Genomic DNA, 576716 nt, shown 5'->3' on the forward strand with positions numbered 1-576716 from the left:
GATGGTTTTACACTGTTGGTGGGACTGTAAACTAGTTCAACCATTGTGGAAGTCGGTGTGGCGATTCCTCAAGGATCTAGAACTAGAAATACCATTTGACCCAGCCATCCCATTACTGGGTATATATCCAAAGGATTATAAATCATGCTGCTATAAAGACACATGCACATGTATGTTTATTGCGGCACTATTCACAATAGCAAAGACTTGGAACCAACCCAAATGTCCATCAATGATAGACTGGATTAAGAAAATGTGGCACATATACGCCATGGAATACTATGCAGCCATAAAAAAGGATGAGTTCATGTCCTTTGCAGGGACATGGATGAAGCTGGAAACCATCGTTCTAAGCAAACTATCACAAGGACAGAAAACCAAACACTGCATGTTCTCACTCATAGGTGGGAATTGAACGATAAGAACACTTGGACACAGGATGGGGAACATCACACACTGGGGCCTGTCATGGGGTGGGGGGAGTGGGGAAGGATAGCACTAGGAGATATACCTAATGTAAATGACGAGTTAATGGATGCAGCACACCAACATGGCACATGTATACATATGTAAAAAACCTGCACATTGTGCACATGTACCCTAGAACTTAAAGTATATATATATATAAAAGAAATAAAACCGTGTTCAGAGCTCCCTCACCCCAAAAAAAGCTCCTAAGTTTACTTCCAATTTCTCTCTCAGCTCAGTGGGAAACGTTGTAGCAAGAGCTACAGTCAAAGGATTTTTTGTTAGTTTGTTTGTTTAGATAAAGAAAACCTCTAATCCATGAAAAAAAAATTACCAACAAAAAAAATCCAGGACCAGATGGATTCACAGCAGAATTCTACCAGACATTCAAAGAAGAATTGGTATCAATCCTATTGACATTATTCCACAAAATAGAAGGAGGGAACCCTCCCTAATTCATTGTATGAAGCCAGCATCATCCTAATACCAAAACCGGGGAAGGACATACCCAAAAAAGAAAACTACAGACCGATATCCCTGATATCCTGTTGTTAAGGATGCTAAAATCCTTAACAAAATACTAGCTAACTGAATCCAATAACATATCAAAAGGATAATTCACCATGATCAAGTGGGTTTCATACCAGGAATGCAGGGTTGGTTTAACGTATGCAAGTCAATATATGTAATACACCACATAAACAGAATTAAAAACAAAAATCACATGATCATCTCAATAGAGGCAGAGAAAGCATTTGACAAAATCCAGCATCCCTTTATGATTAAAACTTAGCAAACTCAGCATACAACGGACATATTTCAATGTAATAAAAGCCATCTATGACAAACATGCAGCCAACATAATACTGAATGGGGAAAAGTTGAAAGCATTCCCTCTGAAAACTGGAACAAGACAAAGATGCCCACTCCTCTTCAGTGTAGTACTGGAAGTCCTAGCCAGAGCAATCAGACAAGAGAAAGAAATAAAAGACATCCAAATCAGTAAAGAGGAAGTCATACTGTTACTGTTTACTCATGACATGATTGTTTACCTCAAAAACCCTAAAGACTTCTCCAGAAAGCTCCTAGAACAGATGAAAGAATTCAGCAAAGTTTCCACATACGAAATTAATGTACACAAATCAGTAGCTCTTCTATACATCAACAGTGACCAAGCAGAGAATCAAATCAAATACTCAACCCCTTTTACATCTGCAAAATAAATAAATAAATAAATAAATAAATAAATAAATAAATAAATAAATAAATAAAGTACTTAGGAATATACCTAACCAAGGAGGTGAAAGACCTCTACAAGGAAAACTACAAAATGCTGCTGAAAGAAATAGTAGATGACACGAACAAATGGAATTACATCCCATTCTCATGAATGGGTAGAATCAATATTGTGAAAATGACCATACTGCCAAAAGCAATCTACAAAGTCAATGCAACTCCCATCAAAGTACCACCATCATTCTTCAGAGAATTAGAAAAAACAATTCTAAAATTCATATGGAACCAAAAAAGAGCCTGCATAGCCCAAGCAAGACTAAGCAAAAATAACAAATTTGGAGGCATCACATTATCTGATTTCAAACTATACTATAAGGCCATAGTCACCAAAACATCATGATATTGGTATAAAAATAGGCATGTAGACCAAAGGAACAGAATAGATAACCCAGAAATAAACCCAAACACTTACAGCCAACTGATCTTTGACAAAGCAAACAAAAACATAAAGTGGAAGGCTAGGTGCGGTGGCACACACCTGTAATCCCAGCACTCTGGGAGGCCAGGGTGGGCAGATCACTTGAAGTCAGGAGTTCAAAACCAGCCTGGGCAGCATGGTGAAGGTCCATCTCCATCAAAAAAATACAAAAATTAGCTGAGGGTGGTACCACGTGCCTTTAGTCCCAGCTACTCGGGAGGTTGAGGCAAGAGAACTGCTTGAACCTGGAACGCAGAGGTTGCAGTGAGCTGAGATCACCCCACTGCAATCCAGCCTGGGTGACAGGGTGGCAGAGGGATACTCTGTCTCAAAAAAAAAAAAAAAAAAAACCCACAAAGTAGGGTAAGAACACCCTTTTTGACAAATGGTTCTGGGATTATTGGCTAGCCACATGTAGGAGAATGAAACTGGATCCTCATCTCTCACCTTATACAACTCAAGATGGATTAAGGACTTAAATCTAAGACCAGAAACTATAAAAATCCTAGAAGATAATGTTGGAAAAACCCTTCTAGACATTGGCTTAGGCAAGGATTTCCATGACCAAGAGCCCCAAAGCAAATGCAATAAAATAAAGATAACTAGATGGGACTTAATTAAACTAAAGAACTTTTGCACAGCAAAAGGAACAGTCAGCAGAGTAAACAGACAAACCACAGAGTGGGAGAAAATCTTTACAATCTATACATTTGATAAAGGAGTAATATCCAGAATCTACAACGAACTCAAACAAATCAGCTAGAAAAGCTTCTCTTTCATTATTTTGGGAGAAAGTCTTTATGCTTATTAAAAAAAAACCTTAGGAATTACCTTTTCCAGTATAACTGACTCTTTTCTATCATAAATTCAACCAGTCATTTGTTGGCATGAAGAAATGTCAAAAGATCAGAAAGAGGTAGCAAGAGCCAAGGAACCAACACCACTGTTCTGAGTTGTATGTTGTTGTTGTTGTTGTCATTTGGTGTAATCCACAAGGGAGTTAAGAAAACAAAGAGAGTCCTGAGCAAATAAGAGCCAGGAGCTTACCATTTGGAGAACTTCCAGGATGTTCTCCATGGAATCATCTGTGATGCTTCTTCTCACGTGTGACTTTCACAGGGTAGTGAAGGAGGTTGAGATACACAATGGATTATCCTAGTTCACTAGTAGAGACAATGTGGAATACACCTGGAAAACTGAGTCACATACATAGAGGAAACATGATTAACTGAATAATTGAAGGTTATTACTAGAAACTCAATTATAGATGGATAACCTGTGAGAGGCAGCACTGGAAAAAGAAGGCAGGTCATAGAGATTGAGGAAGAGGCTTTTTACTGGTTTCTTTGAAAAGTATATCCCCCCATCTAGACAGCTACTATGACCCAATAGTGGTACCTGCATCACTTAAACTTCAGAGCTACCTATGCAGTACAAGCCCTTCATTTTACAAATTAGAAAATGGAGGCTCTACTTTCCTAAGATCAAACCACTATTTAGTGGCAGACCTGGATTCAAATGTAAATTTTCTGCCTCTTGTCTCAGTTCTCTTTTTACTCTGCCTTGGCTAAAATACAACCAGAATCTTGATAGTTTTATCATAATCAAGAATAACTACCCTTTCTTATTTAAGTACATGTTATGTTTCAGGCACTATAAAAGGAGCTTTATCTAGAATATCCCATTTAATTTTGCAATGGTTTAAATGAGATAGATACTGTTTTATCTATATTGCATGAATAAAACAAAGCTTGATGATATTGAATTATGAGCAGCATAAAATCATATGACTAGTAAATGGTAAAACCACCATTTGGATCTATGCCTGTCTAAATTCCACTAGAAGTAAGGGGCAAGTTGTGAAGATTAACTGTGGCCCAAGGATCTACACATGTACCATCTCTTCATCTCCATTACTATGACCTTAGTTAAGGGTTTTATCCTTGCTTAGACTACTGCAATAGTTTTCTAACCAATCTATTTTCATCTCTTCCTTGCCAGTCCATCTTCTACACTTAAAACAGAATTATATTTTTAAAATCCATAATTCGTTATCAAATTATCCTGTTATTTCTTAGTTCATACAGTTAATAAGCATCAGAGTAAGAATCAGAGACCCTGGACTTCCCTTTAGTTTACTTAGATCTGGGGTTCTTTTCTCTAATCCTCACTGATTAATAAAAATATAATAATTGTTAACAACATAATCATGAAATATAATCACCCTTTATAACACCTTAATCCTAAAGATAGTTCCTGAAATGTTATATAGTTGTTAGAAGATGAAGTTATAAGTTTTTTTGTTTTGTTTTTTGTTGTTTTTTTTTTTTTTGAGACGGAGTCTTGCTCTGTCGCCCAGGCTGGAGTGCAGAGGCACGATCTCAGCCCACTGCAAGCTCCGCCTCCCAGGTTCACGCCATTCTCCTGCCTCAGCTTCCCGAGTAGCTGGGACTACAGGCGCCCGCCACCACGCCCGGCTAACTTTTTGTATTTTTAGTAGAGATGGGGTTTCACCGTGTTAGCCAGGATGGTCTCGATCTCCTGGCCTCGTGATCCACCCGCCTCAGCATCCCAAAGTGCTGGGATTACAGGCGTGAGCCACCGGGCCGGGCCGAAGTTATAAATTTAATCTTACTACATATGACATTAATCCACTGCAAATGCCTGGAGAAAAATCAGTGATTAATAGAAAATCCAAATAAGAACAGTACAATGAACAAAAGTTATGGTATAATCTCATTTATAAATATGGACATATAAATGTTAGTAACTTGAAATAAAAAAAATACTTGTGACTAAACTAGGCTTATTCTACAAATGCAAGGATGGTTTAAATTAGAAAACCTAGTATTGTAATTGAACAAATTAACAAATTAAAGAAGCAAAACCCTCTGGTCATCTGAACAGATGAAGAAAAAATGTTTTATGAAATTCAACACCAAATCATGATAAAAATTTTGAGCAAACTTGGACTGGAACAGGGGTAATGTCTTGGGTCTCAATCCTAGAAACCGGACTAGATAAATGAGTGGTGACTAAAACACTCGGGAGAGGTCTGGAGGAAGTTACACAGTGAGCATTTTGTTCATGCTCTAAGTAGCCTGTAAAAGGCACTCTTACCTGGTAACAAGACATTAAGAAGGAGGTGAACTTTTTTTGTATTTTCAAATTACCGACTACTTTAAACAAATTATTAAATATTGTCATGTACCCCAGCCCCAGTTTTGTCACCCCGTGAGGCTATACATTTTTTAATAGTTCTACTGCCCTTTATAAGGCAGTTTTAAACCACCAATGCTTCAGTTTGATATGAATAAACATGGGGCAAAAAAAAAAAAAAGGAGGAAAAGAGATGAGGAAAGCCCATGCTACACACACACACACACACACACACACACACACACGCACACATACACACACACGAGATCATACCAAATACTCTTAATGGGGCAGAGTTACACAAACTACTTTTTGTCACTGCTTACTCGTTATTTCAACAGCCACAGCAGCCCAAATTATGTAGTTTAATCTTTACTTTTGCCTTCTAACTAATAAATTCCAACATAAAGACCACATCAAAAACCTCAGAAATGTAGTCCCCTTTAGGGAGAAAGAGGAAAAAAACCCACCTGTTTATAGTTACAGAATTATAAACCTCATTGCTAAAAAAATACTTAGGAAATTATGTAAGGAACCATGATAAGATTGATTTAATCTGGGAGATGAAGCACTCATAGCAATTTGGTCATTTTGTTTATGAGCAAATTGTTTTCAGAGTCTTTATGTTGCCACGTTATATGATTACAGTGACAAGTAGTGGCAATGTCCTAGGTCTTTAAGAATTACACATTAACAGTGTTTGCCTTTAAAGGGCAAGGGATTCGAGACTATAATTGGAATGAATCATTAAAATTTTCTCTTTTCCCTTCAAGGAAAAGTGAAATACAAATAGAATCAGTCCTGAATAATCCAAAACAAATGAAAAGAGTCATGATACAGATAGTCCAAAGGCAGGAGGAATGAAAATAACTGGCACTTAACTTTGGAATGTACTATATGTGGTTCCCAGTGTGGACAATAGATTTTTGTGGCAGCCCTATTTATAGAGCACCTGTGGCCAGGCCCTTGGACAAGGAAGTATCTAAGTCAAATAAAATACGGAGACAAATCTCTCAATTTAAAACATTTTATTTGGGAGGCAAGAATTCCAATTTCGGACATACACACAAACCAGGTGGTCTTCAGTATGTCTAAAGAACAAAGAGAAGTTTGGGAGTTTTATTAGAAAGAGAAATGTTACATATTGTTTTGAAGGAAAGCTCATTGGCACTCCAGAAGCTTTGGGAACTGGCAAGCTCTGGTTGGTGAGTGACTGTAATGAATAAAACCAGTCTTAGAGTTACAGCAGGTCATTTCAGCATCTACTAGGTAAGACTGGTTTTAGGGTTATGGAAGGCCTTTTCAGTAGCTAGATTTGGAGAAAATTTAATTCTTAAGGCAAGTGCTATGTGCCCTGAGTGTTTTTATTCCTTCTGGCCTCTCAAGTCTGATTTAGTTGGGTATGATACAAATAACCCAATTTGTGTAATTAACTTTCACAGAGACAATAATACTAAAGCCAGTTCAGGCAGAATTGTCTTAAGTAGAAAGTCATCCAGAGTGCTTTTTAAATTGTTTGGTGTATTTTAAAAGAACAACTAGATTGTAGTTTAAAAGAACAATTAGATTATAGGCATGGCAGAGGCAATAAATTATATACGTATTAATTGAGCTTACTTAATCATGCCAATAAAATGTATCTGGCATCACTTTTAATGTTCCACCAAAAGTACTCTAAAAAAAGTTGGGGGAGAATAAACTAAGCAAAGTAATCGCTCACATTATGGAACATTTCTCATATGACAGGCATTGTGCTAAGCAACAACACTCTTATATGTAGACCCACCAATTACAGAGAGTCGGGCACTTTTGTAAGGAATTTATATGTATCCCTTCATTTAATCCTTGCATAAATCCTGTGAAACAGCTACTATTATCATGCTCATTTTGCAGGTGAGGAAACAGGGGCACAAAGGGGTAAGTTTACCTAAACACTCAGAGCTGGGGAGTGACAGCGTAAAACCCCAGGCATTTCTTTTTTTTTTTTTTTTTCCTCTTTAGAATCTTTTTTTTTTATCATTATACTTGAAGTTTTAGGGTACATGTGCACAATGTGCAGGTTAGTTACATATGTATACATGTGCCATGCTGGTGTGCTGCACCCATTAACTCGTCATTTAGCATTAGGTATATCTCCTAATGCTATCCCAGGCATTTCACCCCCTCATGGGCTTTTTTAACCACTACCACTGTAATGACTCCTGATGTGAACAAGAGGCAAAGTGCCTGCATTTTATGTTCACTAGATGGTACTTTGTTAGAAATAGTAATTTGGGGGCATACAGGTCAACGTAACACTTTCTGACCACAGAGTAGATGTGCTTCTGGTTCCTTGAGCAAACACTGGCCCACACATCTCTGATATGTATTTTCATATATCTCTAGGACAATTTTGTCCCTTATGTGTGTCCCTTAGAAAGCAGGATGTTCAGAAAAAGAATTGTCATCACTCCCTAACAGGCTTCTGACTTGGAACAACACATTTTATTTGATGTATTTCTTAGGCCTACAAGAGGAAGTGGGTGGAGGGGGTGGAGAAACATAGAGAATAGAAACCTACAATGTTTGTCCCCCTAGCAGGAACACCAAATTTTAACACCTATCTACATACAGAAAAGCACCATTGCGAGAATCACAAATCAGGTGAGCTATCATAGTATCCTGTTTTAACTTCATATTGCTGAAGCAGGCATTGAAGAGGGTAGTAGAGACAGTCTAGAATTGCCAACACCACCCCTTCCCCAACCCCCAGCAGCAGACATGCAGCATGAAGACGGGGGTCTGTGTTCTTGGGGGAGGGAGCATGCATGACTGGGGGACTTTACATTGAATACAGTGCTACCCTGTCATAGTAGAGAGCAAAGCCAGCCTGGGCTTAACTAGCACCTGCACACAGAGGGAACATTTGGACCAGATGACGCCAGAGGGGAACTTCCATCCCACACATCTGAACTTGAGTTTCTTGGCAGTCTTGCCATCACAAGCCAAAGTGCTCTGGGGTCCTAGGTAAACTTGAAAGGCAGTCTAGGACACAAGGTCTGCAATTCCTAGGCAACTTCTAGTACAGAGGTGGGCTTAAAGCCAGTGAACTAGGATGGCACATGACTTAGAGAGGTCCCAGCAAAGGGATTAAGGGGGTGCTTGAGTCCCCCTTTCCAGTCCCTAGCTCATGGATGACATTTGTAGACATATCCTGGGCCAAAAGAGAAACCATTGCCTTGAAGGGAAGGATCCAGTCCTGGCAGTATTCATCACCTGCTGACTAAAGACCTTTGGGCCCGGAATAACCAGCAGCAATACCTAGATGGTACACTATGGGTCTTGGGCTTGGAGGTGTGTTGGCTTCAGGTATCACCCAGCACATTACCAGCTATAGTGGCTATGGTGAAAACCTTTTTCTGTTTGAGAAAAGCAGAGGAAAAAGTAAAGAAAACTTTGTCTTGTACCTTAGGTACCAGCTCATCTATACTGTGGTAGAGCAACAAGCAGGCTCTTGGAGTCCCTGAGTACAGGCCTAGGCTCTTGGACAGCATTTCTGGACCTGCCCTGAGCCAGAGGAGAGCCCACTGCCCTGAAAGATGAGTCCAAGGCCTGGTTGCATTTACCACAACCTGACTGAAGAGCCCTTTGGCTTTAAATGAATATCAGCAATAGTCTTACAGAAACCTCCCTGGGCCAGTCGTGGTGGGGGCCACAGGGAGAGGCTCCACAGTCTGTGGAAAGGGAAGGGAAGAGCAGGAAGGACTTTATATTGTGGTCTGAGTTCCAGTTTACCTACAGTAGAATAGAACATCAGGTAAATTTCTAAGGTTTTTGACTCCAATCCCTGGCTCTCAGATAGCATCTCTGTGCCCACCAGGGGCCTAGGGGAATTCACCACCCTAAAGAGATAGACACAAATCTGTCTGGTTTTGCCACTTGCTGATCACAGAACCCTAGCAACTTGTGTGAGGATAGGTTGTAGCCAGGTTGTGGAGGTTACAAGAGGCCTTGGGTGAGACCCCAGTGTTGTGCTGACTTCAGGTCTGACCCAGTGCAGTCCCAGTGGTGATGGCCATGGGGGTGCTTGCATCACCACACCTCTAGTTCCAGAATGCTCAGCACAGACAGAGAGACTCCATTCATTTGGGAGAAAGTAAGGGGAGAAAAAAAAACAAGAATCTCTGCCTGGTAATCCAGAAAATTCTTCCAGATCTCCTCCAGGACCGCCAAGGCAGTCCTTTATGACTCTGCAAAAACCACAGTGTTATTGGGCTTGGGACGCAAGTCCCTTTGAATACCTGGAAAGCCTCCCCAAGAAGGATAAGCACAAACACCCAACTGTGAAGACTACAATAAGTATCTAATTCTTCAAAATTCAGATGCTGATGAACATCTACAAGCATCAAGACCATTCAGGAAAACAGAACCTTACCAAACACACTAAATAAGTCACCATGGACCAATCAGCAAGAAACAGAGGTATGTGATCTTTCAGACATAACTCAAAATAGCTGCTTTGAAGAAATTCAAAGAAATTCAATATAACACAGATAAGAAATTCAAAATTCCACCAGATAAATTTAACAATAAGATTGAAATAATTAAAAAGAATCAAGCATATATTCTACAGCTGAAAAATGCAATTGACATACTGAAGAATGCAGTAGAGTCTCTTAATAGTGGAATGGATCCAGCAGAAGAAAGAATTAGTGAGCTTAAAGATAGGCTATTTGCCTAAAAGAAAAAAGAATGAAAGAGAATGATGCACCCCCAAAAGATATAGAAAATAAATTTAAAAGGGCAAATCTAAGAGTTATTGACCTTAAAAAGGAGGTAGAGAAATAAAAAGGGGTAGAAAGTTTATTCACAGTGATAACAGAGAAACCCCAAAGCTAGAAAAAGATATCATTTCCAAGTACAAGAAAGTTATACAGCACCAAGCAGATTTAACCCGAAGTGGATTGTCTCAAGGCATTTAGTAGTTAAACTCCCAAAGATCAAGGATTAAGAAAGAATCCTAAAAGCAGCAAGAGAAAAGAAACAAATAACAGATAATGGAGCTCCAATACATCTGGCAGCAGACTTTTCAGTAGAAACTTTACAGGAGAAGAGAGAATGACATGACATATTTAAAGTGCTGAAGGAAAAAATCTCTTACCCTATAATAGTACACTCAGTGAAAATATCCTTTAAGCATGAAGGAGAAATAAAGACTTGCCCACACCAAAGCAAAGGGTTGTCAACACCAGAACTCTCCTACTAGAATTCTCCTCCTATCTTTAGCATTTCTAGTGGAGTTTTATTAGTTTTCTTTTTGTTTGTTTGTTTAGGCAAGCAGTGTTAAGTTGTTATCAGGTTAAAATAATGGGTTATCAAATAGTATTTGCAAGACGCATGGTAATCTCAAATCAAAAAAACACACAATGGATACAAAAAAAATAAAAATCAAGAAATTAAATCATACCACCAGAGAAAATCACGTTTACTAAAAGGAAGACAGGAAGGAAAGAAAGAAGAAAGAGAAAAGTCACAAAACAGACAAAAAACAAATAACAAAATGGCAGGTGTAAACTCCTACTGATCAATAATAACATTGAATGGAAATGCTACAATGAAACAACAGAATGGTTGGATAGATTTTAAAAAAAAACCAATGATCTGTTGCCTACAAGAAACACACTTCACTTATAAAGATACATATAGAATGTAAATAAAAGGATGGAAAAAGATATCTTTCCCTTTATTTACAGTCTATATGTATCTTTATAAATGAAGTGTAATTCGATGTAATGAAAACCAAAAAAAAGCAAGTCACTCTTTTTATTCCATTACATAATTCAACATAACAAAAATCAAAAAAGAGCAGGAGTATATAAATATATATATATATATACACATATATATGTATTACTTATATCAGACAAAATAGATTTCAAGATAAAAGCTATAAGAAGTGACAAAGAAGGTCACTATATAATTATAAAGAGGCCAATTCAGCAAGAGGATATGATGATTTTAAATATATATGCATCCAATACTGGAGCACCCAGATTTATAAAGCAAATATTGTTAGAGAGAAAGAGAGAAATAGAACTCAATCAAATAATCGCTGGAGACTTCAACATCCCACTTTCAGCATGGGAAAAATCTCTCAGACAGAAAATCAACAAAGAAACATCAAATTTAATTTGCACTACAGAACAAATGGATCTAATAGAAATTCACAGAACCTTTCATCCAATAGCTGCAGAAAACACATTCCTTTTCTCAACACATAGATCATTCCCAAGGCTAGACCATATGTTAGGTCACAAAACAAGTCTTAAAACATTTTTTAAAAAAAATTTAAATCATATCAAGAATCTTCTCTGACCACAATGGAATAAAAGTAGATATCAATAACAAGAGAAATTTTGGAAAATATACAAACATATGGAAATTAAACAATATGCTCCTAAATGACCAGTGGGTCAATGAAGAAATTAAAAAGGAAATTGAAAAATTATTGAAACAAATGATAATGGAAACAACATACCAAAATTTATGGGATGCAGCAATAGCAGTAGTAAGAGAGAAATGTATAGCTACAAGTGCCTACATCAGAAAAGAAGAAAACCTTTGAATAAATAACCTAACCATGCATCTTAAAGAACTAGAAAAGCAAGAACAAATCAAACTCAAATTAGTGGAAGAAAAGAAATAATAAAAAGCATAGCAGAAATTAATGAATTTGAAATTTAAAAAACAATATAAAAGATCAATGAAACAAAAAGATGGGTTTTTTGAAAAGATAAACAAAATTGACAAACCTTTTGCCAGATTGATAAAAAATGAGAAGATTCCAATAAATAAAATCAGAGATGAAAAGGGAGACATTACAACTAATATCATAGAAATCCAAAGGATCATTAGTGACAACTATGAGCAAATAGGTGTCAATAAACTCGAAAATTTAGAGGAAATGAATAAATATCTGAAAATATAAAACCTACCAAGGTTGACTCATAAAGAAATCCAACACATAAACAGACCAATAGCAAGTAATGAGATTGAAGCTGTAATAAAAAGTCTCGCAGTAAAGAAAAGCTTGGGATCCTATGGCTTCACTGCTGAATTCTACCAAAAACTTAAAGAAGAACTAATACTAATCTTACTCAAACTACTCCAAAAAATAGAGGAGGAGGGAATACTTACAAACTCATTCTATGAGGCGAGTATTACCCTGATACCAAAACCAGACAAAGACACATCAAAAAAAGAAAACTACAGGCCAGTATCTCTTATGAATATTGATGCAAAAAAAAATCCTCAACAAAATACTAGCAAGCAGAATTCAACAACAAATTTAAAAGATCATTCATTATGACCAAGTGGGAGTTATCCCAGGATTGCAAGGATGCTTCAATATATGTAAATCAATGAATGTGATACATCATATCAACACAATGAAAATAAAATCTATATGATCATTTTAATTGTTGTAAAAAAGCATTTGACAAAATGTGGCATCCCTTCATGATAAAAACCCTTAAAAATTGGTAGAGAAAGAGCATACCTTAACATAATAAAAGCCATATATGACAGACCCAAAGCTGATATCATACCAAATGGGGAAAAACTGAAAGCCTTTCCTCTAAAATCTAGAACATGACAAGGATGCCCATTTTCACCAGTGTTATTCAATATAGTATTAGAAGTCCTAGCTACAGCAATCAGACAAGAGAAAGATATAAAGGGGTTCCAAACTAGAAAAAACGTCATCAAATTATCCCTGTCTGCAGATGATATGACCTTAGTTGGACAAACCTAAAGACGTTACAAGAAAACTATTAGAACTGATAAATGAATTCAGTAATGTTGTAGAATACAAAATCAACATACAAAAATCAGTAGCATTTCTATATGCCAACAATGAACAAACTGAAAAAGAAATTTAAAAAGTAGTTTCATTTATAGTAGCCACAGATAAAATAAATACCTAGGAATTAATCAAAGAAGTGGAAATTTTCTACAATAAAAACTATAAGACAGTTATGAAAGAAATTGAAGAGGACACCAAAAATGGAAAGATATTCCATGTTCATGATTGGAAGATTTGATACTGTTAAAATGTCCATACTACCCAAAGCAATCTAAAGATTCAATGTGATCCCTATCAAAATATCAAAGACAGTCTTCAGATAATATGGAACCATAAAAGACCCAGAATAGCCAAAGCCATGCTAAGCAAAAAGAACAAAATTGGAGAATCATATTACTTGACTTCAAAATATACTACAGAGCTATAGTAACCCAAACAGCGTGGTATTGGGATAAAAACAGACAAATAGATCAATAGAATAGAATAGAGAATCCAAAAACAAATCCACTCACCTACAGTGAACTCATTTTCAACAAAGATGTCAAGAACACACACTGGAGAAACAACAGAATCTCCAATAAATGGTGCTGGGAAAACTGGATATCCATATGCAGAAGAATGAAATGAGGCCCCTCTCTCTCACCATATACAAAAGTCAAATCAAAATGGATTGAAGGCTTAAATCTAAGACCTCAAACTGTGAAACTGCTCCAAGAAAACATTGGGAAAATTCTCCAGTACATTGGTATGGGCAAAGATTTCTTGAGTAATACCCTTATAAGCACAGACAACCAAATCAAGAATGGACAAACAAGACCACATCAAGTTAAAAAGCTTCTGCACAGCAAAAGGAAACAATCAACAAAGTGAAGAGACAATCCACAGAATGGAAGAAAATATTTTCAAACTACCTATCTAACAAAAGATTAATAATCAGAATATGTAAGTAGCTCAAACAACTCTATAGGAAAAAATGTAATCATCCAATTAAAAAATGGGCAAAAGGGCTGGGTGTGGTGGCTCATGCCTCTAATCCCAGCACTTTGGGAGGCCAAGGCGGGTGGATCTCTTGAGGTCAGGAGTTTGAGACCAGCCTGGCCAACATGGCAAAACCCTGTCTCTACTAAAAATACAAAATAGCAGGGCGTGGTGGCATGCACCTGTAATCCCAGCTACTCAAGAGGCTGAGGCAGGAGAATCACTTAAACCCAGGAGGTGGAGGTTGCAGTAAGCCAAAATTGAGCCACTGCACCCCAGCCTGGGCAACAGAGTAAGACTCTGTCTCCAAAAAAAAAAAAAAAAAAAAAAAGAAAAAATGAAAAAAAATGGGCAAAAGATTTGAATAGACATTTTTCAAAAGAAGACACACAAACGGCAAACGGGCATATGAAAAGGTGCTCAACATCACTGATCATCAGAGAAGTGCAAATCAAAACTACAATGAGATATCATTTCACCCTCGTTATTAAAATGGCTTACATCCAAAAGGCAAGCAATAACAAATGCTGGCAAACGTGTGGAGAAAAGGAAACCCTCAGATGCTGTTGATGGGAATGTAAATTAGTACAACCACTATGGAGAACAGGTTAGAGGTTCCTCAAAAAACTAAAAATAGAGGTACCATATGATCCAGCAATCCCACTGCTGGATCCCACCAAAGAGAAAAAAAAAAAATCAGTATATCGAGGAGACATCTGTACTCCTATGTTTATTGCAGCTCTATTCACAATAGCCAAGCTTTGGAAGCAACCTAAGTGTCCATCAATAGGTGAATGGACAAAGAGAATGTGGTACTTACACACCGTGGAGTACTACTCATCCGTAAAAAAAGAACAAGATTCAGTCACTTGCTACAACATAGATGAAACTGAAGTTCATTACGTGAAGAGAAATAAGCCAGGCACAGAAAGACAAACATCATATATTCTCACTTATTTGTGTGGCCTAAAAATCAAAACAATTGAACTCATGGACATGGAGAGTAGAAGGACAGTTACTGGAGGCTAGGAAAAGGGTAGTGGGAGGGTGAAGGGGAGGTGGAGATGGCTGATGGGCATGATAGTATTTGATAGCACCACAGGATGACTACAGTCAATAACAATTTAATTGTACATTTCAAAATAATTAAAAGAGTATAATTAGATTATTTGTAACACAAAGGATAAATGCTTGAGGGGATGGATACCTTGTTTTCCATGATGTGATTATTATGCACTGCATACTTGTATCAAAATATCTCATGTACTCAATAAATATATACACCAACCATGTACCCACAAAAAATACAAATACAAATTTAAAAAAAGATAGATGAGTGTGATTTCAATCCCTAAAGATATTGACGTTGGGATTCTATCCACAAGTTTTGTCCAGGCAAATAATAGAAGGTGCTTTGACATCTATCAGTTAGGAGCACTTTCGGCTACCAGTAACAGAAATTGCAACTGACAGAAACATAGACTAATTGGGGTTATTTTTCCACCACTAAGACATTCAGAGTTTGTATGGTCCGGCACTGTTAGTGCTGCTTGGAGATGCTCTCAGGGATCCAGGCTTCTCCTGTCTTTGGGCCCTCCATCTCGAGGGTGTTGGTGTTTAGCAACCTTGCGACCTCATGATCTCAAAGTGGCCACCAGTGTTTCATACCATGCTGTGTGCCAGACAGAAAGAAGAAGAAAAGCAGTTTATACAAACTGCATCTAGCCCTTTTATCAGCAGACTTTAAATACATCTTTTTAGCCACCTCTAGCCAAAATGAGTATTGAGTTTCCAGCTTCTAAGAGGTGAACAATGGAGATGGAGGTTGGAAATACGGGTGGGGTAGGCCAACCAAATGTCTGCCCCAGAAACCAAGATGTGACTTGGGATTTCAAGATGTGAAATATATCCTTTGCCTCTATACTGAAGTCTGGGAAAGCAGGGAATAGGGATGGAATCTGCATTCTCCATATTCTTAGATACACAACTTTTATTTCTCACTGCAACCCAATATGTCACTGGTCATAGAGAGAGATGTTCACCAAACATCTTTTACTGTTTCCTTCAGCTCCATAGTGAATGTGACACTTCTTTATCCCTTTTCCTCCTCCCCCACCAACCTAAGAAGCTTCAGACTTAAAAATCTTTATTAAAGAGCATTATTAATATATTGATAAGTGCGTGAGGAAAGTGTGAAAGAATACATACAAACATATACACATGTATAGATAGATAGATAGACAGATAGATAGATTGATAGATAGATATAGACATATAATATGGCACCAGTATTGGTGGGTGTTGCTGGGAGATGAGAGGAATCCTTCACTCTGTGCATATACATTACTACATCACTTGAGTTTTTTATACAAGCATATATTACCTTTGTAACCTATAAAAGCAATGAAGATATAAACAGTTAATAAATTTCTCACTAGTTTCTCATGCTTCAGGCAGAATTAACCCAGTTTAATTAATCTTCCTGAAGGTCTTATTTTCTAACCAACTTTGTGGTTTATCCTTGAACCTTCACCAAGTTCTTCAGAAATTCTTTAGTCATGAGAAAGTTGACACAACTTAATCCACTAACAAGTCAGATTACCAGAATGCTAAAACATTCATACACATTCCTCCATTTTGGAAATTAAATTTAATAGCTTGCCCTCTGAAGAAGTGCCTATGTGTCCCAGAACATGCTGACCTTTCATGAATTTTGCTTGCATTTTAACTGTCAGGTTACTACAACTTCTGATTTGTAAAAAGTGATTTTAGTTTAACAGGCTTCAGTATAAAGCCGGTGTTTTCTGCAGGGAAATGTCCTAAATCCTGTTCATCAAGCTGGACATATATATTTTGATTGATAAGCCTGGTAATTTGTCCTAGAGCTTTTCATTTTGGTGAATTACATAATGGTATACTCACTAGCTTTTATCTTCATGTGATAGAAACAACTGTAAATTTTGCCTAATTCTCTCTTCCTAGGGACATGTTGTGGCAGGCTTATGGAGTTAGACTGCTGAATTAGGTGAGGGCAGGGAAGGACAATGCCATTGACCACAAAATTGAGTTGTGGTTGATGTATTCACCTGTAAATTCACAAGGGTCACAGGGATCATAACAAAAAAAATGCCATGGTTTTGTTCAGAAGGCTATTCTCAAATTCATCAGGATCCTCTTTTCCTTTACTATTCATGAAAAGATGACTTTAAGGTTTCTTGCTTATATGCCTATTAGGATGATGGATAAATATTTATTCATTGATAAGGTGAATATAGGAGAAAATGAATTTTGATGAGGTAGGGAAGTATCTCTCCAACTTGCCAAGAAAAGAAGTTAAACAATGTCTATCTTATACATTCTTTTTGATTCTATGTAGAGATAATATTTTCTTGTATTTTTCACTACAATCTGTAGTCAACTTCTTGTCTTTTTTGCCAAATATTTGATATTTTTATGACAACCATGTGAAATATGTACATAGAACTATTGCAGTAATACATTTCCAGGCCTGGCATGGGGGCTCATGCCTGAAATCCCAGTACTTTGGGAGGCTGAGGCGGAAGGATTGTTTGAGCCCAGGAATTGAAGACTAGCCTGGGCAAGATAGCAGGATTCTGTTGCTAGAAAAAAAAATTAAAAAACTGCTGGGTGTGGCAGCCTGTAGCCCCAACTACTCAGGAGGCTGAGGTGGGAGGATTGCTTGAGCACAGGAGATGGAGGCTGCAGTGAGCCATGATAGCGCCATTGCACTCCACCCTGGGTGACAGGGCAAGACCCTGTCTCAAAATAAATAAATAAATAAACAAAAACAATAAAAATAGTACATTTCCAGTAATTTTAACTATCCTAAAGTGGTTGAGAAATAAAAATTAGCAAAAATGTTTTCTGAGTGCCCAAAATAAACCTATGTTTCCTGAACAACACCTTTTTGTTCACTCAGAGGCTTTTACTCTGTCTTGGCACTGACTTCTAACAATCTTTGTCAGTAGTGATAATAATGATGATAAAGATGCTGATGATAGCTATATATCCTAGGTACTGTGACAGGAATGTTACTTTATCTATAATAATCCTGGCAACTATTTTACCTATCCTAAGAGCAGACATTATTTACTCTCATTTTATAGATAGGAAACTGAGACTGAGAAGTTAAGTAATTCACCCAAGCTACTAGGGACAATGTCAGGCTTCAACAGGGATATCTCTATTATACCACACTGCCTTCCTGAACAGAACTATTTATGTTCCTTAGTGTTGCATCCTTGGCCTTCTGCTTTTCAAATGCAACATTTACTCATAGGATGAGTCATCTCATCCAAATTTATGGATGCAACAGCAATCTGGGAGCTAGTGACTCCTAGAATTACCTTCCAGTTCAGCTTTCTTTCCTGAGTTCTAGATCTATGTATCTTACTGCTTCTAGAACATGCCTATTTCAATATGCAACAGTTTCCTCAAAGTCAACATCTCCCAAATTAATGCTTTACCTTTTCTATCACCTCCTCATATCTGTTCTTCCTCTTCTAGCTCTTACCTTACTAATGGGCAATATCATACACCTAATTGCTCAAGCTAAGAGATATCCTTGACAATTCCTTCTCCTCTACCCTCATATCCAAATGAAAATCGAATCTTATTGATTCTACCTCCTTAACAGTTCTTGAACCTCCAAATCCATTGTCTCCTCTCCTCCTCCATTACCAGTGCCTTTTAACTTCTGATAATATTTTGCCTGGTTTATTGCAACAGAGTCCAAGGTTCTACTCCTAATGCCAGTCTGAATTCATTCTGTGCTTTACAAAAATGTGTTTAATTTCTCAGATAAATGTCTCCATCTTTTAAAACCTGAAAGTACTGTAGCACAAGTAAATTTTCTAACTTGACTTTTCAAGTTGAATATAGTAAATATAAATGAACAATTACTAAATGGCTGCAGGTTTTTATAAATGAAATTTTTCAATTCTTTTCTTTTCTCTGTTATTTTTCACCACATACGTGTGGTCAAAGGACCTTAATGTTTTATTTCTTACATTAGCTGGTCTGTTGTCTCACCTGCTTAAAAGCCTATGTTCCCAACAGCTGCCAGAAAGATCTTTTTCTAAAATGTAAATCTGATTCTCTCATGGTCTTGCTTAAAATTTTTCAATGGCTCCTTAGTGCCTCCAAGACAAAAATCTGAAATCTTTGATTGACATAAAAGGAGCAGTCTGAGGCTATTTTCTGGAAAGACAACTGCCCACCAGCCCTACATAATAGCCCCTGAGGACATTACCAGATGATGTTCAAAACAATGACCTAAAAATCATCCAATAAATGTTATTCACTGTATTGAACTTAAGAAGTAGAGAAGATTGCATTTAAAGAGATTTGTTGTAGAAATGTTTCATATATGTGAGTGCCTAAATAAGTAAATGCCAGTAAGTTAGAAAACTATGTCACTGCATTTTCAGATTTTTATGAGATGGAAATGTTTGCATGAAAAATTAAAGGAATTATTAAAAATATGGGATTAGTCTGGAGTGGCATGAGGGGTTGAATGTAAGTCATAAGTGAAATTAAACACTAAGTGACTTAGACCGTGCTTACATAATTCAAGAAAAATTGATAAAATTAAGAAACTGAAAATTCCCCAGTCATTCCCTAATCTAGAGGTCACAACTGGAGGCTACAGGTCAGATTTTGCCACAAGGTAGGTTTTATCTCATCTGCACATATTTTTTTTAAAACTTCCACATTTTAATGTCCTCAGCTCTTTCTAAATTTCATCCACCCACTTGTGTCAGTTCCATGAACAGTTTATTGGTCCACAAGATAACTCTGAAAATTGAGCATAAGCTTTTAGAAGCTTTTGTAGCAATTTAGCAATGTAATCACATGTCTGTTGAATCCAAATGTAAGAAATTGAGTCATATTTCTTATGTCTTTGGTTTTTTATTTTATTTTTCTTGATAATTCATTTTTATTATATTTCACAAAAGTATCAGTTCACGCCAATTGGAATTTTTAAAAATTAACCTATGATAACATAGATAGTTTGAAATGTGTTGCTCCGGCTTACCCCAATCCCCACCATTCCCCATTATTATTTTAGGCCAATTTCACTCAAATGCTGATGGCTTTTGATTTGAGACTTCCTCACTCATTCAATTAAATTCATTTTCAGATGAGGCTGAAGGCCAACAGTAGTTAGGGTATCTTGCCAAAGTCTCAAGGAACCTCACATCTCTACACACATTAACCCAGTAACACCTGTGTAGTGACTTAAAATTTCAAAGCCCATCAAAAGACCTGCAGCAAAACAAATGTCTAATTGAAATGTGTTTTCAGCACTTCATGGCTACACTTAGACAAGCTATCATGTGCTACTTTCAGGCAAATAGTGATACCAGAATTCATGAAGGAGCAAGGAAGCCTAGAGATGACTAGAAGCAAGCTCAAACAATTGGGGGGATGTTGGGGCCAGTAAGAATAAGTTCAGAAACCTTCAATTATCCCTTTCTTTCTTGATTTATGCATTCTTCAAGTCAATATGATCATCTGTTTCCAGGTGCCAAGCACTTGGTTCCCTGTTACAGTTTTCTTTACAATTTCAGCTTACTGAAGCGTATCATATCAGAGAATACTCTGATCTTCCAGAGCAATTACCTCACCAGTACCCAAGGCATGTCCCCTTTCTTACCTAGAAGCAAAGCTGGGAGTAGAAACCTCCCCTAATGATTTCCAAGTGTTTCCAGCTGTGTTAAATACAAACTTAAATCATTTGACTTTTCTCCCTTATCTATCATCATCATAATTTTTAAAGACCTCTCCTCCACTCACTGAATTTATCTCCAGCTTATTGCAAGTAATGAGAATTTGGAGTTGAGATTCACAATCGTCCATATGTCAGTTGGAAGAAGAAAATCGAGACTAAGAGAGAGTGGAAACATAGGTGGAAAGTTAATACTTCAAGCGGAATCCCAGACTTAAACCCATGAATGTTTTGAAGATGGGTTATACATTTTAATCATAGACAAACAGCATTATAGAAAAGTTGGGCTCTTAATTTAAAATGAAGCCAAAAAAGGGTGAGTTTTCAAACATGACACTTCCCAATATGCTAACACATAGGAGCCACATGAAAAATATTTATTTAGTGAATTAATTGATGATGCAAGCAACAATGAAACTGCTGTAAGGCTCACTTGAAAAATCCCTCTTGAGGTGTTTGGGCCTTTTTTTTTTTTCTTCTAAACCATCTTTTCCCTCTCAAGCCCAGACTCTGTAAGTGCCCACTCTACTTCTACCATGCCAGACATTTGCTGTCAGTCCACTGTCAGTTCCCAGAGTACCTGCAGTGGAGTACCATAGGTCTGCTGCATTGAGGGTAAATGGGACTCTGTTGTGGCTGGCAGGGAGCCCTGCCTGTGAGCTGACAACTACATGAAATTGACTGACAAGCTCTGCAAGCAGATACAGAGTTAATGAGAAAACATTACCCAACCTTGCAATGTAGAGAAGGGATATGGCTAATTTAAAAATGAACAAACAGAGACTTTCCATATCTGGCTTTAAGTTATTTATGTTCTTCTCCAAATAAAGGTCTGCCTCCAAAGAGACATTGTATATGAAAAGTTAATTTTACTTTCACTGATCACCATGACACCCACACCTTAAACTAATTCCAGACCAGATACATTTAAGAGTTAAACAAACTAAAAAATTGGTTGAATCAACCCTGGCAATCAAAAGGGTAACAGATGTTGTGACCAGGCTGCCCTCATCCACTGCCAGAAAATTAAGTCATGATTCTAGACAGATTGCAACATTTTCTACAACGTTCTTAATGGAATCATTCTTAGTTTAATAACTAATACTGCAGAGTTACTCTCAAAAAGGTTATTTTACAGAGAGAACGAAGAGTTCCAATACAGCCTACATATCCTGAAAGACCAGGAATTTTCTGCTGGACCCAAAGAATAAGACCACAGTGTATTCACAGCTACACGTGATTTCTGCAATATGAATATACCTCTGCAGGTTGGTAACAAATAACCACAAGGAAGAAGGCAAAGCATTTGTTTCCAGCTTCTACAAGGTGTTTTTTTTTTATTACAAAGTCACTGGTAAGTGGTGACAAAAGAAAAACTTCAGCTGAATTAAATTTAAGGGAGTTTAATTGAGCAATGAACCATTAGTAAATTGGGCAGCCCCCAGAATCACAGCAGATTCACAGAGACTCCAAGGGTGCCTTGTGCTCAGAAAAAACTTATAGACAAAAAAGGTAAAGTGATGTGCAGGAATCAGAAGTGAAGTACAGAAACAGTGAGATTGGTTACAACTCGGCATTTGCCTTATTTTGCAGGCAGTTTGAACATTCAGCAGTCTATGAGTGGTTGAAGTATGGCTGCTGGGATTGGCTAACATTCAGCTATTGTTACAGGTGCATACTACTAAGTTAGGTTTCCAATTTTGTCTGACTGTTAAGCTAGGTTACAGTTCATCCACAAGGACTCAAATATAGAAGTATGGAGTCCTTCTCAGGCCACATTTAGTTTGCTTTAACAGTGGTGAGATTTTTACTGAATAACGTTGCTTGCAGCCAGCATGGAATGCCTGATGAAGGCAGTAGGTAGACTCTCCATCGTCCTCACTTTATACAGAATTTAGGAAACTCACCTACACAAGATGCTGCCCAGGGCACTGAGCAACAAAGCAATTCACATTCTCTGGCATCTTCCCCTAACTCCTCCTGGATGAAGCCAGCCTCATCCATGGCTAGGAGTCTTCTGCAAAGTGAGGTGAAGCTTTCGAGATTTCTCCTACAATGTAGTTGCAGATACCTAAAAATCTAAAATTTGTTATTTTGTGTATTGCATGTATATTTCAGAATAATCAGAGGTTTTAAGCCATGACCTACTATAAAAACCAGTAAACAGGAAATAAATAGTCTTCCTTATCAGTTATAACTCAGAGTTCATGAATTACCACATTCTCACCTATTAGTTGGTCTTAATGACCTAAGATGAAGAAAAGACCCTGAGATTACTGGTCACCAAACTGGATATCAGCCACAAAAAGAGGAGGCTGGGATGCCAAAGATAAAACAACCTGCCTGCCTTGGGTTCATTGTGTCTCTAGTAAAGACAAATAGCCTGAATCCCAGTATCCAAGACCTGCTACCATGGATGGCCTGGAACCCTGTGCACAAAAAAACACTTCAAGTAAATGAATTCTTAATTACCAGCTAAGACTACAGCCCCAAACCATTGGGTTATCTTCTATCTTGGGGGACCCAGTGCAGTTCTGAGGCTTCTTATTGGCCCTCCAGGTACACAGTCAGGTCCAAGCTGTATTACCTGGGTTCTAATAAGTTTCCCACTGCAAGAGAGGGAAGGTCCCAAGCCAGGACAGTGTTGCACCATCTGACTGTACCTTGTGGGAAGGAAGAGGGAGAAAAGAGTCAAAAGAGATACTCAGAAACTTGAACAAAAGGGAGACCTGCAGAAGAGACAGTGTTTAATGTCTTCTCTCTTCCTCCCAATAAATGCCTTGCTTGACTCACTTTAGAATTCATACTCCTTGGAGCTGGTGGAGACTGAGGTGAGGGAACCTGGTGGAGAAGATATGAAAGAGTGGAGACTGGAACCTAGAGCTCACTGTAAAGGTTAGAGTGTGTCAATACCACTTTGAATTATATCTCCATAATAGAAAACACACATAGAAACAGTAGACAGAGCTCTGGTTTACTCTTCTCTCTGCTGCTCCACTTTTACAGATTTGAGAGCAAATATTCCACACTTAGCTTTGCGTTGAGCAAAACCAGTGTATTTTCCTCAACAATGCTAGGGGACAGAGCAGAACTGGTTTAAAACAAACTTAGCATAAAGTTTATTGAATTAGTTTGTTAATTAGTGAAGCATTTCCTAAATAAAGCATAATTTCTTCATCTGTAAAAGAGGGATGAGTTGGAAAAGTTTCTAAGAGCACTTTTTCTTAACTTCCTAATTCATAATTCCCATAATTTATAAATTACCAATTTATTTAATAATTTACATTTTATAATTATATGTAAAATAACTTTAATTTTTTGTTTTTTGAGACAGGGTCTCACTCTCATAGCCCAGGCTGGAGTGCAGTGGCACAATCTCCACTCACTGCAGTCTCAACTTCACGGACTCAGATGATTCTCCCACCTCAGCCTCCTGAGTAGCTGGGACCATGGGCGTGCACCACCATGCCTGGTTAATTTTTTGTATTTAGTATTAATAGCCATTTTGTCTTTAATAGCCATTCCACAATTTATACATTTATAAGTTCCTTAAATGCATAATTCTGCAATATCTTGCATCTAAACTTTAGTTTTAGAACTATAGAAAGATTTATGTGAAGAAAACTTTAGTTTTCTATTACTTTACACATAAATCCTTCCAGGTAGTTCCTGCCTTATCTATCTCTTAACCATAGTTTAATTAATGTCTCTTCTATGATTGGATCTTATTAGAAAAAGGTCTTCAACAAATGCAAAACTTTTAAAAATCATGATATGCTTTCAAAATTTCCATTGAGTATTTGGATGATTATTTTGCAGTCTAAAGCATGAGAAATAGGCAGGCATGGTGGCTCATGCCTGTAATCTCAGCACTTTAGAGGCCAAGGCAGGCAAATTGCTTGAGCCCAGGAGATCAAGACCACCCTGGACAACATGGCAAAACCCAGTCTCTACTAAATACAAAAAATTAGCCAGGCATGGTGGCCTATGTCTGTGGTTCCAGCTACTCAGGAGGCTGAGGTGGGAGAATCATCTGAGCCCAGGAAGTCAAGACTGCAACAAGCAGAGATAGTGCCACTGCACTCCAGCCTGGGCAATGGGAGTGACTTTGTCTAAAAAAAAAAAAAGAACTACAAAAATAAATAAAGCATGAAAAATAGTTACGAGGTCTAAAGAGGAAGACATTGCTCTTGCCTATCAATTTCCTGATCTCTGGACAGCTATTTGTAAAATCTTCCTAAATCTGCCCATGCTTCATGATCCTACTACAGAGGCAGCTTTTAGGGTAACGAGAAGAGCAAGAAATTTTAACACAATTGTTTCACCACTGTTCTCTGAAAAGCTATTTGAAATAATCATAAAGATTTAAAAACAAAATTGAGCATTGCCACCCTCACATTTTAGGTTGCGTCTACAAGGATTCTTATGCTGTAAAATAAATAATATGTGGATGGGGACAAAGACGGTAGGGCAAGCAGTAGCTATATAAGGACTGCCCCTCTCCTAATGCAATAGCTGTCATGGGAACTCTATGATCATACAGCACAGTTACAGATTAACTGTGTAACAACTCCCAAATGTGAGCTTAGCTCAAATACTGCTGACTTTTAACATCAAACACTCTGCAGTGGCACATTCCCACCTAGATACCCTCATAATCTTAATGTGACATGATCCCATTTTCTGGATGGATACATAGAGAGACTGATAGATTTTAAAACCTCTTAAAAATTACACCCTCAGCATGGTATATGTTACATGAATTAAAAGAATACTAAGAAGGTTTTCAATTTTGTGGAAATTTTTAAGTGTGATTAGAGGAGGGTTTTTTTCATATATTTTTTGCTCTGCTTTTACATCATTTGTAAATGCTATTGCTTTGGCCAACTTTGTTTTTCTTTTCAGTCATTTGCTTCTTCTCCAGGTTTTGCTTAAATGCGGTGTCTGAGTTAGGAAGCTAAAAGCCTCAAAGTGGTGCTGTCCCCCACATAGGGACCAGCAGGTGTTAAAAGGAAGCAGGTCTCTGTGATGCAACTGAATGCTAAATTCATTTGCGATGCAAATTTGACCAAGATTTAAGGTTAGAAAATTATTCTAGTCTTGTTCATAGCAGCAACATAATTTCATATCAGCACACTCACCCTATCACCGCTGGTAGCCTTTGATAACAAGGCATGGGCAATACAATTGTGCAAGGTTTTGGTGATAAGATACTATTATTGAGCATAACACAAATTTTTATCTTTATGACCCAGAATTACTTTCATTAAAGGAGTACTTTCGTCAAATGTTGAAAAATTCAGTCACAACATTGGCTGGTTATTACACAATTAATGTGGCAATGTGAACAGAACATTGTCCTGAACTCTTTCCTTCTATTTATATTTAATTAATACTTATGGAATGCCTAGCATGTGCCAGTGGCAATGTTAAACACTTAACACGCAGCCTTTTTTAAAATTCTCACATCAACCCTATGATGTCAGTGGTGTTATCATCTTATTTTACAGATAAGGAACTGAGGTCCAAGGTTATACAGCAACAAAGTAGTGGTTCCAGGATTCTGCCTCCCCTGTTTAGTTTCTTGCTGTTCTAATCTGCTTCCCAATATGCCCCACTGTTTCCCAAAGGAGAGTTTTGTGCAGTGTCAGGAACTGAGCTTTGGATGGGCCATTTTATCCCATTTTAGCTATAACTATAAAAGGATTTGTTCACCTCCAGCTGTTCACATTTCTCGTGACCTGAGAAAATTGGGATGTTCCAGATACAACAGTAAACTTGGGCTACTCCATCAAGAGCCTAGCAGTCTAAGTTATTCCTGCTGTGGAAAAATAGGAAGATTTTTGTGAAGCTTAATCTTCAGGGCCCTTTACTTTCGTGACCCTGGGAGGTCTCAGGGAGATGTTCATACGATGATTTGCAAATTTTCAAATTAATTTATTTTAACTGCAAACAATTAAGACTATCATCCCTTTCCACTCCAACTTCCTCTCCATCATACTTTCCTATGTATTTGGTGATACGGAAGCAGCTATGGGCATTTTGAGATCCAGCTGAGGGAAAGTTGAGATGTAAATTCACTTAACATGGGTTTACTGTGGCTTCCAGAGACTTCTGTATATACATATGTTTGTGCATTGCTAATGATCCTGGTGCAGGAATGGCTGCCAGGAATGATAGAATGACGGTTCATCTGCAGGAAAGTACAAATCCAAAGGTTTTATTTTGGTTTAAGTATAAGAGTAGTGGAGAAATTAGGTTTGAAAATTCAGAGCTAGAAACTAGTCAATGGAAAAATTTCTAATTATCAGACATGTAGAATTGTAATAAGAAGAACTACTTCTCATCAATGACTAATCAAAGCTGAAGTGTTCTGTCATAAACATACTCAATAATACAGCATATACAATTATAAATGAACATTTTTATGGACTAGGGCAAAAAAGAATTCATGAAAATCTCTGTATTTTTAAGGTGCAAACTTGAAGCAGTACTACAAAAAATACATATAACTGTATGTGAAGTAATATGTTTTTATAAATTCCAATGTGTTAGGTCAAATCTTACACGATGCACTGTCCTGATGAAAACCAGAGGCTCCAGATGAAATGACAAGAAAAACTGCTACTAATACAACAAAAACACCCTGAAGAGACAAGTGTTTCTATGACCGATTTCCTACACACAATTTGTTCAATACATGTTGATATGGGAGGGGGGCAGGGAAGTGCTGGGTAGAGAAGGGCGGGTCCTTGGCTAGGACTCCACCCCCGGGCCTGTACCCACGGACTTAGGTGAGGACAGGCATTTCTGTTTTCGTGCTCAAATGTTGCATTTTCCAAGACCACCCTGGCCTGCCACGTCCCCATTCTGTGCCTATAAAACCCCTGAGACCCTAGCAGGCAGAGACACAAGCAGCTGGACATCGAGAGGAACACACCAGCGAAAGAGCACACTGACAGGCACCGGCAGATGCCAGGAGGCCACTGACCAGCGGAATGATGCAGAATTTGGCTCGGGATGGTCAGAGGAGAACGTGGCTGCTGGGTGGCCTGACTCCAGGGGAAAGCCACCTTCCCACTCCATCCCGCTTCTGGCCTCCCCATCCACCTCGCCAAGAGCTACTACCACTCAATAAAAACCCTTGTACTCACTCTCCAAGCCCATGTGTGATCTGATTTTTCCAGTACACTAAGGCAAGAACCCAGGATATGTAAAGCCCTCTGTCCTTGTGATAAGGCAGAGGGTCTAATTGAGCTGACAAACACAAGCCACCTACAGACAGCTAAACTGAAAAAGCACACTGTAACACACACCCACTGGGGCCTCAGGAGCTGTAAACACTCAACCCCAGACACTGCTGTAGGGTCAGATCCCCACGACCTGCTCTTCTGCACATGCCCCGCTAGAAGTTTGAGCAGCGGGGCACCAAAGAAGCAAGCCACACCCCCATCGCACACTCTGTGAGGAGGATAAGGGAACTTTTCCCGTTTCAGTGTTATGTACTTATGTAGCCCATTACGTTGTATGTAATGAACAATTCTAAAATACGTTTTTCCCCTCTTTTGTATTTTTTAGCTTCAAATTACTTTTATTTTTTTCTCAAAATTATTGAGAATTCCAAAATTCAAATCCATCAGAAATAAAGTAACCTGATAGAAGTCAAAAACATAAACGAAAAGAAAATACTTGTGATATTCATTAGCTGTTTTTTATTGTAGTTTGTTGTAATTTCTTTTATCATTCTAAATAAATATTTGTTTTCAGATTTAATTTTCTACTTGTAATGTTATATTCTTTTTCTTTTAAAGGGTCCTGCCAAATTAAGTTTTAGGCCACACAAAACCTGGATCTGCCGTTGAATGAAACCAACTCCAAAAACAACCTCCTACTGGAACCTAAAATGATGCTTCCAAGATATATCAAAACAAAATTGGGGCTAAATGGCCTCCTTTTGGTTTTGCCTTCTATAAAGGATGTATCAAAGTTATGATTCTTCTTCTTCAATATCTTGGGGAGTTTTAGTAATATATTTCCTTCTGTTTTTATTTATAACTTCTCTCTGTTTACCCCAAACGTCCCCATCTTATATTCAGACACATTGAACCAATTACAATATTGTACTCAAAATTGCTCCTCCCTTTGGCCAGTCATTTAGTTTTGTGAATCTGATTCTCTCTTCCGTTAGGATAGAATATGGGTGATATTCAGCTAGTATGAACCATTATGATCATGCAGTTGATTAACTATAGAAACAATCTTAGTGGATTGCAAATAGCTGCTGTCCTAACACCTTGAGTGGCTCCTCCCACCTCTCCAGTCAATCTGGCCCTTCTTTTTATAAATGTATGCATTCCCCTAACCTCTGACCTCAAAACCTTTCTGGTAATGTTTTACTCAGCTAGTCAGCTTTTGCTTTACAAAATGTTGTATTGGCATTGCTGGAAATTCTCATGGAATCCCTAGTCTTTTCTAGAAATCTGACTCACTTTATTTTCCTCTAAGATAATTTATTTTTTCTGCCTATATAACTAGCATATATTGTCCTTGCCCTTGTTCTTCACAATTTGTAATAAAACACTTTTCCATTCCATCTGAGACCCAAAGTGTTCTTCCCCAAGATCTATATTATATGGCCATATTCTAATCTTACAATCATCTTTCTTCTCGAAAGACTATGGTTCTGATTTATAGAATTAACTAATTTGCTCATGTCTCTTTGCCTTCTTTCCTGACTAACTATCCTGAAACACATTTGCCAATTGGCTATCCACCAACATTTAAGCTTCCCCTGGCAGAGAATTGTATTATTGCTGGGCAATATTTCCCATCCCCTTTTGCATCTCAGTGAGGCTGTATGTTTACTTCTTGTCAATGTAATATCAACAGTAGTGGTAAGTATGACTTCTGGGACAGCTGGCATAAGGTACACCTTCTCCATGATCTTTTACCTCCTTTCACTAGCTGAATCAGAAAACTCTGAGGTCCTTACTGACCTCTTACTGATGGTAGAGTCACCCCGTGGAAGGAGCCTTGCTCTCTGAACCATTACGTAGAGGAAAAACTCATGCCTACCTGAAATACCTGCAGTGGATTGTTACAAGGAGGAAAAGTAAATTTCTATTGTGTTAAGCCCTGAAATGTAAGAGTTTACTTGTAATAGCTACTAACTTTATCTAAATTCATTGTTGAGGCTTATTCTAACTTTTACCTTTTGTTCTAGCCAATATTTGGGCATGGTTTCATTAACAGTTGTGTGTCATGGATGCTGGACATAATTACCTCAACAGCCTTACACCTAGTCCTAGACAATTTTCATCTCTTATTTGGAGACCTTTATTCTATTTTATCTTATTTCAAGCTGTATTTCCAATGTCAGATTATTTTAAGGATAGAAGAACTTGACATTTCAAATATCGATGACCAATCAAGTCCTTTCTGCTTTTAATTTTTTATTTCATCACCTGTTTCACTTATTCTTCAAGGGATGGCTGCCATCAATGATCCCATACCAGGAGAGTGATTTTTTTACCACATTAAAACACCTTCAAACCACAGTAGTAACAACAGACTTAATTTTCATTAAGAGCCAAAGAGAGTCTCTCCCTTGCCTTTAGTAATTTGAATATTTGGCAGTAACTCAGCTGTTTAGATATTCAGCATAGCCCTTTTTTCTTCTAATGGTTATAGGAAGCTATGATTAATGCCCCAAAGGTATTAACACTACACTTGTTCCTTTCTGCAAACCAGTCCAATCCAGATATGTGAGACAGAAGAGGACTGCCTGGACAGGTTAATCACCAAAAAGATTACCTTCACCTACACAAGTCATAGAGCAAAGTGTAATACTGGCTTCATCTCTCAGGCATGGCCATGTTCCAATACCTTACTCTTGGAAATCTGGCCTCACCATTTGATATCAAACTTGGTGTACAGGTGGTGCTAATGGAATTTTCCTACCAGCCAACTGTGCCTTTAAGGGAGACAGGATTGATGTGAGATCTTACAAGCTTTCATTATCATCCAGTGCTTGTGTCACATAGCTGCCCTTCCCTACTTCTCAGCCCTCCAAAAGGCACAATGTCTTCCATCAGGCAAAAGTGACACCACAACATTCATTATACGAAGTAAGAGACATTCATCACTGGAATATTTTAGCAAATGAATCACAACAGACTGATAGCATAACTCATGTTCTAAGGCCAAGAACAAGAATTGCATAGTTTATTTTAAGACAGCAGAAGAGTAAAAAACAGATTGAAAAACATATGATACCCTCTCCAGCTCAGAGCTCTACAAACAGCAGTGGCGTTTGCAAAGTTCTATGTATCTTCTCAAATGTGGTTTCAGTTTTAATGTGTGTTGACATCTTTGTGTGCAGAACTAACTGGAGGAACAACAGTTTGTGCTTTTTTTCCCTTCTTGCTACACGGGTGAGAACAGGGAAAGAACCAAACGATCTGTGTTTACTTTGAGCAGCCATACACCGTGCATGGACACTAAGATATGGTTTTCCTTCAATCATTCCAAATTAGTATAATGAAAACACGCTTATCCCTCGAGCCATTGGATGCGTATCATGTAGAAGAGATGCAGTAATGGAGTTGCCTTATATGCTCCTCTGAAGCAGAAGCAAGCGAAATAGACAAGTAAGATGATTAGAAAAACTTTGACTTTCTAAAACAAATAAGCAGTAAATGAACTGATTGAGTGCAAAACTTCACAGAACCACACAAAGAACTGGAGCTTCAAACTGTAACTTTAAAAATAGTAGAGTGAAAAATTAAGGGGCTCTAACATGAAACAAATGTAGGAAGAAAGAGAAAGCAACAGCATGCCAAGAACTATACTGATTAGGAAGTAGGCAATTTAATTTCTTCAGGAGAGTAAATCTTCAACATGAATTAATTTGCTTCACGCTGAGTCCTGCTGATTTTTCTTCTTCCCTCAATCACTGTTTATTTCACAAAATCAGCACTCACCTATCTTCTTTGATTATTTAATTTCAGGAGGATTTTCCTTTCACAAAACAGTTAGCACTGTTAAACCCGGCTCTCCATGTAATGTGTAAACATATTACAATGCCCTCCCTAAGTGTGAGGATTATTTATTTCCTCTTGGAGACAACATTGTTTCAATGCTCTACTTCCCCTCCAGTACAATCTCTCAGTGACAATCCTGAATCTACTTCCCACTGCGTGCATCTTTCATTGACATTTACCAAATGCACAGGCTCTGATACAAAATCAGGAATGCAGTATTCAAACCATGACATAAACTCCTATTTTTAAAGGAGAGGTGGGTCACGGGCTATGGCTGATGGAACTAGTAAATAATGCACAAAATGGCATTTTAAAACGAAAACTGGTATGGATTTCTTCATTACTAACATCTCTATGGATGTCTAAGCTCTTCTGAGTTTTCATTGTATGCATATGGGTCAGCATAAAAATGAAGGTTTATGAGGATTCAAAGGCCATGACATTTTAAAAAATGAGGCTGGTATCTCAACGGATATCTCTGGGCAGAATATTTAAATAAAGATAATTTGAAATGTGGTACAAACATTTTGAAATAAACAAATAAAGATCCTCTAAAAACGGCCACATTGTTTTTTGCTTTGCTTCAAGGACTAGCATGATGCATATAACCTTTTCCTTTTATCTTTCTTTCAGCTTCTTACTGCTTCTGATTAGTGACCTCAATTGAGACTCATTGCTCATCGCAAAGACTGCTAATGGATTGTTTGAGCCTGAATGTGTTAGGATGGAATATTTCTTCTTCTCAGATTCAAGGCCAGTTTTTTTCCACCCCGAGTCCATTCTACCCAGAGTTCTAGATGATGATGGTCAGGTTATTCAAGATAATGATTATGTTTTCTAGATGATTTAAAATGAAGTTCAACTTTTATTATCTTCCCTATAATGATATTTGTAGTCTTTATGTTCAATAACAAGCTGTCAGGCCGCCTCAATTTAAGCCAAGGCATTTTCTTATCAAAACCCATCACAGAAAAAGATACAATCATGAAACCACAGATTCTTGTAGCTCTTCACAGTGAACTTTAACTATGAATAACCTCTTGGATTATTAGCTGATTGTGATTACGTTTATATTATTTGCTCACATGCTTTGTCACTTTAGAGCCCTGAAAACCCTGCTCATTGTTGCTAGGAGATGGGTGGCTATGGCAACAGTGTGGGTCAGAGCCAGATGGAATGCCTAAAGCATAATCAGGTTTAGGCTCTTTTTTGATCTCCAAATGACTCCACGGCAGTCCTGAGCACGGAAGCCCCAAATCACTGCCTCTTCAGCTTGTTTCAAAAGGTATGCCACATGGTTTCTCCTCACACATCAGCTCTCCCCACTAACAAGTGTCTTTCTGGTGCTTAACTAGACACCAAGAGTTGTCTGAAAAAGAAAAAAGCTGGATAACAAGGGGGATTATCACTATTTAACTGTGTTTTCATACTGTTATTAATTTAGTTCAGATCTAGTGCCATATGCTTCTCTTCATCATTCCACTGAACTCCTAGTGACTTCCATGGAAGTTCCACACAAAGAATGAGGGCGACATATGGTTCTAATAGTGGTTTGTTCATTCCTCTAAGATTGATGGGTATTTTAAAGACATTAATCATTATATTTAAGACACCCTTTAATTTCTTCAGAAGGCCGGATCTTCACTGATTTATAGGAGTCCTTACCACACAGCCATACCTACTTTGCTTTTCTTTTAAAACTTGGCATCAAGAGAAAAATATTGACATGTTCCTCTTATAATAAAGTAAAAATGTAACAAATTAAAGTTATAAATAATGGTAGTAATTTATCTATTATTCTAAAAATAACTTGTTTATTGGACCACAAAAGTCCTAAGCAATTTATTCATCATTTTCATTGTGTCTTTCTTCCTCAGGAAATTCCCCCTCTTACCTACAACAAATCCACACTCTGGGCCTCGTCATTTTCCACCTGGACCCCATCAATCCAGCCAGCATAATTTATTCCCCTACACAAATCTTTCCTCTGATCAGATCAGAAGAATTATCTCATTACCTCTCCCTTCCTAGTCTCACCCCTTGCAACTATTCCCGCACACAGATTATCTCTATTTCTCTATCTTTGCTCCTGCCATGTCCTAAAATGCCTTTTTCCATCTTGAATACTCATATTTGTTCAAATATTTATCAGGTACCCTCTAGGTACCTGGCCCCTGTGCTAGGTGCTAGTATCTAAAAAGAGCATGAGAGCTCCACACCATCTAACAAAGGTAACGGATTCATAAAAATTAACAATGGATGTTGTTTTTGAAGTCACTTATTTACTACATGCAAGACTCATTTAGACACTATTCCTTATTTAGTGCTCATAATAACCCTATGTCGTTATTATCATTCACAACCAACAGATGAAGGTACTCAGGCTCAAGAGTATAAAGGATTTGCCCAAGGTCAAAGAGCCCAGTAGCAGCAAAATGAGATTGGAACCGAAGTCTGTCTTACTTCAAAAATGACACCAATTACTCTATTGTTGATGAGATATTTCAATAATGTAAATGTGTATTATTCCAGGCTAGAAGCCACTAAGGGAGACAGTGATCAGCTCCATTTGGGAGGGTCAGGGAGGAGTTCCTAGGGACAAGGATGAAATTAACTTATAAATAAGGAGTTTGACAGTGAACATAGTAGAAAAAGGACGTTTTAGGACAGGAGATAAATGATAAACTTAGAACTTAAAGCCCTTTTTAGCTTCTTTTGATATCAGTCCTCTCCGTTCTCCCATTTTCCTTTCTCAAAGTGCAAGTCAATATCTACCACTTCCATAATGCTGCTAATCTGCGTGTTAACCCTTGTTCATCTCTTTCTCTTCTAAACCCTGATGCCACTTGTTTTGCAGCAGCCCCTTACACCTTTATCAGTTACTGTCTTGTGTTGCTCTCAGTTTTCTGGACCATACAAAAGTGGAGGGCAACGGTCACACCTTTGATCTATTTTGTATCTTCCAAAGCTGTGTCAGAAACATACTAGATGATCCATGCATGCCACTTCTTGGCCATAACTCTTCACATCTGTATTTGGCTTTATAGTTTGTAAATTCTTTCATTTATGTAGTCTTCTTAGATCCTCAAGATAACTCAGTGAAGTATGCTTGCTTGCTGTTTTTAATCTCAACTTAACAGATTTAAGGAAATGGTAATTGAATAGGTAATTGCAAAACCCAGGGTCACCCAGGTGATAAATGATACATCCAGGAAAAGAATGTGTTCTCTCCCCTATGCAAATGATTGATAGGTGGATTGACTTCCATGCTTTAGCAGATGTGTCAAATTTCACATCCGCATTAACACTTCTAATCCTGTAACGTAATTCTGTCTTTTTATAGATGTCAAACTGGTTTTATCTCAGAAAAGGGAACTGCAAAATACTTTACTTATGCTATTAAACCATTTTGATAGTTGAACCTTGGGCAAAAAAACAGATTTTTGAAATTGTGTGTAAAGTAGCATAGTGGCTAGTCTCATTCACATGAGATTCCTGGAAGAACCAGTCATACTGACTGTAAACAGCAGGTGAGTATTTCTCAGCCATCTGCTGACTTATCCAGTTGAGAGCCCTTGAGAAAGTCACTAACATGATCATGAATGGCATGAATGGTCCTGTGCATTAATCAAAGACTGCAGAGAAGTAACCAAATTAGGCTCTCCCTACTGAAAGCTGGGTGCACTGCCAAAGCCCAGAGGGAGGGTACAATATAGGATAAAATGTCTCCTTTATTCAATGCAAAACTTGCTTTTCCTAAAATAAAAATGACTCTCAGCTAGTGGCCCTAAGACTATCCACTAGCTGTAGTGTGTGTTCACAAACACACTTCCTGAGTGAAGGCAGGAGTCCTAAGTAAGACCTTTACAGGGCCTTCTTGGCAAAACACTGTTTTATACCATTAGAAGTGAAACCTGAAATTTCCTTGACATCTTTAACTAGTAAGCCAGCAGGTAAACATGTTATAAAGCATTCCCTGAGTCTCAGAGGGATTCTTGGATCTTCCATCTAGCCTTCTCTTCTGCCCCTGACCCAGAGACAATTCTCCAACACTGACCACAGGGACAGAATTCAAAGGAGGTATATAAGTTCCACTTACTGGTGATTTTGTTTAGCAGTGTGTCTGCATTTAACACTTTCTGCCCCCATTCCCTTCCTTCTCTGTTCACATTATTCTGCACCTGCTGTTCTATCTAGCCAATATATCAATTTCAGAGGAGGAATTTGTTGTGGACATTCTTTTTTTTTTTTTTTTTTGAGACTGAGTCTGACACTGTCACCCAGGCTGGAGTGCAGTGGTGTGATCTTGGTTCACTGCAACCTCCGCCTCCCAGGTTCAAGCAATTCTTCTGCCTCAGCCTCCTGAGTAGCTGGGATTACAGGAGCCAGCCACCTCACCCAGGTAATTTTTTGTATTTTTAGTAGAGATGGGGTTTCACTATGTTGACCAGGCTGGTCTCGAACTCCTGACCTCGTGATTCACCTGCTTCGGCCTCCCAAAGTGCTGGGATTATAGGCGTGAGCCACCATGCCCAGCCCAGGCCTTTTGTTTTAATCTCCCTACAGCCCCCTCTCCAGAATCTTGGTGCACTACTTTATGTATAATATATGTTTATAATATTACATAAATAATATTCACTAAAGGTAAGACTGTATTTAATTGAAGGGAAAGAAAAATAAAATTAATTAAAATTGGTTTTTAAAAGTATGAAAAATATCCAAACTCACTAGTAGATGACAAAAAAAGTCTTCTTTTATAGTAGACAAAAAAGTTATATACAACTTTTCCCCTATATACTTGGCAAAGATTTTTAAATTTCTTTTTTCCTTCTTTTTAAATTTATTTTTTATTTTGTAATGTGACTTCTCAGTAGTACATGCAAGAGTACCATGACCCAGGACTGCAAAAGTCACTTTATAAGTAAATTGCCAGAAGTTATTCAATCTTGACCAAATTCTTAACGGCATGCTCTTCTTGGTTTCATCACCAGATACCTGCCCCAGAAATCTCACATCTTATCCTGGACTTTGTCACAACAGCTTTCTAATTTTCACCTGTTCCAGTCTCTTTTGATTCTGGTGGTGATTTATTCCTCTCTACTGGAGTTCTCAGCCATCTAGTCCATACAAACTGCACCAAAACACAAGAGAGATCAGAGCCCCGCTTTGTACATGGCCTGCTCCCCGTCCATTCCAGTTTCCTGCCCTCTACTGGCCATGACGGTCATCACAGTGCCCTCCTCATTCCTAACTTTTAAATACACTTGAGACTGCCTGATTAATCTTGCACTAAGAAAAACAAAACAAAACAAACAAAAAACAAAAACAAAACACTCACATACACTGTTTTTAATGCTTGAAAAGTACCGGAACAATTATTTTTTCAACCAATGTAACCCAGGTGTGGGATATTTTGGGGATGGGGGTGGCAGGGAGAGGAGGGGTGAAAATCCTCCTGTATCCGCAAATAAGTTATTGGCAGAAAGGCATTAACGTGAGTTACAAAGACTTCAATTAGTTCTCAAAATACCTCTTTCTTACACTGCCTTCTCTGCAATTTTTTTTCAATGAAGAATACATTGCGTTCTTCCTTGGAAGGCCACGGAAGCAAGAAATGAGATGAAAGCCGCACACGTAGTGTGCATCCATGTTACCTTGGAAATTATTGAATGTGCTTCTCCCAGAGTTTCCTTTCCTTTGAGTTTCAAGCTGTTATAAATGTTACTTTCCATAGACTACTAAAGATCTCTTTAAAGTGACCTGTCCATTTTCAAATCATCAAACCTATTTTTTAAAGATGGCAGGAATATTTTGTCACAGCATTTAAAAATACATCTTGATAGAACTATTATAGTAGCGTGCATGGCTGAGTTTTCTAAATTGCATTCTGCAAGTCTCATTTTTATTTATGTCAAATTGAAAATACAAATTTTAAATACAAATGAAACTTCTCTGGTCTGAATGTTTGTGTCTTTCCAACATTCTTAAGTTGAAATTCTAACCCCCAAAAAAACTTACCACGGGAGGAGCCAAGATGGCCAAATAGGAACAGCTCCGGTCTACAGCTCCCAGCGTGAGCGACGCAGAAGACGGGTGATTTCTGCATTTCCATCTGAGGTACCAGGTTCATCTCACTAGGGAGTGCCAGACAGTGGGCGCAGGTCAGTGGGTGCGCGCACCGTGCGCAAGCCGAAGCAGGGTGAGGCATTGCCTCACTCGGGAAGCGGAAGGGGTCACGGAGTTCCCTTTCCGAGTCAAAGAAAGGGGTGATGGACAACACCTGGCAAATCGGGTCACTCCCACCCGAATACTGCGCTTTTCCGATGGGATTAAAAAACGGCGCACCACAAGATTATATCCTGCACCTGGCTCGGAGGGTCCTACGCCCACGGAGTCTCGCTGATTGCTAGCACAGCAGTCTCAGATCAAACTGCAAGCGGCAGCGAGGCTGGGGGAGGGGCGCCCGCCATTGCCCAGGCTCGCTTAGGTAAACAAAGCAGCAGGGAAGCTCCAACTGGGTGGAGCCCACCACAGCTCAAGGAGGCCTGCCTGCCTCTGTAGGCTCCACCTCTGGGGGCAGGGCACAGACAAACAAAAAGCAGTAACCTCTACAGACTTAAATGTCCCTGTCTGACAGCTTTGAAGAGAGCAGTGGTTCTCCCAGCACGCAGCTGGAGATCAGAGAACCGGCAGACTGCCTCCTCAAGTGGGTCCCTGACCCCTGACCCCTGAGCAGCCTAACTGGGAGGCACCCCCCAGCAGGGGCACACTGACACCTCACACGGCAGGGTATTCCAACAGACCTGCAGCTGAGGGTCCTGTCTGTTAGCAGGAAAACTAACAAACAGAAAGGACATCCACACCAAAAACCCATCTGTACATCACCATCATCAAAGACCAAAAGTAGATAAAACTACAAAGATGGGGAAAAAACAGAACAGAAAAACTGGAAACTCTAGAAAGCAGAGCACCTCTCCTCCTCCAAAGGAACGCAGTTCCTCACCAGCAACGGAACAAAGCTGGATGGAGAATGACTTTGACGAGCTGAGAGAAGAAGGCTTCAGACGATCAAATTACTCTGAGCTACGGGAGGACATTCAAACCAAAGGCAAAGAAGTTGAAAACTTTGAAAAAAATTTAGAAGAATGTATAACTAGAATAACCAATACAGAGAAGTGCTTAAAGGGGCTGATGGAGCTGAAAACCAAGGCTCGAGAACTACGTGAAGAATGCAGAAGCCTCAGGAGCTGATGCGATCAACTGGAAGAAAGGGTATCAGCGATGGAAGATGAAATGAATGAAATGAAGCGAGAAGGGAAGTTTAGAGAAAAAAGAATAAAAAGAAATGAGCAAAGCCTCCAAGAAATATGGGACTATGTGAAAAGACCAAATCTACGTCTGATTGGTGTACCTGAAAGTGATGGGGAGAATGGAACCCAGTTGGAAAACACTCTGCAGGATATTATCCAGAAGAACTTCCCCAATCTAGCAAGGCAGGCCAACGTTCAAATTCAGGAAATACAGAGAACGCCACAAAGATACTCCTCGAGAAGAGCAACTCCAAGACACATAATTGTCAGATTCACCAAAGTTGAAATGAAGAAAAAAATGTTAAGGGCAGCCAGAGAGAAAGGTGGGGTTACCCTCAAAGGGAAGCCCATCAGACTAACAGCGGATCTCTTGGCAGAAACCCTACAAGCCAGAAGAGAGTGGGGGCCAATATTCAACATTCTTAAAGACAAGAATTTTCAACCCAGAATTTCATATCCAGCCAAACTAAGCTTCATAAGCGAAGGAGAAATAAAATACTTAACAGACAAGCAAATGCTGAGAGATTTTGTCACCACCAGGCCTGCCCTAAAAGAGCTCCTGAAGGAAGCACTAAACATGGAAAGGAACAACTGGTACCAGCCACTGCAAAATCATGCCAAAATGTAAAGACCATCAAGACTAGGAAGAAACTGCATCAACTAACAAGCAAAATAACCAGCTAACATCATAATGACAGGATCAAATTCACACATAACAATATTAACTTTAAATGTCAATGGACTAAATGCTCCAATTAAAAGGCACAGACTGGCAAACTGGATAAAGAGTCAAGACCCATCAGTGTGCTGTATTCAGGAAACCCATCTCACGTGCAGAGACACACATAGGCTCAAAATAAAAGGATGGAGGAAGATCTACCAAGCCAATGGAAAACAAAAAAAAGGCAGGGGTTGCAATCCTAGTCTCTGATAAAAGAGACTTTAAACCAACAAAGATCAAAAGAGACAAAGAAGGCCATTACATAATGGTAAAGGGATCAATTCAACAAGAAGAGCTAACTATCCTAAATATATATGCACCCAATACAGGAGCACCAAGATTCATAAAGCAAGTCCTGAGTGACCTACAAAGAGACTTAGACTCCCACACAATAATAATGGTAGACTTTAACACCCGATTGTCAACATTAGACAGATCAACGAGACAGAAAGTCAACAAGGATACCCAGGAATTGAACTCAGCTCTGCACCAAGCAGACCTAATAGACATCTACAGAACTCTCCACCCCAAATCAACAGAATATACATTCTTTTCAGCACCACACCACACCTATTCCAAAATTGACCACATAGTTGGAAGTAAAGCACTCCTCAGCAAATGTAAAAGAACAGAGATTATAACAAACCATCTCTCAGATCACAGTGCAATCAAACTAGAACTCAGGATTAAGAATCTCACTCAAAACCGCTCAACTACATGGAAACTGAACAACCTGCTTCTGAATGACTACTGGGTACATAACGAAATGAAGGCAGAAATAAAGATGTTCTTTGAAACCAACGAGAACGAAGACACAACATACCAGAATCTCTGGGATGCATTCAAAGCAGTGTGTAGAGGGAAATTTATAGCACTAAATGCCCACAAGAGACAGCAGGAAAGATCCAAAATTGACATCCTAACATCACAATTAAAAGAACTAGAAAAGCAAGAGCAAACACATTCAAAAGCTAGCAGAAGGCAAGAAATAACTAAAATCAGAGCAGAACTGAAGGCAATAGAGACACAAAAAACCCTTCAAAAAATTAATAAATCCAGGAGCTGGTTTTTTGAAAGGATCAACAAAATTGATAGACCGCTAGCAAGACTAATAAAGAAAAAAAGAGAGAAGAATCTAATAGACGCAATAAAAAATGATAAAGGGGATATCACCACCGATCCCACAGAAATACAAACTACCATCAGAGAATACTACAAACACCTCTACGCAAATAAACTGGAAAATCTAGAAGAAATGGATAAATTCCTGGACACATACACTCTCCCAAGACTAAACCAGGAAGAAGTTGAATCTCTGAACAGACCAATAACAGGATCTGAAATTGTGGCAATAATCAATAGCTTACCAACCAAAAAGAGTCCAGGACCAGATGGATTCACAGCTGAATTCTACCAGAGGTACAACGAGGAACTGGTACCATTCCTTCTGAAACTATTCCAATCAATAGAAAAAGAGGGAATCCTCCCTAACTCATTTTATGAGGCCAGCATCATCCTGATACCAAAGCCTGGCAGAGACACAACAAAAAAAGAGAATTTTAGACCAATATCCTTGATGAACATTGATGCAAAAATCCTCAATAAAATACTGGCAAAACGAATCCAGCAGCACATCAAAAAGCTTATCCAACATGATCAAGTGGGCTTCATCCCTGGGATGCAAGGCTGGTTCAATATATGCAAATCAGTAAATGTAATCCAGCATATAAACAGAGCCAAAGACAAAAACCACATTATTATCTCAATAGATGCAGAAAAAGCCTTTGACAAAATTCAACAACTCTTCATGCTAAAAACTCTCAATAAATTAGGTATTGATGGGACGTATTTCAAAATAATAAGAGCTATCTATTACAAACCCACCGCCAATATCATACTGAATGGGCAAAAACTGGAAGCATTCCCTTTGAAAACTGGCACAAGACAGGGATGCCCTCTCTCACCACTCCTATTCAACATAGTGTTGGAAGTTCTGGCCAGGGCAATTAGGCAGGAGAAGGAAATAAAGGGTATTCAATTAGGAAAAGAGGAAGTCAAATTGTCCCTGTTTGCAGACGACATGATTGTATATCTAGAAAACCCCATTGTCTCAGCCCAAAATCTCCTTAAGCTGATAAGCAACTTCAGCAAAGTCTCAGGTTACAAAATCAATGTACAAAAATCACAAGCATTCTTATACACCAATGACAGACAAACAGAGAGCCAAATCTTGAGTGAACTCCCATTCACAATTGCTTTAAAGAGAATAAAATACCTAGGAATCCAACTTACAAGGGATGTGAAGGACCTCTTCAAGGAGAACTACAAACCACTGCTCAAGGAAATAAAAGAGGATACAAACAAATGGAAGAACATTCCATGTTCATGGGTAGGAAGAATCAATATCGTGAAAATGGCCATACTGCCCAAGGTAATTTACAGATTCCATGCCATCCCCATCAAGCTACCAATGACTTCCTTCACAGAATTGGAAAAAACTACTTTAAAGTTCTCATATGGAACCAAAAAAGAGCCTGCGTTGCCAAGTCAATCCTAAGCCAAAAGAACAAAGCTGGAGGCATCACACTACCTGACTTCAAACTATACTACAAGGCTACAGTAACCAAAACAGCATGGTACTGGTATCAAAACAGAGATATAGATCAATGGAACAGAACAGAGCCCTCAGAAATAATGTCGCATATCTACAACTATCTGATCTTTGACAAACCTGAGAAAAACAAGAAATGGGGAAAGGATTCCCTATTTAATAAATGGTGCTGGGAAAACTGGCTAGCCGTATGTAGAAAGCTGAAACTGGATCCCTTCCTTACACCTTATACAAAAATCAATTCAAGATGGATTAAAGACTTACATGTTAGACCTAAAACCATAAAAACCCTTGAAGAAAACCTAGGCAATATCATTCAGGACATAGGCATGGGCAACGACTTCATGTCTAAAACACCAAAAGCAATGGCAACAAAAGACAAAATTGACAAATGAGATCTAATTAAACTAAAGAGCTTCTGCACAGCAGAAGAAACCACCATCAGAGTGAACAGGCAACCTACAGAGTGGGAGAAAATTTTTGCAACCTACTCATCTGACAAAGGGCTAATATTCAGAATCTACAATGAACTCAAACAAATTTACAAGAAAAAAAACAAACAACCCCATCAAAAAGTGGGCGAAGGACATGAACAGACACTTCTCAAAAGAAGACATTTATGCAGCCAAAAAACACATGAAAAAATGCTCATCATCACTGGCCATCAGAGAAATGCAAATCAAAACCACAATGAGATACCATCTCACACCAGTTAGAATGGCAATCATTCAAAAGTCAGGAAACAACAGGTGCTGGAGAGGATGTGGAGAAATAGGAACACTTTTACACTGTTGGTGGGACTGTAAACTAGTTCAACCATTGTGGAAGTCAGTGTGGTGATTCCTCAGGGATCTAGAACTAGAAATACCATTTGACCCAGCCATCCCATTACTGGGTATATACCCAAAGGACTATAAATCATGCTGCTAGAAAGACACATGCACACGTATGTTTATTGTGGCATTATTCACAATAGCAAAGGCTTGGAACCAACCCAAATGTCCAACAATGATAGACTGGATTAAGAAAATGTGGCACATATACACCATGGAATACTATGCAGCCATAAAAAGTGATGAGTTCATGTCCTTTGTAGGGACATGGATGAAATTGGAAAACATCATTCTCAGTAAACTATCGCAAGAACAAAAAACCAAACACCGCATATTCTCACTCATAGGTGGGAATTGAACAATGAGATCACATGGACACAGGAAGGGGAATATCACACTCTGGGGACTGTTGTGGGGTGGGGGGAGGGGGGAGGGATAGCATTGGGAGATATACCTAATGCTAGATGACGAGTTAGTGGGTGCAGCGCACCAGCATGGCACATGTATACATATGTAACTAACCTGCACAATGTGCACATGTACCCTAAAACTTAAAGTATAATAATAAAAAAAAAGAAATTCTAACCCCCAATGTGATGGGTATTAGAAGGTGGGGATTTAGCGAATTATTGTCCTTATAAAAAGAAAGCCCAGAGAGATCCCTTGCCCCTTTCACCATGTGAGGACACAGTGAGAAGGCACCATCTGTGGACCAGAAAGCTCTCCCTCACGAGACAGTGAATCTGCAAACACCTTCATTTTGGACATCTCAGCATCCACAACAATGAGTAATGAATTTCTTTGTTTATAAACTACCCCAGTCTGTGGTAATTTGTTACAGCAGCTCAAATGGACTAAGATAGAACCCTTAAAAACCCAACTATCACATTACATACTTGTTACAAATTGTTTCCCCACTGCCATCATATACAAAGACAGATTAAGCTCTGAGTAAATTTCTGTAACCTTTCATTTTCCTATCCAATCACTGTTCACGATAATTATAAGCAAAGGGGATTACCTAAAGGCAGATAACCAGGGGGAAAATAAGCAAACCAAAAAGAGTGTATAATCTTCATATTAGATTGAATAATTTACAGTTAACAATATATTTTGTATTGTGTTTGTAGGTTAACGTTTTTATCTGATAAAATAGTCCACTCTAAAATAGATAGCTACAGAAAATACATTTTTAAATTAGTAAGATTTATTACTATTATTCACATTGATTTAGTGTAACTTAATGATTTAGGAGAAAAAATCACTTTATATTTTAAATTTTTTTGAAAATATTATACAAAATGGTCTTCATAGCACAAAAATGAGGTTTCAAATTGGTTTTGGTTCATAAAGATGGCTCAATTTTTACAAGTGGGTGTGTTTGTTGACCTGAACAAGAATTGGTTTTGATTCCCTTCACTATAGTTCTCAGGCATTTTTACTTTTGAGAATTCCAAGATGGTCTATGTATTTTCTTAGAAAATGAGGTTGGCAAATAAGTCACTAACTCAGTTTGTACACTGCAAATTGATAGAAAAGTAACAGTTTCTATTTATCACCTAATTTCCTCTTTAGTTTTCAATAAAATGAAAAAGTGAGCAGATTCATTCAGCAAAAGATTAAAATACATTCCCAAATAGACCTACAGGAAAATCTAATTTATAGAAAATACAACATTAGCCTCTTTAATTCTTAAAAGACTAGCCATAATTTCAAATAGTCAGTTCACTGATGCATACAAATTTTTGGCTCAGGATATATGATTACTCACCTCATATGATTGTGTGGCTTGACTTTGGCTGGCTTACTTTCAATCGATGCAGAAACATTAATATCCAGAAGTTAGTTGGAGAGTAACGTATGCCAACTAGGTATGAGGTAGTTTGTCAATAATCTTGTAACTTTCCACAATATAACCTCACCATCCTTTGATATTGACAGTTTTTGATTACAGAAATGAATTGAAATTTTTTTCTGAAGGCAATTCATCTTGGTTCTGCATGCTAAAAACCAGCAAGGTAATGCGGTGCAAAGTTACATGCCACCTCATGATTAAAGGAGTTTAATTCAAAATGTCCAAAGCAAACTTTTAATAGCACAAACAAAATCATATGTTCAAATGTCATGGACTTTGACAACTTTTCTCTCCACCGCACCAAGATAATGGACTTTGAAGCCACAGAGACATGGCTCCATCATTTGCTAACTGTGGGATCTTTGTGAAACTTACTTAACCTCCAGAACTTCATTTCCTTACTGGTAAAGTGTGGTGAAGGGTTCACAGAATTACTGGCAACTGTAAAATGAGCTAAAGAGATGAGGGGAGGCCTGAACCATTGCATGGCATATATGGATGCCCAGTAAATGTCAGTTTCACTTTCCTTATCTCCAAAATACTTTAGTAATATACCTTTAATTGTAATTTCGACCTTGCATTTTACATAAACCCCTAAGTCTGAGGTACTTTTACAATTTGGATAGCAATCTTTCCAATAAAGTTGACTGCTATCTCTTCTGTGTAATTTCAACAGCAACAGAAAGTCCCCCTGACTTTAAAAGCATTTCTGTTTGCTCTGCTCATGCCTGAAGCTTCTTTTACCAAGAATAAAGGCATTCATTCTGTAATTATAGACAAACTAAAAATATAAATTCCCTGTAGAGAGATAACGCCATGACTTAAATTCACACCAGCTTTTAGAGGACTGATAACAGAGAGTTTTCTTTGATTAATGGGGGGAGAGCAGAGGTGAACATGCAGGAGAAGTGCAATGTGGTAACCTGGGCTGGAAGAGAGTCCACAGAGGGAGGAAAATGATCTCAAAATAAGGACAAAGTCAAAGACAATTTTCAACAACCACACAAGTTTTTTCTCCAGACCAGACCCTGCAAAAGGAGATATGATTGACATCACAATGGCTTTTTCAGAAAACAACTTTTTGTCTAATAGTGGTAGAGAATCCAGTTTAAATTACAGGTGTACATTACTGATCAGACCAAGGCATTTATATGATTGGAGATGGTAACACTAGACATATGTCCACAGTGGGATAGACTCTGCTCACAGGCGCTGCTGGTAGGTAGAGCGGTGTGTGTCTTTAACATTCACTTGGTGTTATCACTTGATGTTTCCAGACCTGATTTCCCCATGGTTTGAGGAATAAATAAACTATTGAGAGTAATTTAAAGAGAAGCCACAGAAAGTATTAAGTATCAAGGTTTTCAAACCAATTGGAGTTTCTAACCCCTTACCCTATGGAATGGCTAGGGGTTCCACTGGATGCTCTAAAATTATTCTGGACACACCAAGCAGTCAACAACAACAACAAAGAAACAAAGGGAGGAAGAGTTTTTTTTCTGTTTTCAGCCCAACATCAATGGCTCTTTGTGTCATGCTTCAGCCCAAGACACATAACCCGCTGCTTTTGTCAGGTCCATAGCCTAGTGGGAAAATATCAGGTGATTTAAGCAAATTCTGAAAGCACCAAACTGTCAGACTTGAGTACTTATGGTCTTTGATTGCAAACTTACAAAGAACAAACACGATGTGTATATTCTGAACCAGCATCCTATGCATATACAGAGATTATTAAACGATAATATTTTAGAAGGCATTTAAATGTCCTCTCTGACTGTCAGGCTAAGCTACTTAAACTGTAATGCACATTTTGTCTTCATTCTGAAGTCAGTGCCTTCCTGGTGGTAAAATATTCTTCCTCATACCTCCCTCACTGAAGTTAATAAAACCTTAGTCGTCCTTTAGAACGAGGCTAAATACAATTTCGTCTTAAAGCATTTCTCTGATTATTCTGGGCAACACTTAAACTTCTTTTATAATTAAAGACAGTATGATGAGCTAGTACTTTACATTCTCATTTTTTTTCCTTGTGTTAGTCTTGATTTTAGAACCTTTTTCTCAGCTGTGTTGTCAGTTCACACAGTGAGGACCATGCCTTATCGTTCTGATACCAAGCCCATTTCCATTTATTCTTATCTCATGGTATATGATTTTTTAAAGTAATTTGATTAATTGAAATTTTGTTAGATTATTAAAATCCACATGTCACCATTTATTAGAGACACAATATTGTGTCGCCCCAAAATTCATATTTTGAAACTCTAACCCCCCAGTGTGACTACATTCGGAGACAGGGCCTGTGAGGAGCTAGGAAAAGTTAAATGAAGTTGTAAGGGTGAGACCCTTATCTGATAGGACTGATGTCCTTATAAATGGAAAAAACACTGGAGCACTTCCTCTTCACCATATGCGCGAAGGTGGCCATCTGCAAGTCAGAAAGAGAACCCTCACCAGAAACAGACCCTGTTGATCCTTGGTGTGGGAACTTTTAGCCTTCAGAACTGTCAGAAAATAAATTTCTGTTTTTTAAGCTACTTAGGCTCTAGTCTATGATATTTTGTTATGGTAGCACAAGCCTACTAATACATCACTAAAATCTTAAAAAAAAAAAAAAGCCTGATTCAAGGAAGCAATATGCAAATCCAATAGACATGTTTTCAATTTAGAGAACGAACTGTGTTCACAGCCATAAGAAGTCCATTTTTTGTTTTAATAGTGCAAAGAAATAAAACGTTTGCACAATTCTAGTGGAAACTTTTGCCTTGCACTTTCGGCAATGTAGTGGCAATCTTAGAAAAAAGAGAAGAACTAAATAAATTCCTTATAAATTTAGAATGAAAAACGAAGTCAAAATAAATATTTTAAAAACAAAACCACTAATTTTAAAGTAATAAAAATCACTACATAATAGTTGCTTTGCTTAAAAACAACTTTATAGTAAAGCTCCTGTAAGCAGTGCCTCTCAGATGCTGGCATTAATCAACAAAAAGTCTAAGATTGCATTGGAGCCCCTAGCTTAACAGTTTTTGGCCACCAGTAGGGGGCAGCAAGGCACACCAGATCCCTCAGTGACACTTGAGGGAGGCTTGCCAGGTTAGCTAGGAAGTGTCTAGGAGGCATGGCAACATCAGATATGCAGAAAAAGAAATCCATACATCAGATGAGGCACTAGTAGGAGGAGATAGTGAGAATACACAGATCAAAATTTCATTCACGCCAATGGAAAGCATGGAGTGGAACTGAGATGTTTATGCTTCTAGAAATCGTATGTGTCAGCATCTCTTAATTCTACTAAATCTGACAAAATCATCCATAATGTTTAGAATTCTTCTGTCCTGATTTCTCACAGTTAAAACTAAGTGCTTTTTCTTTTTCTTCTACTCAATGCCTTTAAGCCTGCATGGAAAGTAGTTCCACAACATCTTAAAGAGTACATTGGCCTATAATAAAGAGTAGGTTGACTGTTTTTCTCCCCAGAAAAGAGAAGAATTTTCAGTATTCCATAATTGCAGAAAAATACTTTGGTCCAAAAGTAGACTAGTCTTGCCTATCAGAATGTGCCCAGAGAGCTAGGCCCTGAAAGAAATTAAACCTAGTTCTAAAAGATCTTGAGCATAAGAAAATTGGAACTGTTTGTTTAATTCCTTACTAGATATTACATTGACATGCCTTTAGAGTTACTTTGCATTTGATAAATATAGGAAAAGACAGTAAATATTTTGCTGATTAGTCAAAAATATATGGGCTGATAGACTGATTTCCTCACTTCAGCCACAAAGTAAAGAACTTCCAGCCTTCCCAATTTATAGAGCAAATTTTAGAATGTTTCTGTGCAGAATGTTTTACAGAGAGTGATAATGAAAAGGAGCTCAGAGCTTATTTTCTGTAGGATGTATGTACAGCTCTGACTCAGACCTAAGTATGGAATAGAACACTCCTTGCTCTTTCTCCACTGAGCAAAGTCCAAATGTTGATCATGCTAGAAGAATCAACTTCTTCTAACGCAGGTGGGCACCATCCAATCTAATCTGTTGAGAATGAGAATTAACAAATTGGCAGAGGAAGGGCAAATGTGCTCTCTCTCCTTAAACTGGGACATTCATTTTCTCCTGCCCTCAGACATCAGTGCTCCTGGTTTTTGGATCTTCAAACTCAAACTGGGACTTATGCCATTGGCTCCCCTGGTTCTGAGGCCTCTGGTTTTGGACCAGACCTATACCACTGGCTTTCTTGGCCTCCAGCTTACAGACAAGACAGCAGATTCTGGAACTTAGCCTCCATACTTGTGTGAGCCAATTCCTCATAATAAATCTTTGTCTATCTGTTTGTATATCTACGTACCTGTCCCATTATTTGTTTCTCTGGAGAACCCTGAATAATACAAATATGCTACCTTTTCTGATTTCTTTTTTCTTTTTTTTTCTTTTTGGTAGAAGGAAGGGCTTTATTCAGCTGGGAACATCAGCAAGCTACTGCCTTAAAATCCGAGCTCCCCGAGTGCACAATTTCTGTCCCTTTTAAGGGCTCACAACACTAAAGATTTCACATAAAAGGGTCGTGATTCATTTATTATTATTATTATTATTATACTTTAAGTTTTAGGGTACATGTGCACAACATGCAGATTTGTTATATATGTATACATGTGCCATGTTGATGTGCTGCACCCATTAACTGGTCATTTAGCATTAGGTGTATCTCCTAATGCTATCCCTCCCCCCTCCCCCCACCCCACAACAGTCCCCGGTGTGTGATGTTCCCCTTCCTGTGTCCATGTGTTCTCATTGTTCAATTCCCACCTATGAGTGAGAACATGCGGTGTTTGGTTTTTTGTTCTTGCGAGACTTTGCTGAGAATGATAGTTTCCAGCTTCATCCATGTCCCTACAAAGGACATGAACTCATCACTTTTTATGGCTGCATAGTATTCCATGGTGTATATGTGCCACATTTTCTTAATCCAGTCTATCATTGTTGGACATTTGGGTTGGTTCCAAGTCTTTGCTATTGTGAATAGTGCCGCAATAAACATACGTGTGCATGTGTCTTTATAGCAGCATGATTTATAATCCTTTGGGTATATACCCAGTAATGGGATGGCTGGGTCAAATGGTATTTCTAGTTCTAGATCCCTGAGGAATCGCCACACTGACTTCCACAATGGTTGAAGTAGTTTACAGTCCCACCAACAGTGTAAAAGTGTTCCTATTTCTCCACATCCTCTCCAGCACCTGTTGTTTCCTGACTTTTTAATGAGCGCCATTCTAACTGGTGTGAGATGGTATCTCATTGTGGTTTTGATTTGCATTTCTCTGATGGCCAGTGATGATGAGCATTTTTTCATGTGTTTTTTGGCTGCATAAATGTCTTCTTTTGAGAAGTGTCCGTTCATATCCTTCGCCCACTTTTTGATGGGGTTGTTTGTTTTTTTTCTTGTAAATTTGTTTGAGTTCATTGTAGATTCTGAATATTAGCCCTTTGTCAGATGAGTAGGTTGCAAAAATTTTCTCCCACTCTGTAGGTTGCCTGTTCACTCTGATGGTGGTTTCTTTTGCTGTGCAGAAGCTCTTTACTTTAATTAGATCCCATTTGTCAATTTTGTCTTTTGTTGCCATTGCTTTTGGTGTTTTAGACATGAAGTCGTTGCCCATGCCTATGTCCTGAATGATATTGCCTAGGTTTTCTTCAAGGGTTTTTATGGTTTTAGGTCTAACATGTAAGTCTTTAATCTATCTTGAATTAATTTTTGTATAAAGTGTAAGGAAGGGATCCAGTTTCAGCTTTCTACATATGGCTAGCCAGTTTTCCCAGGACCATTTATTAAATAGGGAATCCTTTCCCCATTTCTTGTTTTTCTCAGGTTTGTCAAAGATCAGATAGTTGTAGATATGCAACATTATTTCTGAGGGCTCTGTTCTGTTCCATTGATCTATATCTCTGTTTTGGTACCAGTACCATGCTGTTTTGGTTACTGTAGCCTTGTAGTATAGTTTGAAGTCAGGTAGCATGATGCCTCCAGCTTTGTTCTTTTGGCTTAGGATTGACTTGGCAACACAGGCTCTTTTTTGGTTCCATATGAACTTTAAAGTAGTTTTTTTCCAATTCTGTGAAGAAAGTCATTGGTAGCTTGATGGGGATGGCATGGAATCTATAAATTACCTTGGGCAGTATGGCCATTTTCACGATATTGATTCTTCCTACCCATGAACATGGAATGTTATTCCATTTGTTTGTATCCTCTTTTATTTCATTGAGCAGTGTTTTGTAGTTCTCCTTGAAGAGGTCCTTCACATCCCTTGTAAGTTGGATTCCTAGGTATTTTATTCTCTTTGAAGCAATTGTGAATGGGAGTTCACTCATGATTTGGCTCTCTGTTTGTCTGTCATTGGTGTATAAGAATGCTTGTGATTTTTGCACATTGATTTTGTAACCTGAGACTTTGCTGAAGTTGCTTATCAGCTTAAGGAGATTTTGGGCTGAGACAATGGGGTTTTCTAGATATACAATCATGTCATCTGCAAACAGGGACAATTTGACTTCCTCTTTTCCTAATTGAGTGCCCTTTATTCCCTTCTCCTGCCTAATTGCCCTGGCCAGAACTTCCAACACTATGTTGAATAGGAGTGGTGAGAGAGGGCATCCCTGTCTTGTGCCAGTTTTCAAAGGGAATGCTTCCAGTTTTTGTCCATTCAGTATGATATTAGCCGTGGGTTTGTCATAGATAGCTCTTATTATTTTGAGTTATGTCCCATCAATACCTAATTTATTGAGAGTTTTTAGCATGAAGAGTTGTTGAATTTCGTCAAAGGCCTTTTCTGCAACTATTGAGATAATCATGTGGTTTTTGTCGTTGGTTCTGTTTATATGCTGGATTACACTTATTGATTTGTATATGTTGAACCAGCCTTGCATCCCAGAGATGAAGCCCACTCGATTATGGTGGATAAGCTTTTTGATGTGTTGCTGGATTCAGTTTGCCAGTATTTTATTGAGGATTTTTGCATCAATGTTCATCAAGGATATTGGTCTAAAATTCTCTTTTTTTGTTGTGTCTCTGCCAGGCTTTGGTATCAGGATGATGCTGGCCTCATAAAATGTGTTAGGGAGGATTCCCTCTTTTTCTATTGATTGGAATAGTTTCAGAAGGAATGGTACCAGCTCCTCCTTATACCTCTGGTAGAATTCGGCTGTGAATCTATCTGGTCCCGGACTTTTTTGGTTGGTAAGCTATTAATTATTGCCTCAATTTCAGATCCTGTTATTGGTCTCTTCAGAGATTCAACTTCTTCCTGGTTTAGTCTTGGGAGGGTGTATGTGTCCAGGAATTTATCCATTTCTTCTAGATTTTCTAGTTTATTTGTGTAGAGGTGTTTATAGTATTCTCTGATGGTAGTTTGTATTTCTGTGGGATCGGTGGTGATATCCCCTTTGTCGTTTTTTATTGCATCTATTAGATTCTTCTCTCTTTTCTTCTTTATTAGTCTTGCTGGCGGTCTATCAATTTTGTTGATCTTTTCAAAAAACCAGCTCCTGGATTCATTGATTTTTTGAAGGGTTTTTTATGTCTCTATTTCCTTCAGTTCTGCTCTGATCTTAGTTGTTTCTTGCCTTCTGCTGGCTTTTGAATGTGTTTGCTCTTGCTTCTCTAGTTCTTTTAATTGTGATGTTAGGGTGTCAATCTTAGATCTTTCCTGCTTTCTCTTGTGGGCATTTGGTGCTATGAATTTCCCTCTACACACTGCTTTGAATGTGTCCGAGAGATTCTGGTATGTTGTGTCTTTGTTCTCATTGGTTTCAAAGAACATCTTTATTTCTGCCTTCATTTCGTTATGTACCCAGTAGTCATTCAGAAGCAGGTTGTTCATTTTCCATGTAGTTGAGCAGTTTTGAGTGAGTTTCTTAATCCTGAGTTCTAGTTTGATTGCACTGTGGTCTGAGAGACAGTTTGTTATAATTTCTGTTCTTTTACATTTGCTGAGGAGTGCTTTACTTCCAACTATGTGGTCAATTTTAGAATAGGTGTGGTGTGGTGCTGAAAAGAATGTATATTCTGTTGATTTGGGGTGGAGAGTTCTGTAGATGTCTATTAGGTCCGCTTGGTGCAGAGCTGTGTTCAATTCCTGGATATCCTTGTTAACTTTCTGTCCCATTCATCTGTCTAATATTGACAGTGGGGTGTTAAAGTCTACCATTATTATTGTGTGGGAGTCTAAGTCTCTTTGTAGGTCACTCAGGACTTGCTTTATGAATCTGGGTGCTCCTGTATTGGGTGCATATATATTTAGGATAGTTAGTTCTTGTTGAATTGATCCCTTTACCATTATGTAATGGCCTTCTTTGTCTCTTTTGATCTTTGTTGGTTTAAAGTTTGTTTTATCCGAGACTAGGATTGCAATCCCTGCCTTTTTTTGTTTTCCATTTTCTTGGTAGATCTTCCTCCATCCCTTTATTTTGAGCCTATGTGTGTCTCTGCACGTGAGATGGGTTTCCTGAATACGGCACACTGATGGGTCTTGACTCTTTATCCAATTTGCCAGTCCGTGCCTTTTAATTGGAGCATTTAGCCCATTTACATTTAAGGTTAGTATTGTTATGTGTGTATTTGATCCTGTCATTATGATGTTAGCTGGTTATTTTGCTCGTTAGTTGATGCAGTTTCTTCCTAGCCTTGATGGTCTTTACAATTTGGCATGTTTTTGCAGTGGCTGGTACCAGTTGTTCCTTTCCATGTTTAGTGCTTCCTTCAGGAGCTCTTTTAGGGCAGGCCTGGTGGTGACAAAATCTCTCAGCATTTGCTTGTCTGTAAAGGATTGTATTTCTCCTTCACTTATGAAGCTTAGTTTGGCTGGATATGAAATTCTGGGTTGAAAATTCTTGTCTTTAAGAATGTTGAATATTGGCCCCCACTCTCTTCTGGCTTGTAGAGTTTCTGCTGAGAGATCCGCTGTTAGTCTGATGGGCTTCCCTTTGAGGGTAACCCCACCTTTCTCTCTGGCTGCCCTTAACATTTTTTCCTTCCTTTCAACTTTGTTGAATCTGACAATTATGTGTCTTGGAGTTGCTCTTCTCGAGGAGTATCTTTGTGGTGTTCTCTGTATTTCCTGAATTTGAATGTTGGCCTGCCTTGCTAGATTGGGGAAGTTCTCCTGGATAATATCTGCAGAGTGTTTTCCAACTTGGTTCCATTCTTCCTGTCACTTTCAGGTACACCAATTAGATGTAGATTTGGTCTTTTCACATAGTCCCATATTTCTTGGGGCTTTGTTCGTTTCTTTTTATTCTTTTTTCTTCTAAACTTCTCTTCTCGCTTCATTTCATTCATTTCGTCTTCCATCGCTGATACCCTTTCTTCTAGTTGATCGCATCAGTTACTGAGGCTTGTGCATTCGTCACATAGTTCTCATGCCGTTGTTTTTAGCTCCATCAGGTCCTTTAAGCACTTCTCTGCATCGGTTATTCTAGTTATCCATTCATCTAATTTTTTTTTCAAAGTTTTTAACTTCCTTGCCGTTGGTTTGTACTTCCTCCTTTAGCTTGGAGTAGTTTGATCTTCTGAAGCCTTCTTCTCTCAACTTGTCAAAGTCATTCTCCGTCCAGCTTTGTTTCGTTGCTGGTGAGGAGCTGCATTCCTTTGGAGGAGGAGAGGCACTCTGTATTTTAGAGTTTCCAGTTTTTCTGCTCTGTTTTTTCCCCATCTTTGTGGTTTTATCTACCTTTGGTCTTTGATGATGGTAATGTACAGATGGGTTTTTGGTGTGGATGTCCTTTCTGTTTGTTAGTTTTCCTGCTAACAGACAGGCAGACAGGACCCTGAGCTGCAGGTCTGTTGGAGTTTTCTGGAGGTCCACTCCAGACCCTGTTTGCCTGGGTATCAGCAGCAGTGGCCGCAGGACAGCAGATATTGGTGAACCGTAAATGCTGCCGTCTGATCGTTCCTCTGGAAGATTTGTCTCAGAGGAGTACCCGGCCGTGTGAGGTGTCAGTCTCCCCTACTGGGGGGTGCCTCCCAGTTAGACTACTCAGGGGTTAGGAACCCACTTGAGGAGGCAGTCTGCCCGTTCTCAGATCTCAAGCTGCGTGCTGGGAGAAACACTTTTCTTTTCAAAGCTGTCAGACAGGGACATTTAAGTCTGCAGAGGTTATTGCTGTCTTTTGTTTGTCTGTGCCCTGCCCCTAGAGGTGGAGCCTACAGAGGCAGGCAGGCCTCCTTGAGCTGTGGTGGGCTCCACCCAGTTTGAGCTTCCAGGCCACTTTGTTTACCTGCTTAAGCCTGGGCAATGGCGGGCACCCCTCCCCCAGCCTCGCTGCAGCCTTGCAGTTTGATCTCAGACTCCTGTGCTAGCAGTGAGCGAGGCTCTGTGGGTGTAGGACCCTCCGAGCCAGGTGAAGGATATAAGCTCCTGATGTGCTGTTTGTTAAATCCCTTGGAAGAGCACAGTATTAGGGTGGGAGTGACCTGTTTTTCCAGGTGCCTTCTGTCACCCCTTTCTTTGACTAGGAAAGGGAATTCCCTGACCCCTTGTGCTTCCCGGGTGAGGTGATGCCTCGCTCTGCTTTGGCTCGTGCATGGTGTGCTGCACCCACTGTCCTGCACCCACTGTCGGGCGCTCCCCAGTGAGATGAACCCGGTACCTCAGTTGGAAATGCAGAAATCACCCATCTTCTGCATTGCTCACGCTGGGAGCTGTAGACTGGAGCTCTTCCTATTTGGCCATCTTGGCTCCACCACCTTTTCTGATTTCTGACCATCTTAAGTCTCAGGAACATGAGCAAACTCTTCTGTTGGGATTAAGAAAAAAGATTTCCCTTCAAGACTTGATTTTAGCCTACAGTGAATTTTTATGACCAAGTTATTAACCCCTGAAAAATGGGATATATAATGGAAACACTGACAGATTCTTAATGTTAGCTGTGCTGGCAGCCACCTATATATTAGCCTTAATAGTGTCAAATTGTGAAAGTGATTGAAAACCTACTAACTTACACTTAAGGAATCTCTGCTTCAATAGGTTTTGATATCTCCCTCATTTGAATGATTTTTCAGGCTGTTTTAAAGACTAGTGTCCTGTATTTGCGAGAATGAGAGTTACAATACTACAGGATTTTGTGAACATCATAAACTTAGAACAGCATATTCATTCCTGAATGGCTCAAGACTCAGTGCTTTTTTTTCCTATATAGGAAATTTACCTGCATAAAAATCTTGAGTTATCCAGCCATAAATTCTATAGCCTGAAGTCTTTCTTCTTTACCTCCCATTTTTATACATTTTATTCATTTTTCTATTGGCTCATTGAACAGCTGAAGGGGATAGCAATGTAATTTCATGAACAGTGACCAAAAAGAGAAGAAAATATCCTTGACTTGGGCAGATAAGTGGACTCTTCACACTGTAATATTACAGCTGGAACCCAGACTTTCACTGGCTTGATCTCATTACATAAGCTATTCCCTGCAACTGTCTTCCATTATGGCTTCTTTATGTGACCTGACAGCCCATATACAGATGTAGCAGTAAATACACGCTGCCAATGCTAAACAAAAAAATTCCCTATCGTCATGTTTATCAGGATAAATGTGTTGCCAGATACATTCTTCCTGAGTTGATGTTAACAGAGCATGGCAAATGTCATCTCTCCTTCCTCAAGGGGTTCTTCTGAAGCCCTCATTTGGCATTTGAAAACATTGAACATGGTTGGATAGACCCAGATGCATTCTCTAACAGAACTTATAGAAACATGGAGAATAACTTTATCCTATCAAGTATTATATTATTTTAAGGCTATTCGGACATGAGGTAGAAAAATCAAAATACTTTCATCCTGAACCAACTGTTATACACAGCACAACAAGAAAAACCAAATTGGTCATTACAGAAAATTTGGAAATCCCCTGCTTAAGAGCCCTGGGGACATGGAAAGCCATTTGTCACTGATTGTTGTGTTTTTCAAGAAAAATTAGAGCAAAATCATATAAACATCATGGATTGAGAAATATAATGCTGGTCCTTATTTCAGATGTATGTGTTTAAAAATCACACACGACAGATATAGAAAATAGCAATAGTACCAGGATTCAAGAAGTATGCTTATGCAGCTCCATTACAAATACTATCCTAAACAGAATTTGCATGGATGGAGTTTTCCCATATCCTTTATAAGCTACTAGGAACAATGCAAGAATTTCAAGTAACCACCCAGCTTTCCATTTTCCATCACTGAAAAGCTTTACTCTTTGCATATAAACTTCTAGCTGTGGCTGACGGCTGTAAGCCCATTATATTTCAACTGTCATCTGGCAGCGGAGATTCAATCCATTGCTTCAATCACAGTGGCCTGTCTTCTCTAGCTCTGGGAATTACACTAAAGTGCATGATTTAAATGTCTTCACTGTCAAATTATTGTTGTTTAGTTCATCAAGATAGATTTTTAAAACTCATGGGAAAAATATGCCCTAAAAAGTATTGTTTGTTATAGGAAAGAAAAGTATTTCAAAATCAACAGTTGCTCAAAGGTCTCAAATTAGTTTTATTCATAATGCTAGGGTTTCCTAAATGTGAGGTAACAGAATAATAATTACCAAATAAGCCAAATGCTTTATGTGTAAAAGGCCCACTTCAAATATTTTGGTAGGAAAACATAGTGTTTTGAATAATCGGAAGTTTATCAACTCTTTGCCTGTTAGTTCATTGCCCTCCCAAGATCATTTCTCATTCATTTTGTACTACATTTGTTGGGCAAGTGCTCTGCACCAGACATTGTGCAAGGCAGTGGGAACAAGATAAACAAGACAGAGTCTCTGCCTTCTAGGAACTAGTAAAAGTAAAAGAACAGGCTTTGATTTATGACACTGTAAGTCATTATTTCTTTGTCACAAAAAGAAAACACAGCTACCTGACAGTGGGGAACCAGGAAAAACATGGTAGCCAACTTTGTACAATCATGCCAGGTTTCTTTTAGGTTTCCCTACGCACCACAGCATACACCACCAGAGGATGCCTACAGTTGCTCTCAACCTTTTATTTACCCAGATATGCCTGAGGGGTGTGACATACTTCCATCAGTAATTGCAACTCATTTTGGCAGTAACTTTCAAGGCAGGCAAGTGTGCAGAAATGGGTAATGGGAAAGTATCAGAGGACATAGAAAACTCTGTGTTTGGGAAAGGCCCAGAGCTGGTTTATATTGCGCCCTTCATTTCCCTTAAGAACCACTAAGAGGTCTACCATGCAGAATTAAGCTGTGCAAGTGGGACGAGTTTCCATGTGTGCCCTGTATAATTAAGAAAGGTGATTAAGACGCTAACTGTGAAGCATAAGTATAAATTGATCCACTTACCCTCTCCACTCCAGGGAACCCATGCTTTCTATTTGAGAGAAGCAGATTCCCTCTTATCTCCTCATATGACTCTTCTACCTAAGTTTTTTGGCTCTAATATTTTCCTGGGCTTTACTAAGAACAATGCAGACAATTTTCAGATTTGGGATTTGGGAATTCTTATTCCACTTCTGGAAGCACTCCAGCAGAATATCTGACAAAGCCCAGAAGTTTACATAAGCCAGATCTCTAGAACTAGTGAGAGAATAAGACTCACCTAGACATAACTACAAAATAGAAGTTCGAATACATCTGAGTAGACATACAGATGAAGGACTGAAAAAGGTATAGAAGAAGGGGCTGAAGCTATCATAAGTTACCGCATTTAGTTATTAAATTCTCATCTCCCCATTGGGTTGTAGATACAAAAGCAAGGAGAAAAAGAAAGGAGAAATATGAGTGAATTAAAAGCTTCCACAAAGGTTGTTGGTTAATAAAAGGGCATTAGGGCTCATTCAGTCGTCTCACTGAGGTGCCCCACTGCATCCTTGTGCAGCATTCTTCCTTTCTAATAAACTTTCATTTTTCAAACCCATACTGTTGTCGGTAAATTCTTTTTACCAACCCACAAGTCGACAACTTTCCAATGCCAGGGCTCTGACGCCTCGCCTGGCATCTTGGTGGCCCATATGGGGACTTTACTGGGATTTGTTCCCTCAGTGGTCTGGTTTTTTGTTTGTTTGTTTTTGTTTGTTTGTTTTTTTGAGATGGAGTCTCTCGCTCTGTCGCCCAGGCTGGAGTGCAGTGTCGCCATCTCGGCTCACTGCAAGCTCCGCCTCCCGGGTTCACGCCATTCTCCTGCCTCAGCCTCCCCAGTAGCTGGGACCACAGGCGCCCGGCTAATTTTTGTTATTTTTAGTAAAGACGGGGTTTCACCCTGTTGGTCAGGCTGGGGCTGGTCTCAAACGCCTGACCTCGTGATCCTCCCACCTCGGCCTCCCAAAGTGCTGGGATTACAGGCGTGGTGGTCTGGTTCTTTACTCGTGGGAATTGAAGGTCCCTGGCTGAGGCCACTCTTTGGTGGGATCCTGAAGCCCTGGAGAAGGGATACCTGTCTGTCGCTGTTCTTAGAGGTGAGAGATTGGCCAGGGTTATTTTCTATTTTCGGACTGCCAGTGAGCCAGCTTGAATACTCTTTGGCAGTTGAGGGTTTTTGGCCGAGGGCACTCCCCGGTGTTACCTGAAGGCCAAGACAAAAGAGCGAATTTGCTATGGCCCGTCAGGGTGGCAAGTCCACTTTCACTTTAATGCTCTATAAACCGTGTCTTGGAAACGAGCGGCAGCGATCTCAACTCTGCACAGACACACTCCACTGGTTGTGGACCCACTTTTGGATTCAATTTAATCACAGGCACCACATCCTAAGCTACGGTGACTTGCCGTTTACATTAGGTTTGAGCTGACCACTCATACCAGGGCACACCTGTTCTGGTCATCCAGGCAAGGGCAGCAGGCCCTCTATCCATGATGGGATGCCCCTGAACAGAGTGCGCCAAAGGGGAAAGTGAAGTCCAGATTCCTCAGGGACGCCTCATGAATCTTGTAGTCCCTTACCTAAACCTAACATGGGTTCAATTCATTCTTCAATTCATTCCTACTCACCCTTGGGTTGCATTCTTAAAAAATGGTCTTATTCTGACCCACAGACTCTCAAAAAGAAGTGTATAATTTTCGTTTGTATTCGGAGGTGCCTTATGTTCTGGTCTTTTGGGCTTTATCCCAAAACCCAAAGTTACATAAAAATTGTCGTGTATGCTTCCAAGGAACTTCCTCTCTCCCCGATTCCGATGTCTTAAATCATCCTTCCTTTTACCTGTCACAGTCTCCTCAGCCTGCTCCTGCTTCACCTACACCCTCTCCATCTGCTCCATCATCCCCCAATCAACTTCCCTGTCCAGTTGCTTTACCCCCCTCACATATTCACATAGGAGTCACACATGCCACTAGCAGTACAGAGTCCTCAGAAAATCCCAAAAATGTTTTGCCTGTCTTCAAGGTGGCAAATGGGCATTTGGGAACAATTCGAGTTCATATCCATTTTCCAATGTCTGATATTTTGCAAATTCAATCCAAACTGGGTTCTTTTGGCCAGGATCCCTCTAAGATCATTCAAGAATTTTGGGCTTTAACTATTGCCTTCAATTTAACTTGGCAAGACATATTCATAGTATTAATTACTTGCTGTTCCCATGAAGAAAAATCATGCACATGGTCTTTAGCTTGAGCTTGGGCAGACAAAGCTCATGCTTGTAATCCCAGTGATAATAGAGCTGGGGCAGAAGCTGTGCTTGACACAGAACCCAATTGGCAATACCAGGCCGCCAATGCCTACCCAGAGGCAGGAGCAGACAAGATCAAATAAACTTGCTTGTTGGAAGAAGTGAAAAAGGCTGTAACAAAATCTGTTAATTTTTCTAAATTACGAGAAGTCACCCAGGAGCCATCTGATAATCCTGCCCTTTTCCAACCCAGACTGGTGGAGGTCATCCATAAACACACAGATTTAGACCCTGAAAGCCCTGAAGGCCAATCCACTCTGGCCATACATTTTATAAGTCAGGCTTCCCCAGATATTAGACAAAAAACCCCCAAAGTAGAGCAAGGCCCACAAACTCCCTTTTCTACTTTATTAAATATGGCCTTTAAGGTTTTCCATAACCTGGAAGAAACATCAAAAATTTAAAAAGCTCAATGGGAGGAGGAAAAATGCCGTCACCAGCTAATTACATGGCAACAGCATTGGAACATTCCTTTTTGTTAGCTAGTAACCCCAAGGCTAGACCCCATAATACTAACAGAACAAGGGTCTGTCATCACTGCAGAAATCCAGGACACTGGAGTAGAGAATGTCCCAAATCTACAGGTTACAAGCTTCCCCAGGGACCCTGTCCTCATTGCAAACAAGAGGATTGTTTGAAGAGTGAGTGTCCCTCTCTCCCTCATGGCGGGGGAGGGGTTGGGGCACAACTTCTTTCTGGGCTGTCGCAGCCACCACCTTGTCAACCTACCCAACAAGGGGGTCCTGCAGAATGAGGACAAGGGTGAGGGCAAGGGCAAGGACAAACACCTCTATCCCTGGATTTTGATTAAGCCTCTGAAAGTCATCCTCTAGATGAGTGATGGGGCTTTGAGGCCATCTGGGCTCCTGTCTTTTCCATCTGTATAGATGAGCCTTTATAGATGAGGTAAATCTGATTGTGGCTTAACAAGAGATAATGTTCTTTATAGATACGGGGTTCAGTTTTAAATGTTTATTATGGCCCAATGTGCCAGTCCTCCATTTTCCTCACCGGTATTGATGGAAAACCCCAATGAGGCTGTTTCACACCAATGCTCCCTTGGGAAATGGACAGTTATTCCTTTACCCACTTCTTTTAGTCCTGCCAAGCTGTCCTGTTCCATTATTAGGTCATGACTTACTCACAAAATTACAAGCTAAATTACAGCTAAGGCCTCACCTTCTAGCCATATAAATTTTCTTTTTTTTTTCCCCCTTTGAGACGGAGTCTCGCTCTGTCACCCAGGCTGGAGTGCAGTGGTGCGATCTCAGCTCACTGCAAGCTCCACCTCCCAGGTTCATGCCATTCTCCTGCCTCAGCCTTTGTATTTTTAGTAGAGATGGGGTTTTACCATGTTAGCCAGGATGGTCTTGATCTCCTGACCTTGTGATCCACCCGCCTCAGCCTCCCAAAGTGCTAGGATTACAGGCGTGAGCCAACGCACCTGGCTGCCGTATAAATGTTCAAACAAGCCAAATGGCTGCACACACTTTCCCAAAGTAACCAAGACAGGACCAAAACTTTTACTGATTGGTTTCCAAAAATCACTTGGCTTCTCCCATTCCTTGGGCCTTTGTTCCTTGTTATTCTTCTTTTAATATTCAGTCCCTGCCTTTTTAACACCCTCATTAGATTTATATCTTCCAGATTACAAAGATGCCACCTACAGATGGCTATGCAATCCCAATACCATCCTGCAATGGCAACTTCCACTTACATGGAGCCTCTTGATGGAATCCGGTCTCCCCTCCATGAATCGGGTTTCAAGATCCTTCATTCCCTTTATGACAGAGAGCAAGAAAGGGAAAAACACAACCTGTCCCTTCAATATCCCCTTTCAGAAGGAAGTAGCCAGACAAACTCAATGCCCCTCTTAATTGTGGGTGTTTTCTCTTTCTTGAGAACCCAATAGGCAGCAGGTAGACATGAGCATGGTGGGGTATAAAGGGTCAAAGATTTGACCAAAATATTTGTCAGGGGCAAAATGAGGAGAGCAAAAATGACCTGGTAACCATCGAACAGTCCCTGGCGACAAACACTCTTTCTCTGAGGAATTTAGAAGGGAGCAAAGACCACTTCATTGGCATCTGGTTTCAGGCCTCTTTCAACTTTTATAAGTAACTAACATTTCTATACATCTCTGGAATGCCATGCTGAAACTCATTTTACAACCATTAAGCTCCCAGCTTAAGGTGGATAAGTACCCTTAAGGAAAAATCCACGGCGGCACATTCAGTCCTCTCACTGAGGTGCCCCACTGCACTCTTCTGCAGCCTTCTTCCTTTCTAATAAACTTTCCCTTTCCAAACCTAATAATAATAATAAAAGGGTATTGAAGAGATGAATTTTGTTCCCTTCCCCTCTCCATTTTTCACAGTGGAGCTACATGGAGGGCTGACCGTTTCAGTCATTCTTAATATTTTGAGTTCCCATTGTCTACACAATGACAGCCAATCAACCAGACTATTCAATGGGGGCCAGGGGCATGGGAGTCCAAGCCCTGAACCCTATGTGCCTGCTCTGGTCACATCTCTGCCCTATGTCCATCTGCATCTGGCAAAGCCCAACTTCTGACACCGTGTACCCCCCTCACCACCCGTGCCCATGCTGCTTTCTGCCTCCATGCTTTTGCTTTTGCTGTTCCATCTGATGGTAGCACCTTCTTCGTGCTCCTTGGCCTAGCTGTTTCCTACTTACTCATCAAGGCTAACTATGTGTCATCTTTTCTAGGAAGCACCCCTGTGTTTCCAGGCTGGTTTAAGGCCTCCTTCTTTATTTACCACAGCACCCCAGATACACCTGTGTTTTACCTCTTACCGTATTCATATTAAAATTATCTGTTTGTGCATTTGTTTCTTCCTCTAGATTTTAAGCTCTTCAAGACTAATGTGGTGAGTACAATGCCTAGGACATAATAGACTTCAAATAAGTTTTGTTTGTTTACTAACCTGAAAAGCAAATATTGAGGGAAAATTTTGTTTTAATATCTGGGAAAGACTTGTGGGTAACATCATGTTGAACATAATAATGATATTCTACAGATTTACATTTCTAGACATCACAAAAGTACAAAACCAAATATCAAAACTGGATTCCCAAACTTGTACCCCTCACACCCATGTCTGTTGTCATAAGGAGGAGTGGCGTGAACGAGGGATTGAGAGAAGCTCTGGAGACTGCTCACTGACATCCCTGCTCCACCAATGCTAACTGAATAGCCCTGAGCAAGTTACTGAGCCACTTTTGCCTCAATTCTTTATTAAAATGGGGGCAATAAGGCCAGGTGTGGTGGCTCAGGCCTGTAATCTCAGCACTTTGGGAGGCCAAGGCAGGAGGATCACTTGAGGTCAGGAATTCGAGACCCGCCTGGCCAACATGGTGAAACCCTGTCTCTACCAAAACTACAAAAATTAGCCGGGTGTGGTGGTGCACGTCTGTAATTCCAGCTACTCAGGAGTCTGAGGCAAGAGAATCACTTGAACCAGGAAGGCAGAGGTTGCAGTGAGCTAAGATCATGCCACTGCACTCCAGCCTGGATGACAGAGCAAGACTCTACCTAAAATAAACAAATAAATAAATAAAAATAATAATTAAAAATTAAAAATTAAAATGGGGCAATAATTGAGATATTCTGGAGTTTAAACAAGACAATACATGTAAAACACTCATTAAAGCTTACTACTATCACTATTGCTGCCTTTACTTTTTCTTACCACATTGTTTTCTCTGCATTATTTTCACCCATTGTAGCAACCATCTATTGAGCGTTAAAGCACACTGCATAAATGACTACTAACCCTCATAACCCTGTAATAGAGGTATTGTTAGCTGACACTTTATAGATGATGCCATTGGAGCTCAAAGAGATTAAGTATATTCCCCATAGTCACACCACTAATAATTGATGGAGCCAGGAAATAAACTCAAAGGTGGCCAGTTCCAAGTCCAGTTCTTTTTCACAACACACACCAAGATGCTTTCCAGCTCCCTAGAAAAAATAAAATTGTACGTGTTTTATAAGTTCTATGTTCTCCTAAAATGTGGCTGTATTATTTCAACCAATCTAGAAAATTCTCCTACCCAAATCAACACTTCTCTAACTTCCTAAAGCTTATAGCCATTAAGGAGGCAATAACACACTTAGCTCCACAATAAGAAACGAAAAGAAAAAACAGCAACTATTCCTAGGAAGTAACATGTGAGTGTTCATACGAAAACGTTAATGACAAATATGAAGTTCTTTCATGAGAGCAACTTTAATAGAAAGCATCACAGGAAAAAGGGAAATTTACAAAGTTATTTTACTGCTAAAGACATAAAAGTGACAGGCATTTTAAAAATACCAAAACAATTGTTTTCATCTCCTTTTTTTTTCTTTTGGATTATTTCTAACGATTTGCTGAAGGCTATGAAAGGAAGTATGCTCAACAGCACACACAGCCATTCATTCCAACTTCTGTATGTCTTATCAGGGGATTCACAACTCATAAAGCCCAACCTAGATTTCAGCCTAAGGGTCCCTGACTTGTTGTCAATTACAGATTTTGCAGCAGATACCAATATGGGGAAAGGAAGGTTTAATAAATATAAAGGAGGCCAATTCAAGCTGTTTCCATAGTTCATAATCTTACTACCTTTGTTACAGACTCTTTTCCTCCTAATTTTAAATGCCCCAGACTTTTCTACATGATCCTCAGGTTAAGAACTAATGACCTGAAATAAACAATGTGTACTTCCCATAACCCTTAACAATCATTTCTTTATGATCTGAAATGCAGGATAAAGTTTTCTCTAACCAAAGCTTTCTTGACCACATGTAATGTTCTGTTGAGGCTAAAGAAAGGGAGTATAGCATTGGACTTTGGGGATTATATGAATATTGGTTGTCTTGAAAATGTGAGAGATGCCTGGGGTTTTCCTCTGTTACATATGATGGAATCCATTTCCTCTCACCGTGATACTCTCCCTTTCTCTCCTACTTCAGCCCCAGACTCAGACCGCACCTGCTACAGTACCACCATCCATAAGGGATCCGTAACTTACTCTTCTGCACTTGTCCATTCACTATGAATTCTAAGATAAAGCTCTATTTATTCATTTATTTCATTGGACAAACTGGGCTCATATGCCATTAGAAATTGCTGCAGGCCAGACGCGGTGGCTCATGCCTGTAATTTCACTTTGGAAGGCCAAGGCAGGCAGGTAACTTGAGGTCAGGAGTTCGAGACCAGCCTGGCCAAAATGGTGAAACCCCATCTCTACTAAAAATACAAAAATTAGCCAGGCATGGTGGCAGGCACCTATAATCCCAGCTACTCAAGAGGCTGAGTCAAGAGAATCATTTGAATCCAGGAGGCGGAGGTTGCAGCGAGCCGGGATCCCACCACTGCACTCCAGCCTGGGTGACAGTGTGAGAGTCCATCTCAAAACAAAACAAAACAAAACAAAACAAAACAAAACAAAACAAAACAGAACAAAACAAAACAAAACAAAAAAGAAAAAGAAAAAAGAAATTGCTGTGGACTTCTTTCCATATGCTCTTCCTTAGAGATTTCAAAGCTATATAGATTGAGAAACTTCTTATCCTTTAAGCTTGTCATGGTGCTTGTTTACTGATCACCACTGAGGGTTATAGCAAAGCTACTGATTCCAAATATAAGACTTTTCATAGGGCACTGCTACCTATCCTTAATTTGACTACCAAAAACTGTGTATCAAGTCACAGTAACTGCATGTCAGGCTGTTGAAAAAAGAATGCTAATCATATGGTGACTCTGGTTGCAGCACAATTTTGCAATCTTGAAATCATAATAAATAGGGTTGTTCCACTTGTGTTAAGTATTTGTGGCTTTGCTCTGAACCAAAATACAGATGGGCAGGAATGGCAGAAACAATGCAGCCATTTAGTAAGTGAAAAGGCATAAAAGCGTGTGCTAGAATTTTGCATTTTGCTTGTGAAGAACATTTAGATAAAGCATTTACAATGTCACAAAAATAATGCCCCCAATATTTTTAAAATCACAGTTTAGAAAGCTATAGTAGCCTGTCAATGAAAGAAGTAATGAGCAGATGTCTTCCTTATTTCCAAATATATTTAGAATTCTGAGGGAAAGCCACAAAGAGCATTTTTATTATGCACCTGTCATGGTCAACATCTGGCAGCAGCTCTTGCCAATACATCAGTCTCATGAGTTGGTGTCTCCTTCTAGCACACAGAGAGACTGTAAATAAACCCACAGTGCAAAGCACTCCTTTCCTTTTTTGCTTTTTTTCTTTCTTTTCTTTTTCGTTTTGATTTTTCAATAGCAAGAAAGAAGCAGCACAGCAAAACCCAGAAAATGTATATTTGTACCATGTATAGACTATATAGTATCTGTGCCTCCTAAAGAAGAAATGCAAATGCAATTAGAGGCCATAGAATGAGAGGATTTAAAATATTTTTAAGAGAAAATGAGTTGTCTAGGATCTTCCAATCTTCCAGTCATTCTTTAATTTAACAAGTAATTTTTACTAGCTACTAGAAGTACATAGTGTGATAAGACCTATAGCCACACAAATAAAATATGCACAATCCTTGCTCTCATACAAAACAGTGCATGCACTTAAAGAGCTGTTATAAAAGTCTGTAAATGAGAGGTCAAGACCTGCTGCTGATCTTATTTATGAGACTTTCACTTCCTTAAACTGGGAGGAACATTTTCACGTCCCAACACAGGAAATAAGGAAAACCTTTCTACTCATCATTCCATGGAAAGAGAGATAGATCAAATTCCCTTACAAAGAGCGTTGTTATCATCTAATGCTTTTGTTATTTTTGGAATTTGTGTAGGTGGGTCACTGACTGAAGAGCAGAAGTTTGTTTTTGTGAGATAAAAAAATATTTTGTTGGCACCCTTGTTATACTGGATTTCCTTGCACAGCAGAGATATTAAGCCACTTTTTCTTGATTATCCAAAATCTGATTTGAAATTTCAAGTAAGTAAAGAGACTAGAATCACTTCAATCAATCATGCTCCCACTTGGGGGAATTTATTTGTACACACCCGTGAATACACACACATATACACACAATTTCTAAATAGCAATTCAGGATGTGTATTAGGACTTAATTTCAAGTGAAGAAGCTCAGTTTGAACTAACTTGGGCAGAAATAGAGACATCATTAACTCACAAAGGAGAGGACAATGGTAGCTGTAACAAGGGGCTCATATACCATCTTTTGCTCTCTCATCGCTTCTTCTTTCTGTATGTTGTCTATCACTTAGTTTCTCCTAGGGCAAGTTCCATGCTGTTGAATACTTGAATGTTGGCAGCTGGCTCTGGGTTCAGATCAACCTAGATTTACCACCAGAAGGAAGAAATTCTATTTTACCATTCTTGATTCTCTCTTGTCCCAACCTTAGTTTAAAACCTCCCCCAAATGGACAATTCATGTATTTGCCTCTGCCTCATTACTAAAGTCAGGGAGGAAGTGCCACCTAGGAATAAGGGAAGCTCCAATTTAGACCACATGGTGATAGCTATAGTGGGACTCAGAAGGGTGAGAGTGAGAGAGAGTTTTTCAAAGGTAGGAAGAGCTGGTCCTCCAAAGATAGAGATGTTACACAGACAAGATAATAAATGTCCTCAGATGTGGCTTTGATACCTTAAAATATTTAATGCTATTGTGTTGTTTTTATCAGAGCTTTATAGTTTCTTTGTACAGTATATCTTCATTTGTCATTAATAAAGGAGTTCTGATTTTCTTTTACTCTGCTGTTTTAGCACAAAGTAGATTATTTAATTGTAATTGGAAATAGTGGAACCTCATCAGGGTTATTATTAGATACTCTGTATTTTATAACATTTTATGTATGCTTATTTTATCCTGAATAACAATGTTAAAATACATTTCACATTCTTAGCTATCATAGTGATAGTTGTGTAATTACTAAAAAAAAGTGTGCTAATTAAAAACAACATATTAGAGATTTGGGGCATTTCTAGCACAGCCTATTTCTTTAAACATTTACAGTAAACCTGGATAAGAAAATGTGTTTCTAATAAATTTAGACAGACCTCTTCTTATCATGCAATTTCTTTTTGTATTGTTACAATCAAAACGTCTTGCTCAAACTGCACCTACTACCATGATTTAGGGGGAAAAACTTACTTATAGATCATTTTAGCTTTCTAAGTGGCAATTATTATTCAAATTCGAATTAGAATTAACTCAAGTGGGTGAAAATCAGTCCCATTACTTTCTTTTCTACACTGCAGTTCACTCCTGTTTTTTAATACCATGAAGTATTCATTGCTTATTTTCTTCACTTTTATTTCAAGTGGACTCATACACGTAACTTCGAATTTCCCAGATCTACTATTTTTAATTTCATAAAGTCTAGATTAGGTTTTTAAATTTGAGCTTTGTAGCATAAAAATCTACAAGCGGATCAGATAGCTCAATTAATTAAGATTGACTGGCTGGTTCAACAATAAAAACAGAAGCCAGATAAAGTGTTGGTGGTTGGGCCAAGCAAATAAAAAATAATCAAATTACCTAGTAGCTGGAATAAAACCCTCGAATTTTGAAAGACTGAAGACTCATGACATAACAAACTCCCATGTAGGGCAAGAGCATCTATTAAAATGTACTACAGTGTGTTCTTTTGGGGCCCAATAAGATATAATATGCCTGCTAGGAAGATCTGGGAGACATGCAATTGCAAATAATAAACTGAAACCTACTACACATTTTGTGGGGATCGTAGGACATTCCAGCATAACTGCAGTGCTTGTGGGTCTCAGAATCATGTATAGCAGAGTTTTCATGAAAACTTCATTAACTGTTTCATAAAATCCAATGTGCATACTACTGGTGGTCATGAGATAATTTTACATGACACACAAAATATTTTTCTTTTAACATATTTACTTTATTGTAAACATTAAAATTGTGTATTAAAAAATAACATGTCATGCCCACATTTTAATTGATATTTTGTTAAGATTAAAATTGAAGTAGATATTTAAGGCTAAAAAGATATCAATTTGAAGAAAAATATTTGATAGTCATTCTACAAGTATTAAGCAGATGGTCAGCATTGGCTTCTTTGAGAAGGTGAGATTTGAGCAGATTTGGAGAAGTTGAGAGAGAACAAAGTAGATATCTGGGAAGAGTAGTCCACATAGAGGGAAGAATTAAGGCAGAAGTCCCAGGCAGGAATGCCTGTTGTGTGGAAGGAACAATAAGGTGGCCAGAGAAGCAGAGAAAAGAAAGAAAGAGGCCAGAGAGAGTATAGGGAACCAGATCATGTAGGGCCTTCTAAGTGGATGACCATACAACTCATCAAACAATCTGCAACACTTATTAGAATAAGATAGGACACATTTAATAATTACACCAAAACAGCATGCATAAACCAGGGCTGTCCCTGAAAACTGGAACACAGGGTCACTCTATCTATAGGACAATGTAGGGACTGTAGCTTTTACTCTGAGTAAAATGGAGAGTCATTGCAGATCCTTTAAATGATCATCCTTGCTACTATGATGAGCATAGACTGTAGTAGAGCTCTACTACAGACAGAAGGTGATAATACAGGTGACATGAGCAAGTGACCAAGTCTAGAAAGTGCTGTTCTAACACATGTGACACTATTAATCCTCTCAATTCAGGATAATTCTGTCAGTCTCTGAGAAGAGGTGATACCAGGACAAGTCTAAATAATTTGTTCCACACCCAAGAAATTGCTGCTAACCTTTTACAGCATTGGACCAGGTTATAGAAACATAAAATTTGAGACCATACACCTGAACTCAAGAAATTCTGCTGGGGAGGTCATTTAAGTGACAGGTAACAAGCCTCCAGCGATTATGATCTGGCAATACCACCATGTTGCTGGAGTGATTCTCCTCCTGAAGTTAGGGAAGAAGGGAGAAGACATTCTGGGGAGACACTGTCAGTTTATCTATTTCAAAATCATATCCCATTTCATTTCTCCCTTCTAAAGGTTCTGATAAACTGCCCAAAAGAGTGAGTCTAGTTTGAAAGCTTAAAAAAGCTTCCTAGGTGATTCTCATATTAACCTGTAGAATGAGAACCACTCAACATAGTGACAGCAAATTGAATTATCAGATACTCTTTGTTTTATATTTGTGTTTTTTATCTTGGAATTAAAAACCCATATGAGATTACACTTCACTGTGAGGCACTAAATATAGAAAAACTGGGTAGAGAATAGGCAAGGAAAATTGGTTGAGTAAAATTTTCAATTGTATAAGAAAATGCAGCCATATATATATAGAGAGAGAGAGAGAGAAAGATATTATAGCCTAAATGTGTCCACAAAATTCATGTGTTGGTACCTTAAACCCCAGTGCAACAGTGTTGGGAGGCGAGGCCTAATGGGAAGTGTTTAGGTCATGAGGGCAAACTCTCCATGAATGGGTTAATTCTGCACCACCATCCCCTGGCACAGTGCCTTACAAAATAGGTGGTCATCATAACGGGGTTTGAACTGAGTCCTACTACCTCGGGGGACATTCCTCCTTCCCAACTTGTTCAGGTTCCTAAACCAGTAAGCCTCCATTACCTCTTCCCGCTCCATCTGTAAAGAGGGTGGAAGCAGCCCTCCAGGAGGATTCATTCACTCCCTCTCTCCTTGTTATTTATTTTCCTGTTGTATATATCATCTTTGTTGACAATAGATTATTTTTTATTTTTTAGAAAAAGGGCTTGCAGGAGTGGGTTTGCTCTTTTGCCATGTGAGGAAATAGCATTGTCCCCTTTTGCCTTCCTCCTTCTGCCATATGAGGATGCAGCAAGAAGGCCCTCATCAGATGCTAGTGCCTTGGTCTTAGACTTCCCAGCATCCAGAACTGTGAGAAATATATTTTCATTCTTTATAAATGTCTTCCCTTCTGTGGTATTCTGTTATAGCAGCAAAAAATGAGCTAAGACAAGAAACACAGATAGATAGGGATGTATAGATGAATTAGTCTACTGAGACTGCCATAACAAGATACCATAGATGGGGTGGCCTAAACAACAGACATTTATTTTCTCACAGTTCTGGAACCTAGAAGTCCTAGATCAAGGTACCATCGGGTTGGTTTCTGGTGGAAGGTTCTCTTTCTTGCTTACAGACATCTGACTTCTTGCTGTGTCCTCACAGAACCTCTTCTTCGTGTGCAAGTGAAAAGAGAGAGAGCTCTCTGGTGTCTCTTTCTCTTCTTATAAGGTCACCAGTCCTATCGGATTAAGGCCCCACCCTCATGACCTCATTTAAATTTAATTACTTTGATAAAGTTCCTATCTCTACATTCACATTGGGGGTTAGGACTCCAACATATAAATTTTGGGGAACACAATTCTGTTCCTAAAAACATGTCTATACGTCTACATATATAAATATATATACATAATTTATATTTACATCTATCTACCTTTCCATATAGATATTGAATTTACTGAATTGCTGGTACAGGAGTTCCAGTAGTCAAATAAATGTTTTCAATTGTTAGGTCTAAGCTAATTGTTGCAGCTCTTCTGATAGGCAGCAGGCCTGTCACTCTTAAGACAGAATTGATTTCACTTTGGCTGTATTTAATTAACCTGGACCCAGAAAAAATAAATCTTTTATGTGTGTTTGTCCAAGAGCTAATTTTGGGAAAAGAGCTCTGACTCAGAATGGCTGCCAAGTGATACATAGCCTGGGTGTACCTCAGAAGGGAGATTCAAGCAAAATCCTCATCTGTCTCAGAGGCCTCACCAGTTCTGGACAAGTGTGTGATGTCTAACAGATCCACCAGTAGTAATTCTTGAAAAGGTAAATGCACCTCTCCTTACCTTTCTCTAGCACAAGGAGACAGTTTCAGTGGTCTCTGTCTCAGTCACCAAACCCTCTTCCTGATTACTGTGCTGGATGATGGTACAGCTCATCACCTTTTTCCCAATTTGTGTCTTAACTCCCAGATTAATTAGTTTACCTTTCACTAGAATGAACTGAAGTTTCCACCTTTATACTCTTACTTTAAATTGATCTAAACCCTTTTTCGTTTTACATGCTATACCTCTTTATTTCTTCCAAGTGAATCTTACAAATTGAGTATCATTTGCATACTTGAAGGGAGAGTTTCAGCGTCTCTCTTTGTAGCTCTTTTGTCTCCTAGAAAGCAACGATTCTAAAATGTGTTCATGATAAATCATCCTTTGAAATGAATTCAGAGAATTTTGGGGTTGAAAGGTGCATTAAATGTAGAGTATAAACTCTTCATTTACAGACAAGGAAACTGTGGTCGATAGATCCATGGTCTGCTCAGAATTATCCAGTTAATCAATGTCAGAGCAAAAACTGGAACTCAGGGAACTTAACTCCAAGTCAAAACAATATTATACTAAGAAACAATTATACTGAAATTATTTAGGAGGCAATTATTCACTTCTTGTATTAGAAATCTAGAGACTTATTTTCCGTTCCCATTAATATATTACCCTGAAAAATAATACTTTTACACGTTTCTTTATTTGTAAAGTGAAAGAAATAGTCTTCTTAGCCACCTAAAAGGCATATAAAGATTCACAGTACAAATATTGTGGACCAGTGATAGTTACAAATGGTATTCTGTGATTTTTTTTGGTATGCATCTCCCAAGAGAGACTCGACAGACACAAACTTTATATTATACATTTGTAAAATGGAATGCACTGTCAAACAAATAGAAAAGTCATTCAGACAAATAGCAATGCAGGACATACTAAGAGATGATATCCTGGCCAAAAAAGTCAATTTATAAGTAAATGCTTATAGAAATTGAGGTATCAGTGGATTTAAGTCTCTAATTTTGTGATCTGATTATTGTAAATGAGTAACATGAAAATAGTGATGATAATATGGAGATGGAAATAACAAATACTTATATGGTACAATACGACAGGTACCATTTCAAGCATTTTACACTTATTAGGCCCTAAGAAAAGTCATATGATACAGGTACCAGATATCGTTATTGGCCTTTTTTTTTTTTAACTTTTTCTATAAAAGGCTTGGGGGTGATAGAGGGCAAGTTGAATTTTATGAGATCAATGAAAAAGAGAAAGTCTAAGAGAAGTAGCCTTAAAGAGGAAGCCTATCTTTGGTATATGTAAGAGTAGGGACTCTTGGCCACATGGGAACAAAACCCAGCTCAAACTGACTTAATAAAAATGGAAATTTGTTGGCTTATATAATCCAAAACCTGGATCCAGGGGCTCAAATTATGTCTTCAGCACTTGGTCTCTCTCCATCTTATGGGTCTATTTTCCTCTATGATAGTTTCATTCATGCCAGCTCTTCTTAGAGGTTTAAAGAGAGTCAACCACAGGCTTCGATTGTGTCACTTTAGCAATTCCACCAAATACAGCATTTTTTTATTCCTATCATCAAAATACTATTATCATGTTGGAGTCTCACTGGAGCAAACTGGATCTCTTGCCAATCACTGTGGCCACGGACCTTGAATATAATTCAACAGAACTGGATCACATGCCTAAATCCTAATGCTAGCCCTCCTCCAAAGAAAAATCAGTTTCTGCTATTAATGAAGAGAGAATAGCACTACAAAACAAAAGCCAAAGTTGCCCACCACAGCATAGAAAGAGGTGTATAAATAAGCAGAATGAGATAGAAATTATAAAATATGAGTGAGGGGAGATCAGGTCAAAATGTTAGGTTAGGAGGTGCAGAAAGCATGTAAGAGGAAAAAGGAAAAATTGCAGCATTGTATAAAGGGTGTTCTTGCCATGACAGATGTTAAAAAGTCATAGTGAACTTTAAGAGAAATGTTATGACTTTTATCCTGAATTGGGCTTTGCACTGATTCCTGGCTCTATGGAAAGTAAAACACTACATTCTATTGGCTTCTGCATTAAATAAGCTAATAGAATGTAGCCTGCACTCCCAAATTCAACCCAAAGCAACTATCAAACCATCTGTGAAATATACTGTTAGGCAGTAACTGATTCATGAAAAAGACAGATTCATAACCAACTATAATTCAAAATAGAACATGAGCCAGGAACAGTGGTCAACACATGTAATCCTAGAACTTTGAGAGGCTAAAGTGGGAAGATCACTTGAGCCCAGGACCTCGAGACCAGCCTAAGCAACATAGTGGGACGTTGTCTCTACAAAAAATCAAAAAATTAGCCAGGCATAGTAGTGTGCACCTATAGTCCCAGCTACTCTGCGGGCTAACCCAGGAGGATGGTTTGAATCCAGGAGTTAGAGGCTGCAGTGAGCCATGTTCCCACCAAGGCACTACAGCCTGAGTGACAGAACATGACCTTGTCTCAAAAAAAAAAAAAAGGTCATGTTAAGTACAGTAACAGAAACACCGATGCAGTTATGCAGTTCCAAGGTCAGGGAGGGAGGGATTTGGACAGGTAATTAAGAAGGAACAGAAAGTCACAGAGGAAGTCTTCATGGAAGAAGTGGCATCTGAACTAGGCCTTGATGGATGGGGATCATCTTGACAGGAGAGATCATGGGGACGGTGCTTATGGTAAAAGAACAAAGACAAAGAGGATAAAATTGGTGAATAACAGATTCAGAGTAGGATGCTTGAAAGAATTATAAAAGATGAGGCTGCAAATGTAGTTGGTGAATCTCTATGGATGACATGCGGGGGATTTCCAATTCTTCAGGCAAAGAGGAACAATTGAAGAAGACCTTCAAACCTCTGCAGAGGTCATGATCAGAGTTATCCTATAGAAAGAATATTTTGGCAGTAGTGTGAAAGATAGATCAGAAGAAACAAGCAAGAAGCAAAGAATCTCACTGGGAGTTTATGACAAAACTCTGAGTATGATAGAAGTGGAAACAAAGAAAGTGATAAAGGAAAGAAATGAGAAACTGGAAGCAGGAAACATTTTGGAGATATAATTCCTAGCACTTGTCAATAATTGGTTGTGAGAATTGAGAAACAGATAACATTCTTGGGACTGGGTACTTAGGAGAATGATTATGCCATTGATGAAGCAGAAGGGGGTCAGGTTTGTAGGTGGGTGCCTGTTTTGTGTGTATTAGTGGAAAGTGACATGGCTAAAGGTTGAGTTAAGACCCCACTTACAGCACAGATGAAGTAAGTGGATGATGGGAAATTACTGTGGGAGGAAGTTGAAAAAGATAACTTTCTGCAAGGTATAAACGTTAGGATACAATTTACAGAATATTTAGAGTTTAAAAAATGTTATTCATATTTTCTAGTTACTAACTGATATGGTTTGGCTGTGTCCCCACCCAAATCTCATATTGAATTATAGCTCCCACAATTCCCAGGTGTTGTGGGAATGACCCAGTGGGATGTAGTTGAATCATGGGGGCAGGTCTTCCCCATGCTGTTCTTGTAATAATGAATCAGTCTCATGACATTTGATGGTTTTATAAAGGGGAGTTTCCCTGCACAAGTTCTCTTATCTTGTCTGCCACCATGTGAGACATGACTTTCACCTTCTGCCATGATTGTGAGGCCTCCCCAGCCATGTGGAACTATAAGTCCATTAAACCTCTTTCTTTTGTAAATTGCCCAGTCTTGGGTATGTCTTCATCAGCAGCATGAAAATGGACTAATACATAACTCTGTATTAGACTCAAACAAAATGAAAGTTCAAAAAATACCAACTAAATCTGTCTTTATTTCCCTAACTGTATCTTATTTTTTTTTTTAATTTAACTCTTATTTTAAGTTCAAGGGTACGGGTGCAGGTTTGTTGTATAGGTAAACTTGTGTCATGGGGGTGTGTTGTACAGATTATTTCATCGCCCATTATGTTCTTCACAGTAATTAGATTAACCCTAATACCCATTATTTATTTTTCCTGCATCTTCTTAATAGTCTTGGACCTTTGCAATTTAGAACTACTGCTTTTTTCACGTTAAATAAGCCTAAGCTTTTAGAACCAATTTTTAAATCTGTACAAAGTTTAGTTCATTTTCTGTCATTTCTAGAAAACTGATTCTTGACTTGTGCCATCTCTTTCTTTTCTCTAAAGGCGTTGGAGAAGTAAATATTTGGTGAATATGTCCTTATCATTCAACACAAGCTCTCTACTGTGGTTTTAAAACACTCTGCCATTTCTTTCATCTTAAAACTAGCCAGGGGAGAGGAATAAGTTGGAAGTGATCACTAGAAATTGAACATCATTTTTTGAAAAATGTCAAGCACTTGTTTTGAGTGAGACTCTGACTGGACAGATAAGGGAAGCAAACAACCTGGCAGTGGCATTCTTAAGGGATGATTTCAGTGTTTATAATGCCCTAGCTAATCTATTTCTTGTGGCCTCTGTATTCTCAAATCAGGAATATTCCTTGAAGAACTTATCACAGAGTTAACATGATAAACAGCAGGCACTGAGTTGAGAATACATCAGGGAGCCTGAAATGACTCCAGGTTAACTATCAAAGCGAGGAATCCTCATTAAAACTATAACTTCCTTCCTCTAATTCAAGATCTTGGGGTATTAACTGAAGACTCAGTGAACGTGTGCACAACAGCAAAGACAAATCAACCAAGAAAGGGACAAAGAGATCTGGGGCTAAGGGAAAAGATGGATAAAGGGTCAGAGAAAGATGAACATTGGCCTTAAAGATAAAGCAGTCACATTGAAGAAGAAGTAATTATTCCACACATAGCATACTATGCTGATTGTTGTCCCAATTGCCTCTTCCTTCTTTATTATTGTTCATGAAGCTCCGATTTTTCCAGGTATCCACTCCTTCTCATATGACTGACAGTTATATCTTAAGTTTACCAATGTCAAAAAAAAATCCCATTATGTTCTTCACAGTAATTAGATTAAGATGAATATATGATATGATTCTGGCCAATTAGGTGAGGAGAAATCTGGTGAGTAGCTTCTGGGTGAAGTTTCCTTGGTGTTAAGAAGAGGAGACATCTATTATTAAGAGGAGATGGGGGACATCTATTATCCCCCATATTCTTTTAGATGGTGTCTAGTCTGTATATGATGGGCAGCATCATTTCACTACCATTAGGGGTGCCAGTCAAGGACAAAGTGAGATGGCAGAAAAGAAATGAGGGACGCCTGTGTTTTTGAAGATTTCATTTAATTACTGAATCAACCAGTCTTGAGGTCACCTGTTATAATGATTATAATTTACTTTAAAACACTTCAACATATACACTGTGATATTATGTGCACTTAGCTTGGCATGAGCTGTCACCCAGAGGCTGTAAGCATTCTATTCAAATATTCCCTGTCCAGTCGTGGTTAACGAACACAGGAGTAGCCTGCTGGCATTCTCATCAAGAAGTCAATACTCCAGAAGAGCTATTACAAGCATTTCTGTTATGTGTATCTTGCTCAATAACTTCCACTTTGCTAATCAGCATACTAAATGTCAGAAAAGGGCTTTTAGTGATAAAAATAGCAGCCTGTTGACTACCATGATGAATGTTAAAATCGGGCTCTCACTGGTAAAATTAAAGGTATTCAACTTGTGTGAATTAGCTAAAATTATTTTATAGTCACCCCTACTCTTGCATGAATAGAGAATAAGAATCTATCAGGTCAAAAACTTGTACTCCTTGGGATTTTGCCCCAGGCTAAATTCCTAAACATGCTAGTCTCTAGCCATGGGATTTAGAATTCTGATTGCCTGAGATCAGCTGTAAAGATGGCAGGATCCTGCTTCGGGAATCTTGGCAATTGCTTTCACCAGTTCACCAGTTATCTCTGCAATTTATGTTGTAGTTTGAGGACCATATGTTATACGAAAGGCTTTTTACTCAATCAAATGTGTGGTAGAAGAAACAGCCATAGAATGGGAAATCATGAGATAAAGTCTGAGACCCAACCCTGTGACAGCTTTGGATACATAATTCAACCTCTCTAAGGCTTGAGTGGCAGCCAAAGTAGCATAATAAAAAAGTGTGGCCGGGCGCGGTGGCTCACGCTTGTAATCCCAGCACTTTGGGAGGCGGAGGCGGGCGGATCACGAGGTCAGGAGATGGAGACCATCCTAACACGGTGAAACCCCGTCTCTACTAAAAACACAAAAAATTAGCTGGGCATGGTGGCGGGCGCCTGTAGTCCCAGCTACTCGAGAGGCTGAGGCAGGAAAATGGCGTGAACCCGAGAGGTGGAGCTGGCAGTGAGCCGAGATTGCGCCACTGCACTCCAGCCTGGGCGACAGAGCAAGACTCCGTCTCAAAAAAAAAAAAAAAAAAAAAGTGCTGGCTGTCAAGCCAGAGGGCCCAGGTTTAATCCTAGCTTTATCGCTTACTAGCTGTGTGACCTCTCTGTGCCTCAATTTTCTTATCTATAAAATGGGTTAATACCCACTTAGAGCATTGTTATGAGGATTAAATGAGATATGCCATGTTCAACTCTTAGCACAATACCTGGCAGGATAAATACTAAATAAATATAGTCATTATAATCTCCAAGATAAGAGGATCAGTCTAAATGATCATTGCACCCCTCTGCTTTCTAAAATTTCCATTTTATTCTCGTTCTTATACTCTCCAGAGAGAACGATAGTGGAGAAAAGTCTTCTAAATTAAGTGCGAATCCTTGTGTTAGGCCATTCGCTCCTTTATTTATATAGTCAATGCCATTTGATGCCATTCACTTCTTTATTTATATAGTCAAGCATTTATTGAGTGCCCACTGTAAATGAAACACTGTGGATACACAGTAGGATATCTATGAGAAACTCTCTGTCTTTTGGAGCAACCAGGAATACCCAATTTTCTCAAAAACTGAAATTTCTGTCCACTCCAGTCATCCCCAACTATTATAATAGTTCTTTCTCAAAATATGTCTTTGATGGAAATTTGTGTTCCGTGTTATACAAATCCATGTTCCAATATTGAGCCCTTCACTCAACATGGAGATTAACTTGTGTCCCTTTGCCAGTGGTGAGGGAACAATAGCTATGACGAATGAACAGTTTTGCAGAGAATTTAAGGAACAGGGTTGCTTGGCAATGACAAGGGCTTTAGTGTCATTGTCCACAATCATGGTAGCTTGTGACCTAAAACAGCGCATCAGGGAGACCTCCAGTACTGAAGAAATAAAGTGCCAAAAAAGAGGATCAGAAACAAGCAATTCCTTTAAAATTAGTAAGTTTTTTTCCTCACTTCTCCATAGGGGCTCAGTTTAAATTTTTCTCCTTAGCCAACAGAGCCAGTATTTTTCCCTGTAATCATAAAACACTGCTAATAAATTGATCTCTTTTATCAAATGCATTATGCTACATGTGAGAGCACAGTGAGTTTGGCAACCCCAACACAGTCCCCATGTGTTTGGAACCCACTGTATTGTACACACTTGAAACACCATCTGCAGGCAGTCTTTTCCTCTCCAACTTGTCAGGGTGAGCGGCAGGAGAGATTCAGGAGTTGAGATGCATTGTTAACTGTCAGCGACTCTGCCAGTGCAAAGGAAACATCTGTATCAGCCAAACCTGTTGAAGATTAAACAGTTAACTGAGTCTAAACACATACGCAAGTGAGAATACGAATGGCCCTAAAACAAAACCTGTGCATTGAAAACCCCTGATTGATGTTTCTATATCTTAGCATTCACTGCAAGCGCTGGGGTCATTTGAGGGTAGTTTAAATCTGTGGCTGCATTTCAGAGATGATTTTTAGTTCTTTAGATTGTTGGTGTCAAAGATCAGTGTGGGAGGCAACTAGAATCAGTGAGCCTTGTCCTTGTCTTGAACTTTCTTCACCTTTCTCCATGGAGAGGAAACAATGAATTTTCTCAGCAGGGACCGTATTTTGAAATCTTCCCTGGAAATAATCACTAAGGAAAAAAATGTTTATGGTAGGATGTTTTATGAATCACAAGTAAGTTTTTTTAAAAAAAATCAAAATCTTTTACTTCTACAAAAATTAGAACAGGTTGTTCCTCTCAGTGTAGTTTCTGAATTTAGGTTTGTTGGAAAGGAAGGTTGAAAAATTCTGAAGAGAAGTTATATGCATATCCAGGACAAATTGAATAGGTGGAATGGTAGCCAGCCCAGTGAATCTCGGGAACATAGTCTGTGTGGGCTTAGCCATGATGTATGCTAGGGAAATGGGGTCAGGGAGGGGATTACAGGGAGGACTACGGCTTATGGCTCAAAAAGTGACCAATGCGCTAAACTGTGACTGCCAAAGTATTAGGGTCTAGCATGACCAGAGTTAACACTAGAACAAATGGCATGAAGGACAGGAGTTTCTAGGCTGTGGGTGACAATTCTGGTTAAAGAGGAAGATCTGGGCCAGTAACCATAGGTGCAAGAAGCCAGAGCTTTAAGATAATCAAGACATTTAGGCTTCAAATAAATGAGCTGGTGTTAGGGCTTTATTCCAGGTGGGTATCTACAGAGGAAACAGAACATCCAATAGGCTGAGCATATCACTATGTGGGTTGAGAAGAAAGCTGCATATGGTGATCAGGTGGACACTAAAGAGCTCATGGCAGGCACCCCCAACTTATAGTAGCAAGATAAATTCTAAACCTCACTTGTGGGAAGCAGAAATATTCAAATATCTGCGTGCGTATGTGTGTGTATAAACACACAAACACACATTCAGGCTTAGCCAATATTGGCCCAAGAACTAAGTGGTTTGAAGCTGTCTGCAGCCTTCAGGGAATGCTGAACAAGATATGGAAAGGCAAAAACTGACATGTGGCAAAACTGTGTCCTGAATCTCTCCACATCCACAAGCATATCGCCCTTGGCTTAGGTTTTTGTCTCCTCATTCTCAGTATTTGACCACCACCCTACAAGTCAAAATGGATTCCATATTTTAATTTGAGAGTCTTGACTGCATCTGCACACACATCTACTAAGACTGTCCTTATAAGGTTCTCCATCTTCCCAATCCCAGATGTTAGCTCATAATTATATTAACCTCACCCTAAGCATGAATATACCCTAAGCATGAATATAAGCACTGATTACAGTAATACACAGCCACTGAACTAACATAATTATGAGTAAATTGCAATAAATCGGAGTGAGGTCTTTCTTTAAGATGTCATAATCAACATTTTCTTCCTAAGCAATTAGAAAAAAATAGAAAAATCTGGAGATAAAAACAATAGATTGAATAACATTTCCATGAGTCATGTCATACCTCTAAAAATGACTCATAATAATAAGCTTCGAGCTCTAGAAATGTTCATCTGTTTAGCAACTGCTGGATAAACATCTGGAATGAGGTCAATTCTCTGTAAGTATGTCACTCCTGTGCCACATGATGTGTTGATGATTTAATGCAAGCTTGTTTCACCCGCGGCCCAACACAGATTCATAAGCTTTCTTAAAACAGTATGAGTTCTTTTGCTTTTTTTTTTTTAGCTCATCAGCTATCATTAGTGCTAGTGTATTTGATATGTGGCCCAAGATAATTCTTCTTCTAACGTAGCCCAGGGAAGCCAGGGAAGATTGGACACCCCTGATAATGTGTTTAACAGGTTAGGTAGTAAGAAAAATACTTATTGATCTTAGCCTGTAGTTCTTTCACAACTATTCATAAAAGCAGAATATGGTGATCCTAAAACCTCATTCAAGAGAGACTATATTGATTATATACTCATGAGGAGAGGAGAAGGGAAGGAAGTTGCAAAAAAGGAAGGTATAGGAAAAAGGTTTTGCTGGGTTTAGGGAAATAGCAGATATTGCACCCAGGGTAGCTGCCAGGACCTGAAAAGTGATTTAGAATCTTCCTCATCCCCTCCCACTACTGCCACCCCTGCAAAAGCTGAAAACTAAGCTGAGACTGACAATCTCAATCACAAATCGCATGCACAAGCAGAGGCGGCAAAGAGCCAAGCACCCACGGAGGCTTGGTTAGTGAAGGTCTCCTCATTGACCGATGGTGGGGAGAAAAAGTGGAGAATATTTTCTGTCCTCTTCTGGTCTGCTTCAAATCCTCTCACTTTAGCATGCGCTGAAGGCAAAGGAGTCACATTCATTTCAATGAATTAATTTCTAGCTAGCCCTGAAGAATGCGGGGTTTACATAAGATATGGTTTTGAAAAATGAAAGATCGTACCATTTTTTTCATCCCAGTTGTGAAAATTTATACCCAGTGCCCATGTTACAACCGAGAATATTGTTCAAATTTTTCTTTGTAAGAGGAAAGGAAAGGACATGAATACAGCTCCCTAATAGACAGTAGAAAAGGGTTTGGAGCAAAAGAAGAATTAGAAAATAGTGGAATGGCTCCTTCATGGTGCCCTGGTAACTTTGCACATATCCACACAAACCACACAGACAAAGACTTGAACCACAACCTATACAAGTCTTGGCAGGAGACATTGAGATCCTCCCAGAACATGGGAGGATGGGAGACTGGTGAGGTGCTACTTTGAGGAAATCTCCCAATCTCCTTTCTATTTCCTCTAGGAAACTGATAGTTTCTCTCATTGCCTTTGGGGTTTTAATGATATAGAAGGATTTTCATCCCTCCCCCCTCCGGGTATAGAGGCAAACTATAAAACTGCCCAGCTGTAGTCTAGAATCATCTGCCCAGCAATGGACATTGTTGCATTATCATTGCAGTCCCTAGACTCCTTTGATTTCAGTGTTGTCCTTTTTGGCCTGTGGAAAAGGACCCAGTAGATAGCACCTTCAGTTATTCTTCCTTTTGCTGTCTACATAAGTAATAAACTCTCTAAACCTAAAATTGAATAGTATATTTACCCGTCAAATCACTCGGGTTGTGGCCTCGGCCTTGTCTTGTCTTGTGAGCTTGGCAGGAGGAAAAAGGTAGAAAGGACTTCCAATGTTTAGAAAAGAAGAAGAATGGAAAGCTATGCATGAAAATTCATTTTTCTTCTTTTCAGATGTTAAGGTAAATGTAGTAAAGGAAATGGTCTTTGTTTTTAACTCCCACAGTGTCTACAAGCCCGAAATACATGAGCCACCTCTCTCTAAGTAAACATTATAGTGTGTTACCTCAAGTCGGCTAATGCGGGCAATCATACCTGAGCAATGGATTGACTGCAAATAAATGGGACTAAAGGATACAATGCCCTAATAGAAGCACACTTAGTGTTCTGCCTATTTTAATTTTTTAAATTATTGGCATTTCTATTTTAACGTTGAATGTAATGAGATAAAGGTAGATTTTGTTAATAGGAAAGTTGCTTTTGCTTTCTTATTTCTGTATTCCACTCGAAGTAATGAAGGTTGAGATAATGACAGGAGAAGATGTTAAACCAGGGCAAAATAGAAGTTTCTAAAACTGTGCTTTTTCCCTGCTGGCATAAACAGAGCCAACACTCAAGAAAATGCCTTGGATTCATTTTTAGTATTCTCTCTACAGAAAACACTAAATCATGGAGTAGGCACAATAACGGTGAAAGGGTAGAAGTAAAATTACAAGCTATTAATATCTACAGAACTCTTATCATGTGGCAGACCTTGTGTTACATGCTGTTTAGTTTTGTAGATGGCAGAGGCTTAAAGGAGAAAACTAGGAATTTGGAAAGAGAGAAAGAGAGACCCTAAAGTACACACACACACACACACACACACACACACACACACACATTCACATATGTAAATGTAAATTTTAGCATTTAACTTATCTCAAAGAATGAGATGTGAGAGTATTAATACATTTAAGAAAATAACTTAGATAACATTGCCAATTAAAGAACACGTTAGTTTGCTTCCATAAAATATCTCTTTAAAAAGAAAAACTATACGTGCGCTTCCTTTCCATAGGAAATGTTATTTTCTCTTGAGAAGCCCAGTCCCACTGCTTTCTTATATTGACTATGAATGAGAGTGGACTTGTTTTACACTTTTATTATTCCTTTAGAAAAATTAAGTTGTTATCATCACCCAGTAAGTGTTTGTAGCAAGTTCACATTAGCCTGTGCTGAGAAACTAGCCAAGAGTCAACCCCAACAGTGATGGATATATGTTATTATGAAGTAAATGGGAGCAAAAGGAAATGGGGCAGAAGAAAGCTTATACACATGATTTTTTTTTTTTTTTTACTCTGCCTCTGGCAGCTACCCTCAATTTAAATGCTCTGACATGGAGATAAGGGATAAAAATAGCACATCTGCTATTAAATTGTTAGGAAATTCACTTAGTTTTAAATCAAATGTCTTAGAAAAAGAAGAATATTTAATCACTTATTCATTCACCAACAAATATGTATTGATCCACAGTTACACAACAAGCTCAGCCAAGTCGAAAATCTAGGAACTGCTCCTGAGCTAGGGTTACTCACAACAGTTCTAAAGCCATATAAAGTACCCTAAGAAATTAGAAAATTTCCCTAGAAAGCTGAACTCTTCACTCTTAAATCCAGTGAATGTTTAAGAAAATGACTGTGGCTCTAGAAGAAAAACTCCATTTGTTAGTTTTTTAATGGAAATTCCACCATTTTCCATTTGTCATTAGGTGAAGGAAAGGCAACTTAACTTCATTACCGAGTCCGCTGTTTGGAACACTTAAGTATTCTTAAATAGGACAAAGGACACATGACAGAGAGAGATCATTTCTGTTCCAAAGGATTGCTAAGCATACTTTTGGTGATACTCCAGATTTCAGAAGTGAAAGGAATGTACAGTTCTAAAATTTATTAACAATAAAAGTTTAACAACAAAGGTCGTTGTAATTTATGAGTCATTGTTTAGGTATCAGTCACTGTGGAAAAAGTGCTCTGCTTAATAGTTCTGACTCTTGTAGAAACAGGTAACGGTATCTCTTTGGCTCTGCACAATATGGCATAGCACATTTTTACTAGGAGTCTAGATTTATCTATACCTTTATTGAGACTTTATAACAGCATGATGAAGATGTAAAAAACCAGAATTATCTTACACATGTGGCTAAAGAAATGCAGGCCAAAGAAGATGTCACCTACATATTTGGCAAAAGAATCACTCAAATATAAATCATCATCAAATCAACCAACTAGAGCAGTGATTCTTGACCAAGGGTAATTTTGCTCCCAGGCGGGCATTTGGCAATGTCTGGAGAGACTTTTAATTATCACAACTGGCTTAGTACTTCTGATACCTTGTTGGTAAAGGTTACTGATGCTGCTGAACATTTTACCATACACAGTACATTCCCCAACAACTGGCCCTGCTATGGTTTGGAAACTTTCAAAAGAAAAGAAAGACATGTTCCTGCCACCAAGGAGTTAATTGCCCTCACCTGTGCTATATATTATAGTGTACTCATGTGAGAAAAAAAGCTAAAACTGCCAGTAACATTCAATTAAAGGCAGTTTCTGGGCTGCTAGTTAGTAAGATGATAATAATTATTAAAACCTCCAATGTAGCATGATTATATCACAAACTGAGATTATTAAAGATTTGACTCAAGCTTGACACTTCTCTTAGTCTAATCTGGCTGCTGTAACAAAATACCTTACACTGGGTAACTTATAAGTGGTAGAAATTTCTTTTTCACAGCTCTGGAGGCTGGAAAGTCCAAGATCAAAGCAACAGCAAATTCTGTGTCTAGTGAAGGGTCACACTCTACTTCATAGATGGTGCCTTGTTGCTGTGTTTCCACATGGCAAAAGAGGCCAACATTGTGTCCTCACATAGCAGAAGGAGCAGGAGGGGCAAGTAAGCTCCCTCAGGCCCCTGCATGAGAGCATTAATTCCATTCATAAGAGTGGAGCCCTCATGACCTCATCATCTCCCAAATGCCTCTCCTCTCTATAATGTTAAGAGAGGATTAAATTCTGACATATGAATGTTGGAAGGATATCAACATTCAGGCGATAGCCACTCATAATAAGATCCTTTTCTTTGTTTAAAATCCAGGGCCCTTTTTTCCCCTTGACAATATTGAGGAGAGGTGACATCTTGAATTGGACCTGGTAGATTTGAAAACACACACGCACAAACCTGGAACTATATTGCTTAAATACTGTATTTCTGTCCTTCTTATGACACCCCATTTCAGAATGTTATATACATTTTAGTTCTCTAACTTCAGCATTTTACAACTGAGAAGTAATGAGATAATTTGTATTCTTTCTTTTTTATTATTTAGAAGTAGAGGGGAAATCATAATTCCGTTTTACTTTTAATTTTGAAGATTCCCAAACAATATGAAAGCAATTTCTTAAGGTTACTTAAAAAAACCATAAAAAGGGGACTCTATTGTCCTTGGAATATTGGTATCCTCAACTTGGAGAGACTGTATGATTCTTCATGTTATTCCTTAGAAAGGAATCCACTACCATTTGAAAGGAATCCACCACATTTGAATGTTAAGCCAAGGATCAAATTTGTTTCTGAACTGCAATTAAGGATTAAATATGAGGTAGTGCCAGACATCATATTTTATTTTTGTTCTGGGTAAGCTATTTGATATAATCTTAAAGATTAAGAAAGATAGGAATCATTTCATGTATACCAGAAATTGAAGATATAGTAAGAAGATATAAAATATTAATAACTTGTTACAAAAATGATTGCTTTAATCATATTTTCAGATACCAGAATTTGCAAATTGCATACATATTTAACAAACATTTAAACAAATATTTAGCCAATATGAACAAATACTTGCTAAAAAGGATTATCATTTTTTGCTAAGTCTGTTAAATGATCCAGCTAACTAAATGAGTAATTTTTCAGGATATTTATATATGTGAAATCTAGCGTATAACACACGCAGTACAGTACATTAATTCTGTAAAGTATCTCCATAGGTCAGTGGAATAATAATAAACCCCAGTCATGCATTATAAAGGTGGAATGCTGATGTGACTTTCCTGTTACTCTAAACTGCATGACTTTTACCCCAAAAATACTTAATGATTTACATTTCAAAGATAAATTATCAACACAGAGATTATGCTTCTCAGTGTTGGGAAATGTGAGATAACAATAAGCAATGGTCAGAAGACCATGTTGCTCTGCCTATGTTATGTTATAGACATGAAAATAAACCCTAGGATTTAAAGAGAAATTCAAACAGCTTTATAGCAATTATATCTATGTCTCCTTTTAGTTCTAGCTTATTGGTTTTCACAAGACCCTGTTTACGAGACATTCTGAAAGCTTTTGCTGTAGAGTGCCTTTTGTCTCCTTGATCTAGTAACATGAAAAGTGAATGATAGGGAGGGGGAGAAGAAATGCCATTTATTCAAGATATAAAAGGTCTTGCTCCAACAAATTACATAATTTATGATTTTTGAAACTAATTCCAGTACTGAAGAAATGCTTCAGGGACTCATAGAAAAAGAAAATGCCTGGTTGCTTAACTTGGCAGTGTTTATCACAAACCCAAGGTTCTGATAAAAATAGGTGAAAATTTTTTAATTCTACAAAGGGAGAAAAAATAACTTAAACTTCCTTTAGCATAGCCCCCAAAACATTAGTATGAAGCAAAGTAAAAAAAAATACTAACACATCTTAATATTATGAAAATTAAGTAGATTTTAAAATCACAGCACATAATTGTATGTATGTTACATTATTTTAACATGCATTTTATGGTAATAATCACCAGTTAATCGACGTTCCTTCCACAAACATTTATTGAACACCTACTATGTGCCAGACAAATTGCTAGCCTAGGAAAGCTTCCTGTGCCCCCCATGGCCTATCTCTAACCTAGAACTTTTCACATCTTACAGGAATGATTAGCTCTCTTATCTGTTTTCTCCACCAGACATATTCCTTGAAGGTAGAATCACTGTCAGCAGAGTCCTTGCCAGGAACAACTTTCCCGTGAAGGAGACAATGGAAATTTGGACAACATTTTGAAAACCACTAACAGTAACAACGTGTTAATAATAATTAAAACATTAAGATGAAGAAGACAAAGAAGGAAAAATATGAAGGGATTGCTAATTGCTGGTGTTCTGCATTTGTTTTCTTATTTAATCCTCATCATAACCTCATGAGGTGGGTAACAATTTGGACCCTGTTTTACAAATTAATAGGTCATAATGCAAAGGTGTTAGGTAACTTGATCAAAGTCACCCTAGAAACAGAATTGAGTGGTTAGAGAGAGGCAGAGGAGAGAGAATTGTGTTCCAGGCAGGAGAATGAAGGCATGAGCCAATCACACATACCGTCCAGCCATTTGGGAGGGCTGGACCAGCATTATTAGTTCAAGCAGAGCATGATAGGCTATGGCTCAGGATTGCCATTAATACCATCCACATATGTGGTTATTGAGGATTTACCATGTAATTGAGACAGGATTGTGATCATCACTTTGTAAGAATTACTTTATTTTTTTCTCACCACAACCCTGAGACTTATTATTTTTATTTTGATTTTATGGATGAAAGAACTATTTTAGACAGGCTAAGTAACTTGCCCAAGGTGAGAAAGTTAAGAATTCAAGTGAGGTCTGGCCAATTCCAAAGTCCATGATCTAAACCCACCTCTGTTACCTGACCACTTCAGAATGAGGCTGAAGACATAGGTAAGGCCAAAGTATGAAGAGCCTAACAGGCTAACCCCAAAAGTAGGAATTTTATTCTAAAATCTATTTGGAAGCACAAAGAAAATGTAGGCAGGGTAATAGCACAGTTATACTTAGAATAATAATCATTTTAACAATGCTTTGAAGACGGAGTTGAAGGGAAGTGATATTACAGGCAGTAGAGTAGTTAGGAGACTATTATAATAAATCTGGTAAAAATATTTGTTGTGCTAGTGACAGTGGGAATGTTTAGGAGGTAAAATGATGACAAAAAGATAATAGGAAATGCCTAAATGATGACTACAATAAAGGAGAATTCCTCGGGTTACTCTTGTGCCTCTGAGTTGAGTAACTAGTTGGATGATCGTGCTATTCATTTATACAGGAGACATAAAATTTGGAGATTGAATTTTGAGCATGCGAGAGGTGTCTGGGGCATGTTCATCACAAGGTTATTTGGATATGTATATTTGGATCTTAGAAACCAGGGGATTGGGTTGTGGACATAGATTTAAGAGTCCTTGACTTATAGGTAGTGGTCAGATGCTTGAACATACATCATAAGGACAACAAGAAGAAGATGGAGTAGAATAATTAAAGAATACCGAAGGAAGAGTAGCATGAAAACTGCCAAAGGAGGAAATAGTTTCATGAAAGAGTGGTTGAAGTGTCTAATTCTACAGGACCGATTAAGTAGGATGAAGAGGGGAAGTACACAATCATTTGATAACTAGGGGGCTATTTGCTTGATGGAACTTGCCCCAAGCTAAGAGCTGTGGAAAGAAAAACTGGAGACATGGAGTAAAACCTCTTCTTTTAAGAATCTGGGCTATAAAGGAAATTCTATAGAAGTAGGGGCAATGTAGGATAAAGGGAAGATATGTTATAAGATGAGAGATCCGTAAATATGTGTATGCACTAAGGGTAACTTAAAAACTCTCAATACAAAGAGATTTAATACGGAGAGGGAAGGTTGCTAATGCAGGGGGTTGGCAATCATGGGGTCCAGAAAAAAGGTGGAGAAATTAGAAAGAGCTGAAAACCCTGAAAAGAAGAACCTTTACATTAAATGTGGATAAGTCACACCACAGGCAACTTGACTGAACAAACACACTAGAAAAGAACATTTGTTCTTCATATCACAAATCTAATCTCCCAATATGTACCAGCTAATCTCCCAATATGTACCAGAATCCATAAACTCAATAAAAATATGAATAACAATTAATAAAAATAGGCATAGGTTATGAATAGACAGTTCACAAGAAAGAAAATATAGCTGGTTCTTAAACCAATATACAAAAAGATATATAACCTCACTCATAACAAGAGAAATGCAAATGAAATATATATCAAGATACTGTTTTTCACACAACAGATTGGCCAAAATGCAAACGTTTGAAAACTTTGAAATCCTATGTTACTGTTAAAACCTTAAAGAAGCAAATTTTGCAATATAAAAAAATTTACAAATTTATACACCCTTTAAACCAGCAATCCCACTTCTGGGGGTTTATCCTATCTTGAACCCCAAAAGGGCTTGAGCTATCAGAATTTTTTTTACTTTTTTTTTCAGATTTTGAACTTCCTGGACTCAAAAACCCATGGCATTTGAATCACTTCCTGTTTTTTAATAAGAAAATATTTATATCACTCACGTACAAAATAAAATATATACAAGGTTATTTATTGTATCATTGATTATAATAGCAAAAGATTAGAATTATCTCTTGCCCATGAATATTGGACTGATTAAATAGCTTATAGTATAAACTATGTTACAGTAAAATACTGCTGCATTGATACATCAATGTATGATATAGAAAGCATTCTAGAATAGAGTATAGAACTTAAGAATCACAACAATGAATATATTAGCTTTCATTTGTGAAAAAGGGAAAAGTAAGAATATACATTTGTATACGTTTGTACTTAAAGAAATACAAGTATGAAACTGAAGACAAATGCTTACTAAAAGGGGCAAGAAAGGAAAAGAGTTAATGAGAATGGAATTGGAAAGGAAACTTCTCAATGTATATGTTTTATATCACTCTGATTTTTGAGTAATATAACTCTGTTAGCTTTTTAAAAGGAGCATTGATATTTTAAATGATATTGAGAATGATTTCTTAAAATAAATTATAATAGAGCAAATTCCCCCCCACCACACACACACATTCTCATGCACTTAATATCTGTTATGCTTTCTTGAGTAGGAGAGAAAGAAGAGCAGTTACAACTGCTTACTAGGAATTTGGAAGTGCCATACTTTCAGCTTCTATTGGCTGTAGGGCAGTCCATAAGCTGAATGCATCTTGGGAATGTGACTCATATATGAATATTATGGTCACGTTTATTGCAGAAGGGAACAAGTTTAGCAAATGTGCTCTATCTCAAAAAGATATTCAATCTACAATTTCTAATTTGTTTATATTACACTGTTGCAATATGAGAGACAAATCCTAGAAATTTCTGCTGTAGAAACATGAAGTACAAGGGCTCGCCGACACCTTAACCCGAGAAGGACCTCAGCTGTTCACATCCCTTTTGTTTAGGACATGAACTGAGACACAAAAGCCCAGGTCTTCGAAAATATATTTTACTTTTTAGTAAGAAGAAGGATATTTGCATTTGAAACCATAAAGCACCACAAGCAAAATAACTTTTTTTAGCCTCAAGTCCAAATAAATCCTGAGGTAGAGAAAAAAATCATTTTTTCACTGATGTCGTTTGTATATCAGTCCCAGACAACATAAGTGCTTTTGACTCTGTTGCGTACAACTCTCAGCTAGTGAAATTCCTGCAGTAGACATTTTCCTCTGGAAAGTGCAAAATAAATAAGCCAAACCTGCCTCAGTATATATCTGATGCCTTGATTTCATTCTTGGTAGTGGCCTTAATTTAGAGGTACAAATTAGTTTAGCTCTGTGTGTCCAAAAACTTAAGGAAATTAACCAATAAATGAGAATTTATCTCAAAATTGGAAACATTGATCTACAGCACCAGTTCTGATATGGTTACTTAAATCTGTAAAATTAAAGATTTGGGATTAGATTAATTCTACAGCTCTCACTAGCTTCAACATTCTATGATTCTCCTTCCTCCTGGCTGGGCTAGGAAACAAAGCTGCATTTTTTCTGAGCCTGGGAGGTCCTTACTTACGAGACCAACATCTCAAATCATGCTACTCACAACAGTAGACAGAAAATATACGGCCTTAAGCTGTACCTCCTGCTAAGAAGGCTTTTCAGAAACATATTCCTGAACATAGCGGAGTCTTCCACAATGCAGGGCTTTGAGAATTGAGAATCGTCTTTTTTATTCCTGGAATTCAGAAGCATTATCATTGTTTCACAGCCTAGCTGAGCAAGGTAAGGCTTCATTTCACAATTCAAGTGGAGAAATACCATTAAGTGAAGGAATAATAATTCAGAGTATTCTAACAATGTTCTTCTAAGGTGGTCTCCAACTTTTGCTCTTTCTTAATTGAATATTGAAAAATCTGAAAAAAAACACAGCTAGAAGAAAATAAGTTTTATCTGTTTATTAACTTTAGGTGTTTCTCCCGGGAAAAGAGAGAAATTGTTGGCAGAAAATAATGAAAACACAAGGACTTGTGCTATGTGCTGAAAGAATTGCTCCTGAAACGATAAAGGTGAAATGCAGATAGAGACAATCAAGATACAGCCTTTTTTTTTTTTTAATTATTTCCATTCCAGTCCTATCCATCCTGGCTATAAAGTGACTCTCAACCCAAAGATCTGGAAACTCCAGTTAAATAATGTACATTTAATTATTTTGGTGCCCTTTTGATATCTAATGCATGCTATAGATGATTGCACTGTCATTTTAACACTGAGAGGTACAAAATAATAGGTCCATTTTCAAAAGACGTGGCCTTAACAGAACTAGTATTTTTACTTTTAGTATCCAAAGTACTAGAATAAAGGAAACTGCTAAATGTAACATAAAGTGGAAATGCACATACATTTAGTCATTGCAAGCACTATGTCATATAAAAGCTTAGTTAAATGCTGCATTTTAGCAGATTAGCCTTTCCTACCTGAAATATTGTCTTAGTTCATTTGTATGGCTATAACAGAATAGCACCAGTGAGGTAATTTATGAAGAACTAAAATTTGTCTCTCACAGTTCTGAAGGCTAGGAAGTCTAAGATCAAGGTGTCAGCAACTTGCATGGGCTTTCTTGCTGCATTCTCACAGGCAGAAAAGGCAGAAGGGCAAGAAAGGAAAAGTTCTATCCTCACATGGCAGAAAGGTAGATGAGAGCAAACCCACTCCCATAAGCCCTTTTCCTAATGGCATTAATTTATTCATGAGGAGTTTACCCTCAAGACCTAAACACGTTCCAGAAGGTTCTACCTCTCAACACTGTATGTTGCATTGAAGATTAAGTTTCCAACAGTGATGTTGGAGGGAACACATTCAAATAATAGCAAATAGGAACTTTGTAGCAGTCATACTTTTAATGGAAAAGATGAAACTACTTGGGGATCTCTGTGCTATGTAGTTCACTGAAAAAATACATCAAATATTTCATCTAAGACACACATTTTATCACATTTTTAAACGCATTGTGGCTCACATTTGTAATCCCAGCACTTTGAGAAGCTGAGACCAGAGGATCGCTTGAGCCCAGGAGTTTGAAACTAGCCTGGGCAAGATGGTGAGCACCTTTCTCTACAAAGGCTTAAAAAGTCAGCCAGGCATGGTGGCACACCAGCAGCTCCAGTGCCAGCTACTCAAAAGGCAGAGGCAGGAGGATCCCTTGAGCCCAGGAGTTCCAGGTGCAGTGGCTTTGTCACACCACTGCACTCCTGCCTGGGTGACAAAGCAAGACCCCATCTCTTAAAATAAATCCATCAAGGTGGAATGCATTTTGCATTAGGTAGTGAATCAGTTTAATTGGCAGTGCTTTACTTTTTCTTATTTATTGGGACATAAAATAACAGTACATCTTTGAGATCATAAAGTGTGGTCTTATATGAAGATGTTTTTGTTGTCTTCTATGGTAACAGCCATTCATAAGATCACATTACTTATTTTATGGAATGGGTCAAAAAGACAAAGAATTAATCTCAGTGTAAGTTTTCTCCTAGTACTAAGGGATACTAATAGCAAAACACACAGTTAAGATCACAATATTCCTTGTTAATCTAAATAACAGCTTCCCAAAGATGTCCACATTCCAATACCCAAGATCTGTGACTATGTTACCTTACATAGCAAAAGGGACTTTGCAGGTGTGATTAAGCTAAGGACCCTGAGATAGGAAGACTATCCCGAATTATCTGGGTGGACACTATCAAATCACTAGGGTCCTTATAACAGGGAGGCAGGAAGATCAGAATTAGAGAGAAGAGATTTAAGAATGGAAGCAAAGGCTGGAGTAATACATTTTGAAGATGGAGGAAGGGGCCATGAGCCAAGGAATGAAGGAGTCCTTTTAGAATCTGGGAAAGGTAAGGAAAGAGATTCTCATCTAAAACCTCCAAAAGGAATGCATCTCTGCTGACATCTTGATTTTAGCGTATAAAACCTGTTTCAAGCTTCTGACCTCCAGAACTGTAAGATAGATAAATTTGTGTTGTTTTGACCCACTAAGTTTGTGGTAATTTTTTACAGTAGCAGTAGGAATCTAATACAACCCTCTATAAGGAACATTTGTTGAATAATACAAAATAGTTTTTACAGTCCTTCTGGTTAATGTCAAAGTAATTGCACATACTGGTAATTATATTCCTATGTTATGAAATGATGCAGATAATCAAGAAAAATAAGATGCAATGATGGATGAATAGAAGGATGGGCACATATATATCTATGAATAAATATATACTGATCTAATTTGTATATATAATAAATATATATAATAAAGCAAAAACAGCAATATGATAATTGTAGAATCTGAGAGATAGGTATACGTGTGTTCACTGTACGTTATTTCTTTAAATTTGTCTATATTTTTTAAACATTTTATAATAAGGTATTGGGAAGCAGGGAGATGAATGTATATTTGACAGCTTTAAAATAGAGATGTTGCCATTCTTGAAAAAAAAAAACAGCTTTTAGCCAGGTGACCCCCCAAAATCATAAGCCTCTGTCATTACTGTATATACTGTCATATATTACTGTATAAATTAAGTTAAATTACAATTTTGTATTAGTCCTAATATTCAATTATAATGGTTTTTAATATATAAAATAAAAAACTTCAATGAAAAACTGATTCTTTTTCTCCATTAACAATAATTTGATTGTATATTTCAAGATAGCTGGAAGAGAATAATTCAAATGTTTCTGGCATAAAGAAAAGACAAATATTTAAGGTAACGAATATCCCAATCATACTGATTTTACCTTTACACATTATAAGAATGTATTAAATTATTACATGTACCCTGAAAATATGTACATCTATTGTGTATCTGTAAAGAATTTTTAAAGAACAATTTGATACTGAAGAATGAATTTTTAAATGGTAAAGAGAGATTCTAACAATATATACTGAAGGATGTGCTTGCTGACATTCTTACGTTAGCAAAAGAATTACAAAAGAACCTTCATATTTCCCAGTCCTAGGAAAATACATGAAGTAGAAATTTACTTTTGATGCACTAACACTTTCTCCACTGGTACCCACTCTCTTGATTTTTCTCTCTCCAAAGGGATTTGCTCTATACTAGAGTTAGAAAATGAACATGCAATTTTTCCTTACGCCGGGTTGTTCTTTACCAAGATAGTTTCATTTTAACAGACTTCTCTTTAAAATTCTGGTGCTGTCAGTACCTACAGGGAACGAAGGAATAATGGCAGATTCAAGATCCTATGGCATGCCACAAGGCATCTCTGAATCTCCGAAACATGAATCCTGGTTTGCTTCCAAAATCAATTCATAAGGTCAGCAGTGGAGCCTATATATGGCCTATAGCTCCTGCTACCTGGTTAATAAGTGAAACCACACAGAAACTGTAAAGTAGCCTATTGTTTTCTGACTATTTCCATGTCTATTTATTCCCACTTATGTTCACATTCCACAGCAATGCTTCAAAAAGTTTAAAAAAAGCAAAACACAGTAGGAACAATAAGGTATAAAACTTTCATCCCACCTTTAAATTCAACAGCTAATTTTAATTATCATCTTTATATCTCAATGGGTTAATTGTATTTCATTTTTTTCATATCCCTGCTACTAGTTTCATTATATTTATTATTCCTTTGAAATTGCCTATAACCTACAGTAGAGTATCTTCAGAAATTAGCCAATTAAACAAAGGCACAGACCATTAAGCAACTTAATTGTTTGTTCAATGGACTTTGCCAGTTTATTTTAGATTATCCTACTTTAAAACATCACTTAAATGTACGGCCAATATGTAACCTTCTTCTGCCTAATCTCAACTGAAAACCATACTCTGTTATTATACCTCTTCAACATCATCCCTGATTACTGGTGATAACAGTTTCCTTCTTTTTGGCTTTAAACTGAGCACTTCTAGAAGAGTCTCTCTTATATCTTCACTGTCTTTATCAATAATGTAAAGAATACTGTCTACTTTCTCTCTGGCTCTCGTTCTTTTTTTAAATTCATTGAATCATATTCCTCAGCTGGGCCCCAAGTGCTACTCAGCAATTCTTTTATTTAACTCTAATTGATTCCCTATTGCACTTGCCACAGCAACTGTTTGAAAATGCATCTCAAGGCACCTAACTCACACCTGTCATACTTAGTCTCAGTAAATAACTTTGCCATACACCTAAATTACAAAGAAGACCAAAGCCTTCTGAAGCAAATTCCTATTCTGGTATTCATTCATCATTTCAGATTTTCTCAGAAACGTATTATTTTTAATTCTTCTGTGATCTTAAGGAAAGGATATCATTCTATTCCAAGATGAATTTTTCCAGCACATAAGAACTAACATTGCTTCACTAGTAACATTTACTCTGCATAAACAAGCAAGTCTTCCCTTTACACCTCATAGCACATCAGAAACAAAGCCGAAATATTTAAACCTGATTTTACCGAAGGCTAGGGGATAATAAAAGGGAAAAATTCCAAAGAGATATGTGTAATTGGAGAATCTGATTTGCAATATAACTGACTCATCTTCAGTTTATGGCCCACTATGGGGTCCCATCTTCTTGGGTTCTTGGACTCTGCACAGAAACCAACAGCATTCAGGAGCATACATCTGAATATGTGCCCTCCTCAGGAATAGACCAAGGCACTGTGTATTAGCCCATTCTGATGCTGCTAATAAGACATACCTGAGACTACTAGGTAATTTATAGAGGAAAGAGGTTTAATTGATTTGCAGTTCAGCATGGCTGGGGAGTCCTCAGGAAATTTAAAATCATGGCAGAAGGGGAAGCAAACAAGTCCTTCTTCACATGGCAGCAACAAGGAGAAGTACCAAGGAAAAGCAGGGAAAAGCTCCTTACAAAACTATTAGATCTTGTGAGAACTCACTCACTATCATGAGAACAGCAGTATGGGGGGAACTGCCCCCATGATTCGATTATGTCCCACCAGGTTCCTCCCACTACACGTGGAGATTATGGGAACTACAATTCAAGATGAGATTTGGGTGGGGACACAGCCAAACCATATCACAGTGGGATTCAGAGAGAAGTGTTTCCTCTCTTACATTCCCAGGGGTCAACTTCAGTTTTCTTTCTTCTCAGGACTGACACCAGGAATGTCCACTCTACCATAAAAGTCAATATGTGTTCTAGCCGCATGATTTTTTTTTTTGGACTAAGTTCTATAAATACCTTTCTTATCCTGGTTTATATCTTTCATTCTTCCAGGAGTGTATTTCCTCTGCTTCTGCTGTTAAAGGTCTACTGTTTCCTAATGTGGTAAGCACATCTTCAACTTTCCTTTTCTCCATATGACCTTCACAGGACCTCTCTATTCTCTAATTGCACTGATTTGTTCTTCCTCTAATGAAGATGACTCTTGGTTTGGAAGATATTAGTTAGCTCGGTTTTGGAGGCCCCTATCACTAGATGGAACTCTTGGATAGTAAGGACTCTCTCTTTTTGATAATGAGTAACATCAACAATTCATAACTCACTACTAGAGTTTACAATTACTAGACACCTATGTACCAGTCTGCTAAGCACTTTGAATGCATTATCTCATCTCATCTTTACCACAGCCATAAGAAATAAGTTCTATTATTATCACTGTTTTACAAATAAGAAAATAGAGGAATAGAAAGATTCACTAACATGTTCAAATTCTCAAAGATAGTAAGGATGGAGCCAGGCTTTGCACATAGCCATCTAATTCTATTGCTCTTGCTCTTGTCCCCTTCATGAATCTTCACAGCAATTTGCACTTGCAAACACTCCATAAATGTTGACTGGTATTGGAATTGCATTGGCCCATCTATCCTTGGCCCAAAACAAAGTAGGTTTTATCTTATAGGCATATTCCAAAAGAAAGAAAGGATTGTACTTTAAGAAGAAAGTACATTAAAAAGTCACTGCAAATCCAAGACCCCAACCAATGCAATTTACAGGAAGAAACATGGTTTTGGTTCATTTGCAACATCAATATAAGGATTATTGACATTTTGGTTTAAAAGATTTTTTGAAAAAATTAATAAAAGCTTAGAAATCATGCAAGGTCATTTACATTTTCATTATACACACACACTTACACACTATTAAGTTATGTTAACAAGTCTCCAGCAGAGCAGAGTGTGTTACCATAACATGTCACCATTTTATTTAACCTTATCAGCAAAACATACTTTTCTTTTCAAGCTCTTAGGTTAATTCAGAGGGACATCTTGGAAATAAATAATCTCTTATGTGGCATTCTCGATGAATGCCTTACCATTTTGACCAATACAACATAAACTTGAATTATCATAATAAAAACAAGGGATGATTTATCTTTCTGATGGACAATATATGAAAAAAGAAAACCAGACCCAGGAAGGAGCGGGTTGCTAATGAAGCTCAAAATAATCTGTGAACATAGAGATCCTAGAACCAATTAAACTCTTTGTCTAAGTGAAAGTATTTTTCTTTTCTCAAATAATTAGAGAAGAGTATAGTATCAAAACAATAGCTCTCAAGTCCATCTACTTGAATGGAATTTATGAGACAAAAATATAAAAATATATATTGACAAGAGGCAGAAAGAAAAGCATTTAGTTAGATGGGCAATTACAATTCTGTATCAATTTTTTTAAATCTCATTTTCCAACCGTTTCCATATATTTGCTTCAGTTTTCCATTAAGTGCATTTTAAAACAAAACTAGAATTCTGAAAACTACCATATTAACTGCTTCACAGAAAAAAATATTGTTCTGATTGTTTATGGTAGATACAGATGAGAAGCATCGCACCTTCTTCTACTCGACTTTATCTGCAGTGCCTTGTTTGTGCAGATACAAAAATGTAATGGAATATAGGAATCCTAAACACCGCTTTAGAATTCATATAGTTGGTATTTTATTGACTTTTTAAGTCAATTTTTTCCTCTCTTTGATATTAGAGCTCAGCACATCAGCTTAAAAGAACTGTGCCCTGATGGATGGAAAGTTTGGATCTCAGCAGGATTCTCTTTCTACTAAAAGCAATGAAACTTAGGATGAGCTATTAGGATTGGGGGCTTGAGGTGGGCAAAGGAGGGGAGGCAAGTGTGAGGGATTGCCAGAGAAAATATCCTGAAGGGTTCTTAAGCCTGCAGGGCCTGCAGGAATTTATGGGATAATTTCCATCCTTAAACGAGATCTTTAAAGATTTTCACGCTTTCTTGTTGCCAGCGGGGTCTTCTGTTGAAATAAGATAATTTCTGTGTTTGCGTACCTCCAAAGAGTAAGAGAAAAAAATAGTCACGTTGACACATTCCTTCATAGGTATCAAACAGAGTGACAGCCTGAGTTGAGGACAAAGAAAAGTGACAAGCTTTGCACATGCCAGGGACTCTGAATCCTCTCATATATTCAGTTATGTGGATGGTATTTATATGCTTAGAAGAAATATCTGTGTAAAACAATCACATAAAACACAATAAAGGTAACCAAAGTTTACTGGCAAAGTACCCAAGGAAGCATAATTTCTTTTAAAAATTCTGAGTCAGAAGTAATTTGTCAATTACATGAGGAATGGGATTCATAGGTCTAAAAATATTCCAAATCTTCCAAAAATGAACAGTGTCTATTTTTTTCTGAGGAAACAACAAAGTTGAAGGGCCAAAAAAGCAGGGCGTGGGATGGTACTGATGCTAACTAGTTTCATGAAGTAAAAAGCTTTAAGCTCATATTAGATACTAAAATGGCTGAGCACGGTGGCTCACACCTGTAATCCTCGCACTTTGGGAGGCCAAGGCAGGTGGATTACCTAAGGTCAGGAGTCTGAGACCAGCCCGGCCAACATGGCAAAACCCCGTCTCTACTAAAAATACAAACATTAGCTGAGCACGGTGGCGTATGCCTGTAATCGCAGCTACTCAGGAGGCTGTGATACGAGAATCACTTGAACCCAGGAGGCAGAAGTTGCAGTGAGCGAAGATCGCACCACTGCACTCCAGCCTGGGTGACAGAGTGAAACTCAGTCTCAAAAAAACAAAACAAAAAAAAATATATATATATATGTGTGTGTGTGTGTGTGTGTGTGTGTGTATTTCTCCTCCATACACAGGTTTCATTATCCAACCTTCCACACATGATACAATTCCCTTTAAAATGCATTTCTTGTTGAGTTTATTATCCAGATTTATATCCCCATGGGGCTTAATCTAGTTTATAAAACTAGAAAGTTTTATAAATGCTTAAAATATGGCTCGTCTCACTGCAGTGACATGAGTGCCAAAAGAAAAGAAGAAAGAACCAGACATTTCATTTTTCATCAAATATTGAAATAGAGATTACCTAGTAAATCCAGTTTTTCCCCCAGGAGTTTATGGAAAGTGATTCTTATGTATCTGATAGTGATCTGATCATTCTTCACTGTGTGTGTGTGTGTCTGTGTGTTCGTGTGTGTGTGTGTGTTTACATGCACATATATTTGAAACAAAAATGCTACCCTGCTCTCAATGTTCTGGGCCTCCTGGCAAACTGACCACAGTCCCTCCACCAGACATCACTCAGCAGGCCATGGAAAGCATGGTGACTTGCCAAATGAAGGGCAGCCATCTATGACCATATTCTCATTGCCCCTCTCCCCTGTTGTCGTTACTTGGTCACTCTAATAATATATTTATGGGAGAAAAACTGTATTTTCTACAATGAAAGAAAGTTAGTGAGAAAAGTGTCATCATTTTACATTTTGGAAAATGTCTTTGATGCTTGACTTAATAGGCAGAATTTAAGTTTAATTCTGGCTTCTCCTACTGCTTCTGCAGTTAATCTCTTGTGATATCACATGTCATATAGTCTCTGGAAAAGTCCATTGTACACTTGTGAGAGAGTGATAAGAGCAAATAAATGTCTTGTTATAGGTTAACCTCACTGATTCTAGGGTCTTTCATAATTTCTGTGACATAACCCAGAAGGGGTCTTGGCATATGTCAGGCAACCCTGGGTTACATTTTGAGAATCTCTGGAATATAGAAACCTGAGAAAGGAACTGTAGAGAGTATAGTGCAGTGCCTCCTAAAGGTGAATAAGGAATGGAATCCCTTTGAAGTAAAAATAATTTCATGGATTCTCTAATGGTTACTTAAATTATCTCTAATATAAGTATAAACTACAACTAGCTAGAAATCACATTGCGTAAGCACTGGGACAAATATTAAACTGAATACAAGTTTATTAAACTGAATAAAGTTAAAAAGTATATGTAAACAAAATTATAAACCTAATGTCATTCAAATTGTTACCATTAGCTTAATGCAACAGATGATGTTTTGCTGAAACGAAATTGCTCCTTCTAACAAGAATATAATATTCACTGCTCTAGCAGCCAGGTTCGTCAACAAGTATGTAGTAATATGTGCCATGTGTAACACATCTTCTTTTCTTTCTCTGTCTCTCATTGAAATTTGGGTGCACCAAATCAGATAAATCATAGTCCTTAGTTCAGGACACATTCTCATCATTGATCAATTCATGGTCCTCTTTTATTTAGTTTTCACTTATTTATTTATCAAGTTAATTAGGTTTTATGATTTTTATGTTATAAACAGCATTAAATCCACTGCCCAAAATAAAACTGAGGACCCCAACAGTAATTTACATCTAATGATAGGGCCCTCCCATTCCATTCCCTGGGCTTTTTCTATCCATAGCAATCATAATCCTAAATTCTTTGTGTATCACGCTTTATTTTTTTTAAATGTAGTTTTACTTCATATACATAATCTCATGTATTCCTTTAAGTGTTTATATATTCCAAAAAAGTATATATTTTTATTGCATTATCTTCATAGAAAAAGAAATATATATATATTTATTGAGTTATCTTCATAGAAAGAGAAATATATATATGTGTATGTATATACACCTCTCTCTTTGGATGCCTTTTTTTTCACTTAATATTATATCACTAAAATCCATCCATATGATGTTGCCGCATGGTGCTGCACTTCATCCATTTTGGCTACTGTATAATATTCTATTATGTGGATATGCGGCAGTTAATTCATCCACTTTCTTATGAGTGGGCACTGGATTGTTTCCTTTGTTTTTTTCTATTGTGAGCAGTGCTGCTCTGAATATTCTTATTTACATTTCCTCGTGTACAAGTGTAAAATAGTTCATTTCTTCTACCATTTTTCTCTATTCAAACTACAGCAAAACCTATAGCATACCTGATGTTAATGCCCTTCACTTGACTCAAACACATTATTTATGAATATGAATAGACAATCATTAATAAATATTTATTATATGGCAGACAATATTCTAAGAGCTCTCCACATGTCAACTCCTTTAATTTTCACACCAATCCTATGCGATTGTTACTATCATTTTTATTTCCTATTGTACGGACAAAGAGCTGATAATTGAAGGTAGAATAAGTTGCAAGAGGTATTGCCAGGATTCAGATCTAGGCAGTCAGTTTCCAAATCCAGCCAGTCAGGTTCCAGAGCTTGTACTCTAACTATAACCACCACTATTTATTTCTTTTTGGTTCACAAAATGATGCGATAAACACAAGTGATGAAATCACACGGCAGTCTGTCCTCAATTAATGAGGGGAATCATCCAGATTAATCAGACTATTTTTACATTAATTAATTTAAGTTAGAATTGAAAGGAACATGCTTAAATTAATATACAGTTTTCTTGACACCTTACGAACAGGTCTGTAGGTCACAATTTGAGAAATAATGTTATCATAAAATGATTAGTTGGAATGTCTCTATAGTCTAGGATTTAAATCACATTTCAGGTAGAAAGCTAGCCAAGACTCTTAGGATTGTAAGTGGCAGAAATCCAATTGAAACTGTCATAACAATAAGATAAATTATTGGCTCACAGATTTGTGGAGATTACTGAGAAGAAAGAAAAGAAGGAAGGAAGGGAGGAAGGGAGGAAGGGAGGAAGGGAGGAAGGGAGGAAGGAAGGAAGGAAGGAAGGAAGGAAGGAAGGAAGGAAGGAAAGAAGGAGAAATAGACAAATCCACAAAATCAGAGTTGGAGACTTCATTAAGTCTCTCTCAATAATGGATAGAACAACTAGAAAGAAATCAGCAAGAATATAGAAGAATTCAACAGCACAATCTATCAACAGGATCTAATAGACATTTATAAAACACTTCACACAACAATGGCAGACTACAAGCTCTTTTCAAGTACCTATGGAACAGATGCCAAGATAGGTTAAATCCTGGGCATAAAACAAATCTCAACAAATTTAAGAGAATTGAAACCCTACAGGATATGTTCTCTGACCATGTTTGTGGATTAAAAGACTCAACATAGCAAAGAAGTTACTTATCCCCAAATTTACAGGCTTAATCAATCCCTATCAAAATCCAAGCAAGATTTTTTAGAAGCCACAATTAGTAATTAAAAAATACACAAATAATAGTCAAAATTAAATAGTAAACTATCTCAAAATTCAATAGTAAAAAAGCAAACAATCCAGTTACAAAATGGGCAAAAGAAATAAAGAGACATTTCACTGAAGATGATACGCAAATGGCAAATAAGCAGATGAAAAGTTTCAGTATCTTTAGCCATTAGAAAAATGCACATTAAAACCGCAATGACTATCTTCACACACCCATCAGAATGTCTAAAATAAAACATAGTGACAACACTAAATGCTGGCAAAAAACGCATGGAAACTGGATCACTCACACATTGCTAGGTGGAATTTAATGGAAAACAGTTTGTAAATTTCTTTTAAAAACTAAACCTGCAAAACCATACAACCCAGCAATTGTACCCTTTGGCATCTACCCCAGAGAAATGAAGACATATGTTCACACAAATTCCACGAATGTTTACAGCAGCTTTATTTGTAATAGTCAAACCCTGGAATCAACCCAGATGTCTTTCAACGGGTGAATGGTTAAACAAACTGTGGTACTTCCATACCATGGAATACTCAACAGTGAAAAAGAATAAACTATTGATACATACAGTAACTTGAATGACTCTCCAGAGAACTATACTGAGTGTAAAGAGCTAGTCCCAAAATGTTACGTATTGTATGGTTCTATTTACATAACATGAAGAACAGATTCGTGGTTAGCAAGGCTTAAGGAGAGGGCGGGGTGTGGGGGAAGTGGGTGTGCCTATAAATAAATACATGCAGAATCTCTGTGATGATGGAAATATTCTGTATTTTCACTGCAATGAAGTCAATATTATCATTATGATAGTATACTGTAGTTTTACAACATGTTATCATCAGGGAAAGTGGGTAAGAGGTGCATTGGTACTGCCTTATTTCTTACAACTGTATGTGAACCAATATAATAAATAAATAATGAAAAGTTAAGTTAAAACAATTTTAAGGCCGGGCGTGGTGGCTGACGCCTGTAATCCCAGCACTTTGGGAGGCCGAGGCGGAGGGATCACAAGGTCAGGAGTTCAAGACCAGCCTGGCCAATATGGTGAAACCCCGTCTCTACTAAAAATACAAAAATTAGCCAGATGTAGCGGCAGGCGCCTGTAGTCCCAGCTTCTCGGGAGGCTGAGGCAGGAGAATCGCTTGAACCTGGGAGGCAGAGGTAACCACGAGCCGAGATCGGGTCACTGCACTCCAGCCTGGGCGACAGAGCAAGACTCCGTCTAAAAAAAAAAAAAATTTAAGTTGACTACTAAGAGTTCTTGTTTATATACCTTATATCTATTAATATTTACCATATTGGAAATCATTACAGAAAAAATTGGGGGTGCGATGGTACTGTCTTATTTCTCACAACTGTATGCGAACCAATATAATAAATAGATAATAAAAAGTTTAATTTAAAAATTTTAAGTTGACTTCACTAAGAGTTCTCATTTATATACATTATATCTATTAATATTTATCATATTGGAAGTTATTACAGAAAAATGTAAAACGTTCATCACACCTTTAAAATTAGCAATGATAAACCCATTACACGTTAACATAAATATCAAGTTTTATGAAAAAAAGTATTTTCTAGAACAAAACATTTAGTAAGAAGAGTGGCATTGTTTTATATATTTGCGAATCTCTTTCATGCGGTTTAATAGACATGGGTGGATTCTCCTATTTGCTTCTGTACTCAGTTTCTCAAGATATCTAGTTTTGGTAGAAGAATAAAAGAAAATGTGGTGTTACATGGATGTATAGTTGAAAAAGGGTAGGGTATTTTTAATAGTCATTTTAGTTAGTTGCTGATATTCTTTCTTGATACTGTACCAAAACTCAACAAGTAGCTTCCTAAAGATTGGTGACATTATGAGATCACTAATAATATCAATGAATATTTTGCACTCTTTAGTTAAAATCAGTTGGTCCATCTTGCATTTTAACTAGACTTTTCACCCAAGAGTTACTTGGGAACATTGTGAATGGTAATTTGAAAAATGTTTGTTCACTGAGTTATTTTATGCAAATCTTCCCATGTTGACACCTTCCATTATAGAATATCAAAAAAAAAGTTTGTTAATATCATCGCTGACTTTATAAAAGCTGTCTTTAAGCATTGGCAAATACAGGCTTTCCCAAATTATGTTTTTTGTTTCAAATTTTGGTATTTATCGACAACAAATACTTCTATTTTCCTTGAAATCACAGGCCCACATTGTTCATTAGCTAGAAAACATCTGCCAAATACCTAAATAACTATTTTTTCTGTCAGTAATTTTTTTTCAAGTAAAAATGGCGCAGCATAGAAAAGTGGCTATTTAAGCTTACAACTCAGATAATCACACAAGTGCTTTTCCTCAAGACAATAATTAGTTGTGCTTCGTGTGCAGAAGTGCTTCATGAAGGCTTTGCATTTTGCCACACAGAACATGAAAAAAGGGTATTCACATGTAAAATGTAATACAATTAGTTTAACTGCTACATCTATGATATCCATAAGTGAAAATGGCATTAATTTTTTAATGCCAGTGTATAGCTATAAAAAACGACAATGATTATTAACACAGTTTGGTGCCACTGACTTGATTCTTGTTAAGGCACCAGCAGTTTTACTCATCATTTCTTCTGTATCATCATTGAAATGGCAACACAGTGAAAAGAGCAAGTAATGTCATAATAAATTATTTAAGAAGTTTTAACTTCATAGACACCCCGAAAGTATATGAGACCCCTAGGGCCCTAGGGATCACTTTTTGACAGCCCATTGCTCTGTTATAACAAACCTTTTCCTTCTTTAGTTCAACTTGTATTTACCATCTCCTAGAGCAGTAAGTAGCACATGGTAGATGCCCAGTAAATATTTGTTGAATAAAGAATGAATTAATGAGCTGGGCGTGGTGGTGTGCTTCTGTAGTCCTAGCTACTCAGGAAGCTAACAAGGGCAGATTGCTTGAGTCCAGAAGTTCAAGGCTACAATGAGCTATGATAGTGCCACCGCACTCTAGCCTGGGTGACAGAGTGACAGAACCAGATCCCACCTCTAAAAAAAGAAAAGAAATAATTTAGCCCTGTGGACACTTGATTGAAATTTCTTTACCACCCCAGAAATGTACAAAGACAAATATTTCAAAAAAGAAAACAATAAGAATAGTTCTAGTTTGAGGTTTAGTATATAAAAGCAGATGTAAACCAGGAAGTAAACATATTATGGATATAAGACAGAGATATTCATAAGGCATCATAGAAACCATGGGTTCTTTCTTATCTCAAATGTCCATGCACGTCCAAAGGGAAATGGCAGTAACCCTTTTATTAAGATGAATCAGATGATAAATTCATTATAAAAATATGGGCTTTATGATTACTTTAGAAAAGTCTGTTAAACTAGATTATTCTGAGAGAAAAAAGTGTCTAAAACAGTATCCCCGTAGCATTATTACCCAAACATCTAATACACTTATTATGATTACCTTTATTTTTGTTATAAGTTTAATATAAGTAGATGACACTGTGCATTCGATTTTATTCTTTACTAAACTGTATACATATTTTTATTCCAAAACATGCCACTTCTTCACCTAAGACATAGAGATAGTTATACAATGTAGTTATTTGAATAAAAAGCAAGATTCAAAACCTGCTGTTTTGAATAACACACATACCATCATAGGCAACAATAAATAGTAAATAGAATTTGGGGTTAAAAGAAACAAAATCAGGGTTGGAATCGTTGCTCTGCTCTTTTCAGATCTGTAAGTACCTGGATGAGTTTGATTTATATAATCCTGAGTTCCCTCATGTATAAAAGGAAAAGAATAAAATTAATTTAATTTCATAGAATTTCTGTGAGTTTCCAATGAAGTAATGTATGTGAAAGTGGTTTACAAATTGTAATAAAAATTCAATTGATAGTTATATTTATTACCATTTTCCAATTCAAATTAAGTTTGGTTACACCTGAAGTCTTCTTAAGGCATGTTAATATTGGGAAAACCATCTTAATTATAAATATTAAAAATAAAGGAAAATGCCTTTTATTTTTCAAAAAGGAGTAGTGGAAATGTAGATAATCATTTTCTATCTCCAAACTAACCAGCTGTAAAAATCATGCATGTTCTAAGGCTCACAATAAAAACAGAAAAAAAAATTAAGATCCAAGATCAGAGATGAAGAAAGGATTAATCGCAATTTACAAACCACTGAAAAAACATCTTATTGGGCACTTAATGACCTCATTAGAGTAATATATTTTTTCCTCCATTTAAAATATTTTTTGCATATAAAGTATGTCTGTCTCTCATGCAGTCAATTATCTCTCACAGCATGAGACCATTCCCAATACATGCACATGAAGGAAGCAACACACTATACGGTTTGTTTGAAACTAACAGGTACACCAGCATATTCTACCATCCCAACATACCTTTAATATCCCAGTGTTAAAAAAGGCTCTTCATAATTATAAACTAGCAATAGTGTATGAATAATCCAGTATGGAGTACTGATTCAATTACTTAAAATGATAAATCTATTGGGAAATCTCTTTATTTTCATTTTATTTTTTTCACAAATGCAGGGAGAAAAAAGCTATAGGGATCATTTCTTGTCTTAGTCTAAGCACCCCTGTGGAGAAGATCCAAGCGTGAAGCTTCCTTTGAAGTGAATGGAATCTCCACACTCAGATCAGCTCTGAGGGTATATAGAGGAGAACAAGAAACTGGCTGCATGAAAGCAGCTATTAGCATTTAAATGAGGCTAGGCTTAAAAGAAAATTTATGCATCAAAAAATACTAAGATTTGAAAACGAAGATACAATTTTTTCAATAATCTTAGGTCATGCCATCTTGCATTAGAAACAGGTATTTCTTAGGTCCAACAAAGAAAACAACAATAGAAAATGTTCAAAGAACTTAAAGATTAGGTCAGAAATAGGAAACCTATATCATATTGAAATATCACAGATGCCAGGTATTCCTACTGTGGGAACACATAGAAGTCTGGCAACATCCATGGATTGTATCTACCACAAATCCTGATATTTATTCTGTATTTAATACTGGTGTGCAGAAAAAGTGAAGAAAAAATAAACAAAATAAAATAAAAATAATCATCACAAAACAATATTCCAGTTAGGAATTCAAGCATAAATCTTGCTGATGAGGGTAAATTCAGCATAGAAAAGATAATATTCTTGGAATGCAAAATGGATCTGCCATCTACAGAACCAAAATAGAAACACAGATCAGAGTTATTTCAGCAGTATCAATCATGTGTCAATCAAGAGCTAGTCTTTAAATAACATCACTGGTGTCGTCACTGTGCTAGGCTGAGTTTAAGTGATAACTCCTGATTTTGAGGTTTACACATACAATATAAGGCAATATATGCGAGGCACCAATAATTTTCTGAGAGAAGGGCATCTCAGTAAGCTAAAGTGGTCTGGAAAGGCTTCCTAAATGATTCTCGGAGGATGGAGAACACTTCACTCAGCAGGGTGTGGTGTTGACGTCCCTGATGTAGAGGGAGATGCCCATGCAGAAACGCGAAAAAAGGCAGAATGATGTCTCTGGAAGATAGGAAGCAGATCAGCTGGACTAGAACAAATGGTCCTGTCAGTGCCTGATGACTGATAAAGGAGGAAGGGAAGGCTGAGATCAGAATGTGGAGGGCTTTCCATGCCAAATCTCTTGTGATTCATAGAATCGCAGATTACAGACAACAGTGGTGATTAACAGGTCCAAGCCACTAGGTTACCTGTGATTCCTTCTTCAAGCACCCATGACAAATTGTCACCCAGTCTGCTTGAAGAAAGGCGTGTAACTGATGGCTATATTGTTCTGAAGCAAACTCCTTACTTTTCTTAAGGCCCTCATATCTTCTCCTTGCATACACCAGGAACTCATATACCATGAACTCTCAAATTTGGGTTTAAAGCATGACTGAATAACCTACACTTAGTGCTAGGAGACTTCAGGGGACGCAGATGGAACTAGCTAGGGGTGGTATCACAGAAAAAGAGGACTTCAATGAGGTTTTGAATCATGAGTAGTATTTAAGTGCAGAGGAAAGGGAAGGTTTCTAGGCAAGGAGATTTTATGAGCTTGAGGCTTGAAGACAATAAAAAATATGCATTAAAGGAAAAAAACCTACAAAGATCAGCCTATTAGCACAAAGTTTTTGAGACTAGTGAATGTGAACACCCTTGAAAAATATTAAGAGTTTGGATTTGTTGATGTAGATGAAGGGTCTCTAACCCCTGGGCTATGGACTGGTACTGGTTTGTGGCCTGTTAGGAGCCAGGCCACTCAGCAGGAGGTGAGCAGCGGGCAACCAGTGAAACTTCATCTGTATTTACAGCGCTCCCCATCACTGGCATTACTGCCTGAGCTCCACCTCCTGTCAGATTAGCTGCAGCATTAGATCCTCTTAGGAGTGCAAACTCTCATGTGAACTGCGCATTTGAGGGATCTAGGTTGCACACTTCTTATGAGAATCAAATGCCTGATGATCTGTCACTGTCTCCCATCACCCCCAGATGGGACTGTCATATTACAGGAAAACAATCTCAGGGCTCCCACTAATTCTACATTATGAGTTGTATAATTATTTCATTATATATGACAATGCAATAATAATAGAAATAAATTGCACAATCAATGTAATGTGTTTGAATCATCCCCAAACTGTTCTCCCTACCCTCCCCTTCTGCTCTGCGGAAAAATGGTCTTCTATAAAACCAGTCCCTGGTGCCAAAAAGGTTGGGGATTGCTGATGCAGAGAGTAAGTTGTTACAATGGGTTCTTGAGTAAAACTGGAGTTTAGGATGTGAGGAAAACATATTCTGAAAACAGCATTTTAGGAAGACCAGACTAATGATAGTGGACAGGGTAGACTAATTTGGAGAAAAACTGAAGGCAGAAATACAAGTTAAGAGTCTTTTCAATTAGAAAAGTAATAAGGATGAAATTAGCAAACACTTTAAAAATCAATTTGGGATTACCTGGTAAAGCTGTACAGGCACATATGCTATGGCCCAACAATTCTGTTCCTTTGTACATTCCTAAAGATACTCTTCACATATGCACCAGAAAACATGTATATAAGCATTATTTGTATCAGTAGAAACCTGGAAACTACCCAAATATTCATTGAGTAGAATAAATAAATTGCAGTGTATGCACACAGACCAATGAAAATAAGTAACTACAGCTACACCAACATGTAAGAACCACCAAAACATGTTGACTGAAAAAAAAATTCACAACAGAATTATATATATTATGTTGTTAATTATCTCTATGTGTACACATATATAAACTTCTTTGCAAATTGTATTGATTGCTTATTTCATGCTTATGAATTTCAAAAACATAAAATGACTATATTTTGTTTATGAATACATACAAATGTGGAAACCCTATAAGGGAATGATAATAAAGTTCAGGATGTCATTTACCTCTGAGGAAAGGAGGAGTGCACGACTAAGAAGTGGCAGGGCCTTCTGAGGTTCTAGCAATATTCCATTTCTTAAGCAGGAGGTTTTTATAAGAATTCACTTTTTGATTTATATACTATATTAAATACAGAATATATGTTTAATATAATATACTATTTTATATTATATTTAATATATACTATATTTAATATAAATATACACAATATATACTATATATTTAACTTATATATTTATATAACATAGGTACTTTTATATACCCTTTAGTAGTTGTGATATATTTCACCAGTTAAAATGTTTAAAACAAATAATAAAGACTTGACCTAGAATTATAACTGTGGACACGTAAGGGAATGCATCGGTGGTCAGATGCATGTTTCAATCATTTGGATAAGATTATTGCAAGAGTCAATTTTGAAGTGACAATACTAGTGCAGAGGATAAACGCTCCAAATCAATTATGCTCTAAAACTATTACTTGGATTTGGAATGAAAGAGTAACAATTCTAATAATCTTTTCTTAGGCTTTTTGGCAAAGGGTGGCCTGGTAGATAGATAGCAGACATGAACTACTAAGGCATGCTAGCGTGTATTTATCCACTCAGAAGTACAATGCAGTAAGTTTCTCAAAATATGAGCTGCAACCTGGTGGTCTTCCATCCCACTCCTCTGTCCCACTAATTCCATACCTGGTATTGATTCCCTGACTAGTTATAGAATTTCTCTTTCACTTTTCCAAAAATATTTATAGAAAATGAAGGCTTATGGTCTTTCTCCCTCTCTCCTGCCCTCTGTTTTTACCTTCCTTTCTCTTGCAGTGTTGACTGTGCACAAACTAAATGTCAATCCTGTATAAGGTACTGAGAGCCAAAGGTGAAGAGGCATGGGTCTTAGCTTTCATACTAGATGTAGTGGGTATACTACTTTTCTATTGTTGCTTTAACAAATAACATACCTAGCACCTTAGAACAATACAAACTTTTTATCTTATAGTTCGGTAGATATGAAGTCCAAAGTGTGTCTCTCCAGGCGAAAATCAAAATGTTGATGAGCTGTGTTCCCTTCTGGTGGCTCTAGAGGCGCTTCCATATCCTTCCTCACTTAGGTTGCTGGCAGACTTGTTTCTTCCAGTTGTAGAACTAAGGAAACTGTTTCCTTTCTAGCTGTTGGCCTGGAGTTATTCTCAGCTTCTAGACCCACCTGCAATTCTTGGCTCGTGGTCCCCTTTATTTTCAAAGCCAGCCATAGTAGTCTGGTCCACCTCATGTCTCATTTCTCCCACCTCTTTTCCATCTTTGAATCTCTTTGGCCAACTGTTCTGCCTTCTTTTTCTACTTTGAAGGACCCATGTGATTAGACTTGGCCCACCTGGATAATCCAGGATAATCTTCCCATTTCAAGGTCCTTAATCTTAATCACATCTGCAAACTCTCTTTCGTTTGGTAACTAAAGGTAACATATTTACAGGTTCCAAGGATTCGAGCATGGACATCTTTGGAGGCCATTAATCTACTGCTACAATGGATTAAAAAAAACTAAAATGGAAAATAAAAGCTACATGCTTATTAATGTGCAACCATGGAGCATTGATTAATGGAGCAACCATGCCAGGAATGAATGAAACCCACCACTTGATTTAGTGTATTTCTCCAGTTTCTTTTTCTGGAAAGAAAGTTGCAATAAGTGAGGGGCATAGCACAATAAGCATTCAACAATACACATAGTAGGCATTCAACAAATAGAAGATCTCCTATAACCCAAATGCCCTCACTAATACCACCCTCCAGTGTTTTCCCTTTAATACTCACGCAGTAATCCAATCTTCCACCTAGTTAGATTGATAAGAAGACCTGCCTTTTATCAGATTCCCCTTCCCAGGCAATTCACAAGGATCATGACATGTTCCACAAGTTAGTTCTGGTGTTCTTTCTTGCTTCTCCCTCTGCACTGCTACCCCAGGCTCCTGTGTAAGTCAGATCATGTCACCAACATTTCCCCACTGCCATGGCTGGTAACAAATAGCTCTTACATCTCTTCCGCAAGGACTGACCCACACCTTTCTTTTTGCTCTTCTAAGCTCAGCAAAGACCAGTATACAGGAATGAGAAAAAGAATACAATGCAGGCAGGGAATATAAACTTGGATGTTCATTATTGCTGTCCACAGAGTTATTCATCCATACCCCCACACACAATGATTCCCCTACTGACCATCTCTCTTTTATTTCTCTGCTTCTGGGACCAACCTGGTTGCTAATGGCCAGAGTATGCTTTGACAAGTCCCTTCCTATAGCTGCTTCAAGCATACAAGCAGCCAATTTCTCAGGTGTCCTTCCTGAGGAGGCTGTGACCCTTATCTTTGAAGAGTAAAACTCCTGCTGGTGAATAGCTCCCAGGCACAACAACCTCCCACAACAGGCAACAGCATCATGGCTGGCGGGTCAAGTATTAAGAAAACACTGACATTTAAAAATGGTTGTTTCTTTTAGCCATCAATGTTTCTGAAACACAGAGCTCTAATCTCAAGGCATTTCCTTGCAATAATTTTTATGTTATTTTTCTCATAGAGTAATTTTATGTTGAAAGAAACTTGCAGTCCTCTAGGCTAACACCTCAATGTATGATGAAAAAACTGACACCCAGAGAGAAGTAATGTATACGTCACACAGCTTATTACCAATAAATATACAATAATGAGAAGCAGGTATTCTGACTTCCTGTGTGCTAATTTGAAAAGCTTTTTTCTATTTGTGTTAAAACCAAAAAATTTCAATACCCTCATGTGGTTTTCTGTTGCTGCTAAATATGACTGGAAAGTCTATGTCATTCTTTGTACATCTGGGTTTTTTTTCTTGTTGAAAACAAATCTCCAATGCCATCCCATTATGAACCTAAAATAGAGACACAAATCTAAAGCTGCAAAATAAAAAAGAGTACAAATATGATAAGCAAGAAAACTATTTGTGTAGTTTTACATTTGTGTAGCAAATATACTTCATTTTCAGTTTTCAAGTTATTGAAAAGAAATAGATTATGACAAAGGAGGCAGATTATGCTCTTTGAACATAAAATTCATCATTTTTTTCCAACAGTAAATGTATCACATGCTTATTTGGGAAAATCCAGAAAAGTATAATGCATTTTCTAAATTTCACAAAATTGAGACCACTCAAATATTTTAAAGGAAACTATCAATCCTTCCAATTTAATTTATACACATAAATACCTTTTTGTACATTTTTCATTTGAAAAATATGAGGGATTTCTTCCCTTTTTATTAGGAAATTAAATTCATCCATCTGGTGAAAAACTAAGTAAATTTCTTATTTAAAAAATCAAAGCTTTTGGAGCTTTGAGTGTCATAGACATTGATTTCCAGAAAATTGTAGTGATTCCATGATTTTTCTAGCTTCCATCACCATCATACCAGTTTCTTAGACTGCTAGTAATCTCTTTATATCAGGCAGTAGAGAAAAGCAGTATTTACTTAGACTTCACTTGACCTTGTTGTAATCTCAACTGTCCAGTCAAATAACATTAGCCTATTCAATTTCTCCAGTATATCCACTTTCTATCAACAGATTTTCCTCTTGTATCTTCCTACTTCACCTCAATCCACCTTATCTCGTCATACTAAACTATGTATGGACAAAGTTTTTATGGTTTATATTATCTTATTTATATAAACTATCATGTATTCTCTTTGTGTTAGGCTATTTTCATTCCACAAGCATACTGAGTGTATTAACTACTTGTGTGAAACTGCCAGCAGCATTTTAACACTCCTTTTTCAGAATCAAATATTTGGTTCTTCATTAGTGCTGAATCTACATAAAATTGATGACCCTGGTTGTCCTTGTAATTATTTTATTTCTAAACCCTGGACTTTATAGAAAGAATTAATTATAGCATGTATCTGTTTTTTAACTGCGAAATTGGATAATGGCTTAATAGCTCAAGGGGATTACTTGTGGGAATTTAAGACCTGTAAGATTCAATTTCCCCCATGTCTCTTTTCCTGCAGTGATCTATGGCTTTGATTCCAGTCACAGATCCACCAAAATGAGGGTAGGTCATGGATATGTTGCTGTGTCTTTTTTTGAGAAGTCATGGATTTTCCTTGTGAATCAGCCTTGCTAGCACAGCCAGAAACCTAAGGTAGGTAGAGACAACATAACTTGGCATGGAGAACTTACCTTGTGAAACCAAATTAACTTTTTTAATTAAAAAAAAAAGTTTAACTGCATCTAATAGGTAGGTAGTTCATATTTAATAGTATATTAACAAAGAATAGTTTTACTTGCTAAGTGTTTATACCCTACAGATGGTTGCCCTGACTATACATAAAAACCACCTGGGGAATTAAATAAACACCCATCCTCGGGCCCCACTCCCAGAGAGTTTTGTTTATTGGGTCTGAAGCCAGTCCGAGGCAGGGCTGAGGTGGCAGGATTGTTAAAGCTTCCCAGGTGATTCTAATATGTAGACAAGATTGAGAATCATTATGTCTAGCCAGTAGTACTGAAACGTATTTTTCTCCTCTGAATAACAGCATTGTGTGAAGTTAGAGGGACCAATTTCTGGGGAGTGTGGGATATATGAATCATAATTAGGCCCTCTAAGTGTCAACCACAGTCTTGGCAGGGAACACCTGTGGAGCAAGGAATTAAAAATGAATGATACCCTTTGTATTGTAACGATAATACATTCTACTCTCCGGGAAGCTATTAAAATATTCCCCTTAAGATTTTTTTTTCAAATCCATTTTAAAGTGTCACAAGAGAAAGTAATATGGGATATTCAAGAAGGCTCTGTATACTTAACCTGGCAGAGCTTTCTGGAAAATATTTTGTTGTTTTATTTACGTGTTCATCATGCAGTGATAGAGGGGAGAATGTGAGTTGGCCCGAGAAAAGAGAGAAAGAGATTTCACATTTGCATTACATCAAGGAGGTTCAACTTGGTCTAACTACCTCTTATTCCACTTTTCAAATCTTGAGATCTGTTTGATGCATAAATTTCATAAATGTTCACCTCATTTAAATGATAATTTATGTCCTTAGAATATCATTTCTAGCTTTGTTCTTCTGCACACCCCTGGAGCTGATCAGAGTGTGTTGATCCCTTTGTTTTCAAAGGAAACTTTATGTTCACACTCTCGCTACAGGGGTTAGCAGAGTAAGACGAGAAAATAGTCCCATAGTGTTTCTGCCAGCAAATGAGGAAAATTTTTCCTCCTATATATATCATGATAGGTAATTGAATTAGTACTCCAGTAGGAAAGGGTTTGCTATTTCATACTTCTATAGTCTTTTCTTAACACCATGAAATTAAAGACATGCCAGCATGGAGCTGCCTATTCCTGATCGATTTCAAATAAGCAATGTAGTATATTATTGCTTTTATGTGCTTTTATAGCACATGCTGTGCAAGATAATTGACTCCATGACAGATGTCTATATTTCAGAGGAAAATTTATTTGTTAAAGAACAAACATGTATTACTTTAACATGGGGCTATTCATTATATTGCCCACAAGGTGCTTTTTGATGACTTCTAAATTGAAATTAATATTTTCTCTTGTCGTTCTGAATATGCATAAGCAAATTTGACTGTTTGATATAACCATTTTGAAGCTTATTCTGCTACTTGAATGTAACCTTCTGTACTCTTATATCATGTTTGAAGTGCTGGGAAATGAGAAAGTGTGCATTTGTTTTTTTTTTAATTTTCAAAGAAGCCTGTAGGCCTGAACAGTTGTCAAGTTGTTCAGAGTAAGTTCTGTCCATCAGACCCATCTTTACATAAAATGACTATGAGAAAAGTCTTAAAGGGTGCAGGAAATATGTTCCATGAATCCTCCTTTACTCTCTCACTTCTGCTTGAAATGTCACTCTTTTTCAAGGCAAACACTAGTAGGAAGTAGCATCTGAAGTTCCTAACACTTTTGTGTGAGGCAAACTGGCTTGGAGAACTGGCAGTATTAGTTGGACAAGGCTGCTATGAAATAAAACTGAAAAAAGAGAGACGTTTACAAAGGAATGTCCATCTCCATCTACTTTGCAACACTGCCGGAGACCAATTCTCCTGTCTGTAAATAAACCCTCCCATTCTTTTAGCTGTCAGAGTTTCTCCAGGAAGAAACTAGACCCTTTACCCTCATCAGCTGACTGGTCACCTTTTGCAATAAGATCATACCATTAACATAAAATTAAAATAATCAATACCAAGGGATTACCATATTCAGAAAGGATATAAGTTTAATAAGGTTCTTTCAAGGACTATCTCTTTTGATGAGAAGAAAAGGAGAAATTTCTACCCTCTTGAACTTTCAATGGCCTAGCCTTTTGAGCATTAGAGGAAACAAGCGGGGGGCGGAGAAAGAGATTTTTTAAATTAAATTGGATATAGTATTTTTGAAAGTAAAACTGGGACACTAAGGACTAGTTTTGTAATGACACAGAGTGCAGAGACAACCTCAGGTGGGGTGGAGCCCTGAGGAGAGTGAAAAGGGAGGCTTCTCCTCACCTAAGTGGAGGTGGTTGGCTCCACTGCCCAAGCTGGCCTGCACACAGAATGGAATGCCTTGAGGCTGTAAGTCTGAGGCTCTGAGGTGAGGTGCACTACTGGGCGTCTGACAGCACAGCTAAAATTGGCTGTGCCAACCAGTGAGAGGTGACAGCATGCCGGCAGCCCCCGCAGCCCTCGCTTGCTCTGGGCACCTCCGTGGCCTTGGCGCTCACTCTGGCCGCGCTTGAGGAGCCCTTCAGCCCGCCGCTGCACTGTGGGAGCCCCTTCCTGCAATGGCGGAGGTCGGAGCCGGCTCCCTCAGCTTGCAGGGAGGTGTGGAGAGAGAGGCGCGAGCGGGAACCAGGGCTGAGCAGGGCGCTTGCAGGCCAGCTAGAGTTCCGGGTGGGCGTGGGCTTGGCGGGCCCACACTCGGAGTGGCCGGCCGGCCTCGCCCGCCGGGGCAGTGAGGGGCTTAGCACCCGGGCCAGCAGCTGCGGAGGGTGCGCCTGGTCCCCCAGCAGTGCTGGCCCACTGGCACTGCGCTCGATTTCTCGCTGGGGCCTTAGCTACCTCCCTGCGGGGCAGGGCTCGGGACCTGCAGCCCGCCATGCCTGACCCTCCCCCAAGGCTGTGGGCTCCTGCGCTACCGAACCTCCCCAAGCCTCCTAGACTAGCGCTGCCCCCTGCTCCATCAGCACTGTGTGTCTAGCTCAGGGTTTGTGGATGCACCAATCAGCACTCCGTATCTAGCTAATCTGGTGGGGACCTGGAGAATCTTTATGTCTAGCTAAGGGATTGTGAATACACCAATCAGCACTCTGTGTCTAGCTCAAGGTTTGTAAATGCATCAATCAGCACCCTGTGTCTAGCTCAAGGTTTGTAAATCCACCAATCAGTACTCTGTATCTAGCTGATCTGGTGGGGACTTGGAGAACCTTTATGTCTAGCTAAGAGATTGTGAATACACTAATCAGCACTCTGTATCTAGCTAATCTAGTGGGGACTTGGAGAACTTTTGTGTCTAACTCAGGGATTGTAAACGCACCAATCAGCACCCTGTCAAAACGGACCAATGAGCTCTCTGTAAAACAGACCAATCGCCTCTCTGTAAAATGGACCAATCAGCAGGATGTGCGTGGGGCCAGAGAAGGGAATAAAAGCAGGCTGCCCCAGTGGCAACTCGCCGGGGTCCCTTTCTACACTGGAGAAGCTTTGCTCTTTTGCTCTTTACAATAAATCTTGCTGCTGCTCACTTTTTGGGTCCACACTGCCTTTATGAGCTGTAACACTCACCACGAAGGTCTGCAGCTTCACTCCTGAGCCAGTGAGACCACGAACCCACCAGAAGGAAGAAACTCCAAACACATCCAAACATCAGAAGGAACAAACTCCAGACATGCTACCTTTAAGAACTGTAACAGTCACAGCGTGGGTCCGCGCCTTCATTCTTGAAGTCAGTGAGACCAAGAACTCACCAATTCCAGACACACCAGGACCTTGAGGGTGTGAGAGGTTACCGTCAGGTTACATTTAGAAGTGTTGTCCCAACTACTCTCCCACATTTAAGGCAAAAATATAGTCACCACTGAACAAGAAAATCATCTTGGCACAAAAATGCACTGAATTGAAGAAAGAAAGAAAACAGAGAAACAAAACACCATAGCCTAGAACTCCTGCCCCTCCACATTTTCTTCTCTCTCTCACACCACAAACTTTCTCTCTCTGTGACACACACACACACACAGAGGAGAGACGTATTTGAGGGAGGGTCTCAAGTGCTTGCTTTCCTTAACAACCCAGATCGGGAGGAAGAGATAAAGTGACTTAGGAGATGCCTAAAGATGAAGAACAGCCGGGGATCCGTAAACAGACTCAGCTCCCTGTCTTCTCGCACCTTCTCAGAATCAAGTTTCCAGAATGAGGGTCATCCGCCTGCCTTGGAATTTGGGTTGGGAAGTGGATGAAGTTCCTGGACACATGCTCCAGGCCCTGACCAGTCTGGCCACTGCTCGCTAGGAATTCTATTGGGAGGGTGTACAACAGATTTTCCAACTGGTCTACAGCGAGCATCGGTAGTTTCCCTGTGGAGAAACTGATTTTCTTTCTGGGAATCCCCCTATAGCCTGAAGGCTTTGCCTCATTTCCCACAGCTCCTCTCCGGTGTACCCCTTCGGTTCGCACTTTCCTACCTTCTTCCCAGTCCACTGGCTTCTCCTTCTTTATCTTCCGCAGTGTCCCTTCTCACAAGCTCCCTGCTACCACACCAGATTCTGAAGGGGAGGAGTTGTCTGGAAAGACCAGAGCTGGGTGCTGGGGATCTGGAGCAGCTCGGGACCCGCGCTGCAGGGAGCTGGGATGGGAGAGCGTGAGGGAGAGGAGGTTGGGACTCTGGGAGAAAGAGAGGGGGCTGGGCTGGCGCTGGGGATGGAAGAGGCGAGGTGAACGCACTCAAGCGGTTACCTGCAGACAGGGAGAGACAGTGGCAAATACCTGCCTTCAGTTAAACGCGTATCAATTTGTGTGTGGGGTCAGTATTGCACATCATCAAGCCTCTTGGGTATAAAACCTTCCTACTGGAACTCTCCAGCCCCGCCCCCACCACCCCACGCGCGGCTCCCTGCTTTCTCTGGCTTTGGGGTGAGGCTGGGGATGTGCGTGGCTCCAGAGTTCCCTGCCCGCAGTTTAGGGGCGAAGTGATCGGTGTGTGCGCGCTGGGCACTCTGCGGGTTAAAAAGGTTTAGCAGAAAGGGATGCAGATGGAGGCGGGAAGCCAGGCTAAGAAAGGGATACCGACCTCCCTCCTCGGGTCGGAGGTGTGAACTGGGAAGCACTGCGCAGACCTGAGCGAGGTGGCCTGAATGCAGGGGCCGGGCAAGGGGGTGGTGTGAATAGAAATAGCACATTTCCCAGGCTTTCAGCCCCGGTACTCTGCCATCCCTCCAGTTCCATGCACTCAGCCAGGTCTCCAGGCTGGAGCAAGGGCTGGGGGTCAACGGGTCCTTCCTTCTCTCGGGAAACGTTCTTCTGGCGCGAAGCTGGGCGGAGGGAGAGTCGGACATTTTCCTCTGCTTCTCTCAGGGCAGCTGGCGTGGCCACCTCGCAAGGCTGCTTCTAGGGACGCGAGACTCGGGAGGGTCAGAGACTTTCAGGCCGGGCCTTCACTCCCTTCCCCGGGGCACTTGGGCAAGAGTTCCAGCTCTTGGCTACCTCTGGCCCGCACGTGAGTTCAGACACCCAGCACACGCGACTCCCGCAGGGAAACCCCGGGAAGCTGCACGCAATCGCTGGGGACTCGCCAGGGCTCCACTTCCCAAGCTCCGCGCCCCCTGCGCCCAAAGAGGCAGGGCGGCGCAGAGGCCGCCGGCGTGGAGGAGGCGAGCGCGGGGCTGGCCCGGGAGCCGCCCCCGGGGAGGGACTGAGACCTGCCTCAGGAGTCGAGGGCGAGCGGCGGACCCGGCTGGGCCCGGCGCACGCCGAGGGGAGGGAGCCCCCGCCACCGCCGCTGCCTCCGCGTGCTCAGCCTGTCCCCGCCCAGGGAGCCGGAGCCTCCAACTAACTCCGCCCGCCGCTCCGCCGCCCGCAGGCTCCGGCTTCCGTCCCGGACAGAGCCCGTGGCCGCGCAGGTTGGTGTTGCTGCCGCCGCCGCCGCCACTGCGAGGCGGTCAGGGCAAGGGTGAGGGTGGGGGCGCGGAAGGGGGCCTGGGCTCGGGATCCTGCTGCCACCAATTCCTGGTGCCCCAGGAGGTTGTTGCTTTTTCTCCTGGGCTGCCCGGGTCGGAGGTGGGGGGATGGGGCGGGGATCCAGCGCTGCGGCCAGGGAGGATTTTGGGGACTGAGCTATTCTCGCATTTCCCAAACCTCTCTCACGACCCTTCATCACCATTATTAAGTCCCTGGCCAGTTTGTGAGGGGTTGTCCTCCCCTCCGGTCCTTCTCACCTCCGCACTTCTCCTGGTGCCCTCTCCCTAGGGGGTACAATTTGTTCATTCGCCTTTTCTGCCCCCAACTTGGAGAACTCTCCGTGACGCCTAGAAAGCCTCCTCGGTTCTCCCCCCGCCCTTCAGTCTAGTTTGGGGAAGTAGAGGCCGCCGCGGAGTAGCAACCTGGGGTGTGGAGTGGGGGCGAGTGCCGGGAAACAGTGGAAATTCCTTCCCCTCTTTCTTTCCCGTCCTTGCCCAGCTTTGCTCTCTTCCTGCCGTTTTGCCAGCCTCCGAGTGTAATACGCGGGCGAAGGGCGATCTCCAAGGCAGAATGGGAAGTATCCACCACTTGGGATACTAGTTAAGTCTAGGTTCAGTCACCTTCCCAGCTCTGTGGCCTTGGGACCCGCCCCATCGGAACCTGTGTGTTGTCATCTGCAAAATATGCGTCAGCTCTGCCTGCCGCTGAGGGTAGTTGTGGGGCTCCCTTGGGATGACTTAGGGTATTACGTGATTTTGAGCACGGTCTCTTGTCTCGTGCAGCTGCCTGATGGCAGGTCCTGTGTTCTGATCGTCTGAATTCGGGTCCTTTGGCTGAGATGTGATTATCTCTCTGGGTGATTTGGTCAGTAGCTTTGCGGGGCTAAAAGGCGTGTGTTCCTGGAGCTGGTCATTGGGGTTCAGAGTTGAAATCGTCTCGTCCCCACCAATCCCTGTGTACAAAGCTATGGACCTTACATCCTGTGCCTTTGTGGTCATAGAAATTCAAGTAGAAGGAAGATCTTATTGGACTTTGTTTGCTTCAGATGTTTTACATTCTTTACAATCGCTTTTCTCTTCTAGGTGCAAACTTAAATTTACTGCTAATTCTAATAATCCAGGAAGGATACTTTCATTTTAGTAAAATCAGACATTTAGCTCAAATAACATGTGACATATTGTTTGTAAATTTTCAGTTTATAATCACAGGCACAAAAAAGCATAGTTCATGCCATTCTAGTTACTTTATGAAGCAAGTAAATGGCCTAAAAAATCAGCTTTACAGGAAGTCAGGGCTGCAGTGAACTGTGTTTATACCACTGCACTCCAGCCTGGGTGACAGAGCAAGACCCTGTCTCAAAAATAAATAATCAGCTTTAGAATTGATATTAAATGGTAAGCCCTGTCGTTCCTGCATTCCTGACTTAATAGGCATTTTCATTCCGTGATGCACTCTGCTATATGCTTTAAAGATATAAAGATATAGAGTATGTTCCTTGTCCTGAAGGGCCTTCCAAGGTAACTTAAAGACTATGTAGTTTTATTTCATATTTTTATATGAACAGTCTTCTAATGACTATACATGGCAAGTAGAATGAGGTCAAGAATGCATTATCAAAGGCCCTTTAAGATCATCATTTGGCTGGCTGCGGTGGCTCACGCCTGTAATCCCAGCACTTTGGGAGGCCGAGGCGGGCAAATCACAACGTCAGAAGTTCCGTACCAGCCTGGCCTACATGGTGAAATCCCATCTCTACTAAAAATACAAAAAATTACCTGGGCATAGTGGCAGGCACCTGTAATCCCAGCTACTTGGGAGACTGAGGCAGGAGAATCGCTTGAACCTGGGAGGTGGAGGTTTCAGTGAGCTGAGGTCACTCCACACACTCCAGCCCTGGTGACAGAGTGAGACTCTCTCAAAAAAACGATAAAACTAAATAAATAAATAGATAAGAAATCATTTGGTGAGTTTGCATAATTGGAAGAAATAACAAGTTTGTTAAGACATTGCTTTCTAAAATAAAATGCCATGTGCTTCTACTTCATCAAGGTGCACTTGGAAATAAAATGAATTCTGTGTTTTTAGAATGAAAGCTTAGGAAAACATTCTACACATGTATGATGTGCTAATCAAATGTTAAAAGCTATAGAAATTTTAATTCTAACTTCATTCAACTGTATGTTGTGGTTCCCACATACAGTTTTTTTCTCAACTCCTTGAGGAAGGAAATTATAATGCCTAGAAAAAGTATACAGAGATTTAATGTAAGATTTTTAATAAGCTGGACCTTAAGGCCTGGTGGGTCCTGAAGTGACTCTGGAAATTTGACTTTAAAAGTTACAAGACTTGGTGAGACTGAGTGTGGTGGCTCATGCCTGTAATCCCAACACTTTGAGAGGCTGAGGCGGGAGTATTGCTTGAGTTCAGGAGTTTGAAACCAGCAACATAGTGAGACCTTCTCTCTACAAAAAATATTAAAAGAAAAAAAAAAGCCAGGTGTGGTGGTGCACGCCGGTAGTCCCAGCTACTCAAGAGGCTGAGGAGGGAGGATCTCTTGAAACTGGGAGGTTGAGGCTACAGTGAGCTGTGATCATGCCACCACACTCCAACTTGGGCCACAGAGAGAGACCCTGTCTCAAAAAAAAAAAAAAAGACTTAGAATTTTGCTTTTTTTTTTTTTTTTTGCTTGGGGCAAAGAATGAGCAAGAATTCCACCTGGAAAAGATTGACCAGGGATCTTGACTTTCTGTCTAGGTTGTATTTTATGTGACTCAGTGACATCTCTGATTCTTTTCCTCCTCCTAGGAAGAATTTATCTATCTGCTATGTGCAGAATTTATTAGGCTTTACATACTGGGCTTTGAGGCTTTGATTGGACTCTCACATTAAGGCGTGGCAGGCTGAGGGGCAGCCTGAGGGACATAATGTTAACTTTACACTTGGCTTTATTGTTCCATACCTTTGTTTTTCTATTTGTGAAATGAGATGAAAGATCCTTCTTACTGCCCTGGAAGCCGTGTCATCTGGTATAATAGCCATAAATGCTTCTTGTGTGTATAAGAACTTTCTTTACCATTTGAATGTGAAAGCTAATTATTAAAACCACATACAAATAGCTCAAAAGATGGGCTGTGAATAAAGCTGCTGTTGGTGTCATGTGCTCTCAGGTATCCTGGCAGAAATTTCAGTCATCATGTATCCCTACAATTTACTGTGTTGTGGAGAATAAGGCCTTCATTTTATCTGGGGTTGAATGTTTACCTCTCCAAAATGGGAATAATGAAATACTAACCTGAAAGGACTGTTGTCAGCATTAAATGAGCTAATCCATGTGTGGTTCTTAGCACATTGCCAGTATACAGCTATTGCTCTATGACTCAAGTAGTTATTTTAGTTTCTCCAGGGTAGGGGGAGGGGGGAAGGAATGGAATTTCAGTGGTCCACATTTTTAAAATGAATACATATATAAAAATATAAATACACTCTTCCCCAATATTTTGAAGTAGCCATTCCTCAGCTAACTTGTTTCATTCATTTATGCAACAAGTGTTTATTGAGCCCACACTAAACGTTTGGCTTTTTCCTAGGCACTGACATACAATGGTATACAAGACAGTTATGGTCACTTTCTTATGACTGAAAGGTCTAGAGAGGGATGCAGATCTGTAAACAGAGAATTATAAATTTATAAAGAAATTTTTTAAAAAATTATAATGCCATATGATTCATGCCATGATAAGGGTAGTGAAGAGAACCTCAGAAGATATGATAGTATAGCAGGGTCCTGGGTAGGTGAATGTCACACAGTGCATCATCTCATCCTAATTGGGTTGGTGGTGGTGAAGGAAAACTTCCTAGCAGCATGAATACATGAAGACCTGAAGCATGAGTGGTAGTTAGCAGCTGAAGAGGTGGGAAGATTGAAAGAGACCAAAGGGAGCATGATGCCTTAGAATGGAAGTCAGGCAGAAAATGTTAAACAATACATAGGTAAGAGCAGGAGGGAGAGGCGTGGCAATCTGGAGAATCCAAGCTGTCTAAAGGGAAAAGTAGATACTCATTTCAGCCAAGTATTGTCAGGTTGGGATGCAGGCCAAGTGTTGCCAGATGCCTTGATTTCTAAAGAGGAGCTTAAAATTCATATTTTATAAATATGAAATCTCCCAAATATGAACTAGCCCAAATGTTTTAAAAACTATTCTGTGGGCCAAACCAGACAAATCTGTAGTTGGGATTCAACCTAGGGCCACCACTTTATGACCTCTACATGTAAGAAACTGAGAGGAGTTTAATGTGGCTAAAGGCATAAACCTTAAACGGACAGGCAAGGGAAGTACTGGCTTTGTGGAACTTGCTAAGGAGGGGTGGCCTAATTCTAAGGACAGTGGGTGACATTGAAGACTGAAACAAGATGAGATTTGTGTTACAAGATGCAGTCTAGCTACTGTATAGAGAATGAGTGGGAGGAGGCAGTGGTGGAAGAAAGATAACCATTTGGAAGCTTACCGTGGTCATAGGAAGAAATTAAGTGTGGCTAAAAGCAAGGTATTCAAGCAGGTGGGAGATGAGTGGATTTCAGAGATATGTATGATACCCCTATGTTGGGATTCAATTCTCCATTAGTCACTCAGACTTTTGCATGTCTTGTGAGCAAAGGCATTTACTGCTTTCATCCCAGACTCTCTTAAAGACATTTGTATGGTAGATAGTTTTGGAAGATAGAGGTATTCTTTCCCTCTGAAGCAAAGGGCAGGTAGGTTTTACTGTCCAGTTTAAAAGATTCAAGTACCCTAAGCTCAGGGTTCCCCTCTGACAATGCAGATCATCGAGCATCCGCTTCACATCACATGGGGGGAACTGAGTTTCAGGAGATTGGCACAATTATGCTGATACTACTGCTACTGATATTTTTGTGAGTAGTATAGTCCTTTGTTTCTTACCCTAGAATTTTCTGTCTTCTTCCAGCATCCCCATGAAACTGTGGCACACTGATTTCATTAGCCTGCAAGTAGGATAAAAATCTCAGACCCTTAATTATTGATAGCCACTAGCCACATTGTCTGTTTAAATTTAAGTATAAATTAATTAAAAATGGAATAAGATTTTAAAAATCCATTCCTCAGTTGCAGTAACCACATTTCAAATGCTTAATAGCCATATAAGGCTAGTGGATACTGTACTGGGCAGAGAAGATATAGAAAATTTCCATCATTGCAGATAGTTTTATTGGACATTGCTGGTTTAAAGCTTCAAATTTTGTTTGTGTTGGTGAGTGAGTAGAGACAGTTGAAGTTGTTGATTTTGACAGCATAAAAATGATGTTTGACTTCATGTTAGATTCATAGGAGTCCCTTTAATACAAAGAAAATATTTCTGTTTGGATAACCTATACAGTACTTAGTTCAGGCCTCTTGGGGAAAAGAAAAGTGGAAAAGTATCTACACTGTCAATTTGGAGACTGGGCAGACTGGGACCATGTAGCAACAGAAGTTCTACATATAAACGGCTTTACTCAAATCATGTGTGATTGTGAGATTCGGATCTGTGCCCAAAGGAGCTTGAACTGCTGAACACTGTCTTGAGCTTTGTCTACTAACCATGCTTAACACAAAAGGACAAGAGTTGCATGTTAACAGTGAGGGTCTGGAGCATAGCCAGTCCAGCAGCACCTCGGCAGTGCCTGCTGCAACCCAGCTGTGCTGGTGTGGTCTCACAGAAAGGATGGAGGACAGGAACAAGATTTCCAGATGGCTCTTGTTCAGGGAGTTTAAGAGGGTAGCTTCAAGAAAGGAGGGAACTGGACTCAAAAAATAGAAAACATAATACTTTAAAGTACAACTTTAAATGACACCGCAGAATTAAGGAAACAATCAAAGCAGCAGATCTGCTTCCCTATCAGATAGGAGAAGCTCATTTTGTAGAGAGTGTGGGCCACAAGTACTGGGAAGCAAATGCACAAAGAATAATAGGTCCAGTCAACAGTTGCAGTAACAAAGGACGGTTTTTACCTGCATTGAGTGTACAGTTCACTGCTGCATGTACAACATAAGCAAAACAAAAACAGTGGTAGAAATAAATAAAAGTAAAGTCTGAGGCCCTTATGGAAGAATCATACTACTACCTGCTTTTTCCGTGGCTAAAAATGCCTTATAAATTTCATATCTTGAGAATTTCACTTATTTATGCCAAAGTAAGTTTGTTTTAAAATAGTACTCATTTGTAGTGCAGAAACATTTTACTTATATAAAGATTAATTCAAGCTTTTAAAAGTCTGAAGTTCAGAATATTTTAAAGATAGAATTTATTATTTTTAAGCACTTATGTTATCTTTTAGAACTCTTTTGAAGGGAACTTTTATGAAGATATTAGTTAATTTTGAATAGCATGATAATTGTTGCATGTAACTAGAGGCTTCTATAGTGTTTAAAGAAAACTTTTTGTAGGTTATATGTATACTTGTTATTTACATTACTAATTACATCAACAAATCCTTATTTTCATAGACATTCCTTTCAAATTCAGTAAATTCTGGGAGAGCCGAGGTCATATGCTATTAGGGTTTGTATAAAGGTAGAGTCTCTTGCATAAAGCAGGCATTTGTTAACTAGTGAGATTTTTTCCCATTTAGTTTAAAAACGTTACTTGTTAAATGTCTTTTTCTTTTAATTGTGAGTTTTGAAATCTTATTTTTGTAGGGTAGAAAACTCTGGTTATCTCCCCCAAATTCCCCTTCCTCAGCCCTGCTGAATCTGGTAAAGTCACTTGTTCAGTGTGCTTTCATTTTTCCTTTCTCTTTTATTTGCCACAGTTCTTACCTGTGCTTCAGGCTTGTCTTGCCTTGTGCCTCTGTTCTCTTCATATAAACAGCATGAAATTGGAAATACTCATTGTCTGTTGTATTTCTGAAGATCAGAATTTTCCCCAGTTTCATGCTGTCCTTTCTCAGGGAGGGTGTGGTAAGTCATCTTTTGAGAACTGTTTCCAGTAAAACTGGAGTACGCTGTTGAAACTGTTGGTGTGCCCTCTTCAGAAACAAAACCAGGAGACTTGCTGTTTATTGCATGAGTCACTGATGGGTTTCAATGAGTGGAAGCAATATTAGATTTTTTTTTTCATGCTCATCAATGCTACATCTTATTTTAAAAGAAGCCTGAAATAAGGAAATAAAAGTAAGCTAATAAACTCCTTCTTTCCCTGGGGAGAATTTAGAATTATATTAGTTCTAGTGTTTGGGGAATAAAGCAGTAACAATGAGGGTTAAAAAAAATTAGGCCTTGTCCTTTAACCCGTGATACCCTGTAGTGCTCAGAGCTTTCTGGTGTGTACATTTTCTCAAGCTGCACATGAGTAACTTTAATCAGGAGCGAAGTGGTTCTTTCTATTATATGCCATTTCCTCTGTGGCCCCTGCCTCACTTAGCTATTACTGTATGCCTAATCGACCAGAGTGAAATGCCTTTAAAACATTTTCCAGGGAACTAAGGACTTTTTGCAGAATTTTTATAATAGAAAATGCCAAGGAGAGGAAAGTTTTAATCGTTTCTCTGCACAGATAAATGTTTCCAGAGCAGACTGATGATGAGTCAAGGAGCTGTTAATAGGATATGTAAATGTAACCTTTCACCTAGTTACTGTCACTACCTAAGTCATAACTACCTGGTGTCAGTAAATTGTTTGAACTAGTTCTTGTCTAGTTCCCTAATTAAACAGACTCTCTTGGTCCCATGATTATCCAGTAGATAGTTAGCAGTGTTTCAGCTTGCATTGTCCTGGGTTCCTCCACTCTCCTTCTGTTTTAATAATAGCTCTAAGTCCTATTATAGATTTTCACTAATATCTTTGCCTTCAGCTTTACCTCAGTATTAGTGGAAAAAATTTTTATCTATGTATTTGACAGTGACTTCTAGCTCTTGGGTTTCACTTATTCAACAAATATTCATTCAGTGTCAGCCATGCACCTAGCACTGTTCTTGACCCCAGAGATCCAATAATGAGCAAAAAATTCCTGGTCTGCATTATTATGGAGTGAAGAGTATAGGAGGAAGACAATCCCTAATAAAATATACACACAACAGCAACAACAACAACAACAACAAATAATTATGTATAATTACAAGCAGAGGTAAATGCTCTGAATAGAACAGTAGAATTTTGTGGGCTTATATAATAGGAACCTGAGGAAGTGACACTTGATTGATATCTGAAGTATGAGTAGGAGAATGTGAGATAGGGTAGGAAGAAAAGTGTTCCAGAAAGCAGAGAGAACTGCCATTTGTGCAGAGGCCCTTTACAGAAGGGAACAGAATGAAATCAAGTAACTGAGGAAGATCAAGGGGAGGGAAGAGCTACTGTGAGGCTGGACCCCTTGGCTGGGGCCAGTCCACAAAGGGTCTTGCTGGCCACATGAAGAATTTGGTTTTCCTCATAAGAACATAGGAGAGTGTTTTAGGTAGGAGCTGGGGACTTGATGTGATTTGTGTTTTGGTAAGATCATCTGTGGGGGCGTGAGTTGGATTGGGGTGTGCATGTCAGTGGGGTGAAATTGGGTAGCTCTTGCATTAATTTAATTTGACATGACAGTGTGTACCAGTCTGGTGGTGGATACTGGGAAGTGGCAGTGAAGATAGATCGAAAGTGTTTTGGGGGGAATACCATTAATTGAACTCGGGAATAAGTTGGGGTTTTCTTTTATTTATTCAAAAAATATTTAGCAACTCCCTACGTTATGTTACTCTCTGTGCCAGGCTCTAGGAATAAAACTCTGAACAGTACATAAAATGTCCTTGGACTCATGGAGCTTACTTATTAATGGTAGTGACAGATAATCATTAAGTGTAACATATATATTAAAAACATATATATAATAAATAAATATATATATAATTTCAGGTACTAATAAGTCCTATAAAGAAAAATTAGGCAAACAAGGGAATGGAGAATGATAGCAGAGGGTCCTCTTACACAGGATGGTCAACAAAACCTCTTGAAGAGGTAGCATTTGAGCAAAAACCCAGATGAAGTCGGGGAACTAACTGTGCAAAGATTCTCTACGAAGCAGCGGTAACAGGTATAAGATATTGAGGCTGGAACAAAGGAACTCTGCCTCTATACCTCCACCACCAAGGAATACTAAGAAGGCCAGTATGTCCAGAAATACGGGGCGTGAGGGAAGAAAAGTGTTAAGAATGTCTTGCTGGTAGCTAAAACTTAAAGCATCTATATGGGGTCATTATCTTCAGTCCTGATCAGTTTTTCAAAGTCCCTTACTATATCAACTACAATCCCAGGTTGCTCTGCCACTAAACTGATTTTAACACAGCTACTAGAACAGCTTCCTTTACCACAACAGCAAACCCTGCTCAAAAACTGTCAGTGGTAACTGCTTGTCTGTCTTGTCAATGACAATCCCTTCATCAGCCCAGCTAAAAGTCCCCAATCTTACTTCAACCCCACATGCTGTTGCAACCCTTTCTGTACTTCTTATTTAGTTGAAGGCTTCCCTTTAATGTTTGTTTAGGCTTTCCACATAATTTATTCTTTTCTTTTTTGGCATTGTTTTTATTCATCATGAAGCCTCTTTTCTTTCTATTGGCCATTTCCATCACTTCCTTCAAGAGTTACTTTTTCTACCAGTTTCTTCTGATTTATTCCAGCTTACCTGGATCACAGAACCCCTCAGCCTACTCAGTCTATGTGATGTTATTTTTGTCCCTCCTTGAGTCACTTGAAGAAGCTCTACTTTTAAAGTGCCACCATTGTTCCAAGTTAAAATATTCATGATTGTATTCATTTTTCCTAGAAAAGATTTGGCACCAGTAGTTGCCCTGCCATGTATATATGTGACATTGGCCAAAACAGTCAACGTTCAGGTTTCTTGTCAATAAGATGAAGATACCGAGCCTCCCTTCTTTCATTCAGTGTAGTTGTGAAGAAAAAGTGAAGTAAAACATGTACAAAGTGTTTTAAGCAAATGTACGACATTATTTTTAATATTTTAGGTGGGTGTAGTCCATATCCTCATCTAAATTGCAGGTTCTTCACACCATTTCACACAGTGTAGGGTCATGTAAGTGTGTGCTGCAGGAACTCTGTGAGGATTCTTAAGCTTCCAGCCACACCATGCAAGCTTGGGCCGACTTCATCTACAACCTGCATATTAGTTTCCTGGGGCTGCTGTAACAAAGTACCACAAACCGGGTGGCTTAAACCACAGAAATGTATTGTCTCAGAGTTCTAAGGCTAGAAGTCCAACATCAGTATATTGGCAGGGTTGGTTCTTTCAGAAGGCCGTGAGAGAGAACCTGTTCTGATAGCCTCAGATATTCCTTGGCCTATACATGGTTCCTTGTGTCCTCACATCATCTTTCCTGTCTTCCTCTTTGTGTGTCTGTCTCTGTGTCTAAGTTTCCCCTTTTTATAAGGACACAGTAATATTGGATTATGGTCTACCCTAATGACCTCATCTTAACTAGATCATCTGCAGAGACCCTATTTCCAATACGTCACATTCACAGGTACTGGAAGTTAAGACTTGAACATATTTTTTTTTTTATGGGGACACAACTCAACCCCATATCGGCATGATACAATACACACGCAAGAAAGGATAATCACAAATGTGGTGAATTAGTTCTGTGTTACTAAATGGTAAATTAGGTGTAGAGCTAGTTTCCCATATGATACAAGGCAGCAGCCCCTAACCTTTTTGGCACCAGGACCGGTTTCATGGAAGACAGTTTTTCCATGGACTGGGGTGGAGGAAGGTTTTGGGGTGATTCAAGTGCATTACATTTATTGTGTACTTTATTGCTATTATTATTACATTGTAATATATAATGAAATAATTATACAACTCACCATAATGTAGAATCAGTGGGAACCCTAGCTTGCTTTCCTGCATCTTGACTGTCCCATCTGGGGGTGATGGGAGACAGTGACACATCATCAGGCATTAGATTCTCATAAGGAGCTTGCAACCTAGATCCCTCTCATGTGCAGTTGACGTTAGGGTTCCTGCTCCTATGAGACTCTAATGCCGCAGCTGATCTGACAGGAGGTGGAGCTCAGGTGATAATGTGAGCGATGGGGAGTGGCTGTAAATACAGATGAAGCTTGGCTTGCTTGCCCACTGCTCACCTCTTTGCTAGGCAACCCTGTTTCCAACAGACCAAGGCCAGTATCAGTTTGTGGCCAGGGGGCTGGGGACACCTGATATAAGGAAAAATAAATGAAATACTTGATAAAAGTTGCATGTGAAATTCTGAACATTCACATAACTTATTTTAGAATTCAACAATTCCTGTTAATTTTAACTTGGTCTTAATTAGAGTACAGCAGGCCAGCCAAGAGAAGGAGCAAAAGTACTCATTAATTTTTCCTCCACATTTTAATAGTACATTCAGTTTTTATACTGACATTACTGAAAAACTGTGCAATTCAAATATTTATTCGTATAATTTTTATGTGGACTTTTTGTGTGATTTATTTTATTGCTTCAGTTGTGGATTTTTTTTTTTTTTTTTTGCCATCATGCTCCCCTTTGACTTTCTGTTCTTTCTTTCTTCTTTTCTTTTCTTTTTCTGTAAAATCTAGTTCCTGCAGACCCTTTGACTTTCTGGAAGGCCACATGTGTTTTCATGAAACAGATTGACCTCCCTCTGTTAAACAACCAGAAGGGTTTATGGTTTTTATCTTATTAAATGCCCTAGCCTTTGGTTATAAAAATTTACTTTTCTCTTAGAATTAAAACTTTCTTTAATATTATATACATTTTTTCTCATCAGTTTTCATTTTGTTTTTATTTTGCATTGCTGTTTTTTGATAGTGAAGAAAAGAGTTGGACACATTTTGAACGGTTGATGTTGGAGAATATGTAAGTGCACCTTTTGTGGCGTTTTATCCAGATTTGGCATTAAGATGTCCCGTTTTATCAGATGAGCATGCTTTAATCTTCATCTGGCCTCTTATTCTGGTGTTAGGACAGCCTTTGCTTGATGTTGAGGAAGGTATCTGACTCTGCTGTTTTGCTTCCTTATGTACCTGGCTTGCCAGTTTAAAAGTTTCACCATTTTAAGTTTCCTAACAGAGTGGCACATAGAGCATATTTAAGAAGCCTATTGTAGGAATTCACCCAGATTTAGTGAATAGAAATTGAATACTTGATCTTTATCTAGAAAAGTTGCTGTTTTGCTGTCAACCAGAAGAACTTTCTTAGTACAGCCCCTATATTCCAAATAGCTAGATTCTTAATTACTGTACTTTCATTAAATTGCTTCATTATTATTGCTGCATCAAGATTTTCACTAAACGAAAAACAGCCATAGATTGTTTATTTCTGCTTATTGTTTTTTGTAGAAAAAAATTAAGGAAAAAGACATATTAGATTTCACTGCTGTTGTAGAAATAAATTTCCTCTTGGTGTACTCTCAAGTAGATGTTGGAAAATGAGGCTCACAGAGGTTAAAGTAGTTTGCCCAAGGTCATATAGATTGTAAGTGCTGGGACCAGGATTTGAATCCACAGACTCTGGCTTGGAGACCTGTGTCACTCTGGCAAGCTTGTCATGTGGGAATTAATAAGCTCATCGATGTAATGCACTTAGAGTGGAGACCAGTGCACAGCAAGCACTCAGTCTACTACTGTGATGACAGTGACAAAGACTACTGCTAGTTCTATAATTACTATAATGGTGTTAACTACTGTTATTACCATTAACATTTTCCACTCTGATTCATACCTAACCATGTCTTTTAAAAATTTTTCTAAATTTTTTTAATTTTTAATTTTTGTGGATAACTAGTAGGTATATATATTTATGGGGCATATGAGATATTTTGATACAGGCATACCATATGTAATCATCACATCAGAGTAAAATGGGTATCCATTACCTCACACATTTTTTGTGTGTTACAACCTAATTGTACATTTTTAGTTATTTTAAAATGTATGATTATATTCTCATTGACTACAGTCATCTTGTTGTGCTATCACGTACTAGATCTTACTTATTCTTTCCATTTTTTATGCCGATTAACCATCCCAACTCCCCCTCTAACCTCTCCACTTCCCTTCCCGGTCTCTGGTAACCGTCATTCTACTATCTCTGTGAGTTCAATTGTTTGTATTTTTAGTTCTCACAAATAAGTGAGAACATGCAAAGTTTGTCTTTCTGTGCCTGGCTTATTTCACTGAACATAATGACCTCCAATTACATCCATGTTGCAAATGAGAGAATCTCATTCTCTTTTATGGCTAAATAGTACTCCATTCTGTATATGTACCACATTTTCTCTGTCCATTGATCTGTTGATGGATACTTAGGTTGTTTCCAAATCTTGGCCATTGTGAACAGTAAATATCAGAGTGCAGATATCTCTTCAATATGCTGATTTCATTTCTTTTGGGTATATACCTAGCAGTGGGACATATATACCCCAAAGAAAGGACATTACTGAATCTTATGGTAGCTCTAGTTTTTTTGAGGAACCTCCAAACTTCTTCATAGTGGTTGAACTAATTTATATTCCCACCAACAGTGTTCAAAGGTTCCCTTTGTTCCACATCCTCACCAGCGTTTGTTACTACATGTCTTTTGGATAAAAGCCATTTTAACTGGGGTGAGATGACATCTCATTGTAGTTTTTATTTGCATTTCTCTGATGATAAATGATGTTGAGCGCCTTTTCATATACCTATTTGTCATTTGTATGTCTTTTTTGAGAAATGTCTATTCAGATCTTTTGCCCATTTTTTAACTGGATTATCAGATTTTTTTTCCAGCATAGTTGTTGGAGCTCCTTATGTATTCTGGTTACTAATCCTTTGTCAGATGGATAGTGTGCAAATATTTTCTCCCGTTCTGCAGATTGTCTCTTCACTTTGTTGATTGTTTCCTTTGCTGTGCAGAAGCTTTTTGACTTGATGTGGTCCTATTTGTCCATTCTTGCTTTGGTGGCCTGTGCTTATGGGGTATTACTCAAGAAATCTTTGCCCATACCCATGTCCTGGAGTGTTTTCCCAATGTTTTCTTGTAGAAGTTTCATAGTTTGAGGTCTTAGATTTAAGTCTTTAATCCATTTTGATTTGATTTTTGTATATGGTAAGAGATACGGGTCTAGTTTCATTCTTTTCCATATGAGTATCCAGTTTTCCCAGCACCATTTATTAAAGAGACTGTCCTTTCCCCAATGTTTGTTCTGGGCAACTTTGTTGAAAATGAGTTCATTTAGATGCTTGAATCACTTTTTGGGTTCTCTGTTCTGTTCCATCTGTCAATGTGTCTGTGTTTATGCTAGTACCATGCTGCTTTGGTTATTATAGCTGTGTGGTATAATTTGAAGTCAGTTAATGTGATTCCTCTGGTTTTGTTCTTTTTGCTCAGGATAGCTTTGGCTATTCTGGGTCTTTTGTGAATACATATAAATCTTAGGATTTTTTTTCTCACTTCTATGGAGAATTTCACTGGTATTTTGATAGGGATTGCATTGAATCTGTAGATTGCTTTGGGTAGTATGGACATTTTACCGATATTGATTCTTCCAATCCATGACCATAGGATATCTTTCTGTTTTGTGTATGTGTCTGTCCTCTTCAATTTCTTTCATCAATGTTTTATAGTTTTCATTGTAGAGATCTTTCACATCTTTGATCAATTCATAGGTAGTGAATTTTATTTGTGGCTTTTTTAATAGGATTTTAAAAAATTTCTTCTTCAGATTGTTTGGCTGTTGGTATATAGAAATGATACTGATTTTTGTATGTTGGTCTTTTGTATATTGATTTGTATTCTGAAACTTTACTGAATTTGTTTATTAGTTCTATTAGTTTTTTGGTGGTCTTTAGGTTTTTCCAAGTATAAGGTCATATCATCTGCAAACAAGGATAATTTGACTTCTTTCTTTTCAATTTGGATGCCCTTTATTTCTGCCTCTTGTCTGATTGTTCTAGTTAGGACTTACAGTACTGCGTTGAATAACAATAGTGACAGTGGGCCTCCTTGTCATAAAGATCTTAGAGGAAAGGCTTTCAGTTTTTTCCCATCCAGTAAGATATACTAGCTGTGGGTCTGTCACATATGGCTTTTATTATGTTGAAGTGTGTTCCTTCTAGACCCAGTTTTCTGTGAGTTTTTATCATGAAAGTACATTGAACTTTATCATATGCTTTTCCAGCATCAATCATGATGATCATATGGTTTTTGTCCTTCATTCTGTTAAGATGATATATCACATTGATTGATTTGTGTATGTTAAATCTTCTGTGCATCCCTGGAATAAATCCCACTTGGTCATGATGAATGATCTTTATTTGCTATTATTTTGTTGAGGATTTTTGTGTCAATGTTCATCAGGGATATTGGCCTATAGTTTTCTTTTTTTAATGTATCTTTGTCTGGTTGTGGTATCAGGGTAATATTGGCATCACAGAATGAGTTTGGAACTGTGTTTTAATAATAGTTAATAATTTCCCCCAAATACTCTCTGTAGTCCATGAAAAATAGCTTTGATTGTGTCTCCAGGTTTTTCGTTTGTTTGTTTTAAGGTGATAAGAGCCGTATTGATCCCTGAAGGGGTTTATATTTGTTTTTAAACCTGCTGTTACAGCATGTTATATAATATTTTGTACAGTGGCACCATTTGAAGATTGCGGCTGTGTAGAGAAAACAAAAAAGCCAGTTTTCGTTAAGCATTTTGGGAGTTATGAACTCCTATTGGCCATTTTAGATTCTCTTCAGAGAAGTTGAGAGAGGTCAGTACTGTAAATTTAAAACCTTTATTTTTCATTACAATATATACTTGATTCCAGGGCATGGAGTTTAGGGGTGGTTGGGAACTATGTCACCTAATAACCTCTTTGGTTTCCATTGCTAAACATTCTATAGTTCTGTTATAGTAATCATTTTGGTTGTCTTTTCAAAGTGAAAACAAACCCATTTGCCAAGTGGGAATGAAATTGAAGTTTATTGTTAGTGCTGCATTCTAAACAGGGGAAACATAGAAGATAGGAAGAAAGTAGTCTTAGTTTTGAAAGCACAGCCCTCCTGGTGTTCAAGCTACCAACTTTGCAATGTTTACCAAGCAGTTTTTCATCTGTACAACAACCTTGGTGAAGATATGTCTGGCTCCTTCTCCTAAATACTTTGTCTTCATGTCTGGTGGCTTGGTCTAGCATTTTCAACTACAGGATCACAAAGGAAGGAAACTGGAGGAGTGACCTTTCAAATTCTTGAGAGGAGGAAATGGATGTTTACACTGTTGTTGGCTAGAATTTTGAAGCCTTTCAAAAATAAAGTTGCTCCGTATGCCCCAGATTTTATAGAGAGAAGTCTAGTGCCAGGTTGAAAATAATGTTTTGTAATGGTTTGTCACCCCAGTGGCTTGGATCCCCCTGCCACCTACCTGCCCCTAGAGGGGCTGTGATATGCTAGAAGGGCTGTGGCTGGGTTTAAAAGAAGAAATGTTTATGTTTTCTTGTCCTAGTAAACTATAGACATCAGAATCATAATAATTGTTCCCATTTGTTGAGGTCATTTTGTAGAGTGGAGAAGAAAACCAGCTTCCTTCTGGCATTAGACATTTGGGTCAAGTCTTAACTCTGCCTCTTACTATAATAGCTGCATGACCTTGGGCAAATTACTGAAAAATGCTCTGAGTGCCTCAGCTTTATCCTTTTTGAAACAGGGATGTATTGGTGTCACTTCATACAGTGTGGTGGTTGTAATTATTCTTTGAGAATAATGCACATAAAATGCATAGAAAATGCTTGGCACAGGGTTAACTGCTTAATAAATGTTGGATATCATTATTATTATACGTTGTATACCTTACCTAGAGTACCTCTAATGTTTTCTATAACCCTGCAGTGTAAACCTTCATCCCTATTTTACAGAGGTGAAAATTGAGGCTTATAAAGGTAGTTGTTTTGTTTTGCATGTGAGGGTGTTTGAAAATGGCCTGTTTTGTGCTGTCTTCCTCATCCTGATTCTTGCCCTCTGTGGTTCTCCACCAACACCGAGCTTGTGAAATAGAGCAAAAGGGGATTGCATTTTGTGTTTTCTCAAACTTATGTGCTAGGATGCTTGTGCAATTCAAGAGATATGCACATGGTTCTCAAATAAGTAAACTATACAGGCCCCTTTCAAAGGAAAATACCCTCACTTCCAGTTTGACTTAATTATACTTGTCGTAGTATTACTTAAATATATTCAAAGTTGGAGTAATGTCTTAGTTTATAGCATTTATACAGCTATAAAATAAAACACATTTACAAATTAAATGCCAACAAAACTATAACACAAATACAATTTGAGAAATTACATTAATTTATGTGACGGATGTTGATATTTTGCTGAAAGTAAACTTCAATTTTGGGTTCATCTATAGTTAGGATAGATTTTATGTTCAAACTGTGTCTACCTTTTAATTTCATGATTTTAATGTATCACAGATTTTCAAATATCTGGAGTTTCATATGATTCAACCTATCAAAACAATGTATTTTGAAATAATATGTCATATACCTTGGTGGTAATAATATCAAGGTTTTGGCAGTTCAGAGCAATAGGACTTGAGGAATGCCAATTTTAATGGGTGTTACTTGACAAACTTGGAAAACTATTTTACTTCCTTGGGAGTCAAGACATTGGCTCAATATTTAAGTACAGATCTCATGCTAGACCCAGCCCTGAGCTTAGGAGGCCTAGAGTCAGACTTCCTGGGTTCACAGTTGCTACAGTGTTTTTACATACAAATTCTTATGAAATTTACATTTTGTTGTGATAAACTAAAAGTACTGGGTCCATAAGTATGAAGATATATAGTTGTTGCTTTGTATTGTATTTGATTGCTATTTACAGTGCAGTGACAACGTAGAGGAGTTCACAGTTTACCATATCCTGTATTAGGAGTTAGCATACTTTTCCTGTAAAGGACCAGGTGGTAAATATTTTAGGCTTTGTAGGCCACATGTGATCTCTGTTGCAACTACTCAACTCTTTTCTTATAGCACAAAAGCAACAGTAGACAATACATAAAATTTTATTTAGGAACATTGAAATTAAATTTCATATGATTTTTATGTGTCACAAAGTATTGCTCTTTTTAAAATTTGTTTTCAACAATTAAAAAATGTAAAAAAACATTCATTCTCAGCTTGCAGGCAGCGCAGAAACAGCGAGCAGGGCATTTGGCTTGTGGGCCTAGTTATGGAGGCCAGCCCTAGACAACATTTAATACAGTAAAAAGGTTTCTCCTTTTTATTTTTAATTCATTAGTTAATTAACTTATTTACTTTTTATTAACTTTTATTTTAGGTTCTGGGGGTACATGTGAAGGTGTGTTACATAGGTAAACTCGTGTCACAGAGGTTTGTTGTACAGACTTTTTGTCACCCAGGTATTAAGCCTAGTACATAATAGTTATCTTTTCTCTTCCTCTCCCTCCCCACTCAAGTAGACCCCAGTATCTGTTGTTTCATTCTTCATGTTCATAGTTCTTATCATTTAGCCCCCACTTATAAGTGAGAACATAAGGTATTTGGTTTTCTGTTCCTGCATTAGTTTGGTAAGGTTAAAACCTCCAGCTCCACCCATGTTCCTACAAAAGACATGATCTCATTCTTTTTTGTGGCTACATAGTATTCCATGGTGTATCTCACCACATTTTCTTTATCCAGTCTGATTGATGAACAGTTAGGTTGATTCCATGTCTTCGCTATTGTGAATAGTGCTGCAGTGAACGTTGATGTGCATGTGTCTTTATGATAGAATGATTTATATTCCTCTGAGTATATACCCAGTAACTGGATTGCTGGATCAAATGGTAGTTCTGCTTTTAGCTCATTGAGGAATTGCCATACTGCTTCTGCTTTCCACAATGGTTGAACTAATTTACACTCCCACCAAAAGTGTGTAAATGTTCCCTCATTTTTATTTATGGCAGCAGTATAGTGTGGGGATTAAGAGAGCCACTCCAAAGTGAGACTACCTTGCCTTCGAATGTGACCTTTCTGTGTCAGTTTTTTCATCTGGAAAATAGCAGAAAATTTTCTTTCTACCTAAAACACTTGTGGGAGGATGGAATTAGAAAGCAGATAGAAAGCAGACATACAACAGTTAAAGCTATGTATGATACAGAGTAAGAAGTCTGTACATAAGTATTGCTATTTCTTTAATTACTATTGAGATGGTACAGTTTTTCAGGTACTTATTGAACATCTTAACTTTTTTATTCTTTTGTGACTTCTGTATTCATATGTGTTATTTGTTCTTTAAATATTGATACATGCGAACTATTTGTAAAGGTTATCAACCCATTGTCAGATATTTTGCAATTCATTTTGTCTCTTTGTTGGCCTTTTGGTTTTATAAATGGTGGATTATTTTTTAACATATTTAATGTTTTAATTTTTGTGTAAGTCAATTATTAAAGATAATTATTTCAGTTAGTGAAGATGAATTCAATGTCTTCTCTTTTTTATTTCTTTCATTTCCCTCTGTTGTTTTTATTTTTATAAAAATATTCTTGCTGTGAGGTCAGATAATAGTTACCTATAGTTTTATTCTAGTTGTATTGTAATTTCACATTTTATGCTTAACTACTTAGTTCTGGAATTTAATTTTATATATGTTATGATATATTATCTATGTATTTTTTCCATGGATTTTACAAATTGATTCAACATCATTAATTGAATAATTATTCCTTCCCTATTGATTTAAAATACCACTTTTATTGTACTTTAGATAATTTGGTTAAATGGAATATGGCCTAAAAAAATTTTTTTAAAGCAAGGTTGTCAATATGACACTATTCTTTGGTCTGCAGTGTTGGTACTTTGGTGTAATATGAAGAATTTTGTGTTACTTTAAGAATTTTTGTCTATTTTTAGAACTTTATTTTTTTAATTTATTTTAATTTTAAGTTCTGGGATACATGTGCAGGACGTGCAGGTTTGTTACATAGGTAAACGTGTGCCATGATGGTTTGCTGCACCTATCAACCCATCACCTAGGTATTAAGCCCCACATGCATTAGCTATTTATCCTGATGCTCTCCCTCCCCACCACACCCCAAAAGGCCCCAGTGTGTGTTATTCCCCTCCCTGTGTCCATGCATTCTCATTGTTCAGCTTCTACTTATGAGGGAGAACATGTGGTGTTTGGTTTTCTGTTCCTGTGCTATTGGCTGAGGATAACGGCTTCCAGCTCCATCCATGTCCCTGCAAAGGACATGATCTCATTCCTTTTTATGGCTGCATGATAGTTCATGGTGTATATGCACCACATTTTCTTTATTCAGTGTATCATTGATGGGCATTTGGGTTGATTCCATGTCTTTGCTATTGTGAATGTGCTGCAATAAACATATGTGTGCATGTATCTTTATAATAGAGTGATTTTTATTCCTTTGGGTATATACCCAGTAATGGGATTGCTGGGACAAATGGCATTTCTGGTAATACATCCTTGAGGAATTGCCAAACTGTCTTCCACAATGGTTGAACTAATTTACATTCCCACTAACAGTGTAAAAACATTCCTATTTCTCCACAGCTTTGCCAGCATCTGTTGTTTCTTGACTTTTTAATAATCACCATTCTGACTGGCATGAGATGGTATCTCATGGTTTTGATTTGCATTTCTCTAATGATCAGTGATGTTGAGCTTTTTTTCATATGTTTGTTGGCCACATAAATCTCCTTTTCAGAAGTGTCTGTTCAAGTCTTGTGCCCACTTTTTGATGGGGTTGTTTTTTTCTTGTAAATTTCTTTAAGTTCCTTGTAGATTCTGGGTATCAAGTCTTTGTCAAGTGGATAGATTGGAAAGCTTTTCTCTCATTCCGTAGGTTATCTTTTCACTCTTGAGATAGTTTCTTTTGCTTTGCAGAAGCTCTTTAGTTTAATTAGGTTGCATTTGTCAATTTTTGCTTTTGTTGCAATTGCTTTTGATGTTTTTGTCATGAAATCTTTTCCCATGCCTATGTTCTAAATGGTATTGCCTAGATTTTCTTCTAGCGTTTTTATAGTTTTGGGTTTTACATTGAAGTCTTTAATCCATCTTGCGTTAATTTTTATATATGGTGTGAGGAAGGGGTCCAGTTTCAATTTTCTGCATATGGCTAGCTAGTTTTCCCAGAACCATTTATTAAATAGGGAACACTTTCCCCATTGTTGTTTTTGTCAGGTTTGTCTATTTTTAGAACTTTAAAAAATTGTGATAAAGAAACAGATAAAATTTACTCTCTTAACCATTTTTAAATGTACAGGTCAGTAGTATTAAGTTTCTTCACATTGTTCTGCAGAAGATCTCTGGAACCCTTTTTATAGTACCATAATACTGGCCAACAATATGTATTTCACATTGTTATGTAACTATAACTGCATTTATAGTTCTCAGAAAAATTTTGTTTTCCTTTTGTATGTCACACATTTCTTATCAGGGTTACTTTTTCATATTTAGTGGTGTTTTGGGGGTTTTGTTTTTAAATTTTGTGAGTGGGTGCTTCTTCCCCCCTGCTTCCTTGTATTTTCTGATTTGTTTTTGCAAGTATGCAGAAAAGTTTTTTATTCTAATTGTTTTATAATTTCACCTTTTTATTCTTAACTACTTAATACTGGAATTCAGGGATATTTGTATTGTAGGGCAGTTTTCTGAACATGGGACTTTATCTTACTTGAAATGGATCTTTTTCAAAATCACCATGTAGCAATAAAAGTGGGTAATATAAATATGGAAAAAGTGAAGCAACATTATGAATGGATATAATCTAGAGAGAAAGGGGAGTTTTTTTAGGAACTGAAGACTGTTCAAATCTCATTGTTACTCATTGAGATCTACCTTGACTATGCTGTTTAAAATTGCAAACATTCACTTCTATTACTTGATTGTTTTGCCCTGCTCTCCTTTTTCCCCATAAACCTTGTTATTATCTAACATATAATTTACTCCCCCAGCCCTATTATCTGTTCCCACTAGAATTGAAGCTCCTTAGGCTGGGATTTTCACAACAGTTTCCTGGGACATACCAGGTGCTCTATAAATATTAGTTAAATGAATAAAACTTTCTAGTAAAATCAAGTATTTAAGTGGGAGTTTCTGGAAAAAAAAGACCTAATTGTCTGAGAGAGGGATTCTACTGGAGATTTTAAAAATTAGCCCAAACGAGGCCCTTTCTTCCCAGAAGGAATCTGTAGGTAAAATTCACGATAAGAAAACAGCCTTTCAGCTAAGAGGTAAGTGATTTATACTTGAATATGTGAGGAACAGAGAATGTCACCATTCATTCCCGGGCCTGTTTTCCTCTGTGGAGGTATTTTATTTCCCCCCAGAAATAGACAGCATATTGGCTTAAGCCCTTTTTAATTTTCCCTACAAAGCAGAGGTCATTTAAGCTATTGTTTTCTGTTTTTACGGATTATAAAAAGAGAGAAAGTTGGTTTGCTAGATTAGCGATTAATATGGGGTGGTTCTATGTATTTTTCTTCTGTGATGCTGTAAATGAAAGGTCACCTGCCAAATTTTGGTTTGCCCTTGAGAGACCTGCGATCATTCCTTCTGCAGGCGGAATTGTGGAAAACACCTGAATGGCATTGTGCCGTCTTGGGGTCAGCCTGCTAGAGATCAAGTAAGCACCTCTTGGACCCCTGTTAGACAGAAAAAAAATTAAAGGAGAAAGCCTGCACCATAGAGAATTAAAAAGGAGGTGGGTGAGTTGCCTTTCTCCTCTCACCTCCCCACATGTATTTTTTTGAAGAGTTGATTTGTGTTCCCCTGTAATACTTGCATTTGCACTTCCGCATGGTCCTTGATTTTGCCCTATACTTGTATTTATATGTTTATATTCGTTCTGTCTTCCCCATAAGATGGTAACATTGTCAAAGGCAAACAGTTTGTCTTTACTTTAAAATTCCCCAGAGCATTCTATATAGTATTTTAGACAAGGAGCATTCAATTAATGTTTACCTGACAAGTAAACAAGAGGAAAAATTAAGGTTTCAGGAAGGAGATTGTAACATTACCAAAAATCATATTAAGGATTCAGAATAATCAAAACTGGCATTTGGTCTCCCTGGCATTTAGAATGAAATAAAAACTAGACCCCATATGATGGATAAAATGAATCATGGGACTGCTCAAGTAGATTATTATTATTGTTTTCCTTCCAAAGCCTGGTCTGTGGCATTTTGTTCCAGAGGAAACTTGAGAGCTGTGGTGATTAAATCTTACCAAATTAGAAACCTCTGAAATGAGTCATTTTTATTTTCATTCACTTCATTTTTACATGGAAGATTGCATAGACAAGCAACCAAATGAACGAAGCTTAGTTTTCTGGTGGGTTGGTGATGACAGTTTTCTCAGTTTGTAGTTGTCATGGTTCCCATGGTAATATTTTATATGTAGATGCTATACAGGTCAGGTTTACCTGTTTGTGTTTTTGGAGGGAATACTTTGTGTGCATTTGAATCAGGCAGTCCTTAATTTTCAGAGATCTACTAATAGTATGAATATAAGATCAGAATAGAATAGAATTATCTGTTGTGGAAAACTCCTTGGATTTGCCGTCAGAATACCTGATGGGCTTCTCTCTGTGCCTCTAACTTGTCTTCTGCAAAGTGAAGGAATTGAGTGAGGTACTTTATAATACAAAGATTCTCAACGCTATTGGATCCAGTGTCTCCTTTTTCATAGCATATGTTTTGCAGTGCCCTCTTTATTACCAAGAAATGAAATTTATGTGTAATATAACCTGCCTAAGTGTGTAATTCAAAAATATGCATATATATGTGTGTATATATATATGTGTGTATATATATATGTATGTATATAATTCCTAACTTTAATATAAAAGAGCAATACAGGAATAAGTAATTTATAATAAGATAATGTGTATTTCATTCAATATGTAAATGTTTAGTTATGATTACACCATAAGACCTAATGAAGTGTTCAAAAGCTTGAGCCTATATGTAGAATAACAGTATGTGTGACAGCTACAAATGCAGATTGATGTCTTTGTTATATTGACCACTCAGATAAAGTAGTCCTCCCCTTATCTGTGGTTTCATTTACTGTGATGGTTAATACGTGTGTCAACCTGATTGAACTGAAGGAAGCAAAGTATTGTTCCTGTGAGAGTGTTGCCAAAGGAGATTAACATTTGAGTCAGTGGGCTGGGGAAGGCAGACCCACCCTTAATCTGGTGGGCACAATCTAATCAGCGGCCAGTGAATATAAAGCAGGCAGAAAAATGTGAAGAGGTGAGACTGGCCTAACCTCCCAGCCTACATTTTTCTCCAATGCTGGATGCTGGATGTTTCCTGCCCTCAAACATCAGGCTCCAAGTTCTTCAGTTTTGAGACTCGGACTGGCTCTCAATGCTCCTCAGCCTGCAGACGGCCTATTGTGGGACCTTGTGATCATGTAAGTTAATACTTAATAAACTCCCATATACATATATATATATATATATATACACATATATATATATGTATATCTCTCCTATTAGTTCTGACCCTCTAGGGAATCCTAATATAGTTACCCTTGGTCAACTATGGTCCAAAAATTTGGAAAGTTCCAGAAACAAATAATTTATAAGTTTTTAATTGTACACCATTCTGAATAGCATGATGAAAACGTGTGCCCCCTGCTCCATCCAACCCAGGATGTGAATTATTTCTTTGTCCACTGTATCCACATTACATATGCTACCCACCTGTTAGCCATCTGGGTTATCAAATTTTAAAAGAACATAGCATATATAGGATTCAGCACTATCCACAGTTTTAAGCATTTACTGGGAGTGTTGGAAGATATGCCCCGAGGATCAGGGAAGACTACTGTACCACCATTGGCATTGTTGTTGGTGATGTGATTTTTCCAAAATGATGAGCAATTCTTGGCAAAATTTCAAATAAAACTAAATATTGTCTTTCTTGATTCATGTAGTAACTTCATTTCTAAACATAAGGGGTTTTAAACCATGTAAAAAATACTTGTGTTTTTATGTAAAATGGATTTGGGTCGTAAGCTTAGCTCATCATAAAGATATTTATTACCTATGTGATTTGTAGGGCATTTGAGAGTTAAGTAGGATGTGGTGCCGTACTTCATTAAGAAAAGGTCGTGCACATTGCATGATGTACCTCCGGACTGAACTCCTGCCTACTCTTGCTGGCAGCTCTCCCCACACCAGCCCTGACAACCAGATTTCTGAATCTCACACTAGGGGGCAGTACGGCATCCCATGAAAAATCATTGCTCTAAGGCAGGTTTCTTAACCTCAGCACCTTTCTTTCTTTCTTTCTTTCTTTCTTTCTTTCTTTCTTTCTTTCTTTCTTTCTTTCTTTCTTTCTTTCTTTCTTTCCTTCCTTCTTTCTTTTCTTTCTTTCTTTCTTTCTTTCTTTCTTTCTTTCTTTCTTTCTCTCTCTCTCTCTCTCTCTCTTTCTTTCTTTCTTTCTTTCTTTCTCCTTTCATATTTTGGGTCAGGTAATTCTTTGTTGTGGGGGGCTGTCCTGTGCATTGGAGGCTGTTTAGCAGCATCTCTGGCTTCTACCCCCTGGATGTCAGTGTACTCCTCAAGTTGTGGTAACCAAAAATGACTCCAGACGTTGCCAAATGTCTCCTGGAGGGTAAAGTTGCCCCAGGTTTAAAAGCACTACTCTGAGATCTCTATCAGCTCCAAAAATCTGTCATGAGAATGATACAATATTCATTAATATGCAAACATTGCATACAATACTTGTAGATATTGCTAATATTTTTGGGCCAGGTGAAGCCAGTAAGAAAAGCTTTTAATAATTACTCTTTTTTTGGGTCATTTAACACTGGGATTGTATTATTGCCTGGCTTTAGAGGGGTTGAAATTATGTACAGTATAGGGCGATAAATTTTGTAGTATGAGAGCATAGGAGAACTAGAATTTCAAGAAAGACTATTCCAAGAAGGTCCTTTGGCAAGTAAGAGTTCATTGAATTCCTTTCTGACAAGTTTGACATTCATGTTAAAGGTTACAAAATCAGAATTTTAGTTTTATAAGAAGTAATAGAAATTCAGTGGGTACCTTCTCATTTTACAAGTGAGTAAAAACCTAAATGCTAAAGTGCAGTTCACAGTTTAGTTGTGAATCAGGACTTTAATGCATGGCTTTGGTGTCCCCTGTGCTGTTCCTTTTACCACATTACAGTGCTGCTCAGCCAGGCTATATTTATAAAATATTTTTAGCTTTCTGCAAGCTCTAAGTCTTGATAGGAAATAAAAGACAAAATAACATTTTTCTTTAAAACCTTGATCTTTAGAATGCATGCCAGGAAAAATAAGTGAGAAGGTCAGTTATTATATACAGGGACTTGCATTCATAGATTAAGCCCAGAAATATTTTTAATACTAATGTAATAACAACAATTTACATGGTGCTTCTTGTGGATTAGCCGTGCTCTTCTAAGAACTATACGTTTTTAATGCTCATAACAACCCTATGAAAATAGATACTGTTATAATCATCTCCCTTATGTAAATGAGGCATCAGGAACTTAAAAAAGCTTGCCCAAGGTCGTAAGGGTAAGTGGCTGGTCTGCGATCTGAAAACAGCCAGTCTGCAGTCCACATCCATGTTCTTGTCCACTACTTACTCCAGCCTTAAACTTTGAACTGAATAAGGATGGATTGGTTTTGTATCCTTGCTCATGAAATGGATATTCCTAGGAGCTCAACATTTGGAGAATTTCAAACCTGAACACTTTGGAACACATTATGTTTTCTTCAAAGAGTAAATCATTCCTCACACTTCTCCAACATTTACACCAAAGGTGAATTTGCTCTTTATAGGATATAAGAGCTTCTTTCATCTTGTCCATATCTGAAGCACTTAAAGCAGAACTCTGGTATGAAGTTCATAGCCGGAACGAAACCAGATCTAAATTGAAAGGATTATACAAAGTCATCTTCCTTGTTTGTTTCACCCTTTGTTTTTCCCCCAGAGGAAGGAGAGAAGATTTTGAAATCCTTTATTGCAAAATGAGTTTGAAATAGATACAAATAATAAATATGATTGACAGCTACAGAAGAGAAGGAAAAAACTTGGCTCTTGTTTTAGAAAGATACTTGAAAGGAAAACATCTATGTTTATTGAGAAGTGAGAAGTACATGCAAATCTTTCAAACATAATATTTAAAAGTGAAAATCACGTCATAGGATTTAGAGATATTCCCAAAGTCAATATTTGGTTCTTAAGTTCCAGGTAGTGGAAAAGTCAGAATCAGTTAAGTACCCAGAGCACTTGCTCCCTTCCTTTCTCCATTTCTCTCTCTCTCTCTCTCTCTCTCTCTCTCTGTGTGTGTGTGTGTGTGTGTGTGTGTGTGTATGTAATTTTACTTATTACTGGTGAAACTGGTACAGGCAACATGTTGGCTTTTTTGTCAGTCAGTTTTTTTTTTTTTTGAGAAATTTTGCTTTTGTGAAAAATCTGCCTTCTCAAAGTTTTCTTTCCTTCTATTGTACTCCCCATATTTTTGATGTATCTGAGATGCTAATGGCCCTTCATTTTCAAGTTTTTATTTCCCAGTTGGCAGTACCACTTTTACACTTTGAAGATGGAAACTTGGCAGGAAAATTGCATGTCAGGGTGTATTTCTGTGTGGGGTTGCAAGGGCAGGAAAGAAAAAAAGCTCAAATAAGAGGTATTTTCACTGAGTATGATCTTAGCTGGTGTCATACATAATTACCCAGTTATTTCTCTCATGAAATGAATGTTTATATTTGTTGTCATGACCAGGATCAGCTACACAGTTTGTGGGGCCCAGTTCAAAATGAAAATGTGGGTGTATTGCCAGATTTAGCAAAAAAAAAAAAAAAAAAAAATAGAGATGCCCAGTTAAATTTGAATTTCAAATAAACAACAAATAATTTTGATTATGTCCAGAATATCCTGGGACAAATATGATTCAGTTTTCTATCACCATAAATTAGTTTAAATGACCATTGCTTAGATCTGTCTTCAATTTCAGTGAAAGCAAAGGTTAAAACTCATCTGAGTTGCAATAGAAGGTGTTGCCTAGAACCATTGATTTTTTCAATACCAACACCAGTATTTGGAATCATCCCTTTATTTGGTCCCCCCTGAAGTTTTCCCACCGTAAGACAAGGTTCATAGTAAAACTAAGCCTGAAGGCCTGGGTGGGAGAAAATAATTTGCAGATTCTAAATTCAGTCTCAGTACAATTTTAGGAATGAATATATATGAAGACCAAAGATCTAGAAATTAATTCGCTTTAAACTACCTCTGTGCCAGTTTGCATACTGGAATGTCTTTGAGTATCCCTTGGGATGTGCATGCAGCAGTATGAGGGCCACTTGACTAGAATGGAAAAGGGGAAGATGAATAGAACCCAGCGTCTGCCATCAGGGAGCATACCAGCTGGAGGGTGACAGCCTCAGGAAGACCTAATTGTAGAACACTTGAATGGTTTCCCTCTCCTCTTGGATCAAGTTCAAAATTCTTCATGATCCACCCCCATCTTTTTTTTTGAGGTGGAGTCTCGCTCTATCACCCAGGCTGGAGTGCAGTGGCGCAATCTCGGCTCACTGCAAGCTCTGCCTCCAGGGTTCACGCCATTCTGCCTCAGCCTCCCAAGTAGCAGGGACTACAGGCGCCCGCCACCACGCCCAGCTAATATTTTGCATTTTTAGTAGACGGGGTTTCACCTTGTTAGCCAGGATGTTCTCGATCTCCTGACCTTGTGATCTGCCCGCCTCAGCCTCCCAAAGTGCTGGGATTACAGGCGTGAGCCACCGCGCCCGGCTGATCTACCCCCATCTTTCTCTCTGTTCTTACCTGGTGCTCCTCTTCTCCCTGTGTAACCTCTAAGCTCCAATCATACCAGCCTTTCTGTCCCTAGCACACCTAAGCTGCTCCTGCCTATGTGCTGTTGGGTCAAGCTGTTTTGGTGGGCTAGAATGCGCTTTTCAGTTTCCCCTCTTGCACCCACACACCTTAGGTTTCAGGTTTCCTTGGCACCCTAAGCTTGGAAAAATTTAGGTATCACTGTTGTAAGCTCTCATATGACCCTGTCCTCCTCCTTGTACAGTACTTATTACAAAAGTCACTAACGTTTGGTATTCATTACCTTAAACTCTGATTACTTTTGTGCTGTTCACTTTCTGAGGACAGGTACCGTCTCTGTCTTATCTAACCAGACATTCCCAGCAGAGAATGTAGCCTCTTCCATATTAAGGGTGAGTCATACATATATGTAGAATTGAATTAAAAATATACTCAACGTATTTGTTGAATTGAATTGATGTTAACATTTATGTGAAACATGACTTTGTGTCAGTCACTGGCGGGCATTTACTATATATTATCTCATTTAATTCTCACAAAATCATTTGGGAATACATGCTTTTAGATAGGCAAACTTTATTATTGTTGTTATTCGTTTACTAGGAATTTTTAGGCAAAGCAAGTGCATAAACACCAGGTGAGTGGTCTTAAATGTCATGTTAAGGATTTGGAACTTTTTACTAAACACCAGTGATTCTCCATATTTTAGGAAATCAGAATCACCTGGAGGATTAAAAGCAACAAAAAAGCAATGCCCGCATATAATTGGTTTAGGATTCAGCAAGTCATTTTATAAAACTTCCCCAAATAGACTTTTTTGTTGTTGTTCTTTGTGTTTTATGCTTTAAGTTCTGGGATTCATGTGCAGAACATGCAGGTTTGTTACATAGGTATCCCAAGTAGTTTTAATGCACAGCACTGATTGGGACACTAAAAAGTAGTGATGCTAGCCCAGCAGCATTAACACCACCTGTGAACTAGGAGGAAATGCAGACATCTGGGCCCCTTCCCAGTTTCACTTAATAAGAAAAGGGAGGGGGAGTCCCCAGCAATCTGTATCTTAGCAAGCCTTTCAAGCGAATCTCATGCCCTTTAAAGTTTGAGAACCTCTGTTATAAACAATTGGAAACTTAAAAAGCTTTGTACTTTTGTGTTTTACAAAAGAACTTTGGTAGATACGTGGGAGACTGAATAAATAAGGGACAAACCAGAGGGTAAGGCAACCTGTTAGAGCTGTTACCTTTAGAAGTATCATGTGGAGGTAAGAAGATGGCAATAAGAACTAGAGTGGTGGTTATAGGAAGGAAGGAAGGTGGTGGGATCAGGAGATGTTTCAAAAACAGAAATGGTGAAATATGGTGACTGATTGGCTTGAAGAGGTTGAGGGAGAGAGTGAGGTCAAAGAAAATATAGTTTCTTTCTGAGTTAGTTAAGTGACATCATGAAACAAGGCAGAAATGTGTTTAGATAGTGTAAGTTGGGGGAAACCATAAAAGTATTGAATATAAGGTGTCTTCAAGCATCTAGTAAGAGATGTTTTTGTCTCGTTGGAAATTTGGTTTCTGGAACTTTGGAAACAAATGGGGAGTAAGGAGTGGTGTTGGGAGTTCTCACCATTGTATTTAACTTTTTAAAAATCATTCAAGTGGTTATATATGTACTAAATTTTTTTTAACATGTTCGTTTTATTTCAAATTGAGCCAAAGATGTTGAACTTTACACAAACTATAACCTCTTACATTGGATCATTTATATGAAGTTATTTTTAATAATTATTAGAATTTATGGAATATGTTAGCAGAATTATGGTAAAGCAAAGTTTGCATTTTGTAAATTTACTGTTCCATTCTTGGGTCAAGTGTACAGTGAACACATTCATTTTCAGAGAAAGAACTGAGAGGACACAAGCAAGAATACATTTCACATTTCAGCTGTTAAAGGAGGCAGTTTTGTGTCATGTAAGCTCACAGATCCTGGAGCCAGACTGAGCTCTGTCCACATGTAGAAGGTGTGACTTTGAACAGACGTTACTTAAACTCTGAGCGTCTTCATTTCCTAATATGCAAAATGGAGAAATTAGTATTATTCATCTCAGGCTTTTTGTAAGCATTGAATGAGTTAAAACCTGTAAAAGTACTTTGAATAGTGCCTAGAATTTAATTTGCAATCATTAGTGTAAGCTCTTAATAATATCAATTTTTTATTCTCTACTTAGTCTTATTTTCTAAATCGTTGCTATTAACAGTTTCTGAGTTTTTTAATGTGGTTTCTGTTAGTTTTATGAACTGCTGAACATCAAAGGGAATGATTATAAACTAGTGATTTCTAGGAATTAAATTTTGAACCATTCATGGAGAAAATGGAAAAAGGCATCAAAAATGTAGTATAATTTCTAAATAAATAGCAACTAAAAATTACTTTCCAAGTTAGACACATGCCGTTTTTTAGGTCAAAGTTGCGGGTCAGAAAGGTACTGGGCTCCAGATTCTTCACAGCTTGAAATCTTACTTCATTCATCATTCTGAGCATAGTCAGTAGCAAATCAATAATTTACTTGAAAAGAAACAAGTAACTTACTACTCTTTTGATATGTGGTATAGGGGTCAAGAATATATCTTAAAAACTCTATATCAAAAGTTATAAATAAGATAACTACCAAGCAAAGGGTGATTATAATTAATAATAATAATGATAAATCCCAGCAGATATATTTGACCCCTGTAATGAGAAGAAGGTAACACCTCTGGAAGCAGAAAAAAATCTTACTCTTCCATCTGAGATTTGTAAATTAAGGCTGTTCATTACTGCTGTTGAATTATAATGATCTGAATTTCACTTAAAATCTCTTAATTTAGAAATCATTATGCTGGTGGAAAGGCCAAGGAGAAATGCTTCATCCTTAGCATTTTATTTATCCTCCTCAAAATAGTTTTACCATCCTTATTTTTCAATCTATTTCAAGTGGGGTTGGGAGCTGGCAGAAGAAGAATAGATGTAGTTCTTGGTATTTGCATCTCTAGGTCCCGTCAGACCCACACAGCTCTTCTGACTTGAGCATGTTCCAGCCATGTTCTAAATGTAGCTACCATTATCCCATGCTGTCTAGAGTTCTTATGTTCTGGGACCTGAGACATATTTTCTGTACCTTTCACTAAGCACAGGAAATCTATCCCAACTATGGGGACAGATCTGTCCCAACTGTGGGGACAAAACTGCCTCCTTTAACAGCTAAAATGTGAATGTAAATTTTTCTATACCTTTCACTAAGCCCAGGAAATCTGTGCCCAATTATGGGGACAGATTTCCTGGGCTTAGTGAAAGGTACAGAAAATAGGCTACTGTATGGTGTAAATGCTTAAACTCAGCTTGAACAAGACCCGAGTCAGCTTCACTCCTGGAAGAAAACTATTGTGCAGCTCTCAGCAAGGAAATTTGTATTTGATACTTCCTAGGGGACCCGTAGTTCCTTCAGAGTTACGAATCCCTTGGTGAGTGAAGGAAAATCCAACCAATTATAGAGCATTTCAGAGAAAAAAATGTTGGCTATTCTCAGGAAATGTTGGGTATTTCCAGTATTCATATCTCCCATCTATGGAACTGGAGTTCTCTAAGCCATTATAGTGAGTCTCTGGCTTGGGATTTATTAAATTATTCATGTATGGTAGATATTTCCAGGTTGCTGCTATCATTATTGGCAAATTTGGCAAAATAGATCAATTTGCTTTTGATTTAAGAACTAAAATAGTATCATATCTGTGAAAAATCCTTTGCTATTCCTCACTGTAAAAATACTTGAGGAAAGTCCTATTTCAGTTCACTTGCACTCACACAGCTCCAATTTACTTCAGTACAACTCACTGGAATCTAGTAACAGAAATCATCATATATTTGATACCTGGGATGAGAAATGAACAGATCTGAAGTAATTTTCTTTTATAATTTAACCACAGCCTGCTTTGAATTGTTAACAAGGTGTGATAATTTATATATTTAAAATAAACATTTAGGATAAGAAACTGCCCACGTACTTTATTTGAAGGGTAATTACCCTTCATATACTCCATAATTCACCAGCTTTGATGAAGGTGGCAGTGAGTTATTACGGTCTTTACTCTGTCAGAAAGACTTTAATAGCTTCGTCATGCCACTGGTGTCATAAAGTTATGGAATGTATGCAAGACATGATAACTCTATTTATTTTTGATAGAAACTACATTTCTCTCCTCAGCTGGTCAGTAATTCACATTTAAGAATTTTTAAATGGTTGCTTTGTATCTCTAGATTATATTTCCACTCACAATAGAGATGAAATGCCTTACCTATTTTTATATAATTTTAAAAAGCACAAAGGATCCTCACAAATTAATTTTTGTTAAGTATAGTGGAATCCTTTTTTGACACCACTGAGTAACAGATCATAACATCTGTATTATGGGCCAATGGTGTTACATCTGATTTTTGATGATATGAAGTTAAATATTATGCTGGAGGAGGGTCATACTTTTACCTGAGACATATTGCTTTGTTCTTAATAGGAATTCTTCCTATTAAGTAACTATTATTTTAATAACAAAGTTGTGAGTGTTGTGGTGGCATTATTAAAATACATATGTGTCATCTGAAAGTGGAGATAAAATGTGTTCATTGTCAGGGGAACATGTCAGATGCAGTGACAGAAATTTGGTGGCTCAGTGCTCTGTTGGTTGACACTAACGGTCAGAGGCTAGGTGTGAAGAAACTGGAAGAGTATTTATGGATGACATTACCAAAGAGTGATGGACTTTGATAGAGAAAAGTTAGCTAATACTGGCATTATTGGGAGTTATACCTTACGTCATAGGTATAAACAGTACTTTTGTTTTTTAATTTGGGTTTTAAAAGCATGTGGTGAAAGATAATGAAATAGATCCTTGGCTGTTAAAAATTCAGTATAGAGACTGAATTTGAGGATAATTGATTTTTTAAAAATCAGAAGACATGTTTACTGGAAGTTGGAATTTTAAAAGCAAAACTTATCTAGCAATTTGATTTCTGGATATGTACCCAAAAGAATTGAATGCAGAGACTCGAATAGACATTTGTATGCCAGTGTTTATTATAGCATTATTCGTAATAGCCAAAAGGTGGAAACAACCTAACTGGTTGTCAGCAGATGAATGGATAAACAAAATGTGGAATATGCATATGATGTAATATCATTCAGCATTAAAAAGGAATGAAATTCTGACACATGCTACAACATGGCTGATCCTTGAAGACATTACGCTAGGTGAAATAAGCCAGACACAAAAGGACAAATGTGGTATGATTTCACTTACTTGAAGTACCTAGAGTAGTCAGATTCAAGACAGAAGATAGAATGCTAGTTGCTAGGGGCTGGGAGGAAGAGGGAATGTGGAGTTACTATTTAATAGGTACAGAGTTTCAGTTTGGGAAGATAAACAAGTTCTTGGAGATGGATGGTGGTAATGGTTGTGCAACAGTGTGACTGTAATTAATGAGACTGAACTGTATACCTAAAAGTGGTTAAAGTGGCTAATTCTATGTTATATATACTTTGCCACAATAAAATAGCAAAACTTACTAAAATGGCATTATAAAGTAATAAAATGCTTCCAGTTCTTTAGAAAAGAAACTAACAAGACAAATGAAAGGGTTAGCTAATTATTCATATTCATAAATATTCAGTAGTTATCATTAGACTAAATTTGGGAAAAATACAATTTTCTTATCTTGTATGTGATCTGGGGAATGATTTGCCCATATTTAAAAAATATTTTATTTCAGTACTTGACATAATTCTTGGAACATGGAAGATGCTCAGTAAATATTTGTTGATTGTTATTTGTTTATTCAGGAAATTATAGACATAGCTTCATGTGCAAAATAATCAGCTTAACTGCAACTCTTAAAGTCTGCTTACATGCTCAGTGAACAGATAGAAAACACAGCATTTAAAATACAAATAATTAAAACATGTCCTGTCCGATATAGGAGATTATGGAAACGAATGTGTCCTGGCTATGCCACAAATTTTTGTTGTTGATATAAAAAAACAGTAACTTTATCTGAGAATGGACAATTGCTTTGGCTGAAAGACTGCCTCTAGGATCGATAGTGCTATTATTCCCATTGTATAGATGCACAAAGAGGTTTAGAGAGATCACAGCAGAGCTTGTAGCCATCTTACTGCTTATTTTACAATGACAGTAGCTTTCAATAAGCCTGTGGTTCTTATGAGGATGATTTGACTATTATCCTGGGAATAGATCTAAGTGATGAGAAACCTATCCTAATAGTGTGGTATTAGGTTAGATAGAGCTTCTTCATATGGTATTAAGTTAGACAGAGATACTTTTGCCAGGTAGAGAAGCGATGCCTCTCTCTTCATTTCTGTGGGCATAGAATCAATTTTAGCCTCTTACAGAAACACTATTTTCATTATTCTCAGCAGTGCTATTCTAGTTATCAGAAACTGAGCATCAGATATAAGAAGTCACATAATTTTATTTTTCTGAGCAATTATATTTCTCCCCATTGTTTTCTTGAATTATACTTGTTCATTATGAAAAATTGTCAAATGCAAAAAAACATAAGCACAAAGAAGACAATATTTTTAAATTACCCATTATTTTACTACCCAGAGATAAGCACTGATATCATTTGTTTGTGTGTCAGCCATTCTGCTGTTCTGTTCATGCATATATGCACATATACAAACAGAGATTCAAAACCATAAGACATAAAATTAAGATAACTGAGCAATATATTTCACTGAGCATTAGATAGTGAACATTTTCTCCTGTCACTAAATGTTCTTTTACAGCTGCATCTAAGTAGCTGCATTACATTTTATTTTATGCCTCTGTCAGTCCTCTATTATTGGGATCTTAGAAATTTGTTTTTGCTGTTATAAATGACACTCTGATGAAAATACTTTTAGATTAATTTTTTCCTATCTCTACTTTCTTAAAATAAATTTCTAGAAGTAAAATTAAGTAGAAGAGTGTGGATATTTTTATGTGTTGGATACGTATATGCCAAATTGTTCTTTAAAAAAGCCATGTGACAGTTTATATTTCTGTGGCAGTCTGTATGAGAACACCCATTTCCCAGCCTGAAATTAGTTTTCTTTTTTTTTAACTGCCAATTCAAGAATACATTATAATTTGGATAACATGAACATTTTTTATATTATTTTTGAACATTTTTATATTATTTTTACTTCTACATGTGGTTACTCTGTTGATGTTTTCCTCTTTTCTTTTATATTTGTAAGACTTATTTATGTGTTAAAGACTAATGTCTTTATGTGTTAAAGACTAAACCCAGTTGTGTGTTATTTCTTTTGCAACTACTTTTTCTCCAGCAGATTCTTCTGTTTTCAACATTTTGCCAAGTGTTACTGAAGAAAAAATAAAATAAATTTTAAAACCAAACCAAAAAACCTCTTTAGATAGCTAACTTTATTTGGGGTTTGTTTCTGAATGCAAGATAGGCATACTGTAGTAAATTCCCTTCTTTCAACCCTGGGTTGAAATCTTGTCAATTAATTAGTTGTATTTAGTCTTACAATAGATAAACCAGGTAGTTTCACATAGCCTGTTTCTAGGGTTTTATCTAGGACATCGTAGGAGTTTCTTGAAGGAAAATATAGCTATAGGGAACATTTTAATTTGGATCTGCTTCATTACTCCAAATATTGTTGAAACAACACCAGTTGTCATCTTTACTGGGCAATATACAAACATTGGGAGAAGTTGTACCCATACTAATAAGGGTGAACATAAAAAATGGACTATTGCTCAGATTTGTGTTCTTTACAGCAGAGTGTTTGACAAACTCTTTGATCCTTTTTTTTTTCACAAATGGAGATTAGAGCCATTTATTGTTTGGGGGTTGTAATTTATATTTAAACGTGGTATGTATGGAATTTAGGAAATTCACCTTAGACATATGAAGGTTAACATTAATGTGTGTGTATATGTGGGTTTGTGTATATGCTGGAGGGAATAAGAAGTGACAAAAGTAATCTAAAATCATAATGTTGAGAAAAATATTAAAGGTAAATGAAATCTTTATTGTCATAAACTGCTCTCCAATCCAGTACTGATAAACGACATGGGGAAAGACTATGGAGGTTACTTTCAAAACAAACATTTACCACGTTCCAGGAAATACATGTGTTTGTATAAAAAGCAGGTAGCAATTACATAAACTTTTTTCTTCTTTATCTGTTTGCCAAGCAATTGGCTGTTAAGGTCTTTTTGGTTGCCTTTGGGCACTTTGTGTGCACTCTTTTGTGCTTTTAAAAACATAATGCATGGTAACCCATTTGCCACTGACTGGCATTGTGAAGAGTTGGAATGGGGCAGTGTAATAACATGAAAGGCTGATGACAAATTTAGTATTTGTAATTTGGAATCTCTTCTCAGTACATTAGAAGTCTTCCCTATTTAAAGGAACCCTGAAACCATCATTTTATCAAGTGAAGAGTTTGTAACACATGATTACCATTGGTTTTCTTACAAATCAGAATACAGCTTCAGTTTTTGAGGCTCCTACCACAGTTATTATGGTGGTCTCTTACTGGCTGACACTTTGATTATGAGCAGGAAATGTGCTTTCTGCAGCCACACACACACAAAAAATGACACAAAAGTATTAGGTCATACAGTAGCACGTAAGTTCAGAGTGCCTCCTAGTGGAGTCTAGTGTTGATCAAGTAACATTGGAATAATTTTTTCATTCCTCTAAAAAAATCTCCCCTTTGGCATCATGGTTGGTTATGAATCTTGGGCCTCATAGGAGCACAACATTCTCCACTAAAATAATGTTTTACTCATACTTTTTCCTTTCTTCCTTTAAAAATTATGTAAGATACCTTCTCTGAATGTGTGAATTTTTTGTAGAACACCGAAGATTCTTTGCGTTTAAAATTCCCTCCATGTAAATTAAGTCCAAAGTGTCTAGGCTTTTCCATTTCTAATGTTTAAGTCAAAGACTTGTAAAGTGGGCTGGGTGCAGTGGCTCATGCCTGTAACCCCTGCACTTTGGCAGGTTCAGAGGATCCCTTGAGCCCAGGAGTTTGGGAGCAGTCTGGGCAACATAGGGAGACCCCTGTCTCTTCAAAAAAAAAATGAAAAAAAAAAAATAGCTGAGCTTGGTGGCACACACCTGTGGTACTAGCTACTTGGGAGGCTGACGTGGGAGGATTGCTTGAGCCTGGGAGGTGGAGGCTGCAGTGAGCCTGATCGCACCACTGCTCTCCAGCCTGGGTGACAGAGTGAGACACTGTCTCAAAACAAAACAACAACAACCAAAGACACTTGTCAGTGGAAATGTTTGAAATTTTGGAACTATTAGAATGTATTTAACTAAAACAGCTATTGCTTAAATGCAGCATTTTAAGTACTGGTTTTTTTCAAAGCTCAGACAAGCAGCAATATAGAAACATCCCTGGTCATTTAAGAAACTGAGCCAGGAACAGATTTTAAAACACTTTTGAAAATATTAAATGCTTTAAGTAATTATAGCAAGTATTTTATCCTGAGTTTATATACACAATTAATTTATCAATTTGTAGTGATTATAGTAAGAGAAGATTACTTTTATACTTAGAATAAAAAACTTTCAAAGTCAGCAATATGTGAAATATGTATTGAATATATTATGCTATATTTATCTGAGTATTTTGGTTTAACAAATTAAATGCACATTTTTCTCTTTTTAAAAAATGTATTGACCATATTTATATAACTACTGATCTTTTTATTTGGTAGATTTAAGTAAAATTTATTATTTATTTAACACTTTTGAATTTATATTATACTTGAAGTGGTTTATTTATCCTTGGCCAGCTACCCCCTTGAGACTCTGGCTTTCTGTTTTATAGAACTATTTTAATGGTAGTTTAAACATGAATACCTGTTACTGGTTATTTTCTGTTCCCGTTATCTTGTGAGTTCAGCATAATGCTGTGCGGATCAGGATAACAGGGTCCCACTGAGGTGAAGGAGGGAGGCTGGGAATGGCTACAGCCTGGAGTGGAGGTATGATTTCAGTAGGTGGAAGGTTGTTTTCCTGAAAGGAATTGGCAGAAGTAGGTTCTTACTGATTCAGATACATTTTCCACCAACTGAAGGAAGGAATTATTAAAGCCAATGGTGAACAAAGCATTTCAAGCATTTTATAGGAAGTGACTAGATGAGGAGATTTTTTTCATTCCTTTTTTAATCAGCAAAAACAAATTAGTATATTGAATTAGCAGATTCTTCCTATTCTATATTAAGAAAGATTTAATTTTTGTACCAAGGAAGGTTAGGTGAAAAAAAAAGATTTATTTTTTTGTAGAAAACTGAAGATATTTTGATTCAATATGAAACTGTGATATTTATATTTATGCTGATTCCACCACCAAAAAATTATTACATGTACAAATTAAATAGAGATTATCAGCTTAAAAAATATAGACCATTTACATGTGGCTATGAACATTCTGATGCTAATTTTTTTGTTTGATGACTATGTACTTTAAAATCTGGCATTGTCTTTCATGAGATTTACAAGTCCTGTGTCCATTGTGTTGTTTACTTAGGTTATTTGGCTTTCCTCAAACTTAAACAAGCATTAGCTGGTTGCTCCAAAGAGTAACAAAAGAAGATGCAGGAAAATGCTTGGGGCCAGGTGCGGTGGCTCACACCTGTAATCCTAGCACTCTGGCAGGCTGAGGCGCGCAGATCACTTGTGCCCAGGAGTTGGAGACCAGCCTGGTCAACATAGGGAAACCCCATCTCTACAAAAAATGCAAAAATTAGCCGGGAGTGGTGGTGGGCTCTGTTAGTCCCAGCTACTTGTGGGGCTGAGGCAGGAGAATCACTTGAACCCGGGAGGTTGAGGCCATAGTGAGTCATGATGGCACCACTGCACTCCAGCCAGGGTGACAAAGTGAGACAATGTCTCAAAAAAAAAAAAAAAAAAAAGAAGAGAAGAAAAAGAAAAGTGCTTGGAATGGGAGATGAGTTATCCTACTTTGATACTTCTTGTTTCCTCTTTCTGCTGATGTCTTTCTCTGCACATCCTTAGGTAAAACTCAAAAATTACTATTGAGATTTTTGCAGGAACCAAATGAGACAGGAAGACATGTTTTAAACTGCTGTCTAACCTCTAATACTGGTGATGCCGTTTTTGGAGTACCACTAACAGTTTAAAAGTGCTTATCAGAGCAACTCTCGCTGCTTTAATTTGCGTGTACAGATTGCTGTTAGTGTTGTTACTATCTGTTTTGTATCAGGCTAGCTAATTTCCTTGTTTATTAACTAAACGACTTTCTTAATGGCTACCCTTTTGACAAATGAAGAAATCTTAGTTGCTCTGAGAGGGAAAACCAAAATTAAAAATTCACAGTGGAAGGGATGAGGAACATACGTATTTGTGCTGCTGCTGTGTTGTTGGTGTGAGAGAAAATCTGGTGATTGACCTTGATCCCTAACTGAAAGTCACAAAAATATGTATAATTTGGTCTTCAGCCATAAAATAAATGGCAACTCTCTTCACTTAAAGCAGGGATTTACATTCCTTTGTTTTGGGTGCGGAAAAGGGAATCTTTTCCAACCTCATTATCAGAGAGTTTAGTGCATTTTTTCCTGAAATGTTTTACAATTTCCATGTTGTCAGACACATTTTGTTGGAGTTCATAGTTTATTAACCATGAGTTATTTTTTTTAGTTTATACTTGAAGATTTAGAGGCCTGTGATATTTTGTTTAAAGGCTTCTAAATGATCCAAACAAATCTGAATATGCACCAGCCTCAGCAAAAACTCCTGTGATCTGTTGACAGATTTTTGGATCTGGGCCCTTGGAAGAGGCACTGGACATTTGTGTCAGGAGGTAATTTGAGATCTGTACAAACACGTTTTTATTTGTTCAAGTTAATGAGGGCAACACCAGTGGAGTTGGACCCTCTGTAGCTAATAGTCTGTGAACTCCATGGGCCCTTCATGAAGTCACTCTCCAAAGGTCACCCGCAATCCATGTTAGGAACCAGGTTTGTCGGTGAATATTCTAGGACTCATAGATCGATCTGTGCCTCTGCAACCAGGGAATCTGACATGGTACCAAAATGTTTATTTATTTCCCAGATGTCATCCCAGAGTTTGGGCAATGAGATTGGATATTTGCAGTTCCACACAGTGGAAATTCACTTTTTAAATAAGGCAAGAAAAATTGATCTTCCTAGGGTCTGGTAGGAGTCTGGTAGGAGTCATCTTTGCTCTTGGTAAGATTACAATTCTCTTACCTGTTTATTGTCATTTTTTTGAGCACCACAGTCAGCCAAATAAGATTAGAGAAAATTGTGAAAGAGAAAGCATTTCTTTCAATTCAGTCCTTTCATTCAACTCTCTTTGTACTTTGCCTCCTTCATTTTCTTTCTTTTGTTTGCTCATCACATTCAGAAGCTCACATTCCCTCATCTTACATGAGGGAAGCTATAAATTTCCCTTTTTGAAATAGTCATCTGCTATCTGTGTAACTATGAGCAAGCTGCTTAACCTCTTTGTGCCTTGGTTTTATTTGTAAAATGGCAATAGATATTACCTGTGTCATAAAGTCATTACATGGATTGAATGCATTAAGGTGTGTCTAACACTTAACTCAGTACCTGGTTGTACAAAGTGCTAAATGACCATTTATCTAATTATTGCTAATGGAACCTAATAATAGAATAATGGTAGAGGGCCATATGCTTCATTGCCAAGTTTCAAAATGCTAAACAAAAATGAGTTGTGAATTATTTTGAATGTGCAACAGCACAAGGGCTGGTGTTTTGCTTCTTCTGTAAAAAATAGACTTAAAGAATACCTTTAACATACCAAAGGACTGTTGGGTCATTCTTCAGAAGACTACTGGCATAAAAGAGATTGTCCTAAGAATCCCAGGAATAATAATGAGTCTCTTATTTTTATTGGAAAAGGAGACAACAACAGCCATTGAACTGGTTATTTTATGTATCTTCTGTAACTTTCATTTCTCTCATAATAGACATGGTGCTTTTAAAAATCCAATGTGAATGCTCTAAATCATATGATCATTATTAAATATTATTTTAAAATTAATATGTCATGGTGAGTGTATTTCTGAGCCATCACATTCATAAACATTTAGAATATAACCTCACCCTTTTGCTTTGAGAATACCTTATACAAAATGATTTTGAAGGACATTTTGTTTCCTAGTATGTGTTTTCAGCAGGTGGCTAATGGCTTTTGACCTGCTGTAGCAATATACAGAACTGAATGTCAGGCAGAATATTTTTTAAAGCTGCATTTCCATTTCGCATAATGAAGCACAATAATTTTTCTGAGAGTGCCTTGAATATTTTTCCAAATAATTATTGATAGAGATATGTCATTTTGGTAGGAAAGAGAAGAGAAAATTGGCAATGTTCCAGCATTTAGGTTTTAAGAATATTTAAGTATAATCAGATTGCTAAATACAAACATTTTTTTAAAATAGTATCAGGTCAAATGTATTTACATGTTAGAAGCCATATAAAGTACATGGTATTAGCCTTCCACCTTTCCTGTATGCTTAGGCCATTGTTACTACTACCACTACTACTACTACTAATAATAATAACACATTTCAACCTACTCACTTTTCTCTTTAGTAATTTCCATTTTCTCTTGAAATTCATACAGTATATTCTATGGCCTATTTTTATACAAACTTTAAGAATTATACATACTAAAGAATAATTTTCAAATTTTGTGTGAAAATAGACAATGGCATATACTATATATAATGACAGAGATTGCTTAGGGCCCCAGGATTAACAGTTTCAGATCATTGCCAATGTTAGTTTCAAGTTAAGTATTGGCACAAGTATTTTTATAGAACCATAGTCTTTGTCATTGTGTATCACACTGAATAACACTCAAATTTGAACTCAGTGGAATTTTTGAGATAAAGATGTGCATGCAGCTAGATCAGTGCCCAAAGTACCTTGTGGTATGGGTGATGGGAGACAATGACAATGTAAAGAGTTCTATTTCTTGTACTGTATATATTAGAGCTGGCATTTTGCCACTGGACTATATGATGAGGGAGGAATATTGTTTGTGAGCTTTGCATTTAAAGCATAATTTCTGAAGCTGAGTTCTAATTTTATTTATTCCCTTAGGTAATTACTGGTTTTCAGCATGCGAAGGAGGTATATTATTGAATTTTTTGAATGGTTAAACTTGTATAGTGGATGTCTTTTCTTTAAATTTAGGCACTAAAAATTCTCCCACATCAAAGTAGCTTGTGATTCTCATTTGTGGCTAGAGAGTTAATCATCTTTCGATAATGCTTTGAAGTTAGCTTTACTTCTTTTTTTCTTCACCCAGCATGGGTTCATGAATAAAACTAACCACTGATAGGTATAGTGTATTATTGCTCTTGCCTATGGCTCTTGCTAATAAAAATTCCAAATCTGTTTAGTTTGCTGGAATCAAATCAATGTAGTATAGGCATACATTTTTTTCTGTTATAAAGCCCTCTCACAGAAAAAAGATAGGAAGGAAAGCATGGTGGGTGAAGGGAAAAGAAGGTAATTCTGGATTTAAAATATTTTAGCTTTTCTGTCTGTATCGTGTTTTGTCTATAACTTATGTGAGTTTTTACTTCTCACTGTCCTAGAATCTTTAAAATTAAAAATCCTATTGTTTAGGATGAAATTACTAAAAATTCCTGTAAATTAATGTATATGAATCTGCTGTTGTGTGGATGAAGTAGCATAGCAACGTCAATAACTTCTTTTGAGAAAATGTGTGTGTTTGTTTTTAAAAGCAGCTAGGTAAGAAACCATCAACTGAAGAATAGGGTAGGTGATGCAACCATTGCTAAAATAACCTGGAATTCTGACAGTTTCTAAAATTATGTCAGCTTGCTTACAAGATTACTTAATCACTAAATCACATCGGATTTGGCATTTTAACAAACAGGATGCTCTGCACTAACATCATCAAAAGAATAGTGCCTGGATGCTTGCTTCACAATGAAACGTGTATATTTAGAAACCAGAGAACATGCCAGACTGAGTGATGATTGTACAAGACATTCCATACTCCATCCAGATGTATCAGGCTCAGATGGAAAGACCCTTAAACTGTGGTTAGGGGGATACAAAAAAGGAGCTTATTTTTGCAAATTTTCATGCATAACACATTAGGTGGGAACATTGTCTCCAGAGTTGGATACACCCAATCAGTTTTAACTATTTCAAGGCTGGTCCCTTTGGGCAAATAAGTTATTCTATTTCAGCCACATATTTCTTAACTACAGCATAGGTATAGTAATGATATCGAATTTATACTATCATTTTGAGAAAAGTACCAAATGAAACTGGTAATGAACAAAAACTGCCAGTTCCAGAGCCTTAGAAATCTTTATCATTTATAATATTTTGCATATAAGGGAACACACTGTTATACAGGCTCCTACATGGCCTCAGACTCCGTCTCAACACACAACACCAGGAAGTCCCTACTATTTCACAGGTTGGCATTGAACATGAAATATATTTGCACTCCCTGAGCTAATTCAACTCTACCCGTCTTTTCTCTTCTTTCTATTTTGTTGACAGCCTCCCTAAGGAAAATATCAATTCACATACTTGCAAAGGTGAGGATGGAGAGATTGGTTATCCACAACAATGTTTGGGGACTGTGTTGAATGCTTTGCAGAGATTTGTGTTAAGTAGGTGGATCCCAAATTTACATTTCCAGCCTTATCCTCTACCACAAGCTCCATTCATGCATTCATTAATTACCTGGCTCCTTTATTTCATTGTCTAATGGGTATCTAAACTTATTGCACTCACTATTCACTGTCCTCCAGCCACACTGGGCTTCCTTATGTTCCTTAAACATTCTAAGCTAATTTCTGTCTTGGGACCTTTGTTCTTGCTGCTTTCTATGCCTAGAAGCCTCTATTCTTCGATTTTTATGCATCATGTTCCTTCCCCTTATTCAAATATCATTTCTTCTGAGACTGAGGTTTCTCTCTGCCAACTGTATCTCAGTCATCCCCTCATCCAGTCAGTCTCTTATCCAGTCACTCTGTGGTATGGTTCTTCAGAGCCATTTTGCATGTATACGAAATTGTAATTTATTTATTTAATTTTTCCTTATTTTACCTCTCACTCTAAAATACAAGTTCTCTAAGAGCAGTGGCCTTGCCTGGCTCTTAGAAGTGCTCTCAGCAATCTTTAGAAGTGTCATTCTTTTTTCCTTCATCTTATAGGTGACAAAAGTGAGGCCCAGGGAGGTTAAGTAGCTTGCCCAAGATCGCAGAGATTGGAAGTGGCAGAGCTGGGATTTAGGTCCCATGCTGTGCTCTAAAACACTGTGCAACATTGCTTCCTTTTTCACAAATGAAGGTCAGGGACATTAATGGGAGGGAGGGGGCTACGCTGAGTTCTTAGAACTCCCTTTGAGTCCCTGGGCTGGCAGTTATTGTTTGAGTCCCTGGTCTGGACATAGACAGACAAGAGCTGGTCCTGATCACTTTATACTCTATCATCCTGGGCTTATCTTCTCTTCCCTTTTCCTTTTAGACTTAGTACCCAAGATATGTGTAATTAATATTTTACAGGAATGCATTAAATCCCCTACTTCTTGGGAAAAAACAATGAAACATCAGATTTTAAAGAAACTCCCAAAGGGCTAGAATCCAGTTTTGAACCCAGATGGAATTTTCCACATGGCTTAGAAAATATATAAGTATATATATTTTATATACTTGCTGTTTTCTGAGCATTTCTTACTTGACAATGGTTACAACTGTAGCTTTCTTTTTGTGAGTTTGTGTTAATAACATTGCTTTGGTTTTAACTTGCTTACTGTAACAAGTTATTATATTTAACTTAGTCCTTATCGACTGGAGGGTTCCACCTCACCTCACCATGTGATACTGAAGCTGAGCTATTTATATTGTTTTAACTAGACATAGTATAAAATAAAACAGGGTTTCTTGTAATTTATATCATTAAAACATATAAATTATCTTTCAGCTTTTAGGAAAAGAAAAAATCAGGGCATTCAATTCAAATGGGATAATTCACACCCCACAGATTATAGGGGAGTAATTATTGATGCTTTTTATTCTAAGACATTTGGTTTATGTGGCTGCATTTGACCTTTTAGAAGCTATTGACATCATTTGGGAACTGCCAGTAAACCTGCCTTAATCAGTTAAACAGAAGGAATCATAGCACTGTGGAACTGACTGGCTGATTAATTTAAATCCAAACACAGTCCTGCCTGAATGCCCTTTGTAAAACCCTTGCACAAAAAAACCTTGCTTCCTTCAGAAGCGTTATAACCCACATCCTGCTGTCAGATCTTTTCGGCTCTGCTGGTCTTCTTAGGCTGCAGGCATCGTCCTTAACCCCTTTTGTGCTTCCTTTTATTTCATGAAAACAATATCTATGGTTAGATTCACAAAAATGCTCTACATTTCCCTCAAAGTTCCTTATTTGTATCCTAGGGAAAAGGTATTTTAAACTCCGCTAATTGAGAGACGAAAATGGGAACTTATCTTAAACTAGCTTCTTTAGAAAAAGTATATTAGAACTTAATCCAGCTCTTCCTTTGGGATTTATAATCAAAATTAGAATCATGAAATGTTGAAATAAGTTTTTGGTGTTAGAGTAAGCCATCATGTATAATTCCTTTGATTTTTAGATTCAAAACATTGAAGTCTTTATAATTTGTGTTTAGTTTGGGGAAAATATTAAAGTTAATCAACTCTTGGGTGAGTTCAGAGCTAGTATAAAGATGTAGTTCTGGACCTTTAAATGAAAGTGAAATTAAAATCCTTTAAGGATAAAACTTTGCATAGCTTCAGTCTATTACATAGACTGAGAAAAGGACCCATACATTGGGCACTCTGCTGGGGTTGGTTGCAGAAGAGGGCAGATATTTATGCGGGAGAGGTCAAAGAATTGCCATAGAATACTTTCATAGCACATAGCGTGTTGTATTGGAGCAGGCCAACATCCTTATTTTAAATATTAAAAAAACTGAGGCCCCACTTAATTACTCAAACTCTTAAGGGCCCTTACTTGGCCAGTTTCTATTTCTGTATCACCCAGTTACAACACTGTTCCAGAATACAGATGAAGCCTCTCAAAGAAGGTGGTGTCATCCAATTATCTGTAGTTTTGTTTATTATTATTAATTATGATAACTACTGTTTATGGAGTGTTTGTGATGTGCCAGTACTGTATGCATTATCTTTATCTTCATAACTACATATGAGGTAGTACTATTGTTCTTCCCTTTTTGAAAATGAGGAAGTGATGTTTAGGAAAGTCATGGAGGCTAGCCTCAGCAACGTAGCGAGACCCCATCTCTACACACAAAAAACATTAAAAAATTGCCGGGTGTGGTGGTGCATGCCAGTAGTCCCAGCTACTCAAGAGCCTAAAGTGGGAGGATTGCTTGAGCCCAGGAGGTTGAAACTGCAGTGTGCTGTGATAGTGCCATTGCACTCCAGCCTGGGCAACAGAGAGAGATTCTGTGTCCAAAAAAAAAAAAAAAACAAAAAAAAAAGAAAGAAAGAAAAGAAAAGAAAAGTAATGCACTCAACTTGAATCACCAAAGCAGTCAGACGAGGTATTTTTTTTTCCTTTGAGTAGGATAAGATGGTAGCTAGATATAGGTAAGAGAAATGGGTAACAAGAGATGTTTCTCGCATCCCTCATAAGTTGCCTGGAGAATGTTAGGATGAGGTGAGTAATGATGCCATAGGACATAAGTAAGGAAGAAAAATTAAGGCCATTCCAGCCTTAATTCTTTAGAAACAGTGGATTCACTGTGAGGGAATGGGAGCACACCTGCTCTCTGGCTGTGATGAGAAGCAGTAGAGATCCAGGTGAGGAGCAGATTGGGGCATCAGGGACTCCAGAAGCCATGTGACACAGGAGGAACCATGGAATCATTTTGAGCCTCTGTTTTGTTTTGTTTTTCATTTCTAAAAGTGAAATTTTGATATCTACCTTTCCCTACCACACTGGGTTCTTTAAAAGATTGAAAAAATTGAATTTTAAGCACCTTAGAAAAATAGGATATAATAAATTTTGTATTTATTTATTGAATAAGTATTTATTGAGGGAATGCCAAATGCAAGGCACGGTGCTATGTATAGAATAAGAGGTGAATATTGACTTTGTGTCTACCTTTCAGAAGGTTAAAGAGAGTAGGAAAATAAGCAACTTGATAAATAACTATGCAAAAGTATGTTTTAAGTGCAGTTCTCAAGGTTAAGAACACCGAAAATTCTAAGAGGGAGCTGACTTCTGATGATGGGTCTTGAAGAACTGGTAGGGTTTGGAATGGTAGGGAGGAGAAACAGGAGAAATGTGAGGGTTGCAGGGGGGATGGGGAGATAGATGTGGAATTCCAGGAGGAAGAAACAGTAAGAGCACAGGCCTGGAGGAGGGAAAGTATGGGGACATATTTGTGCATCAGATTGTCTAATTAGTTGTTGCTTAAAGTATCAGGAGGTCTCTCTGGTAAAGATGGGCTTACGCTGAAATGGTGAAATGTGCACTTGATTTAGCAGCTCACGGGGGAGGCTTTTAGAGTTTTGGAGTTTGGTGGTAACCTGGTCAAGGCAGTGTTTTATAAAGATGCATCAAGGACAAAGTGATACATAGAATTATTAAAGGGGCGAGACACTGGAGTCAGGGAAGCCAGAACATTATAAGATGCCTGATAAAGAAGACCTAAGCTAGAGGGGCAGTAGTGGGAATGGAACAGAAGAGAAGGATCAGGGAAATTTGGTTGCTAACTGGATTTAAGGGTGATGGGGAGTCACAACCCTTTTGTCATTAGAAGTTCTTGCACTACTTTTTCATTAAGTCAGTATGAATTAGTTTTAATTCACATATTGAAATCCAAATGCTCATAATAAAGTCCCACTTCCCACTGTCACTTTTCGGTCCTTGGAACATCTTAACTGGGTTTAGAAAAAGTGTTCTATCAAGATCAGAGGAACCATGACTGTTGCTCATCTGGACTAGGAGGAAGTTCAACCTAGATTATGAGGCTAAACTGGATTAGGATTAAGGGTGTTTTGCCTTATCCTCAGAAAAGTGACTTAGAGGAACCAGAAGAATGGCCACTGTAGCTGACAGTCAGGGCTTTAGAAATCCTGGCCAAATTTCCTCTCTCAGGTGGGACTTTAACCCTCATTTGCTTCTGAATTGGCACTTGCCATGATGAATTCACTTAGTTTAAGAAACAAGTTAGTTTCAGGGTCTTGCTCAACTCTAAACATCAATTTAAGGTGGCTGACTGGGAGAGAGATGAGATTTATGATACTTTTGAAAATTGATAGAGTTATTTCTTTAGGAAATACTGCTGCTTTGTCTGTTTCTTATGAAAGGGCATTTTCCTTTTTTTTTTTTTTTTTTTTGAGATGGAGCCTCTCTCTGTTGGCCAGGCTGGAGTGCAGTAGTGTGATCTCAGCTCACTGCAACCTCCGCCTCCTGGGTTCAAGCAGTTCTCCTGCCTCAACCTCCTGAGTAGCTGAAACTACAAGCACGTGCTACCACCCTGGCTAATTTTTGTATTTTTAGTAGAGATGGGCTTTCACCATATTGGCCAGGCTGGTCTCGAACTCATGACCTCATGATCTACCCGCCTCGGCCTCCCAATGTGCTGTGATTATAGGCATGAGCCACTGCACCCGGCCCCTCATCTTCCCTTCTAACTACTGTTTTCTTTCAGTTTGAGAATTTACTCTATTGTTTGGATGTCTTTGAAGTCTTAGGATCCTCTTGGGAAAGAAGTGTTTTTTTCTGAATAAAAGAAGGTATACTGTTATCCAGCAAGAACATGTCAGAGCTCGATGGGGCCAGTGTTGCTATTGGGTAGGTTTTGCCCCTGCTCCAGGTCTGTTTCTAACCTCTGGACCTCATGCTTCTGTGGGTGTGTACTTCACGAGGTCTGTCTCTTGCTGTCCTTGAGAATCAAAGGAAGAGGTAATTTTTGTTGGAAGTTATCAGTTCAAGAAATAGTTTATGATCTTCTCTAATAAGGTGGTGAGATCATGCTGACCAAAATATTTAGTGAAGTCGTGGAAGGAAATAGAACACTAACTAGTACAAGACACTGTGACAGTGTTGTAAATTAAGAGGAAAATAAAAACTAAATGAGGCCTGGAATTAGGGAATGGAGGTTGGATAAATTAGGCCTCTTTTCTCTAATGCAAGCCTCTCTAACAGGCCACATAATCTGGCCATGTGGGGCCATTTTTCTCACTCACACTTGATTTTTGTTTCTGCTGGTGGTCTTCCATATTTCCTTCAGCCATTCATAGTGTTAGAGACCTCTTGGTTTGGTCTTATTTTCGGATGTCCTCTTTTTGAAATGGTACCTTTTTAAAAAAAATCTAACAAACCAGCTTTACTGTTGGACTGTTCTTTATGATTGTTACATCTCTGGAAAAGTTGAAACAAGTGCTCCCTTTTTGTGTGTGTATTGCCTAGATAACCTTTATTTGCTTTTTCCACCCTAATTCTGTTTAGACAGGTGGGTCATCTCCTCTTAAGAGTTGTTTGAAACAACCTTAAAATAGTCTGGCTAGCCTGTTAGGACCTAGACCACTGAAGCTGTCATTGGCCTTCTCTGAGGGCAGGTAAGCCAGGATTGCAAGCCCAGAACACAGTTCGATGAATTTCCATTGTTTGAATTACAATAGTAACTCATATTCATAGTTAAATAAAGACCTTTTAAAAGCATATAATATGAACATTGGAAGACTCTCCTTCAAACCTAGTCTGCAATTGACACTGCTAGAAGCAACACTTCTGGCCAAATGTCCTGGGTGTGTATCTTCTGGACATTTTTCAGTGCGTATTCAGATGAATACATGTATTTATTTTAAAATTTGAATATATGTGTGATATATACATATATATACACACATACACACACACAGAGTTTTGTACTGTTAATTTATAGTAAACTGCGTTTTTGCTTCTCAAACTCAGGATCTCAGAAGAACAAACGAAAGGATAGGAGTAATTCCATTTTGTTGGAAAGCTTTTGTACTTTACCTGAATCTAGAAAATCTGAATTACTATATGTTTTTGTGAGGGCTGACTTTTACTGTTTTGCTTTCAGAATTTTTTCTAATCTGTATGGGAATGAAAAGCCCAACTTATCAATTAAGTTAAAATTTTCTACATATTCCAGATTGTAAATTGGTGCTATTGTAATCCATTTTACTATTTTTGTAAGCAGTATTATTGTGATATGTTTGCACACTATTTACTCACAAGGGAAACATTAAAAGGTAGGCTTAGCTTCATCTAAATTGAAATAGAGATAATAATAGTTTCTTTGAACTAGCTGAGATCTAAATATACAGCACAGAATGACAACCTTCATTTTTTATTGTGATATGAATATCTTAAGATCTGGTAAGTTACTTGCTTATCTTTACAATTACAGTATTTGCAATAGCAAAATTAGACCTCAGTATTGTTTAAAAACATGGCAATGTAATATTCATGGAGAAGAAAACAATAGCTTTCATAGTACAGATGATAAATTATATACTTATTAAAGTGTTGCATCTGATCAAATAAGTGTGGTATTTCATTATAGACTTGGTTTGATGTTGAAACATTGTTATTTTAAGCAATTACTTTAAACTGGATATTTTAAAGAGAGGCTGTATTCCTCTGAATGTGGGTCACAGAGGCAGAGAAGGACAAATAGTTTAAAGGGAGATTTGAATTATGTGTAGTTTGGAGGATTGTTAGAAGTAGAAGTAATTCTGCCCATGATGGAAGAGACTTAACCAGAAAACTGTGGCAGTAGTCAACAGATATCTTCTGATTTTGTCTGGGTATCATACTTAGGCAATTCGCTGGAGGTGTTTTCTGGATAAGTGATGTATTGGCAAGGGCAGCTGCCACCTGATGGAGAAGTAAATAGAGTCAGTTTTCATTGTTTTCAGTAAGCTGACCTCCAAAGGCATAGATGTGAGCTTTCTTTTGAAAGGAAATGAAGTATTCACCATTAAGGATAAGGATGTTTGTAATGTGACAATGTTAATGCTAGTTAAATGAGAAAGCCATATATGAATACTTAGACTGTTGCTACCTGGGAGCATTATTTATTGACCTGTGCCTTCGTCAGAGCTTCAGATGTGAGAGGAATGATGCTAATAGAATCATGTAAAGATGTTTGTCATTAAAAAGTCACATCGCAATTAATAGATTCAGAATTCATCGAGTTCTCTTGCTCTGTGTCACACCCGCTGCCTCTGTGACAACCTTCATTTCCTACTTAGCAAATCCAAGCCTGGTAGCTGGAGCCCCAGGAAGTTGTTAAAGCAATTAAAGGCTTCTGTCTCCCAGCACATTGCTTGGTTACCATAGTATCCTCTGCCTCCAAGTCTCTCCTGATGATGTCAGTATGCATACAGGGGTTGTTCAGAGCATCTACGTGGGGATGATTCACCCCACAATAAAGCCCCTCTCTCTCGTTGCTCGCTTTCCAGTGTGATTTCAGACATCTGTAGCAATGGAAGGTAAGTGCCTTGTTTTGCATATTGAAGAATTACTAAATGCTTCTATTATTCTGTTTCAGGTTTCTTGCTTTCTAAGATATACTACTGACTGAAATCATAGTGAATGGGAGCATCCAGTCAATTACTTAGAACAGATTTGTAGTTTGTACTTAAAGTGTGTGTGTGTATGTGCGTAGGTGTGTGTGGGCAGGCACATGTGGGGTAGGCTTATAAAGAAAACTGAATGCACAGTGTAACGCCTGCTACTCTCCCTGGTAAACAGCAATAGCTTTTTATTTCAAACTATTCGAAATATGTAACTTCCTTAAAATATTTTCACAAGTGTCACAGGGCAAGTAGGGCTAATTTTTAAAAAGTGTGTAAGTATATTGTATTGGCATTTTATATGTTTTACCCAGTTTAAATGATATTAACATTTGAAATATCTAAGATGGTATGGAAAGATATTAGAAAGAACCATGTTAAGTTGAGAATTTGCATGTCATAGAAATTAAAATATGCAGGACAAAGATTTAGTTGGTGAAAGGGAGATGTATGAAGTTCAAAGTACAGTGATAATCATCATTCCATAGTTATGCCACACTTTTATAGCTTTTCAATATCTCACACAATTTGATTGTAAAAATAATGCTTCTATTATTGTGATGAATGCAATTAGTGCTTCATGAAAGTTTTCCTTGAATATGTATCCATCCTTCTTAAGGATAATCCAGCTATGTTCAGCTTTACAGAAAGAATATAGTAGAACCACTTATAACATTCAGACAGAACAGTGATACATGAATATTTTCCTTGAGAAGTTAGTGCTGTTTCAGTTTTTCTCTGACAGTATGCCTTATCAATAAACAATAAATAATGAGACACATGACCGGCTCCTCTCTATCGGCCTCCTTCTGAATCTCTTCATTCTGAGAGTTCTGCCCATAAAGTTAGTCTTGCATTTATTTCTTCTTCTTGATTCCCAAGGAATGATTCAGTAGTACATTCTGTGAAGAATGTAATACTTGGCCAGGCACAGTGGCTCACGCCTCTAATCCCAGCACTTCAAGAGGCGGAGGTGAGAGGATTGCTTGAGCCCAGGAGACCAGCCTGAGCAATAAAGCAAGCAAGACCTGTCTCTACCAAAAAAAAAAAAAAAAAGAAAACAAAAAACAAAAAAACCCTTAAATTTAATGGAAGTGGTAGATAACAGCAGTTTCTAATTAATTAATAGATAGCTTTGCAGAGAAAAAAGAACAAGAGTAGAGTGGATGGACTGGAGAAGGCTCCCATTTCTTTACATAGTTGAATGTTTATTCTGTGTGGAAGGTAGGCAGATGGCGTTGCTGATAGGTAGGTAAATGGTTTAGACTGTCCCTCTCTAGAGAAATGTCTGAAATTTGCATTTTGTTTCTTGTATTTTTGAAGCCTTTTTAAATATACCCTGCTGTCTAACTTGCTTTATTTCTGCATGAGATGATTCACCTTTCTACAAAGAATCAGTGAGAAGTACAACTGTGAGAGAGGGTGAAACATTGCTTAAAAATTTAAATTTAATTGCTTTTAAGTGAAGGATATGTCTTATCTTAAATATCGTAATGCTTAGTCTTTGAATTTCTTTCTGCCCTGAAAATAGGCTAAATGCTTTGACTTCATTTCTTCACTATTTTGAATACTTAATCCTGTTTGTGTTTGAAAATTTACTTGTTCATTGCTATCAGAAAATAGTTCCTAAAAAGTAGGAAAAATTATGATACTACCTAATTTAGATTATAATAGGTTAAATATTGAAGAAAGTAAGTCAGTATAAACTGTTTCTATACTGTTTAAAACCTTTTCATTAAAACACTCACCTAATGCTTATGTTGGAAACAAGAATAATATAGTCTAAGCTAAATTATATTAGGTTTTTGTTCTTTGCCATGTTAATGTGTGGGGTGACATAATTTAATTTCTTCAATAACTAACTCTTTGTAGTAATAATTAAGAAATATTTCTGCCATTTTGAACCCTTAAAATATCCACGAAAATACAGTTTTGCTGACTTGATTGATATGAGCAGCACTATAAAGAGTGTACTATAAAGATTACAGTTTCCTTCATGCTTGAATCGGGGAGTAGTTCCAAGTAGTTTTAGGCAATTATTTTTAAAATTGGTTTAGGAAAGTTTTTACTTTATTTTTATGCTCTAATAAGGATGTTTTAGATTTTACAGATACTTAAACTTGTTTTTGCTGAAGTATGGAAATGTCGGGTCTGTAGAATTTTCCAGCATGAGATGAATGAAATATGGCAGAAAAAGGATCACCTTGTCTCTCACTAGAAAGATAAGAAGTTAAGGCCAGGCGCAGTGGCTCAGGCCTGTATTCCCAGCACTTTGGGAGGCTGAGGCAGGCAGATCACCTGAGGTTGGGAGTTCAAGACCAGCCTGACCAACATGGAGAAACCCTGTCTGTACTAAAAATACAAAATTAGCCAGGCGTGGTGGCGCATGCCTGTAATCCCAGCTACTCAGGAGGCTGAGGCATGAGAATTGCTCGAACCTGGGAGGCGGAGGTTGTGGTGAGCCGAGATCGCGCCATTGCATTCCAGCCTGGGCAACAAGAGCGAAACTCCATCTCAAAAAAAGAAAAAAAAAAGTTAAGTCAAACCACTATCCAAAAGAATTAGAAAAAGTTCTGTGGGGAACATGGACTTGGAAATAAACATTTTGTCCAGTGGTAGGAGAAGCTTGGGTTGTGAGGGACTGGTTAAGTGCTTTACTCAGTTTTCTGTGTTCACTCAGTGGCAGAGCGAGGGCTGATTGGAACTGGTGCCCACCCTTCTACAGGCCAGTTTTCATTTTCATGGCAGCATACTCTCTAGTTGGAGTTGAGCACTTTTTCCTAACCAACCTTTAAACTTATTTTCTCCCAATACAAGAGTGATGAAAGTAGCATAATAACTATTAGTTTTCTACTGTTGGCTGTAACAAATTGCCACCAACTTGGTGGCTTAAAAAGTACAAATTTATTATCTTACAGTTCTCTTGGTTACAAGTCTGACACAAGTCTCACTGCACTGAAACATCAAGGTGTCAGAAGGGCTACATCTCCTTTCAGGAGGCTCTAGGGGAGAATTCCTTTCCTTGTCTTTTCCAGCTTCTAGGGCCATCTGCATTCCGTGGCTCCTGGCCACCTCCTTCCATCTTTACAGCTTGCAAATACAGACTGAATCTTCACTTTGCCATCTCTCTGGTTCTCTGCAGCCAGGAAATGTATCCACTTTAGAAGAGTCATGTCATTAGATTGGGCCCACCTGGATAATCCAGGAGACTCTCCCCGTTTTAAGACCCTTAAACTTAATCACATCTGCAAAGTCCTTTCGGCCATGTAAGTTAACATATTCACAGGCTCCAGGAATTAAGACATGGATATCTTTGGGAGCCATTATTCTACCCGCCATAGAAGGATAACAAAATGCGTGGCCGATTTAATCTACATTAAATTCACACATCTGATATTTTTGCTGAAAATCATAAATTAAACTAGTGATTGCCGATAGAGACTATGAAACTTTGACCTAATTCATTGGATGTAATCATCCCCAAGGATATTAAAATGCCTCAAGATAATTAATGTGGGAAAATCAGATTAGAAAGAAATGTTTCACCAACTCAAATGTTCAAAACTCTTAGGTACAGATGGGAGTCTCGTAAAGTGACACTATTCTTAGTTTAATATTTTTATTGAGAGGCTCACATCAGATGAAGTTAATTAAACAAAACTGATTTGGGACTGCAAAATTTCCATTAGTTAACTCCTATGTGAATCAGCTGGGGTTTTTTTAGAAACAGAAGGGTAATACCTGGGCCACTAGAGAGCCAAATGTGAGATCTAGTAACCCTGAGTTTTGAATAACACTGTCATTTATGGATCTGGCATTAAGCCATATGAGTCACAAAACCTAGCAGATGAATCTGACAGTTATGCCCTATACAGTTTCCTAGGAAAGGTACAATATATACATTAATCAATAACTTTAAACATGAGGGCAACAGCTGCAAAAATAGTTTCTTTTATTGTTCACATCCTGTGTTTAAGCCAAATGATAGCACATGGGTCCATCCACACAAAGCATAAGATAATTTATATCTAGTAGCTGTATTTTAACTTCTGCTAAATACAAGTGGTAAAGATGCAGAAGAGAAACTACTGTAGTATGTTAGTTTTGGACAGAAAGCCTAGATTTACATTTTGCTATGGTTCTCTGAAAAAAAGGAGATGGAAAGAAAACCAACTGTTTTCCTACACATATTCTTTTTTTATTTTTGGAATCATTTCCTGGAGAAAAACTAAATAGTACCTTAGGACCCTTGCTTAGACAATGGCTTGTGAAAAGCACATTTCTTTGCAGGAAGTAATTATTTTGACACTGATTCTTTTTCATACCACAGTGTACAGCAACCTTAGGATTCTATGTTTAAAAAATCTGATTTTATGTCATTATGAGATTGATTTGTCAATCAAAATACCATCATTAAAGGAGAGATATTATTTAACAATGAAGTTAAAAATGAAAATCAGCTGGTTCTTTCATTTAATAAATAATGAAATAGCAATCTATCAAAAATATCTCCATAAATAAAATATACATTTAGTTATTTCTTTATGTACATAGTAAGCTCACTTCAATGTTTAGTTTCTTTTATCTATCAATAGTATATACTAATTCAAGTGCTCATGTAAATAAAAACAAAACCCAAATACCTTTAAACATTTGAATATTTTTAAAAAGTATACAGAATATTCAATTTAATATGTATTTTATCTTACTACAGTAAATTAGAGAAGAGAGGAAATCTATTTTGCTTATTTGAAAAAAAAACCTCACAGAGCTGTTGCCTTCTTTGTGATAGAAGAGATTGTTTAATCTTTAAAACATTTTGAACTGACTCAGTTGCTTTACTAATCCCTTTACTTTTTAAAAATTATCTTAAAAGTTTATCTTTGAGAGAAATCAGAGATAAAGGAACTAATGGAGATGAGAGTTTTGAGATTTTGAATCTTTCTTGGTCAGTGGGCGTGGATAAAATAGAAGCAGACTTCAAAATCAGAAACTTCAAAGATCTTGATTTCTCACCAACTATATTGAAAACCAGTACAGAGTTTTATTTCCAGGGGGAATTTTTCCCAATGATGGCAGTAAAGTCATGCAGCAAGTGAGCAATGGAACTAGGAAGTTATCCTACGTCGTAACTGCTCCAAAGACATTGCAGATCAGAGAACCATTGCAAGCTCTCCTCATTTTTCTCACTGATCTTTCTCACTTAATCTCACTGATTCAGTTGTTTTTCTTTAATTTATTGTTGCTTTAATTTTACTTCCATCTTTAAATGAGGGCGAAACTTGCAGAAAGACATGCAATTATTGAAACTGTTTATGAAGAAAGTTGTTTTACTTTAATTTGTGGAATGCCCCATTTCTGCCAATGTCTGCTATGGAAATGAAATTCTATAACTGGAACAATTTTTCCATTAACTCCTCTAAAACAGTCTGCTTTGGAGTGAGGGTTAATGGAAATAAAGGGTACTCTTTCTGCAGGCAAAATCTTGTGACCTGGGGCAAATAGGGAGAAGAAAGGTTAAGCAGCAATACCTTAAAGGGCATGAAGCCATAGGAACAGATGGTAGCCATCTTTTGTGGGGGGTTTGCTATGACCAGTGCACTGGGGACTAGCCAGATTGAAAAGCTTAGAGAAGACTGTGCCCCATACCTGTTGCTTACTGTTTGTCATAGATGATTTTACAAAAATTAAGGAGTCTGTGGTAGGGGTAGGAGACTGGTTCCTGGATGTAGCCCCAGCAATGCTGGGAAATAGAACTGTTCCCATGTGCTTTTTCTTTATGCCAAGGGTGCATGAGGGGATGGCAACTGGAGACCATCAGGTCCCCTTTAGTATTTATAAGCAAGCGAATGAGCTCACTAACTCAAAGATTTTAATAAATTCAAACCTTCCAATAAGAAATTTATGCTGCAATTTAAGTTCAAAACTTCCCAAGAGTCTCAGTAGAGAAAATGACAGAGGAATATGATTTACTAATGGTACTATTAGAGTACAAGAGTCAGGTGGCATTGTTTACCTTATTGCCAAAGGTCAGTTCTGTCTTCTTCAATCAGAATACAATCCAAGCAATTACTATTGAATGCCCTCACGTGAGTGATGGTGCACTAAGTACAATGCAGAATTAATCAAGGGACAGTGTGACCTCAGATCTCAAGTAGTTTAAGCCAAAAGCGTCTCTCTCTCCCTCTCTCTATATATACATATATATTGATATATACATATATATTGATATATACATATATTGATATATACATATATATTGATATATACATATATATTGATATATACATATATATTGATATATACATATATATTGATATATACATATATATTGATATATACATATATATTGATATATACATATATTTATATGTATATAGAGGATAACTTTCTTATTACTTAAAAGCTATTATTGTTTTATTTTCATGGTAATTTTTGCCAAGCAGCAAATTGCAGTTGGGATTTCATAAATTCATTTTATTTGCATTCAGTGAAAGAGTATATTTTTCTTAAAATTCTAAATTGATGTATTTACTTGATGGCAGATCTGCAGTTATTCCATTAAGCTTTGTATCTCTGCCCTGTGCTTTCCCAACCCCCATCACACTTGCCTGACTGTAAAACTCACATATCTTTCTTTTGTGTTCTTTCTGTGATAGAGTTTTCCCCTCTTTCTTATACAAACCCATGTGTGCAGCACACATGCACACACATGCACCCCCCATACACACAGTTACTTTACGATGAACTGTTCTAAACCTAGTCCTTCTCTTTACTTTTATTCCTCTATCTTCCTTTAGTCTCCCTATAACTTGTATTTTAAGCAACCAACTCCTATTTATTGCACCCCTACTGAATGTAAAACACTATGCTACACACTGGGGCCTCCCCGTCATTTCCCCACTGCAGATCCTTGCTTCTACAGTTAACAGTATTTCCTTCTGATGGGGACAAGTTAGGTAAAATAAAGGAGATAGTGGGCAGAAGGAAAGGATGTTGTTGGTTATAGAGCGAAGAAAAAGATAGAAACCAGGAGAAAGGGAACTGAAACAGAGCACCGAGATTGTGTTGGGATTTTGGAATCGTGTTAGGGCAATAGGAGGAGGTAAAGAAGCAGCAGCAGCAAAATGTTTTTGAGTGTTTTATCAGGCATTTTATGGTGAATAAAATAGATTACTATATTTACACATTGAACCTTCTGCATTAAATTACTAGTTTATCCTTTTCAGCTAGCTAGAATCCAAGTTTAAACACCCCCAAACCTTACTTACATTTCTTTGATATCACTGTAGCTATTCCAGTATCCTGCCCATCCTCTGGCCCCCATTTCTCCCTTTCTCTTGCTTAACTTTTAAAATGAAGTCCCTATTCAGAAAAAACTTGTGCTTCCTAAATGAAACCTAAAGAGGAAGTTGTTCTTATGCCAAAAATCAGCGTATATCTGACTTGATTGTTATCTAGAGTTATCTCCTAACATGTTAGCTCCATGAAGATTTTCTGATTAGGTTGAACTGTTGTTGAAAGACTGGTGGTGCAGAAACAATAAGTTGGCATTTGTCCAAACTTAGTAAAGTGTTGAAAGTTGGAAGAGTAACTGATTTTTCTAGTCACTGTAGTTTTCATTATAACAATCTCCTTTATAAATTTGGTTTGCAGCCTACATATTTTTGTATCATAGCAGATTTTGCACTGGTTATCTAGTTTAAAGTTTCAGTATTTGGGATTTTTTCATCTTTTCAATAATGTCAAAGAAATGTTGGGTTTAGCGGTTTTTAAACTTGGGATCTGGAAAAAAGAAAAAGATCATTCTTGATGAAAGGTTTCAGTGAGTCATCCAGAAATTTATACTTATGCCTCCTGACAGCCAGTAATTATTGGATTGCAGTTATTTTTCAGAGGTGTTTACTCCAAGTTGAGGTTTTATGTTATTGATGATCTGAATCATGAGTTTAACTCTCATGTTAATCCAATAGTTTAAGTCATCTGCCAGCCTGTGTAAAATTACTATTTTACCACTGGACACACATTTTAATTCTTTGCCACAAAAGCAGCATTGGGCTCAGAGAATTAAGGCATTCTCTGCCTCAAGGAACTTACATTATAGGAGGAGAGAGAAGATGAGAACACAAGGACTATGATGCCACACTGGTACAAATGCCCCTATTTCTTTTCTCCCCTTAGTAGCAAAACTGCTCAAGTACAGTCTGGGCATGTTGTTTCCATTTCTTTTTCTCTTGGTAACTCTTGAACCAACTTTTGAGAACCCTCCTCTCCTTCAAAGCCACTCACATCAGGATCACGGGTGGCTTCAGGTCAAGAGAGTGGTCAGTGTTCTGTCCTCCGCTGACTTGACTTTTCAGCATCATTTGGGACACGTAGTTTTTCTGTACTCCAAAAAGTGCCACATTCACCTGGTTTTCCTTCACCCTAACTCACTGTTCTTTCCAGTCTCATTTGCTCATCATCTTCCTGACTCTAAAAGTTGGAGTATCCTAAAGTTCAGTCCTACTTTCTTCTCTATTAAAACTCACTCTCTTCATGATCTTATTCTCTTATTAAAGTCTCATGGCTTTAAATTCCATCCATATGCTGACAGTTTTTAAATTCATATTGCTGATTTGAACCTCTCTCATGAGCTCCAGACAATATATTTCTGCTTGGGGTATCTAATAAGCATCCTACAAATAATATGTCCCAAACTCCTGATCATTTCCCTCTACCAAACTTGCTCTTCTATTTCCTATCTCAGTTATTCCAGAAATCATCAATATTAACATGTTGGTATGTATTTGTCCAGGCTCCTATGGGGATGCATGTTTATTTCTCACTCTCACTCATGAGATCATATTGTGTCTGCTGTTTTCTTCCTCTTTTCCCCTCATTTACTGTGAACATGTTTTATATACTCTTAAATATTATTTGAAACCTACCTGTTAGTAGTTACTTAGTTGTACCACAATTTATTAACTAATCCCTTGTAGTTGAACATTAGGTTGCTACCCTTGACTTACTATTATAATTAAAATTTAAAAATAAAAAGAAATACTTCATCACTCTAGTTTTGTACTATCTCAATATGGTGGCCACTTGCTACATGTGGCTGTTAAGTAATTAAATATGGCTAGTCCCAATTAAAATATGCTCGAAATGTGAATGCACACCAGATTTCAAAGATGTAATTTGAAAAAAAGAAGGTACAATATTTCATTAATAATTTTTATATTACTTAGTGAAATAATATTTTGGTTATATTAGGTTAAATGTGATATATTTTTAAAGTGATTTCATTTTTGCCTTTTTGCTTCTGAAAAAAGCAAAATTACTATCAGAAAATTAAAAATTAAATGTATGGTTCACATTATATTTTTATTGGATGGCACTATCATTAGTTCTTGCTTAGATTTGTGTAACAGCATTTTAACTTGTCTCCTGACTCCTGCGGTCTAATGTCAATAGAGTGGCCACAGTAATTCTTCCAAAACATATATCAGCTCATGTCTCTCCTCTCCTCAAAACACTCCAGAGGCTTCTCATCTTATTTTTTAGTAAACCAAGTCCTCAGAAGCCACGTCTTAGAAAGCTGGTCCCTGTCTACCTTTTGACTTTATTTCTCCCTATCACAAGCCAAACATATTTCCATGTTGGGCCTTTTTAATTGCTCCTCCCCCTTCCTAGAGTGCTGTTCCTCCAGGTGTCTGCAGGGCCTGTGCAGTCGCCTCTTTCAGGTCTTTTCTTTGTAAAACCTTTACCAAAAACCTACTTAAACTTTTTTTTTCTCAAAAAAAAAAAAAAAAAAAAGACCTATTTAAAATTATGACCTTACCCTGCCCAACTGATCCCAATAACCCCTAACTCTTTTTCTTGCTTTTTAAAAAAAATTCTTAGCACTTGTCAAATCTAACATAACATATTGTTTTCTTATTAATTACATTTATTTTTCTGCTTTTCCCCACCAGAACATAAGTTGCAGAAGGGCAGGAGGCTTTGCTTTATTCACTTTATTCAATGTAGCAACATAACAAAGAGTATAATGGATTATATTCTACTCCAAATTTAGTAAGTTAGCATAGTAAATAACCTGTTATATAGAGAACACACAGTTTCTTTCAAAAACAATCGTGAGATATGGCCTCTAGTCTTACAAAAATTAACAGTTGAAAAAAAAAAACGAAAAGGTAGCATACCAGTTATGTAACTGTCAAATGGTTAAACCTATTCTGCCCTTTACAGACCTTATCCCAGTGACGTCTTGGTGGCATATGACACTGTAGATCACCATTCCCAAGAAATAAGTAGGCATGAGGAAGCATTATGAACTGTCAAGTGTCTTTGCTCAGGATGTCCTTTGTCCAGTATGCCCTTCCCTCTGCCTCATTTGTTCCAGAGAAAGCCTACTTATCCCTCTGAAAGTCTCCCCAGGTCCCAGCAAGATGACTTCTTCCCTCCTTTGTGCCACCAGTCATGCAAGGTCTTGTTGTATGTGTGGCCTTTTTTTATGTTCAGTTATTTGCTAGACTCAGATCCTTCAGAGCAGGTGTCATCTTTATTTACTTTTATGTTCCAAATCTCAATATGTAATAAGCACTTGATAAATGCTTCTTGAATGAATCAATTTCTTTTGTTATGAATGCACATTTAGAGTTTGGAAATCTTTTCATCATATTTGTGCACACATACCTCTTCTCAAACTTAAAAACATAACGAACTGTTGAGACTGATATGAATCTCCGAATTTACTCTTTAATTCTTGATGCCAAAATATTTGATGGTAGTGAGAGGGCGAAAGAGAATAACTGAGCTGGGAGGATACAAAATAGAAAGACAGAGGAGAGCTGTTTCTTTTTAATCTCTCCTATATTCTTTGCTGCTTGCTTGCACTTTGCAGTCAAACAGATCCTGAAACCCTCCAAAGTGGAAGTGCAAACCTTACGTTATAATTGTACTTGCACATTTTCTGTTCAAGTGATGAAATATGTGATGAAATATGGTGAGTTCCAGAATATATTCATTTATGAAAATAATAGCAAACAGAAAAACAAAATAGAACAACAACAATGAAACAACCTACCATCGTTTTGGTGAAAATGAGCAGGGTGTCACTTGCTAGAAAAGTTTTGAAAGTGCTGGTGTGATAATATGAATATATTCACAAATATACATATAATAGTATAAATTTGTATTTATATATTTATATATATTTATAAATTTGTAAATTTTCTCACCTTATTGAATTTTAGTAGGGTGACTCTTAGGTATCCAAAATATTTGTGTATAATATTTTATTTTTTCAGGTATTGCCTCTTCACTTTAATTCTTTCACAGACATTAGCATTGCCTTAAAAGAAACAATGTAAACCATTGCACTGCAATAAAATAGAAATATATTTGAGAGGACAGTCATTCTACCACAGATTTTGTTCTTAATCAACAGTGCTCATATTTTTGTTTTTTGGCCAGTACTATATATAGGGATTTCTCCTTTCATTTACGAAAGAAAGTTCATGGTATGTCTCGTACTCTGAAAATGTGCAGTTCTGGCAGTTACCCTGGATGGTTATGCTATCATAATTAAAACACAGATGGAGCTCATTTCTTTCCCAAGTGTTTGATTGGCAGACACTCTGTGATCAACACTCCTCTCTGCTGAACACATCAGCACCATCTGCCTTCAGTCTGCCTAGAGAGGGTGGTCGTAGTAGAATTTCCCCATCATCGCATGATACTTTAAATAGAGTATTTTCCTTTAGCTGAAGGCATCAAATAATTTATGCAAAAAATACATATATTTTTATCACTGTTGGTTTGCAATTTAGTGAAATATTTATTAATAATTGTGTTTTTAAAAAAATTCATGACTCCTTTTCTCCAATTAAAATATTTAGAACATAGCATAAAATCACATCTTGGAAAAGTTAAAGTTTCTAAATAAATTGAGCTGATGGGGCATTTTGTTTTTAGTGAGATTGTTAGAGATGATTTCAAATCAGGGTCCTGCGTGTTGTTAGAGATGATTTCAAATTAGGGTCCTGTGTGTTGAACCATTCATGCAAGAGCTACTGACAAATGGAACTACTTCAATATATTCTCTCTTAAGCCTAACATTAAAATAGTTTCAAAAGAATATGCTCATTTTAAAATTTTTATAACTGTTAGATTATGATAAATGGTACTTCTTGGATATCATGGTAAGAAATGGAAAGAAATTTATGCTCACCCAATTTTAATGCAGATAAGTGAATGTGGGTTGATAATTATGTAGAAAAAGATACATTTAAGATATTGGAAGCATAGGAAAAATGGTATTTTTAAGAAGAAAAAAAGATAATTATTTCATTGTCCTAGAAACATTTTGCAATATATGGTACTTACACAAACATATAATCTAGATTAATGAGGAATACACATGTATTATGCATAATAACATGAATTCTGTATATAATGAAATAATAATGAAAAATTGGTTTGAATTCTACCTTCCCTGTCCACATGGATAAGTAATTATAATTGACAAGATGAAAACATGCTATGTAGTACTTATGGGAAAAACAGAATGAATTAAAGTTTATTCCACAGAATGTTAGAACAAAGAATAAAGGAATTAAATTTAAAAACATTCTGAAGAGCTCTGGAATACACTCATTGCTTTGGTTCCTGTGGAAACCCACTTACAAGAAAGGGCAAGAGTGACTTGGATTTTGGCAAGAATTTGAGGATTAGATTGGTAAAGCTAATCACTTCACAGTTGGAGTGAGAAGATGAGTTTTGGAGGTGAACCAACAGAAAAGAAGGAACATAGTATGAATATATAGAAATTTGTCATCTTCTGTACCTTTAAAGATAAACTCTGAATTAGATTTTCATTTTGTTTGACTATATAATCACCTCTATTAAAGCCTGGAATTTTTCAAGGTAAGGATTGGAGATGGGAAGGGAGAAAGAAGAGTTTTAACCTTCTTTAAGAGACGTTTTAGCTTATGTAAAAACCATTTATCCTGAGGAGCTTACATGCTCATGAGGGAAAGAATGAGGATAATTTTGATATGAAGGACTGGAATAAGTGTTATAAAGAAAGTGGAAGTTCAGAGAAAGGAGAACGTTCCCCACTTCAGATGTATGTCTAAGAACACCTGAACACAGACTCACTCACTCAAGTCCTCTTTCTCTGACTGGCGCTGTCTTCATTCCCAAACTATTTCTTTCTGGGCCAGTTTTATTTTGTGTTGACATTTTCTATATAGTTTACATTTACAAATACCCACTTGTACAAATACCCCTTATTATGATTATACATATAATATGGATCTCCAGAGAACTTTATTAAATGTCGTTTGGTTAATAACCAACATTTATTGAGCACCTACTGTGTATCAGACACTTTTCTAAGCACCTTTTCATTTTACTCTCACAGCAAACCTATGAAGAAAGTACTATTATAATTACCTTATTTTGCAAATGAAGAAACTGCCTAAAATGACCCAGTTAATCCAGTAGAGAGATTGGGATTACTTGGACAGACTGGCTCCAGATTACCACACAGTAGATCCCCGTAGGTTCTTGGAAAAACTGTGACTTTAAGTGAAATAATATATAATGAAAGCAATTTTACCATAAGCAGATTTAAGTTTCTGCTGCATATTTCTGGTCACAAAAACAATATCAAACTTCTAAATAAAAACCTAAATTGCTTCTCATATTAAACATTGAAATAAGTGTGAGTTATACATACATTTAAGAACAACTAATAAAAGCAAGTAAGATAATGATTTACCCAATTTGGGGGATTCAGTCAGTGATGGTAGTTGTAGTGGTGATGGGTTAAATCCAGAGATAAAGGTCTTCAAAGAGAAAATTGTCAGGCACAGCTCCTACCAACATGCAGATAAAAACCAAATAATAACGATTATGGCCAGCCCCCTGAGCACTTTCATTTTGCATCATTTATTGTTGTACATTTGTATGATTATCATCTACTTCACACATTTTTATTTGACAATAATTTGTATTCATTTGCTCATTCATCTATTTATTTTCCAACCTGCCTATTCTAATTTAGAGTCACAGGTGGCCAAAGCCTATCCTGGCAGCTCAGGGTACAAGGCAGGAACCCACCCTGGACAGAATGCCATCCCACTGATGAGCACATACACACATTCACTCATGCTGATTCCAAGCGGGACCATTTAGCCAAACCAGTTTACCTAACATGCACAGCTTTGGAATGTGAGAGGAAACCAGAGTACCCAAGAAAACTCACATAGACATGAGGAGAATGTGCAAACTCCACACAGACAGTGCCCTAGCCAGGAATTGATTTTTTTTTTCTCCTCATCAACTTTATAATGAAATGAAGGAAACATTATTTGAGGACCTGCTATACTCTGGTGTTATTAAAATAGACCCAGTTCCCAGAACTGCCCTAAGTGTGAAGAGTTAATGCCTCCCCAGGATTAAACCCAAGGAAGGGGCAGCAGGGAAGACTGAGAAGATACCCTTAGAAAGAGCAATTAAACCAAATGCAGGAAAGAGCAGTGAGAAGGGAAATTATCATTGGAGATCCTGGGTGAGGAAGCCGACTTTGTAGAGCAGAGTCACCTGCCCTGGCACAAACTCACCTTGACCCATACACAGACTCCTGCTACATGTGCCCACCTGGATTCCTCCCCACTCATCCCAGTCCATGGCCCTACCCCACCCTCTATGGCCAGTCTAAAGGACTGATGTGCAACCAAGAAACAAAGTAAGGACAAGCACTCCTTTAGTGGAAAATAAGTTTTATTTCGTTTTTTTCCCCCAGTTGAAAAAGATTTCTGAGAAGCTGAGCTAGGTATTGAGTGGGATGTGGAAAAGTGAATCTCTGACCTTCAACCATGATAGCAGAAAGTGCATTGGACTGAGGGAGCCTGAATCCCCTTGTCTTAGTCTCAGGCTTTAGCTAACACTTCAGAATTAGGTTCCTGATGTTTGTATATTTTGTCACCAAAGCTGAGAGTTTGAATACTATCAAAAGTTGTTACAGAATAGAGTAAAATCACAATGTTTACTTAGCAACACTGAGTTGAAATAGAGTCATAAGTTGCTATAAAAATCTTGCTAAATTTCAGGGAAGAACTTTTAAAAAAATAAGTAAAAATTAATGTTAAACCCTTACTTTAAAAAAAAGATCAAAGCCTAAAAGTTTTTTCTCCTTAAAGTATTTCAAATATGTGACCATCACATATAACTCTGGTGTGGGAAATAATTAGACATGAAAGACTGAATAACTGGGTGATTCAGACTTTCCTACATCTGTGACTTGATTCCTGAAAGGAACGCTGGAACAGATGTCAAACTATAATCAGAGTGAGCAATTAAAACCAAGTAATCTTAGAACCTACTTAACTAAGAATGAGAGTTATGGACCTTCTTTTATTCCATGGGCATTTTCTTCTAAGAGTGAGCATTAAGAAAGAAACTGAAATATGACCCAGAATTAAGCTCTAAAGTCCAGTAGTCCTGAGTTTATGTACTGTAAACACTTATAATCTATGCTCATAAGTGAACTTTTAATAGTCCTGTTCTCATGTTCACTTCATAGAGCAGAGTCTGAACTTGTTATATGCAGGTCACAGAAAGGGAACTAACTGTATCTCAAATAGACCCTGACCATGAAAAAGATACCAGTTCTGCCCCCTTCTTTGTTTAGGAGAAAAATACTCAGAGTTTCATTATGTAATCTTTTCTTTGTATGTTTATTAAACATTAATTCAGCTTATTTATTGTTGTTTTAAAGAGCACCAGAAATGGAAACATGTAAGTTGACATTTGGTTTATTGAAGCCCTACAAAACTAGCAGATGGTTTAGGGAAGCAGCATTAAAGATGCTATTGATCCTTAATTCAAGACCATACTTAATGCTGCATCTGGAAGAAGAGCTATTGCAAGAAAAAGGCTGTTGAGTTCGAGACTATGTTATTCATAAATATTTAAGAAAATATGAGGCAAGTGTTCATGAGCATAGTATACGGAACCAAATAAATTCTGTGGCGAGGAGGGTTCTGCGAACATTTCTAAATCTGTAGTATTTATTCATATCACATTTCAATAAACCTATGAAGAATACAATTTTATGAAATCAGCCAAAACTTTATAGCTACATTGTTTTATCTTAGTCATTCTATGTACAAATGGAAGGTGTAATATGTAATAGTCACTGGGATAGTCATTTTGTATTTAAACTTCCTTATACCAAATACAGAATCTCCAAGTTTTTGTCTTTAAATATTTTCCCAACACTTAACACTATATTTGATAGTGATTAAAAAGCTGAGTATAATTAATTGGTACCATGTATAACTGTGATAGCTGCATCTGGTTACTTTTCCTGTTACTCACATTACTCTGTTTTGCTATAACCACTCTATTTGTGAAAGTTTTTATGCTGCCTGCTCAATACATGCTAAATGTTGTTTTTAGTGAGAAAAATGAGATTTCAAAGCAATATCAAATACAGGTGACGGTGTTTCCTAATTAGTTTTATGGACATAGAAACAAATCACTTAAAAAATTCACAAGCTCTGGAAATGCAAATTTTCTAAAATAAGGACTCACTCTAAATAAAATTTTATATATTATAAACCACATAGTTAGCATATTATTGCCAGATCTAAAAACCTATATGTAGTTGCTAAATTAGGCTTTAGAGACCCTGCAAGATTTTGAAATGGTCAGGAAGTGGGAAATAACCCACCACTGACACAGACATTGATGACAGACTTGTGCTGGCTTCCTAAGATCTAAGAAACTGAATAGCTAATGAGAAAGCACCTTTCTTACCTGAGCACTAATGTTATGGTACCTTTGTAGGCTCGTGACCTGTAACATTTCAGCGTCTTGTGTAAGTTAACAGAAAAAGAAACAATCTAATTTAAGTCATTTTCAAATATACAAATTAAATGGCTAATATTTTTATTTTAAAAATCAAACATTTTCTTTCAGAGCTTCAAAGAAAACTTGGATAACGGATCTCTCTAGATCCATCCAGGTGGTTTTAGATTCTGTAATACCTTTACTTCAACATCGCTGGCTTTCAATCTAAAACTAAAAAATTTATCTTTGGGTGAGAAATTAAATATTGTCCAAATCAAATATATTCTTAATAGTCCAGGAGAATAAACTCAGAAGAGAATCAAAGATAATCTTAGAAGGAACCCGGTTGCTTACTGTGTGCGTATGTATAAGATCAAATATCAAATGCCAGATTTTAATGTCAACATGCGATGCTGGGAAGAACATTTAATATAGAGTCGTGAGAAACGGGCCTGGAGTTCAAGCTCCAGGAGTACGGGTTGTGTGAACTTGCCCAAGTCATGGCACCTCTTTGATCCTCAGTTTCAATACAGAGAATAAGAGTAATGAAAATACTACTTCAATCCCGGACAACATAGTGAGATTCTATCTCTACAAAAATGAAAAATAGCCAGGTTTGGTGGCATGTGCCTCTAGTCTAGCTACTTGGGAGGCTGAGACAGAAGGATTGCTTGAGCCCGGAAGTTAAAGGCTACAAGTGAGCTATGATTGTACCACTGCACTCCAGCCTGGGCAACAGATCAATACCCCATCTCTAAAAAAGAAAAAGAAAATAATACTGCTTTCTAGAGTTAGAGTATTATGAGAAATAAATGAGATTGTTCATGAAACTGACTTGTGCTGTGTAAAACCTGGGTTTTATTTCTAACTCTACCATTTCCCGGCTTTGGATAAATTACTTAACAAAATAAAGCCTTGTTTTTCACAACTTTAAAATGAGGATAATAAGAATACAGTGTTTGCAAACTGATTGTTAACAAAGTATGAGCTCAATTCTTAGTTACTATTACTTGCTATTTTTACTAAATCTCTAAAAATGTACTTAATGTCATCTAGAGATTTAAAATGTTATAATAAAATTTTATTTTTTTAACTTACTTAAAAACTTACTTCCGTATTTATTTTTACTTGAAAATTTGTTACTCCATATACTTTCTTACAAATAACTTTTAATCTATGTATTTATGTGGAATGAGACATTTTCTCCCTAAACAGATAGTGTCTGCTCTGTATGTAATTTTTGAGCTTTATGATTCAAGGGACTTGAGTAGAAATGGATATACAGGGTCCTTTCATTGTTTATAATTTGCTATCGCTAATAACAATTTAAATATAATTTGTTTTGTTGGTGGATTTGGTATAAAACAACCGAGGAGCTTGTATGACTTTGTAGACATAGGGTAGATTTTTTTAAATTTTGAGAGGAAAAAACATTCGAGGGCACTAAGAGCTGCTGGTGCCCTATCTAGAGAACGTATTTGAGATGCACCAGAGATCCCCTACCTCTTAAAATCCATTTAGAGAGTCAGCTGCAAACCTTTTCTCGGCTAATGGGATTAGCACTCTGTTGTAACTGCAATCCTTAAGGATACAAATTTGTTTCTGAATGTTGTAGCTAGTAATCTTATGCTCCTTGACAGGTCTTACAGTGTAACTGCCACTCTTGGAATGGAAAATGCAGACCTCAGACCTCTCTCTGTCTGCTAGGTTAGGAAGTTCAAAGACTTTAACAGGAAGTATTCAGTCTTGAGGAAGTAAAAATTAGCTGCTCCCCACCTTTATTTTTCAATGATATTATTGAAGGAATGTGATGAGTCACCTACATTTAGAATACATATAGATGCTTTTATAAGAGAATTTTTCCTTGTAGTACCCTTAATTTTTAGTACTTTTAAAGAAAAGAATGCTAAGAAATATTTTCTGTTTAAGTATATTTGTTGATATTTAAAAACCTTCTGAACCAGATAGTTTGTTCGGAATTCAGTATTAAAGGAATAAAAGTCAAGAACTGTTTGTGGTTCTTCTCTTTGCTATCCTCTTTCTATGAGACAGCTCTTATTTCCCTGGATGGACAATATGCATTGAGCATTCCTAATCCAGAAATCTGAAATCTTCCAAAATGTTAAATTTTTTGAGCACTGACAGCTCAAAGGAGGAGCATTTCTGATTTCAGATTTTCAGATTAGTGATGGCCAGCTAAATATAATGGAACATATTCCAAAATCCAAAAAATAATCCAAAACCTGAAACCCTTCTGGTCCCAAGCATTTTCTTGATAAAGGATATTCAACCCATGTAGGTATGCTGAGCCACTGTGATCCTAGGAAAATAAAACAAGATAACATTTTAGTAATTTTTTTACACACCTTCCTGATACATTCTAATATTTTCTTCTGTTTTTAATTTTATCCTCATGATACAAATGATTATTGAATATTATTAAAATATTCTTACTTTAAGAAAATGTCTATAAATTTGAAATATTCCAAGTCTGTTTTCATGAGGCGTAATTTTTTATAGCTAGGATTCCAGTGGAATGTAAAATAAAAATTACAATATCTTTTGAAGCTCACTATGATTTTAGCATTAAAAACCACTCTTGGACTTCATTGAGTAATTTACATAAAAACAAATATTAATGTAGTATAAAGCTGATATTTATTTTAATTTTTCCTTTTGAAACTATTCTCAATTCTTTCTTAAATGTTCTACTCATGGCCATGCACGGTGGCTGATGCCTATAATCTCAGCACTTTAGGAGGCCGAGGCCAGCAGATTGCTTGAGCTCTGGAGTTCAAGACCAGCCTGGGCAACATGGCGAGACCCTCTGTCTACCACAAATACAAAAGAAAAAAAAATAGCCAAGTGTGGTGGTGTGCATCTGTGGTCCCAGCATCTCAGGAGGCTGAGGTGGGAGGATTGATTGAGCCTAGAAGGCGGAGGTTGCAATGAGCCCAAGATCTTGCCACTGCACTCCAGCCTAGGTGACAGAGCAAGACTCTGTCTCAAAAAAAAAAAAAGTTATATTCATATCCTATTCTTCTTGGATATACTATATTGACTATACATTTACCTCATCTTGATGGCTTCTGGTCCTATGAATATTGGCTGTGTCTGTGCTATAGGGACCATGTGGTGTGCTCTAGGGAACACTAGCTGCTGCATCAGAGCCTTTAACTGCTATCTGTGCTCTGATTGGCCTAGTGTAGGTTACTTACCCTCTCTTGCTTCTCTAATCTATAAAATGGGGCTAATAATACACATCTAGGGCAGTAGCAAGGGTTACATGAAATTGCATTGCATCTAACAGTCTCTGGCATATAGAAGGTGCCCAATAAAGTTTAGTTTCATGGTTCATGGCAGATAGAAATGTAAATGTCAGTGTAGGAGATTTAGGATTAGAGCTAATGTAGCTGTGGCCTTGGTAAGAGTTGGTTGTTGGCTTGTTTACTTTTTATTTTACAAAACAAATGAAACTATGTAATCTCCAAAGTAGTAGAATACAGCTCTCAGCCTAGGCTGAAAATATATATGACTTAATCAATTGCGTTTGCATATAAGAAATTCCTACCTCAGGGTTTACTTATTTTTTTTGAGACAGAGTCTTGCTATATTGCCTAGGCTGGTCTCAAATTCTTGCACTCCAGCAATCCTCATCTCAGCTTCCCGAGAAGCTGGGAGTACAATCATAGGGTTATTTTAAAGACTTAAAGATATATAACAATTCAAAGAGTTTAGCACTTGCTAAACACTCAGTAAATGGTCATTAATATAAAGATGCAGCCCTCTCAGTAAATGATTATTAACATAAAGATGCAACTGTTGGGATACAGGTTGTGTACTCTAAATTTTGACCGAAAGTCATACGTACAAAATGTATTCTCGGTACACCAACGTTAAATGGTTATAATTAACAATTAAAGTTGCTAAATTTTGAAAATATGTTCATATAAACAACTACCTTTTTTTGGATATTTAGTATATAGTCTTTAAATAAGAAAGCTGAAAGTGAGCAACTGGGAGGTTTTTTTTTTTTTTTTTTTTTTTTGAGATGGAGTCTTGCTCTGTCACCCAGGCTGGAGTGCAGTGTCACGATCTCGGTTCACTGCAAGCTCCGCCTCCCCGGTTCACGCCATTCTCCTGCCTCAGCCTCCCGAGTAGCTGGGAATACAGGTGCCCGCCACCACACCCGGCTAATTTTGTTTTGTATTTTTAGTAGAGACGAGGTTTCACCATCTTAGCCAGGATGGTCTCGATTTCCTGACCTCGTGATCTGCTGGCCTCGGCCTCCCAAAATGCAGGGATTACAGGCATCAGCCACCGTGCCTGGCCGCAAATGGGAGTTTTTTGTGGTTAGAAAATTGTATTTGTGAGAAATAATTCTGAAAATGCCTTTTATCTACTTTATACAAATTGTCTCTGTATATTATCTTTAAAAATCTCAGAATCTAGAAAGAATAGTTTATCTTTCTGGGCCCTAGAATCATACCAGATAGATGGGTCAATATATTATACAGATCTTAGAGTTTGAGAATTCTGCAGATACCTTTTATCAAATTTATACAAACTGTCTCTGTATATGACCTTTAGAAAATTTCAGAATCTAGAAAGAATACATAATTTATTTTCTGGGCCCTAGAGTCATACCAGGTAGAAGGGTCAATATTACACAGACCTAGCAACACGTATAGATTTTTTGGGGGTCTACCTGCTCTAGGTAAATATTTCTGCCTGTACTGGGGCTTATGTGCAGCTGCCATGCACTGGTGTGACAACTGGTTGCATGGCTGGCATTCATTCTGATTAATCACCAATGTAATACCAGTTGTTAAATATTTTGAATATTACCTAGAAATATTTATATCTGTACCTGCATTGCATCCCCATTTTCTCATTTAAGAGTAGCATAATTGTTTTTTTCTTTGTCTTTCACAGCAGGAGGATTGAAGTCATTAAGGTAGATGGTTTCTACCCGTTGGTTAGACTTTTCTACAAAACTACAGTATCTGCTAGGTTGTGGCTTATTTCATCACTGTACTGAATCTCACTACTTTATACAGGTCAGGGCATCTCACCACTGAAATGTATTGTTGAGTACCTTCATCATTGTTTATTGAGCTTTTCATAGGGTTTTTCGATATAGAACTTGTAACTGCTTGTTCATTCTTCTCCACGACTCTTCTCTTACTACACCCTCAGCTCAGTTCCTTTAATGAGAAGACATTCTAGGAAGTTCTGGGTATTAAGCTGGAGTGGTGGAGGTCTTTGAAGGAGGTTTGATATTGGAAATCAGATTCACTTTCACAAGGAGCCAATTTAGCCAATTAACACCCTAACATGTGATTTAACACCATCAAGTCCCCAAGTTGCCAAGAACGTGGCCCATGCCTATTTCCCCTGGTATGCTGTCTAGATTGCTGAATAATGTTTGTCTTCTATTAATTAAGAATTCTGTACTTGGCAAATTAAGCATGTTGGCAAATTAAGCATGTTTGCCTAAACAAGTCCCACAAATGTGATAGGAACATTAGACTTCTGACTCTGTATTTTGGATGTTTTGTTTTGTTTTGTTTTGTTTTTGGTTATCTGAGAGTCTGAGTTACAAGGTAACTCAGAAACCAGCTCTCTCAATTAGTAGGTCAGAATATGAAGTTTGTAGTAGTTACTAACCCAAAGACAGATAAGTTTTAATCTCTGTTTCAGCTTTGTTCAGTGGGAATTTTGGTCACTTGGAGGCCATACATTTGACATCCTTCAGTAAAATCAAAGTCACGTAGCTAGTTTGTGGCATAGCCTGGACTAGAACCTGGTTCTTTGGATTTCTAGTCTCACTTTCATTTTTTCCTAGTCACTTTATTATAATGTTCATGGAAACCGTTACTTGAATACATTTTTATAACCTTGTAATCCATTATGTAGGCATGAAAAATTAAGACTTTTGACATTTTTATTATATGCAAAGAAAGTAAAAATTATCTTGTTAAAAATATCATCCTTATTATTCAACTTTGAAAACATAGAAAAGATGTGTGAAAGAGAAATGTAGCTTCATATGCATATCTTTTAAGTATGACCCTTCATTATCGAGCTCTTTTTTTTTCTTTTTTATTACAAAGTATGCCATGAGCTTTTTTAAGGACACATTTTACCATAGATTAAATCTTTGAGGAATTAGCTTGAATTATTTATAGGTAACTGCCAAAACATGCTAATATCCATGTGTGTGAAATATAAATATGTTTATCAATAGCTGAGAGTAATTGTTTGTATCATGATGTTAGGAATAATATAGCTATATTTCATGCAGTTTTTAAAGCCCAGTTGATGTAGTTTGTGTATTTCCCTGGCTAACATTGTTGGCACACAGTAAATTTCTAACAATGATGATTACTCTGCCTCCGTACAGTATTCACTTTGACTAGAAAAAATTTACTACTATGCTAATGTGGTACAATTTTTGAAGTATGTTAAGATGCTAAGTAAATGTTATGGCATTGTGTTACAGTATTATCATTTTTTATAGGAACTAGTCTTCTCTCTCTCTCTCTCTCCCCCTCTCTACCCCTGTCTCATACATGTACTACACCAGTCATTCATCTTTCCTATGCCACACTCATGTTTTCACCTTACTGACTAAATAACCAGTGGTATCAAAGTTTTACCTTCCATTGAAATCCAGCCTTTAAGGATGGTCTCAGAGCCGTTCCCTTCATTATACTGTGCAGTGGTTCTTCAGAATCTGAAAATTTGTAAATGTCCAAATTATGATTACAAGTGTCCAAACTTTGAAGTGTGTCATGGCATTTGAGTCCTACTTTGTATCTAGCAGTGTCAATTATTTGGGGACGCACAGTGATTCCTGTTTTAACAAAAATAATACTATAATATTATTGGAGCTAGCATCCTTTTAAGGCAGATTTGACATTGATCATACCCATAGCTAGGACAAAGCCAAGCTGGTCATTGTAGTTTCAGGGGGCATGCATGTCCACTTCCTCCCAATTAATATCCCCATTTTCTTTGATTCCTATGTACAGCAGTTCCCCCTTATCCACAGAAGATACCTTCCAAGACACCCCACTAGATTCCTGGAACCATAATAGTACTGAATCCTATATATATTATGTTTTTCCCTACAAATACATATCTATGATAAAGCTTAATTTATAAATTGGGACTGTATAAGATTAACAACAATAACAATAAAATAGAACAATTATAACAATCTACTGTAATAAAAGTTATGTGAATATGGCACCTCTCCCTAAGTATCTTATTGTGCTGTACTATGAGTAATTGAAACTGCAGAAAGTGAAACCTCAGAAAAGCAGGGACTGCTGTACTGCCCTTTATTTTGTAATAATAATATATATATATATAACTTTCCTGAAAGAACTAGTTGGAGGAATAAGTCCCAGGAAACATATTCACATGAAATGTAATAAACCACACAACCTGTGCACAGAACCGATACTGGACAAAATGGAGAGCAGAACAGCTAAGTGACTAGGAACACAGGTTTTGAGGCAGACAGTCCTGGTTTGAAATCTTTTCTTAGAGACTTTCTGTCACCTTGAACCAATTAAAATCAAGACTGTTTGACTTCACTTAGACCAGTGTTTTCTTATCTGTAAGATGGAGATAATACTGTTTCATGAGCTGTATTATTAGAAAGATTAAAAGAAAAGTAGGTTTAAAAATTGAGCAATTTGCCTGACATTTAGTCAATGCCTGAAAATGTCAATTAATATAACAACAAAATAGCAATACATAGGACAACTGAAAAGAGAGAAGAAGTGAATAAATGAGAAACTGAGGACCCTAAGGGCAAATTTTGTGCACATCATATCTTTGCCAGTAGTTCTTCCTGTTTACCTTCTATTGGTTGGGGAAATTTAGAGGCCATGGCTGATAATATTGTGTCAGTGCCTGAGCTCTGCTTTGTGTTATTTATAAATATTTTTGCTTATTTTTCTTGGATGATGCTATAAACAGTGATTCATCCTCCTTAAATGGAGTCTTTGTTAATTGAAGATATCTGCCTTCGAGGGGCTTTTTTGTAGAAACAATAAGGATATACAGGAAACAGTTAAAATATAAAACTTATTACATGAAGGTCATCAGGGCTACAGAATAATGTGGAAGGGAAAGAACACGTTGTGGGGATCAGATTCCATGTAAAGGACAGCTCCACTTTTCTATTTCGATGTGGACATTGAGATAAAATAGCATAAAAGTATGTTTGACACCAGGGCTCAATAAGCATAATCCTGACACAGCTACTGTAAAAATAATCTTTTTAGCAGATCTTGTTTGTAAGTTTTTAATTTCTTAGAAAAAATCAGCATTTTTTAAAAGTATTTGGTCCATCCTCACAAATACTTGAAAGACAGCTAGAGACTTAGTTTCTTCATGTTCCAATACATGATTCCAGAATTACTAAAGAGGACGATGTTGGATTCCTTACCCCTGTCCCCAGGAAGCCACATTTTCTGAGAAGAGATCCTACATTGGGCTATTTTTGACTTTCCAATAAGCTGCTATAGTGTAATGGCCAATACACAAACATTATGTGTTTGTGGAAGCAAAATGGAGAGATAATAGAATCTTATTCTCCTCTATATTGATTTCATATGGAGGAGAATCAAAGGCATATATAATTGATTTAATTTTTTGGATTTTAAAATTTCAATCAAAGATGGGTTCAAAATGTGTTCTTTAATCCTCCATTGATATTTGGTCACATAAAAGGTTTTATGAATATGTTGGAACTTGCCTGAATTTAATGCCAATTTACTGATATACTAGGCGTATTTTAGTTTATTTTGTTTTGTGGTGATTTTTTAAAAAAAGAAAAATTGTACTTTTGTTCCTCATTATGAGTGTAATCTTTCCCCCTTCTTTTTAGAAAATTTAACTTTAACTTGAGTACAGAACTCAACAGAGTTTGTAATATTATAGTTTACAGGTAGCTTGTCCATGTCAAAGTTGTATATCAATTAATTTAACAAATATTTGTTTATGATCTTCTATATTTCAGGCACTGTGCTAGGTACTGGTGGTACAGAGAAGTCAACAAAACATATACAAATCCCTTCTCTCATAGAGTGTTCAGTCAGAAATTAAAGTGATAAGAAAAACAAGTCATATTGTAATGGGACTCAATACTTTAGAGCAATAGAGGGGGAGTTGGGATGCCAGGAGCCTGGGGAAGGGTTACACTTTTAAATAATGAGGTCAAGGAAGATTCACTGAGAAAGTGACAGTTGAGCAAAGATCTGAAAGGCAGTGAGAGAGGAAACCACATGGATACATTGGGTGAGCATATTCTTGGCAGAGGAAACAGCAAGTGCAAAGATGCTGAAGTAGGAGCCTGCCTGTGAAAAGAAAAGGAGGCCATTGTGCTGGGAGAACTACCAGGAAGGGAAGGGTGGAGGGAAGAGATCCCTGGGATGGGATAGGGGTGGAAAGGTAGGTTCTGTAGGGCCTTTTGACTGCTGTGTATTGAGAACAGATTGTAAGGTACCAATGGCAAATCAGGGGGATGAGTCATGAGGCAGTTACAGTAACCTGGACACAAAGATAGTGTCTACCTACTGTGCATTTAATGCTGCATGTATTGTATGTAGAGACCAAGTACAAAGAGGTCCTTTCTGTTGATTTTTCGGTCTGAATTCTTTTCCCCTTGTGGTTCAAATCTTACATGGAAGGGAAGGAAAAGTCAATTACATGTTTCACAATTTTTAGTCATTACTGGTAATAATAATAATAATATGAATCTTGCATGTATATAGCACTTTGTAGTTTTCAGGGCTTTCTTATATATATTTTCATGCCTAGCCCTCAAAATAGCCTACATTGAATGGGTAACAGCTCTGAGGTTTATAAGACGTACCCAGAGTCATGTAGTGATCCCTTCTCTTTTCAGGATATTGACTTTGGTGAATATATACAAACTAAATAATAATCAATAACCATCTATTTGTGGAGAAGAGGTTTTGGGTATACTTAAAGAATACTTAGCCGAAGATTCATTAAGAGTATATCTGACATTGGTGGTGGCTGTGTTGTAAGCTGAGAAAATTTAATTGTTATTGATTCTTTAAAAACAAAAACACTTAAAAACAGGAACATTTTCTCCTTTTAAATTCACCTTTTCTTTTTGTAGGATTCACATATCTAAAGATGAAATAGAAAAAAGTATACAAAAACTGGAAGAACCCCACAAGTGTGAGGGAAATTATAATACCAAAAATACTTAATTTTTGCTGAGCAGTAATACTAGATACAGGGTTGCCTTATACATGTCAAAATATTTCAGGCAAAAAAGATTTCACTATGAAATTTAAATAATGAGGCTCATGACATTTTACTTTTAACCTACAAGATAGCATTGAATACAATGAAAATATTCAAGTTATGTCAAAGAAAATAGCATAAATAACATTTATGTATGATTTGATTTAAATTTAAAGTATATTTTATATGTTTCAGGGAAAGGAGGGAGAGATTGCAGAAATTGCTATATATTATAGTAGCTGAGAAAGCAGGATGTGGTATTTTGTATTCAGAAATATATCATGTAACAGCTGTTGCAAAATTTGATTTAAAAAAACCTGAATGGGCAAATATACCTTTCTAGTCAAAGGGAATAATATATCACTTGAATTGCATTCTTGAATTGCCATTTGTCTGGGAGATTGAATTTTTGAACATAGTAGCAGTAAAATGCAAAAAAGGCAGATTAATGTAGTGATGTTTGTGAAAAAATTTAAGTGCTCAAGATAGGAGTTTTAACTTATGGTTCACACAATAGCAGTCCATTCTCTCTTACAAATGTGATTGTTGAAACGATTAATATTTTATGTTGAAAAATCTACTTATTTGAATGTTTCAATTATAATATTCCCTGTTAAAGATATATTTTTTCACTTTTCGGTTGAAATGACAGTATGTGTAATATGCAACTGATGTTCTGGCTATCAGTCTGACGAACTCTTGCAATATGTAGAATATGTGGAAGGCATAGTCCTTTTGAAATATTCCTTTTTGTTTTTTAGTTTTGTTTGTAGAGACGGGGTATAACTATGTTGCCCAGGCTAGTCTTGAACTCCTGGCCTCAAGCAATGCTCCTACCTTGGCCTCCCAAAATGCTGAGATTACAGATGTGAACCACTGAGTCCAGATGAAACATTGTTTTGAACTTTTTGGTAGGGAATGGTTCTGAGGTAGCTGAGGGATTGATGCCATGGGTGACATCTGAGACAGGAGTTTATGGTTCTCTGTTCCTCTCCTTTTTTTAGGTGAACTACTGTTTACATCCTTCTTATTCCCTCCCTCCTTTAAATTATCCATTCAACATTATTATCTAGTGCCCCCTATATGCCATGGCATTATTTTGGGGCTAGAAATACAGCTCTCTGCTCTCTTGAACTTGCGGTCTTGTAATGAATGTGGACAATAAACAATTTAAACAAATGAAAATATTAATTATGGATGGACCAAGAAAGAAACCGAGAGAGAGAGAGGTGCAAAATTGTATGTATTCACAGCGTGAGGGAAAGCTGCTCACCTCACAGGAAGGTTGAAGCCTGAAATGATAAGAGCTAGCTGTTTCTCTTCTCCTGCTCTTTTTCTTTACAGTAGCCCACAGATTCCTAGTAGCTTGGCTGCATTCACCACTTTCCATCTGCCCAGAGTTGAAGCCAATGGCATGCTTTACCTCTTCTCCCTCCCTTAGGGATATGCCAAAGATAGTGAGATTGACATTGCCTAATATGCCTCCCTTTTCTTACTTCCCATTAAGAATACAGTAATTATAATGTACTTCAGAGGCTTTCCTGAGCCTTACACCAGCCTCCTGCTTCATCATCTTCGTACCACACAACATGTTGTATTTGCTTCAGTTATAGGCCTTCTCACATTGCCTTGCAATATTTGTCTTCTGTCCCCTTCCAAAATGCCACAGCCCACCTGCCCTCAATAAAAGCCAGGTAGGAATAAATAATTTCTATTCACCTTTGTTTTACCGGAGGCTAACACAGTGTCTGAAGCCAATTAGTTTCAATAACTGTGTTGTATTTTTTAACCAAATCAATAAGTTGTTTAAACTTACACTTCTTGCTTTTATGATAACTTCAACCCACAAATATTTCCTCTCCTTTCTGATACCTAAATGATGAAATGGAAAAATAAAATCTGATATAAGGATTAATTTAAGTAACTTAATGCATTCTTGTCAATTAAGTAAAATTTAAAAAGTACATTAATCACTAGTTTCCCCTCTTTCACTATTTATATTTTTCTCAACCTAAGAGAGCAGGATGCTGAACCATACTTAGAATTAATCAGGAGAAACATGGGAAACATGCAGAAAACAACATAATTATATGTGCACTTTTAAGCTGCAAAGTGAAATTAGGTAAGTCATTTGAAGATCTGTATGATTCATTATAATGCAATCAATTATGTGGCTCACCTTAAATTATAACATAACTCTGAGAAAAATACCGCATCCTTAAAAATTATTTTATGTGGATGATGGCATCATACATATGCAGAAACCAGTATAGATATTTATATTTTTTCACAGCAAAAGTTTTAAACATCATTTTAACGTAACATTTAAAAAGTAATTTACATTTCGAATATTTGGTTGCACATGGTTTTATTTGTTTGCTCATCTCTAATATGGAAAGAAATTGATTATAGCTCATTCTTTTAGTTTCAGAACTGTTTGCCATTTTCTCTTTGTTAATTTTTAAAAATGTAAATAAGTATCATCAATTTGTGGATTAGCAGTCATTGCCTCCAAATATCATGGCATTTTTTTTCTCTAATTTTTGGCAGAGTATTTTAAGTCTGCATGTGATTTCATCATTTTTAATAATACCAATCTTAAAGCATGGCCATCATGTTCTTAGGACATTGATTACTCCAGAAGGGGAAGAATATAAAAAACACCAATGCCCAAGTTTGTTGGTTGTGAAAATAGCCACACTTAAAGTCTACTTTTATATCGTTCTTGTAAAACATCAATTATTATACAGTAAAAGATAAATTCAGCTGAATATGTGGGAAGAAGGGAAGGAAAGATTTGAAGATTATTTAATAATGTTTTAACTTTTATGTTCTTCATGTATGGCATAAAAACTTATTTAAACTCCTGAGGTTTTAGTTGAGTGTATGTTTTAAATAAATATTATTATTTAAGAAAAGCATAGTATCACTGTAATTGTACTCTCAACGTAGATGCCTGTTTTTGTTTTACTGTGAGTTCAGAGGGAATAGTTGTTTCATAATGAGTTTCTGTTCATGAGCAGTAAATAAAAATAAGAAGGAAACAGTGAGGAGAAGGCAGAGTTAGTTTCTCTTCATATTCTAATCCATTACTGACACATATATCATGAATGTCTAATTCTGCATTAAAATCTTGATTAAGATGGAAGAGTTTCTGGTTTTTCACCTTTAAATATTCTTTAATATGGAGAATTGACAGTGATGGATTAACTAATATGTAATAAATACAGAATCAGAGATCTGGAAATAATCCTTGAGACATCATTTCCAATTCCCTGAATCTTGGGAGAAGTACACCTAAGTGTTGGAGTTCCTAGAAATCTTTAAAGAAAATTTCATTACTTTTTTATTGGGAGATATATCATACACACAGATGCGTGTATAAAGCTTAGACAGCTTAAACAATAGCTGTAAACTCCTGTACAGAACCACCACCCAGGTCAAGAAATAGAACATTACTAATATCCCAGAAGCCCTCTCTATGTAAAATTTCATTTACTCTCTATCAAAACAAGCTCCAGGTATTTTCAAAGTTTATATTCAAGGATTCCATGTAGAATCATTATTTCTTTTTCCCAAAATGTCAGAAATTTGTTACTGAAAAGAGTTAAACTCTATAGAGATCTTCTTTAAGCTAGAGGTATTTCTATTCCTGGTACTTTTGAAATGCATTTAGAGGCTGAAAGTGAATGTGTATCATTTAGGTAATTGTGCCAGTTGGCCAGGCGTGGTGGTATGTGCCTGTAATCCCAGCTACTCGGGAGGCTGAGACACGAGAATCACTTGAGCCCGGGAGGTGGAGGTTGCAGTGAGCCAAGATCGCTTCACTGTACTCCAGCCTGGGCGACAGAGCAAGGCTCAGTCTCAAAAAAAAAAAAAAAAAAAAAAAAAAAAAAAATTGTGCCAGTTACATTTGAATAAGGTGTGTAGAGCATCCTTCTTTCTGTCTTTAAATCACAGAGGCTTCAAATGAAATGTTATAGAGGCTTGGGTGAAAATTAAATCCAGCTATGTATTTAAAACATGTATCATAGCCAAAGAAATTTTATCCAGTGAGTTAGAGTAGCCTAATATCAGAAAATCTATTAAGGTAATTTCCTACATTAATAGATTAAAAGAGGAAAAAATTATTTTTTAATGGTTTTACCAAAAGTACTTAATAAAATTCAGTGTCCTGTCATTATAAAAACTCTTAACAAATTAGGAATAGAAAGGAACTTTCTTAACTGGGTACAGGTTATCTGCCAAGACCCACAACAAACATCATATATGATGCTGAAACATTAGACACATCCTGTTGAAATTAGAAATAAGATGTGCTTACTCCAACTGCTTCTATTAATCATTGTACTAGAGGTTCTAACCAGAGCAATAAAACAAGAAAAATGAAAGTTCAAATATTATCTACCTACCTAATTAAAATTAATATGCTTATGTATTACATGTAATTTTATATGTAAAATTAATGTACAATTAAATTAATACATTGTATTTTCTTAGAAACAAATTTAGAAACATAGAAACACCTATGCAAACTAAATTTTCAATGATGATGCTTAAAAGGCAAGAAAGGTAGATTATCTTCATTTGTTGTTTATGATTGTATAATCTTTGTTTCCATTCAAAAGTGTTTATATTGATGAACAATCATGGGCAAAATGAAGTCTAGAGAATAATCATTATGATTATTTTGTCTTGTAAGCTTTGTGACAGAAATTCATCAATTAAAATGTATTGACTTGTACATAGTGCATTCTTACAGCAATGATAATTTGAAGAGGAATTTCCATACAAATGTGGTTATAATAAATTGGGTTTCACAAATTTTGCTTTTACTGGTATATAGATTATGTAATAGTAGTAGTAGTAAAATATATAATTTGGGATTGAGTTTAGCTGCATAGAACAAAACTAGTGAAAATATTTTCAATAAAATAGAAGTTAATCAATATCATGAATGAAAGAATTCTGAAGATAAGTTGATATATTTTCCATATATTTACGGGACCTAGCCTTCTTGCAGCTCATCACTCGTCCATCTTCATGATGCAGCCCCCATTCTCATGGGCCAATACAGCTGTTAAGCCTCCAATCATCACATGCTCCTTTTAGCCAGCAGGGTAGAGGAAGGGGCAAAGAAGAGCACAGAAAACTTTAAAACTTTGACACATGGCTTCATATATCTGCAGTTGAGGCTGGGCATGTCCTTTTTTAATTGAGCAGTAATATGACCAGCCAAAAATTAGAGTTCTTGTGATGAAGGTGAAAGGGGAAAAGGATATTGCAAGGCAAGTGTCTGTTATAGATGGATATTTTTATTTAATAACTAATCTGATTTAATTGTTGGAAGATTAGAAGAAACATACTCTTTATGTGATTTTACTTTGTCTCTTTTGGTATAGGAATAGTGTGTCACTGAGCTGGATTGTTTAAGAAAATTTTGTCATTAAGAATAGTAAACAAACTAGTATAGAAACAAGAAATAGCATACATAGTAAGTTTCATTAAAATTCAGCTATTTAGAATGGAATTGCCTAATTCTTTCAGGCAACTCATGCTAATAAGTTGTACTTAGCATGATTGCTGGGTTACTACTATCTTTTCTCCAGATTAAGTATTTGTGATTTACATTTATATGACAGTTGTCCTCTGCACTTAGAGTAATAGCATCCTGTTTATATATTCTGGGACCCAGAATTAAGTCTTGTTTTTCTACCTTCTCCACCTGTTCATTCGCAAACACCTACAAATACACACACACACACACACACACACACACACACACACACACACACAAAGTAGTTATCAGAACATGTGCAGTCTGCATTTTTTCTGTCCTTTGAATATCCTAGCAGTTTTGTTGTATATTCATAAAGACTTAAAGACATTTAAAGGTTTGAAAGAGAGGCATTAATTTTAATGCTTCAAGAAAATTTCTGGAGCATTCCCAACCATTTATGAATCTGCAGTTATAACTTTACGGATGAACATAAATGAAGAGTTGCAAAAATATAGAGCACCCCTGAGAGTATTTATAAATTTTGTCATAATCAAAATCTCACTAAGACTTTTTCTTGAACTCGAAAATATAGATTCATTAATTTATTTTGAAACAGAAGCTGGAGATAATAGTAAGCAACAAAATACAGACAAATAAGACAAGGGGAACTTGAATTTTCAGATGTCAAGAAGTACTTATTACAAAGTTAAAACCTGACAACAAAATGGGTAGTTAGATCAATGAAAATGAATAAACATCTGAAAAATATGCCTAAATTTATAGGTAAATAGCATGTGGCAAGTCTATCTGGATAGAATTTAATACGGCTGTACACAAAAATTGAGTAACTGAAAAATGAAAGTTTCTTCCTATTGCATATCATACACAAAAATATATTTCCGATGGGTCCAAACATTATCGACAAAAATGAATTAGAACCATAATTCTGATTCTGTAAGTCCTAAACTCCAGATGGGAGAAGGACTTACAAAAGGAAAACGCATAGAACACAAAGAAAAAATATCAATAATTTAACTTTACAAAAATACAACCTAAATATATATATATCTCCACATATGTGTAAATGCATAGAAAAGAGACTGAAGAATATTAATATGGTTTGGCTATGTCCCCACCCAAATTTCATCTTAAATTCCCGTGTGTTGTGGGAGGGACCTGGTGGGAAGTAATTGAATCGTGGAAGCAGGTCCTTCCCATGTTGTTCTTATGATAGCGAATAAGTCTCATGAGATCTGATGGTTTCATAAAGGGAAGTTTCCCTGCACAAGCTCTCTCTGCCTGTCACCATCTATGTAAGACGTGACTTGCTCTTCCTTGCTTTCCACCATCATTGTGAGGCCTCCCCACCCATGTGGAACTTTAAGTCCGTTAAACCTCTTTCTTTTGTAAATTGCCCAGTCTTGGGTATGTCTTTAACACCAGTGTGAGAATAGACTAACACAAATATGTACAAAATTATTAAGAGCAGTTACCTTTATTTGAGGAATGGGTGTTGTGTGAGTTAGTCTTTGACAGTTTACTCAAGTACTGCTGTTTGGTTTGAAGCCTGAAACAACAACAGTGTAATGAGTTAATGTATCATTTATTGAACCAAAACAATTAGGAATGGGAGAAAAAGCAAAGAATTAATGCACAGTCTGCATTGAATAATTTTTATGAGCCATACTTTGAGAGAAACATAACTTCTCCATTTGATATATAAAACAATGTTAGGATTTGGTAAATTCGCCATAATCTAGAGACATTCTTATCCCACCATCAGGAACTATTCCAAGAGAAGAGGAAGAGGAGAAAAATGTGGTTCTAAGAAGCAAGGTCCTAACATGGCTCTAAGAAGCAAGTCAGCCCACTAGGTGAAAAGAAAGTTCTACAGCTTGATCAGTGGTACTGTTGTACAGTATTCTAACCTAAAGCCTAATTATGTTTTAAATAAACCACCAGAGCTTAAGGACTTGACCCATGAGTAAATGCACCACTAAATGTGACATACATGATAAAACACTTTAATGTTACTGGAATTGTGGTTTCTCACATTGAGTATGTATATTTAGTGTAATGAATCTCTTTTTATTCCTCCCTTCAAAGTTACTATTAAATTGAGACTACATCTTAAAACTGATGGTCCAAGAAAATAGAAAAAACAAATGACAAAGAACTTCAACCCAGCCTCAGCTTATACAAAAATGAACACAAAATAGATCACAGAGTTAAATGTAAAAAATAAAACTATAAGGAAAAAATAGGAGAAAATTCTTTAGGACCTATGGCTGGATAAAAAGTTCTTAGACCTGACACTAAATTCCATAAAAAGAAAAACTAGTAACTTGGAGTTCATCAAAGCTAAAAACATCTTCTCTGTAAGATCCCTTGTGAAGAGGATGTAAAGACAAGCTACAGAGTGGGAGAAAATATTTGCAAACCAGAAATCTGAGAAAGACCTTATGCCTATGGTATGCAACAAGCTCTCAGAATTCAACAGTAAAAACAAATCAATCCAAATAGAAAATGGGCAAAGGACATGAATAGACATTTCCCTGAGAAAGAACTATAGATGACACATAAGCCATCTGTAGATGCTCAACATCATTAGCCATTAGGGAAATGCAAATTAAAAGCTCAATGAGGTATCACTAAACACCTATCACACAGGTTAAAATTTTAAAATAGTAACATCAAATACTGACAAAGATACAGAGAAATGGTTCACTCATACATTGCTAGTGGGAATCTAAAATGGTACAACAATGTTGGAAAAAAGAACAATTGCATTCTTGAGCATTTATCCCAGAGAAATGGAAATTTATGTTCACACAAAAACCTGTATATACATGTTCATAGCAGCTTTATTTGTAGAAGCTAAAAACTGGAAACAACCAAAATATCCTTCAAAAGGTGAACAGTTAAACTGTAGTACATCTGTACTATGTAAGGAGGCTCAGCAGTAAAAAGGAATGAACTATTGATACATGCAACAACTTGGATGGATCTCGAGGGATGATGCAGAGTGCAAAAAGCCAATCTCAGATTACGCACTATATGATTCTGTTTATAAAACATTCTTGAAACAATAAGCTTTTTGAGATGGAGAACAGATTTCCTAATTGTGCTATTGTACTATGGTCATACAAGATGTTACCATAGGGGAAAATGAATGAAGGGCATGTGGGATCTCTCTGTACTATTTCTTCCAACTGCATGTGAGTCTACAATGATCTAAAACATGCCTGTAATTCCATCCATTTGAGAGGCCGAGGCAGGAGGACTGCTTGAGGCCAGAAGAGTTTGAGACCAGCCTGGGTAACATAGTGAGACCCCCATCTCTACAAAAAATTAAAAAATCAGCTGGGCATAGTGGCTCATGCCTGTAGTCCCAGCTACTGGGGAGTCTATGGTCAGAGGATCCTTGATCCCAGGAGTTCGAAGCTGCAGTGAGCTATGATCACACCACTGCACTCCAGCCTGGGCAATAGAGCAAGACTCTGTCTCTCTAAAAATATAATAATAATATAAATAAAAACAAAAAAAAGAATGGGCTCTTAAACACAAGGGAAAAGTAACACAAAACTCAACAGTGTGGTTAAGTAACTTGTCCAAGGTTCCACAGCTTATGAGTAGCAGAGCTTAGATATAAACTCAGGACCTTTAAAATTTGTCTGTTTCACAACCTGTGCCACCTTCCTCGGAATGCCCTTCTCTTGAAGTGAACAGGAGTAGTTTTTACATACAGGACTTGGGAGCCATTTCTCCAGACTAGCAGATATAATTGAGATCAGATTGTAGGTTGTAGTCAAATTCCTCTCAACCTGTTATCCAAAATATCTGGCAGTGCTTCTCAAACATCACAAGATCACCTGGGAATCTTGATAAAATACAGTTCCTCATTCAGTCTTGAGTAGGCCTTAGCCACTGCATTTCCAATAAGCTCCCGGGTAATACTAAAGCTGCAGTCCGTGGGCCACACATTGAGCAGCTGTTTGTAACTAAGGTGACTTTTAAAATGGTTTATAACAAACAGCGTTTCAGATGTGGTTAGGATGCTGCACATGAAATGAGAGGAGGGGCACATGAAATGAGAGACAAAGAAAGCGTTGTCAGGGTATAGTTGAAGTATGGGGATCTAGCCATAAGGGAAAACAGGATATGCTTTATTTGTATACACAGATAAGTGGAGACAATTGACAGGCATTTTGAGTGTGGAAAGAGAAAACAAGAGTCAAAGCATAATGTTAAAGTGATGCCGTGTGGTCAGTTGCTAGAATATCAGCTGTTTGCTATCAATGTAATGTTCACTTTCTACATTCATGTGTAAGGAAAATTACTGATAAGGTAGGAAGTTTATTTTTTCTACAGCCTAGACTGTCATAAAATCTGATGGCTCCATTTTCATTCATTTAAATATTTGGGGATTTGATTTGTCCTGTTATCTAAACTAATTAAGGTCAGAACATCCAATACTTCCATTTATTCAGGGGTACAAATCTTTTCCTTTTGTGTTACTGAATAGCATGAAAACATCGTGCTGAAGAGTTTTAGATGCCCTATGTTCAAAGTCATTATTTAATTATTAGTGCTTTTATCAGGCTTTATGCAAGGTGCCAGGTTTCCTGAAGTAACTAAAACTTGATATGGCTTTATGTTATGATGGGAAATTAATAAATGAGGATGAGAACTGGGGAAATGAAGTGTGAAATTATGTGGTATTTCAAAGTGTAAGCTTCCTTTCTGATCTATGTTTTATCATATACTAGCTCACATTTGGTGGTGCATTTGCTCATGGGTCAACAGGCCCTTAGCCTGTAGTAGTTTCTTTAAAACATCAGGCCTGAAGTATATACTAACTATACCACTAACCAAGCTTGTGTTTCATGGGGTGTTGAATTGTGCTGAATTATTTCTTAGAAGCAAGTTGATGCTTTTTTTCCTTTTCTTCCTCCCTTAAACTACTCCCTGATGGTGAAAATAACAATGAAATATACAGCTACCCTTGAGAAGTTCACATTCTCACTGGTCACCTGCCTCCAGTTTGCCCCCAACTTCCATTTCAGCCTCCATGTCACTGCCAGAATGAGCTTGTAAAACACACATGTGATCTTCTCACCTATAGGATAAAGATAAATCCCTAGGCATGGATCACGAGGTCCTTTGTGCATTGGCTCCTGCTCTTTTCTCTGGTCTTATTTCCCATCCCTCTGTGTGTTCTGGTTGTACTTAACTACTTGTAGTTTTAAAAACTCAACTTGCTGTCTCCTGCCTCAAGGTTGATCTATAAGCGGTTTCCTCTATTTTGGATGCTTTTTCTCCACTGCCACCTGGTAAACACCTGGTGGTTAGCTCAGATACAGCTTCCTCCTGGAAGCTGCCTGTCTCAGTCAGGCTGTTAGGTTTCAAGGAGTGGAAACCCACAAATAAAAAGTGTTTATACAAGTGAAAGAGCAGGCCACTTCATGGACATCCCAGAATAAGGCAGGTTATATAGCAAGGACTTTGGGTATGGAAGAGGACAATCAAGAACTAACGTTGGTCACGTGCTGTCTTACGGCACTGCTTGATCTCTATCTCTTTTCTTTCTGTGCCTGCTCCCTTCTTCTCTTGATTTACAAAGTGATGTTCTGGCTTCTCAATTCTTCTGTCACTTTAGCTTGCTCGTGGCTTTGCTTTGGCTTACTCTAATGTCAAGTTGGTCCTGCTTCTACAGGAATTTTCAAATCAACTAACATCTCCTTTTCTTCTTTTCAAATTAGCAGGGAGAGATTTTTGGATGGACCCAATTAAGTCAAGTGGACAATTAGCTATGGCTGAAGAGGGTCATCATATCTTACATGGGTCATACCTTTCAAGGCTAGGAGAGTGTGGTTAGTGCTGCTGCTTTGATTCTACCACTTAGAAGTAGACCATCTTTTTCTTTCTCCCGAGTCCCATTTTACTAAGCTCCTAAGCACTCATTTTTCCTTATCCTTCACTCAAAGGGTCTAAGGTACTCAGATTTCAGGACGCAGCATCTTGCCCTGTATTAAGAAACCCTTCTGCTGGAATCACCTGAGGTCAGGAGTTCAACACCAGCCTGGCCAACATGGTGAAAGCCTGTCTCTACTAAAAATACAAAAACTAGCCAGGCATGGTGACATGTGCCTATAATCCCAGCTACTCGGGAGGCTGAGGCAGAAGAATCTCTTGAACCCGGTGGGTGGAGGTTGCAGTAAGCTGAGATCATGCCACTGCACTCCAGCCTGGGTGACAAGAACAAAACTCCATCTCAAAAGGTTTTTTTGCCAAGTAAGAAGACAACTTCAGTTATTTGAGTGGGCATGGTTTCACTGGGATCATTATAAAATATTTGCTTTGGTTGATGCAGTGAATGCAACTCTTTATTTGGGAAAAAAAAATTTTAGTAAAATATAAAAGTAAATTCGATATTTAAAATTCCTTGTGCTGTGAAAATTTATCTACTTGAGTGAGCTAAAGATAGTAAAATTACATTTAGGTTAATATCATTCCGCTCTCTAAACTACTTCCTAAGACTATTCCAGTGAGAGTACTTCAGATGATAAGGGGCAAAATTTCCTAGGAAAACTTATTTAGGTGGAAATATCCTAAAGAAACTCAATTAAAACTGAAATCGGTCAGAGAATTATAAAGTTTTATCTTTAAATACACACTACATCCTACAATTTCTTCCATTGTGCCCTATTTTGAGAATTTATCTTACAAAACATTATTTCTATTATAGCGACAATAAGAACATGGTGAAAATATTATTGATTATTGCCAATGAAAAATACTGGTTTTTGAGGATTCTGTTCCAAGTAGCCTTCATGATCTTCCTGAAAAACCTGTTCTTCATGCTGGGATTTGCAGAATATATAGAATGATCTTCTGTGGGTGTCAGAAGGAGGAAATGCCTAAGGAAAAGAATTCTGTAAAATTTATTTGGATTACCAGATGTGTTCTCTTTCTCTCTCTTCATGTCCTTCTCTTTCTTCCTCTTTTTTTTTTCTCTAAGCAGAAGTCATAGAACTTGATTGTTCTTTACTTTTCCCAGTTATAAGAAGAGGATGTTGATACCTATTTTGCTTTCTCCTTCTGATTATTTTGGGGAATCTTGTGAATATACCTTATAAACTGTTGCATTTTAGAAATATGAGATACTGTCGGTGCCTACTGTACATGGCAAAGGCAACAAAGATGACTAACACATGGCCCTTACATGAAAGGGTTAACCCTTCAGCAGATGGATGGATTCTTCCCTGGATAATTGAAAAGCCTCACTGTGGAAAGGGGAACCCTACATATACTGACTTATGAGCATCCCACAAAGAAAAGACCAACTTGATGCTCAGGCCTCCTCCAGAGCAGCACCGGACAGCTTGTTAGTGTCTCACTCTGAAATGCAAATACACAGTCACAAATCATCAGACTTTTTAGGGAGGTGTCTGGAGAAAGGGAGAATTTTGAAAAAGAGAGAAAAGAACTCAGCTGAAACAATGTAGGGAGGAACGGATAATAGAACTGAAACTAGAAAATGGAGAGAGTTGATAGGTAAAGTTGAGGAAATCCCTCACAAGGAAGGATAAAAACAAAGAGACAGTGGAAAAGAAATGCCAGGAAATTTGGGGGATCATTCCAGCAGGTCCAACATCTAAATATAGGAGTTTTAAAGAAGATGATAGAGATAAATGTGGAACAGAAATTGTCAAAGAATATGTAAGAATATTTATCAGAATCAGTATCTTAAGTCTTCAGATTAGAATGGCCTAGCAAGATGAATGAGAAAAGACCCATATGAGGGCACATCAATAAAAGTTCAGAACAAGAAGTCAAGGAGAAAACTTTAAAAGCCTCCGGAGAATGGAGAGAGAAAGAGATTGAGATATCACAAATAAACTATAAAAAATCAGAATGGCACCTGAATTCTAAACAATAGAACTATAAGAAGACAGAGGGACAATATCCTTAAAATTCTTAGGGGAAATGATTGTCATTATATAAACCCCTATCCACCCAAACACAATCATGGATATAGCTAAAATAAAGATATTCTCAACACGGATCTGGAACCGTGCTCCAGTTCCAGAACTCTAGTAAAAAGAAAAAAGTGGCCAGACGCGGTGCCTCACGCCTGTAATCCCAGCACTTTTTGGGAGGCCAAGGCAGGCGGATCACGAGGTCAGGAGATCGAGACCATCCTGGCTAACACAGTGAAACCCCGTCTCTACTAAAAATACAAAAAGTTAGCTGGGCATGGTGGCGTGCACCTGTAGTCCCAGCTACTTGGGAGGCTGAGACAGGAGAATCGCTTGAACCCGGGAGGCGGAGATTGCAGTGAGCTGAGATCGCGCCACTGCACTCCAGCCTGGGTGACAGAGCAAGACTGTCTCAAAAAAAAAAGGAAAAAGAAAAAAGTGCATAAATAAAGGTAACAATCATGGGACACTACTTGGTTCAGTGGAGAACATTAGTTATATAGTTTAACAACTTAAATATTAATTTAACCAAAAATTGTGATATGAGTCTATTGGAATGCTGGTGGGATGTGATAGGAGACTTAAATCCTCATCTTCCAAAGTAAGAAGTCAATAGATAATTAATGGAACTGTGAAATTGATAAATTAGAATATCAACATATTCGGGAAAATGAATGTCAGTACCAGAACACCCTGCTAAAAGAGTGGAAAATAATTGCATCTCAGGAGCAGGATTTGGAGTAGCTGGGCAAGGGAATGCTGTTTTCATTGTAGGTTTTTAGTACTATTTGACTTTTAACTATGTGTATATATTACTCTCATTTTAAAAATCATTTAAACATTTATTTTCTATTTCAAAACTTGATATATATCCAAATTTGATATGCGCCATTTTCCTTAAACTTTACTATGAGATCCTGAAGAACTGTGTCATGTATTTCTTTATGTTATTCCTTGTTCCCATTCATTCACTTAACATTTACTAAATATGTCAATGTGTTTTTGTGTGCTAAGTTTGGGGATATAACAGTGGAATGTGCAGGATGAAGCTTGATGCTTGCTGGGTTGAAAAAAAACAAATGAGCTTTCTTCTGAACTGAGGATGTTTTTTAGCCCTTAGCAAACATAGTGCATTGAGTAGAAGTAAGCATGGATGAAGATATTGAAATTCATATTCTGTCTTCTCTGTAACTGATATAAACTTCTTCATAAACCCCCATCCTGCTGAGTAGTTGGAACATAATTAAATTTGCTCCTTAGAGTTATCTGGCTCATCTGCTTTAATATTCTTTTTTCATGTAAATATTTGAGTAATTTCTAAATTTAAGTCCCTATTAGAGGGCTGTTCCATAACTTGCCCTCTATCTTTTTGTGTGAGTAGGCAGTTAGAAGAGCCTCCCTGTGAGCATCACTGCTCACTGGCAGAGGGAAAAAGAGTGTGGTGAATCACACACAGGCTTTTAAAACTTCAGAGTGGACACAATTCACTTCTGTTCCTCCTAATTGGCTAAAGGAGATCACATGGCCACTTGGTGGCCAGTACTTGACTTCCCCACCAAGCGCGGGTAGTCGAGGGGGCGGCTGGCGGGGTGGTGGTACTTCAAGCTGCACAGCTGTGGGGAACGGAGCCATGTCTTCTTTACAGCTCACACAACGCCCTGCAAAAAACCAGATATCTGGGAAATTCTGATATGAAGAATCTAGAAGAAAGAAATGTAGAGGTAGAAAAAAGAGCAGGAGTAACTACCGACTACCATTTGGTCTCAAATTCAAATTAATTAATTGGTGGGACAAATATGGGGCGACAGGAAACTCATATTGGTAGGTTCTATTTTGGGAAGACAAAAAGCAGATTAGTTTATTGACTGAATCTGCTGGAACAGGAGGAAAGAGGGATTGGGAAAAACTAAAACTGACTGTGAGGAGAACTCTGCTCAGTAATCAGATGCACGATTCATTTAGAACATATTATTTTATGTGCATAAAAGTGGGATTGCTTTCCCTTAGAATTTTTCTATAATTTTATTACTATTGACTTTCTCCTTGGGAGAAAAATTTAAATACAAAAGATTCAGGAGTGTGAGTGAATACTTAGGTTGTGTGTATATGTATTTTGATTATATATTGGAACACGTTGCATAATTAAACTTAAATATTTTAATGGTATCTCATTTGGTATATCCTTGGAGGATAATTGGAACTCGATAAAGAATATCCCCTCTAGTGTGTTTTGTTTTTACATAACAAAGGCAGCCTTAATGAGCCTTTATCTCATTACAATGTAATACTAATAGTGATTTAAATATAAAAATGAAAGGGAAAATTTATCACAAATTTTATTCTCTTTTAGGCAAATAATACTGCTTAACTCATTCATTTTTCTGATTTTAAAGTCAGCGTTTAATTAAGATAAAGCTTACTGATAAAAGATGTTGACCTTTTTGATAGCAAGCACATTTTTGGCATTTTGTGAAAAGATAAGGAGACAATTACAAAGTTTTAGGAACAAGGAAAATAGGCCATTTTAACATATTAATTTGGCTAAATCAGAATGAAACAATTAATAGTATTCTTTTAATGTCGTAAAATAACTCTGTAGCCTTGAGTTCAAGAGAAATACGGCATGTTAGTGCTATGTTATTATTTATGGAGAAAGGACTTTCACCTTTGTGTTTTTTTCTTAACCTTGTTTTAATCAAATAAAGTGTGTTTTCTCATTATATTTGAATGCATTAATATTTAATAATATCATTCTTTCATCTCTGTCATTCAACTTATCTTTTCTATTTAACCGTAGATGAAGGTATTGTGGAACAAAATACAAATTCTACTATGCCAAAAAAGCAGTAATCTGTACAACATATTCTTATTTTCCGAGATATATACCCAGCATAACCAATGTGGAAGCTGCTTTCCCCATTGGTATCTATCCCTGAATCAATGATGCAGTCATCTGCACCAGCCATTATGATGGTGGAAATGACTGGCCAGTCAAGCATTGGCCATTAATTTTGAATACATCCTTGAAAATCATGTTGAAAAACAAAATGGTCAGCTTCTTTTAAGTATCTGATATACCTCTGGACTGATTATGGGGACTACTGATTATTTTAAATCTTTATTTTGTCAATGGAATTTTACAGGTTTTGACAATGACCTTAATATATTTTTAAATAAGAATAAATATGAAAAAAAGAATAAATATGATCTCTACTAAATGTGTAAATTTTGTATCTTTATGAATAGTTTATTTAAAAGCGTAATGCTCTGTTTTTTTCTATTTGGTTTCTATTTTTTTCAGTCTTTAAAAACATAACCTTTCAAAAGGGTAACGGTTTCTGGTTGGGATTATTAGAAGTACGTTGTTTGCTTTATCCAGAGTTTTACATAATGTTATGAGTTAGTTGTACCAGGATCAAAGAAGTTTTTTTAATTTGTATGATTTCTTCAGTGTTTTAAAGAGAGATGTAATTTTATGATAATAGAAATTAATGTGGATTATAATGGGAAGCAAATTTAAAATATAAAATAAAATTTGTGCATATATGCTGACTTTTAAAACACCACTTCAAAGGAACCACCTCCCAGCAAGATAATTTACATAAGCCCTTTATTTAGGAATGAATACTAAATTCAATAGAATCAAGTAAAAAATAGTAAACTTGATTACACATACAGCATTTAGTATTCCTATAGCACTTAGTAGTCATACAGTACATTTGATCTTTTAAAATGCTTTAGCAACAATAAGGTACATTTCTTGTCCGTATTTCTCTAAGGAAATAAGCAAGTATTACTAAGAATCTATTTGTGTAATTCAAATACTAAGCACCTAGTTAAGCACACCATTTTATATTTCATTTGTTCCAGAAACATCCAGCTACTTTTGGAATATAAATGTACATAATTGACCCTCACTGCTGATTTCTTTTGGCAGTTGGTTCTGCGAGACTGCTTCTGTATAGTTTTCTTAAGTCATGCAACACAAACTTGAGGCTAAGACATATAGTACCTGTCGGTGCCAGTACCTAATAAATGTTTCCTAATAATCCTGACATAACATTGATTATTCCCTTGGAATACAAATTGTTATTCCTGATTAGTGAAGCATATTTCAAATGATTTAGGTTGAGGTTTTAGTTATATTTTTGCTAAATGATAGAGTTACCATTTTTGTTTTTATTTTTAGTGTTAGGAAGAGTATTTTAATTTGGGTTTTTAGCTCTGTTTTTTCCCTGACTCTTCAAAGATAATTGTAAAGTGCCTGACGTCTGAAGATGTTCTAGTACTCTGAAATAATAAAGATGAAATATATATAGGTTCAGAATGAACAGTGTAAATTTAGAAAAATAAAAGAAAGATTTTATATTTTATCCATTGATAAAGCTAAACCTGAAACACTAATAACAACTTGTGATCTCTCTGGTGCTTTACTCTTTTTAGAATTTGCTCAGATTATTTTTGTTTCTCACAGTAGCCATTTGGTAGAGCATTTATCAATACCATCTATTTAGACAGGGGGAACCAAAGTTAAGAAATGTGAAGGGAATCCCTTTAGGACTTAGAACTATCACTTCTGACTTCAAGTCTGCGCCCTCATTTTACACCAGTGGTTTTCATTCATTGGCTCAGAATCCACAGGGGAGGCAGATTTAGGGTGAAGCCCAGAGTCACTGCCAGGAAATGAGCATTGTGCGATGTGAAACAATAACACTTCTCACACTTACGTGTACTATTGGTTTGAATTATATGTGACATGAAGTAAAAATTTATTTAAAAGCATTACTGATTCAGTAATGATTCAGCTTAGCCTTTATGTATTTTCCTAATAAATACCAGAAGTACAGCCTCTATCAAGTTAGTAGATCCTGCCTTGAAGGCGGCCAAAGTTGCGGTTCAGTCCCTGCCCCACTACTGCTGGCAACATGATGTGCAACACGTTCCTTGACTTCTGTGCCTCTATTTGCTCATTTGTAAAATGTAGATAGTAGTTAGACCTAGCTTATAGGATGTCATGAGCATTAAATGAAATTATACATGGAAAGTATTTAAAATGCTGCCTGGCATATTGCAAATACTCAAAAACTATTAATATTATTTTAATTATTAATAGCGTCATTATAATGTATAGTTCCATGAAATGTCCTCATTTTAAAAAGGGATTTTTATACTTCAAAAATGGGAATGACTTCTCTATACTATACTGCCTGCGGGCCACCCTATTTTGGTTTAAATTGGCAAATGCTGGGTATTTCACATTTTTCTGCGACTTAAAAACTCAACTTTTAGTTATGATATAACTCAAGCTTAGGGCATGTAGCCTCAACAATGGAGAGAGAAAGCTAATAAGATCAACTGGGTGTGCTTGGGCTTCACTTCCTTGATACTCCTGGAAGTCCACCTCGGATGTGTCTTAGGCCTGGAGGATCATGGACCTCATCTTTTTTTAGCTCTCATTTTCCATTCCAGGGTGCATATTGCTAGTCACTGTGGGAAACCTTGTAAAAATTATTAAAAACTGGGAAAGAACAAGCCACTCTGTGAGCACGTTGTTAAAATAAACCACTTCTTCCTAAGCTCAAGACAGCAAGAAACAGTTTAATAGCAATGAAATAAACTCACCACCTGTTTGTGCAGCAGCATCAAAGAATTCTAACAAACATAAGAATGCTTTGATCATTTTCAGCCAGAAGAAAATTATGAAGCTCTTCATTGATAGTTCATGGGGAATTTGGGGACACTGATCAAAGAAAACTGTTAGTGCTATAGACTAGAAATTAAGATATCTGCATATAAGCTACTTCAGTACATTGTACTTTCAGTGGTGAATTGCATATTTAAAAATTCAAATGGTTGTCTTACGATTAAGCTAAATTTTATTTTAGCCTCTCTGCCCTAAAATAAAAGACATTAAAATGTTTTTTTAAGCAACTTTGTTCTTTTGTTAATGACTTCCAGATTATCTAGTTGAGATGAATTGAGAGGGCAGTGTGTAGTTTACACTTTGCAGAATCCCTCTAAGGGATTCTAAACCCAATTGAGCAGAATTATTCAAATGAGAGAATGTTTTGACATTCTTTGATGATCTTTAAGAAAAATTTCCATATGTTTTTCAATTCTATAATAGGGTTATATGATTATAGATTTCACTTTTAAGTACTGTAATAATACAGCTGAGTGGCTTGAAGAAAAGGATAGCAAAACTTTTATAATAGGAAAGGGTGTGTTTATGCATTTTGTTGTACAAATTTGAACATTTGAAATGGAAAACATAAGAATCATTTGAAAATACAACTATGCTATGAGAGAAAACACTTCTGTATGAATAGCACCAGAAACAGAAGACAAAGGTCACTGTTGTTTTTAAGTGAAAATCTAGACATTTCCTATAGACTTTTAAAGAAAGAGAATACTTATTTTGTAACTGCATGGTCTGGGTCTGAGCTGGTTTTTGCATGTAGTTAATACCTCCTGCCTCTGAAGTCGTTGGAAAGCATTTAACAAAATATATATTAAAATGCTTCAGGAATAACTAGTATGCCTAAGGATGTGGAATCAAACAGGAAAAAAAGTCACAAACATCTCATTAAAAATGTGTTGATTGATTGCAAGAAAAACAGAAGGAAAGGCAGATCCCCACCTTCAGACCACATCCACTGAAGCCCGGTACACTAAATATTTGCACTTACATGCGGTTACCCTCCCTCCATTCTATACCAACTTCCTCCTAAAAATAAAAGAAACTAGTAACACAAAGACCCACAAAAGAAGCAGTACAAAGCATTAATGCAAAAGATCTTTCAATACCTAAATCAGTGGGTCAATCTATGATTCACACTTTTTTTGAAAAAAACATCCAAGATTTGAAATGTAGTGAGGTCTTTGACATTACTCGCAAACTAGTTCCTGAAAAATTTTACTGAAGAGGAAAAAAGTCCATTAATTTCTGAAATGGCATATTAAGGACATAGTCTCTAAGTCTAGGTTCTGCTGACTGACTTGCTTCATAAGTTAAGGCAGAGCTCACAGAAGGTTGTCCACCAAATAGCTCTGCAAAACCAGCCCAAAAGTCTGTTCCCCTGACTCAACAATGTTTCAAGGAGAAAGCAGGTGATAGCTGAAGAGGTGTTTTGTGCTCTTGTGAAACTAAATTTTATGTAATGTCCTGAGCTTATAAATAAATAAGGTACCTGGTAGGCAGATTAGGATACAAAGAAGTGGTCCACTTCTCTGGCATCATCTGTAGTGGTTAATGCTTTTCTCTGCAGTTCACCCATCTCTTGAGAACTTGACAGTTCAGTCTTTAGAGTAAAAAGATGTGTGCTATTTGGAAGACAGGGATCTGTTTTATTTTACAGTAAAATATGCCAGCATTGAATTTGATACATGTGTTAGGAAGCAACATTTGTATTAGTCAAAGCTGAGGAATTTAATTAAGAATTATATGTCTTGTTATTTTCCCCATGGAAGTATTTACAGGGCTGAGCGATTTGATGACTAATGGACATATTTAAAGGGCGTCTGTTACTGATCATGGAAACAAAAAATAAAATAAAATAAAATTTTTTACTTTTGGCAAGTTCTTATTGCAGTAGAATCATATGCTGAATGGTACCCCTGAGATTTTTTTTCAGCATATATGTTCTAATAGGTACCCAGCCAATTTTGACTTGCAAGGGAAAGATACTTCAAATTGGCTGCGTGTTAGAAGACATGAATCCCAAACAAATCTGTGTGCAGAAAATACCATTCAATTTGCTATGTCTTGCTAATGAAGAGAGCCTTAAAAAACAAACCAACAACAACAACAACAACAAAAAACAGCAACTTGGTATACCTAAGTGTGGTAAACCGTGTTCCACCTAGGGTGAAGTTTATCTTCCTAGAGCAAGGGTGTCCCTCAGTGATCACAACACAGATGATTTTAAAGTTTCAGCTAGTAATGTTAATGAGAAAAGCTGGCCAGTTATAAAAAAAAATAGAAAGGGCAAAAAACAAATGAACAAACAACTGCACTTGAGAGCTGAGCAGCAGTTTTAACAACTACTCCTAGCCTCAGAGACTGACAGCAGATAGGGAGCAGTGGGGACAGTGGCAGTCTGTGGATTGCTGGCCACGTCAAAAAGGGAGTCACTTCTTGGCTCAGCTAATTGTTGCTGTGTGGAAATGTGAGTTCAGTGATGCCGGATTTTTATGGCTCTTCAAGAGAGTGGAAATCTGGGTTTTATATGAAATCTTTCATTTTGAAATGTTTATTCAGAGCTCAAATATGGGGGAGGAGTTGGGAAAAAACCCATGCAGGCCAAACCAAATCTTCTTTTGGATCAATTTGAACCATAGGCATAGGACTTCGATTTGTTACCTTCTGAATTAGCTAAATGAGTAATGTTTATAAAGTTGAAGAGGGAATGTTTCCTAGTATATGAATGGAAAAAAGACTAGGTGTGTAGTTAAGAGCTTCAACCATGGCGTCAGATTGCCTGTGTTTATGTCCTGGCTGGGTACCATGGGCATGTTTACCAATTCGCTTTGTGTCCAGTTGCCACTTCAGTAAAATAGGAATGATAATGGTACAAATTTCATAGAGTTGGCTGTGAGGATTCAGAAGAGCTAATTTATATAAACTGCTTAGTACAATGCCTGGCATATAGTAATTGCTCAATTAACATGAGCTATTATTATTTTGCAAGAAAATGGTATTCAAAGGATTTACCTATTTGTTATACCTGAAGAAAATATCCCCAATAAATATGGAGGGTCTGTTTTGTGTTGATGAGTATGGATTAAGAGCATGGATTCTGGAGTCAGCAGGCTAGGATTTGAATTCTTGCTCTATCACTGTGTAACCAGAACAAGTTAATTTTTCTGAGCTTTAGATTCCTCATCTATAAAACAGAATTAATAACCGATATCTCAAAGTCATAAGAATTCAGCAAGATAATACACGCAAAGTCAGTGCTGGCATATAAGGCAGTAAGTGTTAACTGTTGTTATGATTATTCTGTTAGGATATTTTCCCCCATTATTTGGAAGTTCCATTTTTGCAAACACTTTTTTAAGTTATTTATTTTTTATTATATGTACTTAAAGAAAATGGAATTGCATTTGATTTACAAGTTAAGCTTCATCTTAATGAGCCACATTACAACAGTGGTTCTCAACCAGGTGATTTTACCCTTCAGAAGACATTTGGCAATGTCTGGAGACATTTTTGATTGCCATAACTGAGGGGAATGCTACTGGCATCTAGTGGGTGGAGGCCAAGGGTGCTGCTGAACACCCTGTAATACACAGGACAGCCCCTACAACAAAGAATGGTTCAGCCCAAAATGTTGATAGTGCTGAACTTAAGAAGCTCTGCATTACAGCTATATAGCCACCATAACATTTAGTTTGTAATGTTCTTGCTAAGCAGAGGAAGAATTTTTCTTTTATCAAAACATTACCTAACTTTCAGATAGCAGTCAACATGTAAATTGAAATCTGCCGAACCATATTTAATAAAATATTTTAAAATGCATATATTCCTGTTTTCTTCTAGTTACAAAAGTAATACAAACCAGTGAAAATTAAAAGACTACAAAAGCATATAAATAAGAGAGTGAACTCCACCTTTTCCCCAACCATCTCCATAGAAAATCTCTGGAAATGCAACAGTTTAAGTTATATTACTTCAGACTTTTAAATACAGTCACACGCCTCATAATGATGCTTTACTCAGTGTCACGACACATATGTGATGGTGGTCCCATAAGATTATAATACAGCTGAACAATTCCTATCACCTAGTAACATCGTAGTCATCATAATGTCAATGCATTACTCATGTGTTTGTGGTGATGCTGATGTTAACAAACCTACTGCCCTACCAGTCACATAAAAGTTTGGCACATAGGATTGTGTATAGTACGTAGTACTTGATAAAGATAATAAACGACTGTGTTATTGGTTTATGCATTTACAATACTATTTTATCTTTATTTTAGAGTGCACTCCTTCTACTTACAAAAAAAATGTTAACTGTAAAACAGCCTCAGGCAGGTTTTTCAGGAGGCATTTCAAAAGGCATTGCTATCATAGGAGATGACTGTTCCATGTGTTATTGCCCAGAAGACCTTCTGGTGGGACAAGATGTGGAGGTGAAAAACGATATTGATCATCCTGATCTTGTATAGGCCTAGGCTAGTGTGTGTGTGTGTGTGTGTGTGTGTGTGTGTGTGTGTGTCTTCACTTTTAACAAAAAAGCTTAAAAAGTTTAATACGTTTTTTTAAAAAAAGCTTATAAAGATATACAGAAAGAAAATATTTTATATACTTGTACAATGCATTTGTTTTTTAAGCTAAATGTTATTGCAAAGGAGTTAAAAAGTTAAACAATTTTTAAAAGCTTATGAAGTAAAAAGCTACACTGCACTAAGATTAATTTATTAATGAAGAATATTTTTAAAATAAATTTAGTATAGCTTACAGGAAACTGCATAAAATCTCCTGTACAGTGTTATAAAGTCTATAGTAGTGTACAGTAATGTCCTAGGCCTCTCACTCACCACTCACTCACTCAACCAGAGCTACTTCCAGTCCTGAAGCTCCATTTATAAGTGCCGTATACAAATGTACCATTTCTTATCTTATATACCGTATTTTTACTGTACCTTTTCTATGTTTAGATATGTTTAGATACACAGATACTTAGCATTATGTTTGAGTTGTTTCCAGCATTCACTATAGTAACATGCTGTACAGGTTTGTAGCCTAGGAGCAGTAGACTGTATAGAGCCTTGGTGTGTCATAGGCTATACCATCTAGGTTTATGTAAGTACAGTCAATGATGTTCACACAAGGATGAAATGGCCTAACATAACAATGCATTTTTCAGGACATAACCCCATTTTTAAGTGACACACGACTCTCTATATGTATGCTGTTCTATAATTTGCTGTTCAAAAATTGATGTCTTTTTTCTTCCTGACCGGTTCAGTCCTAAAGCAACTATCTAGGGCAAAGCAGGGTAGATATTGAGGAAGGGTGGCCTGGCATGGGGCATTGGAGCCCATATTAGGTAAGGAGGCATCCGTGTGATGGGGTTGGTGACCTGGCATGGAGCATCAGAGCCCAGACAGGGTGAGGAGGGCATCCATGTATGCGCAGCCTGGTATAAGGTGTTCACAAAGGGCAAGTGAGATAAAGTACACAAAGAGGAAGGTCTTGTGCAGGGCTTTGAGCCCAGGTGGGAGAAGGGGCAGAAAGCAAGGAAATGTTCAAAGGATGATAGGAATATGTCAAAGGCTAGCACTTTGGAAGGGCGAGGTGGGGGAATAGCTTGCGTCCAGGAGTTTGAGACCAGCCTGGGAAACGTGGTGAAACCCTGTCTCTACAAAAAATACAAAACAAATTAGCCAGGTGTAGTGGTGCATACCTGTGGTCCCAGCTATTTGGGAGGCTGAGATAGGATGATCACCTGAGCCCAGGAGGTAGGGGTTGCAGTGAGCTAAGATCATGCCACTGTACTCCAGCCTGGGCAACAGAGCGTGAGACCCTGTCTCAAAAATAATAATAAAATAACTGCTTCACCAAAACATATTAATTATAAAGGGAAAAAATAGTAACAGTATGGTGGAAACAGCTGGAAGACATCAATTTAATCAAATAGTCTAAGTTAATATTGTCAGTAATGAGACAAGTCACAATCATGGCCACTTAATAAAATGCTATGGTAGCCAGCTTCCAAGCAGATGGTCCTCCCCACCTAGCTATTCATTCCCTGGGTGGTCTTCTCCTTCAGTGGGTGGGGCTGACCTGTATAGTCAGCAGGATGTTAGAGAAATGATGGTATGTGGCTTCTGATGCTACATAATAAAAGACTGCTGACTCTGGGGGAAGCCAGCTGCCATGTTGTGAAGACACACAAGTAGCCCGAGAGAGAAGCCACATATTGAGGACATGTTTTTTTGCCAACAACCAGCACTAACTTCCCAGCCATGTGAGCAAGCTATCTTGCAAGCAAATCTTCCAGCTCCAGTCAAGCCTTCAGATGACTGCAGTTCTGGTTCACATCTAAACTACAACCTCATAAGAGAACCTCGCAGCTAAGCTTTTCTGATACACAGAAACTATGCAAGAGAATGCTTATTGTTTTCACCTACTATGTTTTGGGATAATTAGATATGCAGCAATGGACAATTAACACAGATGTAGTGAGAAGAACACACCATCATTTCTGTCATACTCCTGCCAAAGATGCATAACCTGAATCTGGTCCTAATGAAACATAAAACAAACACTGATTGAGAGGCATTGTGCAAAATAGCTAGCCTATAATCTTCCATAGAGTCAAGGTCATGGAAGCTGAAGACAGACTGAGAAACTGTCTGGAGTGAAGCAGACTGGAGATATGACAGCTCTCTTTGGAACACCTGATTCTGAACTGGATTATTTTGCTAATAAAAGACATTATTGGGACAGTGGGCAAAGTTTGGAACCTGAGGATTAGATGTTAGTAATGTATCCATGTGAATTTTTTTATTTTGATGATTTTATTGAGGTTATGTAGTAGAACATATTTGTTTTTAGGAAGTTATACTAAAGTGTTTAGGGATGATGGAGCATCAGGTCAGTAACTCTAAAATGATTACAGAAAAAAGTTATTTGTACTATACTTGCAGCATTTCTATAAGTTTCTTCTTTAAAAATTTTTTAAGTTGTGCAAAAAATATGTTATAAAATATGCCTTTGGAGGCCAGGCATGGTGGCTCATGCCTGTAATCTCAGCACTTCAGGAGGCTGAGACAGGCAGATCACTTGAGCTCAGGAGTTCGAGACCAGCCTGGGAAACTTGGCAAAAACTTGTCTCTACAAAAAATACAAATATTAGCAGGACATGGTGGTGTATGTCTGTAGTCCTGGCTACTCGGGAAGCTGAGACAGGAGGACTGCTTGAGTCTGGGAGGCAGAGGTTGGAGTGAGCCGAAATTGCGCCACTGCACTCCAGCCTGGGCGACAAAGTAAGACCCTGCCTCAAAAAAAAAAAAAAAAAAAAAAAAAAAAAAAAAAAAAAATTGCCCTTGGCTTTAAAAATAGACACATATTGCCTTTTTTTTTTTTTTAAAGGGGTGCATAGCATTCTGGTTTTTGTAACTGTAAGTTTTTTTTTCCACAAATCTCCTATTGAAGGACGTTTAAATTGCTTTCAGTTCTTTGCCATTATAAACATCCAGGTCTTTGTTATTACGAACAATACTAGTAAACATTTTTATAAACATAGTTGTGCCTTGTTCAGTTTTTGCCTAAGAATTAATCCTCAGAAGTCGAATTGCTATGTGAATGGATATGCGCCCTTTAATCAGTTTAATCGTAAGTCATTCAAGGAAACTGCATAAAATCCCCTTAAAAGAAAATGAAATTTACAGTTTGGTAGTCATTTTTATTTGTTTTTCTCCCCCAGAAAGTAATTTCTATAAGAGTGGGAACGTTATCTGTCTTGATTATCACCATCCCCAGCATTCAGAGTCTCAGGCATTCAATATATATTTGTTGCAACAACAATCATAGGGAACATTTATTCTGTGTCTAGCACTGTTCCAAGGGTATTAATTTAGTTTTTGCTGGCAACAGCCCTACGAGGTAGGTAATATGATTACGTCCATTTTGCAGATGGAGAAACTGAAGCTAGAGAGGTTAGGTACTTGTCTAGTTTCACACAGCTAATAAATAGTGGACCCAGGAATCAGGCAGTTTTCCTTCAGTTTACAGGTATCCACTATGCTGTACAGGGTCTCTTATAAATGAATACACGACTGAATGGTCAAATTGGTCAATATATTTATTTGGCTCTTTGACCAGTAACAAATGCCAGCTATCTTTTTTTTTAAAAAAAAAAAATGAAAATTAGAGGGAATGGACTGCCTACTTTGTAAGAGCCAAATTAGTTTTATGGTCTTCTGGACTAGGCTGTACTTAACTACCTACTAATACTCCTCCTGGAATTAATATCCATACAGGTATAGGTTATAAATCATTCTTACCTGAAGATTTTATGGATATGTAAACAGAACATTTGCTTTGTATTACAAATAAAATAGTAAATCTGGGCCTGCAGCTTGAGTCTAGGAGGCAGAAATTTTATGACTTTATGAACATACTCTGTTCCCCACCTGGGCTCCTTTGCTCCTGCCATTTCCCTGTACCTGTAATGCTGATTGTCCACCTCCCACAGTGGAAACTCTAACTGTCCTCCAAGGCTTGCTCAGTAGCCACCCCTTCCACTGAATACTGCTTTTACTCTTCTTTTTTCTTGCCCTCCTTTTGAGGATTCTTTCCTTCTTCAAAATTCTGAGTCTCTTTTTTTAGTACTCATATAGAATACTACATTCTAAATATACCTTATGTTACTGTGTAGAGTTCTCATCTCCCTTAATAGACTATATTCTTTTTTAGTTTTATTCATTTTATAAAACTCCAGTATGTATTATAATCTTTTGTATAAAGTATTGAAACTAAGGGTTTTTTTTTTTGGATGAGTGAAGGAATTATCTCAACGAAATATGCGAAATATATTTAAAATGTTTAAATCTTAAATAAGAATACTAATAAAATTTGATTATTATATGTTCTACATTATCCAGAATTATAAAAAAATAAAATAGGTGGACATGTTTTTTTTTGATATGATTATTTGTATTTCGTCTTTAGCTTACAAGTCATCCAGAAACAAGAAGCATAATTAGCTTTCATTTTTATAAGACCTTTTGTTCTATTCATGGCTACAAATACCAACTTTGCTTCTACCCACAACTTTAATTCCCTTTTCTTTAAGTGGGTGGTTTAGGGACATCAAAGGTAATAAAATCAAGGAGATAAGTGGAATATTTTTTTCAAAGGCTAGTACTTAAGGGTGTGTTCCTGTTAGAGAATTTTAATACTTAATTTGTTTTCAAGTGTTTGTGTAATACCAAATCTCCTTGCCAACTGGAAGAGGGACTGTCCTTGAATCCTGTTCTGAATAAAATATTAAAATATCCCTTCTTCATATATGTGTGTGTATATATATATATATATATATATATATTTTTTTAAAGAACTTCAGGGAATGTGAAGTATTGTCATTTGATAGGATTATACTTTGTTGCTAGCAAAGGCAATAGCATAGCCTTCCGGCCAATTGTTTCTCTTCCTCCAGAAGGAGTTCTTTCCTTTACCCACAGGATAAGGATAAAGCTGAAGGTTTTTGTTTCTGAAAGCCCAAACAGCAAGCCAAAGAGAAAGTTCAAACAAATATTGTCAGTCTTTTAAAAATGTCATTGCTTATGTAAATTAGCTGGCTCTTGACTGCTGGTGAGCCTCAAGCATCCTTGAATTGGTTGGATGTTAAGTCAGGTTTTATTTATATTTGGTATATGGTATCTAGAAAGCACTTATCATGAAGAATCTCACTTCATTTAAGGTTAGTGCTTTTTTATTTGTTTTGGTTCTAGGTTTTTGTTTTGTTTTGTTTTGTTTTGTTTTAGATTAGCTTCACTATCTTGTGATTTCCAGAGGCTGATGTATTACTGTGAAACATTTCGATATGATTTTTCCTTATTTTTTCTTTTTACTGTTACACATCTTCCCATCAAATTCATTTGAGATTCTTGGAACGATGTTTATAGTTACTGACTAAAATAAAACTTTAATCTCTTTCTTTGGAAGTACAGTATTTTTATATTGTGAATTATACAGTTTTAATTTATGCCTTCAGACTAAAATTTGCAGGTTTGATAACATAGTTTTAAATATATTCAGTCAAAATATGAATATTTTCAAGTTTAGCCTAGTTGAGTCCTCTTATAAAACGTTGAGCTGTAACATTAGTTCTTCATGGCCTCTCATTTGTATTAATGTGACATTCTTGATCATAACCTTTGAAGATAAAATTCATTTGGGGGGCAGCTAAGATTCTCCCTACTCTTTCTAATTATGTTGTAAAACTCCAAACTTAGGAAAGGATATCTTTTGGAAGGCATGCCTTATGAGTACAAAATTATTATTTTGCTTATGAGATGCAGGATTTTTAAATGGGCATTTACATCTTGTGTATCATGTTAGCTGTAGAGTTTTGGTTTGTTTTAAAATAATTCTGAGAACTTGGGCAATTCTGTGATGATCCTTGGGAGCTCTTGGTAGGAGATATCATTCCTCTTGGATCTGTAGCTCTGTGATGCATGTATATAAACATGCCTTTGTTCTCAAAGTCTTTTTCTATCTGATTACTGTGGTATCCAGTGCTTTGTCTTTGCCTCTCTTCGTTTTTTGTTTTGTTTTTTTCCTTGTGCCTTAGCCGGTCATTTGTGTGATGTTTACATTCAGCAGAGAGGTATTTAGAGTATTTTTGGTGAGAGAAAGGAGTGATAGAGGAAGTAAGGAGAAATTCAGACTGGGGTGGCTGTGAGGGATAAAGGGGGGGAAGAAGTAGGAAAAGAAAACAGGAGTGGGTCCGAGGGAGGAAGAGCAAGCAAAGACAGAACACCGGCTCTACAGGGGCTGCGCCGTGGGGGTTCCTGAAATCTTGGGGGCTGGCTGTGGGGGAGGGAGCTCAACAGACCAGCATTTTCCCCAGGCTTGGGCGCAAGCTTGTGAAACTACTAATGTATTAAAGAACCTCAGCTGGGATTTGCTGAGGACAAATGCTGTAACGTGTTAGTCATCCATTATCTGCTTCTATTTTTGCAGGTTCTGAATGATGACTGACGCGGGTTTGGGTGATACCCCTCACAGCCCCTGTCATTCCGGAGTGATAAGGCACCCGCGCGTCTAGCCCCAGCGCCAGGGCACGCGAGCGGCGCTGGAGGGAGGAAAGCTTCCGCCTGCGGGCCGGACAAAAGTCCCGCCTGCCCACGGCTTTCTGCCCGCCGCTCGTGACAGAGACGCCTCGCCGCGGCCAGCTCGCTGCTCTCGCGGGCGGATGGTGTGTGGCCGCCGTAGGACGCCCGCCGTGCCCGGGCCATGAAGTAGCGGCTGCTGGCGGCGCCGCTGCCCAACCGCCAGCCCCAGCCCCGCGCTGCGCTGCCCGGTCCTCTCCCGGCGGGGTCGGATCGGCGTGGACATGGCTGGCCGCGTCCCTAGCCTGCTAGTTCTCCTTGTTTTTCCAAGCAGCTGTTTGGCTTTCCGAAGCCCACTTTCTGTCTTTAAGAGGTGGGTGTTCGTTGTTCGGGTGCTTTCTGTGCATGCTGTTGAGAAATGTAATCACTTTTATGAACCTGAGTGTTGGCAAAATAGACGAGGTTGATGTTCTTTGCTGGAATGACTTGGAATTTTAGCACAGTAACTTCTTGTGAAGTCCCCCGTGCAGAAAAAGCCCACTGTATTGTAGCCAAGCAGTTCTGGCTTTCAAAACTCCAATTAGAAGTTGTGATTTCCAAAACTAATCACTCCCTCTGGGGGAGGTATTTCAGGAACTACAATATATTCGCTTAGATTTGAATGCCTGCTTGTTTATAACAGCTCGAAGAATAAAATATAAAGATACATCAGTGTCGAGGAGAAGCAGATCATAGACTGTAATAGCTCACAAGGAAACACTGAGCTGTATACAAACGCCTCATAATTACCTTATTAAATATTTATGTACTTGTACATTTGTAATTCACATCGCAGTCTTTTATTTCTTCCTCCTAACAGCTCTGCCTCCTAGCAAGATTATGGTTGGCTTTCTTGTTTCTAGCTAGTAATTCTGGACACTGAAAATAGTTACAGAAATTTTTACTGGGTCATGGTTAATATTTCTGCCATTAGAAAATTGGCATGCCTGTGATAATTTGTAATGTATTAATACTATATCTTCATTAACTTGAAACAGATATATGTTTTGACATATATTTTTATATGGCATAATTTTTTATAAATTTTCAATAAAAAGTTTTTATTGAATGGAGTTTTAAATGTAGCCTGGTTGATTGCATTGGTTATATTTTGTTTACAAATCAGGTATATATTGTTATTGGACTATAAAATGAAAATCTGAGTATGTTTATGAACATTGTGTAATCATCCCATCTTTAGAGTTTTCATTGGGTTTAAATCAATCATCTTTAAGGTCATAGAATTCCTTTCTTTCCCCTTTTCATGCTGAGTTTAGATTCCATTATGTTCAAGAATATTGAAATTGTCCTCTTTTTTAAGGTTTAAAGAAACTACCAGACCATTTTCCAATGAATGTCTTGGTACCACCAGACCGGTAGTTCCTATTGATTCATCAGATTTTGCATTGGATATTCGCATGCCTGGGGTTACACCTAAACAGGTGAGAGGAATTTTGTCTTTCATTATTCACTTGTTCTGGATACAATCTATAATTAAAGTAAGGACACTGCATTTACAGCTGTAGGAACTTCTTTAAACGTAGGCATTTGCTTTCAAGACTCCAGCTAAGGCTAGAATAATTGAATATTTTAAAGAGGGTTAAGTCTTTCAAGGTGAATCTTTCACTTAAATTTTGTTTTTAAAATTTTACTTATATTGTCATTTGTGGTTTGAAATGGAATGTCGAAAATTTACATTTTGAGATTCTCTGTGGAGTAATAGCCTCTGTAATGCAGCATGCAAGTACGCATTAAAATATGAAAAATTATTCTAATAAAAGAAAATGATATTGAGCAGCTGCATTTAAGCTAGTTTGTTTAAATATCCTTTTATTGCAACCACAAGTCAAGAAATAAAAACGTGTTTACTGCTAAGAATTTGAAAAACAAAACATTCCACTCTTTTAAAAAAAGTTAAGAAAACTGTTCATACAGGTGGCTGATTGTGAGTTTTCTTTAGCCTGACTTGCTTGTTGTAAGAGATGTATTTTGAAATAATGGCAAAGCCCATATAAATGTGACTTATAGAGCATTTTGTGTAGAACTAGGTTGTTGCTAGGGCTTTCCCTCTTTTAGGTACACGCAAGAAGCTCAAACCCACTGCTGTCATGTGTGCAAGGTGTTTCATTAAGCATAAAAAGGCCAGAATTAATTATGCTTTGCAGCCAGGCAGTGCAGGGATTTATGCGTGTCATTAAAAGATAGTCCTCTCCTTTTGAAGGGCTGCAGAGACAGGGAAAGACCTGGATATTGTAGAGCTGCAGTGGCTGATGACTCATTGTTGCAGATAACATTCTATTTTTCTTTTCTTTTTTATTTTATTTTCAGTACTAGGAAAATAAAGGTATTCGTATTCTACTTATTAGGCAGAATTCCCTTTGCAATTGACATCCAGAAGCTTTAGAGAATACACATGGGCCTTTTTTCGGGACTAAGAATTGGCATTCATTTATTTGAAGACCTGTGTATGATTGTCTATAAATAACTACCACTGTAAAAATGACTTTCACTTCCTCCTCATCCCCAAATGACCATGCAGATGACTTTCCATGCATTCAGTTGTTACTGTGCTAGCTTTTAATTTCATAAGCTTTTTATTTAGTATTTAACTGCAAAAAGTGTAATGAGATTGAGACTAGGAGAGAAGAACAGCAGTTGCTCACTTATGAAGTGTGCCTCTTTTCTCACTTTTAAAAGTGGGTTTCCCCCCTGTATTTGCTTGAACTGAATGTATTTTTTTTTTAAATATCCACTAATTGGGTTTTCAAGCACTCTTTCCCCACAAGAATATCATTATTTTATCAAATAGTCTTTTGTTTGGTTCATTATTATTGTTATTCTTTCTTCTCATTATTTAAGAGTAATAACATTTAAATTACTTAACAATAATAATGGGCAACTGCGATGGGGTCAGTAATCTCAGAAAGAGATCTTAGAGGAATTGATTATAAAAGGTCATGGAGGAGCTCCATTTTCATAAAGTAAAATGTGTTCATTTTTATAATCCTATAAGTATCAAAATAACTCCATGGGGAAATAACATACATTGTTTAAATAATTGCTTTTTATTTTGCACTATCTGTATTCACCTTGGCCTCATGCAATGCATATTTGCTGGTTGCCTTTCCAGCAAATAGCTGGTTGCCTCCTTGCTCCTTCTCTGAGGCTATGTGATTCCCAAGAGCTTCCTACCCAGACTCCAGAGATGGAACACATGGACCGTGATTGATAATTGACTGTATCCCACCTCCCTTTCCACAATGATTGGTTCAAAAGAAAGTGTGTGATTTAGACCATTCAAATCTTAGGACTTTTGCTGAGAATGCATTTTTCTGTTGCATGTGAGCAGTAGGCTTGTCTTGCTAGGGTCTGCTGAGTTCATGAGGGAGCCATGCCTAGAATAAAACTAACACCATAGAGGGCAATGCAGAGAGATTGAAAGAATGTGGATGCTTGGTGACGTCACTACTTATGCAGTGTTCAGTTATGTTAGCCTTTCTGGTTTGAATAAAGTTGAGTTGGGTTTTGTCTTACTTGCAACTGAAACTACTGGGTAAATGATTCAGTTGCTCTGCCTGAGAGCTCAGAACTGCTTGTTGAATATTTCTTCCATTTTTTTCCCATCACTCTCTATTGACCATGTGCCATGAGTATGTAACTTGGTTCAGCTGACATACAGATCTTATATTTTGTAAACTTTTATGAGAAATGGTAGACTATCCATTGAATATGCCCAGGAAGAGGTGGATACAGAACCTTCAGAACCTCTTTCCTTCTGAATTTGGTGTTCTAGTGAGGAAGACCAAGAGCTCTGATGCCGTAAGTACTTTTGAAGAAAGTATTATTTTCTTAAAATGAAGATAAAACCAAAGTTTTACACAAGTCCTTAAGAGGAAAGGAGGTGAAAAAAAGCAAGACAGAATAATGAAAACGTACTAGAGGGAAGAAACAAAAGGTAGAAGGGAAATAAGAAGAGTTGACCAAAAAACAAAATGAAAAAAAGGTCCAAGAAAATAGAATGATCAAGAACAAAAATAAAAGGAAAAAAATCAGGAATAACTAGACTATGAAGATAGAACATCTAAAAATCATAAAAGAATATAGGTTGAAGGAAAATGTAAAAACAAGGAAAGACATTGAGTTAAATGGCAGAGGATTTTTTTTTTTTGATCGCAGACAATCAAGAAGAGCAACAAAATTTAAAGAAGGAACAGAGAAGAACTTGAGTTGGGAATTGAGAGACATCATGTTGATTAAAGAAATGTATTCATTCCACAAGATTGTTTTAAAATAAAGTACATCTTAAGTTTTGGCAATAATGAAAGCTATATCAATACATCTGATGTGTGTCCTTTCTTTGGAAAACTTGAGATTGTTAGGTAGGCTTAGATAGAGAAACAAGCAGATGTAAAACAGAGGTGGAAAGAACCTTAGACATAATACAGATAGTGCAACTAACTAATTTTACAGATGGAATACAAGCCTAGATTAGTGTCTTATCAAAGATATCCAGTCATGTCAGGCCTCTGAGTTGCCATTCTGCCATACCACAGGACTTTAAAGTGGCAATTAAAAATTTCTCCCATTAAACTAGATCCAGTGAGTCTGGGAAAAGTGGTTTACTATCTGTTGCAATATCAATTTTATAATCAAAGTAAGCTCATTCTGTCTCTTCTCTGACTTAAAAAATTTGAAAATAGTTTCCATCCTTTTTTAGAAATGGATAATCAGTGTTTAATCTCTGTTAATAGGTGTTTTTCCAGCCTTTGGGAATATTAGAGAGAAGAGTAGGCGGGTTTTAAATAGCCTATAATAGAGATAAAGTCAGGATCTGGTGTTCCATGGCACTGGCTTCAAATCCAGCAGAGCCATGAAGTGGTGATATCTTGAGACTCCTCTTTTAGCACTGTTTCTTTCTTATTTGATTCCCTTTCTCACCCAGGACCCACTGGACTTTTGCTGTCACCAACTCTCATATCAAAAAACAAAAGAATTTGATAAACTGCCAGTTCATGGTCAAAGTATGGTGATATCAATTTGACATGTTAACTATCCCTTTGGTGTTGGATTTCAAAATAAATAAAGGTATAATTACAATGATTTTCCATAAAGTTTATTGCCTAAATCTAACTCAAATCCAGGGGTTAGAACAGAGGCATTGGGGCTGGGCTGACAGCATCTGGCCTCAGCTCTTGCAGTCTCAACTCAAATTTGTTTCTTAACTGGCTAGTCCTGTTCCTTCTTCTGTAGAAAGGATAATAATAGTTTATTATCCTACACTACCAAGGTTGTTCTGAAGACTGAGTGACATAATGTTCAGTTGCCTTGCACATGATCTCAGAAAATGTATACTAATATTATTATTACGTGTGTTCAGGGAAATGTGAACGCACCTTGACACTAGAAAGAAATTGCTAACCCTTAGGCTTTCAGCAATGGCTTCATGGAGAAGCTAAGACATTGCAATAATTGTGAAGGAGATGAAAGTGAACCAAATGAAGAAAATAGAAAGTACAAACCTAGGCAAGAGAAACCTGGATAAAGTACTCAAAGAAGTAAATCTTTCAGTGTCCTTAAGTATTCATAAGTAGTTGTTTTCATTAAAAATGGACCTATCATAAGAGAATAAAAGGAACACTGAGAATAGATATGCTTTTCTCAGAAATTCTTATACATCTTTATATTGCTTGGAGGAGAAGTTATTAAAAGAACTCTCATCGGTTTGAAACCTTTTATTTTATATATATATAAAATATATATATTATATATAATACATTTATATATTATATATATATGTATATTTGAAATAAGCCTTGATTTTTTTTCAGTGTCTGCTTTCCTAAGGACTTTATACATTGACCTTATTTAAAAAACACTTTTATCTAATGTAAGTACTTTCAAATCCTAGGTTTATGTAGCATTCTATTTATTTGCTATTTGCTCAACTTAGGTCCTCTGTATTCTTAGCTTAAGAACTTACAAGTGCAAACAGATTTGCAAAAACTAAATGATTTTACCAAATTAAATATCTTCCTTGAGCCTAATTTCTTAAAGCCTTATATTAATTGAATTTCTTTCAATGAAGATGTTTTAGGCTGTCATTAGTGTAATCATTTTCCTCCCTTATTTTGGCAGTGATGATTTGATAACTGTGAAGAAATACATCTTTCCCTTTCTGAACCTCTTGCAAATTCTTGTCTCATTCAGCATTTGTCTTTTAAAGGACTCTTCAGATCATGCATTGAAATCAGAAAGCAGCCTATCCCTGTGTATCTAAGCACATATATCTATTGCCAGGAATCAGAACAATTCTGAATTTAAGAATCACAGCAGATACCCCAGAGCAACAGGTTGAAAAACCTGAAATTAGAATCTTAAGTTATTACTTATTTTAAAATATTGACGAAAGAATGTTGTCGTTGAAATGAAACCAGAATGAAGAAAATACTCCTACAAAATGTTCTCAAAATCTTCCCACTGTGTTTCACTTTGCTGTTTTCTCAAATTAATAGTCATTAGAAAACGTTAAGTAATGTACTTTAACTTCTTCATTTTCTAACATGAGGAAGAGATTCCCTTGCCTCCACAATACATACATAATCTGTAAAAAGAACCCAGCTTTCATGGGCTTTTCTTTCTGCACTCCTGCAAGGAATCAGTTTTAAAATATCAAACCATAATCATAACATCATTTATAAGTGGCAGTTGCTCAGAATATCTGTTTTATCAGAGGTAATATACAGGTTAAACGCAGAATTGTTTTTATTAAATTCAGAATGCCAATTAAATTAGACTGCATGTATGTTACTTAGTTGTTCAGAAGCTTGGCTTTTGTCTAGTTTTGAGGCTACAATAACATTAGGTCTATATATTTTTTAATTCCATCATTGTGTAAAAAAGATGTACGTATCCTCAGTCAGTGCTAAAAACTCAGAGTAAAATTAGCAACGGGGCCTACTTGAGGGTGGAGGGTGGACGGAGGTAAAGGATTTAAAAACTACCTACAGCCTACTATGCTTTTACCTGGGTGAGGGAATAATCTGTACACCAAACCCCCATGATATACAATTTACCTGTATAGCAAACCTACACATGTACTCCTGAACCTAAAATAAAAGTTACAAAAAAAAAATTAGCAAGGACTCCAGAAAAAAATGAGACTTTACTGGAATAAGTTTTTAGTACTTTAGGGGTTGTGATTTCCTTATCTTTTCTCTAGTTGTTAGTATATAATATTTGTATTCTTTTGAAATTAAAATTTCAATCTTTCTCTTGGACATAAGAATAAAAGGAAGGGAGACACCCCACACCACCATTTTTCTGTTTCCCCTCATAGGCTAGCTTGACTTTGAGTTTAAACCTCACTGCAGAAGGGGAGAAAACCAACAGCCTTTTGGGCACCAGCTGGTGGGATATCTATTATACTCTTTTGAGAAAATGGATCCAAGCTCTTCGCAAAGCAGCTGTGCGATTGCTGGGAAGTGCCTAAAGAAGATCCCCATCCAACTCCAGGAGCCCCATGGATTTCCTTATCACCTCTGTGTGGTCAGCAGCCATGGTCCAGCCTACCTTCCCTTGTGCTGTGATCTGTCCGCCACTACAGGCCCAACCCTCATCTAATTGAATCTGTACAGCAGAATAGACATAGCAAATGAGGGTTACTTCTTGAGTCAAATACATTTGATTGGGAAGAGCTGCCTGGAAAGTGTTAAGAATTATGAGACCACATTGGGACTTGATGGGAAACGGTGCAGCGACCCATAAGCGACATCTGCCACGAATGTGAAACATAAAAGTCGCTCCAGTGGCCAGCCTCTAGAAAGAAGAATCCTGGGTGAAGATTGATTGCATCAAGTCATTGTCTTAAAATGAATATGAGTCGTGGCTTTTAGTGTTTGTTTTCTTCTATTTTTTTTTCTCCTTTCACAGAAAATAAAACTAGCATGGTGATCTTCCTATTGAAGGAGGCATATTGAGAAACATCCTAATTCTAGACTAGCATTTACTTTTTATTTAGAAAGACTTATGCAATGTGTATAAAATTACAAGATTTGTGAATAGAGCAACAAAATAAATTAAAATGCTGTATCTCCTCCCTCCCCAAATTGAGAAACTAATATTATCTTCATTTTACCAATGGGAAAGCTAATAGCAAAGAAAATAGCATCATTATTAGAAAGGATGGCCACCAAGCCCTTTTTTTGTTTATTTAGCTGCGACACATTCATTCTTTTTTCCCTTTCTATTTTGAGAGCTCAGGATTGATGTCATTTAAAACAATACATGTCAAAATCTCAGATTAGATCTATTTGTATATTTACTCTGCTTTGTCGGCAAGTGTCAATTATATGAATTAAGTAGATTACAAAAATGTTAAATGGCTTTTCTAAACGACAAATTAAAGTCACTTGTCATCCACTGTCAATTGTTTAAGTTTAAATTATGATACTTCCTCTTTATTTTTACTGAAACTTATTTAACGTTCTCTTAGGGAAGATACGATTGAACTATTAACAATGTTTTTTTTTAATAATAGAAACATGCTACATATCTGGGTTCAGAACTGCAAGTATGAGTATACATTAACCATTTTTTCCTTTCTTTATAAAAAATGAAACAGATTTTTTATTTCTTATAAAAAATAAGAAATTGAAAATTATTTTCAATCAATTTTGAGTATGTTTGAATTAACATGATGCTTGAGAATATTTTAAAATTAGCTACAGTGTAAAAGACTCCTTATGATCACCTGTTTTCTCAATAAGGTGTGCGTCCTTTTGCTTTTTATTTTTTTTCCTAGTAAATATTTTAAAGGAGAAAACATACTTAGTGAGTATTCATTATGTAACACTCCTATATTGGGCACTTTACGTACATTGTCTCATTAATTCCCATAAAAAGTCTGTGTTCAAGGCGTTATTATCCCCACTTTTTATATTAAAAATTGAAACCAAAAGAGATTAATAACATGTTCATAGCAAATAGCCAGTAAATAGGAGAACAAGGATTTAAATACAGATTTACTTGAATCTGAAACCCATGGTTCATTTTGTAATTCTGTGCTGCCAATGTTAATGATCTGTCTCCCACAGAATTTTACTGTATGTGTTTTTATGTGTGCAGGTGTGTGTCTATACACACACACATATATTTTTATTCTACATATATTGTAAAATATAAGCTCTCTTTTATTAAACAAAATATACGTTACTGGCTTCATCCTAAATTATTATCGTTATTATTATTATTATTTGAGGTAGGATCTCACTGTGTCACCCAGGCTGAATGCAGTGGTACAATCAAAGCTCACTGCTACCTCAACCTCCTGGGCTCAAAGGATCCTCCCATCTCAGCCTCCTGAGTAGCTGGAACTACAGGCACACACCACCATACCCGGCTTAATTTTTTTATTTCTTTTAGAGATGGGGTTTTGCTGTGTTTCCCAGGCTGGTATCAAACTCCTGAGCTCAAGTGATCATCCTGCCTCGGTCTCCCAAAGTGCTGGGATTACAGGTGTGGGCCACTGTGCCCAGCCCATCCTAAATCCTTGAATAACTTTTTCTTATATCTTCTAATGTGTATGTAGAAAGACATGCTACTAATCTGAATTCTGGCAAGATATTCTTGGTCACTTGGCTGTTAAAAGATGCTTTTCAATCAATAATTTTTTTTGTTGTTATTCTTGTCTAAATCTGAACTAGAGGCCAGCAAATTCTTTCTTAAAGAAGTGTCATATAATAAATATTTTTGACTTGTGAGCCATATAGGTTCTGTTTTGACTGTTGTAGTTAGAAAGCAGCTATAGATACTATGTAAATGAATGGCTTGGCTTTGTCTCAATGGAAAACTGTGTTTACTAGAAGAGGCAGCCAGCCCACAGGCTGAAGTTTCCCAGTCGCTGATAGAAACAATTGAATATGCCATTTAGGCTAATAAATGGATTTAACCTTTGGCATCTCATGAACAATGTCTTCTGACTTACAGAACATAAAGAATAAAAATATCAATGCAAGGTTAACAGTGCTTTGATCTTTGTTCCTTAGTTACCTATTCAGTTTTCATGAGTAAATGATTATAAACAAGAGTTCTCTTATTTGGAATATCATATTTCAGAGCTCTCCACCTCACTAGATGGCAATTCCCATGGTATAATTTCTCTTGGCCAAATACACTAGAGTCTTTATTTATGGTTCTTTTCTCCCTCAGAGCCTGTAAACAATATGCTAGTAAATTCTGTTCATCCTATCTTCCAAATATCTTCCAAATTCCAGCCTTTTCTCACAACAGCCATCTTTTCAACTCTGGCCCAAGCACCATCCTCTCTTTCCTGGATTATTATAATATCCCTCCTAACTGACCTACCTTGTACCCGTGTACCCCTGCAATCTGTGCTCCACTCAGCAGCCACAAAGATTCTATTAAAACAGAAGTCAGAGCACATTGCTCTTCTACTAATACCATTGAAGAGTTTCCTGCACCACTCACATTTAAAGCCTGAGACTACATAGCTCCTTCCAAAGCCCTGTATCTTTCCTGGCTTCCTTTCCCACTTTTGTGTCTCTCATCCCTCATTTGTGTGTTATAAATAGTGTCATAGATAAACAAAGCTGGACATTCCTAAAGTGGTAGGGACAGATTTTAATCAACAATGGATTTTATAGAAGTAACTGGGCATTTTAAAGGGAGAATTAGGGAGTAGGAAAAAGTAGTATGTGGGGGCTCAGTAGAGTCAGGGAAGTAAAACATTACAAAAGGTTAGTTGGCATAAACCCGATAGGGCCAGCTGTGTTTGCTAGCTGGAAATTACTGAAGCTATTATTCCATCCCATCACAGAGACTGGAAGGCAAAGGCTCTGTTCTCAGGTATTGGCTAGAGCAAACAGTAGATTTTTTTGGCAGCCTTGAGTCTTCTCAAGCAAGCACTTTAAGCGGAGCTAGAGTCATCTTAGGGATATGGCATTGAGCTGTTAGAAACGGTTAGTGTTTGTTCAAGTCTTTGTAAGCCAAGGTGAAGGCCTAGTCAAGAAGAGGGCTTGGAGGAGCCTGGCTATGGTTTAGTCAAGGAGATAATATTTGTCAGTCATTATAGATACAAAACAAATCAGAACTCTGTCCCACCACTTGCTGGCTGCAAGACCTTAGGCAAGATACTTAAACTATAACTTTAGTTTTCTCATCTGTAAAATTGGGATAATAATAGTTCCTATCTGATAGGATTGCAGTTAAGTAAATTAATATGTGTAAAGCACAGTAAATGCTCAGTAAATTTAGTTATTAACATTTCTGCCCTGAACTACATTACAATGGATTAGTTAAGAAATGTTAGCAAGTAGCTAATGCAAGGCCCTATATGATAAATACATTAGAATACTTGAAATAAAGAATCACAGAGGATCAACCTGGAAATAAAGAGAGTAATTGCAACAATATTTTAGTCAGGACTGCAATCATAATTTTCTAGAGCACATTATGGAAACAGGTTAGAATCTACATTTCTCTCTTGCTTTATTTAGAAAATATTTATGGAGGCAGCAGGATTTGAAGAATGTAGTTCAAGAGGTAGGGAGAGAGACTTGGAAACAAAAGTTTAGAATTCCTGTAAAGCTACCATTCTAGAAATAGGGCTGTAAACAGATGAAGTATTCAGAATCTCAACTTTTATAATTTTGTCTTTAAAAGAAACTAGTAATTATTAAAGGTACAATTTGCTAAGAGAGAAAAATTTATACACTATAGTCATAAGATACCATCACTGTCAAACATTTAAAATAAAAATTCAAATTGGGCTGCATGCAGTGGCTCACACCTGTAATCAACACTTTGGGAGACTGAGGCAGGAGGATTGCATGAGGCCAGGAGTTTGAGACCAGCCTGGGCAACATGGAGAGATCCCCATCTCTACAAAAATTTAAAACAATTAGCTGGGCATGGTGGTGTGTGTCTGTAGTCCTAGCTACTCAGGAGGCTGTGACAGGAGGCTCCCTTGAGTCCAGGGAATTGAAGCTGCAGTGAACTATGATTGTCACACTGCATTCCAGCCTATATAACAGAGTGAGACCCTTTCTCAAAAAAAAAAAAAAGAAAAAAAATTCAGTGAAGTTGGTTAAAATCTCTATAATTATAAAGGAATAATCCCTGTATAATTATTAATACATAAATATCCCTCTGTAAGATATTTGGTGTATCAAATAGCTCTCAAAAGGCAAATATATAATATTTGAATATTTCAGCCAATAGAATAATTTTATATATACAGTCATGTTCTTCATAATGATGTTTCAATCAAAGGGACTGAAGATTATAATGGAGCTGAAAAAGTCCTATCACCTAGTGATGTAGCTTTCATGACTTCATCAGGCACATTTTTGTGGTGATGCTGCTGTTAACAAACTTGCTGTACTGCCAGTTATGTAATAGTATAGCACATACAATTCTGTATAGTACATAATACTTGATAATGATAATGAACGACTATGTTATTGGCTTATGTATTTACTATACTATACTTTTTATCATTATTTAGAGTGTACTACTTCTACTTCTTAAAAAAAAAAAAAAGGTTTATTTTAAAAGAGCCTCCAGCAGGTCCTTCAGGAGGTATTTAAGAAGAAGGCATTGTTGTAGGAGGTGACAGCTCCATGCATGTTATTGCCCCTGAACACCTTCCAGGAGGACAGGATGTGGAGGTGGAAGATAGTGCTATTAAATAATCTTGACCTGTGCAGGCCTAGGCTAAAGTGTGTGTTTGTGTCTTAGTTTTTAACAAAAACGTTTAAAGTAAAAAAAAAATTAATAGAAAAATGCTTATAGAATAAAGACATAAAGAAAATATCTTTATACAACTATGTAATGTTTGTTTTTTAAGCTAAATTTTATTATATGAGTCAAAAAGTTTAAAAATTAATAAGTTTATAAAGTAAAAAGTTATAGTAAGCTAAGGTTGATTTATTATTGAAGAAAGAAAAATTCTTTTTTTGTTGTTTTTTATTTTTGAGACGGAGTCTGGCTCTGTCGCCCAGGCTGGAGTACAGTGGCAAGATCTACGCTCACTGCAAGCTCCGCCTCCCAGGTTCATGCCATTCTCCTGCCTCAGCCTCCCGAGTAGCTGGGACTACAGGCGCCTGCCACCACACCCAGCTAATTTTTTTGTATTTTTTTAGTAGAGACGGGGTTTCACCATGTTAGCCAGGATGGTCTCGATCTCCTGACCTCATGATCCGCCCGCTTTGGCCTCCCAGAGTGCTGGGAGATTACAGGCGTGAGCCACCACGCCCAACCAGAAAAATGCTTAAATAAATGTGTTGTGGCCTAATGTACAGTGTTTATAAAGTCTACAGTAGTGTACAGTAATGTCCTAGGCCTTCACATTCACTCACCTACACACCCAGAGAAACTTCCAGTCCTTCAAGCTCCATTCATAGTAAGTACCTGAAATGGTTTGGATTTGTGTCCCTGCCTAAGTCTCATGTCAAATTGTAATCCCCAATGTTGGAGGAGGGGCCTGGTGGGAGGTGATTGGATATGGGGTCATGGGGGCAGATTTCCCCCTTGTTGTTCCAGTGACAGTAAGTGGGTTCTCATGAAATTTAGTTGTTTAAAAGTGTGTAGTACCTCCCCCTTTGCTGTATTCTCCTCTGGCCGTGTAAGACGTGCCTACTCCCCTTTTGCCATCTGCCATGATTGTTTCCTGAGGTCTCCCCAGCCATGCTTCCTGTGCAGCCTGCAGAACTGTAAGCCAATTAAACCTCTTTTCTTTATAAATTACCTAGTCTCAGGTAGTTCTTTATAGCAATGCGAGAATGGTGTAATACAGTATCCTATATATACAAATACCATTGTGTTACAATTGCTTCCAATATTTAGTGTAGTATCATGCTGTACAGGCTTACAGCCTAGAAGTAATAGTCCATACCATATAACCTAGGTGTGTAGTAGATTATATCATCTAGGTTTGTGTAAGTACATTCTGATGTTTGCACAATGACAGTATTGCCTGACACATTTCTCAGAACATATCCCCATTGTTAAGTGGCCTATGACTGGCTGGGTGCCGTGGCTCACGTCTGTAGTCCCAGCATCTTTGGAAGCCAAGGAAGGTGGATCACTTGAGCCCATGAGTTTGAGACTAGCCTGGGCAACGTAACGAAATTTCATCTCTACAAAAAATAAAAAATTAGCTGGGCATGGTGGTGTATGCCTGCTTTCCCAGCTACTTGGGAGGCTCAGGTGGGAGGATCCCTTAAGCCTGGGAGGTGGAGGTTGCAGTGAGCTAAGAGTGTGCTGCTGCACTCCAGCCTGGGCAACTGAGTGACAATCTGTCTCAAGGAAAAAAAAAAAGTGACATATGACTGCATTTAACACATAGTAAATATAATCTAACATATAAATGTAGATAAAATTTATATTTGGGGAAGAGAATATAAATTCTTTCCCAATACATAGAGAATATTTATAAAAATTACATAGCAGGATATTAACAAATTTTAGTTGACTATAATAATTAGAATTTTTAAACTCATGTCCACTCGTAATTCAGTAAAACTAGAAACAGACCAAGAAATGATGTCATGGAAGACTTAGCTACTTAGAAATTAAGAAACATTTCCTCTGCACAATCCCTGTAACAAGGAGAAGATCAAACCTGAAATTTTAAATGGTCTAGAGAGTAATGACTCTTTAGTAGTATCCAGTAAGGAAAATCCTGGATAATAAAACCCATGAGACCCTAATGAAGTACTCAGAGAAAAATTAATAGCCTTAAATTCCTTTAAAATGAAAAATAGAATGAAAATACAAATACAAAGTCAACTTAAGAAATGAAGATAAATATTAAAATCAATAAAAAGAAATGAAGTGATACAAGCTAAAAATAATAAATAGGTTTAAAAATGGAAAACATCAACAAAATAAATTATTTCTTTGAAATGTCCTTTAAAATAAACTCATGGCAAGCCAAGCATTTCTTAAATGCCAAAAATTATGCATTATTAAAAGTTAGAAAGGATAAAAGGAATTTTTAGACACTGTTATGTGCAACTGTGTGTCAGTATATTTTATAATCTTGAGGAAATGGATGGTTTTCTAGAAAAATGACTGAAATTTATATAAGAAGATATTTAAAAACTTAACAGACCACTAGCTGTAGAAGAGACTGGAAAATTAAAAAATAATTTTTATACATACACACACACACACACACACACACACACACACACAGAGACTTCTAAAGATGAGAATTATTTAACCAAAAACACTGAGAAAAACACACATATGGCAGAAAAAGAGTTAAAATACTACGTATATAAAGAGTTCCTATAGATTTTGAAGAAGACAAGCAGCCCAAAAGAAAAGTAAATTAGGAATATTAATGTAACAGAATGACAAAAATTCATTCGTGTGAATAATCAGATAAATTAAGGGAAAAAAGTTACTATTTTTTTTTACCCATTAATTTTGCAAAAATTCAAAAGAGCTATGATATACAGAGCTTCTAAGGATGGGAAGACATGGGACAGTTTCATACATTGCTGGTGGGAGGGTGCACTGCTACAAGCTTTTTAGGAAAGTAGAGTTGTCTTCTAAAGTAAAACTACTCATATCCTTAAAATTTTGGGAGATCATTCTATGGAATTTTATGCAATAAATGAAAGTCTGAGTTAGAACTACATCTTTTGCCCTAGAAATATTGCCATTATATATTAAGTGAGAAAAACAAACCACAGAGTCATGTGCAAAAGTGTGATCCTATCTTTTTTTTTTTTTTTTCAATAGGTTTTGGGGGAACATGTGGTGTTTCTTTGGTTACGTGAATAAGTTTTTTAGTGGTGATTTCTGAGACTTACGTGCATCTATCACCTGACCAGTGTACACTGTAGCCAGTGTGTAGTCTTTTATCCCTCATCTCCTTCCCACCTTTTCTCCCAAAGTCCGTTGTATCATTCTTATGCCTTTGCATCCTCATAGCTTAACTCCCACTTATGAGTGAGAACATATGATGTTTGGTTTTCCATTCCTTAGTCACTTCACTTGGAATAAAGGTCTCCAGTTCCATCCAGGTTGCTGTGAATGCCATTATTTCATTCCTTTTTGTGGCTGAGTAGTATTCCATCGTGGAATATATATATATACACCACATTTTCTTTATCCACTCATTGTTAGATGGGCATTTGGGCTGGTTCCATATTTTTGCAATTGCGAAGTGTGCAAGTATCTTTTTTTGTATAATGACTTCTTTTTCTCTGGGTAGCTACCCAGTAGTGGGATTGCTGGATCAAATGGTAGTTCTACTTTTAGTTCTTTAAGGAATCTACACACTGTTTTCCATAGCGGTTGTACTAGTTTATATTCCTACCAAGCAGTATAAAAGTTTTCCCTTTTTTACCACATCCACACCAACATCTATTATTTTATAGATTTTTTTTATTGTGGCCATTCTTGCAGGAGTAAGGCGGTATCACATTGTGATATTGATTTGCATTTCCATGATTATTAGGGATGTTGAGCATTTTTTCATGTTTCTTGTCCATTTGTATATCTTCTTTTGAGAATTGTCTATTCATGTCCTTAGCCACTTTTTGATGGGATTTTTTTTTTCTTTCTGATTTGTTTGAGTTCCTTGTAGATTCTGGAAATTAGTCCTTTGTCAAATGTATAGATTGTGAAGATTTTCTCCCACTCTGTGGGTTGTCTGTTTACTCTGCTGATTACTTCTTTTGCTGTGCAGAAGCCTTTTAGTTTAATTAAGTCCCACCTATTTATCTTTGTTTTTGTTGCAGTTGCTTTTGGGTTCTTAGTCATAAAGTCTTTGCCTAAGCCAGTGTCTAAAAGGGTTTTTTTGATGTTATCTTCTAGAATTTTTATGGTTTCAGGTCTTAGATATAAGTCTTTGATCCATCTTGAGTTGATTTTTGTATAGGGTGAGAGATGAGGATCTAGTTTTGATCTTCTACATGTAGCTTGCCAATTATCCCAGCACCATTTGTTAAATAGGGTCCTTTCCCCACTTTATGTTTTTTTTTGCTTTGTCAAAGATCAGTTGACTGTAAGTATTTGGGTTTATTTCTGGGTTCTGTATTTTGTTCCATTGGTCTATGTGCTTGTGTTTATAGTGGTACCATGCTGTTTTGGTGAGTACGGCCTCATAGTATAGTTTGAAGTCAGGTAATGTAATGTCTCCAGATTTGTTCTTTTTGCATGGTCTTGTTTTGGCTATGTGGGCTCTTTTTTGGTTCCATATGAGTTTTAGGATTGTTTTTTTCTAGTTCTGTGAGCAATGATGGTGGTATTTTGATGGGAATTGCATTGAATTTGTAAATTGGCAGTATGGTCATTTTCACAATGTTGATTCTACCCATCCATGAGCGTGGGCTGTGTTTCCATTTGTTTGTGTCATCTGTGATTTCTTTCAGCAGTGTTTTGTAGTTTTACTTGTAGAGGTCTTTAACCTCCTTGGTTAAATATAGTCCTAAGTATTTTATTTTTTTACAGCTATTGTAAAAGGGGTTGAGTCCTTGATTTGATTCTCAGCTTGATCACTGTTGATGTATAGCAGAGCTACTGATTTGTGTACATTAATTTTGTATCCTGAAACTTTACTGAATTCATTTACCAGGTCTAGGAACTTTTTGGATGAATCTTTAGGGTTTTCTAGGTATATGATCATTTCATCAGCAAACAGTGTCAGTTTGACTTCCTGATTACCGATTTGAATGCCCTTGATTTCTTTATTTTGTCTAATTGTTCTGGTTAGGACTTCCAGCACTATGTTGAACAGAAGTGGTGAAAGTGGCCATCCTTGTTTTGTTCCAGTTCTCAAGGGTAATGTGTTCAACTTTTCCCCATTCAGTATAATGTTGGCTGTTGGTTTGTCATAAATGGCTTTTATTAATTTAAGATATGTCCCTTCTATGCCGATTATGCTGAGGTTTTAAACATAAAGGGATGTTGGATTTTGTCAGATGCTTTTTTGTGTCTCTTGAGGTGATCATGTGTTTTTGCTTTTAATTCTGTTCATATGGTGTATCACATTTTTTGACTTGCGGATGTTAAACCATCCCTGCATCCCTGGTATGAAACCCATGTTAAACCATCCCTGCATCCCTGGTATGAAACCCACTTGATTATGGGGATTATCTTTTTGATATGCTGTTAGCATATAGAATTTTTGTTTTGTTGAGGACTTTTGCATCTATGTTCATCAGGGATATTGGTCTGTAGTTTTCTTTTTTCCTTTTTTTTTTTTTTGTTATTTCCTTTGCTGGTTTTGGTATTAGGGTGATGCTGACTTCATAGAATGTTTTAGGGAGGACTTCCTCTTTGTCTTTTGGAACAGTGTCAGTAAGACTGGTACCAGTTGTTTGAATGTCTGGTAGAATTCAGCTGTGAATCCATCTGGTCCTGGACCTTTTTTGTTGTTGGCAATTTTTCTTATTACCATTTCAATCTTGCTGCTTATTATTGGTTGTTCAGAGTTTCTGTTTTTTTTCCTGGTTTAATCTAGGTTGTATGTTTCCAGGAACTTATCCATCTCCTTTAGGTTTTCTAGTTTGTGTGCATAAAGATATTCATAGTAGCCTTGAACGATCTTTTGTATTTCTGTGGTGTCGCTTGTAATATCTCTGATTTTGTTTCTAATTGTACTTACTTGGATCTTCTCCCTTCTTGGTTAATCTCGCTAGTGGTCTATGAACTTTATTTATGTATTGAAAGAACTAGATTTTTGTCTCATTTATCTTTTGCATGTTTTTTTTGGTTTCAATTTCATTTAGTTCTGCTCTGGTCTTCATTATTTCTTTTTTTTCTGCTGGGTTTGGGTTTGGTTTGTTCCTGTTTCTCTGGCTTCTTGAGGTGTGACCTTAGATTGTCTATTTGTGCTCTTTCAGATTTTTTGATGTAGGCATTTAATGCTGTGAACTTTCCTCTTAGCATTGCCTTTGCTGTATCCCAGAGGTTTTGATAGGTTGTGTCACTGTTATCGTTCAGTTCAAAGAATTTTTTTATTTCCATGTTGATTTTACTGTCGACCCAATGATAATTCAGGAGTGGGTTATTTAATTTCCATATATTTGCATGATTTTGATGGTTCCTTTTGGAGTTGGTTTCCAATTTTATTACACTGTGGTCTGAGAGAGTACTTGATATAATTTTGATTTTCTTAATTTGTTGAGATTTGTTTTGTTTTCTATCATATGGTCTGTCTTGGAGAATGTTCCATGTGCTGATGAATAAAATGTATATTCTGCAGTTGTTGGGTAGAATGTTCTGTATATATCTGTTAAGTCCATTTGTTGTAGGGTATAGTTTAAGCTCATTGTTTCTTTGTTGACTTTCTGTCTTGATGACCTGTCTAGTGCTGTCAGTGGAGTATTGAAATCCCCCACTATTATTGTGTTGCTGTCTATCTCATTTCTTGGATCTAGTAATAATTGTTTTATAAACTTGGGAGCTCCAGTGTTAGGTGCATATATATCTAGTATTGTGATATTTTCCTGTTGGACTAGTCCTTTTATCATTTTATACTATCCTTCTTTGTCTTTTTTATCTGCTGTTGCTTTAAAGTTTGTTTTGTCTGATATAAGAATATATATTACTTCTGCCCATTTTTGGTGTCCATTTGTATGGATTATCTTTTTCCACCCCTTTACCTTAAGTTTATGTGAGTCCTTGTGTGTCAGGTGAGTCTCTTGAAGACAGAAGATACTTGGTGAGTTGTATCCATTGTGCCATTCTGTATCTTTTAAGTGGAGCATTTAGGCTATTCACATTCAATGTTAGTATTGAGATATGACGTACGATTCTATTCATCATGCTGTTTGTTGCCTGAATAACCTGTTTTTTTTCTTCATTGTGTTATTATTTTACAGGTCTTATGAGATTTATGCTTTAAGGAGATTCTATTTTCACATATTTTGAGGATTTGTTTCAAGATTTACAGCTCTTTTTAACAGTTCTTGTAGTGCTAGCTTGGTAGTGGCAAATTCTCTCAGCATTTGTTTGTCTGAAAAAGACTGTATCTTTCCTTCATTTGTGAAGTGTAGTTTCTCTTGATATAACATTTTTGGCTGAAACTTGTTTTGTTTACGGAGGCTAAAGATAGGACCCCAATCCCTTCTAGTTTGTAGGATTTCTGCTGAGAAATCCACTGTTAATCTGACAGGTTTTCCTTTATAGGTTACCTGATGCTTTTGCCTCACAGCTCTTAAGATTCTTTCCTTCGTCTTGACTTTAGATAACCTGACGACTATGTGCCTAGGTGATGATTTTTTTGCACTGAATTTTCCAGGTGTTCTTTGAGCTTCTGGCATTTGGATGTCTAGATCTCTAGCAAGGCTGGGGAAGTTTTCCTCAATTATTACTTAAATAAGTTTTTCAAACTTTTAGATTTCTCTTCTTGCTCAGGAGCACCAGTTATTCTTAGGGTTGGTCATTCAACATAATTCTTGGAGGCTTCATTCATTTTTAAAAATTCTTTATTCTTTGTCTTTGTCAGGCTAGGTTAATTTGAAAGCTTTGTCTTCATGCTCTGAAGTTCTTTCTTTTACTTGTTTGATTCTATTGCTAAGACTTTCCAGTGCATTTTGTGTTTCTCTGTGTCCTTGATTTCCAGAAGTTGTGATTTTTTTTATTTTTTAGCTATAAGGATAAATTGAGATTTTCCATTCATATCCTGTATCATTTTTTTAAGGTGGAATTTACCTTTCTTTGGTACCTCCTTGATTGGCTTGATAATCGACCTGAATTCTTTTTCTGGCAATTCAGAGATTTTGTCTTGGTTTGAATCCATTGCTGGTGAGCTAGTGTGATCTTTTGGGGTTGTTAAATAAACTTGTTTTGTCATATTACCAGAATTGCTTTTCTGGTTCTTTCTCATTTGGGTAGACTACGTTGAGGGAAGATCTGGGGCTCAAGGCTGCTGTTCAGATTCTTTTGTACCATGGAGGTGCTTCCTTGATGTGGTGCTCCCTCCTTTCCCCTAGGGATAGGGCTCCTGAGAGCCGAACTGCAGTGATTGTCATTTCTCTTCTGGACTTAGCTACCCAGCAGAGCTACCTGGCTCTAGTGTGGTATTGGCAAGTGTCTGCAAAGAGTCTTGTGGTGTGATCCATCTTCAGGCCTCTCAGCCCTGGATATCAGCACCTGCTCCAATGGAAGTAGCAGGGGAGTGAAGTAGACTCTGTGAGAGTCCTTGGTTGTATTTTTGTTAAGTGCACTGGTTTTGTGTTGGTTGGCCTCCAACCAGGAGGTAGCACTTTCAAGAGCGTATCAGCTGGGGTACTGTAGGGAAGATACAAGTTTGCCCTAGGGTCAGGCGGTGGGCAGGGCCATAGAGTTCCCAATAGATTATGTCATTAGTCTTCCCCTGTCAGGGCAGGTAGAGAGAGACCATCAGGTGGGGGCATTGTAAGGCCTGTCAGAGCTCAGATTCTTCTTGGGCAGGCTTGCCGTGGCTGCTGTGGGGGATGGGAGTGTGGTTCCTAGGCCAGTGGAGTTACGTTCCCAGGGGGATTATGACTGCCTCTGCTGCATCACACAAGTCACCAGGAAAGTAGGGCAAAGCTGGCAGTCACAGGCCTTGCCCAGCTCCCACGCAGCCTGCAGTCTGAAACTGGTCTTTCTCCCACCACCCCTGCCCCCCAACAGCACAGAGTTTATTTCCAGGCAGCTGGTGAGCAGGGCTGAGAAGTTGCCCCAGGCTACAAGCCTCCCAACTGAGAAAGCAAGCCAACTCACAGTTCCTAGGCTGTCCCAGGTAGGCTGCAGCGGCAATCCACTGCTGGAAAGAGTCTGTGGGTTCTCTTGGTCTTTCTGGTATGTTCCTGCAGTAGTTCTTGGAACAGAAGTTCACAGTGTGTGTGTCTGCATGCTGCTCTGTCTGTCCAAGTGGGAGCTGCAAGTTAATCTTGCCTCCTATCTGCCATTTTCCTTTTTTCTCTAAGTGTGATCCTATCTTAATAAAAATAAATAATAACAAAAATCCCAATATACATGTGTCTGTTTGGTTATATATTTTTAAACTAGCAAGGAGTAAGTTATAAAGAGTCACATCAGCCTATAAACACTGGTTCCCTTGGAGAGGTAGCAATGGAGGAAGATAACAGAAAATTTGGGGAATATATGTTATTTTATCATTGAAAAGATCATCTATTATTTTATAGTTGTTAAAAATTAATAAAGAAACAATATCACCAACAAAAAGGATACAGCTAGATATGTGTTTTGATATAACTCCCTACTTTTAAAAATCTCTAGAGGGATTTTCCATACAGAGCCTCTAATTGATAAATGTTTCATTCCTATTCCCCTGCTTTGCACCGGTGCTATTAAAAGAGCCTGATTAATTAAAGAATTTAAGAAATTTGGTACACATTTGGAAACAAATAGATCCAGATTTGTAGAAGGTCATTCTTCTATTATAGTCCGTCTAAAGATATTTGTGGAAGGCAACCATGCATATCTTTTCCACATTAGCAACAAAAGTGATTCTCTTTGCACTTATTAGCCACCAGAAAAATTCTCTTTGTTTCACTTATTTTCAGATTTATGTAGTCTGAATTAATATTTCAATAACCCTCTTCAAGAAAAGCATTTGGAACTATTCCACATGAATGTTGCATTCTTTAAGCAAAAGTGCAGAACATACTTTTTCAAGGCACAGATTGCTTTTCGTAGATAATGTCTTCTCCTTAATCATGTATAAAGGGACGAATCTGATGCACACATTAGAGAAATGGCTCTGTCTTAGCAGGCAAAAGTCACCTCATTCAACAAAGCTCACAGCACTTTTAAAGAGGAGGGTATATAAAAATAGCAAGTACATTTCTTTGTACAATGTGTCATACTCCCACCCTCAGCGAATCCAGTATTAAATGAAAACATTTGCCATGGCAACATCGATTTACAAAGGGCAAATGATGTTTCTGAGAGATTGGAGTATTTCCTTTCATAGATTTCAGAAGCACACACAGTTAACACTTTAGCAACCTTGTTTAATAACTATATATATATATATATATATATAAACTATAAAAGCTTTACTTGATTATTTTTAAGTATTGTAATTTGGAGATAAAATCCAAAACAAAACAACAAACTCCTAACAAAAACTGCCATCAAAGTAGATTCAAGCAGAAAAAAATATCACTAGAACATTTTAGCCTTCACTATTTATGGGAATAACAATTATTTCATGTGGTAAGCTGTGCTAAATTAAATCTGTGAATGATCATTTTGCTATGAAAATGAAAATTCTGTTTATCTTACCATTTCTACAGTTGACGTTATCAGTTATAATATTTAGCCTCCTCATTTTGGACATCTTTAAAATATTTTATCTATTTTTCATAAATACTAAGGCAGAATTCACAGATTGCAGTTGTAATTTCATCTATTTGACTCAGACTATGAAGGCAGACACAGTAGATGTAAGAAAGAAGATAGATTGGTAGCCTGAGTAAATGCAAGTATTGAAGAGGTGACCTTAGTGGGGTCAAACAAGTTTAGAAGTTAACAAATAGTCTCTATATTGTTTCTCTGCTTGTCATAATCATTCCATGATACAAAATGGGGAAAATTGTGGCCAGAGGTGAGGAAATTAAGTACCTGCCCTAAATAGTTTATAGTCAAGAGCAAAAAATTTGTCTTACTCAATTCTTTGACTCTGCCAGAGGTGAATACTGTTCTACTATCTAAACTTTATTTAATGGGCACAGTAAGCTGGGATCTAGAAGCTTATGGCTTCTGAGTATAAGGGAACTTCTAGTCCTTCAGTCAATTATGGCAGGAGTCAGTTGAAATGAATAAGGTGTTTCATACGGTTACCGCCCACAGCATTCACCAGTGAAGCAAACAAGAGCCAAATCTAGCACTGTTTTAATGTTTTCAAGTCTACTGTTGTTTGAAGACTGCAGGTTCTTTGGAAGACCTTGTATCATTTATTTTCTCACTTGTCTCTTTCTTGAACATGCATTCCCCACGATTCAAAAATATCAATTGTCAAAAAGTTTATAAATGTATAAATCTAAAATAGTTTCCCTGCATTTGCAAAGCAAATCCTCCAGAAGATATTTATTATGGTTAAGAATTTATAGAGAATAGAGATGAGCAAACCTGTGATTTGCTGTCCTGTTTACATTTATTATGAAGGAGAACATTAATTAAATTAAGAATGATCTCTTCATTGTGGAAGTCAGTTCCAGAAATTATTGAGAATGAGGTTTTTCTGCAAGATAAATTCAAACCTTCTAGCAAATCCCAAAGATATTATAATGTACATATGAGTATTAATAGAGTTAATTCAGGCATATATAATATTTTTATAGTAATTTTGCAGAGTATTGAAATGTTAACAAGACTGAAATGATTTTCCACCCCTTCTTTTTTTTAAATACCAGTCTGCCACACCATTTTTCCTCTTAGGCTTTTATGTTGCCATTGTTCTTTACATTCATTTTTCAGTATTTAAATATCTGTCACTGTAATGTTACAGAATATGTATTCTTTCTCTGTAAACCTACCTGACTCTCTCACAGTGATCTGATCTGAGCACCCGGTTGTATCACTCTTATAGAACCATTATATTGTCACTAATTATAGTGATTATTTTTTATGTTCTAAATATCTCGCACTAAAGGATCTCTGAAACCAATGACTGCATCTTACTCATCTTTGTGCATATTTTTGGTCAGTGTATACTCAAACTTAGCAAACATTACAGTCTGTATTTACAAGAAGCCAGCTTCTGTCTGTCCTGTGGGAAAGATATTGTTTGCACAGTATTCTGTATTGTGGCTTGCACATAGAAAGTACTCAGTGAGTATCTGTTGATTAACTGATCTCCCTTGAATCTACACCTAGTTATTTCTTCTGTTCTTCAGTACAGGTAGGAAAGTAAGTTGGATGATGACCCATATAGTATCAAAAAGATTGTCTGTCTTGTTAGGACTATATTCCCAGTGCCTTGCAGAGTGCCAGGTACTTAGTAGACACTAAGAAATATTTGTTAGGGATTGATATTTAATGCTTATTGCTATGGCTTGGATGTGGTTTGTCCCCACCAGAACTCATGTTGAAAGTTGATTCCCAATGTGGCACTGTTGGGAGATGGGGATGTTTGGGCCATGGAGGCAGATCTCTCATGAATAGATTAATGCCCTCACATGGGGGTGAGTGAGAATGGATTAGTTTTCAGGAGAATGAGTTGTTCGAAATTGTGCCTCCCTTCATTTCTCTCTCTTGCCTCCTCTCTTACCATGTGATTTTGCACAAGCTTTTTCTCCATTCTGCTTTTATTCATGAGTTGAAGCAGCCTGAGGCCCTTACCAGATGCAGCTACCCAATCTTGATCCTTCCAGCCACTAGAATCATGAGCCAACCTTTTTTCTTGGTAAACTACTCAGCCTCAGGTATTCTGTTATAGGAACACAAAATGGGCTAAGAGAGTTGTGTTCTTCAGTCAAAGCACAGAGCACATTAGCAAGTAAAGCTTGATTAGGCAGTTAGACTTCAAAGAAATTTATAGTGTAGTAAATATTTCATCTTCTTGGTTAACATGGTTGGAACCACATTAGACTATTTACCTCTTTAATGGTCTAAATTCTAGGTATATACAATTACTTTAATTTTTTTCCTTCAAAATGTCTTTCAAATTTTTCCCTTTTCCTCTCTGTTCCAGCTGCACTGGTTTCTTGGATTTCCTTGCACTTACTACATTTCTTCTCAAGTCTGTGCCCATGTTGTCTTCTTGCTAAGTTTACTCTTCCCTCTCTGTTTAACCTGGTAAATACCTTCTCATCTTTCAGATCTCAGCCTGGGCATCACTTTCTCAAAGAAGCTTTTCCTGACCACCTCCAATTCCCCCTATTCCTCCTGTTCCCCGCATCCTCCACCTTTTAGAGTGTTATGGTAGCTCTCCTAGCACCCCATGCCTCTTTTTCAGGGTAACCTTCACAAATGCAGTTTCACATTTGTTAGCATCGTTATTCAATTCATGCCTATATTTCTTCATCAGACTGCAGACTATGGAGGGCAGGAAGCACATCAGGTGTTGCTCATCATTGTATCTCATCAGTCTATTCCAGTGTGTGGCAGTAGCCGACTCAATATGTATTTCAGGGATAAACAGACATACGGGGCATATGGGTGGATGAATGGACGAATTTCCACTGCTGCTCTCCAACTATAGACTTAATCCAGACAGCAACACTTCCTGGTCTGTTCCACCTCCATTGCTTCCCCCTGCCCATTGTATCCTCCTTGCACATTCTCAGTTCCACCAGTGTGTCTCCTAAAGGACTGCACCTATAATTCCATGCCCCATACCCCTCTCATTCAGCATGACTAACATCACATTTAAACAGATCTAAATTCTAATTTAAATCAAATTAATATTCTCTAAATTAGACAAAATTCTCAAATCAAATCTAAATTCTCCTTATCTCCCAAGGCCTTTTATTATCTGGTTTTATTCAGTCTATTCAATTTCCTTTCTCAGAACTCCCCAAAATGTCACCTCTGTACCTAATAGTCCAGTTACCAGACTGTCCCTGCCTCCACCACACTTACTCCCATCTCAGGGTTTGGTTCAGGCTGTATTTTCAGGTCCCCCAAGTGTCTTCCTCTTAACGTTGTTTATCTGAATTCCTCCCTTCCTGTGTGAAAACTTAATGTCTCTTTTCTGAGCCTCTCTGAGGCTGAGAGAAGTCTTGGTTACCTCCTTTTGTTTCCTTTTTTTTCTTTAAAATAATGCTTTTATTTAAAATACCCTTTTTACAAATATTAAAATTTTATTGAATTAATATGCTAAAATCACATGAACATTTGGCACCATTTGAAATGTAATCCTATCCATGGAATAGAATGCAAACATTAACTAAATGTAAAAGGGGGACAGATTTAGGACTTTAAGAACATGTTTTAAAATAAAAGTTTTTAATAAATTTCAGTACTCCTTTTGTTTTTGAGGTTTCCACTTTATAATTTTTAAAATACTAAGAACTGCCAAAGAGAAGTATAAAAACAAGGATGTATTTTATGTGCTGGATATTCTCCACTGGCCTCTCCAGATGTCTTTCCCACCTTTCTTCAGCCTGCTCCATGCTCCAGGAGGCTGACCTTTATGGACTACATTAATGGGCTCCCTTGCTCTCTGGCTTTCAGTGGCTTCAGTTTGTGGGAGGAACTGGCAGAAGACTGGGCAGCAGGAGGATAAGGAGGTCAGAGTATTTATTTCCTTGGTTCCTTTTCTGGTAGGCAGCAGGTTGGCAGTAACTGGGTTTCTCTAATGATGCCATAGCTCCTATCATCTCTCATGGTTATAACAGTTTCTGGTTTTGGTTATAACAGTTTCTGGTTTTGGTAACTCTTCCTCTTCTTGGCTCTTAGGTTTTTGGGTGGTAACAGTTTGCTGCTTTATAAATCCCTGGGGTGTTTTAACATCCCTGCATGCCTCCCTTAACCTAGCCGTCTTTGTCCTTGCTTCCTTGGTTAAATTCTTCTGAATTGCCCCCTTTATTTGTGTCTTCTATTTTTTTTAATGGAACATTGATATCATTTAAATATTAACTATAACAAATTAATGCTTTCATTATAGAAATGATACAGTGTGATATACAGTCCCATTCACAAGATAATTGCAGGATTTGCAAAATATATTAATTCTTTGTGCATTACAAGTGGTGGCGTCTGAACACAAGTGGAAAGTTATGGAAGGAATATCATATTTTTTGATTCCTATCTTGTGTCTCTGACTCTGCATGATCTTGTTAGGGGAAAAAGTGTGGCCAAGTGGCCCTCCTCCTTGGTCCCCTTATTGGGCCTGTCTAGAACCAAGTCAGCACTTTGGTCTCTCCCGTCTCAGAATTCCTACTACTTTTTTAGTCCTTACAACAAGGCTTAACACTTCACCATTTCCTAATGGCAGACTTTGTCTCATCCATTAGATTCTAAAGTTTCTGAGAGAAAAGAGTATTTTTATATCTATTTTTATGCCCCTGGAGCAATACATACATAGCAAAAAAGATCTTAAAGATCCTTTTCTCTCCTTTTCCTTGTAATGTATTTGTGAAGAAATCAGGGTATTTATTCGATAGAGTATCATACATTTTAGGTTTTGCTGATTGCATCACTAGAGTATCATTTAACATGTTCCTCTGTTCTTTTTCTTTTTTGTGCTGGTGCATCTAGAGGCTAGATCAGATTTAGATTAGAGTTTTTGGCAGGAATGTTTCATAGATGGTGGTATGTATTACCAGCAGAAGGTAATCTGATTGTCTCTCTTCTTGTAATGTTAATACTACCTATTAATGAGGAAATGTGAGGTTGATAATCCATTATAAAGTCTTTTGTCAGCTTATTATCTATTGCTTTTAGTTGCCATAAATGATCATCATTGCCGTGGTTAATTAGAAGTTGCGTATGATAAGTATTCTTCTCATTCCTTCTGAATTTGTCAGTGGAAATACATCTATACAAGGAAACTTTCCTTTGTAAGCTATTTGATCACCTTTAAATACACTTTATATTGCTTACATCATTTTTGTTCTATAATTGCTAGATATAAAACTTTTCTTATAACACCTACTTGTGGTCATTGGACTACAGAAATCTAATTATATATTGATGATAATTTAGAATTGTTTAATTTAATTGTACTTACCGTGATGTGTGGATTTGTGCATGTGTATTTGTAAGCCTGAGAAAACATAAGAAAATAAAGCCGATTTTAAAGCATTGTAATTTTGTTGTTGAATATTAGGAATTTTCCAAGGAGGTTTAGGGAAGAATACAATGTACTAAAATGTAGTATTTATGTTTCTAATGTAAAATTAACTTATGACAGGTAAAAACATATCTGGAAAATGGGCATTTGCAGTTTCTACAGCTATTTGGTTCATATACTAATAACCCCATTAACTGTGTAACAAGTATCCACTGGGAGTTTAGAAGACAACTTTTGTAGAGTCCTTCCTTTTCTTGAATTATTAATATTATCTTTGAATGGAAGTTGCAAAATTGCAGTGGGATAAATTTAGTTTGATAGACTTAAAAAGCATAAATAAAATGCTTAAAGGAAAAAATGACTCAATGCTCTAGAGCTATTTTTATAGGATCAAATCCTTTATAAAAGGTTTTTAGTCACGAAACAGAACAAAATTCAACAAACTAATTCAGCTAACATTCACTGCATACCCAGTTCCTATGTCAGGTAGTCTTTGGGAACACAAAGAAGAATAAATCAAGGCTTCACCCCTTAAAACACAATCCAATGGCAGGACTAGCAAAAAAGGAGCTTTATTGTAATTGCCTAATACTGAAGTAGAAATGTTTATGACATATAAAGGAAAATCCAAGAGCAGGCCAAAGAATGTTTTTATATTTGATTTTATAGTTCCTCTTAAAAGTTCAAAGCTAAGGATGCAAATCTGTTGAAACGTTTCTTTTATGAGTTAGAAGTTTAAGGGAAATGAATAGGTCACAGAATCACTGTGAGGGAGGTAGGGAGAAGCAGAATAACTTTGCCCTTGACCATTATGGTTAAATATATGACTCCATCACTAAACATAAGTACCCCCATGTCTGTTTCACCTCTCCTTTGAAAGGAAAAAAGTATAATTTTTCAGAAGGCACAGTTTCTTCATATTAACTTAGAATTGAATTGGCTTTCCATCTCTTATTTCTGTCAACATTATCAGGCTTGCTAAACTGGGAATGGGCATTTTATCATTCTGTCTTCTTATATCTTAGTAGCTAGTTAAGAGACTCAGTGGAAACTGCCTAGATGAGTATATTTAATTAATGATAGATGAAAAGACAAGGATTTCAAAAATTCTGAACAGGTCAGTACATTGAAATGGGCCTGGTTACCTGAAAATTATCTACTGATGAATAAACTTAGAATGCTGTCAGGACCTATTGTTTGCCTACTTTGCCGACATCTCCTGTTCTTTCTTGCCTAAGAGAAATTCCCTCTTGTTCCAGCATTGGCCTTCCCTTTCCTGATTAAACTAAGCCAATTCTGGTCATTCCTTTTCTCTTCCTAATGATTGCTTTAGAGATGGGCATGTGGTATAATTCTGGCCATTTAGATGTGAGGTGAAGTCTTTTGGAGCTGAAGTGCTTCTGGGCAAGTGTCATTCTTGAAAAGGACCTTAAGGAAGAGACTTTCCCTCCCCTAGCCTTTGGAAATTGCACTGGGCATTGTGACAACGACATACTGAAGCTACTGCAACCATCTTGTGATCATGAAGGGAGGCGAATCCATGAAATAAAGGCAACATGCTGAATATGACAAAGCTGAAAGATGGAAAGAACCTGATTACTTGATGACGTTGTTTAGTTGCTGGATGAAATCATCATTCTTGCATTTGTTCTACTTCTGGACTTCTCATTATGTGAGAGACTACATCTCTGTTGGTTTAAGTCATTTTAAGTTGGTCTTCTGCAATTTGCAGCCAAATGCATTCTTAGTGATAATAAACATTTTCTTAGACCTCTTACATGTGACTGAGATGCCATGTATTTAATTTAGTATTATCTTTGTGATATGTCCCGATGACTATATGCACAATAATCCCAATAAAGAAAAGAGCTATTTCTGATAAACACTTTCATAGCCATAACAGTGCATGGCCATTTTGCTTTTTAAAAATCATTGTACCAATTTTAAGTGTCACCAGCAATGAAATAAAAATTTAAGCATCTTTCAAGTTGAAAATTCTGCTAATAGTTGCCATGAGTACATACATTTATTTGAGTTTTACAAGATTATTTGCATATTTTACTTACTGTCTTTAACAGGAACCATTTCAGGCAATGTTATATGGTGCTGATACCAGTTACCAATGCGTAACAAATAGTAGAAGTGCAAATAATACATGAATACATTAATTTTCAAATTGTCCTTTGCTTATATATGTAGCAGAGTCTCACAGTTTATAGACTATTCTTCAAGTAGGCAAAGAAAATAAATATTTTACTTTAAAAAATTATCTAATTTAGCTTATTACACCTGTGACCTCTGGGTATCAAGGGAAGAAAACCTTCAAAATATCAGTTAAAGGTATCTCGCTTTCTTCTGGTTCAAGACAGTCACCTCAACTTTTTAGTAAGCTATACCTCCTCTTCCCTTTTTTATTTGTCAGTACAGTATTTGGTTGATGGAAAGGGAGGTCTTACATGAATGGCCTTGGGCAGTGGAAGAGGTCTTAAATGAATGGGATTCATTGCCTCTGTTTCCTTAATTGGTGTCAATTTCAATAACTGTGATTATGAAATTAACCTCCATTTGGCCAGAGGAATTTCTTTTACTTCTTCCTTTTATTTAGAAAGATATTCCCCTATGTCATGCTTTCTCCCTTTCCCAGCTTAGCTTTAGGCCTGCCAACCTCCTTGGGGCCATAACAGAATGCTTGCTGGGGAACCAAATATGATTTATGCGGAAGAGGAATGTGAATACATTCAAAATACTAGTATTACAAATATGTAAAACCTGAAAACCCAAAACCTTGCACAGAACTGTAACATTTATAAATATGCTGAAGTCTGTTGGGTTGTTTCTAAAAGTCATCTACTTTAACATTGTAGTTTTTATTCTTTTCTTACTCTTTCATGTGAAAAGTATCAGCTTTTGTAGTATATCACTTCACTAGTTCCCAGTGCATCATAAGAAGTTAAAATCACTGTGTGTTGAAAGGGTAAATTAGGTGTTTAGGTTCCTAAGTTTGTGTTGGTATCACTAGTCTATGGAACAGAAATAGTTTCCTGGGTTGGAAGTCAACAAGCATCCATTGAAATTCTCTACTTGGTGGCATATTCTTGCTGGAGTCTGTGTAATACCAACATTGCTTTAAATAATTTTCCTTACCGTATTTTATTTTGACTATTTGAGATTTTTAAATTGACCTATTGACTCATCCTTTTTCTTTTGTTGTCTCAAGCTCTTCGGTTTTTGTTGCTGTTTTTATTGTTTGTTTTTCCCTTGATGTTTTGTCTTTCCTGTTTCTCAATCTGCCCTAGTCCCTGTGATCATCACCAAAGGAACTGGTGGGAAAACTTTGTGGTGACTGCTACGTACCATTGCTGCAGGCATTTCTTGAATGGGGTCAGTGTAGATGACAGCAGTAGAGATCCTGGGGGTAAATACCATGGACAGCGAGTGTGGCTAGAGCTTTACATAGTCTTGGGAAGAGCTTGAACTACGAGAAGAGTACCTACAGGGTCTCAGTCCTTCTAGGGGGAGCCACAGAGAAGAAGAACTGAGTTCTTTAAAATATTAATAAGTTAGGGATATTAACACAAAAGGTAGATGTCCAGAGATTAATATTGTATTATAGACATGCCTATAAGAACACAGCTTACTTATGGATTTTGATTATCCACATTGTCAACTACCCTCTCCTTAAAACTTCTTTTCCTTTGTCTTCCAAGGCATGTGGCTACCCTGATTTTTCTCTGAACTCCTTGGCCGCTGTTACTTGGCCATCCAGTTCACAGCTCTGTCACTTCTCTTTCCCTTTTTTCTCTCTACTCTCAATACGCTGCCTCCTCTACACACATTGCCCAATTACTATCCAATTTTTATGTTTCCTAAATTTACATCTTTAGGCCAAGCCTCACCTCTGAACTCCAGACCTTGACCCAACTGCCCCTTTGACATTTACATATGGATTTTCAAAAGCTGCTCAAATTCAACATGTTCAGTGCCAAATTCATTATCTTCTTCAAATCTGGTCGTCCGTGTTTTATGTCTCAGTGAATTATATCACCAATACATTCAGTTATGCAAGCCAGAATTCCAGGAGTTATTCTCAACACTGCCTCCTTACCCTCCTTTCAAATCCACTCCCCAGTCATGTCTATTTTACCTTTTAAATGTCTCTAGAATCTGCCCTCTTTTCTCCTTCTCTACTGTCGTCACCTAGCTTTAAGCTACAATTTTTCTGAATACTTACATGGCATCTTCACTAACCTCATCTGGTTAATTTCCATGTCATTTTCCTACAAAAAAAAAATGTCTGTGGCTTTCTGTGGCTGTCATGAAAAACAAAACAACCAAAATTCTTAAATGAACTACAGGCCCTGCATTGTGTGCCACATCTACATGCCCAGTCCAATTTAAAACATGTTCCTCTGTCTGTGTGTACTGGCTTTTGTTTTTTCTGTCACACCAAGTTCTGTCTAATTGCACGGCCTTTGAAAATACTATTTCTTATGCTAAAACATTGCCAACCCCCCTTGACCTAGAGCATTTCCTCTGAATTATTAGCTTTTGTAGCAACCTATATTTCTTCTTTGTAGCACTTAAAACAGTAAAAATTTAACATTTATGTGTAATTATTTCTTTGCTAAACTAGTAGACTAAGTTTTATGAGGGCAGAGACCATGTATACTTTTGCTCACAGTTTTGTGAATGTAGAACAGTGTCTGGTTCCTGGGAATTACTCATCATATATGTTTGCTAAGTGAACGAATGGATGGGTAGAAGAATGGCTTTCTGTTCAGCCATTGAAAGAGATTTAAAGGTAGGCAAGTATTAATGAGATGACTATGGCAAGATATATTAGAATTAGAACAGGCCTGGGGAGGGGGGAAAAACATGGAAATTGAGAAGACCACTTTGTTTTCTGATGGTTCATTATAAATGTCAAGAGAATAGAATGCAACTTTGGCAGTAAGATAGTGGACAGACCCATTCAAGTCTAGAGCTTCTCTCCTATGAAGCTGTATTGTCTCAGTATCAAATATAAGCCACTTAGCACAGAAATATGGTGTTTGGGGTAGTCATTGAGGAGCCTTTGCTGTTCTGAAGTGTCCACAAACAGATTTGATACATACAGTTAGTTTCTAATCATTTGTATTAAAGGAGAGGAACATCAGTGTGAATAAATGTTGGCACCAGGTTCAGAAGATTGACTGATTCCGTGTTCAGGGGAACTTGATGAAAAGCATGAACCACTAGCTTAAAGTTGGGAAAGGTGAGTAATGGAGATCGTCAGCACTCCCTGTTCAGAATAGCACAGTTTCCTTCATGTAACTCCCGAGTCCCCATCACAGGGAAGCCAAGGAGGTTTCCACCGCTATCGCCACCCTGTTGTATGATAGGCAATTAATGATAGTAGATTATTAGTATGTTCCTTTTTGTTTACTCATACGTGAAAGTATGTGAAAGCTCTAAGACAGCTGTTCCCTCACCAAAATATTTTTCCCTCATCGTTTGTTCATACAGATTTGTAATTCCCATAGAAGAGCACTTGCCAGGAGAGTCACTTCCATTTGAACTACTTGGCGTTGAGAATCTTCTCATCATCAGCCACAGTGTGATTATAGTTTAAAAATGCAAATGGGATTCTGGGATGAATCAACTGAAGGATAAAATTCATATGAAAAAGTGATCTGTATAAAACCCTAATTAGGCAGCATCTATGATACAGCCTTTCTTAAACTGTGAGTTTATTGCCACCAAAAGAAGTAGATAAGTGCAAAATTCAACAACTATTTCTAGAGCTCCCAGTATGTGTCAGATATAATTCTAAATGCCTAGAATGCTAGACAGACACTGTTACAAGATTACATTCTAGGTTGGGAAAAATGTTGATAGGGGATGGAACTAGTATAGTGGTAAGGACAAAAGCGAAGCATTTTGGAGAATCATTTGGGAATGTTTTAACATAAAATCGTCACTATGACTGTTTCTTCCACAGCCTAAGAAATATGGTAACATCTTTAAAAAATTAAATGGTAAGAAAAAGAAAACTGGGAAAGGAAAACAAGGATAGACTACATATAATAGTGATAGTTTAAGGAATTTTATGTGTTATTAAGTGTCTTAAATTCTGGCTTCAGAGAGATGGATTATTTAAACTTGAGTTTTTTTTTGCTTCAGAAAACCTTTTATGCTTTGGTATAATTTTCTTTTGCTCTAGCCTCCTTTTATACTAGGATGAGGTGGAGAGTGCAAACACCACGGAGTTAGTGTGAGCCTCCTATGCATGCATTAAAAACACTTTGGGAGACAGCAATTTGATTCTGTTACATAGTTGGATCACATAAAATAAAACTTTGAAAAATAATTTTCCAATTATTTTCTTCCTCTCATAATCAAAATTCTGGCCAAAGAGGCTTGATCACTTTCCATACGTTTTCCTTGTGGCATGGGTAGAACTACCAACGGTCTTGAAATTTCCGTTAGTTTTTCCCAAAATGCAGTCATTCAAACCCTAAATGAGTAATATGTGGAAACGTAGGACTTTAGGGTTCCTTATCAGTTTGTCTGGGTTGGATTTAAAATGTACACAATCAGGGGTTGGTATAGAGACTATTACCAACTTTCTGATTAGCTACTCTGAGGTACAAAGTCACAACTGCCACCACAAGATGTTTCCACTGGTTCTGGGTTTTGATTACTCCTATTGCATATATTTATGGTGTACATCATGCTGTTTTAATATTCATATACATGGTGAAATTATTACTATAGTTAAGCAAATTAATCTCTCCATCTTTCACAGTTATTTTTATTTTTATTGTTTGGTGTTTTGGTTATTTAATAAGTGATGACTTAGAAAAGTTACCAGAGACCATACTATACACAATATAATATTTCTATGACTTATGGCCTATTTACAGGGAACAACCAGTTTACAAATAGCCAAAGAAATAAGCAAAAGGGCCATAACCAGATAAAACTGCATCATGTTATCTATTTGTACACCTCTTTGTGTCATCACATTGAATAGTCTTTAAGAAAGGTAGTCTGGGAGGATTCTGTACAATAAAAGGTTATTATCCAATCAGGATCAAATCATAGTATTCAACACTAGAATATGAAAGATATCTTTGGTTTCCCCAAACAAAAATTACTGGTTTTATGTGAACAATTTTCATATGTAATAATATACAGAGATTTTGTTTGTCTGATAATAATTTAAATAAGCAGTTGATTTTATTAACTTCCTTTTCAATAGAAACCACTACATCTCTGTTCGCAAACAACTAAATCAAAATAAAGAATGCTATGAGAGAACTAACTCTTGGTTAAAAATGGGGAGTAATAGGATATTATAGGAGTGTTATAGTAATAAAGCCTTTTTATTTCTAGCACACTATCTTCTTTTGTCAGAAAAATGTGCTTTTCTTGGATAGTTCCCAGTAGCATCAGTAAAAAGGCATCAGCAATATCATATCCCTCTTGATTCAGATTCGGCTGATGTGCCAAAATAGATAGCATTGGGCACCATGGCTATGTAGATTCATATTATTTCTCCCTTTTTGTATATCTGAGCCTTATGTTAGCAGTTTGAACCTGTAGTATTTTACAGACAGTCCCCTGGCACCAAGCTCAGATACAGTGTTCTTTCCACAGAGAGAAAAAGAGGATTCATGATGATGATAAATGGAAAATTGTGAATGGTTGTGCTGGTAGTTTGGGTTGAATTATAGAAGCATCCTTACTAGGACAGTGTGTTCATAGGAAGACTATTATAATGGGCAATAAGGTGCTGTCTTTGTCTCTTCAGAATGTGTTTCAGAGAAACATTGATCTGAGTTATGTATATATTTTCAAATAACTTTGCAGAAACAAAATAGTGACAAAATTAAATGGCTGTGGCTCTAATCTAGTTCATTGCAGTTAGTCACCAAGCTTTTATGAAATGTTCTCAGGTGCTATTGAAAATGTAGGGTACTTGGACTAAAACTTCCTGTTAAATTTTATGTTACTTTGATTCCCTTATTTCTCCCATTAATCAACTAAACAACTAAAATTGTGTCTAAGAACTGACAACATTTTTTTAGAGAGGTTTGAAAAATACCTTTTAACAGCTATCTTTCCATAGTAGAAGAGAAGTGCTTTAATAACCTGGTACAAATTCCATTTTACCAATTTCTAGATTGTTTTTTAACTGCAAACAAATTACTTACCATCTTTAGCTTCATTTTTCCATGTGTAAAATGGTGTCTGTAATACCTACCGAATAGTGTTATCATGGAAAATAACTATGATAGAAACTTCTAATTGTGTATGATACTTGTCTCCTGCAGAGGGTCTCCTTCCTCCCTTCCTTTCCCTCCCCTCCACTTCCCTCCCCTACCCTCCCTTTACCCCACCTCTCTCTTTCTTCAACTGGCTTTAACAACTTAGGAAAGAAATAGTGGAAATCTGAATGGATTATCATTATTAGACAAGTTATAAGCCAAAAAATACGAATTGCTAGAAGAAAGACATTTTCAAATTATTCTCATTTTAAATTGGGTGGCTGATGGTAAAAAATAATAATTATAGTATGGATCTGATGAATTATAAGTATAAATAGCAGGTTCCTTTATTCTCTGTATTATATATAACCATCATTGACTTAATTTTTTTAATCAAGAACGAACTTGCTGAATTTGATATATCTGTGTATGCCTATAACTTCCCTATTCCAAAAACAATGAGATGACTTATAATAAAATCAAAGATAGGGTAAAATCAAAACCTGTTATTCCAAATTAAAAAGAAGTTCTGTTTCCTTTTCATCATAACCTTTTGATCCTTTTTCATTATAAATATATGCTTAGCTGCTTTAAATTTACTTTTGTTTTTATATTTGCTTTTAAGTCATTATTTGTCACATTGCTTGGAATGATCTTGAATATATTAGTATACTGCACAGAGTGCATATATTCAGATCCCAGCTCCTGCACTTTTTGGTGTCCAAGATAAATAAGCCAACACCACTTAAAGTGGTAAAATAGATTTTATTCAGTAGTTACTATTGCAGTAGGGAAGTGGGTCCAGTGTGAAGTGAACCTAACTTTGCCAAAGCAAAAGGGAGGAGACCTTTTAGAAGCTGGGGTGTGGTGAGGGAAAGGCACCGAAGGATGTGAAAAGGAGCTGGTCCATGTGGCTGGGCCATCTGGGTTTGTTATTTGGGAGGAGAAGCAAACTTATTGTATCTTTATGACAGGAGGCAGTGGTGTCGATTAGAACAAGGTGCCCACTGGACTGAGAGCTGTGCGGTTATCTCCCTGAATGTAAGAAGACATTTTTGGGTGGTAGAAGATTTACATCTCCGAGGAGCAGAGAAAGGATTTACAGTTGCAAGCTTTCTGAAGTAACTGCTCTAAGAGAGGGTTCAGAGGTTTATGTTTGTTACCAGGTTTTGGCTAGAACAAATAATAAAATCTCCTGGAAGCATCTCCTTGAAGGGCGATGGGATCACATGAGGGGTGCAGCTGTGACCTGTTAGAAACTATGCTAATGTGTTTCTTCAGGTCTCTTAATGTGTGTGTGTGTGTGTGTGTGTGTGTGTGTGTATGGGGGGAGAGGGTAGACAAAATCAGCACAAATCCTTATTAGCAAAATAAAGTTGAATCTATTATAAAGAATTCTAAGAAATGAAACAATGCTGAAATGAGAAGAAAATGGCATATATAAAAGTAGTAATTAAGAATAGATCACATCTCAGTAATTTCTCAAATTTTAAGATATTTGATGTGTACTTGAACCCCCTTGTTTTTTAACACACAAATAGAAACATAGGTACAAAATTCACAATTTTTTGGTGCTAATTGTTAGGTTTAGAAATGCCAAATGATTTCTATCCGTGTTAGTGGAATCTGATCATTCCAGCTCAGTGCAGTAATAATCCAGGAAGCATGACTTATTAAAAGAGTGCAGCCTGTATTTGTATTGGGCATATTATTAACCATAGCACATACTTTATTGTGTATGGATTTCCATTAAGGAAGTGGAGTACATTGAATCTCATTCTCCTTAAATTGTAATTTTTATCACTAAAATTTCTTGATGTTAATATATTTGATAGTGAAAAAATGACCATTTAGATGAGACCAATAACTAGAAAAGAAATAATAGCTTGAGTTAATGTTGATTTCTTCAATGTATTACATAAAAAAATTTACAGTAAGAGAGGGCAACCAAAAATAATAAATTTTAAGACCAACTTTTATTCATTGTACTTCTCTAATATTTGAGGCATTTGTAAAGTGATTCAGGAAATTAAATATTTAATTTTGCAAATAGCAAAGATGGTCAAAACTAACTTCTGCCGTTTTAAAATCAAATGCATTAAATTGTTCTACTCTTTTTATAAAAGCATCTAAAAATTTGCCTTTTAACTTAGAGAGTATTAGAAATATCACTCATGATGATTGGCTTTATAAATAGGATCTAAAGTTGTTTAGGAAAGAGTCTTAGACAAACTTTTAGGGTATCTAAGTTCTGGACTTAGCCCTTCCACTAACCTGCCACTCAGCCCTCAGAAGGAAACCTACCCTCACTGACTACTTTTTACAGTCATAGAAGCCACGTTTTAGTAGTTATTATTTCTTCCTAACAGCAGTTTAATTTGGATTTTTTTATCTTTTTTTTTTAATAGTCCGATACATACTTCTGCATGTCTATGCGAATACCAGTGGATGAGGAAGCCTTCGTGAGTAAGTATTAATTGGATTGGGGGAGTAGCAGTTTAATGGAGGGCAGCGATTTGAAATCAGTGAAAGGTTCTCTTTGAGGGTTATGAGCATATTAATCTTTTACTGTCAGTTTCTAAAATGCATTTATCATGCCTAATGCAGAAACAAACTAGAGAGAGCCACTGAGAGGCAAGATTACAAACTGTATCTGGAGAGATTCATGAGTAATAGTAATTAAGGAGTTGCATGCAGATGTTGATGGCCGCCAATACTGTGTGGTCCCATTTGTATAGTATTGGCTTTCTGTCTGTGGCAGGATGCTTAATTCCACTCCACTCAACAGACAGTTTATTTGCCTGCTGGTTCATGCTATAAATCGACTGCACTTAGAATCAACATTGGTGAATATAAGATTTTACCTGTCAGACAGGTAGATGGATAGAAAGGAAGGGAAGGAGAGAGGGAGGGAGGGAGGAAGGGATGAGAAGGGAAAGGAGAGCCAGAAAAGAAAAGAAATGGAAGAAAGAACATTTATCTTGTTGTTTGTATTATAGAATAAGAGAACGCTTAAATGACAGATTCTTCCCCAGCTGAGCCTTTAAATCAGAGAGGAAAAGTGACAAAGCACCATCTGTTTCCTTCTAGGTTGTTTCCATTTAAACATCCCTTATGACAGACATTTAACTGTTTAGGGAAGAGCTGTGATTGGCAAATTATTCATGTATTTGGCTTTTCTCTGCTTCATTTTAAAACATTTGAGATGTTGATTTTGGAGAGAAAGTGTTGGTAGTAGTACTTTGGTCCCTTGAAACTAATCTTCAAGTGGGCTGTCTGAAATGGCTATTATGTGAATTGTGAAATGTATACAGTAGCCTTGGGGCAGTCTGAGGATGAATTTTTATGAGGTGTTTCCCACAGGAATGGACATTATAGACCTGCAAAGCCAGAGCAATGTGCATTTTTTATTCACACACATTGGTGGCAATCACAACAGAAAATACAACCTTTAATAACACTCTCAGCAAAATTTGCTGCATAGTTAATTCCTAAGAATGAAAGACCATACAAAGTTGAACATTGATGATGTTGTTTTGTATAATATTTGGACATTACCAAGAAAAAGTTAGGAAGCCAAGTTCTTCTATATCCTGAACTATCTTTAAAGACAAAAATAATTTAAGCTTCTAATTGTAGTGCTTTGAGTAACACTAAATATTATTTAGAACATACATTCATAATTAAAATCCTAGCCATAAAGCTTTCCTTAATTTCATATTCACACACTTGGCCACCTAGGAGAAAATAATATTTACTCGCAAAAGGAATTTTCCATGAATTTTTTTTTTCCTAATTTATATTTTCTTTGTCCAAGTTCAGGGGTTCTTTTGAGTCCTGTTTTCACACCAGCTATGAAGAGAAGGCCACCCTACACACCTGTGTAAATATGGTAGTCATGTGTTACAGCAGTTATTACACATCTCACATTAATAGGTTTGTTTCTGGAGATTGGTGGTAGTATATGATTTTAGAACCAGTGACTGTAAGGACTATAAATATATATCCTGTGTGTTATTGCTCTCCTACTATAAATGTGTTTACGTTCACATAATTTAAAATGAAAAAATACAAGTGAGTATATTCAGTCAAGTAAAATATTCACAGGAAACACATAAAGGTCTATATTAGAACCAGAGTGCTAAATGTTTTCATACTTTCTTAGGCACTTTTCTTCTAAGATTAAACTATTCCAAGTTCTAAGGTCCTTAAAAGGTCTTGTAAGATTAATAACTATTTTCAGTATTTCTTCCTTTGTTTATTACTTGGAGGATTGCATGGATACTGAAATTTTTTGTTCCCTATTCACAATGGGTTGTTTCATCTTCTGTGTGAGTCCTTTAATGAACTATGCCCAGGTGGTTTGTGGTTACTGTTGTTTACATAATTCAGCAACCAAAGAAGTTTAAGTATAGACAAATTAGAACTGGAAAATGGAAAACTAGAGACAATTAGCAAATAATCATTTATATAAAAGAATAAGTAAAGGAAATTCTGCATGTATTATCTCATTAATTCTTAGGACGCTCCTGTATAGATAGTCTCATTTCATAGCTTGAGAAACAGAGACAGAAACATCTATATCTGTGATTTAATCAGGGGCTAAGACAGTAGTTTGTATGGAATTCTCATTTATGTAACGGCTGGACCATTACCATCATCTCTACCTGCCATTGTTCACTAAGGGCCTGCCAGACACTGTAAGACACTGAAAGCTAAACATAACCTAAGCCAATTTTCAGAAGAGGAAACAGAAAGTCAGAGAGGTTAAGGAATCTGCCCAAGCTTTTTACTAGCTATGTATTAACCTACTCGTACTTCAGATTTGGGTGTGGGGATAGTGATACAAAGGGAGAAATGAGCAAAGTTATCAAGTGCATAGGTGGAGCTGAAATATAGCAAGAGCAGCACCATTCTTTCTTCCTCACATCAAATACAATTATTCTTTCATTCCTTTACCTTCACTCCCTACTGGATACACTCTGGCCAATTTTGCCAAAGGAAAAATAAACCTCAAACCATCTTAACAAAACAAATAACAAATACCCATGAAGATTTAAAGATTTGTAGAAGGAAAGGGGCTTGGATAGTTATATGTTGGGAGAGTTACCATACATAGCTTTTCCAGACTCCCAAAGTGAAAGTTTGCCTATAGGGTAACCTATGCTTTTTCCATTCTAAGGGATTCTGATGGCATAGAGAATGAAGCTATAGCCTTTTTGTGGATTGTCCCAAATTCCAGATCTCAGGATGCCTTATCCTGAGATTAGACATGGTTGCAAATGAAGAGCTGTAAAAACCCATAATACTTTGTTCGTTCTTTTCTGTTTTTAATTATTTTTATTTCTCATAGTCATTCTGTTTGTTTATTCTTTCCTTAAGACACTTAATGATTTTATACCTTCTGTTTTCATTATCTGTGCCTCTTTAAATTTTTGTATTCCAGCAGGATATGGCACCGACTCAATAATTGCTTGCTGAATGCACGAGTGAATACTAAAAAAGGATTTTGTTTGGCCGTTTTCTGACTCAGCATTTCAAACAGTAGATAATTTACCTTTTTACCTTGAATTATATTCTAATCTAAGGAATCATTGTTTTGCTTGTGTTTATGAAAAGCCATTGTGCATGAATTCAGCAAACTTAAAATTCTGCTACATATAAGTTATTGGGTAATAGGGATATGAAGTATGATGCCTGTTTAAGGAAGTCATAGGCTAGCAGAATTCTAGACAAGAATAAAAGTGTTAAAACATATAAAAAGGACTTTCTCCTTGAACTTTTCAAATTTCTGAAGAAAATTACAAAAGACAATACAATTTACATTGTTTATTAGAACTAGGACAGACTCTCTTGATGGTATTAAAAGTCAAAATTCGATTTGAATAACTCACTATTTTGGCTTTATGTTTATATGCTAGTTATATAACCCATCTTAAACATACTTCTAAATTTTGAGCAAATACCATCACAGTCATTATGGAACTCATATGTGTATATGCCTGTTATATTTACATATGAGCATATAGCATGTGTGATGTGTCTATATATCTGTATTTAATTATTGAATGTGAATTACAGTAGGTGTTTGGAGAACTGCAATGATGAAGATAAAAATATGTTTTATATTTTGAACAAAATTATAGCTTTCCCTAGGGCATTGTGTGGTTTTTTTTGTTGTTTTAATAAGAAACCATAGAATTTGAATGGGTGAAAGTATAATAATATCTGCATTTGACCACTGAACTGTGGTGCTGTCTAAAAGGTGTTTTACAGACACTCAGAGGAATTGGCTCTGACAGCAGCCCACTCAGCCAAGAAATTTGACTGTCATCTTCATCCACTTGCTTTCCCTCACATGGATGACCTGTAAATAATTGTGTCTTTTCCTTAGTGAATGATGACAGGTCCCTATCTATCAAATTGCACTACATAAATGAGATAGAAGCCATTGAATTTAGAAACAGATGAAATTAATCTAATGATTCATTGTTTTTCATTTTCTTGGGCTTCTCTCTTGAATGTAGAACAGTTTTTGTTGCAGAATTGCACAGTTAGATTTGAATAGTTCAAAATATGACCTTTCTTAAAGCACATGATCAAGTCATGTTCAGATACTTCGAGAACTGCATGAACAATTCAATTTTGATCATGCTTATGGGTCACTAGATAGTACGACATAAAGACGGAGGTCTGGGCAGGGTACATTGCTCGTATATCCATGTTTTATGGCTTTGGCAGCAGTAAGTAGAGGAGAGTATCTGTGTATGTATGCATATGTGTGTGTACATGTGTGTGAGTCCTCATCCCCATGCAATCATTCTGCTACCTTTCTGCTTCCAATGAGTTGACTAAGTATCCTTTCTCTTCTGTCTTCAACTAGGACTTCTTTCCAACATAAATAATGAGTAGTCTCTGTCTCACAGATGATGACTGAGTATTTCCCACCAATCACCCTGGAAAACACTTAGTTTCTTAGTGAAAGCTACTTGGAAAGAGCTATGATGAAAAACACAAATAAGACATATATAGTAGAGGTTTTGGTGAGTGGATACAGCCCATTTTTCTTGGTCATAATCATGAAGGAGAAGTTGTTGCTATATACCTTGTCTCAGAGTCTCAGAGTTTCTTAAACATCTTCTATGCTTTGGTCACCCAAGTACGCATGTTTCCAAATTGACAACGTCCAACATCTCCTCAACTTTTCTCAAGTAATAAAAAACAGTGAGAGATGAATAGGAGCCATTTCTAATGTCTTCAGTTAGGTGCATATAATGATCATCAAAAATTAATTGACATGTTGATATAGCTATTTTAATGGAGAAATGTTAAAATCCTTCATTCCCCCAACCTACCACCTCCTCCCAGCTAGCTATTTCAGCAGGAACTACTTTAGTAGTCAACTCTTAAAAGATCACTATAAGTTGGTCTAGTCAGAGAAAATTTCATGATAAAGGTATGCAAGATTTCATCTGGACCTCTGAAGATGACCTATTTGAATATGCAAAGGGGTGAATATTTTAGTGGCCCACAGTATGAGCCCAAACACACTGGGCACAAGTATGAGAGACAGTATCATATAGTGGTTAAAAGAGCAAGCTCTGAGCCAGAACACTCCACATTCAGAACCCAGCCTCACCACTTTCTAGCTATACTACTAGGGGACAAATTACTTCACTTCTCTTTCCTGAAGGCTCATCTATTTGGGAGGACAAAGAACCAGACTCATAGGGTCATTGAGAAGTAAATGAGTGCCTGGCACATGGAAAGCCCTCAGTAAATGTTAGTAGTTGTGATTATTAAGTGAGGGAGTTGCCTAATGAGAATGAGGAGTGGATGTAAAGGTTGCCATATTGGAAATGTAGTGAGCTAGAGGACTGGCACAATGTTATGCATAGCCTTAAAAGGCTAAGGGTATGGGTTTGATTCTGTAGGAAGTTAATAGTGGACTATTATAGGAATGACATTACAAAAACAGGGCTTAGTAAAGCTTATGCTGTTTTATCTTGCATAGCTTGGCTGATGAAGTCTATTGATTGTTTGATATATATCATAGAGTTTAATTTTAAAAGAGATATCATCTAGAAATTTAGTTTTTGTGTTGTGTGTTGAAATTTCTTTATTCAGAGGTGAGGATTGTTTTATTTGAAATTGATGTTCAATATATAGGTTTGCTCAGGTGTCTTATTTCTTAGTTAATTTGGTGGCAGCAGCTTAAAGTCCTCATAAACCACCATAAGCACTCTTTACCAATGGTACATCATTGTCCATACTAGCAGGAGTTAATGACAATTTCACTATTAAGCTTTCTGATTAAAAATGTTCCAGGAAAAGGTCTTTGTTTTAGTACAGAATTGCTTCATGGTTATGGGGAAAACTTGCAGGAGATAATGTAATATGCCATTGTGGTGGGTTTTTAACATGCTGGAAAATAGACTATGATGCTGTGAGCTTTACATTTCTCTGTACCTTTTTGGCTCAACTGCAAGATTATGAACGTTAAGGTTGATTGTATCCTAAACTTAAATTGCAATTTAGAGCATTACTGTCTTTACTTTGAACAGTTTTTGAAGCATAATCATTATTTTTTTGGAAATAAAGAAATGTTGATAGTAAGATTTTAGGGTTTGTAATTTTTTTTATTCATGACATATCTTTTATATTATATTTTCTTGAACCTCACACCTTCCCAATTCTCTCAATATTAAATATGGCTTGAAAATACAAACAGTCTTAGAATACTGACTCTTTATCATAGATAGGAACACAATCACTAGAGGCTTCCTATGCCTGCCTCAGATCTCAGCACTAAAATGATTTTAGGTGATACAGCTAAACTCACATGATATAATACAGAGTTCCTTCCAGTGGTCTCCTTGAATAAAATAATTCTAAAATATCAACTAATTTTTATCTTCAGAAATTCTTTATGAATTTATTTTAAAAGAAACCTGCTTTTGCTGTTTGTCCTGTACATTTAAAGGAGCAATACAATCCCAATTTAACTAAGATGAGTTGGTTAAACTCAAACTATGCTCACATAATAGAGTATATTCAGTCACTATAAATGGGGACTATAGTCAGAATTACTGGTAATTCGCCTGTGAAACCTTTAAAAGATATACTTACCTGGGAATAACCACTGGAGATTTGACTGAGATGTTGATGGGGAAGGCGAGAAGGGACTGATCTAGATTGACTCTAGGCACTTGTATTTTTACCAAGTTCCATAGGTAATAATTTAAAGCCCAGGCTAAAAATGGCTGCTTAAGAAAATTGTTCAATAACATGTAAAAATACCCATGGTATGCAAACTAAGCTATTTACAGTGTATAACACGATTACATTGGGAGGAAAAAAGAAAGTTAACAATGGTTATCCCTAATATATACAGGCAACAATTCTAGAATGCCAAAGTTCTTCAGATCCAAACTTGCAAGTCGGTTCTTTTTTATTCAATAGGTTAATTATCTATGCTCTGTAGTACTCCTCTACTGAATATTTTTTGGCTAAAAAGAATTGTTCCTGCCATTTCCAGTGGTAATTTAGAGCTGGTTATATATACATGAATATCTCCAAAATTGCTGGTTTCTCTACTTGGTTATGTGTGTTCTTCAGAATCTTTTATGTCCTAAGTCTGGCGGAAGAATCAAAATTTGACATGCAGACTTGGATATCTACTTAGAAGGGAAAAATGGAGAACTAAATGACATTCTCCCCCAGGTCACGTTCTTAGAGAATTTTGTGGCCCTGATTATAGTCTGATGTTAGCTAAAAAAGCCCATAAATCCCAAACAACCCCATGCAATGAGGAGAAATTTTGCTTAGAACTCCAGGATTTAGACCTAGACATCTCCTTTTCAACATGTCATCCACACACATAGTTTCAGGTCTTTCGTTTCAGACGACATTATCCTTTGAGAAATCCTCCAACCTGTGTGCTTTCAGTGTCATCAGATTTCCTGTAATTACTGTGTGTGAGTCACTTTTTTGGAGTCTTAGTCCTTCAAAGGTATTTCATTCCCAGGACTTACTCACCTATAAAATGTTCGCTGATCTCATACATCAGGCAATCTGAACTGTTAGCTCCCATTGAGACCGAAGTACCATTTCCACTTAAGCAACTGTCATCTTAATATTGAGTTAGAAGAGTCAGTGGCACTTTTAATCTTATCGGATATAATATTCCTTTGCATTCTCTTGAGGCTGTGTTTTGCACTGTTTCTCACCATCCCAAGGCTGTCTTTGTTTATTCTGCCTGTCAGAATCGCACACTGAAATGCAGTTGTTTCCATTATTATCCTCTAGCTCTCTTCCCCTTGGATCCTTTATTTCTTTGGTGTATGATGGGTGAAAAAGAAAAGAGACATTTCTTTTTAAGATGTTATTCTAAAGTATTTTTCCATATTCTGTATTGTGTTGTGTTGACATCTCCTGCATAGTCTTATGTGTGTCTTGTGCCCAGCAGACCTAGAATTCACTAGGGGTGGGGTCTTATTTTGCAAAGCCAGGCATAATCAGCAGGAATGGAGAAAACCCCTGAAATGAACCTGTCAGACTAATCTTTTCCCAGCCTGCCACTCTTCACTACTGGCAGCAGCCCTTCAGTGAAATTGTCCAAGTACTGCTTTATTTTAAGGCATCTACTGTTTGTTTTAGATTTACATTTTGATTTGACATTCCTTTTGCTGGAAGTAGTTTTCATTTCAACTTGCAATGAATTGTACTTTGAGCTATAATTATATAAATATTTAGATATTATACTTTTTCTTTAGGATATGAAAAAAGATGGTTAGTTGCTTGTTTTTGCTGTGTACTTCTAATATACTTAGCATTTAAATTAGATCTGGAGTTTCTGGAGAAATATGTGAGTCAGTGAGAATCTGTTTTTGTGAAAGGAAACTCTGAAGAATTTTCTTTTTTACCACTTAAAGACAGTTGTTTCTCATTTTAGAAGCAAAAATTAAACACATACCTAGTTAGAGTTCAAAGTAGAGCAAATAAATAAGCGGTACTTAAAATGTATGTCAGGAAAAAATGTATGTCAGAAGGAGAAAAAATCAGAGAATAGTTAGAGAATTTATACTTTGATTAATTAAGATTTGCCCCGTTTACTTTACAAAGGACAGTTAGAAGAGTCTCTTACATAAGCAAGGGCCCAGGCAAATTCTTTCCTAATGAAAAGCTACAGAGATTATATGTTGTTGTCTTTATGATCTATTCCCTTACCAACAGCTCTCTTCCCTGCCCTTACCTGAATCTTTTGCTTATTAATATTTCATTTTTTAAAATTACTAATAGCTCCTTCTTTTTCCAGAAATGTCTTTGCCTTGTTTAACAGCAGCATATACATTGCATTAGTATAAAAAAGATACTGTTGGTGTCTCCTAAACATACCCTGACAGCCCTGGGCTTTTTCCAAAACTCTGTCTTGAGCCTTCTGTATGATTCCCACTACCCTTTCTGGTACTTTCATCCATCCTCGCAGCTTCAGGGTTCAATTTTTGAATGTTTCCCAAATATGTAATTCTCTGACCTCTTTCTAGGACAAGAGTCACAGAATTCTGACTCTCTGCTGGATACTTCCACCTGAATTTTTAGCGGGTGCTTGAAACATTATTTTGCATCCAACCATTTAATTCTTGGAATAAACTGCACTTGGGCATGTTGGCATATTACCAAAATTCCAAGAATGATTCAGTCATAGGAAATTTATCCACCCATAATAAGATCTTCTGAGGGGAGGAAGTCATGTAATCATCTACATAGGTTCTGAAAAAGCATAGGGGTCAGATAACCTCTCATGCATTGGCAGAGGGAATATTTTTTTAAAAACGTGGGAGGGGGAGGAGGATGATACAATTAGAGAACAGTTATAGAAGTTCATAAAGTAGTATAAACAGTTTAATAAAAATGAATATAAGATTAAAAATCGTATCACATACCAAAATAAAATCAAGGTGAATAAAAGACCAGTACTCCTACCTCAGGACTTTTTCCATTTTCTTTCTGCCCCAGGAAGGATCCCTGGTAGGATTCTGGAAGGAAGGAAGGAAATCCTGCACTCAACCTGACAGTGGTCTATAGATATAGAATCCTTCTTCTTTCTTCTGTTTCTCTTACTAACAAACTTCGGCTTCATGATGATAGGGACTTTCTATGAATTGTGAACGGCTGTAACTCCCAAGTGATTCTTTCCTTCCAAAGCATCTTCTTCCATCCGTTATGCTTACTATATTCTTTGGTAATAGAAAACCAAGCGTCAAGTTATAGCAAGTCCATTTTCTGGCCATTCTCTCTTCATTAATATTTTAAATGATGACATGAAAACTTCAAGATTTGATTTTTAGGCTTCAAGTTCTTATTTTCATTGCAGTAAAAGAAAGGTTTGTCTCCTCTGAAAGTTATAAGCCAAGATGGCACACAGTAGGTTTGGCACATAGTGCTATGTTTTTGATCAGACACACTGCGAGTCATGGTGCTATAGTTTGATGTAGAACATTTTTTTGTTTTATAAGTACTCATGTCTCACATACACATTTTAGCAATAAGTGATGTTTTCTTAATTTTATCAAACAGACCAAAATAGCTGAAAGATGCATTTTTGCACACACCTGAGATTTAAGATCATTATGGGGCTATTTAGCATTTTATGTGCAAAGGTGACTTGTAAACAGCTACTTCATACTGGACAGCATTTTGATGAGAACGCAAAAGGATGAGCCAAACCCACACTAGGAAAGGGAGTTCATAGATAATAATATAATTTATTTTTAATTTTTTCTCTTTTAATTATGCACTTGTTTATTTTAATGTCTTTCAACAACTATTATTAGGAGAAAATGAGAAATGTCATTGCATAACTTCTAATATCTTTTAACAAGTATACCATGCTTATTGAGGACAGTAATTTTATGTCTTTTGTATTTTTGTAAAGATACATTTTCCACTTTTATTTTTCTTTCCTGGTAAATTGCTTCTTCATATACATCCCAGTGACTATAGTACTGTTGTTATTCTAAGATGGTCATAAATTTGTGTTATGAATTTTTGTGTTCATATTTTGACCACTCACTGTGGCTTCTTTTTCACTACAATGTTGAGCAGTGTTTTATGATACTCAGCACTGTACTGAAGTCTGAAAGGAAATATACTGTGAATACATAGCCTGCAGATTTCATTTAATACCCATATAATGCCCTCACCACTTTAAAAGAGGTCTTCCATTTTAAAAATGTGTGTGTGTGTGTATGTGGGTGTGATATTCAGCCTTATTTTTCCTTTTTACTCTTAATCAAATTATCAAGTCATGCTTATCCTTAACAAGATAATTTATACAGACAGGGCATCTGATCACAAGAACATCAAAACATCTTTGTTATACAGGTATTTGAACTGTTCAAAGATGTATTTTATGACTTTGGTGCACAGAAGTGTAACTTGTATTCACATACATGTATTATTTTCTCATAACAGTTGACTTCAAGCCTCGAGCCAGCATGGATACTGTCCATCATATGTTACTTTTTGGATGCAATATGCCTTCATCCACTGGAAGTTACTGGTAAGGATAATGGGTTTACAGTATAGAAGGGTGTAGAAAATGTGTTTTACAAGTGCAAAGTGTTATCTGTGCAAGTATTTTACAACTAGTTAATAAATAGGCAGAACATTTTAAGAAAAACAACATTGTTCATTGTCATCACGTGGTTATCATGGTTTATCACAGTTATTTAGTCTGCTATAGAGCATATCTATCAGCCTTTGTCACTGACTTAATAAATATATGTCTCATGGACATAAAGATGGAAATAGTAGAAACCAGGACCCCAAAAGAGGCTGGGAGAGAAGGGAGCAAGAGTTGAAAAACTACCAGTTGGATACTATGTTAACTATTTGAGTGATGGGTTCAATAGATGCCCAAACTCCAGCATCACACAATATACCATGTAACATGTTCCCCTGGAATCTAAAATAAAACAGATTAAATATATGTATATTGTTATACAGTATATGTCCAGGTGCAGAAGGTTTGTAAAGAAAGTCTGAAAATTTAGATTATTGATACTCTGATATTAATTTTTTAAGGTTCATTATTCTACCCGAAGAGCATCATGGTTCTGTTTATTGAGCACTCTTTCTCCAGACACTGTGACTGGTGATGTAGGCTTGCCATTTCATTTTATCCTAATGTCTCTGCAAAGCAAATATTGTTATTTCCACTTTACAGACAAGAAGCCTGAAGCTCAAAGTGATTCAGTAAGTTGTTTACGGTAGTAACAAAACTGGTGCAAGATAAAGATTGAACCCTAGCTTGTCTGATTCCAAACCCAGTTATTTTCATTTTACCACACTGCCTTCTATTTGTTCAAGTAATTATTAATTCAATTAGATATTATTAGAAAGTATTTGAATCACTATGGTGAGTCTTAATATCATGCCATAAACAATCAGTAAACCTCTATTAAATGCCTGTCATATGCCAGAGCTGTAGCAGATGCTTGGGAGGTTCTAGGAAAAATAAGATGTTTTCTACCCCCATAAGTTTACAGCATAATTATGGTTTGAGATTGTCCCTCTCATTTTGTTCTTTGGCATTCTTGAAGATCACTGAACTCTGAAAATAGCCACACTTTTTAAGCTTCTTATTTTCACGTAGACCCAGAATCACTGTCACACATTTAATAGTCCAGAATGACTGGTGTGCTTTGCTTTGCACTGAGGAATCTGTTTTGAGGTCCTGTCCTTACATAGTCATGTAGACTGATGGACCTTTCTCTGTGCATCCTAACATTCATTAGCCTGATGTGAGTCAAGCAGCAACTGCTCTCTTGTCGTTTTTATAATAAACAATATAATGTGTATTTGGAACTGTTAAAAGCACAGGGCAATTAGTGGAAATCTCCATGGACCAAGTACCATCAAAGCATTTGTTAATAGGCTTAAGTTATTTGATGAAAGGAACATATCACATAGGAACCCAACCTATGTGACTGGGTTTATGTAAAAACGGAGTCAGCAAATCACAGTAAATACCCTTCAATATCAACATTCCCGTTTATACTCTTCAGTAAATTTTTGTAAATAAAATTCTGGGATTAAAAGATTATTCTGTGACAGCTTTTCCTGAATCTTATTCAGTAAATCGCATCCTTTGGTTTTTATGCTTTAAAACTATTTCTTCTGAAATTACCAATATTTACCTTTGAATTGGACTCATTGAAAATAGCTAGAAGGAATGTAAGCTTTTAAAGTCTGCTTTTGCTGCACCTTGGTTTAAGGGAATGAGTGAGAAAATAACACAACACTTAAATGCTATTCCAATTCTAATTGTTAGAAAAAATTATCTAAAATGAGCCAAGCATAGCTCATTGTTCCCATGTTAAGGGAATAAAACAAACACCTCATTTTGGCCCCTTTAAAATATTTATTAGTATTCTTAAATAAACTATTCTGAAATTAAATCTATAAGATATACTGACCAAAAATCTTCCACATTGGGGAATAAGAAGTTTCAAAGAAAAATATAAATGAAAGTGAAAACAGAAATTTTGAGTAGAGTAATTGCTACATATATTATTTTGCTAAAATTATTACTTGAAAGTCAACATAGTAGAAGGAAAGAGCAGTGAACTAACTTGCTGGATGCCCTGGATAGGTTATTTAGCCCATCTGAGATGGAGTTCTTGTCTTCATTTTAGCAAAAGACTTATACTAGGCCATTTATAAAGCCTCTCTATGCTCTAAAATTCCATAATTCTATGAATATAAATTGCATGCAAATGCTGAGTCTGATTGGAAAAGCATTATTTCTAGGAGTTGGAAGTGTGTGCACTGCTTGACTCACCTCAAGCAAGCAGCTCACTGTGTTTTGCCAGTCAGTTGCATCATTGAGTAATTACAATTCTTAATAACACTATACCCATATCATTTTAAATGGATTTTAAAATATTTGCCTTGTATCCCATAGCCCCACTTAATTTGTAGATTTGTTATGATTGAATTTATAATCATAAAACAAGGACAATTGGTGCTGTTATTCATCATCTTTTAACCAAGCCCAACGCGTTTAAGTCTAACATTTAAAAGTAAGATCTTTTCAATATGTGAACTAGAAGACATACATTAAGTAAAACTGTTCTAATGACTCTGACTTCCACAATCAGGCCTTTTTATGTATATATTCCTTTATATATATAAAGATTATAATACATATTTATATGTATATTTGTATATAATATATGATACATATTGTATATAATATATTTATTTTATTTTATTTTTTTGACTGAGTCTCACTCACTCACCCAGGTTCTAGTGCAGTGGTGCGATCTCAGCTCACTGCAACCTCCACCTCCTGGGTTCAAGCAATTCTCCTGCCTCAGCCTCCTCAGTAGTTGGGACTACAGGCGCGTGCCACCATGCCCAACTAATTTTTGTATTTTTAGTAGAGATGGGGTTTTGCCATGTTGGCCAGGCTGGTCTCAAGCCCCCTGACCTCAAGTGATCCACCCACCTTGGCCTCCCAAAGCGCTGGGATTATAGGTATGAGCCACCACACCCAGCCACAGGCCTTATATTCTTATGTAAATATGGTATACATTATTTATCTTCCAATATTTGGCAAAATCTATACTTTAAAGAATTAGAGCTCACAGGATATTTCACAGCCAGAACTTTCAGTTGCTTCACAGAAACATCTTTCACTCCCCACCCCCAGTGCCTCACAGGCTCAGCCCTGAAGATAGTCAGTGGATATTTTCCAGCTGTTTAACATCTTATCCTGTCATCTGAATTATAGTACTCACAACAAAAATCTATCAGTGTCAAAAGTCTTGCATTATTTTTCTAAAATTTTTTGAGTCATGGAATTGATCACACTCATTTTATAGTTGCAAATCTATTCTTCAATTATTCTAAGACATAGACAGCACTTAAATGAAGACTCCTAAACTTTCACATATATTTTGGGGATGATACCTATAACAGTTTTGATGCTTAAAAATAACCAGAAGTCATTCACACTCTAGGGAAACTTATAAGGAAATACAAAGCTGTTTTAAGGAAAGAAGAAAAAGCTATTTTAACATCAAAATGTCAAACTCGGATTTCCTCTTTTCTGTTTGTTAGCTAGGATTTCCTCCTGTTTACACTTTAGTGTTCCATTTTCATTGCGAGCAGGTTGGCAAATAGGTGTCTTTAATATAGAAAACATGTTTCCCCTGAAATTATGAAGTTATAATTCATCTTCTATCTTCAGGAAGCATTTTTAATATGAAGGCAAAGAGCTATTCTGATGTTTCACTGCTGTGCTGCCCTCCTTTGCTCTTTGTAATTGCCTCTTTCTACTGTTCATTAAAATATATTTACAGTTATATTAAGTTTATATAAAAATAGTAGACACAGCAATTTTCATTATATAGTGATTTTAATTTTAAAGTTTTTTTCCTCTGCACACATTCTAGCCTTTTGTGACTCATTCCAAATTAGCAGCTCACATTGGCAGTCTAGTTAATTATATGCATGTGCATTTAAATTGCATACGTTGATTTGAACCTTTTAATATACTGTAGGGTGGTCCCTTTATAGTTAGAGTGGGCCTAGTGCTCAATTCCAAATTAACATACCTCTAGAGGATGCAAAAAGGACCAGCTGATGGAAAAGCAGCAGCTCTGCTGACCCATGTAAAGAAAGTGACAGTACCTGTCAGATGTAACCCCAATGCCTTCTTCCCAGGCGTTTGGAGGAGGAAAACAATTAACCCTATCTAGGGACCAAAAGAAAATAATAGCACCAAGATTAGAGCAAGCATATCAATGGCATGATTTGTTGCACTTTATTTGTGCTCTATAGACTTAATTCAAAGCATGACAATTCTAAGTTCCCTAGATTTATTAGCTGAATATGAGCCTAAACTAAGCTCTAAGTGAGCAGATGCTCTTTTGAAGTTGTTAGAGTCAGTAATGAAATGAAATGAAGGTGCTTAAATTTACTATTTAAGTAAATTTTTATATTTAAATTACCCAGTTTAATTTAAAGTAAGTAAATTTAAATTTACTTAAATAGTAAATTTTGAGGATATCTTGGAAATTTAAATATTGTATTCATCTATTCTATGAATTACTTCATTCTGTTTTTACTCTTAACAATCAGTTTTTTAAATGATAAGTGATTAGCTACTTAGAGTTTCAGGCTTTGAAAATCATAATATTTTGTTTATACAAATTGTGTTGGCATTTGGGGTAATTCTGGAGTGCTCTCTTTTTTAAATATGAGATTGTAGGCTTGTGCATTTTTTATTCTGCTGAGCACAGGACATGGGGTTTAAAGCAATTTAGGATTGCAAACCCCAAGATTTTGTGTTTAAAATATTGGATGATTAAAACGAGTGGGCTTCTTATGTATCCAGTCTTATACTTTGGTGTGATCTTCTATGCATAGCTAAAATTATTTTTAGTTCTTCTTATTAATATTTGATTTTAAAGCTATTTCTAATGACACTTAGGACCAACTAATCTTAACAAACCAAAGATGGCTTCTACAGGTTGTTTGATGTTTTTTGATGAAAAAAAATCCAAGCTGGTTAAATGAGGCTATTTCCAGCTGTTCTAACTGGGAATCATTCTCAAGCTAAAGCAGTAATGCTTTACCATCTTATGAAGCTTTAGCTTAAAATCCCTTTCAACTGCTTCTATTTATTAACCACCTGCTGTGTCTTTTTAAATGCCGCTATCTCCACAGGGTTATAGCTGCTGATGAGAAGAAAAAGGAGATAAAACATTATATATATATATATGCCTGTATGAGAGATACTCTGCTTGGGTACTTATTTAAATGACTGTTTTTTAAAGGTGATGTTATTTTCCAAATAAGTCCACAGCTTTGTTGCCTCCCTCCCAGTGATAATGAGTCTTTGGTTGAGAACAGTATTTGCATATGCTGTCTTTATGCCCCTGTTCCATATCCTGGCCCCTGTCATCCATACACTATATACAGCAGGATTCAGTGTGTCTTCTGCAATCCTCTCTTTGTTTTTTCTGCCGTAGGAAACTTCTAAAGCTAAATATATGTAACATCCTTGTCAGTATAAATAAAAATAACAGAATCTCCCAAATCTACACTGTCTCTTGTTTTAAGCACTGTAAAATGTGTCATTGAGTGCAGTAGCAATGTTTAGACATAAATTACTGATAGGCTAAAATTAATAGCATCCATTCCCTTTTTCCACTTTAATATTGTAATAGATTCCTATCATATCGCATATTGGGATAGTATAACGGATCAATTTTTAAAACACAGTTGGTCTCTGATTCTAACTTCCAGTCACCAATGAGTATGTTCCTTGGCTAATAATATTAAGGTACTTGGATTAAAGGTGTTAATAGGAGTTCCTTAGAAATTGCCCAATTCTTTGTAGACTAGTGTCAACTTTAATAAAATAGAATGTTATAGTTGGAACCCTTTTGACTGTTTCAACAGAAAAAAATGCATTTTTCCTCACAAGACTAGTACTTTATGTTAAATAGAGTAGCAATATTATAATGCAGCATTGTATTTAGCACAGATCCAGAACTGTGAAATCGGAACATCTTGGTTTCAAATCTCAGCTCTGCTACTTGGTAGTGGTAATAAACATTGGTTAAATGATGTAACCTGTATTGGTCTGTTTTCTCATCTGTAAAATTGGGCTACTAATCATTGGCAGCTTGATTGGGCCATCATGAAGGGTAGATGAGGTAATATAAGTAATGTGTTTGGTGTAGTGTCTGGCATGTAGAAGGGATAGCTATTATTTTTATTCATTTATTGATAAAGTATATATTAATCATTCACTATGTGCCAAGCACTTTGTTGGGCATGGAGAATTTGGTATGAATAAAACAGACACACACTCTGCTTTTATGGACTTACTGCCTGTCTAACCTTATTGGAGCAAAGGAACAGTGGGTAGTTTCTGTGATGCTATTTATCAGGCTGATATTTCTTAATCACCATTCTAATTTGCTTTTTCATTATGTATCATTCTAATTACTATATTAATGTCTGTCCATTGCATTGAAGTTCACGTAGGATTGTCTGAATTTGGGAAAATATTCTATGGGTTTATAGAACAGGTAATAGTATTTGAATATCTGACTCATACTGAATGCATTTTGAAAGGTAAGGACCATCCCCTCATGCTATTGATTTTGTGTTGTGTTTCTTTAAAAAAACTTTCTAACTTTAGATCAGTTTTCCTGGTTGTGGTTCTGTTAGATATGTAATGCATTAAAATTGGAATTTAAGGCTATACAGACTTAACTTGAGGGTATGACAATTATTTTTTTTTTTAGCCAAAAGAAGAAATGAGTTATCAATTCTGATCTTCCCTGAGTAACCTTGGATTTTAAATAGCCTTTAACAGATACAACCAGAGAGTACTTTAACAGTCAGTCATGCTGTATTTGGATAATTCGAAATGACAAGCTACCATTTTTAGTGCTTGGCACAGTCAGAAAATATTCATGCCATCTGAATGGTTTCCCCGTGGATTAGACGTGAAAAAGGTTCTATAGGAAAGGTCCAAGAATCCAGACTAGTTTTATTTTCAAATGTTAATTCTCATCATTTTTACTATGAATACTAAGAAACCACAAGGGAGCTATGTGAACCCTTCCACAATTTAATCGACTTAGTCTGGAGGAGCCTTATAGGAGAAGCTGCTAGAATGATAAGAAAAAGAAACCTGGTTGATGAGGCCTGAAATTACAACAGCCATTGATCAAGAGTTACATTGCTTCCCAGCCTTAAGGCTCTCTTTACTAGTAAGAATAGTAAAAATCCCCTCTACTTCCATAGGTCCTTTTTTTTGGGAAGCCAAAATATACTATACCATCTTTCTCTTTTTGGTCATTTTACATGGAGAAAATATGATTCCATTTTCATTTAAAATGGGAAATGGAAATATTTATCACTCTGATATGTCATCAGTTATAGAACTCAGTTCTCTTGCCCTTTTGTTTTTCCTCTTAGTCCTCCCATTGAGTTTTAGGATTAGTTCCAATGCCCCAGTGTCCTCCAGTGAGTCATTCTTTACTCAGTCTTGAGTTTAATATATTTTTTATTGTAACACAGGGTTTTAAAAATTAAACCAATGTTTGCTTTGAAGCTCTTATTTACCAGACCTGATAAGAGAATAAAATATAAAATCATTGTCTCTTTGTGAATATGTCACAAACAACTTATTTCATCTCAAATTTGATTTTAGAATTGCATGCACAAATTGCAACTTAGTTCAAGGATGACAGTAGTAATCAAAGCTTATCTCCACATAATATCATTCTCTGCCCATAAATCAGTGTCAAGAGTTGAGATAGAAGGGACTGTGACAGCCAGAGCTTTAAGTCATGGTTTAGCTGTTTGACCTTTGGAAGTTACTTAAACTCTCTGAGCTTATTCAACTTTAAATTACAACCTGCTGGCAGTGTTCTTATATAAGCTGATTTGTTCAAAAAACTAGGCAAACAATAATTCAAATTTATTGGTGTTTATATTTTAAATTTTTAATCTAAATTTTTCAATAAAATATTATAACATGAAGTTGAGAGTGCAATACAATTTAAGCTAATTCAGCTCTTTAAGTGTCTGTACATGGAAAGTTAAAAACTCACCGAGAGGTTAAGTTTCACCAAACATTTGTTTCATGCCGGGACTTCAGCATGAAGATATTATCCTACATACTTGTACTCGAAGTCCTCACAGTCTGGGTGGAGAGAGAGAAGTAAGCTGACACTTAGGATGAGGAGTGCTATAGTTAAGGAATGGGAGGTGGGTGGGGGTCGGAGAACACTTTCCTGAGGAGGAAGGCTTGAACTGGATCTTGAAGGAGAAAGTGAATAAAAGTTTTTCAGGCAGACAGCTGGGATGGGATATTTCAGGCAAAGAGAGCAATGGAAATAAGGAAGATTGGAAACTGGAAGCAACTTGGCAGGATTAAAAAGGGGGTGTTGTCTGGAGACAATGTCTAGATCATGAAAGGTCTTACGTGTTATGCTACAAGGTTTGGATTTTATTTTGATTTTATTTTTGGGAAGCACTTGAACGATTTTGAGCCAACAAATGACATAATCAAATGTATAACTTAGAAAAAGTTACTAAGCCAGTTTTCTCTGTTATATTTCAATCTGGTTCTTTCTAGTCATCCATTGAAAATCAACTTCCATATCAGAGGAAACAGTTATCTTGTTTAACCTAAGACTGTCATCACATTGGTTATAGGCATTTGTAATGTTTATGGTCTTTGTTGAAAGCTGTGAAAATTGCCACCCAAATCTTTAAATTTTAGTAGCTCACAGCAGTGATATACAAAGTTCAACACATTTGACAATATCATTTCTTTAACTATTATAGCTGAGGCCAGGAAGGAAAATTTTGCTTTTGGGCATCATCCAACATCCTGAGCCTTTTAGCACACTTGGCACAAGGATGTCACAGACATTTCTTCCAACGTACAATTCTCACATGGTAATGATCAGTCATCATAAGTATATTGTATTTGACAGTGAACAGTAAGAAACCACTAGTTGATGTCTTTTATATTACACATTACACAGTCTCTTTCTACAGCCTGATTTATAGAAGCAAGATCACTTTGCTAAGTATAACCTTATCAAGACTTCCTGGTTCTGGGTCCCTCACCCCTTAATTCAGACAGATAATACAGTTGTCTGCACTCATTGCCTATCCTCCAACCTCATTTCTGGCTAGAAGCAGAAAACATGGTAAGAGTCCCTGCCTCTGGGTCTGAAGCAACTTCTTACCAGTGGTTTTCATATGTGCAACGTGGGTGTTTTCTGTGTTTCTGGCTTCAGTTTCTAACCTATTTAGGAATCTATCACAGTCTGCCTTTGCTTCCCATCTAGGTCAGGGGCAGTGTACATTTTTTTCTGTGTGAGCCAACCTCCGTCCCAAGATGCTGTATTTGTCCTTGTCCTTTATAGTCTTCGAGCTTTTCAGATCTGCCTACACACCTGACTCACCTTTTTTGGTCCCAGTTTTCAAAACACAAATATACAAATCAACATAAAAATGTAGCCTAACAATGTTTGGATTAAATCCAATTCAATAATAGAAAAAGCTGAGATGTAATGGGAAAAAAATGGTGGCTTGGAGTCAGACATACTACCATCTATTAATGTGGATCTACCAAATATCCGAGTTACCGCACTGAGTGCCTTATGCACATCACCACAACAGCCCTATCACAGAGGTTTCCATATAGGAACTGGGCCTTTGAGGGCTTATAAACACGCCCAAGATACAGAGCTGCTAAGGGGTGGTTCTAGAATTGAACTCCAGATCTGTCTTTCTGCCTGGGTGCTCTTTTCACCCTGCAACACTCTCTGTCAACAGTGAATCTTCAGATAAAGTGAAGTTTTGTTAAATAATGCATTGCCCTGGAATAGTACTTTGAAGTTTATAAAGTCTCATTTGATTTACAGAATAACTCTGTGATGTAAGTGTACTTATCCCTGTTTTCCATGAGAGAAAACTAAGGCTTGGTAAGATTCAGTAACTTAAAAAAAAATTAAGTAACTTGCACAATATGATACAACTTATTAATGCATTCCAGTATTCATAAACTCAAAATGTCATGCATATATAAGATCAAGAACTCTTAAGAGAGGCTGGGCACAGTAGCTCACACCTGTAATCCCAGCACTTTGGGAGGCTGAGGCAGGTGGATCATCTGAGATCAGGAGTTCAAGACTAGCCTGGCCAACATGGTGAAATCCCATCTCTACTAAAAATACAAAAAATTAGCCGGGCGTGGTGGTGGGCACCTGTAATCCCAGCTACTCAGGAGGCTGAGGCAGGAGAATCGCTTGAACCCAGGAGGTGGAGGTTGCAGTGAGTCAAGATCGCGCCATTGCACTCCAGCCTAGGCAACAAGAGTGAAACTTCGTCTCAAAAAAAAAAAAAAAAAAAAAAAAACTCTTAAGAGGGACACACTTGTATTGCTCACCCCACTGATGGTAGGCACTGTTTGTTGCTTTGGCCAGATTTGTTGACAACAGTGATCACCAAAGGGGAAATGTGTATGACACTTTTTTTAGTCCAGAATTCTGCTGCATTTGCTTTGGTTTATAGAGACCGTCTATGTAATGCTTGCTTTTCTACCTGATTACATAGAGTACATTCCATATATGAACATATCAAAGTAAAAATTATATATCTCCCTCACAGGATTGTTTCACATCAGGCAAAAAAAAAAAGTTTCCTCTTTTATGTGCTTTTTTTCACACAGTAATAGTTCTTTGCTCCAGTCTTTATTAGGATCGTAAAGCTAATATCATGCAATGATGATATATTGATGTACTTTGGTTTCAAATACCTTCCCCCATCACCTCCCACCATGGGGAGCAATTTATGCATTTCACTATTTAAATCTTCATTTATACTACTTTTTATTTTCTTCAGGTTTTGTGATGAAGGAACCTGTACAGATAAAGCCAATATTCTGTATGCCTGGGCAAGAAATGCTCCCCCTACCCGGCTCCCCAAAGGTATGTCAGAGCCTCTTGGGTGGTCTTATGTTCAGCTGCTTAATTTCTGTTTCCAAAGTACTTTTCATTATAGTCCTTTCTAACCAGTGTTGACAGTGTTCTATATTGCTGCTTCACAGTAAAAGTACTTGCATTACCTCTTTTGCATTGAAAAGGTTTCATTTAGGTAGTTACTCTTTTTCTGCCTCTCTTTGGTAAGTAGTTTGCCCACACAACAGTTTAGATAAAATTAGAAAATAACCAAGGATACGTCAAGCCACCTTTGACCTAAGGCACATTGGTTCTTGACAGCAGACACATTTCATGAGCCAAGAGAGCTAGGAATTAAATAAATTGCTGTTTCAGCAGAGAATTTTTTACAGTCCTGGAACCTAGGTATCTAATGTGATGCCAGACCTCAGCTGGCTTTCTGACTGCACCTCTAAATTGTACATAGCTTCCAATGTGTGAGTGTACTACCAGACTCTCATTTATTACCTGGATATTTCTTAAAGGGTGTGTGTGGGTCTGTTACAGAATAGGTCTGTCCTGGTTCATGGATGATCTCGTGATACACATGCACCTCTCTTTCCTCCCTTACTCATTGCCAGCATCATTAAATGATGTCTGATTTCTTGCACTTCAAATGAGCCTCAGAATTCTCACCATATGAGGCAGCTGCAACCAAACAAGTTTGAAACTAACAGGGAGGTCTGTCATAGATTTGTTGACATACATTGGTAGAGGAGATTTGTAAAAAAAAAAAAAAAAAAAAAAAGTATACTTCTCCCTGTAAATATTTTCTCTGTAGATTTTTTAAAGCTCACTAGCAAGCTTTATTAAGAGTAAGACTAATAAGAATATTCGGATTCCAAAAATTCACTGAGATAATGGACTTCAGTAATCTAGTTGGTAACTGGTTTCCTCAATGACATTTTTGTAGATACCTCTTTTCACAGCAGAAGAAAAGTAATGCCACTTAAATGCTCCTAAGAAGTCTATTTCCTATATTCAATCATAAAATAAAATAAATATGAATATATACAAAACAAAATGGGAGAATGGATTTATGTATGTCTTTTAAATAATCAATAGAGACAGAATTTTGTTTTGTTCTGTTTTTTTCAAAATGAGTGAATTGTCCTCTTAAAGTATAAGTGATTACTCTGGTTCTGAAGTGGGAACTGTGAATAGAATTTCATCATAGTTTTGAGGAGATTATAATGACAGATTATATTAGAAATTATCAGTCAATGTCTGGTATATTTCAGTTTTCATATAATATAATTTTATATGTTATATGTTATTTCCCTTTGGATTTCATAGAACAGCAATTTGAGATTAACTCCATTTTAGATGCTCATTTCTAATATATTAACTTTTTTGTAAATCTTTAGGTGTTGGATTCAGAGTTGGAGGAGAGACTGGAAGTAAATACTTTGTACTACAGGTACACTATGGGGATATTAGTGCTTTTAGAGGTAAGTTTTGAAATGTTGGAACTAAGCAAAACTTCTAGTACTATATTGTTTAAAATACATGCACAAACTATTATCTACATCTTAAAAAGAATTGCCCACACCCTCTGCCCACTAGGGGACAACAGCTTTTGTTTCCTTTAATTTGGAACTGTTGAAGGAATGACTTTTATTTTAGAAGTCATTTCTGTTATGCACCTGTGCATCCTACTGTGTTTTCTTTTACGCTGACTCTATAGAGCTCTCTTGCCTTCTAGTGTATTGTTTTATCAGCCTGCTCTTGCTCTTATTAGGAGTGCTGATCATTCCAAGCAACGCTGTTGGAAAGCATAGGAAGGTACTGGTTGTTTATATTTATGTTGCTCTGAGCAAGCCACCGAGAGTCTGTAGGTTCTGCAATACCAAAGGGGTTCTCATACACTCAGGCTCATGTCGATTCCTTATCTATCCATACCTGGCACTTCATGAACTCATCCATTGTCCCCTGCTGTAAGGCACAGACCCCAGCCACCCTTTAGATAATGCTGAACACTCCCCTAGACACCTGTTGCTCTACCAGTGATCGCTATGCACTTTATTTAAATGCCCCTTTCCTTACTATAGATCGTTAGCATGAGGAAGGGGCCCTGTTCCCAAGGCAACCAAGATCAATGCTTGTTACTCCTGCTGCTGCATTTAGTCAAACTCCAACTGCATTCGGGTTCACACGCTTGTGTTCACAGGTGTAAATATTAAGTAGATTTCTCCTTGTCTTGTTTGCTTTTCTACTATGTCTTGCTGACTTATATATATTCTCCTGAATTCTCTAATTTGACATTATATTTCTAAATAACCTGATACATTTCCCTTTCCAAATACATTAGCTATCTCTCCAGCAACTAAGCTTGGAAGTAGATGTCCATCTCTGCCTATGAAATACCCTTTAGGACCTTTGCTAAGAGAGCCCCATGGGGTAGAAAGGACAATAGATTGCCAGCAGTCAGAACGAGGACAGTAAATGCAGTCTCCCTCTGGAAAAGGGTGTTGAAAGAATGATTTTATGTCATTGAAAATGTACTATAATCAAATATATTATCAATTAATATATTTATTAATATGCTAATAAATATATATAAATTTATATATATATAAATGGACCAGCCTATGAACCTAACTTAGAAATAAAATTTATTTTTAGATTAAAAATATGCTTTGAGTTATACACAAATAACTTTTCATTTTTTGGAATAGAACATAATCTTAAACTGTTAACTCTCTATAGTGCTGAGAGAAGGTTTTGCTGAAAACAAAGAAATAAATAATATTTGTGTTTGGGGAACAAAGACAGAGATTATCTGCTCTAAAAATTGACCATGCTGGTTTCAGTACAACAGACAGATTCTGAGACTGCTGACTTCCAAAGTATTGACAAAGCTTTAATTTCCTCAAAAAAGGCAAGCAGGCCTTTCCAGATCACCACAACTAAAGTAGCTCATCATACTGGCACAGGTTCCCACAAACCCTAATCTCTACCCTCTATAAAACCCTGTACTTCACTTTTCAATCTAATTCCCCTCAGCGTTGTAAGGACCCCTAACAGATACTGCATTGATACTCCAGAGAAAACACATGATATATGCTTGTTTTTAAAAATATGTCACTGTAATAATTTCTTATAAGGAGTTAATTTTGTTTTATAATTTATGTTTAATTTAGGGATAGTAAAAGTACTGACATTTTAATATGTAAACATATAATTATTCTTTGCTGTAAGAGACAGATAAGAAATTTTAACTTTTCAATAGTAGTTTTTTATTTTCTCTTAAAAACAATTTTTCTAAAAGCTATATGGGGTAGAAAGATTACTAGTGCTATAATTCATATAACTTATTGTAATATTATTAAAATGTAAGCAAAAATTTCACTCATGTAATTCATTCAGTAGATACTATCAGGTCCCTAAAGCTTTATTTAGAGTAGTAAGTAAAAACATGGGAAAATATCAAATCTCACTAAAACAATGAGATATTGTTTTATATTTATTAATTGGGAAGTGGTGGATATTAAATTGTCCAGCATTTGGATGAATCTGATGCACTTTAGGAGGCTTTATAAATTTAGTATGATGTTTTGGAAAGCATTTTTACCATTTCATGTATGTTTAATATATAGTATTAAAGTCTTGTTCTAGGCTTTTGTCCTAAAGAAAGATTTTTTTTCTTAAAAATGCTACTCTATCTACCCAGTTATTCATGCACATGAAAAACTGGAAAGTTCTCAAATGGCCCTCACTAGGACATTGGTTAAATAAATGGTATAACAACAAAAATAGCCAACAATAAGATCAAATACAGACTATATAAAATTCATGTATGCTTACCAGGATTGTCAAGCCCAAGAAAAAAAGGAAATGGTTGATGAATAAGAAAGGTAGAATTGGGTGATTTTTTTTCCTTTAAAATGTTATAACATTGCCTTTATAATTACATGTTTAAATTCCACAAATAGAAGCATTTTGTTAACTCCTTCAATACCTTCCAGTTAGTGTACTGCACTCCCACTCACACCTCATGCCAAAAAAAGAATATGAATCTCTATATGCCTGATTTACTATAGGAATGTATTCTGCTTTCAGCAGCTTCTGTATTGTGATCTCATACTTATCTCCAGATGCACCTAGAAGTGGAAAATAATTGTATCATTTTATCTTCTAATTATCAAAAATGCATTAAATATATATGTTATGTACATATTATATATATAAACAAACACACAATTATACACATACATATATAATCACAGCACTGCTTTTGGTGCCATTGTCAGGGAAGATTTTATTTCGTGGTTTTAGAACTATTGGTGATATTTTAAAGTATATAAATTGTAAATCTGAAGCAGAGTAACGCTACTAGGAAATTATTATATTCTACTGAAAAGTGGGGAGATGTTTGGCTTAAGGATATGAGCATTTTTCCACACAGGGAATGTTTTAGAGAATTGAGAAACTTAGGATCTTTCTTTAATAAAGCACCAGAAATGAAGGCAAAATATCTTCTAAAAGTTGTGGGAATGTGGTAGAGTATCAGAGAGAGTATAACCTGAAGCCATACCTGGGCATGTTTTAGATCAAGCTTGTCCAAGCTGCAGGCCACAGGACAGCTTTGAATGCGGCCCAACACAAATTCATAAACTTTCTTAAAACATTATGAGATGTTTTTTGCGATTCTTTTTTTTTTTCTTTTAGCTCATCAGCTGTTGTTAGTGTTAGTGTATTTTATGTGTGGCCCAAGACAATTCTTCTTCCAATGTGGCCCAGGAAAGCCAAAAGATTGGACCATCCCTGTTTTAGACTGTGATCTTCCTTAGTATGAAAAGATTGGTTGTGATTTTAGAGTGAGTTCTATGGGATTACATAAAATGTTTGCTTTACTTTGTTTTTTTGTTTGTTTGGTGTTTTGGAAATTACACAGAATGTGAAGCTGTAAAATAATCCTTCAAAAACAATCAATTGTATTAAATGCCATATCAACCATAGTGTCAAGCCTATACTAGTGCTGGGTATACTGGTCTTCCTGCCTGTAGGAGTTTATTGTATTCTAGTAGGTGAGACAAGCACAAAAGGAGTGTGTTTATAGGCAATAATAATAATGCATACTGGATCTGAAGTCTGCAGAGAGACAGGAGCGTACAAGTACACCTGAAAGTGGAGAGGTATGAAGTCTGGGAAAGGCTTTCCAGAAGTGGGACCTGGAGCAGGTTATGGAAGGGTGATCAGGAGCTCCCAGGCCAGAGCAGGAGGGAAGACAGGTTCCAGACAAAGGTAAAAGTAGATGCAGAGACACGGGAGTGAAACAGCATCTTAGACACAAAGAACTTTGGGTCATCTGACATTGCTGGAATGTGAAATGCATAGGGAAAAGTGGCAAGAAATTAGAAGAGAGGTCAAAGGTGGGGAGCAAGCCATAAAGATCCTTGCTAGGACTTGATTCCTAAAGCACTCAGAATGCTCTTCAGTCAAGCAGTAACCTGATTGGATTTTCATTTCCTAATGCCGCTCAGTCTTGGGCTTGAGTACATGGAAAAGCTACTAGCCTTATGAAGAAAGTATGGGGCTGTAGGTGGCCAGAGTGAGCTAGGATTGCAGCTTAGGAAGGCCAGAATGACTTTTTTTTTAATGTATAGACTTTTAAATTTTCTAAAACTTAATATTCCATAGGAAATAGGATGTACTCTAATTAGAAATGAATTTCCCATGTAGGTGATAGTATGTATGGTACCAGGTTTGGTGACCAAACTCTAAGTCCAGGCAGACTGGTAATGGCACATCCTAGTTTTGTTACCCTCACTGAGTTTCTAAACCTCTCTTTGCTCTCCTCATCTGTAAAATGGTATCATAGTGGTATCATAAAGGTACCATACCTTTATATAAATAAAGGTACCTGGTTAAGTAGTCAATAAATGTTAGCTATTATCATTATAGTCCTCATGAAAGGATAAATTTCCCTAAATACAATCTTTTGTCTAGTTACACATAATATGAAAAGGACGTGGTTACTTTTCAAACATGTTGTAGTTTCTCATTATTTTTAGACACAGAACTGTTTTGAGTGTGTCACGTTGCCAGTAGAAGTTTCCTAGTTAAGCTGTGTTTCGTGTTCTCCACAGCAGTTTTTGTTATTCATAGTTCAGCTGTACAAAGATAAACTGCAAGACCAACTTCCTGCCCTTAAGGAAATTAGAATAGTGAGAATTGGGGATTCCTCCAGGTTTCCCTCTCCCCCTTTTTTTGACCAGTTTTTTCAGCAAAATCTTGTTCCGAAGTGAAAATTCTGCTGAGATTGTTGCTGAATGCTGCCACATTTCTTCTCGATGTTTTGGCCCAGGGGAATCTTAAGAAAGCTCTCCTCTCATTTTTAGAATTTCTGGCATTAGCTTATTAGTCTCCAACAATAACTCATTTCTCAAATTGAAGATCCTGTGTACTCACCTATTGAAGTTGGAACTGATATTCTTAGAATGAAGGTCAGGGTCTCTTCCCAAATGTAACGCCCTGATTGTCTTTGGATTGTCAAGACTTCCAAACTATAATCCACTTACTGTCATTAAGCTCTTGGCGCATATGGGAAAACTAGCAGATATTATTAACAACAAACAACACACACACACACACACTCTCTCTCTCTGTCTCTCTCGGCTTGTTTCCATGCCTTTCTCACAGCCCTGTATGTACACCTGCATTTTGTACATTTAGTATGTTCCTGGAAGTATAGCCAAAAGTTTTGCTTTCCTTAGAGTGGGTGTTTAATATTTACATTCTAAATTAAATGAATACAGCCTGGAGATCCTATTTTCAACTCTCCTTTATGTAAGCTCTAAGAAGTTTAATCTCCAAACTTTGGGGATTATATTAGTAAAATCAGATCATAAAGCTCTAGTTAGAACACTCAGAGGATGATTGTTTTCAATAGCCAAATTTTCCAGAATGCTAAGGTTTTAACCCTTTAAGTACTATAATGTTAAAACATCTTGGATAGAAATCATTTTAGAATATATTATGTGTCTTTGCTGGGCACAGTGGCTCACGCCTGTAATCTCAGGAGGCTGAAGCAGGCAGATCACCTGAGGTCGGGAGTTCAAAACCAGCCTGGCCAACATGGTGAAACCCTGTCTCTACTAAAAATACAAAAATTAGCCAGCTGTCGTGGCGTGTGCCTGTAATCCCAGCTACTAGAGAGACTGAGGCAGGAAAATCGTTTGAACCCAGGAGGCAGAGGTTGCAGTGAGCCATCACACCACTGCACTGCAGCCTGGGTGACAGAGTAAGACTCCATCTCAAAATAAGTAAATAAATATATATATATATATACACACACATATATGTGTGTGTGTGTGTGTATATATATATATATAATTGTGTGTATATATATATGTGTGTATATATAATTGTATATATATATATCTGCACTCCAGCCTGGGTGACAGAGTAAGACTCCATCTCAAATATATATATATAAAATAAAAAAATAGAGTATATTACATGTCTTAGGAAGTTAAATTAGGTGGTACATGTTAAATGTCTACAGCTGTGCCTGACACAGAACAGATTGGCAATGAATGTTAGTTCTCCTTATCCCCTTCTCCCTTTTCTTCATAACTTTGAGATAGCCTAGTGAATATCAACGATTGTGCTATGATTTCTTTTCAGTTTTTAGGAGTACGTAGAGTTTTTCCATGTAACTGGGCTCATTGCCATCTCCTATCTGTTCTTCTGTATTTTCTGTAGCTTCCTTTGTTGTCAAGCTACCATTGCAACTCATTTTAATTCACACAACGCACTACATGGAGGAAAAGATGAGTAAGAACAAAAGTCTGCCCTCATAGAGTTCCCTGTCCAGTGAGCATAAGTACAGTTAAAACAATAACTGTAATAATGTGAGCCAGTACAAAGTTAAGTGCCATGAGAGAGGGGATTGGAAAGCAGGCAAGATCACACCTAGTTTAGATGTTTCAAGTTACTGGATTGATATCATATAGGCACCCTTCTTCCTGTTCTAAATTTATGTGTTAGATACAGAATCTAGATGAGTTTCATATTATCAGTTAGTTATGGAATCTAGATGAGTTTCATGTTATCAGTTAGCATAAACAGACTTTGGCTTGCAGCCCTTATGGGGAACTTTTTAAATAAAAACATGATCATCTGGAAAATGGGGATTAAAAAATACAATAAAAACATGGGGACACTGCAGCCTGGACTTTGTGACCATCAGATTTGATTTTTCCTTGCCCTCTTGCATTATTCCATGCTGGCTGTGATCCACTTGGGTGTGGTTTCTGCATAGCTTAGTTCCAGACAGGTGGATATTCCTGAACACAGGGTGTGCATCTGTGTATTCACACAAATACACATGTATCCATACAAAGGGTTCCTACCTAACCACAACTGAAAGAGTAGTAGAGTGAAGAGCCAGGAATGGTAATCATGGCAGGAGGAAAAGAAAACAGAGGACTCCAGAGGAATTCTGATTCCACTGTGACTCCAGCTGTATCTCTGCCTCTTAGAAGACTACTGCCAGGAAGCTATTAGAAAAAGCTTTGAAATTGTGAGCGCAGGAAAAATCCCTTACTAATTCATTTTGAACAAGATGGAGCAGAGATCAGTGGCAAGGTAACTGTGCTTAAAATTATTTCATTCCACTATAAAGCAGGTTGTTCTGACTTCAGTGTAAGCATCAGAGTGCTCCTGACTTCTGACACCTAATTGCAGAGAGAGTGGGAAACTGGACCAGATTGCTCCCTGTTGCTTTCCCTGTTGTCTTCTCTCAATCTGCACAAGTAGCTTCCTCCTACCTGCTTTCCAGTGAGATACATTAATCCTGCTTTTACTCACTCCACTGCGAAGTGCACAATACTATGGGCCAGGGTATTTAAGCCTATGTATTTTAGAGTATTTTGGAATACTTTCCATATTTAAGAATCTCCCTTGAAATTGCAAATATGGGAGGGAGGTTATTGTTACTGCTCCTCCAACCGCAGCTGACATAGACGTCCAAAAGCAACTGAGTCTCTACAGTGGAAGGGAGACATAAATAGCACCATCTAAGCACTCATCCTAGCCTTCCCTGAATAGGGCCCTGGCATGTACATCAGCCATCAATCTGAATCCCCTTTCCAGAATAGACCATAATGTTAGTTCTTACCATGATCTTTCATTCCAGAGCACATATTGCGTTTCCAGGTTCTCAGCTCCAGAGACAGCAGCCCTGCTGAAATAAGCCTCATCCCTGGGAGATCCAGAAATGTGTCAGAAATATGGTTCCAGGAAAGATACACTTTTACCTCAGTTTTCCTTCTTTATTCTCAAGGCTGTGATACTCATGTCATCTACCAACTCGCCTTTTTTCTCTCCCCGACTCCCATTTCCAATTTCTCTGGTATGCTTTGATGGGGATAGGGACACAAACCTTTATGCAAATGCTTGGGGGCAGATGTGGTCTGGAATTAGGAGCTTTTAATATTTTTGAAAGGTATTCAACTGAATAAATCATGTACTCTATCACCTTTGTGAATCTGGGGCACCATCCCTAAGTAGATACACTAATGTTTCTATAACAAATGTTTAAATATTCACACAAAAAGGAATAAAACATAAATATCATCACATTCATTCAAGTCAGATTTTGCTGCCAAAACTTAATGAGAAAACGTTAGCCTTCCAAAGCTGTTTAGATTTCAGAATTGCAATAAATTCCAGTATTAGAACAAAGAAATTATTTCTTCATATTTGAGCTTTCAGTTAAAATACTAAAAAGGATTGGAGGACTCTGGATGTATCTGCACATTTTCCCTTTAAAATAATCTTCTCTTCTGAACTTTATTTTTCCTCTTTTGGAAAATATAGAAAATTATTAAAAAGAAAAGTTGAAAATCCCTTGTAATACCCCTACTATTGAAAAAAATTGATAAAACTCTCTTCAATCATACCTCCCTTTCTCACCTAATTCCTCCCCACCCCAACTATTGCTTATGTCTGCCAACTTTTCATTAACTTATCTCAGCATTTCTATATGTGGAAGATAAACTAATGTATCAGATATGTGTATATGTACTTTTTTCTTTTTTTTTTTTGGACAAGAATTAGATCACATTTCCCGCAGATCTGCATCTGTTGTTGTTGTTGCTTTTCACTTAACAGTGTACCCTGGACATATTTCTAAGGCAGCACATGTAAAGCTCTTCCATGATTTATAAAGGCTGCCTAGTATTCTTTTGTGTGGATATACTCTAATGTATGTATCTTATTGTCTATTAAAGATGCTCTGAGTTTTTTTGCTATTATAAGCAATGTTAGAAATGTTTTAGGTAACCATGTATTGCTACTGCAGGGCAGATATCTAGAAATGAGATTTTGGGGTCATGGAGTGTCTAAACCCTAACAGGTTCCACCAAATTGCTCGACAGTTTTTCCAGTTTACAATCCCATATCCTTGGCCAATGAGCAAGTCCCATATCCTTGCCTGCACTAGATGTTTTCACACTTAAAAAATTTTACTCAGTGTTTACTTAAACAAACAGACTCCTTACAATGTTTCATTTAAAAGATAAGAATTAACTGAAAGATCTTAATAGAATTACCTCTAAAGTTATATAGTCTAGATCAGGATTTCTCAAAATCTAATGAGAGGACCATCTGCACCAGACTGTCCTTGGGGTACTTTTTAAAATGAAAGTTCCTAGTTCAAACTAGGCCTACTGAATCAGATGCACAGAAGGTAGAGCATAGACAGCCAGAGCTGGCTCAGATAGGCTCACAAGAGCCAATTGGTAATTTGCAGTGTTTTTGTAAGCTGATTGTTAAATATTGCAATCATTAAAAATAAAGGCAAGAAATACTCAAAAATCTTTATTTCCTAATTATTTTACTACATTTTACTATTATCTGTGCACTTGAGGGTATTTGCATCTGTTGTATCTGTGTGGTGGAAATACTACAAAGTGTTATTTTACTGCTAATTTCTTCCTAAAGCAGTGATGTCATGTTGGTAGCTTGAAATTGGCTGTGGTGGGAAAATTTACATTGAAATCAGCTGTGGTGGAAAAATTTACACCATGGAAATTGACAAATAGTGCAAGTCAAAGTTCTGTCTGTTATTTTGCTGGTTGTCTAGACCTGAGAAAATGATGGCGAGGATGTTGGCAATGTGAATTACTGTAAATGCCCCCAAAAATTTAGGACATATTCTTCCAGGATTTGCAGACTGTTACCCATTACACCAAAGATTTTGCTGACATCCTTAATGTGCAAGTTTCAACATATGTCTTTGTTGTTTCACTAAACAAAATATTATTTCACTAAACAAATATTTTTGTTTCACTAGACAAAAATATTAACAAGCATTCTTGTCTGAACTACTTCATGGCAATTACAACCATCAGTGGGCTATAAAAAGTAGAGCGAAAGTCAAGGAAAGAATTGTGTGAGAGTCAGCTGCTTATATGGAGTTAATAATGAAAAGTATTGTATATTTTATTATTATTTATAAATTGCTGCACATTTTTGCCAGTAAAAACTGTAATAAACATATATACACACCAGTAGTGTGTATTTTTTTCACAGAGCCAATGTATTACTAGAATATCACTGGGCCCAGGATTCTGAAATTTTAACAACCTGCCTCATTGATTTTTATGCAAACTAAACTTTGACAACTGGCGCTCAAATTTTCCTAGCAAGGATTAAAGTCACTCCTGCATTTTTTTCCTGTAAAACAGGTGTGTCAGGGCAATCTCCTGGGGCCTAGGACATGAGCAGAATAATTTGCATTTACCAAAATAAGTTTAATTAAATCTCAATTCTCTTAAGAAAAGGGGAGCTTTGAAAGAAGAAAATGCATTTAATTACTGTCTGGTTATTCTAGCACTTTATTTCATTTAGAAATTCGAAGAAGAATTTATTTTCTTAACTTTTTCACAAAATTTGGCATTTGGATTTTAAAATTCTTTAATAGAAGCCACTTACAATGCATATCTGACATTCTCAGAGATCCCCCTCCCCATATACAGGTGCAAAAATGTTCCTTCTTCACACTTGATCTAGATATATCTTTTTGAAGAATGGGCCAAAATAATTTATATTCCTTCATTTTTTTACATTTTTTATTTTAAAGTGGAATATATGTGTTGACAGACACTAGAAATGGAAAGGAAGAGGTCCATGAAACCAAATCTGAAAGAGAAATGATTGGCAAGAAGGTAACATTCAACCTGTATGAAACGCCATGGCCTCTCAGGCCTTTTCAGTTAAGGGGAAGAGGTTGAAATGGGCTGAGAAAGCACTGTCGAACAGGAAAGCATGACTTTTTTTTCCTTCTTCTGAAAAGAAAAGGAGTAAGACCAATGGATGTTATGTGTCATGTACTCATTTGTTTATAAAGCACTCATTTTTAAAATCAGATACAAAGAACAGAGTTCAGAGTGACAGAATGAGAACAGCCTAACTAAAAGGGATCATCAGGCCTCACCCTTCCGTTTTACAGAAATGAAGATCGATGCTCAGAAAGGTTGCATGACTTGCCTAAGGTAGTCCAGTGCTATTAAAAACCAAAACAATTTAATTCATATTAGATTTCTAGTTTGTGTTTGAAACAAAGTTCATGCTCTAACTATGTAAAACAAGTAATAGAGTCACTGTTTTTAAAAGTCTTTTGAGCCTTATGAAGTGGAATGAACTCATGCACAGTAGAATTAATATTAATAAAGATCAGAGTGGTTTACTTCATCTCATTTGTGCCTTTTCATTTTCATGTCTGAAGTAATCCATTTCCCTTATCATGTAGAGATATTTCTAAATCAGGTTGCTTGATAATCCCACTGATTTCAGAATTGTAATCGGATATTCTTCATGTTCTTCTCTAACCTTCATTATACACAAGCAGCTTGATGTGAGTCATGTGAATGATTTTAGGACTATTTAGTACCTCCCAAATGATCTGAAAGAAGCCTATTATCCTGCAGTATTTTTTTCTCTTGCCAGTCTCTTCACATAATTGTGAGCTCTCTGATTCTCTAGCTTGCTGCATTTCAACTTTGTTAATCATCTTCAGTATGGAAGACAAATGATCCTCAGTCATCTCATCGATTCCATGGGACACCTGTTTATTTTAATACCTAAATATGGCCATTATGTATCAGGAATTACACTTTCATTCATATGGTTATGAGAAGATATGTAAAGCCCTACAGTTATACTTCTTTTTTAAAGAATATATTCAGAATGTTTTTTATCCCTTAAAATGTGGATTTTTTAAAAAGTAATTCAACATTGAGCAGAGTGTAAGTGATGTCTTTTTTGGGAAAAGAAAAGCTTTCCTACATGCAACTTAGTTTTTCAGATTTACATATAGTTCTTCCAGTTTTTTTGAGAAATCCTTATGCTTTACCTTTATTGATCCCTTTGCAACTCATGTTTTTTTAATCGCTCATAATTATTAACTCATTTTTAAAAGCTGGTCAGAGCTACATAGTCATCATCTAATTAATTCCATTTGAATTAATGGCAAATAGCATTAAATTTTTAACCCAAGTAAATTAAGAGGAGAAATAAAGTCACTTGCTCACTGGCACAGTCTAAAATTAGGAGCTACAATTCTGTTTCAGTGAAATGTAGTTCAGGGCACTCAAAACACTAGCCGAGGTTTGTTTTTCACTAACCACTCCCACTCCCACAGGCTTCCTGCCTTTCACGCTGTTCCCCACTGCTCTCTTCATGGCCCTGACATGTTTGTTTATTATGTTCTAGGAATTCTGGGGAAAGAAGGAATCATTAGAAGTGCTGGGATTTGCACATTCCATTTCCCGTTTAGTACTAATTTCTTTTATGTTAATTGACTGTTTTACTTGTAAAACGGAAAGGATACCCTAAATAGATACATGACCTAAAAAAACATTTGATGAAAACCATTCAAATATAATGTTTAATAATATGGACAGAATATTCTATTAGCAAAATAAAATCAAACCTTCCCTAGACCCAGAAGAGAACCTTCTAGCCTTCCTATTTCTCCCGATAGAAACATTATTCTTTTCATCCAGTTTGGAAACCCTTCACCTTATCTCCATTTCTTCTCATTACATATTAATTATTCTTTTTTCCATCTTTAAAAACTTTCAAAACTCTTTCTTCTTATGGGGTCGTCTGTCCTCCCCCACACTTTTCGAGTCTCATTTCTTTGCAAGTACGTCTTATCCTTGTTTCACAATTTAACTGTGATGTACCCCTAATAATAACTGAAAGTAAAGTAAAATCTGGTCAGTAGCCACAGACCCTTCTACACTGACATTTTGTCTTATAGTATAAAGTCTTGCAAAATTCCAAGGGAATGTTGAGAAAGAATTCAGGTCACTGAAGGATTTCAGTATTTTTTTCATTAACATAGTAATTATACTTAGCATTTATATACTACTTTTCAATTTAGAAGTGCCTTATGTTACTTTTTTAATCCTCATACTACATTACTACATAAACATATTGAATGACTGAAAAATTAATACTAAATCAAATGTATGAGGTATAATGTTCAAAGTGTATTCCCTAATTAATACCAGGGACTACATGCATACATAATTATATGTAAATTAGATACTTTGGATTTATTTTTTCACCAAAGAACCAAAACACAATACAGAATAGTATTGTAAATAGATTAAGATGATTGGGTTGAAAATGTAGATACTGATTTTAGGTTGACCTTAAAAAATATATATATATTCCTATTAAATTATAGCTTTTGGAGAATATAAACTTTCTGTGTTCCCAACAAAATGGGATAGTTTTGCTGCCAGGTTACCCTCCCTTTGTTTATCATGAGTCTTTAGAGGTTTAAGTAAAACAAAAGAGAGACAACACATTGTTGCACAAAATAGTTGAGAATTCCAATGGGAATGAAAGGAAACCTTTTATATATGTATACATACACACACACACACACACACACACACACACATATATGAAAACACCCTCAAGACTATTCAAAAATGTATAATAGAGAATTTTATATGAGAAATAGTTTTCAGCTTTATATTTTAAATTGTGTTTAAAAGGACTTTTAAAAATCAAAGCTCTTCAATCCCTTTTCATTTCATGATTTATTTTATCTAGTACTTTCTTTATGGTTTCTAGACTTTTGCAGCTACATTCTGGACTCGGGGAAAAACAGATAATAATTGGGACAACACAAGAGGAAATTCAGATTAACATTTAAAGTGTATATATATATAATGCTATGTATATAATGCTATATATATATATCAGCTATATATATATATATATATATATATATCAGAGGTAAGAAAGTGAAAAGCGGTTAGTAGGCCTTTTGACTAGAAGAAAGAGGAAATAAAAAAGTAAATATTTCTTAGTAACCAAGTATAATATTTAAAACTGCCCAACCAAAGCCCATGAAGCAAGTGAACAAGTTAGTTAAATGTGTCTTTTGGTTTTGGCCAAAAGACAACTCTTTCAGAAGACAAATGAATGTTTAAATATGGTATATACATAAATATAAAGGTTTAAAACATAATGCCTCAGGAAGGGGACGTGAGTGGAGGATTTTTGGGTGCTGGTTACATGGGTGTTAGTTTTTTAAGTTTCCTGGATCTGTACTTTCTGATTTGTGCACTTTTCTGTGTATCAGAGTCCAATAAAGAGTTCTAAAGCCAATCAATAATTTTGAAACTTAGCACTGTACTTTAAAAAAATAACTTTATTTATCTAGGATTAGTGGGTTTTATCTTTTAATTTTACTTTCTTAGAAGGATGCCTCTGGAGCAGGTTCATAATTTTGAGAGATAAAATAGTATAAATCATAACTTCACTGTAGACTCATATTTTTTTGCATTCATAAAAGATGGAAACAGGAAAGTGCTCTTACATTAGTTGTGCCATAACATCCTCCACACACACAGCAATTATAAAAGCAGGTTGGAGAGCCTGCCATCCTGCCTTCCATTTGATCTCTTTTGTGAACAGCACAGGCCATCATTTGTGAAAGTCGTTGTCTTGCAGGATGGATAAATGCGTTTTCTCTTCCTTGCCACAAGGCAAATGGAAGCTAGTAATTTCTAGTCCCATAGCAGTGAATACAAAATCAAAAGAGGCTAACTCAATGCAGTGACAGCTTCAAAAGGAATTGTTTTTGAAGATTCTTTTTTCCCATAGTGCTGGTTTATTTAGCACTGAAGCTTGTCTGCCAACCCAGCTTTCAGCAGCCTCCAGGAAAACCTCAGTGTAGCTTGTGTCATGTATTAATAGTCCCCCTATTTCACTTATATTTTGCTAAGCAGATACACATTTGCCATGACAGCTTAAAGTGTCGGTGCTTTTGAATGGAGACTATTTTATCTCGATGTATCTGTAACTGGAGAGTACTCATGCTCAGGACTGGTAACTCAGATTTTGTTTTGAAGGAACTAATTTTTAAAAAAATATGGTAACTCAGATTTTGTTTTAAAGGAACTAATTTAAAAAAACTTTAATATATGAAGTTTCTGGTTAATTTGGATGACCACCATTTTTTTGAGTACTGTTAACTGACTTTAGGACCTGCATTTCTAATCCAGATGGTACAAAAAATAAATAAATAAAAAAAGAGCTGTGTCTTAGCTTCATTAAAACCAGAGTTTCATTCAACGTCTCTAATAGAGCCCAGAGTGAACACAAGATCTGGATCCGCTGTTCCCTCAGTTGGGTTCATTTTTTATTTGCCTCTCATACCTATGTCCCATCTCTCTGCAGCAGTTTCAGTTGCACAGAAATGACCTTTTTTATATAACAGCACAGCCCAACTGTATAGAAATATCTTTTTAAAAAAACAACATGGCCCAACTGACACAGCTGACAGCGATCTGTTCCAATGCTAAGGAAACTGGCTGTGTTGGATCTGTTAGGAGACCTCACTCTTTATTCTCCTATGGGATTTTCAAAGTAATTATAATTATATGAAATTTCCCTCAACTTTAGAAATTAATCCCCAAATAATCTCCTACTCCTGCTTGATCACCTTGGGAGCCATGATTTAGCCCCAGCAAAACATCCTGTCCCAGTAATTTAATGTTATTAATTTAGAAAAAAGAACCATAAGGTAAAGATCAAAACAGCTTAATAGTCAAATAGTTATTACAACATCTATGTATGTGTATTATTGCAAAGTCATTTGCATTTAGTGATAATATAAAAATGATGTCCCTGATTCATTTTTGTTTGTATGTTCAAGACAGAGAAAGTAGAGAAGGTGGCCTTTAAATTAGTTCAGAACACTCTGGGAGGGTGGGAAGATATGATGCAGTTTAGAATTATTTGCTTCCAAATTTTCTAAATTTTTTTTTTTTTTTTTTGAAACAGAGTCTTGCTCTGTCACCCAGGCTGAAGTGCCGTGGTGTGATCATGGCTTACTGCAGCCTCGACCTCCCAGGCACAAGCAATCCTCACAAGTAGCTGGGGCTACAGTCACACGTCAGCATGCCTGGCTAATTTTTTTTTTTTTTTTTTTTTTTTTTTTTTTGTAGAAATGCAGTTTCACCATATTGCCCAGGCTGGTCTCAAACTCCTGGGGTCAAGTGATTCACCTGCCTCGGCCTTCCAAAGTGCTGGGATTATGGGCATGAGCCATTATGCCCAGCCTAATTTTTATTATTGATGTTACTTCTTTTTGTTTTTCCTAAGACTTGGCAGTGGTTTCAGGCATACTTTTTAGTACCTCCTTAAAGAAAGAATCCATTATCCAAAAGGGTGGCTTGGAATAGTAGGAAATGAGTGTGCTCTAACCTTTACCTTCACCTTCATAGGAGAGTGTGGTGAATTGAAAATCGCTCTACAAATGTCTTTCTGAAGGACTTTCCCAATTAGTGGGACGTAGTTTATAACAATACATTGGTTCCCTCAGGATCAGCGGTTAATCTGTCTTTTTATTGAAGCAGGAAACAACCAGGGCAAGATGAGCTCATAAAGTATAGAGCACTATCTCTAGAGGAAAAATTAGGAGAGACCAACAGAACCATCTAAGATCATCTAAGAACCTAAGATGTAGTAGGTTATTATCGTGCATTATTCCACGTAATTTACTACTTAGCTAAGAATCCAAGCAGGAACTACAAGCTATTATGAGAAAAGCAAGCTAAATAGTTTGGGATGAATAACCTCATATCCCATGCATTCACCTCCCATTAAGAGAATTGAGCTTCCTACTTAAGTGGATGTCCTTAAGTACCACTGGTTACTTACCCATTCTTGCTTAATTCCTCTATCTTAGCTTCCTAGGAATTTTAACCTTGGAAGTCTCTAAGATATAGAACCCTTGTTTTTTATTTTTGCCTTTTTTTCTAGTAAATAGCATTTATTAAACATTAATATTAGAGAATTATATTTGATACTCAGATGTGTCACCAATTAGCTGAATTACTTTAAGAGGCAACACACTTAATCTCTGTGACCTCTTTTTCCCTATCCTTAAAGTGTAAGATTTGAACTTACACTCTCTGAGTAAATCATGTCTGGTTTCCCTTTCGGTTCTGAGATTCTGTGAGTCTATATATCTGATAAAATAATTCGGCATGGTTATACATCTCTGCTTAAGCAGAGGAAAGCAATTTCTCAAAGGCAAGCTCAGACCCTTGTGAAGCAGTCATTCAGTTTCATCTTCCTTAAAATTAGATTCTGATTGAATGCTATTTTCAAGTCTCATCCAGTATCTGGAAATACTCATTTCTTTCATTATCAGACTACTCTTTGGAAGTCTTACCACCCAACAACCAGCACTGCAATATTGTCCTATGTTGTGATGGCCTCTAAGGCATTATCAGACTTGGCTATTTTACATTTCTTTTTAAAAATTATTATTTCAACTTTTCCACTGTAAATGTCCTCAACATTACAAAAGCTTCTTGTACATGCATATGACATTATAATGGAATAGTGACATAATGAAATATCCCTCTCAGTTTTACCTCATGCCTATCTAGTGAATGAAGTTTCATCTCCATATCTTGAAAACCCTTACACTAAAATTATTTTTATTGCAAGAGAACAACTACTATGAGAAATCTTTTTAACAGGGATGTCTTGGGGTTCAGTTCTCTGTAAATACAGGACATTAGTAGCTAAAGGCCAGGTATTTGCCTGTGTACCTTTGAGAGAGAGTTAACCTGGCGCCCAACCCAATGAAAGAAAGAATATTTACTTTGGAATAATAAAACTAAAATAAGAATAAATGAAACCACCTGAAAAGAACAGCCGTTAGGACTTTTGCATGATAATGTTGTACAGAATAACTGAATGTACATTGGAAGAATAATTTCATGATCAACACAAAAATGACCTCACTGTCTTTTCTACAAACCTAGGATCCCGTCGAACTGACTTCAAGCCCAAAACTCAGAAAAAAAATAAGGTTGTCTTGGGTCTGGTCAAGGAGTTCATTGTTACTAAAAGTCATGGAAGGACCCTGAAACATTATCAACTTCTTTACGGTCCCATGGCCTCTAATTTAAGAATTTCCTTTTACCCAGACCATGGCATTTATCTTACTAAAATTTCTTTGCTTCACTTATGATTTTATTCTGTATCTAGCTAGTTCAGACCCTTCTGAGAACATGTTTTGCACAATAACATACCAAATTTCAATTCTAATTTCATTTTTTTAACTATTTTACTCTTTTAATTTTCCCATGTTTTTCCTGCTTTCTTCTAGTCCTGTCTTATTACTTGGAGAAATTTTATGTGCTTCAGTTTCTTTCATTAAAGAAATTTCACACTCATAACTGTAAAATACATTTCTTAAAAATAAAATATTCATGTACTGTATTTTTTTGGAATATACCAATAGAATAATAATAACTAAGCATTTAGTGATTTTTTCCTATGCTCTAAATAGAGTGCTAAGTTCTTTACCTAAGTTATCTCAGTTGTAGACTACTTAGAGTTTCTTACTGGTATAAATGTTGATCACTAGTGCTAATCTATTGAGTATTAAGTACCTAGATTTTACTTCTCTTAGACAAAGGAACTCAGTGAGCACTTCGTTGAAAACTGATGATGGTCCTGTAAGGCACTATCCTATGATCAAATAATTGTGCAGGATTGAAAAATACAAATGAATCCCAAACCTTCTATTTGACAAATTTGGCATGTGGAAATGTGCAATATTTATATTGAAATATAAATTCAATATTTATATTGAAATATGAATTCAATATATTGAAATATGAATTCAATATTTATATTGAAATGTAAATCTATAGTTCATATAGCTTATATAAACTATATATAAACTAAATATATGTAAAATATATATAAATATATTTTGCTTCCTTTCTGCCTTTCCTTCAAATTCAATCCTCTTACCTGACTATTTTAGTTTTTTGATTCACGACAGTTCCCATCTGTTTTTTAAGCAGTGGGATTCCATTTCTGTGGTCTTCGGCTCTGAGTTAACTTGCCTATCTATTCTTCTCCTCCCCTCTCTCCTTTTTACTTTTATTCTAGTCACAGAATAAGTCTATCCAGCTGGCTTTTCCAGCCAGGATATATGATTTTGATATTCTGAGTTCATTTTCTGTACAGTTCTTAACTCTCTGAGTACTGATTTTGTTTTTTCATTTTATGTAGTAAAATATTAGCAGAAGCATCAATTTTTATTGCAATAAACGTTTTAACTGTCAAATGCTTTTATGAGGATGCATGTCAGAGACAGATTTTATATATAGCCTAATGAATTGAAATGAATTAATTCTTAGGAGGTTTCATATCTTGTGGCCCAAGCACTGTATTACAACAGAAGGGCAAAGTCAGAGCACACTGCAAATCATCAGGGGAATATGCAAAACTAGCTGAAGTTTCTGAGTTCACAGAAGTAAGATCAGCATAGAGGTTATGGAAATAATAATGCATCACTGTGGCAAGGACCGTGTTGGAGGTCATAATCTTCACACCAAACACTGAGGCTGAAATATGCTGCTTATCAAAACTGCCACCTGCTATAGGAGCAGCTGTTGATCCAGGACCCCTGTTGGCCTCCAGACCACCTTGTTTGAGGGCATTCAAGTTGCTCCCACTGGGACTTCTCACTGTGTATATGTGCAAGCATATGGGCTCTTCAGGTCAAACTGTGGAAAGCTGTACTGGAAGAAATTTAAAGTCTCTACAATAATAAAATTCTATTTTGAAATAATATATGAATGTCAGTAGACTTCAGCAATGCCTAAAGTATATGAAAACCTAAATTATGAACTACACTTCTTAAAAAATAAAAAAGTCTTTTGTTTGGTGCAGCATGGAGCAAACTATTTTAGTTCAGCAACTTTTCTGGGTTTTTCAACAATACAGATAATGCATAGAGAGTATTAACAACTTTCTAGTATCTAGTATGTCTGCAGGAAAGTCAATATATTGGTCAGTTTGATGAGTCAAGAAATATCATAGACTGCATGAAATGATAGTTTTGTTTCTGCTGTTATGATATATTGGCAATTAAAGGAATTACTGGATATGAAAGTACTTAGTAAATCATAAAGAACCATACAGATGAAACATAACTTGTGTTTTAAAATATTTGGTTATAATCATTTCTAACTTACTAATTTGAAATCCATTTTCTACATTTTCATATTTAAGATATGTGTTTCTATGTGTGTTTTCAGATAATCACAAGGACTGTTCTGGTGTGTCCTTACACCTCACACGTCTGCCGTAAGTACTTCCATTTTTCCTAGAGGAGCAGCAACTTTAACATCTTTGTGAACTTAGAGTGGGAAGTTTACTGTATTAATTATCTGTGGGTAAAAATTAACCTAAACTGGGTTAAAACAACAAATATGTATTGTCTCATTTTCCTGTATGTCAGTAATTGGGCACACTTAGCTGGATCCTCAGGCATGTGTTCTCACACAGAGGCTGTAGTCAGAATCTTGGCTGGGGCTTCAGTCAGCTTAAGGCTTGACTGGGGAGGAGCCACTTCCAACATCACTCACATGGTTGTCGGCAGGCTTCAGTTCTTTGCTGAGTGTTGGCTGGAGGTCGCCCTCATATCCTTGCCAAGTGGGCTATAAACAGGGCAGCTCATGATATGGCACCTGGCCTCCATCATAGAAAGTAAGCAAAAAAAGCAAGAGAGGGCATGCATGCAAGATGGAAGCCAGAGTCTTTCAGTAACCTAATGTTCGAAATGGCATACCATCACTTTTGCCATATGCTATTTGTTAAAGATAAGTTACTAAGTAACTCAGGAATGGAAAACCAAACATTGTATGTTCTCACTCATAAGTGGGAACTAAGCTGTGAGAATGCAAAGGCATAAGAATGGTACAGTGGACTTTGAGGACTTCCCAGGGGAAAGGATGGGAAGGAGGTGAGGGATAAAAGGCTAGTAATTGAGTTCAGTGTATACTGCTTGGGTGATGGGTGCACCAAAATCTCAGAAATCACCACTAAAGAACTTAGGTAAGCAAATACCACCTGTTCCCCAAAAATCTATGGAAATAAAAAAAAAGTTAAAAATGTTTAAAAAGATGTTACTACACTTCTTTTAGCCCACATTAAAGGGCAGGGGATTAGACCAGGGCATGAATGTCACAGCTAGGAATCATGAGAGCTGATTAGTCAGGGTTCTCCAAAGAAACCTGAACCAATAGAATAGAGAGAAAGAGAAAGAGTTGTTGTAAGGGATTGGCTGACACTATTGTGGGGACTGATTAAGTCCTAAATCCATTGAGCCAATTGGAAATTCAAGGAAGGGTTGATGTTGCATTCTTGAGTCCAAAGGCAATTCACAGGCAGAATCCTTTCCTTTTGAGAGGACCTTAGTCTTTTCTCTTCAGACTTTCAATGGACTGGATGAAGCCCACCCACACTATGGAAAATAATCTGCTTTACTCAAAGTTTAATTTAAAGGTTAATCACATTTAAAAATCACCTACCCAGCAACACCTAGACTGGTGTTTGACCAGACAACCAGGCACCTGGCCAAGTCAACACATAAAGTTAGCTATCACAGGAACCATTTAGAGTCTGCCTTCACATGAAAAAGTATTTTTTAAGGAAGAAAAATTTTTCCTCTTTTTCTATTTCAATTTTCAAAAGCATCACATTTTATAAACCAAAGTATTGAGGTATATGCTGTTTTTCCAAAACAGTCATTTTGACTTTTTCAGGTATTTTAGAAAAATGTTATTTTTTTCTGCAGACAGCCTTTAATTGCTGGCATGTACCTTATGATGTCTGTTGACACTGTTATCCCAGCAGGAGAAAAAGGTGAGTAATGATTTTTTAATATTTACCATTACCTCATTACCTAATCTGTAGAAATGGATTTATACTGTATTTTTTATAAACTTTAAAAATAATCAATATTTTTATGTCTTGGAAAAATGAACCAATACTTTATTGTCCTTGGATTTAAAATAGATTTTTGTATTATTCCAAGCCAGTGGTTTATTACTTTTCCATTCTTTATTGAGATGCTAGGAATTGAGGCCCTTGTGTAGGTGTGTATTATATAAATTAAAGAATAAATCTTGAGTATTTAAAAATAAATCATCCATTCTTGAGATGCAGAGGACACACTGCATAATGAGCAGTGACATAAACTTCTACATAGAAAGATTTAAAAATTAAATGACTAGCAAATCCAGCACCAACTTAGTCTTTAAACTTGGATATAGTTGGCTTACTTCTCCACTTGCAAAATGGGGATGATAATAGCTGATTCTCCCAAGCTTACTAGAAGCGATGAGAATAAGTATATTATTATTTATCAATATATTTTATGATCCTCTGATGAAAGTGCCATATGAAATATTGTTCATTTGTTTTCACTGGGAATCTCTTAAAGTTAATGACCAGTATGGTCTCTTTGTTACCATTTTTTCATCTATTATAAAATGAATATTTATTGAATAGCTACTGTGTTAGACTATAAGGAAGGAACAGTATGAAATGGCCTCTTCTCAACAGGAACTGTCAATGTAGTGATGTTAGGTGTCTGCATTCAATTTTTCAAAAATTCTTTCATTCCAAAAATAAAAACCAATTTTTAAGCTTTCTCAACTGGATAAATTTCAAGCTAAAGGTAACAAATTAAGCCTATGTTTTCACTAACAGAGTATTTTGATTTGGTTCTAGTCATTCTGTTTATGAATAAAATAAAAATATAAGGCAAGGGGTTCTTAATTCATGTGAGTAAAGTGGCTTGCACAGAATAAGTGCTTAATATCTGTGTATTTAAGTCATAAGAAAACCTCAGTCCCTAGCATCTTGTGAATACCCTATGCATAATTTTAGATAAGAATAATGTCATTTTCCAGCTGAATAGTGACTTTCGTCTGTGTTTTCATTTCCCACAGTGGTGAATTCTGACATTTCATGCCATTATAAAAATTATCCAATGCATGTCTTTGCCTATAGAGTTCACACTCACCATTTAGGTAAGAACTTTACATGTTAAATTATAAATATTTACCATTGTGCTTCCTGGTGCCATAAATTAAAATACAAATTGTGTTTGACCTTAAGTCTGTTTCAACGAAAGTAATTTCATATAAGACCTTGAAATATTTTATGCTGTTTTATCATATTTTTTAAGATACTCAGTCTTTGCAGCTCTGAAAATACTCAGATTTCTACTTTAAAGTAGGAAAGTAAATATGCCTTTTGTTTTTCTAATACCTTATTATATTATATGATTAAAATTTGTGTTTATTACAGGTAAGGTAGTAAGTGGATACAGAGTAAGAAATGGACAGTGGACACTGATTGGACGGCAGAGCCCTCAACTGCCACAGGTGGGTAAAATCTAGTTTAATTTTGAGAGAAAAAAATATTAACCAGCAGAAAGTAATTTTTAAAAATTATTATGCAACTCTTATGAATTTCTCTAAAAATCTCTAAATCTGCCTTAACTGTATAACTGAGCTGTATAACCTCCTTTTTGCAACTTCCAATTTGTTGCTTTCTTTGTCAGTTTTCTCAATATGGTCAAACCATGTTGGTGGCCTTTCACATCCCATCATTTATTCAAAGACAGTATTTCAGACAGCTCTTCTATTATCACATTTATTCTGATTTTTATGGGATGCATTTGCTAATAGTATTTTTTGTTTATTTCAAAGTTTGGTGCTCTTGTCATAAAGTAGAAGTTATTAATTAAAGGTGAACTGTTTTTATCCGATGATTAAAGGTGAACTGTTTTTATCCAGTGATTATTTGTGTATGTGTGTGTGTGTGTGTGTGTGTGTGTGTGTCTATTTCACTGTCTGTCTTCATCCTCTCTACCCAGAGTGTACCAAGCTTCACATTATTAAAGCATGGGGTTCTGTGATATATCATATCAATAGAATTAAGGTCAAAAACCCTCTGATCAGTTGAATGGATGCTGAAAAAGCATTTGATAAAATTCAACATCCCTTCATGATTAAACCCTCAAAAAAGGGGTAAAGGAGGAACATACCTCAACACAATCAAACATGTAGTTCTGGATTTTATTGGTAATATTAATGATTCATTGTGTTTCTCTTTTTGGCAGGCTTTCTACCCTGTGGAGCACCCAGTTGATGTAAGTTTTGGTGACCTACTGGCTGCAAGATGTGTATTCACTGGTGAAGGAAGGACAGAAGCCACACACATTGGGTATGATTCTGTACATTCCACTATTTAAAGATATTTTATTGGGATAAGGCATGATTACAGGTGACAGCTATCTTTATGAATAAATTGTAAATTTTTTGTCCTGTCATGGACAATTACAACAAACTGTGGCATTTTATCATTTCAAAGCTGATTGATTCGGATAAACCCCAGAACATGTGCTCATTTTTTTGTGCTACTCTTTTTCTTACTTCCTCAAAACGTTCGGTATCATACCTCTAAATATTACAGCTATCAAAGACTTCATATTGCTTTCTGAGGCTCATCTTAATAAAGAAAATATAATGATAATGAAAATTTTTTTTCTCAAGTGCCTTTTTGCCCTGTGTTCACGGGGTCTACATTTGGTGATTCCCATTAAATACTCAGAACCATGATGTTAAAACTCTCGTGAATTTAATAATTTCCAGTTGTTTAGTCTACTAAATAAGGATAATAATATGCAACACTTTATCAAAAAAGAATGTTGAGCCTTTTAAATAATTTTTTAAATACTGAGCCTCCTTGAAATAATTATATTCTATAACACTACATAAAATTTTCAAAGCACTATGAACTCTTTCAAAAAAAACTTACCTAAATGAAAAATGAAAGGTAGTTTCTTTTCATGCTTTTTGATAGAAAAGAATCAAGGAGACTTCTTTTTATGTTAAACAACTTTTAAATATTTACTGATGCCATCTGGAAGCTAGAGTTTTAAACCATTTATGTCTTAATCAAAGAGAAGTTACAGAAAGTAAGCATCTGAAAATATGCTTTAGATGCCCTAAGATGATTCTTGCGATAGCAACACTAACTGTTGGCTGTATGGAGAAAGGGAAAAGGTACTAAGGCAGGTTTAAAAAAGAAAGCAGGAGCATTTGATATGGTGTAAAAGAATTTTTATGTCACTCTAAATGGCTTTTTTATATAAGTAAGCATAAACTTTAAGGCTAAGGATAAAACAAATAAACCTTTATCAACTTCTGTTACAGAAATAGTTTCCAACAGCTTTGCTTTTGGATAAATTTGCTAAATTTGGGAAAGAGACTTCAGGAAAGCAATATTATTATTGAGTTATGGGAAACGATGATGGTAAGAAAAAGACTGACAAAGGAGGCATAACTAGATTTGAAAGAAAGAGCATAACGAGTCCCTTCTTAACAATCTTTACATGAGGTAACATGATTCAGAGGGTATCCATCAGTTGTTCATTTTATGTCAGTGCAGAGCCATAGGTAGTTTACTTAAATGCTCCAGGTTATGTTATTAACCTTTGTAGTAAGTAAATAGAGCAGTAAAAAAATCCCTTTCAACACATTACTTGCATTGACTTACAAGTTTTAAGTGTGGAAAAAACCAGAATTTTTTGCCTAGAGGGCTCTTTACAGTTTGCGGCGGGGAGGTTTGTTACTTTGGCCAAATTCTATCCTTTTGAGTTCTGTCTGTGAGGTAATATCTGCCATAGAAATTAATGACTTGTTATAGTACTAGGATGGGAGGCCAAAGTGATCTCTGGAGGCCTCTTTCAGTTCCATGAGTCTGGAATAATTCTTGTCTTTTTTAAAATGTGCATTTTGCTTTAAAATAATACCCTAAAATGACTACACTAATTTATCCTTTCACAAATCTCATGTGGGCTAAAGGAAACACCATTTTGTAATAAAAATGAAATAGAAAGGAATTATAGGAAATTAACTTATTGGGTGAGTCCATATTCTGAATATTTAATTTCTACTACAGAGGCAATTTTTTTACCAGTGGAATGACAAACAAGTAAGACAAGTTTTAATACATTTAAGTATGAATAAAAGTTTTCATAATAATGGATAATGTTCTCATAGCAGTAATATGCTTTTTATTTTTAGACAAATAACAACAGCAATGTGTCTCTGTTTTATAAAATAATAGGCACAACCTCCATAGATGACTACAGGATCACAGTTGAGAATGTGACCAGTGAAATAAACTAGTAATTTATGATGTCGGTTAAATTAAATGATACTCTGTAAATCCATATATCTCCTCTCCCTCTTCTCTTTTCCCACCTACCTCCAACCCACACATACAAACACACATTCCCACAGGACACAGATTTGAGCCCCGAGCCTGAAGCACACATAGGTATAAATCACACTTAACTAAGGATAGGCTGGGGCCAGTAGGTGCCTCCTCCATGTACTGGGAGAACTCTCAGCTTCAAGTTTTAAACCTTTCTGTTCTATGGTTACATAGAAACTAGGTTTTACAGAAAAACCGTTGACAGTAGCCTACTAGGAAGATTTACAGTTGAGTGATTCTTCTACCAAAACCAAGCTTAACTGTATTAAGCTAGAAATTTTGGAACTGGAGAAAACTTTGCTTGGGTAGAACAATCATGGGTAACTAATGAACAGCACTTAAAAGTAGAGGCTGATTTTCCCATAACAGGGATTCATCTTAAAATACCACGATGTAAAAACAGGAGATGGATTTAACCACCTGAGTGTCCATAAATGGATGAATGCGTAAAGAAATGTGTTTTACATATACATGATGGAATACTATTTAGCCTTTACAAGGGGGGAAATCCTGTCATTTGTGACAAGGTGGATGAATCTGAAGGATGTATTAAGTGAAATAAGCCAGGCACAGATATATTAATACAAATACCACATGATCTCACTTATATGTGGAGTCTAAAAAAGTTGAACTCATAGAAATAGAGAATAGAATGATGGTTACTGAAGGGTGGGAAAGGAGGTAATAGGAATTGTTGATCAGAGGACATAAAGTTTCAGATAGACAGGAGGAATAGATTTTGAGATCTATTGCACAGAAGAATGACTATAGTCAATATAATGCACTATATATTTCAAAATAATTGAGAGGAATGTCAAATATTTCATGATTAAAAAAAATGATAGGGCTGAGTACAATGGCTCATGCCTGTAATCTCAGCACTTTGGGAGGCCAAGGCGGGCAGATTGCCTGAGGTCAGGAGTTCAAGACCAGCTTGGCCAACATGGTGAAACCCCATCTCTACAAAAATACAAAAATTAGTCGGGCATGATGGCGGATGCCCATAATCCCAGCTACTTGGGAGGCTGAGGCTGGAGAATCGCTTGAACCTGGAAGGAAGAGATTGCAGTGAGCCAAGATCATGCCATTACGCTTCAGACTGGGCTATAGAGTAAATAACAGGAGCAATGTTTCCCTGTCTCCGTCTCAAAATAAAAAAAAAAATTTAAAAAAGATAGGTAAGCAAAGTGATGGATTTGTTAATTAGTTTGATTTAATAGTACCACACTGTATCCATATATTAAAAAATCACATTGTACCTTATATTACAAAATTATTTTTTATTTCAATAGTTTTTGGGGAACAGGTGTTTTTTTGTTACATGGATAAGTTCTTTAGGGATTTCTGCGATTTTAGTGCACCTGTCACCCAAGCAATGTACACTGTACCCAATATGTAGTTTTTTTTTATCCTTAACCCCCTCCCACTCTTCCCCCCTGAGTCCCCAAAGTCCATTATATCATTCTTATGCCTTTGCCTCCGTGTGGCTTAGCTCATATTTACAAATGAGAACATATGATTAAGTGCTTACCATTATTTGTCAATCAAAAGTAATATTAATAATAAAAACTACTTTAAAAGTAGGTATACTTAATAGGAGATATATTAATAAATATACTTAATGGTAAAATGTTTTACCCATATATTATATTTATTTTTAAATAGTAAATATGAATAATATAGCCTAAGTAAAGTTGCACCAAAGTATTATATATACTGAAAACATAGTACTACTAATTGTTCTATGAAGAAGCAATATTTTGTGCTTGACTGCATTACATATTTTATATTCAGGATGATACTTCTCTAAATTCGTTTCAAATGTTTAGTCAAGTTTAAATAAAAACAGAATTTAATTAAGTCAGCCAATTAAGCTCATTAAGGCAGCTAATCAGGCTAAAGGTTTATATGCTAAAATTTAATATTAATTATTGGGACTAGGTAGACAATATTTACCAATTTGGCCAGTTTTGTTGGTCATACCTTTCATTTGGAATGGGTCATTTCATTAAAATATGAATGTTCATGGATACCAACATAGCACTTTAATCTGCATTTTTAAATATATTACATGCAAAGATAAAGTTACATGATAAATAACTTCTTAATGTATACATTTAAAGGCACCATGAAACTTTTTGAGAAATGATTAACAGTTTTGTAAAATGACTTCTTTGAAGTTTTTATATTTCTTTCTAAAATTACTATTACCGATTTTGCCTATTTTCAAGCCTAACATTTGTTGAATATAAACGGGGTAGAGGTGAAGAATTCTTGAGCTAGTGGAGTGTTTGTGGTATAGACATGGAATACAATGATATTTGGAATTTTTTAAGTCATACATTTCAGATTACTTGGTGCTTTATTAAATCTGTATTACATATCTTTCTAATATAATATATTTTAATAAAAGCTCTCATGGAACCTAGGTAAATAGATTAGACAGATGGATAAACAGATATGGATATAAATAAATATTTTCAGAAATCCCACAGGTCAATTGAGTACAAAAATTTGATCTGACTCGTTATTCAGTAGTATAATATACTAGGGCAAACATGCTATGTCATATGAAGTTGTAAACATTTATTAAGCAGGATTATTAATTCTTCCTTCATTCAACACATATTTATCAAGGGCTTCCAATTTTCAGGCTCACACATTATGTCAGACCTAAAGCTATTTATATTAAGTATGCCAGTATAAAACAGGAAGTTATCACATAAGCACTTTATTATTCAAGAAGATGAAATAAATGCACTACTGTAATTTTGGAATGTAAGTAATGCCAGCAGTCATCATTTTAAGGAATCACACTGGCATTGGAGAATGTTTAAAGGGCCATTCAGTGGACATAATCTCCCTTCCTACTTTCTCATGTTCATAAATCACTCAGATTAGCAGAGTTGAATTGCATATGTTGATCTCTGTGGAAATTAAGGGTACATGTGTCAAAATACTCCCTTAGGAATACAGAAAGCAATTTGTTTTAAAATGAGATTTTTTGTTTTTGAATGAAAGGTGAATGATTGTAAAATAAAATAAGCAAACTGTGATGCTGATACTAAGGATGATTTGACTCCTAACATTTTTAGCATATGATAGTTTCTCTGTCACACAGGAGCTCAGAGTTACCTTGACTACAAGTCTAATTATAGATGGAAAGGAATAAAGTATGAGTCTTTTTGTTCAGCTCTTTTAATGAAATTTTCCTTGTGATAGCAAAGATTCCTAAATTATTTGATAAAATTCAATTTTGAATCATAGAATTGGTACCCCAAATGAACTGTATTGGTGAGCTGATTAATATGTCTCAGAAAATCACGTGTGTAAAGGCAAACACATTTATATGTGTATCAAATTAACACATAATGTATGTGTAATTGAATTAGTGTATTGTGTGTGTATGTATATGTGCATGTGTGTACACACATACATATATGTATACTCTTACACATATATGGATAATTTTTCTCAAAAGTTAATTCAGTACATGGTAAGATAATTCACTTTTGAGGAAATAACTTGCGACCTTAGCTTATGTTTTTATTTTTTATTTTCTCAAATATGCTATTTAAAATAATAAAGTGTGATCATAAGTTGTAGAGGACAAAGAGTTACATTATTTAGAAAGTTACTGATTTTCCTTTATTTGCTATACTTAAGTACATGTGTTTTTCAAACATGTAACCTTGTACCTTGGTACACACTATTTCTAATATAGTAATTGCTGCCTTTGTCTCCAATATTAGTATATAATTATTCTAAACTTATGCCACCTTTTTATTTCATATTCTTCTCCATAATTATGATCTATAATTTTCTTTTGTTTTTTGTTACTTACTGCTTTTTGGTGATAATAATGAATTTAATTTAGTAAGAGTAAATTATTGTCCTGATATACTCTTAGCCGACATTGCACAATTTAATTCCTTGTTCTCAGATTAATTACCTTTCACTTGTTTGAAATGAAATTTTTACTTTTAGTACAATTTTTTTTCAAATGTATGTTAAAAACAAATCCTTCCAAATATACATGTAACACCAAAATTATCTTTGAGGAAATATGTATTAACAAGATATTTTATATTAGTTATTTTGAAGCTTTGCAGTATTAGTTGCTTCTTAAATCTCTAATGGATTTTTCTGAAAGCTTGAACTATGTGTTTATCTGAATGGATGGACAGATGGACAGATAGAAGGATATAGATAGAATATACATAGATATTTACCTGTCTTTATACAGATAAGACATGTTATGAAACATTTCTAGCTACACATCTGTATGCATATCTATGTATATTCATTTGAATAGCTTTATATAGCTTTACTACATGCACACTACTCCATTGAAGAAATCCTTTTGATTGGTCATTCTTAAACAATACTAGCATGATTTATAGTCATTTGGGTATATACCCAGTAATGGGATGGCTGGGTCAAATGGTATTTTTAGTTCTAGATCCCTGAGGAATCGCCACACTGACTTCCACAATGGTTGAACTAGTTTACAGTCCCACCAACAGTGTAAAAGTGTTCCTATTTCTCCACATCCTCTCCAGCACCTGTTGTTTCCTGACTTTTTAATGATCGCCATTCTAACTGGTGTGAGATGGTATCTCATAGTGGTTTTGATTTGCATTTCTCTGATGGCTAGTGATGATGAGCATTTTTTCATGTGTTTTTTGGCTGCATAAATGTCTTCTTTTGAGAAGTGTCTGTTCATGTCCTTCGCCCACTTTTTGATGGGGTTGTTTGTTTTTTTCTTGTAAATTTGTTTGAGTAAAAGACACATGCACACGTATGTTTATTGCGGCATTATTCACAATAGCAAAGACTTGGAACCAACCCAAATGTCCAACAATGATAGACTGGATTAAGAAAATGTGGCACATATACACCATGGAATACTATGCAGCCATAAAAAATGATGAGTTCATGTCCTTTGTAGGGACATGGATGAAATTGGAAATCATCATTCTCAGTAAACTATCGCAAGAACAAAAAACCAAACACCGCATATTCTCACTCATAGGTGGGAATTGAACAATGAGATCACATGGACACAGGAAGGGGAATATCACACTCTGGGGACTGTGGTGGGGTGGGGGGAGGGGGGAGGGATAGCATTGGGAGATATACCTAATGCTAGATGACGAGTTAGTGGGTGCAGCGCACCAGCATGGCACATGTATACATATGTAACTAACCTGCACAATGTGCACATGTACCCTAAAACTTAAAGTATAATTAAAAAAAAAAGAAAAAGAAAAAAAAAAAGAATGTCAGAGAAAATGTGGCACATATACACCGTGGAATACTGTGCAGCCATAAAAAAGGGTGAGTTCATGTTCTTTGCAGGGACATGGATGAAGCTGGAAACCATCATTCTTAGCAAACTAACACAGGAACAGAAAACCAAACACCACATGTTCTCACTCGTAAGTGGGAGCAGGGAGGGGAACATCACACACTGGGGCTGTCGGGGGGTGGGGGGATAGGGGAGGGATAGCATTAGGAGAAAAAAAAAAAACAATACTAGCATTTTGTTTCTGCCTACGTAAGAGCAAGTCTTACAGTACAGCTTTTCTTAAATTATGCCCTGGAACACACAGCAACACAAAGGAGCCCGGTCAGATTCATTTAGGGAATAGAACCTACTGTATCCACGCCCCCCACCCCACCATACAGTCATGAGCACATTGTGTATTAAAGGATCAGGCAGTACAACATTGTTTAACTTGTATAGCCCAACATTTTCATTTGTTCATATGGTAAGATTTTTGTTTGTTTGCTTTTTTTTTTCTTTTCTTTTCTTTTTTTTGAGACGGAGTCTCAGTCTGTCACCTAGGCTAGAGTGCAGTGGCGTGAGATCTCAGCTCACTGCAACCTCTGCGCCTGGGTTCAAGCAATTCTCCTGCCTCAGCCTCTTGAGTAGTTGGGATTACAGGCACCTGCCACTGCACCCAGCTAATTTTTGCATTTTTAGTAGAGACGAGGTTTCACCATCTTGGCCAGGCTGGTCTTGAACTCCTGACCTCGTGATCCACCCACCTCGGCCTCCCAAAGTTCTGGGATTACAGGCGTGAGCCATCGTGCCCGGCAGGCCATATGGTAAGTTTTTCTCAACTCTTCTGTAAGCATTTCAAGGACCAAAGTTTTGTGGTAATAATTGTGGAAATACTACTCTAGTAGGAAGAGTAAAAAAAGTTCTAGAATTCCCTCTCTAAGTATTTTATAAAAACATATAATAGCTCACAGAATAAACAATTTCCATTTATGCAACAGAGAACACACTGGCCCAAGGGACCAACAATATTTAGACCAGCAGTGATAGTTACTTCATTGTGTGTAGCTTTTTAGTAAGGAAAAAAATCAGGATACTGGCTTCTTACATATGCTGTTGTGGGTGGGTATACCTTCTCCAGTGAAAACATGGGTATTGGCATTCCCAAAAAGAGAAAATATGGAAGGACCCATCCATTGATGAGTTGCAAGTTTCATGAATTATTATATGAATTTAAAATGTTTTTCCTTTCATTAATTTGAGATGCTTAAATGATTATTTTGCCTTTCCTCTCTGCAAGACGATTAAAGGTTTTTAAAGCTAGAGCCACATCTTAAATTCCTTTTTCCTTTTTGCTCAGTTGATCTACATATACCTCCTTTTTTTTAAAGCAGGAAAGAGAAGGATAATATGGCGGGAGGCTCCAGTTTATTATTTTTGCAACAGCCATTCCTTTTATAGCACATACTGACCAACTCCAAGGCTGTTAAAATGTAATTCTTAGCAATGGTGTTTTGACACCATGAAGATATGTGTAGTGAACAGATGTTTGTTTGGGTTTGCACTTCACTATTTGCTTATATTTCACGGGAGAGGCAATTACACTGACAGGTATCAGATTCAGAGAGTAAGAAGCCAAATGATTTCTAAAGCATAAACAGAGCTTCCCATGGCAGGGGCTTATTCCTGTGGTCTCTCAAGGGCTCTACATTTTCAAAGCTTAGAGAAATCAAATCCCTGTTTGAAAAATATTTTTATTTTTTTCCTTCCCTTGCTGATGTCATACTGTTGCTATGGAGAGAAAGTGAGTGCTGCATGACATTGCTGGAAAAATCAACACTGATGTATTTCTGTATAGCAAATAACCTCCCTCATAGCTTTTTTTTAATTAGTGTAGGCTTGCTAAAAATTGTCAATACTAATACTAAAATGGACATGTTCCTTTGCCCAAACAACTTTGCTATATAAAAGTCTTGTGAAGGTGTACTTAAATGGTTCCTTCCTAATAATGCTAAAGAGAATGAAATATATAATAACCCATGTGAAGTAAGGAAGCAGAATACATATTTTGTAAACTATTAGATATTTTTTCTATCATTGGGAACTTTTTTCTTGGAAATATCCACTGTTTTAAAATCTATTTTTAACATTGAGTCATTCTACTGTACAGCACTACTTCCGTCACATCTCAACCCTTAAAAAAGATTAGTGCTGATTTCATTTTGAGTCATTCCTGAGGCATTCTTTTCAACCCTGCTATAAAAGCCTAGTTGCCAAGTCAGACATCAGGGATACACTTTGAATGTCTTAGTGTGGACACATGATTCTAGATTCATCTGGCTGTAAGGAAGGAGGCAGTTAACCAAAAACAAGGTCCAGGAGTTTTGATGTTAAGAGGAAAAGCCATTTTTAAAGACTTATAATAAATAATATATGATAATTATATTGAAGGTTTCTGATTTTTACCATTGTTAAGGAAATAATAAAGATTTTCCACGAGAACAATAACTTTTCCCAGTCTATGAGTTTTAGCAAATGGGAGGGGACTAAAGAATAAAAAGAGAGAAAAGAAAGTACCATATTCCCTCATCTACTAAAATGCCATTTTCATCAGTGGTATTTAGTAGTGTTCATGGTGTGCCTGCAAAGTGACACTCCATTGTTAAGTGGAAATATGCCTTTGACAATGTGCTTTTGATGTTGAAAACTGTGATGGGTTTTAATGAAAGCTATAAAATAAATGCACAATATTTCTACCTTTGAATCCATTGCTGGCAGATCTAATGGCTTCATTTTTCTTGCATTAAGCATGTGTTTTATGTGAATAGTTGATTTGTTATATCTTTTTTTTGTCTGCAGTGGCACGTCTAGTGATGAAATGTGCAACTTATACATTATGTATTACATGGAAGCCAAGCATGCAGTTTCTTTCATGACCTGTACCCAGAATGTAGCTCCAGATATGTTCAGAACCATACCACCAGAGGCCAACATTCCAATTCCCGTGAAGTCTGATATGGTTATGATGCATGAACATCATAAAGGTAATAATTGATGTTTAATATAAAGTAATATATGATTTTGTATTTTATATTTTTGTATGTATCTTGTTTGACTATATTTAAAATCATCTTTATTCCCTTCTTCTGTCTACCAGTCACATGTACACACATATTTCTTGTTTTCTCATTTTTCTCTTTCATATCCTATCTTCCCTCCCTGACATGTCCCCATCAGAACAGTTAAAGAGGAAAATCTCAGCCAGGGATGAAACAGATTCATTTTGGGACCAATCCCATAAATGTAGACCTTTCTTCACTTAATTCATGTTTTCTCATTTCCTCATCTAACTCCTTCCCTAACCAGTAATGACTTACACAGTTTATGAATTTATGCACTATGTTCTAAAGATCACTACAGCTTGCCAGGGAAAATGGTTATCATCTCCAGCCATACTTTAAATTATCCATTTAATGGGCTTCTTCAGGCAAAGAACAATTATTGATTTGTGAAGCATTGCTAGTCTTGACTTTTTTTTATCTAATTCTCAGAATTGTTATTTAACATATACATATTGTTCCTCTGCAAAATGGTCATATTGACTGTCACTTTTTAACTTAAAATTGCAAAGTCTACTCCTTGTTTTATTGCATGAAGTATGCTGAGACTTGATTGAGTTTTGCAAGTTCAGTCTTAACACGCTAGAGCAGCTTCTTATTTCTTTCTAGTGGAAATTTTATGAGAGAAGTTAGCATAGCATTCTGGCCATTTATTAAGATTCTACTATATTTATAGAATATGCCTTAAAGTGTTCTTAAATGTTCTTAAAACAGTGCCAAATTTAATTTAAGAAAACAAATATGAGTTATTTTGTCAATGCATTTTGAAAATTCTGTATCATTTATATATTATTGAAAGGGTAGTTGACCTAGTTATTAAGTCAGATGTCTCGTAATTGGTAGGCTGTGCTGGGGGGTGGGGGGTGGGGAGCTTATGAATTAGAGCATTTCTGTCTTATAAATTCTTAATACTGTAATAAGCACAAGACCCTGAATAGTATTTTTATGTTGATGGACTATTTCCAATAAACTATTTTAAATATGTAATACATACTGCAAATTTATGCTCAGCTTCTTTGATCCTTTACAGAAACAGAATATAAAGATAAGATTCCTTTACTACAGCAGCCAAAACGAGAAGAAGAAGAAGTGTTAGACCAGGGTATGTATGCTTATTTCTATAACTAGTCCTATAAAAGTATCAATTTCCAAGTAGGCAACCAAATTGTAAACTTACTGAGATATTGTATGTCTCTCTGTATCTGCCTCAAACCCTATGTATTGCTATTTTTATACAATGCATAATTCATGAGAAAATGGTCAATTATTGCACTTTAGCTTTGAAAGTAAAATTCATTCATATAATTTAGTGCTGTTTCATTTTCTGTCTTTGTTTTACTTCATTTAATATTATAATTTTTATGTATAGTACAAATAAGTGCAAGTATAATCATTAAAAACCATCAGGCTGCTTTTGAAATCTAATAACCTTAACCATTTAAATTATTGTATATTTTGTATGGTATGTTCATTAAGTAGATTTGAGATTCAAGAAAAAAAGAAATTAAGAATTAAATCCACATCTTACCTCTATAAGTCATTCTCCTCTGCCTTCATCAAGGTAGGAGCGATTATTGTCTTATACATCTGTAGTTTTGTGTTAAGTTGCCATCTGCAGAGTTTAAAAAAAAGCATCATTCTTCCCCTGTTCTGTTTATTTTAAGTGGTAATGTTTGATGCTTGTATGTCATATACTGCATGTGCTGGTACTAAAAAATCACTTCCCTGAATCTTGGCTTTTTGCCAGTTGTTTGGAAGATAGTGCTTTGGGTTAGGCTTTGGAGTTTGTTATCCTAAAAAGTTGTTTTTGGCCTACGATACACGTTTTTAAACGTTAGTTTCATGTTAATGCAAACCCACTTCTACTGACAGCACAAATAGAAATAGAAAGGATTTTTCTATTAGCAACATGTAGAAGTTTCCTGTTTCTTATTGCTAGCTGCTATTGGAATTCTTCAAAATGTATTACATTACGTCTAGTTCAAAAAGATCACTCTTGTATGAATAGTTTTTACAAAATTAAACAATTGAGACTTTAGAAAGGGGAAAATGCACTCTGAAAGAAGCATAAAGTAAACTATGATCCTGAGGTTTTTAAATTATACAGCGGATGTTTTATAATATCTCATTCTAACAAAGTGACCTTCAAAAAAATACAGCTTAGCTCAAAGCACTAAATGGCTGAGTAATTTAAAATAGCTAAATTTATCAATCCTGTTTATATATTTGTAAGTAAGCCAGTAATAGTAGCCTAAATATAGTGGTATTCAGAGTGTTTACTGTAACTTCTAATGAAGTTTGTTCAGACTTTCAATGAATTATTTTGACATTTCACACGCTATTTGAAATGTATGTCTTTAAAATAATTTTGTCTTAGAATACATTTACAAATAACAACATATATGAAACAATACGGAATGAGATACCACCATTTAGTAGATGCATCTTATAAAATGGTATGTTTCTATGGAAACTGCAGTTGGACTATGGTTTCCTTTTGAAGTTAGTCAAGTTGATCAAGGGAAACACTGACACTTCTAAAAGGTTAAGAACCCAGGGGTTTTGTTAGTGAAGCAGTATTAAAGGTTATATTTCATCTGTTCTTTCCAAATAGTAGGATGTAGGAGGTGTTATATATGCCTACAAACCAGATTCTTTAAAATACTTTCATACCTTGCCATTCATTTACCCTTTTGTGTTTTATAGCATATATATAATATTCAGAGGTGAACATTATCTATATACCTAAATATACAAATATACCCAAACTCTTACTGGTCCCCGAGAATAATTCTATGGACACATAAGAAATTATTTTCCTGCAGTTTCTATTTTCTTCTGTTTGTGAATAAAAATGCTGTAACTAAAGGTATTTAACTTGAGAAGAAAAAAGCATTCTGATATTATCAATTTTCATATTGCAGAAAATAGGCTGTGTTACTCATATGTTGAAATTAGTGGGCCCATTAAAATGTCATCTCTAATGACGGTAAAGACAGTAGCCTAACCAAAAGCCATTTCAATGGCTAGCATAGTCTGTGTATGATCCTACCGGTCTGTGGGGACCACCAGCCTAGAATTAAAAGAGAAATACAGAAATGTACCAAATGCACATTTGTACACATAGTTCATTTGATGCACTAATGAGATTAGTCTGTCTCCTTACAACACATAGGGCAAATCTCATTGCTGAAAGAGTATTTCATTCTTCTTAGAGATATTTGTTTGCACAAAGTGTCTATCTGTATGCATTCTTTGGAAAGTCAACTTGACCAAGTAGCTAATAAGGGGGCTTTAATTATTCAAATAAATTATGCCATGTATGTTAATTTTTAAAGTAAGCCCTCAAACTTCACTTTTCACTTTCTTTGGTGTTCTGGCCAAAACAATTTGTGTAGTATTTCTTCACATTGTACAATTATTTTAATACTTTTTAGCCCCAATAAGCAAAAGCCCACATTATTGTGGTTGTGCTAGCCACAAGCTAACAGACACCATCTATGCTGGTCCTACAGAAGATGCCAAACCCCTGTAGAAAACAGCATAATGTGGGGCAGGAAGAAAAGACTTGAACCATCAGTGGATATGTACTCATGGACAAGCTCTATACCTGTTAGTGAGTACAGATAGTTCTGTAAGTGATGTAGATAGTTCCACCTGGTTAATACTATATATAGTGTATATGTGTGTATATATGCACATACACACATACATATATATATTAAATAAATGCTATTTAAATTGTACTATATATAGTATTATATATATATTTACTTCCTATCTTAATACATTGGAAAACAGGTAGAAAGATATAAGTCAAGATATGTAATAAATGTTATGTTAGAAAGAAGAAATGACCTTTACTAAGATAGAAAAAAAAGAAGGAGGGGAGAGATAGAAATAATCATATTCCATAGACTAAAAGAAAGAAATGTAGCCGTGCCACAAATAAACAGGAAGTGGGAGTTATCTCTGACATGGAGGAAAAAAATTCAAAGAAAGTTAGTGATCTTTAAAGAAAGCCAGTGATCATTAAAACACAGATTTATTTAGTACTCTGTTTCTCCAGGAGAAATAGAAATATTTTCTTTGAAATTCATATCTCAAAAATTGCTAGCTATTGATGTTTTGCCAGAATATTAATCTTGATTAGAAATTAACTAGAAATTAACTAGATGTCTTGACATCTAAGTTGTGCAAATCCAGTCTGTGCTTTCTCACAAACACACTAACCTTTCACAATATCTTTGTCTACATCTGCTCTCTGTAGAACAAAATCTGGTGTAAAGCAAGTGTACCTCAGATTCTATCTCAAAAAATGTAATTACAGAGACACCACAAAAGCATCATTATATGACAGTTTTACTTATGTTGTCCTGGATCATGCAACAATAGGAAACATTTTAATGAGGCTTTAATTGAGTCTGTAGGGATTTCTTTAAAAATAATGCTTATTTTGACTGATTTTTTAAAATAATATTCATTATAAAAGATAAGGAAATTATGTAAAGTATAAATATACAAATAGAAATCATCCATAGTCCCCAGAAATATGAGTACATATATGTATGTGAAATATATATTATGCATATATTTACATATTCAATATATGCATATGTAAAGCACATTATTTTAATTATAATGTATACACAATTTCATAGCCCTTTTTAAAAAATATACCTTGAATATTTTCTCCAATGGTAAAAATTATTGGCAAGAGTGATTTTTAATGGCTGCATAATACGTGCATATTCCTGCCTATATCAATTTGAAAATAACCCATTTGCATATAAGGGAGTTTATCTGCGAATGAGTTGATTATGTCTGCCTACAGGGAGAAAAACACAAATGGATATTTAAAACAAACTAAAATGTCACCGTCCTTCAAAGACATTGTGAGTGAAGAATTACCTATATATGTAATAAGTACAATAAACTATACAATAGACTCAATTAGGCAGTGATTCTGCATGGAGGAAATGAATCCTAGGAGACTATATAGAATGAGGAAGTTCACACTGATGTCTTCCAAAGCAGACACACACACACACACACACACACACACACACATTCCTCACATATATTAAGGTTGGCACTTTTAGAAAACTAACACATTTTGTAAGTTCTCTTTATTTCTTATGCATTATAATTTCTTATATACGTTCACTATAACAAAGCTATAAACATCCTGAACTTTCTATAACCATTGTTTAAGCAAAGAATATGGGCTTGAAACTAAGAAGCTTACTAGATGGAAGCAAAAGTCTACACAATTACATTTAAGAGTTCTGAATTTGAGTGTCTCACCTCTTTAATATTCAAAGTCTAGATGTAGTGTTGAAACTTACGTCTGTTGTATTGGGAAGATTCAGTGTCTTAAATTCCAGGCAGAATTGAAAATCAAAATCTATAATAACAGTATGTCCTTGTTATTATGTATTATGCTCTAGACAACATTTATTTGGCTGCAGAAACAGCCTTTAACATGTTTTATTCAGTTTGCTCCAAAATCTCCTCATTGTAGTCTTTGTGCCCTCATATAATCAATCTTTCTACTCAAAGGTCAGCATAAGCTACTGTATTCCCAAGGCAGAGAGAATATGACAAAAATATAATTTATTGAGGGAAAATACTCCATGACCCCAGATAGTTAAAGGTCTTTGGACACCTTCTGTGAAACAGTAATTTCACAGTGGTTTTATGCTAACAAAAATGAATTACCATTGGCATGTTTTATCAAATAAGCAGAATCAAGGGAACAAGGTTGCCAGTTAAAAACACAATAGTCTACTGTCAAAGCCTGCTAAAGTTACAGTTGTAAACAGTTTATGGGAAGAGTTAAATAAAGGCTGGGCATGGTAGCTAAAATTTATATTTCATTGATTTGTTCAAAATAGGGCATTCCTTTGATCCTCTAATAAAACACAAATAATTTTAGTAACATCTTCTTAACTAATTCCAAGCACTCTCTATGCCACTTTGCTGTTTTAAAGAAGATACAGTTTTTGTTTGTATGCCTATTCACTAAAAATTTATTGGTTTCTTATGATTTATGAGCACTTCACAAGTCTTTATTTATTGACCTCATCTATCAAACACAATCCTAAATACCCCCCAAGGCTCTGGGAAGCTGACTGAATGCTGTTTTGAATTGGTTTCCTAATAACGGAATAGGCAGATGTGAATGATCATTTATCACACAGTTAGGCTTTCCAATATAGATCTGTGTGCATGGTAGTTATGAAAACCATCATCTTCTATCTTCTCCTTTTTTATATTTGTCTCGTTTTCTTAAAAAGGAAGAAAAGTTGATTTCTGATTGCTTTTCAATCAAATGAGCCCTATAAGGGGAAGAAATAATAAAGTTCACTTCATTTGTGATCCTTGAGCTGGTCACCATGGTCATGTGTTTTATTTCTCTAAGGCTAGAGAATAAATATTGTGGGACAGTAATAAGTAAACAATCAATAAACCAAATTGACTTTAACCCGAAGGGAAAATCAGTTAAGACTAAGTCATAAAACAAATTATTAAATTCTAAAAAGAGATGCTTTTATTTTTCCATTCCTCATATCCCTCTCATTAATCAGTTATGTTCCATGGCTCTATGTTAACTTGGTTACTTGACATATTTTGTCAGTGGCTAAACTGCTGCTGAACATCCTATTTACTCTCCTTATGTTATAGAAATCGCAGAGCAATAAGCAGTAACAAGAGCTGGGTTTTTTTAGGTAATGAAGAACTAGTAATGTGTGTGGGAAATGGGAATTTATATTCTGGAAAGTTTTGAGAGGTACTTGATCATTTTTAAAAAATAATAGCACCTGCCTCATTAAGATTTTACAATTTCTAAAAAATTAGATACTTTTTTTTTCTATCCAGTAATCTTAAAGCATTTTTTAAAAAACCTTCATAGGACCATTTTTCAATGTATATTTCATCTATTTTAGTTTTTCTCACCATATTCCTGAAAGTAAATCAGAGAAATTTCCATGCTGGGAGCAGGGAATAGTGAGTGGTCCCTGATAACAGAAAAATGTCCACTGATCCACAAAGCAGTTAATGCAAGCACACAACTTAGGAACTTTAGTTGGTGGTGCTATTAGATTCCCATGTACTATGCTGCATTCCTTTTCTCCACACATTAGCTGCTACTATAGTTGTGTTTTCCATATACCAAACTCACACAATTGAATTCCTTAAAAGATCTAGAGCATTTGGGTATTTTATAAGAATCAAAAGTTAGGGAATAAAATTTAAAAATGGGAAATTACTGCAGCCTAAAATCATCAAGGAAATATTTTTATCTCTGCTAATGCAGATGCAAGGGTTGACATTTTAAACAAATTATTATTCATCCCATGATTGCTTATTGAGTATCTGCTAGGATAGGGAAAGTACTAATCTCTGGAACTATGACAAGAAATAAGAAATGAGAGGGACTTTTTTATATAAAACTACAGTTGTATCTTGTAATTTCTCCCTTCCCAGAGATAATTTAAATATACAGAAAGTATTTTTAGAACATCTTAAAGAATTTGGTCATACATGTAAGGTACATTTTTTCAAATCAAAGAAAACTAGGCCTTTTTTTTTTTTTTTAGATGGAGTCTTGCACTGTCGCCCAGGCTGGAGTGCAGTGGCACTATCTCAGCTCACAGCTCACTGCAACCTCCACCTCCCAGATTCAAGCAATTCTCCTGTCTCAGCCTCCTGAGTAGCTGGGATTACAGGTGCCCACCACCACCCCCAGCTAATTTTTGTATTTTTGGTAGAGATGGGGTTTCACCTTGTTGGCCAGGCTGGTCTCGAACTCCTGACCTCAAGTGATAGGCCTGTCTTAGCTTCCCAAAGTGCTGGGATTACAGGCATGAGCCACGGTGCCCAGCCAAAAACTAGTCATTTTTTAAGCTAGTTTTGTGCAAATCGCTGTGGTATGTATGTATTGACCAGTTTGCACGTTTCTTGTGTTATGATATGGACAAGGTAGACCAGGATATGACAAAGAGAAACCCAGTTAAAGAGTAAACCTAGCACTTGAGCTCAGAAGATGGTTAATTTAAAAAGAAAAACAATTAAGTTTTTTATAGTAAGATTGATAAGTTTGAGATGAATGTATAGGAAAAAGTGTAATGGCCAGTACAGAAAAGACAGGGAAACCTGAATCCAGTCTAGTGAGCAGTTTGGAGGGCAACTGTCATTCAGACCGTCTCCTTCAAATCCCAGTTCAATTTCCTACCAGCTGTGCAGGTTAGTACTGTACCTTTTGTTTCCTCATATAAAATAAGGACAATAATAATAATTTAATAGAGATTAAACATATTAAACAGTATAAAGCATTCAGCAAAGTGAATGGATCATGCTAAGCTCTCAAGAAATTTTAGCTGCTATTGTTATTATTTTCTATAGTTTATATTGTTCTGAATATGTTAACTCTGTCAACAATTGGTAAGCAGCAAATGTCTCCATTTTTCTAGGACTGTCCCAGTTTATGCCTAGTATAAATATTATTAACACCCCTTTCCTTTTAAAAAGTATTCTAGTTTGAGAAACAAATTATATGGTCACCTTAGCAGGGAGTCCCAGAATAGAAATAGAAAATACCACCCAGAATATACCCAAGGATTTTAAATCATTCTACTGTAAAGACACATGCACACATACGTTTATTGCAGCACTATTCCCAATAGCGAAGACTTGGAACCAACCCAAATGCCCATCAATGATGCACTGGATAAAGAAAATGTGGCACATATACACCATGGACTACTATGCAGCCATAAAAAAGGATGAGTTCATGTCCTTTGCAGGGACATGGATGAAGCTGGAAATATCATTCTCAGCAAACTAACACAGGAACAGAAAACCAAACACCGCATGTTCTCACTCATAAGTGGGAGGTGAACAATGAGAACACTTGGGAACAGGGAGGGGAACATCACACACCAGTGCCTGTCAGGGGGTAGGGGGCTAGGGGAGGGATAGCATTAGGAGGAATACCTAATGTAGATGACGGGTTGATGGGTGCAGCAAACAACCATGGCACGTGGATACCTATGTAACAAACCTGCACATTCTGCACATGTATCCCAGAACTTAAAGTATAATAAAAAATGCCACAAATCAAAATCAAAGTTAGTCCAGTGGAAAAAAGAAAAGAAAATACCACTCAGAAATATATAGCTGAACAGAGCTGCAGAAAAGGTAGCTATGGGGATATAACCCAGGAGTGTCCAAGGTGGGTAGGGTGCCATCAATCACACATCAGTTCCGTAGAGGTAGAGCCACTTTTAATACCATCCTAGACGGATTCTGTCATCCAGAGCAGAGATGGGGGTCCTTTCTGAGGACGGAGAAGAGTCTTTCACTATGACAATCAAAGGATAAGATTCCCAAATGAGTACTGGTGGTAAGGAGGGAAAAGTTGATGTTGCAAATCAGCCTAGGTTGGACCTTGTGATTCACCGGTTAGAGAGAGAAGAACATAGTTTTCTGAGTTGATTTACTCAAAAAAAGTGTCATCACTAAGAGAGACACTATTAAAAGGTTAAAATATGGTGAGAAGATTAAGAGCTCCATTTTAGACATTTTAAGTTCAAATGAGACAGACAGACATCCAAGTGGGATTTTCCAGAAGACAGTTTTGTAACACCAGTTTGGTGTTAGGAGAGCTCCAGGCTTGGTAGTCATGTGCCTGGAGGTGGTAGCTTAAGTTTTGTAAGTGACTGAGATCACTTAGTAGGAAGAGGCTTTAGCCAGGGGAAAAATGTTTCAGGGACAGACTTCCCGAAACACCAGCATTTTTTACATGATGGACGGTAAAAAGAGGAAGCACAGATGATAGGTGGAGAAGACCTGTAAAGAACAACATTATAAGGAGAGAGGTTCTGAAGGGAACTTTCAACAGGGCTACAGCCTCCCAGTAGATCAAAATAAAGAGTCTATTAGCATTGGCAATTAGGATCCCTTACCTCTTGGAGAAGTCATACAATGGTGAAATAGGAAGTGGAAAGAAATGCATCCAATTTAGGGAGGGAAAAGGATGTAAGGAAGAATGAATCAGCAAGTAGCCCTGCACCATCCAATATGGTAAACACTAGGTGAAAATATTTATGTTTTGAATATAAATTAATTCAAAGTAAAAAATTAAAAATTAAATTTCTCAGGTGCACTAGCCATTTACAAAGTACTCAGCCCCATGTGTCTGTCTAGCAGCTATTAGGTTGGACAGTGCAGACATAGATTACATCCATTATTACAGAAAATTCTTTTGGACAGTGTTGGAGCTTGTAAAGGAAGAGAGAAGATGGAAAAGCCTGAAGGATATGTTATGTCAGAGGAGAGTCTCTCCCCACCTCCACAACAACTCAAGCCCTAAGTTAGTGTATGTATAGCCTGTGAGTCAGATATGAGGTAAAGAAGTTGTATTTATTAATAAAAAAGAAAAGAGAGAAGACAGGAGAGGCTTTAGGGAATTCTGGAGGAATGGCATTCAGAACAGTGGAGTAGAGAGAGTTCTTTTTCCAAAGATACGCTAAAAGGGATGGAGAAGGTACAGATACAGCCTCCTTTGGCAAAGCCAGTAACCAATTAGCTGTAGTAGCCACAGTGACTTATTAAGAAAATAGAGGGCTAGGAACCTAAAAGGGCTTTTTTTAAATTTTATTTTTTTACTTATTTATTTTTTGAGACTGAGTCTCGCTCTGTCTCCCAGGCTGGAGTGCAGTGGCGCGATCTCAGCTCACTGCAAACTCTGCCTCTGGGGTTCAAGCAATTCTCGTGCCTCTGCCTCCTAAGTAGCTGGGATTACAGGTGCCCACCACCACACCTGGCTAATTTTTGTATTTTTAGTAGAGATGGGGTTTCACCATGTAGGCCAGGCTGTTCTCAAACTCCTGACCTCAAGTAATCCGCCCGCCTTGGCCTCCCAATGCTGGGATTACAGGCATGAGCCATCGTGCCCAGCCCTAAAAGGGCTTTTGGTTTCTATTACAAAAATCCAAATGCTTGACTAGGAAAAAGGAGCTGATTTTTAAAATATTATATAAGCCACAGGTTGAAGCAGATGCATGTTGCAATTAGTTTGTTTTTTCAGTCAGTAATTATAATAGCTATAATTTAGTGGCACCTACTTTATGATATGTACTGGACTGGGTATTTTAATATTAACTGTCTTCTTTAAATCTACAAAGTAATTTCTAAAGGTTATTGTCACTATCTTTATTAAGTTAAGTAGAATTTACTTAAAGGCACAAAGTAGAATTTCTTAGAGGCACAGAAATAGGGTTTGATGTGTATTTGAATTGAGGAGTTGCCATACAGGGAAAGACCAGAGTGCTATATATAGGTGCACCCAGCAGAGACCCCTGAGTTGAATTGTCAAGGAAGGCTTTTTTGATGTGACACCTAAGATCTGAAAGTTGAGGAGCTAGTTTATTAGTGTGGAGGGAGTGGTCCAGGCAGAAGAAACAATATCTTCTTAGAGTTGATATTCAAGGAAATGAAAAGCCAATATGAGTGGAACATAAACTGAAAAGAAAAAGGAAACATTGAGAGATGACACAGGGGTCAGGACCACCAACTTGCTTTATTTATGTTCTACTTCATCTGTTATATTCATTAGATGTATTTTCTAAATAAACATCTTAATGTGACTAAGAAAATTGGTTAACATTTCAGGATTCCATATTATATCTAGTACACTAGAAGAGGAAAAAACTCTTTCTGGTTTGCACATAGGAATGTAAGAGGTAGCCATCTAGTGGTCTCTCTCTCATGTAACGAGATGTTTGTACAGATTCTGCTCTGAAACTTTATTCTGGCAAGGCCTGTGCAACTGTGTGCAGCCAAGCCTGTTACATTATTTTAACAATTTTTGCTTTCCTAACCCAATAACAATTTTAAATGATAAATTCACATGAGCTGGAGTGCTCTACCTTTGGTATTTTATCACAGCTTTTAGATTTCCTCTTACAAACCTGAATGACTATGCATAGTTCTGAACCTGTCTTCCTCCATCAAGATTACCCTAAACACAGAGGTTGCAGTGAGCCAAGATTGTGCCACTGTACTCCAGCCTGAGCGAAAGAGAGAGACCCTGTCTCAATAACAATTAATAGCTTAAACATATGGATTCAAGTTTTTATTTAATTTTAATTTTTTTGAGATGAGGTCTGTCTCTGTCACTCAGGCTGGAGTACAGTGGCGTGATCATAGCTCACTGCAGCCTTGAACTCCTGAGCTCAAGCAGTCCTCCCACTTTAGCCTCCCAAGTGGTGAGGACTATAATTGAATGCCACCACACCCAGCTAATTTTTTTATTTCTTAGAGAGATGGGGTCTCACTCTGTTGCCCAGGCTGGTCTCGAGCTCCTGGGCTCAAGCGATCCTCCTGCCTGGGCCTCCCAAAGTGCTGGGATTACAAATGTAAGCCTCCACTCCCAGCCTCAAGTTTTTAAATAATGGTTTATCTCTCCCTGAAATACTCTTGTATTTTATTTCCTAAATAAGACGTTTCATTGTACAAGCATATGAAACTATTTATATTTAATGTGTGGTACATGAGAATTTAGCAGTAATGAACTGTATTAATTTTTCTTCTGTGAGGCAGAATGCCACTGTGCCCTAACAGATTTGGTTGACTTATAATTTGCTTTGTTTATTTTACTGAGATTGGCCCTATTACTTGGTAATTATTTTCTGATTGAAGATTTCACCTGGGATAAGCTGATTTCACTGGCAAGAATTGAAAACCTACTTTGAAACATTAAACCAAGACTATTTGTAAACATGACAGAATCTCTTAGCATCATTTTGGAAAGACTTCATCTCCCCTTGCACCACTTTCTTAATAATATATTCTTCAGTGAAATACATCATGGCTAAACCAGTTATCACTTTCATTTCCTAATGGTCATGAAAAGAGATTTTATAAATGTTTTCTAATTGTGCTGTAAATATAATTAAAACATAAGCAACAGGACTCCATAGTCGTAAGTAATTTCATCATTAGCAGCACCTAGTATAGGATGAGGAAAAGGAAGAACTGGTGGTTGCCCTTGGGTTTGGTGTAGGAGAGCAGATTTGTGTTTTCATTGAGAATATGTTTACCATTCACACAGTTGATATAAATGGATTTGAAGTCATCGTGGAAATGATGAGGGTTAAAATACTTCATGAACTTTCTGTAGTCATATTTTGTATATGTGATAATATTTTACAAATAATTTGCTTTCATAGAATTGGAGTCTCATACCCAAGTTTACTCCTTAATACAGGAAGGCATAGAATGCATTTTAGTGATGAATCACCCTAATGATATCAGTTTATTAAAATCTTTCCTTTGTTTGAAGCTGATTTAAAAGTATCCTTTGCTCAAAAAATTATTTTTCTCACTTGCTCATTTTTTGTTTAAGAGGAACAACTAGAGCTTACAGTAGCACTGCTAACAAAATAATAATAAAATTTAGGTTTCCCAGTTGTCAAATGGATACGTATTTACTTGTGTTTTACAGGAAATGTATATTTCCTGCTCAAGAAATGTATATTTCATTTCTTGTGGCTTGCACTTCAATAGGTTTTTAAAGACAACTGCAAAGAGTTTCTTGTGCAGATAGCTGTTATCTAATGTAGCTACTGATGATATTTTATTTTAGAAATCTGATGAGCTCTTAATTTCCGTATCAATTAAACTATACTTTGAAAACCATTTATTGAAATGTGCCATGCAATTACATAAGCATTATTTTTTCTACTAATATGTCAATAGATGTTATACATAAAGAAATAGATGATATATGAAATAAAGTATTTCATTGGTCTAGAAATTTTTCTCTTTTTTTTTCCTCCTATGCTTAAAAGTCTGAGTGCAAACTTCTCTCTTATTTATTATGAGAAATGAGTAGATATTTTTTAAAGCACCAAATTTTGTAAATTTTGCAATCTTATCTACCCTCCACGCCCTTATCTCTTCTCTTTTTTCCACAGGTGATTTCTATTCACTACTTTCCAAGCTGCTAGGAGAAAGGGAAGATGTTGTTCATGTGCACAAATATAATCCTACAGAAAAGGCAGACTCAGAGTCAGACCTGGTAGCTGAGATTGCAAATGTAGTCCAAAAAAAGGATCTTGGTCGATCTGATGCCAGAGAGGGTGCAGAACATGAGAGGGGTAATGCTATTCTTGTCAGAGACAGAATTCACAAATTCCACAGACTAGTATCTACCTTGAGGCCACCAGAGAGCAGAGTTTTCTCATTACAGCAGCCCCCACCTGGTGAAGGCACCTGGGAACCAGAACACACAGGAGGTGCGTGTAGGGTTTCTTTTAAGCAATAAAGTGTGAAATGCTACAATCCACGTTAGCAAAACCTGAAGGGAATAAGAATTAATGGGTGAAAAAATTCATCAATGAAAAGGACTTATCATTAGAAAAAATATTACTCAGATTTGGGCTATCAGATAACATCTTTGAAGATTTTTTTTTGTTTTGGTTTTGGTCTATTACTGCATAAATTTAGTGTCTGTTCTATTGGTGAGCCAGAACTACAAGGACCAAAAAATATTTGGATCATTTGGGGAAAGGAGGCATATGAAATTCAGGATAAAAATTCTTACAATTGAATATTTTTCATTTTGCTCAATGGAAATACATTGAAAATTCAAAACCTGATATGTAAAGTCCCAGTTTAAGAAATGCTCATATACTGTTTCCTTGTAAGGTAATTAAATTCCTCTCAAATGAATCTTACACTTTCAACATTCTCATCCAGTTGACTTGTAAAATATAACCATTTTTATGATTTTGATTTCTTAAGTTTCATTTAAATTACAATCTTAATTGGAAAGTTGAGTATTTCTGAAGGGACCTCTAGTAAGTCAATAACTATCAGATTTATCTTTATTTCTAGCCCAAATAGGCTTCCATAAGTAGAGGAAAATACCTTATTCCCTTCAGGTTTCCGTACCAGCAAGCTATGGATGCCTCATCTTTGTCTTTAATTGTGTTGTGGCCTCTGTGATATTGATTGTGTTTCATGTTACTTGCTAATGTGGAAAGCCAGATAATACAGCATGTGGAGATAATCTCCAAAAAAGTAACGGATATGCGTGCATGGCAGCTGTCCATGTGTGGGTTGGAATGGCACAGGCTGCCAGCTTGATGTTTTCAAATTCAGCTTTGTAGGAGGCCATAAATTATTCAACACCCAGCTGATTTTTATTTATAATTGAAAAAAAATTAGCATGCAGTGCCTTTTGCTCACATGAGAGTTTCAAAGCATAGTCCATTGGTACTGGCCTAATGGTTTCTGTGAGATGTTAACTGGAACCTGGATTTTTAACTTTTCATGTTTAAACAGGATCAGCCCTGCTCTAACTCATTCTGGATTTGACAAATAAAACTGTGTTTCTCATGAGGTGGTCCCTGGACCTCCTTGCCTCAGAATCACCTAGGATGCGTAAGAAAAATTTAGACCCTGAATCTTATCAAAGAACAACTGAATCAGCATTTCTGAGTATGATGCCTAGAAATTTGCAGTTTATCATGCCCCTGTCCATTTCAAAACACACAGGAATGTCTGCCTGAACTTATATTTTAAGGACAGTGAATTGTAACCCAGACACCATGGAAATATAAAAGGGAAAAGAGCCTCTTTGGTGGGAATACAATTGTGTTCATGTGTGAAATGTGAGTTGCAGCATGCTTTATTTATTCCATGACTTGTCATTGTTATTCTTAGATTTGAAATGATATCATGGTCATTTGTAGGCATCAAGAGTGTCAGTGTCCCAGTCAGAATTTGACTTAAGATATCGCATTTCTGAAACTTACTCAGTTTTTCTATGAAATAAATCCTTAAAATACCCAAGTGCATGTACTTGGCAAATATCCTCATACTTTCCAAAGTGGTCAAATGGTAGTGCTCAAGAGAAAAATGCTTCTCTAGTATCTGTTTAGGGAAATTTCCTTCCTGTGAATGTCACTGACGTGAATAACAATGAGTCATAGAAACATACAGCACAACTGCAAATTAAGAAAGGAACATGTATTTCCTTTCTAAAATAATTTAATGTTATTTCACTACTCTAATTACAAAAACTTTTAAAAACTAAAATGCAAAACAGAAAAACTCATATTTAGGTAAGCTGTTTCTAAAAGGCTTTTTCTTAATTCTCTTTCACCATTTACTGTAATGCAGTGTAATATCTAACTTTAATCGATGCTGTTTCATTCCTTTGGGTAAGCCAGAGGAAAACCTATCCTTGGGAAGCTTCCATTTTGCAAAAAATAAAGTAGGAAGTTATTAGCATATAAGGCCCTAATAAAACTTATTAGTAATCTAATTAATGTCTAGTCCTCAGGTTATAGTCAAAGAGAATAAATTTGATGGATAATTTTCCATTGTTTCTTTCATACCCTTTCTTTACTCCAGGCAAAGCTGAGAATGAGCCTAATGGTCGGAGGAATTAACTGTTTCCCTAAGTGCCTAATTTACTATAAGGAATTGTATTTGCTGCATAGAAGAAAGTAACTTTTTATATGAGATGATTATAAAAACAAAAATGTCAGGCTGGTCTGTTGCTTAATATTATAGCTCATACTTATTTCAGATATCTTTGACATCTATTGTTAATTTTCAAATAAAGAAGCTGAAGCCAGAAGTTAACCTATTTGAATGAGGTCACAGATCTAAATCTGAAACTTGGACTTTATTATTTCCAATGTGCATCTTCTAGTTTCTTACATTTCAATACAGTTGTGCTCAATCAAAGAGGTCCTAATGAGCTTGCCCAATTAAGATAAACTTCCCAAGAACACTGGACCCTCACTGCTTAGAAGATGGAGATTTCTATTCAGAACCCTGATCCGATGTCCCCAGTTGTTGACACCAGCATAATCTAACACAATGGTGTTTTCTGCAGCAGTATTTTAGATTTCATCAGTTGGTCTATGTGTTGGAACTGTAATATGATGATGAAGCCCATCCAGTTGACCTGAGGGTTCAAAGGTGAAATTAATAGATCAGCTCAAAAATCTGGGTGTGACTATATGGTAGGCCTAGGAACACCTGAGGGTTTCAAAAACCATACTATTTTCTGAACCTTTAGTTTGGTCAGGATTCCACTTGTTTTCCACCCTGGCATCTGCCTTTAAAACTGGGTTCTCCACCTCGTTATGGGTTGGATATCAGTGGTCACCAAGCTACATGAAGAAGACTAAATAGGATGATATCTTCTGACTTAGCCCAGCTGAGAAAGTCCTTATCGTTCCCCAGAACAAGACAGTTAAATACTGTGTCTTATTGTATCTCTAGGAGTACAAATATCTGCGAATAGCATTTTTTTTAGGTTTTATCTTCATGACTTTTGGTGAAGATCTGAAAACTCTGAACAATTGTGAAAACAGCATTAGCAACAGAAACTTCCTGGACAAGTTCAGATACACTAGACCAGAGGTTTTCAAACTGTTGTTTGAAAGGAGACCCATCAAGTAGGAGGTAATAGTCACAGGCTTCCCAACACACACATGCATGTGCGCCCACACACACACACACACACACACACACACACACAAAATACAGCTTCCCCAAAAGCAGGTCTGTATGTGGCCAAAATCAAATTTGGAAACTACTTCATGGAGACAGTATAATGTAGAATATTGCAGGTCCAGGTACCCGACTGCCTGGTGGCTTTGAATTCCAGCTATACAGTTTTCTATGTGGTCTCTAGGCAAGTATAAAAAAATTCTCTGGGCTTTAGTTTTCTCATCTATAAAATGAGGATTATAATAGTATACTCCTCGCAGAGTTCAAGTGAGGGTCAAATGATATTATACATGCAAAGTGCTTTGAACAGTGTCGGCATGCAGAAAGCATTTAAAAATGTTATAGTACATTAACAATTGTGACTATTATTGCTACCATTGCTGTCATGTTATGTTAGATTGAGATTTTTAAAAATGAAATACCAAAGTATAAATATTGATTATTTGATCTTAAGCAGCATTTGTGAGACAGAATTTTCTTGCAGTATGCAGGAAAGCAGCAAAATTTGGCACTCTAAGTTGATAATTATTTGATCTTAAGCAGCATTTGTGAGACAGAATTTTCTTGCAGTATGCAGGAAAGCAGCAAAATTTGGCACTCTAAGTTGATAAGTTGAGAAAAAAGTGACTTGGCAGTGTTTTATCACAATGGGAACTTGTGGCTCTTCAAACATCTGATCACATACATTGATCTACCTTGATATTTGCATGTGATATATGACATACAGTGTGAAAATGCTAACCTCAATAAACTAAGAAGCAGATGCACTTCTTTTTAAACTTAGTATAGTTTACTTTCTATCATTAACAGTTTAGATAGAGATAGCATTAATAGAGTAGAAACAAAATCTTAGGTATCTTTATTCTAGTTGCCCTCTGGAAACTAGACTCATTGAACATTTAAAAAGTAGAACTAACTATTCTAGTGGCAGATTTGATTGGACTACCACATACTTGCATGTGGAAGCCTGATTCAGTATGTATTACAAACCTCTGTATGTGAGAAAATACACCTGTATTTGTGTGACAATTCTGATCAGATAAGAGGATTCAGAAGGTGTTCAATTATTCTTATGATACATTTAGTTTTTTCTTCATTTCCATGAACAACTTATACTTAATTTCAGAGTCCATTCTTATATTTCAGTCATAGCCTGACCTCTAGGTTCAAGTCTTGCAGAATTTTCAGGGTAAAATAAATCATTCAGTTGGCTGAATTTTGATCTCTGAGGGGAGGAGAATGGTTAAAAAAAAAACACCTATACATAGCACTTAATTTGAGCCAAGCTTAGTGTTTTAGATGCATTGATTCATTAGAGAGGAAGAAAGTGATGAAAGGTTAAGTCACGTGTCCAAAATTCCACAGCTCAAGAAACCAAGATGCCAAGCCAGGCAGACTTGCTCCCAAGTCTTGCTTCTTAATCACTCTGTTATTCTGCATCACACACACACACACACACACACACACACACACACACACACACACACACACACCCTAGATATACAAATAGGAAGATGATTTTTTTCTAGTCATCTGATTATCTCAGGCTACAATTGTAATAACTATAGGTATTATAGGTGTATTGGTCATGGTTTCCTGGTTAGTATTCAGCCAGTTTGACCAATATGACCAATATGAAAATCTCACTTGCAATTAAAGAAACTTTAAAAAGGAAAAGAATACTGCTAATGCTTTTGAGCCCCTATTTATATGGTAAATCTCTTCCTCACTTCACTCCCATTAAATGAAGCATTATAATTAATTCTTGTTTTCTTTCTTACTTTGGTATAAATATTTCTACAATAGTTTTAGTTAATTATAGTTATTGCTGGCATTTCTGATGAATAACAATCCCTGACCAAAATAAGACATCCTTTTCTCAAAAGATGAAAATTTACAAGTACAGAAAAAGCAAGCACCATATTTTGTTTTTGTTGAAGTCTTCTAGCGATTTTTTTCAGTTTTATTTCTTAAAATTAAATGTGAAGAGCCTTGTTACACTGAAATTAATTCATAGTTCTGGGTTTGAATTTTTTGCTCAACTTTAGGTCTGTTAGTCTTTAGGTAACACAGATAAATGATTGCCCTTTCAAATATTTATTAATAATTTCATGTGAATGCAACAGTGATCACTAATATTAATCTCTTTCTGGAAAAGTGTAATTTATTAATCTTTTTCATGATTAATTGATGCAATTTGAATAGTAGTATTTAATTTTTTTCTAAAAGTAATAACTTCTTTTTCTGAATATATGGCAGGATATGCGGCTGTACATTAACCTTTATTTATAATAAATGTAAGGATGTAAGGATTCTTTATAGAGTAATATAATTTCTTTATCATAAAAAGTGTTATATGTCATTGGAAAAATATTTTAAGATTTCAGGGGTTCTTTCAACTTTTTAATCATCTTTTAGAAACAAAAACAAATTTGTATCAAAGCTACTAGGATCAATAGGTAATGCATATTTACCTTATTTTTCTAAAAGTATTGTTTCCAGTAATATGTTCTCAACATGTTCTCAACTCCAGATTTTAAAAACAAGCAATCAAGCTTGAAATAATTCTGTCATTTGCTATCTGAATTTAGAGCAACTGACAAAGTTGGGAATGACTTGCCCAAGGTCATGGGTAAGAAATTTGTATTTAATTTTTAGGCTAACACTGGAAATCTGTAGCATTAACTAGTCATGTATTGAATCATTTCTTAAATAATAACTAAGAGAAATCTGAACTAGAATTTTTAACTTCTCTGTCATCAAAAGTGTTTAAGGTAGAACTCAAATATATTTTATCATATAATTTCTTTAATAAGGATTTTAAATTGTTCTTAATTGGGGATTAGAAAGTAATTATCCCTGAAATTGAGGCCTAAAGTCTGGCTCAAGGCTGAAGTTCCTTTCCTGTCAAATGAGACAGTTATGTGGAATAATTCTGATACAGTTCTAGCATTCTCTGATTCTCATGTCATGATGAGCAGGAATTGGAACAATAATCAATATTAATTCCACTTACGTACACACTAGTCCTAAATCACTGCCTTTATTCTTGATCATTTCATCGTATAGGGAATAGCCTTTAACTACCTGATAATTAAAAATACGGTGACACTGGAAGCAAAAGTATTAATTAACTTAGCTAATATTCACAGGAAAAAACCATGAAGTTTTTCTTTAACTATCCTAGAATTTCTGGTTAATAAAGAGACTCAGATCCTGAAAGTTTTGAACACTTGGCTAAGTAATGTAAGTGTGCAAAGACAATTTAAAATAAAATAACAATAATGTAATATAATTTTTCCAAACATTCAGTACTAAAAGAACCAGGTTGCTCATGGTGTTAGACTTCATACATTTTTTTACACATCATCTTTACTGTTTTGAAAATTCACTAGAGGTGTATATTTTCATAAATATGTTCTAGATATTTACATTAATTTTCCTTCTTGAACATTTCCAGCCTACAAGGGTTCTAATATGTGACAAATGAGTGTTTTTGTAATTGGTGAAGATAGGCTCAAAACAACCTATGCGTCCATATTTTTTTGCAGACTTCCAAGCACTTACCAGTTTAAGGGCATATGATAGCTGAGATCATTCATAGCCAGATTAAAGTTCTTTAAACAGTATTTCCAATATTTTATGAAATTCATATTTGACCCCAAAATAATGCAATTTTTTAGACATTGCATATTTTCTGTAAGTATAGTAACTCTGCATCTTCATGGGCACTTAGCTCCCAGTACTTAGTTGGTAGGCCACTGAATAGAAAGGTTCCAGAAGCCATTATATGTGTTTATTGTCTTTATTGATAGTAATCAGCCAATTAGCATTTTCATTGAGTATTCTTATAGTATCTTCAGCATTCTGCTATGGGTGAAAAGGTAGTACAGATGAATTATAAGGTTGTAGGGGAGTTTGAATGCTAATTGATACCATAAACAAGTAGAGACTAAAACATAGACTTCAGTTTAATGCATTTATGAGGCCATACAGTAAGTAGGCCAGGCCCTGTGTGACAGTTGGTGACAAAACCATGAATAAGGGATGATCCTTGCCCTTGAAGAATTCTGTCTAGTTGTAGCGGTTCTGAGCTCTGAGAACGTGATGAAAGCAATTAAATATCTGCATTGTCATGAGCTTTGAGTTCCCCTTGGAGCCCATCTAGAAGTTTCAGGAGTGGTGAATGAGTACCGAATTTTGACAACTACATGAGAGAAGAATGAATGAAGTGCAATCTGAGATTCAAGCAACTTTGAAATCATTTTAAACATTTGGTGGGGGAATGACTTATCCATCTGTTGATGTATCTAGTCATTTCTAAATCTAATGCCTATACTGTTTCCAGAGTTCACTTTAAAAAATACAGCATTAATCATGTCACCCCATGTTTTAAATTTCCCATGGACATACACCATGAGAGAGCCTGAAGACAGTTCCTCCCCACCCAGCACTGCCCCTGCCAGTGCCTGCCCACATCATTGAGGCCTGGGGACCAACCCAGCCTGCCAGAGTCCAGACACATTGTCCAGGGATCTGAGGATTCACCCGCCCTGTCTACCACCACTGATGTCTGTGTACTCCTCCCAGGGGTCTAAGGATGGGTCTGTCAAGCCTGCCATCACCACTGCTGCCAGCACCCACCTGCATGAGCCACATGGGGGCCTGAGGACTGGTCCTTCCCGCCCACTACCACCACTGCTGGTGTCCATGTGTACGACTTGGGGATCCGAGAATAGGTTCAGTGCTGATACTGCCTTTACTAATGCCATGCATGCCACCCCTGGGCCCAAGGACCTAACTGCCCATCCAGCCCACCACTGCCACTGCCAGAACCTGAGTACGCTGCCTGGACCTGCTACCACTGATACCTTCATACACCACCTAGGGGCCTAAAGCCTGTCATGCTCAGCTCACTGTTGCCACCAGTGGGGCCCAAGGATCAACCCACCTTGTGTCCTTGTCCTCAGCAAAGCCTCACCTTAGCTTCTGCTAAAAACTGCAGCCTAAGCTGCTGAGGAACTCAGAGACACCACTGATGCTGATTATAGCCAAAGAAATCATACAGAGACTACTGTGTCCACTTAGAAGTAAAACCAAACCACCCTATTCAACCAACACTATAGTTCATCTATAAAGAAAAACATTTTTCCTTATGAAACCCAATCTATAAAACTGGAAGAAGCAACTGTTATACCACATATAGAGGTATCAATGTAAGGACACAAGAAACATGAAAAGGAAACATACCTCTAATGGAACACAATAATTCTTCAGCAACAGACTCAACAAAAAAGAAATCTATGAAATTCCTGAAAAAGAATTCAACATAATGATATTAAAGAAGCTCAGTAAAATAGAAGAGAACACAGATAAACAATACAAAGAATTCAGAAAAACAGTTTATGATCTGAATGAGAAATTTGACAAAGAGATATTATAAAAAAGAGTGAAACAGAAATCCTGGAACTGAAGAATTTAATCAAATGAAATAAAAAATACAGTTGAGAGCTTCAACAATAGACTAGATCAAGCAGAAGGAAGAATTTCTGAATATGAAGACATCTTTTAAAGTAACCCAGTAAGGCCAGGCATAGTGGCTTATGCCTGTAATCCCACGGTTTAGGAGGCTGAGGCGGGTAGATTGCTTGAGGCCAGGAGTTTGAGACCAGCTGGCCAACATGGCAAAACCCCACGTCTACTAAAAATAATAAAAATAAAACTAGCCAGACAGGGTGGCGTGTGCATATAATTCCAGCTACTCAGGAGGCTGAGGCATAAGAATCACTTGAACCCAGGAGGTGGAGATTGCAGTGAGCCAAGATAGCACCACTGCACTCCATCCTGGATGACAGAGTGAGACTGTCAAAAAAAAAAAATCCTGAGATTTTAAAAAGAAAAAAAATTTTTAAATGAAGAAAGCCTACATAATATGATATATAGGACACTGTAAACTGACCAAATATCCTAATTTTTATTGTTCTATATTGTTCTAGAAGGTGTAGAGATGGGCAAAGGCATAGAAAACCTATTTAATGAAATAACAGCTGAAAACTTCCCGTTTTGAAAGAGATACAGATATCCAGATACAGGAATCCCAGTGATCCCCAAATAGCTTCAACATAAAGGGTCTTCTCCAAGACACATTATAGTGGAATTTTCAAAAGTTAAAAACAGAGACTAAATTCTAAAAACATCAAGAGTAAAGCATCAAGTCACATATAAGGAAACCCCCTTCGGACTAACAGCAACTTTCTCAGCTTAAACCTTACAGATCGGGAGACAGTGTAAATTGATATACTCAAAGTGTTAAAAGCAAAAAACAATTCATCCAAGAATACTATTCCCAGCAAAGTTTTCCCGGACAAGCAAAACTTGAGGGAATTCATTAGCATTAGAACATCCCTACAACAAATGCATAAAAAAGCCCAGATTTTACCTCTATAAGCAAAACAACAATATCTACCATCACAAAAGCACAAGAATAAAATTCAGTGGCAGAGCAGACACACAAATGAGAAAGAGAAAGGACTCAAGTGTTGCCTCTGCAAAAAAATCAAACCACAATGATAAACAGTAGGAAAGAAAGGAAAAAAAGGCTATACCAAACAACCAGAAAACAATTAACAAAATGACAAAAATAAATCCTCACCTACCGATAATAACCTTGAATATAAGTGGATTAAGTTTCTCACTTAAAATATATAGACTGCCTTAATGGAGAGAAATACATAACCCAACTATTTGCTGCTCGTAAAAACTCACTTCACCTGTAAAGACGCATAAAGACCGAAAGTGAAGGGATAGTAAAATATATTTCATGCAAATGAAAAACAAAAACAAGCACGAGTAGCTATAGTTATATCAGGTAAAATAGACTTTAAGAATGGTAAAAACAACAACAACAACGAAGATGATCATTATATAATGACAAAGAGATGAATTCAGCAAGAGGATATACCAGTTCTAAATATATATGCATATGCGTCACTGGTGCACAGAGATATATAAAAGAAATATTATTTGACCTAAAGGGTGAGATAGACTCCAACACAATAATGGTTGGGGACCTCAACCATTGTCAGCATCGGACAGATCATGTAAACAGAAAATAAACATTGGATCGAAACTGCGCTTTAGACCAAATTGGCCTAACAGACATTTAAAGAACATTTTATCTAACAGCTGGAGAATGCGCATTCTTTTTATCAGCACATGTAACATTCTCCAGGATAGACCATGTGTTAGGCCATAAAACAAGTCTCAACAAAATTTTAAAAATAGAAATTATATCAAGTATCTTCTTAGACCACAAAGGAAAAAACTAGGATTCAATAACAAGAACAACTTTGGAAGCTGTACAAATACATGGAAAGTAAACAAAATGCTCATGACCAACTATTGGGTCAGTGAAGAAATTATGAAGGAAATTTAAAAAATTTTGAAACAAATGAAAATGGAAACACAATGTACCAAGACCTATGGAATATAGCAAAAGCAGTGCTAAGAGGGGAGTTTGTAGCAGTAAATACCTACATCAAAGAGTAGAAGGATGTCAAATAAGCAACTTAACAATGCACTTCAAAGAACTAGGAAGCAGAACAAACGAAACCCAAAATTAGTAAAAGGAAAGAAAAAGAGCAGGACTAAATGAAATAGAGACTAAAAAAATACAAAGGTCAATGAAAAAAAAGTTGGCTTTTTGAAAGATAAACAAAATGAGTAAACTGCTAGCTAGACTAACCAAGAAAAAGAGGGAAGATTCAAATAAATAAAATCAGAAATGAAAAAGGTGACATAGCAACAAATACCACAGAAATATAAAGAATCATTAGACATATACTGATTTCTGTATGAAAACTGTATTAGCATACAGTTTTCAACAATTGTATGCTAATAAATTAGAAAACCTAGAGGAAATGAATAAATTCCTGGATGCATATAACCTACCAAGCTTGAACTAGAAAGAAACAGAAAACCCGAACACACCAATAACAGGTAATGAGATTGAATCAGTAATAAAAAAAATCTCCCATCAAAGAAAAGCCCAGGACCAGATGGTACTGCTGAATTCTACCAAAATTATAAAGAACTAATAACAATTTTTTCAAACTATTCCAAAATATGGAAGAAGAGGGAATTCTTCTTAATTTATTCTATGAAACCAGCATTATCTTGATTTCAAAACCAGATAAGGATACAGTGAAAAAAGAAAAGAGCAAGCCAGTATCTCTGATGAACATAAATGCAAAATCCTCAACACAGTACTATCAAACCAACTTCAGAAACACATCAAAGAGATAATGCATCATGAGCAAGTGAAATTTATTGCTGGGATATGAGGATGGTTCAACATCAAAAAATGTGATACAGCACATCAACAGAATGAAGGACAAAAACCATATGATCATATCAATAGATGCAGAAAAAGCATTTGCTAAAATTCTATTTTTCTTCATGACAAAAACTCTCAATAAATTAGGCCTAGAAGGAATATACTTCTACATAATAAAGTCCCTGTAGAGCAAACCCACAGCTGACATCATACTGAATGGAGAAAAGAGGAAAGCCTTTCCTTTAAGAACTGGAATAAGACAAGGATGGCCACTTTGACCATTCTTATTCCACATAGTACTAGAAGTTCTAACCAAAGCAGTCAGGCAAGAACAAGAAATAAAAGGCACCCAAATCAGAAAAGAGGAAGTCAGATTAGTCCCTCTTTGTAGATGACGTGATCTTATATAGAGAAAAACCTTAAGACTTCTCCAAGAAAAGTCTTAGAACTTATAAAGTAATTCAGTAAAGTTTCAAGACACAAAATCTCAACATGTGAAAATCAGTAGCATTTTTATACACCAATAATGAACTAGCTGAAAAAGAAATCAAAAAAGCAGTCCTATTTACAATAGCTTAAAAAAATGCTGATGAATAAATTTAACCAAGGAGATGAAAGATCTCTTCAAGAACTACAAAACACTGATGAAAGAAATTGAAAATGACACCAAAAAAATGGAAAAATATTTCCTGCTCATGGACTGAAAAAAATCATATTGTTAAAATGACAATACTACCTGATATAGTTTGGCTGTGTACCCACCCAAATCTCATCTTGAATTGTAGCTCCCACAATTCCCATGTGACATGGGAGGGACCCAGTGGGACGTAATCGAATCATGGGGTCAGTTTCCCCCATACTGTTCTCGTGGTAGTGAATAAGTCTCACGAGATCTGATGGTTTTATACGGGGAAACCCCTTTTGCTTGGCTTGCATTGTCTCTTGTCTGCCAGCATGTAAGACATACCTTTCACCTTCCACCATGATTGTGAGGCCTCCCCAGCCATGTGGAACTGTAAGTCCATTAAACCTCTTTTTCTTTATAAATTACCCAGTCTCAGGTATGTCTTTATCAGCAGTGTGAAAACAGATTAATACAATCTACAGATTTAATGCAATCATTATACCAATGATATTTTTCACAAAGGAAAGGAAGTCAATCAAAGGGATAACTGTACCCCCATGTTTACTGCAATACTATTTACAGTAGCCAAGATATGGAATCAACCTAAGAATATATCAGCAGATGAATGGATAGAGAGAAGGTGGTGTATGTACGCAATGGAATACTATTCAGTCATAAAAGAATGGAATCCTGTCATTTGCAGCAACATGTGTGAAACTGGAGGTCATTATATTAAGTGAAATAAGCCAAAAATAGACAAATACCATATTCATACTCATATGTGGAAGCTTAAAAAGTTGATCTCATGGAGGCAGAGAATAGAATGATAGTTACCAGAGCCTGGGAAAGATTCAGGGGAATGGAGACAAGTTGGTTAATGGGTACCAACATGTAGAGAGATGAAATAACTTTTAGTGTTTGATAGCACAGCAGGGTAAATATAGTTAACAACAATATATTGTCTATTTCAAAATAGCTAGAAGAGAAGATATGAAATGTTTCCAGTGCAAAGAAATGATAAGTGTTCAAGGTGATGTATATTCTAAATACCCTGATTTGATCATGCTTGTATCAAAATATCACATGTACTCTATAAATATGTACAATTATTTCGTACCAATAAAACATGTTTCTAAACCTTCAGTGGCTCCCAATTGCCGGTAGCAGCCATTTGCAATTGTTCTCCCTTTTGTGACAAGCAAGGGTGATAGATGATAGATACTGTTCATCTGAGCAGCTCCATTCACATCCACTTCTATACCTAGGATTATTTGCAAATTCAGGCATACCAGCTGTAATTCTGCCCACCTTCTCTCCAAAAGGCATATCACAATACACGAGTGACAATGACATTTTCAGATGCTCTAAAATATTTCTAAAGCAAATTATTCCCTCTGTGCTTTACTGCTGCTAATAATGTACTTGTAGTGTGCCTCAAAATTTTCAGTAGAAGTCAAGACACCACAGCTACACACTATATAATCATTGTTAAATCCAGCCTCCTTTATGTGGTATCAGTACATTTTCCAGTCTTAATCAGAAATCAGGGTCAGCTAATCCAGTCCCCAGCCCCCCATTCCACCTGACATAGACACGTATCCTTTCCTGATTATTTTACAAAATCTTACAACACATTCTGCAATTATAAACATCCTCACTTTTATTCTTTTTGACCAAAATATTCTCTGCCCACTTCTACACTTAATGAATTCCACCTTACCTTTAGGTGCATACACAAACGTTTGCTCCCGTGGGAAACCTTTTAAGTAGACCTTAATCCTACCCTATCCCAGCCCTAGCCTTGGGAAGGATTCTGGGCCCTCTCCTATATTCCTGTACTACTTTGTGTCATAAGTATTGGGTTCCTGGGTTTTAAAAACATTTTATTCTGTCATATTCCTATCCTATTATAGCCCTATTATATCCTTTTATTTACTAAGGCCAAAAACCACGTTTTATTCCTTTGCGTTCCCAGATTCTACCATAGTACCTTACATAGAAAATATGCTTAGGGAATAGTTGTTGAAGATGCTTCAGAAAAAAAGAAGGAAAGGAAAGGGAAAGGGAGGAAAGGAAAGGAAAGGGAAAAGAAAGAAGGAAAGAAAGAGAAAGAAAGAAAAAAGGGAAGGAAGGGAAGGAAGGAAAGAAGATGCTTCAGCAAAGGTTGAACGAATCTGGGCATCCTATTGTGCTATATTTTGTTAATTTTTATTAAAGAAAAAATGTACAAAGTTTAAAATATTTTGGGTGAAAAGGTACTTTTTCTTTTCTGTAGTTGACAGAATTATTTTGAAGTGCTTGTTCTCACACAAGCATCCTTTCAAGTTTTCATAGCTGATCATATAAGCTTTGAGCTTCTCTTTCTCCCCCCAGTCTTTAATGTCCGTCTTTGAGGATTTCACTGCATGTTGCCACATCCTTCAGAGTGGCAAGGAAGAATGAGACTCAAATTGCTGCTTTTCTTCTCAGAATCTGTTGAAGAATTTGGGAGGGACAGAAATATCAATGCTGATACAATAGCTTTCATAGTCATCTTCATAACTCTATATCCTCAGTTAGTATAGATATATACATCGTACCCCTTTATCCGTGAGCGTGTTTATAAAAGGGATTAACATAAATGAGGCTGGCTGCGGTGGCTCACACCTATAATCCCTACACTTTGGGAGGCTGAGGCAGGAGGATCACTTGAGCCCAGGAATTGGAGACCATCCTGGGCAACACAGTGAGATGCCATCTCTCAAATAAATTTTTTTTCAATTAACTGGGCATAGTAGTGCACACCTATTGTCCCAGCTACTCAGGAGACCGAGGTGGGAGGATTGCTTGAGCTCAGCAGGTTGAGGCTTCAGTGAGCTGTGACTGTGCCACTGCATTCCAGCCTGGGTGACAGAGTGAGACCCTGTCTCAAAACACCCACACATGCAAACCCAGATATTCTCTGAAGATATATTCTGATCAGAAATAAGAATAATTTGGAAATCATTCAGTCACAGAGTTTCTGTCATTTTTTTCTTCTCTCATTTTAGGAAACCAAATATGAACAGTGAAAGAGAGAGTCCTATTCTTATAGGGTCACTGAAATTAGGAGAATGAGACTGATATATTAGTTCTGTGTAACAAGGAATAATCAATGAATGGTTTATTATGGGGGCTATTTTATACCGAATATCCAGAATTTACTCAGGAGATGATAGATTAGATAGATAGATAGATAGATAGATAGATAGATAGATAGATAGATAGATAGATAGATAGATGAATGAGGGAAAAGGACAGAGGAACACAGAGTGCCAGACTTATTGCCCATTCTTCCTATTTATTTAAAACATTTAAAAGCTTTGTGTTAAAATGCCATGTATGTTGTCGTATTTTCCAAAGAGAGTAAAGTAAGAATCTTGTTGAGAAGAAGGCCGTCTCAAATTTACCCTTTAATGACTTGGGTTAGCTGGCTTTACAGGCATCTTATCAAAAGGAAAAGAAAACAGTCCTAATGCAAGTTCCCAGTCACTTCATTTCATCACTCAGAAAGCTACTTGGAATGTGCATGTGGTATAATTTATGTAGAGCAGGGCTTGATTGTCTTTTTTTATTTCTTTGCATCTAGTGATGTTATTGCATGAGCTTCTTGTAACTATTGTGAATCCTCACGAGGCAATTAGACCTTTCCCTTTTACACTAAATGTGTGGATATATCTTTTAGATTTCCACATGGAAGAGGCACTGGATTGGCCTGGAGTATACTTGTTACCAGGCCAGGTTTCTGGGGTGGCTCTAGACCCTAAGAATAACCTGGTGATTTTCCACAGAGGTGACCATGTCTGGGATGGAAAGTAAGTAATATTTTTTCTTCAATAGGCAAATGAAAATAAAAATAGTGTACATAATTTTTTCACTAAACTAAGAATAATGGTGAGAGAACTGTAAAGGTTTTTTAGAATTTGACTTTTATGAGCAAAATGTATTTGTCCTTTTAATGTCTGACTGTAGTAAGTAGCAGAGAGGAAGTCTTGTGTGCTTTAAAACAAAGTAGTTTCATGAAATAGTTTATGGAAAGAAGACAGTAACAATCTGTGATTCTACCCACTTACCATTTTGCTCCCTCCTGTTATCTATCTATAACATTAAAGATAGTTAAGCCAGTACCTTAGTGAAAATGTTCAAGACTTCAAAGAGAGTGCTTATGATAAGTGATCAACTAAGAAAGGTTGCTGGTTGACTGTAACAATGCACTTTTGTTATTTTCACATCCTGGGTGCAGAACTATGCCAAGACCATTGTCCTGGACAGTGTGGTTGGGGCAGTTTGGCCACTACATGTGAAGAAATAGTAACTTGGCCTTAAGGTTTTAATATAGACTAATTTTATTACTCAAATTTGCTCTTTTCATGAGCATCAAAGGCTTAAGAATAACTCTAGGACTGTCTATTACTCCTGCTTTATCCTCTGGATTTTCCTTTTCTACCTCCTTAGAGGGATTTTTAGTAAAAACATAAAACGGTTATTGAGTGTTTTCTCTAAGTTACCATCATTATTCAGGTTTTACAGATGTAGAAACCAAGAGAAGTTAAGTATTGTGCCCAAATTAGCAAGTGGCAAAGCCAGGCTTCAGTTGCTTCCCATCTAACTCCAGAGTTGGCCCACTTAGCCACTTTATGATACTGCTTTTAATAGAATTGTAAGCATGTTCATGATTGTATTTTTAAAAGCTTGCCCCACAATTTAGCTAAACAATTTTTAAAAGCTAAACCCCACAATTTAGCAGGTTATTTTAATTCTTTTAAGTAATGAATATCCATTATTCATTTATTTCAATACAAATTTACATAGGGAGATAAATTTTAAGATTTTTTATCAATTACATCTAATGTATCTTCTCTTTTCATACGTATAACTATGGGTCTCACTTGGAAAATTGAGGATCTACATGTATAATTCAATTGGTTTTCTCCAGTTTCAGAGATGTTGATTAAATTTATGTTAAACCTGGTTCTGTCACATATGCATATGTCTAATGTCTAATATTCTTTGTGCAGTCGAAGATGAAATCAATCAACATTTCAGAATACATTGGTAGCATTGTTACTGTTTAATTGTCCTTTCCAGTTGTCACACTTGAAAATGGAATCTGAAAAAGATCACTTCAGAGTTCAAAGTAAATAATCAAACTCAACATTCTCATTCATACGTCTCTGTTACATCGTCTTAGTCATTATTGAACATCTAATAGTATTTTAACAAGTGCTTTTAAAAGCAAACTATTACTATTCATAGTAGCATATTCTTCATTTTAATGAATATTGCTACATTTTCTGCATGGATTTCTAGCCACATTTTACCAGAGGATAAAATTACAGCATCATTTTCTCCCATTGATACTGTTTCAGCTGACTAAAGCTAAATTGGACAAAGGCCAATTTTCCATTTTAATGTGATATTCATTTCCAAGTAAACAGCAGAGACTGGAATAGTTTAATAGAAAAAGGGATCTGTGAAGTCCAGTTTAGGGTGGAAGATGAAGTAAGACTATGAAACAGGAACCACCTAAGAGCATTTTCTGTGGCTTATCTGGCTGTGCTAGCATCTAGGTAACCAGGATCCTGTGGAAATAGATTCTGGTTTCATTGGCAAAGCCCCAGAGTATTTGCCCTGATAAATGACATCTACAAAGGGGTGCAGTTGAACATGCAAGATGTCTTCAGAGGAAACTGCTGATTTTACTCACTAAATCTCTGTTTCTTTGCTCTTCTTCATCTTTGTCTTTCAGATGTAATACTATTTTTTTTCTCTCTTTCCTTCTCCCTTCCTGGTATTGCCTGTTGCCCTTAGCAGACTTTGCAATCCATGGTTGTAAAGAAATTCTTTTCTGGCACTCAGCTCTCTGAGTAGAATTAGAAGTAGATTACTCTGTTAGTTATTTTTTAGGAAAATAAATTTGGATTAGTTCAAAGAACAAATTAGATTCAGGCTCCATTCTTTGAATGGTAATGCATGGCCATCATTCCTAAGTCACATTCTATAAATTGGATGAAGTATATCGGGGGTTTTTTGTCCTTCATTAAAAATCCAAGGATTATACGAAGAAAAAGTACTTCCTGTGGAATTTATGATTGTCCTTCATTAAAAATCCAAGGATTATACAAAGAAAAAGTACCTTCCTGTGGAATTTATGATGTACAGGTGAGGGACAATACAAATTAAAAATTAGTTGGAAACTTCATTCTTCTTGTTACTACTGTTGGATAGTGACAAATCCTGTATTAATTTTCCTTGAAATCTTTCCCATTCTGATATTTCTGAGGTTCACAAAATTGTAGGTTCTATAAGACCAGGGCATATTCTAAATCAAATTGAAGCACATTATATCCCATAGTTCATAAGATGTGATCATTCTTTAAATATCAGACAGTACTTGGAGTTAATAATAATTCCTAATTAATAAATTTAGTACCCAAAGCTTCTTTAATATCATTGCATCAGCTGTCTTTATAAGTACCATTATTCTTCATTCCCACCTGGTAACCCTGATCAGCCCTTATTCTTTGACTTAAACACACTAAATATACATGGCAACCAAAATTATAATGATGATAAACCTCTGACCTGAAAGATGATAGTCACTCCTTTTCTCAATTTGATTTCCATTTTTCTCCCTTACTTCAATATCGCTTCTCTTCTAGCTGAAATAAGAAATGCCTATTGCCAGCAGGGTGTAATGAAACTTTAGAGTCTCTTGTCTGCCCTGGTGTTAGGGCAGCATGGCAGCTAGAGCTCCTTAAAGTTTAAATGCTTCCCAGAAGGAACTGGGTAGCTTTTGCCTCAGTAATAACTGTTCCTGAGTTTCTGTCTTAAAATCGCCACCCCACTCAAAGTGTTTCTTGGCCTTTCTTTCATGTACCTGAGCTATGGTTGGGGTGTACTATGCAGAACTCACATCATATACCCACTTAACTTAACTATGGGTCGTGCCCCTAACTTATAGATATTAGAAGTTGTATTTCTTATTTCATTTATCCTTTCTTCGCATGGAGTTGGAAGGGATCTTGGAATTAGTATAACTTCAGATTCTTTCTGTTACAAATAAGAGAGAAAACTCAATACAAACTAACTTAGGAAAAGATAAAATTAGTTTGTATAAGTGAAAACTTCAAGGAATATAGTAGCCCAATTACATCATCAGGATCTGTTTTACAGCTCATTTTTCTGTGGGGTGGCTCCATTTCCAGTCCTTGATTCATTCTGTTCCTCCTCTCCATTTGCAGGTTCAATTCACATTGTCATCCTAATGTCACAGAAGAGATAGTCTACATGCCTGATAAGTCAACATAAACTCACTAAAATTAGTCTTTATACCATTCCTTGGTCTGACCTAGATCATGTCTCATTGCACATTAAACCAGTTATTTTGGGCAGAGGAATAAAATTGAGTCTGTGGCTTAGCCTGTGTCTTTTGTTCTGCTCATGAAATGTGGGAGTAGAGTCAACATTATCTGAAGCAATGGGCTGACAGTGGAGCTCAAAATGTTGGGTCAACTAGAAAAAGGTAAGGTTTCATTATCACAAAATGCAACAGTAAACATGTACTCCCAAAACAGCAAGTGTCCATCAGAGAGCTTATCTCCAGCCTCCCACCTAATGTATACATCTCTTCTACAGCAACTTCAACCATCATCCAGTGTTTGAATTTTTTCAATGCTAAGAAATTCCCTAGATATGAGACATGCTTTCCAATTATGGGACCCATCTAGATGTTATAAAGTTCTTCATTATTTTACCTAAATCTGAGTCCTGTAACTTCACCTTTTAGTAATGCAGGATGAATTTATTCCCATTTATCCATGTCAATTATTTGCATATTTGAAGAAAGCCTTATCTTTTGCAAACTGAATATTCTCCAAGCTCTCAAGCAATCTTATGCTGACATGATTTATTTCAACTGAAGGAATTTTGGTCTCTCTCCCCTTTAAAGTGTTTCGCCTAGAAGTGGTCACAGTACCTCACATATTATTTGATCAGTGTTACAATTAGTTCCCTTGATGTGTATTCTACACATCTGTTAGTATAAGAGAATTGTATTCCCTTTTTGTTAGCAGTTACATCACTGTGTTGCCTTATGTAGAATTTGTAATCTATGAAAATCTCCAAATATATGTCAAAAATTGTGCTGATATTTTTACTGGAAGTTTATGCTTATGCAGTGTTTTAAAAATATTGAATTCAGGGCTTTATTCCAATTATGTTCCACTTTATTACATTTAGCATTGTTTCAATTTACAGACATTATTTTAATCTTAATTAGCCAGAGACTTTGTGTTAGTTCTCCCAGCTTTGTATTAGGTCTCTTTGATAAGCATGCCTTTTATATCTTCATAGATGATGTTTATAAAATTTGAATAGCTGAATGGTTGGTTTTGCAAGTTTCGTTTGTAGAGAACTCATAGTCTTCTAGGAATCTTCTTCCCTCCTCCCCCCAGATAGCTCACAAACCATCTCTTTATCAATACTTTATGGACTTTTGCCAAGATCTATTGTTTTAGAAATCTGTCTGCTTCCTAACTTGTAGAAAAATCAGTTCAAGATTTGCTTCGCTAGTTTTCTGGAGCCTCAGTTAAGATATCTGCCTGGGTTATGCTTCAACTTCTGCGATTTCTTTCCTACCTTAGGGTTTAACTGGCCCTGGAGAACAGAACTCAAAAGTGTCTGTTACCTTTGTACCATCATGTCTGAGGGAAAACTATAAGGGGTTCTACAAAAAAGAATGTTTCAGTGTTCTATCTTTCTCATATCGCAATTTCACACTTTACCGGAGCCTTTTTCTTCCAGTTTTATGCTATTTTCTCTAGTTCTTCTTGGTTATATGACTATTCTTCCATCTCTTCTACAGTACACATTGAATTTGATAACTGGTGGGAGATTTACCAATTCAGTCAGGTCAATCCTAGTAAGAGAAAATCACATTTTTTTGAAGATAGGAGGCCTGGATTTGAATCTTGGTTACCATTTCCTGTTTTTGAGACTTGCATCAAGACGTTTGAACTCCCTGATTCTCAGTTGCTTGCCTAAAAAGTGAGGGCTTTAATAACTATCTCATACTGTTAAGTAACAAAATGCACCTTGTTAAGTCACTTGTCCCCAGTGGCCTTATTGACTGAATAGAATCCAGAGCCTGGATGTATGATACCTAGTTCTTTTTTCTCTTCATATCTATTTGCGGTGTTTATAGTTCTAGGCCCAAAATGGCACTAAATAGTCATACTGAATTTTTTTTTGTCTGCCCATCTCTTTTCCTGCCTCACAGGGACTTTTTACAATGTGTCTATTTTCAGAAGTAAGTGTTTTTAACATAATATTAAGTTATATTCCATCGAGAGTCTCTGGCATTTGTATATCTTTGCTTTTCTAACATTGAGGTTACATTTTCACTTATATTCTTGCATGAAAACCTACAGTTATTTCTCTAGCTTCTTAATTTATATAATTATATTATATTTCATATCTTCCTTCAGTTGCTATTATTTAATTTGAATTCCCTTAATTTTGATTCATGGCATAGAATTTTATTTTCTCCTTACTCTAGCTCTTTTGTGTGTGTGAATATAGCAAAGCATTTCTTCCCAGCCTTATCTAAACTGTTTGATTAGCTGCTAATGTGAAAAATCATTAATGGAGAATTCAAACTGCTAAAATAAAGAACTGATGAATTCCAGCCCATAGGCCACAGTTCAGTCTTTTCAACTGAGTGCTTTTCCAGAGAAACAAAGAAAAATCAAAAGTGCTCCAGGCACTGTGTGAAATGTTCAGGGTATTATTATAGCCTGTAAAAAGTTAAATGTAGTTGAAATAAAGACCTCTCTGCAGCAAATAATGTGGAGTAGCTGCTTTAGAACACTAAATAAGCAGTTTGCTATAGCAACGGTGTATCCAGCTCTATAATCTGACAGCCATTTGTGAACTGTTCAAGGGTTACCTTTCTTTGAATTACAAGAGTTTATAAACTACTTACTTAGCAAGTTTAACATGTGTGTTTGGAGGGGGACTGTGATTTTCTCATTTGAGAAAAGATGTCAATTTATTTTATTATTTGCCCCGTGTAACCGTCAGGGACCAGCTGTTAGTTCCGTGAAGCTCCAGCCATCCCAAGTGAAAGGATTAGGACTGGTCAACCAATCATCTGAGTAAATGAATGTCCCTTGATGCTGCCAGTTTAAACATATAGACGTCTGTTAAAAAACATCACAATGATTTTAAATGAACTGGTCAGGCCTATTATGTAGTGATTAATTCCTTTAAAGCTACATTCTTCCTAAGAATTCTGGGTTTTTCTTATTTGTTATTTACATTATGGAAGTAAATTACTACATTTAAATGAGCTGCATATATAAGTAGAGTGTTTTATCTTTGGATTTTGTTGTGTTTTGTTAGCTTTGTGTCATTTTTTACTTTGTTTTTGAGGGGTGGTAGTTAAATGAACAGACTCTCTAATCAGTAAATTCTAGAATTTGTGTTATCACTGATATTCTTAACAGTGGAAGTATAGTAATAATATGAATAATAATCATAAAGCTATGGAAAAGTAGCTAGTCTTAAGCAAACATAAAATGCCCTTTATACATATAGATGACATGAGTGTAATTTGTGATAGCAAACGAAACCTAAAAAGACCCAGATAATTAGTTGTTACATTGTAACAAGATACTGGGAAAGATATCTTGATATGTTGCAAGACGATTTTTTTTAAGGATCCAACTTTTAATTGTAAATATCTGAACTTTGGGAGGTGGAGTTGGGAGAATTGCTTGAGCCCAGAAGTTCAAGATCAGCCTGGTCAATATAGGGAGACCCCCATCTCAACAAAAAATAAATTATCTAGGCATGGTGGTGTGCACCTGTGGTCCCAGCTACACTCATGAGGCTGAGATGGGAGGATCACATGAGTCTGGTAGGTTGAGGCTCCCATGAGCCGTAATCATGCCACTGCACTCCAACCTGAGCGACAGAGACCCTGTCTCAAAAAAAAAAAAAATTACTCTGATTTACTTACTCTTATTTTGTTTGTTCCTTATTTTTCTTCCCATTCCTTCATTTGCTGTTTTTCTTCCCATTCCTTCATTTGCTATGTCAAAATTTTCTATTACAACACCAAAAAGTGGATAATGAAATAAAATTAGATGATCCTCAAATTAGTTAATTTTACTATTTGCTGCCACCACTGGAAACTTGAAAGTTCTATATTATGAATATAAATGCCCATACACAAACAGTGTTTGTGGCAGCACAATATCAATTACTTGATACATTTTTTTCTACATTTGTGTGCAATGCAGAACAATGCCATTGATAGAGGATGTTTTTCACTTACCTACTTATCAACTGCAACATTTCCATTTGACCTGACTGGCACAAGGACTGTGGGTCTGTTATTTATATTTACTCCTTAATGCAGCTTGTTTTCTTGGAAGCCAAGCCCAGCATTTCAGGTCTGTGACTCTGAGACTCTGATCTTACATGGCTGTCAGTGAGTAATTTAACCTATAGTTTACACTTTGAAATATTTGAGCGTTTAGAGAAATAATCTGGACCTATAAGAAATGCTTTAAGTTACAGAAGTTCAGTGTATGCTCCTGGAGAGGGAGGGAAACCTTTTTACTTTCTCCTCATTAATAAATTGTAGGAGTGCTATTTCCTAAAATAATATGACCAGAGATTTAGGAATGATGGTGAATATTTACATGAATGACAAGACAGATCAAAGGGGCAGTTATCTTACAGAAATACTGCATCCCATTCTTGGAGAAACCATGGGGGCAAGTAAATATATCAGGTTTCCCTAATGGTTTGTCATTCTGCAGAGAGGGGAAGATGTGGAATTATGTGTGCTGAGGTCTAATACGAGGATATATAATAGGCATTTGGACTGCCACTATTATTAGCTGTCAATGGTGAGTCAGAACTCACAATCTACATATAAAGTAGATAGCACTTGGCAAGAATTATGAATTGGAATTATGAATCAGTAACTTTTCATATTCTACAGGTCGGGATGGGGTAGAAAAGTAATGTACTAGTATATTCCAAGGAAATAAACTAAGAATAAATGAAAATATTATATATAGTTTTATTATATGTAGTGATGTTATATATAGTTTTACAAAATGGAGAAACTGGGTAAAGTGCACACAGAATTGTTTTTATTTCTTACAACTGAATATGCATCTACAATTATCTTAACTAAAATTTCCATTAAAAAAAGAGGGGGAAAGGTTTTAACTCTTAATAGCAGAAGCATAATTTTCACATTATTTAGATTGCCATTGTGCCTTTACAAAGCACTGAAATGTTTCTGAATAATGAGGAATGTGAGACTTAAACCTTGCATTAGTTCCTTCTCATGCTGCTAATAAAGACATACTTGAGACTGGGTAATTTATAAAGGAAAGAGGTTTAATTGACTCAGTTCAGCATGGCTGGTGAAGCCTCAGGAAACTTACAATCAGGTAGAAGGGGAAGCAAACACGTCCTTCACATGATGGCAGGAAGAAGTGCTGAGCAGAAGTGGGAAAAGCCCTTTATAAAACCACCAGATCGCATGAGAACCTGCTGACTATCAGAAAACAGCAGCATGGGGTAACCACCCCCATGATTCAATTACTTTCTACCAGGTCCCTCCCAAATGGGAGAATTCAGCCAAAATGAAGAGGCTACAGGCCCCATCCAAGTCCAAAATCCAGCGGGGCAGTCAAATCTTAGAGCTCCAAAATGATATCCTTTGACTGCATGTCTCACATCCAGGTCACACTGATGCAAGAGGTGGGCTCCCACAGCCTTGGGCAGCTCCATCCCTGTGGCTGAGCAGTGTACAGACCTCCTCTCAGCTGCTTTCACAGTTGGCATTGAGTGTCTGTTGCCTTTCCAGACATATGGTGCAAGCCGTGGGTGGATCTAACATTCCAAGGTCTGGAGAATGGTGGCCCTCTTCTCACAGCTCCACTAGGCAGTGCACCAGTGGAGACTGTTTGTGGGGGCTCTCACCCCACATTTCACTTTCATACTGCCCTAGCAGAGGTTCTTAGTGAGGGTTCCTCCCCTGCAGAAAACTTCTTCCCGGACCTCCAGGCATTTCCACACATCTTCTGAAATCTAGGCAGAGGTTCCCAAACCTCAGTTCTTGACTTCTGTGCACCCACAGGCTCAACACCAAATGGAAGCTGCCAAGGCTTGGGGCTTGCACCCTCTGAAGCCAAGGCCCAAGCTATACCTTGGCCTCTTTTAGCCACAGCTAGGACATAAGGCACCAAGTCCTGAGGCTGCACAGAGCAGCAAGGCCCTAGGCCTAGCCAAACCATTTTTTCCTCCTGGGCCACTGGGTCTGTGATGGAAGGGGCTGCTGTGAAGACCTCTCATATGCCCTGGAGACATTTTCCCTATTGTTTTGACAAGTAACTTTTGGCTCCTCATTACTTATGCAAATTTCTGCAGCTGGCTTGAATATCTCCTCAGAAAATGGTTTTTCTTTTCTATCACATCATCAGGCTGCAAATTTTCCAAACCTTTATGCTCTGCTTTCCTTTTAAACATACGTTCCAATTCAAACCATATCTTTGTGAATTAATAAAACTGAATGCTCTTATGAGCACTCAAGTTACACCTTGAATGCTTTGCTGCTTAGACATTTCTTCCACCAGATCATCTTCCACCTAAATCATCTCTCTTCAGTTCAAAGTTCCACAGATCTCTATGGCAGGGGCAAAATGCCAACAGTCTGTTTGCTAAAACATAGCAAGACTGACCTTTATTCCAGTTCCCAGCAAGCTTATCATCTCCATCTGAGACCATGCCAGCCTGGACTTCATTGTTCATATCACTATCAGCATTTTCGTCAAAGCCATTCAACAAGGCTCTAGAAAGTTACAAACTTTCCAACATCTTCCTGTCTTCTTCTGAGCCCTCCAAATTGTTCTAACTTCTGCCTATTACCCAGTTCCAAAGTCACTTCCACATTTTTGTGTATCTTTATGGCAGCACCCTATTTCTGGTACCATTTTCCTGTATTAGTTCCTTCTCACACTGCTAATAAAGACATACCCAACATTGGGTAATTTATAAAGGAAAGAAGTTTAATTGACTTACAGTTCAGCGTGGCTGGAGGAGCCTCAGGAAACTTACAATCAGGCAGATTGCTTCAGAAGGGGAAGCAAACATGTTCTTCACATGATGGCAAGAAGGAGAAGTGCCAAGCAAAAGGGGGAAAAGCTCCTTATAAAACTATCAGATCTCATGAGAACTCACTATCATGAGAACAGCAGAAAGGGGGTAACCACCCCATGATTCAATTACTTTCCACCAAGTCCCTCCCATGACACGTGGGGATTATGGAAACTACAATTCAAGATAAGACTTGAATTTATGGAACTTATGTAGAGTCTCAGTACTCTACATAAATAGGAGAACAAAAAAAAATTCTTAAATTATATTCTTTGGCCATTAAAAAATACACCACACAATTTGGGTGGGGACACAGCCAAACCATATCAAACCTTAAAAAGAGATAATGAATGAAGAAACTGTAACCTATTACATATGAATGTGAAGGTTACAATATACTGAGTCTCAGATGTGCTGAACTTGTTAGTCATTATTATAGTCACGTTGGAAAAATAAAAGATTACTAATGGTTGAATCCAGTACCTATGTTTTTCAGAGGAATAGTTATGATGTTTTTAGTAAATAAATTCATATTGAAAATAGACTTTCAGATATAGGATAAATTATTTGGTGTTTCATACTAGCAAGAGTGACTTCATATTTTCCCTTTACCATTTTCCCATAATTTAATAATACTATGAGTATTCTTACGTTGGTTCCTATCTAATAAAATTTCACATTTCAGTTTGATAATGACCCCATAAATATCTTATGAAATCTGTTTTGTTAATGATGATACTTCCATTTCATAAATTTATTTTTTTTTCTAGATACCACTGTGTGGTTTTTAACTGCATATAATAGCATATATAAAGAGTATTACTGAAGTTTTAGATTGACAAAGCTGAATCAATATTTTGTGTTCAATTGAATGCATCATTAATAAGAACTACTTCAGGGACTTATTGTTGTCTTTCAGGAAAACTATACCCAAAAGACTGTAACAGTCAAGTAGCTCAGATAATTGTGTGATGTATTTTTTAATGGCCAAAGAATATAATTTAAGAATTTTTTTTTGTTCTCCTATTTATGTAGAGTACTGAGACTCTACATAAGTTCCATAAATATGGCAGCCAACTGATCAATGGATTCATGACAGATCCAAGCAGTCTGTTACCTTCCCAAATTGCAAATATATAATAGCAAATATTTAATGTTATTCAGATTATTCTTTTGCTTAACCAGTTGAACTACAAAATATTAATACTTTTTTCACAATCTTGCCTGATGCTATAAAGGCAATTCTGTTTTACAGAAATATTCATAAGTCATTTATTGACTTGATATGTATATTTATAAACACACACACATACACACCCACACACACACGTACACACACACCCCCCTCAACTATGTACTGATCCAATCCTTTTTTGAGAAGATAACTTGGTTTCTTGTTGTTTCATACATTTACTTCTATATTACAGAAGCTTAGATTAGAAGAGCTTATCTTTGTCATTCATCCCTGTTGACATATAATTTCCCAAACAGAAAATGAAATAAGTACCATGTCTGTGATAATTGTGAATTTAAGAAATTATATTACTAACAATTTAAATGGAAATATAATTTTGAAAGTATATATATATGAATATATGTCCATAATATTTTATAATAATCTAAAAGGTACTGAGTTTAAAAGCAGAAATTGTCATATTTAAGTTTTTTAATTAATTATTGCATAGTTGTTCATTTTGTAGTTATAGAATAGCTGTTATTTGGTAAGTTTTATGCCTCTAAGCATATTTTTGTCTCGAGGATAGATTTGGTTTTGTAACTTTTAAATACTTTGAACATCCTCTTTTATATCTCTATAATATGTATTTGCATGTTGTACCTAAAGTATAATAACAAACATTTTGATCACTGCTCTTCCAGCTATTATTATAATTAATGACAAAGTTAAAATAAGTCATATTTTCTTTTGCAATATGAAAGAAAATGTCTATTGAATGACTGCATACTCTTTTGAAGAGCTTTTGAAATTTTTCAGGTACATTAAGAGTTCTTGATCAATGTTTCTCAAACCCCAGTGAGCATAGGAACCACCCGAGGGTCTTGTGAAAATGCAGATTCAGGTCCAGTAGGTCTGAAACTGCATTTCCCAGCAATGCCAATGCTTCCATTCCACTGACCACCCTGAGTAGCATGGTTCTACAGGTTAATGGGGTATATTATAATCCAAATGACTGAAATGTGGCAGACAAAGAGTGAAGTCAAATACATTTGAGCTCTTTTGATTTTGTATTTAGAATGTCAAGTGAATGGTCTGCATTTCTCTATTTCATTGGAATTTATGATTGTTTCATGTCCTATTTAATGCTTTTTGTTTAGCTCGTTTGACAGCAAGTTTGTTTACCAGCAAATAGGACTCGGACCAATTGAAGAAGACACTATTCTTGTCATAGATCCAAATAATGCTGCAGTACTCCAGTCCAGTGGAAAAAATCTGTGAGTTAAATGACTTATGTTGTTAAGACTTGTACTACATATATTGAGTATAAAGTGTATCATAGAGTCTTGAAATTCGAGTGTTTTGTATAACTGCACTTGAGAAAGCAGAAAACTAATTGGGCCATCCCATCTTTCATTTTCTACATAGGTGTTTCTAAATCTTGATTGAATATTAGAATCATCTGGGAAGCTTCAAAATATTTAGATTCACTTATCTGTTTGCCATTTGTATGTTTTCTTCTGAGAACTGTCTATTCAGGTCCTTGCCTATTTCATAATTGCTAAATGAGTATATTTGGAATGTTCTCACCTCAAAAAATGTTAGGTATTTGAGGTGATGGATATGTTCATTAGCTTGATTTAATCACTCCACATTGTATACATATGTCATAACATCACATTGTACCCCATAAATGTATACAATTAAAATTTGTCAATTTGTCCTTTAAAAAATTAGATTTAGATTTTGTATAGAGTGGGGCTAATAATCTTAAGTTCCCAGGTGATTTTAATATGTAGTCAAGCTTGTTACATATTACATATGTAATATATATCTTACATACTTGATTAAGTGAGTTGCTGCTCAGCCAGATCTAATGATCCAAAAAAATTCTTCAGCAGAAAAATTCTTCAGGACAACCAAACTCATCAAGTAATCACCATTAAGTAAAAGAGCTTCTCTTTTTCCGTCTCGAAGTGAATACTAAACGAATGTCATTTTTAGCATTCCTTATCATGCGTATGTAATTTGGCTTTGAAAACTGCTCATTATTTAGTCTTATTTCGAGATGGCACTTGGCAGCCAAAAAAAAAAAAAAAAAAGTTGACTGATATTTATGGTCATTGAAAGAAGTGAGGGAGGCACTTGCTTACAGATCTCCTGAACCATTGTAACTTGACAGCTTCAGGAATTATACCCTTCTCCATCTGCTGAAGCACAGGGAAAGCTAGCTTCTTCACAAGGTGGATAGCCACCGTTTTGAGTGCAGCTGCTTGGGAGATGATAATAATGATGCTTAGAATTTTTTAACAGCATTCTCAAGATTGTGTGTCAGGGGTGAAATGTTTGAACCTGTTTCATTGGTGCTCTATTTACTCACCAGAAGCACCCTCATTCCAGAAAGGAATTAAGGGGAAGGCAGAAAAACTACTGCTAAATCAACCTGGCCATCGGTGGAGTATCTGTTTGAAAGCAAATCATAATCCTCACATTCAGTTGTCAAAACAGGGATCTAGTTCAGCTAATTAGTCAAAATCAGAGTGTTACAGTTGTGGCTTATGAAAAAAATCTGTATTGTCAACACTACACTAAGATTAGAAGCTAACAGAGCTATTGGATTGTCGGATATCATTGGACCAAACCACCTCAATGTATTGTCCATGTGTCTGTTAGCTCAGTCCAAGTTCCTTACTCAGATCATTAAGATTGATTTGCCAGATTAACCTTCTCTAATGTTTATCTAGCTCACTATTTCACTTTGCTTAGATATTCACAGCCCATGTTGGCTGGAGGTTATGTGCTGTGGGTTTTATTGTCTTTAATAGGCACTCTTTAAAGCCTTTGAGTTATATGTCTAATAGTTTATATTAACACATTACATTTCCTTGCAACATGTTTTAACCTCAAACTATATCAATCCATTTATGTTTCTTAAGACAGTTTTATACATATTTGTAAGATGTTAACATTTATGACCTCAGAACCTGTTTTTAAACTGATACTGTTTTCTCTAATATACCATACTTTATAATAAACATTTGTAATTTATATGTAGGCTTAATTTATAAATTTTAATACTATTAAATACTACCTAAGGTTTGTCACAAGGAGATCTCATTATAACAGTATTTTTTTATTAACAATTCATTTTGTTCTTTTCTATAATAATGCAAGTATACATTTATCAATTTATAACTTTGCATTGTCTTTACAGATTAATTAGAAAAATTTCTGTCACATATGCCTTGAGAGTAAATGTGTAATTAACACAAATATTTTTATTTTGCAGGTTTTACTTGCCACATGGCTTGAGTATAGATAAAGATGGGAATTATTGGGTCACAGACGTGGCTCTCCATCAGGTAGTCTTCCTTTTGGTAATATTCAAATTAGAAGCTAACAGAGTTATGCTTTTGAAGAGCTCTGGAGTTGTATGGGTTTTTTGTTTGTTTGTTTTTTCTTCTGTCACCCAGTAAGTTATAACAAGAAAATAGAGCAGCCATGTCTTAGTTCAGCATGTTATAACAAAGTACTATAGTCTGGGTGGCTTATAAACAACAGAAATTTGTTTCTTACAGGTCTGGAGTCTGGAATTCAAGAACAGGGTGCCAGCATGGTTGAGTTCTAGTGAGGGCCCTCTTCTGGGTTATAGGCTGCTAATTTCTCATAGTATCCTTGCATGGCCAGAGAGATAAGAGTGACAGTAATCTGTTATCTCTTCTTATGGCACTAATCCCATTCATGAGAACTCTACCCTTTTGTCCTGATTACCTCCCAAAGGCCCTGCTTCGTGTTACCATCATATTGGGGGTTAGGATTTCAATATGTGAATTTGGATTTGAGGCACAAACATTCAGTCCATAACAATCCGCATCTGAAATATTTCTCTTAGAACTCAATGCTAGGGAAAGCTAGTATGTAAATGATGAAGTCACACTTGTCCCTTGGACCAGATGTGAAGCTTCACTCAAATAACTACATGGGCCCTCCCAACCATTTTCTTAACTGTCTGTATTTGCCTTTATTTCCTCTGTTCCTAACTTGTTGTTGTTGTTGTTGTTGCTGTTGTTGTTGTTGTTTGAGACAGGGTCTCATTCTGTCCCTCAGGCTGGAGTGCAGTGGCACGATCTTGGCTCACTACAGCCTCCACCTCCCAGGCTGAGGTGATCCTCCCACCTTAGCCTCCCAAGTAGCTGGGACCACAGTCACACACCAGCATACTTGGCTAATTTTTTTAAATTTTTTGTAGAGATGGGATTTTGCCAGGTTGCCCAGGCTGGTCTTGAATTCCTGGACTCATGCAATCCACCTACCTCAGCCTTGCAAAGTGCTGTAATTACAGGTGTGGCCATCGTGTCTGGCCCTAAGTCTTATTTCTATTTTTTTACTTATGTTTTTATGTTTTTTTCTTAAACTACCTTAATCTTCTATAAATTGAGGCTAGGCCTCTAGTAAATGTATATTTATATATAAAAAGTCAAATTTGTGTTATTTTTAAAAGAAGTTATATCAAGCGTAATATGCTTTTCATGAATAGGTGGCAAATAACTTGGAAAACATCATCTCGGTAAACATTTATTGCTCATGTATTATCTGGAGTGCATTGTAGTATTATCTAAGGAAAGACAAAAAGGAAACATCAGGGTGGACAGAACTGGGTATCCATGTACTAGTCTCCATTCACTACTAATTAACCGCGTGACCTTGAGCAAATCATTTAATCTTCATAGGCTTTATTATCAAATGAAGGAACCAAACCAGATGATTTCTAGGATCCCATTCAGTTCTAACAAGTATTAATACCTTCTTTTAAATAAGTCTCTGGGAGCTTCTACTCCAATTGCTTGTGAAAGTGGTCTTAGTCATGTGGGTGTAAGTCACTAATAACCATGAAAAGTAGATAAGGCTTTTGTTCCTTTTTAAAAAGGTGTTCAAACTGGATCCAAACAATAAAGAAGGCCCTGTATTAATCCTGGGAAGGAGCATGCAACCAGGCAGTGACCAGAATCACTTCTGTCAACCCACTGATGTGGCTGTGGATCCAGGCACTGGAGCCATTTATGTATCAGATGGTTACTGCAACAGCAGGATTGTGCAGTTTTCACCAAGTGGAAAGTTCATCACACAGTGGGGAGAAGGTACCCAATAAGACTCTTAATCTCCAATTGGAATTCTTAGCTAGTATCACTGGGAACTAAATATTGGCCAACACTCACATTCTTTAAGCTGTAATTGTCCCCTACAGGGTCATTGTAACCTGGGTCATTGTATGCATCCAGTTAGCTTGTCTCTCACACACACACACACACATACATACACACACACACACACACATACATACACACACACACACACACACACACACGTCTTGTAAGGAAAATAATGTATCCACCAAACAACTGTCCAAATAGGGAGAAAATCTGTAATGTATTTGTGGATAAAAGACATTATAAAATAATCTTATAAACTGCTTTACCTTATCTTTCCCCTGGCTCCAGGCATTTAATGGTTTACTATCATGAATTTAGAAACATACTAGAGAGTCAAACTTTGGGTGATTTTTAAAATTGTGTATCTAAGGCTTTTTTTTGTTCTGCAGAGTCTTCAGGGAGCAGTCCTCTGCCAGGGCAGTTCACTGTTCCTCACAGCTTGGCTCTTGTGCCTCCTTTGGGCCAATTATGTGTGGCAGACCGGGAAAATGGTCGGATCCAGTGTTTTAAAACTGACACCAAAGAATTTGTGAGAGAGATTAAGCATTCATCATTTGGAAGAAATGTATTTGCAATTTCATATATACCAGGTATTTCATCTTAATATGTTTGTTGTCTTCTGTCCTACTGTACTCTATCCTTAAAAATTGTGTTATCTTAATGTGCTCTTTTTATAAATTTTCTTTGCTACTAGAGGTTGAAGATACATTATATGTCACATCTTAAAAGTATCTTAAAACTGTTAGTGTGTTCTAACTCAGTTTTGATTAAGGTACCACTATTCATTGTACAGAAACAATGAAGAACTCAAAGGATTTAACACCTGTTTGTAAGGGGTTAAAAATGTTCCCAAACATTGATTTTCATTTTATCTTAATTATGATCATCTGCTCCAGTATTAAATAATTAATATTTGTCTTCACACATCGACAAATGGTATATGTCTGATAAAATCAGTATTCAAAATACTCATTTCACATTTTTAAAAACAGTAGTGACCAATTTTTTTAAAGATAAAATATGTAAAAATAAGTGTGGCTTATGCCTAAATACCAGGATAAATAATCAATAAAATCTTGAACTTTTTTTTCATTTTCAAAATAGATTTTCTTGACTCTAAGAAAATCTGAAAAATAATTCAGACTAATAAAATAAAATACATATAACTTACATTACAAAACAACTACCATATTTTCTTTAAATAATGAAAATATATTTCTGAAATTTACATACAATTACATTTTTTAAAATTGTAATTGACATAGTAATTGTATATATTTGTAGAGTACAATGTGATATTTTGATGTATGTTTACAATGTGGAATGACTAAGTAAGGCTAATTAGCAAACCCATCACCTCACATACTTATGTTTTATGGTGAAAACATTTAAAATGTGCTCTTTTCACAACGGAGTGAAATGAGATCAATAACGAGGAATTTTTGAAAAATTCACAATTAAAGGGCACAATATATTTTAATAAAATCATCTATACCTGTATTGAAGCAGCATTGACTATTTATAGGTATTACTGTAATATTTATGTTTCTTATAAGTTGCATATGGCTACTATCTGGACCAAGCAGCCCCCCAACTTATTTAGGACATAAAATCAAGGGACTCAGGTGATTGATAGAGAGCAAATTTGGCTTCCTCAAGGAATAAAGAAAAAGTAATAAGAGGTTCTTACAACTATCATTCTTTAGGTTGGTTTACTGCACATTTAAAGAAAAATTTGTCAGGACCCTTTACTTAATTAAGAGGGTGATCAAGTTCATAATAAACAAAAATAAATTAAATATAAGAAGAAAATTATCAGTTGAGAAGGAATATGGTTAAGAACAGAATCTAAGCAAAAGATAATTTTCTCTATAATTTTGCACAATAGTAATTGATGTTTATAGTGTTTTTTATAGTACATCCTAGAAAACTATAATCCTTCAAGAATGATGAAAATATCTTCAATGGTGGCTTAGCATTGTGTATAATTTATTATGTTTTAATTCTTTGAAAATGTAGTGGTTCAATCATCTGAATTGTTTATTTAATGTAAACATCACCATTTTCATTGTTCTGAATAAACAGTATTGTGTTAAGAAATATAATTTTACTACAAAAAGTATTCATGGTGTGAAAATTAAAAAGATGGTCTTTTTTAATTAAGGAAAATATGTCTTTGATAATCTGAAATATACATCTCACATTTTCAAATTCCAGTTGTTTAAAATCAGATTGTTCTATATAGACTGTAACTTCACTTATTTTCTTTGATTTTCTCTTGGATTCTCCATGTAGCTATGGCAAATATTACTTATTTTTTAAAAGATCTGAGACTCCAAAATTATTGGCCTAAATAACCTGACTTTCCCTAATTCCTATTTAGGACGCCTGTAATAGCTATATATGTGTATTATATCTATATATCAATATCTATGTATTTCTGATTTCTACTGGTTTTCCAAGTAGAACACACATTTCAGTTCCCGATTTTCCTGTTACAAGGAGGTTAGTCCTCTAACCAGTTTGCCACTGATCTGGTTACTCAGGAGGAGACACTAAGTATTTTATATTCTACTTTTGTTGCCAATTGTAGGGACCAGGTTGACCCTAAATTTATTCTTTGCATAATATACATGGATATATTAGAAGTCCATTCTTACCCATATTTTAAAGAAAGGTTAACTGGATTTGCTGTTGCAGGCTTGCTCTTTGCAGTGAATGGGAAGCCTCATTTTGGGGACCAAGAACCTGTACAAGGATTTGTGATGAACTTTTCCAATGGGGAAATTATGGACATCTTCAAGCCAGTGCGCAAGGTATTTACACACATTGTCTAGGTTTCAATTTTCATGAGAAGAAAACTAAAATATAAATCTTGGCATTCAATCTGTACTTGAATAGCTTTAGAAAAACTTTTAAGAAGATGTGATAACTTTCTTAGCAAGGTTGATGGGAGTGTTCTATTTTATTTTTTATTTTATATTTTATTTAGAATAAATGTCCTTGTCTATTCCTAGATCAATTTCTTCAGATGCAAATTAGCACGTGTGCAGTTCTAAGGTTCTTAGTAGAACTGCACCTGCATATGATGGCAGGTTTTTAAATTCACTATAGTTAGAATACAAAAAATAAATCAGTCGCTTTCTGGTTTCATCCAAGTAGAGAAAACATCACAACATGTTAAGTGTACTCTTAAAGTTCTTTTAGACCCAACAGACATCTTGTTTGCTTTCTTTATTGCTATGACTGTGCTAAGCAACAAGACTTGAAAATAGCACTTCCTGGAATTTATTCAAGTTCTAAAGATTTGGTTTAGTTAAGAAACTAAAAGCTACTTTTGGCTTCAAAAGTGTTTTCCCACTGTTTATTCTAACGTGCTTTTTATAAACACAGCAACTGTGTTCAGTGTGCCCGTGGCCCTTCTGTCTTCTCAGTGTACTTTCTCTGCAGTATGATTGCCAGAGTGATCAGAATGTTCTCTACACTGTATGAATGTGCTTGGAGTATATGAAATTTAGAAAATTCAACCGGCTAAAATGCTACAAATAAGTGTTATTCTTCAAAACATGTAAAGATTCATTGGTTTTAATTGGATCAAAATACAACTATCATCAGCTACTGAACCAAGTTTATATCTTGACACTTATAATGTTATATTATTTTTAAGATACCAGATTTGCTAATTAAAAAAAACTTTAAAATGCCTCAATATTATATTTTTAATTAAATTTTAATTTTTAATTTTTGTGGTTACACAGTACATGTTTGTATTTATGGGGTACATGAGATATTTTAGCACAGGTATGCAATGTGCTAAAATAATAATAATCACATCATAGAAAATTGGGTATCCATCCCCTCAAGCATTTATTCTTTGTGTTACAACAATCCAATTTACACTTTCAGTTATATTAAAATGTACAATTAAATTATTATTGAGTATAGTCCCACTGTTGTGCTATCAAATACTAGGTCTTATTCATTCTGATTTTTTTAAATCTCTATTTTCTTGTTATAACTTACTGGGTGACAGAAGAAAAAACAAACAAACAAAAAACCCTTACAACTCCAGAGCTCTTCAAAAGCATAACTCTGTTAGCTTCTAATTTGAATATTACCAAAAGGAAGACTACCTGATGGAGAGCCACGTCTGTGACCCAATAATTCCCATCTTTATCTATACTCAAGCCATGTGGCAAGTAAAACCTGCAAAATAAAAATATTTGTTTTTTATTTTGATTTTTTAAAATCAGAATGAATAACCATCATCCTGATTAACCACCGCCACCTAACCCCCCGCCACACACACATACACACACACAAACACACACACACACACACACACACACACACACACACACTCTGTCCCATACCCTTCCCAGGCTCTGGTAACCATCCTTCTGTACCATATATCTATGAGTTCAATTGTTTTGATTTTTGGATCCCACAAATAATTGAGAACATGTCATGTTTGTCTTTCTGTGCCTGGCTTATTTCATCTATAATAATCTCCAGTTCCATCCATGTTATTGCAAATGACAGAGTCTTATTCTTTTTGTGGCTGAATAATACTCCATTGTATATATGTACCACATTTTCTTTATCCATTTATCTGTTGATGGACTCAGGTTGCTTCCAAATCTTGGCTATTGTGAACAGTGCTGCAACAAACGTGGGAGTTTATTTAGCTCTTTGATATACTAATTTCCTTTCTTTTTGGCATATAACCAGCAATGGGATTTCTGGCTTGTATGATAGCTCTACTTTTAGTTTTTTGAGGAATCTCCAAACTGTGCTATATAGTTTTACTAATTTACATTCCCACCAACAGTATACAAGGGTTCCCTTTTCTCCACATCCTCATCAGCATTTGTTATCACCTGACTTTTAGATGAAAGTCATTTTAACTGGTGTTAGATGATATCTTATTGTAGTTTCGATTTGCATTCCTCTGATGATCAATGATGTTGAGCACTTTTCCATATGTCTGTTTGCCATTTGTATGTCTTCTTTTGAAAAATGTCTATTCAAATCTTTTGCCCATTTTTTAAATTGGATTATTAGGCTTTTTACTATAGAGTTGTTTGAGCTCCTTATATATTGTGGTTGTTAATCCCTTGTTAGATGGGTAGTTTGCAATTTTTTTTCCTCATTCTGTGGGTCGTCTCTTCACGTGGTTGATTGTTTCCTTTGCTGTGCAGACACTTTTTAACTTGATGTGATCCCATTTGTTGATTTTTGCATTGGTTGCCTGTGCTTGTGGGGTACTACTCAAAAAAAATTTTGCCCAGACAGATGTCCTGAAGTGTTTCCCCAATGTTTTCTTGTGGTAACTTCACAGTTTGAGGTCTTAGATTTAAGCCTTTAATCCATTTTGACTTGATTTTTGTGTAAAGTGAGAGATAGGGATCAAGTATCATTCTTCTGCATGTGGATATCCAGTTTTCCCAGCACCATTTATTGAAAAGACTGTTCTTTCCCCACTGTATGTTCTTGGAAACTTTGTGAAAAATGAGTTCACTGGGCCAGGTGCGGTGGCTCACGCCTGTAATCCCAGCACTTTGGCAGGCTGAGACGGGCGTATCATGAGGTCAGGAGATCGAGACCATCCTGGCTAACACAGTGAAACCCTGTATCTATTAAAAATACAAAAAAAATTAGCCAGGCGTGGTGGTGGGCACATGTAGTCCCAGCTACTCTGGAGGCTGAGGCAGGAGAATGGCGTGAACCCGGGAGACAGAGCTTGCAGTGAGCCAAGATCGTGCCACTGCACTCCAGCCTGGGGAACAGAGCAAGACTCTGCCTCAAAAAAAAAAAAAAAAAAAAAAAATGAGTTTACTGTAGGTGTGTGGATTTTTTTCTGGGTTCTCTATGCGATTCCATTGGTCTATGTGTCTGTTTTTATGGCAGTACCATGCTGTTTTGGTTACATAACTCTGTAGTATAATTTGAAGTCAGGTAATATGACTCCTCCAGTTTTGTTCTTTTTGCTCAGGTTAGTTTTGACTATTCTGGGTCTTTTGTGATTTCATATAAATTTTAGAATTTTTTTCATTACTGTGAAGAATATTGATATTTGGATACTGATTGCACTGAATCTGCAGATTGCTTTGGGTATATGGCTATTTTAACAATACTGATTCTTCCAATCCATGAACATGGAGTATCTTCCCTTCTTGTGTGTGTCCTCTTCAGTTTTTCTCATCAGCATTTTATAGTTTTCGTTGTAGAGATCTTTCGCTTCTTTGGTTAATTCCTAGGTATTTAAAAATATTTTTGGCTATTGTAAATAGGATTACATTTTCTATTTCTTTTTCAGATTGTTCACATTGGCATATAAAAATGCTACTGATATTTTATGTTGATTTTGTATCCTGCAACTTTACTGAATTTATGACTTCTAATAGTTTTTTTGGTAGAGTCTTTAGGATTTTCCAAATATCAGATTATATCATCTGCAAACAAGGATAATTTGACTCCTTCCTTTCCAATTTGATGTCCTTTATTTCTTTTTCTTGTCTGATTGCTCTAGCTAAGACTTCCAGTACTATGTTGAGTAACAGTGGTAAAAGTAAAATGCTTCAATGTTTTATTAATAGAAATTAGTCTAATACTGACAGCTAGTCTGGTGTTTATCAAATTTTATTCCAGAGATATGCATTAAATACTTACTCTGTATCAGGCATTATGCTAGGTACTAAGGGTATAAAGGTGAATAAGGGTAAAAGGGTGAAAGAGACACAGCCTTTTCTTCACTGGAGCTTTAAGCCATAGTAACAGGATCTGAATATAACCAAAATGAATCTAAACTAAAGATTCCAGTATACATTCCTTTCTTTAGGTTTCTATTTATATAAACAAATAAGATTTTTCTAGAAATATTTCACCAGAAAAGCAATAGGCAATGAAATCTCAAAGCATAGCAACCCTGCAGAAAGAAATTCATTACACTGATAATAAATATTTTATTCCATAGTGTTTCAGATCCTTATTGATTATCCAGTCTTCATTGTTGTGCCCCTTTGAACTAACTTCCTCATATCTGTTGGTAAAGGAAGTGAGATGCTTAACTTTCTTTCAGTTCTTTGCTTTGTATTAGTGGAGTGTTTGCCTTGCTCATTCTTTTAATGATAATGTACTGTGTCAACCAGGATATTAACTTTTAATTTAAATATGCATCTAGAAATCAAAACTAAGTGCTAAGCAAGAGGCTAAATGAGCCTTAACCTCATAAAAATCTGAAGAGTTCTCAATTAAAATTTCCAAAGCACTGTGCTTTCATCAGATGTTAGGCAAAGAATGAGTCACAATATGTGGGTCAATTCAGCAAACTTGAAAAGAGTCTCACTCCAAGATGAAGTTTGCTTTTCCTTTCAGTAAACAAGACTTGATATTACACCAAAACATAGAAATATATTCTGTGTTGACACAGTAAACTGAAATCAGTTTATAAATCTCTCAGAATTTTCATTAAATAGATTATTATCACAAAGATTAATTTTGGGTGAAGGAAATAATATGGTCTGTTGACTCCTGTGTAAAAAGAGATTCCTCTTCACGATGAAGGTCAAGTTTTACATAAGGGGGTTGTGCTTCTGTTTGTGCATACCCACTCCTTATCTCCTTTACATTTCAGTTCTCCGTCTTCTACTATTACATTCTTTAGAGATGTTTCCATCTGAATGTAGGGACTCTGTTTTTATGTCTGTGCAGGGAAGCTTAGACAGTAGGACAATAAAGAAAATGGTTCTATCAAATGCTATCAAAAAGCTGTGAGAGAAAAATACACATTGTCATTCCCCAAGTCATTCCCCCTGTAATCAAAGGACAGACTTGTGGTCCCTCATTATCTGCTTTTATACACACCCTTCAGACAGGCATTTTTTTTTTTTGTCGTCTTCTGTGTGGCAGCTCATATGGAAAAGAAAGAGAATGATCCCCATCCTTCCATACCAAAAGAAAAAAAAGTGAGCCCAGATTTATGTCATTTTTCCAACCTTCACAGTGATGATTAAAATGACAATACTTGAGCTGAAAAGTTCACTTAAGTTAAATTACTTGTTCAAGCTGCATGGAGTAGCATATGTGGATCTCAAACCTAGGTCTTTCTGACTTTGAAATGTGCTGCTTAACCTTTTCATTCCTGAAGTACACATTGGTATGCCAAGGGCTATATTAAGCCACAACATAAACATTGTGCAACTTAGAAGAACTGTTTTACTTAATATTAAGTAGATTTAAACTTACTATGTTGAAGCAAACATTGTTATGCTATGGAGTAGAACACAAATTTCCTTACGAGTTTTTAAAATAAAATACAAGATTTTGAAGGCAGTTTGCTCCAGGCTTTGTCACCAGATGCCTGGTGAAGATATTATCATGCTTCTGTCATGTTGATTTTATTTTGCTGGGGGTACCTCAAAAGAAGAGTCTGCAAAGGCTAGATTAGAAGATCTTTATGTCTGTGTAGCTCTAAAAATACTAAAGCTTGGTCCTAAAATTTAACCACATAATTTTGTTTCAAATGACACAAAGCACTAGAACAGTTCATTGAAAAGATTACAACTGAGTTCTTCTGATTGCAAGAAGACATAATGAGTCTTCATAATGAGCAAGAAGACAGAGTCCCATCTACCAAGCCTCCCCCTGAGTTCCTATAGTGGCCCCAAAGTACTGTATTTCTAGCAGAACCCTTGGCTTCATGGATCAATGGGACCAAGGTTCTGCTATAAATACAGATTAGTGGCTCTCTCACTTGAGAGCCACTAATAAAGGTTTATTATTGTTGTTGCCTTGAATTTATGACATATTGTGATTTATTTAAAGCAAAGTTCTTAGCCAGTGAATAGTTTACACATTCCCTCCTCACCTTTATTCCCCCATCATTATATTTTTCCTATCAGAAAATATGAAGTATTCTACAACCATATGTTTTACAAAGAAATTTCTAAGAACATAGTACGGTATAGAACAAGAGTGGCCTATCATTTGGTAGTCTTTTGCCATCCATTAACTGAACCTCCCAAAAAAGATGAACATTTAATGACAAGCCCGCAGGATTTCAGCAAGGCAGCATTTTGATTTCTGGCTCTGTGTTTTCCTCTACACATTTGTCACAGCTTATTTGAAAGTATGAAAAAAAATGAGCCTCCTTGGCATGGCTATCTCATTTTTCTTTTCAGTGTGATAAACTTGATGATTTCTAAAGTACGATAATATCTCCAGAGCATGTATTCTTCTGCCCCGCCTAAACTGAGCTAGGAACAGTAGTTTGTCTCATTAGTACCCTTTGAACTCAGCACATCAGGGTTAGGCAAATGCTGGCTGATAAGCCCATGGTCTGGATACTCACTAGTCATATTTTTGATAACTGTGTATCCAGGCAGGCCTTCTGGCCTTAAAGGTGAAAGATGTTATCTATATCCTGCCAACTGCCAGACCCAGGGCACCTTTGGAGGCTTCCAGAGACAATGGAAATGTCAGCAGCACAACAATTTAAGGCTTCTCTTCCAATAACTAGTTTGGTGATCCCCAAAAGAAAGTTACAAAAGGATCTCCCCTGTCTCTTGTGTCCTCATAATGGAGATGACAATGATTTGAAATAGAGAAAGATATATTAAAATACAGAGCATCTGAAGTAGGGACAAAAGCCCAGGAAGTACTTGGAGGTAACACTCAATTTCTTTCCTTTGCTGACTGAAAACATCACAAACATAAGACTTCAAGAGTATAAAACCCCACATTGCTACGTATCTCTTAGTGTACATTTCAAAAAATTAAATGTCCCAAATCTCTGAAATGATTTTTCTTATCAATAATATACAAATAGTTTTTAAGGTAGCACATGATAGCTTGATGGGAATAATAAAAATTAATACCTAGACTTTTTTACTTGTACAAAAATTTAAAAAAGCAAATTTGATAGTTATTAAAAGGTAGAAGAAACATGTAGGCAAAAACCAATATAAATAACTAGACAGATAATGCAACACCAAGTAAACAGTATTGTAAAAAATAATATACCTGTAAATTTTCACACTTAAAAGAATTGAAAGTCAGTAGTGGGGGTTCCTTAGCATTTCCCAATGTTTAGAATTATGCCTGGAAGAGTCAGTACCCAATGAATGAATGAATGAATGAATGAATGACTCCCTTCAGCCTAGGGTTGCTTCAATAGGAAATATTTTGCTTTGGTTTGAGTAATATGTTTTGTTGTTTTGTTGTGGGCTTTGCTTTCGTTTTCTGTCTTTTCATGAAGGATTCAAGTAAAGGCTCACCACTCTAATGTGTAGCTTCTTATTTTGGCAGCACTTTGATATGCCTCATGATATTGTTGCATCTGAAGATGGGACTGTGTACATTGGAGATGCTCATACCAACACCGTGTGGAAGTTCACCTTGACTGAGAGTATGGTTTTCACAGTATTATTGTTCACATTTTCCCTCAGTTTGATTGCTTAAAAGCGTATGAAACAAAAACATTTGCATTTCCTTATCTTTTTACTGATGAGAGTAGGAATCAAAGTATAAAGCAGTTGTTAAAAGACCTATTTGGTGTCCATTAAGTGGAAAGAAACGATTTTTTTGCTGGCACTTATCCCCTTGTTTCCACAGGAAATTCTTGATGCCTGAAGTACTGTCTGTTACATTAAAAGTCAACGTTAATTCCAGCTTAGTTCCAGAAGGAGAGAGGGGGCTTTAGCAAAGCAGAGGGGCTAACTTCTTTCCATAAAGCCTCATTCCCTATATGGCCCTTTAGCTCTCAGTAGCTGCTGAGCATCTAGAGATACCAGCATCTGTTTGAGACATATTATCCCAAATATGAATATTTGGAAATATTCAAAGAGGAAGCACTTTGAATTTTCTGCTTGGACTTCAGCTTTCCCAAATAACTGAATTGCTATATTTTCATGTAATTCAAAATGTTGTCTAAGTATAGATTTGCTCCATCAGGATCCTGCCAACTAGTTTTGGAGTTTTCTAATTGGAATTTGGACATCATTTTCATCTCTAAAAAGCAGACTAACTTTTAACCCCTAATATGCTAAAACAAATAAATTTTTTAAATTGAAGTCTACCAAATGCTTGATAGGACACAAACAACTTCAGTGTCCAGAAATGCTTTTAAAACATGGCAGGGCCGAAATAGGAGAAGGTGAGAGTAAGGAAAATAATTGGAGATGATAAATTTGAGGTATCAGGAGCTTCAACAGGTAGTTTTAGATAAAGGACAAAAAAATGATATGTAAACTTGATGAAGAAAGATATTAATTATAAAAGGAAAAACATAAATTATAAAAAGGCAAGAAAACAAATTACAGCAATGGAAAGTAAAATCAGGAGTCCAAACACATAATCAGATACAATATAGGGCTTGGATCTCAATTAATTTGGTAACTTTTGTAGTCAGAACTATCCTTTGAATAACGTTTGCAGTTGTGTAAAAAGAACCAAGTTAGGGTTGAGTGAGCAGAGATGCCCATGGACTATGCCACTCCAGCAGTAGCTTCACATTTCCCTTGCAAATGTGGCTCTCTCACCACCCGAATTGTCAAAGAGGATCCAGAAGGCAGGGTCAGACAAGAAGGCAAAGATAGATGGATAACCCCCAACTGCATGACTAAACTGTGGATTTTCAGAACAAAAACAAATGCAAAAATACTTTGAAAGATGGAGAAGACTTCAGAAGAAAATCTAGCCAATATCTTAATTTTATGGATAGGAAGATGATTCCTGAACTCATTAATATTTCAATCTGAGGCCCTATATACCGTGATCCCCAGCCTTTTTGGCATTAAGGGACCAGTTTCATAGAAGACAATTTTTCCACAGACCATGGGCAGAGGGAATGGTTTCAGGATAAAACTATTCCACAAGGAGCACGCAACCTAGATCCCTTGCATGCGCAGTTCACAAAAGGGTTCAGGCTCCTATGAGAATCTAATGACACCACTGATCTGACAGGAGGCAGAGCTCAGGTGGTTATACTCACCTGCCACTCACCTCCTGCTGTGCGTTCCAGTTCCTAACAGGCCATGGCCCGGGATTTGGGGACCCCTGCTTTATACCACCCTAGTGGTTTGAAACTCAGAAGATGCATGTCAGATTTACCTACGGGGGGGACTGTTAAAATACACATGGCCAGTCCCCACTCAAGATCTACAGAAAGAAGAAGAAGAATATTATGTGTATTTTAGAAAGTCCTCCCAAGTGACTTTGGTAGTCTCCTGATGGAAAAGCACAGAGATATGGCATTCAGCTTCAAAATAGAGAAGCCCTCTGCATAGCGCAGAGTGCAGTAAATCTGGAAAACAGTATATCTGGAACAGTAAGACTGCCACTGAAGACTAAATCGGTGTCTCATTTATTTGCATCCTTGTAGTTAACTGGTCAAATCCATTAACATCAACTAGAAGACTGCTAACCCAACATGTCAGAACTAGTAATCAGTCTAAGATATTGTCCACATGAAAGCAGATCTGCTTGGTCTTTCAGAAATAATACAATATTATGAACTCCACAAGAAATAGCTCATTGTAAATATGAAGTCCTTAGAAATATTTTAGCTTTCCCTAGGAGATTTTATCCAGGATTCATGGACCACCTAATTAGTGGTTTGTATTGAACTCTTTCCTAATATAATAATGCATTTGATGAATTAAGGAAATATTTTCTACTGAGTAAAATTAATATCAAAGTTAAATTTTCAAATGTTCTTTTTGGAGATTCTGACTTTTCTCTCTCCTTGTGCTGTTACAGAATTGGAACATCGATCAGTTAAAAAGGCTGGCATTGAGGTCCAGGAAATCAAAGGTTGGTCAGATTCCTCTTATTACTATAAAACCAAAGTCTGGCTGTGTTGAATTCTTTTATGGCCCTTGATTGCAACTTAAAAAATTACCAGGCTAAAAATGTAATCTGGTAAATTATCAGTGACTTCTGCTATGTACTGAGCCTTTAAACTTGTATGTTGCCACTTCTCTTTTTTTTTGATAAATGGAGCAGTCATAATGAGCTCAAATTACTGATTTCAAGTGATTGAGGATACAAAAAATCTGTAACTAGTGAGCCAGAGATATTCCGAGAAGAAAAAAAGTCAGCCACTTTGGGGAGTACATTAACCCCAGGCAAGTAAAAAAATATGATTTGGCATATTGGAAAAACCTTTTCTTAATAGGCCCTAATATAAAGGAGTGAAAAATATCTTTGGTGGGTCAGTGCTATAATGGTATGGAAAGATTAGCTGTTTCTTTAGCTTCTATCTTAGTACCATTCAGCTTCCACGATTTACTGAGGGCCTTTTGTGTGTAAAGCACTATAGCAGGTCTAAGGGAAATGAGACTGTACCTGACCTTATGGCCTTATAAGGAGAGGGGGGAAATTTACATACATAAACACATATACAAATAAGTATATCACTGGTATATAATATCAGGACTAAGGAAATGGGATTTAGCTATTGGTAAGCAACCACTGGGTTCATATGGAGTCCCTGTCAACTTATTTTGTTTCTTTCCTAGGATCAGTTTATGTTTGTACATTCTAACATCTGCAGGGTTTTGACATGTCATTTCCAGTTAAGGACTCGCTATGAGTTTTTCATGTTACCTAATATTTAAGTAGCAAGGGGATTCCATTATTAGTTGCTTTACAAATGATTCACCTAGACATTCAGACACAAACCTAGGCTTACTTGTTTTCTTTTCTCATCAAAGCAGCTGGAAAAGAAATGAAAAGCAGCAACAGCAAGGGGGAGTTTAAGGATTTTATGCAGACAGATAAGAAAATATAGCCAGCTCAAGGGGTAATAAAATATTATAAAATAAATAGCAATTGTTTGGCATTTGTAGAGATCCAAGTAACACTACTAAGTGGCATTCATATCACACTCATATACTAAAGAAGGTTCCTGTCCACCTAGTTTTATGTCTCTGCTATATATATAATTATTGGTAAGTTCTGTTTGCCCTGGAATAAAGACGTTGGGAAAGATCATGTTGTTAATAGTAGCTGTCACTTACAGAGCAGAAACAATGGGCTATACAGAAATTATTACATTTAATCCTTATGCCAACCATGTAATAACTGCTATTATCCCCATTTTACATATGAGGAAATTGAGGATCAGAATTCCAACTAAGATAGTACATTTTAGAGTCAAGCTTTAAACCAAAATCTATTTGGTACCAAAGCCTGCACTTTTAACCACTATTGCTATACTGCTGAGGAGAGACTGATACCACCAATTCATTCACTATAAATTCTCCCAAGAACTGCAGGTTGGGAATGATTATAGTTTACTCTGAAACCTCTAGAATTTTAAAATAATCTCAACTCATTTCTGTTTAAATAGATCTCACCAAAAAATTCTAGGTGGTACTGGTTGGCCTGGTGAAAACAGCTTAGCCATACTGACCTCATCTTAGCCGGTCAATGACGGATGAATAATGCTGTCATATAGGCCATTTCCTCTCTCCTCTGTGCACACCACTGAGTCCAATTGGTCAGAAACCTTCCGACTTTGTGGAAGTGGTTTGTGGTCAAAACCAGCAGTTCAAACAGTAAATTTTATTGAAATGTCTTGCCTTGACAGTCCAGTTTTAATAGTTAACCCAAACTCAAATGAAGTTGTCTCTTCTTCCTTGAACCCATATGGCTCTCATTAAACCTTTAAGATTATGTTCTTATTACAAAGGGAATGTAAATCATGCTGGATCTCTAGATCTTATGTTTTATCAATATCTTGAAGCTTAATTCAAACCACCCTTTATAAAAGAGAAGGGAAAACACAATTTCAGACTTAATAGCCTTGTAGTTACATGTTAATTTTAAATCCCCAAATTTGAGTTGCCTTTGATAACACTTATCCCTACTCTGAATGGTCATATAAATAATGACTATTAAAAAGGTTTCAGAACCAGTGTTCTAAGGAAGTTGTAAGGATAAGATAATTTCAGATGATAAAAAAAACTGGTGAAAAGGATTAAACTTTCTAATAAAGTTACTAGAGATAAAACAGGTATACCAATATCTCACCAAAGCATAGCTCTCACCCCCAAGCCCACCCCCCCCCCAATAAAAGATGATAATGGCCAATCACTTTCAATAAAACTTTTAAAAAATAAAAAAACCTCTTTAGTGCAGTTAGCTTTTTAGGCCTTATGGTAAGCAACACATTGTAAGGAAACACATTAAGAAAAAAAGAATGATCTCATTGGTGATATATGCACTTTTCATGTCCCGTAACCAGTTACTTCCTAGTATGCCATTTGCCTTCAGCCTTCAGTTCTGTCTGTGATGAACTGGGATACAATTGCTGTATTAAGAATGTCCTTCCCTTCCTGTCCCAGTTATTCCAATTCCAAGTGGTCTCTAGACTTCTCTTCTGTTAGGGGGAGACAGATTTGCACATACGTGTATATGTGCACTCACACAGGAATGTAGCTAACCTCCCTTTCTAAATGCATTGCTTTAAAGAAGAAGAAAAACTGTCATACATCAGCTTTTAGAAAATTTGTTTGTTTCCAAATATCTATAGAGATGCTACAAGGGCTTGCACTCTTACAAGATTTTAAGGCATGTTTATTCTACCCAGAATACACCTGGCATTTTATATGACAAAAGAATGGTCATTCTAGGTGCCTCCTGTTTTCCAGAAACCTAGTGTTCTGGCTAATCTTAGAGCTTCTTCACTCTTCATTCATCATAGATGCTCCAAATTACTGGGATTTTTAATAAAAGAATTTAGGATAAAGAGTGAAAGTGGCAGAGTTTGGATTATTCTTCAGGCTTTCAGTGGAATTCTTAGACTCTTAAGTTATAACTATTGTTTTAGGCATTTTACCCCACATACAAATGCTCTTGTGAAGAGTAGCAATATTGTTTATTTTCTTTAGAATGGAACATTTTAAATTTTTAGCCTCCTTTTTAAAAATGTAGAGCATCTTTTAAATCTTAAATATATTTCAGCCAGTTCCAAAAGTTGGAATGTTCAAGTATTTTTAGTAGATAACACTCAAAATATCAGAAGTGATGTGAAAATCAAGAATTTCTAAAGTGCTATGTATGTATTATATCTTAGTAAGTTCATTGCCTCATTCTCATTACTTTCTGTGAATGCTAAACTGATTCTTTTAGTCTTTCACCTGTATCATCCACAGTTCCTTCCATTTAATGTTGCCCAATTCTGGTTCTGCCTTATCCATGAAACTAGATATGACCTAGTATACCCATTGTATATTAGGTGCATATAAACTTACTAAATGACAGGCAGTAACTACTCTGGTAATACCCACCTTCAAACAAGAACAAATCCTTCTTCCAAAAGAAACAAGTTCTTAAATGCCAACCTACATCTTTGGCCTGTGTTTTTTACTCCCATGATCTATTTATTGCAATTTTCTTATTTAAATATAGAATAAGCTTAAATATAGAGCAATTTTGTATATCTTTCCTATAGCAACCAAAAAAAAAGACAAATGAGTGGTCAGAAAGAATAGAAAGCACATCTGTATTCCCCTCAGAAACTAGACATAGAAAAGTTATATTTGAACCATTTCTAGGTCTATGAACCAACTCCTTTCCTTCCCTCCCTTTCAAGTTTCAAGAGTCACTTGAGTGGACAAAAGAAAACAAAGGATGGTCTCCCTTTAGCCATAGTACAGGGAAGGAAAGGAGGACTATGAGGTCATCTACAAAATGGTGATGATAATAATAGTGCCTACTCATAAGCTTGGTGTGATGATTAAAGGAAACGATGCCTGACAATGGTGTAAGTACTCAATAGATGTCATTGAGACTGTCAAAGAGGCTGGCTCAGAACGTTGAAGCAAAGAGTTGGAACCTACCATCTGTTTGTATTATAAATTATGTTGACAGCATCTTAAATGATTTGGGAAACATTTATTTGGAGGAGTATCCAGTAAACTACTAAGCTGAATCTATACCTACTAAACATTAACCAAAGATTTTCCTGATTGTGTTATCCCTACCATTTTGTCAAAATCTTCTTGAGGCTTTACAATGCATTCTGTATTGTAGGGCAGAAGGGCATTCCAAGAAGTCGAAATTTCAGAAATGTATGACCTGTGAGTCTTCCTGCAAATGTGGTTGTAACTTTTAGTCTGGGCAAATTCTTACTAGCCTTTGTACACTAGAGTTTCTATACAAATACACATATGTGCTTCTTGTAGGGCAAGGATGTCTCAAGGCTCAACCTCATTTTCATATCATTAGTTATTAAGATCACTGCAGCAGCTTATATAGTTTCATTGCATCAATTTCCCAAACAGTACTTTAGGCTTGATACCTACCCAGTACCTGCCAATGTTACAGAATAGTTTTAGTTATTATAATAGTTGTTCTTTTCATCAGTAACAAAAGGATATACAGTTCATCTGTCTGTACTCACATTTTGCTGAAAACAATATAAAAGAGCCTGAAAAGGACATGGTTCCTTTTTTCTTTCGTAATCCTAGCATTAATGTGTGCAGCTGTCCATGTGAAATACCAATAATTAATTGAACATGAAAAATATTTTTAAACTAAAGATACAAGGAAACAAACACTTATTATATACATTTTTTATGACAGACATTTACACCCAACAGTTTTATGAAGGAGATCCTATTATTACAGTTTTATAGATGAAGTTACTGTGGCCCAGATAATTTAAGTAACTTGCCCAAAGTTATACGGCTAGTATATAGGAGAATTGGGATTTGTACCCAGGTTTGTTTGATTCCAGTATGCACACCAGTTCTTTCCCCTACACAGTACTGTCGTATTAATTTTACCTTTGGAAAAATACAAAAGGATATATATTCTGTGGAATTATAGCTAAAGAGCGTATTAAAAGTAGAACAAAAGAAAACTAATTTGAAGGTGAAAAACCATTCAGTGGAAATAACTAATCACAATGCCTGCTGCCAGTTTGGTAGATTCAGGTATTAAAACATGAACCCCCTGTACACTGGAGTCAACAAGTTCTTTGTGAACAGTTATTGATTTGACTGGGTAGGGGTGGGTAAGGGGGTTTTGAAATCTTTGAGTCAGTTGAATATTGTGAACTCTTCTTTCCCTGAAGAAGCCGAGGCAGTTGTTGAAACCAAAATGGAGAACAAACCCACCTCCTCAGAATTGCAGAAGATGCAAGAGAAACAGAAACTGATCAAAGAGCCAGGCTCGGGAGTGCCTGTTGTTCTCATTACAACCCTTCTGGTTATTCCGGTGGTTGTCCTGCTGGCCATTGCCATATTTATTCGGTGGAAAAAATCAAGGGCCTTTGGAGGCAAGTAAAATGAGCCCCGTGAACTTGGAACCTGCCTTTGAAAGAGTGTTTGGCCTAATTATCCTCAGGAGTTTGATTGGGATTTTTTTCACTGTATTTGTTTTTTTGTTTTTAATGCTCTCTACCATTTTTGACATTATTGTCTATGTTCCAAATATTGCCCCTAGTTAATATCACAGTACAAAATAGTATCTGGAGACTCTGAAATTTGGATAGTTAGATTAAAATATAACCTTTAATACGATCTTTTAGCAATTGGCTTAAGTCCAATTAATGAGTCCATATGAAATTGTAGGTAGTAGAGTCAGTATAAATTAGCTGAAGGATCAGAGGAGGAGATATCTGCTGTTAGGAAGAGGCCCAGTCCTCAAAGTACCTGGGTCAGTTTTTCGGGTTGTGTTTTTCTCCCATTAGGCTCCTAGCTACATGACCATGGGCAAGTTACTTAATCTCTCCAGACCAGTTTTCTCATAAAAAAGTGGGGATAAAATAGTTACCTTACAAAGTTGTACAAAGATGAAATAATGTACATAAGCATTTATCAGGATACCTGGAACCTAGGAAGTACTCAATTAATACCACCAATGGTTATGATGAATAATCATTGGTAATAAAGTAACAAAAGGCATAAGAAGTTATAAAAAACACTTGTCTTAAACCTTAGTTTTCAAGAAAAATTAATTCTATAACAAACCATTTGATAGTTTTTGAATAGTCATAATTTAGATCATCAGCCTTCCATAATTGAACAAGGCAGAGTCTTGTCTTAACCTTAGTTTTCAAGAAAAATTAATTCTATAACAAACCATTTGATAGTTTTTGAATAGTCATAATTTAGATCATCAGCCTTCCATAATTGAACAAGGCAGAGTCCAATACCAGAGTTAGTATTTTATGAAATCATTATCACAATATAGGATCCAAGAGCTGAATTTATTTTAGGACATCTAAATAAATAAACAAATAACCCAACTCATGTTTCTTACCGCTCAGTAGCAGTCCCTTGGCTGGGTCCCCAGGTCCTAGAGCAAGTCTATAGCTGTGTGTGGGAAGAAATCCATGGACCAGGGAGAGGGGGAGCATTTGATCAAGAAACAGCATCTGATCCTATTTCAGGTCAAGGCAGCCATGGCAGGGATTCAGTGCCCTTGGCAAAGCCCTGACACAGAAAAAGGCATGGAAACAGAAAACAGAAAATTCAGTTTAATATGTTGTAAAAGGGAATTTTTATTAGAGTTTCTTTTGCTTTTCATGTGCCATCAATAAATCTCTACAAAAATATAGTTAACTCTTCCCAAAAAGGATTTCTATTGAGTCCATGTTACAGATCTGGAACTGTCATAAGTAGGGGCAAAGAGAAATAAACATAGTCATTGTCTTCATGGTGTTATATAGATGCTTCAAAAGAGCAAGAATCCATATCTTGAGTACTGATATGTCCCCAGCACAAATAATAGTTTCTGATACTAGTGGTTTAATAAATTGTTGTTGAAAGAATGAATGAATAAATCAACCGAGCTCACAGAATAGATAACATATGAAAGAGACATGAAACAAAAAAGTTATAGTAGAGGGTGGTAAGTGCAGTGATAAATACACAGAGTAGTAGGAACAGTGGGGCCTAGGGGCAGGTGGCAGGAATTGTGGTAACCAACCCAATCTGGCAGAAGCAGTGGCTAGGGAACAAGGAAGATTTGGTCTCTCCTGTTTGTTGTTAAGCACATGTGACACAGCACTGTTACATGATGCTGACTTTACAGGAATGTGTTAGGAAGGTAGAGACCCAGGTAGAACCCTAGAAAATTGCCATTATTTGACCGTGTTTTACTTAGAAAAATGCAGTTTCATATGTAGTAGTAGTAGATCAGCTTCTCACTTTTTTTCTGAATTTGTTCTTGATAGATCTTATCCAGTCTAAGGTTATTAAAAACCCTAATAAAGGACCTTCCATTTATTCATCATTCCTTATTATGTACTGACTCCATATCAGACACTGTGCTAGGCACATGGGGATACAAAACTAAGGAATGTCCTTGCAGAACTTACAATCTAATTTGTTGGCTTTCTAACAGTCTTACCAGATTCTTCTTCCCTTCTTGCCTATTTCTTTCCACATCACTGTCTTCTCCCTTTCCTCTCATCTGCCGCTATCTTTTTCCATGATGCTGACTTCAGTCCTGGTTAAAGACCTAACAGGACAACCCCAGGCCTGACTTTCCTGACCATAGCCCTTGAGGGAGTGATGAAGCCTGGGAAATAGTACAGGGAGAGACACAGCAAGGGAAAAAATGAAACCCATTGGGAGTTCTGTCTCCCCATAAGGAAAGAGAGTCTGTCCTTTATGGAGATAGGCAGTCCTGTTGGGAACATTTAGGTCACCTACTATGCTTGGAAAATACTCAGGGTGTCATGTCCTTTCCCTTCACTTATGTCTTACATAAAGAAGAAACGATATACATGGATCCAAAGCTTTCTCAAGCAAGATATGTACTGTCAGTAGAAAGAGTAAAGCTGAAGGCAAATATTCCTAAATTGTCATAACCAAAGATGGAAAAATTTTACAAATTATTAATAACAATTATTTCCTGATTTAAAAAAGCTATGATTTATTGAGCATTTACTGTGTATCTACAGGTAGTGTTCTAAATGTGTCACATGCAGTGTCTGATCTCAGCCTTACAGACAGGGATTCTCCTTGACCTTTCTTTTATCAGAGGAGAAAACTGAAGCTCAGAGAAGTAATTTATCAAGACTGCACAGCCAGTAAGAGACACGGGCAGGAGTCAAACCCAGCTTGGGCCCTTTATGTATGTCTCAAAAATATACCGCCTTTCTTAAAAATTAGAATTGCATACAGACAAGAGCCAGGCCTTGCTTTATTATTTACCAGTTCCTGTTTTAAGTTGGAAGTTGAGTGCATGGGTTGAGGAAGATGACTGGGACTCATTTTGAAATGTGCCATCTTTTTTTAGCAGATTCTGAACACAAATTCGAGACGAGTTCAGGAAGAGTACTGGGAAGATTTAGAGGTATGCCTATGACCTTTTAGAACCCTTCATGTTTGGTTCAAAGTCAACAAGCACATGTCTTTTAAAAAGCAAGGAGATATTTCATATTTTGTCTCTGAAGATAAAGCACCTTGTATGCAGCTTAGCATCTCCCAGAGTAAATACAGAATGCACACCATAAACTAAACTGAAGTGCATGGGTCTGGCAGCAGATTTCCCAGTTTTATTTTTCCCATTCTGCATTATCTAATTCTCTTCCCCTGCCTTTTACCTGGCTTCATTTGTCTTCAGCAAATTTTCTGTCACTCCTGTTGGCATGTCAATGTTTGTCATAGTAAAGATGACCTTTTCTAAAAGTCATTGAAATGAGGAGCTGCTCCAGGGAGGCTAGTTCTGGATAGAGAGCTAGAGAAAAGCAGGAGGTGAAAATGAATATGAAATATTCCTGCAGAAATACGTAATACTTGGGAGCTTTTGTTTTTCTTCTTTATTTTAATAGTAGCATCTATATGGCTCTGTAGGATATGTCTCTGTCTGTTTTTCTATTTTATTTTTAAATAAAATAATCTCCCCTTCCCCATCCCCACCTTCTGACTTTATCATTTAAGAATTTACAAGGAAACAGAATCATTGCTGCAAACTTTACCCAATTCTGTTATTGTTTGCTTTTTTTCAGGAAAGGGAAGTGGAGGCTTAAACCTTGGTAATTTCTTTGCAAGCCGTAAGGGCTACAGTCGAAAAGGGTTTGACCGGCTTAGCACTGAGGGCAGTGACCAAGAGAAAGAGGATGATGGAAGTGAATCAGAAGAGGAGTATTCAGCACCTCTGCCTGCACTCGCACCTTCCTCCTCCTGAAAACCAAGCTTTGATTTAGATTGAGTAAGATTTACCCAGAATGTCAGATTCCTTTCCCTTTAGCACGTTTAAAGTTCTGTGTATTTAATTGTAAACTGTACTAGTCTGTGTGGGACTGTACACACTTTTTTTACTTCGTTTTGGTTAAGTTGGCTTCTGTTTCTAGTTGAGGAGTTTCCTAAAAGTTCGTAACAGTTCCATTGTCTTTATATGAACATAGACTAGAGAAACTGTCCTCTTTTTCCATCATAATTCTAATCTAACAATGGAAGATTTGCCCATTTACACTTTTGAGACTTTTTGGTGGATGTAAATAACCCCATTCTTTGCTTGAACACAGTATTTTCCCAATAGCACTTTCATTGCCAGTGTCTTTCTTTGGTGCCTTTCCTGTTCAGCATTCTTAGCCTGTGGCAGTAAAGAGAAACTTTGTGCTACATGACGACAAAGCTGCTAAATCTCCTATTTTTTTAAAATCACTAACATTATATTGCAATGAGGGAAATAAAAAAGTCTCTATTTAAATTCTTTTTTAAATTTTCTTCAGTTGGTGTGTTTTTGGGATGTCTTATTTTTAGATGGTTACACTGTTAGAACACTATTTTCAGAATCTGAATGTAATTTGTGTAATAAAGTGTTTTCAGAGCATTAGCTGTCAGAGTGTATTTTCCAGTTTTTGCATATTTGCAGATTTTACATACAACTTTTATAAATTACACAAACCCACAAATATTAGTGAAACTTACTCGATGTCTTCAACTAAAAGAAATGTGTGTATTGTACAAAATTTAGAAGATACTTTAGCCAATATAAATTAAAAACCAGCCTGAGTTTACATATATTTGTAAAGTCAGGCTCTTCTAAAATCCAAAGAGGGTTTTTGCCTATATATCAATCAGAGGATAAATACTTTAATAAAAGGTAATCACAGCTAACTGGAAACCTGTGTCTCAAATTACATATGCAAATGATCCATCAGTAGGGATCACTAATAATAGTTTTCCTTTTAAAAAATAATTTCAGGCCAGGTACAGTGGCTCAAGCCTATACTCCCAGGACTTTGGGAGGCCAAGCAGAAGGATTGTGGGAGGCCAAGCAGAAGGATTGTTTGAGCCCAGAAATTCAAGGCTGCAGTGAGCTATGATCAATCCACTGTACTCCAGCCTAGGCTACAGGGTGAGATCCTTTCTCTAAAATAAAATACAATTTCCATGTATCCATAGGAATATATTCATCTTTTACAGTGTTTGCAGATTAGTTTTAAAACGTATTTTTCGTAATTCATCAATGCAAGTTAGTAAGAACCAGATAATTTTCCATTTTAAAATGATAGGAATCTAAAACTCCTTTTCAAAAATGCCAACCTGTTTTTCAGGCATCATAGTAGTTGGAATAATACAGATATAATTGACTAATCATAAAGTACATGAGAGTACAGAGGGAATTTTGGAAACGGTAAGTCTGCTAGGGCATTACAATCCTGTCCTAGCACTCCACCTTTATTCTGCTAACCTGAGTTAATTAAAGATGGTAGCCTGGAAAGTAATGAATGGCATTGACTTCAGGCAATCTTTCCACTGATTATTCTTGGCTGAACTTCATTTATCGAGTCAGAGAATGCACTGCCTGAGAAATGTCCCAGAGGAGTGAATTCTAGGCCTGGCCACAGTAGAATCGCCTGGAGAATTTAAGAAAAAAATTGTTGGGCACTCACTCTTTCCAGTGATCTTTATTTAGTTGGCTTACAATGGAATACAGGTGGTTCATGTTTTTAAATTTGTCCAGGTGTTTCTAATGTGCAGTCACAGTTGAAAACCATTGTCTTCGAGAATAGCTATTCTATCTTGCCAGTTACAATAAGTGGATAGCTATATTTTCACATAAATTATAGTTTACAGATGTTTGGAGGGGGAAGACAGGATCTGAGGTGTTTTGATATGACTGTTAGCACCAAAATCTGAATGCCTTAATTGTTGAGTGTGTTAAATTGGATAATTAAAATGGGCATAATTGACTTATTAAAAAAGCAAAGGGAAACAGCTGTGCTTTCATTTTTTCTTCTATTAAAGTACCTTGAAAATTTGATTTGGGAGAGTTAAAAGAATAGTTTATCATTCACTGAATCGGCCCTGAATTATTATTTGCATAAAATCTTTTGTTCTAAGCTTTCCTCTTTAGTTTATTAAATCAGCATATTATTTTTCAAAATTACCATGCATCTTTTAACTCTCATCCAGATGTTATATAAAATCAAATATTTAGGAAACTGAATGACAATTAAATCCATAGAATCTATATTAGTGCTTGTTTCCCAGACTGTCACCTACATGTAGCTCAAAGTTGATGTAGCCTATAGCAATACGTCTCAAACTTTAATGTGGGTAAGAATCAACTGTGAGTACTTATTTTAGAAGTACTAATTTGGTCCCTTTCCCATAGTTTCTGATTCACTGCACTGGGTGGGTCCTAGAAATCTACATTTTTAAGAAGCATTCCTGGTGATTTGAATTCAGGTGTTCCATGGTTCATCTCCAAGAAACATAGTGCTACAGAGAGTAGCTGAACTTTAAAACATTCTTAGGCACAGAAAGTTAATATTCTCAAAGATGTGGTCTCTGTAGAGTGATGGTTAGGCCTAGAAGTTATCAACCCCAGTGCCTCAAACTCAATTCATGAAAAATCCCAGATGCAAATTATCTTCAGGGCCAGAACTTAGCAGCAGCTTCTTCCTTTAGTCCCCTGATGCTCTTTATTCCACTAGGGAAATAACTTAGGTGCGTAGAAAGGCCACTAGTGGCCTCCCTAGAGGCCTCCTTTTTATTTTTGAATCACATCTAAAGGCTAGAATAAGCAAATCTATTTGGAGTGTTTTTATAGTATGATTTAATTAAGAGAACATAATCATTGATGATGGTAAATATGATTCCTGTTCATAGCCTTAAAAATTTTGAAACACCAAAACACAAACATGTCTATCACATATCCAAAGTACTGATATAAAAAAAGGACATGAATTTTTCTGGGTTTCAAAATTGAGTATACACTGTACTATCATACAGAAAGGATTTACCAATGAAAACCTGGTTTAAAAAAAGTGCTCTTATTCAGATATACCAAGATATAATACAAAATAGGAGCTTATAAAAAACAAATATGACAATAGAACTCCTCTTTTTGTTTTTGAACAAAAATGCATTTTATACAAACTCCCTTAAAATGAATAAGTCATATAAGAATGCTGTATTTGAGGACACCGTGCCAGTCTGGTGTCAGCTTCCAGCCCTCATTGTGGAAGGTGACAGCAGTCATGGTGATATTTGAGCAGATGAGAGCCAATGTGGGCATGTTGCTCCAGGGTATCAACAGGAACAATCCTGAGAAGCTGGCCACCCTGGAGTGCTACGTGGAGATGCAGGTCAAGGACACTGCCTATGATCTGGAAGCCAACCCAGCTGTCCTGAGGCTGTACCAGTCCAACCCAGCGTTTTTTCAGACCACGGACACTGCCCAGATCCAGCTGAAGGCCCTCACCAACCTGCCACATACCAATTTCACCCCGTGCAAGTGCATGATTGGCCAGGCACATCAAGAAGAGTGGCCATCTGACAGATTTTGTATCTCAAGGACCTGCTGGAGACCAGCCTCTTTCAGGCCTTCTGGGAAGCCCTGGATGAAAACGTGGACCTCTTGGAAGGTATAACTGGCTTTGAAGACTCTGTCCGAATGTGTATCTGCCCTGTCGTGGGTATCACTTACCAGCACATCGACCACTGGCTGCTGGCCGAGATGCCTGGGTATCTGTCGGACAGCCAGCTGAAGGTGTGGATGAGAAAATACACCTGGAGGGCTGACGAGTCCCGGCAGATCTTCATCTGTAGCCAGGAAGAGAACATTAAGCCCAAGAACCCTGTGGAGAAGATAGATTTCGACAGTGTGTCCAGCATCATGGCCTTCTTCCAGTAACTGCAGGTGTTTAATAAAGATTTGTTGACTTGAAAAAAAAGAATCCTATATTATACTATATAATTCTTCATGCCTTCAAAATATACATATATTGTCTAGAAAACTGATGGGTAAGTTGAGTCCTTTCTGATGCTAGTTCTAGCCTCGTACTCCTTTGCCTAATAATTTTACCTTCTCAGCAGGAGATTTCTCATGATGAAAACTCCCTGTAGTTGTGATTCTCTGCTTTGTTTATTTGGTAATTAATTTGTCCTCTGTAATTGGAAGAGTGTCAACCATGCATGTAGCTAGAACAACACAATTGCACTGGTTCATACAACTCACTTATACTTCCAGATAAGGAGACAGCACTGTTCAATAGAATGGCCCAGTCTTAGCCATTCTATTGAGTTTGCAAAGAACACTGGGTTAAGGTCAGAAAAGATCTGAAATTTTGAGTTCTAGATTTGATTATTTTACATACCATTGTCTTAGGCTTCTTTAGTAATCACAAATAAATTCAAACAGGTTTAAGAACTAAACATGTTCTTGTTATAAATTCTTGTTATTAAGAATTACTATATAATAAATGAGGAAAATAATAACAATTTATCAATAAAAAAATTGTTTGATTCATATAACTGAAAAGCCCAGGCATGGCTAGATCCAGAGACTCAGATGAAACAAACAGGATTTGGCTTCCCTCTCAGTTTGGCTTGCTTCTATATAGGGTTTACCTTCATTCAGACTCTCCACATATGTGGTAATGTCAGAGGATCCAGCCCGGATCCCATGCCTGCCAAGGGCAAGCCAGGCACAGAGCAGCAAGGGGTGCGTGAGTGAGCGAGTATGGGGTCCGGCCACTGCGCACTGCCAGGTATGCTGGCTGTAGCAGGGCAGGTAGCTCTCAGTGCTGGCACAGATGCTGGCTCCCTGCAAGGCTGCAGCTGCACCAGGCATACCACAAGTCGCTTCCACTGTAGGCACTGGGGAATGCAGTGGGGCCCAGAAGCTTGGAGAGGCCAGGAACTGCAGAGCCCCGAAGAGGGTGTCAATGCCCTGGCTCGGGTGCTCCTAGGTCTGGGCTCCCTGAAGGGCTACAGCTCATTCCTCCTTCTCTCTTCTCTCCTTCTTGTCACCCACAACGTGGTAAGCAAGGGGCATGTTTCAGCCCTGTTTGTGTTACCACTCTTCAGTTCTACCATTAGGCAGGTCCCGAGTTCTTGTCTCATGTCTGAGAAGAATGAGGTATGTGGACATCTGGAGGGTGAGTAAGGTGAAGATGTGCTTTACTGAGCAAGAGTACAGCTCTCAGGAGACCCAAAGTGGGTAACTCCTTTCTGCAGGCAGTTCATCCTAATGAGTTCAGCTCTCAGTGGAGGGGAGACCTGGAGTGGCTGAGCTCCTCTCTGCAGGGAGGTCATCCTGACATCTGCTCAGCTCTCAGCTGAGAGGAGACCCACAGTGGGTAGCTCCTCTCTGCAGGCAGTTCCTCCCAATGTCTGCTCAACTCAGCCGAGAGGAGACCCACAGTGGGTAGTTCCTCTCTGCAGGAAGGTCATCCTGACGGCCTAGTACAGCTGAGTCCACGGTTTTTCTGGGCTTTGGAGGAGAGGAAGTACATGTTGATTGGTCCATGGGCGGCCACAGGCAAGTCAGATAAAGCACCATAAGTTCTCACTCTGGTCCACGGAACTGGCACTCTGGGCCTCAGGCTTCATGCCATCCCAGGCCTGAAGGTGGAGCTTCACCAGGGAACTGCCCCTTTCTGCCCAGAAGCCTGTCTGCCTCCCTCCACCATCAACCTGCTGTTCACCCAAACTGTTTGTGCCCGGAGCACCTGCAGGCTTGTGCCAAGCCATCCTCAGCAACCTCCCAGCCTCCCTCCTGTGCTCATTAGCACCCAAAATCCAGAGGGGGCCAGAGTGGCAGGGGGCTGGCATGTCAGCACTGCTCCTAGCATGCACACACCCAGCCAGGTCATGACAGCACCTGAGCTTGGCCTCATCTTCGCTCCAAAATTGCAGTGGGAGCCAAGAGCAGGGAAAGGCCAGGCAGTGAAAGCAGGTATTTCTAAGCCTGTGGGGGCAAGAAGGGCTTCCTAGGTCCCCAACAGTGCAGAGATGTCTAGGTCCACAGCTACGGCTGGGTGGTTACAGCCCCCTCCAACTTGGAAGGGGGCGGGGCTTCTGCTTGTTCCTGGCTCCTGTGTTCCAGGGAGCATGCAGTCCTGACTCCGCCTCCCCCATGGCAGCCAGCATCATGGCAGCCTGCTCCTAGACTGGCCACGGCTGCCATCAGTAATAAAGGTGGCAGCCAACAGTTCTAGGTTTAGCTGCTACCAGCATTTACTCTGACATATATGGTTTCTCTTTCCAAAGAGTTCCAATACACTAACTGGCCTGATTTGGTTCGTGTGTATCTTAGTCAATTTTGTGTTATTATAAAATAATACCTGAGGCTGGGTAATTTATAAAGGAAAGAGGTATATATGTCTCATGGCTCAGCAGGCTATACAAGAAGCATGGAACTGGCATCTGCGTTTGGTGAGGGTCTCAGGCTGCTTCTGCTCACTGTGGAGGGTGAAGGAGAGCCAGCATATGCAGTGATCATATGGGGAATAAGGAAGCAAGAGAGAGAGGAGAAGGTGTCAGTCTTCTTTTAACAACAGGCTCTGGAGGGCGCTAATAGAGTGAGAACTCACCCCAAAAGAGGGCATTAATCTGTTCATGGGGGATCTGCCCCCATAACCCAAACACTTCCTATTAGGTCCCACTTCTGAACTTGGGGATCAAATTTCAATATGAAATTAGGTCAGAAGAAACCATATCCAAACTACAGCAATGTGCCAACCCCAGAACCAGTCACTGGGGCCAGGGAAAATGTGATGCTGGATTAGCCAAGCCTCCATGGAGCCAGGGACAGAGTCACGTTCCACAGTAACTACATTGATGATTCAGAAAGATTGGTTTTCCCCAAGGAAACATAGGATACTATTGCTAGTTGAATAAGAGCAGATTCTATGGAAGAAAAAAGAGTGGATATTCATTACTGTTATATTGGACCTTAACACTTAACCATAATATTTCTCAGATAATGGGGTTTAATGTAATAGCTATTTGTGTAATGTTTAAATTATTACATTAAAAAGAGACATTTTATAATTAAGTCTATACTAATGTATTTATGAAGATAGCCTCAAATTCCCACAAACAATATTGAATACAAGAAGAAATGTTAAACTTTGTTTTGTTAAAATAACAATGAAAACCAAAAAATACATACACGTACAAGAGTAGAGATTTGAGGCTTAAAAGCTATCTTTATACTATGATATCTACCCAGAAAAAGGTTGATAGAAACATCCAGTCAAAAAAAGAGACAAAGTGATCGAGAACCAAAATTTGATGTTCAGTGAATACTACTTATTGTGAAACAAACATGCAAGCAAATTACGGTGTTCTGTTGTCTCCACTTTTTACTTTGAAAATTTTAAAGCTACAGAATTATTGAAGACTTACAGTGAACACCCATATATTCCTCACTTAAATTTATAGTGTTTAACATTTTGCCATATTTTCATTATCTCTCTCATAGATACACACACATATGTGTACATACACACTAGTTTGTTTACTTTCGCTGAACCATTTGAAAATAAGTTGCATTATGTGCAATTTTTGTATTCAGATTATACCTTAAAGCTAGAAAAAAACTGTTTAAATAAAGACAACAGGAGGAACTTGGGGTGGAAGCTGCATACATCATAACCTTCACCCTAAATACTTCCATATGTATTGCCCAAGAACTAGGACATTCTCCTACATAACCACGAAACCATTACTACACTCAGTAAACTTAACACATTCTTTATTATCAACCAATATGTAGCTCATATGGAAACCCTCAATGTCCCCATAAAGTCCTTTGGAGCTTTTGATTTTTGATCCAGGATCCAATTAAGATTCATACAATGCATCTGCTATATCTCTTTTGTCTCCTTTGACCTAAAGTAATTCTGTATCATTTTTTCCTTCCAAAACATGGATATTTTTGAAGAGTCCAAGTCAGTTGTCTAGCACAATGTCTCCCTGTCTAGATTCATACGGCTGTTGCCTCATAATTGTGACATTTCCTACTTTCCACTGCTTCATATTGGAGGCACATAATGTCGTTTTCCCCCCATTATTGATGATACCAAATGTGGTCACTTCAGTAAGATTGTGTCCACTAAATCTCTTCATTGTACGTGTTCCACTTCCACTTTGTCTTTAGAAAGTAATCTGAGAGAAAACACTCTGAGACCATATGAGTATCGTGTTCCCTAACAACATTTTACCCAATAGTTTTAGGTATTCAACCATTTTCTGAATCCATAATTTTGAGGGAGTTCTCAAATAATGATTTTCTAACTCCATCATTTCATCTTTACTTAATTGCTGGCATTCTTCTGTAAATGATTGAGACTCTTACTCTCCCACCCTAAGAGAATTTGGCAGCATTCATTCAGGTGCATAAAACAATTTCCTCATTTTATTTGTAAGCAATATGACATGCACCCAAAATTCATGGTATAAATATTGTCGAATATCTTGTTTTCCTACTTAATTACTCAAGTCCTTACCTCTCTTATTGGCAGAAAGTCAATTATCACCTTTCATTGGTTGGCTTCCCCATCTTTTCCCTCCTCTGGAACTGTTAAAAACAACAACAACAAAAACCAAGAAAACAAAAACAAAACCTATGTCCCTTCAAAAGGCATGGATAGAATCAGCAGTAGATTTCCAGATGCAACAAGGGCATATTCAAGTGTAAGGCAACCATGTTGCAATTGCTTCTTGCTGCCTCATGATGTCACTGATGAAGATTGTTATCTATTAATATACCAGTCCTAAAAAAACATGCTCCCCTGCTAGCTGCCGTAATTCAGACCACCCTCCCTGAGTGCTGTACGTGCTTTCTAAGGGCCGATCTTTTTAGTGCTAGGTTCTTTTAGTTCACACACAGACTCAGGAGTCCTGGGTCAGGGCTGATTCTCATATCTGTGCTTCATAGACACAAAACCACCACCTGCTTTTCCTTCATATAATCCGTAGTAGGGGTCAGGAGCTTCTGCTCTTAAACCTCAAAACCCAGAGTTACATCAGTCCTTCTTTACTAGAGATGGGCTGGCCATTTTTGTTCTGTATCCCTTTCCCAAAGATACTCTAGTGAGTCTCAAGTACTCAACCCTACCTAGCCAGAGGCACTTCCTTCCATGATTCAAAGGTGATTTCTGACACCTGTTCGTCATTTAGCAAACACTGCTGAAAGTTTCACAAACAAAAAAAACTAAGTTCTTAGGACACAGCATTAAAGGGCAATAACCTACCTCTATTGAGATTTATATTCTAATGGCTTTTTTTTTTTTTTGTAAAGAAGAACAAAACTAAAATGTAGTCCCTGGCTGGGCATCTCAGTCATACATTAATAGATTTTTTTTTTTTTTAATGAGGCTCAAAGAAAAGAATTAACTAATCTAGTTACACTAATCCCAATGCCTCTTTAGGTTAATTTAGTTTCTGGCACTTTGAATTTTCAGAGTTTATTTTCTCTTGTACTGTATTTCCCAGAAGTCATAAAATTCTTAGAAATCTTCTGGAGTTCTAAATTTCTAGAGTCTTGTTCTGAGACCTGTTTGGCCTCCATTTGAAAGAAAGAGATCCTTCCTTAAAAACAAAACCACAATTCTCACATCTGTGATAAAATATGGTACCCAGGTAACCCAACACCAGCATGGCACATGTATACATATGTAACTAACCTGCACATTGTGCACATGTACCCTAAAACTTAAAGTATAATAATAATAAATAAATAAATAAATAAATGAAAAAATAAATAAATTGAAAGGTGAAGGATTCATTCAACAGACATTAATTAAGTTTATCTGCAAAATACAAAGATGAAAAAAGCACAGATCCCTTAAATGTCTGTAATCTAGTAAGGTAGCTAAAATAAGCATATAACTAATTAGATTTTAAGGCGTAAGAAGAACACAAGTAAAATGCTATCAAATTGTTATTGAAGAGCAGAAAGGCTTCATAAAAAAAGATAGTATTTGAGTAAGCAGAGGAGGGTTATCAGAAAATGCTTGTTATAGTAGGGGATTAACAACAGGGCTATATTCCATAACACACAGGCTAGTTTAGGGGAGCAGTAGTGGATGGGCTGGAAAGCCAGGCTGATAAAACTAGAAATATTTCAAAACCATGAGAAGGAATTGGAATGTAACTGCATTTTACATACTTGATTTTTTTCATACATGTTAATATGCTGAGAGCTGTTAGTAAAAGTAAAAAAGTGTTTTCTTTATTGAACAGAACAAAGAAAAGAACAAAATTATACTTGAAATAAAATCTCAAGTTAGTCTGAATTCCTAGGAAATGGAGTATTGTTCTATATAAATACTAGATAAAAGCTCTTTATCAGACATATGATTTGCAAATATGTTTTCTTAGTATGTGGGCTACCTTTTCATTCTCTCAGCCTTGTCTTTCAAAGGGAAGTTTTTAATTTTATATTTAATTTTAATCTCTCTCTCTCTCTCTCTGTGTGCTTGTGTGTGTGTCTGTGTCTCTCTGTCTTTATCTGTATCTCCAGCCCACAGCTCTGTTTTCCTCAGTGTTGGCTTTATTCTCTAGAATGTTCTTTCTATGTGATATAAAAATATCTCTAGTTGATATCTATAAAAATTTAAAGAGAGAGACTCCCCTATGCACCCCAAATCTGTATCAATCCCCAAAAGGATTCAGAAATACAAGAACACTAGTATTTTCTTTTTCAGAAATGACAACAGATATGCAATAACTTACCCATTAGTCCTTGCAGCTCACTATTTCAAGAAAGGAAACTTTTCCTTGAAGCCTCTAAGACAGTTTCGGTCACATGCATCATGTGGCCATTTCCGAGCTAATCCATAGCAAAGAATGGCCCATGGCTCCACCCACGGAGAAGTGCTAGCCACTTAAACAAAATTTGGGTAGGAAAAAAGAAAACGGTTGCTGGGTAGGCAACAGACAATCCACTACAGGCCGGCCACAGTTCATGTTTAGAAAATAACATTTGTTTATTGATGGATATCTGCTAAGCTCCCTGACCTCAAGTATCTCACAATCTAAAGGGAAAATAAAGCATAAATTCACTTCATTAAGTTCAGTGATGGATGTAAAGTCAGATATTTGACAAAGTTCAGAATGAGGAATCATAGAAGGTGTATGTTAATGTTCAAGAAAACAGAAAAAATTTTAAACAAAAGTTGTAGGTAGAAGTTGGTAGTGGAGAACTTTCTTTGCATAGTTCTTTAGTAGTAAATTAGCTTTTTAAATCACCCTAGTACCTATCTAAAAATCAAATATTGTATACTTTTCTCATTATGTCATTGATGCTCTTCCAGTAATAATTTAATTCCAGAGTAATAAGAATCCAATAAAAGTTTCAAAAAACAAAGATTCTAAGTGAGAAGTGAAAGTATGTCCTGAAAAAAAGGCTGCATAGTATTGCATTGGTCTCAAAGTTACTGGGCTGAAAAGAGCCTGAATTCCAGACCATAGTGTATAAAATATTTTAGTGTCACTTTCATATTGTATATGTAAATACTTAGATGTTTTATGATGTTATTTTCTCAAAATACCTAGTATATACTTTTCATTATTTAGATAGATTAGAATAGATATGTGGATTATAAATACATAAATAAATAGATAATCAATTGACAATTGATTAATAGACTGACAGTCATAGAAAGAAGGAGTGGAAGAGTCGGTGAGGGAAGGAAAGATGAGGGAGATATCCACATACACAGATTTCTCATAAAGAGTTCTTCAGGGTAGTTATTACCATTGCAGTGAATGACTGACATCTGGTGGTAAACTTAGTAAAACATTTGTGTGGATTTGTGCATTCAAAAATAGGTGTCATTTAGTGGATGATGGCCGTCTTCAAGTAGAATAATTTAAAATACTGCCAGTCTTTCAGTTTTTATGTCTACATTATGCCAAGCATCCAAATATTTTAAAATATCTGGAACTCAGGTGTCACACAGATGCTGACAGTATCTGTATCCTCTTCACCAAAAGAGTCATTATTAACACACCAAAAGGAAAATAATTAAAGTGTGCTGGGTTTGCATATTAAAAATAGGAGGAATATTTTTAAAACCCAGTGACTGTCAAAAAGGTTAAATGGTGATCTATTACTGTATAGTCTTCTGTCTAATTAGCTTCCTGGCTAAATTTATGTTGACCTAAGTTGGTTGCATTATCTCTTGATTAAATTAATAAACCAGTCATCTAGGCAATGAATATTCATTCACAGCCTACCCTGTGATGAGCTCTATGTAACATATTGTACAGAATTATAAGTAAAACATGGTTCTTGTCCTTAAAAAAATTACAGCCTTATTGAAAAGAAATGACTAGTAAATAAGAAACAAGTAGAGAACCATTTATAACAGTATACATTATACAGTACAGAGAGTAATTTGAACAGAAAAATGAAAATTATGATGATTGGAATTGTTAGGTGATATGGTTTGGATCTGTGTCCCCATCTAAATCTCATGTCAAATTATAATCCCCAATGCTGAAGGTGGGGCCTCGTGGGAGGTGATTGGATCATGGGAGCGGTTCCTTCATAAATGGTTTAGCACCATCCCCTTGGTGCTGTTCTTGTGATAGAGTTCTTGTGATATCTGCTTGTTAAAAAGTATGCAGCACCTCACCACCCCTCAACTCTCTCTCTTGCTCCTCCTCCCACCATGTAAGATTCCTGCTCCACCTTTGCCTTCTGCCATAAGTAAAAGCTTCCTGAGGTCTCCCCAACAGCAGAAGCCACTATGCTTTCTGTACAGCCTGCAGAACTGTGAGCCAAATAAACCTCTTTTCTTTCTAAATTACCCAGTCTTGGGTATTACTTTATATCAATGCAAGAACACACTAATACATCAGGTAAGATTTACTGAGGTAGATAGGATTAGAACTGAGCTTCTAAAAACAAGAAAGATATGAAGTGGAATGGTAAAAAAGATACAGTAGAAACTCCAGGTGATGGCGATGAGTAAAGAACAGAGGCATAAATGAACATGAACATAGTAAACCCATGGAACAGTGTTCTGATAAAGGGAATAGAATATTTTGAGAAATAGTGTTCCACTATTTGGCAGGCCCAGAGTAGAGTAAACTTTGTGATATCAGGTTTTGTTTGTGTTTGTTTGTTCATGTGATAAGAAATAGGGATAGTTACATGTTGTCTTCAAATGGGTAGTGACATAACAAAAATATTAAGGAAGTGAACTGGTAGTGGACAGAAGGCTCCATTGGAAAGGTGACTGAAAATAAACTGGTGTCAGGAAGGCCACTGAATAAGATTTTGAGGTAAAGTAACCTTGGAGGCTGGCAGTGGGAACTGAATAGAAAGAATGGTGTCTTGGTCTGTTTAGCGTCGCTGTAACAGAAAATCTGAGACTGCGCAATTTGTAAAGAAAAAAGGTTTATTTAGGTCATGGTTCTTCAGGCTGGAAAGTTCACAGGGATGACCTTGGCTTCTGGTGAGGGCTTTTGTGCTACATCATAATTAAAAAGAATGTTTAGTGATAAAATGTTACTTGATCCTAAGGGCCTAGGTTTCGGCTGTTTTGTTAAAAGAAAACCTTCAGAAAAATTAAATTTAACAGAGTTTAATTGGGAAAAGGATGATTGGCAAATTGGGTAGCCCTCAGAACCAGAATAGGTTCAGAGTGATTCCAGGGCTGCCACATGGTCTGAATGTTTGCCTTATTTGAACCTGGTTTGAACAGTTAGCTGCCTATGGATGACTGAAGTTCAGTTGCTGTGATTGGCTGGGACTTGGCTACTTGTTACAAGAGTAGGTTACAGTTGGTTTATACATCAAGTTAGGTTAGAGTTCATGATGCACAGAGAAACCTTCAGGCAAAATCTAAAATATCCATGAGCAGATTTTGGCCAAACTTAATTTAACAATTCCCCCTTTTGGTCAATCTCTCAATTTTAAGAGTTTGATCAAAATTTTAAGCATTGACATCACTCTCTATCAACATTGTAGATGGACTTATTTGGTCTCAAATTCTACTAGGAAATAGCAGAACAGTAGGTTTTGTAAGGTGGGAACAACGAAACAGAACAATAGAAATACAAGTTGGTTGACATAAAGTTACTTCAGCTTACTTTTTTGTAAGGGTTGGAGCAGAGGGGACTTTCTTATTGTACTGGAATATCCCATTTTCAAGAGAAAAAAATGATCTGTTTTGGGATCTATCTCTTTCCTTAAATTTCCAGTTTAATTACGTGGCACTTAGCATGAGTGACTTCATTTTGGTTTAGTCTGGTCTCTTGGGACTTAGTGCAGGAGCTCAATCCAAAATAATGGCCTGCTATAATTTTGTTTAATAATTTGCCCCTTTTGGTCAGTTTCTCACTAAGGTGAAAGTGTGACCAAAACTTAGGGCATCACCATTACTCTCAGTTACCATCATTTTGGGTTTTCAGTCTCAGCACATCATTAATAGGTGATGGTGTCCTCATGATCATAAATTTTTTGAGTTTTAATTGTTCCAGTCTGACAGACCATTGGATGATCTACATATGGTTACATGCATATATTTAAAACTTTTAAGAGAATACAGCAGACCAATGAGACTACTATTAAGATTATCAGAAGGATAGCACCAAGAGTTGGGAGTATGTTCCTTAGCCAGGGTCTCCATGAACCAAACCAACTAAACTCAAATACATCAAAGAATGGGCCAGATGAAGAGTCTACTTGTTTTAACCAAGCAGCCTGTTTGTTAATTCCCTGTGACTGAGTCTATAATATCTAATGTATTCATCCATGTGTGCAAAAAGAAGTGTCAGCAACTGTACAGATTCCTTTCTGTTTAGCCAGTAGGTAATCTAGAGCAATTCTATTATCTAGCACAATGTTAGCAAGATAAATTTTAAAAGTCTGTTGTGCAATTATATTCTTTGTTGTAGAATCTGCTACAGAGTCTATATGTGGGATAAATTTTTAATCCTTGCCTCATTTATATTTACTCCAAGCCATAGATTAAAGGGACTTAACAAAGTATGCCCATTCAGAAGGGTATAAGCCTTCTGGTAATATTCTCTTTAAGTTAAGATGTAGGCTAACAAGAGCAAACAAATGTTTTGTTTCTGAATGATTAAGGAGCAAGAAATCTATCATTAAAATTCCAAGCCCAGGCCAGGCATGGTGGCTCATGCCTGTAATCTCAGCACTTTGGGAGGCAAGGCAGGAGGATCACTTAAGTCGAGGAGTTTGAGATCAGCCTGAGCAACATAGGGAGACACCGTCTCTACAAAAAAATATTTAAAAATTCAGGCGTGGTGGTGCACACCTGTAGTCCCAGCTAATTGGGAGGCTGATGCAAGAAGATTGCTTGAATCTGGGAGGTAAAGGCTGTGGTGAACCATGATCATGCCCTGCACCCCAGCCTGGGTGACAGAACAAGACCACATCTCAAAAAATAAAAATAAAAAATTAAATTCCTAGCCCACTTTGTCCCTTTGTTTTCCATATATCAAGGCATATGTTTGCCCATGTATAAGATTCACTGTAAAATGCACCACAAATAAAAGTATACCCCATGGGTGCACACAAAGCCCCTTTTCTGGTTTTATTTTCAGTGATACATTACCTGCAATGGTGAAGTTAGCTGTTTCTCAACAGAGTCTGGGGTGGAGTTATTACAGGCTAAAAAAGCATAAAAGTCCCTGGCACGTAAGTCAATTTGTAATAAACTCCATTTAGGCTTTTGGTGCAAGTCCATCTTGTGATATGCTCATTGGTTCTGGTTCTTGCATCTCATTATTGAGTTAAAGTGAGAACAAGTGGACTAGAAATCTTACCACTAGTACAATTTGAACAAGTTATGTTGGGATGTTGCCAAAGTTACCCAGTGGGTTAACCAAAGGATCCTTTAGGTTATGTAAAGATCTGAGTTTAGCAAGGCAAATTCAATACCCCATCAAGTTGCCCACAAAAGCTATTGATTGTGAAATTTTACTTCCAGCATTATTCTGCCAGGTGAAAGAGGTAGGCATAAGTAAAACAAAACAAAACACAACTAAGAAAAGTAAGAGTTTCATGATGACAGGGAAGTCTTGATTTGTGATCTTGGAAAAGCTGTCCACATCTAGGATGCCATCTGCATCCTGGGAGAAACTTACCTTGTTATGTGTATGTTAAGGTCTCCAATGGGTATATAGTTCCAAGGGTCTGGAAGGGTCTGTTTGAGTTATGAAATGTGGACCCAAGTTTAAGGTCCCAAAGTTTTGCTGCAATGTGCGTCACAAGGGCAGTCTTTCTCTGATGTCATTTCCAGAAGATACAGACTCTCTGGATTCTAGATTGAAAAGGGTTTGATTGTCTGCAGTCAGTGGATTATGAAAACTTCCTCTACCCATGAAAATACACTTGGATATAAAACACTGAAGTCTTGCAGCATTTAGTCATGTCAGAGTTTAGGAGCAGGAGATATTTGATGTGCTATTTTTAGGGTCATAGACGTTCCATCACTATTCCATAAAAAGTCAGCTTGATTTTAATACATTTTCCACTGGAAATGGATCTGATCGTCACTAATTCGCAACACGCTGACAAAGGCAATCCAGTAGATTCACTTAGCTTTGACAAATGCTATTGTATGTAATATATTTAAATGTTTTACAACTTGCCCGGTGAAGTGAGTAGCTCTATCACAGGAGATTTCTCCAAGAATGCCCCGTAAAGAAAACAAATGTTCTAATAATCTTCTAGCTACTGTTGTAACATCAGCCTTCCTGCAGAGGAAAGCTTCTATACAACCAGAAAATGAGCACTGAAAATAGCAATTGAATGAAATCCTCTTATAAATGTTCAAATGGCTCATCGGGTAGCAGAAATGTACCTGAAGTTTGACTGTCTTCCCAGGACTGTGGGTTTGAGAAACCTAACATTGATCATAAATCATTTTAGAAATTTTAGGACAGTCAATACACCAATATTTTTTTCATAATTTGGGCCATTTTATCTCTTCCATGATGAGGCATAGAGTGCAGAGCTTTTAATAATGGAAGCTTTAAAGAGTCAGCAAGGACCAGGTGTTCATCCAGGCTCTCCATGTGTCTACATTAACATTGGACTTATATCCTCTTAAGTACAAATTTTATTTCTCCAATTCAGGTGCATAGCACTGTTTATTAAATGAGTTATTATAGGTAATCTGACTTGGATCATGGAGTTCATTCAAATTGCATATCTTAACAAATTCAGTTCTGGATGACGTAGCATGAAAATCTACCAAACTATTTTCTCGGTATTCAATTAATTATTGTCCTTCTTGGGTTAACAGTTTTATAAGCTAGTCTCTTCACTGGAGTTCTGGGAATTCTTACCCATTTCAATAGCATGGACTGGGTAAGAATTCCCAGAAACCTGTACTTGTCAATGTCCTTTCCATTCTTTCCATGAACCTCCTTGAAGATACAACACATTAGGATTATACTTGCTTACAAAGAGGTTTCAGAAAAAGCATCAGAATTAAGCATTTAACTGTGGTCAATAAAGGCTTAAAATGGTCATGGTTAATGACACAATTCATAAGAAAATTTGACTATTTCTGTGGCCTACAATAATTTAACATAATAACCATAATTATAACTGATAGCACATACAAAGAAATATCAGAATTTTAGAAATTCAATATAATATTGGAACACATTAATAACATATCTAGAAAAATATAACTCAGAAGATTAGGCATCATTTCTTATCTGACAATGCTTCTCAGATAATTTAACGTATCAAATATGTCTATTTATTTTCTCTTTCATATACTTCAAGGGCCCTCTGGAACATCCCAAAGTCAGTTTTAAGTCAAAAAGAATTAATTTTCATTTTGAAATTTGATTTTAGAAAGCCTATCAAATATGTCAAAAGTTCAAAACACTTGATCAAAATAGGATTACAAGTCACTGTAAAATAATAGTTATTCATTTTGCCAAGGTGATAATTAAAACATTTTAAAAATCAAAAACCATTACTCTTTGAGAGAGGAGACTCCGTTTTCTAAATAATCAAAAGACCTAATAAAGACAGCATGAGACACAAAAAATCTGTTCCTATCTCCTCTCTGCCCCGTATTGTTATTATTATTATTATTACTATTTTTTTATTTACTCGAAGGGTAAACAAAAAAAGTTACTCTTATTAATAATACACAAAAATATTGTTTAAAAGAGGAAACCAAATTTTAGTTTTGTATTAGTGTACTCTTGATATTAACGCTAATTAATTCATTCAATCTTAGTTTAACCATACAAGATTTTCTTTCACTCTTTTTCTTTTTTAAAAAAGTTTTTGTATCCATTCAATTTTGTCTATATCATTTCTTTCTTTGTTCCTCCATTTTGAAACAACCTTTAAATAACCTCTAAACTAGATAAAAATCACTTTTTTTAACAAAAATTACATTTTCATGCCTTCCTTATTATTACCATTCTCACCAAAAAATATGGTGTTTTTTGTACGCTTTGCATACAGAATTGTTTCACTTATTATTAGTAGTTTTAATTACATACATTAATTAAAATTTTAGCTCTTAGTAACTTCAATTTCCAGTGAAAAACCTAGGTTGTAAGTAGTTTTGAATTATCTTATTTCATTTTAGTAGTTATAGATGAAAATCATTTTATAGCTTTTAGAAATCTCTATTTCCTCAATTTTTTATATTTATTAACAGATCCAAATATATTTAGCTTCTCTGTATTATACAAAAACAAGATATTGAAGTACATAAACTTATGATTAATAATAAATGTTTCCATATTTTAATTTAGAAATGACTCAGATTTATTATGAGGACTTAACTTTAAGGTTTTATTTTATTTTATTTATATACATTTTTATTATACTTTAAGTTCTAGAGTACATGTGCACAACGTGCAGGTTAGTTACATATGTATACATGTGCCATGTTGGTGTGCTGCACCCAGTAACTTGTCATTTAACATTAGGTATATCTCCAAATGCTATCCCTCCCCCCTCCCCCTACCCCACAACAGGCCCTGGTGTGTGATGTTCCCCTTCCTATGTCCGGGTGTTCTCATTGTTCAGTTCCCACCTATGAGTGAGAACATGCGGTGTTTGGTTTTTTGTCCTTGCGATAGTTTGCTGAGAATGATGGTTTCCAGCTTCATCCATGTCCCTACAAAGGACATGAACTCATCACTTTTTATGGCTGCATAGTATTCCATGGTGTATATGTGCCACATTTTCTTAATCCAGTCTATCATTGTTGGACATTTAGGTTGGTTCCAAGTCTTTGCTATTGTGAATAGTGTGGCTATAAACATACATGTGCATGTGTCTTTATAGCAGCATGATTTATAATCCTTTGGGTATATACCCAGTAATGGGATGGCTGGGTCAAATGGTATTTCTAGTTCTAGATCCCTGAGGAATCACCACACTGTCTTCCACAATGGTTGAACTAGTTTACAGTCCCACCAACAGTGTAAAAGTGTTCCTATTTCTCCATATCCTCTCCAGCACCTGTTGTTTCCTGACTTTTTAAATGATCGCCATTCTAACTGGTGTGAGATGGTATCTCATTGTGGTTTGGATTTGCATTTCTCTGATGGTCAGTGAGGATGAGCATTTTTTCGTGTGTCTGTTGGCTGCATAAATGTCTTCTTTTGAGAAGTGTCTGTTCATATTCTTTGCCCATTTGTTGATGGGGTTGTTTGTTTTTTTTTCTTGTAAATTTGTTTGAGTTCTTTGTAGATTCTGGATATTAGTCCTTTGTCAGATGAGTAGATTGCAAAACTTTTCTCCCATTCTGTAGGTTGCCTGTTCACTCTGATGGTAGTTTCTTTTGTTGTGCAGAAGCTCTTTCGTTTCATTAGATCCCATTTGTCCATTTTGGCTTCTGTTGCCATTGCTTTTGGTGTTTTAGACACGAAGTCCTTGCCCATGCCTATGTCCTGAATGGTATTGCCTAGGTTTTCTTCTAAGGTTTTTATGGTTTTAGGTCTAACATTTAAGTCTTTAATCCATCTTGAATTAATTTTTGTATAAGGTGTAAGGAAGGGATCCAGTTTCAGCTTTCTCCATATGGCTAGCCAGTTTTCCCAGCACCATATGTTAAATAGGGAATTCTTTCCCCATTTCTTGTTTTTGTCAGGTTTGTCAAAGATCAGATAGTTGTACATGTGTGGTATTACATCTGAGGGCTCTATTCTGTTCCATTGGTCTGTATCTCTGTTTTGGTACCAGTACCATGCTGTTTTGGTTACTGTAGCCTTGTAGTATAGTTTGAAGTCAGGTAGCGTGATGCCTCCAGCTTTGTTCTTTCGGCTTAGGATTGGCTTGGCAATGCGGGCTCTTTTTTGGTTCTATATGAACTTTAAAGTAGTTTTTTCCAATTCTGTGAAGAAAGTCATTGGTAGCTTGATGGGGATGGCATTGAATCTATAAATTACTTTGGGCAGTATGGCCATTTTCACAATATTGATTCTTCTTATCCATGAGCATGGAATGTTCTTCCACTTGTTTGTATACTCTTTTATTTCATTGAGCAGTGGTTTGTAGTTCTCCTTGAACTTTAAGGTTTTAAATTGCTGGAAAAGATTTTTGAAACTATGACATTTATTTACATATTTTTGTGTTGTTTATGTTCACCTAGTTTACTCATTCTTAACAATTATGCTTGAATTTCTCATTGAACAAAGCAGACATTGAAAGAGTTCAGAAAATATCACTTGAAAATATGTTGCTTCAGTATATTATTGTTACCAATATGTAATCAGTGAGATTTTATGAATTCTTCTTATCTGTCTAAAGACAGAATTTCTGTTTTTTTGTTTTGTTTTGTTTTGTTTTGTTTTTGGAGACAGAGTCTCACTCTGTCACCCAGGCTGGAGTGCAGTGGCACAATCTCAGCTCACTGCAACCTCTGTCTCCAGGGTTCAAGCCTCCCGAGTAGCTGAGACTATAGGCACCCGCTACCACGCCTGGCTAATTTTTGTATTTTTCATAGAGACGGGGTTTCACCATGCTGCCCGGGCTGGTCTTGAACTCCTGAGCTCAGGCAATCCACCTGCCTTGGCCTCCCAAAGTGCTAGGATTACAGGCACGAGCCTCTGTGACCAGCCTAAAGACAGGAACTCAAGAACATTTTCCTAAAGACATTTTCCACAGGAACTCAGTTGTCAATCATCTTCTCCCTTGGGAGTTCCAGCAACCAGGAAAGATCAACTTTTACTGCTGGAGAGGAGACTTCATCACACCCAGATGGACTTTGTCACAAACCATCACCCATTCTTTTTTTAAGGCCCCATTCATCTTTCCCCCAACAGCTTTCTACTTGTGGCCTAAATTTGCCCAAAGCAAAGAAGGAGGGTGTAAGGCACAGGACCAGCGAAGACACTGGAAAAGCACCTTAAACAGAGTAAAGTTTATTATATAAATTTAAACCAATGCCTTTTCCATTGTGAGAGTTTCTAGTGACTCAGTCTCTCTTCCCAGTGAATGGAGGAGATACCCTTACAAATGGAGATTTCCTATATTGTTGTAAATTTATTTTACAAGAGGGTTTCAAAATAGCCAGCTAACTGACACAAAGGTATTTCGGAAATCAAATTAGTTTAATAGGTGGTCTTACTGAGTTCAAGGTAGAGCACATTAATGACTAGAACAAAAAAAAAGCATTCTCTATGCCTGGACTAAGCATGGATATCTCAGAAAAAGAAGTAAGCCTACTTTACCTGATGGACCACCTTTTTATCTTTTATGCAGTTCTCTTTTCACCTTCAGGGAGTAAGAGTAACTTGTCAGAGACATCTGAACGAGAGCTACACCATCTTGAATGGGGGCTGGGTAAAATGAAGCTGAGAACTACTAGGCTGCATTCCCAAGAGGTTGAGTCATTCTTAGTCACAAGATGAGATAGGAGGAGGTTGACACAAGATACAGGTCATAAAGACCTTGTTGATAAAACAGGTTGCAGTAAGGTAGCTGGCTAAAACCTACCAAAACCAAGATGGCAATGAGAGTGATCTCTGGTTGTCCTCACTGCTACACTCCCACCAGCACCACGACAGTTTACAAATGTCATGGCAATGTCAGAAACTTACCCTATATGGCCTAAAAAAGGGAGGAACCCACAGCTCCAGAAATTGCCCATCCCTTTCCTGGAAAACTCATGAATAATCTACCCCTTGTTTAGCACATTTCCACGCTGCTGATAAAGACATACCCGAGACTGGGCAATTTACAAAAGAAGGAGGTTTAAGGGACTTATAGTTCCACATGGCTGGGGAAGCCTCACAATCATGGTGGAAGGCAAGGAGGAGCAAGTCACATCTTACAGATGGCAGCAGGCAAACAGAGAGCTTGTGCAGAGAAACCCCTTCTTACAAAACCATCAGATCTCGTGAGACTCACCCACCATCACAAGAACACCATGGAAAAGACCTGCTCCCATGATTCAATCTCCTCCCACCAGGTCCCTTCCACAACACACGAGAATTCAAGATGAGATTTGGGTGGGGACACAGCCAAACCATATCACACATAATTTAAAAAATCATAAAAATAGGCAACCAGCAGCCCATACTACTGCTCTGCCCATGGAGTAGCCATTCTTTATTCCTTTACTTTCTTAATAAACTTGCTTTCACTTTGCACTGTGGACTCACTCTGAATTCTTTCTTATTTGAGATCCAAGAACTCTCTCTGAGGTCCGAATCAGGACCACTTTCCAGTAACATAACTAAACCAAAAGGTTATCAGACACAACTTTCCCTATCAATGAACCATTTAAGCTTTTTATTTGCTTTTTTTGTAAAGTCTCTTCTAAAAGAGGCAAGAGAAATTTTGAAATCTTCTTAGAAGCTTCTGCATATCAATAGACATCCCTGAGTAAGCCTAATTCGGGAGGCTTCATTTTTAAATGCATTTCTTAAAATGTAGTGTTGTTCACTTGGAATGTTTACCATAATTTTAAATTATCTTTGGTATGATTTTGTCATTTTTGTAAGCATTTGTTGTTTTGGGGGTCTAATATTTATACAGTCCATGTAAAAGGTAAGTGCAGCCAGAAAGGTGGAGTACTCAGTTCTTCAGAAATTAAGAATCCCGTTTTCACAGAATCTTGGCTTTGGTTCTAAGATCACCTTGATAACTTTGCCAATAACTTTTTCCTACTTCAGTGTACAAAAAAAAAAAAAAAGAACATAAATTCCCTGTGAATTTCTGAAAGCTGAAGTTTGTCCCTCCTGCAGTAATTGTCATTTAATGACAATTTCTGTCTGACCCAGTCAGACATCTGAAGCTTCTAACTGGATTCAATCTAGTTAGTTATCGGATCTAATTTGATCATGGACCTAGTTGAGTTTCTGTCACAACTTGCAAACTCAGTCCAGGTCAAAAATTTGCTCAAAGTGAGATAGCTTAAAACACAAATCCATGGAGATTTGGAATTAGAGAGAAAACTTACCCACAATCTTCAGTGGTTGTGTGAGAGCAATGGATGCAATGGGTCCAGAAGTTAGCTCATTTGGTCACTTGAATCTCCTGGCAGTCACTGGAACCTCTACTTTGAATCCCACTTCTGATACAACCTGTTAAAAGAAAAATCTTAGACAAATCAAATTTAACAGTGTAATTGAGCAAAGAACAATTTGCAAATCAGGCAGCTCCCAGAACTGGAATAAGTTCAGAATGACTCCAGGGCCACATATTGTATGATTCCATTTATATGAAAGGGCCAATAGATGCAATGTCTGTAGAGACAGAAAATATATTGGTGTTTCTTAGGGCTGAAGTGGATGGTGAGAGGCTGCTAATGGGTATGGGATTTCTTTTTGAGGTGAGAAAATGTCCTAAAATTAGATTGTGGTAATTCTTTCATAACTCTGTGAATACTACAAACCACTGACTTTTCACTTTAGATGAGTTAATTTTATGGAATGTGAATTACACCTCAATAAAGCATTTTGTAAAAACAAAACAAAACTGTGCTATCATCTTCAGGTAAATAATTGTCTGTCCCAAAGGCCTGAAAACTCCCTGCCACAGTAAGGCCATACGGAAATGCATTCATGGCTTCCACAATTGAGTCATGGCTCCTTCAAATACTGAATTATTCCTACTACTATGTAGGGTCTCACTAAGGTAATTCCCTAGTTTCATATCTGTGAAAACACACTGTATATATCCTGCTTAGGTCAGCTCTACCACCTTCCTGAAGGTGTCCCTCAACACTGACTTCTCTGCTTAGGGAGAGGCCCACAGACATGGCAAAGCTTTTGTTGTGTGTGGAAGTCTGTCCACGTATAATTTCCCTGCCTGGTGCTGCTCCTTGCCAAGGATAACCCTGCTCCAAACCTTAACTTTCTCAGCTCAGGGAGCCGCAGTCTTTGAGATTAAAAACCTAAAGAAAGGACAGAAGGCCTCCCAGAGGGGAAAGATGTGAATCTAGCCATAGAAAGAGCTAAATTATGAGTGAGTAGAGATCAGAAAACATCCTATTTTCTGCTGCTTTGCTGTCTTAAATGCTCACGGTATTCCCCAGTGACACATATGATCTTCCAGTCATTCATTACAGTTGGAATAACACTCATATCCACTACTAGAACCAAACACAACTTCCTCTGCTTGGAGTGAATTGAAATGTCATATTGCTTCAGCAAAGCCCTGTGTCTCAATGACCTTGATAATTCAGGTGTCTTAGTAAAAATTACATGCAATGCCAAGATTTTTAAGTTCTATTAATATTATTCACTACAGGAAATCAAAGAAAGATTTAGAATTAAAGGCTAATAACCTCGTTTGTGAGGTGGAATAGAAAATATTCCAAATAACTTGTGATTCTTATTCTGAAGAAAAAAGTTCTCTTCTCTCCAGTTTTCAAACTGCAAATTAAGGTGAAAATAGAAAAGTGATATTTGACCAACTTGACATATTCTATATAAATTACACTGGGTTGTAAGTTCATTGGAAAAGACAAAGTAATATGTGATTGCAAACAAGTTACTGCAGAGACCTGTTCTACCACATTCAGTTTTCACTGCGAGATGACAATGAGATTCTTGAGAACTTGTCTGCTTTATCTGTGGTCCCTTTAATGTGTTAGCATCAGCTATATCCATCAGAAAGGGGCAGGAAGCAGAATGCTCCACTGCCATCATTCATAAAGTTAGGAAACGTACTTGAGCCTCTCTTTGTTCTGCCAAGGAATGTAAATAACGCCATTTAGAAGTATAATAAATCACGAGAAACTTTAAATCACTACCTAGCAATTATTAACCACAAATGTGGCAGATGAAGGACAAGTGCAGATCTTTGTAGCAAAGAAAATGTCTTAGCCTCCCTAAAGGGACGCATATTAACTCAAGGGGTTTTTTATTTGTTTTTTTGTTTTGTTTTTGCTTTTGCAGTGGGTCTTTCTTTTTTTCAGAGTTTTAAACTGTGCATAAATGAATGCTGAATTCCTAACTCCTGAAGTCCAGATCCTATATCCAAATGACTATTCAACAGATGCACTTAGATGTGTAATAAGCATCTCAAACTCAATGTTAAGAACTGAACTCCCCCTTTCCTCCTCAAACCTGCTTCTCCCAGTCTTCCTCAACTTAGTTATCAGCAACTCCACCCTTCTAGTTACGTAAGTCAAAAATATTTGGAGTAATCATAGATGCTTCTCTTCCTCTAAGTCCCTACATCCAATATGTTAGCAAATTCTGTATAATCTAGCTTCAAAATGTAACAGATACTAACTATTTCTCATCACTTCCATTGGTATTGATGCCATCATCATCTCTTACCTGAATTATTAGCAACAGCCTCCCAACTAGTGCTCCATTGCCTTTTATCAGTCTGTTCCCTTCCCAGCTGCTAGAGTGATTTCCTTAAAACATGGAGCAGATCAATCACATCACTCTTCTCAAGTACCTCCAGATGGTTTCCATTTTACTCAGACTGAAAACAGAGCCCATACAATGGCTTATGAGGCTTGAAACAATTTACTCTATCCCCTTTCCTCTCTGATTCCTATCATACTCCCTCTTACTCCGTTCTAAGTTTGCTGGGCCCCATGCTTTTCGTCAAAAATACCAGACCCAGAAACACTTCAGCATCTTTAAACTTGCTGTTTCTTCCCCCTGAAATGTTCTTCTCCCAGGTATACACATGGCTCCTCCCTTCATTTTCTTCAAAACTTTCACACATCACCCTCTTCTGTAAGTTAGTTTTCTGCTCTCCATTGTGCTCCTGAATTCATTAATGCTTTCCTTTGGCAGCTGTAATTTATTCATCTCACTGCTTTCACTACTTTATCATATGAATATATGACAAGTTATCTAGTCCATTGTTGCTTATCTAGGTTGTTGTCAATGTTTTGCTAGTACAAAAAAATCCTGCTATAAACATTCTTGAAAATAACTTCTTGTGCAAAATTCCTGGAGTAGAGATAGATTTGTGCATCTTTGATTTTACTGTAAAATGTGAAATTGTTTTTTAAATAGTGCTATCAATTTACACACTTACCAGTATTGTATGATTGTACTGTCTGCTCTACAACCTTTCTAATACTTTTATTATTGCCAACCTAGTAGGTTTTAAATGATCTCTAATAATTATTTTATTTCTATGTTCTGGCTCCTAATGAGATTGGGCATTTAAAAATATTATTATTGCCTGTATGCCAACAGGGAACAAACGACAAATTAAGATAATCAAAGGGACTAAATGCAAAGATGTGCACGTAGTATAGGAGAAACCAGGGATATCAGCCATAGAGCTGTTTTCACCTCCAGGCCTAAAAGGCTGAGTGGAGGGAGAAATTACTGGAAAACCCAGAACAGAGACTTGTAGAGCAGGGACTTTTATTTGAAAGAAACAGGCAGAAGGAGTAAGGAAACAAGGAGAAGAACTATCTCAACTTCATTCTCCTCCGGCCTGATCTTCTGCCAAAACATCAATGGGAATCGCCATTGGCCAAACCCAACTGGAAGTCAGAGGGTATTGGAACCCTCCTGATGTATTCCACAGAGGCTAGGATCCTGGTGCAGAATTCAGGATAAAGTAGGTGATATTGTTTAGTTGTGTCCCCACCTAAATCTCATCTTGAACTGTAGTTCCCATAGTCTCCACATGTCATTGGAGGGACCCAGTGGGAGATAATTAAATCATGGGAATGGTTACCCCCATGCTGCTGTTCTCTTGATAGTGGGTAAATTCTCACAAGATCTAATGGTTTTATAAGGGGCTCTTCCCCCTTTTGCTCACTTCTCTTTCCCGCCATCATGTCAAGAAGGACATGTTTGCTCCCCTTCTGCCATGGCTGTAAGTTTCCTGAGGCCTCCCAAGCCATGCAGAACTATGAGTCAATTAAACCTCTTTCCTTTATAAATTACCCAGTCTCAGGTAGGTATATAGAGGCAATAATAATAATAATAATAATAAACTTAAAAAACAAAACAACAGATAAATGCATGAGCAATTTGGCTTTTCTATGAGGTACCTAGTCAACACTTTTGACCATTTTAATATTAGCTTATTTATATTTATAGGAATTCTTTATGTGAACAATTATTCCTATAACAAATAAGGTCAATTTTCTTTCTAATCCTAATGATTTTTCCTTTTTCTTGCCTTAATATGCTGAATAGAGGCTCCAGTACCAAAACAGTTGTAAGTTGTCATTACCTTTAAAAATATGTTTTCAATGAATTCTCCATTGTGTACTATAGTTTTTTAAAAATTTCCAATGAATAGTAATGTTCAGCAAATACTTTTTCTCCTTTACTAGATTAGGGGTCCACAAACTACTACCCCACAAGCCAAATCCAGCCCCACTATATATTTTTGTAAATAAAATTGTATTGGAAAATAGACTCATTTATTGAGTATATGGCTGCTTTCGTCCTAAAATGGCAGAAGTTTGTATTTCCAAGAGTGTATAGCCCCAAAAGCAGAAAATATTTACTACCTAGTTTAGCTCTTTGCAGAAAACTTTTGCCAAGGAGATAATTGTGTAATTTTCCTTTGTTAATGTGTTCATATAGTTTTACTAGTTATTCTCAGTTTACCCACCTCAAATTAATTCTCTGTCCTTTTCTGCTCTGTTCCCTAGGAGGCTGATTTTTTTTGGCTGCCTGTGTTTCCAAGCCCCCTTGCTCTGGCTTCCCATGATCGCTGACTAATGAGGCAATAGTAGAAGATGGGAGGGTGGTATGCCATTGGTCATGGGTTTGACAGTAATTTTTAATTTTCACAGTTACAACTTGTTATTGTTTTGGGATGGTTAGACTCTCTGCCATAACTCTATCTCTCACTTGGTATTTCCTCCTTCAGGTGTAGAGGTTTCTGGCTATTGCTAGTTACCATCCTTGGTTTGTTCCTTTTAAACAGTTCCTTAAATTCTCTTCAGTTATAACCATTTGTGTACTTCATCTCTCTCTTGCCAGGTCTCTTTAAAAATGTAGTCATTAATTGTATATATCTTTTCTAACATTAAATCAATCTGACATTTTGGGAATCGGCTCAATTTGGTTATAATGCATATTGTTCTGTTTGCATCTTTGTATTTGTGTTCCCACGAGAAAAACCGGTTATTTTCCTTCCTCATTCTGTCATTTCCATATTTTGATATCAAGTTTACACCACCCTCATAACATGAATTAAGAAATGTTTCATTTCTACACTATGAATAATTTGCATAAAGTTAAAATTACATACTTCTTAAATCTTGTTATAAATGTTTGGTAAAATCATCTGACATTATTTCTTCTTAAACCTCTTTGGTAAGTGAAATTTTTCTAAAATTCATCAATTTTATTAAGCTTTATTAGAATAAAGTTGTAATATCCTCTATAAGTATCTGCATCATGTATGGTTATAACACTTTTTGCATCACAATATTGCTTATTTATAAATTCTGTAGGATTGTCTCTTTATTTTTATTTTTATTAGTTTTGTGAGTTTTGTGTCAATTCATTTGTGTCTTTAAAAACCAAATTTTGGCTCTAGTTCACCTCATCATTGTATGTTTCTTTTCTCTTCTTTTTTTTTTCTCTTGTTCTTTTTCTTTTTTTATTTAGACGGAGTCTCACTCTGTCACCTAGGCTGGAGTGCAGTGGTGTGATCTCGGCTCACTGCAACCTCTGCCTCCCAGGTTCAAACAATTCTTCTGCCTCAGCCTGTCTGAGTAACCGGGACTACAGGTACATTCCACAACGCCCAGCTAATTTTTTGTATTTTTAGTAGAGATGGGATTTCGCCATGTCGGTCAGGCTGGTCTTGAACTCCTGACCTCAGGTGATCCGCCTGCCTCAGCCTCCCACAGTGCTGGGATTGCAAGTGTGAGCCACCGTGCCTGGCGTGTATGTTTATTTTCTATTTTATTGATTTCTATTATCTTTGTGATTTCAAATCTTTCTTTTGGCTTATTCACTTGTTCTTTTTGTACCATATTAAATTGGATGCTTTGCTCATTACTTCTTGACCTTTATTTTTAACCAATATAAGCACAAAATACATAAATTTTTCTCTGAGCAGTTTTAGTTGCATCTTACAAAAATTTTTAAGTAGTTTTATTGAGATATAATTCACATGCCACCCGATTCATCCACTCACAATTCAATGGTTTGGGGTACTTATTAATTTTTTTAAATTGTGGTAAAAATATACATACCATAAAATTTACCATTTTGACCATTTAAAGTATATAATTCTGTGACATAATTGCATTCACAATATTATGCAAACATCACCAGTATCTAGTTCCAAAACTTTTTCATTACTTCAAAGAGAAACTTTGTAATCTTTAAGCATTAAAGATTAACTCCCCACTTCCCTTTCCCTCTGCCCCTGATTACTGCTAATCTACTTTTGTCTGTAAAAATTTGCCTATTATAGATATTTTATATAAGTGGAATCATATAATATCTTTTTATTTATTATTCACTTAGCATAATATCTCCAAGGCTCATCCATGTTGTATCATGTATCACAACTTCATTCCTTTCTATGGTTGCATAATCTTTCATTGTATGTATATGCTACATTTTGTTAATCCATTGGTCTATTGATGGATCCTTGAATTGTTTCCACCTTTTGGCTATTGTGAATAATGATGCAATAAATATTGGCATAAAAATATCTGTTTGAGTCCCTACTTTCAATTCCTTTGGATACATATCTAGGAGCGGAACTACAGGATCATATGGTAATTGTTTAACTTTTTGAGGAACTGGCAAAGTGTTTTCCATAGCTGTCACACCACTTTAAATTCCTATCAGTCATGAGAGTTTCCAATTTCTCCATATCCTGTAACAGCCCGATGGGTTCATCTTGCCCACTGCCTAGAAAAGCCAGTGTACTGAGGACAGTAGGTATTGGAGCAAAGAAAGAATTTAATTATCGTAGGGCCAACCAAATGGAAGAATATGAGATAATTCTCAAATCTGCCCCTGCTGAGAATTCAGAGGCTAGAGGGCTAAGGTTTTTTTGTTTTTATTTTTTTGGTTTTTTTTTTTTGAGGTGAAGTCTCGCTCTGTTGCCCAAGCTGGTGTGCAGTGGCATGATCTTGACTCACTGCAACCTCCGCCTCCCAGATTCAAGCAATTCTTCTGCCTCAGCCTCCTGAGTAGCTGGGACTACAGGTGGATGCCACCACGCCCAGCTAATTTTTGTATTTTTAGTAGAGATGGGGTTTCACAATATTGGCCAGGCTGGTCTTGAACTCCTGACCTCATGATCTGCCCGCCTCGGCCTCCCAATGTGCTGAGATTACAGGGGTGAGCCACCGTGCCTAGCGGAGGCTAGGGTTTTTGAGGGTGCTTTGACAGCTAGGGGGCTGAGGAACTCAGATAATTGGTTGGGTGGGGAAGAAATCACAGGGTTATTGAGACAGGGGTGTCTTTGTGCAGCTGAGTCAGTTCTCAGGAGAGAGTCTCAGGACTAGGTGGTGTCTCTTGGTCTGCCAAAATGCTAAATCTGAAGAATACCTCAAAGACCAGTTAATTAAGTTTCACAATAGTGATGTTATCTATGTGAGTAGTTGGGGAAGTTACAAATCTTGCAACCTCTGGTTAAGTGACTCTGGGGCAGTAAGCAACTTATAGCAAAGCAAGCTAAGCAATGGCAGGTCATTGTTTATGCTTATTCTTTAGCAAAGTTCAAGCTCCTATCATAATCCTAACCTTGCCTCGTGAATGCAGCTTCAATCTCTGAACAAGGAAGGGAGTCATTTTTCCTTGCCTCAAAGTGTAACTACCAAACTAATTCCACTCATGGTTATCTTGGCCTCTGTGCTAGAATAAGCAAAAACCAATTTAACCTGTGAGGATAGAAGCAAAACAGAGTCACGCAGTTTTCTCTCATCACTTACAATTCTATAAAGGTGGTTTCAGTCCTAGGCAATACTTGTCATATTTCTTTTTTTTTTTTTTTTTGTAGGATATGATAGCCATTCTAGTAGGTGTGAAGTGGTATCTCATAGTGGTTTTGACTTGCATTTCCCTGATGACTAATCATGTTGAACATCTTTTCATGTGATTATCGACCATTTGTACATCTTTTTTGGGGGGAATATCTAATAAAGGGCTTGAGTTATTTTTTGTGTATTGAGTCATAGTTCTTTATATATTCAGGATATTATACCTTTTTCACATTATATATTTTTAAAAAGCATTACCCCTTTTGTAACTACCTCAAGTAAAATCAGGGATTTTCATTTGTTTTTTGTTTGAGACAGGGTCTCACTCTGTTGCCCAAGCTGGAATGCAGTGGCACGATCACAGCTCACTGCAGCCTCAGCCTCCTGGACTCAGGTGATTCTCTCGTCTCAGCCTCTGGGTAGCTGTGATCACAGTCTCATGCCACCATGCCCAGGTAATTTTTTGTCTTTTTCGTAGAGATAGGGTTTCGCCACATTGCTTAGGCTGGTCTCGAATTCCTGGGCTCAGGTAATCTGCCTGTCTTGGCCTCTCAAAGTGCCAGGATTACAGGAATGAGCCACTGTGCCGGCCAAAATTTGTGATTTTTAACGTATTTGTGATCAGTACAGATTAACGGAAGACTGACTCTTAAGTTCTATTCTTAAAGCCTAGGCAGATTTGCCACTGATTTGCTTCAAGCTGTGAGCAAGTCACATAAACCATCCCTATGATTATTTTATTACTGTTTATTCATCACATAAAATTGAAAAATTAATAATATATGTATATATTTATAAGGATGAAATTCTAAATGGACATATAAAAAATGCAGGATAAAATACTGCCCAAAAACCCAGAGGGTGTAAGTTATATATTACTGTGCAATCAGAAAACATGATTTTGGAGGAAGGGAACCATTCCATTTAGTATTTTTCCCTCCACCACTATATGAAAGTGTTACTGAAGAAGTGAAGAGAATCCAGACTCCCTACTCTTTAGCCTTTTCCGCATTCTCCATTTCAACACCTGGGGCCTCTTCTTTCAGAACTAATAGAAGCTTAGAGGGGATGTAGGGGAGAAGTTGACATGTGATCTCCTCCAGCTACTAACCACGCCAAATAATTTGCTCTCCTCTGTCTGCTTCTGACAAATCCCTTCAAAGTTTAGACAATGAGGTGCTCAGGTAAGGGAAATCCCTTGGGCCTAATATTCTTTAACTAACAAACAAAATGTGCTTGGGGAAACAAAGGAAGAAGCATTAATAGGGGTAGCAAGTAAGGGAAGGGGTGAGGAGGACACCGACAGATTAGAAGTAGAAGAATCATCTGGCCCGGTCCTCAAGCTCTGGTTAAGCTACCAATTTAAATACTTATTAATTTAATGGCACTTAACTGATCTTTCCCTGCTTAATATTAACAATGCATAAAGCTAACATTTCTCCCTCAATAATAAATGCATTTGTATAAAACAAAAGTTTGAAACTACTTTTTTTAATGCACATTTTGTTTTTTATTAATTATAATGATTAGAAACTCCAAAACTGGAAGTGACTCAGTCACTTTTAGACATTTGAGCAAAATATTCTGTTACAGCTTTCTGAACAGTCAAAAATCAGCAGAATGGAATACTTATGCTTTTTATGGCTTAAGATAAGGATCCCAATAAACGTCTGTGCAAAAGTCTACAAGTAAAATTTTCAGATTAGATGTAGGTGAAGAAATGTATTCCTAAGAATTACTGGTCACTTTTTCATTATTCTACTAGAATATAAGTTCTAGGAGGGCAGAAATTTTTATTTGTAATTGATATAATCTCATTGCCAGTATCTGGAACATAGTAGGCATTTAATGTGTATCTTCTTTGAATGTATAAATGAATTGCATAGTTTAAAAATGTAATATGTTTTCTTTTATAAATCTTAGTGAGTTACTCTTTTTAATGGTAATATAATAAGATTTTATACTTGAAATGGTAATCATATTTTAAAATAACTTTTTAAACAAGGAAATTATTCTCATTCAAATAGAATCTTCATTTATTATAGTTCAGCATCTCCATTTCCTTCTATATAATGCTTTGAACAGTACCACAAGGTGTCATACAAAACCTCATAAAGACATTTCTAGATTTTTTTGGTCAAAATTTTGTTACATACTTACAGAAAAATTCCCTTAAATCCAGGCAAGAGGGATCCCATTCTGGACCCTTTTCTTGAAAACTAGGCTGTATCCTCCTGTAGCTCATGCCACTCCCTGCTGGGTAAGATCTCAGGGCCCTGAGATATACTCTTCTTCACCTGGAGAACCTCTTTCAGCTCCTTCCTGGTCTGTCTACAGAGGGTGGATGAACAATTGAGAAAGCTTATTCTAAAAGGCCTGGGCTGGTCAAGAGGCACCTCTACAGAAGCTGGGGTCACTTATCCTGGGGAAGGAACAGGATTGAGACAGAGACCAGTTCTCCCTAAGTTGCCATTCACTAGTGTGGGGCTCTAAGGAGTCCAAGAATCCTAGGAACCTTAGGTATATTTGCTGAGGTAGGAAAAGTTTCTTAGCTTGATTTAAACCTCCTAAATATTCAGGTATACAGTATGTGAACCTCCATTTTTACTCTTGACAGGGCACTGCAAACATAAACATTAGAGATAAAGACTGTATGTATAAAAATCTCAGCTGGGCACAGTGGCTCACATCTGTAATCCCAGCACTTTGGGAGGCCAAGGCAGGTGGATCACCTGAGGTCAGGAGTCGGAGACCAGCCAGGCCAACATGGCGAAACCCTGTCTCTACTAAAAATACAAAAAAATTAGCTAGGCATGGTGGCAGGCGCCTGTAATCCCAGCAGAGGCAAAAGAATCGCTTGAACCCAGAGGCAGAGGTTGCAGTGAGCCGAGAACACGCCATTGCACTCCAGCCTGGGTGACAAGAGTGAAACTCCATCTCAAAAAACAAAAAACGAGAACAACAACAACAACAACAACAAATCTCTGAGTGTTTTCTCTGCATATTTGTTAATGTAAAAGTTGTATTTGGAATCTCTGCATTAGAATTCTGAAATTTCAGTAATAAAATCAGCAATTTCTTTGAATGGCATATATTGGCTATTTATCAGGGAATAAAAGTAAAACGAACTTTGATAATAAATTGCCTATAACAGAATTTGCAAAAAAAAAAAAGAAAAAGAAAAAAGAAAATGAAAAAGATGAGTGTGACAGCTGTTAAAGCTATCAACTAATATTCTGCTTCTCCTTCCAGGAATATGGTAGGGCTGCACTTACCTGTCTTTGGTATTAGGGTGGCTGTATGGCTAGTTAATTTTTTCCAATCTGTGGTTTAGACTCTAACAGCTTTATAAGCCATAATTCATCTACCATAAAGCTCACTTTTAAAAAGTTCATAAAAATATTCAGGAGTGACATAAATAAATATCATCAATGGTCTGGATGTAATGCTGTTAGGATAAATAGTAATTGAGATAACCATAAAGTTGTTTCTATGGCTGTTTTATTATTTCTCATATAAATTGCTGTTGAATCTAGAATTAATTTATTTCATAACTTCTCTTTCTGTATTTCCCAGCTTTGAGGTAAAACTGATTAATAAAAATTATAAATATTCAGAATGTACACTGTGATATTTTAATGTATGTATACATTGTGAAGTAATTATAATCAGGCTAATTAACATATCCATCACCTCACATAATTAACTTTTGTGTGGGTTGTGTGGTGGGAACACGTAAGATCTACTTTCTTATCAAATTTCAAATGTACAATAAAGCATTATTAACTATGGCCACCATGCTGTATATTAGCTCTCTAGAATTTATTCATCCTGACAGAAACTTTGTATTCTTTGACTAATACCTCCCCATTCCTCTCACTCCCAACCCCTGGCAACCACCATTCTACTCTCTGCTTCTGAGTTCAACATTTTTAGATTTTACATATAAGGCTGAAAAAAATATTCCTTTGTATGCATACATATCACATTTTCTTTATCCATACCTCCATTAGTGGACATTTAGGTTGATCCATATCATGGCTATTGTGAATAATGATGCAATGACCATGGAAGTGTAGATATCCCTTCAACATACCTATTTCAGTACCTTTGAAGGAAATTCTGGGTCATATGTTAGTTTTTTAATTTTTTGAGGAGCCTCCATAGTGTATTTTATAACGACTATACCATTGCGCCCTGCCACCAAAAATGTACACGGGTTCCCTTGTCTTTAAATCCTCACCAGAGATTGCTATCTTTTTGATAATAGCCATTCTAACAGGTGTAAAACTATATGTCATTTTGGTTTTAAACTGTATTTTTCTGATGATTAACAATGTTGAACATTTTTTCATGCATCTGTTGGCCATTTCTATGTCTTGTCTGAAAAAATGTATATTCAAGCCCTTTGCCCATTTTTAAATCTGGTTATTAGTTTTCTTGCCATTGAACAAAGTTCCTTAGAAATTTTGGATATTAACCCCTTAACAGATGCAGGATTTGCAAATATTTTCACCCATTCCATATTGTTTTCATTGCTGTGCAGAAGCTTTTAGTTTGATGCAATCTTTGTCTATTTTTGCTCTCGATGCCTGTGTTCATTTTGAGATAATGTACAAAAATAATTATCAAGACTATTGTTAAGAAGTATTTCCCCTGTTTTCTTCTAATTGTTTCACAGTTTCAGGCCCTAGATTTAAGGCTTTAATCCATTTTGAGCTGATTTCTGTATATGGTGTGAGGTATAGGTTCAATTTCATTCTTTTGGATGTGGATATCCAGTTTTAATAGCACCATTTATGGAAGAAAGTGTGTTTTTCCCATTGTGTGTCCTTGCAAACTTTGTCAAAGATATACCATAAATGCATAGATTTCTTGGCTTTCTATTCTGTTCCATTGATCTGTATGTTTCTTTTTATGCCAGTATTTTGAAGTCAAGTAGTATAATGTCTCCAGCTTTGTTCTTTTATTTTTTAATTTAATTTTTTTTTTTTACTTTAAGTTCTGGGATACATGTGCACAATGTGCAGGTCTGTCACATAGGTATACATCTGCCATGATGGTTTGCTGCACCTATCAACCCGTCACCTATGTTTTAAGCCCCATATGCATCAGCTATTTGTCCTGATGCTCTCCCTTCCCTCACCAGCCACCCTTCTGACAGGCCCTGGTGTGCGTTTTTCTCCTCCTTGTGTCCATGTGTTCTCAGTGTTCAACTCCCACTTATGAGTGAGAACATGCAGTGTTTGGTTTTCTGTTCCTGTGTTAGTTTGCTGAGTATGATGGCTTCCAGCTTCATTCATGTCCCTGCAAAGGACATCATCTCATTCCTTTTTATGACTGCATAGTATTTTAGATTTTACATATAAGGCTGACAAAATATTCCTTTGTATGCATACATATCACAGAACCAGAAATACCATTTGACCTAGCAATCCCATTACTGGGTATATACCCAAAGGAATATAAATCATTCTATTATAAAGATACATGCACACATATCGCAGCACTATTCAAAATAGCAAAGACATGGAACCAACCCAGATGCCCATCAGTGACAGACTGGATAAATAAAATGTGGTATATATACACCACATGTTATCTCATTGTGGTTTTGATTTGCATTTCTCTAACAACCAGTGATGTTAAGCTTTTTTCACGTCTGTTGGCCACATCAATGTCTTCTTTTGAGAAGCATCTGTTCATATCCTTTGCCCACTTTTTGATGGGTTGTTTGTCTTTTTCTTGTAAATTTCTTTGAGTTCCTTGTAAATTTTCGATATTAGACCTTTGTTGGATGGGAAGATTGCAAAAATTTTCACCCATTCTGTAGGCTGCCTGTTTACTCTGATGATAGTTTCTTTTGCTGTGCAGAGGCTCTTTAGATTAATTAGATCCCATTTGTCAATTTTAGTTTTTGTTGTAACTGCTTTTGGCAATTTCATCGTAAAATCTTAGCCCATGCCTATGTCCTGAATGGTATTGCCTAGGTTTTCTTCTAGGGTTTTTACTGTTTTGTGTTTCACATTTAAGTCTTAGATCCATCCTGAGTTAATTTTTGTATAAGGTGTAAGGAAGGGGTCCAGTTTCAGTTTTCTGCATATGGCCAGCCAGTTTTCTCAGCACCATTTACTAAATAGGGACTCTTTTCCCCACTGCTTGTTTTTGTCTGGTTTGTTGAAAATCAGATCATTGTAGATGTGTGGCCTTATTTCTGAGGTCTCTATTCTGTTCCGTTGGCCTACATGTCTGTGTTGGTACCAGTACCATGCTGTTTTGGTTACTGTAGCCTTTTAGTGTAGTTAGAAGTCAGGTAGTGTGATGCCTCCAGCTTTGTTCTTTTTGCTTAGGATTGTCTTGGCTATATGGGCTCTTTTTTGGTTCCATATAAATCTGAAAATAGTTTTTTTTTTTCTAATTTTGTGAAGAATGTCAATGGTAGTTTGATGGGAATAGCACTGAATCTGTAAATTACTTTGGGCAGTATGGCCATTTTCACGATATTGATTCTTCCTGTCCATGAGGATGAAATGTTTTTCCATTTGTTTGTGTCCTCTCTTTTTGCTTGAGCAGTGGTTTGTAGTTCTCCTTGCAAAGGTCCTTCATGTCTGATATGGTTTGGCTCTGTGTCTCCAGCCAAATCTCATCTTGTAGCTCCCATAATTCACACATGCTGTGGGAGGGACCTGGTGGGAGATGATTGAATGATGGCTGTGAGTCTCTCCCATGCTGTTCTTGTGGTACTGAATGGGTCTCACAGGATCTGATGCATTTTAAAATGGGAGTTGCCCTGCACAAGCTCTCTTTTTGCCTGCTGCCATCCATGTAAGATGTGACTTGCTCCTCCTTGCCTTCCACCAAGATTGGGAGGCCTCCCCAGCCACGTGGAACTGTAAGTCCAGTAAACCTCTTTGTTTTGTAAATTGCCCAGTCTGGAGTATGTCTTTATCAGCAGCGTGAAAACAGACTAATGAAGTAAATTGGTACTAGTAGAGTGAGGCATTGCTGAAAAGATACCTGAAAATATGGAAGCAACATTGGAACTGGGTAACAGGCAGAGGTTGGAACAGTCTGGAGGGCTCAGAAGAAGACAGGAAAATGTGGGAAAGTTTGGAACTTCCTAGAGACTTCTGAATGGCTTTGACAAAAATGCTGATAGTGATATGAACAATAAGGTCCAGGCTGAGGCGGTCTCAGATGGAGATAAGGAACTTGTTGGGAACTGGAGCAAAGGTAACTCTTGTAATGTTTCGTCAAAGAGACTGGTGGCATTTTGCCCCTGCCCAGGAGATTTGTGGAACTTGGAACTGGAGGCAGATGATTTAGGATCTGGCAGAAGAAATTTCTAAGCTGCAAAACATTCAAGAGTTGACTTGGGTGCTGTTAAAAGGATTCAGTTTTGAAAGTGAAACACAGCATAAAAGTTTGGAAAATTTGCAGCCAGACAATGCAATAGAAAAGAAAATCCCATTTTCTGAGGCAAAATTCAAGCTGGCTGCAGAAATCTGCATAAGTAATGAGAAGCTGAATGTTAATTCCGAAGACAATAGGGAAAATGTCTTCAGGGCATTTCAGAGGTCTTCACAGCAGCCCCTCCCATCACAGGCCCAGAGGCCTAGGGGGAAAAGATGGTTTTGTGGGCCAGGTCCAGGAACCCCAGGCTGCTCTGTGCAGCCTAGGGACTTGGTACACTGTGTTCTAGCTGCTCCAGCCATGGAAGAAAGGGGCCAGGGTACAGCTCAGGCTGTTGCTTCAGGTTGGAAGCCCCAATTCTTATCAGCTTCTACATGGTATTGAATCTGTAAGTGCACAGATGTCAAGAATTGAGGTTTGGGAACCTCCGCCTAGATTTCAGAAGATTTATGAAAATGCCTGGATGCCCAGGAAGAAGTTTGCTGCAGGGGTGGGGCCCGCATGGAGAACCTCTGCTACGGCAGTGCAGAAGGGAAATGTGGGGTCAGAGATGCCGTGCAGAGTCCTTACTGGGGGAGTGCCTAGTGGAGCAGTGAGAAGAGGGCCACCATCCTACAGACCCCAGACTGGTAGATCCATGGAGAGCTTGCACCGTGTGCCTGAAAAAGCCAAAGACATTCAATGCCAGCCTGTGAAAGCAACTGGGAGAGAGGCTATACCCTGCAAAGCCACAGGGGTGGAGGTGCCCAAGAATATGGGAACCTATCTATTGCATCAGTGTGACTTGGATGTGAGAAATGGAGTCAAGAGATCATTTTGGAGCTTTAACTGCCCTGCTGGATATTGGACTTGCATGAGGCCTGTAGTCCCTTTGTTTTGGCCAATTTCTCCCATTTGGAGAGGCTGTATTTATCCAATGCCTCTACCCCCATTGTATCTAGCAAGTAACTAACTTGCTTTTCATATTACAGGCTCATAGGCAGAGGGACTTGCCTTGTCTCAGATGAAACTTTGGACTGTGGACATTTCGGTTAATGTCAAAATGAGCTGAGACTTTGGGTGACTGTTGGGAAGACATGATTGGTTTTGAAATGTGGAGATATGAGATATGAGAGGGAATAATATGGTCTGGTTCTGTGTCCCCACCCAAATGTCATCTTGTATCTCCCGTAATTCCCACGTGTTGTGGGAGGGACACAGTGGGAGATGATTGAATTATGGGGCGGGTCTCTCCCATGCTGTTCTCATAATAGTGAATGGGTCTCACGAGATCAGATGGTTTTAGAAATGGGAGATGTCCTGCATAAGCTCTCCTTTTGTCTGCTGCCATCCATGTAAGATGTGACTTGCTCCTCCTTGCCATCCGCCATGATTGTGAAACCTCCCCAGCCACATGAAACTGTTAAGTCCAATGAACCTCTTTCTTTTGTAAATTGCCCAGTCTTGGGTATGTCTTTACCAGCAGTGTGAAAAGACTAATACAACAACCCTTGTTAGCTGTATTCCTAGATATTTTATTCTTTTTGTAGCAATTGTGAATGGGAGTTCACTCATGATATGGCTCTCTGCTTGTGTATTGTTAATGTATAGAAATGCTTGTGAATTTTGCACACTGATTTTGTATCTGACACTTTGCTGAAATTGCTTATCAGCTGAAATGAGGGGGTTTTCTACATATAGGATCATCTTGTCTGCAAACGGAGACAATTTGACTTTCTCTCTTCCTATTTGAATACCGTTTCTGTCTTTCTCTTGTTTGACTGCTCTGGTCAGAAGTTCCAAAACTATGTTGAATAGGAGTGATAAGAGGGCATCCTTGTCTTGTGCTGGTCTTCAAAGCCCTGTGCCAGTCTTCAAAGGGAATCTTCTGCTTTTGCCTGTTCAGTATGATATTGGCTGTGGGTTTGTCATAAATAGCTCTTATTATTTTGAGATATGTTCCATCAATACCTGATTTATAGAGTTTTTAACATGAAGAGATGTTGAATTTTATCAAAGGCCTTTTCTGCATCTATTGAGATAATCTTGTGGTTTTTGTCATTGGTTCTGTTTATGTGATGGGTTACATTTACTGATGTGCATATGTTGAACTGGCCTTGCATTCCAAGGATAAAACCAACTTGATCATGGTGGATAACCTTTTGATGTGCTGCTGGATAGTTTGCCAGTATATTATTGAGGATTTTCACATGGATGTTCATCAGGGATATTGGCCTGAAGTTTTCTTTTTTGTAGTGTCTCTGCCAGGTTTTGGTATGAGGATGATGCTGGCCTCATAAAATGAGTTAGGAAGGAGTCCCTCCTTTTCAATTGTTTGGAATAGTTTCATAAGCAACGGTACCAGCTCCTCTTTGTATCTCTGGTAGAATTTGGTTGTAAATCTGTCTGGTCCTGGGCTTTGTTTGGTTGGTAAGCTATTTATTACTGCCTCAATTTTGGAACTTGGTATTTGCCGATTCAGGGATTTGACTTCTTCCTGGTTTAGTCTTGGGAGGGTGTATGTATCCAGGAATTTATCCATTTCTTCTAGATTTTCTAGTTTATTTGCCCAGGAGTGTTCATAGTATATTTTATGGTAGTCTGTATTTCTGTGGGGTCAGTGATGATATCCCCTTTATCATTTTTTATTGTGTCTGTTTGATTCTTCTTTCTTTTCTTCTTTACTATCTAGCTAGTGTTCCATTTTGTTAATTTTTCCAAAAAAATAAACCACTCCTGGATTCATTTATTTTTTTGAAGAGTTGTTTCCCTATCTCCTCCTGTTCCATTCTGATCTTAGTTATTTCTAGTCTTCTGTTAGCTCTGGACTTGTTTTCTCTTCCTTCTCTAGGTCTTTTGTGATGTTATGGTGTTGACCTGAGATCTTTCTAGCTTTCTGATGTGGGCATTTAGTGCTATACATTTCCCTCTTAATACTGCTTTAGCTACAGCTCAGTGATTCTAGTACATTGTCTCTTTGTTCTCATTGGTTTCAAAGAACTTCTTGATGTCTGCCTTAATTTCATTATTTACCCAGGAGTCATTCAGGAGCAGGTTGTCCAATTTCCATGTAGTTTTGTGGTTTTCAGTGAGTTTCTTAATCCTGAGTTCCAATTTGATTGCATTGTGGTCTGAGAGACTGTTATTATTTCAGTTCTTTTGCATTTGCTGAGGAGTGTTTTACTTCCAAATATATGGTCGATTTTATAATAAGTGCCATGTGGCACTGAGAAGAATGTATATTTTGTTGTTTGGAGGTGGAGAGTTCTGTAGATATATATTAGGTCCACTTGATCCAGAGCTAAGTACAAGTCCTGAATATCCTTGTTAATTTTCTCTCTCATTGGTCTAATATTGACAGTGTGGTGTTAATATCTCACACTATTATTGCGTGGAAGTCTGAATCTCTTTGTAGGTCTCTAAGAACTTATTTTATGAATCTGGGTGTTCCTGTATTGGGTGCATATATATATCTTCTTGTTGAATTGATCCCTTTACCATTATGTTAATGCTCTTCTTCGTCTTTTTTTTTAATCTTTGTTGGTTTAAAGTCTGTTTTGTCAGAGACTAGGATTGCAACCCCTGCTATTTTGCTTTCCATATGCTTGGTAAATTTTCCTCCGTCCCTTTATTTTGAGACTATGTGTGTCTTTGCATGTGAGATGGATCTCTTGAATGCAGCACACTGATGAGTCTTGACTCTATCCAATTTGCCAGTCTGTGTCTTTTAATTGGGGCATTTAGTCCATTTACATTTAAGGTTAATATTGTTATGTGTGAATTTGATTCTGTCATCATGAGGCTAGCTGGTTATTTTACACACTAGTTGATGCAGCTTCTTCATCGTGTCATTGGTCTTTATATTTTGTGTGTTTTTGCAGTGGCTTGTACTGGTTTTTCCTTTCCATATTTAGGGCTTCCTTCAGGAGCTCTTGCAAGGCAGGTCTGGTGGTGATGAATTCCCTCAGCATTTGCTTCTCTGAAAAGGATTTTATTTCTACTTTGCTTATGATGCTTAGTTTAGCCAGATATGAAATTCTGGGCTGAAAATTCTTTTAAGAATGTTGAATATTGGTTCCCACTCTCTTCTGGCTTGTTGAATTTCTGCTAAGAGATCTGCCTTCTATTAGTCTGATGAGCTTCCCTTTGTAGGTGACCTCACCTTTCTCTCTGGCTGCCATAACATTTTTCCTTCATTTCGACCTTGGAGAATCTGATGATTACGTGTCTTGGGGTTGATCTTCTCATGGAATATCTTAGTGTGGTTCTCTGTATTTCCTAAATTTGAATGTTGGCCTGTCTTGCTAGTTTGGGGAAGTTCTCCTGGATAAAATCCTTAAGTGTGTTATCCAACTTGGTTCCCCTCTCCCCATCTCTTTCAGGTACTCCAATCAGTCATAAGTTCAGTCTTTTTACATAGTCCCATATTTCTCAGAGGTTGTGTTCGTTCCTTTTCATTCTTTTCCTCTAATCTTGGCTGTCTGCCTTATTTCAGCAAGATAGTCTTCAATCTCTAATATTCTTTCTTCTACTTGATCAACTTGGATATTGATATTGTGTATGCTTCACAAAGTTCTCATGCTGTATTTTTCAGCTCCATCAGGTCATTTATGTTCCTCTCTAAACTGGTTATTCTAGTTAGCATCTCCTGTAGCCTTTCATCAAGGTTCTTCGCTTCTTTGCATTGGGTTAGAACATGAGCCTTTACCTCAGCAAAGTTTGTTCTTGCCCACCTTCTGAAGTCTACTTCTGTCAATTCATCCATCTCATTCTCCATCCAGTACTGCACCCTTGTTGGGGAGGTGTTGCAATTATTTGGAAAATAGGCACTCTGGTCTTTTGGGTTTTCAGTGTTTTTTTCATTGATCCTTTCTCATCTTCATGAATTTGCCTAGTTTCTATCTTTGAGGCTGCTGACCCTTGGATGAGGTTTTTGTGGGGACATTTTTAGTTGATGCTGTTGTTGCTTTTTTTTTTTTTTTTCTCCAATAGTCAGGTCCCTTTTCTGTAGGCCTGCTGCAGTTTGCTGGTGGCTCACTTCAGGCCTTAGTCATCTGTTTTGCTTCCATGCCTGGAGATGTCACTCAAGGAGGCTGGAGAACAGCAAAGATGGGTGCCCGCTCCTTCTTCTGGGATCTCAGACCTTGAGGGTCACTTACCTGATGCCAGTAGGAATGCTCCTTTATAGGGTGTCTGACAACCCCTGTTGGGGTGGTCTCACCCAGTTGGGTGGCACAGGAAGCAGGATCCATTTAACAAAGCAATTTGGCTGTCCTTAGTGGATGGTGTGTGCTGTGCTGAGGGAATACCCACTCGTCTGGACTGCCTGGATTCCTCAAAGCTAGCAGGAGGAAAGACTAAGTCTGTTGGTCCACGGAGATTATGGTCACCCCTTCCACTAGGGGCTTAGGCCCACGGAGGTCAGAGTTCTGTCTGTGAGCCCTGGGCTGGAGTTGTTGGAGTTCCTGCAGGCAGGTCCTGCCCAAGGAGGAGGGATGTATCAGGGTCTGGCCTGAAGAGGCAATCTGGCCGTGGTCTGCCACAACTGGTGTGCTGAGCTGTGGGGATACCTCTTGGGTCCAGCCATCCAGTCTCCCTGGATCCAGCAGGGTAAAAGTGCAGTCCAGAGCTATAGTGATAGCTGCTGCCCTTCCCCCTAAAGAGCTTAGTGTGTTAGGTAGTTAGCAGCTGCAGTGTTGGCTGCCATCCCTCCCCCAAGGAGCTCAGATGGCTTAGACCACAGGCAGCCACAGAAGTGGCAATAGCTGTCCCTCCCCTCAGGAACTCAGCAGGCACAGGCAGATTCTAGCTGAGTGGTTTTTGAGAATCTGCATGGCTCTGTGGTTGGAACCCAAGGCCCTGGTGGTGCTGTACAGTTCCGTGGAAAAAGGATGGTTCACCAGGCTTGGTAGCATGCTCACTCACTGCCTTCCTTGGCTGTGGATGAGGGCTCCCCTGCCCCGTGCGGCTCTCAGGTGGGCCGTCACACTACACAGATCTTCCTTCATCTCCATGGGTCGTGCCAGCCACCTAGTCAGTCCTGATGACAGAACCTGGATCTCATTTGCCATTGCAGGATTCGGACGCTATTTTGGTTCTTTTCAATGACAGCCTCCAATTGCTGCTGTTTCTAGTCGGCCATCTTGGCCTCACTAATCCCAGTTATGTTCTTTTTGCTCAAGACTGATTTGACTATTCATTCTTTTGTGGTCCCACTCAAATTTTAGAATTGTTTTTCCTATTTCTGTGAAAAATGTTGTTGAAATTTTGATAGGGACTGCACTGAATCTATACAGCACTTTGTGTTGTATGAACTTTTAAACATTAATTTTTCCAATCCATGAACATGGGATATTTTTTCATTTGCATATTCTTCAATTTCTTTCTTCAATGTTTTATAGATTTCAGTATACAGAACTTTCACCTCCAAAGTATTTTTTTGCATTATTGTAAATGGGATTTCCTTGATTTCTTTTTCAGATGGTTGTTAGTGTATAGAAACAATAATGATTTTTGTACACTGAGTTTGTATCCTGTAACTGTATTAAGTTTATTAGTTCAAACAGCTTTTGGTGGGTCTTTAGGATTTTCTATATATGAGATCATGTCATCTGCAAACAAATAATTTTACTTCTCCCATTCTGATTTGGATGCCTTTTTCTTTTTCTTGCCTAACTGCTCTAGCTAAGACTTCTAATACAGTTGTCCCTTGGAATTAGCAGGAGATTGGCTTCAGGACCCCTCAAGGATAACAAAAATCTGTGGATGTTCAAGTCTCTTATATAACATGGTACAGTATTTGGAAATACCTATGCATATCCTCCTGTATAGTTTAATTTTTAGATTACTTATAACGAAATGTTAAATAGGTATTTTTGTATTTTTTATTGTATGTTATTTTGTTTAAATATTTTTCATCTATGATTGGTTGAATCCATGGATGTAAAACCTGCAGATATGGAGAAACAATGGTACTGTATTGAATAGTAGTCGTGAGGGTGGGCACCATTGTCTTTAAAAGCTTTCAGATTTTCACCACTGAGTATGATATTAGCTTTGGCTTATCATACATGACCTTTATTATGTTGAGGTACATTCTTTCTATACCTAATTTGTTGAGAGATGTTATCATGAAAAAATATTTATGTCAAATGCTCATGAAAAAATATTTATGTCAAATGCTCATGAAAAAATATTTATGTCAAATGCTCTTTCTGCATTGATTGAGATGATCATATAACTTTATCCTTCAATTCTATTCAATTCTATCACACTGATTAATTTGTATATATTGAGACGTCTTTGCACATCAGGGATAACTTCCATTTGTTCATGGTATATAAACCTTTTAATGTATTATTGGACACAATTTGCTAGTATTTTGTTGTGAATACTTGCATCTATGTTCATCAGGAATATTGGCCTACAGTTTTCTTTCCTTGTAGTTTCCTTATCCAGCTTTGGTATCAGGTTAACAGTAGTTTTGCACAATGAGTATGGAAATGTTTCTTCCTTTTCAATTTTTTGGAAGAGTTTGAGAAAGACTGGTGTTAATTCATCATTAAATGTTTGGTAGAATTCCCCAGTGGAACCATCAGGTTTTGGTCTTTTGTTTGCTGGGTTTTTGATTACTGATTCAATATCTTTACTTGTTATATTGCTTTGTTCAGGTTTTCTATTTGTTCATGATTCAATCTTGATGGTTTGTATATTCCCAGGAATTTATCAATTTCTTCTAGGTTATCCGATTTGTTGGCATATCATTTTTCACAGTAGAGTCTTATGCTCCTTTCTATTTTGCTGATATCAGTGATCATATTTATTCTCACATTTATAATTTTGAGTCTTTTCTCTTTTTTCTTATGTCTCACTAAGGGCTTATCAATTTTGTTTATCTTTTCTAAACACTAACTCTTCATTTCATTGACATTTACTATTTTTCTAGTCTCTATTTTGCTTATGTCTGCTCTGTCATTTATCTCCTTTTTTCTGCTTTGTGCTTAAGTTCTTTTTCTAGTCCTTGAGATGTAGAGTCAGGTCATTTCTTTTTTAAAAAATGCTATAACCTTCTCTCTTAGAACTGCTTTTGCTCTACCCCATAAGGTCTGGTTATTTTGTTTCCCTTTTGTCTCAAGATATTTTTACATTTCACTATTGAGTTCTTTTTTGACCCACTGGTTGTTCAGGAGTTATGTTAATTTCTACATACTTGCAAATTTTTCAGTCTTCCCCATTTTGGATTTCTAGTTTCATACCACTTGAGTCAAAAAAGATACTTGATATACTTTTAATATCTTCCTAAATTCATTAACACTTGTTTTGTGGCTTAACATGACCTATCCTGGAGACTGTCCTGTACTTACTTCAAAGGAATGTGTATTCTGCTACTAATGAATAGGAATGTTCTGCATATATCTGTTAGATCCAATTGGTCTATAGTGCTGTTCAAGTCTGCTGTTTCCATGTTGATTTTCTGCCTGAATGATCTATCCATTAGCGAAAGTAGGGCATTAAAGTTTCCAACTATTACTGTATTGCTATTTCTTCATTAATTCTGTTACTATTTGCTTTATATATTTAGGTGCTCCAATGTTGGGTGTATATATATTTACAATTGCAGTATCTTCATGATGAATTGACCCCTTTATCATTATATAATAACCTCGTCTTTTGTGAAAGCTTTGGACTTAAAGTCTATTTTGTGTGATGTAAGTGTAGCCATTGTGCTCTCCTTTGATTACCATTTGCATGGAATATCTTTTTCCATCCTGTCACTTTTAGTCTATGTGCATCCTTAATCTGAAGTCTCCTCTAGTCACCATATAGTTAGAGTTTGTTTTTCTTAATCCATTCAGTCACTCTGTATTTTGATGGAAGAATTTAATGCATTTAAAGTAATTGCTGATAGTTATGGATGTACTACTGCTATTTTGTTCATTGTTTTCACGTTTTGTAGGTCCTTTTCCCTCTCTTCCTCTTTCTGTCTTCCTTTGTGATATAACAATGTCTTGCGGCGGTATACTGTGACTCCTTTCTCTTTATCCTTTTTGTGTATCTACTACAGGTTTTTCCTTTGTGGTTACCATGATGCACATCTGAAATATCTTATAGTTATATCAGTCTATGTTAAGCTGATAACAACTTAATTCTGATTACATACAAAAACTTTACACTTTTAAAATTTCTTCTCTCCCCACGTTTTATTATTAATATCATGTCTTTAGATAATGTGTAGCCATTAACACATTATTGTAGTTAGTTTAAGAAATATTTTTGTCTTTTAACTTTCATACTAGAGTTATAAGCAATTTACACACCACCATTACAGTATTCTGAATTTGACTATGTTCCTACCTTTACAGTAAGTTTAATACTTTCATATGTTTTCATGTTGTTAGTTAGCATCTTTTATTTCAACTTGAAGAACTCCCATTAGAATTTTCTGTGAGACAGGTCTAGTGTGTCAAATTCCCACAGCTTTTTTTCTGGGCAAGTTTTTGTCTCTTCTAAATTTATGAAGGACAGCTTTGTTGGGTATAGTATTCTTGGTTGAGTTTCTTTGGCTAAATATCTCATTCCACTCTCCTGGTCTGCAAGGTATCTGGTGATAGTTTTATGAAGGTTCTTTTGCATGTAATGTTACTTTTCTGTTGCTGCTTTAAAAGTTTGAGAACTTGATTATGTTTCAGTGAAGATTTCTTTATACTTCTTCTATGTGGGGTTCCTTGGGATTCCTAGATAAGGATGTTCACTTCCGTCTCCAGATTTGGAAAGTTTTCTGTCTTTATCTCTTTTAAAAAGCTTTCTTCCTTTTTCTCTGTCTCTGCTTCTTCTAGAATTCCCATAATGCACATTTTTGTTTACTTGATGGTGTCTCAAAGGCCCATAGGCTTTCTTCACTTTTGTTTCCTCTAACAAGGTAATTTCAAAGGCTCTGTCTTTCGGCTTGTTGATTATTTTGCGTGATCAAGTATGCTCTTGAAGTTCTTTATTGAATTTGTCAGTGCAGTTACTGTGTTTTTGAGTTCTAAAGTTTAATTTTAAATATGCTTTCTCTCTTTTTGTTAAACTTCTCATTTTCTTCATGTAAATTTCCTGATTTTGGTTAGTTGTCTGTGCCCTCTTGTAGTTCATTTGGCTTGTTTTAGATAATTGTTTTGAATTCTTTCTCAGGCAGTTTTTAGATGGCCATTTATTTATGGTCATTTACTGGTGCTTTTTTGTTGTTGTTCTTCTGGTGGCATCATGTTTCCCTGATTATTCAGGATTCTTGCAGTCTGTGTTGCTACCTGCACATTAAAAAAAATAGGCACCTCTTCCAGTCTTCATAGACTGGCTTTGGCAAAGAAAGCCCTTCACCAGTCTGCCAGTCTAGAGGTTCATGGTGGGCAATCTAGTGGGGTCCTCATGGGGGGTTGGCCTGATGCTTGGGTCCTCAGGGGCCAGCCTGCCCTCTGAGGTCTACTGGGGAAGACCTGCACCCTGAACCACAGGGACTGTCCTGGAGCCTGGAACTGTGGATGCCTACCTGGAGCACCATTTTAAATTGTACATTTCAGTAGACTTTAGTATATTCAAAGTTATGAAACCATCGCTAGTAAGTTTAGAACACTGTTGTCACCACAAAAAGAAACCCCATACCAATTAGCACTGTGTAGCTATGTTTCACCTTTGTAGGAAAGATGTGCATAACTTAGCAGCAACTTTTAAGATCTAATGCTCAGTTCATGTTTTCCTTCCCTTGTCATGGTGAGCTGTTATTCCAGACATGGGGAACCATGGCCCCACATCCAGAAGTGGTGATGAAAATGCAGACAAGCCCTTGATGAACTAAGAGAAATATGTGGGGTGTCCAAGAAATAAAGCTTTGTTAAATTACTAAGATTTTGGAAGTGGTTTGCAGACACAGAATAATCTAGCCTAACATGACTAATAAACACAGGATAAAAGTCTGTTTAATGAGAAACTACTTAGGAGAAGCAAAAATTAAAAAAAATATGTTTAGAGTTGGTTATTTTAAAATGACTCTGAATACTAATCACCTTCTTGAAATGGAGGGAAAAGAGGCTGATTTTGAGTCAGATAATCATTAAAAAGAAGTTACTTCATTTGAGCTAAGAAAAAGCCACTTATATTTACCAAAAAGATATTCTAATATGACTCTTTTCTAAACTTTGCTCTTCTGAGGAAAGCAGGATAGGTAGCACTGTTTGATACAATTATGCTTTTTTAAAAAAAGTTTTGTTTTTTTCTTCCTGGAATTCTGTTTGAAATTTATTTGGTCTGTGGTATAAGATGAGGTCCTAGCTTCACACCCTACCCTAAACACTTTTCCTTTAGCCTATATTAAACATAATCTTTCTTCTTAAATGAGTAATCAGAATACCCCAGGTCTCCATCTTTGATATCACATCACTGTTCAGTACGGTTGTGAAATATAATATGTCAGATATTCTGTAATGATCTTAAGACAGACTCCATTCATTACCAATGCTACAGGCCCAGTTTAGGTTTTTAGTATTCATCATCACTGCGAAGTCCTCTCAACTAATCTCCATGCCTTGTTTTCTCCTCTTCTAATCTGTTCTTTACTAGTTGCCAGATTAAACTTCCAAAAACACAGTTCTGATTATGACAGTTTCCTATACAAAGTTTTTGCTCTCAGAAAAGAAATAATTTAGCCAGGCATTTGTATTATTGCTAGAGCTACTGTAACAAAGTCCCACAAACTGGATGGCTGAAACAATAGAATTTTATTGTCTCACAGTTCTGGAGGCAAAAGTCTGAGATAAGGTATTGACAGGGTTGGTCTTCTGAGGAATGAGGAAAAATGTATTCAATGCCTCTCCCCTAACTTCTGGTGGTTTTCTGGCAATCTCTGTCATTTCTTGGCATATAGAAACATAATCTTAAACTCTGCCTTTATCTTCACATGGCATTCTCCTTGAGTCTGTGTTCAAATTTTCCCCTTTTATCAGAACACCAGTAATACTGTATTAGAGCCCACCCTATTGAAATATGATCTCAACTAATTACACTTGCAACAACCTCATTTCCAAATAAGGTCACATTTTGAGGTGGTGGGGGTTAAGACTTCAACACAAATTTTGGGAGGGGCACATATCAATCCTTAATAGTATTCAAAGCTCTCCATAAGGTTTCCTACTTACCTTTTAAGCTTTATCCCTCATTATCTTGCTTCTTCACTTTATACCCGAGGCAGTGTAGACAACAAGAAGCCCTGCCTTTTTATGAATCATTACAATACTTTTCCATTTCTGTGTATTACTTCTCCCCTAATTCTTTTGTATCCATTTACCAAATCCTATACATTCTTCAAGGTCAAGCTTAAATGATCCTTCTTCCATAAGGATAAACACAAATTTCCTATGTAAAAACAACTTCTCTTTTCGCCTCCCTAAGTACATTATCTATACCTGTCTTCTGCAATTTAGCATGCCTTAACTTGTGTTGTACATGGCTTACATAGTTTATTACCTACCAGACAGTAAGTCCTTTATAAGAATGAGGTACACATTTGACTCATCTTTTACTTTTCCCACAGTTCTTTTCATAGTGCTTTAGAATATTTATTGAACAATATTTATTCTATATTTATGAATATCATAGAAATTACAGTTTAAAATCTTTGATAGTGGTTATTTTATGATTTTATGATTGCAGAAAAAATTCTTAATGGATACTTTTGTTGTTGTTGTTGAGACAGGTCTTGCCCTGTCGCCCAGGCTGGAGAGCTGTGGCATGAGCGTGGCTCTCTGCAGCCTCGACCTCCTGGGGTCAAGCAATGCTCCTATTTCAGCCTCCTGAGTAGCTGGGACCGCAGGCATGTGCCACCACACCTGGCTAATTTTTAAACATTTTTCTGTAGAGATAGGGTCTCCCTGTGTTGCCCAGGCTGGTCTCGAACTCCTGGGGTCAAGTGATCGTCCTGCCTTGGCTTCCCAAAGCGCTGGGATTACAGGTGTGGGCCACCATGCCTGGTCGATGGTTTTATCTTTAATATATAGTATGAAAATAAACAAATTGTTTCCCAACCAATACATAGTTTCAGACCCTAATCCTGACCCTATCTAACCAATTAGATAATTTGAAATTACCAATATTCTGTGAAAGCCTATTAAATAACCCTATATTTTTTCATACAATCTTGTTTTTAGAAGTTCTAATGAAACAGAAAGAAGCTTCATTTCATTCATTGTTACAGTTAATTCAGTATTTATCAATTCCATTCAAGGTAGTTCAAACTTACTGTTTAAATGGTAGAGAATTTCAGAAAATTTAAAACTTAGAAACGGTGCCAAAACCATACAAAGGTTTGAGAGATTTGGGCTGGAATTTATTTCCAAAGAAGTAGGGGTGCTTTGCCTGTTCTCTTTTTAGAAGAAAAAGTGAATTCTATATATTACATGCTTCCTTTGCCTTCATATGTACGTATACTGATATTCAAATGTGGCATAATTTTAGATAAGAACTATAAAATAAACCTTCAGAATATAGTCATTAAGAATGTGTCAAGATACTTCTTCTATACAACGTTTTTAATGAATAAGATATCATTAAGAATTTATATTCTAAACAAGCACTTCAAATAAATTTTGGTATTTACTAACTTAAGTATTCAAGAACCTGGTTTGAAGAGTCCAACAGACTGAAAGTCTGCTTTTCAAGAGAACTATGATCGTCTATCAATGGAGAGATTTTTGTATTTCTATATTCTAATAGTTCACGATCCTTGCTTGATGTCAGTAATTCATTATCGACTATACCAATAGTTGCATCTTCCACCAGAATATTTGCTTGATATGCTCCAACCGGAATTTCAGGCAATCCAATGTAGTCATGATCTGCCACTACTGAACCTTGCAAGAGATAAAGACTTTCTGAAAAAAGAAAAATCATACATTTGACTTTTAGAATTATAATTAAACATATTTTTTAATTAAACAATTTTAAGTGAGGAACAAAATCCCAAGTAATAAAAATTAACTATCAAGATTAACTTCTAGGGAGTTATACTGTCTACTAAATATGAATGTCAAAGAATAAAAAAAAGACATATAAATTTGACAGTTCATACATAAACAATGCAGGAAAGGTCAAGGATTTTAAAACAGCCATTTTCCTGTTCCCTCGACCTGTCTTTGGTAGATATGTATATACGCGGAACACGGGATAGAAGGAGTGAGAATTATGGTATAGATTAAAAATAAAATAATAAGGCTGTGCACAGTGCCTCATGCCTGTAATCTCAGCACTTTGGAAAGCCAAAGCCGGTAGATTGCTTAAGCCCAGGAGTTCAAGATCAGCTTGGCCAACATGGCGAAACCCCTTTTCTACAAAAAATACAAACAATTAGCAAGGTGTGGTTAAGGGTGTCTATGGTCCTAGCTACTTAGGAGGCTGAGATGGAAGGATCACTTGAGCCTGGGAGATTGAGGTTGCAGTGAGCCATGATGGCACCACTGCACTCCAGCATGGGTAACAGAGCAAAACCCTGTCTGAAAAAAAAATTATAAAACTATTTTTGATAATGTTATCCTTAATATGCTTCTGTAAAGCATTTCTGGGTGAATTAATAGGGTCATAAAATTATTTTAACAAATAGAATTATTAAATCCTTGCATTTACAACTTGAGATAATTTTCCAATCTTTATAAAACCCATATTGGAAAGATAATATCATCAAATTGTTACAGTATGAAGTTAAAAACAACATGCCAACTGAGGCTTATGTGATAATGTGTAAGAAGGCAGGCTGCCATGGAGTAGCTTAAAAAGCTTAGCTTATTTAAATCTAATTTGATACCAAAATTCTTAGGAACTTTTAAGGTCTACTTAAGCCATACTGAAGTACTGACAGGGAGTCTTCCAGGTCAGTGTTTTATTGTATGTTGAGCAAATTTATCATCACCATCAACAAAAAAATGTTTAAAATGAATGTTAAACTGATGGCAAATCTTCTATACACAGACTAATATGTATAAAAGGATTCCTCCCTTTCTGATATTTGAATTCATTACAATAAGAAACTCTTTTACCAAAGCTGATTAACTTCCTGGACCCCTACCTTCTCTTTCTAAATGTTCCCCCAAAACATCAGAATATAGATATAGATATATTTATTTATCTTTATTTACTTATTTTTCATTCATTCATTCATTCATTCATTCATTCATTCATTCATTCATTCATGGTCTTGCTCTGTCACCCAGGCTGGAGTGCAATGGCGTGATAACAGCTGACTGCATCCTTGACCTTCTGGGCTCAAGTGATCCTCCCACCTCAGCCTCCCAAATAGCTGGGACAATAGACACATGTCACTACGCCTGGCTAATTGTGTTGCCTAGGTTGGTCTCCTGAAGATGTTAATGGGTTAAGGAGCCCTCAGATTTTAAGATCAAAAAAGCAAAAGGAAGATTAATTGCCTATTTAGATTAGAGACCAATGGAAGTGTCTCAGAACAGATGAATTTGCTAGCATATTTTGAAAATCAATCCTACTGTACTCACCCTCATAACATTATTACAAATAGCTCACTGAACCTATTTCAACCCCAGAAATTCATGCATTTAACAACTTTCAATTTACAAACTTTAACAGATCACACAAAGCTATTCTCTCTACCAAAAGATGGCATAAGTGGGCTTGGGCTTGTATGGCCATTTATTCTCCCATAATTCTGAAAGACAAAAATAAAATAAAATAAAATAAAAATCATGCGGCGAGGCAGTGGCTCATGCCTGTAATGCCAGCACTTTGGGAAACCAATGCGGGCAGATCACTTAAGGTTAGGAGTTCGAGACCAACCTGGCTAACACGGTGAAACCCCATCTCTACTAAAAACACATAAATTAGCCAGGCATGGTGGCATGTGCCTGTAATCCCAGCTACTGGGGAGGCTTAGGTGAGAGAATTGCTTGAACCCAGGAGGTGGAGGTTGCAGTAAGGCGAGATTGCACCATTGCACTCCAGCCTAGGTGACAGAGCGAGACTCTGTCTCAACAACAACAACGAAAATCACGCAACACATGAGATGTGTTATACCCAATAGCAGCAAGAGGGAAGAAAACATGATCAATAACATTGACACACTTTCAGAATGTGTTGCTAGAGGTTTAACATCAAAGTTTGCAACTACCCTACTGTTAATATGAGAGAAGGCTAGGCAGTAGTTTATAAGAGAACATTAAAAGGTTAGATAGGGTAAACGTGTTGCTGATGAAATTTTCTACTAAGTCATGGAGAATTCCATAGGTTCAAGGCCTGTACATTCCTACAAAGTTATCAGTGATGGCAGTTACCATAGGCATTTAAGAAATGCCCAAAGACTCTTTCAGAGGATTAATGAAGGAGGTTTTCTGTCTGTAAAAGTTTTTTCATACAGATGAAGTAGGACTACTTTAGAAAAATATGTCTAGTAAACATATGTCAATAGGGAAAAATATGCCTAGATGTAAAGCTCTTAGAAATTTTCATTTTAATTTGCTGAAATGGATTCAGAGACCTTGAACTTGAGTACCTCCTAGTTACACTGGTTAGAAACAAATGGACATACCAACCTCACTTGATTTTAAGAGAGCTTCTGTATGTAAGTAAAATAAGTCACACACGAACACACACACACACACACACTTTCTTCTAAAAAAAGTTAACCTTTAAAGTAACTTATTGTAATAAAACTGTAGAGAACAAGGACTACACTCAGCAAATTCTACATAAATCACTTTATACACAATAGAAAACTACTCTGAATATGTCAAAGGCCTGTTTGTTTACAAAAAAAAATTCTCGTTCATTTGCAAAGGTCAAATATGTTTCAACTCCTACTATGGTCTAAATCTACTGGAGCTAAGAGAAATGCTCTTTAATTTCAGTAAATATATCAGAAAAGAGACTCTTGTGGCCTTACATGTTGAACAAGTAATATTTTGGATACACTGGATTATATAAAATATATTATTAAGGTTATTTTCATTTATTTCTGTACTTTTCAAAATGTGGCTACTAGAAAATTTTAAATTACATAGCTCTTGTATTATTATTCATCTATTGGACAACACTAATCTAAAACAATCATGAGTTAGGGATACAGAAAAGAATATGATTAAACTTTCTGCCCTCAAAACAGAGGCGGGGAGTAAGCAAACATATCATATTAAAGGTCTTTTCTAGTCAGCTACATTACACAATACATTTCACTAAGTATTTTTCTTTTCTCATTCCATTAATTTAGTTATGATTATGACATCTGTTTGATGAAAGCATCATTTTGGTTTTGACAAGACTGAATAAGTCTTTAGTTTCTTTGAAATTAAAATATTTTGAAGACATTTCAGGAAGGTATTAATCAGCAGTTTTGATATCCATTTCTAATGTAGGTTTTTTTTTAAAGAGATGGGGTCTCAGCCAGGCATGGTGGCTCACGCCTATAATCCCAGGGGTCTCAGCCAGGCATGGTGGCTCACGCCTGTAATCCCAGTACTTTGGGAGGCCAAGGCGGGTGGATCACTTGATGTCAGGAGTTTGAGACCAGCCTGGTCAACATGGTGAAACCCCGTCTCTACTAAAAATACAAATATTAGCTGGGTGTGAAGGTGGGCGCCTGTAATCCCAGCTACTCAGGAGGCCGAGGTAGGAGAATTGCTTGAACCCAGGAGGCGGAGGTTGCAGGCAGCCAAGATCACACCATTGCACTCCAGCCTGTGTGATAATAGTTGAACTCCATCTCAAAAAAAAAAAAGATGGGGTCTCACTCTGTCACTCAGGCTGGAGTGCAGTGGTGCAATGTTGGCTCATTGCAGCTCAATCTCCTGGGCTCAAGTGATCCTCTGCCTCAGCCCCCTAAGTAGCTAAAACTAAAGGTGTGTATCACCATGCCCGGCTAATTTTTGTAGGGACGGGGTTTCACTATGTTGCCCATGCTGGTCTCGAACTCCTGAGCTCAGGCAATCTTACCTCGGCCTCTCAAAATGCTGGGATTACAGGCATAAGCCACTGTGCCCAGCCTTAATGTTGTTTTAAGGAATAAAAATAATAATTAAAAAATCAATTTTTAAAATTCCCTAAGGAGAAAAATAAATACAAATTACAGATTCGAAAAAGTCTGATTTAGATTAATTTATTTCTTCAATCAGAAAAAAAAGATAAAGGTTTCAGACTACTTAATTTTCTTATTTTAAAGAGAAGTGACTAAACTAATCCTATACATGGTTTGACAATCCTCAAACTATTAGTATGTGCTGCCATACTAGTATATCCTTTCTCAAGATAAAATAATAACTATAACTTGATACTAAATCACTGTCATTATAATAACTAATACTGTCAACAGATAACTGAATAACTATTGGTTAAGAAATTATATAACTGGACGGGCACAATGGCTCACACTTGTAATTCCAACACTTTGGGAGGTATAGGTGAGAGGACTGCTTGAGCCCAGGAGTTTGAGACCAACCTGGGCAACACAGTAAGACCCTGTCTCTATAAAAAAATGAAAAACTCAGCCAGGCATGGTGATGCATGCCTACATTCCAAGCTACTTGGGAGGCTGATGTGGGAAGATTGCTTGAGCCCAGGAAGTCAAGGCTGCAGTGAGCTATTATTGTGCAACTGCACTCCAGCACGGGCAACCATGTAAGAACCTGTCTCAAAAAAAAAAAAGAGAAAGAAAAAAAAATGATATAACTAAGAGGCCAAAAAAAGGCTCTCTGCATAAACTATATTAATAATAACGTCAAGATCATGGTCTTGACACTATAGGGACTGTGCTTTGCTTTGTTTCATGAATGCAGACCATAACTGTGGTAGGCAGCATAATAGGCCCCTAAAGATGTCAACATACTACTCCTTGGATCCTGTGAATATGTAACCTTACATGGTGAAGGAGAATTTAGGTAGTGATGGAATTAAGGTTACTAATCAGATGACCTTAAAATAGGGGGATTATTCTGGACTTTTTGGGCAGGGCCAAGGTCAAGGGTCCTCAAATATAGAAGAGGGAGGCAGAAGAGGAGGTTGGAGTAAGGTGATGTAAGAAGGACTCAACCCACTATTGTTGGCTTTGAAGATAGAGGGACCACAAGCCAAGAAATGAAGGTAACCTCTAGAAGCTGGAAAAGACAAGAAAATGGATTATTTTCTAGAGCTTCCAGACAGGAACACAACATTGCCAATACTTTGATTTTAGCCCAGTAACATCTATGTTGAACTTCTAACCTTCTGAATTGTAATATAATAAATGTGTGTTGTTTTAAACCATTAAATCTGTAGTAATTTGTTACAGCAACAAGACGAAACTTATACAATAATGAAAATGGTTTCACAAATGGGGCTTTCAACTGTGAAGGGAAATCAGGCTAAAACCTTGGGTGAGGCAGATCCAAATCTATCACAAACAAAATAAATTCAAAACTGTGCAAAATCTATGTCAGATTATTTTTTCCTTTCAAAGAGGAGCATTATGATTACAAAAAGACACTACGGTATTTTAAGATTTCTTGGTCTAAATAGTTTGAAAAAGCGCTTGGCAATGAACTAGACAAAAAAACAAACAGGCCTGCTTAAAATAGCAATGAAAAATATTGTATACCTAGTACTGAATGTGCTCACTCTACATTTAGTTCTAGATAAGAATGGATAAGAAGTTGGCAATAGAAGTATATCTACTTTAGACAGTGAGTTTTTAACAGAGCTATGAAATTTCAAGGCTAGCAAAGAGCAGCAATGACAAATGTGGACAAATAAATTTATAGTTCTTTTGGCTATAGCATGTCAAAATTTATGTCAAATAAAAACTTTGATGATTAGTCAAAATCATTTTGTTTGCTTTAATTCAGCTCAAGGACTCTTTAAAATCAACTTGTGAGGTGATTTTCAAGAAAATCATGGAAAAGATTTTCAAGAAAGTATGTAATATTGAGGAAAAAGATGGCGGAAATCACATTTACTTTTAATTTCTACAAATGAGAAAAATGTAAAAAAAGGATCAAGCAATAAGAACCAGATTCTAGGATGGCCAGATCAGTAGTTCCTTTGGTTAACAAGAAAAACTAAAACAGATTCATCTATTAGTCTTAAATTCCTTATGCATACACTAGTAGTCATATTGCAATATTATTTGTCCTTATATTACTGGAAGAATCTTGTGCAAAGAATTCAAGTATGAGGCAAATATTATACTGCCTCTGTTTAGAGACTGTTCTCAAACAGAGAAGATGAGTTCTGAAATACTGAGTTCTGAATGTTCAGAAGAAGCACAATATTTGACTTCTTTTCTGAGAAACTCTTTTGACAAGAACAAATTACAAAATCTTGATAGATCCTGGTTTACCAAATTTTAAATTAAATTTTGTATTAAAGAAGGTTAACACTTTAGAAGAGAGCAAATCATGAATGTCAAAGATTAAGGGGAAAATCATGCTAAAGAAGCTAGAACAACATATACTTGTATAACCTTTTTTTTCCCTACTTAACTTGCAGAAGAGAGAGATCATTAAAGGTAGCTCAGAACTGAGAAGAGGTACAAACAATGCAAGCTTTTATCTTCTAACAAAGAGAACGAAAGCACTTGTGAGTTTTCAGGATTAGAATGTAGTTCAAGATAAGTTTACTGACTAAACAACTGGGTCTGTCACAAGAAGGAAAGGTACTAAGAGGTTTTAACATGAGAGTTGTAACCCAGATTAGAAGCAGAGTTGAGCTATCACTACTAAGCAGCCCACAAGGGCTTTAGATCTTAAGAAAAGGCGTAGGGTAAGTGTAGGTTATTTGTTGTTACTCTTTTTGTTATTAATATTTGCTAAAGCCTGTCATATAACTTGTTTATATTGTTATAAATATATTTTCCATTAAATGTTACTTATATCCAAATAATATTAATGCTTCACCTGGCTAAGTTACCCATGAACTCCCTCTCAGTTATCCACCTCAGAGAAGATCTAGGAAGCAGACACATTAGGACAAAATAAAAGCCTTGATAAAGTGGGGAACATAATCTAAAAGCCATGGCAAAAACATCACTTAACTAGGGTATCTTGACTGTTCAGAATGAGTCAAATTTAGGGGCAAATATAACTTGTTTAGAGTGCTATCACCTCTTCTTACAGCACCTTATAGCATTCTGAGGATACCCCACTCTGCACCCACACCTGGCCCCCAACCATGACCTAACTATAAAGCAATATTAAAAATTAATGGCATTTTTAAAGTACCCTAATATTTATCTCACAACTAGATTCTGGACAGTATGTTTGTTTTTGGCATTAATGATCACAGTTGCTGTTTTTCATGCCAAAAAGAGGCACGAAGTGACTAATACGTTTGTAAGGCCAGGTTCAATGGCACATGCACGCAATCCCAGCACTTTGGGAGGCCAAGGCAGGCAAATCACTTGAGGCCAAGAGTTCAAAACCAGCCTGGCCAACATGGTGAAACCTCATCTCTACCAAAAATACAAAAAAATTAGCTGGGCATGGTGGCATGTGCCTATAATCCCAGCTACTCGGGAGGCTGAGGCACAAGAATTGCTTGAACCCAGGAAGCAGAAGTCGCAGTGAGCTGAGATTACACAACTACACTCCAGCCTAGGGGACAGAATGAGACTCTGTCTCCAAAAAACAAACAAACAAACAAAACATTGAGAAAGCAAAAACAGAGATGATGTTAAGATGTTATCTTTCCTTCAGAGGAAAACAAGTTCAGTATCTCCCACATAAACTATGAAAAACATACTAGAAATAAAAATAAAAATGCCCGGGCACCCTGTTTCATGCCTGTAATCTAAGCACTTTGGGAGGTCAAGGCGGGTGGATCACGGGAGGTCAGGAGTTCAAGACCAGCCTGGCTAACATGGTGAAACCCCGTTTCTACTAAAAATACAAAAAATTAGCTGGGCATGGTGGTATCCACCTGTAGTCCCAGCTACTCGGGAGACTGAGGCAGAATTGCTTGAACCCGGGAGGCAGAGGTTGCAGTGAGCCGAGATCGCGCCATTGCACTCCAGCTTGGGCAAAAAGAGGGAAACTCTGTCTCAAAAAAAAAATCTCACAGGCCTGACAGTTCCAGAAGAGACACTGTAATAAAACAGACTACCTGGGATAGCTAATACTGTAACAAATTTTATGAAGAAGGGAAAAGAAAACCTAACAAAAGAGGGGAGAAAGGTTTCTGTTATTTTTAACTATTCTCCTTACCTAAAGCAATAAAAATGTAGAGAAGTGATAGATATTTACCTTGTTCACTGGATTCTCTTATGTAGGGCTTAAGGTGGGACATTTTGATAGGTCTTTTCAGTCTAACCCCAGTGTTGTCTCTCAGGACAGCACATCCACTTTCTGTAATATAGTCTATGACACAAGGACCAACCCATTCAGACTGAAAACGACCATCCTTCCACCAATTTTTCCTTTGTCTTAAAACTTCATGACCCACTTTTAAATGAAATGGATTTAATTGTTTGGGTTTCTTTTTAACAATGATCTTGCTTTTATTTAGTTCATCCAAATTGTTGTTCTCCATCTACAAGTGTAAAAAGAAAAAGAACAAAGAGATGAAAGAGCTATAATATCTTGAAGGTAAATGCAAATAATGAGAATATTGTAACAAAATGGTTACTTGAGATGCTACTAAAAGGTAGGTATGAATTCTATTTAATTCTTAAAACATTTCAAAGTCAGTATTATTAGCCCCTACTTTATACAGAAGGTAAACTAAGATAGGTTAAGTAATTTGCCAAAGTCAAACAACTCAAAAGCAGTTAAGATTACAGATTTGAATCCAGCTCTACTTGATTCCAAAATCCATAGCTTTCTCATTATTGCCTCTCAGTATTTCATAGCTAGTAAACCAACTATTTAATCAAGACAAGAAAAATCTGATAGATAAAAAATTATGGCAAGTTAAGTATGCGTGTGTGTGTGCATGCACACATGTATATGCTGAAATTTTAAAAATAAATATAACTTTTATAAAGTTTTAGATTACAGTTTTTCTATTGAATAGAATCACCTGGCCCAGTGAAGTTGTCTTATTCTCCATTATTTTATCAGCTTCTTTAATTGCATCTAGAATTTTGGCAAACATACTTGTATTATCACCATCCACTTCATGAAGACTATCTGAAGTCTCAGGCATATAAGGATTTCGACTAAACATTTGAAAATATGGTGTATTTTTAGTAGGTTCCTATTTTAAAGAAAATAAACGTCAATTTTGTAATAAAACATTTATCTGGCCAAGAAATAGTCATAACTCAGAAGTACAAAATTATAAAAAGGCACATACCAAGTGAGTTACATTGAAGGCAAATGAAACAGCTGATAGGTGATCATCCCAATTGTTTGGGTGGTCAGCACAGTGTTTGGAGAGAAATGCTTTGATTGTGTTAGGTGTACTTTCCGTTGGGTTAACAGTTCCAGAGGTGTGAGAAATTACAATTTGCTTTATGCCAAACAATCTGTACAGTTCAATATTGATCTGAAAAATATATAAAACAAAGCTGGCTTTTTAAAATTTGTGTTTTATTTTTCCATTGACTTAAAAAAAAGCTTCAAAAGAATTAGAATCTTGCCTTTTATTTATCTATTTACTTTTTTGAGATGGAGTCTCGCTCAGTCACCCAGGCTGGAGTGCAGTGGCAAAATCTCGGCTCACTGCAACCTCCGCCTCCCAGGTTGAAGCGATTCTTCTGCCTCAGCCTCCTGAGTAGCTGGGACTACAGGTGTGCGCCACCACAACCGGCTAATTTTCGTATTTCTAGCAGAGACGGGGTTTCACCATATTGGCCAGGCTAGTCTTGAACTCCTGACCTTGTGATCCACCTGCCTCGGCCTCCCAAAGTGCTGGGATTACAGGCGTTGAGCCACTGCGCCTGCCTGAATCTTGCTTTTTTATTGACCATAACATTCTATATGAACACATACATAAAATATGTAAAATTTTATGTATAAAATAGTGATTGCCATTTATTGAGTCTTTACTACACACTGGTCCCATCACACTAGACACTTTACATTATTGTCATTAAACCTTACAACAAGTTTTTGAGGTATTACTAATTTCATTTTAAAGGTAAGATACTGAAGCTTTGAGAGATTAGGTGCCTTGCCAAATACACACATACAACAAGGAAATGGAAGAACAGAACTTAACGCTAACTTTGAGTTTAATTTTTTTCTTTTTTTTGGTGGGGGGCGGTGGGAGACAGGGTCTTGCTCTGTCGCACAGGCTGGAGGGCAGCCTGCACCACCTGGGTTCAAGCGATCCTCTCACCTCAGCCTGCCTAGCAGCTTGGACTACAGGCATGTGTCACCATGCCCACCTAATTTTTAAATATTTTGTACAGATGGAGTTTCACCATGTTGCCCAGGCTGGTCTCAAACTCCTGGACTCAAGCAATCCATGCACCTCAGTCTTTCAAAGTTTTGAGATTACACTCAAAACTGTATCCGGCCCTCAAGTAACTTTTTAATTCAGTAGACAGTGTCTCAAAAACAACCCACTAGGTCATAAGTTAATGTTTAAAAAGCATGTAAAACAGTTATTGGCAATAAGCATTTTATAACTTTTAACTTATAACTACTATTATTGGTGTTACTATATTATGTGTAGCACTTAAAACAAAATGAGTTTACAAAACTTGTAACAGTAAACCCGTTAAATATAAAATAATTTTTTTTCCTACCTCACCTTTCAGACTTTTTTTTTCCTTATTATTTTTAGTTGAGTAAACCTTTGGCTCATAAATTTGTCTTTTTAAAAAAGAATATTTCAGACGAGTAGTATCAGAATAACTAAAATAGGCAAAGTTAATACAAGAGGGGAAAGCAACAAAAAGAAAACTACATTTCCCAAACTCCCTTGCAGGTAGGGGTGGTCATGTGACATAATTCTAGCCAAAAAGTTGTAAGTAAAAGTTGTTAGGCAAACTCAGCTGGTACTAGCTTTGTTTGCCCAACACTCTCTCCCTTCTTTCTGACTGAAATGTAGGCATTGTGGCATGTGCTCCAGCAGCCATGTTGTGAATACAATAGGAGTGACTCTCAATCACTCCCAATATATATTGGGATAATATATATACAATATATATTAATATATTGAGATAGGGAAAGGAAGTCTGTTACTTGGATTGAATACACTTCCTAGCTGATATACATACTAATTCAGGGTGACTATTTTTAATTCAAAAGTAATTAGAAAGAAATCCCAGAGAATAGGTGTTATTTGGGTCAGCTTCAATCTAAGTCTTGATCAATGGTTTTAAATGACCCTTGAAAAAGGCTTTAACTTCTTTGTTTCAAAAGCTTGCCTAGGAATGATCCAGGGAATCCATTTGTGAAATGGTATCTTGACATCCTTACCCTATCAGCCCCCCAACCATCAAACCAGATATTCCGTCAGCTCTTACAATTTTAGTTTTCTGTAAGACATTTAAAAAAATTAATTTTCCTACTGAATATGTTTGTTCTCTTTCCTTCAGAGGTTTACAAAAAGTTCTTTGTACATTTTATAGGAACAATTTAGCAAATACTCTAAGCTAAGCTGTTAGAAACATCTGTATTTTTATTCAACTATACAATAAACCTCCCACATTGTGTATTATGTTATAATATTTAGCAGTGTTTTCTGCATCAGTATTTGCTGACAAGAGTTCATTTTGTACTGTCATCGTTATGCTTTCTGTGTAATAGTGAAGCCATTTTAATCACAGCAAAAAGAACAAGTTTTCCCAATCATATGTCGCTTTTTTGGTTTTTTGTTTAAGCAATCTCACAAAATAGGCCTCCAAATATTTATTGTTATCCTTTATTTTTTATTTTTATTTTTTTGAGACAGGGTCTCAGTCTGTTACCCAGGCTAGAGTGCGTGATCTTGGCTCACTGAAATCTCAACCTCCTGGGCTCAAGCGATCTTCCCATCTCAGCCTCCCGAGTAGCTGGACTACAGGTGTGCCCTACCACTCCTGGCTAATTGTTGCATTTTTTGTAGAGATGGCATTTCACCATGTTGCTTAGGCTAGTCTCGAACTCCTAGGCTCAAGCAATCTGGCTGGTAGGATTACAACAGGCATGAGCCACTGAGCACAGCCTATTATTATTATTATTATTATTATTTTTTGAGACAGGGTCTCACTGTTGCCCAAACTGGAATGCAGTGGTGCAATCATAGCTCACTACAGCCTTCACCTCCTGGGCTTAAGCAATCCTTACACGTTAGCCTCCTGAGTTGCTGGGACTATGAGTGTGCAACACCACGTCCAGTTAATTAAAAAAAATTTTTTTTTTTTGTAGAGACGGAGTCTTGTTGTATTGCATGGGCTGGTCTTGAACTCCTGGTCTCAAGTTATCCTCTCACCTCAGCCTCCCAAAAAGCTGAGGTATGAGCCACCATGCTTGGCCCTATTGTTACCTTTAGAAAAATTTTCAAAGTCCTGGTTTGCTTACCAAATGACTTTAAACACGACTGGAAAAACTGCTAGCTAATCATAATGGCTTCATATTATCATTAGCAAATACCTTGAAACATTATATGCACTTAGGGTAAGGCTCTCCCCATCAATAAAAGTGGAAGTGAACTGATATTTCAAAGAGTATTATTGATAATTTTGAATTTTGATGCCTAATTTCCTATCAGATCTGATAACTGTAGTCTCCCTTTACCTTCAGAGAATATGTTTCAAGGCCCCTAGTGAATGTTTGATACTGCAGGTAGTACCAAACCCTATTTATACTATGTTTTCCCCTATACATACATACCTATGATAGAGATTAATTTTTAAATTAGGCACAGTAAGAGGTTAACAACTAAAAATAAAATAGGACGATTAACAATATGCCAACATCACTACTCTTGCACTTTGGGGCCATTCTTAAGTAAAATAAGGGTAACTTGGATACACACTACTAACCACTACATTTGATCTGATAACCAAGACAGCTACGAAGTGACTAATGATGGGGAGAGAGTAGCATATATAATGAAGATATGCTAGACAAAGAGATGATTCACGTCCCAGTTGGACAGAGCAGGACAGCATGAGATTTTATCACTATACGCAGAATGGTGTGCAATTAAAAAACTTTTAAATCATTTATTTCTGAAATTTTGTATTTAATATGTTTGGACTGCAGTTGACTATAGGAACTGAAACCTCAGAAAGTAAAACTGCAGATAAATGGGGACTATTGTAGTTAATATTTGTATTCATTTCATTGATGTGTCTAACAAAGAGCTGGAAGTTAAATAGACGTGCCAGCGCTGTCACTTTCTTGTGGTTGACGATGGGTGTTTGCCTTTTAGTATTATCTGCTTTCACTGCAAAAATCTAAGCTCCCTGGCCATTTTGTGAGTAGTGTGGTGAATGCTAGATGATATCCATACTTTCACTCAACTGCTGAAAGCAAAAGTATGAGTGAGGAAACATGTGGATTCTCACTTTTCTTTCAGGATACCTTCACATAGCATGTGTGACATACATGTCTTGTTGATTGAGTCAGAATGCTATTATCAATCATATACATTATTAATAAAGCTTCATTTCTTATTTTTGGGATTTAAAAAATATAAATAGAAGTTCCAATAGCCTTCCCCCAAACTGGATGGCCTTTACGTACTCCATTGCACAGACCACTGCTATGTCAATCAAGGCAGGCAAGACTACCTTGCCTTCATTTACAAAATTATCTTGCTTTATTTGCAAGATTGGCTTTTATATGCTGATTACTTTACCACATAAATCTCCTATTATTATGCAGCCAAATTTAATGTTTTTCCATTGAAGTTTATACCACTGTTCCTAGGTTTAGAATGTGACCTCCATTTCTAGAGATTAAAAGTCAAATATATTTTTTTCTGTTTCTACTCTAAAAATTAAAATTCTTTAATTTACCTGAAAATACTTTTGGTATTGGAGTCTAAAATCATATTACAGATATAATTTTAAACAATTAGCAAATTGTTACCTGTTAATTAATTACATGATCCTCCTCTACTAGACACATTTGTGACATTAGCTTTATCATTTAAACCATTGTTACCAAACTTTGTGCCAAGCTGCCCCCTTAACATCTGTTTGACACCATGAAAACTACCAGTTTAAGGTAGTTCAGTTTCAACATTAGATCAGGTTACAATTCGTTTGATGACATCATATCTTTACAGAACTGTTTTCTTCATCGAATGCTGTGATAAAAAGCAGTTACTATGTAAAAATCAGTGTGAAACAGGAAATGAGGGTGGCAGTGTACAATATGATCCCAAGGTCTGAGAAGTTAAGCAGTGGTCAACAGGTACACATTACCCATTAGCAAGTAATTATGGTTAAGAATGAAATGAAAGGGCTGGGTGCGGTAGCTCACGCCAGTAATTCCAGCACTCTGGGAGGTCGAGGCAGGTGGATCATGTGAGTTCAGGAGTTCAAAACCAGCCTGGGCAACATGGTGAAACCTGTCTCTAAAAGAAATAAGGTACAAAAATTAGCCAGAAGGCTAAGGTGGGGGTATCACTTGAGCCTGGAAAGTGGAGGTTGCAGTGAGCCAAGACGGTGCCACAGCACTCCAGGCTGGGTGACAGAATGAGACCCCGTCTCAAAAAAAAAAAAAAAGAATGGATCAAAAATATATTTTCTTTCAATTTATGAGTATTTTAAATTGCTACTAAGTGGTTAGAACATAAATACTTATTAAGTTGTTTGGATGGACCTATGAAGAAAAGAGTTAACCTGACAGTTAATTTTAACATATTAACAAAGCAGATCTGTGACTGCTATTCTTTGAAAGGCATGCTTACAAGGTTGGACCTTGGCTAATGTCTAGGAGCTTAGATTTTGGTTATAAGACCAAACACAATCTTTCCTTCTGAGAGTCTGGAATTTTTGTACATGCCAGGTAGAAGGTGCCTATGTGACCAGCCCCCAATAAAAACCCTAGGCACTGAGCCTCTAGTGAGCTTCCCTATGTTGTCACAACTCACTAAAGGAATTAAACACGTCCTGTGTAACTCTACTGGGGAAGGAGATCTTGGAAACTTGTACCTCGTTCTCCCAATGTGTCTTTTCTCTTTGCTGAATAAATCTTAGCCATGAGTATGACTATATGCTGAGTCCTCCTAGAGAATTATGGAAACTAGGAATAATCCTGGGGTGCCATGGCACATGTCCTATCTACTAGTTAATACATATAACTTTAGGTATTTCTTTTGGACTGAGCCATCAAGGATGCTTTCAACCAAGTCTGGCTATCTCTGATTTTTCTTAAACATATACCCTGTCAATTACAAAAAGTTTTAACATATGCCTTAAGTCTAGCAGTTGTTGTATTTCTTATAAAAAGTTTTCATATATATTCTCCCCTGCTTATCCTTTCAGGTTAATTTTAACTGGGAAAAGGCCAGGGCAAGGGAGAAAGTACCTTTTAATACTGACTATTCTTATTCATGAAGAAAATGTATTCTTCCATTTATTTAAGTCTCCCTTTACCTGTCAATCATAGTGTTATTATTATTATTGTTATTTTTTGAGACAAGGTCTCACTCTGTTGCCCAGATTGAAGTGCAGTGGCACAATCTCAGTTCATTGTAACCTCCGCCTCCCGGGCTCAAGTGATCCTCCTATCTCAACCTCCCGAGTAGCTGGGACCACAGGTGCATGCCACCACACCTGGCTAATTTTTTTTTCTTTTTGAGATGGATTCGCTCTGTCGCTCAGGCTGGAGTGCAGTGGTGCAATCTTGGCTCACTGCAACCTCTACCTCCCAGGTTCAAGTGATTCTCCTGCCACAGCCTTCCGAGTAGCTGTGATTACAGGCGCCCACCACCATGCCCAGTTAATTTTTGTATTTTTTGTAGAGATGGAGTTTCGCCCTATTGCCCAGGTGGTCTTGAACTCCTGAGCTCAAGTGATCCACTCACCTCAGCCTCCTAAAGTGTTGGGATTATAGGCATGAGCCAGGCCCAACCAATCATGGGTTTTTAATCTAGAAGTAAATAAAGATTATTTGGTCTAACCTCCTCATTTTAATTTGAGGATATCTGAAGATAGGTTTACAATAACCCACAGTAAGTATTAAAATCCTAATCTCCTAATTTCCAGTACAACTATCCTTGTAGTATTTAATATCATACCTCTATACCTACAGAAATTTATCTGAATTTATTAAGCACTCTGTAATATAATGCAGAGGGCACTGGTTCTGGACACTGAAAAGAAGTAAGATATGCTCCCAGACCTAAGTAATTTATTTGTCTTACCTGTTGAATGAATTCATCTCTTTGGTCCATTATTATTTTCTGAGGAGGTCCATATAAGAAAAATATATTGATAATAGCTTTAGAAACTTCTGATGCTGAAACATCACATAGAGGCAAAATCACAATCCATTTGGTGAACAAATCTGTCATGATTATAGCATATACATGACTTCTGTTGCTTGTATGAAAAGGCCCCATCAGATCAACAGTAACTAAACTCCATGGATTTTCCACCTTGAGAAGGTGCTGTTTTGGTGCTACAATAACTGTATTTTTTGCCACTTGGCAATGCTGACAAGCATATACCTACAACAGGCACACAATAAAGAAAACACATACAAATGTTAACACTCAACACAATATAAAAGCAGTCTTATAAATCTGAATTTTAAAATGGTTAATAGGTACACTTTGTGTTTTGAAGGAGAAACTTCTGGACTGAGAATCACTGGATTAAACCTATTTAGAATAACAAGCAAATAAAACAACAACAAACAACTGTAGTAGCCACTACAGCTGACCCTCAAACAACATGGGTTTGGACTGTGAAGGTCAGCTTATACATGGCTTTTTTTTTTTTTAACTAAACACAAATAAAAAGTACTGTATTGATGGGGAGGGATGAGAAACTCAAGTATATAAAAAGCTGACTTCTTGTATATGAGTTTCACAGGGCTGACTGCAGGACTTTGGTATGAGTAGATTTGGTTACAGGAGTGTGGTGCTGGAACCAATCCCTTGCATATACTGAGGGAAGACTATACTACCAAATGACCATCTTATTGGGTCTTATTCACATGGAACATAAATCTGGTTTACATTCAATAAATATTTATTAAATACTTAAAAAGATCTTAAGTTTCCTATTAAATCAGTATGTAAATTCACAATAATTTCTATATACATAAAATGTTTCCTTCTAAAGTTATCACGTTAAGAAGCTTATTCATTAATCTATTCCAACCATATTTATTGAAATATAATTTCATTCATACAAAATGTATAGATGGAGCAATTTCTCTCAATCGTGGGAAAAGAATAAACATAAACAAAACCCATGCTGTCCTGCAGCTTTCATTTGAGTGAGGTGAGACAAGATCAACTGATCAATTTATGGATGGGTGCCATTTCTCAATATATCTCTGGAATTCCACTCTAGAAACTACTTTCAAACTAGCTTCTGAAGAAAAATTTAAAAGCCATTTAATCCCATTATAGTCACAGTTACTTTTGATCAGAATTTTCACTTTCCAATTTAAACTTATTTGTTGGATTTTATCACAAATAACTTCTGATTATTTCCAAAAATCATATTCATTCTCCAGTGATAACAATTTGACAAAGATTTCACTGAATGTTTGTAAAAAATGCACAGCAGGAAAAATATATAAATTATGAAGGTCTTTGGAATACCTGAATAGACCCACAAACTGATAACTCACAAATTATACTTATGAAATTTTGGTTTAATTCTTTATGCTTGAAATGCCACTCTTTTTGATGCACTACTACAATTATTAAGGAGATCTCACAGATATACCAAGGAATTCCTATCATTTGACATACAGTACACTGGAAAGAGTAGAATCAGCTGACTTCCAGCAAGAACCCCAAAATTCCTATAGGTGAATTTTCTACTAGAAGTTGAAGGTCCCAGTGGGTCATAAAGTTAAAAAACTCAGACTTATTTCATCATCCTCAAAATTTGATTTTGGTTATATTTGGTTTTGGGTTTCTGTCATGTATGACATTCTACCTCAAAACGGAACAGGCACAAAAGATGAGAGCACATACTGGGCTTGACTTACTATGAACATATTCTCCCCTTAAGAAAACCTTGTATGACTGCCATTGAAGAAGTAATGATTTAGTCAAATGAATTCCAGCGCCATTTAAATTCTGCCTACACAAAAAAGTTCAATGATACAAATCTGATTTTTTAAATAATCTATTATTTAAATATGGTATTTTCAAGTGTTTAAATAATGCTTCTTTCCTGTTCAAATTATACTTAAGTGATTTAAAATAACTGTGAAGGGAAATACAACTCCCTTTAAGTGACTGCCAAAAATACTTAATGAGAGGTGATACCCAGAATAAATCTGGAGAAATAATGAATTTTAAGTATCTATCAGAAAGACATTATTCATAATACTCTAAATACATAAGCCATACCCACTGTTTGACATCATTGGTCACAGATGTCCAATAATAATTGGATTCTACCAGAGTGAGGGTCCTGGATATACCATGATGAGCTCCACTGTCATTTTCATGGCATTCTCTTAAGACTTTCTTTTTTTCCTCTTCTGAAACAATTACCAAACGATTTTGTTTTCTGTCTTTTCCAACATAAAACAGCTTTTTTTCTGGAATAAATGATACCAAAAGATAGAATTGCAATTTTTAGAGATCTACGTAGTTTTAAGAGAATCATAGCCTTCTCTTTAAACCATGAAGGTTTTTGTTTTGTTTTGTAAAATCTTACTGCATTTAAAACAGAATATTTATTTTTAATGATGCTACAACACAAAGGTTCTTAGCTGTTACACTTACTAGATACTTAGGAAGGGCAGTAGCTGCTATAATTCTGTAGCTATCAATATAAGTAGAGCAAGCTTGTTCACCAAAGCATGTAATAAGTACGGAAATATGAAATTATCTCTCTATGGGAGTACTCAAAGTAGGAAGATTTTGCAGGCACCTCCTAAAAATGGCATAGATTAGCAAACAAATTATGTACAGAAAAACAACTTCCTGGAACAGAATTTTCTGAAATAATGTTTTATCATCACTGTATTTTTGCAAGCAAACAGCTCTCTCAGCTTTTTCTATATTTGAGAAGGTAGGGATGGTGAAGCGGGCAAGTGGAAAAAACTTTAATCCTCAAGACAATTCTCTGTTTCCTTAGGAGGACACCTGAGAAGAATCTGCAGCTAGGAAGTAACCAGGGTATGAAGCGAATCACCACCTACCTTTCCAATGTGAATGGGCTAGCAGTTCAAACTCCAAAATACACCATGCAGCTACTAATATGAGTAAGCCGACTGATGAGTGGAACATTCCTTATTTTTTAGAATTAGAAGATAAGCAACCTAAGAGCAGGAACCTTATCTATGTTATTCATCAATGTATCTCCAAGGCTTAGAATGTGACTGGCACATAGCAGAAACCCAGTTAACATTTGTTACATAAATTATCAAATATATGAATGAAAGAATCCTCACTTTAGTTTAAGAGGTAATAGGTCTGCCTAATCTTAAGTATAAGGGAGTTATTGGTAGGGATATACACAGGGAGATGCAAGCAGACATTTATTTATTATCCTAGAGTTTTATTAACCTGTTTTGGGGTAAGCCTAAGAGGCAAAATTCCCATTTGTAACACAAACATTCATTCAATTATCTGGTGACTACTTGTTGTTTATCTCATCCCAAACTTCTCTTCCCCTTTATAAGGGGAAAAATAGGGAAAAATTATCATGACCTTCCAAGATAAATATCCCACTGCCTTTCAAATATTTAATCCATTCAGGAAGATCCAAGGGTCCTAAAATGAATGTGATCCTGAGAATATTTAATGGCAGTGGTGGGGTTCAAGGGGACATGATCACAGAAATATAGTTAATTCCTTCCAGTTTTCATTTTAGTAAACAAACCAGTTAACTTTGTCAACATTTTCATATTAAGCATCAAAAAAGTTCCTCATTGAAATTGGCGTCAGTACTGGAAAGTGCACCATTAGAGACCACGAGAGGGTAAAAGCAGAAGTTGTTAATTTAGAAAAATGTTTTGTTTTCTTTCATGGTATCATATTCTGTCTATAATTTAAACCACCTTTTTCATGCTTATTGGCCTTCAGTTAGCTTGAGTGTAATTTTTATTTTGCTTTTGATTGAGTGGCATCATCAATTCAACTGGTAATTGTTTAGCAACAACCAACTACTACAGAAATTCCCAAACTTCCACAAGGAAGAATGTGGGGAAGAATCTACAACACAATAATCAAAATTTGAACATTAATTTTACCTTTGAAGACAAATTTTTTTGCTGCTCTTCTTATGCCACTTCTCTCACTTGGCAGTGTCGTTGGATGATATTCACCAGTTCGTTTGTAATATGCAATCTGTTTAAGATGAAGGTCACCATTTTTTCCACTACGGACCATTGTGAACCTAGGTAAAAGGTATTTAAAAAGATAACTTAAATTTTAAGCTAACTGAATTGCTATTTCAGTTAAGACTTCTGTCATATTTCTATTTACATATGAACTGAGAATTCCCAGAATTTATTTGTGAGGGAGATAATTGCAGTACAGGAAAGGAACAGCGATGTATATGAACAAAAATACTCAAATGCTATTTTTGATATACCCCATGACAAATTATCTTGTCTCTTTCCATTTGATAAGAAATGCTGAAAATTTTCCATATACTGAGAAAAAAGGAAATGAACCAGTACACTTCAAAAAGTTTTGCTTAAAATTTCATTGCTATCAACTGAAATGTTACATTCACAGGATGGTAACACAGGAGGATCCTGTCATGTGACATTTAAATAAATAAGTTATAAGAGAAGAAATATAGCTTTATATTATTTCTAAATATATTCATGGTTATTTCTTCTTCTTGTCACCTCAGCCCTAAGGTAGCAACTATTTTTGCTTCTGCTAGTCTCCAGGTTCCATGTTGTTTACTTTGCTACTGTCTGTCTATAGAAAGGAGCTCCATTAAATTTTCTTTAAAATCCCACCAGAATGTCTTCTGTTTCCTGCTAGGATTCTGACATAAATCTTACAATTTTGAAATTACATTTAAAAAAAGATGTTTACTGACCACTGGAAGATCTAGGGATGAGACTAAGAGTATTTACTGGAAACAGAATGCTGGAACAAAGCAGAACAGACTGTACCTATTGCCATGGCTTAAACAGCTTATCAATTCACTTTCCCTATGACACAGCTCTTTGCAAATGTAAAACCGTCTTTCTGATCTATTTTTAACTTCCAGAGAGAGTAACAGTACATTTCTTACCTTAGGTTAACATAAAGTATATGTCAATTTAAAAGCAAAGGTTCTGAAATGTTAACACAGTCCCATCATAACCTAAAAAACAGGTTAATTATCTCTATAAAGTATTATAAGACAATCAGTTTGTTCTAAGTTTAATTCACTTCCAATTGATTATTAAATACATGATTTTTTTCATCTTCTAATAGATGGCTGTATCCCAAACCAAACAAATGCAGCCTATCACAGTTTCTAAATCATCTCAAAGATGAATGGATGAGATTTAAGACTTTTTATACAAATAAAGTAAATAAGACAAGCCAACTGGCATAAGGACAGACAAATACATCACTGTAATTGAACAAGGAGTACAGAATTACATCCACACATGTAAAGTCAATACGTTTACAATGAAGATATCAACACAATGAGGAAAGAGGTGGTCTTTTCAATAAATAATGTTGGACAATTAGATAACTGTATTAGGGGAAAAAATGAACCTTAACCACCTACGTCACATCTTACACAAAAATTAATTCCAGATAAATCATAAACTTAAATGTGAAAGATAAATAACAATGATTCTGGAAGAAAACATAGGAAAAGATCTTTCAAATCTTAGGCTAAGCAAAGATTTCTTAAATAAGACACACAAAAAACACTATCCTTAAAAGAAAAAAAATTAACAATAGGGCTTTATCAAAGTAAAAATGTGTATTCATGAAAGACACCATTAAGAAAGTGAAAACATAGGACACGCATTGGGAGAAGATATCTTTAATACATATATCTAACAAAGGACTCAGACCCAGTGTATGCAAGGAACTTCTAAAAATCAAAAAGAAAAGGACAAAAACCCAATTCAAAAAATGGGGGGAAATTTCTACACAGCACTTCATAAAAGAGAATATCCAATGGTCAATAAGCAAGTGAAAATGTGCTCAACATCATTATTCCACAGGGCAATGCAAATAAAACCACGATGACTTAGAATTACACACTACTGAACAGGCTAAAATTAAAAACCAAAGACAACACCAAGTGTTGGTGAAGACAGGCAGCAACTGGAACTCTCATACATTGTGGGAGGATAAAATGTTGCAACCACCTAGGAAAACTGAGTTTCTTCTAAAGCTGAGCACAAATTTACCCTAAAGGTTTGGCAATTCTAATTTTATATTCCAGTGAAATGAGTCTATGACTATCAAAATATGTGTACAAAAATGTTCATAGATATTTTATAGTCATAATAGCCACTAAATGGAAACAGTAAAGGTATCAAGAAGTTTTACCATGCATATACTCTGTTCTGGTCCTGTAGCCACTTCTATTGTTACCAAGTTTCATGTCGCTCCAGGTCAGTGCTTTTCAAACCATCTGTGGTGAAACACTAGTGGCACCCTACTGCCCTCCAATCTGCCACATAAGACCTCCTGATGCTTTTACTTTCCATGTCATCCTCACTACACTCTCTCCTCTGCCAGGACTCCATGGCAAACTTTTATTTCCTAATCAATTTTCAATTCATGAAGCCTTGTGTCGTTTCAAGTTGGGAATATAGAACCTGTTTGTCTACCCATCCATTTGCCTGCCTATCATTCTAGCTCTGCATTAATCGTCCTCAACTCTTAAAAAAAAACCAAAATCATTTTTTCTTTGTGTCCTCTATTTTCATCTCTATACTACAATGATAACGCATTCTTCCAAGTCTAAGGGACAGAAACCTGTCCCTTCTCAGTTTAGATGAAATCAATATATAGACTATACATACTGTAACATTAATAATATACTACATATAACCTCCTGTTATAGTTTTCCCTTAATAGTTTTTGGAACTATCAATGTCACAAATCATCTAAGCAATCTAAAGGAAAATCTAGAAATATCCCATACTAGCCAGTTGGGAGGATGGTATCTGTAGGAAGACGAGGTTTATAAAAGGAAGATAAAAATTGTGTATTTCCTCCCTTTTAGAGACCAGTATAGGTTGCAAAAACTCCTGAAGGACCTTAAAAAGAAAAGGGGAGGAGCTTTTTCAGGCCTGTAAAAGCCCACAAAAGGAAAAGACCAAACTCTCACACCTTAGAGGAAGTACAGGCCCCAAAACACAGAGGGATGTGGGTAACTAGAACTGGTAGAAAACAAACCAGCCATTGGAAAAAAAATGTGAGTCTGTATAATCCACAGTAGCTTCCGTATTTTGCTTTTATATTTAAAAACCTCTCGGTTCCAAGTTCCTACCATCTCTTGTCTTCCTCCCCCTACCCATTTACCTCCTGGAGAGACCAGAAAATTTTTCTATCTAATGTAAGATGAAGTCTTCAGTATATTAAGTTAACGTGCCATTAGGACACTGTTGGTTTTCCTATTTATAATAAATATACAAAAACTTCTCAGAAAAGGTCTATTTACTGAAATTAACTTCTCTGCTTTGAAATCTTTAACTTTTGAATAATTGAAAGTAGATCGAAATAGAGAAATTTGCTCTCCTCAGAGTAAACCTATAGTACAAAGGGACAAGGAGAAAAGGAAAGCACTACAAAAATCTTTGGAGACTGAGCTCTTTAAGGTTTTTGGTTTGTTTTTTTCTCATCAAAGTAGTGGGAGAAGACTAACATATATCTATGTTAGGGAGAGGGACATAAACATCACTGGGAGAAGACATAAAAACCATCTATTTCCTACAGATTTTCATATTTCACAAATGCTTTCACAAGTGTATTATTTTCATTTTTATATGGGTGAGTTGTCTTGGCTCAACAACAGAACTAAGACTTAAAGGTGTAGTTATTTGTTTGACATAGTCACCCTGAAACTTTAATTTAGACTATCCCTAGCATATTTTTATCTTACAAATGATTTACTTGACAGAGTGGACACCATGAGACTGCCTCTGGGCATTATCTTCCACTTAGTGGCTAAGGTCTAGACTATTTAGCCTACCCTCTACAACCTGGAAGAACATAATACAGCTTCTTCTATCACTACTTTCCTTTCTATACCCATGGCCATATCCCCAACCATTCTCTATACCTTGGTTTACATCATTTTCCCCTAAATGGTATATCCTTCCACCTGATTAAGCCTTACCCATCTTTCAAAATCAAACTCTAGCATCTCAATGAAGCAAATGTTCCATGATCTCTGAATCTAAAGTGATCTTGACCTCTCCTAATCTTCTTTGTGCCTACTGTAGAACTTCCATGCTTTACCCTTTTTAATAGTTTTTTGCCTGTTCATCCATATAACCTTGAATTTGCTCATTCAGTTACTGAGCTCTTAAACCCTTATATATACTAGATGATACTAATACAAAGTTAAATAAAATGAAATCCCTGTCCTCACGGAGCTTATGGTATAAATGAGAGGAAAAGAGGAGTAAATCAGCATTTATTCAGTTTACAGTGGTGTTTTAACAGATGTATGCAAAGAGTACTATCAAAACAGATGTGGAGACCCAGATTCACCTGGAAAAGGAGGAAAAGTACTGATTGTGGATGAGGTAGAACCTTGAACTTTATTCCATTGCCACTGCCTTAGCTCACACTCACCTTCTATCTGACCTTGCCTCCTCTGTCTCTAATATAGTCCCTGTCCTCACTGCAGTCACAGAGGTCACACTAAAACACAAATCTTATCAAAATATTCACTTAACTCGAAATACATCTTTTGCCATTCCTGATTGTTTTAGTCCACTTGGGCGGCTATAACAAATATACCATAAACTGGATGGCTTATAAACAGAAATTTCTTTCTCACAGTTCTGGAGGCTAGGAAGTACAAGATCAAGATGCCAGCAAATTTAGTTTCTACTGAGGGTTCACTTTCTTATAGGCAGCTGTCTTCTCACTGTAACTTCACATGAGGGAAGGGGAAAGGGGTTTCTCTCAGACTCTTTAAAATACAGGCACTAATCCCGTTAATGAGAGCTCTGACCTATGATCAAGTCACCTCCCCAAAGTTCCACCTCTTTTTTTTTTTTTTTTTTTTTTTTTTGAGACAGAGTTGCGCTCTGTCGCCCAGGCTGGAGTGCAGTGGCATGATCTCAGCTTACTGCAACCTCTGCCTCCCAGGCTCGAGCAAATTTTGTTCCTCAGCCTCTCGAGTAACTGGGACTACAGGTGCATGCTACCATGCCCAGCTAATTTTTATATTTTTAGTACAGATGAGGTTTCACTATGTTGGCCAGGCTGGTCTCAAACTCCTGACCTCAAGTGATCCACCCACCTTAGCCTCCCAAAGTGCTGGGATTACAGGTGTGAGCCACCGCGCCCAGCCCCAAGGTCCAACCTCTTAATACCATCACCTTGGTGGTTAGGATTTCAACATATGAATTTTGGGAGAATACGACCATTAAGACCATGGCACTAATTATATCTAAATACCTCTGCCAGTATACAAGGCTTTATAAGATATGGTTTTTATCAATCTCTCCATCTTTTTCTCTTGGCATTCTCAATTCAAAACATAACGACAGTTCTTCAACCATCCCATGCAGTGTGCTCACACCTTTTCATTGATATTTTTGCCTGGAATGAACTTTATTGCTATTTCTCCAGCCCCTCATATTTCAAAACTCTGGCTAGGTGTAATTTCCTGCAGAGTGTCTTCTAACCACTCCAACCTGGAATAACTTAAAATTTTAAGAATGAGTTGGAGTTACAAGATTAGATTTCTATTCTATAAAGTGTATTGTGCACCAATATGGAATAGAGATTGGGGTAGAGACAGGAATACCTGTACCAGTCAGCTAGGAAGCTACTGTATAATTAAAGCAAGAAATGAGGAAATTCTGAGCCAAAGCAGTGTCAGTATAAATGGATAGATACATTATATAAGAACTGTAACTGACTAGATGTGTGGAGTAAACACAAAGAAGAATCTGGGATCACTTCTGTCTGAAGCTCTGGCTTAGGGAGAAAGATGACAATATTAAGCAGGTTCTATTCTTCATGGATGAACTCGGCATGTAAAAAGTAGGTGAAGTTAAGGCAATGGAAGAAGGATCAGATGGAAAGTGTACACAGTAGGAAGTGCAGTGAACATATCCTTATCTTTCAACGTTCACATTAATGAGTTCATTCATCCATGAATCCTTTCTGACCACATCCCCAATCTCAGGGAGAACTGTGCACACCCTCCTTGGTACATTCACAGTAATATGTATCAACCTTTATCATAAAATCTGAAACACTCTATTGAATATATTAGTTTATATGTCTCTCTCCCAAATATATTGTAAATCTTTAGGGACATGAGAATAGCCAGAGAAATAGGAAAAAAGCCAGAAGAGGTTCTGGTAATAGAAGTCTGGGAAATACAGAGTTCTTAGAAGTACACAGAGAGGCTAAGTGATATAAGAACCATAATGTAGCTAGTGGTTTTGGCAACAGTATACAGTATAGTTACAGTATAGCAGGGCAGTTGGCAACCAGACTGAAATGACACAAGGAATGAATGGAAATTCAGAAAGTGGATTTAGAAACTTGGGCTTAGCTATAAAGGCAAGGAGCTACAAGATAGTTGCTAGAGACAGATATAAGGTTCATTCATTGATCTAAAAAATGTTACTGAGTAACTGCTATGTGCCAGTTACAACGTTGGAGACAGGATAATAAACAAGATGTAGATTCTCTTGACCTTCATTGAGTTTACATTCTAGTGGGGTTAAAAGTTTTGACAGTCATGTTCATAGCCACATCACCCACAACAGCCAAATGATGGAAGCAACGCAAGTGTCCATCAATGGCTGAATGGATAAACAAAATACGGTGTATATATTCACACACCTTTAAAGGGAAGGAGATTCTAACACACATTATCACATGGATGAATCTTGAGGACATTAAGCTTAGTGAAATGAACCTGTCACAAAAAGATAAATACTGTAAGATTCCACCTATATGAGGTAGTCAGAGTAGTCGAATACATACAGACAGAAAGAATAATGATGGTTGCATAGAACAGGGGGTGAGGAGGAGAGAATGTAAGAGTTATTATTTAACTGGTCAAGAGTTTCAGTTATACAAAATGAAAAGAGTTCTTGGGATGGATGGTGGTAATAGTTGTAAAATAAATGTGAATGTACTTAAAGCCACTGAACTGTACACTTAAAAATGGTTAAGATGGTAAATTTCATGTTATGTGTGATTTACTACAATTAAAACAATTTTTTTTTGAACAAGATTGTTTTGCTTTTGACAAGGGAGTAACCCAAAAAGTTTAATGCTAATGGAAGGGCTTCTAGAAAGACCACTGAAAACAAAGGAGAAAAAACTTATGGTATGATGTCCTGAGATGGCAGCAGGGGATGACATCCAATTCACAAATAGAGGGATTCGTCCTGTGATCTCTTCCAATAAAGATATTATAGTGAATATAACCATGGAAGAAAATTATTTCTTTCTGAAATGCCACTAAACATTCCCATATAGGCTTCTGACTAGAATGCAGAAAGCTGGAGTAACTCCCCCTCTACCTCTGAGAAAAAGTGGGACAAAATGCCAATTTTCTCCAAATTGATCTATAGATTCAATGCAGTCCCAATCAGGAACCCTCAAGCTCTTTTGCAGAAACTGACAGGCTGATTCTAAAATTGATATGGAAAGCTAAAGGACTCAGAATAATTACAACAACTTTGAGAAATGAATATAGTTGAAGAATTTCACATTATTTGGTTTCAGGACTTTCTATACTACTATGGTAATCAAGACTGTGTTATAATGGCAAAATGACAGCCTTAAATCTATCGAACAGAATAGTGACAGAAATAGCCACTCAGTTATAGTAAACTGATTTTCAACAAAGGTGCCAAGGTAATTCAATGAAAAAAGGATAATCTTTTCAACAAATGCTGTAACAATTAAACATCCTTTAAAAAAAGATGAACCTCAACTCATACCTCAAATGATATGTAAAAATTAATTCATGATGGGTCACAGATCTAAATGTACAACTTAAAACTATACAACTTCTCGAAGACAACAACAAAAATCTTTGTGAGCTTAGGTTGGGTAATGGCTTCCTAGACAGCAAAGAAAAAGCAGCTATGCATAAAGAAAAAATTAAAATTTTTATTCCTTAAAGAACTGCTAAAAAAAGAGAAATAACACTGGGATAAAATATCTGCAATACATATATATGATAAATAACTTTTATCTAGAATTTATAAAGAACTCTCAAAGCTTAACAAGAAAGCAAACAACCCAATTTAAAACCTGGAAATACACTTCACTAAAGAGATATGATTAGCAAATAAACACATGAAAAAATGCTCAACATCAATAGACAATAAAAAATGTAAATTAAAACTACCATAAGATATGACTACACACTAACAACAACAAAAATAAAACAAAACCTAACAATGCTAGGTACTACCAAGGATGCTCTTACTGGTGATAATAGAAAATGATGTAAACATGCTGGAAAACAGTTTGGCAATTTCTTATAAAGTTAAACATCAATTTACCATATGGTCCAGCAATACCAATCTTAGATACTAACCCAAAAGAAAATATGTACACCTAAAAACCTGTAAGTGTATGTTTTTAGAAGTTTTATTCATATCAGCCAAAACCTGAAAACAAATGTTCATCAACTGGTGAATGGATAAACAAATTACAGTAGATCCACATACTGGAATAGTATTAAGGATTGATAAGGAACAAACTATAAATAGACCTAACAATATGAATAAATCTCAAAATCATTATGCTAAGTGAAATAAGCCAGACACAAATGGCTATATATTTTATATTTCTGTTTATATGACATCTGGAAAAGCCAAAAATATAGGAAGAGGAAATAATTTTAAAAAATTAAAAATTTTAAAAACAATTGCCAACGCAATTGCACTGCATAAGAATGTTTTGGTCAAGGATGGACTGCCTATTGGTCCCGTAAGATGATAGCAGAGCATATATAGAACCTGATATAGGTCATTTGATATTAGCACTGCAGATCAAGTAGGAGAAATAAATGATACCCAATAATGTGCAGGGACATTTGGTTTTCCATATGAAGAAAAAAATATATATATACACACACACACACATATCATCTAGGTTCATGTAGGTAGAGTCTGTATTCGTGCAATGCTGAAACTGCCTAACAAAGCATTTCTCAGAATTTATTCCATTGCTAAGTGACTCACGACTACAGCTGCAAATAGTTATGCAGTATTTTACTATGATAATCCTCACAGTACTTCATGAAGTAGGTATTAGTTTTATATCCATTTTACAGGTAGGAAAATGGAGGTTCAGAGATGTCCAATTTACCCAAGGTAATAAAGTGAGTACATGCGCTGACACTTTTAACTTGGTGTCTCTTACTTCAAATTTCACGCTTTTCCCCCCTGCTATACCAGTAAGTCAATTACTTGTTATCCTTAGCTTTTATAATACTTGGTTCAGGCCTCTGTTACACAAATTATAAAGTGATTTTTGTAATCAATAATTTAGATTATAAATGAGGAATGGAAAGAGCTTATTAATTTTTTATGTTTACATTGTTTAACATAATGTTCAGAACACAGTGGACACTCAACTATTTGTGAATGAATAAAGAATTACCTGCATTTCCTGAAAGGAGAATTAAAAATTATAGCAAATATTCCAGAGGTAAATTATTTCACTTTTGAAAACATTACAGTTCACTTTCACATACATGGCACTATAAGTAAACTGTGTCTAAGAAGGTATAGACTTAAGCCTTAATATCTGTGTTTGGAAAAGGACATAATATCTATTCCTTTTTTGCAATTACGAGGATGAAGACAATGGACTTAAAAGTCCTTTGTATATGGTAATGTATAATTATTATCATATCTAAGTATTATCATCCATATCAGGCTGTTTAAAGTAACAGAGAACCCTTTCTTTTCCCAAAATCTTCACCTACATGAAAAAATATTTTAAAATCTCTTTCCTTTCATTAATGGTATTAATGTTTTATAGCAATGTTTATAAAGCTTCAGTGCTAAGAAGAAAATAATCAGAAGACTCAGGAATTGTATCCTTTTATAACGATATAACAGTCTAATGCAGTTCACAAACTGCTGGTTCTGGAGGTAGAGAGACAGATGACAAGGAGAAATAGAAAATGCGTAAGAAAGAAAACTCAGTTCACGAAAAGCATAGCCTTTGAAGTAGTTAAAAGTTTTACTGCTAATAATTGGTATTCATATACAAAAGTAACGTAAAAGAAAGTTTTTTTTTTTTTTTTCAAAGCCCATACATACACTACTTGGTCCCTAGAAACAACGTATTTGAAAAGTAGTTAATATGAGAAAATGGCTTGAAACTGTAATATTCCAGACAAATATAAATATCTTCTTATACTCTGATTGCTAAGTAAAGGTATCATTTACAAGGGGGATTAAGTGGTTTCAACTACATAAAGAAAGACTGTCCTGGGACTTCTTTGGATATGCTCATATTTTCAAGAATTTCTCTTAAAATCATTACTTAATGTTCTTAAACATGTAGGAATAAGAAAAAATGAAAGTGATTGATTACAACTTGTAGTTTTGCAAGAGGAATGTCAGGGTCACATTTGGTTAAGCTTTATACACTTTGTCCCCTCCATAACAGCAAATAAAATCAACTCATTGCTTAATTCCTTTAATAATTTTGTGTTCAATAAAGTAAGGCAGTTAGGTATTATGTCAAGATTAGGACTTAACTGTTTCACCAAGGGTTAAAAACAAAGCCACCAATTTAAGCCCCTAAAAGGTTATAATACCCGCTGGTTCCATCTTAAAATCTGCAATTTTCAATCAACACGTTAACTTGGATCGGAATTCTGACATTTGAATTATTCTATTTTAAGCTCCAAAAAATGGACACGCACAATTTTATGCAACGTCAAGGACCTGTAAATTTAAATACACTTCTCTGTAATCTGGTTCACTTCAGAGTACAAATTCATTGAACAAAAAAATGCCTTCATCGCCATATGCATTCACATGAAGCCACATGGGATAAATGCATTTCCACTTTAAAAAGTATCTACTTTGGTTCAGAAATGCCCATTTAAGAAAAACCTACACTGAGATAAAGTGGACATTTTTCTTTTAAAACTACGTGACAGGATTCCCTCTTGACCTCACGTTTCTCCCCGCCACGTATTTAAATTTGGGGCAAAATTTCTGATTAAATGACTGATCAAAGTAATGGGGAGAATTCTTCAACGCCGGCCAAAAGTGCTTAGTCTCAAACGCTGTGAGGGAGCATTTCCTAAGCTTTGGGCGACTCGTTAACGGAATCTTAAGGGCAAGGTCCAACCACACTCAGAATCAGCAGGAAAATGACCATTTGGTAAAACTCAATTACACCCAGTAGGCACCTCCCCAGGCCCGAAACAGCACTCGCCCTTTCTGCTCAGCTAGCGCGGGACATCGCAAGGCCCAAGGCCCTCCTATCTCAAAGGCGCTTGCGCAAAATCTCCCCACAGACTCAATTAAACCCTTCCTTAGGCCGGTCGAGGCGAATGGTTTTGAAATTACTGTCGGGTTACGCCTCACTTTAAAAAACAGTAGGTATGACACAGCACACCAGAACGACCACTCACCGAGGTGGTCCTAAATTCAAACGACAGATTTAAGCTTCCTCTCGTGATTTATCTCGCGCTGCCGGAAGCGGAACTACCCGGGTCCTTTAGAGGGCAGTCCTTTGGGGAGGCTTGGAACCACGGTCAGAAAGGTTAGGACTGATCATTTGGCTCTTGCCGGAAATCGTTCCGCCCGGTAAGGTTTCGGCGTGAGACCCGAGGAGGGCGGGGAAGAGGCGTGACGGAGATTCCTGAGGTGTAGTAGCCTGAGGTTCCCTTATGTGGCCCTATAGCTGTTACTGAAGGAAGTAGCCTACGTCCACGCCTACAACTGAAGTCTCTTGACAAACACCTCACCCCTGCCTCCGGGATGAAAGGGGGTAACCTAGACCTGAATGGGCTTGACCATCTCACAACTGCTCGCGTGACGACCGCATTCGTGGCAGGTGAGGGCCCCAAACCGGAGGAGAACCGGAGATGCGGAACCTGATCATGCCAGGGTTGAGGCGGCTGCTGGGCTTCTGCTTTGTCTCCTGTGCTCTGCAGACCCTAAACACATGCTCCACCGAGGGGCTTGTGCTGGAGAGAATGACAGCCTGGGCGTGGAGTGACAGTACAGCTTTGAGGGTCTTTTCGCGCCTTGATTTCTCCTCCTGCTCCCCCATGGCTTCCCTTTTTCATTTCTTGGGTTCGAGACGCCAGAAATTGAAGATCAGCTAAAAGGGAACCGCTGAGCTTCTACCCCACGCTGTGCCTGGCTCCACCGAAGTGATTAGCCTTGAGTTATGGGACTGCTGTGGGTAGAGGTGGCCTTTTAAAAAATTTTCTGCCTTAGTCTTTATCCCTCTCTCTGTCAACCCCACACCCACTTTAAAAGAACAAAAGCCTCATGTGTTGCAGCTTTTCATAGTAGGGACCGAGGCTGCAGGGCACTGCCGCACCTAGTCATTTGGAGGGCGTTGCAGCCTTCTGCGCCTTGAAGAAGAAGGGGCCAGGGTGATGATCCCTGGATCTCATTCACGAGGTTCTTGACCACTTCCTGGGAGATTGCGACTCTTGGTGTCCTTTGGCTAGTAGTTGTCTTGCTGGAAGGCTTAACTGTGGAAGTGGGAAGCATAGCTGACCTTAGCACGTAAAATCCTCGCTCTACACTGGGACAGGATTTTGTTTTGCTATTGTGAATTCTTAAATGAAATAGATAATTTTTTTGTCTCAGATAGATAAAATAATAACGATAGTTGCCATTAACTGAGTCTTATGTGTGCCGAGTGCTTTACGTATTTTGTCATTTATTCCTCTCAACGATTCCAGGAGGTATGTTAGATTATTATCACCATTTTACAGAGTTAGAAATGGAGGCTTTGAACAGTCAAGCAACTTGCTCTATTAAACATTTGTTATAAGTAAACGTTTGAATCTGTGTTAAAAACCACATCTGTCTGCCTTCAAAATCTGTACGCTATTGTCCTGTCCTGTTCTTCCTCGATTTCAATTTCTTCACTAACATTTTCAGTGTCTGAAAGTATCCATTCATTTAAAAAATTTTGGCGTACCTACTTATATGTCTGACAAAAGTTGGACATGATCTCTGTCTTTATGGAGCATTGTGATGCAGAATTAAGTAGTGCAGAACCCAGAATACTGTACTTACTGCAGCACAGGTTTATTTAAAGCAAATGACTAAACTGACTTGCAGAAAATTTTAAAATCAAAGGTTGCTGTTTTAAATTTTAAATTCATACTACTTTCAGAGTAGTTGTTGTGAGGGTATTAAACTGAACAATTGGTAGAACATCTGTTGATTACCCAAATAAGTGCTATGAACCAAGTTAAGTAGTGGGAATATATAGATTAGGTCCTCATTCTTTAAAAGCTCCCATGCAACCACAATATAGACAATGTTATGGACTATTAATTTTCTCATGTGGAAAAGGAATTGTGGTTATGTAGGAAGGTGTTGTTATTTTTAGCAGATGCATACTAACGTACTTAGAGTTGAAGTGTGTTGATATCTAGTACTTTCAAATGGTACAGCAAGTGTATGTGTGTGTATATATCTGTGTGTATAAATAGCAAATATGGCAAAATGTTGGCAATTGTGAGTATAATGGTGGGCATATAGATGATTAACAAACTGTTCTTTCAACTTTTCTGAATATTTGAAATTTTTAATAATAAAAAGTTGGGGAGGAAAAAACCCAACCCTGATGGAAACAGATAAGTGAAAAGATAGATCCAAAATGCTGCGGAACATAGAAGATGGGAGAGGGTTTTTATGTGTATTTGGGGCCTAACAGAGGTGTGATAGTTCTCAGGAAAACCTTCACTGAAGACCTTCCAGTTGGTTTTTGAATGGCGGATAGGAACTTTCAAGGAGAGCAGTGAATTCCAGGCAGAAGGAAATGCAGGTTCAGCAAAAAGATATTAAATGAACGTTTGAAGAAGGAAAAAGAAATCAACAAGAAGGTTGTGTGGAACTTGGAATAGGCTTTTTTTGTGTAATCTTATAAATGAGCCAGGTTGCCTTTGCCAGCCTGCAGAAGCCTATTTATTCCCTATTACATGGATGTACTATTGGTGGAAAGGAGACACCATTTATAACAGCGTTTCCATTGGAAAATGCTTTTGGAATTTCAGGAAAACTGGTTATGTGTTTGCGTTCAGGCTAAGCAGCAGGAGCAGGAGCTCCCATTTCCTCTGATTTTGAGAGCAGAGATTTACTAGTTTATAGTTGGGCTCCTGAGGGAACCCATGAAAAGGGCTACAGTGATGGCTTGGAAATATTAAGTTCAGGTAAGGGGGATCTGAATACTAGGTGGGACTGATGGATGATCCAGGGTGTTATTTTGAGGATCAGGTAGCTCTGGCCGTGACCAGTAAAGGTATGGAAGAGATGATTATCCCAGGCAGTAGTGTTCATGATAGTCTCAAGCAGTGTGGTAAGACTAGAAAAGGTGTAAAGAGGTCTCCAACAACAGCAGTGGCAAAGGGGAGTTTCTGTGGCTTCATTAGACAAGAGGTAAGTAGATACATTCTAAATTGAGTTATTTATATTTGTTCCTTGCCAATTAAATTTGCTGGAAAACTGTCATAACAACATTTAACAAAATATTAAACATCTAACATTTACTGAGTGCTTAATATGTGCTATTTGCTGTGGCATCTGTATTGTAATTGTCAAAACAATATATGAGATTCATAATCCCATTTTACAGATGATGACTAGAGAGGTTCAATAACTTGACTAAGGACACAGAGCTGAGTAACTTGCAGAAAAAGTTTTCAAACCCAGTTTTGAGTCTAGAGCAATTGTTCTCATAGTGTGATTCCAAGAAGACGAGCAACATCAGCATCACCTTGGAACTTTTGGAAAGGCAAAATATTGGGCCCCACCCCCGGAGTTTTGAGTTTAGTATTAACAAGCCCTACAGGTGATTCTGTTGCATGCTAATGTTTGAGAACTACTGCATTGAGTGTGGACATTTTTAGTAGCATAACACTCATTTCAGATTTAGAAATCAGGTTTAAGGGATATTTGTCTTTTGTACAGTTAGATTCCCAAACCTGGCTGCTCATCCATTTGTAAAAATACAGTTTTTCTAGTTAAGAATTACTGTTTAGGAATTCCTAATCTGTGATAAGCCCAGTAACTTGTGTTTTTACAAGTCTACCAGATAATTCTGATGTAACCAGTCCATTTTGGGACCACTGCTATAGAAGGAATTCTAAAAATAAAGTAAGGTTCAACACTGATATTTGAATAATGTACGTATCTTTATGCCCAGACAGTTAGCATATGTTGAAATTAATGACTGAACATTGATCTAAATGCTAAATAATATGGAAGTGCTATATGTATAAACTGTACTTTGTTCAAGTATCAGCGCTTTAAGTGAAATAATACAAACCATTTTGAATGTCCTGCATCTCTTATGATGCTCATAAAATCTCATCTTGGCCGGGCGCAGTGGCTCACGCCTGTAATCCCAGCACTTTGGGAGGCCAAGGCGGGAGGATCACGAGGTCAGGAGATTGAAACCATCCTGGCTAACGTGGTGAAACCCCGTCTCTACTAAAAATACAAAAAATTAGCCGAGTGTGGTGGTGGGTGCCTGTAGTCCCAGCTACTTGGGAGGCTGAGGCAGGAGAATGGTGTGAACCCAGGAGGAGGAGCTTGTAGTGAGCCGAGATCGTGCCACTGCACTCCAACCTGGGGACAGAGCGAGACTCCGTCTCAAAAAAAAAAAACAAAAAACTCCTCTTGTACTACGACATATATCCTACTTAGGTGACAGAAATGTATTTGAATTTATTTTATATTTTTAGTTTTCTGAGAATTTATATTTGCCATGCTATCATAAGGACTGTGGAGTCCTTATTTTTGCTCTTTAGTATAATGGCCTTTGGTTTAAACAGATCTGGGTTTGACTTCCATTTGCAACCCTTATTGGCTGTGTGATGATGATCAAATTACTTGAACTTTCTGAACCTCAAGTCTTAATTTATAATGACAAAATGGACACATATCTACATACGTAAAACATTTATAAAATGAAGAATATATTCCTAATTCCAGGATGGCTGTGAGATTGTTAAATCACAAAGTAGTAAGTAATTTCTTCCCAACTTTTTTCATATTAAGGCAGACCTAGAAAATGGTAGTATTTGTACAGTATCCTGGGGAAACTGAAGAGAGTGCTACTGGAAGCAACTGGCCAGGGTATAACAGCTGCCTTAAAGGCTGAGGCAATTAATTTCTTGGCATACTTACAATTCATTTATGGTGAGACAACATGTTGGGAGGCTCTGAATTTACAAGTAAGGTACTTACTAGGTAACAGTGCCTAATAAATGTTCCTTCCCTTGAGATTTATGTTTTGGAGAGATATACATAACCCAAGCTGTTAAATAACAAGGTTATATGTGACCAAAGGTCAAAACGAATGATTCAGAGAAGAGGTCTTGTAAATTGTTAAGGGAAGTTTTGTAGAGGAGTATCTATTGGATACTTGAGATGTGCCAACCACCAGAAGACAAAAATTCTGCTTCATCGGTTTTATCTCCTTTTTATTATAGGAAATTTCCTATAGTACTTGTTTTCAAAAACTGGTTCTCAAACTTGGCTACACATTGGAATTACGTGGGAAGACTTAAAATTACCCGAACTCTACTCTCAATCATTTTGATTTAAGTGATGTGGAGTATAGCCTAGATGTTGGGATACAAGCCCTCTTAGTATATTATCTTACATATAACATCATTAAAATGACCTATGAGCTATGTACAATTTACAGATGAGGAAATTGAGGCCATAAGAAGTTAACTCACTTGCTCAAGATCAGCTAATTGGAGTCAGTCAGGATTTAAACCCAGGTATTTTAACCCCTGAATCCATGCTCTTAACGACTAGCCTGTTCAGTTTTTTTTTTTTTTATGACATCTCTAAGTATCTCTCATATACTAAAGTGGAATAACAGAAAAAAAAAGAAAGCCTTCCTTCACTTTATGTCCTTTAGAGGTCCAATTCCTCTGTCCGTCTTTTATAAACTCTTCAAAATAACTGTCTGTATAACTTGTCTGTATTTCATCTCCTTGTATTTTCTTGTTTGTTTGAGACAGAGTCTCACTCTGTTGCCCAGGCTGGAGTGCAGTGGTGCAATCCCGGCTTACTGCAACCTCCACCTCCAGGGTTCAAGTGATTCTCCTGCCCCAGCCTCCTGAGTACCTGGGATTACAGGTGCATGCCACCATGCCGGGCTAATTTTTATATTTTAGCAGAGACGGGGTTTCACCATGTTGGCCAGACTGGTCTTGAACTCCTGGCCTCAAGTGATCCGCCTGCCTCAGCTTCCCTAAATGCAGTGCAATCACATTTAACAAATTGAAAATTCTTACTATGGCTTCTCAGTCCTTTGTGTGCATCTTAGCTACTTATCTGACATGATTTTCTACCATTTTTCCTTTGCTTGCCTGCTCTGCTCCACCTTACTCTTTCATGAACATGGGAAATATGCCAAGCATACTTCTGCTTTAGAGGCTTTATACTTGATGTTTCTTACCTGGGATGTTCACACCATGTAACCCCATGGTTGGTTTCTCATTTAAATTAAATTTATATTTAAATGTCACCTTATTAAAGAGGTCTTTCTAACATGTATTTATTTGTTGATTTACCTAGTCCCTCACCAAATGAATGAATGAGACATGTTTCAGACCTAAGGTCATAATCAAATGAGGGACATATATCTATATACTTCATACAGTATTACAGACTTAAACAGAACTTGAGTAAGTTAACAAAAGGGTACAGACTAGTCATTAATTCAGACCCTTGGGAAAAAAAAAATCTATTGGATACATACTTTTTTTTCCCCGAAAGTTGATTTCTACTTACACACATATTTTGTAAAGTATTTCAAAAATGTGGGAGAATTATATTGAAAAGACTATGTATTAGTCAGGGTTCTCTAGAGGGACAGAACTAATAGGATAGATATAGCTACAAATGGGAGTTTATTAAGTAGTATTAAGTCACAGGATCGATCACAAGGTCCCACAATAGGCCATGTGCAAGCTGAGGAGCATGGAAGCCAATCCGAGTCCCAAAGCTGAAGAACTGGGAGTCTGATGTTTAAGAGCAGGAAGCATCCAGCACAGGAGAAAGATGCAGGCTGGGAGGCTAAGCTAGTCTATCTAGCCTTTTCACGTTTTTTTTTTTTTTCTGTCTGCCTTATATTCTAGCTGCACTGGCAGCTGATAAGATGGTGCCCACCCAGATTAAGAGTGGGTCTGCCTTTCCCAGAACACTGACTCAAATGTTTATCTCCTTTGGCAGCACCCTCACAGATACACCCATGATCAATACTTTGCATCCTTCAATCCAGTCAAGTTGACACTCAGTATTAACCATCACAGAATAGTAGGAAACACAGCCCAATAGGTCTGCACAGCTACAACCATTAGTTCTGCCATTGTGTCATGGACTTATTAACTGATTCTTTAAATTTTATTTGTATGTATTCCAGACTTTTTCCAATGAATACTCTAAAAGGCTAAAAAAAATTAATTTTCAGCTTTACCTCTAAAACAGTATTGTTTTCACTTTGTTAGAACACTTTAACTAGAAGGAAGTACAATACAGTTTTAAAATAATGTCATAAAATGTGTGTATACACACTCATATTCATGTATGTATACATACCTATATATTGCATTGACATACTGGATCTGGCATTTCCTATCATTGCCATTCTGAAGTAGATAGTGAGACATTTATTACATTATTACATGTTTCTATTATCTTTTTTATTGGTGTGTTTATCACACTAAAACAGAAAATGTCAATTTATTTGGCTATCTTCCTACTAGACTAAAAGCTCCTTAAGGAAAAGAGCCATGTTTACTTTGACTTTATATAACCAGCACCTAATACTATGCCTTCTATAATAAGTAAATAGTGTTTGTTGGATAAATATATTCATTTCAACAAATAATGAACAATTCATTCTTTTAGATTTACATGTTAGAGTCAGTAGGGAGTTTGGTTTACAGGAGTGTTCATGGAAACTATGGTTTATTGAGTGTTTAATATACGCCAAGCACTTATGCTATCTCACTTAGTCTTTACAGGGTTACAGGGTGTTACTATACTCCCTTTTTTATAGACTAATAGCAACTAGCACAAGTCACTAGTTAAGCACTGACAGATTAAAACAGATGTACCTGACTCCAGAACATTCCCCTTCCATTATCGAAATATATGAGCTGTTTTTAGATGGAAAGAGTAAAAAAATTGAAAGAAACCAAGAGATATTTGCCATTTGATAGGAAACAGAACTGAGATCAACTTATCCACCAACATGAAGTTTTACAGCCACTGGAAACTTTCTGTTGTTGTTTTTTTTTTTTCAGTAAACATTTTTACATGTTAAACAGTACAGAGGAATAGAACAAAAGGCATTGATTTATAAAGTAAATTATTTCTGCTTTTATTTTTAAATTACAAATTATTTTAAATGTAACACTGTATTTTAAAGATGGTTAAAGTGAAGGCTGACTGGGCAAATTGATTTTAATGTCTACTGGGGAGTCACCAAGTTATACTGGAATTAGATCTTTAGGAATAGAACTTTTGGAGTTATGCTTTTCATTCTACCTAGCATATTGTTTGACTTTTAAGAATATTTGATCAAGTAATTTATTATACTACCAGTAATCAAATGAAGCATTTGTTGTGTAGTTTCATCTTGATATATAATTAATTTTAATATGACCAGGAAGCAAGTACATGTAAACAACTATGGTAAGGAATATTTTGAGATGCTACTGCTCTTATAGTTCTTATTTATTTATTTATTTGAGACAGAGTCTTTCTCTGTTATTCAAGCTGGAGTGTAGAGGCACAGTCATAGCTCCCTGCAGCCTCAAACTGTTTGGCTCAAGCCATCCTCCCACCTTAGCCTCCCAAGTAGCTGGGATTAAAGGTGTGAGCCAATGAGTCCAGCTATGATAGTTCTTTAACTGATACTCATGGACGCCTGGTTATGTGGAAGAGTTTGAATGTCAGTGAATCACATAAAATTCTTGCAGAATTTAGTGCACATGTACTTTTTTTTTCTGGGGAGGAGATCCATAGATTTTATTAGATTTGTTAAAGAGTTTTTGACTTCTACATGTTTAAGAGCTGCTGTTAAATGAAATCTTGTTCTGACTCTAATCTTTTTTTGTTCATTTATGTATGAGACCAGAATATAGAATTGTTATGTTCCCTAAAAAAACTGTTTACAGGCAACTTTTACAAATTGACTTAATGTAATTTCAGATTAATATTTGTCAGTGGTTTTTAAAGCTGCATTCCATTTGTCTGTTCATTTCCATTCCATTCAGATATTTCATAACTATGTGCTAAGAGATTTAGCTTTAATATAATTTTGTTATAATTTGAGTAATTTTCTCTTAATTAGTTTAGCTATTTTGGGATGAGGAATTTAATGTGTAGTCTTTTTGTTAATTCGTATGTTTGTCAAATTGCTAAGATGTATATTACTGAAGATCAGTTTTAGTTTCTTAATTTTTTTGCTTTTATTATAAGTAATTTTCTTATGGGAGAAAATGTATTTTCATTTTGACAATATACATCAAGTTATTGGGCTGATTTTACAAGTGTCATTAAAAATTATTTTTTACATGAATGTTTTTGGAGTGCACTCTCCAAAATTAGTTTTTTCATTGCATTTTAGGTAAGAAGATTGCTGTATCAACTCAAGAAAGCAGTAACCTCACTGTCTTTGTATTTTGAATTGCAACAACAACTTTGATATCAACAATGAAGCAATGATATCTAAGAACAAAAGAGTATTTGCCAACAGTCATCATAATATCAAGTGATTGTATAAGCAGAAACAAGCTGTCACAGACCTGTGTGTCAGCTAATATATGGAGAATGCTTTCTTCTGATACTATTTACTTTTTTACTTAGAGGCAGTTTTAATATAAATCATTTCAATTATATCTACATCAAATAAAATAAAAATGAGTGAAGCCCCCAGATTCTTCGTTGGACCAGAAGATACAGAAATAAATCCTGGAAATTATCGACATTTCTTCCACCATGCAGATGAAGACGATGAGGAGGAAGATGATTCTGTAAGTTGTTTGTTTTTCCTTTGGTGAGAGAAGACCAATACAGTATAGGCTTTTTACTAATCACTGTTAGTCTTTTTTGTTGGAAAATTTTTGAACTGAAAAAGTATATTTTGTTTCATGACTGATGTTGTTGAATCTATGATCAATAAATACAGTTATGGGTCAAACCTTTATGTTGTTTAATGATGCCTATTTTAGTTTCTTTCAGTGATACACATAGTGTAACTCAGTGTTAGGTAACAAAAGTGGCAAAGAGAAACAGTAATCTGGGCCATAAATCCAAAAGCTTTCTTGTATGTAGAAATACATAACAAATAATTGAAGATAGGTGGAAGGAAATAATTTTAAAGGTACAAAAGAAGAAGGATTACTTAAATAGATTCATTAAGCTTCTGTTACCAATGTGAGTTCTGGTTGAACTGAAGATACTCATATTTATTAACTTCAGAAGTCTGAAAACTGAGTGGTTGGAAGGGTAGGCTACCTAAAGTATCTATGTGTTTGTGTGTGTGTCTAAAACTTGTTCTCTTTCTGATATCATGTTCTATCCATACTGGATCTTAGGAATGATATATATTTATTATGCTCATTTTGCTATAGTTACATTAGACCAATATTTTTCTTACTCATCATTTAATTTTTTAAGTAGAGATTGCTTTACTGTGAATACTGATTTAAAATACAGACCTACAGTATGTGTTTGTTTTTCATATATTTCTAATTGGAAAGAGAATTTAGTTTTAAGAGAAAAACCTGTTCTATTTTGTAAAAATAGTAAAAACAAACCAAAAATATTGATTAGATGACTCTTTAAGCCCCTTTTTATAATAACAATATCTTTCACAGTGGAGTTACACATATCTGAAATGCAAACTCTACTGTTAACTCATTTAAAACCTTCAACGCAGAGCACCTTTGCTACCTCCTGCCCCTGAAAAACTAGATTTTCAGGCAGGCTTCTCTTACCAGCTCAAACTTTTCTTCATCTGAAGTTTTATCTAGAAGTCCTATAAGTAAAACATGAAAGCAGAGCGTCTCTGGCTCACTTAAACTAGAAAGCACTATTGACTCAGCCTCTACTACCTTTGTCCCCTTTTTCTAGAGTTTTTCTGAACATGGTATGAATACCACTAGCAGATCAAAGCCAGGCTTCTTACATGTAAAGGCTTTTATGTCTCATCTATATCTACATCCATACCTCTCTCCCATTCTTTCTACCCTCTATGTTTTAGTAACATCAAAATTTTTATTTCCACATATTTATTGTCATACCATGCATCTTTGCTATTGTATGTACTCTTTTACCTCTCTGAAATGACCTTATTTTGGGATACCTTGTGAATTATTTTTCATTCTTCCAAACCCTCCCCAGATTTCACATCATTGACTCTTTCCATTCTCTTTGCTCTTTTTCCCATCACAGATTGGAATACTTCTTCCTCATTACTGTGTCTTTACGTTGCTGTATATACAGTTGTCCTTCAATATCCATGGGGGATTGGTTCTAGGACTCCCTGTGGATACCAAAATCTGCAGATGCTGAAGTTCTTTTTATAAAATTATGTGATATTTACATGTAAGCTGCATCTACCCATATGTTTTAAATCATCTCTAAATTACTTATATCTAATACAATATAAATGCTGTGTAAATAGTTGTTATACTGTATCGTTTAGGGAATAATGATAAGAAATATAGTCTGTATATGTTCAGTACAGATGCTTTTTTCCCCCCCAAATATCTTCAATACATGATTAATTGAATCCATGGATGTAAAACCCATGGATATGGAGGGCCAACTGTACTTCTATTCCATGTATCACAATTTATTTTATTATTACTGTGTTCCCTGTTAGACTCAAAGTACTTTGAGGACAGGTAATTCTGTATATCTAATCTTCAGTGCATAGTATGATGCACTATTATCACTTCACAGAAGCTTGATTTAGTTCATTTGATGTATAGCTTTATATTTATAAAATTATTTATTCCAGATCCTTCTCCTGTTTTTAAGATTTCTCTCCTGTTTTTAAGACTTCAAAGATGTGACTATAGTTTTTTTAGACATTCAACCTAACAAAATACCTCAGATCTGTTTAAAAAATTATCTTCATGATTTTAAGGTTTTACCTAACAGAGAAACTCTGCGATTGTGTCTTAAGAATGTAAGTTTATTTATACATTTTAAACTTGAATGGTTCCCATTCATCTTAGCCAGTGAGCAGATATTCATTAAATAGATTTATAATAAATAAGACAATATATTAGCATTTAAAAAAATTGTAAAGCAATGTGAAATGTTAGGTTAGAGTACATTTGTTGTCTGGGGAAATCTACTTTAGGAACATTATAATGAACTGTACCAAAACTTTTGATCAGGAAAGCATTGAATAAGGGCATATAAAAGTGGATGTTCAGAGGGGTAAATACAGAAGATTCCAGGAGGGTTAGCATTTATAATCTATTTGATTTACCAATCAACTCTAGTACAATTTGAACTCTACATTTCATGAGTTTGAGGAGACAATACAGAAATACTGTTCTAGGCATAAAAAAAGAACAATTTAGGCTGGGCGTGGTAGCTCACGCCTGTAATGCCAGCACTTTGGGAGGTCGAAGCAGGCAGATCATGAGGTCAGGAGGTCGAGACCATCCTGGCTAACACGATGAAACCCCATCTCTACTAAAAATACGAAAAAAAAATTAGCTGGGTGTGGTGGTGCATGCCTGTAGTCCCAGCTGCTTGGGAGGCTGAGGCAGGAGAATTGCTTGAACCCGGGAGGCGGAGGTTGCAGTGAGCTGAGATTGCGCCACTGCACTCCAGCCTGGGCGACAGAGCGAGACTTTGTCTCAAAAAAAAAAAATTAATTAATTCTGATGTTATCCAATTTTATTTTTAGTTATATTAAGAAAAAGCCCAGAAAAGCACTTTCAAGCCTAGATTATAATGTTGTATGAAATATATAAAGTATCATGGAAGAAAGAAAAATTGAAATGAGAACCTCAACACAGCTTTTGTATATTTGATAAAACTCTCAAGCACTTAAATGCAAAGATCACCAAATGAATCTTGAGTAATTTTATAAATCTAGGAGCTACTCATAAATCAGTTTCTATACCCTGCTTTTTAAGTTTTAGGCTGAATTGTGGCCTTTGAGCTGTTACGAGGATGCCAGAGATCAGTAACACCAGTGAATAGGAGTTTTGACTATGAAGACAGGAGGGGCAAAGAGACTTGACACCTCTGTTAGCAGTGTGGCTTTCTTTAAAATTTTCTTCCAAGTTGTCATCAGTGACCAACTAATATTCAAGTGCAAACTACAATAATAGTTTAATACTTATAGCTTTGTAGTCAGGACTATGTCTTACTTTAGGCAAGAGAATTCTTTATCTTTCTATATAGAGTGGATGGGTTTTGACTGTTATTATACTTTACTGGTGTGAGGAGGATAAATAAATGCTAGAGGTAGTTAAAGAGGGGGTACTTTCTTAGTTTGAAATTTCATTGAAAATAGCAACCATATTTATTCTGGAAGTGTTTTTGTTTTTAAATTTGTTTCCAGACTTTTGTAGAAAACTGTTTTTTAAATGTTTATTATAACAATGATATAATTTTTAAAAATTCCTTTGTTTGTTAATGTGTCACTTTTATTTATTAATCACATGCCTTATCTACTTTTGGAAAACAAATGAAGATAGCTGTACTTTGGAGTTCATGTAAAGTTAACCCGATTTTTTGTTTCATTTTTGTTTTAGCCACCAGAAAGGCAGATTGTGGTTGGAATATGTTCCATGGCAAAGAAATCCAAATCCAAACCAATGAAGGAAATTCTTGAACGGATCTCCTTATTTAAATATATCACAGTAGTAGTATTTGAAGAGGAGGTTATTTTGAATGAACCAGTGGAAAACTGGCCTTTATGTGATTGTCTTATTTCTTTCCATTCTAAAGGTATTAAGGGGAGTGGGGGAGAAACTCCTTTATCCTCTCTGTTTATAAAACTAATACATATTAATTGTAGACTATGAGATAAAACAGAAAAATAAACATTAACTCACTTTCATGGACAGGTGATATTAACATTGTGATGTATTTCTTTCCAGTGTTTGTCTTCTATGTGTATTTTCATTTAATTTAGTGTCATAGTGTATGTGTAATTTTATATTTAACCTTTTTCACTATTATATCAAGAAGTTTTTTTCCCCTACCATATCATTCTTAGATAATGTGGTTTTTAATGGTGGCATAGTATATCATTGTGTGGATATACCATAACATATTTAAATTTATCTAATATCCTAACATTTGGAAAGTTTCCAGTTTTCACTATTAAAAATAAGGTTGTGTGATCTTTTTCACTGCATATTTTTGTTTGCATCTCTAAGTTTCTTAGGACAAGTTCTTGAATTATTGAATACTTTAAGCCCCTTTCTTTGCTGTATAGAACAAGATCTATCATTTTTCATATACATATTCATACTTTATTTTTAAGAACTTAATAATTTGAGATTTTTAGACATTCCTTGCTATATTTTATTAATCAAACTGAAATATCACTTCAGCTTAAGTATTATGTCATTGTAAATTCCACTAATCAAAATTATTGCTGAGGGTACATCTGAAAATTCATAGCCTAAGAATCTGTGAATTAAGTGAATTTCCCACTAAGAACTATTAATTGAAAAGATGTGCTCTTGGTTGTAAATGTATTCATATTTAATCATCACTTGTTACCAAAATATGTTTTCCTGAGCTATGTTAAAGTCTTACTTCAGCAGGAAGAAGATGGAGCATGGTTGTGCTACCATAGCCTAAATTGATGTTCATTATTTCATAGAGAAGTCAAGACACTTATCTTCAAAGACTCAGGCTGCTCATTTTAGAGAACCTTAAAATTTCTTCCTCCTTGAGAGTAAAGCATTCTTCATTTACCCTCACATGGTTCTTCCTATTAATGTTATATTTGCCTGTAAAAACTAGGTGTTATAGCTAATGTCATATTCCACATACCATCTCTTGGTAGGGAAAAAGTTTCTCTTTAACGAAAACAAAAGCAGGAAACTGTGTAGGTGTTTTCTATTTGCTGAATTCTGTAAGGAGGCTTCAAATCATAGACATTGAGACATCTTTACAAGCGATGAATTCTGAGTCTTTATAAAACTTGCAGGATTTGTAATTTGTGGCTAAGTGGTTCTTGATATAAGGTATCTGTATTTAAATTTCAAAAACTAAGAGGAGTTTAGGAATAAATCTGGTTTAACTGGCCACAGCTTTTTGTTTTAATTTCAGCATGTTTTAATACTTTTTCTCTTAACTATTCTGGTAGTACTATAAAATATAGTCTCTTCACAGGTATACTTAGTATTCCATAGTTGAATACTAAAGTTATGTATGCTTGCTGATTTTTATCCTTTTCCATAGATATTTATTAAAATATTGCCTCTTAAGGAATAATAACAGGTAACATTTATTGAGCACTTACTATGCCAGGTACTGTGCTTAGTGCCTTATATCCACACTATTATTAATTCCTCAAAACTCTACTAGGTAAGACTGGTATACTACTCTTTTGTGCTGGTACCAGAGGCTTAGAGACGTTAAATAAATTTGCCCAAGGTCACATAGCTAGTGAAAGATGGAACCAGGATTTGAACGCTGGTTTATGTCTTTAACTGTTACGGTATACAACTGATGATGTGTATTGATGGATAAAATTGGAGACTTTGTGTCAATTTTTTTTTCCCCCTGGAGGACAGGGTCTTGCTGTGTCAACTAGGCTGGAGTGCAGTGGTATAGTCATAGCTCCCTGTAACCTCAAACTCTTGGGCTCAAGTGATCCTCCCACCTCAGCCTCCTGAAAGATAGAACTACAGGTTGCACCACTACCCTCAGCTGATTCTTTTGAATTTTTTGTAGAGATGGGATCTTGCTATGTTGCCCAGGCTGGTGTTGAATTCCTGGCATCAAGCACTCCTCCCAACTCGGCCTCCCAAAGTACTGGGACAGGCAAGAGCCACTGCAGCTGGCATTAGTGCCAATATAGAGAATAAAATACAATCATCAAAATTTTTTGGATTTTGGGGGAGGGGACCTGTTCTTAACTATATCTACTATTTGATTTGTTTTCATTGTAATTAGCACTTTTACCAGTCTACAAGTTTTAGGGAGTTAATTTCTAATATTTTAATGTTGACCTAGCAATAGCATGATTCTGCTCATATATTTTGAGCATATATGTCATATATGAATTAAGTTTTGCCTCTGTAGCTTTTTTTTTTTTTTTTTTTTTGAGATGGAGTCTTGCTCTGTTGCCCAGGCTGGAGTACAATGGTGCGATCTCCACTCACCGCAACCTCCACCTCCTGGGTTTGACTGATTCTCCTGCTTCAGCCTCTCAAGTATCTGGGATTACAGGTGTGCGCCACCACACCTGGCTAATTTTTTGTAATTTTAGTAGAGATGGGGTTTCACCATGTTGGCCAGGCTGGTCTCGAACTCCTGACCTCAGGTGATCCACCTGCCTCGGCCTCCCAAAGTGCTGGGATTACAGGCGTGTGCCCCCACGCCTGGCCCACTGTTTTTAAAGGCACATAAGTCTTTGAATATCAGCTAATTTATGTGTGTAGGCATCAAAATATCTAAGTGAAAAGAAGAGATGTTGAATACATTTTTTAAAAATCACCAGGTGATTCTGATACACCCATGTTATTTACATATAGATTTCTCTTTGTGTATGAGGTGAATCTTACCTTATTTCAGGTGACTGATTAGTCAGACCTTCACTTACATGTCAGTGCTCCAAATTTGGTTATATAACCACTGGTTTGTTGTGCCTTAATCAAATTATGAAAAAATAAGATTTAACATATAAGTTAAATCAAGGTTTATGTATATATTCCATACCTTTTATAGAAGGGTGTTATGTGTTAATGAAATGAATCTTTTATGGGAGGTGGCATCAATTCAAGTTAATAAAGTGTAGATGCTTATCTTGAGATTATACAGAATATGTTAATAATATGTGTTCTTAGGATTTCCACTGGACAAAGCGGTTGCCTATGCAAAACTCAGGAATCCATTTGTAATCAATGACTTGAATATGCAGTATCTCATACAAGATAGGTGAGTGGTGAAGTTGGCTGAATTAAGGGAAGGAAAAATAACATTAATTTAGTACCTACTGTACACTGACATGGCATCAGGTGTTTTTGCATTGTTAATTCATTGTACTTTCAAAATAATACTCAGAAATAGTTATTTATTACCTAATTTTACAGATGAGGAATCTTGATAATTAGGAAGATTGATTAATCTACCCAAAGTCACAAGTAGTTCCCCACGTAGTAGGACAAAGACTTAACCGTGATTGTTTAATTTCCAGAGCCTACTAAACCATTCAAACTTATGAGCACTTTTTCTGTCATGGGACTGATGATGAAATTAGGACTTTACTCATTATAACTAGATTTTTTTTTTTTTTTTTTGAGATGGAGTCTGGCTCTGTCGCCCAGTCTGGAGTGCAGTGGCGGGATCTCGGCTCACTGCAAGCTCCCCCTCCCGGGTTCCTGCCATTCTCCTGCCTCAGCCTCCCGAGTAGCTGGGATTACAGGCGCCCGCCACCACGCCCAGCTAATTTTTTGTATTTTTAGTAGAGACAGGGTTTCACCGTGTTAGCCAGGATGATCTCGATCTCCTGACCTTGTGATCCGCCTGCCGCAGCCTCCCAAAGTGCTGGGATTACAGGCGTGAGCCACCGCACCTGGCCTATAACTAGATTTTTTAAATGGTAAAGTATACCTATTTTGAAAAATATTATACTGTATATCTTAGCATTCATTTAACATGTAAAAAGCATGGCTTTCTAATAAATTATAAAATATGAGTGTATTTATGTATTTCATTCAATCGATGTTTCACTCCTATAGCTATTCTCATAATCTCACCAGCATTCTATTTTCTTGTTACAATATGAGATTTTATGTGTATGAAAAATGCTTTGTAAATATGAGACCTTATGGTTTTTTCACTCTATTTTTTTCTATTCTTCCAGAGAGTAACATTATTAATATCTAAAATTTAAAACATTTTCTCTACATTTACATATTAATTCATATATATGTATTTATATATATATATACAGCTATAGCTATAGAAATGTATGTTTGTTTTAAATGGTTTGAAAAGTAAAAGCGTACCGAAAGCCATTTAATCTTGTCACTGTATCTATCATATTTTTTCCTATAGAAAACAATACATACATAACAATCACATTTTACCAAATTAGAATCACTTTTCTCTAGTATACTGTGAACATTTCTCCATGTCATTAAATACTATTTGAGCATAAGGCTTTTAATGCTTAGGTAATGTTCTGTCATTGTGATAATATCAACTTTATTCAGCCATTTTTAAAATATATTTATGTTCTCAGTTTTAATAATTAGTTTCTCAATAAGCTAGAAAGAATTGTGCATAAATTTGTGTTCTTATTGCTGAATATTTCCTCAGAATACCTTTTTTGAATATTCGAAGTGACATTTATTTAAAAAATAAAAAGTGTTGAGATATATACCCTTTTTAGTTGTAGAACAACAATAATGTCTTTTAAGAAAACTACAATAATATATTCATTGTGAAATGGAGCAATAAAACAATAAGGATGTTTCCCTTTTTCTTCAGGAGAGAAGTATATAGTATTCTTCAAGCTGAAGGTATTTTACTTCCTCGTTATGCAATTTTGAACCGTGACCCAAATAATCCCAAAGGTAAGAGTAAGAGATTTTAGGTAAGCTTCCTTTGCCATGTGACATACTTTTGGGCCACATTCTTATAATAATTAACTGGAAGGAATTTAAAGAATTCATAGTATTCTATTCCATTTTAAAAAATAATCTAAACAGACAAACATATTCAATTAAAAGGTGACACTGAGTTAAAAGGCTACCTAATTTAGGAATTATTTATCCTTCTCTTCTTTGGCCTACTTTTGACATATCTCTAAGAATCATGAGTTAGAATTTTGAAATTGCATACAAGTAAATTTGTATTGATTAAGGGTGAACAAGTGATTTATCTATGACTATTGAATTAAGTATTAGAAACTTCATGCTACAATGCCAAAAACTAAATACTGGCCAAGAATTTGGAAATACAGTTGGCCCTGGAACAGCATGGGTTTGGACTGTGCTGGTCTGCTTATTCACGGAATAAACATGAATTGAAAATACAGGATTCGTGGGTCCCACATATACTGATAGCCAACTTTTCATTTACATGGATTCTGCAGAGCCAACTGTCGGACTTGAGTATGTGAAGATTTTGGTATACGAGGGGGTTCCTGGTACCAGTCACCGCGTATGACAAGGGGCAACAGTACTTCTAAGTATTTATTAATATTTTAAAGCACTGTTTGCTCCTTTTTTTCTGGTTATCTAAAACATAGCATGGAAGCTATACCTAACTTAGTCACAAGGCAAGATACGTGTTTGTCTTGAGTTAACATTTCTGTTCACACTTAGTATTGTGGGGAATTTTGATGAATTTATCATACCTTAAACCATCTTTTATTAAAAACTAGGGGGGAGGCAGAACAAGATGGCCAAATATACCCTCTAGTGATTGTCCCACTCCCCACAGGAACACCAAATTATAAACTAGCCATGCAAGAATGCACCTTCATAAGAACCAAAAAGTTAGTCCACCAAGGTGGTGCCTCTAGGAGTCAGCAAGAGTTTGTAGCATTCCTGGACTTAGGGCGCCCCCTAGTGCTAATACAGCTGCAGTGACCTCAGGCTTAGATCATAACGCTTAGTCTTTTTTGAATATGTGGAAAGCTTTCTCAAGAAGGATGGATACAAACAAGCCCAAACGGTGAAGACTGAAATAAATACCTAACTTGTAAATACCCAGACATCAGTGAATGTCTACAAGCATCAAGAACATCCAGAAAAATGTGACCTCACCAAACAAACTAAGTAAGGTACCAGTTACCAATCCTGGAGTGATGGAGATATGTGACCTTTCAGACAGAGAATTCAAAATAGCTGTCTTGAGGAAGCTCAAGAACTTCAATGTAACATGGAGAAGGAATCAGAATTGTATCGTGAGAAATTAACAAAGAGATTGAAATAATTCAAAACAAGCCAAAATTCTGGAACTGAAAAATTCAGTTGACAAACTGAAATATACATCAAAGCCTCTCAACAGCAAAGTGGATCAAGTAGAAGAATTAGTGAGCTTGAAGACTGGCTATGTGAAAATCCATAGCCAGAGGAGAAAGAGAGGAAAAGAATCAAACACACTTACAGGACTAAAGAGACCTGACAGAGGAGCTTGAACAAACTTCCCACGTAGCACTTTTCATCTTTTTAGCCCACTCCTCTCTTCATTTTTCTTTAAGAACTTTGGGACCTACGTAGTTAATAAGGGGAAGGGAAAATGTCAAAAAAAAAATCTTAAAAATAGCCTCAAAGGGACAAATGCAAGAATTAATGCTCTTAAAGAGAACATAGATCATGGTAGAAAGTTTATTGAAATAAGCAATACTGTTATTGCTTTCCAAACCTAAAGAAAGATACGAATATGCATAGGTCATAGAAGAATATGAAGATTTAACCCAAATAAGACTATCTCAAGGCATATATTAATTAAACTCTCAAAGGTCAAGGATAAACAAAGATCCTTAAAGCACCCAGAGAATAGATGTATATAACATGTAAAGAAGCTCTGATACAACTGGCAGCTGACATCTAAGCAGAAAGCTTATAGGCTAGGAGAGAGTGTGATGGCATTCAAAGTGTTGAAGGAAAAACAAAACTTCCAACCTAGAATATTCTATTCAGCAAAATTATCCTTCAAACATGAAGACATAATAGACTTTACTAAACAGAAGCTGAGGGATTCATGAATTACCAGTGTTGTGGAATTTTTCTGTCCTTATAGGATAGGATAGGAAAAAGATCTTACAGATCTTTTACAGGAAATGCTAAAAGGAGTTCATCAATCTGATAGAAAAAGACGTTAAAAATAAGAAATCATCTCGGCCGGGTGCAGTGGCTCACGTCTGTAATCCCAACACTTTGGGAGGCCAAGGTGGGTGGATCACGAGGTCAGGAGATCGAGACCATCCTAGCTAACATGGTGAAACCCCGTCTTGTGTCCGGAATTGGTGGGTTCTTGGTCTCACTGATTTCAAGAATGAAGCCGCAGACCCTCGCGGTGAGTGTTACAGCTCTTAAGGTGGCACGTCTGGAGTCTGTCCCTTCTGATGTTCAGATGTGTTCGGAGTTTCTTCCTTCTGGTGGGTTCGTGGTCTCGCTGGCTCAGGAGTGAAGCTGCAGACCTTCGCGGTGAGTGTTACAGCTCTTAAGGTAGCGCGTCTGGAGTTGTTCGTTCCTCCCGGTGGGCTCGTGGTCTTGCTGGGCTCAGGAGTGAAGCTGCAGATCTTCGCGGTGAGTGGTACAGCTCATAAAAGCAGCGTGGACCCAAAGAGTGAGCAGTAGCAAGATTTATTGCAAAGAGCGAAAGAACAAAGCTTCCACAGTGTGGAAGGGGATCCGAGCGGGTTGCCAATGCTGGCTCCGGCAGCCTGCTTTTATTCTCTTATCTGGCCCCACCCACATCCTGCTGATTGGTAGAGCCCAGTGGCCTGTTTTGTCAGGGCACTGATTGGTGCGTTTACAATCCCTGAGCTAGATACAAAGGTTCTCCACATCCCCATCAGATTAGTTAGATACAGAGTTTCCACACACAGGTTCTCCAAGGCCCCACCAGAGCAGCTAGATACAGAGTGTCGATTGGTGCATTCACAAACCTTGAGCTAAACACAGGGTGCTGATTGGTGTGTTTACAAACCTTGAGCTAGATACAGAGTGCCGATTGGTGTATTTACAATCCCTGAGCTAGACATAAAGGTTCTCCACGTCCCCACCAGAGCAGCTAGATACAAAGTGTCAATTGGTGCACTCACAAACCTTGAGTTAAACACAGGGTGCTGATTGGTGTATTTACAATCCCTGAGCTACAAATAAAGGTTCTCCAAGGCCCCACCAGAGCAGCTAGATACAGAGTGTTGATTGGTGCACTCACAAACCTTGAGCTAAACACAGGGTGCTGATTGGTGTATTTACAATCCCTGAGCTAGACATAAGGACTCTCCACGTCCCCACCAGACTCAGGAGCCCAGCTGGCTTCACCCAGTGGATCCCGCACTAGGGCTGCAGGTGGAGCTGCCTGCCAGTCACGCGCCGTGTGCTCGCACTCCTCAGCCCTTGGGTGGTCGATGGGACTGGGCGCCGTGGAGCAGGGGGTGGTGCTCGTTGGGGAGGCTCGGGTGGCACAGGAGCCCATGGAGGGGGTGGGAGGCTCAGGCATGGCAGGCTGCAGGTCCCAAGCCCTGCCCTGCGGGAAGGCAGCTAAGGCTCGGTGAGAAATCGAGCGCAGCGCCGGTGGGCTGGCACTGCTGGGGGACCCAGTACACCTTCCGCAGCCACTGGCCCGGGTGCTAAGTCCCTCATTGCCCGGGGCCAGCAGGGCTGGCTGGCTGCTTCGAGTGCGGGGCCCGCCAAGCCCACGCCCACCCAGAACTCCAGCTGGCCCGCAAGTGCCGCCCTCAGCCCCGGTTCCTGCTCCCGCCTCTCCCTCCACACCTCCCTGCAAGCTGAGGGAGTGGGCTCCAGCCTTGGCTAGCCCAGAAAGGGGCTCCCATAGTGCAGCGGCCGGGCGAAGGGCTCGTCAAGCGCCGCCAAAGTGGAAGCCCAGGCAGAGGTGGCGCCGAGAGCGAGTGAGGGCTGTGAGGACTGCTAGCACGCTGTCACCTCTCAGTCTCTACTAAAAATACAAAAAAAAAATTAGCCGGGTGTGGTGGCGGGTGCCTGTAGTCCCAGCTACTCGGGAGGCTGAGGCAGGAGAATGGCATGAACCCAGGAGGCGGAGCTTGCAGTGAGCCAAGATGGCGCCACTGCACTCCAGCCTGGGCAAGTGAGCAAGACTCCGTCTCAAAAAAAAAAAAAAATTCAAGAAATCATCTGAATGTGTAAAACTCACTGGTAATAGCAAGTACACAGATAAATACATAATACTGTAACACTGTCATTGTGGTGTACAAACCTCTTATATATTTCATAGGAAGACTAAAAGGCAAACCTGTCAGAAATAATAACTACAACAACTTTTTACGAGTATAGAAACATAAAAATAGAGACAACAAAAAGTCAAAACATGGATGGGGGGAAATGGAGTTAAAATGTAGAGTTTTTAAAATTTTTATTTTCTTTGTAATCAGAGTTAAGTTGTCATCAATTTAAAATAATTGTAATAAAATGTTATTTGTAAGCCTTATGGTAATCACAAAACAAAAACCTGTAACAGATACACAAAAAATAAAAAGAAATTAAAATATACTACCAGAGAGAATTACATATGTATAGTATTTGAGATAGGGTCTTGCTCTTCACCCATGTTGGAGTGAAGTGGCGTGATCACTTTTCACTGTAGCCTCGACTCCCAAGTGATTCTCGCACTTCAGCTTCCTGAGCAGCTGGGACTACAAGCACAGGCCACCAGACCCAAGTAATTATTTTTTGTAGAGACAGGATCTCACTGTGTAGCCCAGGCTGGTTTCAAAACTCCTTGGCTCATGTGATCCTCCTGTCTCAGACTCCCAAAGTGCTGGGGACCATCATGCCCAGGCAGAAAATCACTTTCCCACAAAGGAAGATAGGACAGGAAGGAAGGAAGGAAGGACAAAAAAATGGGAACCTCAGAAAACAAATGCCAAAATAGCAGAAGCAAGTCTTTACCTATCAATAATAACGTGAATGCAAATGAGCTAAATTCTTGCAACAAAACACTTAGAGTTGCTAAATGGATTAAAAAATAAGATCCAACTCTATACTCTCTACATATGATCATTTCAATTGATGGAGAAAAAGCATTTGATAAAATTAAACATCCCTTCATGATAAAATCTCTCAAAAAACTGGGTATGGAATGAACTTACCTCTATGTGATAAAAGCGCTATATGACAAACCCACAGCTAACATTATACTGAACAGGGAAAAGGTGAAAATATTTCCTCTAAGAACTGGAACAAGACAAGGATGTCTACTTTCATCTCTTTTATTCAACATAATACTGGAAATTATAGCCAGAGAAATTAGGGAAGAGAAAGAAATAAAGGGCATCCAAATTGAAAAAAAAGGAGTTACATTATTCTTGTTTATAGATGATATGATCTTACAGTTGGAAAATCCTAGAGTCTTTACCACAAAACTATTAGAACAAGTTCAGTAAAGTTGCAGGATACAATATCAACTTACAAAAATCCATAGCATTTCTATATGCGAACAGCAAACAATCTGAAAAAGAAACTAAAAAAAAAAAAGTAATCCCATTTACAATAGCTACAAATAAATTAAATACCTCAGAATTCACTTAAAGAGATGAAAGATCTCTTCTACAATGAAAACCATAAAATGCTGATGAAAAAAATTGAAGAGAACACACAAAAAAATGGAAAAATACTCCATTTTCATAGATTGAAAGAATCAGTATTGTTAAAATTGCCATACTACCCAAAGCCATCTACAGATTCAATGCAGTCAGAATAGCAAAGACATTCTTCACAGAAATAGAAAAAAAATACTAAAATTTATATGGAACCACAAAAAACTCAGAATAGCCATAGCCAGCCTGAGCAAAAACAACAAAACTGGAGGAATCACATTATTTGACTTCAAGTTGTACTGCTAAGCTATAGTAACCAAAACAGGATGGTACTGGCATCAAAATATAGACCAATGGAACAGAATGCAGAATCCAGAAAATAATACACACATTTGCAGTTAACTCATTTTCAACAAAGTTGACCAGAATGTCCACTGGGGATAGGACAGTGTCTTCAGTAAGTAGTGTTGGGAAAACTTGATATCTATATCCAGAATCAAATTAGGCCCCTATCTCTCTCCATATACATAATCAAAATGGATTAAATACTTAAATCTAAGACCTGAAGCTATGCAACTACTAGAAGAAAACATTGTAGAAACACTCCAGGATACTTCTCTGGGCAAAGATTTCTTGAGTAAGACCTCAGAAACCCAGGCAACCAAAGCAAAAATATACCAATGGGATCATATCAACCTAAAAAGCTTCTGCACAGCAAAGGAAACAATACAGTGAAGAGACAGTCCACGGAATGGGAGAAGATATTTGTAAACTACCCATTTGACAAGGGACTAATAACCAGAATATATAAGAAGCTCAAACAGCTCTATAGGAAAAAAAAAAATCTAATTGAAATATGGGCAAAAGATTTGAACAGATTTTTCTCAAAGGAAGACATACAAATGGCCAATAGGTATATGAAAATATGCTCAACGTCACCAATCATCAGAGAAATGCAAATCAAATCTGTGATGAGATATCAACTCATCCAAGTAAAATGGCTTTTATCAAGAAGACAAGCAATAAGAAATGTTTGCGAGGATGTGGAGAAAGGGAATACTGTTGGTGGGAATGTAAATTAGTAAAGCCACTATTGAGAACAAAATGGAGGTTCCTCAAAAAACTAAAAATAGAGCTACCATATGATCTTGCAATCCCACTGCTGGGTATATGTCCAAAAAAGAGGAAATCAGTATATTGAAGAGATATTTGCACTCATGTTTATTGCAGCACCACTTGGAATAGCCAGTATAGAAACAACCTAAGGGTCCATTAATGGATGGATAAAGAAAATGTGGTACCTATAGATAATGGTATATTATTCAGCTATAAAAATAATGAAATCCTGTCATTTGCAACAACATGGATGGAACTGGAGGTCTTATGTTAAGTGAAATAAGCCAGGCAAGAAGGAAATATTGCATGTTTTCACGTGTGGGAGCTTAAAAAAAAGATGAACTCTTAGAGCTTGAGCATAGAATACTTGTTACTGGAGGGAAGGGTTGCAAGGATGACGGGGATGAAGTGAGGATAGTTAGTGAGTATAGCAATACAGTTAGATAGAATAAATAAGATCCAGTATTTGGTAGCACAATAGGGTGACTATAGTTTACAATAATTTATTTTATATTTTGAAATAACTAAGAGTGAAATTAGAATGTTCCTAACACAAAGAAATGATAAATGTTTGAGGTGGTGAATACCCCAACTATTCCAGTTTGATTATTACACATTGTATGCCTGTATCAGAATTTCACGTGGACCACAAAAATATATACAACTACTATGTACCCATGATGATTAAAAATAACATTTAAAAAAGATATAAAGTAATCATCATCTGAAACAAGAAACTTTTCTTGTCTAGAGGTAAAAAATTAACTTTCTAATTGAATTGCTGGCTTACTTTGCATATAAGTTACTTTCTAACTTAAATAACTTCATGTTTTACGATATCTGTGATACGAGTAATCTCACAGTTTTCAGAAGATGGTGGCATTCTTGAGTTACTTCTCAGTCTTTCTTGATATAATAATTTCACGTCTAACTTTGAATTCTGTGGTGTGGTAGTGTGAAATGGTAAGTCTGTAAAATTTTGAAGAACTATAGCTTTTAATGCCATATGTATCATAAATGTTGGCACATGTTATTTACATAAACATGGATAATTAAAATCAAGTAAGTACATTATCCAAGTATTCTTTTATGGTCTTTTAGTGAAAAAGTCCTCGATAATAGTGTGGTGTCCTGATAATATAATAAGAATATGTGATATTTCTTGCAATCGTGTTTGTTTTATAGAATGTAACCTGATTGAAGGGGAAGATCATGTAGAAGTAAATGGGGAAGTTTTTCAAAAGCCATTTGTAGAAAAGCCAGTCAGTGCAGAAGATCACAATGTTTACATTTATTACCCAACTTCTGCTGGTGGTGGAAGTCAAAGACTCTTTAGAAAGGTAACACCTTTGTAACTTTTGTATGAATACTCTTCTTTATACATTGTCGTGTGTTATTAAAAGCAATCAAGCATTTAATTACGGTTAAATATTGAACTCTTGAAAATGTATCATTTAGAGGTAAATTTATAAAACTGATATACTTTGTTAGAAAATCATGGCATCATTTTAGTTATTTAATGTTGTTAAGCAGAATTTCTGCCTGCAGAATGCCAGGAAAGATACTTGACTTTTCTTTTCCCTCCCATTTTGTACATCTGTCAAACTAGAAATTCACTTAAGCAGTAGCAGTCTTTTAGAATAATGGCCCAGAAAAATAACAGCTCATAGAAAAAGTAACATTAATAACTTTATGTACATGAAAGTATACTTAATTGTACTCAAATGCAAATTAAATTGAGATATAATGACATTGTATTACTTTTTGGATTGACAAAGATAAAAAATATTGAGCTAGTTGAGAAATAAGCACAAGACCAAACATTGTTGGCAGAAATACAAAGCAATGTAGCCTCTTAACAACATAATTTAGCAATGTATCAGAATGTAAAATGCATATACATATAGAAATTGATGGAAATTCAAATTAAGAACACAGTGAGATACCATTTTAACATCCATTAAAGTAGCAGATATTAAGAAGCCTAACAATAACAAGTGTAAACAAGGATGTAGAACAGTGAAAACTTACACATTGCTGATGAGACCCTACGTTGTTAAAATAGTTGATAAAGATTTTTCATTATCTTCACAAGTTGCATATGAGCACATTCTATTAATGAGCCGTTCCACTTTTATTATATACCTTAGAAACACTCATACATGTTTGCTGTTGGGTCACATAAGAATGTTGAAAGCAACATTGTTGTAATCACCAAAGCTTGGAAGATAACCTAAACATACATTGATAGGAGAATAGATAAATTCTGGTGTATTTACACAGTGGAAAATTCTAGAGTAGTAAAAATGAACAAACTTGAGTTACATGCAGCAACCTGGATGAATCTTAGGAACATAATTCTTAATGTTCATTGTATTTCTATGTTCTCTAATATATAAGTTATGGTAACAGTAGAGACTACTATAGTGCCAAGTATATAGTAAGTTTCGTTAAATATTTGTGGATTAAAAAATGTATTTGAAAATGTCTAAGATAGAAATAGATGGTAAATAAACTATTTGTCATTTTATCATAAAAATGAGGGAAATAATTTACTTTTTTATATCGATGGACATCTTTTGTTTTCAGATTGGCAGTAGAAGTAGTGTTTATTCTCCAGAAAGCAATGTACGAAAAACAGGCTCATATATATATGAAGAGTTTATGCCCACAGATGGTACTGATGTTAAGGTAGGATTGATTAAAATAGATTTTAGTTTTATATTTCAAGTTTACCAATGATATCAGAAAAAGTAGTTAATCTTTAGCTATATCTAACCTTTATTCTGGATCTCTTTCTTTTTGATTAGGGATTCCTCATGTTTTGTACCATCAACATCTTTAGCAGTCTATGGACTCTTTTTTAAGAGTAGTGTTTTTAAATGCTTTAAACATGTAAGATTATGATGGAGACAAATTTTATCCAAATATAATAAAATATTTAAAAACCAACTTTGTGTTGCACATAATATGTCTTTAAAGGGGCATTAAATAATAAGATACCAGGGATAAAGGTCTAATAACCACCACAGTTTCCAAGCAGTGATTAGTGTAAGTGAGGTTTTGAGATCTGTGACAACTGTTATGTGATATAAAACATGTCTGTCATTTTAGTTGGTGACAAATAGGTCTTAATTGCTTTACCTTCAGCCATTCTCTCTCTAACCAGAATGTTTTCTAAAGTATAAATCTGAGTATGAATCCTTAAAAATTCTCTAGTGGATCCTTATTGACCACAGGATAATAACCAGATTCATAATCCTGCCATACAAGATATTTCAGTCTGTCCTCTCTTTGTCTTATAAACCTCATTTCTTACAGTATAAACTACATCAGATAACTTGCCAATACCTGAATACATCATGCTGTTCATGCCTCTTTCCTTTACTTTTCTTCTCTTACCTGCACTCAGATTATGCCCTCACCCTTTTAAAGATGTTCTTTTGGAAGGTTTTTTTTTCCTGTAAGTTTTATAGTTATTTGCATCTCTCATTTGTTAAACTAAAACAATTTGAGGAGAGCGATCACATTGTATACATCCTAGTATTCCCTCGTAATACTCAATATAATAGTTTTCTATAGAGAATGAAACTTCACTTTACCAATTTTGCTATATAATGATTACTTACAACCTTTCCCAATGAACCGAAAATTTGGGCAAGTAAAATAGAAAGATGTGTCTACTAGCCTGGATTCTGAACTATTTTTTAGTAATTTTTTCATTGTATTTGTTGTCTGTTCGTTACACACACACACACACATACATACATATATTTATACATTTATTAAACATTTGTGAAAGGTTTATACAGTGGGTCCAGATTATGCCCATGCTGAAGCTCGAAAATCTCCAGCACTTGATGGCAAGGTGGAACGAGACAGTGAAGGAAAAGAAGTAAGATACCCTGTTATTCTCAATGCACGAGAGAAATTAATTGCTTGGAAAGTCTGCCTTGCTTTTAAGGTAAGATGTTATACAAGCCTATAGATCCTTATAAAGGTAAATTCTAATTTTCTTTTTTGACTAAGACATTATTGGTGCTTATAATTGGAGAAGTAAACCGAGAAAGTAATTAATACATCTGAATGGTTCATGTACTTTTCAAGGGATTCTTGTGGTGCCAATATATTCTTTTGTATTATATAAAAGAAAATCTGGTCAGTTTATTCAGAAATTAAAAATAAAATTAAAATTCAGAAATGACTCAGCTGATCAGTGTTTTAGGGTTATTGTCTAGCATACTTTTTGAAACTGGCTTTAAGTGTTACTTTCATAGAATTGGTAAGTTTTTTTGTTGAATGAAAACAGTTCTCAGTGGTCTATGTTCATGAAAACAATATAAAAACATTTCTTTTTTTTTTTTTTTGAGACGGAGTCTCGCTGTCACCCAGGCTGGAGTGCAGTGGCACGATCTTGGCTCACTGCAACCTCTGCCTCCAGGGTTCAAGCGATTCTCCTGCCTCAGCCTCCAGAGTAGCTGGGATTACAGGCATCCACCACCATGCCCGGCTAATTTTTGTATTTTTAGTAGAGAGGGGGTTTCTCCACGTTGGCCAGGCTCATCTCAAACTCCTGACCTCGTGATCTGCCCACCTCGGCTTCCCAAAGTGCTGGAATTACAGGTGTGAGCCACTGCACCCGGCCAAAACCGTTTCTTGAAAAAAACTTTTTTACTTCTGACATTTGACTAATTCTCTCAATCTATATTGTTAAGTTTCTTCCTAACTACTGTATAGTAAAGATTTAAATAGAAGTACTACAACCTTCCTTTAATGAAGGATAAAAATTTTACCTTCTTGAAATCTTAAAGACTAGTATATATTACTGGTTATTAAATAATAAATAATTATTTTGTGCCTTAATAATTTGAAGTGTCTTTCATGGAAGGAATGTTAGCCTGTAAATAAGTTTTAATAGCTTTATAGAAATCCTTTTATTATGCCAGGATTCTGAAAGCTGTGACAAAAAATCACATTATACTAATACCTGATGATTGAACTTAAAATGTAGATCAGAAAGTTCTTAGAGCCTGAGTGGCAAATTCATGCCTTTTGGCCATTTTCTTCACCCAGATAAAGTAAATTTATTACAGGTGTTCACGAATATGTGGTATTAGGGGTTTAAAAGATCACAGGATTTCGACTGGGCATGGTGGCTCACACCCATAATCCCAGTACTTTGGGGGTGCTGAGGTAGGTGGATCACTTGAGGCCAGGAACTCCAGACCAGCCTAGCTAACATAGCAAAACCCTGTCTATACTAAAAATACAAAAATTAGCCTTGTGGTGGCTCATGCCTGTAATCCTAGCTACTGCAGTGGCTGAGGCACAAGAATTCCTTGAACCTGGGAAGTGGAGGTTGCAGTGAGCCAACATTGTGCCACTGCACTCCAGCCTGGGTGACAGAGTGACACTACCTTTCAAAACCAAACAAAACAGATCACAAGATTTCCTCTGGAATATGTCCTCAAAACTATTCTCCACGTCCATCCTCCTTTTTTTTTTTTTTTTTTTATTAACATGGTGTAATTTCTGCTAGTGCCAAGTTTTTTTTTAATCAGATCCTTTAAAAATTTTGCTTTTGTTTTTAAATTAAATGTTAATTGAAGAACTTTGTGATCAAATATATTATTTTTGGGCCTCTGTAGCCCCTTATGCATTATTGTTCTACATCTACTTTATGATGAAAGACTTAAATAATCATATAGCCTCTATAATGTATTTTCAGAGTACTCAAGTTATGAATAAGTAATTTCTTTCATTTCTTATTATGAAGTAAACCACTATATAGTAATATACTTTTAAGCATTTATAAAATTTGATATGTTCTGATAGGACTAGAAAACTGTGAATCTTAATAATTTAAATAAAACCTTAAAGTTTATAACTTATTTTAAATAGCAAACAGTTTGTGGCTTTGATTTGTTACGGGCCAATGGACAGTCCTATGTCTGTGATGTCAATGGCTTCAGTTTTGTGAAAAATTCCATGAAGTATTATGATGACTGTGCAAAAATACTTGGGTAAGAATTTTTAAATTTTTCTTTTTACCTTCATATACTAGTTATTCAGAAACCAAATGCCTGTTAACATTAAATGGTCAGGGTTTTTAAGCATTCTAGAGTAAAGATCAGTGTTCATAAAATGATACCCCCAGAGACTATGCCAGATCCTGAATTATACTTTGGCTTATCAAAGACAGATTAATTTATGATCAGTATAGATGAAAACCTTTAACTTCATATGTTTACAAATACTATAACATGTTGATTATTAGTCAAAAGTTTATTCGTTAGAATACTTTATTCCTCAAATTTATGCCATGTAGTTATAGTGGAAAAGGTTTTCTTCTACTTAATGGACAAAATTAACATTCATGAAATAAACAGAGTAAAATAGAAATATTTAGAATTCATGACTCTTTTGCATGACAATTCATTCTACAAGCGTATGTTACTTGATGATATTTTCATAAGATTATCAAGTGAATGTAAAAAAATTATTGTAGGTGGAAATGCCATTTTTATATTCTTCAACCTGTTTTCTTTATACCTTTATTCAGAAGACTAGCAAGGCAATAACTATTTTTAAGACATTTCCAGGTATATATGACAAATCCATAGGAAACTTACATTAAAAAATGTTCGATAATTGGAGCTAGCTTTTATACTGGTTAAGTATCCCTTATCCAAAATGCGTGGGACCAGAAGTGTTTTGGATTTCAGATTTTCAGATTAAGAACATTTAACCCACAGTGTGTTTCAAAGATTTACAAACTTACCCTTAAAGTGATGTAAGGGAGAGTTTACTAAATTTTAGCATAAATAAATGCTAAATTTAAACAAAGCCAAAAAGTAAACATTTTTCCATTTTTAACCCTATTAGTATAGTAGTGATTTGTTAAGATGAACACAATATTTAGAGTAGCATTATAGATGTTCAATAAAGTGATAAGAATTTATCAGTAGCCACACAGAAGAGACAATCTTGAATTTCAGAATGTATGTAGTTAGATGTGATGTAATTGTAGTGATTTCTTTGAATCCAATGTTGATTGATATTTTAAAACTAAAGTAAATAATCTCAAATTTGTGAAATCCCATTGATGTGTCTAATACATCAATTTGGAACTGCTGATTTTTATTTTTTCTTGATCAGAATTGATTCTGTGGGTTATCTTTTATGTGATGTAATCACCAGATAGTTTAACTCTTATGATTCTCTCTCATTCTCATTAAGTACCCAGTTTTGTCTTAAAACGTACTAATTTTAAATCTTTTCTTTTTTGTCTTGAAGAAATATTGTAATGCGAGAACTTGCTCCACAATTTCATATTCCATGGTCAATACCCTTAGAAGCTGAAGATATCCCAATTGTACCAACTACATCTGGAACTATGTAAGTCTGAATTATTTTCATTTAGAAATTGAGTTTTCCTTGCCATCTGTGCTATTAGGATAAAAATTAAATTTCTGAATGATGATTAGACACTTTAGTGTGTATGATTTCATATGATTCAGCTTGAAGATAGGGGAGTAGATTATACGTATTTATAAGGGTCCACTAATTGTTACAAATAAACTACTGAAACATGCCTGGATATTTATAGAATTGTTTAATCAAGCCATAAAAATAAAAAAGGTACCAATAGGAATGTTACTTAAAGGTTCATAGTGGTCTTACAACTTTTGCTCTCTCAAGTCATATCTTGCATAATTATACCAGTATTGCCAAAATGTTTTATAACATTCTCTTATTGAAAATTATTCCTTTAAATTCATGTCAGTTGACTGAATGCTTTTTTTTCACAACTTAGATATTTATATTAACATGTTAAATATCCTGAGACGTACTGATGATGGGGGGAACTAATTTTGTTTTTAATCAGCATTTTTCATACTGATTTAACATGCAAGTGTTAAATAAAATTTTTTTCAGGTAACTCAATTGATAATCCTGCAGGGTTATGTTCTGCAGTTCACACTTGAGCACACACTAGATTATACCTCTGAATTCTAGCATGCTTCTAAGATGATTTTATCTTCCAGTAATTTGAGTTGTAAATACTTGTTCTCCTTACATGGGCAAAACTTAGCAAATATATAAATATAGCAACCATCATGTAAAGTTTTATTTTGATTTAATGAAGTCTCAGTCTGTAGTGACCTAATGCTATGGATCAGATATTTAAGAAAGGTCAGAAATTGTAGTCCATCTACTTTTATCCCAGAGTTAATGTAGCCATTTCTAGAGAAGAAAAGGTTGTATTCTATTATATAGCTTAATATCACCTCCCTCCCCCAGCTTCTTAAGTTCTTTTTGAATTTTATTTCATAAAGTTAAAACTAGATTGTTATAAGTATTATTCTTCATGGGAAAGATCTTGAAATGGTAAAAGATGGCTTTAAATAGATGACTAAATGTTCATATTAATCTGAATTATACAACACAAATCTTTTTTAGAGAATTAAGAACATATATATTTTTTCATTTTAGGATGGAACTTAGATGTGTCATAGCTGTTATACGTCATGGGGATCGAACACCAAAACAAAAAATGAAAATGGAAGTGAGACATCAGAAGTATGTTTTAAGATGAATAATTTAACATGCATGATATAATTTTAAGATTTCTGATAAGTGATCAACTCTTTTGATTAATACATCATATAGAAAAACTTTTATCTACTGTCTCTTGGCCATTTATATTTAAACCAGTGGGTGCGTACAAAATCCATTTAAAATATGTTCATTAGCATCTAAAATTATTGTGGCAATATTCATAAATATCATCAGTCTGCCCTGGCTTTCATTTATTGTCATAAAGGTGTTCTATTTAATCTTTGCTTATCACTCTCTTGTATTGCATTCTGAGAGTGAGTAATCCCTCAGCCTTTTAGAAGAAAATTAGTAGAATGAAAGTTTCTGTTATTTCTATCCAGTGTTTGGTTTGGAGATGATAAAATTTGAAAACCCTGAGCCATTAAGTATGTGTTGACACAAGTAATTTTCAATGTATATGCAATGACTTCAGAAAATATATAATATTATGAACTATAATTGTATGTTTGGTTTCCGTGAAAAAACTTTGAAAAGTAGTATGGTGATTATTAGTTTGGTATCATTTAGGAAAGTACTAAGTTTTATCAATCAAAGTTGAGCAGCAACATGTACAGTGAAAGAGGAAACACAGTACTTGAAATCCTTAGATCCCAAGTTCTAGTCCCATAGCTTATCATTTATTATTTGTTAGTTTAAACATATATTGGTAATGTTAATTATTGCAAGTGACTAACAGTGTTCTGTCTTTTTTATAAGATTTTTTGATCTTTTTGAAAAGTGTGATGGATATAAATCAGGGAAATTAAAACTCAAAAAACCAAAACAGTTACAGGCAAGTGTATTTGCTTTCTTGTTTAATTTTAAATTTTTTAGTGGTGAAATTACATAAAAATTCAATTTTTTGTTAATTTATTTTATAGGAAGTGCTAGATATTGCACGACAGCTTCTTATGGAGCTAGGGCAAAATAATGATTCTGAAATTGAAGAAAACAAGCCAAAACTTGAACAACTTAAGACTGTATTAGAGATGTGAGTATCTTTTTGAAACGCTTAATTGTGGTACTACATATAGCTCTTCTTTTTTATGTATGTGATTTTCCATTTTAATTACTTTCACAGTCTGATCTTTTTACTCTTTGTTACTATAGTTGAGACATGAAGGAAAATCTAATGTGAAAAAAATAGATTGTTGTATTGAAGGTTTTAGCTTTAGTTTTAATTTTGGTGAGAAGATTAAACAAGGACATCAAATTTGTGTCTTCTGTGAAATACTGCTTAGAATGAAGGCCACATTGCTAACTTGACCATAGATTCATTGCAGTTTAAATATAAAAAAATTTGAATTTTGCCTTAATCAAGTAAAATGGATACCCACCAATATTCCTGTTACAGCTTTACATTTTTAACCTCTTACAATCTTATTTCCTTTATTTCTTAAAACACATACATCTGTGTTTTTACATATTTCTGTACTTTATCTCTTCAGAGTTGTCTTTTTTTTTTTTTTTTTTTTTTTGAGACAGGGTCTTATTCTGTCACCCAGGCTGGAGTCAGCGGTGTGATCTCAGCTCACTGCAACCTCTCCCCCTCCCAAGTTCAAGCAATTCTCATGCCTTAGCCTCCCAAGTATCTGGGACCACAGGCACACACCACCATGCCTGGCTAATTTTTGTATTTTTAGTGGAGACAGTTTCACCATGTTGGCCAGGCTGGTCTCAAACTCCTGACCTCAAGTCATCCACTCACCTCGGCCTCCCAAAGTGCTGGGATTACAGGCTTGAGGCATGGCACCCACGCCTGTAATTTTTAGAAAAACATTTTTGTTTTTAATGTGGTTAGAATGATTATATATGGTACAATTTTTTCTTTGATAGAATATTTCGAAGAATTAAACAGGCGGTTACAAATAAAAGGGAGCATGAATATGTGAGAATTAGTTTTTCCCTACATGTTCTATTCTGTTTATCATTTTATTTTTCAGGTATGGTCATTTTTCTGGAATAAATCGTAAGGTTCAGTTGACCTATCTCCCTCATGGTTGTCCTAAAACATCTAGTGAAGAGGAGGGTATGTTATTCTTAATGCTTATACAGTAGTTTTATATGTAGTAACTTGTTATTCACTGTTGATTACCTTTGGACCATCTTTTGCTTAGTAGTTTAGGGAATGGCATGGTGAGGAAAAATAAAGTGGAATTATCTTAGCTGTGCTTCCTTTTCTTTAAATAAAGGATACAATTTTAAAATTACCTATTCTTTAAATAAAGGATAGATTTTATTGTTCTGAAAACTGCATAGGACTTCCTTTTAACTGTGGGATTGTTTCGGAAAACTTATTTATTTATGACTAAGTGTTATTTAATGGGCTCCTTACATCACCTTTTGATAGTAGAGGGCAGAGTATATAAGAAGAAAGGCCAAGAAGTACAAAAAGACTTTGAAAAAATATACAATTAACCTGTTTCTAAAATAAATGGGTATTTTCTTCCACCCAGTAAACCAGAGTAAATCTTTAAACAAGTTTGGTCTCCTAAGAGCAGTCAGTATCCACATTCATAAATGCATTTACCTTACAAAAGAAAGGGGTAGGGATTGGGGAAGTCATTTCATAGAGAAATGCAGATGACCAATAAAATAATAATGATAGTAATAATAATCTGTCTTGCCTATCATATTGGCAAAGTGTTTTCTTCGTTTCTGTTTTAAACTGGTAATAAAGTGTGCTGATGAGAATTCATTGAGACAGGATTTCAGTCTATAGTAGAAGTATAAATTGGCACAGTGTTTTGAAAAGTAACTTGGCAATATATCAAAAACTTCAGAAAATGTACTTATGCTTTGACCTGAATTCTGCTTATCAGAATCTAACCCAAATAAGTAATCAGATGTTCAGGGAAAGATTACCTATAGGGATATTCATAGTGGTATTACTTATAGTAGCAAAAATTAATGATTATCTTAAATGCAGACACAAATTTATAATAATCTTTATATATTTAGTTTAACATGTGATATATTGCTCTTATCACATTTTGTGGTTAATAGTAATACAGGTTAATTTTCTATATCTTAGTATTTATCATCAAAAACATTCTATAAACAAATAATTTAAAAAGTTAGGTAACTAACTTTCTTTCCATAAATTAATATTGGTCTACATGACAAAGCTCACAGAACCGCTAACTTGCTGCAGGGGAAGGGGTGATTTCCTCTCACCTTTAAAGAATGATTATTAAGTTCTTTTAGTGCTTATAATGCTTATTTTTGAATTACTTTTTTTTTCAGAACCCAACACAGATCTTAATACCATGAAAAAGAGTAGGTCAAAATTAAGTACAGAAACTCATTAACTTATGGTATTTTCTTTGTTCAAGAAAATACTCTGATGTGTAACATGCAGAGATTCCACAATTTCAAATTTAAAAAGCTGCTCTTGAATACCTTTTGTTTGCGTAAAATTTATTAGATTGCATAAAATTTAAATTAGAATAAATGTTAGGCTCTGTCATCTCACATCTTCCTAAAAATGATGCAAATCACCGATTTCCAATCTTAAAAACATATGTATCTGGCCGGGCGCAGTGGCTCACGCCTTAATCCCAGCACTTTAGGAGGCCGAGGTGGGTGGATCACCTGAGGTCAAGAGTTCGAGACCAGCCTGGCCAACATGGTGAAACCCCGTCTCTACTAAAAATACAAAAATTAGCCAGGCGCCTGTAGAGCCAAGATCGTGCCATTGCACTCCAGCCAGGGCGACCAAGCGAGACTCTGTCTCAAAAAAAAAAAAAAAAAAAATATATATATATATATATATATATATATATATCTTCTTCACTTCAACTAATGTATTTTCTTTCATGGGACAGCACTGCAAAGGGTGCTTGACAGCAAGGCAGATAAAACCTGGATTCGGGCATCAAGGAGCTGTTAATCCAGCAGACATAGCACAACTAAATTAAGTATAATGAAAAAATTACTATGAGAGCAGGCAAGGGAGAAACATTACATCCCTGAAGAAAATTGGGAGCCATTTTTCTAAAGTATGAGAGAGATTTTCAAATTTCAGTAAGATTTAAACAGGTATAGCAAGGGAGTATTCCTTACAGAAGCAACTGCCTACAAACGGCATTAAGGAACATACATGCAACAGCATTTAAGGAAGAAAATATCTTACATATGGGCCATATTTCACTGCAGAAGAGAGCACAGAGAAAAAAATGAATCTTAAGTCTGTTTAAAGAAATAAACTTAACATTTGTTTTATTCATTCATATGTGTCATAGACAGCCGAAGAGAAGAACCATCTTTACTTTTGGTTCTAAAATGGGGAGGTGAATTAACTCCTGCAGGCAGGGTCCAGGCTGAAGAACTTGGAAGAGCCTTCAGGTGTATGTATCCTGGAGGTCAAGGTAAATCTTAGAGTTTTCTTTAATTTGACTAATTTCATAAATTGTATTTTGAAATCCTCATTTGTGATGTTATTAAATATTTATAGAAATACAATGAAATGAAAATATAGCTGAAGTGATTTGAGGATTTATTTTCAGGAGATTATGCAGGATTTCCTGGTTGTGGTTTACTTAGATTACATAGCACCTACAGACATGACCTCAAAATATATGCCTCTGATGAAGGACGAGTCCAGATGACTGCAGCTGCTTTTGCAAAGGTATAAATAATTTTTTTTTAGAATTATTAGAGTTTTTAATCTAATATTGTATCTTAAAACATTTTTGGCTGGGCGCAGTGGCTTACACCTGTAATCCTAGCACTTTGGGAGGCTGAGGTGGTCAGATCACTAGAGCCCAGGAGTTTGAGACCAGCCTGGGCAACATGACGAAACCTGTCTCTGCAAAAAAATTAAAAAAATAAAAATTAGCCAGGTGTAGTGGTTCTCACCTGTAGTCCCAGCAGCTCAGGAGGCTGAGATGGGAGGATCACCTGAGCCCAGGAGGTCAAGGCTGCAATGAGCCAAAATCACACCGCTGCACTCTACCACAGGCAACAGTGTCAGACCCTTGTCTCAAAAAAAAACAAAATTTTTTTAACCAAGGAATATTTAAAAATTCTCTATTTGGAACTTTCAAGTAAAACTCTAAAATGACAATAATGAACTGTAGTATTAATAAAGTTTATTTATGGTAAACTTAACTTATACTTTATGAAAATCAGTATGTAACAAAATATTATTTTACGTATTTTTTAAATTCGTGTTTTCTTTATTTAATATGCTTAGGGGCTTTTAGCTTTGGAAGGAGAGCTTACACCCATTCTTGTTCAAATGGTGAAAAGTGCAAATATGAACGGTCTTTTGGATAGTGATAGTGACTCTCTGAGCAGTTGTCAGCAACGTGTGAAGGCAAGGCTTCATGAAATACTTCAGAAAGACAGAGATTTTACTGCTGAAGATTATGAAAAGGTGGGTCTTAGCAAACTCTTATATTGTGAAATATTACACACACACAGAAAACTGATAAGTGCATAAAACATACATGTAGAGCTTATTGTATTATAAAGCAAATACACATGTTATCATCCTCCAGGTAAAGAAATAGAACATTGGAACAACTTTGGCTTCTGTATGCCCCTTTTCAATCGCAACCCATTCCCTACCTCCTCAAAAGAACTACTGTCCTGACTTTTTATATTCTTTTCATATCCAGAATACTTGCTTGAATAATAAGTATAGTCTCTAACCAGTGTAGTCTAATTTTTGGCTTTTTTCTAACTTTAAATCTATTGATTTTAATTGACAAATTAAAATTATATATGTTTATGACACAACATGTTTTAAAATATATATGCATTGTGAAATGGCTAACTTAAGCTAATTAACATATGTATTACCTCACATCCTTATTTTTTTGTGATGAGAACATTTAAAATCTACTCTCAGCAATTTTCAAGGATAAAATATATTGCTATTACTATAATCACCATGTTGTACAATAGAGCTCCTGAACTTATTCCTTCTGTCCAACCGAAATTGTGTATCCCTTGACAAACATCTTGCCAACCCCTTCCTTTTCCAGCCTCTGGTAGCCATCATTTTACTCTGCTTCTCTAAGTTTAACTTTTTTAGATTCTACATATAAGTGAGATTATACATATTTGTCATTCTGTGCCTGGCTTATTTCACTTAACATAGTGTCTTCTAGGTTCATCCATGTTGTTGCTAATGATAGGATTTCCTTCTTTTTTAAGGCTAGATGATGATACTTCATCTTGTATTTATACTACACTTTCTTTATTCATTCATCTGTTATTGGACAGGTTGATTCCAGATCTTGTCTATTGTGAACAGTGTTACAATAAAAATGGGAATGCAAATATCTCCTTGACATACGATTTCATTTCCTTTAGCTGTATACCTAGTATTGGGATTGTTGGATCATATGGTAATTCTGTCTTCAGTTTTTTGAGCAATGTTCATACTGTTTTCTGTAATGGCTCTACAGTATTAATTTACTTTGGCTATTTTTTAAGGTTCATAGAACATGTTTTATTTTATATTTGGCTTCTTTTATTTAATATTTTATTTGTGAAATTCAACCATATTAAGTAATGGTCATAGTTAGTTAATAATCATTGCTGTGTTTGCTGTATTCCATTTCAGGGTTGGCAGAACTTTTCTGTAAAAGGCCAGATAGTAAATATTTTATTTAAAAAAATTAGACTTTGCAGTCCAAATATGGTCTCTGTTGCATATTGTTTTTGTTTTTTTTTAACTGCCTTTTAAGCATGTAAAAACCATTCTTAGCTCATGGCCTGTGTAACAGGCCACATTTGACCTGCAGGCTATAGTTTATTGACCCATGTACTACTTTATGAACATATTACAATTTATATATGCTTTCTATTATTGTTAGAGTTTTGGACTGTTAGGATTAAAGTTGCCATGAATATCCTGGTATGGCACCTGTGCAATGAGCATACGTTTCTCTTGGGTATATTGTAGGAGTGGAATTATTGTGACCATGGTATACTTATTTACAACGTTAGCAGGTAATGTCAAACTGTTTTTTTTTTTTTTTGTCTTTCATTCTTTTTTTTTTTTTAATTATACTTTAAGTTCTAGGGTACATGTGCACGACGTGCAGGTTTGTTACATATGTATACATGTGCCATGTTGGTGTGCTGCACCCAGTAACTCGTCATTTACATTAGGTATATCTCCTAATGCTTTCCCTCCCCCCAGCCCCCACCCCCACAACAGGCCCCGGTGTATGATGTTCCCCTTCCTGTGTCCAAGTGTTCTCATTGTTCAGTTCCCACCTATGAGTGAGAACATGCGGTGTTTGGTTTTTTGTCCTTGCGATAGTTTGCTGAGAATGATGGTTTCCAGCTTCATCCATGTCCCTACAAAGGACATGAACTCATCACTTTTTATGGCTGCATAGTATTCCATGGTGTATATGTGCCACATTTTCTTAATCCAGTCTATCATTGATGGACATTTGGATTGGTTCCAAGTCTTTGTTATTGTGAATAGTGCCACAATAAACATACATGTGCATGTGTCTTTATAGCAGCATGATTTATAATCCTTTGGGTATATACCCAGTAATGGGATGGCTGGGTCAAATGGTATTTCTAGTTCTAGATCCTTGAGGAATCGCCACACTGTCTTCCACAACGGTTGAACTAGTTTACAGTCCCACCAACAGTGTAAAAGTGTTCCTATTTCTCCACATCCTCTCCAGCACCTGTTGTTTCCTGACTTTTTAATGATTGCCATTCTGACTGGTGTGAGATGGTATCTCATTGTGGTTTTGATTTGCATTTCTCTGATGGCCACTGATGATGAGCATTTTTTCATGTGTCTGTTGGCTGCATAAATGTCTTCTTTTGAGAAGTGTCTGTTCATATCCTTTGCCCACTTTTTGATGGGGTTGTTTGTTTTTTTCTTGTAAATTTGTTTGAGTTCTTTGTAGATTCTGGATATTAGCCCTTTGTCAGATGAGTAGATTGCAAAAGTTTTCTCCAATTCTGTAGGTTGCCTGTTCACTCTGATGGTAGTTTCTTTTGCTGTGCAGAAGCTCTTGAGTTTAATTAGATCACATTTGTCAATTTTGGCTTTTGTTGCCACTGCCTTTGGTGTTTTCTAACGCTATTGAGCTAATTTACACTCCCACCAGAGGTCAATGATAGTTGTCATTGCTCCACATATTCTCCATTCTTGGGATTCTCAGATGATTCCATTTTGGTCATTCTGGTGGATATACCTAGAATTTACTTTATTGTGGCTTCAATGTCTATTGACCATTTAGATATCTTCTTGAGTGAGGACAAGTCTCTTGTCCATTTTCTGTGAATTGTCTATGTTTTTCTTCTTGGATGGTAGAAGTTCTTTATATATTCTGGATATGAGTTCTTTGTTACATGTAGATAACATAAAGTTAACACCACCTACTCCGAGCCTTAATGATGTCATGATGTGTTTTCTTTTTTTTGTTTTGTAGAGACAATGTCTTGCTCTGTCACCCAGGCTGGAGTGCAGTGGTGTGATCATAGCTCACTGCGGCCTGAAACCCCTGGGCTCAAGCGATTCTCCTGTTTCAGCCTCCTGAGTAGCTGAGACTACAGGTGCACGCCACCATGCTCAGCTAACTTTTTAAATTTTTGTAGAGACTGGGTCTCACTGTGTTGCCCAGGCTAGTCTCGAACTCTTGGCCTCAAGTGATCCTCCTTCCTTGACATCCCAAGGCTTTGGAATTACAGGCATGAGCCACCACGCCCAGCCAATAATATCTTTTGTTAAGCAAAAGTTATAGTTTTTCATGACTTCCAAGTTCATTTTTTTCCCCTTAGGGTCAATGCATTTTAATATATTGTTTAAGATATCTTTTTCGGAGAAGAGGCCATAAGATATATATATCTTCTATAAACTTACTGTTTTGCTCTTCACATTTATCTGTAATCCAGATAAAATTGGCTTTTGTGTGTGCTATGAGCTAAGAATGTCAAGGTTGTTATTTCCCCTGCAACTATATATACATCTGGGTGTCCCAGCAGAACATACTGAAAAGACTATTCTTTCCCATTACTCAGAAGTACCGTATTTATTATATATGTGTGATCTGTTTCTGGACCCTGTATTCTGTTTGTTGATCCTTGTGCCAATGAATAATACCTCCCAACACCCAAATGGATCCTTCTTCAAGTGTTTTTTTTTTTTTTTTTGCATTTTCATATAAATTTTAAAACAAGCTGGTCAAAAATACTGTTGGGATTTTTTATTTAGGTTGTATTATATCTGTAGTTTGTGCAAATTTACATTTTTTTCTCTAGTCTTTCAATCTGTGAATGTAGTGTAGCTCATTTATTTAGATATTCTTTAATATCTTTCAATAATGTTTTATAATTTACTTCACAGAGTTCTTGTGCATCTTTGTTAGATTTAGGCTAAGGTGATTGATATTGTGCAATTATAAATGGGCCCTCTTGAAAAGTTTTATTCTCTGTTGTTGCTATATAGAAATATAATTGGTTTTAAAATATTGAGATTATAGGCGTCAACCTTGTCGAACTCATTAGATCTAATAATTTATCTAGATTTGTTTCATTCTTTAACAGCACATCTATACTTTTTTTCTTTTCCAGTCTTTGTTTTTTAAAAATTCTTTTTCTTGCTTTCCATAGCTAAGACCCTCAAAATAATATTAAATAAAAGTAGCATTTCTAGTAACACTTGTACATTAAATATAAAGTTTTCTGTAGATATTTTATATAGCTGCCCTTCTTCAAAATAAGGAAATTTCATTGTTTCTATTTGGCTGAGTTTCTATTATAAAAACATACTGAATTTTATCATATTTTCTTTCATCTATTATATCTTACAGTTTTTTGAATGTGAAACTAACCTTGGTTCTAGAATATCCTCAGCTTTTCCATGTATGATCTTTTTCTTTCATATCACTGATTTTAGTTTGCTGAAATTTTGGTTAGGAATTTTGAATCTATGTTCATGAGTCAGATTGGCCTTTACTTTTTTATTTTTGTTGTGTCTTATTTCAATGTCAGGATTATGCTAGTCTTGTAAAATTAGTTAGGGAATGCTTCCTATTTGAGGAGAATAGTATATGTACAAATATTTCATTAAATTTTTGGTAAACTTTACTAGTAAATAGTATGGTAAATCCTGTGGGTGTTTTCTTTGTGGGAAAGTTTCTAATTATGGATTTCAGAATAGTTTAGTACTTCTCAGTTATGTTTATGTCAATATTATTAAATTACATTTTTTAGAAGTTTGTTCATAATTTCTTTGTAATTTGTGTAGGATCTATAGAGATATCCCTTTTTCTTTCATAACATTATATTTTTTTCCTTCTTGATCAGTTTCACCATGGTTGATTAGTTTATTAGTCCTTTCAAAGAACCATTGTTAAGATTTGTTAGGTCTCTGAATTATATGCTTATTTTCCATTTGATTAATTCTCATTGCTTAATATTTTATTTCTTCTACCTCTCTAGTTTTATTTTGCTATTTTTCTGATTCTCGAAATTAATAACACCAGATGAATACTTACTAAGTTATTAATGTTCTGTCTTTTACAAAATATGCACCCTAGGCCGTATATTTTCCTTTATGCACTCTTTTGACTGGAGTCATTTATTATATTCATAAATATAAATGTTTCCAGTGGAGAAACAGCCTTAAATTCTAGGCTCACTTTCTGGATCACTGACCTTTGAGTTTTGCTTCCATAATTCTTTACCACCTTGTTATTTCACAGATTCCTTAAAGCATACATATAGATATTCTTTGCCCAGAATTTTTACTTCCCTTCAGTGGATATATTGGTCCAAACTACCTAGTTTATTATAACCAGAAGTAGAATTGCACTTGACATTTTTTATATTTGTAGAAACTTACTTAATGTGGTTAAATAACTTGCCAAGCTAAATGTCAAAACTGGAACGTGGAACTATATTTTTATTGATGGCTTTTATTCAAAAAAATTCATTACAAATTCATTACAAAGGCATAATAGGATAGTGGTTTAGAGCACCAGTCTGTAGCCAGACTACCTGCATTTGAGTCCTACTCCTTTACATCCTAGTGGTTTGATCTTAAGCAAGTAGCTTAACCTCAGGTAAGTCACTCATCTGGGAAAAGATAATAATAGATGCCTAGAGTTATTACATGTAAATATATGTCAAGTGGTCAGAACCATATTTACACATGTTAACAGAGTCAGCAGATTGTCATCAAATTCCATTAAGTTAGAGTATTTCTGCTAAATTTTCTTTATTGATAAGACAGCTAAGGTTTAATGTTTTTTAACATGAATTCTGAGTCTTTTACTTCCTCCTTGATCTCATTACTATACAGTTCACCTTTAGACAATGTTGGGGTTAGAAGTGCCAGTCCCCCTCACAGTAAAAAAATTCATGTATAACTTTTGACTCTGCAAAAACTTAACTACCAAGTTAAGCCTACCTTTGACTGGAAGCCTTAGCAATAATGTGAACAATGAACATATATGAATGCTCATTATGAAAAAACTGTACACAAATTTCAACTTTTTTTATACACTAAAATAGTCTTGTATTATCTTGTTATGACATGTCTGAACAGGATTTTGTTTGAGGCACTAACAAGAGTAAGACATCAGTTTGAAGAGAGCCCCTGCGAGGGGCAACATGAATTCTGCTAAAATTGAAACAAAAACAAACAGCAAATTTATGGTGAAGCTTAAGTGAAAAAAATGGTGAAATCATTGATACTTTACAAAAAGTTTATAGGAACAGTTTCCCAAAGAAATCAGCAGTATACAAATGGATAACTCGTTTTAAGATGGGACGAGATGATGTTGAAGATGAAGCCCTCAAAGGCAGACCATCCACATCAATTTTGCAAGGAAAAAATTAATCTTGTTCATGCCCTAATTGAAGAAGACCAATAATTAACAGCAGAAACAATAGCCAGTACCATAGACATCTCAGTTGGTTTAACTTACACAATTCTGACTGAAAAATTAAAGTTGAGCAAACTTTCTGCTTAGAGTGCCAGAACCATTGTGCTCAGATCAGCTATAGACAGTAGCAGAGCTTTCAATGGAAATTTTAAACAAGTGGGATGAAGATCCCAAAGCATTTCTTTGAAGAATTGTAACAGAAGATGAAACTGGTTTTACCAGGATGACCCTGAAGATAAAGCACAATCAAAGTAATGGCTACCAAGAAGTGGAATTGGTCCAGTCAAAGCAGAAGCAGACTGGTCAAGAGCAGAGGTCATGGCAGTAGTTTTTTGGGACGCTCAAGGCATTTTGCTTGCTGACTTTCTGGAGTGCTAAAAAGCAATAACATCTGCTTATTATGAGATTGTTTTGAGAGAGTTAGCCAAAGCATTAGTAGAAAACACCCACAAAATCTTCACTACAGAGTCCTCCATCATGACAATGCTCCTGCTTATTCCTCTCAGGCAAGGGCAGTTTTGCAAGAGTTTCAGTGGGAGATCATTAGGAATCTACCTTGTCGTCCTGATGTGGCTCCTTCTGACTTCTGTTTGTTTCCTAATCTTAAAAAAATTTTTAAGGGGCACTCATTTTTCTTCAGTTAATAATGTAAAAAGTCTGCATTGACGTGGGTGAATTCCCAGGATCCTCCATATTTTAGGCACAGACTAAATGGCTGCTATCATCGCTTACAAAAGTGTCTTGACCCTGACAGACCTTAGGTTGAGAAATAAAGTTTTTTACTTTTATCTTTTAATTCAATTTTTCCACATACTTTCTGGAAGTTCCCCAGTATTTTGTATATGTATTGTATGCTCTAGTCTTACAATAGAGGGAACTAGAGAAAAGAAAATATTAAGAAAATTCTAGAGTGAGCTAGAGAAAATAAAATGTTATTAAGAAAATTATAAGGAAGAGAAAATATATTTACTATGCCTTAAGGGGAAGTAGATCATCTTAGAGGTCTTCATCTTTATTTTCACGTTGAGTAGGCTGAAAAGAAAGAGGAAGAGGAGGGGTTAGTCATGCTGTCTCAAGGGTGGAAGAGGTGAAGGAGGTGGAAGGGGAGGCAGGAAAAACAGTACATTTTGGTGTAACTTTTAGGGAAAAACCCTGCATATATGTGGTCCTTTGCAGTTCAAACCTGTGGTGTTCAAGGGTCAACTGTATTTTGTGGTCATTTCAATTTCTGCTATGGAATTATTCTCCAGCTACTGGAAAATTTTGTATATGTATATTGTTCTCTTAGACAATTAGGCATAAGCAGATATAAAATATATACTTTACTCATTTGTAGCTTACTCCATCTGGAAGCATTTCTCTTATCAAATCAATGCATTTAATTAAAAACCCTGTGAAGACCTGTGATAAAGTTTATTCCTTAATTCAGAGTTTGACTTCTCAAATCAGACATCGAATGGAAGATCCTAAATCATCAGGTAAATATGTTTTTCTTAGAGCATAGAACAAATAAAAGTTACTATTCAATTAAGCATTTAATATATGATGCACCAATCTTGTAAGAAATCAAGCCTCTCTTGAGAGCTATGTATAGTATGAGTTAATGTATATCAAGCAAAAAAATAATGGCTAAGTTATAGCGGTTTTTATCCATGACAGCATGAAAGAGAAAATAAAATATTCTCATTTGATTATCTTATTATGCAGCATTGCTATATAGTTAAGCAGTGAGTAGACAGGGTAATAAGAAGGAGCAAGCAACAGGAAAGTGATCTAGGCTCTGGCCCCAAAGCTTACGTGGTTAGTAACTCAGACAACTTTGGCATCTTGGGTTTTTTTCTGGCAGAAAATGGATCATTTGGACTATTTTTAATGTCTAATGTTCCTCTGCTAGTCTGCCTATTCACTTAGTTATGTGAATCTAATAAGAATAACAGTATTGAAAATTGAAAATATATGAGCTTAAAAGAGCTTTGTTAAAATTGTTGCTCTTTTTCTTCTTATTGTTATTAAAGTCTATAATATATGGAAAAAGTCTAAGCCTAGTCCCTAACCCTTTAAGTCTAAAAAATATATGGTTGCTAGTAGTGTATGCCTATAGTAACTCTCTAACTTCATACAGTTGTATTTTTGACACTTTAAAAAGTTTCTAATTATTAACATATTAATATATATTCTAAATCAGATTTTTAAGTTGCATAAACTAAAAATGTTATGTTGTTTTAGATATTCAGCTTTACCATAGTGAAACATTGGAGCTTATGCTACGTAGATGGTCCAAGTTAGAGAAAGACTTTAAAACAAAGAATGGAAGATATGATATTAGTAAAATCCCTGACATATATGACTGTATAAAATATGATGTCCAGCATAATGGTTCCTTGAAATTAGAAAACACAATGGAATTATATAGGCTTTCGAAGGCACTAGCAGATATTGTTATCCCTCAGGTAAGTCATTCTTAAGAATCAATTTCTTATAATATTGAAAAAATACTTTTAAAATGTCTGTTGGTGGATAAAAAGGTAGTTGGTTTTCATGTCCTTGGAAAACCAGTAACTTTACACAGGAAATTAGGTAATTATGAATTTATATTTTAAGGTTTTTATGGTTATATTGATCACATTATTTGATTTTCTAATAGTTTGACTACAGTGACTTTTTTTTAATAGACTATATTTATTAGAGCAGTTTTATGTTCACAGCAAAATCAAACAGAAGGTACAAAGATTTCCCATATGCCCTTGTCTCCATACATAGCACGTCCTCTCCCGCATTATGATTGTCCCCCACAAGAATAGTGCATTTGTTATAACTGATGAACCTACATTGACACATCATCCAGAGTCCATAGTCCATTAGGGTTCACTCTTGGTGTTGTACATGTGGGTTTGGGCAAATTTATAATGACATGTATCATCATAGTAGCATACAGAGTATTTCACTGCCATAAGAAGGTAGTAAAGTTTTTTTTTAATTTAAGAATTGATACTCTTAGAGAATAATAATATGTGAACAAACTAAAGAATGGAAAACAGTATGGAATAAATCAATTAAGTATTTATTGAACACCTGTTTTGCATCTGCCATCTCTATATGGAAATATGTGGAGAGTAACACATAAAGAGTTATGGTCTTATATAAAATTTTTTGCAAGTCTTTTTACTTTATGCAAAAGTATTTTGAAAATAATGTTTAGAGGTCAAGATATACGTAGTTGTTCTTTTGGGGGACATGGGTCTTTTCATTATAGGAGAATAAAAATAAAGGTGTAACAAGAATTCAAATAACTAAAATGCAATTAAGCAGAGAATTGGATTGATAATAAAGGGGTAAGTGGCAAAACATATTGAGATCAGGACTATGTTAGAAGAACAAAGTTCCGGATGTCACTTTTGGACCTTTTTTCAACTCAGTACAAGATTATTTGGATATTGTAAAGAGGAGGTTGGAGTAGATCAGTTATTCCAACTGTGGACTACATAAAGTTTGAAAGCAGGAAAATATTAAATACATGAAAAAGATAAAGATTATGAAAAAAAAGTTCAAAAAGCCTAACTTATAAATACACATGTATAAGAATGGTTTAAATAACTGTCCCTTTCCTAATATTCATAGACAGTACAGGAAAACCTATGGATTTTGAAAAACTGAGAATTCATACAATTGTACAACTTACCTATAGGTATTTGTATATGTGTTAACAATTAGCTTGTTTCTTCACCATGAAAGAGAACTATATATTTGATCAGATATATAATATAGACAATTTTAGGTATATTGTATGAATCTGTGATTTTAAAAATTATTTTTAGAAGAGTATGAAAATATCTCAGACTTTACGAATACGTCTTTAGGCCTTTAGGAAACATTTACTTAGGAAACAGGACTCATTCCCTGACAATTTCTTTCATTTAGCAAATGAAAAAGGTTAAGTTTTATTCTGTAAAAGACAAGTTTTATTTTGCATAATAAAAATGTTTTGGTTTTGTAAGTATGCTTTTTGACAATTAGCTGTGAATACAAGACTTTAAGATATTTATGGCAGCTATAAGCACTTTTCAAGGTCGGCTGTCAGTATATCTAAATGTATCACCTGCTCAGAGGCTAAATACACAATGCTTTGTCTAATCTTTAGCATAACCATGTCTGTGCCATTGTATTGCTTATTTAATCTCACCCCTCTACTGTTTCCATTATATATACTAAATATTTTACAACTGGGAATGAAAAATTAGTCTCTGAGAGTTGAGCCAAAAAGAAAACTCAAGTGTTAACAGTATTGTAGATGGTCATTTCTCCTCCTTACGTGGTGTATGTATTTCAGGTGTATTGTTTATATAGTTGAAGACATTTCTCACCATGTCCTTGTAACTTAAATAAATTCATAATAAATTTTTTTAAATACCAGAAGAAGCACTAAAGATTAGTATGTTACGAAGGAGTTGAGTCACCATTTGTATCTATCAAAGTAATTCTTCAAGCTCAGCTGTTCTCAGTATGTTATGGTGATTCTCTTTGCTGCAATTAGGTTAGATTTTCATGACGGTCTGAGAATTTATTTGAAGACAACTCTAAAATTATTTTTCTTGGATAAGTTATTTTTTAAATCGTTTGACTCTTCAGATGAAATTATGCCCAAGTTTACATAAATCAGTTCTATTTTTGGTAAGTTCGTAGTTTTAAAACAAAAGGTCTTTTTATATGCTTCCCTGGTGTCCTGAGATTATTTTATAAATTGAGGAGAGGACAACTTTGGGTTTATCTCCCTAACTTTTTCATATGACAATCTTTATTGTAACAGAAACTTTGGATTTTTTTTTTCAGAGTGTTGAATCAGTCCAATAAATACTATCTTGCTTTGTTACTTTAGGCCTCGTAAATACAAAAACTGTGGACAGAAGGCAGGTATTTTCAATCACCAAAAATATAACTAACGATTATAAACATATTTGCAGTAATTTATAATGAAAATGTGGTTTGTAATGGAAAAAAATAAAATTTTGCATACATAGTTCTCAAGCAAATAATATTTCCAGCTTCAAGACTTGACTCAGCCAAATAATACTCAGTTTTAACTTGTTTAGAATAATTTAATGTAGATTAACAGGGTACCACTGTGAAGAGAAATGTATATACATATGTTCTGGTGTACTTCAAAATGATACTATGCCTTAAAATATCAGTTTCTGCTCTTACATTGATTGATTAATTTTTTTGTCTGTGCTATGTGAATTATGTAATTCCAGTCATTTCTAGGCTTAAATGATGCATATGGCCTATTTTAGTTATTTTAACAGTTAAACTAGTTCTGATAGGTGTTTATGCTACAATAGAATCAAATTTTCACTTTTTAACCAGGCTTAATCCTCAGAAAATTGGGGCCCTGGTTTAAAAATGATGCTTTATAGCCATGGTGGTATAGTGGTAAATAAAAACATTTAAAGACTAAATTTGATATTAAAATTATATTAATTGAGATGACACATATTAATTGAAGTTTAAAGATGTTTTCTTTGGTTATCTGTAGATTATGAAATGCAGACAGTTCTTTATAGTAGCATTTCCCAAAGACAGTTCAATGACATTCTCATTGAAATCACCATAGAAAGCTTTCAAGTTGCCTTAGCTGGTATTTTAATCAGTTCTATTTGTGGCACAAATATTGAAACTACATATGAGAACTTGCATATCTAAAAAATTGTTTGGTCCTAGTTGATAAAGGCAGATGAGCAAAATATGTCACTGTTTTGAAGAGAGAAATTTCTTGATTATAAAAGTAATATATCTTTGTAATAAAACTAGAAAATACAGATAGAGCAAAAAAATTACTATAACATTACCAACAAAAGAAAAACATACCAATGTTTTGGAATATTCTTAAAGGCCTCTTTCCTTAAATTTATTTACATATAATTGCTTCCATAAATGCGTATATATAGCAAATACATTCTTTACGAAAACTGAATCAGAAAAAGCATACTATTTTACAACCTAATTTTTTCCTTCATTTAGCATACAGAATTTCTTTCCATGCCAATAAAGCTATATATACATTATTATTCCCAATGGCTGAGTGGTGTGAATGTAAGAATAATTTATTTAACCAACTTGTCTTTGGAAATCTAGACTTTTAAAATTTGTTTCGCTCTGTTTACACATGTCTTTCCATTCATTCAAGATCATTTCTGTAGCTCCAGAAATCTTTAATCAGTTTTTACCCAGACCAGCAGTGTATGAAAATCCCTGTTTCCTCACATCTTGCTAATAACAAATTTAAAAAAAAAATTATTTCCCTGATGATTTTTTAATTCCAACATTTTTCTTTTGTTTACATATAAATACACAGTTGCATATTCGCTATACAGTCACCTACATTGGCAAGATCATTGAACCACCTTAGCTTTAGTTTAAGGTAAATGACCCCAGGAAGTCCTGTTTTCCTAGGTCTTTCATCTGTAATCAGTCAGCATTTTCTTTATTAGGCAGTTTTGAGATCTATTGTCTGTACTGATGTTATTCCATGTGAATCTTTCTGGAGGTATCTAGTAGCAGGAAATAGCCTTTAAGTTGAAATATCCTAGAATGAACTTGGAGAGAGAAGGTATATGTGTTTCTTCCCTCTTCCCTTTTCTCCCTCTTTCCCACTCTACCCCCACTTTTCTGCCTTCTTCCTTTCTCCTCTTCTACTGCTTTGAACTATAATTTTCATTGCAATTACTCTTAAAATTGCCATGTTTTCTGGACACTTCACATTGTGCTAATTCCTTACAAATCCAATTAACTCATAATGATTATGTCATTAAATTTGATAATTTCATGGAATCTTTGCTCACTTCCAGTTAAAACTTTAAAAATATTGGCCAAAGCCTTTTGAAGAATGTGTTAGTCTTTTAAATCTTTGACATTTGGAAAGACAGAAATCTCAAGGTTTAATTTTTTTCATATATTTGTTACATATTGTGCTTTAATGTTTGTGGCCTTAATCCACCTTTCTTTTAGGGTTGTTTTTACATTTAAAACCACTGATTTAGTGAATACTAGTCATAAAAATTACATTCACCCATTCATTCTCCGCCTTCAGAAATTACTGGCTTTTGTTCATTCCACCACAAAATCCTTCCAATTATACTTAATAGTTTGAAAATCATACATTTGCAGTTGCAAAAAATGCAAACTCGGAGTTATCCAACGTTCAAAAAAGGCTTGATAAAATATTTGTCTCTCACTAGACTAATTTAGGAGTGTATTTTTTTAGAGTACTTTGTCATTATATCCTTTTTCTAATGTCATGTATTTTTTGCTCAGGAATATGGTATAACTAAAGCTGAAAAACTGGAGATTGCCAAAGGCTACTGTACTCCTCTGGTTAGAAAAATTCGCTCAGACCTTCAGAGGACACAAGATGATGACACTGTAAATAAACTTCATCCTGTGTAAGAAACTGTACTGGTTATTTAAATCTCTAGGCATCTATTTTTGCATACTTCAAATTTAAATTATACTTTGATGGTCCTATGAAGTCAGAAGTGTGTCATTGGCATACTGTGAAAATAGTATTACCTAGGTATTTCTATTAACTTCCAACCAAATTTATTTTTGGCTCCACTTTAGAGAAAACTAAGGTGAGTGGGGAAAAGGGAATATAGGTCATCGTTCACATGGACCATCAATGTGTACCCCATTTAGCAGCATTAATGTCTGTGAGCATCTTTAGGTCTATAACCTCTGTCATTGCTACTAAAGGAGATAAAATAACCTATTTACAGTGTATTTGACTAATATTAAGTCTATTCTTTGACTACTCTCAGAGGTCCTAGTTAGTTATAGTTTGCGTCATGTTAGAAGAATATATACTAAGATAAATTCTCTATTGTGGTTGGAAGAATAATAGATTTTTGTGGTCTTTTACTTCTAGTGAAATTAAATTTAATTTTAGAAAATAATTTCAATATTTAGTGAGTTTTTGATTATATGGTTATGTTTGAACACTGTCTGCTTCTAATTTTAGGTATTCTAGAGGTGTTCTGTCTCCTGAACGTCATGTTCGTACTAGATTATATTTTACCAGTGAAAGTCATGTACATTCTTTGCTGTCTATTCTTCGCTATGGTGCCTTATGCAATGTAAGTAGAATAAGTTATTTCAGTCTAACAAATATATTTAATTTTGTAATTAAATCACTAACTGCTATTTTTACTGTGAAATTTTAGTAATTCATCCTTAAGTTTTACTACTTAATGTCGTCTTTCAAGGGACTACTATATACCAAGCATTTTGCTAGATTTTAGGGATAAAGATGTTCTCTTCAGAGAAGATACATTTAAGCAAACAATAATATAAAGTATTTTAGGTGATTTTATAGACTGGTGGCAGTAAAGAGAAGCCTGATGAATTTGAGTCATTTAGGGGTCAGAATTGATGGAACTTGGTGTTTGGTTAGACATTGTACCACTGATCTACTATTATGTACTATCTACTATTATCTACTATTATGTAATGACATACCAAGACTTAGTGGCTTAAAACAACCACAGTCATTTCATTTTTATCTCATGCAGTTTAGAGTGTTGACTAGGATCAATTATGAAGTTTCTCTTAGAGTCTCATGAGGTTGTAGTCAGACAGTGGCTGGGTCTCAAATAATCTCAAGGGTTTTCTCTCATGTTTGGTGCTTCATCTTGGCTGTCAGCTGGGACCTCAGCTGCGGTTATCAAGCAGAACACCTACATCTGGCCTCTTCATGTGGCCTGCTTCCTCAAAATATTGCACCTGAGTTCCAGGAGTGAGCTTCCTATGAGAGCAAGGTGCAAGTGTGTGGCATTTTTATGACCTAACTTCTAAAATCATGTAGCATCACTTCTGCTGCACTCTCTTGGTTGAGGCAATCACAGAGGTTCATCCAGGTTCAGAAGGAGAGGAAACAACCCACAGCACCAGATGGGCTGAGTGTCACTGTCCTATTGTAAGAAGAGTATGTAGCATTGAATGTGTATGTCAGCCATCTTTGGAAAACACAAAATCTGCCACAGTGATACCTATTTGCCACAGTAATTTGTATTCTCCCCACATACAAAACTCACTTCACATCTCCCTCAGTGCCACCCCCTCCACTCAGTGCCATGCTGTAATAGAGTAATACTACTTGAAGTCCAGAATCTCATCTAAATCAGTCATCTCTAAACTAGCCAAAAGATAAGAATGTTCTTTTATTTTTCTGTGCGTATATTGATATACGCATCTGTGCACGTCTGTGTAGAAAGTGATCTATAAAAGAAAACTCAATTTTGTTTTCTTAATGTACTTTTAAAAGAAGGGCAGTGACATATATAGTGATGATTTGGTATATGTCTGTTTCCTAATCAATCTTATTACTGGTCCTTGAGAGTAATTATTATCAAAGTGATCCTAAGGGTGTTTCAAAGTTCTATTCCAATTAAAATTCCAAATCCATATGTTCTTTCTTCTGGTTTTTTGTTTCTTCTTTGTCCCACTAAAGAATAGAAAAGTGACATCCTTACATAAGTATGTGGATTAGTGGAAAAAAAAAATGACCCTTAATTAGCAAGGCAAAAGCTTGTATATCCAGTAGTACTGATGGAATTGTTTGTGAAGAGGAGCGATACATCTCTTACATGGTCCTTTTTGACATACATAGAGGGTATAAAGAACATGAGTAACATAGGAACTGATAGAAAGCCTGTAGTTGGAGAATAGTAGTAAGTATTGGATAAAATGACAGCAGATATGGTTGAAGAGCCAGTGCCTTGTATTCTAATTGGATTGGGAAGCCATTTAAAGGTTTTAAGCGGGGAAATGGGTGGCTTTGGTTGTTGTGTGGACAGCAGATAGGTGAAAGTGGGTATGAGGAAACCAGTTAGGAAATTATTACAGTGGTCCAAAAAGATGTCATTTGGACTAGGGTGGTAGCTGTGGATCTAGAGTTTTTTGGGCATGTATTGAATTCAGGCTGCATTTCTAAAACAAAAACTGAACAACTTCATTATTTTAAAAATCAGTGCTTCCAGGGGGAAAAATAATTACATGTATTTACTAAGGTGAAAATTAAAGTCTGCCAAAATGTTTTGTTTTCATTATCCCAACTCTTATTATCCTCGTAAGAATCTGTAAGTAATATAATTAAAATCTTACTCAGTATATTCCCCTTTGTAATTTTTAATTATTCAGAATGGACGGGGTAAAATCTTTCTGTAGAATTATTTGTAAAGTTTGTTAAGGAACTAAGATTATAAATAAGATTTCAGGAATATGTGTAATGGGGCCTTAATTTAAAAAGATATTTTTGTGTCTTCTTACATATTAATTACGTTCTGGAAGTTACTACTAAATATTACTTAATTTTATCTATTTATTAGAGAAGACCTAGCAAAATCTATAACTGCAACACTGAGTTAGATATTAAATGGTGTTCTTAATACTGGAGTATCACAAAATCACAAGATCAATTATCTGTTCACCTAATGAAAATTTTCAGTATTTAAACTCATCATTTGTGCTAACTTACCTTTAGTGAAAGTCAGTAATGCTAATTTATGTTTTCTCTTATCAATTTTGAAAAAAATACATCTTTTCACATACTACCTCCTAAACTTGCACACATGCATGTGTGCACACACACACACGGAATGTATAATGTCTAAAATAGAAATAAAATACATGCTGAATTTTAAAAAGCATACAGTCAATGTGTGGTCTTATAATTTGCTTTTAAAACAAGGTGCATTCTGTACTAAAGTCCATAATATTGTATACTCTTAGTGTATACAAAAAGGAAATGTTGTGCTTTTATATATTTGTAATGTATTACATAGTATACAACAAAGGAAATTTAACTGTGATGTACGTATAATTTAAGTAGATCCTGTTAACTGTTGACTGTAGACTTTACTTTGAGTAGTTTTGCCTTTTCAGATAGAATTTTCTACTTTGAATGCTTGTAGTACATGTTCTCTAAGATCCTTTTCAGTTCTGATGCTCTATGATTACATGTTTAAAGACCAATGATTCTCAGAATGAAGATGGAGGAATGGTGAAGGAGATGGTAAGATCAATAGAATTTACATATGCCTCCTTCTTCTGATTTTTGAATATCACTTCAGTGTAATAGGGATACTTGTTGATAGGCCTATATTGCATACATGAACTATATGATGGTGGGAAAAAATGGCATTCCTGTTACAGGATAGTATTCTGTGGTTATGAAATATGATACTATACTAGGTACTTTGGAACTTAACAAAGTTAAAAACTGTCTCTTACCCTCAGAATTCATTAGTGTTTGTCATATTTCAAGAAATTATTTATTTTTCATTTTGTATAAGCGGTTAAAAAAGGTTACCACTAGAACTTCTAATATAGGTTGAATATCTCTTATCTGAAGTGCTTGAGACCAGAAGTTTTTTGGAATTTGGAATTGTTTTTGGATTTTGGAATATTTGCATTATACTTACTGGTTTAGCATCCCTAATCTGAAAACCCAAAATTCTCCAATGAGTATTTCCTTCGAGTGTCATGTTAGTGCTCAAAAAGTTTTGAATTTTGGAGGGTTTTGGATTTTGGATTTTCAAGTTAGGGATACTCAAACTTGTAGAGATTTTAAAAATATTTTATCAAAACAAGCTTAAATAACATACTAAGACTTTTAAATGTAGTGGAATTATTTTTTAAAATTTTGCATATAATAAGTATTCACTTTATGTGGTATCACTAGGATTAAACAAGCTACCATAGTGACAATAAAGTGACTTTCAAGTAACACAGTTTGAGAAAATGCTTACCACATGTATCTTTTGTTCAGGAATCAAAGGATGAACAGTGGAAACGAGCTATGGATTATTTAAACGTTGTCAATGAGCTCAACTACATGACTCAGATTGTTATCATGCTTTATGAGGATCCTAATAAGGTAAACAGAGCTCTTGATTTATGTTTTACCAGACATAAATAAAGAGCTTAAAGTTTCTTATTTTGAAAATGTTCTGTCATATTTCTTAGGATCTTTCCTCAGAAGAACGCTTTCATGTTGAATTACACTTTAGTCCGGGAGCCAAAGGTTGTGAAGAAGACAAAAATTTGCCATCTGGCTATGGATATAGACCAGCTTCCAGAGAGGTAATGAAGGTGGAACTCTCAGTGCTTAGTTACTGCAGTTCTAGATTTTCGTGAGGTTTCTATAAGAGATTTTTATAATGTACTATAAATAATTCTTATTTCAACTTCTAAGCAGGAAAATGGTTTAAATTTTTTAAAGTGTGATTTGTATAGACTATACTTTTATGCATATTGGAATACTTAGGAATTTTATCTTTTGTTTAGATTGTTTGAATTTTAAGGCCGTGTTTAGAATGGATAACCTTAAACCTTTAATTCACCAAAATTGACTTTTTTGGATATAGTACATGTGATGTGCAGTCCAGTTTTGTTGTCTTCGCTCTATGAATAACTAAGCCCCAGTATTCAAGAGTTCATACGTTTTCTGCCGCCTATAGTACTACATCTGATACTGCAGACATATATTGTGTCTGTATTTTGATTGGTTGGTTTCTGAATTTTTAGTCTTACTTGATTGCTCTATTTGTCTCTCTCTCTACCAGTACCACAGTCTTAATTATTATAGCTTTATAATAAATATTGATATTGAGTACAGAACTCCTCCAGCTTTGTTGTTCTTAAAGATTATGTTGAATATTTCATGTTTCATGCATTTTCATATAAATTTTATAATCATTTTATAATATTCTAAAGACTCTTTGAGATTTTGATTGAGATTACCACTACTCTGCAGATCAATTTGGAGAAAAATGATACTTTTTCAGTATTGGGTCTTCTAGTCTAAGGACTTGGTATATTTCTGAGTTTATTTAACTGTATATTTTTTGATAAAATCATTATTTTTTCATTAAAAATAATAGCAAAAACCACAATTACTTTTGCACCAAATAATTGTTTTACACCATCTTTGTCATATTAATTCCTAGTTCCCTTATAGTTTTTTATGCTGTCATAAATGATTTATTTATGATAAATTAAATTTCATTTATGATTTATTTAAATTTCATTTTTTGTTTTTGTCATATTAAATTTTAACTCAGTTTTGTATAAAAATTTTATAGCTAGCAAACTTATAACTTGATATATGCTGTTATTCATTCTAATAATTTACCCTTAGAGTCATTTGGAATTTTTATGTATGTGATCATAACATCATCTATGAATGATGAATAGATTTAGTGATAGTGGACATTCTTATCTTTCAGTGTCTTATTATTAACTGTGATGATCCCTTCAAGTTTTGGATATCCCTTATTTGATTAAAGAAGTACCTTTTTATTCTCTGTAACCCTTAATTTGATGAGGGTTTTTATGTACTCAGTTTATTTTCTTTTGGCCAATATTATGTTTATGAGGTTCATCAATGTAGTTGCATTTAGTTTTAGTTTGTGCGTTCTTATTGCTTTAAAATATGTGTTTTACTGTATTACTATGGTCCAATGTATGCATTATCTTATAGTTGGATATTTGATATAAAAATTTTTAGCTTGCCTGTCTCCCATACTATGTTGGAGGATTCTTGCAATCTGGGACTGTGTCTTATTCATCTGTGTCCTAGTACAATTCATGGCACATGTTATACACTTAGTAAATGCTTAATGAGTCACTGAATGATTGTTACTTTTAATGCAGTTATCACATTTATTAGAAATATTTGGAATAGATTTAAATATTCTAAAATATATAAATACAAGTGCTGTTTAGTTCGTGCTCAGGTTGATGAGACTCCTGTATAACAAAGCTCATCTCTATTATTTCTTACTGTCATTTATTATTATTGTTTATTTATTCTTGCACTTGATGAAATGTAATTAAACGCTTTGTCTTATGTGGTTTTTTAATTGTCATTTTACTGTTTAATTTCTCCATAGAGTATATGTATTTTTGAACTCAGAGACTCTGCCTTTTCCCTCATAGTACACAGCATAATACTAAGCTGTTAGAAGAGTTCAATTAATGTTAATTCATCTGAGTAAACAAACTTATATATGTATTTCAAGTACCTCTACCAGTGGTAGTTGAATCTGTTCATCAGAAGAGATTTCTTAAATCTGAATAGTAAAAGTGTTTTATATTCTTTGCTCACAGAATGAAGGCAGGAGACCTTCTAAAATTGATAATGATGATGAACCACATACTTCTAAAAGAGATGAAGTTGATCGAGCTGTGATATTGTTTAAACCAATGGTATCAGAGCCAATTCATATACACAGGAAGTCTCCACTTCCAAGATCTAGGAAGATGGCTACAAATGATGTAAGTATATGTATCAGAACACATTTTTCATACAGTAAACTAACTATATTTTAATAAAACAGAAAAGAAAATACAGCTTTAATTGTGGAGCTTGGGAAACCAATAAATTTTTAAATGTTATTTAATCTATTTTTAAATAAATTACAAAAAATATAGAGGCAGTTCAAAAATAGATTAGCTTTAGAATGTTGAGCTTTACATATAGTTTTCATAAAAAAAGAATGCAAATATAAAATAAGCTGTTTCTAGGAACTTGAAAAATGAATGCTTTTTTTTTGTCTTGTTACATTAGGAATATTTACATTAGGTTGATCTTCAATAATGAAATTTTTTTAAAAGCCTGATTTAATGGATCAAGAATAATTTTAGTTAGAGAGCAAGCCGGGCATGGTGACTTATGCCTGTAATCCCAGCACTTTGGGAGGCCGAGGCGGGTGGATCATGAGGTCAGGAGATCGAGACCATCCTGGCTAACATAGTGAAACCCCATCTCTACTAAACATACAAAAAATTAGCCAGGTATGGTGGCGGGCACCTGTAGTCCCAGCTACTCAGGAGGCTGAGGCAGGAGAATGACGTGAACCCAGGAGGCAGAGCTTGCAGTGAGCTAAGATCACGCCACCGCACTCCAGCCTAGGCAACAGAGCAAGACTCTCCCCCCCCCAAAAAAAAAGTAGAGAACATTTGCTGGAGATGCTTTAGCAATAACTGATTCAAGTGATACTATAGGTAAAGAAATGAAATTCTAAATTGTTAGCCTAATTGCAAAGTCTATATAGGAATTTGAATGTTTGATAATATAATAAAAAATTTTACCTTTATATTAAGATCTATAAATAGGTTAGAATAATTCTTATGCTCTCTAGTAGAAAAACATTTAAATAATTAATAAAGTAACATTTAAAAGGAAAGTTTAGCAGTTAGAATGAAGCTTGTTAAATAAAGCTTTAGCACCTGTATACATTCTTAATACTTTAAATCAGTTTTATTTGGGGTTATCTCTGTTTTCTGTAGGATGAGTCTCCCAGCACTGATTGAGGTCAGTGCTTCTAACTGTTTTCTAAATGCTCTAGTAAAAGTATAAAGGAAGAGGGGCCTGGCGTGGTGGCTCATGCCTGTAAACCCGGCACTTTGGGAGGCCGAGGTGGGTGGACCACCTGAGGTCAGGAGTTCGAGAGCAGCCTGGCCAATATGGTGAAACCCCGTCTCTACTAAAAATATAAAAATTAGCTGGGCTTGGTAGTGCCGGCCTGTAATCCCAGCTACTTGGGAGGCTGAGGCAGGAGAACCACTTGAACCTGGGAGGCGGAGGTTGCAGTGAGCCCAGATCACCCCCCTGACTGCACTGCAGCCTGGGCAACAGAGCGAGATTCTGTCTCAAAAAATAAATAAATAAATAAATACACACACATATATACATATATATGTGTATATGTGTGTAAAGGAAGAAATTAAGATAGAACCATCAACTTTTAGAAAAAAACATTATTTAAATATGCCAGTTCTGAAGAATTAGGTATAGCATTTTTTAGCATTTGATGGGTGAGAATAAAAACAACGAAAAGAATTGTGCTCATTTCTACAGCCCCAAATTATACAAATATATGTGTTTTATGATTCTCAAATTTCAAATATATATGTGCTCCAGTTTGACAATTTTGTATAGGCAAAAATCTGTCCATAAAGTAGATCCTTATAACTTTATAATGGAAATCATATAGTCGTTAAGGTTCCCTTGAATGTGATATTTTAATTACAAAAGAAAAGGGTTATTAAAGAGGGTATTTAACAATTATAGAACTTGGAATTATTTGTTCTGTTATAACTTAATGGAAAAAATGAAAAATCTGGGATTATCTTCAGGTATCCTTAATTTCAGAAAATTTGGGAAATAAGCTATATTAATTACTATAACCTACACTACTATTTGTGTGAGGGCAGTGATTTTGATGTGTTATTGAATAAGCAATCTATAGTTCATCAAATTATTCAGAATTTCACCATTAAACCCTCTCCTCTGCCCTCCAAAAAGCCTATATAACACTGAATACAGCAAAATGTATTGTAAGTCTTCATTTTGCAACTCATCTATATTTATAAAACCTCTAACAAAATCACTGCCCTTGTTAATCTTTAAAATGCAAAACACATTTATAAACCTTTTTCTCATAAATACTTAGTTGATTTCAAGAGATTATTTCTATGCCATGCTAAACTTTTACTTCCATAAGGTAAATTACTCAAGTAAAATCTTGAAGACTTTTTCCAGCGTCCATCATCTCCATGGATATAAGAAGTTTGTACTTCCAAAAGACACACAGAGAAAAAGACTGTTCTCTTCATTTTGTGCAAGTAGATTTTACTCTGTCCTCACTCTCTGAAACCTGAACATGCAAACATGTAAAATGAGAATGTTTGCTGCATGTTTTGCCTACTGAATCTGTAAATATCTCTGGAAGGGGCAAATAGATAGCTTGAAAGTATAAACAGGTGCAATTTGAGTCCATCTTATGATTTCTGAATTTTTTAAATATGTCAGGGAGACAGATTTAGTTTTCTAAGTTATGTATATTGAAATCCCTTTGACCCTTTGCACAATTCTTTAGTGTCTCGGGTTGAAAAATTCACCCAAAATAGCACAAAATCTTTTGAATATCTTAAATTAAGCAGAAAACCTGTATATTTTAAAAGTTGCTAAAAAAAGAAACTTACTAAAATATTTCCAGTTTTAACAGGGAAGGGACAATTATGAAGCAGTATAAGTATTTTATGTCTTTTAAGGTAATAAAATATTTCCATAATTGTTATCACATACAATTAGATTCATTAGTCATTCCTATCAAATTCTCAAATAGTGAAATATTTGGCTCCCAAATTGCTGTTTAATAGTTTTTTTAAAAATTAATAAGCAAATATGAACAAACTGTATTTTTTTTTCTTTCTGATCATTTGGCTCTGTTGTATCTAACTTTGCATGCTCTGCTTTTTTTTTTTTTTTTTTTTTTTTTTTTTTTTTTTTTGCCCCCTTTCTCACTTCCAGGAAGAGAGCCCCCTGAGTGTGTCTAGCCCAGAGGGTACTGGTACCTGGCTGCATTATACCAGTGGTGTGGGTACTGGGCGTCGAAGACGCAGATCAGGGGAACAAATCACTTCTTCCCCTGTCTCCCCCAAATCATTGGCTTTCACATCCAGTATTTTTGGCTCATGGCAACAGGTTTTTAAACTTTACTTCATTAAACATTTTTCCTCCCTGCATTCAGAGCAACAAACAGCTGTCTTTGAGGACATCTAATCCCTTGTATTTCACATCAGAGTAAATCCTTCTGTTTTCTAATTTTGAGTTCATTTAAAAATACTTAATGATATCTGCCAATATTTAAGGGAAAGAAATCACATGGCATGTGTTTAGTATTTTTACTGAGAAGTTTCCAAATATCCAGGATTTTAAAACAATCAATAGATGTTATTCTCCTGGAATTTCACCTTGTTAATAAAATTATTTAAAAATGAAAGATCTTTTTTGACTTGTCTTTTAAAACTTTCAGAAACAAATTATGTAATTTGATTGTAAGAAAATGTATTAATATTTTCTTCCATAATTGAAAAAATTAGATTCAATTTGGAATTTGCTGAGAAGGTAAACATTTTTTAAAATATCAGAATTTATGTGGCCCAGTTTTAATTAGCAGGATATATCGAATATTGATAATTTTCTTCCTCATTATTCCATTATTTGGAAGTATCTAATTTAAGGAATACATAGTCTGTTTTTCTTTGGACTGTTTAATATTTTAATGTTCTCTTTAAGAGGGAACAATTGCATATGTGCCCATCAACAGTATGGGTCAAAATAAAATGACTTCAGAAGGACTTTCTGTGATGACATTTGGAAACTTAAAATATACATGATTTCTATTACATTGGAAGGTCTACTGTCACACATGAGGTTTCTGATAATTTCAGCAATTTCCTTTTGGAAATATAATGCATTTGACTATAGGAAAAGGGATTATGGTATCCATTAAGGCTGTGAATATTTAAAGGTTACTCTGATAAAGCCCATGCATGGATCAATAATTGTATGGTGATCTCAAGAGTCTCTGTCTGTCCTTTCTTTTGTTTGTAGTTGTTTTTTCCCCCTTCAAATACAGGAGCTGTTTAAGAGTGGGCATTTGGCTTCTTTTAAGAGTGAAATTATATCAATCTCTTAATTGCTTCTTTTCATCTGTCTTGTTTCATACATGATGTTTCATTCTGAATGCCTGCTTCGCACCACTTCATTGCAAGGACCTCATGAAATGGACTCCCTTCAAAAGGGGATCTTGCATGATCTTTCATGTTTTATGTATTTCTACTAATATTTATCATACAGCTTATTAACCTTTGCCTGTCTGGAACAGGCTGCATATGAAGTATAGACTTATGAATTTATTTTACTGTTTTACTTCATTTATTTTGGATTCCTTATGCAGGTTGTATCTGAAAATGCTAATTACCTGCGAACACCGAGAACTCTTGTGGAACAGAAGCAGAATCCTACTGTAGGTATGTGGTGTAAAGGAAATTGTGTTCCATACCCTTCTTAAACTCACTATTGTGCACACATGTAAAACTCTTTGGTGAAAGCATGACCAAATGCTATGCTGTAGTTTTTATTTAATGTGTACTAATTCAGAAATGTTGAGTTGTATAACTCAAAATAAAGTTTTGATAAAATGAAGAAGAGATAGCATTTAATTTTGTTACATAACCCTTTTGGATGCCTGCAATGATAACCACTTAGTTCACTTGCCAATGCTAGTTTTTAATCTTGTACTCTGTAAGTTAATTTATGAAGGAAACTTCATTTTCCCAGTTGATAAAGATGAAAAGATGCTATTGCATGCAGAAAGGGACTTTCCATTTTTCTGATTAAAAATATTTTTAAAGTACAGAATACTTCAAACCCTATATGAATATATTAATTTTCCTTTGAGCAGCTCGTAAGGAAAACCAAGCAAAACTAATGCACAATGGCAGTCTCAGTCTTTATTAACCTATAGAACATAATTGGTTCTTTGCTAACACTCAAAGCAACATTGAAAAAGACCTTTCTAAACTCATTTGGTTTAAAGCTCATGGTTGATAAACTATGAAATAGTGGCGTATTATTTTCTGTAAATAGTTGTCCTAATAGGTTTAATAAAGGCATAAACAGATCTCGTTGTAAGTTTATGTATGTACTGTGATCTCTGTACTAAGTATATGAACTGTTGATACCTACATACTTGAGGATCTCTCTTTAATTTCATATAGCTTGTAATGATAGTTTTTAATATTCCTACAGTATATTTATAGAAATTTATATATTACTCCTTCTTATTGATGTATCATAGTATATTTTATAGAAATTTATTTAATCCTTCCCCAGTGATGAAAGTGTTATTTGGATGTAAAAACTTTTGCTACAAATTGAGCATCAGTTTATACTGGCTGTTTTATTTGCTAATAATGTTTTTTATTGGTAGTCTTATTAATTAAGATCTTAAGTCACTTGTTAAGTATTTAAAGTGATTTAGGCCTTGAATGACTGAAAAGGACCTGGTCTCACAAATAAATAAATTTTGATATACTTTATTTCATAAGAAAGAGTAGTAATTCTTAATTCAGGGGCATCAGGAAAGATTTGTCATTTATAGACATACATTAAAAATACTGATTTTATATGACTTAATTTGTGCTAGAAGAGGTGTTTTTTTTTTCTTTAAATATGGCTTGCCCTTGGAAATTGATTAACAGAGTCCTTTCTTGTCCTAAGTTATTTTTATGGCAGTGTTTTTAATACTTTAGGATGTATATGTCTAATTATTATATGGACATATTTTTTTTTCTCAAAGATAACATTTCATCCAATGTTAAATTACCCCATTTGTACCTATGATAAATGATAGTGGTGTTTAGAAGTATTGTATTAAAACTGACCTCATTAGGAAATTACAAGAATATTGTGAGCCTGTTCAAGGCACTTCCAAAGGTTGCCTTGTATGTGGTAAGAGCCATGTTAATTGCATGCTGCATGAATTCCCAATGTGAATGGAAGAACACCCGTTGTGTATGTATTTTCTCTAACTCCCATCAGGGTCTCACTGTGCGGGCCTGTTTAGCACCTCGGTGCTCGGGGGTTCTTCAAGCGCACCTAACCTACAGGATTATGCTCGTACTCATCGTAAAAAGCTGACCTCTTCTGGCTGCATAGATGGTATGTGCACACATGCACACACAGATTCATACCTACACCCATGCACACACCCATGAGCAGTATTTCTCAAAGGCAAATCTTAGGCCACTGACTGATTCGAGTGAAATCCTGTCATCTTTTGCCTAAATGACTGTCAGTGCTCTCTGTTATCTACAACTTGGATCCATGTTTCATCAGACAGTTAATTGTAGTTAGATTTACAGTACTTGTACAATAAGTTTGTTGAAATGGAAAACTTAGAACAGTATTATGTGTATTCTTCTTTTAGATAATTGATTATATTATAAAGAGCAAGCGTTTCTTTGATCTTTTAAACTTTTATTTATTGTTAACACTTATTTTACTTATTGAGCTAATTAAAGTGAGTGGAATGTTTATAAGTAGAGGACAATATCATATTGGCAATATTTTTATAAAAATAAACACAGGATGAGAATATTTTAGGATCCCTAGCTGAAGGAGATCCTCTTAATGTTGTTAATATACCTTAAGTTTTAATATTAAGAATTTTTTAAGGCTCATGGAAGCGTGTCCCTTTTGTTAAGAGAAGTGGCTCTAGCTCTTTCAGGATCGTCTTTATTTAAAACATTTTCTCATTTATCAACAAATTTATTTTAGACAGTAAAACATGGATTTACCAGAATTGCCAGCTCATCTTGCTTTTCTTTCTTTTGTATATTTCATTTGACACTTTTCCTCTGTCATGAAGCTAGTTAACTTCTTTTAACCAATATTTACCTTATTACATTCTCTCATTGTCCCTTCTGCATGTCACCTTTCTAACCTCCTCATATATTTGTTTTTCCCCTCTTTCTTTTAAGTGTTCTTTTTGTAGCTGTTACGAATTTCAGGTACCTGTTTTTCTCTTTCTTAGACGCCACACGCGGTTCTGCTGTTAAAAGGTTTTCTATCTCATTTGCTCGACACCCAACCAATGGTACGTTTTGCTTTTATTTTAAAAGATACTCCCCTGCTTCATCCCTTTTTTATTTTTATTTTATTTCAAAATGTGGGGTATACAGTATCATTCATTTCTTCATCCTTAATGTCAATTGGCGTAGAATTCCAACTTGTTATTCACCCAAATTATTGATACTGTCTAGCTCCCTTTTCAGCTGTAATTCACATAATAATTTAACATTACTCATCAAACTTTTAATGACCACAATGATGATGAGTTTTAATGCTAAATTAACACCTGAAAATTTCTTCTAATTTCTCAGATGATCAGTCTACACAGATTTTTTAATTATAATTAGTATTCTTTAATTTTTCTTAATTCTCAATAACTTTTTTCTTCCTAATTTTCTGATCACATGGTTGTTTTATTGAGATATTTAAACAAAAATACAGAGCCACCCATGTCAAATAGCCAAATAAGATGTGTCTTTGAAAAATTCCTGGGCACCTGGTGATGCATATTTCACTGTATAACATCGTCTGTTCCTGGCTATTTTTCTAAAGCAAAACCCTGTTCGGTCTGGAGCACTCTGAAAACTTTGTCCAGCATTCACTTTGTTCTTGTGTAGCAATGTGGTTTGCTATTATCAAGCAACTAATTCCTTTTAGTACCACTGCTTTTTCTTAAAATTTAGAGGACTCCTGATAGGAAGAAGATAAAGTTAAGATCTAGAAACCCAGCTCTGTTAAATTCCATTTTTGAGGCTGAATAGGAAAGTGTTTCATGACCATTATTGTAAAAGGAATTATTGCCATTACAACTTCTAACATAGAGCTTGATATTGTGGGGCAAGAGGGAATATTTACTGATCATTTTACAATAATTCAGGATCAAAGAATTTAAAAGAGCACTTACAGATTTTTGCTTGTATTATACATGGAATGAAGATACTTTTATCCCTGGAACTCTTTTTCTTTTTAACTGCAAGTAAGTCTTTCAAAAACTCAAGTCAGATCTTTCAGAAATTTTTATGAAGCTAAAGGATTCAACACAAGTTTATGGTCATTCTCCCCCTTCTGGATCCTTTAACAACACATCTAAATAACAGTGCACTAATAATTCTTGAAGGTGGAATAAGAAGATCTCATCCTCAACAAGTAAAAATTTAGCCTTAAAGCTTAATGTGCTTTCCCTTCATTGTAGCTATTTAAATGCTACTTTTTGAAGAAAGTGATTCTTATTTGATACAGCTGCAGCTTCTAAAGAAACCACATGCCTAAGAACCTCTTAGAAGAAACACAGAAGTCACAAGAAAAACAGAAGCCACAAAAATTCTAAGAAGAGACATTGCAGGTTTAAGACCATAGTTTTTGTACTGAATGCTGTGTGTTTAAAACCAGTATTTGAGGTATTATTATCTAGGAGAACCTGTGTTTAACTGAAGGTTTTTAAAAATGAAAAATATTTATGTTAAATTTAATAGAAAATAGAGTAATTTTATATTCCTTTGGTTTAGGCTCTTTTTTAAAAATGTGGATTTTCCGCACATACAAATGCACATAAGGTGCATTCTTTTCTATTCTACAAATATTTCTTTTGAGTTTTAAGGTTTCCTTTTTTCCTTTTTTAATATTGTGTTGTCTTATCTGTCCTATGAATTGTCATTTGACTCTTCCTTTTACTTTTTATTTCCCCTAACTTTCATGTTATTTCCATCTTTAACACAAATCATGGACTTACCCCTCCCTTCATCTTTAGTTCAAGGAACATGGTGAAACAAGTATCTTCTGACAGTGCTTTACCTTATTTTCTGGGCCTCTGTGCAGAACACCTACACCTCTATAGGTGCTGGTCCGTTTCCTCTGTGGAATTTCTAGGCTCCAGTGGTATGTTTTTATAGCTTCTAAACATGTCAGCAGGGTGGCTTTTTAAATTGCTGCGCTAACCCTTTCATTGTCCATTAAAGGAAAAGTTTACTAAAGATAAGTGGAAAAAAATGTAGTCTAGAGGAACTTAATTATATTGTCATTTGCCTGTTATAAAATCTAGCAGGCAAATGAAATAAAATAATTGCTATAAAAGATTTATAAACTTTGTGAGGAAAGAAGAAAGGATCTCATCGTTAAGTTTAGTGTAATGCAAAGAAAGGGTTTGCGCTCATTTGCATGAATCTTGTACTTCTAAAAAATGTAACAGTTGTGCAAGCCTAATTTCTTTAGTGCTTAATTTAGGTGCTTTAGTTGCTGTTACAGTATAGTTTTGTTTTTGTTTTTGTTTTTAAAGTATGTGTAATGTTCTGTCATGCTTTGGTTTGCACCTGAAAATCAGACATATCACTTTTGCAAGTACTCTGGTTATTTTCCTAGGAAGATTAGATTCTCTTTTAACCAAAGTTTCCTTATTCTAACTGAGAATTAGGCAGTTCTTGGGTCAATATTTCCTTCAATATTTAAATGAATCAAACATCAGTCAATTTAAAAATGAGCACACGCCTATTGAAGCAGAGTGTTGCAGTCTGAGGTTAAGTTTGTACTTTTAATGATATTTGACTTTATATAAAACTTTGAGTATTATAAGTATTTAACTGCGGGAAATTAATTTGAATTTTTGGAAGAGTAGATGCAGAAAGACTCGTTATTTTTAACAGTATATGAAAGCAATTTTAAAAGCCATTCAGTTGAATGAAGTTTAAATAAACAGGCAATTTTCTTTTTTAAAAAAGTGAATAACCTATATCCTATTTGTTTAAAAACATAAACTGTGTATTTAAGTGCTTTTGTTTCACTGATGGTATTAATACATATTTGCATGATTGTTTCATAAAATTTTCGTATTTCTGTGCCATTGTTAAATAGGAACATATTTGTATTTTGTATTGCTTTTTACTTGGCCTAACTTTACACAGCCAGTGATTCCTAGTAATATAATAATGTGTTAATTCAGTAAAGGTAGGTGAAATACGTTTTGGAATTTTTATTCCAGCATGAATGAATGAATGTTGTTTGGGGTTCATACTAGAGAGTATCATTGGTCTTGGCACACCTGGAAAAGTATCTAAAATAATTATTCACAAGTAATTATATAATTTTTCAACAAGAACTTACTGTTAGCGTCCTGGCATCAGGGATACATCATGTGAGATCAGTTTATTCACCTATTGAATAGACCTGACTTCAAAAAATAAAAACTGAAAACTTGTATTTCTTTGTTTTTTTTCCCCTAGGTTTTATAAAGTATTATTCTTAGATTTTACCAATATAGAATGAAATTGTGTGCATGCGATACTACGTGATTACATTTAAAAAGAAATCTTTGTCACATCTTGTTCCAGCTCCATATTGCATAGCATCTGGTGTCATGACTTCAGAGATATTGTGTGTTTGCATGTGATAGACTGAGAAGACCTAAACTGTCCAGTTCTAAGCAGTAGTCTTCCTTTCTAATTACTGATTTTTAAAATATCCATCTTTTATTTTTTGTTTTTGGTTTTTTTCTCTTCTAGGCTTTGAATTGTATTCCATGGTGCCATCTATTTGTCCTCTAGAAACTCTTCATAATGCCCTATCTTTAAAGCAAGTGGATGAATTTCTTGCTTCCATTGCTTCTCCATCATCTGACGTTCCACGGAAGACCGCTGAAATTTGTAGGAAATTTTTCTTTCATTGTTATCATTTAGTTGCTGGGCAACTACATACTGTCTGAGTATAACAGGAATTATAACAACATAAAAGCAGGTAGTGGTAATGAGTAGGAGTACAAAGGAGTGTAAAGGGACATTATTAGGAATTCTTTGGTGTAATGTGAACTGTACCTCTTTTTTTTACTCTGCCAAAATCTTTTCTTCCTACCAAAAAAAAACAAAAAACAAAAAACCAATAGCAGTAGAAGTCAACAAAATATAGGGTTGTGGTCTTTTGTTAAAACTATGTTTGCTAGAAATCTCATATTCCTATTGTATATCATTTTATAGCAAAGTTTTTTAAAACTGCAAAATATCAGTCCACATTAACCCATTCATACACACTCATCTCCTGACTACCTTTGGTAAGTAGTTAGAAAGAGCTTTTAACTAAAGACAGCAAATTAGGACAACAATTTTTCAAATTGCGTATCTCAGAAAACATTCTGAAGAGGTTAATTTGTGTGTTTGAAGAGAAGATGTTCATGGTTAAATAAGTTTTAGAAACTATGTTATATCCCACCTCCCTTTGGTGAGGTATAGCTATATTAGCATATAAAAGGCTGACGTTCTTCTGTAAAGAAAGCTGTATGTATAACCCAGATTTTCCAAAACTTATTTTTTAGAAAACACTTTTTTGGTAACACATTAAATATCATGTGGCACTATTCTGAGGGACATCATTTGGGGAAATGCTCAGGGCTTCCTTTTTAGGTGTGAGAAGTCAGCTGCCAGTTGTCGTTTTCAGCTCTATAGGATTCCTCAGTACTTTGGAAATTTCAGTTTGGAAAGCATTAGTTTTGGGGGAGAGTGCTTTGCTTAGAGCTAAGAATCTTACTATTCTAGTCATATCTTAGAAAGTGACAAACTTTCTTTGTATATCATTCCTCTTTTTCTGAGTGCTGTAAATAAATTTTGCTCAATAATAAAATGAGATATTAGAGCTCTCAGAATGAATGCCACTTTTATGTCTGACTGTCATTCTCTTCTCTTTCCTGGGCCATCACATCGTATAATTCTAGAGAGCTCTATTCTCTTTATATTTTGTGTAAATGATACCCCCTGCATTTATACAAAGTAGTAACCTTTCCCTTTTCTTCCATTTTTGGTAGTAGAGGCCAGCTTTCAATCATTAACAGTAATAGAGATGTATACTGGTGAGTGTTCTAAAATACTTCACTTTAGGGATGGTTTTAGGAAGTAGGTCTTAACTTAAAAATTTGCATATAAATGTGTCCGATTATGAGAATTGATAATACTCCAAATGAAATAACTTCTCCAAGTGGTAAACGTCAGAGACAGGAAAATGAAGGTGGTCATCTCCTTTTATATTCTCTATAACCTGCTAGAATGGACAATGCTGTTACCTCAGAATGCAGTAGAGAACCTGAATAAATTCTAGTTTACCCCTTCACCCTTAATGATGTTTCACTGCTTCCCTGGGGCAAGGATTTGAAATCTTAAAATAGAGATTAAAGAATTATCCTACTTAGTAAATAAGAGTTTAGGGATAGATCTCAACACTACTTAGATTTTAGAAGACTTGCAATGAATGATTTGAAGGTAATAGAAATAGTAGTGACATGTTTGTTATGAAAGGATAATTTTAGTAGAATATTTACAAAAAGATAATATTTTAAGGTTTGTTCTGTGGTACTCTTGATGGATTCATTTTGTAGTTAGTGAATTCAGTTCATCAGAGTGTATTACTGAAGGATATTAATGAGGCAAAGGATATTAGATTCTTTTTCCAGTTGTGCTAATTTCTAATTAGCTCTTCTCTATATCATGGATACAAATTGTACCTCAGTCCCTCTAGCTCTCTTAAAATTTCATGCAATTAGTTACTAACAGAACTAGATGAGAAAGTAAATGTACTTAATGTGGCTCATAGAATTGGATAAACCTTAGAGATAATCTAGTTCATTGGTCTTCAAACTGTATTCCCAAGAGTCTTTGGAAATTCCATGAGGAAGAGAAAGATGCTGAATAGTTAGGGCTTGTGTCTTTCATGGCTGCTTCAACCAGAGTATCTCCTTTGGTCTATTTTATTTAAGATTTCACTTAAGAACAGCTTTACTATTTAAAGAAAAAATCGTAGAAAGACACAGTTGAGGAAATCAATGAATTAGTGGTCAAGCAAGACTAAAATCCAGGTCTTCTGAAGCCTCTATTTTTCTCATTATTTTTGAATAGCAAAGAAAATAGGGTGCCAGTTATGATGAAAGTTTTTGAATCATGTATTTTATAGAGTAACTGTAGGAATACTATTTATTAAATTATAGGATATTTATATTATTTGCAGTTAGTTCCCTGAGTTATCAAGCTGTAGTATCATATACATACAATTATATTCATTTTGTGGTGTTTATAACAAGGGAAAAGGAACTGTTAATCATTCTCTGTCCTTCCAAGTTTTTTTCCTCATCTAACACAAAATTACTAAATATTAATACTAAAAGATAGCTTACAATGGGGAAGTGACAATATCAGATTGGAGAAAAAGGAGTAGGTATATTAATTAGGATAAGTTAGTGATGGAAGTTCATAGAGTAGTGTAAAAATATGCAAGCAGAAAAGGGCTAAGTAAAGCTAGGTTGTTTTATGATGTTTTAAGGACTTTTTATCTCTTAGATTATTTTCATTAGTGACTACTTTGAGCTCTTTCAGTTAAATGAATAATCATTCATTGTAGGTGTCAACCAGCAAAGGCACATTTGCCATAACTAGCCCACATCTTGGTTTTCAAAAGCATGCTGCCTCTCCCTTTGTTTAGGCAGTCTAGAAGCTCATGCCAGTAGTGTCTCCTTCTCCCCTACTTTGGCCTGTCCTTGCCCAGAGGATTCCATACTTAAGAATTATCCCTACTTCTCCTTTTTACACCTCTCAATTTCTCTGCCTTAGTTAGAAAGAAAACCGGAAAAACCCAACTTTAAAATTCCCTCCCTCTCATTTAGTTAAATTTCAACTGGCTAATATAGGAAAATAGTATCTTTTATTACTTATAACTTAATTAGTTTATTCCTAAATATGATAGTTTAGTATACCATTATATTTGTAGATGAAACATCCCTGAATCTGTAATTGTTATTTTTTTTTAAGAGAAAAACAGTTTAAGACTCTGTCTCTTTGTTTTTCTTCCCCCCTGAGACAGAGTCTTGCTCTGTCACCCAGGCTGGAGTGCAGTGGCACAAGTATGGCACACTACAGCCTCAACCTTCCAGGCTCAAGCAGTCCTTCTGCTTCCTCAGCCTCCCGAGTAGCTGGAACCACAGGCCCAGCTAATTTTTAAATTTTCAATAGAAATGAGGCCTCCCTGTGTTGCCCAGGCTGGTCTTGAACTCCTGAGGTCAAGCGATCCTCCTGCCTTGCCTAACTAAATTATAAGTAATAAATAAGTCAAATTATTTTTATGTATTAGCCAGTTGAAATTTATCCTCCTAGTCCCTGGGCAGGCACGGTGGTTCATGCCTGTAATTCCAGCATGAAACACCACGCCTGGTGAGGGGATTACTGATTCTGTTACCAGGCAAGAAAACTATGCCATTAGCTCTTTTCCATGCCTTAAAAACCTCAGTTTCTATAAGGAAAGGATAAAGTCTGTCGCTCTATTCTTGGCATTCCTTTGGTGCATACTATTTAAATGCTTATCATTTACAGTATAAACAAACATCTATTTGTCTAAGGCCATAAGAGAACTATCTTTTTATAAAAAAAAGATGATTTTGCTGAATTTACCTTGACCATTTTCTTCTGTTATTATGAATATTCGTAGGGTCACTAAATTATAAGAAACTTTCTATGATGTTAAGAGATAATTGGCATGAAATTATTAAATTAACATGTTTGTTTATTTTTTTTCAGCCTCTACAGCTTTACGTTCCAGTCCAATAATGAGAAAAAAAGTATCTTTAAATACGTATACACCTGCAAAGATCCTCCCAACACCACCAGCTACCTTAAAGAGCACTAAAGCAAGCAGCAAACCAGGTTAGGGGTGTGTGTGTTGAGTTTGTGGATTTGCACAGAAATTAGAGGAATAGTAACTTGCTTTTTAAATGTCAAATTTGTTTTTAATTAGGATCTTTGCACTTCCCTAGAGCGTAATGATCCTAAGGGTTAAAAATCTATTATTGTAGTCAATTGATATATATTTGTTTTTTGTCTGTTGTCTTCCCCTCTCCCCACATCTGTTAACAAAATATATTTCACAGTCACACTTTTCCCCAAACTAATTTACGGACTGTCTTCTTTTGCCTTTCTTTTGAGTTTAAGGCATCATCTTACATGAAAATTTCTATAGGCCAGGCATAGTGGTGCCCACCTGCAATTCCAGCTACTCAGGAAGTGGAGGTATGAGGATTACCTGAGCCCAGGAGTTCAAGTCCAGCCTAGACAACATAGCAAGACCCTGTCTCAAGTATTAAAAAAAGAAAGAAAAAAATTTTCTCTTTCCTGATAATATTTTCATCTCTCCATTCTCAGTCTGATTATGTGACTACCAAAATTAATTTTTATTAGCATTTTTCTATTTTAATTACATGGCACATTTAATTGTATTTTTGACCCTTCCTGAAATGCTCTCTTACCCTATTACTATATTGTGATATTCTATCCATTTATCTTATTCCTCTACTTTTCTGGTTTGATCATCCTTCTTCTTTCTACATTCTTATCCCAGACAAGAACATGATACTCATGATATTCATTTTTCTTACCATATGTCTTTTTTCCTCAGAGAATTTCATATACCTCCAAGGCTTTGACAACAGCCTCATTGCAGATGTCTTCATTCTTTTCCTCTAGTGCTCTCAAATGTTCTTTTGGTTAAGAGTTTTTGCTTAACAGTCAGAGAAACCTAGATTAAAATCTCACTTCTGCTACTTATTAGCTATGTGACTCTGGACAAGTTACTTAACCTCTCTGATCCTTAGTCTTATAGTCATAAAATCGGGTTAATAGTACCTTCTTCATATAACTGTCAGAAATGATTGCAATCTTGTATATAAAGTACTTGGCACACATAGTAAACACTTACTAAATGGTAACTGCTATTAATTATTATACTGTATCCAAACTGTTCTCTGTACTTCTCCCCAAATAAATTCCCTTAGCATTCATGCCATTTTTTTCTATTAAAATGTTTTCCCTTTTACCTCACATCCTTGAAGACTCAACCCAACCTCTTCCACTGATAATGTATTTATATGATTATCAAAACAAGAACTTCAATAACACTCTGTGCTACTGATTTGATCTATTATACCAGATTATAACTCTATCAGATTACAAGGCCTTATAAGTCAGAGGCAATATCTTAAACCACAAATCTTACAGATTTGAACCTTGCACATTCCAACTAATAAGTATGTGAAACAACAGACAATTGAATAAGTATCTTAAACGTAAGTTGTGATGCATCCCATATGCCACACAAAGCTAACATTTGTATAGTTCTTTATATTATAAGCATTTTTCTATTAATTCTCATAGTTCTCACCATAACCTTTAGAGGTCAATACCATTCTTATGTCCATTACAGATGAAAAAAGTAACGGAGATAGTAACTTAATCCCAGCTTACATAGCTAGTAGTCAGTAGACCTAGGATTTGAATGCATTTTGACTCATAGTACATTGTTCTTTAGATACATAATAAATGCATTAGTTCATATACATTTTTAAGTAATAAACTAAAAATGGTGTTATATTTGACATTTCAAATGTTAAGTCAACCTTGCATCCTTAGGATGAACTCTACTCAGTTATGATATATATATGAAGGTCTATAAAATTCTCTGAGGAAAAAAACATAGGGTAAGACAAATGAACAGAGTAGCATGTCACTGTCTGGGATAAGAAAGTGGGAAAAAGAAGGATCATCAACCAGGAAAGTAGAAGGATCAGAGAAACAGAAAGAATATCATGATAGAGTAATATCTTGGAAGTCAGGGTAAGAGAGCATTTCAGGAAGGATCGACAGTACAATCAGATGTGCCACGAAGTTAAGATAGAAAAATGCTGACAAAAGATAGTTAAATTTGATTTTGAAGAAATTTGCATCTGCGTTTGTGAAAGATAGGATACTGGTCTGTAGTTTTTTTTGTTTCTGTTTTTGTAATGCCTTTTTCCAGGTTTTGGTATCAGAGTAATGCTAGCTTCATAAAATAATTGGGAAGTGCTTTCTATTTTCTGAAAGAGTTTTTATAAGATTTTTGTTTCTTCCTTGAATGTTTGATAGAATTAATTTATATCAATTAATTTTGATAGAATTTATGTTTCCTTTTTGTGATACTTTTGGTAGCTGTTTTTTTTTATGAATTTGTTCATTTTATCTAAGTTGTCAAATTTGTTGCTCTTTTATTATCTTTTTAATGAATGTGGTAATAACTTCTGTTATTCATGTTACTGGTAATTTGTGTTCTATTTTTTTTTGTGATCATTCTCACTAGGGATTTATCAATTTTGTTTACTTTTTCAAAGAACCAACTTTTGGCTCTTTGTATTTCTGTTGGTTTTATGTTTAAAACACAATTTTTTTTTTTTTGAGTCTCCCTCTGTTGCCCAGGCTGGAGTGCAATGGTGTGATCTCAGCTCACTGCAACCTCCACCTCCCGGGTTCAAGCGATTCTCCTGTCTCGGCCTCATAAGTAGCTGGGATTACAGGTGACTGCCACCACACCTGACTAATTTTTTTGTGTTTTTAGTAAAGATGGAGTTTCACCATGTTGGCCAGGCTGGTCTCGAACTCCTGACCTCAGGTGATTCACTTGCCTCAACCTCCCAAAGTCCTGGGATTACAGGTGTGAGCCACCGCACCTGGCCTTAAAACACAATTTTTAAAAAATTATTTTAAATTAATTATTTTAATTATTTTAAAAATTATTTTCTACGTCCTACTTACTTTGGGTTTACTTTTATCCTCTATTTCTAGTTTCTTAGGTCATTGATTGTTATCTATTTCAAACATTTAAACCTTTAAGTTTCCCTCTAAGCATTTTAGTTGAGTCTCACAAAAGTTATATTGTATTTTCATTATCATTCAGTTAGAAATACTTTCTAGTTTATTTGTGATTTCTTCTTTGATCCATTGCATATTTAGAAGTATATTGGTTAAATTCCAAATATTCAGGGGTTTTTTATTGTTTTTAATCAATTTCTTATTTAGTTCCATTGCAGTTATAAAAACATACACTGTGTGATTTCAGTCTTTTAAATGTGGGACTTATGGCTTAACATCTGGAATATTTTGAATATAATTTGTGTACTAAAAAAAAAAACCCAAATGTTTATCTTATAGTTCATTGATCCTAATGGACAATATTTTATCATTATGCATGAGGTCAAGGTTGTTGATAATGTTCAGATAGTCTGTCTTTACTATTTGGTTTTTCTTTGGCAGAGGGGTGTTCAAGGAAGGGATTGATTGTTCTATCAGTTGTACAGAGAGCATTTACACTCACAACTGCAGAATTGTCTGTTTCTCCCTTTAATTTGGTAGATTTTTGCTTTTTGTGTTTTGGAGCTCTGTTACATAATTAGATGCATATTTGATTATTGGATATTCTTAATATATTGACTCATTTATTATCACGACTTTTTTCTCTTTAATTTCCAGTAATGTTTTGTTTTATTTTATCTGATGTGATATAGCTCAACAAACTTTATTTATGCAAGGCATTCTAACAATATCTGCCTTATGGTTGCAGTTTACAGTTCATTAACATTTAATGTAATTGTTGATATGTTGAGGTTAGTCTACTACTTTCTTATGTTTTCTGTTTATTCCTTTTGATTATTATACCTTTATTCTTTCCTACTCTACCTCATTTTGTACTAATTCAATATTTTTAAGAATTTTATTTAACTTTTTCTATGGACTTTTGCTGTATCTTTTTGCATTTTTTTTGTTGCTCTAAATATATATTCCTAATTTTTCACCATCTACTTAGGGTTAATTTTGTACCACTGAAAGTAAAATGTAGAAAACTTGCCACTGTATAGATTTGTTTACCTTACCCTCTTCCCATTCTTTACACATAGTTATCCTTATGTGTTACTTCCACATACATTATAAACACTACAATACAATGTTATGATATTTGCTTTAAACAGTCATATGTATTTTAAAGAAACTTAGAGGAGAAAAAGATTCTATATTTATCCATATATTTGCCATATTTTTTGCTCTCTATTCCTTCCTTGAAGTCTGTGTTTCCATCTGGTTTCATTTGCCTTCAGCCTGAAGTTTTTTAGCATTTCTTAATCTGCAGGTCTGTTGGCAACAAATTCTATTCATTTTTTTGTGTCTGATAAATGGCTTTATTTTGCCTTCATTCTTGCAGTGTAATTTTTGCCGAATAGAGAATTCTGGGTAGAAAATTTTTTATTTCAGCACTTTAATGATATTCCACTGTCTTCTGGTTCCCATTGTTTCTGATAAGAAGACTTAGTTAATTTGAATTACTGTCCACGTAAATGCAGTGGGTTGTTTTTCTGTGCTTGCTTTCAATGTTTTCTCTTTATCTTTGCTTTTCAGCAGGTTGACTATGGCATATTTATGTCTGTTTTTTTTTTCTTTTTTGGTAATACTCCAAAAAAGATGTTCATTGGTTGATGTTGATTTGGTTGATTTGGTTGATGTTTACTTTTACTTCTACTTTTCATTCTGTTGTTAAACCCATCTAGTTTTTATTTCAGACCTTTTATTTCAGATATTTATTCTTTTAGATGTTCTGTTTGATTCTTTTAAATAGTTTTTTTGCAGGGATTTTTCTCTTTTTATTCATTATAAACTTATGTTTCTTTGTCCTAGAGCATAGTTAGAATTGCTGCTTTAAAATTCTTGTCTGTTAATCTGACTCATCTCCAAAGTGATCTGTATCAATTTATGCATTCTCAGCAGGAAAGATGTTTTTCTGTTTCTTAGTATATTAATTTTGGATTATATTGTAGACATTGTGAATGGTATGTTATAGAAACTCTGGATTTTGTTATTTCTGTTATGTTCCTCCAAAAAATATTGTTTTGTTTGTTTTTAAACAAAGAGTTAGCCTTGGCTGAGCTCAGATTGTAAAATATAGTGTTCCGTGAAGTGGCTGGCAAAAATTTCAGTTCATTTTTTGCTTTAGCTGGGCTCCTTGGACTTTACTCTGCTCATGCCATACATTTGACCATCATTTACTAATAGAATTGTGGGCTCATCCTTTTTGAGATTTTCCACCTTACTTTCTAGCAGCTGTAGTTGCTGCAATACTTGTCTTCTGCTTCTTATGTTGGACTTGTAGCCATTGTACATGGTGCATATTAGGGCCTGTCCTCAGGCTAAAAAGAAGGGGAATGTTATTCCATATTATTCCCTTTTTCCAAGTGCTGATTCTTGTCTAGTAACGGCCTGCTGCTCTTGTTCACTATTTAGTATCTTCAGGTAGTTCTTCCTCATATTTAGTACAGAGTATATATTTGTTATCTGTGGGAAGATTGGTCTGATAGGAGCTTACCCATACATCTATGCATCCATAGTAGAAATGTAATAATGTAATGCCACCTAGAATGGTTATTTATTTATTTATTTATTTATTTATTTATTTATTTATTTATTTATTCTTTTGAGACAATGTCTTGTTCTGTTACCCAAGCTGGACTTCAGTGGTGCAATCATGGCTCACTGCAGCCTCAACCTATCAGGCTCAAGCAATCTTCCTACGTTGGCCTCCTGAGTAGCTGAGACTATAAGTGTGTGCCACCACACCCAGCTAATTTTTAAAGTTTTTTGTAGAGAAGGGGGTCTCACTATGTTGCCAGGGCTCGTCTTGAACTTCTGGGCTCAAGCGATCCTCCCACGTTGGCCCTCCAAAGTGTTGGAATTACAGGCATGAATCACCCTGCCTGGCCTAGAATAGTTTTTTGATAATTCATGAAGACTTCATGTTGGTTTAGACACAGAAGGATGATTCCTAAGTCAAGCGTGCTTCTAGTTTTCTTACCTTCTAGCTTTTTAGAGAGGGATAAGATAGAAGATACAAGAGGAAATAGATGCTTGTAGAGAAAATGATGAGTTCAGTTTATGCATATTAAGTTTGTCTTTCTCGTCAGATATCTTTAAAGAAAGTTTCAATTGGCAGTTGTATATACATATCTTGAGCTAAAGGAAAAGGCCCAGGCCAGAAGTATAAATTTAAAAATCATTAGCACAATGGATGGTAGTTAAAAATTATGAAAATATATTCATTTCCTAGGAAGAATGTAGAGTAAAATGAGAAATTAATTTTGTGAACACAGCCCATTGTCATTACCTTTCTATATTTGTGTTGAATTCTGAAAAGTAAAAGGTTAAAAATGCTATATTAAATTTTTACATTTCATTTACATCACAATTATAACAAGAATTGTTTTGTCAATCAGCAGTATTATTTGAACTTGGATTGTTTGTGTAAATTTAAGCAATAGTTTTTGTTTTTGTTTTTGTTATATGTAGCTACAAGTGGACCTTCTAGTGCAGTTGTTCCTAATACCTCATCTCGGAAAAAGAATATAACTAGCAAAACAGAAACGCATGAACACAAAAAAAACACTGGGAAAAAGAAGTGAAATCTTAGCAGAAGCTGGAACTTTTTATACTTATAAAAATAGTATGTTCTTATGTTTCTCCTTATGCATTTATGTGTTCACTTAAAAATGTTTTTAAATCTAAGAGTTTCTTTGTTTATGTTCAGGTAAGGAACTGTTGTCATGATCTGGAAATGTTTAAAACAATGTTTATTAGCATTCTGTGAGCAGCAAAACTTATAGTGATAAAAATCGATTGTTGTTAATATGATGTTTACCATGTGCACATAGTAATGAAAAGGAACATAAAAGCCCAGCAGGCTTGTACCAAAGTCACACCCGTAATGCTATGTACTGCAGAGTGTGATGAGCTGGCCTTTGTGCACACTTTTATTTTCATGGGATTGCATCTTAGCTGTTAAAACTTCTGGATTGAAATTTGACAGCCAGGATTACATATTGGGGACTTTTAAAGTGTCTTTCCAAAGAGATTTCATTAGCCGTTTAGATTAGAATATCTTTCCCAATTGTTACAGTGACATATATGCTGCAATATTTAACAACTGGAGTATTAGCCACATGGGTTATTTTTTCAATCTGTGTTTTGAATTTTTTTATTGTGTGTTATTTAAAATATTACATATGCAGCTGGGAGAACTACACCTTTGTGCACATAGATTTATATATTAATTTGTAGAAAATATTTTCTTTATATATTTCCTTACCATACAAGGTGCCTTGTTCATCAGGAAAACTTTTGTTTCGTATTTTGACAAGAAAGGCACCTTTAGAGTTTCTTTTTAAGTATAGTTGACAAGTGTATAAATGTTACACTTACTTTCAGAGTTCTTTTTAGATCTAAAGAAGTCAGTTCAAAAATGGAAATCAACAATGTTAGGAGAAATCTGAATTCTGTTAAGTTAGTAAGTATTATGTATAGCATCTGTTTTTAACCATTTCCATTCTTATCCCTAGTGTATCAGTTGATCACACTAAGAAAGCTTAAAGATTGAGCATTTGAAATAAATGCTTTTTATAAATGATTAGATTTTTGAAAGGATATTGAAATCATTGTGCTGTGATTTCATCTGTGATGTGAAAAATCAATTTGTTATCCTTGGTGCTTTCCCCCCCACCAATGCACAAATAATTGTGAACAACTTGAAATGACTTAAACTGTAATCCAAATGGGACAATCTGATAAGAATTTCATGCATTGGTAGTTAAATAACTTAAATTGCTAAAGCTTTAGCTTGAAATTTATGTTTAGAAAAACTATTGATTTCCCATGGTATGAATATAACTATTGTAATTCTTCAAATGAGACTCTTCTCACCTTAAATAGTCATATATTAATTAACTTATAGGAAATAAGCATACTATATGTTAGCTGTTTTAAAAGGTACCAGATGTAAGAGTCATAAATATATGCAATTAAAGAAGTTCATATATTTCACATGAATGTAAATGTGTTATATGGAGACATGTCTTGTAAACAGTTGAATGTATGTAAGTTTTCTGTTTGTGAAAATGTAGTTAATGTACTCACTGTGGAGGTAATAAGGAAACTACTTTTTTTTAAAAGTGGAACCTAATTAAAATATTTCCAGAATCAAAGAGACTTAAATGGTAAATTTTTAAAATTTTCTTATCTCTTACTTTTTAGTTTTCAAAGTAGAAAAAATCAGGAATTTTTTTATTAACTAGTACTTACATATTGAATAAAATTTATTATTGGCTATATACATAGCAATATATTACTTTCCAAACTAGAAAGTACAGTACAACTCACTTTTTCCATTGTTATGCAAGAACTATTACTTTCCTGTAGTCACCAAACTCAGTAGTATTGCTCTGTAGACTAGACACTCTATTTGTAAAAATCTTAGAATCATTTTCCAAAACAAATAAAAAGTCTACTATATCAGAGCAAAATGTTATAGTTATCACTGTTTAGTGGCAGTTTGACTGAAGCATCTGTTTCTCACTTGATTCTGTCCTGAGAAGATGTGGGATTTTTTGGTTTTAAATACTAGAAGATATTTCTTCTTATAGCCCAGTCCTCCATCCCAAAGAGGTGAACTAGCCCAGCATGAAGAGTTGTCTAGTCACCCTGAGATATTAATCTTCATAATATATTATTCAGTTCCTTCACCCTTAAAAGCCATATAATAGGCTCAGACCTAACTTAGCCCTTAAAGTCTAGTGCTGGCAGATTCTGCTGCCCTGGTTTAAATGAGTTACGTAGTCCATTCTCAAATACTAGCAAATTTGGGGGGCGTGGTACAGCAATTTTGGGTGAAGAAGAAAAGTGTGCTGAACACCTTATGTCAGTGATAGACAAGATACAGAGGCTGAAGGGAATACAGTAAAGTAACAAAAACATGTGGCAGTGTGCTTAGTATAAACATAGAGCACAAAGGCAATAGATGGAAATTATGAGAGAAAAGTTAAAGTTCTTCAAGAAATATCCAATTAAAACTCACTAGCCAAGGAAAAAGTTTCTGTTTTCACCCAGATTTCTTTTTTGGTTGACTCTGTCTGACCTAAATGTCCACTGTTAACTAGTGTCATGCCAGTTTGAACCAAGATTTCACATTTTTGTTTTGTATTCATACTTTGGTAGAAATTTCTCAGTCTTTGTGTATTTATAAGAGTTTGCTTTACACATAGTGTACAGTGTTTATTAACTTTACATCTTTTTTATCCTTGCCTTACTATCTGGACAGTGTAGACTGCCTATATTCTTAGTTAGTTGGGGTTGGGATCTCTTCTCTTAGAGTGGCCCAGCAGTTTTAGCCCCTCTCTAATTCTCTTTTCCTGTGTTGGGAGATATCAAAACAACAGAATTCTTGCCAGTGGGAACATTTTTCTTTTTTAGACAAGGTCTCATTCTGTCACCCAGGCTGGAGTGCAGTGGCACAGTCTTAATTCACTACAGCCTTGAACTCCTGGGCTCAAGAAATCTTTCTGCTTCAGCCTCCTAAATAGCTGGTACTATAGGTGCGTGCCACCACACCCAGCTCATGGGAATAATTTTTACACTCCTTCAGAAGAAGTCATTTGTGATTGGAGTCCAAGTAGAAACAGGTTTCCCTCTGTACATAATCGTAGGTACCAAAATATTACTGTGTAAAGTGTTGTTTATATAGGTCAATTTTTGTGGAAGATCTAATTTCTATTTTCAGAGAACAGAGCACATTAAAAAATCTATTTAGTATTGTGTACTATATAATTTATGTGAGTTATAGCTCCTCAGCTAAATATATTACTGAGTTTTTTTTTTAATACTGTAAGTTTTAGGGTACATGTGCACAATGTGCAGGTTTGTTACATAGGTATACATGTGCCATGTTGGTTTGCTGCACCCATCAACTCATCATTTACATTAGGTATTTCTCCTAATGCTATCCCTAGCCCCCAACCTCCCACCCACCGACAGGCCCAGTGTGTGATGTTCCCCGCCCTGTGTCCAAGTACTGTTCTCATTGTTCAGTTCCCTCTTATGAGTGAGAACATGTGGTGTTTGGTTTTCTGTCCTTGTGATAGTTTGCTGAGAATGATGGTTTCCAGCTTCATCCATGTCCTTGCAAAGGACATGAACTCATCATTTTTTATGGCTGCATAGTATTCCATGGTGTATATGTGCCACATTTTCTTAATGCAGTCTATCATTGATGGACATCTGGGTTGGTCCCAAGTCTTTGCTATTGTGAATAGTGCCACAATAAACATACGTGTGCATGTGTCTTTATAGTAGCATGATTTATAATCCTTTGGGTATATACCCAGTAATGGGATGGCTGGGTCAAATGGTATTTCTAGTTCTAGATCCTTGAGGAATCACCACACTGTCTTCCACAATGGTTGAACTAATTTACACTCCCACCAACAAGTGTTCCTATTTCTCCACATCCTCTCCAGCATCTGTTGTTTCCTGACTTTTCAATGATCGCCATTCTAACTGGTGTGAGATGGTATCTCATTTGTAAGATGATATCTCATTGAGATTTTTATAAACTGCTTTTCTTTTGGTTCATGTGCTTTGTCATGGATTGTGAGAAAAACATATCTTTTCGCTTAGGGATCACTGTCAATTTCTCCTTTTATTATCAATGGTTTTTACTTTACTTTTTATATAGTATGTGGGTATGTTTTCTGGTGCATATAAATTCATGAATGCTAGATTTTCATTATAGGTTTTACCTTATCATTATTAAAATGTCCTTTTTGTCCATTGGATACTTTTTGTTCTATAAATTGTCAGATATTAAGATTGTGACCTATGCTTTATTTTGGCTTGCATTTGCCTGATATTCATCTTTTTACTTTTTGGTATTTATGTCACTTTGTTTTAGGTTATTTAATATAGTATATATTGGGTTTTGCTTTGTGATTCAATTTTAAGATCCCTTTTACTTAATAGATTAGTGTAGTCTGTTTTATGTAATGTATCTTTGCTTTTAGATTGTGCTTGCTTTTTTTATTGCTTTAAAATTCTTTTGTCTTTCTGTAACAATACTTTCCACAGCAAGTAGGAAAATTCCAATTGAAACTGGTTTAAATAATCAGAAAATGTATTATTACACATTTCTGAAGGTCCAAAGGTGGGGTTGGCTTCAGCCACAGTTGCATTAGCCATATTGTCATCAAAAGCCCAAGTGACCTTCCTTGTCACCTCTGGCATAGTATAAACTTTATCCCAAAGTTGTTTTCTCTCGTGTTAACAAGAATTGCTGTCGGTTTCAGTGAGGACTACATATTTTTTTTGTTCATGTCCAACACAATAAAAATTGAGGGAAGTTCTGTCCCAATCCTGGAATATTAATATTAAGCCATCTACTTCAGTGTGATTGAGCCAACTTCTTTGATCATCTACTCACCCCTAGATAAATAGAATACTCCAGGAGATTCCCATGACCTTACTGACCCTAGAGCAGACGATGGAGTCAGTTTTTCCGAAAAGCCTCAGCACTGTTGACATTTTGGACCATATAATTCTACATCATAGGAAGCTGTTCCATGCATAGCAGCATGTCTAGTAGGATCTCTGTACCTAGCTGTGAAGTGTTGAGAGTCAGTTAAGGTAAGTAGCTGAAATGAAAATAACAATCACATCTTTATTCACTTACTATGATAAAATTATAAGCAAGAGACCAAAAAGGAAAGTAGGGCCAGCTCCTTGTTGTTCCATTTTTCCCCTACCATGGACTAGCACTGGACATGGGTCAATCAGATGACATGCAGTGCAGGCAGAGGAAATTGTTTCACTGCTAAGGAGCAATGAACAAAAGGTTCCTGCCATCTTATGGACCTCAAGGACTGCGGACAGGGAGCAGGGAACGGTTAGAAGTAGAAAACAACTGAGTCAGAGTGGAGATGAGTGTCTCAGTCAAGGCCCACCAATAGCGAGGTCTCTGTGGAGGCACCTGAAAAGTGTCTCAACCAAGGCCCCCTGATAAGGAAGACTCAGCATGGAGGTACCTGGTCTAGGAATGCAGCTAGGTTTATAGACATGGCCAGCCCAGGGGGTCCTGAGCACCAGATACAACTCCCTCCAGAGACTGGCTGTGTTTAAATCTTGTGTGGGAAGGGCACCTTTCCCCTACGAAGCCTGTCAGGCAAAGCCTTTGTAATTGCTTATGGTCAGGCCTGAAAGATCACACATCAGACTTTGGCCTGGAACATATCTCCTCACCCTAAATGCCAGCAGCATCGCCTCCAAACTGTGGCAGTCAAAAATGTCTCCAGACATTAGTAAATGTCTTTTGTGAGGGAAGAATTGACCCTAGTTAAGAACCACTGCCCTAAAGCACATGATTCTGTGGAAAAGAAGGATATATGACCAAAATCATCATTTTGGATAGTGAGGGCATGGATAATGGATACATAATCAGCAATGTATGCTGTATACTACACTTGCATTATGTTATTCACATTTGCTATAGTTCACTTGTTGTGCTAATGGTTTTTTCCTTCACTATGATTTTGAATTATATTTAATTTTAAAGTCTATATATATATATTTAGATCCTATCTGTTGACTCCTTGCTGTGAACAATATCCAATTAGTGTATTTTTTTCCTCTACTGCAGTTTTGGTTGATTATTTTTTCCTTTTCATTTCTTTTCTGAACTTTGTTAGCTTATGTTGCATTTCCTTTGGTTGTTTTGCTATGGTGTTTCTGATCAACTACATTTCTTATGAACTCTATTTCCTTAAGTTCTTTGAGTTATGACAGTATATTTGGTTACATTTTTCATGTGCTCAGCTGATTCATTCTTTCCTGTTGAGTGGTTTTTATCTGCTAATTGTTTCTGCTTGTTCCGTTTCTCCTTTTCTTGGAGTGTTTGTGCATGAACACTGTGCAGGTTTATTTTCAAATATTACTTACCTTTATATGAGATAAATTTCTTTCTGGCTCATCTATTTGATACAATTTCTTTTTTGTTTGTTTGTTTTTGTTTTGTTTTTGTTGTTTTTTAAAATGCAATTTCATATGTTAGGTAGGTTGGCTTTTCTTTTTCTTTTTTTTTTTTTGAGATGGAGTTTTACTCTTGTTGCCTAGGCTGGAGTGCAGTGGCATGATCTCAGCTCACTGCAACCTCCGCCTTCCAGTTTCAAACGATTCTCCTCCCTCAGCCTCCAGAGTAGCTGGGATTACAGGCACCCGCCACCACGCCTGGCTAATTTTTGCATTTTTAGTAGAGACTGGGTTTCACCACGTTGGTCAGGCTGGTCTTGAACTCCTGACCTCATGATCTGCCTGCCTCAGCCTCCCAAAGTGCTGGAATTACAGGCATGAGCCATCATGCCCGGCCGTAGGTTGGCATTTTAAGCTCACACAATCCTACCAAGGTGACAGTGAATCTCCTTATGACAGGATTGTGGGTCTGAGAGAGCTGTTGTAGCCTTTTACTCTCTCCAGTCAACAAAGATTGGCAACTACAGGGTTACCACCTTTGGAGTCTCTTTCCTCCTGTCTGCCACGTCTACAGACTACTGCTTGTCAATGTGATATGCATGTATTTTCTTCTTCGGCTTTGCCCCTCCTGCCACTGTACCAGACAATATCCAGGAAATCCCCTACTACTGACACTCATCCCATTTCCATTGTTTTAGAGAAGGAACTAGTTGTTGTTTTTTTTTTTCCCTGTCTCAGATTATGTCATCTATTTTGGAGTATTTTGGTCTAATGACTTTGGCTGCGATATGGAGCTATCTGACCTTTACTGCACCTGGCAGCTCCTATTTTGGGGTTGAGGTTAAAGTGTCTTCTAGTTTTGTTGAAGATAGTTTATGTTTCTCTTCATATTTGATGATGATTTTTTAAATTAAGACCTAATTTCTCCTTCATTTTCAAACTGGATATCATTTCTTTTGTGGTTAATATTCTTTGACAAGAAGGAAGAGGAGGAGGAAGAAGAACAAAAGAAGCCTGCCTCTCTTTAGACTGCCCATCTCAATTACATTTTAAAAATGAAGTTAATATCTGTCCCGCTAACAGTAGTGTTGTCAGAATCAAATGAAATAATATTTGGTAAACTATAAAGTGAAGACCAAATTTGAAGGACTATTTGTTTTTGTTGTAATAGAGTTGTATATAGTCCAGATGTCAACCAGGCCTCTTCAGCATTTTTATAGTCAAAGATGTACAAGATAGCTCCTAATGCTCTTTTATGGCTGCTCCTGTTGCCAGGGCAACAGCCTGCCTACTAACAATCTAACAGACACCCCCCAACAACCAAAAAAATAAAGGTTATTCTAGCATCTTCTCCTTTTAAAAATCTTTAAAATAAGAGAATTCAGTTCTTCCCAAAGCAGTGTTTAAAAAAAAAAAGTATTTAAATAAAATCAAGGATACCATCCCACCCATCTATCTTACATTGTGTGTGGTATGAGTGGCACCATTGTGTGACCCAGGTAGGATAGTGGATGTACAGTTTAGATACCCATTTTAAAGCAGTTAGAAAGATGTAACTTGACAAGGAAAGCAGTCTCTTTTGTCATTCTACATTTAGTGCTTCAGGAGTACTTGATATATGGAAGGATTTTTTTTAAAAAAAGAAAAAATGAATATGCCTTCGGAAAGTATTTTGCTGCTTTTAAAAGCCACAGATTTGTCTTAAGTTAGTCAGTGCTGAATAGAAAGCTTGATGATAAAGGTGGGTGGGTGGATGGATGGATGAATGAAGGAAAAATTAGGAGAAAAGAGAAAGCAGAGGAGGGGTGAGACAGAGAACAAAAGAACACAGGCTCTACTGTTATCAAAAAGCAGCATCGCTGATGTGTGGGGAATAAATTGGAAGTCAGATCATTACGACTTTTTTTTCATGCCACATAGATATGCTGATTTGTCCTACAATGCCTGTACTCAAAAGTCATGACAATAAAATGAGACCTGGGAGTCCCAAGTGTTATTAACTACCACAATTTTATATAACTGATTTTTCACTGGTCATCCAGAAGCCTTTTTGAAAGTCCCACTGCCATACCTGCCTCCTCAGTGAAATAGATGTAAAAGCCACAAAGAGAGAATCAATGAGCCACACTCATATTGGAAGCGAATGGAGTTGACTTCACCAGTGGGAAATGCAATTACTTTTCAAAGTGAAAACTGATCGATTCACAACTCAAGGAAAGCATGGAGTAATTTCAGAATTCCAGTAAGAAGTGAGAAATGTCTAGTTTGGAATCATGTGGCTGAAAATCTTACCATATGCTTTCCACAGGCTGAGCAAGAGGATAGATCATTGAATAGATGCTTTAATTCCATTTTTGACAATGAGCCTTGTGCTTCTGAAAATATTTATATTTAACCATGAGGTTATGATGATTTTTTCTCTACATTTTTTGAGAAGCCTCTTCAGAAAAGAGCAAAGTAGTGTGCTCTAATGGATAGAATAAGGAGCTGGGAGAAAGGAGACCTGGGTATTAATCTCAGCTCTACCACTACATGGTAGAGCTATGTAGTGGTAGACTATCTGGGAGACTCTAGAATCTTTACCATTCCCTCTACTATTCCTAGCTCCCTTTTCTTTCATAGTCAACAAGTGCTTTTTGAACAATTATTCAGGTAAATAACATACCTTAAAAGTTAGTACTGATTCCCATTATCATGCTCTGTTGTTCCCTGGTGCTCTTTTGAGGAATTTACTTGGCTAATACAGTTAATAGTATAATACTTATAATAATAATTTTGAGAATTATCAGCATGATACAATTTATTTGCATAATAGCTTTTTGTTATTATCCAGAATACATTTGGTTCTGGATTTTGTTTGATATTGTGAATGCAAACTATTTTTTTGTGTTAGCCTAAATAAAATGAAATACAGTTATGGAAATATTTCTGCTGCAAGAAAAGAATTACATACAACTAGTATACATATTTAGAGGTGCTGTAGTCTTCTAGACTGTAAAGGCAGATGGCCGTGAGTGGAAATCCGAGTGTATAGGATGTGTTTTGTGTTCCCACTGCATATGCATTACTACCCTTGTCTGAGTGGTTGTTTAAACTGACATCTGTAAAACTAATCTGTAAAGTGAGATCTGGGTTCTGACTTATCTCTTACAGTCCATAATGTTGTGATTCTAAGAATATTTCATTCCTTACTGCTTTCTACCCTCCATTCTGACCAATGCTGCAACCACAAATAAAAACATTACTTACCCTATGAGAAAGATTAGACCTTATACTCATTTTATCTTAACAGTTTATTATAACTCATTTTGACCACTCCTCCCTCAAAAAAAAATTGTCCCTAGAAAACTAGAGTGACCATAGGGAGCAGATGACATGTTACTGGGTGAAGCCAGGAAGCTACCATATACATAGAAAAGTTAGTTGCCAAGTATGGTGTGGGAATTTGGGAGGAATTTATCTGCTCAAAAACTCTCACCTACTTACTAGATCTAGTATTTGTAATGCTAGCCTTGGAGATTCTACCTTAAAAATATCATTGAGAAAGCTCAGAGAACTCCCAGGTAAACACACAGGTAGCCCCTTCTAAAATGCAAATGCCCTTTGAAGGCCAGCTTTATTAATCTTGCCATTAACCCCATAGTTAATCATATGCATTTCTCACAGTGACCTGAAAACAGGCATTCCTTCTCTAAATGTGTGCTGAATGCCGGTTATAAACCAGTTACTACACTAAGCCCTGATGATACAAATATGAAAAGTCCTGTTTCCAGGGAATTTACTTTCTAATGAGGAACCAAGTACTCAAAAGCAGTCATAAAGTTCATGGCAAAATAACCCACGTAATTAACTGCTTTGTTACAAAAACTTGGAAATATAGATAAAATATTTATTTTGGAAATATATGTTACAGGTGAAAAGCAAGAATTAAAACTAGTTATCTGAATGTAAAAGGAATCAACGGCTAAATCAAGCTTAAAGTCTTCCTGTCCAAGGGATATGAAAGGTACCTCAACCTTTGGTTTTGGTTTTGGTTTTGGTTTTTTGGTTAACATGAATTATAGCTAGGGGAAGAGATAAACAGGGGGTTAGGTTGTAGATTATATTCATGACAGATTGCTGGAATTGGGCTCCATTCACAAAGGAGGGAGCGGGAAAGGGTCTGTCTTGACTGGACCACAAATATAAAATCTCATGCCCTCTCATTATCTTGATAAGCCCTATAGGTCCATAAAAGAAATAAAATGCCAAAACATACCATGAGGACACTTTCACAATCCAGGGCACACACATGACTCCCACAATAGGAAACCACACTGAAGACATTCTCACAATTCAAAACAAGTTGTAAACTACAGGAAACAGTTGGCATCCCAGGAGAGTTGTTGCCTGAGGAACTAGATGGTGGTATGTTATTCTGGCATATAGGGAACAGAATAAGACATTAGGGTAGGAAGAGGTTTTTAAAAGCAAAGTTAGGCATTCAATGATGACTTCATAAATGTGCCTGGGCTGGCCTTTAATGGAAGGCTTTAATTTAGGGAACTTAAAGAATTTCATAATATTGGAGTATAAACTGCTGGAAATAAGGATGCTATTTAATAGACTCTCTTAGACTTTTCATAAAATGCTAATAGAATCCCAAAGGAAGTGTGTATTCTAAAATGTTATTGTGTATGTTATAAAAGCTTTGTAAAATAAAGTGATGTTAAGCTACTATTGTAAAGTTAAAAATTTTTTCAGTCATCTGTAATCTCACTACCCAAGTAAAACTGTTTTCATTTTTCCATTATCCCTTTTAGTTATTTATTTCCATTACCCTTAGGCATGTTAATGTAGTTGCAATCATTGTATCATGAAAAAATTTGTCTTTCCTAAATTCTTTATATTGGACAATATTTCCTATGTTACAAAGTATTTATAATGTTCATAAATATCACTTTAAAATTTTGGCATTTTTCTAAAAATTTTAAAATTTTTATTAGAGTAATACATACATATAATCTAGAAGGTCAAATGTAATTCACCTATATAACAAACTTGCATTTGTACCCCTGAAACTAAAATAAAAGTTAAAAAAAAAAGGAAAGAAACTTTGAGCTGAAAAAGTGGCCGCTATAATGATGTGAAATGGTATCTTCAAAATTTTGGTGGTGGTGGTGGTGGGTAACATAATTTATTCCTTAGTGGGAAAGAGTTGTTTGTCTTCTAACAATGGGAAGCTTGAGAATTAAGTGACATACCAAAGTATGTCAAAGTGCTTTGGTTCCTTGCCTCTTTATTTCCCTTTACCTATACCCACACCTACCTCAAGTCCCATTTTCTAAAAGGATCTCCTTTTAAGAGTACTAGCTTTTTCTTCAGATATTTACCACCATGTTTCTATATAATAATGTATACATCTATATTTTGATTTACCAATTTTAGATATTATTTATTGACTTCTT

General features: G+C 36.3%; 3 protein-coding genes, 2 long non-coding RNA genes and 1 pseudogene across 60 annotated transcripts; 4 read left to right on the plus strand and 2 right to left on the minus strand.

Moving 5' to 3' along the window:
• Nucleotides 1–33108: 33108 nt before the first annotated feature.
• LOC109026821 (uncharacterized) lies at nucleotides 33109–93132 on the plus strand. The gene is made up of 3 exons (XR_010133914.1): nucleotides 33109–33240; nucleotides 88590–88825; nucleotides 92911–93132. It is a non-coding gene; the product is annotated as an uncharacterized lncRNA (long non-coding RNA).
• Nucleotides 93133–121721: 28589 nt separating this feature from the next.
• Nucleotides 121722–399453, plus strand: PAM (peptidylglycine alpha-amidating monooxygenase). Of its 16 annotated transcripts, none has more exons than XM_055387323.2 (26): nucleotides 121729–121944; nucleotides 231850–232311; nucleotides 233299–233419; nucleotides 271352–271409; nucleotides 282420–282507; nucleotides 293403–293488; nucleotides 294865–294948; nucleotides 315115–315163; nucleotides 316656–316723; nucleotides 317815–317895; nucleotides 318176–318252; nucleotides 318993–319096; nucleotides 329301–329485; nucleotides 330591–330662; nucleotides 343546–343866; nucleotides 359768–359897; nucleotides 372601–372717; nucleotides 374730–374802; nucleotides 376368–376578; nucleotides 377040–377240; nucleotides 379351–379466; nucleotides 386959–387058; nucleotides 389410–389463; nucleotides 394736–394939; nucleotides 397915–397968; nucleotides 398624–399453. In XM_055387323.2, exons 2-26 carry the CDS (start codon nucleotides 232223–232225, stop codon nucleotides 398800–398802), a joined length of 2922 nt encoding a protein of 973 aa, XP_055243298.1. In that variant the 5' UTR covers nucleotides 121729–121944; nucleotides 231850–232222; the 3' UTR covers nucleotides 398803–399453. The 16 variants fall into 16 exon arrangements, with proteins under 16 accessions (XP_004042366.1, XP_055243298.1, XP_055243294.1 ...); XM_055387319.2 differs by having other exon boundaries at nucleotides 121733–121944; nucleotides 397912–397968; XM_004042318.5 differs by lacking the exon at nucleotides 343546–343866 and having other exon boundaries at nucleotides 121722–121944.
• LOC134758574 (uncharacterized) lies at nucleotides 160772–208702 on the minus strand. Its single transcript, XR_010133915.1, has 6 exons — nucleotides 208657–208702; nucleotides 198027–198103; nucleotides 193608–193684; nucleotides 188288–188384; nucleotides 185742–185882; nucleotides 160772–160922 (listed from the first exon to the last, which is right to left on the minus strand). It is a non-coding gene; the product is annotated as an uncharacterized lncRNA (long non-coding RNA).
• A 755-nt stretch (nucleotides 399454–400208) lies between the features above and the next one.
• Nucleotides 400209–403333, plus strand: LOC129533644 (eukaryotic translation initiation factor 3 subunit K-like; annotated as a pseudogene).
• A 46036-nt stretch (nucleotides 403334–449369) lies between these two features.
• On the minus strand, nucleotides 449370–483557 carry GIN1 (gypsy retrotransposon integrase 1). Of its 3 annotated transcripts, XM_004042323.4 has the most exons (8): nucleotides 483483–483557; nucleotides 471928–472073; nucleotides 470075–470268; nucleotides 467900–468205; nucleotides 460940–461131; nucleotides 460664–460840; nucleotides 459889–460174; nucleotides 449370–451536 (listed from the first exon to the last, which is right to left on the minus strand). In XM_004042323.4, exons 2-8 carry the CDS (start codon nucleotides 472064–472066, stop codon nucleotides 451262–451264), a joined length of 1569 nt encoding a protein of 522 aa, XP_004042371.1. In that variant the 5' UTR covers nucleotides 472067–472073; nucleotides 483483–483557; the 3' UTR covers nucleotides 449370–451261. The 3 variants fall into 3 exon arrangements, with proteins under 3 accessions (XP_004042371.1, XP_055243334.1, XP_055243333.1); XM_055387359.2 differs by lacking the exons at nucleotides 470075–470268; nucleotides 483483–483557 and having other exon boundaries at nucleotides 471928–472008; XM_055387358.2 differs by lacking the exons at nucleotides 471928–472073; nucleotides 483483–483557 and having other exon boundaries at nucleotides 470079–470185.
• PPIP5K2 (diphosphoinositol pentakisphosphate kinase 2) lies at nucleotides 483552–566462 on the plus strand. 39 transcript variants are annotated; one of them, XM_055387357.2, is made up of 33 exons: nucleotides 483569–483907; nucleotides 492701–493106; nucleotides 496863–497058; nucleotides 500139–500229; nucleotides 501787–501872; nucleotides 509855–510009; nucleotides 511259–511360; nucleotides 512472–512633; nucleotides 514571–514692; nucleotides 515966–516067; nucleotides 517166–517252; nucleotides 517988–518063; nucleotides 518152–518261; nucleotides 519214–519299; nucleotides 521515–521640; nucleotides 521779–521900; nucleotides 522468–522650; nucleotides 530489–530630; nucleotides 531379–531602; nucleotides 536461–536588; nucleotides 537164–537278; nucleotides 540170–540214; nucleotides 540971–541078; nucleotides 541168–541284; nucleotides 543313–543480; nucleotides 546521–546694; nucleotides 547953–548025; nucleotides 549599–549718; nucleotides 550593–550655; nucleotides 552446–552505; nucleotides 554122–554262; nucleotides 558163–558288; nucleotides 564775–566462. In XM_055387357.2, the coding sequence occupies exons 2-33, from the start codon at nucleotides 492993–492995 to the stop codon at nucleotides 564885–564887; spliced, it is 3837 nt and encodes a 1278-aa protein (XP_055243332.1). In that variant the 5' UTR covers nucleotides 483569–483907; nucleotides 492701–492992; the 3' UTR covers nucleotides 564888–566462. The 39 variants fall into 39 exon arrangements, with proteins under 39 accessions (XP_055243326.1, XP_055243332.1, XP_063562752.1 ...); XM_063706682.1 differs by lacking the exon at nucleotides 552446–552505; XM_063706684.1 differs by lacking the exon at nucleotides 552446–552505 and having other exon boundaries at nucleotides 521782–521900.
• Nucleotides 566463–576716: the final 10254 nt, after the last annotated feature.

This window comes from Gorilla gorilla, chromosome 4 (genome assembly GCF_029281585.2).
Source record: "Gorilla gorilla gorilla isolate KB3781 chromosome 4, NHGRI_mGorGor1-v2.1_pri, whole genome shotgun sequence".
In the NCBI taxonomy this organism is placed as follows: Eukaryota; Metazoa; Chordata; class Mammalia; order Primates; family Hominidae; genus Gorilla; species Gorilla gorilla.

Coding starts and splice junctions, on each gene's coding strand:
- PAM (XM_055387319.2), top strand. CDS start 232,223: ATGGCTGGCCGCGTCCCTAGCCTGCTAGTTCTCCTTGTTTTTCCAAGC. Junction 271,410..282,419: donor GGATGAGGAAGCCTTCGTGA/GTAAGTATTAAT, acceptor TTCTCATAACAG/TTGACTTCAAGCCTCGAGCC. Junction 317,896..318,175: donor AGTTCACACTCACCATTTAG/GTAAGAACTTTA, acceptor TGTTTATTACAG/GTAAGGTAGTAAGTGGATAC.
- GIN1 (XM_004042323.4), bottom strand. CDS start 472,066: ATGGTCCGTAGTGGAAAAAATGGTGACCTTCATCTTAAACAGATTGCA. Junction 470,269..471,927: donor AAAAAAATTTGTCTTCAAAG/GTAAAATTAATG, acceptor CATTTATTCCAG/AAAAAAAGCTGTTTTATGTT. Junction 451,537..459,888: donor AAGAGAATCCAGTGAACAAG/GTAAATATCTAT, acceptor TTCTTTTTTCAG/AAAGTCTTTATCTCTTGCAA.
- PPIP5K2 (XM_055387357.2), top strand. CDS start 492,993: ATGAGTGAAGCCCCCAGATTCTTCGTTGGACCAGAAGATACAGAAATA. Junction 518,262..519,213: donor CTTAAGACTGTATTAGAGAT/GTGAGTATCTTT, acceptor TTTATTTTTCAG/GTATGGTCATTTTTCTGGAA. Junction 548,026..549,598: donor GAAGCAGAATCCTACTGTAG/GTATGTGGTGTA, acceptor AACTCCCATCAG/GGTCTCACTGTGCGGGCCTG.